This window comes from Takifugu flavidus, chromosome 4, assembly GCF_003711565.1.
Source record: "Takifugu flavidus isolate HTHZ2018 chromosome 4, ASM371156v2, whole genome shotgun sequence".
Taxonomy (NCBI): Eukaryota; Metazoa; Chordata; class Actinopteri; order Tetraodontiformes; family Tetraodontidae; genus Takifugu; species Takifugu flavidus.
In genome coordinates this window covers 7,789,561-8,349,206 of record NC_079523.1, presented here as the reverse complement: position 1 = coordinate 8,349,206, position 559,646 = coordinate 7,789,561, and the positions used below count along the sequence as shown (strand labels likewise).

At 43.7% G+C, this 559,646-nt stretch overlaps 25 protein-coding genes and 9 long non-coding RNA genes across 69 annotated transcripts; 14 read left to right on the top strand and 20 right to left on the bottom strand.

The window, feature by feature from the left end:
- The first annotated feature begins 11,124 nt into the window (after positions 1–11,124).
- Positions 11,125–17,932, top strand: errfi1a (ERBB receptor feedback inhibitor 1a). 2 transcript variants are annotated; one of them, XM_057030689.1, is made up of 4 exons: positions 11,125–11,420; positions 14,170–14,375; positions 14,537–14,619; positions 15,088–17,932. In XM_057030689.1, the coding sequence occupies exons 2-4, from the start codon at positions 14,224–14,226 to the stop codon at positions 16,020–16,022; spliced, it is 1,170 nt and encodes a 389-aa protein (XP_056886669.1). In that variant the 5' UTR covers positions 11,125–11,420; positions 14,170–14,223; the 3' UTR covers positions 16,023–17,932. The 2 variants fall into 2 exon arrangements, with proteins under 2 accessions (XP_056886669.1, XP_056886670.1); XM_057030690.1 differs by lacking the exon at positions 11,125–11,420 and having other exon boundaries at positions 14,243–14,387.
- A 1,647-nt stretch (positions 17,933–19,579) lies between these two features.
- mrps16 (mitochondrial ribosomal protein S16) lies at positions 19,580–21,246 on the bottom strand. Its single transcript, XM_057030977.1, has 4 exons — positions 21,118–21,246; positions 20,849–20,879; positions 19,993–20,259; positions 19,580–19,851 (listed from the first exon to the last, which is right to left on the bottom strand). Exons 2-4 carry the CDS (start codon positions 20,859–20,861, stop codon positions 19,742–19,744), a joined length of 390 nt encoding a protein of 129 aa, XP_056886957.1. The 5' UTR covers positions 20,862–20,879; positions 21,118–21,246; the 3' UTR covers positions 19,580–19,741.
- Positions 21,247–30,587: 9,341 nt separating this feature from the next.
- Positions 30,588–70,326, top strand: pax7a (paired box 7a). Of its 2 annotated transcripts, none has more exons than XM_057030747.1 (9): positions 30,588–31,047; positions 32,093–32,328; positions 32,641–32,770; positions 33,092–33,220; positions 47,952–48,151; positions 54,790–54,955; positions 55,317–55,510; positions 66,093–66,342; positions 67,685–70,326. In XM_057030747.1, the coding sequence occupies exons 1-9, from the start codon at positions 30,960–30,962 to the stop codon at positions 67,798–67,800; spliced, it is 1,509 nt and encodes a 502-aa protein (XP_056886727.1). In that variant the 5' UTR covers positions 30,588–30,959; the 3' UTR covers positions 67,801–70,326. The 2 variants fall into 2 exon arrangements, with proteins under 2 accessions (XP_056886727.1, XP_056886726.1); XM_057030746.1 differs by having other exon boundaries at positions 32,641–32,785.
- An 18,504-nt stretch (positions 70,327–88,830) lies between these two features.
- On the top strand, positions 88,831–92,281 carry park7 (parkinson protein 7). Its single transcript, XM_057031629.1, has 6 exons — positions 88,831–89,024; positions 89,513–89,614; positions 89,734–89,793; positions 90,160–90,229; positions 91,399–91,485; positions 91,814–92,281. The coding sequence occupies exons 1-6, from the start codon at positions 88,935–88,937 to the stop codon at positions 91,972–91,974; spliced, it is 570 nt and encodes a 189-aa protein (XP_056887609.1). The 5' UTR covers positions 88,831–88,934; the 3' UTR covers positions 91,975–92,281.
- Positions 92,282–92,472: 191 nt separating this feature from the next.
- kcnab2a (potassium voltage-gated channel subfamily A regulatory beta subunit 2a) lies at positions 92,473–139,554 on the top strand. 4 transcript variants are annotated; one of them, XM_057031625.1, is made up of 16 exons: positions 92,473–92,612; positions 106,945–107,110; positions 107,344–107,385; positions 129,021–129,064; positions 129,316–129,353; positions 129,620–129,699; positions 132,215–132,259; positions 132,698–132,742; positions 132,992–133,035; positions 133,315–133,401; positions 134,736–134,821; positions 134,909–135,029; positions 135,241–135,335; positions 136,180–136,300; positions 137,737–137,825; positions 138,959–139,554. In XM_057031625.1, the coding sequence occupies exons 2-16, from the start codon at positions 107,034–107,036 to the stop codon at positions 139,046–139,048; spliced, it is 1,104 nt and encodes a 367-aa protein (XP_056887605.1). In that variant the 5' UTR covers positions 92,473–92,612; positions 106,945–107,033; the 3' UTR covers positions 139,049–139,554. The 4 variants fall into 4 exon arrangements, with proteins under 4 accessions (XP_056887605.1, XP_056887604.1, XP_056887606.1 ...); XM_057031624.1 differs by lacking the exon at positions 92,473–92,612 and adding an exon at positions 96,689–96,988; XM_057031626.1 differs by lacking the exons at positions 92,473–92,612; positions 107,344–107,385 and adding an exon at positions 96,689–96,988.
- A 2,277-nt stretch (positions 139,555–141,831) lies between these two features.
- megf6b (multiple EGF-like-domains 6b) lies at positions 141,832–177,141 on the bottom strand. The gene is given in 40 exon segments (XM_057031622.1): positions 141,832–142,642; positions 142,925–143,053; positions 143,280–143,408; positions 143,488–143,616; positions 143,704–143,832; positions 143,930–144,058; positions 144,172–144,300; positions 144,380–144,508; positions 144,584–144,715; positions 144,814–144,942; positions 145,310–145,438; positions 145,522–145,650; positions 146,028–146,156; positions 146,250–146,378; positions 146,523–146,651; positions 146,748–146,876; positions 147,147–147,278; positions 147,376–147,504; positions 147,694–147,825; positions 147,927–148,052; positions 148,143–148,277; positions 148,350–148,484; positions 148,677–148,805; positions 148,895–149,008; positions 149,011–149,022; positions 149,098–149,229; positions 149,614–149,784; positions 149,998–150,120; positions 150,269–150,391; positions 150,657–150,794; positions 150,889–151,011; positions 151,126–151,248; positions 151,721–151,846; positions 152,860–152,982; positions 157,579–157,701; positions 168,991–169,095; positions 173,676–173,785; positions 174,454–174,588; positions 175,643–176,814; positions 177,022–177,141. Coding segments are annotated over 39 exon segments (4,785 nt in total). The 5' UTR covers positions 175,735–176,814; positions 177,022–177,141; the 3' UTR covers positions 141,832–142,586.
- LOC130524998 (uncharacterized) lies at positions 149,450–157,668 on the top strand. 2 transcript variants are annotated; one of them, XR_008950305.1, is made up of 3 exons: positions 149,450–149,803; positions 151,154–151,312; positions 157,531–157,668. It is a non-coding gene; the product is annotated as an uncharacterized LOC130524998 (long non-coding RNA). The 2 variants fall into 2 exon arrangements; XR_008950304.1 differs by lacking the exon at positions 149,450–149,803 and adding an exon at positions 150,851–151,046.
- LOC130524997 (uncharacterized) lies at positions 158,399–159,300 on the bottom strand. Its single transcript, XR_008950303.1, has 3 exons — positions 159,217–159,300; positions 158,809–158,931; positions 158,399–158,715 (listed from the first exon to the last, which is right to left on the bottom strand). It is a non-coding gene; the product is annotated as an uncharacterized LOC130524997 (long non-coding RNA).
- A 298-nt stretch (positions 177,142–177,439) lies between the features above and the next one.
- akr7a3 (aldo-keto reductase family 7, member A3 (aflatoxin aldehyde reductase)) lies at positions 177,440–179,377 on the top strand. Its single transcript, XM_057031627.1, has 7 exons — positions 177,440–177,750; positions 177,994–178,181; positions 178,322–178,426; positions 178,514–178,610; positions 178,777–178,876; positions 178,954–179,083; positions 179,179–179,377. Exons 1-7 carry the CDS (start codon positions 177,456–177,458, stop codon positions 179,338–179,340), a joined length of 1,077 nt encoding a protein of 358 aa, XP_056887607.1. The 5' UTR covers positions 177,440–177,455; the 3' UTR covers positions 179,341–179,377.
- Positions 179,378–179,997: 620 nt separating this feature from the next.
- On the bottom strand, positions 179,998–182,668 carry mrto4 (MRT4 homolog, ribosome maturation factor). The gene is made up of 8 exons (XM_057031628.1): positions 182,568–182,668; positions 182,304–182,362; positions 182,114–182,217; positions 181,937–182,018; positions 181,801–181,868; positions 181,566–181,717; positions 181,273–181,349; positions 179,998–180,613 (listed from the first exon to the last, which is right to left on the bottom strand). The coding sequence occupies exons 1-8, from the start codon at positions 182,593–182,595 to the stop codon at positions 180,467–180,469; spliced, it is 717 nt and encodes a 238-aa protein (XP_056887608.1). The 5' UTR covers positions 182,596–182,668; the 3' UTR covers positions 179,998–180,466.
- A 250-nt stretch (positions 182,669–182,918) lies between these two features.
- Positions 182,919–184,265, bottom strand: LOC130523694 (uncharacterized). Its single transcript, XR_008949970.1, has 2 exons — positions 184,125–184,265; positions 182,919–184,044 (listed from the first exon to the last, which is right to left on the bottom strand). It is a non-coding gene; the product is annotated as an uncharacterized LOC130523694 (long non-coding RNA).
- iffo2b (intermediate filament family orphan 2b) lies at positions 184,038–201,939 on the top strand. Of its 4 annotated transcripts, none has more exons than XM_057029100.1 (8): positions 184,038–184,618; positions 195,493–195,553; positions 196,806–196,901; positions 197,571–197,741; positions 198,363–198,511; positions 198,955–199,126; positions 199,275–199,373; positions 199,507–201,939. In XM_057029100.1, the coding sequence occupies exons 1-8, from the start codon at positions 184,134–184,136 to the stop codon at positions 199,738–199,740; spliced, it is 1,467 nt and encodes a 488-aa protein (XP_056885080.1). In that variant the 5' UTR covers positions 184,038–184,133; the 3' UTR covers positions 199,741–201,939. The 4 variants fall into 4 exon arrangements, with proteins under 4 accessions (XP_056885080.1, XP_056885078.1, XP_056885079.1 ...); XM_057029098.1 differs by having other exon boundaries at positions 198,925–199,126; XM_057029099.1 differs by having other exon boundaries at positions 196,806–196,907.
- LOC130523695 (uncharacterized) lies at positions 193,409–197,642 on the bottom strand. Of its 2 annotated transcripts, none has more exons than XR_008949971.1 (2): positions 195,473–197,642; positions 193,409–193,785 (listed from the first exon to the last, which is right to left on the bottom strand). It is a non-coding gene; the product is annotated as an uncharacterized LOC130523695 (long non-coding RNA). The 2 variants fall into 2 exon arrangements; XR_008949972.1 differs by having other exon boundaries at positions 193,409–193,782.
- A 74-nt stretch (positions 201,940–202,013) lies between the features above and the next one.
- On the bottom strand, positions 202,014–206,176 carry terf2ip (telomeric repeat binding factor 2, interacting protein). 4 transcript variants are annotated; one of them, XM_057029088.1, is made up of 9 exons: positions 206,061–206,090; positions 205,839–205,936; positions 205,513–205,757; positions 204,605–204,738; positions 204,277–204,497; positions 203,407–203,944; positions 203,240–203,328; positions 202,706–203,113; positions 202,014–202,605 (listed from the first exon to the last, which is right to left on the bottom strand). In XM_057029088.1, the coding sequence occupies exons 3-9, from the start codon at positions 205,740–205,742 to the stop codon at positions 202,387–202,389; spliced, it is 1,839 nt and encodes a 612-aa protein (XP_056885068.1). In that variant the 5' UTR covers positions 205,743–205,757; positions 205,839–205,936; positions 206,061–206,090; the 3' UTR covers positions 202,014–202,386. The 4 variants fall into 4 exon arrangements, with proteins under 4 accessions (XP_056885068.1, XP_056885067.1, XP_056885070.1 ...); XM_057029087.1 differs by lacking the exon at positions 205,839–205,936 and having other exon boundaries at positions 205,513–205,774; positions 206,061–206,176; XM_057029090.1 differs by lacking the exon at positions 205,839–205,936 and having other exon boundaries at positions 204,295–204,497; positions 205,513–205,774; positions 206,061–206,176.
- A 5,180-nt stretch (positions 206,177–211,356) lies between these two features.
- pparg (peroxisome proliferator-activated receptor gamma) lies at positions 211,357–230,748 on the bottom strand. Its single transcript, XM_057029093.1, has 9 exons — positions 230,682–230,748; positions 219,435–219,779; positions 219,155–219,324; positions 217,251–217,389; positions 215,168–215,367; positions 213,865–213,988; positions 213,370–213,530; positions 213,039–213,282; positions 211,357–212,259 (listed from the first exon to the last, which is right to left on the bottom strand). The coding sequence occupies exons 1-9, from the start codon at positions 230,731–230,733 to the stop codon at positions 212,012–212,014; spliced, it is 1,683 nt and encodes a 560-aa protein (XP_056885073.1). The 5' UTR covers positions 230,734–230,748; the 3' UTR covers positions 211,357–212,011.
- A 496-nt stretch (positions 230,749–231,244) lies between these two features.
- On the top strand, positions 231,245–248,991 carry LOC130523686 (metalloproteinase inhibitor 4-like). Of its 4 annotated transcripts, none has more exons than XM_057029107.1 (6): positions 231,245–231,262; positions 242,510–242,768; positions 247,688–247,785; positions 247,897–248,011; positions 248,255–248,379; positions 248,562–248,991. In XM_057029107.1, the coding sequence occupies exons 2-6, from the start codon at positions 242,630–242,632 to the stop codon at positions 248,757–248,759; spliced, it is 675 nt and encodes a 224-aa protein (XP_056885087.1). In that variant the 5' UTR covers positions 231,245–231,262; positions 242,510–242,629; the 3' UTR covers positions 248,760–248,991. The 4 variants fall into 4 exon arrangements, with proteins under 4 accessions (XP_056885087.1, XP_056885085.1, XP_056885088.1 ...); XM_057029105.1 differs by lacking the exon at positions 231,245–231,262 and adding an exon at positions 242,263–242,367; XM_057029108.1 differs by lacking the exon at positions 231,245–231,262 and adding an exon at positions 242,369–242,472 and having other exon boundaries at positions 242,570–242,768.
- On the bottom strand, positions 234,533–277,215 carry syn2b (synapsin IIb). 2 transcript variants are annotated; one of them, XM_057029083.1, is made up of 13 exons: positions 276,288–277,215; positions 257,349–257,406; positions 256,622–256,713; positions 250,626–250,782; positions 250,385–250,474; positions 241,706–241,768; positions 241,388–241,530; positions 241,034–241,108; positions 239,474–239,576; positions 238,190–238,366; positions 238,008–238,074; positions 236,499–237,309; positions 234,533–236,353 (listed from the first exon to the last, which is right to left on the bottom strand). In XM_057029083.1, the coding sequence occupies exons 1-13, from the start codon at positions 276,737–276,739 to the stop codon at positions 236,200–236,202; spliced, it is 2,442 nt and encodes an 813-aa protein (XP_056885063.1). In that variant the 5' UTR covers positions 276,740–277,215; the 3' UTR covers positions 234,533–236,199. The 2 variants fall into 2 exon arrangements, with proteins under 2 accessions (XP_056885063.1, XP_056885065.1); XM_057029085.1 differs by lacking the exon at positions 276,288–277,215 and adding an exon at positions 267,560–267,744.
- On the top strand, positions 251,513–256,279 carry LOC130523692 (uncharacterized). Its single transcript, XR_008949968.1, has 8 exons — positions 251,513–252,955; positions 253,078–253,215; positions 253,297–253,431; positions 253,632–253,849; positions 254,238–254,313; positions 255,658–255,713; positions 255,791–255,877; positions 255,969–256,279. It is a non-coding gene; the product is annotated as an uncharacterized LOC130523692 (long non-coding RNA).
- A 4,809-nt stretch (positions 277,216–282,024) lies between the features above and the next one.
- Positions 282,025–284,467, top strand: LOC130523690 (uncharacterized). Of its 2 annotated transcripts, XR_008949965.1 has the most exons (4): positions 282,025–282,180; positions 282,289–282,788; positions 283,253–283,341; positions 283,632–284,467. It is a non-coding gene; the product is annotated as an uncharacterized LOC130523690 (long non-coding RNA). The 2 variants fall into 2 exon arrangements; XR_008949966.1 differs by lacking the exon at positions 283,253–283,341.
- On the bottom strand, positions 284,345–284,871 carry LOC130523689 (synapsin-2-like). Its single transcript, XM_057029111.1, has 2 exons — positions 284,718–284,871; positions 284,345–284,570 (listed from the first exon to the last, which is right to left on the bottom strand). The coding sequence occupies exons 1-2, from the start codon at positions 284,826–284,828 to the stop codon at positions 284,406–284,408; spliced, it is 276 nt and encodes a 91-aa protein (XP_056885091.1). The 5' UTR covers positions 284,829–284,871; the 3' UTR covers positions 284,345–284,405.
- Positions 284,872–284,913: 42 nt separating this feature from the next.
- On the top strand, positions 284,914–306,685 carry LOC130523684 (bromodomain-containing protein 2-like). 3 transcript variants are annotated; one of them, XM_057029101.1, is made up of 16 exons: positions 284,914–285,194; positions 286,820–286,998; positions 287,120–287,257; positions 287,339–287,473; positions 287,676–287,730; positions 287,812–287,882; positions 288,363–288,438; positions 288,531–288,583; positions 288,888–289,017; positions 289,122–289,177; positions 289,255–289,306; positions 289,387–289,457; positions 289,542–289,617; positions 289,779–289,834; positions 289,912–289,998; positions 290,090–290,225. In XM_057029101.1, the coding sequence occupies exons 1-16, from the start codon at positions 285,065–285,067 to the stop codon at positions 290,189–290,191; spliced, it is 1,467 nt and encodes a 488-aa protein (XP_056885081.1). In that variant the 5' UTR covers positions 284,914–285,064; the 3' UTR covers positions 290,192–290,225. The 3 variants fall into 3 exon arrangements, 2 of the variants coding, with proteins under 2 accessions (XP_056885081.1, XP_056885082.1); XR_008949964.1 differs by lacking the exons at positions 289,122–289,177; positions 289,255–289,306; positions 289,387–289,457; ... (2 more) ...; positions 289,912–289,998; positions 290,090–290,225 and adding exons at positions 302,396–302,451; positions 305,694–305,748; positions 305,831–305,901; ... (1 more) ...; positions 306,358–306,444; positions 306,536–306,685; XM_057029102.1 differs by lacking the exons at positions 289,122–289,177; positions 289,255–289,306; positions 289,387–289,457; ... (2 more) ...; positions 289,912–289,998; positions 290,090–290,225 and adding exons at positions 302,396–302,451; positions 302,530–302,616; positions 302,708–302,842.
- Positions 296,264–297,638, bottom strand: LOC130523693 (uncharacterized). Its single transcript, XR_008949969.1, has 3 exons — positions 297,378–297,638; positions 296,793–296,881; positions 296,264–296,690 (listed from the first exon to the last, which is right to left on the bottom strand). It is a non-coding gene; the product is annotated as an uncharacterized LOC130523693 (long non-coding RNA).
- Positions 306,686–309,792: 3,107 nt separating the features above from the next.
- Positions 309,793–312,305, top strand: tamm41 (TAM41 mitochondrial translocator assembly and maintenance homolog). Its single transcript, XM_057029109.1, has 5 exons — positions 309,793–310,031; positions 310,188–310,333; positions 310,783–310,948; positions 311,167–311,229; positions 311,747–312,305. The coding sequence occupies exons 1-5, from the start codon at positions 309,887–309,889 to the stop codon at positions 311,836–311,838; spliced, it is 612 nt and encodes a 203-aa protein (XP_056885089.1). The 5' UTR covers positions 309,793–309,886; the 3' UTR covers positions 311,839–312,305.
- A 1,082-nt stretch (positions 312,306–313,387) lies between these two features.
- Positions 313,388–334,748, top strand: vgll4b (vestigial-like family member 4b). 2 transcript variants are annotated; one of them, XM_057029104.1, is made up of 6 exons: positions 313,388–313,610; positions 314,515–314,588; positions 325,184–325,412; positions 331,072–331,351; positions 331,430–331,544; positions 331,693–334,748. In XM_057029104.1, exons 2-6 carry the CDS (start codon positions 314,525–314,527, stop codon positions 331,947–331,949), a joined length of 945 nt encoding a protein of 314 aa, XP_056885084.1. In that variant the 5' UTR covers positions 313,388–313,610; positions 314,515–314,524; the 3' UTR covers positions 331,950–334,748. The 2 variants fall into 2 exon arrangements, with proteins under 2 accessions (XP_056885084.1, XP_056885083.1); XM_057029103.1 differs by lacking the exons at positions 313,388–313,610; positions 314,515–314,588 and adding an exon at positions 321,415–321,777.
- A 287-nt stretch (positions 334,749–335,035) lies between these two features.
- Positions 335,036–364,371, bottom strand: atg7 (ATG7 autophagy related 7 homolog (S. cerevisiae)). Its single transcript, XM_057029086.1, has 19 exons — positions 363,904–364,371; positions 363,002–363,206; positions 362,748–362,802; positions 362,075–362,192; positions 361,895–361,972; positions 361,674–361,790; positions 361,019–361,165; positions 360,794–360,882; positions 360,280–360,401; positions 359,786–359,876; positions 359,499–359,643; positions 359,038–359,196; positions 357,545–357,739; positions 356,011–356,256; positions 355,793–355,908; positions 354,880–354,955; positions 352,802–352,882; positions 348,392–348,514; positions 335,036–335,508 (listed from the first exon to the last, which is right to left on the bottom strand). Exons 2-19 carry the CDS (start codon positions 363,171–363,173, stop codon positions 335,476–335,478), a joined length of 2,163 nt encoding a protein of 720 aa, XP_056885066.1. The 5' UTR covers positions 363,174–363,206; positions 363,904–364,371; the 3' UTR covers positions 335,036–335,475.
- A 675-nt stretch (positions 364,372–365,046) lies between these two features.
- hrh1 (histamine receptor H1) lies at positions 365,047–368,952 on the bottom strand. Of its 2 annotated transcripts, none has more exons than XM_057029095.1 (2): positions 368,853–368,952; positions 365,047–367,393 (listed from the first exon to the last, which is right to left on the bottom strand). In XM_057029095.1, the coding sequence occupies exon 2, from the start codon at positions 367,286–367,288 to the stop codon at positions 365,675–365,677; it is 1,614 nt and encodes a 537-aa protein (XP_056885075.1). In that variant the 5' UTR covers positions 367,289–367,393; positions 368,853–368,952; the 3' UTR covers positions 365,047–365,674. The 2 variants fall into 2 exon arrangements, with proteins under 2 accessions (XP_056885075.1, XP_056885074.1); XM_057029094.1 differs by lacking the exon at positions 368,853–368,952 and adding an exon at positions 368,453–368,836.
- A 20,875-nt stretch (positions 368,953–389,827) lies between these two features.
- slc6a1b (solute carrier family 6 member 1b) lies at positions 389,828–401,404 on the bottom strand. Its single transcript, XM_057029092.1, has 15 exons — positions 401,071–401,404; positions 399,878–400,264; positions 399,472–399,603; positions 399,165–399,265; positions 398,600–398,709; positions 398,298–398,430; positions 397,272–397,406; positions 397,077–397,180; positions 396,569–396,693; positions 396,257–396,369; positions 396,012–396,143; positions 394,824–394,926; positions 394,595–394,695; positions 394,208–394,375; positions 389,828–392,701 (listed from the first exon to the last, which is right to left on the bottom strand). Exons 2-15 carry the CDS (start codon positions 400,122–400,124, stop codon positions 392,588–392,590), a joined length of 1,818 nt encoding a protein of 605 aa, XP_056885072.1. The 5' UTR covers positions 400,125–400,264; positions 401,071–401,404; the 3' UTR covers positions 389,828–392,587.
- Positions 401,405–409,314: 7,910 nt separating this feature from the next.
- Positions 409,315–409,893, bottom strand: LOC130523691 (uncharacterized). The gene is made up of 2 exons (XR_008949967.1): positions 409,468–409,893; positions 409,315–409,436 (listed from the first exon to the last, which is right to left on the bottom strand). It is a non-coding gene; the product is annotated as an uncharacterized LOC130523691 (long non-coding RNA).
- An 11,967-nt stretch (positions 409,894–421,860) lies between these two features.
- Positions 421,861–436,614, bottom strand: slc6a11b (solute carrier family 6 member 11b). The gene is made up of 15 exons (XM_057029091.1): positions 436,329–436,614; positions 435,677–435,904; positions 435,400–435,534; positions 435,128–435,268; positions 434,969–435,050; positions 432,081–432,213; positions 430,037–430,171; positions 426,674–426,777; positions 426,438–426,562; positions 425,958–426,070; positions 425,526–425,663; positions 424,769–424,871; positions 424,369–424,469; positions 424,061–424,231; positions 421,861–423,642 (listed from the first exon to the last, which is right to left on the bottom strand). Exons 2-15 carry the CDS (start codon positions 435,885–435,887, stop codon positions 423,499–423,501), a joined length of 1,836 nt encoding a protein of 611 aa, XP_056885071.1. The 5' UTR covers positions 435,888–435,904; positions 436,329–436,614; the 3' UTR covers positions 421,861–423,498.
- An 8,280-nt stretch (positions 436,615–444,894) lies between these two features.
- atp2b2 (ATPase plasma membrane Ca2+ transporting 2) lies at positions 444,895–514,838 on the bottom strand. 12 transcript variants are annotated; one of them, XM_057029082.1, is made up of 25 exons: positions 492,095–492,238; positions 491,177–491,932; positions 477,481–477,684; positions 475,067–475,324; positions 474,436–474,561; positions 473,207–473,332; positions 472,780–472,812; positions 471,623–471,715; positions 469,735–469,776; positions 466,947–467,111; positions 465,794–466,008; positions 465,398–465,640; positions 457,463–457,704; positions 457,149–457,383; positions 454,364–454,543; positions 454,195–454,282; positions 453,902–454,008; positions 452,764–452,955; positions 452,339–452,552; positions 452,050–452,261; positions 451,856–451,963; positions 451,524–451,706; positions 450,702–450,794; positions 450,275–450,324; positions 448,101–448,384 (listed from the first exon to the last, which is right to left on the bottom strand). In XM_057029082.1, the coding sequence occupies exons 2-24, from the start codon at positions 491,373–491,375 to the stop codon at positions 450,283–450,285; spliced, it is 3,600 nt and encodes a 1,199-aa protein (XP_056885062.1). In that variant the 5' UTR covers positions 491,376–491,932; positions 492,095–492,238; the 3' UTR covers positions 448,101–448,384; positions 450,275–450,282. The 12 variants fall into 12 exon arrangements, with proteins under 12 accessions (XP_056885056.1, XP_056885052.1, XP_056885055.1 ...); XM_057029080.1 differs by having other exon boundaries at positions 448,164–448,384; positions 450,605–450,794; XM_057029076.1 differs by lacking the exons at positions 450,275–450,324; positions 450,702–450,794 and having other exon boundaries at positions 444,895–448,384; positions 491,177–491,481; positions 491,616–491,932.
- A 2,966-nt stretch (positions 514,839–517,804) lies between these two features.
- iars1 (isoleucyl-tRNA synthetase 1) lies at positions 517,805–549,996 on the bottom strand. 3 transcript variants are annotated; one of them, XM_057030236.1, is made up of 34 exons: positions 549,933–549,996; positions 549,319–549,442; positions 548,624–548,780; positions 548,408–548,527; positions 548,162–548,244; positions 547,610–547,727; positions 547,372–547,519; positions 545,169–545,256; positions 544,674–544,734; positions 544,254–544,349; positions 542,827–542,949; positions 539,371–539,462; positions 538,795–538,893; positions 535,616–535,742; positions 534,025–534,098; positions 531,807–532,001; positions 531,503–531,589; positions 530,993–531,076; positions 529,726–529,870; positions 529,448–529,568; positions 528,819–528,910; positions 528,455–528,532; positions 527,839–527,960; positions 526,499–526,601; positions 526,314–526,397; positions 524,391–524,565; positions 523,148–523,260; positions 522,384–522,479; positions 520,005–520,181; positions 519,724–519,841; positions 519,483–519,608; positions 519,123–519,269; positions 518,713–518,865; positions 517,805–518,627 (listed from the first exon to the last, which is right to left on the bottom strand). In XM_057030236.1, exons 2-34 carry the CDS (start codon positions 549,435–549,437, stop codon positions 518,545–518,547), a joined length of 3,804 nt encoding a protein of 1,267 aa, XP_056886216.1. In that variant the 5' UTR covers positions 549,438–549,442; positions 549,933–549,996; the 3' UTR covers positions 517,805–518,544. The 3 variants fall into 3 exon arrangements, with proteins under 3 accessions (XP_056886216.1, XP_056886214.1, XP_056886215.1); XM_057030234.1 differs by having other exon boundaries at positions 548,408–548,780; XM_057030235.1 differs by lacking the exon at positions 549,933–549,996 and adding an exon at positions 549,893–549,911 and having other exon boundaries at positions 548,408–548,780.
- On the bottom strand, positions 540,495–542,819 carry LOC130524265 (vimentin-like). Its single transcript, XM_057030238.1, has one exon. The coding sequence runs from the start codon at positions 542,244–542,246 to the stop codon at positions 541,110–541,112; it is 1,137 nt and encodes a 378-aa protein (XP_056886218.1). The 5' UTR covers positions 542,247–542,819; the 3' UTR covers positions 540,495–541,109.
- Positions 549,997–551,154: 1,158 nt separating the features above from the next.
- On the bottom strand, positions 551,155–552,893 carry rpl29 (ribosomal protein L29). Its single transcript, XM_057030903.1, has 4 exons — positions 552,804–552,893; positions 552,342–552,394; positions 552,101–552,165; positions 551,155–551,315 (listed from the first exon to the last, which is right to left on the bottom strand). Exons 2-4 carry the CDS (start codon positions 552,376–552,378, stop codon positions 551,220–551,222), a joined length of 198 nt encoding a protein of 65 aa, XP_056886883.1. The 5' UTR covers positions 552,379–552,394; positions 552,804–552,893; the 3' UTR covers positions 551,155–551,219.
- A 2,328-nt stretch (positions 552,894–555,221) lies between these two features.
- Positions 555,222–556,115, top strand: LOC130524570 (uncharacterized). The gene is made up of 2 exons (XR_008950166.1): positions 555,222–555,288; positions 555,662–556,115. It is a non-coding gene; the product is annotated as an uncharacterized LOC130524570 (long non-coding RNA).
- The last annotated feature ends 3,531 nt before the right edge of the window (positions 556,116–559,646 follow it).

Genomic DNA, 559,646 nt, shown 5'->3' with positions numbered 1-559,646 from the left:
ACTCTTCCAGCCTTTGGTATGAAATACACACACACACACACACACACACACACACACACACACACACACACACACTATACTACCCTGGGGCAGAATGCCAAAGAGCTGGAGGAATGTAACCCGCTGACCTTGGCTTGCTGACTTCAACATGGAGACTGGACACTCTGCATCGGAAGAGGAAGCCAGAATAGCTGCGGTGTCCAGTAACGGGAGACAGACTGTTTGTAAACTGCAGCCAGATGACACAGGAGAGCCTGCCGCGCACATGCGTGTGGAAAAGGTGACGGAAATATCTGTGTAACATCTACCAACTGATGCCCAGAGCTTTCGAAGCGTGTGATGACGGGGGTGCTGTGTCGGGGAGGGGTTAGTGACTTTAAAGGCAGCACTCTCCTGTTCATCTCTGGGTTAACCCCTCAGCCAGGTTTCATAAATCCTGACTTGTTTGACATTTATATTATTTTTTTAAAAACACATGCTGAGTACAGAGGGAGGAAATCCTTGACTCAGTCAGCAGTACTCCAGGTTGCGTCTGAAATATGTTTTCAATTATTACCATAATTTGGGAAGAATCCAGGGTGAATAGGCACAGAGTGAGCAATGCACACGCGTAGACGTTGGCTGCAAAAAGCAATTTTTGCAGAAGTCTCTGGAGAAAAACACCCTTGCATGACCTGACCACCTCTGTGACGAATGGTTGCACAACATGCTGCCGTTTTTTTCCCCCTCTCCTTTCATGCAGTACATGCTGGATCCAAGTTAAGCATCAAAGATGGTGCAGATAAAATGTCCTACAGCGTGCGTTCTTATAAACTTCATTCTGGTTCGTATGTGTCGCTGCAGCCTTGGTTCCCTCGCAGATTAAAAAGAGGACAGCCCTAACCCGCTAAACTCGAGTGTCCATGTGATTCTCAGGAAAACAGCATAATGCTGCTCATTATAATCATGCAAGATGTGTATTTTTTTGCTCGTTTGCATAGACAGGCAGGGGTAAACTCCACCCTCTGTGCTTTGCGAAAGGACAGAGATACATGTGACAGATCAGGTTCAACCAGTCACAGATGACAAACCTCCGGAGTTGCCCCATGATAATCTAACAAACAGTTAAGAACGCTCGCCTCTGAAGAAGCTTCATTTATTCACAACAAAACCTTTCACTGGGTGCATCTAAGACTCTTTTCCTATTTTTTTTTGTTCCTTTGATGCAAATGCTTAGCACAGCTAATCCCACAAAGAATGTGATACTATAAGCAGGCTCTCTAATCTCATACTTCAGAATATTTGCATTCATGTAGCCAGGATGGTCATGTTTCCATTGTTTGGAGGTGCAAGTAACCCCCCTGCAAGCTGCGCTTATCACAAAACAACGCTGAACGTAGTTGCTCAAGAATCGCTGGGCCTCGCTGTCTCCAGTCCCAGCACTGGTTTATATTAGCGCCCTTTTGATTTGGCTGAGCTCACAGGTACAGATTTTACCTGAGGCAGACGGTCTGGTGCCAAACGGCTGTAAAACAATCAGGCCGCAGCAATATATCCTGCTGTCTCGCTGACGGAGCAGGAGACAAACAGCCTGTTGATCCAGGAACAAACAGAAAAATCAGGATGTGGGCCCCCTCCCCTCCCCCATCCGGGCCCAGGATAATCTGTTCTGGTCATGTTCCATCAGTGACACTCAAGAAACAGGCTGTCAGTGACACACAAAAACACTCCAGACTTCCACCACACTGGCCACAGTTGCCAATTATACACTTAGCACCTCAAGTGTTTGTTTCTGGAATGTAACCAGTTCATTTACTGCAGTGCTATACTGGAATACCAGTGGTTTTAATCAGGTATTTAACCAGGATAAGTGCTGTTTGGATTTGAAATTTGTTTCTGAACGGAACCAACCACACCTGCAGGCAGCATAGAGTCACCAGTTCACCTGTAGTGTAAACTGGAATGCCTGGAAAACCCATGGGGACATAAGGGGGCTGGGGGAAATGTGGTAAATCCTGAACCAACCCCAATTAATTTATGGACTACAGCATGCATCAGAAACCTGACAACTGCATTTTGAATAAGTGCAGCATACTGTATTGCATGTACCTAATTAAAATGTTTTTTTTTTTAAATATTAAACTAATTTAAAGACCTTATTTGCTTATTTGCTATTTATCCAACAGAAGAATCTCAGAATTCTTGTTTCACACCTTATAAATATTTATATTTATCTTATTTTGTTTTATTTAAATTAAGATCATAAGCGTAAAGTTACGTAGCACATTCTTCTGGCTACTGTATAAAACCTTTATTTGAAATTTTTAAGTGGAAACACAACTGCGTTGTCAGTCACATTGTTTTGACAAAGCTATTGTGTACATGACGTGAAGAGATGAAGAGATTAAAAAAAAAAAGGAAAAAATAACTCATTTTTAGTGGGAATTCATTTCAATGCAGCAGAAGAGGTCAGAGGCGTTTCCATTCCCATAAGCATGCGTAGTAGAAGCAAAATGAATTCCATTGTCATTGGCATCACTTCCATGCCATCTATTCAGGTCATGCTGGGAGATGTAACTATCGCTACGGCAACAAGTAAAACAAACAATGTGTGGGTTCTTTATGTGCGTGAAACACTAGACAGAAAATGCAGCTAGTGGGAAGAGAAGGTCTGCGCCCATTTCAGGCTGGACTCTCAACCACGTCCTGGCTCTGGGAGACGCGGGGTGGGTGGTGGGATTCTTAAAGCGGCCTCGCTCTAATCCGCACTCACCACCACCGTGAACTCTGTAAACACGGTCACGGCGTTATTCCAGCAAGCCAGGCTGGTTGGATCCAAGGAACACGGCTCTCTCCAATAAAGGGTCTGATCCGAGTCCGAGTTGAGCAGCTTGCCGATGAGCTGTTTACATTTTCCCAGGCTTTTGGTAAAGGCGGCGCAGTTTTCAGCATTTGAACTGGCTTTGAAGTGCACAGGTGTTTAAAAGGATCTCATGTTCTTTAATAACACTGAAAGCTCGATTCGACGGCCGGATACTCAGAGCTCCTACATGCTCACAGTGGGGGATTTAGCTGCGGGGCTATTGAGTAATCAGCTATAAACAGCCCGCTCTCCATGAAAGCTTCACATTGGGTGTCAAAATGTGGCGTCCATGAGCCCAGCGCATTTCAAATGTCCACCGAGGACACTTCAGCTTCATGCACCGTGCATATGTGCCGTGCCCGTCGAGCGTGCACGCTAACTATTCCACCTGTTGTTATCACAGGTTCTTATCTGTGCGTCCATAGGAGGGAGGGTTTTTATCAGCTCTGCAATAGCAGCCAGAGGGAAAGAGAGTGTACACAACATGACCGACAGCACACCTCGAAAACAGGAAGGAGAGGCCGAGCCAGCAAAACAGCAGGTGTAACTGGTGGCAACATCAGCGTTGATGGGCAACCACGGACTAAAGCAAGACGCACAAATACCGACAGGACAAACAGTCGGAACTCTGTAAGACTGCCGGGCAATATGGCTGACTGGTTTATCAGTGTGAAAAGGCCAACTGGTGATTCAAAAACGTGCTGCAGCGCTCAGTTTCTTCTCTGCTGAACAGCCTGCACAGCCTCACAGCTCTGCTTAAAACAACCGGCACGACTCCGACTGCCTGCTTTCTGACAGCCTGCTCTCGAACTGCCTGCTCTGACACGCTGCATTTGAACTGTTATCTCTTTACTAGGCTGTTCTGTGACAGCCTGCTGTCTGACAGTTCTGTCTCACTGTCTGCTCTCTCATTGCCTGTTTTCTCTTACGCTGGCTGTTCTTTCCGACCACCTGGTCCCTCTGACCACCAGGTCCCTCTGACCACCGGGTCCCTCTGACTGCCTGGTCCTTCTGACTGCCTGGTCCCTCTGACTGCCTGGTCCTTCTGACTGCCTGGTCCCTCTGACTGCCTGGTCCTTCTGACTGCCTGGTCCCTCTGACTGCCTGGTCCCTCTGACCACCGGGTCCCTCTGACTGCCTGGTCCTTCTGACTGCCTGGTCCCTCTGACTGCCTGGTCCTTCTGACTGCCTGGTCCCTCTGACTGCCAGGTCCCTCTGACCACCAGGTCCTTCTGACTGCCTGGTCCTTCTGACTGCCTGGTCCTTCTGACTGCCTGTGCTCTCTGCCTGAGGCAGCACGGCCTGCCTGTGTCCCAGCAGTGTGCCAGCGGCTCCTGACTCAGCCCTCTGTGGTTTGTGTGGGCGGCCTCGCTCCTCTGACTACTCCCTGATCTCTCATCTCTCTCTGACTCTCTCACACTCTTCCTCTTCTCCTTTATTTCACATGAGTCATTACACCAATTCAGCCCATTAATATTTGTAATTACAGCTTCATCCTCACTTCCTGGTCATGGTTTGATTTGAGCTGCCATCAAGTGTGCACAGGCTTTGATTCATAGTGACACATGCTTGTTTCCTTCTTCACATGAACTTGTGCTGATGAAAACAGAAGGTGAGGAGATGGAGGCAGCAACAGTTGTTTACCCTATCTTTGCCCCTCTCCTCCTCCCTTTAGCTCCCAGGGCAAAGAGAAGCCAGGGGAAGCAAAGCTGTTGTTTTGGCTCTCCACTGGGTGCTTCCTGTCGTGATAGCGCACCAAGCAGAGATATCTCTGAAAGGAGCTGTTGGAGTGGGCCAGGGAGGGAAGAGCTGGGTGTTTGGGACATCTTTCAGTGGCGCACCACCTTATCTGGCCTGATGTTGGTATGCATCCACAACTTGGGCCCTGGTGGAGTGGGAGCAATCCAGAAAGCAAATAGGAAAAACTCCCTAATGAAATTAAGGACGACTGCAATGTCACCTTCATCACAAAGAAATGAGTTGGTGTTTGCACGCAGCCACCCAGGATCAAAACACACTGTCAAGTGAAATCCATGATGGCTAACACGTTTCATTCATAACACTATATGGCTGATAGGTCGTTTACGTGACAGTCATCACGTTTGAGTCGGCCCCTGCTGCATGGACTTAGTTTAAGCTCTAATCTGAGTAAACACACAGAGCAGCCACCTCACCGTCTGTCTCGCCTGTCTCCTGCTCTGTCTTCTCTCTTGTTTATGACACAATGGCGGCCTTAAAGGCTGGATCCCTCTGTTTGACTAATGCAAACAACTGGCTCCACTTCTTTCCATATCCCGGGATGCACGTACAGTAATTGTTGCGGGGGGTGGAGCGGGGGTGGTGCGTGTGTGTGTGTTTGTGTGTGTATGGATGGGGTGGGAGGTGAGGGTTAGTTAGAGGTCAGCATTTTTGCTCAGGTTTATCTCATAATGGAGACACAAGCACAAACAGGATGGCTGTCTGTCATCAGGCAAAATGCTGATGCTTACGACTCACATATTACCGGAATACAAGTGTAAAATTATTACTGCCTTAATCTCAGATTCTCTTCCAGGGGTATTATGGCAACCTTTTAATTACACCACAGGCTAATTACAGCTTTGACAGAGAGAGATGCTTTAATTTTCTTCATCTTCCTAAAACGATTTTATCTGATTCTGTTGGGAGAATTTTGTTCAGGATGGCATATTTAGGAAATTCAGGTCACGAGCAATAACACAAAAGGTTGTTTAACACACAGTGGGTCCTAACCACTTTAAAACCAGCCCCCATTTAAAGCCAATCCTTAAACCAAGCCAAAGGTGAAAAGGTCAAGTATGCGAGTGTCCTATCTGTTGGAGTATGTGTAAAATGAATGTGTTTGCATGTGGGTATCATAGAAGGTGTTTCACAGAATGTTCCAAATGGTTTAGTAATTATATCAGGATGCTTAAATATGGTTTTAAAGCAAGATTAGTGGGTAGGGAGAGTTAAGTACAGGCTGCCGCTTTCAAAGTGTTGCTTGGAGTGTGGAAAAGAAAAATCTGCCTGTCTGTATTTGAATGTGTGCGTACGTGCCCGTGTGTGTGTGCCATTCCTGCCCACGCACAATTCAGGTTTTTTTTTTTTTATTATAACATGTAGCCTCTTCTTTGCTTCTTTTCAAAGTGTTGCTATTTTTGTTACTTTTCCACAGATGCCGCGGAGCTCTCCCTCTCGCCCTTCGGGCCCCGGAGACCCTTACAGGCTTTGATGTGGGACTGATTTATTTCCTGATAGGCTAAGGTCTGCAGGGTTTGTGCAAAAGAGTATCTTTTATCAATTATAATAACAATTTGACCTAATTGTCTCTAGATGTAACATAGTACAAGCTGCAAGTTCAAGTATATTCCATTCACAGAGCTGAGGTTCTGAACTTCCTGTTGAGCTCTGCCTGAGGCAAGGTAAATGACACAAAAATTAATGACACAACTAATTATCAGTGTGGCCAGAGTTTTTCCCACTGTTGAAGCAGAGAGCGGCCATCTTAGATCAAGTTACAAGCTTCAGACTTGGAAATTCCAGCTTTTAAGTACTGGTAGAATGCTACCACCTGTCTGAAGTGACTCAAACCTGATCTTGCTCCAAATGTGACAGTGAGGGAATAGATAAATCTGCCCCGAATGATGAGCATCATCAATCAGAACATGGAAGAGGAGGTGAGATGCACTCAGCAACAGCCAGATCCCAGCTGAACAATGAGATCTGCAAGGTGACGAGTGCCTTTGAACACACCTTCACTCCTCACATGGATGCAGATGTAACCCATTATTTTATTGTCTGTGCAGCTCAGAGATTATCTTTAGATAATTACAGTCTTTTATCCAGAGTCTGCTCCCAGTCTAGCCTGTATGAAGCTTGGGATGGAAGGGGGGTGGGGCTGGGGTCTTCTGTTGAAGACCAAGCTTTTTTCCCTATTTTCAACAGTGGGATTATAAAAGTGTATTAACAGCGTACACAGTGTGCATCCACCTGATGATTCCCAGCATCACACGAACTACTACCATGTTTGGCCTCAACATTAAAACCATTTCAAAAAAGAACACCCTATTGTGTGGCACTCTCCTGGGTGCCAACAAGGTGTGTTCAGACTGATTTTGCTGTTTTGATCATGATCAGGTGATGCGACTCTCTTTCTTAAATTAACCTGGGTGTGACACACACTGTTGTAATATGTCACATATGTTTGCGTGACAAGCAAAATGTCAGAATTTATGACAGCCACGGGCCGTGGCCAGCTTGGATTTTATCTGGTGCGCATTGCCCTATTTACATATGTAAACTGTAAGTCACTTCCTGTCCAGTTTCATGGAGCTGTTCTTTGGAAAAAGAGAGCCAACGTTTTGTTGGTATCTGACTGGAAATACAATAAATTTGCACTTAACTCAGTCTTTTAAAAAACTATGTTTTAGTTACTATACCACCCTGCTTTGTGTTATAGTAATGAATAAATACATAATAGAGACTTTCTTCCATTTAATTATTCAATGAGTTTTAACCATATTTAAATAGCTTTCACATTAAAACACATGCAAACTTTAGAGTTCTCACATGAGGATTAATTAACTCTCAAGAAAAGGTACAACAACTGTCACGGTCCAAGGTTATTCATCTGGCTGAGCTCTTAGTTTGAACCCCCTGGGCCATCACAGTCCTCCTACCCTTACTGAGTTTAGGACAGGGCTCCATTGACCACCCACGCACGGTTTTCCCCCCGGAGGGCTACATTTTGCCCCAAACATATGCATCTGCACAGCCAGCATGCCTGTGAAGGATGGAAAACAAGGACTGGACCACGTCTGTGTTCTCCTGAAGCCATAAGCGAGCTCATTAAGAGCCCGGTGTGATCAGTGATCCACAGCGTTGGCGCTGGGAGGAATTAATGCGACTCTGGATCAGGTAGTCTGGCTGACTTCATCCGAAGGCCTAAGTCCACGTGTGTATAGAACAAAAGGCGCACTTACAAAGCGCATACTCTGCCCTGAATGACTCAGTCCCTGTCATCGGGCCGCGCCACATGCACTCAGTTATACACACATGGAGAAGGACTGGTTCATCACATGTATGGCCTGCATCCTTCTCTGCAACACACATGTGTGTTTTCCCCCTTTTTACTGTACCTGGAAAAACATTCTTTCAAATCCATGTGCCTCCTGATTTATGCCTCGTGAAAAGTGCCCTGCTTTGAAGGTGAACTGACTGTTGCCTCTGGTGGAACACATCTGATATCTTTATCAGCAGGACCGGGCCGTGTCTCTAATATCCCCCACAAGGGAGGGGGAAATCAGGAAATCGCAAACTCTTCTGGGAGACACTCGCTGTTTAAGATTAACAGATCGCCACATTAATAAAGCCGAAACGCTCTCCTTTCCAGGCTGACACCCGGAAATCTGGGATACTCATCGGCCATATGCCAGAGATCAGTGTTTTGAAATGAATACAGGAACCACGCATCTGAAACATGGTGATGTAGCACTGCAAAAAAAGAAAAAAATGAACATTAAGGCAAGATATAGGTGGTTAAAACTGGAAATCTATACATGTAAGCAGTTTCCATCTGCGTAGGCCGGTCCTGTAGAGTTCCAGTGGTGCAGGAACTGGCTCAGGACCAGAGGCCGAACCAGCGTGACGCTCTCGTCATACCACAGCTGTCGTTTTCACAGCTTCTCCTCTGACACCAGACACAAATGAACGTGTTTGTGTGGGTGCCTGCGTATCATATTATGTGGGACGGAATGTGACTTCCAGTTCTGAGTGTTCCCTATTTATTAATACTTCCCAAAATAATTAATACAGGATGTTATCCCCACGGACATCCAGCCACCATAATTACCACTGTGACTCTTAGTCAGGCTCAGTCACAGGGATGAGTTTGCCAGTAACTCCTCCAGTCTGTGTCTGAAGTGATCCTTGGGTTATGGAGTCTAAACACACCCTGACATCATCAAGGAGGCGGACTGGGTGTCTCCACCCCCTCTCTGACGGCAGGCTGTGGCTACACTTCAAGCACTCAACATAACAATGTGGAGGAGTGATGCAACGATGACTCCTTATTGCTGCTCCTGATTATAATGCATTCCAAAGAAGAAAATACCTGCGTGTGAGGCAATTTACGATAAAATCCTGCAGATTCCCAGAATTCTTTTCCGCCCGATACAGGAAGTGATTAATAAGAGAAGCAGTCGGGGGACTTGGGCAAGTTTGGTGTGGGGAAGTAGAAGGTCTTAGGCTGTTGCCATGTGCTGTCATATATGGAGCCAAGTGTGTGTATGGGTGTGTGTGTTTTACACAGATGTGCCAGTAGTGTTGAAATGTTATCTTTATCTGCAGATGTGGATCGATGGGAACACAAAAACAGGGCCAATGATTAAACAGGAGATCTCTGCCACACCTGTCGCCACCATCTGGACTTTTACACATGCACCATGCCATGATCATCACACACTCCACCACAGATGCTGCAGACCCTTCATGTCTGTTTTTGCTGCAGGCAAAGTGACATTTTTATTTCTCTTTTGAACTGCAGCAACAGTCCGCATGTGTGAGTCCACAAGGTTGAAGACGTTGCTGCTGCAGCCGGAAACTCAAAAGTCATAAAAGCTTAAAGATTTAGTAATAGTAAAAAACAAAACAAAAGAGTGAAACACCAGTTTGCTTCTGACAGGACAGGGTTGACGTCACCTTGAACCCTTTGTTGATGTGCTTGTATCAGTGTGAACTTTGGACAGGAGTTAAATATGCACATAATTTAATGACCTCAGCAGGCTGAGGCAATGCACACCGTGACCTCTATAGTCAATAAATCATTTACAGTGACAGTGCAGTCGTTCCCATCTAAACTCCACCCTGAGAACCTTCATTTGTGTGCCCTGGTGTTGCAGCACGAAAGGAAACTGCTTCCTCCCTGCACCAGACACAGTTAAACCCCCTCAAAAAAAAAGAGAAGCTAAAAACAAATGGGCATTTTAATGTGTGTGGATCAAATTCTTCGTGCATCACGGTGCAGAAACAAAGCAGTTTCCTGACATGGATATCATCTTTGTCACCAGTGCTTTCATCTGCCATCTAGAAGCTTCATCACGGCTCGCTCTGCCTTATCTCCCTCCCCAACTAACTTTATAAGGAACTTCCTGCAAGTGATGACATCACAACAGCGCTGCCAAACAAGGAGGGTGGTGGTGGTGGTGGTGGTGGTGGGGGGGGGGTGGTGCAGAGGCTGGACAGACAGTTTGCACATGAAGCACATTTATCCCTCTGAATTTGTCTGTTTGGCTGGAAAAGTTTCTGTAGAAAGATTGAATTCACACCCAGACACGTCTGACTGAGCTGGATTCGACTGACTCCGAGTTTACACGAACACGACCAACCACGATGATGTCAACTTAAATCACTTTAGACCCAAACTCTGCTGCTCCTGTTATCCATTTTGCCATGTTTTTTCCTTCTTTCTTTTAGTTTTCCAGGAGAATCCCAAAAATGTGCCTGCAATTCTAAGAAGGGATTAGCTGGAATCTTTTCAGCGCAGGGGCCAAATGTGGACTGAGAGGCTTTTCGGGTTTGGGGATCTGGAGCCCAAGCTGTAAAGGATTTACTAAGTCGGACACAAGAGCACTCTGTTCTCTCCGCACACACCTCGGCTTTCTGCCACTATTGATTCAGCGCGAGTTGTTTGTAGCCATTGTGTTGCAGTGTTTGGTTAGTGTGCATGTCACTGCTGGGTTTGCACAGCCCAGGTGACACCGCTCGCACTCTCAGTACCTACGGAGCGTGTGAAGAACGGCATGGCCGAACAAAGACGAATTTATGCACAAGAATCCCTCCGCAAGGGTTCTTAATTGTGCCCTGTTTTATGTGAGCATGTCAGGTAAGCAGAGAACAAGTCTGGCTGAAATAAAGTGCCCAGGGTGATCTGATAAGCAGGCAGCAAAACAACCCGGGCCCTATTCAGTGAGCAGAATACAGTGCTGATAAGAGGGTTTCTGCGCCCGTTGTCTTTGTTATCTTTTCTGGAGCCATCCTCATTAGTGGCTGTCTCCCTGGCTGCATGAAAATAAGCAGGATGCACTTTTGAAGTGTTATAAAGTCCACAGAATGTAAAGTCGCCCACTACTGTGGATGCTTTAGGTGTTTAATACCAACATAAGGCTCAAATACATAGAGATGGGTTGCAAAACTTTTACTGCACACTGTGATCTCCACCAATGCGCGTCCTAAAGTCTGAGGGCGCTTTCCCGCACCGTCTCCGCCTGTCACGCCGCACCTACGCTGCGGCAGAAGCGCAGCGCCGACGCTGTGCCTTTAAGGGCAAGTGCGCAGGGTGGAGCGAGCGCCTCTGCGCCGCGGTGAACCTATAAGACATTGCTCTCTACAACAGAAGACTCAGCTCAAAGTGTCACATTATATCCGGAGCGTCACCCAAAAAGCACTGGCGTCCCGGTCCCGATGAAATCTCAAGTTTGAAGTCTTCCCGCTCCCCCCGCCTGCCAGGAAAACCGAGGAGCTATATTTGACTAAAAGAGGAGCGACTCCGCCAGCGGAGGATAACTGTGGAGTTATTTTGGTGAGTCCGGAGAGTGGCTTGAAATGTCTTGTGTGGGCTACCGTAATAGCCCGTGTCACGCCTGCCTATTGTTTTGTATGTTGGTGCCAGCAGGACGGACACCGCTGATTGATGCAAACTTGCGACTTCTTGCTCTTAAGTTTTTGTTTGGTTTTTGTTTTTTGAAGCCTTTTTACTCTCCCCTTTAAACTATTTTTATTGAGAGATTTATATAAAACAAAATGCAAGTGAACACTTACCCATATTTACACATGGATCTCATAAGCATTTTGTCGTCATCTAATGTGTATTTTGACCTCTTTATTGTCTGCTGGCTAAACCCGAGCCTTCTCTATTTTGGGATATTTGTAATTTTCCATCCTGGAAAAAAGGAAAATGACAGATCTGTCTATATCACCATTCATTGGCCTCGCCAAATAGCAGTCTTGTATGTTGTGGCGTGAGTCACCTGCCTGCTAGAGGGCTTCTAACCATTATTATCTCAATCCGGTAAAGTGAGGGGGTGTGCACGCTGTTTGCTTGCCGCACAGGTAGAGCGGGTATGGTTGCTCGGAAACCGCTGCAGGGGTGTCGCGAGCGGGGTGTGAACTCTTTTCAAGCGCTGTGTGTCAATCCAGTCACAGGCGATGTTTTGCATCACCGCCAGCCCCATTAGGCCTCCTCTCTTCTGACACCCATGGCCCCTGTTATCTCCCCACTCTCTCGGCCTTCCTATTGTATAACCAGCGCATGCCCATAAAAAGGTTCCTCAGATGGTCAAAGTATCTAAATTAAGTGACTTAAAGAATACCCCCTTGAGCAGGTTAATGCTCTGCATGGCTGCACATCATTTGTTTAATCCTGTTGCCTGTAAATGCTCCGGTGGTTAACTGCCAGGATGAACAGTCTTTGCACCTGTTGCAAGAGGAAGCACGGGCCCCCGAGGGTTCATTATCGAGGATCATGTTGCTTCCCATCCCCGCCGAACCGAATCGGTGGCCCCGTGTGTGGGGGATTGCATGCCTTGTTGGGCAGTTTGGCTCGACTCGATGCCTCCAGTCTTCCTGTTGTTTTAAGGCTTTGTTTCTGGCCAGCTGTCAGGCCCCGCGCATAAATATGGCTCACAGGAGACGCAGAATTGACGGGGGCCGTGTTCCTCTCAGTCATCACCCCTACATTATACAGAGGACAGCATGTCCATGGGCGCGCACGAACCTCTTTTGTATTTTCCAGGACCGATGGTAACTGGGGCCATGGGTGCACCTGTTTTCCTGCAGTCTGGGAGAAAAATGGATTAACAGCTACGGGCCAATGAGGGCAGTGTGTGTGTGTGTGTGTGTGTGTGTGTGGGGGGGGGGTTCTGTGAGCACTGACATGGTGGCTGCACTCAAAAACCCGCACATGCAAAACAGGATTTCACAACAAATTTGTCCTGATACGCCGGAATATTGCTGCTGCACTCCACCATACCTTCACCTACTGTAGGCATTGTGTACTCAGCCCTGACACATACTTGACATGGCAGGAACATTCAGGTCATTTCATTGGAGTTCTTGCAACATCAGGAGGAGCCGTCTTCCTTTGCAATTCAGGCCTGGCAAGATTGTAGCACCAGAGCACAGCTCTCTCTCTCTCTCTCTCTCTCTCGATCTATCTCTCTATCTCTCTCTCTCTCTATCTCTCTATCTCTCTATCTATCTATCTATCTATCTATCTATCTATCTGATATCAACATGCTCACAGGTCGTCGGTGTCGTGATGACTGGCATCGGCACCAAGTTGGGCTTTAACTATCAGCGTCAACACGTGCGCACTAGCTTCACCTCCAGAACTTATTGTAACTTGGTTACCAGCATTAGAGCAAAAGTCATTGGTTGCACATTCACATCTTTTCAGGTGGTTTGCGGGTTTTGAAAGTCAGGGATGTCCACTCTTCTGCTGTGTACATCCTTATCACCTGTTAATTGGATGACTTTGGCAAACTTTAGCTTTTGCAGCACAGCCTGTTCCATTTTATTGCTGTAGCACAGGCAACCACTGCTCCTGACTGGATATCGAGCGTCTGGTTAGGTGGCTTGTGGGCCGCAAATGAACCCAACAGATTTCAGAAGAAGCAATGTGACCGTGTCCTAAAACATCTGAATTCTTAAACAACAACCTCTGTCAAGCTTAGACATTGCTTACATCTTGTCTACCTGAGGGAGGCTGCTACACTGTCAGCTTCAAGGCAGGAGACGTCATATTTACATGATTAAAGCAAATTACAGAACAAAAGGAATGACACACATAGTTTGAAGCAACAAATAAACTCACTTGATGTTGCTTTTTGTACAATTTGAATTCAGTTCTTGCTTGGGTTTATGGCCCCATAACCATCGTTTTACACGAGTGACACCACAAATATTCTTACAGTTCAGGCTGTCCTAGAAAAAAGACTGATGTTTGACTGTGTATTACAGGGCTGAGGCAGTTTTATTAGACAGTAAATCCCGGCAAGCCTAAAATGGCTTAAAGCAAGCTTTTGTCACTCATCTCTCATTGGAGATTGTTATTTTTGTTGAGGTCTAAAGATCAAGTGCAAATGGGCAAAAGGCACAAGCTTTTGTACGTTAATATCAGGGTTTTCTTTCTTGGCTCAGAGGTTGGGTATTGGCTTGGCTCTTCCAGAGTATTTTCCAATATGCGGCCGCGTCCTCTCTCTCCACGCATCTGCTTTAGCCGTCGGCCTCCTTCCACCGTTGCTAAGGTCTCCATCTTGGCTCTGTTGCAGGTACACCAGGAGCAGGAGCAGCCGGCCGAGCCATCCGAGTGTTTCCTGGCTTTGATGCGACCCCAGTGTACCTGGAGCATGTCCACAGTAGGCCTGACTGCCCAGGAGATCTCTTTTCCCATAGAAAACCCCTTCCTAAGGGGCAGCCACTGTCACAGCATGGCTCAATCCAAACCCACCTGGAGCTATCCACGAGAGCTGGACAAGTGAGTGTTCAGGTGCCACGACAAGCCCTCATTATTTTTTATTGTACTTGTATTATTTTTTTATGGCACTTGGAGAAGCACTAAATGTTAAAGTTTAAGTCGGTCTGTAAAGTAATGAGTCCAATTTAAACAGGAATTGATGGCATTTCTGTAATTGACAGCTTTTACTTCACCATGGAAAGTGCGCACACAGATTACAGCTCCCGTCCCCAGCTGAAGATTCCACCTCCACTAAGTTATGAAAGTAGGTAAATGAAAGTAGACGTCTTCTGAAATCCACGCAAATCTGAACCAATGACTGGAGGACGAAAATATGAGGTCAATCCTACTGTCCTCATAGGGATTAACTCTGTCAGCTCCATAGAATCCTCCTATTCTGGTGTTCCAACTTGACCTAAGTGACCTTGTGCAAGAGTTTATACGTCTTCCGGGTTCAAACCTATGTTGCAGACTTAGTCCAATATCAGAATGTCCATCCGAATCTATTGAAAACCTAAATACGGATGTTGAAACGACAGAAAAGCTCTCGCTGTTGCTGCTGGGCAGCGCAGTGAGGAGAGATTAGGCTTATGTATGAAACTGCAGTCAAGTTATGAGAAGATTATACGGGGAAGTATTTTATATACTTCCCCGTATAAACTAAGGATTATGTTGTCATTCACGAACATGCCCTTAATGACGGGATTATTTACTGATGTTTCCTCTTTGACAGGACTTAAAAACAGTCCGGGCTCGCAGAGGTTGCTTCCAAAGAAATGCCGGCCTTCCCATGTTTCCTTGTCCTGCAGTGTTGAACCATCCACCCCGAGTCCTTCTGATGACACCCAGGTGGTCCCCTCGTTCGAGAAGCTTTCCATGTGCAGCAGTCCGCTGGGCAGAGGCTCCAAGCCGCTGCCTCCCACTCCCCTGGAGACGGACATCTCTCTCATGCAGTCCATGGACAGCGAGGTGGAGTTCTTCCCGTGCACGGACGACACCTGCTGCCTCGTGGCCGAACATTGTTCCAAGCCGTCCCCTTTCCGATATGGACTCTCTGGTCGAAGAAGCCTCAGGGACTGCGGGCAGATAAACTATGCTTATTATGACGGTCCGCTGGGACAGCAGACCCCACGGGAGCCCGAGGCGCAGAGTCAGGGACATCTCGCGCAAGACGTCCGGGAACAGCAGGCGCAGCAGCAGCAGGGGACGCTCGCCTGCGTGAGACAGCAAGCTCAGAGAAAGCTTCGGCGCTCGCACTCGGGCCCGGTGGGCTCGTTTAACAAGCCCTCGCTGCCGCGCATCACCTGCCAGAAGCGCATCGCTAACGGCACGGATATGCCCGAGGTCCCTCCCCCCGTCCCCCCACGAACACCTAAGGCGGGAGACCTCCGGCACTTGTCAGGGGAGTACATCGAGGAGGACAAGCCACCCGTGGTTCCCCCAAGGGAGCCTTTGTCTCGAGGCAGCTTCCGCAACCACAGCCCCAAAAGTCTTCCCACGTACCAGAACGGAAAGATGCCCCCAACCCAAAGTTTTGCACCGGACCCGAAGTACGTGAGTTGTCAGGGTTTACAGAGACAGAACAGCGAGGGCTCCCCCCGCATCAGACCCGTTATTAAGAACAATGAGAAGGTCAGCGACACACATTATTATCTCTCATACTGCTGATTCAGTCCGCACCCAGAAGTTCGCAGACGGCCCATCGGCACGCGGCCCAGACCCCTGGGACTCGGCGCCACGCGCATGCCGGGAGGGGGGCGCACGTGGATTTGTTTTAAACATTCAGGTGGAAGTAGCACAAGACTGAGCAGAAACACTTGAAATAACCAGAGAAAAGGAACTCTGACGTCCCTCAAACTGCTGCTTTTTTTCTTTGTTTTTTTACCCCTTCATGTATTCTGAACACACAGGGTACGTGCGCACTGTATTCAGTTACTGGTAATGTTGGAACAACCTGAGATGTGTGTAAAAACAGTCTCTAGTGGGCAGAAATCAACATTGTAGAGCTTATTTTTGATATGACTTTTATTTCATGACATTCAATGTTGTCCAGTTCTTTCTTTTTTTTTTTTTTTTTCTCGGAAGGGGGGGGTCAGGGGTCCAGGCAGGTCTGGAACCTCCTGCTCTGTGTATTCTGTGTCTGGAAGGTTGAAGATGTTTTTATTGAGATAAACATGGAAGCTGCTTTTTATCTCATATGGGACAAAAGGTCAGTAACCAAACCATGTGACACTTCATATATGAAGGCTAAATGTAAGGCCTCTAATCTGCCTAAGGAAAAATGAAGGATGCCAGCACACAAATCCTCATTCAGTTTTCTCCTCTGCGTCCACACTGTCTCCCCGCCTCGGTGAAGTTACAGTCTTACTCAGGCCGCTATATTTGTCTATAATAGTTTTCTACGCAGTGTGTCACTCCGGTATATTTTACAGACGTGGGCGCATGACCGGTGTGACCAGTGGAAAGTCTGGTGCAGCTCTTCTGGTGCGCTGGTTTGAATGGTCGCGTCCGCGCACCGGCACGGCGGCGGAGACAAGTGTTGTGGTGACAGCCATATTTGTTACTGTGCCCGTCGCGGAAAAGAAGTGCACACCTCCGGGCGTCCGGGTCTGTTTTGACGCACAGAAACGGGCCTGTTGAATGTTCTGTGAATGTATGTTATTCTTACTGAAATTCCATCAAACAGTTGAAGTTTTCTTTCCTTTTTTTTAATCAAGCTGTGAGTTATCGCTCGGAACTAATTTGCCTCAAGCACTACCTCCCTTCGACGTTCATCCTGTATTTCATGTGCTCCTCAGTTTAAAAAAAAAAAAGAAAAAAAAAAGGCAAAAACAGTATCAGTTGTGCTCTGCGAGGGGGAGAACCCCCCCCAAAAACCCAAAGAAAGACAGCTCAGAGCGACCTGACAGGGTTTTTAATCGAGTTGGAACTGAATTGTGGGTTCTGATCAGATATCCTCAGACACAGATTGGATTACGTGTGCATGTTAGGCCAACCTGTTAACAGGCGTATTACAAAGAGTGCAGGATTTACCTACCTGACACAGACTTTCCTGTTCTGCTCATGCATTCCTACCTTACATGATTGCAGTGGGTGTGGTCTGAAAGACTTTGGCTGCTGGCAGCCCAGAGACAGAAAATCGATTTTTTTTTTTTTTTACTGTTGTAGACTATTAAGAGTGTCAGGACAATATAGAAAATGTAGCACGTGTGTTGAAGTATCAAACATGGTGTTCACTTTGGGATAATTACTAAGGTCAAATGGTTGTTGACGCATAGATTCCTCTCCCTTCTGCTCAAAGAGGAACAAAAAAATATACCTTTGCTTGTGACTTCAATGTCTGACACAATGTTTACATCATACACTGATGCTATTTAATCTTAAGGTATTCGTATGTCTTATTAGAGATGATAAAAAGTGAAGGAAGACTCGTCTATGGAGACGTAACTGCGAAGACGTGCACTGGGGGGGTACAGTATGCTGTGTACAGTATTTAACAATTCCATTTGTTGTCATGGAGAGTTGATAAAGAAATGTAGTCTTTGAAAAGAAAGCAAAATAAAGTGACTTATTTATGAGTCTGTTCTGCTCTGCCTGTGCCATCCGTCAAGCCTAAACGCTTGACTCAGCTGTTTGTCCTGTTTTATCACCCACACACCCTCATGCTGCGTACCTTATTGTGACTGGCCTCTATCCAGAGACACAAGACCGACTCACAATGGTTGATTGACAGGTGTGCAGGCTTCTTCCTGGTTACACGGCGCTCTTTTTCTTTGTGACGGCTTACATCCTCCAACTCCGGCCCACAGGTTGCTGGGGTTTTTTTTTTTTCTTTTCAAGTAACAATGTCGCGAGTGTTTTGCATTTGACGTGCGTCCATGTCAAGCTCAGCAGAATCCAGGGGCCATTATTAGTCACAATCATGATGTCCATCATGAAGCCACGATGGCTTAAACTCGGAGTTCATTCGCCCGGCTGCCCGTCATAATTTTCTTCATATCGACACGTCTTGGACTCGACGGTTTCCACCTTTTCAGCTGTGATCAACTGGTTCCTTTAGATTTTTAAACCTTTTCCCACTGCTGATTTTATATTGCATCCTTCATAACAGAGGCATTGGAGATTTTAACCTCATGTATTCACATTTTGCAGCTTTGGGACATGTTTTAGGGGTTGAATTTTGCTACTTTTGGTCTGAACCTGAACCGAGCTGCAGGGAAACGAGGACATGAATGGGTCTCCAAACCACAGGGTTGAAATCCTAGGTCAGGTCACAACCTAGGATGCCCCTGAGCAAGGCACTTCCTCCTTGTATGCAGTGTGAGGATGGGTTAAATGCAGAGGTAAAAAAAAGAAAAAGATACAGGATTCACACCAGCCTTGTTTTTACACAGGCTCCACATCAGTTTAAATCCATAAAAAAATGAATCATCCTCATAAAACCTGACTCTTTTTATGTGAGTTTATTGTTGTAATCTTGAGTTCAGTTTGTTGACAACGTGGGTCAGTTTAATTTCATTAGTTTTAATAGTAAAAATGCATCTGGCCCTGGTTAATTCACTAAAAATCCCCAACTGCCGAGCCAACAACTAGAGCTTGCTCAAAGTATTATAAATTTTGTTCTTTGTTAATTGGTATATATTCTGTATCAAATCTTAATTTCTGAACAGCAAATTCGAGTTCTGCATACATGAACACATTCCTTATTTATGTGCCTTTAACTGCACATAAATGTGTCTCATTTCTTAAAATTGCATGAGAAAGTCAAATTAAACAGAAGCTAAAAGGCAGATTCATGCTAAATTAACCTTATGTTTGGTGTAACTTTTATTGTTTATTGTGAGGGGTGGACAGAGCTGTAAATATTTAACTTGTAGCAAAGAGCAGTTGGTTAAATTTCAACTGGTAAGGCAAATATGGCAGACACACTAGGATGAATGCAAACACACACAGATCATTCAGGTAAAAGCACCAATCAACTGCGTGATGGTGCAGTGGTGCTGGAACCACATGCATCATCCCATGTACACCCGAAAGAGACATGGTGTGAACTCTATATACTAAAATGTCACCCTCATAAGCATGATATCTGCAGTTATATTTACTTTACATGAACCGGAGAGTTTTCTTAGGATCAAACTCACGTCTATGACGCCATCTAGTGGTGAAACCTTAGACTGACCCCAATGTAATAAAGGAGAGCAAATGCATATCCTAACACAAAGGGAGTTTTATCAAATTTTATTATGAATTCTTCACTGCTGCAACCAAAGCAACTGAATCACAACATGATGTATTTGAGAAGTCCCAGCAACAGTCTGTCCATTCTCCAGATATCTGTAAAACATCCTTATTCTGGATAGTTGCTCAAGCTCCGTTTTTAAATGTCACACTTCTGCCTCCTTCTGTTCTTCTTGCACACCCTCCTCTGCCCTGGCCCGTCGACGCTCTGCCTCAGTGATCGTCATTGGGTGCAGAGGAAAAAATCCTGCCAGACCTTCAAGAAAGATGAAGACACATTACATCACAGTTGTGATTTAATATCGAGGTATTCAATCTCAGGGCATGGCTGTTTGCCAACTCCACCCTTTGGTGCAGTGGCTAAAAATCAAAACATGTTTAGATGCAGAAAACACACCTAGAAGTTTGGCCACTGGCTTGGTGGGGTGTGCACCACAGCCGATCCAGTATTTGACTCTGTCGAAGTTGAAGCTGACGAGTTTCTCATTGTGGATGTTTGGGAGCGGATCGTAAGTGCCCAGCTGCTCGATATATTTACTATCTCGCGCTCTTTTGTTGTAAGCAGCCACTATACGATAGAAGGGTCTGTTAGCTTGTTTGTGGCCGGCAAGAGCCATTCGGATGACCACATGTCCTCCGTGGTAGCCCTTTAGCAGAAGTGATGCTGCAGGGAGAAATAAGAACAGCAAGACCTATCATTGAGTAGTAATGAAATTTGAAACGGTAATCACTTTTCTAAATGTAAAGCAGTGTGAATCCAATCCAAAACACAATTTAAACCACTTCAAAACAATTACGGTAGTTAAATGTGTCTTCACTCAATACCAGTCCCAGTAATAATGATACAACTCTCAAATTTCACATTGAATTTTTTAAGTGGTGCATCTGGAGACGAAGAGATTTGGTGCTATAAGTATATTTAGACAACATGAATGGAATACATTTTTAAGACTAGTAAAGGTTTACACTCCTAAATGATGAATTATAGTTAGAATTTATAGTCTAGCCTGCTCATCCTTTCTTTGAGGAAAAACTGCATCAATGGTTAATACACCATGTACAACAGTATATCTATATTTTTAATATACAGTGGATCCTCAATGACAATTTATAAAATTGATTTATTTGACAAAAGATATCTTTAGCGTATCTGAACCTGCAATACAAGCAATTTTAACCCATGTGCCACAAATAGATAAACATGTTAATATAACGTGTTGTAGAAAATGTTTGTGGTCACAGTGTGTACTCACATAAATGAACCATTATGCTGGCAGGGCGATTCTGCAACAGAAAAATACCACCATTAAACACGAGTAATTTTGGTTTAACAATACGATGTATGAAAATCACAACATGATCAGATAAAATGCTTCTAAATTGCAATGGACAGCAGAGCTATGGCTAATGGCTAACTTGAACGGTGTGGATCTTCAGCAGTTTAGAAGATACAGTAAGATAAAAGTGAACAATGTAATAAATCGTATGTATTTACAAATTGGAAAAAAATGGAGATAGTTACCTGTCTGGTTTGTTTACGAGTTATAAAATATATATGTATCGTTATAAGGATGTATATCCCGCACCACCAGTAATGTCACATCTACCAGAGCGCCGCCATGTTTAAACAGGAAGTGGCGTCATTGCAGCGTGTTGTTGATGTCATTATATCAGACCGGCACGAGGTGGCGCTGTTGCTCCTGCTTTGCTGTCAGAGTGGAATTGCGGAGGCTCATTACAGTATCTTTCTTATATGAAGTTTTTGGGTTTTAAAGGTGCCTACTAAACTATCTATCACCACATCACATGACACTAGTGAAAATACAGTTCTAATCAATCAAGGAAGATTAGAAAAGAATAACAGCACAGTGAAAGGTGATTATATCCAGTGGGAGTTCACATGGGCCAGAAACCCAATGTCACTAACTATAATTTTGGCTAAAGAAAGCCTGCATCTTGTGGAAAAGTAATATAGCATTTATACAAAGGAAGATGGAGCCACTTGTATGGTAAAATGTCGTACTGCTTTCTTATTATGATAATGAACCCCAACGATCAGACTCATTTTGCCCAGCTGAGACCTGCATATCACAATTGCACGAAAGGGCTATTTAACCATTGATGCAGTTTTTCGTCTGTAATATTCCTCTGCTGTCACTCTGTCAGCTTAAAATTAACATTTTCCGTTAGTCATATCAAAAGATTTGTTGTAAAAATAACCAATTTCTTTCTTTAAAATGGCTCCTCTGTGGTAGAATAGTGCCAAACCTCCTGTCTGCAATAAGATCCAGTAAAATATGGAGGGAAAACTGCTTGTGTGTAAGTTGTGAGGCACTAATAGCTCAGGTCTTGTTAACTTACATAACATATAGCCTGAAATGAGTGTATTGTGATAGACATCTTTAACAAATATCAAGTTTTTTTCAGATTGGAGGCCTGGCTCTTCAGCCCTTGATATGGTATATAACGTTAAGGTTTTTGATATATGTAATGATATCATTGCACCCTTCACCCCCTTGTCTTTGTTATTTCCCTTTTGAGTGAAGTGGTATCAATCAGTTTCCACCCTGGATCTCAGAGGAGATAAAAACCGATGAATCTCGGGGTCACTTTGTTACCTGACATCTCCTCAGATTTCTCCTTCCTGGCTGGAGCTCAGCCACCACCCCCCCCCCCTCCCCCACAACCCCTCACCCGTCTCGGAACATGGTGATTTCACACTGCTGTTGTATAAAGCTTGTTTTTCTGTGTGGGTGTGACAGACACATGGTTTTCGGTGAGGAGAGGTCACTGAGAAAAATAGAGGAGTCCTTGTTTGAAAAAAAGGGAAAATATGTTCATAAAATCAACGCATTTACATTCACACATGTGGTTTAAGGAGAATTTATTTATTTGGTTGTTTGTTTGTGTGTTTTTCTACCTACATACCTTAAGGCTGTTATTTTTTTTAATGTTTTCCCTGAAACATTTGTCAGCACAGATGTGAAGTGCACCCACATTCATTTATGTCAGGACTCTGCAGTTGTGATGCTTTTGCAAATTATTTTCACCAATTTTAAAGGAAAACGTGTCCAATTATCAAGACAAAAATTCCATTTTGACCAAATTGAAAGTGATTTTAATAAACAGACCTAATAGAATGTCACATCCCGACACATGTTTGAAAGGAAACAAATGAGATTACAGGGATATTAGTTATTAATTTGTACATTTTGTCAGTTTGGTTTGTCACAGGAATTATCTCATCAACCAGGCAAACAACTTTAACATCTGAGCAGGAATTTCGAGAGGAAAGCGTCACCATTGAGTTGACCACGTCTTTTCCATGAAAAAAAAGAACCCAAAATGAATAGAAGCTTTACACGGTCAGGCGGCAAATAAAATGCATCTTACATGGTGAATCGGCAATGCGTGATTTATCTGAACGGTGACATTGATTCCAGTTGTGGCTCCCTCTCTCGTGAGGACCTCATGCTCTTTGGAATACCAAGATGAGTTGTTTCTCTGCTAATCATCTGTGACAGTTCAGTTAGAAACGTTCAGATGACTGTTTTTAAAAAAAGAGTAAAAGCAAGGAGAATCTGTCTTTAAACCGAAACGCTAGGAAACAAATATTCTACGATGGTTGATAGTACCACTCTCAAAGATCTTTACATAATCTGGTTTTAAAGTCTTAATTGTGGATTAATGGGGTGCAGAATGAAGGCAACTTTTTTCAGTCTCACTTTATATTTGTCTTTATTAAGAGTTTAAACACCTCAGGGAGCTTAAAAGTTATAAAACCATGGGTGTGATGCTCCTCTTTATTTGCAGCAGAGGTTTGATATCACACAAAGATCAAAGAGAAAAGTTATATAGTCATTTTCTAAACAGATCCTGAAGCTTAAGAAGCCATTTTGTGCTAAGCTAACAACCCAACGGACATAATGGGAGAGGCAGCAGCCGCCAGTTCCACCAGTCTGTGCCTGCAACTTGAGTTGATTTAATGCTTGAGAAGAATTCCAAAAAGTTGGGAACTGTGTGTTGCACTTTCTTAAACTCTGAAGTGTTTACTCTCATCGCTGTAATCGCTCCGAAGCCACTTGGAGCACATGGAATATAAGGAGAGGCCTTGTTTTCTCTTCCACACAAATACAGTGTACAAACATTTATTTATGCACCGATGGCGCCTTTCTCCGTTAAGCCTTCAGGAAACATGGCCGGCCGAGGACTCGTGCGAAGAGAAAATGTTCCAGGGGTGAATCTCCTCTCACAGCATCAAAGTTTTCTCCTGAGCTTTGACGCCCACCGACTCACATTGGTGTTTATTCACGGTGTCGCCCAACGTCTGCGTGGCGTAATCCATGTGTGGTACTTATATTATTGATTTTGCCTTTTTTAATATCTCAACAGTGCGGAAACCTCAATATTGCTGAGGTTTTACAGAGAGCCATGTCCAAAACATTCATGTTTGACAATAATCAGAACAAAATTGGGTTATTGACTTTTTATAATGTCATTACATCAAATATATATATATATATATATATATATAATATATATATATATATTTTTTTTTTTTTTTTTTTTTTTTTTTAAGTGGTTCTAGACGGATGATTTATATAAGCTTTACACATTGCTGTAAAATAGAACTTTTCCGGCAATATCAATAAGTATATTTCCATAATATAATATTTTTTAAGTAAACATAAGTAGGCATGTATTTATTGCTATATATAAGATATATGCTTATATATGGTGCAGGGTTGGGTTTTCGTTCCAGAAGAATGAAGCCTTTCAAACTTGGACCATGTGACTTCTGGTCTGTGCATGAGACCTTTGTGATGCAGGCTGCTTCTTTAAACGGGGATAGACGTTACGGTTGCCGAGAGTACCTAATGGGGAGACTGGTTTCTGTCACAGGCCAGGGTCAAGTGATCTTCCTTCTCTGCGAGATCATTCAGATGGCGGCGCTGAGACTAATTGTGAGTGCGTGCAGAATGGAGGCATCGCTTTTATCTCCATCAACAAAGAGACTTTTTCTTTTCGGATTCTTTATTTTTTCCGAGATGTTTCTTTTTTTGCACTTTGTGATTAAAGCAGGAAGAGAAAAGAAAGTTCCTGTGTGGTCACTTCAGTTTACCAAGCAGAGACTCCATCCATCCATCCATCCATCCATCCGTCCGTCCGTCCGTCCGTCCGTCCGTCCGTCCGTCCGTCCGTCCGTCCGTCCGTCCGTCCGTCCGTCCTCTCATCCATCCATCCATCCATCCATCCATCCATCCGTCCAAGAATCTGCAAACTAAATGGGGATATTCATTCATAATGTAAAGGTTCTCCAGGTGACCAAACATGCCAACCCATCAGGAACCACAGACATGATCTCATTACTACACCACACACACACACACACCACACACACACACACACACACACACACACACACACACCACACACACACACACACACACACACACACACACACTGTAGTGCACTGGAACCGTATTTACAAGCCATAAACGATTCAAAAACAAGGTCCAGTCCTTTATAGGGAACAATTCAAAGCCGTACAGTGCAGACGGGGTAACAAATAACCGGTCAAAGGTAACTTTCTGCTCATATTCATCACAGTGGGAGCGGTCCGCCGGGGGTCGCGCCCTCGCCGCTGCGCTGCTGCTCGCTGCAGACCTCTGCTGGTGAGGCTGCAACAGCCCAGACACACTGGTGGGTTGTGTGAGAGGACAAGTGGATTTGGCATGCACATCAGAGCGTGATACCCGAGTATTTTGGTGCTATCACATGCCACACACACACACACACACACACACCACACACACACTCACACACACACACAACACACACACACACACTCAGTCACACCAATCCAACACACGCAGAGCATCCTTGGTCGTGTAAAATGGATTGTTACACTGGCCGCTGTAATGAAATGATGCCAGCAAATCACTGCATTCCTACAACTGCTAAATGTTTCTGTAAACTGAGGGCACTCGCCGCAGAAATGGCGCTTCCAGCACATGCAAACAACAGCTGTCATACCTTTTGGCCCCCTGATTTCAAAAATAAGGAAAGAAATAACGAACCCGGCTGTTTTTAAGCTGGGTGGCTTAAGCTAATTTTAGCAGAGCAACAGACATCGTTCTAATGCATCCTTCAAGGAAAACTGCTCATCTGTGATCTTTCACATTTCATCGTGATCCTCGCCTGTTTTTGTTGGGGGGTGGGGGGTGGATAAGCTGCCAGCAGCGAAACAGGCTAACATCTTGTGTAATGATGCCCCCATTTCAGCAGAAACTGACACTCAACCAAACATTGCCTTATCTTCGGGACATCGTAGGCGACCATGACAAGTTACACACCATTTGCGTGTTGCTTTATTTCCCGCCGCTCTGAGGCGAATCATCAAAGACAGAAGATCAGCGGTTGGCTGCGATATGCTAGCTTGTTTATTCAGAACTCAGGGTAATGGGCTCGGCACTTGAACTCGCGTCCAACGCCGTCCCCTGCATGAACGAACGTGAAAATAAAAGTGTGGTGAAAGTCAACCTGTGATTTCATGTGACAGTGAAACAGAAGGAGCTACTTTGATGGCTTCTGTTGTGTTAAACTGAAGAGGACAGGTGAGCGCTGCAGTGGCCTGATAAGAGCCGGCGGTTCACACACAACAGGTTTCTCTTTGTTTTGTCTAAGAAAGATTAAAAAAAAATCCCTCCCCGGGACGCAGAAGAGACGGCAGTTTTGGTGTCTTTGTTATAAGACTAATTGGTTCCGTGTTGCTTTCTAGCTTCTAACTCTTGGACTGTCCTCATCTGAAAACACCAGAGCGTCTCTCTTTGTCTACATCATTGACCCTCATTTCTGCTGTCTTCCAGCCATTTCCTTCCTCCGTGTGTCTGCCTCTACGTGGTCGATGACGCTCAGCTTTCACACTGAAATGAGCAGTGACAGAACGTCACCCACTCTGCCACAGATCTACCGGATCTAAAATCATCTGGAACAGCCCGCCTGTTCGCAGGATTTCACCTGACGACACCTCGCTGTCGGCCTGGTGTTGCAACACCGGGCAACATTGTTCCCTGGATTGTTGCGATCTGACAGTCTCGTCTCCTCGGGCTACGGTTTGCGCTGAAAGCTGCTAGCATGCAAATGAGGACAACAAAATAGGAGGATGAAATAAACCCCCCTTCCCGAAAAAGAGATCTGGAGAAATGATTCAGATGGGTGACATGCTAACTCCAACCGGGCCAGAGCTGAAGCCTTTTAAGTGATGAGATGAGCCAACGTTTGAGGTTTAGAGGTTCTAAAAAAAAGAGGTAGGCTGGAGGGAAGACTTCACCACCCAGCTTCCTCCATCGGCCCCAAAAACACCTGCTGAGACCGTTACCAGGCGTGCACGTGGCCTTCGTCACCCTCAGAAAACACATGGAAATCACGCCGAGGCGTAAAAAAGTTGCAGCAGTGAAGATATTTATTAAATAACCAGTACTGACTAAATAGATATTAATCAACTGTTGGCTCCTGTGTCAGCTTAAAGCAGCTCAAATTAACAATGTTAATATTATTTTCTTTGCTCCATAAAGATGAGAGAGGACGACTTTACATCTTCTTCGCTTGACTTTGTGGCTTTTCTCCAGCTTTCCCCTCTCAGTCCACAGAGTGGAGACGCTGAACTGCCTCTTGGTGTGTGTGTGTGTGTGTGTGTGTGTGTGTGTGTGTGTGTGTCCTGTGATGCCTGGTGTGTGTTCTCCCTCTTTCCCGGTGAATGCTGACAGGACAGGTTCCCTGGTCCCACTAGTTGTACGGGTGCATGCAGGAACTCTCCGAAAATTCCATTTTATTAAAATGAAAAGTCATAATACTGTCATAGCCCATACATGCATTTTAAACACTACAAATCCATATTTTAAAACAAAGCAAATACAATACTAATATCACTACTTACAGCCTTTAATAATAATGATTAGGATTATAATCAGATTTGATCTAAACTCAGTATTTTGGGATGTCCCACCTCATGTTCACCATCTATCATCATGTAAAAGACTTATTTTTTTTCTTTTAAAGTGTTCTTCTGGATTTTCCCCCAGTTAATTGCGGTATTAAAGACCCAAATGGCTCATTGTGTGTCGTGTAAACAGTGCTGAAGAAAATCTGATTTATCAGTATTTTTAAAGACAATAAAGATTTTTCACATTTTCTCTGTGATTTTGTCCTCTCGGTTCTTTTGACTGGCAGCTTCAGCTTTAGAAGCCGGATGATTATTCCTGACCTTCTGCACGTGGACCTTCTTGCAGCCTCACCTACGTATGTGGAGCGCCGTTTAGTGCATCTTGTTCTCAGCCTGCATGCAGCCGCGGGAGCTCGAACTGTTCACACATGGCTAATTCAGACCAAATGAGTGTGAGGAATGCTGCATCTCACCCTGCGTATGCACCCAATGTCAGCTCCTCTGTTTGGACCCCCCTCCTGTCAGCAAACATCAGCTTTTTTCCCAAATAAAGTTTTAGTCCAGATTGAGCGTTGGCAGCTTCCGTCTCGCACACACACTCTTCAGAAGCAATGACACTTCCAAAATGGTCCGCAGATGTGAAAATGTCTCAATAAACTAACAAACCTTCACTGGAGTGGAGGGTTCCTGTCTGCAGACGGACTGGGGAGGCAGCGTTTCTCCTCCTGTGGATTTTAGATTTGTTTCGAGTCGTATTTGACTTAATTAACCAACAAAATGTGATGACTTATGTAGATTCATGTTTAGAAATCTAGTTATCCTTGATAATACATGAACACACGATTGATACATAAACTAATTCACCTTTTTCGGACTTTAATTTGTTTTGAAACCATTTTACTGTTATTTATTTATTTTATTTTTTTCCCAACAGCCCAGGCAGGTTTTTAACTCCTGGTGTTTGGGTTGAATTTGGGACTGTAGGAGATACAGAGCACAGAGAGGAGATCAGAGGTCAGACTGGGTGACATTTATAAAAGATAACGTGAGTCACTGAGATCTCACCAGAAAATATAAATGCTGCTCAATTTAAATTCTCTTTAAAACAAACTATTTGTCTCTGCCCCTTAAGTCTGTTCTCATTTTCTTTGTTCACCTCAGACAGAGAAAATTGGTGATGTATCAGATTATCTGAGGTGTGTGTGTGCGTGTGTGTGTGTGTGGGGGGGGTCTCTTCACCTACAAGCCAAAAAAAGTTGGGGGAGGGGGAAAAAGCAGTTAATAACCATAACACAAATAATGAGAGGCTATGTAGGAGAAGTGTTTGAAGAGAGGTTGTGATCAAGATAAGATTTGAGACAGTATCGGGAGAGGAAGTGTGTTTTTGTTCTGTCTGCTGAGGCTGGAAGGAAACTTCAGTGACAGAGTTGCTTATTTGAGCCAGATGCTGCGCAGGAGCCCGCAGAAACGGGCGGAGTGGCCCGGGTTTAGGGTGTGCTGAGGACACGGTGCGGTTCAGATCAAGCATGAGGCGTTCACGGGACCACAGACGCTTAAGTCGCCCACTAGCGGACACAACAATGTATGGACATGTTATTTTTGTTTATGCTATTTTGGCGATAAACTTTACAAACTCTTAAAACGACAGATGTCCTTGCAATGTTCCATCTTAAATTCAGGATCCAACGTGCGCTGATTTGGAGGTTTACGCTTTTCAGTATGAACTGCGACCCAACGTGAATAGAAAATAAAAAATAAAATCAAAATATATTTTTATTCCAAGTGATTGGATTGTGAAAGGGATCGGGAGTACCATTTAAAACAAAATCAAGAATTTACCAAATGTATTGCGCAGTTCAGCCAAACACGTCCCTCAGAAACAATAAAAACGTAACCTGAATGAATTTTAACGATTCAGATCATTTCTGTCGCCACAACAGTTTCAGATCATTTTCTCCCGCGTCGATCATCAGGTTAACAGAGAAAACCTGGTGGACGGAGGCCAATACTGGTGCAGAGATGGGCGTGCGTGCGCGTTGGATAATTACCTGTTGTAAATGCAGAGAAACAACAACGCATTTTAGTATTGTTGGGATTTCCCGTGATTGATGCTTGATTGAATCCAGTGTTTCTGCGTCTGCGGGAGGGTGAGTCGGTCTCTTTGTGCTCTCTGTCCCATGTGAAGCAAACCAAAGCGGGGGAGTGAGGGTCAGAGCTATTCGGCAGGGTACCAGATCGTTCCCACTGGCACATCTGCATGTGAAATCGCCATTTCACCCCTCCACACTTCCTAATTGTTGCTAAAATTATTTGTGAAATTGCCTTCCACCAGGAGTGTTTTCCACGGCAATTGTCACACAATTTACATGCGGTGGGCCCACAGAGTTGACACACGCACCTCTTCTTTTCCTGAAACATGTGCGCTTTTTTGTCAGGGTGGTGGTGGGGGTATTTCCTTAACAATCACCTCCCAGCAATTATTTTGGGGGGGACAGCAACCTGTTGTTTTCAACAGCAGGTCGACCCAAATGTTTTAATTACCGGAAAAGTTAGAGCAGCAAATTTAAATGCTTGTCCTGCGCGTGTTTAACCAGTGGAGAGGTGAACAATTCCAGTCTCCAAGCGGACCAGTGCGTCTTTACGCAGCGTTTGTCCCCATCGGCAGCTTGACATAAGTAGTTTGGATGAAAAATTTAATTTACACACGCTCCCGTGAAGAGGCGACTTCCCATTAATTGGTGATGGCCAACAAAATCTGGAAGGAGGGAGAGTCGACTCGGCATTTTAACGTTTATTGAAAGAAAGAAAAAAAGAAAGAAATCAAGAAAGAAAGAGTTCCACAGGTTTGGGCAGTTATCTCTGGGTTTAGACGAAGCTTTAGCTGTAATTCAGCTGTTTTATTCGGTGTGTGGAGTCTTTATGAGCGACGCGACAGTGAATTAAAAGTGGAATGTGTCGCTCTGATTGGTCGCTGCGCTTCTGGCTAAACCCACTCGCTTTCATCCATAAAAGAAAGGCCAGGGAGCCTATGGGAGCGTACGGCTGTCTCCTCCTACGACATGCAGGAAAGTTGACCACTTAAACTACTTCCAAGCAGCCGGCAGACATTAGACTGAACCCAAACTACACCGAGGGAAAACAGCACATCTTCCTTCTCAGTCACACCATCGTCCCGCATATTTATTCATATTCATTCCTAGTCGTGGTTATTTCCTTTTTTAAAATTTTGGCACGTTGGTTGCAGCAGAGGAGAGCATCCTTTCCCCGGTGGTAGGAGGGCTTTTCTCCCAGTTTTCCGCCAGGGACTGTAATTTGACAGCAGACCAATTTTGTAGCGCCGTCAACATCAGCCCGCGTTTGACTTGGACTTTGCAAGAACAGCAGGTTCGAGTCTTTTTGTTGTTGTTTCGAGTAGCTACATGATGGCTACTTTGCCAGGAACAGTGCCTCGGATGGTGCGCCCCGCGCCGGGCCAGAACTACCCCCGAACCGGCTTCCCTCTCGAAGGTAAGGGCGATGACAGCATGCGGGATTTCATGCGTGAACTTGCGGTCCCTGTGACAATACTCGTCAAGACTCCGGTCTGTCAGCGTGAGGGGGGCCGCACGGCTCACTCAGCGGACGCATGCTGGCAAATAAACGGGAGTGCGAACAAATAGCGACCTCCAGTCAGCGGTGATTAAGCTCACAACCCAAATGAGGCTGCTCATGGGAAAACGCAAGTGCGTGCGCGGAAACTCAACACGCAGCGTTAGATGAATTATTTATATTTATTTCAACAAAAACGAGGAATATGTTATAATTTGTAACTCTTGCGTTTCCATGGTTATTGTTTAAAACGAGGCGGGCTTATTCGTGGACAATACGGTTTGGATTAAAATGCCGTTTTCTTACACCCCGAATTCACGCGTTTATTTTATCAACCTCCTACTAAAATTACAATGAATCCAAATAGGTCATATTGGAGGATGTGCCCGACGGTAATATAATAATATTTGGACGCTTTAATTTGTACACCAAACCGATTTTTGTTTAATTCCTACATCACTCCTGCGGACATATGGGCAGTAAAAAGGATGCCTGCGGTATTTGCATGCATTTATGGAGACAGTTTTCCTGTTAGGCTCCGTTCGTGCTCAAGTGCCCGGGAATGAAATGCTGAAAACCCACGTAGCACCCGAGTTCCTCGAGCTCCGGGATTTGCTCAAGTGTTCTGCTGCTGCAAATGGCAATAATACACACGGCAAAGAGATAGCTCAAAGGATCACATCAATATTTGTACAACATGACTAGGAATAATGAAGGTGGGGAAGTGTCGCCCTTTTTAGTGTCTCTTGAATGTGTAATTGGATGCTGAAGTGGCCTGGGACCCGGTCAGACACACTGCTTTAAACATGTCCAAATTGATGGTGCGTCCGGTCTGCAGACACCAGTTCTTTATCACGGGCTCCATTTAGGCCTCCGCTGCTCCGCGGGGAACCTGTTAAACCTTTTCTGAAGCGCCTTGGTGTTTCTTGTGTTTCTGAGACTTCTGTTGTTCGTTGCGGCGCAGTGTCCACTCCTCTGGGCCAGGGTAGGGTCAACCAGCTCGGCGGTGTGTTCATCAACGGGAGGCCCCTGCCCAATCACATCCGCCACAAGATAGTGGAGATGGCCCACCACGGCATCCGACCTTGCGTAATCTCGCGACAACTGCGAGTCTCTCACGGCTGCGTGTCCAAGATCCTCTGCCGATACCAGGAGACCGGCTCGATTCGTCCCGGTGCCATCGGAGGCAGCAAGCCCAGGGTAAGTGGGACCTGCGGAAGTATAGAATAATTATTCTAGCAGTAATAATAAGATTAATTATTGTTATTATTATTGTAGGTCACTGTTATCGTTAGTTTTACTATATCGTGTCTTTGATTTGGACTCTCAAAAAATAAAATCAAAACAAGATACGTCTCCCTGTTCCCGTTCTTTTCAAATGTGATAATTAATAGAAATTACAAATGTAAAATTTAACTCTTTCTTGACATTTTAAAATCGATCATTTAAATCCTCAAAATTGTTTACATCGTTAAATATTTAGAATCTCTTTTTTTTCCCCCAAACCTGCAGCAGGTGGCAACTCCCGACGTGGAGAAGCGGATCGAGGAGTACAAGAGAGAGAACCCGGGTATGTTCAGCTGGGAGATCCGGGATAAGCTGCTGAAGGACGGAGTGTGCGACAGAAGCACAGTTCCTTCAGGTGAGGCTTCCTCTGGTAAGCTGCACTTTTTTTTACTTTTTTCCAGCGAACACTGCAGCATCACGTCTCAGCTTCCAACATGTTTTTTTAATCCCCTCAGTTACTGATAAAAATGTTTCAGTGTGGCAGGAAACAACCAAAACCCCGATATTGTGAAACATCATTTAAATTTAAAAAAAAAAAAGCAGCTTCATCATGCAAAACTTTTCTTGTGCCATTTTTGATACCCCCCCCCCTCCCTTCTTAAATGTATGATAGGATTATATGGATCTTTTATGGATTTTAGGGCTAATCATCCATTTACCTTCTTGTTGCCATTAGTGAGCTCCATCAGCCGCGTTTTGAGGGCCCGATTTGGCAAAAAAGATGACGAGGATGACTGTGATAAGAAGGATGAAGATGGAGAAAAGAAAACAAAGCATAGCATCGATGGCATCCTCGGTGATAAATGTAAGTTTACAGCAGAAAATATATGGCCCTTTTGTATGTCTGACACAGCCATTATTATTATTATTATTATTATTATTATTATTATTATTATTATTATATATTATTATTATTATTATTATCCAGGGGCGCAGTGGTGTAAGCAGGAAGTAACCTTTATTCTAAATAGATGTTTACGTCCTCCTGGGAAATTGCTCCACATCCGAGCTAAACGCAGATTTATTCCTTCTTTAAACTCTGAGCCAACAGTTGTTCCTTCACTCAATTATTTATGAGAGCCTTGGCAGAGGGCATTTAGCGGCAGAAAATTAATTTGTGTAGTGAATTCCACCTCATTCACTCACACGGTTAACGACCTCTAAATGACAGCTGACAGTTGACCCGAATCACAATCGATGTCAGCCCGCCGACGTTTCACCACTTGTCAGCTGCTTTGGAAACCAGTGTTTGTGTTATTATTTGTTATATTGGCATCGACAGGACGGATAAATAACGACGCAGGTATTCGCGTTCAGCGTTTGGCCCATTTTAACTGTTTTGATAAACTGCCTGCGGTAATTCCGGCGGGAGTTTGCGCGTCATCGGAGGAATTAAAACATAGTCCATCAACAATACTTCATATAATTTAATAATATTTTTATTTCATTTTTAATGGGATATTATTGGCCTAAATATGTAACAAAATGTATTATATTATTTAATTAGAACATCAACGTTGGTATTATTTGCAAATGCTGTAAAAATGCGCAATTTATGCTATTTAAGCTGTGTTGTTATTACAAAAAAAAAACCTACTCAATTTTGTAAACTAGAAGACTCCGCTGAGGCTTTTCTAAAAGTCCGAGCTACAAAAGCAAATCCTGGAAAGCTGGAAAAAATGAGTGCATGGGCCCGTCTATTCTTATTCAAAATTGGAGCAAAAGAAAGAGAAAAGTTTGGACAAAGGGCACGGAGAGACATAAAAGGAGATGAATTATTCAGCACACCCCGCTGCTAGATAGTTTTGTAATTTTATATAATGGCCGGTTGGAGAATAATCAGTTGATAGCGTGAAAACGGTCCCCATTTTGCGCCACACCACGCGTGAATGTTACGTGAAAATGTCACTATTTAGTCTCAAGTATCCCCGGTGTTTCCATAAAGGGCCAGCAGGGCCAGCAGGGCCGCCGAGTCGGGGGCTCCGCCCGTTGCGCATCGTTGCAGCGACGCAGTGTCGGCGCAGTCCTTACAAAAATTCCTAATTTTATGTTGTTAACTGCGTTGACTGTATTGTTATTTACTCGCGTTCCAGTTACCTTCTGCAAGTAAAGCAAAGACTAACGCCATCCGCGTGGCTTCTAATAACGTTAATACTTATTAGAATAAGCGGTGCACACGATGTTCGCTGAATAGGTGGCTGTGTTCGTGCCGAGTGTAATAGCTCGCAGGCATAGTAAGAACTGTATTTATCCCCAATCAGCCTCTCACTCTCCGAGTTTGAAGCGCAGCCCTTCTGTGGAGAGGGGTTTTAAAGCAGATTAAATAGAGCCTTTTATTTCTTTTCACTTTCATCTCGGAGCGGAGCTCGCAGAGGCTCGCCCAGGGCAGAAAAAAAATCATATTTTTTTCGTTGACTTATCCAGATTTTAATACTTTATTATTTATTTATTTATCCATTTGTTTATTAGGGCTGTGTGTGAGTGTGCGTGTGATTTGTCTCAGAGGTTACATCACGGATTTATTCCATCTGTAATCTATCTTTATTAGACGTGTATTTATGAGATATTTCTGGATGCGACATTCTGCTCTGAATTTAGCTCCACCTTTTACGCGGCTGTTTTGGCCTTTTTTTTTTTCCTGATACGTATTTTCATTTGGAACAGACTCTTCTGCAACCCAGTCCGGAGCACATGCACCCATTTTGCGAACATTTGTTCCCCAGTAATAACAGCGATGTGTCTGCAAACTTGGGCCCCAGAAACCAGTTAAATCTGTCTGTCACAGCTAAACACCCAACCTGACTGTCAGATGGGTGCGCAGACAGGCGATGGTCACTTCAGCAAATCGCGGGATTACCTGAGGTCTTCGAAGTAATTAAACAGATGCCAGATGGGATTATTTCCGCGCGTCGATGAGAGAAGTGACAGAGAAGCGGGGAGAGGATGTCAGAAAAGATCCAGCTGGTTAGCCACTGGGGGGGAAATCCCTAGGCGTGTGTCTAAATATTCAATAAAAATAAGAGTTTCTGAAAACAAACCAAATCATTTTCTGTCGGCGTTAACAATGTCGGGTCATTAATGTGTGTGCGTCAGGACGCGCGGAGGCTGCGCGCTCTCCGCGGCTCACACGCACCGTATGGTAATATAATGTAGCTATATTTCGGGTCTAAAGCCGCGCTGAATGAGGAGGACAGGGGAATGAAGCGAGAGAGCACTTCAAACAAATCCATCTAGAACAGTGTGTGAGAGATTCACTGAAAGTATGGCGAAGTTATTTAGCTATTAATAACGTTTTTTCCTCAGGCATTGAGAGTGACTCCATCTGCACTTTCTCGCAGCTATTTGGCTGGGTGGAAATTGAGGGAGACCCAAATGTTGGGCAGAGATAACATACCCATCATAGCCCAGACCCTGCGCTGTGCTTCACTGCATTAAACTCGGATTAACCTCCCCTGTCCCCGCAGCCACTCAAGCCACATTTCACTGGAATTTATAACGGTGGGCCTATACTCTTCCTAAAAAGAGCAAGAGGGGCCGAAAATAATAATAATAATAATATTAATAATAATAATAATAAAAATGATAATAAAAATAATAATGCGTTTTATTAAATCTAGTTCTCTTATCTAAATATAAAAAATGGCAGAAATAGTTTTGTGTCATGTCTGAATTTAAGATTTCTGCTGTTTCTCCTGTAATTTATTCTGTGATCCGTTTTTGACATTCAAAATAAAAGATTTGATTTAGGCGTGCATGCCTCCTCAGTAAGAGGTGTGTAATTTAATATTGCTATGCCTTCCCAAAAACATATATTTGACATTTAAATATTTGACTTAACTTAACTTAATTTTATTTATTGGGGAATCAATTAACGTGGACTAACTGATTATCTAATTATTGCATTTCTTTATTTAAACATTTGTTTGAATTGCATTTTAAAATCGTTTGCATAAATTTACCCTAAAATTTGCCCTCGTCCAATTTACTGATATTTCCATCCAAAAGTAATTCAATTTTTAAATTGCAATTTAAACTTGCACTCTAACTAATGATACATCCAAATGCAGTGAACAGCTACCACTGCTGTAGCAAATTAGCCTATTGGTTCCAGCAAGGTAATACGAGCAAACCGTGCAGCATAAAACACGAGAGCCGTTGCTTATGAGTAATGAGCAATGCATCAATTTTAAGTAGTGCAGTTTAAGGTTGTAGTCCTTCCGTGTGCTGCAGATACGTTTGAGTGTCAGCAGCTTTAAGTGTCGACAGCATCAGACTAAATAAAAAAAAAATGGAGTGGGCTTAAACTCATTGGGTGCTGGCATTTGACTTTGATCACATCAAAAATATTCATAGAAGCACAAACACTGGCTCTGCCGCCATTATTCAGGCTGACAGTGATACCTCTCAGGGCTGTCTATTAATTAAAGTGGCGCTTACCATGTGGGACGAGTCCCTATCTGGGCACAAAAATGGTTTTTCCATCTCTTGTGGGGCTCTTGAAAAGGGGGCAATCTTTCCTCTCCAGCTTCTTGTGGGAAATTTAAAAGTGTACAGAGGAAGACATGGGGATTTCTAGCTCATTTATAAAGACGAGTTTATAATCCTTTCCTGCTTAATAACTTAAAGGGATTCAATTTCTCCCCTCATTTATGGGGTTATGATCGTACATTGTTAGGCACAGATAGCAGCATTTCAAGGTTAACATTTCCTGCTCCAAAATATCAGAGTTTAAGCTGTAAATCCATAGGTGCCCTTTGTTTAGTATATTTCCCCCCACGACTGCTGATAGATCCATTTCAGATGTGGCGTCCATTGATGTGATAACAGCAGAGACGGAGACGACCGACTTGATAAGATGAGTCTCTGCCACCGAGCGCTTTTGCAATGATGTGATATTTAATTACAGCCTATAATTTCCACCATCGAGAATTAAATTCAGCAGGCTTTACGCCGTCTCCGAGGGGCGAAGGTCTGGTGGGGGGGGTCCCCAAACCATACGAGACAAATTAAAGAGGGAGTGTTGCCCTCCAGGTATCCTGTCACAACATCAGGGGGCTTGTGCGCGTCTCTCATTTCGGTCTGTGTTTTATTTCACCCATTTTTCACTGTGAGCGGCTTCAGGACGCTGCGCTGGGCCTGCAGCCCCTGAGCGAACAGCTCAGCTTTGCTCTGTGCAGCTAGGACTTTAAATTATCTTTCTGTCTTATGCTAACTTCATACAGGTCAACAGGTTGGCTTATTTGATGGCGGAGAGGACGAACCAAAGCTCATCATTTAGCAAATATTGATAACCCTGCAGGCTTCCTTTTTTTCCTCTAGTTCTGAGTGCCCTGAACCCCCCTCTAAATATTTACATTTCCCCTTAAAGCCTTTAATGTATTCTCCAAATTGCCGCCGCTTTGTTAGCGGTGATGTTTAATTGGCTGGAAGAAGATGAATGAGGCTGACAGGAATCAGCTGTCTGTCCTGATTCCCCTGTGAGTCTGACTCGGAAATCATAACCTGACCAGCTTTTCCTGCTCCGCAACCAGCTCGTTGAACTTGTCACATCTAATTAGAGTGTTAAAACACTCCGAGTGCATCGGTGGGAAACAGTAGGTGGTTCGTCCGGGGCAGCCAATAAGGCCTTTTTGGGTCAGATGGTGAAGTATTTGGGGGGGGTTGCCGAGGTAGGGTTGGAGGGGGGGTTAAGGAGCGTGGTTGGATGGCGATTGTGTTGAATTGGACCGCTGTGGGCTTTTATTTTCCAAGCAGGCCTTTTTTTTTTCTGCAATTACTTCAATTATGGCCATGCAGCGGGCTAAACAGGCCGGCCTGCATGGGCTGCACAGGCCTGTTTTAATTAGGTATGAAATTAATTAAAGCAGACACGTCTTAAAGACTTTTAAGTTTGGCTAATTTTTTCTCCGGCATATTTAAAGGTGTGGATTAATGGCTTACAGCCAAAATGACGTTTTTATGACATCGTGTCCGAGCTGCACATCTAACAGGTGTCAGAATATAACTAAAATTAGAGGAATAAAATCCCATTCATCAGTTTGAATTATTTTTATCTTTAAAGAAAAGTATTTAGCATCACAATCTGCAATTGACGCAACACTTGGTTGCTGATCTGAGGTCTCTGCAGCTTCATATCATCATTTATCACTCACAGTTTAAAAGGCAGCGTTTTCCCCTTTATTTATTGAATACTTTTTTTCCCCTTCCTTGTATCGCCACAAAAACAGACCTGTGATGTCTGACAGCCCACTCTCGCCATTGTTCAACGAACAGCGACTAGAAAAGGACGAGAGAAAGGAGAGGGAGGAGAAAAGGCCATTCTGTTATTTTCAGTCTTGAGTCTTGCTGCATAGGCTATTCAGGCAAGTTGATGAACTCCTCCAAAAAGTTTATTAAGGAGCCGAAAACAATAAGAACTAAAGCCTCTGGGTGCCCGGGCAGACAGTTTATAAACTAGCTTCTATTGTGCCTCAAAGGCAGATGCATGAATACTTTTGAATAGGGGCCTTCAAACTGACACGATCAGGCTGGACAGCAGCAGTTTTAAAGGAAGAGAGGGAGCTTCTGCTGCAGCTCAGATCTCTGTCTTTCTGTTTGCATTAATGTACATCTGCAAAGGAAGGGCTTTGGTGGGGGGGGTTAGGGGTGCCAGGCACTATCTTCCATGGCCACGCATGCTTTTCTCTGGGCTTTGTGCAATCCGGGTGCACTAAAAACTAAATTAAAAGCAGATATGTTGGTGAAAAGACACAAATTTGTATATTTCCCGTGCAGACTTAACGCATGCCAATAATTCTATCATAAGATCTGAGTGTAAACATCGACTTTGAGAAGTAAAAGTAATGGAAAATTTTACTGAGCCTGCGAAACGCCGCAGTCTTTTGTGAAATGGATTAAAAACTCACACTTTTCATAACATTTATGCACTGACGCAGCTGAGAACGCAGCTCTCCCTGATATATATTTGAATGAGGCACACTGGTTACGCGCACTCTAGAAGATACATTATTCTCCTCCTTTTCAGTAAACAATAGACTGTCACTCTTTATCCCTTTCCCCTCCTCTGTCCCTCCCTCTGCAGCGTTCTCTTTCAGCCCTCTCAGTCTCTGGCCCTGACAACATCAGAGGGAGTCCAGTGATTTGTGACCCCAGCAACCCACACTTAATCTCGCTAAAGAGGGGGAGCATCCAGTTTTGCAGCTTGGCGGGCCCCAAATAGGCCAAAGCCTGCTCTGGCAGGTGTCAACATTAGCAAACAATTGGTCCCCAGTCCCATGCCCCGTACCCCAGTGTGACACTGAACCTAAACTATTTGAGGCGCGCTTAAAGGAGCCACATAATGGGGAGAGTGGAGGGGGAGGAGAGGCGGGCGAGGACAAGGGAGAGATTACACTTTGAGACAGCTATTAGCAGGGATGAGGCTTTTCTAAACAAACAACAAAGAAGAAGATCAATACTGTGTTCGTCTACAAAGTGGAGTCATCACTGGAGTATTTATTTTCTGCCCATTGTTTTTCTCTCCGTCTCATCGTCTGAGGGCCATATTGGCAATCCAATTTAGTTCAGAGGAGGTTCCACAGGGCCTATTTCTTCTCCCGGCCAGTTGTGTGTTCGTGCAGTGGGCAGTTCATTCACAGATTTGGTCCCTGTGTAATGAATCCTGATTGGTGGATATTACCTTCAGAGTGGACCAAGCTGGTCAGGGGGAAATTGCACCCCGGGGTTGACAGAGCAGCGCTCGTCCCCCCGTGAGAACAGCGCCCATCGCACTTCATTAGAAAGAAGTGTTTTAGCAAAGACAGCAGAGGAAATGGGACAGGAGTGAGTTGACACCAGGGCTGCTGCTTGATCTCAGGTGGATACGTGAAGGCCGCTGCTCTTCCAAGGCCATTTATTTATCCCTTACTGCTTATTCCTGGAGGAACCACTGGGAGAGAGACAAGCGGGAGAGACACGTGTCCCCAGTACGGGAGATTAGCCTCTACCTGGTTTAACTGCATTTAAATGTGACCCTGGGGTGAAAAGAAACCTGGTGGCAAATGCAGGTGCATCGTGACCCTCTAATAAAAACAAGTAATAAACTGAACGTGCAACCTCTGCAGGCTGCGTTTGTAGCCTGCCGGCCAAACACAATAACCATATTAACAAGCAACTTAATGATTCTGAGCATTCGGAGCTTTGAGAATGTTCAAGATGGAGGACGTCTCCTCAGGTCAATCAGGCCGCTGGTTTCCATTTGTCTTGTCCAGACGAGGAGGCGAAAGAGGACAGTTTGCAGAGAAACTGAAGTTTACAACCTACTGAAGTCAACAAGCCATGGAATTCCATTTCCAAGACATTTTGCATAATAACGTATCTGCCAAAATCAGCCGTAATAAGAAGTAATCAATAAAAGCTCTCTCTGGCACTGAAGTGGCGTCTTTACCAGTTTGGGTTTTGGCTAATCGCTTGTACTTTGTAGCATTTTGAATATCAACGCTAGAGCTGAGAGCTGATTGAGAAACATAGAGAGAACCATACGGTGCAAATGAATTTCCTGCCTGTCGGAGGTAATCTTGGAAAATTTTCAGATGGATGCCGTAATAATAATTGGAACCTTTGTCGCGCTGATTAACCCATTGTTATCCTGCCAGACAATGAAGCTGAGGTATCACAAATGGGCGTACGGTACACCAACACAGTGTTATCACGCCCATGTTAAATCGTGTGGTAGATGATGGGGTCACAGGCGCACCATTTATAGAAAGGATTGCCATTTCCTCCCATTCGTTGTGCCACCCAAGGATGTCAAACTCTGACAGCTGGCACACATCCGGTTGGGTGTTGCGTTACGGCCATCCGCTGCATCGGCAAGAACAAAAAGCATTTCTGGCTAATTTTATTACAATACAGGAATTGCCCCCATAATGTGCAACAGTAATTATGTTTAGCGCAGCGTGCCCGTGCTCTCCCTCAGTGATGAATGAGAACCATTGACCATGGTCCGCTAGTTTAAAAATCACCATTAGCCTATGCTACTTAGGGCCAGAACATTTCACATTTTATGCTCTTGATCTGCTCCACCACAGAAATATTCAATTGTTTTAATTGCGTGCATGGTTTTCCACAACCACAATGACAATAAACATGTTCCCTGACTGTTGCAAATCAGGAAATGCGCCCCCCCCACCGAGTTAAAGTGTGTGTAAGTGCTTGTCCAAACAGTGGGGTGGGGTGCGTTCTTTCCGTCCAAATAACAACTTCAAATGTTGTCCCCTATTTTCAACTAATGGGCTTATTTCTGCATCGTCAGTCATTCTCTCCTTGGGGAATATGGAGTCTCTGTATAAAAAGCTTTGCTACTGTGCCACATTACAACCCCTCAATATGGAGGCATCTCACAAATGAATGCCAAGCGCTGTAACACTTTCAGTACGCTTGTAACAAAGCTGAACATTCCTTCATTATAACGGGGAAGGTAAAGGAACGCAGCAGCGATGCTTGGAGCGATATTATTTTTTGTGTGTTTTGTCCAAAGTAAGGGTGAATTGATTTCATGATGTACCGAAAAGGTGCTAAAAAAAACCCTGCTACATTCCTCCCTTTTTGGGTTTATGGTAAGGAGATTTCTATAGATTTTTTAAAATTGTTGATGATTTTTGGTTATGTTTCTTCGGTTCCACGTGTCCTCGACATCGCACCAACTTTTCCGCTGCCTAGTCCTGTCCAGAAAATTAGAAAACTTCCCTTGGGCACTAAAAACTGTCCGCTGTGCATTCCTATACTGTGCTCAGTAATCTCTCTTTGGCTTTGTTGGGAAAATGATTTGTTCCTCCAGGAGACCTTGGCTCATAGCCCTGAGACATTACTTTTTGATTTCCTGCAAAGGTTTTTTTTCCAGAGCTTTTCGCCGGGTGAACGGGTGTCATTGCCCCCACCCCGACGGGCCCCTCTTTTCCTCTTAACTTTTTTTATGTTCTCTGTTGATTTCATTACTTTCGTTGTGACCTCAATTAGCAAAGACCCGGGCTCAGGCGTCGACTATCTGCTCCACGGGAGCAAAAACCTGCAAAGCTCCGTCTCCACGGCGCAGTGAGCGTTCGCACATGCTGGCAAAGAATCCCTTTTTTTTTGCATCCTTAAAGTTTTCAAATTTCAAAATACGCACAAATGCTAAAAAGGTGTGAAAATCCAAAAGCCCGGACGAAGCTGTAGAAGTGGCATTTATTTCATGTCAGAGCACAAAAACATCCACTTTGCCGCTAATATTGTAGTTTTTGTCAGGAGCACATTAAAGGAGAAGAATCCCACCCCTCAACCTCTAAACGCTTTCTCAGCGAGGCAGCGCAGAGGCATAGGGAGTCAATATGTCAGCGTTTATGGATGCCCTGCAGAGCTGCACAGGGCTGTCAGGCCCCTATTCATGCTCTAATGGCCCCCCGAGGAGCTCGTCTCTCTGGGCTGAAAAGGCCGGGAGGCCCAGTGGACGCCCTGTTGTTGAAGGTGAGCGTGCGCAGTCATGGACGCGCCGCGCCTTCAACCATATGACAGGAGCCATAAAAGAGCATCGCTCTCGCTGCTCTGTCTCCTCTTCTCTTCTCCCGCAGCCCCCACCTCCCCATTCTCCCCACCTCAAACAGAGAAAAGGGGGCTAATTGTTTGTTGTGAGAGCCAAAGATTAGAGAGCCTCCCATCTTTATTCCTCCCTTGCCTTTTTCTCCTTTCCTGCAAGCCCCCAGCTCCTCTTCTAAAGAATGCGATCCTGTCCGAGAGACAAGCGAAGAAAAATTTCGGTATTTTTCCTGAAAATCATCAAAGTTAAAGACCCCAAAATCTGTGGAACGAGCGGGCCGATTTTAGTGAAGGGAGAAGCTCTAGTCCTTTTTAACATCCTGCTGTGAAGCATTAGATAGAAGATACATTTTTACTTTAACTTTTGTACAGCATAGAGCTCATTTTGACTTTTACTTGAAATTTTGGTGCCTTTGACCCCCCCCCCATACACAACCACCTGCTATAAACTGGTAATTGACCTGATAGGCATGAAACAGAGCTGAATTCAATGACATCTGTCCATAAAGGTGAGCTAAGAGTGATGTTATTCCCAATAGGCAGATGACTTTTATTAGTCTTATGTATACTTACACAACTCACCCAGATTCAATTTCGGCTAAATGTCAAATCATCACCCCGAGAAGGTCACTGACAACCAGAGGAAATCGATGATACATCTTGGCCTCCTCCCAAACTGGCAGAAATAATAAATAAAGGCGCTAACTCCATTGTTGAGTACACGCGCCGCGTTCTTTATAAGTACTTTTGCGGAGTTTGAGTTTTGGTTTTGCACAGGCGGCAGGATACCTACAGGAAAAGATTATTACGTCTCTAAACCACTCTGGTTATCGCTGTCATGTATCTTGTATTCACATAAGGTTCCTATCTTTGATACATCCTTCAGTAAATGCCTTGAATCACATGCCTCCTTTAACTCAGCAGCCCCTGTGGGATGAACAGGCAAGTGCATTAAGCAGAGATGCTGCACCATTCTCAGAAAAATGCAAATTGGGAAGTTGTTAGTTATTTGATGTTGCTGCACACACACATACACAGACACAGACACACACGCACGCGCGCGCACACACCCCACCGCCCTCCAAACATCTCTCCGCTCCAGTGTTGGTGGCTGAATCGTATGCAGTCCCGAGGACAAGACAAGGCTTTTTATATGCAGGCCTGGAGCCCCAAAGACAGCGCAGAGACAGATGCATGTCAGAGATAGCAGATCTGATCTCAGGCACATGCTTCTTATCACAGGCCTGTTTGCATAATTAGGCCTTTTGATATTCTCCCCCTCCGACTGACAAAAAGTATAATTGCAGCATCAACTACGACAAAAGGCAGGCACAAAATAAACAAGTCACCATAAATAGGGAGAAAAGATGCTATGTTATTTTTGTCCTGTGGGAAAACAAGAAGAGGGAGGGAAAAAAAACATTTTTAAAGCAAATCTGCTGTCAGTCACAGTCAACTGGTGTGACTCGGTGCTCAGAGGCTGGTCCTGTGAATGCCTGCAAAACACAGAGCGCGAGGCCTGATTGTAATTATGCTGGAACTAATATGCTTTTCAAAATGAGCCATTATGAGCTAATGCTGCACTGCCAAAGCCCCGTCTGTTTTTGTCCCAATGTCTTGGATAGTTTGCAAAAGGTATGGCTGATATTCGGGCGGCGAGGTATGACGGGAGGCCTGAGTGAGCGGGTTGATGCAGCTCACCAGTGAGATGAGATCTACACAGACGAGATCCCCCTCATTACAGATTCAGGTTTTATTTTCAGAATGAATCTCCGGTTTCTACCACAACCTTGTTTTGCTGTCTTTGCACGCAGCCTTTCCGATGCTCTGGGTTGTCGTGTGAAGCCAGCTGGTTTCTCGCTCTGCAGGTAGTTCTGTCAGCTCATGACTTAACCTCAGTGTCCAGAGGTTGTAAGTTCGAGCCCCGGGGTGATGTGGGATGAGCATATCAGGTGCGCTGAAGCGTCTAACACATGCGGGCCCGGATGCAATGAAACGGTAGATCCATGTCTTCAAAGCTCTGCAGGTTGAAAAAATATGTGCTCTTTTTTGTCCGTTCTTCTTTTCCTTGGTTTGTTTTGTTGCAGCCTCCCGTCATTGTCTTGATTCACTGTTTTTTCTGGGGGTTTTTTAAAACGCGGGACCTCCTGAGAGACGCATGTGCACATCAGAGAAGCATTTTTCATAGTGTTCTGCTCTTATTGTGATCCATCAATACATAAGCATACAGCTAGATCACTTGGTGAGTCGCCTTTGAGCAGACAGAATCTACTTCAACGTCTCGGGGGTGAAGGTGGAGGACGGGAGTGAGTTTGGGGATGGAGGAGCACGCAGGGAGGGGTTTTTGAGGGGAAACAGGGTGATGATGAGGATTCCATGTGCCTGCAGTCTGAGGGGTTTGTCTGTGGGGTCAGTGGTGGAGAATGAAGAGAGCGAACAGGCGTTAAACCTCACAGTGACCCTAAAAGTATTAAAGCAGCAGTCCTTTAAAAAATGCTGGGTTTCATCTGGCCTGGTCCTAATTACATGAAAGCAAAGAGACACCAGGGTGAAATTAGAGGAGGGTTCAAAACAAATAAGTCAATTTACTGTAAATATGTAAAAAAAGTGTAAACTTCTGGCTAAAGTTTAATGAAATTGATCGTTCACTATTTCAAGATAATAATGTTTCTTTAACCATGACTTTAGAAAACATATTATTTGCCTCCACCTTGTTTATGAGAGTTTATTTTCCGGTATCTTTTGTAGAATTTACTCATTATCTTTGCTAATCTCAAACAACTGCTCACCCACACATTCTAATGCCTGAACCTGATTAATTCCTGTTTATAATGGGCACAATTGTAAATCAATATCAAGAAAAAAAGCCCCAAGTGGTCCCCGGAGGAGAGACCAGGGTGCTAATCGTGCCCAGTGGATGCGACATAATTAGATTCTAATTGGACGATAAGTAATGAGAAAGGGTGTGAGAGGTTTATCAATATCCCACAAACCTGTGAAAGGCATTACCGGAGCAGCATTATACAAACGCCTAATCAGAATGTACCTTTTTGTGCCGAATGGGCTGATAAGGAATTGACCCCAACACGCCTGCAGGGATTTTGTTCCGTTGGGCTGTAATCGCAAACTCTGAAACATGTCGTCTTCTCGCCGGAGTCTCCCATCGGCACGAGGGGCGTCCATGTGCGCACTCCAACTGCAGTCCCATTTGGCCCCATGCGTTTCCATTTTCTCTCACTCGTGACAGACAGGAGGCCTCTTGACCTTACGCTCCTGGTTCATGTACAAAAGCAGATGCATTAGCTGTGTGGAGCTTGATGGGGAGCAGCGCTGCCAGCTATTGTCTGCTAAGGTTTATCAGTCATTAGCCTGATAGCATGCAAAATGTGACATGAGTGCTGCAGCAGTTTCGGTGCGAAGTGAAATCGGTAGAAGCGCTTGAAACAAAGGGGAGTCAAAGAAGATGTAAGGAGAGGATAACGTTGGTGTCTTCCTCAGAGCCCCCTTCGAGTATGTCTTCTGTCTGGCCCCAGTGTCTCCCCGTAAGATTCGGGGGTGACTTTGGAACGTGATCTGCAGACCGTCAGGCCGGTCTCAAGTGTCGTCATGGCAAGTTAACGGGCAAATAGAGACACGCATCCTCATGAAAACCAACACAGGGATATGTGGTGTATGTACATATTCAACTTTGTGTGTTCAAGGGTGTTCTGCTGCGGAGTGAGTCCGTACTTCAAGAATCAATCTTTATTAAAAAGGATAAAACTGAAGAATTGATTTAATGAATGCGGCCTCATGTCCTGCGGCCACATGTAATCCGGCAAGAATCGTTGCGCATGAGCTCAGGGGGACAGAAAATGTTCGGAGAAGACTCGCAGAGTGGCCTGTAATGATAGTCTCCATATAATCCCATAATTCCTTGTTTAATTAAACTCTGGAGCTGGCCTTGAGACTCTGCCAGCTCTGTTGCTCTTTTGTTCTCACAGTTGTTATTTGGAGGCTCGCTCTGAGTAATCTTTTGTCCACTTATGTCGAAATGTTCGACTGGAGTGAGCTTTAAACGCAGATCTCGGCCGTAAAACGACGAGTTAGGCGGCAGGGACTCGCTCTGGAGAGACGTTCAGGTACGTGATAGAGTTTGCATTCGAGCTGAATTGCGAAGGGCCTCTGTCACAAGCGGAAATCTCTTCATACACCCTCGTCTTCAATGTCTGCCTTTATTTTCCCTCTCCCACTCTTTCTGGACTGAGCCGTGATGCAATCCAACAAGGCCCCGAGCAAGCCTGGCACATCACGCTGCCTTGTCAATGTCTCAATGAGGAAATTATGAAAATATAAATTTTATGACATGGAATGAAAAGGGCCATGTAGTCTGAATAGACGTGCAGAGGTGGTGAAAATGATGCAATTTTCTAAATTCAGTTATAATGGTAATGTGCAATGGTAATGCGTATTTGCTGTCAAAAATTTCCCTGTCGGCCCGGATTGTGGAGCTTTGTGCTTGCATTTATGTTCCTCGAGCAAAAACTCAGCTTAGTTGAATGCCTAAAAAGTAATGTAAAATATGTTCTAATTCATTTAATGACAGCAGATGGAAACACATTGAGCTGAATGGTTTCGCTCTGACATTGTGTTCTATTTTATACTCTTTGGCTGTGTTGAGCAGTGCGCCCTGGGCCAAAAAGCTGGAGAAGCAGGGTGAGGAGCTCAGATTAACCCCTCTACCCACCAACTACCGTGTTTTCACACCCGTTCAGGCCCACACAGAGGCAGAACCAGTTGTCAGAGACTCAACTCGATCAAATAAACATCTGCAGTTACAGATAATATTGCTCCAATTGTATATTCACACAGCAGAAGCTCTCGCTTCATCAGTTCTAAATGTGGATCTGAAGAATGGATCTCAGTTGGTTTAGGGTTGCCTCAAATGGACCCAAAGACAGTTAGTCATCGCCATGACGTCCAACTGTGCTTTTTTTTCACCTCAGGTAACCGCATAGATGACGGGTCGGACGTGGACTCGGAGCCAGACCTGCCTCTCAAGAGGAAACAGAGACGCAGCCGCACCACCTTCACGGCCGAGCAGCTGGAGGAGCTGGAGAAAGCTTTTGAGAGGACACATTACCCAGACATCTACACCAGAGAGGAGCTGGCTCAGAGGACGAAGCTCACGGAGGCCAGAGTGCAGGTTAGACAGGAAGCCGGCGTGGCTGCACGCTGGTCCTGAATATCCTACTTTAGTCCAAATAAGACCACGATAATTGGAACGGAAAACAGATTTAGGTCAAACATGTCAGAATTTGCCTTATTTCTATTTATTTTTCCTGCAACCTTCATTAGAAATCCTGATATCGATCAAAGATCACAACAATATGAGCAACTACAGTCCTATCACTGCCACAAAACCACAGAGCCATGAGCAAAGCCTTATTTAATTATAAATAAAGCAGATTTGAGATAATGCAAGATTTGTACTAGTTTTACCACAATGAAACCTCTGAGAGTGCAAAAAAAAGCCAGAGTTGAAGGCTCTCCCTCTAAACGTGCAGTAATATAAATATGATGCGCCAGAGAGAACATCCAGCCGCAGCTTTACCATCAGACATGTTTTGACATTTCCGTGTTCACACCTCAGGCACACAAACCTGCCTGACTGGGCGGTCGCTCAGATGTTGCATGTGAGTGAAGGGAGCCGTGTACAGTAGAGTTATAGCAACAGCTGTTCCTCCAACAGGGAGAATGAAGGGGGGAGGAGAAGAGAGAGCGAAAAGGAATGCATTGCTGATGGATTTGTCATTTCGGCCTTTGGCCAGGATCTCTTCCCATCACTTTCAAGCTTGCCGCTGCTTGTAAAACCCTCCACATATCACACGGGGTTCCTCATCCTCTCCTGGGACCCTCTGCCCCGACAACAACATTAATCAATCAGCCGCTAGGAGGGGGGGGGGGGGGGGGGGCGACTGGGGCACCCCTCTCCTCTTACCATTACCATTACCATTTCACACTCCCTCTGAAGCCTGCAAACTCCTCGCTGCATGCTAACTGTTCCTCACACCATAAACATGCAGCGGGGGTAACGGGTTCCACACATGTCTTTGTCCATCTTGGAACTCCACGACCTGTAAGGAAGCGCTGCGAGACTAAGGTTTGAATGCCTCATTCCACGGAGAGGATGGAACAGCAATAAAAATAATGTCTGGCAGCAACCACAGCTAAAGGCCTGTGCGGTGTTCTCCGTTGAGAAGTAAACAACAAATTAAAATATATTCTCCTGTAGAATTCCAATTACTTATGTGGTACAAATATATATACGAGGCACAGGATTCATTTTTAAAGCTTGCGATAAAGTAAATGGCATGTATAAATTCATCAGCCTAGTTGGAATGAAAGTGAGCATGTGGGGTAGTAACACCTCAGGTTTGAGAACAAAATCCATTCTTTAATTAGTGGCTGGGTATTCATGGAGCCTGACAGAAATATCTAAACATTAAAGCGCGAGAAGGAATAAAAAAAGAATGGCTGCTGTGTGTTTGCCGTTAGATAATAGACTTAAATGATGTCATGTGCAAACCCGCAGAATGCGAGTCATGGCTATAATTCGCTAATGCTGTTTTCTTCGTAATCTAATTTTTTAAAAGGCTTTGAAAGTCTGAAAAGGTCAACTCAAACTTAATTTTCTTTGAGGGGTTTTGAAGAAAAGGCGCACTGGTGGCCAAAATAAATTCATGCAGAATTCGGAGTGCCGTTTGTCGGGCATGTAAACAACAAAGTTAATTATCGAGGAATATAAAAAGATGCTTATCTGTCTGATAGCGTCTCTCTAAATGGGCGTGGATGCTGTCTGGAAATGTCCAGCAGCTGGGTTTTCACCGAGGTGCCCAAACGCCCCATCGCAGGGCTGGAGAGAGGAGACCCTTTGGCCTGGGAGCAACGTATCTGCACAGCTGCGCTGACGTGTCTTCCAGATGTTGCTCACAGGCTAACCAGTGTTCGCACCTTAAAACTCATCCTATTCCCACAGAGTCATATTTTAGCTTGAATTTGCGCCTGCCGTTGCGTCTCGCTGTTATCCGTTTGTCAGTAAACCTGACGTTGAAGTGTACCCGTGAGATTTAAATATGGCTGCCCAAAGCTGCACTGTGTAAATTACATCGCTGGATTCTTGCACAGGTGACGGGTGTTTGGCTTAGCGCTGACTCACAGCCTAAACTCATAAACAGGTCTGAATATCCCCCCCGTGTGTCCTCGACTGCCATTTTAGGACCTTTTCACCATCCATCTTTATCAGCCCCGCAGCCCTTTTCAGCAGAGCTACCAGCGTCGCTTCACCGCCATGATGCCTGCAATGGTTTTAATACCCCAGCTGACAAATTGAGGGATATGATCCGTATCTCTCACCAATTAGTTCCAGGCTGTCTCTGTGGGAGGGGTCCTGCCAAGTCTACCTTCAGACTGCACTGCCACTTTCCATCTGATAACCCCGCAGTTTTAACAGGAGCAGGCAGCACAGCCATTCCTCTAGAGGAGCGTGAGATTTCTGACCGCCGCCTCTGCAACGCGGACCAGGTGGGTTTGTTGCAGATAGTCCCCATAAAGCAGAAGCATTCTGATCTATTTAGAGTGAGGTTTTGGTTTTTTTTTAAGAGGGGGGAATTCTGCGTCTGGGCTGAGGCTCGTCATCTCAGCGTGGCGCCTCTGGCTCGCTTCACCAAGTCTGTCGTATAGATCCTCTTTCATGACCAATAAACTTTCTGCATGTGGCTATTGTACTTAGTGGAATCTAATAAGGTATAAGTACTGCTTTTCATGAAGCGTGCAAATCAATTTGGTCAAAAGGTTTCTTCCCTAAACTGTGGCTTGCGCTGGATCGTTAAGGCGAGGGATGAGCCCTGGTAAAAAAGAAAAACCAGTATGGCTACTGGCATTGTGTCAGAGACCAGTGCAGGCAAACTGGTTACAAACTAGTTTTCCACACACGATAGGAGAGAATAATCCTAGCGGTAGCAGGAGGGAAAGCTCAGTTTCTGATTGTTACATTATCGTAGCAGCAAGAGCGAAATTTACAATGGAGCCGAGTGGTGACGACCAAACCCAACAGGCAACTGTATTCCCGCCAGTATGGGTTTATGTATCATAAAGGAATAAATAGGATTTGTGTAGATTGTCGGGGAGAAATTGTTGCAATGCATCAGTGAGAATGTTCTAACAGTTTCTTATTATTAGAATTTAAATGACTTTGGTACAGTGCTTCTGTACTCCTGATACTTATCAAGCTAATCCCACTCTCCTCTCACATTCACACTCCTAGCTACTTTAATTAGCATAGTGCCAGTCTGGAAGGCAAGCAGGGAGGGAATCAGAGAGAGGGGAGGGAAGGAGGGAGTGGGGGCATTGCGTGGTAGGAGACAGACGGGGATTTGTATGTTGAGTCTGGTTGCATCACCCCTCTGTGTTGCCGTGGATATGAAGTCAGCAGCACATTTTGTTTTGTCACTATCTCAGCTCTCGGTATTCATCTACCGAATGTTGCAAATTGGCTCCTGAAAGACGTCACGTATTCACTGCTGGTCTTTGTCAATATGATTCATGGAGGATGGTTTGAACGGGGGAATGTGAGTGATCCGATTTGAGGGACAAATATACTGCAGAGCGGTGTCACATTGATGATGGTTTAATGTATTATCCCTGATCTTCGATAAGGAAATGAGGAACATCGCTTGATCCCACCGAGCTGATACGGCAGATTAATGCATGGCAACAAACTGGGGCTGGGGACTGAACTGTGAGTGCTGCAGCTGTTGCCTTCTGCAGGTTCACCAAGGTTTGAGGTTTGCAACCGGGCTTCCCTCAGGTCCGCAGCAGCCTCCACCCTCCTGTCTGCAGGGCTCCGTTTGGCTCCTATCAGACGGGTCACAGCTCCTCCGTCCTCGCTGCTCCCCTAAACTTTCAGAAGACGCGGCCAATCCGAGAGCGTCCAGGGGAACCTTTTAGTCCGTGAAAACGGAACAGAAACGGGCACATGAATGGAGAGGTGCACTTGTAGGTAGAGACTGGGAGACATGAAGGAGCGCCGCAGCCCTCTGTACTGCAGAGAATTAAACCGGATTGTGGGGAGCAGAGGAGAATCTGTGGTCCAAGGTGACTTTGTGATCAGGTTCCAGAGCGCAGCTTCAAATCCTCAGCTTCAGGCTGTGGAACAGTGCGCTTATAATGTATGCAAGGGTGCGATAGCATACGGGTACTGGTGCAGGTTTATCCCAGCCGGCTGAGGCCTGATGATTGTTGGACAAAGTCCCTCAGCGTTGCTCGTGTCTTCTGTATTGTCCTGTGCTGACAAGCTGGACCCCAGCCTCTTGAGCAACTTCAGTCTTAATTATATTCATATTTCATTTGTTGGAAGATGTAAAATACAAATCCATTACTGTAAATTATAACAATGCAGTGTTTTCCTGTACATAAGTATTGATTATGATTATAGATCTTAGTAAGTTATGTAGGAAAATTCCATAAAACATTAAATGAAAAAAAAATAGTAACATATAAACAAAAAAGGTATAGCATAAAATGTCATTTATGTATTAAAACAAAAAACAATTTAAAAGAAAAAACACTCATCCATTGATAGCAAGCATCTTTTAAATGTTATGTTTCTATGTTGTCAGTATAAAACCTTTATATCAGTATTTGATAAATAGAACACAAAGTAACCAAAATATTTCCATTAAATCCAGGATTTTTTCATAGAGACAGCTTCATAATCTGAAAGCAGTATGTACCATAATAGTCACGACAGTACAAATTATTTTAGCTTGGTCACGTCACATTCAATAATCTATTTTTGTCAACATTATGAGGACTGACAACAAGCACTCACATTCAGAGTGAGAGAAGGAAGTGAATCTGCTGCTCTGAATAGAGGCTAAATGCTGAAAACAACAACTTGAATCCATTTTCGGGGAGTTTTGTCTCTGCTGTGATGCAAAACCTTCTTCCAAAGCTTGGATGACCACGGGGGAAGGAAGTTAAAGCCGACATAAAAGAGGGGTGGAGTGAGTGGATGAGGTCAGAGGTGAAGTGGCACCGCGGGGTGGGGGTGAAGAGGAGTGTGTGGAAGAAAAGGGGTGTGCCCTCCCCCTCTCTCACAAGGTGCCCCCTCCCCTGCATCAGGCAGCTGTTTGTCTGGCGCAGTAGGAGCTTAGTTCAGGCCCTGGACCACGCTCCACTACATCCCAATAGCATAAATTTCACCAGAGCTACATTTGTTTTGGAACAGACTATCGAGGGATTCAGACAGTTCCTTTAGGCGTGATCGGCCCCGAGATAAAGATTTCATGTTGGTTTTCCAGTTGCATCATTGTTGCAGGCATTGCCTGTTGCACCTTGATCTCCTCTGAGCACCAAGAACTTATATACCAAGAACACACACACACACACACACACACACACACACATGCCAGGAAGTAGGAGGAAAAGAACCACTTTCAAATTAAGATCTCTGATCGGCAGAGATCCCTTTTAGGCCTCTTCAAGTTTATATGTATGTTTGTGTGTGTAGAAAAAGAGGCAGACCCCAAAAAGGCAGCGAGTATGGCTCTGTGTAAGTCCCCTTGAAAGTGTCCGTCTTTAAGACCTGTTTAAAAGGGACGCCCCCTCTTTGTGTCCACTGTTCTCTGTGGCGTATGGAGGGGCTTTTGTCCCCCTCTTTCATGTGCACTCACAATAGCCCGGGCCGTTTGAAACACAACAGTAGATGAACTGCGCTGACAGTGTATTAAACTCTGATGAATTGCCTGTGCGAGGAATAGATCAATGTCCTTCAACCCTTAGCACACAGTGAAACCCGGGCCTTGTCTTGGTTAAATGGAACAGGTTGCTGCCTCTTTTCAAAAGGGCCTGATTAAATTCATGTTTTGTTGGAGTTGAAGCCTTTTTTAAAATGTGTAAATCTTCTGTGGTTCAAAAAAAGACCCTATTTTGTCCCCCTACTTTCTTTGGGGCATTCAGCGCTGCTCATTTTGCGAGTATTTGTCCATTTTTAGCTTTGGATTAAATATTAGACTTTTTTTTCTCCTAAAATGGATTTTCCCCCCATTTAAAAACCTCCCAAAAACCACATTAATAGCAGGACAGAGGTGTGGGTCTGCATGTCTGGCCCTTCACAAAGCCACCAACAGCACCACAATCATACTTGAGTTGCTCGGTATGGAGGTTAGTGGCCCATGTCTGACCTTTAAATGACTTCTTCCCACTAAAGAGGGCTTAGGGCAGCCTGTTTACACAGTTCACAGCTTCAGACCCTTAAGCACAACAGGGATGGACCGCAGGGCCTCAGTGGCAGCTCCCACGGGGACCGCTGACACTCCGCTCCCAGCGCTCCACCTAACTGGCCCATTATGTACAGGTGGCAGAAGCCTGAGTGTCTGCTGCAGCCCAAAACTAACCATGTAACACCGAGAGAGTTTAATAAATGAAAAACAAGACCAAATGCGTGCACAGGTACACCTGGAACACATTCTTATAATTTTTTCAGGCTTTTACTGCTGATATTTAAGCATTTATATGCTGTCCGTCCTGTTCCATTTTACATTTTGCAGCAGCCTGTTTGTATTTTCTCTGCGCCCTCTGTTTCCCATTACAGGCTTGGGGAAACAGAGACTTTCTTCTTCCTCTTCTTCTTCTTCTTTTTTTGTGCCAACAAACACATCATATAGAGATTTAAAAACCTTGCCTGAGCACGACACTCAAAAAAGAGAACTCTTACTTTTTTTTAAGAAAGGGAGAAGTGGGATTCAACACTTTTTACCTAAATTGTTGTTCCTTTTACAGGTGTGGTTCAGCAACAGGCGCGCTCGGTGGCGCAAACAGGCCGGAGCCAATCAGCTGGCAGCTTTTAACCACCTGTTACCTGGGGGATTCCCACCTACAGGGATGGCAACTTTACCCACATACCAGCTACCAGATACCGGCTATCCCAGCACCACACTATCACAGGGTAAGACCAAAATGAAAGGGGTGAGGGGGGTGAATGAGGTTCACTGTGAACTCTGATTTTAATGTAATTTAGGTCAAAATCATATTAAGTTCTATTTTTTGTTGCGTCAGCCTTTGTGCTAGTTTTAATAGCATTAAGAATCATATATAAACCATGTGCTTATCTAAGTGTCACGCTGCTGGCAATTATATTTACAATCATATGGTTGTTGGGGAAATAGACGTAAGCTGTCTTTGATTTCATTAAGAGAGACCCTTAATATAGGATGTGTGACCCATGGAGCTGAAACCAGGGCCAGCGTTTATTTTTCAGCTTCAGCTTTCTCTTACCTGTCCACCGTTTGTCTCCTTCTTGGCGTCAGAGGGCAGCACGTTACACCGGCCCCAGCCCCTGCCGCCATCCTCCATGCACCAGGGAGGTCTGAGCGCCGACAGCGGCGCCGCGTACGGCCTGTCGTCCAATCGCCATAGCTTCTCCAGCTACTCCGACACCTTCATGAGCCCCTCGGCGTCCGGCAACCACATGAACGCTGTTGGTAACGGGCTCTCCCCGCAGGTCAGTCCAAGCAACCTCCGCGTGCCTGTGCGAGCGCAGCTCAGTCCTGTACCCGTGCTCTCCAGCCGCCCCTCCTCCACCTCCCCGCACCGCTCCAAACACCGTAATTGTATTTGATTGGAAATTAAAATTCAGAAACAGCATGTTCAGCAAAATAACCGCCAGTGTGGGCTTTTTTGTTCGCCTTCCAAAGCCCTGGATTTATTTTAGCTACTCCAAATTGCTACATTTGTAAAACAATTGGATTAACATCAACAAATTAAAATTCATCTTGATAGCACCACAAGTACTCGAGCTGCTCCAAACAGCGTCTTTGACTTTCCTGGGACGCCTAAATCCTGCGCAGAGCAGCGAGAACACATTCTGATGAAATAATTAGCTAAAGCTTATAAATGTAGGCCCGTAATCTTCTCCACATAATTGTCTGCAGCTCAAAGACTGGAGTGCTAATTGTGATTTCTCTCACCTCGATACAGCTTGGTTCTGATTCCCAGCGTCGGAGCTTCTCCTAATGTGTGTTTTCATGTCCCTTTGTCCACGTTTGAGCCCTCATGTCACAGCAGAATGTTAGCTTTCCTAATTGTGGTTTTAGTCTCTGGAAAGCCAAATATGTCTTTGGTTCTGCACAATGTCAGTGAAACAATGTTATATACGCAGTCCTACGTGTGGATTTCACATGTTAACCTCTTTGGACACCTCCATTAATGAGCGTTCAAATGGGACTTTGTGGTTAGGGTTGAGCCGTAAGAAGCCGCGAAGGAAAAATGATTTGTATTGATGCAAATCGTGTGTGCGGAGTGAATTATATACAATTATCCATCAATACTGGCCACTCTTGCCCACCCTCACCAACAAGATGTGGTTAACAGGCAGAAAATAAGATTGAAATGGTGTGTAAAGAGTTGAAAATGAATTTCAATGCTGCATTTGTCCACAATTACCCCGTCGTTCACACGTGTTTTATTGGGAGTTTTTTTTCTTCTTCTTCTCCTTCTTCCTCAAATATTTCTCAAAGCAGATTGGAAACATTCTTGGTATTACCCTCTTTCTTTGGAGAAGAAAGAATTAAGGATTTTGTGACAAAAAAGAGATTTTCTCTCCTGCTGGAGCGACGGAGGATAACACGGAGGCTCACAGCGTGTTTGATTGTTAATCGTGGCACAGGGGCTTTAACTGCTAATGCTCTCGCTGCAAAACCTGCAGAAAAACACCAGGAACATGGAGGTGATTTTTTTTTTCATTAATGGCTCTCTCTAATGCAGGAGGGGGGGGGGGGGGGGTCGCTGTGGCTTTCACTGCCTCCTTTCACACACAGTCAAGAATGTGTTGGGATATTAAACACTTCCTGTCATAGGGAGGATTAACACAGGAGCCTTTGGGCAACAGTACAGAGGTGGATTTTCACCTTTCATCTACCTCATCAAGAGGGTTTTGTCAAAGATGCCTTTCATATATATATATATTTTTTTTATTGACATAAACTTTTAATATAAATAGTGGTATAGCTGTTTTCTTTTCATTGGGACGCCGGGGAAAAGCGGCGTGGCTGTTTTGATGTGTCACGCTGCATTGAATTGAAATGTACTGAGTGCATGCAGAATGCTGTGTGGCATTCCCATCACTTTCCCAGCACGGACACAAATGTTCCCACTGACAGCAGAATCAGAGTTCGCGCTGTGGCACTGCTGCCTGCTGGGTCGAGCTGGACTGACACAACACCCACCCCGCAAAAAACCCCACTACCACACACTCATGTCACTAAAACCCACAAACATGTCACATAAAATGCACCTCATCCAGGTCAGGCCCTGTTTGTTTTTGCCTCGGACTGCAAATCGAAAAATTATCAATCGGCATTCATAGCTTTGCAGCCTGTTTCTCCTTCCTGTGATGGAAACACAACAGCAACACAAACAGGTTCTCTACAGAGATGGAAATAAGAATCTCAAATTGCGTGTCGCAGACGGCATCTGTTTGCCCAAGATATGCTTTTGCGTTGGTATGTGCGAGCTATTTCTTCAAGGGCATGCGATTGATGGCCGTAGCTGTTGCTGCAAAGATTGACAAAAATTCTCTGATTCCCAATAAATGGGCTGCAGAGACGAGGTGCCGAGTCTGTAATGGAATCCTGCAGCGTTCCGCGGTCCCAACAGGAGCCCGCGTCCATCGCAATCTCATAACCTATCCCGACAGCCCACATTTTCCCATTACGGGCGGTGGAAAAGCCGTGCGCGCGCAAACTGTTCGCTGTCATTGTGGGATATACAACGTGTTTGGCTGGCGGAAGGAGGCAGCATAGACTGGGGTAGTGGGAGCGAGGCCAGGCACGGCCAGGGGAAGAGTGTGAGGTTTTGTTGTCGGTTTTGTTTCATTTTGAGGGCTCAGCAGGTTGCATGAAGATGGAACAGCAAGGACGGGTTTTTCCTCTTCCTTTAGCTGAATATTTAACCTGCTTGATGTTTGTTTTTTCCCACTTAATTCAACACAAACCTTTAAGAGGCCTTCGTGATGTTTAAAATGGAATCTGAAAATGGTATTTGCTTAGCTCTCCTCTCACTGAGGAGGTGGTGCTTTTACAGCTGACACAGTCGCAGCTCCAACTAACCTTGTAATCAGAAACGCTAAAGAGCCTCTTAGATACTTCTTTCGGGCTCTTTGAAGCGGCGTTTATGGGCATTGCCTTTGTGGGGCGACGTTTGGACGGAATTCCTCATTATTGCATGACAGGGACACCTGCTGGGAGAGGAAAGAAAACAACTGTACTGAGCGGAGCGCTGAGGCCAGGGCTGAGATTGGATTTCACCGCTCAGATAAATTTCCAGAAATAATGACACCAGGTGGAAATAAGTGTTTCTCTTGGACTGCATGCGCAGTAGAATAATGTTTTCCTGCATGATTGGAGGGCGGGATACACCAACTGTGAAGGGGGGGAACTCGTGGTGGTCAGAGATCTCGCTGTTACGGAAAAAGGAAGTTTGCAAAGTTTTGTGGGGAACTTTTTTTTTTCTGTTTTGCAGTTTTATATAAGTGTTGTGTGTTTTGGAATGACAAGGATGTGAGTGTGTGCATGTGTGTGTGTGTGTGTGTGTGTGTGTGTGGTGTGTGTGTGTGTGGTGTGTGTGTGTGTGTGTGTGCGCGCGTGTATGTGTGTATATGAGGGCCTTTGGGCTGTGTGAGTGGGCCGGGGCCTACACATCCGCAGAAGCACACGTGCACGCGCGTGCGCACACACACGTACACAGGATCAGAGGCAGAGCGGCTCTCACCCCTGCCTCCCTTTGATCTGTGTCCCCAGGCCTGCCTGCCCGCGCTGCGCTGCACCGTACCACGCACGCTGACACCATGCTCACCAGCGACTCCCCACAACTGTCTGACAGAGATAAGCCAGGGGAGACTCCAAACTGTGCTACTGCTCTTCCATTAGCTAGTGCAGACGCTTCTTTTAAAAACGGGATGAATTATTTTTAAGAACCGAGCTCAGCCGTTGCCAAAAAAAAAAAAAAAAAAGTGGAGGGGTGGGGGGGGATGTACGTAACAATCTGGAGCTCTGGCTTCATTCCGCCTCCCTCTCTGACTTCTAACAAGACATTCTGCACCTGAATACCAATGAGAGGGGGAGATTCGTGTAGTCCCCCACATTATTAAAAGTTGGGCATTAAGCCTCTCGCCGGGCACTGTGTCAGCTGGCAGGCTCCACTGACAACAAATCAAAGGGGATGAGCACATAGCCTGCATTCATCGCTCAGCCACTCGCAGAGCAAGAGGGGGAATACATACTGGTTAATTAGAACTCCCATTAAAACAAATACTGTTTCAATTTGGCAAGTATAAAAAAAGATGTAAGAGGCTTTCAAAAAAAAAAAAAAGCAGACCTGCTGTTGGCAGCTGCCAAGAAAATCCAGGGATTGTAAATCATATCCACTGGCTATACTGTTTTTCCTCAGATTATTAGACTTTGCTGTATTTTTAACACTGCTGAACTCTGAGGAAGAATTCAACGACACCAGAAATGCACCTTTGCACACTCTCTCTATCCGGGTTTGTCTTTGCACCCATGGGCTGAGGTCATCACGTGACTAATACAGAACCGGAGGATTTATCGGGGGCCCTCATGCGGTCCAGGCTTCAGCTTTTGGAGGCTCCATTTGCAAGTCGCTCAGAAACTCTGGCAGCTGATTGGCTGTTGGGGCACCTGAGCCATTTGTTGCTCCATCAATCTTTCCGTCTGCGGAGCGCTCAAATGAAGCCACCCTCCTTTTCATTCCAAAATATTTTTGGTCTCAGCTTTATGTATTCATAATCTATTTTTCACCTACCAACATTCCTTCCCTCTATTTGGCTTTTTGTCATCCCATGATGCCTTGCCAATAGCGCTTTGCTCTCCCTCTCTCTTTCCCCACCTTCCTCTCTTGCTCCAACTCTCTCCCCTGGAGAGGCAGCTCTTCTCCCTACGCCCAGATGAAAGGCTATGGCGGACAATAAAAATGCTATTTAAATGCAAGGGTGTTTGTGTGCGGGTGAGAGATATTTCCTGCTGAAAGTGAGCTGCTGCATCCTGATAAATAGTAAATATAAGGGAATGTGATTTACATTTATCTTGCAGAGGCAGCCAATATGAATTTCAGTAAATCCTGGAAGATGGGGATTTAAGGAGGAAAATGACTGGGACTGATTCACACGCTGTGTGTCCCACGCAGCTGAAATGCCTATAAGGTGGAGAATGATACTGCCTTTATTAAAGCACAGGCACAGACATCGATCCTATCTAAAATACCTATTACACACAGACATACACATGCTCCCCACAACCCCACTAGTTGGAGGCAGTGCAACAATAATAATAATAATAATAATAATAATAATAATATAATAATAATAATAATAATAATAAATAATAATAATAATAATAATAATAATAATAAATAATAATAATAATAGGAAGGACACTCCATCTCTTTGGGTCAGGGGCTGCAGAGGGGATGGGACAGCCAGGGGATGAAGGAAGGCCAGTCGGTTGTGAACCTGTCCTGCTAGCTGGAGGTCTTGGGATGTTGTTTGGCTGCATATGGTCCTTTTTAGTTCCAGATACCTCTCTGACAGGTGCATTGCTGTGATTAATACTCTCTCTGACTCTCTCTCACACCCGCATTTTCCCATCCAACCCCCCCCCCTCTCGTTTGCTGTCAGGTCATGCTTCTGGCCCCCTTTATGAATTTGATCTACAGTTTTCCAAGCTTCTGTACGTTTATATAAAGCTAAGCAAAGACTGGGTGATTTGAGCTTGTCTGTGGCTCTCCTTCCTGTCTTCCTCTGGATAATAAGATGTGAGTGTGGGAGGTGGTCGGGGTCCTCAGCTGGTTGTCTTATGCAGCAGCTCTCCCCTCTCAGTCTCCAGCTGAGAGCTATTTCACTATTTATTTACATGTAATTATGGCTATGAGGTGCAGATATTAACACTGTCAAGAACAATTTGACCTGACATTTTTCCTGAGACCTGGCCCCTGCTGTTTTCTGCAAACAGCTCCTGCTCTTCTCTCCTCCTCCTCGCCCTCCACTTTTTGCTCCTCCTCTTTTCCTCTTTCTCCTTCACTCTCGATCGTCCTCGCTTTCCTCCTGGAACTGCCCCCACAAACACACACATAGACACACACACTTTAACTCGCTGCACATTGCACCAACGCCTCTTCTAAATTAAACGGCAAATTTTCTGATTCCAGGAGAGTGGTTTTTGCTCTCTGTCTGTCTGTGTGTGTGCGTGTGTGTGTGTGCATGTGTGTGTGTGAAGGGGCCTCTCTTGTTCTCAGTGGCTGAATCCATCCCATAGTTACTCAAGCATATCACTAGCAGAGAATAGAGAAGCGCTCCCCACACGTTCTCCAATTGCAGTCCAATAGACGGCATATTAACCTGTGGTTAGGGCTGAGTTTATAGCTTATACTGTGTGTGTGTGTGTGTGTGTGTGTGTGTGTGTTTTGGGGGTTCCTTTAGCTCAGACAGCTCTGAATTCTGGAACATTAAGACTAGCATAAGCTAAAGTCTGCTGGACATGATTTGATTTGATAAAACTCCACAAACAGGGCGAGAATTCTATGGAGAATCCAAAGATAAATATGAACTCTGCTCCAGTTTTGCGTAGCTCAGCCATCTTTGATGCAGCCTGGTGGAGCGTGCAGGCGCAGGATGGATAACATGTTGTGAGGAGTGACAGCTTGTTCCAGTGCCCACTAATCGTCCTCATCTGTGCCCGCCTTGTCAATGCCCAGATCCTGTCATTGCCAATCAGCCAATTAATTGAACACAATTAGCACTGCACTCCAACCACCCCCCACACCATATCTTCAAAGGACGCCTCCTCTGCTTCTCCCACCCCCCCCCATCCTCCATTCTGCCTGTGTCTCTTCATCCTGTGGCGCTGGTGGAAGACACTTTTCAGTTTTTATTAATGTGCCGAGGCCAATTAACGCGGTGGCATGGAGGCCAGAGCCCGTCATCTGCTGCCTGCCACCATCCAGGCTGTCTGCTGTGGCCCCACGCCACCCCTCGCACCACCTCCACCGTGACCAAAACGCTTTAATTCAATTTATGCAATCACTGTTATTTTTAAATAGTCATTTTGTCTGCTCAGATGAGGGGCCTGACTGCCCGCTGGGCTGGCCCTCTCATGTGAGAGATGGGGGGGAGGAAGGGCGGAACATTGTGGGAGCAGGAGTTGACTGACTTGGCGTGGAAGGCGTCTGTGATATTTTTATTTATAATTTGCTGCCCTTTTCTTTGTCTCGTTGTTTTTGTGCAGGTTTGACGTTTATTGCACTACAGATTTTGAAGCAATACCAATGAAACCACCTAAATCTATTGGAATACACCCTTATTGTAGCCAAGATTTCTGCTGTTCTCAAAGTCAGACACTGGCTAGACTCCGGGGGCGGGGGGGTGTAGTCACCGATTTAAACACTCTTCTCCCCCTGAAATAACACCCGCAGGACTGGCCATCAAATATTGATCTGAAAGTCGGTGTCATCACTGTGGATCTTTAATCATCCTCCGCCGAGGCGAGTATCAGCCAGGCAGATCTGCTAAAGGTGTAAGACGCTATTCTGCAGCGCTCAGATAACTTACACACATTTGGAGTGCTTGTTTCCCCCCTGTCTGCCCCAGTGACCTCTGCCCAACTTAAAGGTACGTCTTGGGGGCATTTTGATTTGTGCAGAACAGGGAGCTATCGGTGACAGAGGAACTAATCCAGTCTTGCGCAGATTAAGAGTATTTGTGGAGTGGGGCGTGTTGGCGCTGGCGCCGGGGATGGAACAGAAGGGGCTCCTATCAGCTCTCCAGGCAGGCTAGCCCTCAGGCCAGCACAGTCCTACAGGAGTCTTTGTACTTCCCAAAGCCTCCACTTTCCCCTCACTCTCTACGTATCACTTTCTCTTTCCTCCGATGCCCCCCCAACCCTCTTTCTAGAGGCTATCCTTTTCCCACTGTTCCATTTCCTTCCCTTATATTTGCGTGTTTGTATTGCGTTAATTTAACAGCAGAGGAGTGGTCAGGGGCGGGGGTGGGGTGGGGTGGAGGGGCATCAGAGTGTCATAGCAAGAAGTTCACATTTCACACAAAATATGAGAACAGTGGTTCAGCAAGTTTGAGGAAACTGGCAGGGTTGAAAATGCTTTTTCTGTTGTTTGTTTTGCTTTTTCCCTCTGGTTTTGTCACATTCTTTCATTCCGTCTGGGAAGAAACCCAACAAAAAGCATCTAGTCAAACATTCATGTAAACAAAAAATAAGTAATTTGACTGTTCAAGAAATTAGAGATGTATGAAAGGGCATCGTTTTGTGTCTCAAGTGCTCTGTTTATCTGAAAGGATGCACATTGTATCAATTTACACTTCCCCATTCACTTCGCCACAGGCTACAGCGCTCAGAAGTTAAGAGAATTAATTACTTTTTTTATTATTATTTATAAAGTAATCTATCTGTAGAGAGAAAGAGAGTGGAGAAACAGAGGCAGTGGGGGGAAGAGTGGGGTGGGGGGTGGGGGGACGCCCTGGAGCATTGTCCTTTAAACTGGGTCCTGGCTCACATTATCTCTCCCAAACCAGCACTCACACAACGTCAAACAACAAACGAACTCTGGGCTGCTGAGGACGCTGCATGCAAGAGAGGAGAGGAAGGTGTAAGGGGGTGGGGGGTGGGGGGAGGGGGGTAAGGAAGAAATATTCTTCTGCTCTGCATAAGGAGAGCGCTGGGGAGGAATAAAGGTTTGTCTTTTTCAGATTTCAAACTCTAAAAGAGCCAGAAGCCGTCCTGCTCTGACCAAAAGTCTATTTTCCGCCTTTGCTAACGTGTCCATGTGCTACAGCACATATTGTGACCCACCTAATTGATCAAATAAGCAATTTTAGGGAGACACTTTCTGTCTTGTTTCCGCAGTCCCACTGTGTTAATCTCAAAATAATGAGGTCAGGGCTGTAATGGTGCAAATCCCGACTGGGGCTAGCAATGCTGACACTGATGCTCACCATTCTGATGCTTCAGCTCTTACAAATAACCTGTCTTCCTCCTGGGAGTCCAGGCCCGCTTCAAACGTGTCTGATGGATTGTTGGAACCTGATTTGTACCACATTTTGAACTAAAGTTGTACCACAAGAAAGGGAGAAACAGAAATCAAGGGGAGGTATAGCTCTAAAAAAAGATCTTTACATATTTTCCAAACAAGCAGGAGTTCTCTATATCTATATTCAACTTTGTTAAGTATTAGAGTGCTGAATGAGCTACATAAACTCCTTAAAAGCAAGTTAAGATCAAGTATATTGATCAAGTATAAGTTTTATAGAAGAGTAATTGACACATTAAATAGAACATAACTCGTCCCATTTAGAGAAAGTGATCATGAAATTAAATCATTAAAGCAGAATCTTCCTACTGGAGGGAAAAATGAGGAGTTTTGATGTCCTCACAGATGACAACACTCGTTAGACTCTAATAAAGCTGACCCAATAAAATGGCAAAAGCTGCTCCAAAGACAATGATAAGAAGTCATTTTCTTTTGAGGAACTTTTATCAGCATGAATAGTATTAAGGCCAATTGTTGGGATACTCCATTTCTCAAGGAAGCGATGTAATCCGGCTGCAATTAACCACTGACTAAAATGGACGTGCCCCCCAGCTGTCATTCTCAGGACACGTCGACAAGCCACCCCCCCCCCCCCCACACACACACACACCCCAATTCAGCATCACAAAGGCATTGGGATGAAGCATTCCTCTCCTTCAGCTCCATATGTGAAGAAGCGCCACATGTGTCCGGCATGAGCAGAACCATAATTCTCTCTCTTATAGATACATGTCACATGCTTTGTCTGCACATGTGGAGGAGATAGGGCGGGGGTTTCCATCCCCATAGAATTAACATGTGGAAACGACTAACCGGCCCTTATGTCTCTGATGTGCTCTGAGTGTTTTATATTTCCTGGGAGGGCTTTTCTAATGATATGATTAATTGGCAGAATATGGTTAATTTTCCCACAGTGGGGTGTTTCTGGCTGTACTGCATCATTTATGGACTGTTTGGCCTACCTCTGCAGTGCGCACGTGACTGTCCATGCGCGTGTACATGCAAACACATGTCCGCGTGTACTGGCCCTTTTTAACCAGCTCCATGATGGGCTAATTGGTTTAGCAGCCTAGGGGCCAAAGGCCAGTTCAGCATAGCAAAACTCAACATGAACCTGATGCTGAGGGGAAGGCTTCCCTGTTATAACAAGAGAGCATGTGTGGGACAATTCCTTTTTACCACACACATCTTCTCTCTCTCTCTCTCTCTCTCTCTCTGTTCCTTTTCACTTCAAAATATGCAGCATGAGAAAACAAAATTCTTCGCACTGTTGTGGGACGCTGCGCTTCAGTCTGGAGTAGCACTAGAAGTAATCTTTTCCATTTTAACATATTTTGAGACCTTCTTCTGAGGAATGTCACATGCTATTACATTAATCTAGAATATTGAATTGGAGGCTTTTATGTACTATGAATAATACAGGCACTGTGATATTCAGGTTATAGCCCCAACCTGCTCTATCAGTGGGCCCCTCGGTGAGGTTTGTGGAGCCTACTTTATGTGGGGATCTGAGGGGATCATTTACCAGTTCCAACTCCATTACTATTCATGAGATGGGTAGGCTAGGGGCGAGGGATTAGGGACTCCCTTGGTGCTTGTTGTGCTGTAGGCTCAGGCTCAGGCCTAAGGCTCTGGGACAGGGGTTGTCTGGCATGGATGGTGGGTCTATTATTACCCTGGGACCTTTCTGTCCCCCAATAGAACATTTTCTGGCACCCCCAGCTAATGGAAACAGTGTCTCTTGTTCCTTTGCCCCATGAAAAAAAAACATTAAAAAGAGATGGGGAAGTTTTCCATTTTCCCCCTATTTCCAAGTTAAAATGGTGTGTTCCTATTGGCATCTGTACCGTGACATGCCAGGATGGCTCCATATTTGCAGGGGGAAAAGTGCTTTTCCTCAGCTCTGTCAGCGCTTTGATCCTCAATTTTCCAAATTTCTAACATCCTCTGTCCCCTTGCTTCCCTCCCCCCAGGTGATGAGTATCCTGAGCAACCCTAGTGCCGTATCCTCCCAGCCCCAGCACGACTTTTCCATTTCCCCCCTACACAGCAGCCTGGAGAGCTCCAACCCCATCTCAGCTAGCTGCAGCCAACGCTCTGACACCATCAAGAGTGTGGACAGCCTGGCTTCCTCCCAGTCATACTGTCCTCCGACCTATAGCGCCACCAGCTACAGCGTGGACCCCGTCACCGCAGGCTACCAGTACAGCCAGTATGGCCAGAGTGAGTAAATCCAGCATTAACTTTTATGCACTATCATTTTGTTCATTGGGAGCTGTAGCATAAAGAAGCATTGAGATTTTCAAAAGCCTATGAAGCGATGCCCAGTTCTCAGGCAAAAAAGCCTCCTGACCTCTGCACCCTGCTGGCAGAGGCTGACACGTGCTCTTGATAAAGACACCCCCCCCCCCCTTCCCGCTACAAATACACATACAGCACCACTACCACAATCACCACTACCACCATCCTCCCACGGAGCTGCCTCAGTTGCACCCCACTCCAGTTGGATGGAAGAGAGGAGAGGGCCACTTCAAAGAACGGCACACCCTCAGGGGCCACAGTGTCCTCTTACCCACCTCTCTTCCTCATTCTCTGTTCTCCATCTCACACACACGCGCACACACACACACACACACACACACACACACACACACACACACACACACACACACACCCCTAGGGCAGGAAAGAGTTTACTTTATTAGATTAGCATAATTGACTGATGCTGTCATAGCCATTCATAAGAGGTAAAATGGAGCGCAGTTCCTGAAAAATTTAACCAACTCCAGCTACAGGTCCAATAATGAGCCATTGCATTGCCTTTAGAAAAAAAAAAAACTAATTTCACAAATTAGCAAACAAGTTAAAATGTGATTAAGTCAAATGGAGGATTTTTTTTCACCACTCAGCGTTTAGACATCTGTCCTGTCATGGGTGATGGACATGCAGCTGTTCAAAACAACACTGCCTTGTGTTGTGAGGAAATAACATTTCAAATTTCCTTGAAAGAGTGTAATGAACAATAGTCCAACTCTGTATCTACTGTTAATGTCTTTAATTTGTCTGTGAAACGGCGCACGGATGCACGTGACCTGGCCTCGCGCGCCGCGCACGTTTTTGTCAGCGGTGAGAGACTGACGGCAGTGCGGATACGAGCTGATGTGAGGTTAATTAAGATGGTGATTGAGCACAGTGGCTGGTTAATGAATGGAGGAGAGAGGAGAGAGCTGCTGTCTGAGGATGAAAATGATCGGCCATGTGGAGTGTGGAGGGCATGAAATCAGAGATGCCAAGAGTAATGAAGACTGGCACGTAGAACACACACAGGGAGCTGTGTGAGTGACAGCATGGAGACTTTAGCAGGATGCACATGCTGCGTGCCAGCGGCGTGCCAACCTTAGACAAGGGGCGGCGGAGGTGGTTTTATCTTTTATTTTCTGTCTCTGTCAGTCGCTTTGCTTCTGCCACAACCTATTTTCAGCCATTAGGCGACAAATGAATGGAGAGGGACACGTGTCTCTGGTCTCGTCCGCCGATCTGATGGCTGTGTTCTTTTTCCGTGCAGCTGCTGTGGACTACCTGGCTAAAAACGTGAGCTTGTCCACCCAGCGCAGGATGAAGCTGGGCGACCATTCGGCCGTGCTGGGACTGCTGCAGGTGGAGACGGGACAGGCCTACTGAGGCCTCCCAGGCACCTCACTCTCCAGCGCCCTCTCTCACACTCCTCCATGTTCCATAAAGTCTGGACTCTGCAGCCCGGCCATGACATCAGCACACCGCCTCACTGTATCACAGGAAGAAAGACACTTCGAGGGCGTGACAAGGCTCAGTGGGGAGCGGAACTAAACTTTTAATTCAGTTGTCAACCACCAGGCGGCTCTGCACCCTGTTTTATCTCTCAGAAAAGCCAGTCGAGACCTCAAAACATCCGGGGATAGATGGCCGCCTCGGTCCCGGGCTCCTCTTTGTCACACGCGCAGTCCGACGCACATTTAGAGCCATCAACAACACTCTGACCTTGCTGTTCATAGTAGTTAACGAGCCGATTTCATTTGAATGACTCTTATTCACATTCCTTTTTGATATTATTATTGTTGTTGTTACATGATTATGGGTAATGTGATTTATGTTGTTCTTTGATTCCATTTGTATCTCTCTCCTCTGTTAGATGTTGGTGTGTGAAACACAGTCAGGATGACTGAGACGATCCGGGGAATGAGTGTCTGTTGCGTGTGCATGTTTCGCGTGTCGGCACAGTCACAAAAGAGAGGATGATCGTTTTCCAAGCTGCTTTTCCTCTGCCTGTTCCCTGAGCTCCAATGTTCGCGAACGATTTGACCTTCCCACTTTCATATTCATCTTGACATTCCGTAAGAACTTGGCCACTCCGTGGGAAGTCTGGCTGGATGCATCCTGCAGGGAATTAAAGCAGAGTTTTGGCGGCCAACAACTCTCCCCTTCTAACCCCCATCCCATCCTTAGCCACAGTCCACTGGGAGGGGGGCATTGTTTACAAAAACAGGATTGGGAAAATTAGCGTATTTTGTGTAGAAATCTGGACCCATCCAAGGATGGCCAACTCAATTCCCCCCCACTCCCCTGTGCTCCTCCCAAATCCCATACGCTGAGGAGCCCTGTGTGAGAGCAGATTTAATCACGCAAAAATAATGTCAAAGTTAATTCTCAGTGACCCTTCCCAACCAAAGTCAGCATTCCTCTTTCTGGGACTCATTAACACTGTGTGTAAATGCACCTTCGGCTAATTTCAAGTCCCGGACTCCACAAACATTCCTCCAAACATTCCACTCACTCCGTCTGCAAATACACAATAAGCACTCCAACACATTCTGATATGAGATTAAAAAGCACTCCTGCTGTGCCATTCACATGCACCCTGGAAAAATCAGTTAATCCAGTCAGCTGTGAAAGGGCACAGGTAAGACCGCTGATTGCCCCCCCCCCCCCCCAACACACACAACGCTTCCCCTTCCTGGTTTGAACCTGAGCCACATCTAATCCTCCGCTATAACGTACTCACTGAAATGTAGAAAAATATTCCAGCGCCTATGAAGCATTTGTGAAGCACTCAAAAGTTCTGGCACGAGCCAGGACCAGACGTTCCCTCGAGATGTGTGTAATTTCTTTCTTTTTTCTTTCTTTGTTTTTGAATTGAACTGATGTGCACGAGATCGAGTCCTCAGCCGCCTTTTAAGGACTGTACAGAAGGAGGAGCAGTTTGGGTGTCGCTTGTTAATAAAGATTACGTTTTATACTAAAACAAAACTATGTCGGGTGGTAGATAGGCAGGGGATATGCGGACGTTTCCTTAACTGGCTTGTTTCCTGTTCCTTTATTTGTTTTTCATTTTTATTTAATTGGTTTATTCGTTGACCAAATGTTTTCTTTCATTTCTTCGGCCCAGGTGAAGATGAGCTTGTATAAATGAATGAAATTGAAAACAAACAAAAAAAAAGTGAAAATGTTCCAATTAAAATTGTATAGAAAAGGATCAAACTGAACGGAAAATTAAAGAGCCAGACAACCTGCCTGGACCTCAGGACGGCTGCGAAAGGTGGCTCTGTTCCGACCGCCTGAACTTACAGACTGATTACTAGTGCACACCAGATTTGACTGGACCTCAGACCTGAATGCCTCTGAATGACATTTTAGTGTGACTGACACAATAATGGTGGTAGTGATGATGATGATGATGATGGGGATGTGATGGTGAAGGAGCGGGCCAGGAGAGCCTTCGGGAAAAAGGAATCAGGTCACATTTGATCTGTGGACCAGGAGGACTTCAGGAGAAGGAGTCACAGTAACTTCGCACTGAATTGCTGCAGTTCCTGCTGCGCCGCTTAGACGCTTCTCTCATGTGTATATTTTAAAAAGAAAAGAATTTTAGAATCGTCTTTAGTGTATCAAAACCATTTCTAACACTTGCGTCAATAAACATTTGGATATTTAAAACTCCTTACCCCTCCCTGTCTGTTTGAACCTAACTTGTTTAGTTGCTTTCTGACATCTGTGCTTTGAGTTCCACTTTCTTCTGTTGCGCATGTGTGTATATTATCATGGTATAATTTATTCTGCTGTATGAAGTATTAGAGTAGTGGGAAACTTGTACTGGTATTTACTACCTTCAGCCTGTTGGTGTGTTTACTGTAACACTGGCGTAACTGTTATCAATTAAAGCTCCAAAACTGATTGGTCTCCTTTGTGTTTACCTGGATGTGTGTGTGTGTGTGTGTGTGTGTGTGTGTTGTGTGTGTGTGTGTGTGTGTGTGTGTGTGTGTGTGTGTGTGTGTGAGACATCAGCTGAGCTCTGCATTTAGCCAACAAAAATATGTCAGTTCATAACGTAGCATTTGGTTTTCATTAATATAAATAAATTTACATGTTCTGCCACTTAGTCAACCAGTAATACTTTAGCACTAGAACTGATGTCAGGAAACATCTTAGGGGGACACAACGTGTGCATGCATCCTCAAGCTCATCAGTGGAATCAGAACGGTCACTGTTTCACTGCTGGGCATTTGATGCCGGAGCGATGAGAGATCGGACATCCCACTCATGAGACACAGATTGAACCCGTGTCTGGTTGCAGCTTTAGGAATTCCGTGCAATGACTGCGGAAGAGCACGTCTAAATCTCCCTGGCACGGTGCAAACAAAGGGGGTAAACTGGCTGGTGGAGGATGGATGCATCCGCTCTGCTTTAAATTACACATCAGGACAGATGAGCTGATTCAGTTCTTACCAGCAGCGCTGTTGGAGGTATGTCAAACACGCCTATGGCATGTCCATTCAGTCCAGACAGATTTCAAATACGCCTAAAACACGTTACAGGAGTCTGGAGGAGCTATCAAATATCTGCATAATCTGCGCATAATCTGATGTAAATTAGTCAAGACAGAAAATGATGCCACTTTGTGAAAGATGCATCCCCATTTTATATTCCGCAGAATGAGAACACTTTACTGTTCATTTGCAATTAAATGAAGCTAATTAAAAGCATTGCTAATCACAGGCATTAGCATCATTAATATCAAATAGTATTTAGACAGAAATTGATGCCAAATAAAGTGAGTACTCACATGAATGAACTTTTATTTACATTTAGGTAACTGTCAATCACATTTCGAACACTTGACAGACCAGAGCGGCTCGCCGAATATAAATAGAATATTTGGTATACGCGTTTGATTTACAGATTTAAACCAGCTCCAAAGTGCAATTTTATCGCCAGATTATATCACAGAGGCTCAGTTACATTGGAAATTCTCATCAGCATCTCATTACAAAATATACATCTTAAGAAAATCCGTGCCATCTGGAATCCAAAATAGGACTATCGGGTTTCACAGTGTGGTCTTGGGTGGTTGTTTGGCGGCTGCGCATCATCCCTCAAATATTCTGCTGAAAGTTTGTGTTCTGGTTGTCCAGATTAGACCTTGGCATGTGCTATGGTTGTCCCCTCTGCTCCAGCTTGTCTCCTGAGGTGGCGGTCTTGGAGTTTTGTCCCCCCGTCGGTCTGCTGTCAGTCAGAGTGGACGAGGTGGCGGCTCAGGCGCTGGTGTGTGGGAGAGCTTTGTGACACTCTGCTCATCTTCTCCTTTGATCCCCTAATTGATTGACTACAGGAGCAGAGGATAAACAGAGCCAAAAAGAGCCGATTCCACTCGCCTCTCTGGAGCAGTTTAGATAAAGTGCAGGGGCCCGGGCTCTCCGTACCTCCTCTCCCTCCTCTATATGGACATGTGGCCATTGAAGGTGGCTCTGTGCCACGGTAGCTTAGCTTGTGGGCTGTGTCCTCAGGCCCGGGGTTTGTCTACTGCCCCTCTGCATAACTGGCGGGCAGTAATGGGTTTGTTTAGATCACAGGGATGGAAATGGAACTCCTGAGCCCCGCTGACGGGACCAGGAGGCCCTATCGCTCAGGAGGCAGCGATAGAGAAATCTCAGCCACCGCCCGGTCATACTGGCTTTCAGGGCCCAGCCCTGGAAGAGGCGCTGCGACTCACGTCTAATTTGGGGCCAGCCTCCCGAACCTGGCTACGCTGTCTGTCGTAAATAACCCACCGCTGAGGGGAAGGCACGCCGAGGAAAAATCTCCACAGAGAGGACTTTTAGAAAACAGGCCAAAAAAATGACTTTAGAATGATTTACACTAGATATGATAATTATATTCTAATTTTACAAATCTGTCTTCAGAAAGAGAGTTCAGAACCGTGTGCAGGTATGCTAAGAAATGATTAAGACATGCTCTGGGGGTCTTGGTTTTATTCTTTGAGATTATGTGTCACGGGGAGTAAAAAAGCTCCCAGCTGTCGCCATGAAAGCTCTTACAGTATAATAATCCCCCAAATCCTGTAATTATGCCAGCATACGCCGTGTACCTGAGCCTCAGCTTTGTGCTCGTCACCTCAAGGATCCCACTGACACAGACGCACAGCTTGGCGCGCATATATTCCCAAACCCGAGTGTGTTATTTTGCATAGGGAGAAAATCTTATTTTCGGAACATTTTAGGTGTTTTGAATTTCACGGTTACCCCTCTCAGGTATTAACCAAAGACAATCTCACAAGAAAAAAAAAAGCAGAATCCTAAATAAGGTGCTGTAAAATCTTAAATTCATTTGAGTGAATAAAATGTTTTCTTTATTTGGGACAACTTGATTTAGTTGTCTGTCGTATGCACAAATCCTGCGCACACACCTTAATTCCAGCCGACCTCAAAACAATAAATACCTGTAAAATAAAACAAAACAGATAAAGTTTGAGAAGAGATCAGGCTGTTAATCATTGTTAATCTAACCTTGAGTTCTATTCAAAATCTGAGCCATCTCTTTCTCTCTCTCTCAGAGTAATTAATATTAATAACAAAAATGGAAATGAGAGCAGTGGCGGCCATAAGTGAAGAACATGCTGGGTGCATTCAGTCAGGAGATTCATATATGAGCCCTTTCTCAGGAGAGGTGGGCTCCAAACAGGCGTGACGGCAGGGCATAGACCGCCATACACAGTGACAATTTTTCTAGATAATAGCCTATCACGCGGGATACAATTTAAATTAAAAAATGCAATTTTCACCTTGAAATGAACAAATGATTACAGTTTCTATACAAATTAAGGCATCCAGGCTGTGCCTCAGTACTGTGCCAAGGCCATGAAACCTGACATAATTACCATGAAATACATTTTCAAATATTTGTATTTTGTCCATCGCTTTAAAACATGCCACTCTGCCTTCTGCGGGTTTGTGATCTCACCTTCTGGGGGAAGTGTGGCAAAAAAAAAGAAGAAGAAGAGGAGAAAAAAAACGCCAGAGATGAAAAGCTCTTCAACAGGAGAGATAAAAATGGAGGGAAAAAAACAACCTCCCATACACACAGCAAATCGGCGCGGCCTCGGCTCAGCAGCCCCCGGAGCTATCTCTAAAAGCCAAATTACAGCTCCTTATCTAAGGAATCATATCTAGCCGTTATCTTCTCCTGAGATTGGCTCGTCTCTCTCTTATGCCTTGCGCTCATCGCTAGAAATGCTATTTATTCGTGATTACAGACAGCCTTTGAATAAAAGATGTTTGTGTTTGAGATCCAAAGTTTTCGGCAGATTCTGAACTCCTCAGATTCTTCAGAGGGTATTGAAGGCAGAACACCTTATTTGGCCAGCCTTGCTAGGGGTGGTCTACTGCGGAGAGATGGATGAAAGTGTAGCCGATGGGAAATATGAGACAAGACCTCAAAACTTCTCTGACGCTTCATATCGCATATGCTTTCAGAGGGGATTCATACTGAGATGAGGTGTCGAATTGACTCTAAATGCAGAACCTTATACTTGAAATACACAGCGGCACCGAGTTCTGGCAGGTATTTTGTAAAAAGCTGCCAAAAGCTGCAAAGTTGGGCTGTAGAGTTTCTCTCGCTATCTAAACTCTAAAATGAGGGTCAGGCGGTGATGTAAGGGCCACAGACATTAAAACGGGCCTCTGCTGCATCTTCCTTATCAGGTCACAGGACACATCCCTGCACACACATCTTTAAGCCAGAGTAATTGAGCATCTCCAATCAGCCATGCAGGCTTTGGAACTGTGGGAGGAAAACCAGACAGACACAGAGAGAACATGCAAACTTCACACACAACGTCCCCAAGCTGAGATTTACAACCCCGGAACTTTCGAAACATCAGCAGAGTCTCTGCAAAAGTCAGAGATGTTTAATTAACACGAATCTACTGAGCTTTTCCTGGTTTTGTAGCAGAAATCATGCAGTGAAGCTCCCATAATAGCCAGGCTCCCTGATTCTGATTGTTTTAACCTTGCTGTGGTTTATGTTTGTCCATCATTCCGAATCCATTGTTTTGTCTGATTTGACACTATTTCTTAGATTTTTCTGTCTTACCCTCGGGTGCTCAGGCTCAGAAATAATCGTTTGCATCGTATATATTTATTATTACATTATTTGTTTACTTATATTTATATATTTTATTTTCATCTCAGTGTTTCTGACTGCCCATATTAGTTTTTTTTAAATGAAAAGTTACAGCGTTTAAAGAGATGTCGAGCTAGTTAGTTAGCTCCTTGAGGTAGCAGATAATTGGTGTTTTTTGTGATGCGATTTAGGGAAATGCAACTTCAAACAGCATTTACATAAGCATCTCCATCACCAAACAATCATTCTATGGCATCATTACATAAATCTCTTTGATCAGAGCCGCAGAAGCATATTTTTCTACATTTTACCCCCAGTGTTGTTAGAACATCCGATGAAATGTCCTTTTAGAGCGGCAGAGCCAGAAATGACTCTTGACCCCTTTAACAAATTCAAAGGCTTATTTTGAAGTGCTTAAGACTCCGACTCCAGTCAAAGATGTCTTCTTGAGAGGATGTTTTTTATTTTTATTTTTTAAAAATCCTCCCTGTTTCTTCATTTCTTACCTTCGCTCTCTGTCCATCTGTTGAAGTCTCTCAGCCAGGGAAGCACACATCAGATTTCAATAGTTGACCTCTTAATGCCGAGGTCAGTGCTGCAGCGGCAGCGATTTCACACTCAAGATGAAAGGGAAATGAACACTGAGGATACTGGGGGTGACATGGGGCCCTGACCAGGCCAGCCATTGCCACTCTGACCGCTTCACTGCACCGGACTGGGATCTGAGAGGAGCTGAGGAGGAGGTGCTCAGATTGAGGTTAGCCACCTGTGTAACAATAGTTTTCCAAGTCGCCCGCCTAAGATGGCCGAGCACTGATTGGTTTTCAGCTGCGTGGTTACCTCAAAGTAAACTGTCGTGTTATTATTGATTTCTGATGCGGCACAGGAAAAGCAGACGCTCAGTCCTTCGCATGTCTCCCAGAATTGGCAGGTCAGGAGAATCGATGTGACCAAAACCGAACTTCTCACCGTCTCAGTGAAGGCCTTCTTTTTCTCCCCTCCCTTCCTCCGCCCGGGGCCATTTGAAACATCTCCTGATGCTTAGTGTCAGACCTCCAGCTGGCCTGCCCGGTTACAAGTGCTCATTACTGCTGCATTTCTCTGAGGCCATTATTGAATGAAGACTGAGACAAGGCCAGCAGTGAATGGACAGTCTGGTCCCGCCGCCCCGAGGCTGGAGCTCCTCGGAGTAATGTACCGCCTAAGTACCTGTCAGCTTCATAAAGGAGGGAGTAGACTGTGTAAATGTGTGTGTAAATAGAGTGTCAGATCAGGACCTCAGGGAGCAGAGGTGGGAAGTGTGTGCGCACGTGTGTGTGTGTGCGTGTGCGTGTGTGTGTGTGTGTGCGTGTGTGTGGATGATCTTTTGTTCACTGAGGCATAATGTAAGTGAGTGCATGTGCTTGCGAGAGTCACAATAATGATCATTTAACCCTCCTCAGCATTCCCTAGAGCTCCATGTTTCCCTCTTTAATGCCATGATGCTCTGGGCTCTCCCCCAGCCCAGCCCACCCCTCACCCCCTCTCTCTCCCTCTCTTCCCTCCCTCTCTCGCTCGCTCTCTCCCTCTCTGCTCCTCCTGGCTGGGCACAGTCGGGGTGCAGCTCCTTATTCATTCATGAGAGAAGCACCGGATAAATAAAAAGGTTCATTACTGTGCTAAAGTGTTACTAATGACATGTACCTGCCACTGAGCACCTCCGAAAATCTAATGTGACACACTAGAATGGAAAATCTATTCCGCCGCGCCGAGGCCTCCGATGGCGCCGGCGCACACTCTATGGAAATTTCTCTCCGCTTGCCCTCCATTTGTGTCTCCCTAAAACCAATATTTACAATCCCAGAGCTATTATGTCCTACTACGCCCTCTGTGCCTGCTGTTGTGACCTCCGCATTAGCTGAAAATTGGACTTTGCAAACTTAGCAGGGGAGGAGAGACTCTTCGCACAGATGAGAGGGGGCAGCACCAGGGGGGCTCAGCGTGAGGCGAGCACCGCTTCTCAACACCTTGCTGCCCCTGAAGTGGAGGTGATAACAGCCAAATGCCGAACAGAATATGGGTGTTTACCGGGCCGCTTTCTGTCATTTCCACTCCATCCTGGGAGATTTTAACTGTTTAATCATTAATCACCTTAGACAAAGCGCTAATAATAAAAGCTCAATTCTGAATCTTAATTTTTTTTTTTTTTTTAAACAACTAAATGATCCCTTGATTGCTTAGATAAGGGCTTAGATCAATGATAATGACTTTATATTTGTCATTTTAAAGCTAAACACAAAGACAAATGTGATTTTTAGATCAATACAATCTATTTATGAAGACAGCAGACCTCACAAATGCATTTATCTAGATATAAGTCAACGTATTCACAGGTATAATGATGTAAAGTGAATGCAAAGCGAAATAAGCTGAGCCCAAGTTCTATAAGTCATAGTTGCGGAACCATGGTTGCAGCTCTTCCTCCTGCAGCTAAAAGGACCTGTTGAATCTTTAAATGTTTCAGTATCTAATCAAATCTGCTGCTGAATTCAGCTGATTAATTCGTACGGCGGCAAACGAAATGTTCTGCCTTGTTTGTCATGTTTGTCAAGGACTGCTGTCAGACGGGAGGGGAAAGAAACGGAAGGGAAGTTCACTTACTTATATAGTAGAATATCGCCATTATAATCAGATAATTCTATCTAATCCAGACACTGTAAAAGTCTCACTTTGGCCATTTTTACATTACCTCTTGGGAAACCTTTGTGTTCAACATCGTATGATGGAAACTAGGAAGAAAAGAACCAAGTGTTCTTCCACTTATGCACCCATGTCAGCTGAGGCAGCCATGGCGGATAATAGCAGCTGGAATTAAAAGTCTCATAATGAAATGTTAAATGAGTTAAACGTTGAATGTTGTTATCTGCGACAGCCGTTTAATTATCCTCCTCCCTGATGCTGTGTACTGGCTCTATGAAGCACATTAGCCAAGTGGATGATTACATGTGCATGAGGAAGCTTCTCCATCAATCTGACTCAGCTGAGATGCATGATTATTTTCTCTCTGTATAGTCAAAATCAGATTTTTTTGAAAAAGAATATTTTTCATTTTTGGTCTATTTGCATCATGAGCCACAGTTTTTCAATTTATGGGTCAATATCCGAAACTAGCGACTGATTGAACCCACATTTGTCGCACCGTTTGTCCTTCAAAAGCCGGCTCAGCTGCTTATTCAGCAACCTGTTCAGTCTGTGATTGACTTTTCCCTCGGCGCCCCCGCAGCAGCTGAAGGTACCCGCCGCTTAAACCTGTTACTGTCAGCTTCTCACCTGGATCATAAGAGCTGCTGCTCGGAGCATGCAAACCAATATCCTGCTATTCTTCGCTCTGGATTCACAGCAATAGCTGCTCACAAAGAGCAGGCCAGACTGCGGCCCGTGTTATCTTATTGAGTTACCTGTAGCTAAGCTCTGAGCGGGCACACACAATGGCAGGCACTTAATGACAGCACAGGGCCTAACCCCTTGTCCTGGGCCTTTTCCTGAGCCTCATTTCCGTGCGGCGGCTGCCATTTCACAGCTGTTAGCCACAGACTCTCTTTGTCATGATTAAGGACAAATTAATAGATGCCTCCTGGTAATCAGCTTTCATTAGGGCTGTCAACCCGTCAGTGGCGCTCGCTCTGCCCCGGACACTGGGTGATCGCCTGCTAGTTGAGAGACACTGCCACTGCAGCCGCCGCCGCCGCCGCCTCCCAGCTGCTGTATTTGTGTATTTGCTGTGGCTAAAGTGTGGGTAACCAGTGCATTAGCACGCTCCTTCGTGGCACAAGTGCTTGTAGTTGGTGCATTAACAGTTCTCGGTGTGGAGCTGCAAGATGGAGGTCATCTCGGAAATGACATAAAGAGCAGTCTTTCTGCTGGGTGTAATTGGCCCCAGCATGCTGAAAATGGACTGTGAAATGTAAGGGGGGGGTCAAATAATTGATTTTCCCCTGAATGCAGAATCCAGGGCAGGGCTGTTTAGTGAGCAATTTACAAGAGCAGTTCAGCTCAGGCTGACTGGCATATCTGTTGAAAGTTCCCAGGGGCACAGGAAGAGATAACACACACCTGAGACCCTGGAGCAGATGGACAGCAGTCAGTGTGTGATGCAGAGGGCAGAGGCTCCACATCAAACTTACCTCCACACCAGTGCATATGCTGAGGACACACACACACACACACACACACACACACACACACACACACACGCACGAGAGAGAGACTCTCTCACTCTGAATGCTGGACTATTGTACAGTGAAATGGACTCTCACTTTGTCCACCTCTCTTTTGCTCTGTCCGTCTCTCTTCTCCTCCACTCTGTCTCTCTGCTGCATTTTTGGAATTGATGAAATAAACTCATCAGACTTCCAGCAAGTTTGGCATTGTGCAAGAGAGCTGAAGTCATTTCAGTATGTAGATTTTAGCCTTAAACCCATAACCGCGTTGCATGGTGCATGACCACCCCCACCTGCTGGAGAGAGAAGGCTGGGGTGTGCATGATGGGATAGCGACGTCTGTAAGACAGGATACGGCCTGGCCCTCTCAGCGTTTTTTTTCCCTTCTTCCTCTGCTGCAGCCCAAGGGAATTAAGACAAAAGTCTCATGTCAGATGGCATAATCTTGTGACAAAATAGCATGATATTTGCTGTGCCGAAACTGTGCCCAAACACATGCGCAAGCTAATTGAGACGAGCCATCTGCATGGGTAAATTGGTTTCACCTTCGATTCGCAGCGTTCCCTCAATAAAACGGTGAGTGAAGACTGTCACGACGCAGGACGTTTGTCATTTGAATTCACTGGGAACACAACGATCAGCTACTGTTGCTTTGTCCCTGAAAGACATTGATGTCAAAGATGTCGAGGAGCCATCTAGAGCTGGCATTTGTATGCCACACGTTCAGTTCTCCCGAGCGCTAAATTGCACAAAACAATCTTGAAGATCAATACCAGCATCACCACCCCACCACCACCACCAAATAAATAAATAACCCCAAAAAAAAACCCAACAACAATGCACACAAATCTCCATCCTCACCCCATATTGTGTTGGGGAGGGCCCCTGTGTTTGCATGAAGGTAATTACAGTGGGATTTGATGTTGTGTTGTATCCAGAATTCTCCAGCTTTAGATCAGGCTCAGGGTGCTCCACCCCATTAATACTCCATATGGGGAACCCAGCTGTGATCAGAATTGGAAGAGCGGGAGGAGAAATCGATTTCATTTGCAGGATTATTGATGTAACCGAGATGCAGTTTGTATGAAACATAAAGTCTCATTTCAGAGGTTATGGATAAAACTAGATTGAGCGGCTGGTTGTTTGTTTTATTCAATGAAACATTACAGAAACAGAGAAGTCAATATATACACTGCTGTAGCACCCTCAGCCGCACTGCAGCAAGTTACGGAGTTTGGAAAGATAGATAGATAGATAGATAGATAGATAGATAGATAGATAGATAGATAGATAGATAGATAGATAGATAGATAGATAGATAGATAGATAGATAGATAGATAGATAGATAGATAGATAGATAGATAGATAGATAGATAGATCGATAGATAGATAGATAGATAGATAGATAGATAGATAGATAGATTACATTGTGTTTTATAGAGAATACATTTATTTGAAAAAAACATCAAAACTTTAAACAAATCTGTTTATTACGCTGCAGGGGTTGCCGTCTGTTCTTTATGCCAGCATATAATTCCGGCATTTTACATCTTTCACTCGCTGCCAAACCTTCCCGTCCACCTGTTCCCCACATTTTTTACAAGGCTTTCATAAGTCAGGCCTGACGCGCAGGCGAGGTGATCGGCCATACATTAAAAACACCAGCAGACTTTCCCAGGGCTCGGATGGCCTGACAGCTGTATCTTTCAAGCGAACCCATCCCTCTTCCCTGTTATTCCTCCCTCTTTTCCTTCCCGCTCCGTGGCCAGTTTGAGCCCACAGTAGTTCCCACATGTATAACAGTAGCGTTCTGGGTGATGCCGAGCCAGACGGGATTTTTTTTTTTTTCCTTCTTGGTTCTCAAAATTCCATTGGTGACAAGATGAAGGTCAAGATGAGGTAAAGTTTTCACTGAATTATTTTTCCGGCTTGATTAGTCTATAAACACAATAAAACACCCTCTAGCAGGTGTGTGTCAAGTTATTCTTTTGTCATAAAATGTATTTTCCTATCATAAACCTGAAACGCGGAGGCCTTGTGGAGCAAATGTTCAGGGTCTTTCTTTTGATGGGCTGCGTAAATCAGCTTGCCTGTCACCTAGGGAAGTTTTATCACTGGACCAACTGGGCTGCAGCCTTTTTGTTAAAAATAAGAGAAGGAAATATTGCCTGCTCGCCATCCGCTTCTTTTCGCTGTTGACGCTCTTTGAAGGGTGCAGCAGGCTGTCACCGGCTCCCATAAGTATGTCATTCATTTTACACTTTACACAAGGACACACAAGCTGCGGCCCCCACCGTCAGTCCTCCCCTGAGCAACTCTGTTTACAGTGACAACAATTAGACGCTTAATAGTGGAGAATGTTGAGGATGATAAAGGAAATTGCAGAATTCCATCACAGAGCATTTGTATTTTGACAAGGGAGAAAGCTGAGCCAAGTAGGGGAAAAAAGAGAGAACATGCCATGTTTGAGCAGTGTCTGTGAGGGGCCGGTGTTTTGATTTGTGCCTGTGAGGAGGGAGTGGGGGGGGGGAGCGGGCCCCTGTCTGGAAGAAAGGGCCAAATCTCTGTTATGGAGCTTAGCTCTCCATCTATCCTAATAAAAAACACTTAAGCCAAACAGCCCTCTCCTGCTCTCCCAGCGTTGGATCCTGGGAGCTACCTGCAGGCCCTCCACAGAGCACTTTTAATAATGGCCCTCACCCCGAGCGGTGGGCTGTCCGTATCCCTGGCTCCCTGACAAAGGTCTACCATATGACAGGGAGGTGTGGTTTGGCTCCCTGCAGTGTCTGTTTTCAATAATGAGAAATTGTGCATTTTGGGGGTTTTTTGCGACCTTTACCGGTTTCGCCTAACCCGGTTCCTTTTTGTTTATCTCTTCCCTGTTCGCTCCCCACCCCCCCATCCCGTTTCTCATGACGCCATTCTTTGATGGTGTTTATGAAAGCAGTTTGAAGTGGTTTCCATCCGCCGCCATAATCCCTGTTTCTGCTCCACACAGACCCCGATGTGAATAAGCGGGAACGTAATGAAAGACTTGTGCTTTCAATGGCGTAAAACCGGAATAAAAAGTGGCATTTTTTATTTGTTTTGCCTCGTGTTTGATTCTTGGTAATGCAGACAATCAACAGGGTAGAGGAGTTAAGTGCATTATAAATTACTGAGAGGGAGCCACCTCGCTCTTGGAGCTCATCCTGATGCTGCTGCTGCCACTTTGGGTTATGTGAGGAGTAAAGTACTTTAGCGGAGACCGTGGAGCTGCTCCACAGCTCTCCTTTGCATATCAAATAAACAGCAGGGCACGATGGCGGTGCCAACCAAGACAGCCGCGCTACGCAGAATGTACACAGCGCTGCACACGTCTGTAGAGGTGCCATTGAAGTCCCCTGAATACCTCGTATGATACAGATCATAGTGACATATTGTCTGAGACTGAAGTGGCTTGTGTGTGAATATGTATAAAGTCCTGATGATTCAGGCGCTCAGCTTTACCTTCAGGATGCCACTTTTGATTAGAAGCACTGCAGGTGAATATGGTAATGAAAATAAAGTGACTTGTTGGGATGAAGGGTACACAAGAGGGATTTCAAATTAAAAGCGTAAGGCTTGCATGTTTACAAATTACACCGCGTTGATAAAAGTATGCATTCAAACGGTCCGTGCCTTTATTCACAGCAAAAGAAGAAAAAGAAAAGAAAAAGAGGATTTCCATGCTGAAAGGATGCTGTTTATAGCCCCCTATTCTGTGTGCTCAATCCGTAAGGTGAAGATCCATGACTTTTATTTTCAGGGGTCCAGCAAACAAACTGTTGTATGGATGTACTATTGATTTCACATTCACACGTCCGCTCTTTAAGAGACTATGGGATTGCCCATGAATCCCAAATCTGTGTGCTGCTCACAGTCTGTCAAGTTGACATCCACTCTCTTCTGTAAACTGGCGAGATTATTCACTCAACAGGATCGCTCCCCCTTTCATCCCGTGAACTACAGGCCAATCCGGCCGCTGACAGGCTGGTGATAGCATACAGATGGAAATGAAGGCGAGCGGGGAATGGTGCTGTTTGTCAAACACCGGGGAAAGCTTCTGGGTTAAAGGAGTAGCGGCTGATCTGCCAAACTGGGTCCTCCGCTTCACTTACTGGGAGATTTCAGCACTTGAAATCTGATACTTAACACAGTTATTCTGAGGGCCATATGGATGTCAGACGTATGATCTGAGTACCGTGGTTGTGTATGTTTTCAACGTGGCCACCCAGAAAAGGAGGAGAGCTATCAAAGCATTCAGGAATCCAGTGGCAAAAAGAAAACTTGAAAACAAAATATAACAACTAAAAACGCCCTGAAAACTTTCTCTGTCCTCATGAGAAAAGAGAAAATGGAGAAACACACTTTCATAGCTTTCATTGACTGTGTAATATATATTTTGAAAAAAATATAATTCCTGTCAAACGGCTGGAAGCAACAACCATTGTCTCCTCCGGATCACGATTCACAGCCGCTTGAATGAGACCAATTTAAGCTCCTTTTAAGATAATGAAAATAAATATCAGCGTCGATTTCTTCTTTTTACTGCCCTGTCTTTCACTGTCTTATCAGCACACAGAGCATTTCTCTCTTTCTTAAGGGTCGATTGAAAGGTCTCTCTCTTCTCCTGAGAATCAAGGCGGAGAAGATGCCTGGTCCTGGACTGATTCATGTCGCACACACTGGTGGGATGTTATGCATGGATAATTGATTGTCGAAGCAGCATGGCCACCGTTGGATCTTGATGGTGCTGCCGAAATGTCACCTCACTGATGTTACAGTGGCACGATATTAAAAAGGCTGGTCTCAAAGGCTTCCATCCACGCACGCTTCTCTCCCACTGTGTCTGGGAGAGGCAGCGCTGTTTGTCAGGCTTCTATTTCAGAGGGACAGATCTTGCATTTGCAACCTTATCTGTGCAGGACAGTGCTCCCATTTCCAGAAGTGCATTGAACATTTCCAATCATGGGGGTTTATCATTCTGCTTTTAAAATGGAAATCAAAACTTTAAGGATGGTGAAGGGGGATGGAAAACCTGACATAATTGCACAGGACTTATTTATAGGTAGTTTGTCTTGTCTGAAAGCCTGAAAAATTACACTCCTAAGCTGCAACTTCGCCGTCAATAAAGAACCCATCATTGCTGTGGGAACGTTTTCATACCAATTCATACGACTTTGTGAAAGAAAAATCATTTGAAAACATTTCAAACTTCCCCAGATGATGCGGCAGGCGTTTATATAAAAACGCCGGAGATTAAGTGGGTAGAATCCAGTTAATTTCAGAGTGAGGACGGTGCAGGGAAAGCCGAGCAGGGACTGGTAAACTGCCTTAATCTGCAAAGGCACACGCAGGTAAAAATAGACTACACCTGCACGCCTTTTTGCCACCATAATACTTTGCAGAGGGAGACCATTCAGCATCCATTTCCATTACTGCGGGGTGGAAAAAGAATGTTCTACCACTGGTTTAACGGGGCAAGATTGGGTACATTGTTCAAAGATTGCAGCGTAAACTGTTGCCGTCACCCTGTTGCACAGTGATACCTGTGCACGATGTTGCACCATGAATTTTTAAAGAATTCTTTTTCATTATGAGTTTTTAAAAAATGCAGTTTATCCTCAGAAAGGGGAGGTGACATTTTGATGGTGATAATATAATGTTTACGTTAAGCATTTGGTGTCATTGAGCGTTTGATTTTTTGAAAAGATGCTTTTTTTTCTGTGCACATCTCTGACACGCTGCCACAAAAGCAGGTTCCTCTTCTAGTAAAGTGTGGATGAACATGTTAGCGCTGCACTAACAGAACGTTGCGTCTCTCCTGCACAACAGCGCGTCGGTGCTGCTGTGTGAATCTTGGCTGGTGTGACAGAGGCGCATGCAAGCAGCTGAGAGAAGAACACCTAAAGCAGACAGAGGGGAACCGACTACAGGGAACCTGGAGAAAGGAGCATTAACAGCCACCGTATGTCGACATATTCTGGGGTCTCACGCGTAAATTTCATTACCCAACTCCCAAAATGGACCATCTAATAGATGTAAAGTGGCCTGAGACAGCTACCATGTGAAAAGCGAGCTGTCACGCTGGGGGTTTTTTCACGAAAAATGAGGGGTAGCAGCTGTTTGGTTCACCTGTCCGGTCCTGTACACGGCTCTCCATCAAACCAGAGGCTACTGTTCTCATGGGCCTGCACCCACAGACGGGTCCGCTCCCTGTAATCTCAGAGGTAACACTCCTACATAATCTGACAACATTTACAAGACCACAGTTCCATGTTTATCGCACTTGTACCATTACATGGTGTTCCGTTTGTATAAACCTCCTGGTTATAGTGGGAAAAATATATGAAATAAATCCATAAACTGCTATATTCTGGATGTAAAAGCACTTTCCTTTTCCCCCTGGTCTCTAAGTGGGCTGAATAAATTAAGAAAGCCACTTTCCTACTGGACTAGATTGTCATGTAGTCTAAACTAGGCACACAAGGTAATTTTCAAGCATTTTCTGGTTGGAGTTGTAACTTTCTGTTTACTGTGGGAAAGTCTTTAGCAGAAAAATATGCAGCGTGTATGTGATTGAATTAAATTAACTGTTTGCACATATGTTCCCTTGTTTAAAGGGGGAAAGTTACTACAGCTCTGCTTAAGCCTTGGATTATCTGTCTGCGTCCTCTGCCTCTTTAGCATCAATATGAATTCACCCACTCATAGTCTATCGCATATCCACAGAGCTCCCTGAGAGAGAGTGGACCTTAGGGAAGCCCAGGCACGGTGGTGGGGGGGTTCCGGCGAACAGGAGCACAGCTGAGCGGGGTTGCAGTTGAGCCCATGGGCATGGCCCTCTCGGTCTCTGGCAACCACTTTGCTAGGCACACAACACTAATCCTCCTTGTGTCTTTATTGCCCTCTGCACAGAGTAGCAGGCCAGGGCTGGGGGGTGGAGGGAGAGTGCATCGGGGGTGGGGGTAGCGGTGGCGTTGGTGATACCGGCATCGCCGCAGGGCCAATGTCAGCATCCCTATTCGAAGATAGGCAACATTGTATAACATTAAGGTATCTAGTAGAAACAAGCTGACAGCAAAATAGACTAAATAGCAATAAAGACAGTGAAATAGAAACAAAGTGTGTGTGTGTGTGTGTGTGTGTGTGTGTGTGTGTGTGTGTGTGTGTGTGTGGTGTGTGTGTGTGTGTGTGTGTGTGTCTGTCGGGGGGGTGGGGGGGCAGAGCAGCGCCTGCATTAACGGCAGGCCTGAAGAACTGCTGTCTGCCTGGGCAAAGCATGGATGTGCTCGGTCCGTGTGTAAACCGGGATCTCTTTGGATGAGTCTCGGGCTTTTAACAGACGCTGAGGCACAGGCCCGTTGCTTTATCTGGTTGGTAGCTTTGCAAGGAAAAGTTTCTGCTTCCTTCCTTGTGTTTTATTCTGTTTCTGAAACTATTTTTGCAAACACCCACAAAGGTCCAGCTCAAAGTTGGCTCACTCTACTGGCGCCACCGTGTGTCTGAGTGCGGCTGCGGCCTGCAGGCGCACAGGTGCATGAAATTCAATGTCACCTTCCACCCCCCCACCCCCCTCCCTGAATACCCCCCCCCCCCCCCCCCCCCCCCCCCCCCACTGTCCACCCCCAGCTGTCACCTGAGCTCTTGGCAGCATCAAGTAATAGCATCAAGATGCAATCAAGATTATATGCTTGTCCTTCATCCCACGTGCGCACTGTCATATGTGACACACACTGGATAAAATCTGTGCAAAAAAGGAGAGATAAAATGCTTCTAAATGTTAATTAGGGTTGTATTTTTAAACTGCGTTGATGCAAAGCATTAAAACTGCCACTGGATTATTGGTTAGAGGTAATTGGGTTAAATATAGTAGTGAATCTATAAAAAAACAAACATAATCTCGCACTGCAAAGTATTTTTAAAGCAGTTTGTATCATTCTTTCTCACTGGAGGATTTTTTCTAATGCAGCTGTGGGCCTGTATCTCAGCTGAACACAACCGCTGCTTGTAAGTGACATCCAAATTAGTAGTCTATTTCCATGTTTACACTGCTCCACATTCTTTGCGATTGTAACAGGATTACTTGGCGACAAATGTTAATTTGCAGAATTCCCTCATTTCAGTTTGAGGATTTTCTTTTCTTTCCGTTGCTGTCTTATATTAAAGAAGAAGAAGAAAAAAAACTTTCCGTATTCTTGTCTCCCCGGAGGTTTGATTACGGAAGCCCTTCAGGTTTGGGAGCAGACCTCTGCGAGGAGCCTGATAACACCAGGCGAGGCCTGCATGCATGCATGAGGGGAGACGGGAGAAATAATAAGAATAATACAGTGCAGAGGAATACACGGCGTTTCCACTATCCCCCAAAGACTTTATGTGATCATTATTTTATGGCGTCACACATATAAACCATGCCAATCTTCAAATAATATACGATTGATCGACTTTTCCAAAGCGCAATATTTAACCTCCCTGCAAAATAAAAGCAGCATTTTTAATGCGGCATTTCATCGAATCAATGCAAAATTTATAAACTTTTCACCTTTGTACCGTTATAAAATTAATATTTGGCTGTTGCTTTGACAGTCTACTGCAATGCCTGTTTTATATGTTTTCATGTATACCTTTTAATGGGAGCTATTTAAAAAGAATGGCTCTGTTTTGACCCTTTGTTTGCACGTCTTAACATAATTTGCCATTCTTGCAACTGTCACTAAAATATTTCCTCACCGAGATCCAGCATTTAATGATCGCGACGCAGGAAGATTTGGAAAACGCACATAAGTGAATTAATGTATGGAAATTTGCTCAACTGCCATCGCGGGTCTGGTTCCGTTGATCCCCCAGCTGCATATCTTGGTAATCACCGCTCTCTTGGATTCACTCTCAGGCACGCAATAAACAACCTTCTGCCAGCACCCCCTACGCTTTTGTCTAATCTGCCGTTTCACTGGGCTCTAGTTTGCTACACAAAAATCTAAGTGAATCTTTGAATGCACACAGGCACATTAACAAGGGCGGCTGCCTGCACACTGACGGCACAGACGTTAAATCTAGGATGCACCAAATAGATTCCCGAAATGCTGCTGCAGAAGGTAAACAGGCGGACGCTCCATGCTCGGATCCTCTGGTGCCTGCTGGTGTTTTTATTAATGAATAAATATTTAGACTTGATGTTAAAGACCGCATTAAAATGCAGAGTATAAATTCATTTTAACTAGTTCTGTGTGCCTTCTAGGTTGACTTTAACCAGTATTTCACAGGTTTATTTAACGTCAACTTCTAGACGCATAGGCAAGAATCTTTAGTCAATGGCGCCATCTGCTGGAAATAAATGAAAACGACCAGGGACGTATACCTGCATGTCACTCACAAGGAAAATAGTTATTTCTGTGCAATGTGTCTGGACTTTCTGTCTAATAACCTACTTTAATGATGTAGTGACCTACAATACTGGTAACTTGATATCCAACATCTTTTTTTTTCTATTAGTGACGTATTTTGGCAATTTAACATTATGGTCGAAATTCTCTAAACATAAAGCTACCTCTCTCTGACTTAGAGTTTACTAAATTGCCTTCATGTAAAGTAGTAATGAGGAACAAACTGTCTAAATTGTTTTGTTGTTTTATGTTGTTTACTAAAAGGTTTTTTAAAATACCTTAGTAGAAGAAAGGGCCAAAGCACCAGAAATACTGGAAATGCATGGTGATATCATGCTGCTTTGAATTAGCTGATTTCAACAAGATATTTAGCAAGATATTTTAAGATTATCTTCTTAATAAATGTGCATCGTATATTATGACATATTTAGAAACGGGTATAGTCCAAAGACGCACGGACGATAGAAACTGTCTGCACTTCCGGTTTCGTTGGCCTGCGTGTTCTACTCGAGACACAGTTTTCTCATTATCATCTCGTTTGAAGTGTTTATAAAAATCTCCAGCTCTTACTTTAGTGTCTGCGTGTTGTATGGGAATGATTGCAATCTGTGGACACATATAATTCCTCCAATAAAACGTATGATTCTGCTTCTAAACGTTGAGGGGCGGCGCTGTGACGACACCCACACGCAGAGATTAGAGGCGCAGAGGAAATGTTTTATTTGTCTCTGCAGATTTCTTTAGCACTATTTCCCACTCGTTGCACTGTGCAGTTTAACCATGGCCGCGAAAAGAGCATTAGTTATCCTGGCTAAAGGTGCAGAGGAGATGGAAACTGTCATCCCCGTGGACATCATGCGTAGAGCCGGGGTTTGTAACGCACCTGTCAGCTTGTTGATTTTATTAGCACTTAGCGTATCTAGCTAACAGTGCTACTTGTGATTGTTATTTAACAACTTAACATGAACTTTAAAACTTACCTTCAGTTAGTCTTCATAATTAATATGATTTAAGTTGTATTACCCATAAAACGTGCCGATCATGGGTTACATAATCCGTTAACATCGCCCAATGTGCTCGCTTATTTCACCCGTTAAGGTCTTGTCTGGTGACGTTCTTTTTTAGTTTATTTTTTCCCATCTACTGATATCTTATAGTCACCTTCGGTCGCATTCAGGGAATATATAAAGTTGCCAACGTGAGTTTGGATCCAGGTCATTTTAAATGTCAAAGTCTAACGTGGTTGCACTTCTCCGCCATTTGATCGCCTTCATAATAACGACCCATCAGCAGACAGGATGCCATGTCGGGATTTTGTGCTAATGCTGTCCTTCTGTTTTGCCCTGTCAAACGTGGAGATTGCGGTGACGGTTGCAGGTTTGACGGGAAAAGAGCCAGTTCAGTGCAGCAGAAACGTTGTCATTTGTCCTGATGCCAGCCTGGAGGATGCCAGCAAACAGGTTGGCAACATTAAAACAATAGTCTGGTTCATTTCTCACAGGTTTATTCTTCTTTATGTTCAATGTCTCAAATGGGGAATAAAGCACACATCTCACAATGCCTGATTATTGTGTTTTAGGGGCCTTATGATGTTGTTCTCCTGCCAGGAGGAATGCCAGGTGCTCAGAATCTGGCAGAGGTGAGAAATGGTCAGATAAATGACTTTAAAGTGTCAGTATCCTCTGTGAAAGATCCCCATGATAACACACTATTGCACCAGCCTGGGTGGGTTCAGAAAGATCTGTGCGTCCTGCTGTGGGTCACAGATTGTGCAGGGATGAAGGTGCCCTTTATAAATAAATGTCACTTTAATGTCTAAAAGGCTGCATAAAAATAGATTTCTTTCTATGAATTTAACATAGGAGGCTAACGGACGACATGCTTGCTGTTTTCAGACGTTTGTAGGGTTTATATGTTTCCATCTAGGTCTGGAGATTGAGGGCACAATAAGAAATGACGCAACCTGCAAAAGTAAATTCACCTGTTTTCCATGTCCTCTTTGTAGTCTGCTGCAGTAAAGGAGGTGCTGAAGGATCAGGATGGCAGGAGCGGTCTGATTGCAGCCATCTGTGCAGGTATACTTTGTGAATAACAACATTATGATTATACAAGGCTAAGGCCTAATATTGACATGCTTCTGTAGTAAAGTATGCCGGAGTGTGACCCCTTTATTATTGGTCTTATTTCTTTGGATTTATCCACCGTGAGGACTGTGGTGCTTGTTTTTGTGTCAAAATAAAATGGAGGTTTGTACTAACCTATAATATTGGATGGTATTTGATTAGGCGTGCTCTTGAAATAGTTTAATATGCACCTTTGCTGCTTCAACAGTTGAACCAGTTAAATAATTGTCATTATTCATTTGAGAATCCTTTTTTGGCATTTGGAATGAAAGGTTGAGGCTTTGATTAATATCTGTTCCCAGGTTTGCCCACAAGTGCTGACATTTTGCTAGACAACCTCCATATTGAGAGAAAGGACACTGAAGGACATTTTTAACAGGGACAGGAACCAATGCAGTGGTGTGGACTGAAGGATGTCCTAGAAAAGGAGTCAGATCCTCACAGGAATACACATTTTAATGAACCCGCAAGACCCACTGTTGTGACCCAACATGAAAAGAATTATCCTGATGTTTAGGACAATCAAACGGACCAAACCCACCACCAGAGAAATGGGTGGATGCACTAATGTACCTTTGTGTCCTCCTTTTAAGTTTTGAGCCATTTAATTTCTAAGGTCGTGTCCACGGAACTTTGGAAAACCAATTTTATTTTACGATTCATCGGATATCAGGAGGATGTCATAGCCTTTCTCTCCTCTCTGCCTCTCACAAGCTTTTCTGGTGTCCCCTGGGTGGGGAACCGGCTGTAACAGGAGAAGCTTGTTTTTGGCTGCCAGGCTCCTGTTCTGCCAGGCGAAAGTGTGATCTTTATACTGCACGGGAAGCCATCCAATGGGCATAATCGATAGCCTTCTATTAACAGTTTTCAAATGATCTCTCTGCAGTACTTGGGAATTGTTAATTCAGAGCTACCTCATAACTGCAGCCTTTCATCCATTGTTTTTTTAGACCTGCGGTGTAATTGGAAATGATTGTACGGCTCAAAATGAAGAGTTGTAGGATTAATAGAGCTGTTAAATCTACTTCTTCTTTTATACAGATGTTTATCTGACAAAGTCAGGTGACACTTTATAGGAGGAAATGGTGAAACGGGACCTAAATAGCTTTGCCCTTCTGCAGGTCCCACTGCTCTTCTGGCACATGGTATTGGATATGGCAGTACAGTGACGACACATCCTGCAATGAAGGACAAGATGATGACTGGAGGTAAATGAAAGGGGATAGAAGAGAAGGCAACTTAAATTGTTCATTTTATATAGTTTATTTTAAACACTAATACATGTAATTGTTTTAAAGGGCAGCAGGTGGTGCTATTTAGCTATAGTGGTCATTTAATAGTAAAACCGCTAAAGACAATCACAGGAGTCTGGCAAATGCAGTGATTTTTTTATAGGGAACTGACCACTTCGAATGATTATGCAAAATGTGTTGCACTTGCAACTCAACAGGATGTCTAATGATCATCCTTCAGTCCATAGCTGGAAGCACTTGCATTGTTGTGATTCTTACGGTATTGCTCTTTGCCTTTTTTTAGACCACTATAAATATTCAGAGGCTCGAGTACAGAAGGATGGACATTACATCACCAGCCGCGGGCCAGGCACCAGTTTTGAGTTCGCCTTGACAATAGTGGAAGAGCTCATGGGGGCAGAGGTTGCAGCACAAGTCAAAGCTCCTCTTATGATGAAAGACTGATTGTAGACGTCTTCGCTTAACTTGGCAGCATCAACACAAGATGGCTAAACGACTGTAGCTGGCACAAAGAATCAAAGTCAAATGAGACAAATGGTTTTCCCAGAGGAGATGCCGCTTCTGGTTCATTCATTCTGTGTTCATTTGTTCTCTTCATATGTCATTCTTGCATACTAATGAAAGATACCATTCTGCGACATAATGCGTATATCTTCTAAAGTGGCTCTAGAGATTAAAATTATTTTATTTAAATGCCCCACCCCCCCACTCAAATAGCTTCAGCTATTAAAACACTGCTGTGTCAAAGATGCGTCCGTCTCCACAGGTATATGTTGCCCGTAAGGTTCTTTTGCTAATTGAAGGTCATTATCTTGCAGCGGTTGTTGACAACTAAATATAGGCTATATCGTGTAATGCATTGTGAACAGTTTCGAACGCGGGAAGCAGAATCCAAACAGATTGGCAGACGTCACAGCCAATCAGAATTTAATGCCCGGCTGCAGTTGTATTCTAACCGACCAATAGCGTGCCGGCCGCTGTTAAGAGGGGCGGGGTCTAATGCAGCGCGTGGTAGTTGTGTCAGAGCAACAAAATCCTGAGGGTCTTCTGTCAGTGGAAAAGAGAAGAGAAAAACGCCAAAGGTAAGAGCAACTGGCCTCTGTTTTATCCATTTGCGTCTTCATTTTATGCAGCCTTGTCTACATTGAGGTTCTGTCAGAACGAGAGACATGGCGCTGGGGATTTTTCGTGCCGGCTATTAAACGCTGGTAACGCACTTTCCGCAACGATCATCACAGCAAGTAAGATTGGCTATTAAACGGTGCCGACATTAACGAAACACTGAAATAGAGCCTGTTAATGATAACACGAGAGCAGCGCAGGGTTACGGGATGAAAAGTGGCTGATTGTTTAATCCGTAGCCGTGATTACCCTGCCGAGTGTGAAGAGTCTCAAGTTCACATCCACGGTTTGACATCAGCGACTCGAGCCGACGCCGACGAAACGGTGCGTTCATTTGATGCTCCCGGATATAAGATGCGGTATGAAATCGCATCATATAAAGCCGCGGACGGAGCGTCGTACGTCAACGGCGGGAGTTGGTTTTGCAGATGTGGGCCGACACCGAGACGTCAGGTTCCAGAGGCTCACCATCCGCCGCCGCCGCAGTCAGACCGCGCCGCGCCGTGCCGCGCCGCCCCGCACCGCGCCGCGCACAGAGGCTAAATGCGCTACAGTGCGGCGGAGGCCAGGTTAATTCCCCCATCAGTGCGAGGCGTCTCCGTGACAGCTGGAAACAATAATCGCTGTCAAACATGTGCGCCTGTCGGCGTGTTCAGAATTAAAGGATTACGGGCGACGCCGCAGAGTGACATATTGGTGAAGTTGAGGTCAGGCTGGTGCAGCAGGCATGTCCTCGGTGACACTCGCGTTTGTCATCCATCTATGAAAGTAGAAGAGCACAGTTTCACCCTAAGTGACACCGAGGCTCTTTTTTCTTTTAAAGGGTTGAAACAGGAAGGATGGGAGGCGTTAATATCGCCTCTGTCACCCAGCATTTCACAGGAAATGTGAGTTGGTTTCTGGTGTAGACAGCGTTTGCAGTTGCTGGGAATCCACCTGCAAGTCATGCTTTTTAATTAAAATAAAAAAACAAACCGAAAGAGATGATGCAGAAACACACAAGTGACTAATCACAAAACGGGAAGACGTGTCTGAAATAGGAAGAAGGCATAATGCACCTTTCCTCCACCATTGTGGAACCAAACAAAAGTGAGTCAGAACGACTGCAGGGCTGTTGCTCCCATTACAACCCGCCACGGACGCATTAGTTACTTTTATAAATCACATTACATCAAAGTCAAAATGCGTTCAAGTCCACGTGTGACCCGTACCTGTAGGTACGTTATAAAAGGATTCTGCTCAGTTTGGGTTCTTGTCTGTCCTCAGCATTTTGGACGAGCTTGTGCCTGTCACGTCGAAACATCATCACCGAGTCATCGTGGGCAAATATGTTTTACCTCTTTCAACATCCAAGTCTCATCTGTGCTTCCTCATGACCGTTGTGCTGCATGCTCTCAATAATCCTACATTTTTCTGATGGATATTTCTGGAACATTAACATTTTGCACTGTTGCACATAACATGCTAGAATTATTCTGCTTGAGCAGCTATACAGTAAAGAGCTCCGGGCCTGACTCCCTATTTCTGGATGGGGCACTGAAGGCTTGAGTGGGGGAGGGTTAGGCAGAAGTCCTCGTAACTGAGTCATTGGTTTAGCTAATGATGCAATTAGTGTGTTGTACTTTCCGAATTTATTTGAGCAAGATGCTTTGGCAGTAAGAAAAAAATGTTTAAATTGCCCCCTGGGGGATAAATAAATTTGAACTTGTACTACTAGACATTTTTCAAATATCAGCTAATTCATTTTCAATCTCTTCTACAGGTTTATAGTTCATACAATGTGGAAAGAAGTATAGTTAGGTAGTTCCTTATAGATTCAAAGAAGCTATATATTGTGTGCTAATATTTATATTGCAACTGTTTCTATGCAGGTTATTCATTTGCATCCACCAAAACCACTTTTGCACACTTTTTTAACTAGAACAAATACTAAAATTTGAATAATTCCGCATTCCAAGTTCACAATGATGCATTATTTACCCAACAGCAAAGGAAAGGAACAAAGAAAATCCTAGTCCATCCTCTTCTTTCCAGGCATTGCCAAAACTTGATCTTTAATTGTTTTTATGAGGGACAGTCCCCAAAATGATGAAAGCTGATATTTATTAGGGCGGCATGGTGGTGTTGGGGCACAACGAAATGGAAAAAACACACACCCGTTCTAAATTGCCCTCAGGCGTGAGTGTGTGTGTGAACAGAGTGTGTGCCCCTGCGATGGACTGGCGACCCATCCAGGGTTAAACATTGATTTTAATTAATCCCACGTGTCCTTTTTCCTATCCTCTAGAGAAAGGAGGGGCTTTGTTACTCACTGTGTTATCGCTGCCTGGGTTTGAACTGTGTTTCCACTGAGCTGCATGGGCCGCTCCATGCGTTTCCATTTTTATAAGATATTTCAGTATTAGCAGCGCATCAGATGTTATTTGGCTGCCAAACTTCTATTATCTCTCACCATGTGACAACACACAGGAAAAAAACCCTCACAGAAGCCAGGTCAAGGTTTACTCTGACGCACTGCTGGATTTTCTGCTTGGTGCAAATGCAGCTTGAATGTCATTAACTAGGGTGGGACTTGCACTGCTGCTTCTGTCCAAGAAAGATGCGTCTCAGGGAAAAAAATGGCCAATGAAACCCAACCCAGCAGAGCTAATGATCTATAACGGTGGCTAATGACGTATATGGATGAGACATGGTGCTGATAAATATCTCAGTCCTATGTATTTGCAGTACTACACAATTTGTTGATTTTATATATAATACTGATTCACCTTAATGTACAAATGTAAATCAGTATTGAGTAGTCGGCTTTGCTACTATAGTACCTGCATTTGTGTGGAGTCAGTTTGGCCCCATCAGACACTTTGACTGTGTTCCTGTTGAAGTGAAAACATGGCTGTCCGCCATGCAGACCATAGAGTGAGAAGCGTGACAAACAAGCTGGTGATAAACGGTCTAAATATAGACTTCATTTTCCTTCTAGTACAATATTAGTCTCATTGCTTTCAGAGTATAGCGGGGCTATAACCTTGTATTTCTAGGTCATATTGAATATGTTCCATTGTGTATTTATGCAAAAATGCTTGAAATTTGTTTTTTACTGCTTCTTTATATTTTAATATTAATGTACGGAGAAATATAGTTTCAACACCAATACAGATATTTTTGCAATTGCATATTTTCATAGTTTATTTATAGGAACCGTTGCCCTGGTACTACGTACGACAGTTTCACAAGGAGAAGAGGAAACTTGTGCGGTGCTATTTTACTCTGCAAAGACAGAAGTTTGCCATTGTGAATGTGAAGTTCCAACAGCTATTCCATCCTCCTGCTAACAGATCTGTGACTGTGGCCCAATGAGAGCTGAGCGCACGCTCAGCCATGCTTGATGCCTTGATGGCTACAAGCAGAGGTCTGAGATGTTCTGACTGGGTTAGACCTCAGAGAAAAGCCGGAGACAGTGGTGCGCAACAATGGAGCTGGGGCTGCCCCTCTAGGCAACACGCATAAATACGTACACAGGATGGCACACCATCCTGACAACAAACCAGCACATTCAGCTTCCATTTAAGACTGTTCAGAGAGACATCATTGTTCCAGATATTAGACTGGGTTCAAGGCAATGGCGGATCAGACTTGTTGCTGCAGCCACTGTCAGTGGCTGCGTGTTTGTAAGTCTGACGCCTTCGCTTTTATCTTCCGGAACTAAAAAGCTTCTCTATTTCACGGGGTTGTGTGGACTGTGGGGCCGCCGCTTCTTAAGTTCTCAAGGAGCATGAACGCGGTGTAAGGCGCAGTGTAAGGCGCAGTAAGCACATGTTCCCTGTGTTGTTCCAACATGCTCCCCGCTTCATTTCTTCTGGCCCACCCGTCCCCTCTTTCTCCGTTTCCAGTTCCCTGTGATTCACTGGAAGCCTGCTTACTTGAATGCTGACAGTGCAGAGGAAGCATCTTTCTATGCGTGTGTATTTGGTTGTGCGTAGCGGGGAGGGAGGGAGGGAGGGAGGGGCATTTCCTTTAAAGCATGCTCTGCTCACTGTCTCTCAAATCTTACGCATTTCTTCCATCTCTCCTCTGCTCCTTTCTTCGGCTCACTCCCTTTACCCACCCCCCCTCATTTCTGTTCCATTCGCCACTTTCTTCCTGTACCCTTGTTTTCTGTCTCGCACGTTAATCCGAGCCGAGCAGGAGCTCCCATTTGCCAGACTTGTATTGTTTCTGCTCTTCCTCCTCCTCTTTACTGTTTCCATGATCAATCTGGCTGTTGCATCTCCATCGCAGCTGCGGCATTCTGCATTTTCTGCCTGATCGCTGTGTCAGGAATCTGGAGCACACCGAGGTGGGTGTATTAGGAGCATCTTGGCTAAGTCTTGCTCAATTCTCTCTCTTCCAGCCTCTTGTCACTTTACTCTGTAACCAATAGTTAGAATGAGGAGGCCATTCTTTCTTTGTGTAGCAACTTTCATACGTACTATGGCAGCAGTAGATTATCTGCCTCCCTCATTGTCTCCGAGCTGTCAGTACGTTCAATAATTCCTTCGCTGCACTGAAAATTATGGCCTTGCTGGCATGTATTTTGCTTTTACTTCTGTCTCCACTGGATTACTCTCACCTCTATGAGGCACTTTATAAAAAAAAAACACTCTGAGGGAAATAATATCCCCTGTATTGTAGGATTTGGAAAAAAACAGCCGATTTTGTATTTATTTCTTGTTGCAAAAGGGTGTATGAATAATGAAACTGAGAATTGGTTCAGTGTTAATGGTATTTGTATTCCTAGTTATATCTCACATGTTGGAGTAGAAACCTCCCAGTTAAAAGTCATCCCCAGTGACCACACTTCTAAAGCATTGTTCTTATATGTGTTAATATAATATTGCATTATCATATTTCCCAGACTTTGTGCGTGTCTGCATCCATGCATGCCTGGTGTGCATGTATTTGTAGACACGCTGCATAATCCAGTTGAAAATGTTAAAGGTATTGCTGACGTGTGCTTTCTGCTAGATATATCTAGTTATGTGTCTGGACTCCTAAAGTTTGTAGGTTATATTCTAGTTTTAAAGGATGAATTCTAGCATGTGTAACAGGTGTTGAGGTGTTGGACTTGTGTTTGCTGTTTCAGGGAGAGGAGAAAAAAGCTCTGAATATCCATTAAAGAACCCCACTTGCACTTAAAACTAAATGTCTTCAATTGCATCCCATCACACAACAGAGAGGAGAAGTCGATTCATCTGGAAAGTATTTTCATGTCACGTCATTCATAATAATTACTCTTGGATCCAGAAGAACAAACAATACCTTAGTTGATGCTACTGTTGAGAGCTCACTCCCCAAAATAGGATATATCTCTGATATAGAGTGTGTTGTGGAAAGGACGGTTTTAAAATTTTCAAATGTTCTTTCTTGTCCTTTGGCTACTGGGTATAAGTAACATTAGAGCAACATAAGTGGGTATATTATTTTGACCACTCCTGTAAGCTGGATGATGCTCAACCTATGGACACGTGTGCGTTACATGTATCTTTGCCAGGCAAATGTGTTATTTACTAAAGGACACTGCTACACAACAGGCCTGTAGTAGGAAAATAAATGACAGAACTTTTGAAATGCGGTAATGCACTATCACAATACACTATTACACGATACACTACTACATACAAGTATTGTTTTGGTCTCCGCTGACGTATTTGAAAATGAATTTTACGCTTAAGTCAAAAATTATGTCATAATTAGAGATACCAATTTCATTGGATATTAAGGTTCTTTTATAGATCTGTGTGAAGTTTCATGTTGGCATTAATGCAGTTATGTAAATCAAACATTTAATTTAGTAAACATAAATATTACGAGGTCAAGCTTTATGAACCACCAGAGCCTTATGGGCATGCAAAAATGCAGACAGTAAAATGGTGTAGTCACACTTCTCATTTACACTGATCTGCCTCATTTGGATTAAGTTGTCACCCAACTCATCATATAATTGGATTCAGTCCAGGCCTACTTGCAGGCTGCCGGTCCTCGTCCAGGATCATATAAGTTCAGTCTTTACTAGTTCACTAAAGGGATGCTGGATAAGAAACACTGGTTTGCACCTGATAGTCCATGAATAAGGCCATCCATTCTTGTCCTCGTCATGGTTACGGGGGCTGCTGAGGTCGTTCACAGAAGTCATGGGGTGAGAGCAGAAATATGCTCTGCATAGGCTAACAGTCTGTCACAGCACACACATCATTTAGTCACACACTCACATCTAGGAGCAACTTGAAATCCCCAAACAACCTGATGCGTATGTTTTTCAACTGAACAGATCTTTCTGTGGTAACTCTGCAAACTGCTTCATCACCTTTTCACCACTTACATATGTTAAACCGTATAAATCATAATGTGCTGCAACACCACGTGGGCAACTCCTGAAGTATTGCAGCATTTTGCCCGTTGGGAGTCACGAGTGTCTTGAGCATGTTGACTTTTCTGTCAGACTTTTAAAACAAGGCAAGTGATGTACAAGTCATTGGGGTCGCGCCTGCATATTTCTGGAAATGTTTTGAATGACGACACGCTCTCAGGCGGCAGCTTGGGTTACTGGCAACATATTTCTTCCTCATATCTGGACCGCTGTATCACTAAAGCTGGCTGTTAAAATGTGCTGGCCCACATGATGCTTCTGGTGCAGCTGGATCTTTGGTCTGCCGTCCTCGGTCAGTTCAGGTTGACGTGCGCAAATAATTTTTCTGTGTGAATGTGGTTTTATTTCTGAATGAATTTTCCCTGTAGAGATCCAGAAGGACACACGACTTGTGCATTTGAATAGCTATTGTGCAAAATATCGAGCGGCTGTGGTGATGTCGTAAATATTAGTCAATTATATAGAACATTTTGATTGGGTGGGCCTTTAATGGTCACAACTTTGAAAGTAGTGTAATAACGTCGGACATATTTGATTTATTGACGTTAACACGTGAAATTAAATGATCCCATTTCAGGTCTTTTGATTTGTTGGTGCTAATGTCTGTGATGGAGTGATAAAAGAGGGCCAGCTGACCCAGCAGATAGCTCTCAGGCACAGATATAGGAGAGGGGAAAATGAATAGATGGAGTGAAGAATTCAGAGAACCCGAGAGTGCAGGAAGAAGAGAAGGAAACCTCCTAAAAGCTTCAATTTACTCATTTTACATGGCTGCTTTTCAGGTTGAATTAGCTGTTTTACTTTGTTTACATTTTATAAGACTTGGCTACTAATTTTAATTTGTCTTTTATGATTATTGAAAAGTATTGACAACCTTACAGCACGTTATTATCACCTATACCTGGTCCAGAAAATAAAGCAGAGTGTTTATTCTGGGATAAGCTACCAGCATGGGAGGCAGATGGACTCCACCATAGGAGGCACAAATTGTACAGATCAGAGGTACAGTAAATGTTAGTGAACGTTAGGGTGTCTCACATTCTGCTAATACAATATGGCTGCATTTTTTTCCAAGAAAGAATTCCATGAAAGATAATCGAAGGTGAGTACAAATATATAAAAACACTTTTGTTTTTTTCAAACATTCGTGACGTCTCGGGCCTTGAAGTGATCATCTGATTCATAGTGAATGCACATACTGGTGTGTTTACAGTTGATGTCCCTGATTTCAGATTCCCTTTCTGAATAAAACACACACTGACACCCCCTCATGCCAAAGCTGTTTGCACTTGTGCAAAGGGTGCAATGATGGAGGATCGTCTGCTGTAATCTCCTCAGTGAGTTCCTGCGCAGGGTTTTAGGATGACAGGGACACAGTCACAGTTGGTCAGAGTTTACACCCGCTGACTTGATCGGGGATGGTGTGTACATTGTCTGAGGGCCAGTACTTTTTGCAGAAGAGCTGTTTCTTTGGGGATACAGTAATCAAATAGTAAGCAAGTACTGAACAGAACTGGCCTTGGCTCTGCCAACAGCAGATACATGGAGATGAATAAACAACGTAACGTCAAGTCTTGATGCTTCAGAAAACCTGCCATTAGTTGCATGCATGACTGCTTGAGCTCTATGGTGTGGTGTGATGAAAAAAGACGTAGATGGACACTGGCTGTCAATCTTTTTATGGAACCTTAAATAGCCGCTACATTAAAGCATGGTTAGATGGATCTATACAGTCATCGTTGGGGCACGTCCTTGTAGCCATTAAGTTCGTCCTACTTTGCAAAGAAGGTTCACTGACATTATTACTGAATGGCAGTCACAACACACAGACCAGGCATAACCTTGTAGTGATTAGTTTGTCTTTATCATAGCTTGATTAAAATCTATGTGAAGCACATAAGGATGTAACGCTAATTGACATTATCCTCATAGAACAACTGCATATGCACGGAGGTAGGGTATTTGTGCCAAAACTGACCCTGCCAAGTCAACCATCACTATGAGCTGTGTACATACATGTGGATAAAAAGACTAAGACCTATACCTTTGCTCATAAGTTGGATGATTTTTATCAGTAGTCCTGAAATGGATGACATTGTTGATATGTTCTAAGATGGAATTCCAATTAGATCATGACAATTGAGACGAATCTGCATCAATACAGGGCTAATATAATCCAAAAAATCTAAAAACTGGAGCTGTAAAATGTGATGATGCAAATTTTATGCGCTGGGGTGTAGATGGCACCGAACAAAAATAGAAGCAGGGGGGTGAGAAGAAGAGACAGGGCAGAAAATGTGAAAAACGCTCAGAGTGGAATTCCACTGTTTCACGTGTCTACTTGAATGTTGGGCCGCTCGATGACTGCAGCGTGCTGTCAGTGTTTCGGTGCCTCCACGGAAAACATTTCATCTATAGAGCCAGGTTATTTAGCAGAAACAGCACAAACTAAGGCCATTGTCAGCTTTAGTCACAGAAAAGGCTTCTTCGATTTTAAAATAAATAAATAAAAACCAAGCAAACTCCAGGCAGCGTTTAGCCCCACATGCAGAACACAGGGTAAAAACTACTGTATATAAGCACTCAAAATAGCTGAAAGTGGGTTGTTTTTTTAATATTTAATCATATTGTGGCCAACATTGGCAGGTTGACCATGCTTATAGGTTCCTTTTGCTTTCAAGGAGTATGTGGAATGTAATGACTGACGTCTGAGGAGCGTGCAGGCCAGGAGAGCAGTTCTGGGACTGATCACACTGAGCAGAAGCTCTTCTGCAGCACAGTGCACCTCCTCTTTAGCGGTGCCCTCTCAGCACGTGTGCGCGGGCACACATGCAGACACCTTCCTGCACGTCTCGATCTTCTTTTCCATATATTTCCTTCTTTTAAGGCATTCTTTTTACTCCCTTGGTCCTTACAAGGCGTGTCAAATGTCACCAGTCTCATAGGGCCGCTCGGTCTGCTCAAACCGACTTTGTGGCAAATTTCAAATGCAACTCTGTACTCTATCCCTGTCATCCATCTGTCCTGATCAGGTTATTCTAGGGATGCTGCATATGTTAAAACATTAAGTAGCTGATTCCCAGAGAAGGAGACTTTATTGAAGCATCGTTATTCACTCTCTTTTGTTGGTTGAAATATGTTTTTAGTTGGAGTGTGAAATGAAATGACTATTGTTATAGTTGTGCTGATCAATATCTTTTTAACTCTTTGGCCAACTGTATATTTCAGACGTTGAGATGATTCTTTTTCTCACTACACCAGGTATCCTATATTTTCTATCATAGTGATGCAAAAGACGCTGATATTGAAGAGTAAAAGAGTACAAAATAACTGCCACTAACATCGCGAGTATAAAACGTAGTAGGTGTAGCGAAAGGACCTGCGGGCGTACTTAAGTGACATATATTACTCATTTTCAAGCAATTTATTTAAGCATAGTCATCCCTTAAAGTTAACTTGTTCAATTTTGCTCAGTGTTACATTTAGAGCTTATTGACCATCACAATCCAACACAATGTTTCTCTACCTCCAGGTTGCCTGTGGACATTTTCAGTACAAATACCATGTGTCATTTGTCTTTTCCTTTGCTGTGATGGACCAGAGGAAGAAAAAGATGGTTTCATATTTCTACTGCAGTGTCTGTCTGTGCTCTTGGTTTACTGCAGCATTTTCCTTCCTCTGCAGTACCAGGACAGGCCTTATGTCAGTCTCACAGGCCCAGAGCTCTGCTAGAGTACCTCCCTATGTCTCTTTTGCCATTTTTCTCATGATTTCTATCTATCTAGCTGGTCCGTAAACAAGACTAGCGTTTAAATAATTTCACTATGGTTTAATGCAGGTTCACTTGCCAAAGTGCCCAATGTAAAGTGATGGGCAAGGGCACACAGACTGCTGATTCATGTTGGTGCTGTTGGTGATACAGGCAGCCTGGGCCCATACGTTTACACCACATAACAGTGTATTTGTTAGATCTCATGTTGACTGATGACTCTTTCTCTCGCTCTCTCTGCAGATAGAAATTCTGTGTGAGTGAAATGTAAATGGGGTTTGGACCAAAATAGTATCAAAATTGGGTTTTCCTGTCCTGCGTCTTAAGGATTTTTACTTCAGCGTATATTTCCCTACATTAGCCCAGTTGCAGCCGATGATTGACGTGGCTTAAAGTTTGACCATAGAATGAAAAGAGCTAAAAACAGCTGCAGCTGACCCAGAATGTACTGACCTCTGACAGCAAGTCGTGCTTTAAACTGGTCGGAGGAGGATTTGTTACTGCATTTTACTGTACAAAAATGCACTTCATGCAAATTGCTCTCCACTTTTTATTTCTCTCTCGCAAGCTGCGACCTGTAATCAAGGGCCTCCCATAGCCTATCAGAGGAAACCACTTATGAAGCTGCATGATGATAGAGGGGGAAGGATGGTTTTTCCTCTCCTTTGATTCATTAAATGTCATAAACGAAGGGGAGATTCTGTTGGACTCTTCTGTTGGCTGATGGAAAATGAGGTTAAGTTTGCTTCCCTCTTACACTCTGCCTGACTGAACTCCATGTAGGATATCCCCGGCAGTTCTCGTCTGTTAGCCTGTCTCCCTCTTCCACAGCCATCTGCTCGGGTCCATGTGTGTTTTCCACAGCTGCCAACATACTACACAACACCGTGCTGCGCTTTCCAGGCCAGCAATGCCTGCTCGCTTTTCTCGCTCACATAAGCTCCGTCTCAAGAGGGAATACACTCAGGCTGGGTGTAGGTGGATTTAAATATGAAGAACAACCTTTTGTGATTCACTTGTGCATTTTGTTTGGAAGACACTGGGATATTCACTAACTAGCCCAACAGAGAATATGAAAATGCTTGTTTTTTTAAATCATTTTAAAATGTTTGGTGATACATGGTACATCAAATTGCTTTCTTTTTTTTTAACTGACATTCTTACGCTACCTGTAATTTAAGGGTTTATTTAATTAATGGTTTAAAGTTTATTTTCAAATGGATTTCGGACTAACATTAGCATCAGTAATGCATGTTCTATTGGGGGGGGGGGTCTACTGGATGATACTGGGATTTTAAAACAGAACCCACATGGCATCAATCCATGCTCACTTCAACCATAATCCTACACTGAACACACAAGCGGCTGCAGAGGTGGGTGTCTTACTACTTGCTCCAGGGTACTGGAGAAGAGATCTTGTACAAACCAGGAAGTCCGTTCTGAAGGCTCTGAGATGCCTGGACATGAGGTCTGAAAATATGTAAATGTTGCCGGAAATATAGAACATTTTCCAACAGAAGCCTATAATGTCTGTTAGTTACATTTTATATATATAAAATATAATATCTGTTGGTCTATATGCATCTTTAGCTCTTTTCAGGACCAGTTGTGGTTAATAAAAGGTGATATTTCTAAATCCGTTCCTTTTTCATCCTTCAACACTTCCTGCCCCCCACCCTCCAGCCCCCTTCACTGTTCTAACTGCGTTTTAATCTGCAAAGTGCACCTTGGCCCATTAGTGCAGTAAATCTGAGCTCTCGAACTTGAGCCAGGATCAGTCCGTCGTGTACCGCAGTGCTGCAGTCGTCAGCAGCAGCAGCAGCAGCAGCTCCAACCGCAGCTCACTACAGGCATCTCTTTGAAATTGCTGCATTGCTCTACTGCGTGCCAGACTCAGCGATCAGGTGTACAAACAAAATGTTTGAAGCCATATCAAAAGGGGTGGAACAGCTGATGGCGCCGCGCTAACTTCAGAGGCTAAATGAATAGGCGATGGAGCCCGGAGGGCCCTGTGTGGTGGTTTTCCCTGCCACTTTGCTCTTTGAAATAATCAGACGCGAGTCCGGTGGGATGTTGTAGCCGTCAAATCAAGGACGATATAAACTTCTATCCCAAATTCTCTCAGAACCTTTGTAGATTAGATGGGTAGAAGTGGATACTATAAAATGTCTCTGAAGTGCCATGAAAAAAACACTTTCCTATACACCCTTTATTCAAAGATTGTCTTATAAAGTTTTCATAAGATAGTAATTGTAAATAATAAGAAATATGGTACAATCCATAGCATTGTCTCTACGATTTAAGGCATTACAAAAGCAACCGTACAAAAGCTCCTAGTGCACTTTAATATCTCTTCAGTCCAACACATGATGTTCTCTGAGCCGCATCGGGGAGGCTTTTCTGAGCTATGTAGTAAATCTGCTATGAAGGTGTTCATCCCACAGGGTCACGGCACCCTCATCATCACCTGAGTGCATGTATGACGGATATCCCATTGTGGCGTGATTGAAATGAATTGACCGCTGAGCTTTAAACGGGTCCTTGGAAACATGGGGTCATATATCCACTTCCGAAGAAAAAGTGATGAGAGGACAAAGTCACCTTCATGTTATCGTGTCAGTTATGAGCTATGACTCACATGAGCGCAGCCACTGGTGAAATAGGGTAGCGTGGCACGGTGCTGCTCAATTCACCGCTTTGTCAGGGTGACATAGATGCCAATCTCTCCGCGGCACTCCTCATTTAAATTTATCCACCAGGCTAAAGTGGGCTGAAACAGCAGTGGTCCATCTTCCCTCAGGATCTTATGTTGATTGGAAATCGTCTGATGAGATTTTTCAAATGTGTGTTAATAGCATCTGTGCCTTCCTAACCCATCACCCATCCATCTTTGATGCCCGTCTGTGTGCAGCGCTGGCCTGTTTCTTGGGCAGACTCTTTGAATTATTCATAGAGTGAAGTCTCTCTAAGCTGTGGACCAGCTACAGGTTTACTGTTGTGCAACCACATATGCACGGTCCACATTCGCCACAGAGGATGGCGCATGTAGGGTTAAGATCCTCGTATGTTGGTTAAGTAGATTTGCTGCAGTTTTATTTGAGGAGCAGTATTTTTTTTTATGTTGTAGTGCCAAATGGCGTCAAAAGGACTTTATTATGAGGAGGTTCTGATCATCTCAGTGCAGCAGTGAGAATCTACAGTGGCTCCTTTCAGCACATCATTTAATATTTAAGCTTGAGTCTGCAGAGTGAAAGCAGGACTCCATCTAGTGGAGGTGTGGTTGTCTACATATTCCTGCCAATGCAGAGGATGGCAAGGAGAGGACGTGGGGGTGTTTACAATGCATGCACATAGCAACTCTGTCCGCTCCGTACTCCGAAAAGTCCTTAAGAATTCCCTCAATGTCAACCTAAAACAACCAAAGTGGAAAATAGAAGTGCTTGTGCGGATTTAAGTCTAGATCTCCAGGATGTAGGCGGGGCATCATCACAAACTCTATATTATCAGTGTCAGTTACTTTACCTTTCAGGCTTCTGACCTTCTGTGGGACATGCTGGTCAAGATAAACTGGTCGTTGATGCTGATACTGGGATGCACGAGTAGTCAAATTTATTGTGTTAGCCAGTTACATAGACATTTTGGGTTGTTTTTATGACAATGATTACTATAGCAGACATGATATGTTCTGCAAATATCTGCAGAATGTGTGTAATGATATAACAGACAGAAACATGGTTTTAAAAGAAAGAATAACTGTGTCACCAATGCACACTCATTCTAGGCCTATACTAATAATACTATTAATAATAATGCTATTACTACTACTACTAATAGTAATAATTAGTGTTATTATTGGTATTATTATTATTTCAGGGTTGTCACAGAGTAATTAACTCTTAAATGAATCAGTCCCATTGGTATCTATTTTTACGTTGCAGATTACTTTCAGTTCTTTGCACATGAATCAAGCTCCGTGCACGTCAAGGAAATTCCTGGGAGTTTAAAGTTTCATTTGTTTTAATATCAACCTTTTATTTTTTTTAAAAAGATGTTTGACTGAGCTAAGATTAGTGTGCAATTCTAGACATGCATGATTTGACATGTGTGCTCCTTCCAGACGCCCGTACGTGACCCACTGCACCGTACGGTCCCCGTGAACGAGCTCCATCCTCGGCAGGTTGGCCACACCCTTTCCCTCCCGCCTCCATGTATCCTGAATCTACCACAGACTCCCCGGCTCGCCTCTCCCTCCGACAAACTGGCTCACCTGGCATGATCTACAGGTGAGTGAACACTAAACAGATAAAACCTCTTAGAGCTGCGGTTCGAGATCCGCAGCATCAACCTCAAAACACTCTGTAGTTTCTAATGCACTTTATTCCATTTCCTCCCTCACTTACGCGCTGAATCCTTTCTTCGTCACCCTGTGCCTTGTCACATTTGCCCTTTTAACTTTCTCTTTTCTATGTGGTTTAACCAAACTTCCCTTGTTCCTCTCTTCCTTTAATGCCTTCAGTGCACGTTATGGGAGCCCCAAACGGCAGCTGCAGTTCTACAGGTATCTGCCTGGCTCGCTCTGTCATGTACATGTCTTTGTATTTGCAGAAGCTGATTTACTTTTGTCTCTGCTTTTTTTTGAGAATTTTGGTTTGTTTGAATTAGCCATACTTATCTGTTCTTGAGCATAACATTTCCAAAGCACTCTTCCTTCGCTTCCTTCACATTGCAGCACGCTGGCCACTCTGACGCGTTGAAGAATATTGAGTATAACGGGCATGTGACTGAGCACACAGTGTGATTAGCAGCTTTTATGTGTCATCACGTCGGGACACCCTGCTGGGGATTGTTACTGTTGTTTGCTACAGTGGCAGGCATATGTATAGGTAAAGAGAACAGCAGGTAAGTCACATTGCTGGTAGCCTATGCTAATGCTAACTGTGTTTCTGTTGACTGAATGGTTTTGTATACATTGTTAAACAGTCATCCTATATCACTGACACTGTGAGGCTGCCTGCTTTTTTTTTTTTTTTTAAACCTCATTATATTATGGTATATTTTGTGGCGCCTCATAATTTTTAGTTTGTTTGTTCATTGGCTGCTCATGCATTCATTTTCCTATTTGCTCTCTTTACTTACAAATTAAAGGTGTTGTAAATGACTTGGACTGGCAGCTGGTCAGGTCAGGTCTGCTAGTCTGTTATGCCGGTAATAAACTGAGGCAAACCCTGCCCCCTGTTTTCCAATTTACAGCCATTAATCTATTAGTAAACCACTGCTCCGGATATTCCACTCATGATGACAAAGTCTTCAGCTGGTGATGTGCGATCCAGTTTAGAATGGAGGGTTGCTAACTAATGCAAATGTTCTCAATCAGTGTCGGTGTTGCCTGTCATTGCATCATTACTATTGAATGCAGAAACAAGCTACAGTATGTGGACCCCTGAGATTCTGGGTTTCTTGTCGTTTTGAAGCAGTACCAGTTTTATTTTTAAATAAATTAATTCTTTTAAGTCTTGTCTTAATTTCTGCAGGGTACATTAAAGATGCTTGGGATAATGTCACCGGTTGAGAAACCATCGTGTAGTTAGGAGGACATATTATTCCATCCAGGCTCGTGTTTATTCCTTCTTCTGCATTAGATTAGGATCATGTTCCTCAGTCTTATTGCATCATCGCCGGCAGATTAAGTTACTTTAAAATTGTAACAAGCTGCTTATTTGGTTAATATCTTGGTGCCTTTTACATTTGTCCATTTGAAGTGCAACCCAGCGTATTCCCTGACCTTTATAAGGCGGCTTGATTTAATCCCCCCATTGCTATCTGTTGCTTTAAAAAAAACTGTAATCCGTTTTTAAGGCAACCTTAATGATTCTTGACATAGAATATTTTTACCTATTCTAGTGCTTTCACCATTTTGAGGGACTGTTTGTTTCCGTAAGAATGAAAGAATGAAATTTGGTTCATGACAAATGTCTGTGTCACAATAAAGAACCAAAATGCCCGAGGCATAGGTTCATTACAATTACAACCCTGTGGACAGTTTTATACCTTTAGGAGTGATGCCAGTCATTAAGTGCAGTTGGGAAAGTTTAGTATTTTGTCATCAGTTCACATCAGTTATGCTGTAAGCAGATTATATTATTAGGTTCTGTATGTATGTAAAGACAATAGTAATTCTGCATCTGCATCTTTGGTCATTAAATCCTGAGCTGATCCTGATATCTCACTGGTCTTTGGCTCCTCCTGCCTGCAGGTTACTTGTCTGCACTTCATTTTTACCCAGGTCTTCGCTGACATAATTGAGCGTTTTCTGTCAACATCGCAGCCAACCACTAGAGGGCAATACTGCCTCCCTTTGTGCATTGTGTCATAGCCAGTCCGTGTTGTTTTTCACTGAAAATGTTGTTGCGATCTCATCGTATGTATGGAATCAGGAAGTTACTTTACTTTTTGTATTTATTGACATGCTTAATGTCTCCATTTTTAGAGCTCTTAATTTATATGACATCCTTAATTAGACCCTTGAAAGAAAGGTTACTCACAGGCCCCACGGCTTGATTAACTGCTGGCGTTCATGATGTTCATGATGGGGGTACACGAACGTGTGTGGTTCGTCTCTTCTGTGCACACGCGTGCGCATTCAGCCTGTGTGCGGCGTGTGCACGCACCACTCAGGCCCTCATTAGTGTCCAGCTTTTAGTATTCTTTCCTGTGGAACAACAATCAGAGGCTTTTAGCGCAAAAGCTTTGGTGAATAATTCAGGGCAGATATTATTTGCTGCGGGTAGCAGAAACAAAACGGGCCACTAAATGACATAAATGGATTTCTTCCACGAGATCTGACAGGGAGGGGAGGTGGAGAGGTGTTAGCTGTGGTGATAGAGTGTGGTCCGAGTGAGGAGGGGAGGGAAGGGATGCACTCTCTTATTCAATAACTGGTTTAGATGTTTCCTAGTAAGACACTCCCAGTTTGGGTGGACCCACTTTAGGGCTGTCTGCAGCGTGTCTTTATAAGAGCAGGCAAGAACCCCCACATCCTCGCTCATGAGCCGACCCCAAAGAAATCAGGTGAGTTGGAGGAGACGTTTGAAGTCATTGGCAGCGTTTGTCCGGCGTCGGTAGCGTTCAGGAATGCATGCAGATGCATGCTGCATGCGTGTTTTCTTATTTACACTGAAGGCAAGGAAACAGTTGACAGAAGTGCTCCTGTTAGAGGTTTGTTACTGACATGTTTACGTCTGCGTATTCAATGATTCCACCATTGCAGTTATTAATGATTACTGCTGGTCTCATTCTTATTTCTGAATCAGTTTTAATGTTGAGAATGATGAGAATGCTTCTTGTATGCTTTATGATTTAGTAAACTTTTATATGATCGATTAAATATAGAAGGGACACCACAGTGATGGCTTTCCTGATCTGGAAGTTAGTTTTTCATTCATATTTATTAATTTCCTCTAGTGAAATATTATTTCATGTTTTGCAGTTTCAAATTGTCAAATTTATGTTTTTAGTTAGACGGTTTAGACGGTAAATTTGATAAATTCTGTTTATAATAAATTTGTTGATGCTACAGCCACATTAGGTTCAGGATATTAATATGGATATAGATTTTGTAAAATAAAAAAAAGATGCTCTACCTAACAAATGTTCCTTTTTGTGAATTTACACATCTTTGATCTGTCATTTATTCTGACCCTTTTAGACGTAACTTTAGATATAACTATGCATTTACTGCATATGATTGACTAGCTACTGAACCTTTATATGCGGTAACATATACAACATATACAAATACTGTGCATATTAAAAATATTTGTTTTAAACTGGGCCAACTTTCTAAACCCAAATTAGGGTTTCACACTACATTTTTCTTGGGGATTTTGGTGTTATGTTCACGTTTCAGTGAGCACCGCTGATTGTGTCTTTTTGTGGGACACACACAGAATTCTTGTCAGCAGGAATTTCACAGAGGGAGACAGTGGCACGTCTGGCTTTGCGCATGTTTGAATGTGTCCAATTTGCAGATAGCATGCACCCTCTTTTGAACCTGCGCCTTAATCACCAAAGAGGTACCTGAAAGCTTCCTGTCAGTGTAACCCTGCCGTTGTGTTCTTACGGGGGGAGGGTGTTGTGGTACTCTGATTACAGGATGCATGGCTGTGTGCTGTCCTGAGCAGCAGAGCTGTTTTTTTTATGAGAACAGGTGCTATTTAAGGAGGTAGCTGTGACCTGCTGGCTCCTCTCTCCATCTGTGTCCCCACGTTATTCTTTACTGCACGAGGTTACTTCAGCAACTCAAAAGAAAGAGGGGGCATGTTTGCGGGAGGGTATGCCGGAGGTCCGCAAGGACCTCCCGGCAGACGCCGGTCCAGTTACTATCCTCCTGAAAACCTACAGATTTCCAAACCGGCAGCGCCAGGCGGTGTTCGGAAGAGCAGCAGCAGCGGCAGCAACAGCAAGATGCTGTCTATGACATACAGCGAGAGCATCCGCAGTGGAATCAACAGATACCACTCGGACCAGGGGCTTAATCAGCCTACGACCCGGCCCCATGACCAGGCTGAGCTGCAGAGACTCCGGGAACAGAGACTTGCCGTTCAGATTAAGAACATGGAAGACTTCCTGAAGATGAACGGCCTTGCCCTGGAGGAGTGTGTGTCCTATCAGACAGGCATGAAGTACAGGTAAGAGGGAGGCAGAGCTCGGCACTGACATGGATACTCTCAAGACCTGGACAGAGAGGCTGAGAACCAGCAGGTGATGGCAGGACTTCGGTGGAGAGAGATCAGATATTCAAGAGTTGCTGAACAGGTGTGTTCAGTTAAACCTCACTGGCTCTGAAGTTGCAATTGGCCTCAAAGACAAAACATCTGTCTGTTGATGGCCATCAACACGTCTGAGTAAATGGTCTCAGTAGAAGGAGATGAGCCAAAACATTCAGCTTTTTTTCCTTCATCAATATCACTCCAGCCTTTCCTCTGTCCTCTGATCAGATCATGCAAAGGTACTGGCTCAGGTTTTATTTTAATCATCTAGGTCAATGAAGGACAGGCTGCTCCTTAAGGAGTTACGTGTCCTCTTAAAAAGTTACATTTGTGTTGTAAAGGCAGCCTCACTATGAAGCTAAAAGCTTAATATATTATAGGTTCATACTGAAATGTTTCACTGATGAATAACCAGGCTGCAGTGAGTGAAAATAGTAATCGCATTTTAGGTTTTATGTTCATTGGTTTAAATCATTTTAAGAAAACCAAAAAGATTGCTTTTGTGGTTGGCTCACCAGGTATGGGTTGATCAGTCACCACTGCCTTATATATGGTTGCATCTCTCTTGTACAAAGCTCAGTCAGCGGCAAATAATTCATTTGAGTTCATGTGTAGAAAAGGACGTAAAGTCATCAGTCAGTGTAGTAAAAGGCAGCTCTATTTTAGTGCTTCTCTGGAGGAGTAGTTGCTGTTCTACACTGGGAAATCCTGTCAGCATCCTCCATGTCTTACTTGTTCTTGCCCACATTTCTGTAATTAGTGTAGCAATTGTATCAGTGAGTACATACAACCTCCCTCCCAAGCTCATCATTATTTAAAATGTATGGTAAAGAAGAAGGACTAGCATAGTTAAGCACTATTTAGTTATTCTAGACACTGCCATCACCTTTTCCAGCAGACAGAACATTAAGCAGGTCACAGGTTAATTTCTTTAATGTAATTTGATGTTTTTCCTCTAGCCATTGCTGAAATTGTGTTAGTGTTATTGTTATAAATAGGAGCTTTTGCTTGTAAGAGGTTTTGAAAAAGTGGTTTCAAAGTTGTAAATTGTATCACTTTACCATTTAGTTACGCTTGAAACATGGTGCTGCTACTTAAAAGGCCCATTTGAGCACAGAAAACGCTTCTAGTGTTAATGCCTGCTGACTCCAGAGCCCACTCTGCATAAAAGAAGCCAGTTAAAGTTGGATGAGGTGAGACAGGAAGCCCTGTGTCTCCTTTGTTGGGAGTATGTGGATTGCTAGTGACTCACAGACCTTAATGCACATTGTAATGATCTCCACTAAGCTCTTCATACATATACTCTAAATAACTTTCCTGTGAACTTTACGGTCTTTTGAATGTTGTATTTTGAATTATTCGTATTAATATTATTTTCCAGAGATGTGCCGTTCCAGCGAAGCCAGGTAACAGGAAGATACATTTCCCTATGTTGACCACTAGAGGTCAGAGAAACATTAAACATCCTCACAAGCAACAGAACTCGCAGCAGGTTTTACTGGGAGCATAATTATATTTATTTATCTGGTCACCATAAAGTTAAACACTCTAAAATTTTAAGTCAACAGTATGAGTCTCAAGGATCATTAAAATGCTTGGATTATTGTAGATGATGGATGGGATTTGCAGAATATTGAGCCACTTTGAGACCCCCTCACAATAACAGCTGATCTCCACAAGGTGGTGCTGTTGTCGCAGCGTTGCCTCCTACTGAAAACAGAGCTTCACTCATTGCATCTGTACCAGATTCAGTTTAAGATTAATCTTCTTACTTTAGAGTTTAAATTGTTTCAACATGCGCGTGAGCATCCATACATTTACAGCTGTCCTTCTAATTATTGCATATGGAATCCTTTCAAAGAATTGCTGCTGCTCCAAATAATATAAATGTGTTTTCGTAACATTTTCACCTCTCTCACGCATGCAATTAAATTAGTGTACGGACAAACCCTCTGGTTAGGAAGTCCTATAAATCTCTGCCTCTGTGAGCTGTTATTTTCTCAGCCTCACTGCAGCGTGTGTTGGTGTGTGTGTGTGTGTGTGTCTGTGTGCATCTCTGTCAGCATGGGCAATCGTGACGTTTTTCTCTAGGCAATCCCCTACTCCAGAACTAATTTTAGCCACAAATGCAGCTGGATAGAGCTTAACATACTTCATCTGAACCTGTGCTTCTGAACATTGTTTACTTCAAGCCCATGGCCTGGCAGTTTGATTCCATTGACGAGAATTGTAGAAGTGGTCGCGCTTTTTAGGTGGTTGGAGTTAGATTTGTTTTCGAATGGTCATCTCTCCGGTTCCACTCTCTGCCATCTCTGGCTGGCTTAGGCTGACAGCTTGTCAAAATGTTCAACTCAGAGATAATGTGTGGGAAGAGACGGGAATGCTGCAGTTCAAAATTCTTGTTTATAGCGGCTCGGCAAGAAAATATAAAGGCTGCTCTTTCCCTTGTAGATATTGATATTTCGAGATTTGTCCTTGACAAATTGATTTCTTGACATTTTTGTAGTGAGGGGCGATCATTTTGTATGGCAATGGCAGCTCCATTTATACTTTAATAATTATATAGGAAAGCCAGATCTTTATCTCATAGCCTCGGCATGGAAATTAGATGGTGATGATGTGACCAACCTGTAGAGATACTTAAGATTATCCCCCCTGCTGTGTCTATCACAGGAGAACACAACATCCATCAACTACTGCTCACTAAAGCTCACTATAGTAAATCTAACTAAATCTATCATGAATCGTCACTCTAAGTGATATTAAAAGGCCAAATGAACAAGTAACAGTATCGATTTGTCGATGAAGTCCTCGTAATCACCAGCTGCCTCTGGTGATTAGTGCAATAATATTATTCCTCCTGTCCTTTATGTTCAAGTTATTCCTGTGTTATTCTTTATAGGCTTCAAGGGGATTCTCTCTTTATATAGGGAGAATCTTTGCGATGGGATGAAGATGACAACTCTGCATGCGCCCCCAGTTTCTCTACACATTGTCACTTTTGCTACCATAAATGTGTTGCTTCAGGTTCACATTTATTTATATAGTACATTTTTAACCATCTTAAAAGAAACAAATAAATAGCTGGTTTGACAACCACTAAGACCATCTGACGGCCTTTACTGCTCAAACAAGAGTGTGAACGTATAGAATGTAAACATAAAGAATGTAAACATAATTGTGCCATTACATTCCTTGCATCTGAGTTAATTTTCAATGTAATTCCTTTATTCTGCTAATCTAACATTTATTTAGTGCCTTGGGATTCCCAGTTTGATCCTTTTATTTCTATTTTTACCTGCACTGCAGTAAGAGTAATTACGCAATCAAGCTGAATTGTGTGGACCGTAGTGTCGACTCCTCCGCCGCTGCGTTTGCTCACCTCGTCTGTTCCCTGAACCGCAACACGCAGACAGTTATTGTGGTACAACAGACAAAAGCATTAAATCACAGCAAAAGTTGTAACTTTTTATACCCACACAAAAGCCCGAGAGCCACACCAACCTACTCGACCTGCTATACTCAATTCAAGCCCCTACACTCGCCCACCAGCTCACAGAATTACTAGCTTCAAATGTATAGATGGGATGGAGGAGCGGAGCAGCACCGCAGAGCAGCAGCAGCAGCAGCCCTCAGCTTTAACCTTTCTGAGAGTTACGGATTTACTGTTAAACAGTTACGGATTTACTGACTGCATTTAAATGAAATTGCTGACCAGATTTGTATCTGTGTGTATTCTGGTAAGACCACACAGTAAAGTGGCAAAGATATAAATAGCCATCTCCCTTCATAAGCCCGGTTTAACCCCCTGTCGTTCATCACTTATCACAAGGCCATCAGAAGCCTGATGAACTGATGACACGGGTCAGTCTGCAGCTGTAATAGAATCCCAGCACAAAGCTATTTTTTAGCCAATATTTCATGACCATACCGCCACTCTCTTTACATCAACAATGTCATTCTTCCCTTCTTAAAATCCAACTTGAATCTTTCAAAACACCATTGACAAGCACATATAGAAAACACATCAATATTAAATCTTATTACAGGCTCCGTTTCAGCCTGTAAAAGTGTTATGTAAGAGCAGGGGTTTCCTTTCCTCCTTTTTTTTGGCTGTCTCAGCTCTCCTGCTCTGTTAGACATGTCAGTGGGGGACCGCTGAAAGGACGGCTCCTCCTGAGCTCCGCTGTGTGCTGGGAGTCTGTCACGTTCACGGGGACTTCACTCACTAATCACAGATGTGACCCGTGTCTCATTCCACTCCTCCCAGGATGAAAGAGATTCTTAAAACAGAACCGAACATAATTATTCTGTCACCTTCCATGATGTTGTGTGTAGACGGCCAGTAAAGCTGTTTTTATATCATAGATTTTTCCAGTGGTCGGTTAGCATGTTTCCTATAGTTAACGCTAGCACGCAGACGTCCATTCTTCCATTAATCCTCATTACAGTGATGAAACGTTCAGCTGTTGTAAAGATTAAGACCCAGGCCGCAGGGTGCATGGAGCTGCTTGAACAGCATTACCGCATCCGTCAATCAGGTCTGTCAATCTGTCTGACCTCACATCACTTTCCATTACTCACTTAAGCCTTTTCACCCACTCTTTTCCGTACACAGTCAGTCATGCACATGCTGCCTCTACGCCGCGTTGCCACCCCCATGTCAGGCCTGTCAACCTTATCAGCCCTGTACTCTAAGTCTCATTAATGCTGCTCAGTTCAGCCCACAGTGCAGCTTAGTTAAATTTTCAGTGGACAGCTGGACAACATCCCCACAAATAAGTGAGTGGTCATTCTCTGGAACACTGAACTGTAAAGTGACTATTTCCTTGAATGATATGGGGCACTTCCTGTGGATGAAATGCCCTGGGCGATAAATGAATACCTGACCATATACTTCCATAGTGACACCCTGCTGTGTCTCCTGCTGTTTTTTTTTCCTGTCTCAGCATGTTGGCTCACACAGATTTATGTTGGATCTTTTTAATTTTGCACACTAAATACCTCTGAGATCTGCAGCTCATTAGATTTTTACCAGTTGCTGACAAACTTGGCAGCCTCTCCACACCTTCACCACAGATGTAAAATTTACTGTTTCATCCAGTATTTGTTAGGACTTTAAATGCAACGTGATGGATTAACGTAATTATAAATGCAGTTTTTTTTAATAGTAAGTATATTTAAATGTCTATTCAGGGACCCTTGGGTTCTGGGATTGATGCCATATCCTTGAATATGTTTACCCTATTTTACATCAAGGGTTTTGGTCACTTTGTCATCAGTAACTAAATGGCTCCCCTGTTGTTTTCAAATAGGCTTACTGACTTGGACACTGAGTAGATTCATGGTAACGTGATTGTGTTGAGTCTCATTAACTGTATGATGACACAGTGGAAATCACCAGCACGTCATTTTTGCAGCATTTGACATAATGCGAGCGGAGTGTGTAGATTCATCGTGCTACTCCTGTCAGCTGAGGCGTCCTCAGTCAGCCGGTGGGCCACTTTCATTGGCAACATCCATGAAATAGCTTTGCCTTCAGACAGACACGCTGAGGTTTTGAAGTCTTTTTCTGCCCCAAAGAAAGAATTCCGCAATCACTTTTTGGAGGTATTTGAGCTGCCTTAATATTAGCTCAGTACTCTGACAGAGGGCGATACTATTATCAAAATAAATGTCAAATGCATGATTTTTTTTTTTTTTTAAATTGAATCTCCGTTTTGAGTAGCTGTGGGCATTTGCACACTTTGCAGTATCCACTGGTCCATTGTCTATTCTCCAGGGAAATGCTGCTGATTTGGTGAAGAATCACTGCTAATGATAGTACTCCCAACCCCACTACAGTCAGAGTACTTTGTTATGCTCTGATGACCATTTCTCTCTCTCTCTCTCTCTCTCTCTCTCTCTTTCTCTCACACTCACTCTCTGTGTCTCTCAAGGATGTCCTTATGATGCTTCCTTTTCCACTAACAGTATACAATGCTGGCTTTAACCTGAACATTGAATGAAAGATTCACTAATATTGATTCAATGGGTGCAGATTTTTGGACAACCACAATTCACGAGACCAATCAATGCAAGGGGCTGAGGGCTGAGGTATGGGATGTAGGAGTGGGTGAAGACGGATTTCTTCCGTCTGCGTCTGAGTCCAGTACTAACTGGTTTTATTTTTATTCATTTTATTCATTCAGTGTAGTTTTAACTGTACGGTTGCCAATTAGGCGTAGCACAACTATAATACAATAATTATTGCATTATTCTACCATGGATGTTGTATTGTAGGTGTGTGTTATCTGTGTTATATAGAACAAAGAATTTGAAATTAGCCACAAATGACCGAGATTACAGAGAAGCTCAAAGTTCTGCCCTATTTTGTTTAGAAGACATTGAATATCTTTATTATCGACTGAATTTAATCCATAAATCCTTTTTCAGGCTAACCTCAACTAGTGACATGTCACATCCACATGCTTTACAGCCCAGATGGAATGCTTTTAAAGGAATGAGAGCAATGATGGAGCAAGAGTTCTTAAATTAAAGACAAAAAAACCTTTAAAGAACCAAGCAGTGAGATGTCAATCATACATTAAATGCACGGTGGAAAAACCTCATCTGCCTGTTGTGTTCAATTCAGTCATATACAATCATTTGTGGCCTTACTGTTTGTAAATGTTGCTTATTAAAACTGTTCCGGTTCCTTTAGAACTCTTTAGAGTCAATGTAAATGATAAATACAACAGGCAGATGTATCATTGTGAAATGGCTGATCAATAGATTAATTTGTGTGATGGATGTCTAGTGAGTGGGGTGATGCATGCCCATATTGATCAGCTATTGTTGAAAGTCAGTCAATAAGATGTGTATTTTTCCAGACGAAGAGACAAAAAGACAGCCAGCCAATGAAAGAAGCTATAGCAAGGAGAAGTCCCGTGATGATTTTTCTCAACTAGTAAATCTTGGAAGCACAGAACAATACACAGAACAATACGCAGCAAACATGTTTAATTTTAGCACATTGTTTGAATGTTTTCATGTGTCATTTTGAGTATTGGTTGTTTTTTTTGTGCGATTGGCAAATGTCAGACCACTGGCACTGTATCTGTCCTGGCTGAACCCAGCCCCTCATAGCACTGTCCCCATGTCACGACTCCCGGGGGGGGGGGGGGATCTTGGCATCACATTTCTGCAGCTCTGGCGGTGAGTGCATGGACTCTACCCTACGGTAAAGGGAGGCATGGTCAGGCGTGCACGCTTAAATACCCTGTCACAATGGGCCGTGAGGAATGGGAGAGGGAATGAAAATCGGCCCCAAGTGTGCTGCCCATTACCCCGACTGCATGGTGAACCTCCTGAGAGTCCATTCTTAGTGCATATTCTGCTGCCACTGCTGTTAGGCGGCAGTCATGTGTTTAAAGTCGAGGTCATTCCATTCATACTCAAGCTGATATTTACTTCTTTTAAAAAGGAGCTTTTGAAAAGGTCATCGCGAGCTCAATGTAGAATCCAAATCAGATTTCCGTTGAATTAAACCGCATTTCACCTCGGGGGGGCTATTTAAATCCAGTAGAGCAAAAGGTCGTAGCTCCAAGTATAGGGTTGTCAGTTAGCTCCGGCTTGTTTGCTGGATTCCTTTAAAGGAGGAGGTCATTTCTTCCCCTCCTTTATTCACATGTCTGCTCCTGATGGCATCTCGTTTAATTATCTCCCTCCACACTCGCTGGCTCCCTCAGATAAGCTCCAGTATTATATTACTAGAAGCATGTGTCTCATCTGCTGTCTCTTCAGTGTGTGGCCACTGTTGCATTGAGCCACATTTCCATGGTGTTCACTTTCAGACGCCTTTATTATCATAATTTTATTGTTTCCAAGCTGACTTAAAATGCTGCTGTTGTTCTTTAAATCAGTAATTATTCACCCGGAGGAATACAAATAAACAGGTTTGGTGTCCCAAAACCTTCTTTAATTTGGCAGCTGAAGATTTAGCTAAATTAAATAGCTCCTAAACATATTTTTTTTAACTAGTGCTATGATATTGCCACAGGACTTGTTGTGTCTGTGACAGTGTTTCTTTGGGCGTACATTATCACAGATGAAGTTACATAATGAATATTTCATGGGCAGTTGGACAGACCCACGTGAGAGCCCCTTTTTCTGTGACTATGGGCTGTTGTCATGACCACTGAGTCTTCAGTGTCTTCTTTGTCATGAAAGAAAAAAACTACACTACAGGGCAACTTTCTGACACGGAACACAAAGCTGTGCACATTTTTAAGCAGAATTATAAACTTGCATTTAAATGAAATTCTATTTCATGCGGCTGTAGCTCTGAATATTTCTTCTCATAGCTCCTCTCCATATCCCTCCCACCTCTCTCTCTCTCTCCTCTCTCTCTCTCTCTCATTCTCCCTCTCTCACTCACACCTCCCCCTCTTTTCCCTTGCCTGTGTGCACCATGCCTCTTTACGCTGTGTATAACATACAGAGATGCAAGTTTAATCTGGGCAACGGTCAGAGCTGAGAAGTTACCCTCTCGGTAACGTGCAGTAATATTCAGCAGCCAGTGCTGCTGTGAAGGCGGATTCAGAGAAGAGGTGAAGAGGAGATGAAAAACCTACTGGAGCTGCATTCGTATGTCATTCTGTCCATCTCTTTGTGTGGATCCATGTGTTTCTATTCACAAAGCTTTGCAGCAAAAGGTGTTTTTTCCAGCACCGGGCTTTAAAAGGAAATTCTAATACCCTCGCTGCCAGTCTCTGAACATCTGTCTAGATGATAAAGTGTGCCTGAACTCCCAGGGCAGAAATTCTTACGAGCTTTCTCTTTTGAAGATTGGGATTTTTTTTTTAAAATTTTATTCTGTTTTTTCTTTGTTTTGGACTGTTTCTAATCCTTCTGGGCTGCAGCTGCTGTAATGTTGGACTTGGACTTTGTTCGAGAGGATTTTGTTTTTACCTGATGAATACTCCACTGCAGTTTGAGCACATTCTGATCTGCCTGCTGCTGCTCCGGTTTTTACTCAACATTGAAAGCTGCTCAGACACTTTAGCGGCTGAGCAGTGATTTCTCCAACAGAGGCAAGCGCGCGTGACGCACAGTGGTTGCTTCCGACGGACCGAACCGTGTCACACAGCTCAGAAGAGCCACGGGCTTCCCATCCTCTGCAAGTTTGTGCCGAGTTTTAATCAAGCGCATTTGCCCGCAGTTTGGGCAGCTGCCCCAAAGTCAAGATGCAGGTATCGCTCGTGTGTACGGACCACCGTGGGGGGGTAAGTCGCAACACAGAGGACCGGCTAAACCGACAGAATGCCAACAGCCCCAACCCGGGCACCCGCAGCAAGTTCAGAGCGGTGGCGATGGTTGCTCGCAGCCTGGGACAACTCTCTGTTCAGAGTGTGCCTTCCTCCAGTGAGCAAAGCATGAAGACAGGCATGAAGTATAGGTAGGACATGTCTGCCCTTTATGGTCGAAGATCAATGCCGTCAATTGCATGGAGCAAAAATGTAGGTCTGAAATTTAGAGTTAGGTTAAGAGCCTAAATGAAAAATGTTCACATAAACAGCAAAATATAACACTGTTTTCTTTTATTGTGCTTGCATCACCTGTTAAAGACTGCTGACACTTCGAGAAAGTACATGAACTACGTGAAAGCACATATTTACTATTTAATGCTGTCCATGCAGTTTTTTGGGTTTTTTTCAAGCATGACCACAAAACATCTTACATTTATATTTTTGATTGTTTTTAATAATTAAATATTAAGAGATAAATTACCGGTATGTCATGAAATGTAAACGTGCCAGTGGCCATTGATGTTTAATCTTCTCTGTGCAGAGGACAGCCAAGCACTACAAAGTACCGTACAGTAATCTACACTGAGTGAAGCTAATTAGAATTTACCCTGATTAGTCTCTCAAATGCAAAACACCACTTTGATTCTGAACAGTTTAAATGTTTGCCTGGATTAAAGTGATAAGTCCCTGATAATTATAATTCACTGATTAAGTTATTCATGTAGCTTTTAGCATTTGTAAATGTGATGCTATTATTACCTGAGTCCATGTTGTGGAATTTATAGGAGACCTTTTTAAAAACCTTCATTTATTCATTGAGTTAATTATATTGTTTACACTGTCATACTGTGAAATTGTAATTATTTTATTGATAAAGCAAAAAAAAGTGTCAAGAAATAAAAGTTGACCTGGCTGCTGATAAAGCAGGTTTTGCCAATGGACAGGTGTAATTAAGATCCGTCACAGATATGAGGAATTCCATAATTCCCTCTGAAGGTGCGGCAATAAGCATTCCGTCTGATTCAGCTGGTGGGAGGCTGGCCTTGCTGCCACTGTCATTACTGAGGTTGATGATATTGAATGAGTCAAATCCTTTTTAGTGCAACGAGGCCAGAGGCTGTCGGTGCACTTCTGCGGTGTCATCCAAAGTATAAAACAAGGTGTGTGTGTGTGTGTGCGTGTGCGTGTGTGTGTGTGTGTGTGTGTGTGTGTGTGTGTGTGTGTGTGTGTGTGTGTGTGTGTGTGTGTGTGTGTGTGATGTGGAGTTTTCAGAGATGCACTTTGTTTTTACACTGAGTTTTGTGGAATTAAAACAGAATTGAAACTGTTTAGAGATTATTTCCTTCATAAACATTCACAAGAAAAGGGTGAAGAGGAGCAGAGTACCTGCCTCTCAGGCTCAAAGCTTACTGGTAAAAGGAGACGTGAACTTTCTTATTTATCTTCAGTTTTTCATATTCCTGTTTAGACACCTGAAGAGTGTAAGAAGTCTCCTACGTGGGAACATTTTCAGGGCTCATCCACCTTAGATTATTTTACTATTCACAGAGCAGTACAGTGTGAAATTCAAATCGCTTTCATTTGCATACAAGCCCGGCTCTCTTCTTTGTTGGTAGCCTTGACTCAATGGCCCAAGACCATTAATGGATGCAGGTTGAATTAGACCTGATCTCCCACAAGGCCAAGCAAATCCATCAAGGTGAACATCTTTGGAAAGAACAGTGGGTTATTGTGGGTTATATAACAGTGGAATGAACCATTGGCACTGGGTCTGCATGCCGTGACTGGTTAAAATCCTCAGATTTGACAGGGGGAGCTCAACCGACTCCAAGAAGTTATTAAAATGCCCTGTCAGGAGTGAATTAATAGTGCATGTGAAAAGGTTCGTGATTATGTAAAACAGTATTCCTCAGGAAACGGAAGAATTACTGAGAGATTGGGAAGGCAGCACAGGTGGAAACTCAATCCCATAAAGGCCTTACTTTTTAGTGCTCAGGCAGCCAACCCTAGAGAGGCCACAGCCAGTTATTTGGCTTCGGTCTAGAAAATAAGCTGTTGATAAGGTGAATATAGGTGCTTCAGTGGGTAGTATAGCATGCAGCTATAGGAAGGAGTCTCCAGAGGATCTCTCCAAAGCACTAATTCTCCCCAAGGGTGATTTTATTCTAGTTACATTTGCAGTGCCAGCAGCAACTGTGAAATGACATAAGCTGGCCGATAGCAGTGGTATTTAAAGGATGCAGTCAGCAAATTCAGCATCCACAGGATGGAAGATGTGGCATTTATTTTCTTAATTTCTGTTTCTCTCTCAGCGCTGTGTGATTTATCCTCTCTACCACCAGCTGTGCAGAAACAAAGTTGGCCTGGTATTTTTAAATACGCTCACTGTTTCCTCAGTAGAATAGATGTTTAGAAGTCTATGGCCATGGTCTAGACCCTGATGTTGGAGCTGAATTGTTAATTGTCTAAACTGTTTTACCTTGTGGTCCCTGTGGTCCCAACACCAATGAAATTGTACTTCTAGCAATTAGATCTTGCAAACCTGGTTACTTCAATGCAGAAAAATTAGATTTTTTTTTTCAAATCATCACTTTTTTGTGATCAACCATTGTTTTGTGTGATATACCCTTACTATATATATTATAAACAACATTTTAAGACACTGTTTTACAGTTCTGATAATTTTCTGCATGCAAGTTTGCATCAAAATGTCCCAAATGCTTCTGGTTTCTTTATGAAGTCAGTTGTTTTATTTTTACTGCTCTGGTTAAACAAATCAGAGCTGCTTCACCTCCCACCCTGATGTAAATCTAGAAGTAAACAGGACTCGGCCCAGACTGTCAGTAGGATTCCTCACATCTCTGGAGGTCCACTTTTAGTTGCAAAGTTGACAGTGAGTCACAGACTGAGTAAATAGCTGCCGGCAGTGTTGTGTAGGTGGACGGTATTTAAACCCAACCCAATTGTGATGTATCTTCATCAAAGATGATGATACATCACAATTCATCAAAGATGAAGATACATCTTTCATCAAAGATGAAGATAAGTTGACTGTGGTGGAATAAACATGCGGTTCTGTCTCCATGCGTACGGTAGCTTGGAGTCATCATGAAATGGATCAGTGGAGTCCTTGAAAGCACATTGTGAAAACCCAGGGTTGATGCCACAACTACACAATAGCTACTGTTATGCTTCTATACTGTTTTGATGATCACGTTTTAGGTGCAGTTACAAACACTTGATGGGTGCTTCAGTATGGGAACATTCTTGTTTTAATCACAGATTTTTCCAGCATTGTTTTTTTCCAATATTGTGTTATAAACAAAAGCAGAAGCAAATATCACTCGAGCTTGGGCGACAAAAGCTGTGGGAGTGAAGTTTCAGGCTTTGTGAGTGTGGGTGATCACTGGGATGTTTTCCTGCTTTCTGAGGACTCCTCTTCAGAATGCCAATTTTCCTGCACTCGATTTTAGATTATGAAACATATTATAACTACATTATTGTATCAGTACCAGTGCGTGTCCTGGTGAGAATTCACAATGTGGGCAAGCTGTATTCACAACAGCTTGCCCACATTGTGAATTCTCACAATTGGCCCAGATCTGAGCCACTTAACGTATATTTTACGTGCATTCACCATCTGTTTGCTCCAGGCATCAGAAGAGAAAAGGCAATGCATAGGTCAGTTGATTTAGGTATAAGTTTCACTGTAGGCTCTGAGGTTTTGTTTATTTTGGTGTGCATGCATGTGTGTGTTTGCTGTGTGAGCGCCACACTTGTGTGATGCTGAAGGAGAAAAAGAAGACAGCTGTTCTTTATTTGCATCACTGATGGAGTTTAATTAGAGCCTGTTTGGGAGCTTGTGTACGCACACACTTTGCATGGGTCTTAGCGCCACCAATTTCTCACAGCATGTATTTTCTTGGCTCCAGAAACACTAGAAAGAACCTCAATGATGATTCGCTCGGTTGCACAATGCTGTCATTTGTGTTTTCCTATGAGGTATGATAAATCCAAAAGTATATCAATTTATTTATAACATAGCAATTTTATTGATTCTGCATATATTTTTCATCCAAATTGTGTTGATTTCCACACTATTGACTGCTATCAAAGAATTGATATTTTCTGTTATTATGGGCCTGCGTGATTGTGCTGCTACATTGTGCTTTCTTTAGTAGTGAAGTGTAATTACATCTGTATCAAGTATGCATATAATTTTCCATGCAAAATAAGATGGTGAAGATGTCTTGTAGCATTTAGAAGGAAGGCAGGGAGGTCAGAGCTTGGCCTTTTCCTCAGGCAGGATAACAGTGGTAGCCCAGCAGGGAAAATCCAATCTCACCCCATAGCACCATGCTTATTCATGTGTATTAAGAGCATCAACACGTTTTTAGTTGGGCAGATGGCACCATTTTCCTCTAAATAAATATATTTACACATGACTGCATTACCGCGCTTTAATCTTTTACAATAATTATCTTAGACATTGTGTATGCTTGCTCATTTTTACATAAACGTAATTGGTGGTGTACAGAGCAGAGAATAAAAATAAAGTGTCACAACTTTTAGTCCTGTATGTACACACAGTATATGATAAGAAGGTGCTTATCTCTTTTAAATACATACCAAGCTACTTTTTTATCAAAAATTCCATACAAAAACAGTATTTAAACCTGTAATCCCCTCCACAGACAATTTTATTTTTTCCCTCATTATCAGAGTTTGTTCCCTAATTGGTTTTGATGTATTGAAGCCTGGCAAGAAATTGTGATGAGAATCAAAACAAATCCAGCCCCCAATTGTTGTTTTGTTCAGTCCAGCTCGGTTTGGCATCATATGTCAGTTTTGACGGACCAAAGGGTAATTAAGGACAGTTATTTCTTTTTATTGCCAGTGTTTCGGCAATGTTTACATAATTTTTCTCAGATCAGATTGTCTCCTATCAGTCCATTAATTTATAGCCTTTTTTATTGTTAAACCTCTTTTAGTCTCTTGGCTTTATTTGAAGTGAGTTTAGTCTTTGCTTCCATCCCATTTGTAGAAAGTCGTAAGAGAATGCTGCAGGATTCCCACAGTTCATTCACATCATTTTGTCTGAGCACTGGGACAATATACGTATGAATGTGTAACTGATTTAGCAGACAAGATAAATGTCAAAACTATTTTGATTCATTCCTTTAATTAGTTAATGTGTGTAAATGGCTTTTCAGTGCAAAGTAATCCCACCCGTCATATTCAATTGCCTATTTGCGACATTTATTCCAATCTGCGTACTCAACAACACCCCCTTGCTACCTTTCAGTATAATGGATGTTATGTAAACCTGAATAAAATAAACCACCTTCATTCAGCAGGAGCAACTGGCCTTAGAAGTTTCCTTAAGTAGGAGCACGGGTTTGGGAGTATTAATAGTTCTGCTCCATAAACACATCTGTCAGCACGGTCCTCTTTACGACTCTGCGACCTTGTTTCCATATTCATTGCATTGCCCGTCCTGACCACTAAGTTCAGCTTTATATGTATATATTCATATCCACACGAGCACACTTGTGTGCATCGCAATAAATTCAAATGTCACAAAAAAGTAGATTTATTTCAGAAAATGTCTGAATGGTGATTTATTACTGATATATTTGAAGCATTCATTTCTTTGCAGATGCATTGGAATACAGAAAAATATGAACAGATACAGAACTCAATACTTGATTGAGACTCCTTTTGCTTGAATCACAGGAGCACTGTGGTGTTGCATGGGCGCGATGAGTCCCTGGCACTGCTGGTCATTTCATACTTCCATTGTACTGACCTCTTTGGGGGGGGGAAGCTTTTTTTTCCTATAGGTCACCTTCTATCAAAAACTGGTGATTGGGTTGATTTTATTATATCTGTATTATATCTTATACTTGCGAAGCACTTGTAAACTGTTGACTAGATCAAGTGGGGAGGGAGAGCAGAGGGCTGATTTGACCTTATGCTTCAACGAGACTTGTTGTGGTGTGTGTGTGTGTGTGTGTGTGTGTGTGTGTGTGTGTGTGTGTGTGTGTGTGTGTTGTGTGTGTGTGTGTGTGTGTGTGTGTGTGTGCTGTGACTTCCCTTTGGCTGCTGTGCTGCTGCTGTCATGTTCCCCTTGTCTGCTTCATTATTGAGGAGGGTGAGATAGAGCTGACTTTTCCTGATGTGGTTCCTGCTGGTCAAGGCCCAGTGGGAACCCGATCCCTGTCTGCTCCTGTGCTAGAGGGCAGTTGCAGTAAAATATTAAACCCAACAATGTGCTGACAAAGAGACATCCTTACAGTGAGAACAAAAGCAAGGGCAAGGCCATGCTTTCAGGGAAGCACTGCGTTACTACTGCACGTGCAGTGTTCAGGCTTGTGCAGAAGAAGCTTTAAACTGCGATAAGTATCGGCAGATTGTCTATTTAATAATGTCTAAGTTTGCTGAAATCAGTAAAACCTTCAGGTTAAGCACACGTTACTGAGTCTAAACAGCCTTTTACCTGTGTGAAAATCCAGCAACAACATTTTTTTATTCCATTATTCTTAAATAAAGTGCAGCTTGACTGATATTTGACGGTACATCAACATACCAAAAACTTTTTATTTACATTTTATTTTACAGTACAGAATGTTAAGAGATTGTCAAGTCTGCTCCGTAATTCATTACTTTTAAGAACAATATACAAATAGTGGTCGATCTTATCCAGCAGTTTGCCAGAGGGGACTTGTGCTGCATGTGTTAGGGAACGTGGTCCAAATAGATCCTCTTATCTCTCTTTACTTCTGCTCTGTGGTTTCCTTTGCATGCTTTATTTACAATTATAGACCTCCCTGACCAAAATATGTATTTAATTCTGGAAAATTGATTTGATTGCATGTAAAACGCCCTAGATTTGTTTTAATTATTGTTTGTCGTTTGCTGGCTGAGCTGTGACATTGAACTCCTAAAAAAGATCACGAATATTGTTAAGTCTTGTTAGTGCAATGAACATTTAACTGGCGTGAAAGCACATTTGGGAAAGTAGATTCCCAAATTTGTTTTCAAAGGTTTGTGTTTTTTGGTGCAGACCACATTGACATGAATGTGTTCTTAGTCACTGCAGAAACTCAGCAATCTTCACAAAACACCCCCACACACATGCGTGCGTGCACACATTTAACATCAAGCCTCTGTCTCCCTCTCTTCTCCCTTTCACTGTATTTCTATAGAGGCAGTCGTATAAAAATAAATTAGATATCCTCCCACCCACTCACTTTGACTCCTGCACATGTTACATCATCTCTAAGGCCACATTTCTTTTAAGTCTTTACACCGGCAGCTTATCTTTTAAAGGGTCTTGACCAGGCGTGCCGTAACAAACCTGCATTTGTAGATTCTGTATTTTGCACATTAGCAGTATAGAGACGCCTTCCAGAAAATAAAATCATAAAAAGCAAATTACAGCAAATAGAGTTATTCCTTCACTTATAATAAATATGTTTCAGTTTTTCCTTTTAAACACACACATCTCAGAGATGTTCAGAAGCTCCACAAAGACGCAGCCAAAGCTGTGATTGTCAGCGGAGAGGTCTGTCTGGGCTGTGATAGGCTCAGAAACGCCAGCTTTAGGAGCGGTTGTTGTGAGTAGCAAAGCTTCTGCTTTGCTATGGGGGATTTTAGTCAGATGGCGGCTGAGTGATCCTCGTGTGCTGGAAGAAATTTTACTGGATGTCACGGTGGGCTTGTCAAAGACCCACATCTTGTCTTTGACTTTGCTCTGGTTTTTCCCAGTCATATACAGAATATTTACATGTATGTTGAGTGTCATCATATATGCCACTGCCATAGCTTTAAATTTCTTTGTAGAGGTGCAGATTGAGATTAAATCGGTCAATACATGTGCCCTGTTCTTCCCTTCTGTGACTTTAAGCTCCCCCTACAGTAAGAACTTGGAGGAGAGCTTTCTCTAACATCAAGGACAAATGATAATACTGTTGTTGATTTGTGCATCAAGTAACAATTAAATTAGGCTTTAAGACCTTATTTTTATGCTCATATCTACTGCTGGAAGGTTGTAAAAAAACAAAACAAAAACAAAACAAAACACTGCAGCCTTGGTGCTGCTTTAAAGCTAATGCAATTATTTGTGTTGACAGAAACCTTGGGAAGTCAGGCCTCCGGGTGTCCTGCCTCGGATTAGGTAAGAGTCACATTTGCTGCATCCAAACAAATTTGTAGAACAGTTGTGAGGACAACTGAGTAGACATTGTTGTTGGATACATCTTTGAGTTCCCAGTGAATGCTGAAGCGCTAAGCCTAAAGGTTAAAAAAGAACTTCCTTAGCCATATTCCATTTCTTGCTCGTGCAGAATCCCATGTGCCAAACATGTAACCGACTGTCTGCACGTGTTTTTGTGTACGTTCTGACCCCCACATTCCTTGTCTCTGTAGGAACATGGGTGACATTTGGTGGACAGATAACAGATGAGGTGAGAGCAGATGGATTTTGTCATCTTCTGTCAGTCAAAGCATATAAATGGATCCCTCCATATGAGAGGAGCTATCCTGGTGTAACTAAGAAGCCTATTTTTAACAAAAAAAACATCTAGAGTGAGTCAGAGAAATGCAGCAACTGATAACGTCATAGCAAAACATTAACAGAGCCTTATTTTGTATTGTTTAATGACTGAAGGGTCGTTGGCTGCCTCTCACCCCATCCTCTCCCCTCTCTCGTCCACCCTGACTCTCTCAACAGATGGCAGAGCAGCTGATGACTCTGGCCTATGAAAATGGCATCAATCTGTTTGACACAGCGGAGGTCTATGCTGCCGGAAAGTGAGTATATCCAGTGCCACAGATCAGTAGGCAGTGAGGCCAAATAATCTATGTGATTAATCTTAAAGGCTCTGGGTGCAGAGTACCCTTACGCTGAGCTGCTTGTGGAACAAGGATTAGAGCTGATGCACAGCTTTGCCACACCTATACACACAACATAAAATCTCCAACATTCCACCAGAAAACTGGTTTATTTATTTAATCCATGTATTTGTCTTGTCAAGCGTATGAAAGGTCACGTGTTTACTGTCCATATTTTGCCCAGACTGACCCTGGATTGCCTTACAACTGTGCATTGTTTACAGATGGGTTAAACTGAGGTAGGGATTAATCTGGTTTTGTACTAACTTGGATGCTTTTAAGTAATCCCACGGATTATCCTGCGGCAGCCGTATTCCTGATTAACTGCACCAAGTCCTCTTTTTTTTTTTATACTGTCCAATGAACATTCTAAGTATTTTCTCTCGAGGATACATCAGAATTGGAGTGTCTCGAAATAAAGCAAAGGGAAAAGATGATGTCTGTTACAGTGGCTTTGAGCATTTCTCATTTTATACCTTAGAGCTGCTAAATAGCCTCAGCGCTCACTTTTCTGCTCTGGGGACAATTCAGCAATCTGATGTTTTGGGATATGACTGGAAAAAAATGTTAACAGCTGACACAAAGGTATTTGTTCACTCAGCATCAATCCATGAAAATAGAGACAGACAGAGCAGCAAATGTTTGTGCCCTCTTGACTCACATGGCATCATTGGCAGCTCAGGTGTTAATCTTCATAGTTCAGAGGATGACGTGAATAAATCACTAAAAAAAAAAGAAAGTTACTGAGTGGTGATTGTACATTCAGCTGCTGTGATGTTGCCAGTGTCAACGGATAAACAAACCTGTATGTGGCAGGAGGTTCTTGTTGTTGTTTCAGTCTATTTGTCCCAGTTTAGCCCAGCAGAACAGGATAGATACAAAACAAACCTTCAACACAGATAAAGACTCATTTTTAATTCTAGCAAATTTAGCATAACCGTCCTAATTTGCTGGCTGCTGTTTCCCAGAAATGTATAAATAAACATGTGTAATTGCAGGAACAAACAGGCCCAGCTCATCATATGGAGCCGCCGTTATCAGCACGCACATATGGTGCTGAAGCAAAAATGAAAGAGTGCGGGTAATTGGCAGAACAGCATTTCACTCGTTTTCTTTCAGGATTAAACATTTTGCTCCAGTTGCATTTTAATTGCTTTGTATTGTCTTATATCACTGACAAATTGGATGCACATTACAAGGGAATCTGAAAGTAATAAAATATTGTAAATCCATGAATAATTCAGTATTATGTCATTGGCTGTGCCGAAAGTCATGACATCAACTCAGAATACAGACCTAATTAATGGTGGATGAATGGAGTCCACCTGCTCGGGGCTCACTGTACCTTATGGTGAGGTTATGAGAGTACTCGCATTTTCACAGGGGCAGCACGCTGCGTGGGTCTTTTCCGAATGCACTAGCGGAGAACGGGAAAGCTGCACGTACAAACACAAATGTTATTGTTCCCAGGGGAGTGCTGGATCGCTTGTTGTTCAAATGGTTTGAGTCCAGCTGGCAGCATCTCAAGGTGCCAGTCATGGCCTGTTCACCTACTGTAGCCTTGTTGGATGTGGGTTGAGCAGACTGTGAGAGGCGTATACGCACCCGCAGGTCGACAACGAAATAGGGAGGGCTTGATTATTTGCTTGTTGTTGCTGTTAATTTACCTTAACACAGCTGGAAGGAAATTATAACACAGTCCAGCATTTATTTCTAAAGTATTACCCTTTTAAACATCTGAAATGTCTTATTACAGCTACTCATGCAGAATTAACATTAGAAATTAAATTACATAAAATCTGAAATAAATAATCGCCTATTAGAGCAAAGTAATACTGTTCCCACATAAATAAGAACAATAAAGTAACAAGTGAAGAGACACTAGTAAATGTTTCCGTGTGATATTTGTATGGAATAGCTTAGACCATTTCAAAGCTTTTCACATCTGGTTTTAACTGACATTTCTGCCAATGTGGTGGTCCACTAGTCTTAAACGGACTAGCATAGCTGAAAATAACATTTCTGGTTGTCATTTAATTCAGAACCACATCGGTTAAAGGGGCAAACCTTATATATCTGCAGCATTCAGATACATTTCATATCAGCCATCAGTCAGGAGGATGTGTGTGTGAGAGAGACAGCCTCCTGACAGGTTTCAACTCGGCTGTAATGAGCCCCCTCGTTGGGCTTAATGTCACTCATTGGGACCCCTGTGGCTCCTGCTGAGTGACATAGCGGTGGTTCCGTTGCACAGCTGGACAGAGGCCATGCTCACTCAGCTCCCCTCACTAATTCACACTCAGCAGCCTGGTACAGGTGTTCTTTCTAACATAGACTTCCACAGCAAGAGCATTGAGTTGGACTACTTTGTTTCATATGTTTTCCATTGACTTCATTCAATCTGGTCTTTTTCTCCCCCCCCCCCCCCCCGCAGGGCAGAGGTGGTCCTTGGAAACATCATAAAGAAGAAAGGATGGAGGTATGAAGGGAGACTTTAATTGAGTTTGCTGGGTTTTAATTTCCGTCCCAGCCAGCCCTTCACTAATCTTGCCATCTTGACATCACATGTTGGGAGGGTGGGTGAGCTGTGGACTGGAAGGATAAGAAATGGGAGAGCCAAGATTAATGCAGGAAAAGAAACTAAAAGAATCAGTGAATAAAGGATGAACTTTCGTGCCTTGTTGCCGTGGTTAGCTCGGCCAGGTTACACACCCACAGTGTTCCCTGATGCTGGTCCAGTCCTGCACGGTCACACTCACTGTGGGATGTGGGCATGTGTGATAATGAGGGGAGAAAAAAGGTAGAAGCACTTGGTTTCCCAAATGACATGTAGGCGCTCTGATACACGCTATGACTCTTTTGTTTTTGGAATAGATCATCTGTTACCGATGCACTGAGACGTGCTTTTATTTTTCAGGCGCTCGAGTCTGGTGATAACAACAAAGATCTTCTGGGGCGGAAAGTATGTTCCATCTGTTTCTTTGGCAGAGATCACACTCTCAGATGAGGGATAATTCCTCCTGTATGATTTCTATTGACAGGCTGCTCCGGTAATGGGGTCATGTCATCCAGATTGATTTGATGTAGTTTCAGTAAACATTCTTCATTAGATCCTATATTTTAACGATCTCCTTGATGATACGTTACCATGGACATCAGTTCTGGTCATTTGTTTACATCGGGGGTTTTTGGGGCTTTGTTTTTTTTTTAGAGCTGAGACTGAACGAGGATTATCCCGAAAACACATTATAGAAGGTAAGTAGCAAAGCTTCGGGTTATTATATCAAATGCTGAGACTTCAGCAAAAAATAAATAAACACTCTGAGTATAATTAGTTGCTTTGGCTTGAGGGAATCACAAGTGCATTTTAATAACTGACAGTTTTGGGGGTTCTGGAGTTGCCAGTAAAACTTTTGTGTTCAATATTACATAAGAATAAACAGCTCGTCTGTGTTACTGCTGCAGATTTTGATGCCATTACCAAGGAAATGAAGCAGAGCTCAGGCTCTCACTAAGTGTGGCACTTGTTTCTAGGTTTAAAGGCCTCTCTAGAGCGACTGCAGTTAGACTACGTGGATGTGGTCTTTGCCAACAGACCAGACCCTAATACGCCGATGGAAGGTAATTGCTGTATTGCTTCTATTCACTCTTTCATTATTTTGATGTATTCTCACACTAAATGGTGTTTTTTTTTTAGATTGCATGTTTGAAACCACACCTCTCTTCCGTCTCTATGACTACTGGAACATGAAGACTATACAATGTGAACTGAAATGTCTATTTTTAAAGTCCCACCTCCACATTCAGAATGAGCAAAGATAGTGATGCAGGAGACCTTTAAATGGCAGAGTGCTAACTGTGTGTGTGTGTGTGTGTGTGTGTTGGGGGGGGCTCAGTTGGTCTCACAGTACACATCTGCTCCCGTGTCAGAGAGCCCATTTGGTTTAAAGTTCGGTCAGAGGTCACTTTCCTGCCTTCAGCTCTACGTTCCTTCACAATACTTCTATGAGTAGTTAGTCAGAAGTAGCTGGTGTTGCGTGACATTAAAATCAGGATGATTATTTTGTCCATCTGCCCTTTAAAAGAAGGCACAGTTCACATAGACAGATTTGAGTCTCTGTCTTCAAACCAACTGCGGTCAGACCATCTGGCATGAATTTATTCTGGTATTAGCTGTGGGGAAATAACTCTGGGGAAGAGGAGCAGAGCTGCTGTTGTGTCAGTTAACAGGGAAACTCTGTTAATGCAAGCACCTAGAACATGATGGGGGGGCTCGTTTGTCCAGTTTGGTTGCAGCAACACCCCTGATTTATTAGACTTTGCTGCTCCTGATCTTGTCCTAGCTGAGCTCAAAGCATATTTTTTGATTTTGTTTTTTTTTTTTTTTTGCCTTGTGGGGCGAATTAAACCAAATCTCAGCAAGACGGAAATTAGAGTCGGTCGAAGTAAGATTATAATCACTGTCAGACGGGGATAAGATACGGCCGTGAGATGAAATCCCATATCTGATGGCTTTAAAGAAAATATCCTGTCACGTTAACAGATAAAACACATCCTTGCTCTAAACGCTACAGCAAAAATCTACCAAATGTGCTCAGGATATTTACATGCTTGTGGTTTTTTTATGCTCTTTTCCTGATGAGAGAAGAAGCTGTCCAACTCCTCAGGATGTTCACATGAATGTTCAAGTGCATCTCGAGCAGATGAATAGCTGTCCCGCTCATCAGAATGAATCACTCCACTTTGATTAACATAATCAGCTTTTCCACTCCTCCCATGTGGTCCAGTCTATTTGGATTGCAAATGATAACAAATACATCTTTTATCGTAAGCAGCTCATGTGCTCGCGCACCACACTACCCTCCAAGGACACGGTTGAGAGTGACGAGAGAAAGGGTTTATCTGTAAACGCATCGGTGATGAAGGCACTTAGACAAGTTTTGTGTTTCATACAGAAACCGTTCGAGCCATGACCCACGTTATAAACCAAGGCATGGCCATGTACTGGGGAACATCACGCTGGAGCCCCATGGAGATAATGGTGCGACTGTCGACGATGAGTTATTCAGACTGATAATAATCAGCCTTTGATTCATCCCCCATTTCTGTGTCTTCATTCTGTTTTTAGGAAGCTTACTCTGTGGCGAGACAGTTCAACCAGATTCCTCCCATCTGTGAGCAGGCTGAGTACCACATGTTCCAGAGAGAGAAGGTGGAGGTGCAACTACCTGAGCTGTTCCATAAGATCGGTGTGCAAAAGCTCATCCCTGATTTTGTTAAATCACATGAATTACACTCCAATGTTTGACCAATAAATGTCACCGTCAGCTCTCAAAACTAGCTGATTGCGATAATTGATCCTGCTAAAAACAAATCACTATTGATTTTCTATTTTGTTCCCATTTGTGGCCGCATCTGTCGCAACACCAGGATTTTAATGTTGGTCCCTTCTGTCCTCAGGTGTGGGGGCCATGACATGGTCGCCACTGGCTTGTGGGATCATCTCAGGGAAATATGATGGCAGGGTTCCCCCCTACTCACGGGCCTCTCTGAAGGTAGAAAAACCTCGTTCACTCGTGTTTCTTTCTCCCTCTACGATCGCCGGCATCACTGTAAACTGTTCCCTGCTGGTTGAAGGTTGTTTGTTTATCGTTTGTTTTTGTCTTTCAGGTGCACACCTCATGCTTGTGTATGTGTTGTGCGCCGTGTTGACGCCGTGTCCTGTGTACCTGTTCCCCAGCAACGCTGTTTGCCAGCTGGTTTCAGCTTGTCACACATTAAGCCCACTTCTTCCATATGCTCACACGTGCATCCACACTGCTGCCATACGCACATTTAATGACGTCTGCTGGCTTTATTTCAGTGATACGCAACCGATTTGAAACCACAACTGAAAACAATTTTGACATTAACAACAGTTTGAACCGCAAAATAATCCCAAGACCCCTGGAAGCCCCGGGAACATGTGACATGATGTGTTGTGATGTGATGCAACCATGTGTCCGTGTAGTGCAGTGGCATGTTGTCTGTCCGTGACTGTCGTTCTTCTGGGTCATCAAGTCGAGCTCCATTTTGGTGTCGTACATGGTGTTTGGAACGTGCTGCTCCGTGTTGTTGGTTCAGTGTCGCCTGTGGATGTTCGTGCTGCATTTGCTCTTTAAACTCCGTCCTAATGTTCACTGGATTCTGCCTGGTTGCTAAAGGTTTCTTTCTGAAAATGCTGATAAGCAATAAGTGAAGATGGAGTTATTCAGTAAGTGTGGGTTCCTCTGTGTTTCCCTGGCTGCAGTGTTGACTGCAGGAGACAGAGTCGCCTGTTTAAAAGCAGGCCCCGGTGACACAGCCCGACCTGTGTGAGCAGGGCTGTGTTTTTGAGCAGGTGTGCTGTGTTTTCGACAGGGTTACCAGTGGTTGAAGGACAAGATCTTGAGCGAGGAGGGCCGGCGTCAGCAGGCGAAGTTGAAAGAGCTGCAGGCAATCGCGGAGCGGCTGGGCTGCACTCTGCCCCAACTCGCCATTGGTACGCAGATGCACTTTGCTGCTCTCTCTCTTTCTGTCTGTCTGTCCGTCCCTCTGCCTCGGATGGTCCGGGGTCAGCGACGCTCTCGGATTTCTGGTTTGACTGTTCCTGTTTTGTCATCTGTGTGCGCGTGTGTGTGTGTGTGTGTGTGTGTTTTTAACAGAAATAATAAGAAAAGTGGGACATAAAGGATGGAAAAAGTGATTCAAGAGTAAATAATCCAGCACTGATGGTCCTGGCTTACATTGACTCCAGTCTTAGACATCATTTTAATTTGCCCGTGATGAGAAATGCAAACATTTCCAGTCTGCATTTGCTTCATCTTTGCATGTGTCTAAGTCTCCTGTGTCAGCATGAATAAACCAGCCCAGCCATAAGTCCTGTAGCCAGCCAGTATTGATTCACTGCCGGGCAGAAAAGTGAGACTGCATACCCCAAAGACACGCCGATCCCCCAGCCGGTAAATTCGAGCCTCTCTCTTCTATCTCAGTGCCGATCGCAGCAGATTTTTCACTCTCACAGTAATGCGGTGTCATAGATTAGGTTTCACGGGCCATTAGTGGAAACCCTCATCTTTCCCAATTACCATAAATCCTTCCAGCTCTGCTGAAGGCGCGCACAGGAGATTAATTTCCCCTGTGTAGTCCTCTGCATCACTGTGGAACTCCGATATTGAATAAAAACGATAAAACTGTCTACGGCTCAACGCTGAGGCCCATTGCTCCCTGAGCCAGTGCTAAATCAGATGTGAGCGACAGACAGTTCATACATGCTGTCGGTACCTCAGTACTTTTTTTGTCATTTTCGCTTTTTTGGGGGGTTTAATCCCAGTATTTGTACAGCTGGATTCTACATCCCTCTGTGCTCTAATCTCTTTAGGAGAGAATTTTCCTCAATTGTAAAAGCACATTGTATAACAGAGCCTGTCACCATAATAACACAACACAAAAAAGAGCGTTTCTGCCAGATTGTTCAGGCAGATCTTACAAACTCTTAATTATTTTTGTCTTTTCTCCCTTGTATTGTATTTCACATGAGAATGCGCTGACTTCAGTGCCTCAGTCACGGAGCCACGTTTCACTGTTGCAGATTTAGATTAAAATCTACAATAATCTCAGATTTATTTTAGGCAGCCTTATCGGTAGTGTGATAATAATCGACTTTGTGCTTCTCAACTGTATTATTAGGCACAGATGAGGTGGTTTCGGCATCTTCTTGATCTGTTTCAAGTCTGTTGTGGCTGGAATTTAGTTAGATGCCACTTGTCGAGTGGGATATGTTCATATGTTTATCAAGATGTTGCAGTCGTGTGTATGTGTGCGTGTGTGTGTATGTTAACATGCAAATGCATGTTTGAGTGTGAAGCAGAGGGATGCTGTGAATGTGACTATGTCTGGTGGTCGGGGGTGTCATCGCTCTTTACTGGTCTCCTGCAGCGTGGTGCCTACGGAACGAGGGGGTCAGCTCTGTCCTTTTAGGGGCTTCCAACACTGACCAGCTGATGGAGAACATAGGAGCAATACAGGTGAGTGTGTGTGTGTGTGTGTGTGTGTGTCTGTGTCTGTCATCATGCAGAGGACAGTCAGAGGTGTATTTGTAAGAATGTGTCCTGACCTGTTACATCAGGCGCCGTATTCGTGGCTTTTATTCCATAACAGCAGCCCCCGTCTCCCGAGTACACTTCAGCCTCTTGGGCACTGCTGCACGCTCTGGTACGCTTTACTGTACTGTGTTAATAAGGTCGGCCGAGTATCTTTAGCCGGCGGAGTTGGACAAGGCAGCAGCCATCTCTTTTTCTCTTGATAAGATGCGTCCTCCTAATGGACTCTTCTGATTGGTCAGGGTTTCTCTTCCCTCCGCACATTTTGCCTGGCTCAATAAAGAGCGTGTGTGTGTGTGTGTCTGTGAGTGTGTGCGTGTGTGTGTGTGTGTGTGTGTGTCTGTGTCTGTCATCATGCAGAGGACAGTCAGAGGTGTATTTGTAAGAATGTGTCCTGACCTGTTACATCAGGCGCCGTATTCGTGGCTTTTATTCCATAACAGCAGCCCCCGTCTCCCGAGTACACTTCAGCCTCTTGGGCACTGCTGCACGCTCTGGTATGCTTTACTGTACTGTGTTAATAAGGTCGGCCGAGTATCTTTAGCCGGCGGAGTTGGACAAGGCAGCAGCCATCTCTTTTTCTCTTGATAAGATGCGTCCTCCTAATGGACTCTTCTGATTGGTCAGGGTTTCTCTTCCCTCTGCACATTTTGCCTGGCTCAATAAAGAGCATGTGTGTGTGTGTGTCTGTGAGTGTGTGCGTGTGTGTGTGTGTGTGTCTCCTCTCTTATTGTGTTTGATATTTCAATTTCCAAATGCTATGCTTACATTTCCCAAGGGCTCTGTAGATTTCCTTTCAGTGAGTTTTACATCACACACACGAAACAGGCACACAATCCTGAATCTGAAGAAATGAGATCATATTTTTATCCTTTAAAACTAAAAAAATACAAATCTTCTTCATTATTACTGACATTCTATAAAGTCTTTCTTTAAATTCCTATTTTCAACCAAGCACGGCATCAGCTACTGTGCTGAAACTCGCCCTTCAGTGCCTCCTACAGGCTGCAACCTGTAACTGCAAATGTTTTCTAAAATTGTTCTCTCTCCCTCTACAGGTTCTTCCAAAGTTATCATCGTCCATCACACATGAGGTGGACAGCATCCTGGGGAACAAGCCGTACAGTAAAAAGGACTACCGCTCCTAACGCGGGCCCCCGGCAGGGCTGCACCGGGCCTGCAGCTGTAGCTGCGGCCCACCTTTGCCTGATCCTCTGTTTGCTTGAGCTTTTACTGAGTGAGACCCTGGCGCATGAGTCAGCCAGGGCACCTCATTTAGAGTCACGGGGATAAGAAAGGGGGGTAAAAAATGCAAACACATCTGTGGGAAACAGTAGGGCGTGACAAAGAACTACTTTAAAGAGAGATTAGAGATATACGCTCATAGTAAAATCACTTATACATCCATTTCAGCTGAACATTTTTTTAAAACCATAGACAAAAATATCTTTAAAAAGTTTAAGCACACGCTTGCTTGGCAGCCAGATTTTGTTTTTCTTTTATAGAATCAAGTACAAGGAAATCCATAGTGTATGAATATGAGAATTAGCCTGTTGCACATGTACCATAGCCATGCATTTGTTCCTTGGACATTCTGTTTACAAATGTGTACTGTACTGAGTCTGTCACGGTTTCTATGAAAAAAGCAAAAAGCCGTCTGTGTCGTTGATATTGTCGGTGTACCAGAACAATCAGCACTTTAGTATTGTCAGTATCAGTGTTGGAGGGGAGTCGGGGGGTATTGTAGTTGTCTTATCTCACAGCCATTGCACTGTAGAATCCTACGGCCCTCTCCTCCTGTCTCCGTCTCCACTGGCAGTATGATGCTCCCCATCTGCCACCGAAGAGATTAGTTGTGTGTGCACCCCCGACACAAGGAGCGGGGCGGGTGCGCGTCGCCGTGTCACCTGCTCTCCGCTTTCAGGCCGCGGATTTACTGTGGAGGATGCGTCCCTATCGGCTCGGGGCTCACGTCTGAAGGGACCCTGTCAAAAAGACGCCGTGTGCAGGTGTTTGGCCTTAATTCCACTTGCATCGGGCTGTGAGGGCTCAGCAGCTGCACAGCACAGACGGGAACGCTGACTGGTAGAAGCAGCGTATTTGGTTGCGAGGTAAACGGTGTGTGTTTAATCGTTGAGTGGCAACAGCTCAGGGAACAGAGCAGGAGGCTTTAGCGGTGTGTCGACGTCCACGCGGTCAGGAGGTTGTCTTTAATCGTCTCTTCCTCCGTCACGTGTGGACGCTCGGGAGGACCAGTGACATTATATCATGGCTTAAGCCAAAGATCTTCTCTGTCATCACTCTGTCTCTCTCACAACGGTTTCACTCTCGGCTCCTGCAAGATTCTAGAAGTCATCTTGAAGCATGTGCTCTTTCAGCTTGTTATCTATGATATGGACTTTATGCCATGTATATCTTTACTTGAGGATGCTGTTATACTATATAAAAAATATCTCCATATACCGAATGCAGAGTACTCGCTTAAGGATGTTTAGGTTACATACAACCTGAGTCATGCCAGAAGTATTATTCTAAATGTAATTGCACCCTATATCATTTTCTCTATCGGGTGCTCTTGCTGTGATTAAAGCACAAGTGGATAGCATGTGAAACACCATCAACGCATGGATCAGCAGCCCCACAGAACATATAGAGCGATTAAAACAATGCTACTTCCACTTATTAACACGCATAGATAAGGAATCTTTACTAACAGCGCATTGACTCATAGCGGACAGAGAACAGGCAGATGCTACTATAGCGCGCTAGCAGGAATAATGGTATGAATGAGCTGTAGGTGTTTCTCAGCAGAGATGGGACTGAGGTTTGTTACACCTCCAAAGGGATTTTTAACAGGTGCAAAATAAGTTCATGTCTTAATGTGGATCCCTTAATGTTGGTGTGAGTGTGTGTGTGTGTGAGTGTGAGGGGGGGGGGGGACAGATAAACTAATCCCTTGCTTTGATCCATGTATATGTTTGGTTTGCTGTGTCTGACTAGATTGAACCAGCACAGGCTGAGCTTTTCTGTCACAAGAAGGGGAAATTAAGCATATTTAGGTTGTTTAGTCAGCATAGTGCCTGTGTCTTCATGTTTTCATCTGTAGGGAGGAGGTTTGAGACTTGGAGAGAAAGATTTAGTAATTGCTTTTTAACTGGGGCCAGGGGTTAACCCTAGCCCTCTAACCCCTAACCCTGAATAAAAGAAAAAAACTAATGGTGGGACCAGAGGCAGGCTAATTTAGCTTAGCATAGGGGGGAAATGTGACTTAAATCCAGAGCAAATATGATGCTCAACACTTTGCAAAAATGTTGGGGCAACCCAAAACTCCAGAGGGCACAAAGGAATCAAACCTGATGCTAAGCTAAGTTAGCCAGTTTAAGCAGTTTTCATCTGTGCTCGGTACACACAGAAGCATTAACCAAAAAAAAAAAGCAGAATAGTCCTTTAATCGGTATCGCTGTGCATCTTTGTGTGACCGTCGGTGTTCTGCCGCACCGACAACGATCCTGTGGCGTCCTGAGGTTCCTGCACGTTCCTGAAGTAGGACTGAAGCGTTCGTTCCACGTGCCCTAAACTGTGTAGGAGGCTCTCGTGCTTTTCAGTGGTCCTAGTTTAATGATGTTCACTGTTCTTAGATAAGGAGAAAGCAGAGCCGCAGACATAAGATGGCTCTCAGTTATACAGAGAATATATTTTTATGTTTTAGCCTTTAATGAGAACAAAAAAAGAACTTTTTTATTTTTTTCATCATGCTGCATTTTTCCTATCAGTGTTGTATCAAATTTCAGACTGACAAAAAAAAAAGACGGTGTGTTGTGGATGCTTTACGAGGAATGCTCTGAAACGAAGGATGGACGGCGTTAGGAGAGCCTGGTATTTCTGTACATAGTGACATTTGTATATCTTTCTGGTCGTGATCACCTCTGCCTTTTATTTTTCTTTCTTTTTAAAGTTTTTTTCTGCAGGCGTTGGCTATCTGCACTGTGCTTGAATCTGAATTTAGACAGGATGTACAGCTTTGATCTTCAGTGAAAATGAAGTAACGATAAAATAAGAATGGTTAAAAAAAACTGTGGCACCGTCTTTATTTGCATTGTTATTTTTTTGTTTAAAAATCTACATGGATCAGATCTGCTGTGATGAAGACACTGTTCAAACGTAACCGAGTCAGATATAAATATAAGTGATTTTGTACAAACAATAAGCCAGAGAGGGAATTTCAGGTTCTCTAGAAGGTCTGATCAAGGAGCAGTGATGAGATCTGCTCTAGAATTGATGCTGAATTGAAGGAAAACAGTCAAAGACTTTTTATAGGATTAATCTGTGGATTTCCCAGCTGAAAACGGTGGAGATTCACTGAATTCACAAATGGTCTTTTTCTGATCAGTGAGCAGCAAACGCATCACAGCACCTTTGACCTAAAAGCTGAGTGACAGAATACAAAATGTTGTCCTCATACCACATTTCCAGCAATATAAACAGGTTCTTTTAAAAAATAGATATTTACAGCATCAACAAAATATATCAAAAGCACCAAAAGGCCCAGTCCGAGTGTGACAGTGCAGCTGTCGGAGTGTTTGCATGGAGCCCGTCCAGGTGCAGCTCGCTACCACGAGCTTCGGCTCACGTCGCGTCAGCTCAACGTCGCCGGGTTCTCTCCCGCAGACGCGGCGCGTTCAGCCGCTATAAGGAGTTGTCGTGCTGTGCGTCTCTCCCGCCGCCGCCGCGCGGAGGCACACCTGCGGACACGCAGAGCGACGCGGCCAGCTCAGCAACCGTCGGAACAAAGAGGAAGTGCAACCTCAGCGGCTGTGCATCAAAATCAGACAGGAAGCTGAGTGATGTCAGCACTTTTAACTGCTTATTTACTCTGATTTCGCCGCGTCAGCTGAAACGTCAGCTCTGCTCTGACTCAAGGGAGAGCTGAGCTCGTCACCTGCTGGAGCCAAATGAATGATGCAGCAGAAGGTGTGTGTGTGTGTGTGTGTGTGCGTGCGTGCGTGTGTCCTTTGTTACCGCACCTTCCTGACAGGCCGGCCCGATCCAGCTGTGTCGGCAGCTGCAGCGGCCGTTGCGGGGGTCGCACTGGGCTCCGTTTTCACACTCGCAGGTTTTGGCGCAATCTGGCCCGTAAAAGTTCTCCGTGCAGTCTGACGCCAACGCACAAAATGTGACGCAAACAACACAAATGCAGAAGAAGAGCGGCTGTTATTTGAGGTTTCAACACAACCCGAGTTACTGGTCAGCAAGAATAAACCACAGGTCTAACAGAATTACGGCCTCTTCCCGTTTTCCCCATAATTGCCTCTTTTAAAGACAGTAAAGGGAAAATTAAAAAAAAAAAAAAAAAGATTCTAAAGCTCTTATGAAGGTTACCGATGTCACATCTGGGTCCAGTCTTTCCTGAGGAGCAGAGGCACCTTCCCGTCACGTGATCGCACGCCGCCGCGCCCTCACAGTTGCACGCTTGTGCACAGCCGCCACCGAAGGTGCCCTGTTCACACACTGGGACAAGATGGAGGGGTGGGTGGGGTCAACAGGAGGGGTCAGCGGCGGGCGTCGTCATCAGCCTTGTTAGACTCACGTCTGTGGCAGCGAGCGCCGCGGTATCCCGGGGGACAGGCGCACTGGCCGGTCGCCGGGTGACAGGAAGCTCCGTTCGCGCAGTCACACTGCAGCTGGCAGGAAGGACCGTAGAGACCAGGAGGACAAGCTGAGGATGACGGATCAGCACGTCGGCGTGGTTCGACAACACCCAGGTTCATGTGCTGGGAAAAAGAAGCGCTTTATTTCTACTCACAGTGCTCACACTGACGTCCGTAGTGACCGGGGCGGCAGCGACACGCCCCCGCCACTCTGTCACAAGTGCTGTTGTTCCGACAGTCGCATTTGAGCCGGCAGTCGGCGCCAAACATGCCTGCAGGACATTCTGAGACGACAAAAACGGGTCAACACAACAAACCGCGGCAGATCCTTTACGCGACAATAAACCATGAATGAATCAAGAATGCGGGTCCTGGTGGCACCTTCATCACAGCGCGCTCCGGTCCAGCCGAGGCCGCAGCTACAGTCGCCAGTGGCGGCGTCGCACCTGCCGCCGTTGCTGCAGTTGCAGCGATGGAGACAGCCGAGCCCGAACCAGCCCGGGGGGCAGCCTGGAACCGGACAGGCGCTGGGATTAGAGCCTCTTTATTTATTTACTAAAAGCAAAAACTACCGAACGCCTGCTCGGGCCCCGATGTCATTAATGGCCTTTGGGGCGTCTCACCGTGTCCGCAGTCCTCGCCCCTGCGTCCGGCGCCGCACAAACACCGCCCGCTGACCGGGTCGTTCCGGGCTCCTTCTCCACACGCTGCCACCCGAGCGCAGTCTGGGCCGAAGCGCCCCGCCGGACAGGCTGAAACCCCCCGACATGGACACGTCACGCATTGGTTGTTTGTCGTTTGTGCTTCACCTGATGGTAGTTTCACACTCACTGGTGTTGCAGCGCGCTCCTATGAACCCTGCCGGACATTCGCACGCCCCGGTGGAAGGGTCGCACCTCCCGCCGTTATCGCACTGGCATTCTCTTTCACAGTCCGGTCCGTAACGTCCTTCTTCACAAACTAATGACAAACACCAAGTTTAGCCGAAGTTTTCATCCTGTGACGTTTCTAACGTGAATAAAATATCTGACGTACTTCTGTCACATCTGGGCCCGTGAAAGCCGGGGGCGCAGTAACACGTCCCGGCCACAGGGTGGCAGTGTTGGTTGGTCTCAGAGCACTGACAGACCTGGTTACAGTTGGGCCCAAAAGTACCTGGAAGACAAGCTGGCGGAGGAAGATGTTGTTTCTTAGCACAGCCCTTCATCTAAACTTTAGACTGTAAAGGCTGTGAAGCCAGAGGTGAATGTTCCTGTGGCGCTCACTCTGCTCGCAGCCGTTTCCCATGAATCCCGGAGGACAACCGCACTCCCCAGTGACGTGATGGCAGGAAGTTCCCCGAGGACAGCTGCAGCGCTGCTCGCAGTCTTTCCCGTAGCTGCCCGGCAAACATGCTGAACAGATGAAAGCAAGAATGTGTTTAGAACTGCTAATCCCTCTCTTCTGTCATTTCAAATTAAACATTTTGTGAGTCAAGTCTTTTTATCCAGTTGTAATTTTTTTGTGCCCTATACCTGTAACAGCCTGAACATATCAGCTCCAATGTCTTTAAAAGGATTTGATCTATCAAACAAATTTAAGTTAGGTTTTCAGGCTTTCCAAAGAGGAAAAAGGTGAATTCTCTCTACATTTCTGTTTGTCATTTTTTTTGTATTTCAATAAGTCATCCTGTTTTTTTATTTTTTATTTATAAGACTTAATTGTTCTCAAACAAGCTAAGAAAAAAAAGCACTGAAGGTGTGTGACCGGTCAAGTGGCTACCTTTGTCACAAAGTTTTCCTCTCCACCCTGGGGGGCACCGACACTCCCCTGTCACGTGGTCACAAGACGCCCCGCGTGCACACTGACACCTCGCTTCACAGGCGGAACCAAACAGGCCCGGGTCACAAGCTGAGCACAGGAGGATTATCTCAATGACAAAACTGCACGCTGCTGCACTTCCTGTGATGTCACAGTGTCTCTCGTCCGCTCACCCCTCTCGCAGCGCTCTCCGATCCAGCCGGCGCTGCACCTGCACCGTCCGGTCCGCCTGTCACACTGGCCGCTGTTTTCACAGTCGCACTGCTGCAGGCACTCCTCCCCAAACCGACCCACATCACACTCTGCAAAACAGGAGCGGCGCAGGAGGCATGAGAGGGTATGGGAGGCCGGAGAGACCTCTGCCAGCAGATAACACAGTAAAATCCAGAATGAAAAGACTGTAGGCTGAAGGAATGATGCTAATGATGAGCTAACCTCCGGCTGATCCCAGTAACACAACTCCAGCTACACTTTTAGAACTATTGTGATGAATAAATGCATATAACAGCAGTTTATCTCTGACTTGAAATAATGGTTTTACCAAGTCAGCAGTTGCCGTAGCAACACTAGGTTTATTTTGTTTGCTTGCTAATTTTGAACCGCCTGAATATGATCTGGTGTAAGTGTCAGGAATTCAAATGCACTAGAAATTTCTTTTGTGGGTCCTCCACCATCTTACCCAGCTCACAGGCTGCACCCCTCCACCCGCTGGCACACACACAGTCCCCGTTGGTCTTATTGCAGAATGCTCCGTTCTGACACAGGCAGCGATGCAGACAGTCTGCGCCATAAAACCCCGCAGGGCATTCTGGGAGAGAAAAACGCAGAGAAACACATCTTTTCACCCATCAGTCACCTGCTTAAATGGCTGTTGTGCGCTGCTTCTTGTGTTCTCACCCACCTTCTGTGCAGCTGGGTCCGGTCCAGCCTGATGCGCACGCGCACTGTCCACTGGCCGGGTGGCAGATGCCAGCGTTACGGCAGCTGCAGGTCTGGTTACATCCTTCCCCATAGGAGCCGGCGGGGCACGCTGCCAGGAGAGGGGCAACAATATCATTACCTCTGCATGAACTCTGCTGATCAAAAGTGTCTGATGAGTGATCTGGGTCGTGGCACTGCGGGGGCATCTGTGGCTCATCGTTTGGAAGCTTTGTGTGATGAAGCTGTAACTCACTCAGGTTGCAGAATGGTCCGATCCAGCCAGCTGGACAGGAACATTCTCCGTTGATATGATTGCAGCTGCCGCCATTGAGACATAAACACTTTTCCTGACAATCCAGGCCGTAGAAACCCCACGGGCATGCTGAAACAGGTCGAAACATATTGAATATATATTTATCTACCCGGTGACTAGAAAATAAACATGAATTTGGATTTCCAAAGAGTGTAATTGTCTTACGCTTCTCGCAGTAGGTCCCTGTCCACCCCTGCTGACAGGTACAAGCTCCACTCACATGGTCGCACAACGCGTTGTTTTCACACTGACATCGTTGGCGACAACCGAGACCAAACATACCTGTGGGACACTCTGAGGGAATAACACATGCACGCACACACACACACGCAAATGATTGATTAAAACATTAAATCTGCTGCATTGTGTTACTATGGCTCCCCCTGTTGGTGGCATTAGGTATGACACTTTACAATGTGCAGCCGTGCAAATTAGTCATAAATGAATCGTGTTTTTCAAATTCATATATTTCTTTGTAGGCATGATAAAACAAATTACAAGAAAACATTTCAGACTGATCTAATATCAAATGTCACAAGGACTGAGCAACAATTATCGACATACTTTGCTGACACTGGTGCCCAGTGTAACCAGCCTCACAGTTGCACTGGCCGGTCACAGGGTCACAGCTGCCATCTCCGTTTCTACAGTCGCATGTTTCAGCACAGTCTGGACCCCAGTGACCTGCATCACAAGCTGCAGCAGATACGTCACATTTGACATAAACCGAGAGAAAATGACGCATCTGCAACTGAATCCTGCCGCCGTGACGACGCCGGCGCTGCACTGTTACCTTTCCTGCAGTGGTGTCCGGTCCAGCCGGCAGCGCAGGTACACCGCCCGCTCACCCCGTCACAGCGAGCATTGTTCTCGCAGATACACTTCATTTGACATCCTTGACCGAATCGTCCGCTCGGACACGCTGCAGGAGGAAAGAAAACCAGATGCCGGTTTTAGGAAACTGGTATTCTGGGGGACGTGTTGCATTGGTTCGCATCCAAAAGCAGCACTGAATAATTTCAAGGAATCACTGCACCGCCATCTTCTGCAGCGGGATCACTGTTTAACACGTTACTACGGAAACCAAGCAGTGCACAGTGCTGATACTTACAGTTCTGACACAATCTTCCCATGAACCCCGGAGGACAGAGGCAAGACCCGTTATGTTTATCACAGACACCTCCGTTCTCACAGACTGGGCAGGTTTGTGAGCAGCCGGGACCCCAGAACCCTTCGGGACACACTGAGAAAAAAATGTTCACAGAGGATCTTTGTCACAGAGGACAAACTATAGCAAAGGAATACAAACATATGTAGTTAAATATATATAATACGAGCACTCACGGTCCTCACAGTGCTTTCCTGATGTCCCAGCGGGACATTTACATTGACCCGTCACTGGGTCACACACGGCGCCGCTGCAGTTACAAGAATGTGCACAGCCTGCTCCAAACTTTCCCTCTGGACACTCTGTTCACAGGGGAGATCAAAATGAACAAAATCTAAAAGCAGCTGAGCCAGACGGCGTTTAAGCAGTGTGACCTCTGTAGGCTCCCGTACCCTGGTCACAGTTCCCGCCGTGACGACCCGGAGGACATTTACGCTGGCACTCTCCGGTCACATGGTGACACGACACCCCAGGGGGACACGTACACCTGCTTACACAGTCGTGTCCGAAACTACCGGGGTCACATTCTACAGACAGAGCGGGAAGTTGTTTGACCTTTGCTTCCTGTGAGGAGCTGAGGAATCTGACAGGCTGCTCACCGTCTTTGCATGTGCTGCCCCTGTAGCCTGGTTTACAGACACAGGTTCCGTGGCGGCGGTGACATTCTAACGCGTTCTGCTGGACACACCGACACTCCTCAGAGCAGCCTGGACCAAAAGCCCACTTAGGACACGCTGTTGGTGAGAACAACATGCAGACCAATGGTGGTTAACAACAGAAAAGACAAGAGCTGTGAAGTTAGTGCGAAGTATTTACAGGCTAGATTTACTGCCTGTGGCTGCTAGGAACATTTAGAGTCCTTCTGTTCCAGATCTTATGATCTAGTCTTTCTATAAGAGCTGGTCAGGTACAGTAGAGAGACTCACGGAGGTGGCAGAAGCGTCCGTAGAGTCCAGGGTCACACAGACAGGCTCCATAGGTCCGGTGGCAGCGCCCATTATTGGCGCAGTTGCATTTTTTATTGCACATTTTCCCAAAAAAACCCTTTGGACAGCCTGCACGCAGGAGACAAATCAACAAGATATTATGATGACACCATTAAAAAGAACAACAATGTGCAGGGACAAATAAAGAAGCCGCTCACCATCCTGGCAAAACTCTCCGCTGACCCCTGGTGGACAGCGGCAGCTCCCAGAGACGGGGTCGCAGCTCGCACCATTTTTACATTTAGAAGGGAAGGAGCAGTTTTGACCAAAAATCCCTCAGGACATGCTGGGAGATTGAAAACCAAACAGTCCCATCACTGCTAATAACAATGACATACGTGTGTGTTCCTGTGTGTCTCACTCTGGTTGCAGATGAGGCCAATCCACCCATCGGGGCAGTCGCAGCCAGTTTTCCACTGATTACATTTTCCCCCGTTCGTACAGTCATCACAGGTTAGACTGCAGTCGTTGCCAAAAGTGTCATCCAAACACACTGGAGACGACACAGCGGTGAGTGAGACACTAAAAACCCCATTACGGCAAATTTATGGCTATTAGGGAATCAATGGGTACTGTGGCAACAAAGGTCAAGAAAGATGGAAAACTTGCTCTGGAGGAAAATAATCATCTAACTTCCTGTTTCAGGCTCCAGTTAGCTGCCAGGACACATGAGCCTCAGCATTCCTGGAGCAGCGGCGTTACAGTACATACAGCAGTAATTAATCCCTGACGTTTGTGGGTGTTTTCCGCCTGCAGTAAATGAGTCTCTGACAGTTTGGCCCCCTCAGAAGTCAGAGTCTGGTAATCAGATACAGCTTCCTGTTCATGATAACGAGCGGGCAACACTGCGGCGACAGCGGGAGGGAGGCGGGCTCACCAAATTTCTCTGCCAGGTTACTCTCAGCCCTCAGCTCGCCCTCGTCGTCTTCATAGTCGTCGTAGCGCTCCAGAGGCAGGCTGTAATCTTGAATCAGTGTGAGCTGGGGTTGACCGAGAGGAAACTCAGTGGCGCCTCCGCTGGACAGGGCTTCAAACACATCTTCTAATGCTGCGGAGGAACATTCACGGTGAGACACACATCAGAGAAGCCCGCGTCATGTATAAACTCTCTCTGCACATCATCTTTAATAAAGGTTTGCTTTACTCCAAAGTTCCAGCGCTCTGTTGCTAACAGGCTAAACCTCTTATTGCATTTTCGGCAGCGTGCGTCTGGTGCGATTGTCTCATGTCTGCTCTGCTTAACGTGACTGCCAGTACTCACGGATGCAGGACTGGCGGTCCTCGTCCAGGCGGAATCCCCGGCGGCAAAAACACTGAAAGGAGCCGGCGCTGTTCTGGCACGTGTGCTCGCAGCCGCCGTTCACAGCCAGACACTCGTCTACATCTGAACACAGACGCAAGAGTGCGCTCAGAACTGCAACTCTCCCACCGTCAAACCAAAAGCAGCCGCCCGCGTGTTCTGTGACGAGGCCTTCCGAATCGAACCAAGACAAAAGTCTTCAGTCACTGTGTCGTCTGAGGACTTAACGTACCGTTGCAGCTACACCCGTCTGAGCTGAGCCTGTATCCTGCCGAGCAGTAACACTCGTAGCCTCCGGGGTAGTTGGTGCAATCCTGCTCACAGCAGGAGCTCTGCTCTCCACACTCGTCCACGTCTGCCAAGTACAAGAACCACAACGCTGAAACTACCCCAACCAGCAGCGTAACGCTCACATAATGAGGTCACGTGAAGCTGCAAAGGTTCATTAGGGCTAAAATTAGAACCAGAAGACAGAACCTGAAGTGTTTCCTATGAAACATTTGGCTTGTTGACATCAGTGTTTGTTGAAGCTATTGGGTCATTTCTAATAAATCATCATCATTTACACATTTACAAAACCCTGACTAATGGAATAAAGGCTTCTTGTTGCAACACCTTACCAATACAGGTTTTGAGATCATCATCCAACCTGTAACCGTGGTTACAGGTGCAAACGGGTCCACCGGTTGAATGCTGGCAGTGGTGCGAACAGCCGCCGTTGTTGCTCTCACAGCTGTTCACGATCTCCATCTCGATTCCTGTCAGAACACGAGACAACGTTAAATTAAAATAAACATCTGCTGCCAGTGAACGTGAGGTGTGATAAAAGTCATTTTTGGACACGGAACACACTGTAGCACTGTTTCCCGTCAGATCCCAACTCGTAGGCTGCGTTGCACACGCAGACGTAAGATCCCAGCGTGTTGTGGCAACCGTGAGCGCAGTTGCTGGTTTCTGTCTGGCACTCGTCAACGTCTGCGACAAACACAAGAGAGAAGGATGTCATCACGGTAAAGAAGGGCTGCGTCACGCGTTAATGTCATGAGACGCACGTCGTTGTGAAATGATGCCACCAGTCTGTCAATCTACCTTGACAGGTTTTTCTGTCTTCTGCCAGAATGAAGCCGTCTCTACAGTCACAGCGAGGCCTGGTCCCGTCCAGCCGGCACTCGTGCATGCAGCCTCCGTTCTGAACCGCGCAGGGATCCGGCACTGCACCCGAAAAGAAACCCGTTACCGTGAGCTCGCAGGGGTCAGCGGCCCTGATGCGCAGCTGGTGAGGAGTTTCCACCCGTTTGCATCCTTCTGTCGTTCCCTGCATGGTTCTGCATGTGTTTGACTTGTTTAAGCCTGTCTGGCATCGCTGATGAGAACCTTCAGTTCTGCCAAAATTAAAGGAAGCTGTTCGCAGCCAACAATTACAAAATAAGAGGCAATCCGGTGCAACCGCTCGGTCACGGAGATGGGACCGATTAAGTGAAGGAAAGACGGTGAAACGCTCATTACCAAAAATGAATGAAAACACATTCCACCAGCGCAGACATCCTGTGATATAGCTTTAATGGTATGAGGCAAAATATTTTTTTTATTGTCTGGTGGTTTTATGAGCGCTCGTCATCCGTGTTTTCCTTCTGCCTCAGCTGAGCTATTTAGTTTTGCTTCAAATAAGAAGTCAGACACTCACGGGTGCAATGCTTCCCGTCCTCCGCCAGCACGTAATTGGGTTTGCAGCGACAGCGGAAATGAGCGGAAGATTGCTGCACGCAGTAGTGCTCGCACCCTCCGTTGCTGATGGCGCAGGAATGGACAGCTGCAGGAGGGGAAGAGAGGAGGCAAATTATGGCACGGCTGAAGGTCAGACGGAAAGCTGAAGACAGAGACAGAAGAGGAAATCATGTGTCAGGGACCATAAAGCGTGACGGGTACAGAAGAACACCGCAGACGGCCACGTGACCCCTCCATCAAAAGGTCAAAAATCAGAGATCTAACTGTCAGGAGCTCTGAGCCGCTGTTTTCCTCAATCATCTCCTGCCGTCTGTCTTCGTCCTCTTGAGCAGACGTCCTGGACGCCGAGCCTCAGATGAAACAACCGGCTCGGACCCAAACGGCCCTTCTTAGAGATTCTTTTCAACACCCATCCATCATAAGGGCGCGTCAAACCGCAGGCTGCTTTTCCAGCTCCAAATTGTTAAGAAACACGCCAAGTTTGTGAGATACACCTGACCTCAAGCTGGATCGATCTGAGGACCTTCGCTCGGCTCCTTCTGGGATGATTCCAGATTCTTCTAGTCGGCCTCGGGCAGCGTGATTATCGGCAGTCGGGTATGCAGCCCTAACGGGGAACTCGCTCCAGATGTGGACTCCAAATTAGCTCCGCAATTGTACATTTCTTTAGCGAGATATGTCACAGGCTCCCGGGGACAGCAGGGACGAGACTGCTCCATCCGATGAAGCAATGCTCCGAGGAGAGCCAGGAGAGACATTGATTGTCTCTAAATGACGGAACAGGCTGTCTGCATTCCTGACTGCAGGGACCAGGGCCAGGTTTATAATCTCTGTTCTGTTTTTGAGCAATCCTGCTCACATTTCCCTGATGTGACAATGAAATCACACTCTTGTTGGGGTCCATGGAAACGCCACGAGGTCAATGCTGCTGGGAGAACATTCAAGATCAAGCTGTGAGGTTTCCGTTGGTTTTACTGAATGGGCCAACTATTGTCAGAACCACATAGAATCCAGAAGATATCAATCAAATTTCTCAGGAATTACACTGACACCCTGTCAGAGAGCCACATGCACACACCCCAACAATAACCTCCTCACCGAGGCAGGTGCGCCCGTCCACGTGCAAACGAGATCCTGGGTGGCATTCGCAGTAGTAGGATCCCCTGGTGTTAATACATCTGTGCTGGCAGCCTCCATTGTGGACCTGGCACTCATCAATATCTGCAGGCAGAGACAGGAACAGAGACAGACAGAAGGAGACAGATGGGAGATAAATGAGCGCAATTTGCCCAAATTCCTCCATTACGGGAACAAAAAAGCCTATTAGAGCTGCTGATTCTGAACTGAGAGAGGTTTTAAATGCAGGTTCTAGGATAAAGGACGTGATGGATGAGAAGGAAAAGTGTTCCATAAGGGGACCGCAAATCAAACAAATTCCCCATGTGGTAACAACTACTGAACATTTAAAACCCAATTTAAATTCCTTCACTTCTCGGGTCCTTTGGGAGGAGCTGATCCATGGAAATCCAGATTAGAGGATGCAGAACATACACATTCTTTTCAGCGGCGCGTTCAGATCACAAATAAACAGGAGGAGGTTCTACGTCTGGGAAAGTGACAGCGAGGGAAAGAAGAGCGGCCTCGCATGTGACCGGATTCCAAATTTAAAAAAGCACATTCTGATGGGACTGGCAGCTGTGATTGGAGTTCTACACCATCAGATTTAAGCAGCTCAGCTTTGTTTGGGTCCGAAGGAAAACTGAGACACCAAGTGGAAAAGTCCAGGAAGTTTTGTTAACATTAACCGAGAGTGGTTAATGACGGTGTGGCTGAAGCAACCATGGCAACAAGGTGACGACGGTGAGAGCGAGGGTGCTGCAACAGGCCTGAGAGAGCGGCCAACGCATCATAAAAGACTATCAGTCTTCTCCTCTGACAGTGAGAGGAGCCGCTCGGCACAGTTTTGACTTCAGGCAGCGGTTTTCTGCAGATACTGTTTCAAAGATTCACACAAAGATTGCAAAGATTCTATGACTTTGTCAACAACTTCAGGGATTTTACCGATGAAGGATTGATTTCACATTTTTAGGGTGGCAGATCATCTTTGGGACTGAAGCGGCAAAGAAGCACGCAGTGGAGTGTAAATAAACTCCAGTCTGGGAGAAATAACCGTCACATAAACACGGTTTACTGTCGCCTTTGTCTGCTGCTTCACATGAGGCGTTTGGGGTCTTTTCTCCTGCACAGTGAAAACTAAATGTCTTGATTAAAAAACAGAAACTCTGCAGGATCCACCGGGTTTCACAATCGGTACTTAACCATTTTTAGAGAAAACGCTAACTAAATAATGAGCTTAACGGGAAATAAACACGAAAACTATTATGGTCAAATAATGAGTAATGTGGCAACTATTTGGTAAAGGTAAAATATGTGACAACTTAAGCCCCAAGCTACAACTTTTGTTCTCCAGATGAGAGAAAACAGTTTTTCCAACAAACCTGAAAGCTGATGTAAAAGAAAGAAAGTAAGTCTTTTCTGATGGAAGCAGAAGTCCTAGAGCAGCATAATATAATATAATATAATATAATATAATATAATATAATATAATATAATATAATATATATAATATAATAATATAATATAATATAATATAATATAATATATATATAGTATGGGTGGTTTTGGGAACAATTATCTCTTCAGCTTATAAGCACTCACACATGTTCACCATCATGCTGCTGCTTTGGTGCCTCAAACTAACGTTCTGTAGAAGGAGAATCGTACCAGCACACAAGTCTCAGCTGAATGAGAATTAAATAAAAATAATAGCATTTTTTTTTAACAGTATTCGAAGCAGGAAACAGCTCCTGGAGGCCAAACTTCAACCGTCCGGGAAATCTGGCAGCAGCCGTCTTTCCATATTTTCCACCCTTTCCGTAGGTTCTGGTTTGGTTCCTCGTAAAAGGAAAAGGGGGAAAAGGATGTTGGTGTGTGTTGGCGTTGAGCTGCTGTCGTATCAGCTGCAGACTCCAGAACACGATCCCCTCTGAGCTCCAAGCCAAAGCCTGAACAGTGGCTGGCTCTTACAGGAGATGCATTAATCCTCCGACCGCCGCGCAGCACCGTCCTGCTGGAATACTGGTCTGGGCCAATTCCAGAGAGATGATTTATTTATGAACTGAATAGAATGATTCTGAGTCTCCAAGGCCAACAGATCAGAGGTTTAATGGATTAATAGATATGAAATACATCCCAGCACAAGATCCACTGCAAATAAAAGACTTGAAATTAGCACAATCTGTCAGTTTATCTGTTTAGACTGTTTATGTCTGATGACTCATGTTTTTAGAGTGTAATCCTTATTGATAAAGGCCAAGCGCCCTCTCTGATGGGAGCCAAACAATCTGTGCAGTGTCAGATCAGGACAGCAGACGCCTCGTCAGCCTGTTTAGCTGCTCTGTCAGCAATGAGGCAGGATAAACATGGCTGAGTATGATTTCATGACTTACCTGGTGCCAGGTAGCCAATGTGGTGGCCTCGGTATCCATGGTAACAGTGAGGTCTGTAGCAAATCCTTCTATAGTAACTGTACTGATAGTTTGCCGCGGAGGTAACAGATGCCATCACCAACAAGAAAACCCAGTAAACTGGAGAGAAAATCATGGCTGGATGGGGAACGCAACGCTGGAAAATGTCAGCAGCAGACTAATTAACTCAGACTTTGTATTTGCTGAGTATTTGTCCTTAAAAAAGAGTGAGCAGTTTCCAGGTGCTGAATCCTGCTCTGACATCGGTGCAGCTTTAACTTATTCACTCCTGATCCATCTCTCCTCCCTCCATCCCTCCGTGTCCTTCACCCTCCCATTCACCAAAAGTAGAAATATTTACTAAAAGGTCCTCTTTCCCCTCTCTCTCTCTCTCTCTCTCTCTCTCTCTCTCTCTCTCTCTTTCTCACTCACACAGATACCCACATCCTTGTACTACTGTCTTTGTGAGGACTTTCATATACATAAAACATTACCCAGCTCCCAACCCTAAGCCCAACCAGCCTGCCCCCAACATGAACCCAATTCTAACCTCAACCTTCTGACCGTGTTTTAACCCCAAGATGGTCTGTTGAAATTCTAATATGGAGCAAGAACACACACTACAGGAGCAGGATCAGTCATTAACACAGCCATAAAGCACAATAATATTCACCATCATTTCCAACGACAACCAATCCCACCTGCAGAAACCGACCAGTGTCATGTGAGTAACAAGGGAACCAGTCGCCACACAGGTCTCAGGGCTGGTGATGGCAGTCAGGAGCCAGATTATACATTTATAATCTCACATAATAGATCGCTCAAAAAGTGGAGTTGCTTCAAAAGATGGGGCTCCCACAATCCTCAGACAGGTGCTGACAGACCAGTCCTGCCACTGTCGAACCCACACAAGCTGCTGGACTCCACAGCTTTGAGTCAACAGCACTGATCATGTAAAAACCACAAGGAGCTACTCAATCGAACAGGCGGCATCTCAGCCAACATTTTATTTTTACTCCATTCAACAGAGCCGTATCAGATTTCCGTGTCAGCGGTTTTTGGCGTATTAACTACTGGCAGCAACTGTTTTTCATTAAATTGGAATCTTGAGTTTTGCCAAACGACAGGATTCCCAACAAAAGCCGGGTGGTTGTAAGAGATCCAGTCCCCCAGAAACCTATTCAGCAGCTGAATGAATGGACCTCTTCTGTGATCTGCGCCCATAAATCTTCACGCCGGGGCAGAAGCGACTGCCACACATGTGGTAACCGCAACCACGCACATCATTCTCCCTCAGTACTGCAGCCAATTAAAGGCTATTACAGCTTTAAAGCTGGGAGCTGCTGTTTTCGTCCAACCTACAGCCGTATGGCAGAGGGAGAGATGAATGCCAGCTGTGACAACTTTCCCATCAGCTCTCCTCACAACCGTGACAGGAGCTGGTCTCCGACTGCTCCCTGCTCCCCCGGCCGAACTGCAGAGGAGCTGAAGCATCTTCTCTCCGGGCTTGGCTGCAGCACACAGGAATGGTTATTGATCAAACGGAGCCGTGGCGGACGCCTTCCAACCAGCGACATCAAACTCTGACAAAGTAAATGGAGGAAAAAGCTCAGTTTTGTGCTGTTTCATCATGGAGCTTTTTTTTTTTTTTTTTTTTATACAGATAATCTGAGCCAGGAGCGGTTCTGCCAGTGGATTTAAATGAGATCTGTTTGATGTTTGCTGTCGGCAGAATCCAGTCACTGAATCAACCTTCAGCGAAACACAAGTCACTTTATTTAAAACCGGTTGATGCTGACCCGCCAGACATGAACACAAACACACAACGCCACGGTACCAGTTGCACACTTTCACGTGTCGGTCAAGCGGCTTCACATTTGTAAATGCATGATAAATATATAATAAATAATAAATGTATGAACGCTTCAGTTCACATCAGCAAAGATCTTCGCCATCTGTGGACCAGATCAGTGTCCTTCAGTTCTGGGCTCCCAGTGTTAGTTGTTAAATACATAAAACTTTATTGCACAGTGATCCTTGTGGCGGTTACATGTCAATACTTAGATGTATCCTGTTGAGAGCCATGTGGGACGTGTACCGTGAGCAAGGCAGGATTTCTGGAGCCATGACTGAAAACTGAGTTTAATAGGGCAGAATGACCTTGACCTTTGACCCGCTAGCAGCGAAAGTCAAGGCAGCTTGTCTGAAAAAGTTGAAGACATTCTTTTGCTGTGTCTCACAGGAATGAAAGAGACTGCCGGGAAAATCTAAGCAACAACGGAAGACTCACCCTGGCAGGTTTTCCCATCTTCGCTCAGCTTGAGTCCAGGAGGACACCTGCAGTAGAAGCTTCCAATGGTGTTACAGCAGAGAGCCTCACACCCCCCGTTCGTCTCCTCGCATTCATTCACATCTGAGGGCAAAGAAGGTGCAATCCGTTAAAATAAAAATAAAAAAACAGCCCAGCGTTCTGTTTTGGACACCGTCATCTTCATGTCACTGAATCTGTTTCTACGGTAATTAAAGGTGATCTAAAGCATAATTGCAGGAGACTTTGCTTATTTTTACCCTCCTTATTTCAGACTTTAAGAAAGCTTAAAAATAAACTAAGTGTATTCCAAATCATCAACATCACACCACCTCCCCCTAGGAAGCAGGATTCTGCTTCATTTTTCACAAAACCACCTTTTATTTCAGTTCCTTCAGCCTCACATCCTGCTGAAGCCATCATCGGCCAGACCAGATTAAATCTTTCTCTCCTGTTTCCAAACTCCGTATAATGGCTGTGGGCTGATGCAGGTGCTGACAGCTCATCACATTTGTGTGGCGGAGCTCCTGCATAATGTTTAAGCATGATGGTAGAAATGGACTCTTCTGCTCCGTGCTGCAGTTTCAGGATATGGATTTGTTGCTGGCAGTTTTTTTGTATGTGTTTCTCTGGGAGCTCACGTTTACACTGTGTTGTCTAACTCTGTGTGGTCTTTAGTTTGTTGGTAGAAGGGCTGCTGAAGAAAATAGGGAGGAAGAACTCATTTAACACCCGCCTGCCTGTAAAACAACTCCGTGTCCACAAAAGCAGAGTGTCGGTGCACAAAGGAAGGTTGAAATTGAAAGAAAACGGCTTTATGGAACATTTTTTTCATCCTCAAGCAAAACTCTGCCCATTGCATCATTAAAACAGCAATAAATGGCTTCGATTCAGGTTGTAACACATGGAAATGGCCACAATGATAAAAAAAAAATCACACATTCAAGTAAAACATTACTGGTACTTCTTACTAGCTGAGATTTTTTTTTAAAAAAATCCATATAATATCTTTGTGCTGAGATGTGTTTTTTATTTTGTTCAGGCCTCACAACAGATTGGTTCCATGAGTCTGGGTCCTCGGGTCAGAACGGCTGACTGCCTTTGGCACAGTTGCTGAAACTTATAAAAGCAAAAAGAATGTGTTTAAAGAAAAATATGCAACAAACAAGCCAACAATAGTCTGATTCATGACAACTGGTCAGAAATAGCAACCAGAAGTGAGGAACACGCTGGGTGTTTGTGCTCTCTCGGCCTGCATCCACCCCCGAGGGCCCACACCTGCGTGGAAGCCGGAGCTGCTCAGGGTCAGTGTCATGCTTGTCACTCTCCCACTTTCTGCCCAGTAAGAAAACAGGAATGTTGATCTGGTGCAGGTCAGGAAGACAAGAATGTAGAGGAGCGGCAATAACAGTTGTTTGTGAGGAATTAAAGGGTTTCGACACAGCAAAATTTGTCTTTTTGTTTGGCTTTGCTAGCCGCTTCAAATAAATCCCCTCAAACTACAATAGTCAGTTACATCACAAACTCAACTCAAACAGAAACCAAACCATAAAAGTAGATAGTTCGCTCTACGTGGAAAACTCAGACAGGTACAGGTCTGAGGTTTAACTGCGGCTCTACCTTCACCTGCCTCCAGGGTACGTTGCAGCCGTACATCAATCCGACACTAACGGCACACGTCCAGCTGAGTGTGCAACTGAAAAGAGCAAAACAACTGCAAACAACAAAATGTTTGAAGATCCCCTCTTCATCAGCAAGGAGCCTGTGGTCTGATGAAGAGGGGACCCAGACCCGAGCCTATCAGACAGCTGCCTGTCTTGATCAGATCCTTGTTTCTGAAAACAGAGGCGTCTGCAGACTCGTCTCCACCTCGGGTCAGAGTTAAAAGGTCAGGGTGGAACACATGCAGGGAGAACCTCAGGGACCCCTCAGCATGTAGCGGATGTTCAGACAGTTGATACAGGCCTTTGTGTCACAAGATACTGACTGAAAATAGGTGAAGAACCAGCAGCTGCGATGTGATGAAACTTCAAACACAGGTTCAGCCCTTTAGGTCAATGGAGAGGTGCGTTAGCGCGCTAATTTAGCCCAACAGCTGGACTCATTCAAGCAAAAATTGAACATTTTCAGCTGAAACAAGAAAAACATTCAAACTCAAATGAAGCAAGTTTTCATGAGAAGGAAAGAACTCCTCAATGCTGGACAGTACTGGACCTGTAGTTCTGATCAAGAGCTTGTTGTAACTACAGTAAAGTGTATCATGGGTTGTAATTAATGGTCTTTAAAATCCCACATACAGCTGTTGCCAAGCCAATCAAGTAAAGAATAAAAGTAAATAAACTGGGTTTCTCTAAGTTGTGCTGAAGAACACCACCTCATGTGTTTTGTGTGATTTCCTCTGATAAAGACCGCTGGCTTCCCCACCCTGGACCCCAGATATCATCTCCGGAGGTCATGGGCCAGAAAACTGTAGCACACATTAGCGATCGGAGACGCCACTTTCTATCTCCACCATCCTCGCAGATGCTTTCTTTTACAGGTGCTATGAAGAAGACACCTGGCAGAGTCTGAGCGATCGGGCAGAGGGTTTGTCTCTCCGTGACACACATCAAAACGTGGCGGCGCGATGGTTAATGACATCTGCCCATTCCTGAACTGGAACTGATGATTTACATCAAATTCCTTCACAGAAAAGTAATCTTTGACCTCCAGTGCAGGGGACTGGAAAAGCACTTTACTACATGTAGCTGATGGAAATATAGTCATTTACATTTTAGAGTCACAACTCTGTCCTCTGGGGTACAAAGTTGTAAGATATATTGTGATTATTATGTATTTTAATCTCAACGAGCACTTCTGCACCACATGCACATCACGCTTTATACTGATCAGCAACAGTTAGCAGGTTACATTTGTTTTATACCAATTTTTTATTTCTATCTCCAAAGGCAGAACATCAAATTCAACAATGCCCCCTGCTGTTTATCGGATGCTATATCATCCTACATCTTGAGAGAACACAGCTGCCACAATACAATAACTGAGAGTCAGGGAACACCACATTTTACTTGTCAAAGTGCCCGCTCTGGGAAAACATCGTCTGCCCCGGTTCACCGCGCTGACGGCTCCAGGAAACTATGCGTGCTGCACGAAACATGCAGCCACTTCCAACGCTTTCATCCCGTTTGATCCATCCTGATTGCATATTTAGGGAACAACTCTCTTCCCGCTTCCCTGCAATTGTGGCCAGCTGAGTGGCGAAGCGGCGCTGTCGCTCAGACCCAGCGTGGCCTTCCTGAAACCAAACCCACAAACCGTTTCTCATACTGACAACAAGCTAACCGAGACCACTGAGGTACTGACACACGAGGAGCCGTGCCTGAGGGGTAGAAGCAATTCAAACAGTCCCGCTATCATTAATTAAACTGCATTAAAGTCCTTACATGTGAAACGCGTCTATCTTAATGGTCAACAGGTGATCGTGTGCTGATCCGTGATCGGCCCCCCTCATGACAGCTGGTCACCGTTGGCGCTTTCTTCCACCAAAGGTTTCTCGTGTGTGAAGTCTCTGGCTGTCTGCCTCTTTTTTTGAAGGTCGTTTTGTTTTCCTACGCCTCTCCTCCCTGTGGCGTTGACGAGAGGCGACAATGGAGACGAGAAGCTCTGACGGGAGAAGCTGCGAGAAGCCGTCTGACAGTAGAATGAAAACTATCAGTGGCGCAAAATGGAGTATTTCTGTATGTGTGACCACGGAGGATTTGAACGCTACATTAAAGAAAAATCCAAAGCTGGAGTTTATTCGGCGAACATTCTGCTCTGCTGAATGCTGAGTTCTAATCCCTGTTCTGATCCAATTCACTGCGCTTTAACTGAAGTGTGTGTGGGTCCTCGTGCCTGCGTGTGTGTGTTGTGGGACACCCTAACTGCTTCCCAGCCGTGTTGATCTTGCTGTTTTTCTCCCTCCCTCGCTACATCTGAATACCTCAACTCCCTCGTTCCCACTCGCAGACGACTCAGATCCCCTCATTTCGAGTCTCGTGATGATGCAGCCTGTAAACAAACATCCGCCTGCTGATAGGACGACCTCAAATGGTTGCGTGTTTCGGTCTGAAGAATGTGTTTCCCTGCGTCTCACACACACCTGACGATAAGGTTGCAGGCAAACACTCCGACGGTGGTCTACCCCTCAAGTCCCCACAGTGGCCATGTGGTTTCCACAGATATCCACACTTGTTCCACTGGAAAAACTGACAGATTCCGATCTCACATCCAAAGGAAGCTGGCGTTATTGTAGACTTCTGTCATTAGCTAAACTCTCTTTATGTTGGACCTTCAGTGATGCAGAGCTAGAGTTTATAATTATTATTTGCTTCTACTGAATAATAATAATAAAAACAGTTTCGAGAGGTTACGTCCAAACCTGAAAAGTAGGACTGAAAGTAGGGCAGATGCATAAATTGTGTCTCCGGAAGACCATTTTGACCTGGGGGAATTGCCCTCTGACCATTCGTGTGTGCTGCGACCTGTTGAGGCCTGCGGCCTCCAGCGCTGGCTCAGAATCTCTGGGATGGCACATGAAGGCCGGCATAAATCCAAAAATTACGGCTCAGCTCTCCTTGTCTGATGTGTGCTGCAGATATGCTGCTCTGGTATGTGGAGCAGGAGAGGGTCGGTGCATGACAGGCCATCGTGTATGTGTGTGTGTGGGGGGGGGGGGGCAGCAGTCAGCAGGAGCCGGCTGACTTCTGACTCCAGGATTACAGCCTGTTGTTGTGTGAGATGTTCGACAGGATGGTTGATATTTTCATTCCAACTGTTGCTCGCAGTAGAAGGTCAGACACAACAAGGAGGGAGCTGCTGCAACTCTCACAGTGGCTCCACCCTGAAACTTCTACATCAACTGATTAAAGATTCCAAATATGAATGTAATATTTTCAACTCGTTTGTGTGGGATTGTTGGATCATGGATTTATGTTTCTGTCCTCTATATGGTCTTTGTGGCACAGATTTGATCCCTAAATGGGAGTCAGTGGGATTTTTCCAGCATCGGATCATTCAAGAAAATAAAGATAAATTGCTAGAGTAAGTGTTTGATGTCACAAACAAACATCATATTCGTTTCAGCCGAGCTGTGAGGTGGAGGTTTGGGTTGAGCAAGATTCTTGTGGCTGTCTGACATTTTTGTGGGTTATTTTCCAATAAATGCTGGACTGCTGGCAGCAACAGAGTGAGAAAAGCATCTTTAAATGCTCGAATGAAGGCCAATAATCACTTGTTTTCACGCCTCACAAGCAGCCGACACACACTTGAAGAGGATGACCGCTCCTCCAGAGATAAGGCTGCAGGCAAAAGTGATTCACTACCATCAGAGGAAACACAGGAAGGACGGACATAAATCCACACTGATGACCCCTCTAATTGTGTTTTGCCAACTCTTGTCGCTGCCGATTTAGCGTCAGCCGTCATCGTCTCACTCAGGGGTGACCGGGAGCGACCTTTCATCAGAAATGCTGTAGAGAGCCTAATGAGACAGGGTGGGAACTCAGACTCAGCATAATTACAGGAGATTAGGGAGTCCCGGCAGGTAGCTGGGCGAGGATGTGCCCCGCCAGAGAGCAGCGCACACCCTGTCATTTCAAACGCCTTTTCTGACTTCACAGGCTGCTCTGATGTCACCATAGGCTGTCTCCGTTTAAAAATAAGAGAGGGCGACAAAGCATCTGCATTTAATATGTTGTTTACGTGCCTTTTTAATATCAGTGATCTCCACGCCTGCCTGTGCCTCTTTATCGACTCCCTCCTGAACAGTTTTTATAGCAGAAGCGGAATTCTCGCGTTTGTGCCGAGAGCGTTCTTTTTATCCAGAGTTCTGTCGCTAAAAGTCTCGTTAAAGAGAAAGTCAGCAGGAGAAAAAGCAGTGGAGAATGTGTGAGAAAAGACTTCCAGGAGAATTTCTCCCTGCAGTGTCCACATTTCCATGGCTTCTCTCTGTAGGTCACACTACGCCGGCTGCGGACAAAGCCGAAAGAACCGGATTAAACTCTGTGACACAAAAACAGCAGCGGCTCCATTTAGTTTCCACTTTACGGCTGACGAGAGCGATCGTCTGAACCGAAAAAGGAAAAAAAAAAGATAAGACGCGAGATTAAGTCACCACCTGACTTCAGTTGAAGCAGCTTTCAAGATGCTTTTTACATCTGAAGCAAAGGTATCGCCATTTAGGCTTGTTTTGGTTTGGGGTTTGTTAAAGTCATCAGAGCCCTGAGAACGAGTTACGCTGCCTCTGAGGAGTCGAGATGTTTCCTCTCCTGGAGACTCAAACGTTCTGCTAAAACACAGGTTGAACTGATAAGACAAACGTGTCCATCACGTTACAGGTTAAGAAACCTAAATTTTGTTTTTGACCTCTTAATGGAGCGGGGTCACAGAGTCTTGAGCTCCTCCCATTAATTACGTTCTCTCTGCTTTTCATCTTTACATTCAGTTAAATAAATAAATAATTAAAGTACAGTCGGGTGGTGACCGAGCATGTGTGAAAGCTTTGACCAATTTCTACTTATTATTTGAAAAGCGGGTGGGGGTGGGGGGCGTTCCCAGGACCCTACTTCCTAACACATCCCAGGGGAGAAAAAGAAATGCTGTTATTATTCATATAAATGTTTTATAATGTGACATTTAAACCACATCGTGCACTCACAGGTGCAGCTTTTACTTTCTGTCTACACTGAAGGTGGAACTAAAGAAGAGGAGCATTGACAGAGCGAAGCAGAACTTCTGCCATTCTCAGGGACGGAGGGACTGAAGGCGATAATCTGTGCAACTCAACTGAACCCGCGCCAGGGTAACCGACCCCACGCGTGGTTCTTTTTTTCCTTATCTTCAGCTGTTTCTCAAGTGTTTTTCTCCTTAGAAAATTCTGACAGGATGGAGAGTTGAGGGATTTATTTTTACTGCGGGAGGAGGGCCAAGGCCGCCGTGCTAAAAACGCCTTTCTCGTTACCGTCCTCTGGTGCTGACCCTGGAGAGCAGGTGGACCCAGAGCCAAAGACGGATCCAAGAGTGCTTCTTCACAGCTCTGACCATCAGTCAGGCCCTCGCTGATGTCAGCATCATGTGTAAAATGACTTCCCCATCCGCTGAGGATGCTGTCTTTAACAACGCGGCCCCATGCGGGAACCTCCAGCCCAACTAGGACAGACACCATCTGTGAGTGTGGCTCCCCTCTGTCACTGACAGTCTGGGGGGGGGGGACAGCACTGTCAGCACCGTGGCCCCCTGCTGTTCAGGAGTGCTGAGGAGCCCTCAGCCATTTCATTCACACGCTGGTTTGATCTTTGCCTCTTTGTTCTGTGAACATAAGGTCAACACAAACGTCACCCCCGTCCTTGGGTAAATCATTCCAGCGAGCGGTCAGACTAATAATGATCACTGCTGATTTTACGCTTCATAAGGGGGGGAAGTGATGCGCTGCTTTGTTGCCATGTTGGAACTAGAACCAAACGCCCAGTAGGATTAACGACTGATGTGTGAACAGCAAAGTCTGGCACCGGTAGTTTATGTGTACCGTGTGTACCAACTGAGTCAGAATAAACCCTGTGTGAATACACCCAAATGTTTGTGCAAGTTCCTTTTCGGTAGAGAAGAGTGGCGTCAAGGGTTTCAAAGACATTGGACTCAAGAATAAATGACACCTACAGAGACCTTCCTCTTGCAATGAATTCTTGAACAGACCAACCCTGCAAGCCTGTGAACTTCAAACGGGGCTGAGACGCTCAACAAGTGGCCTTTTACAAGACAATGAATTCCCACAATGGCCCCGGGGTTGCTGTCCTGACCTTGCTACCAAGCTAACAAGAATTCAAACTCACAGTGCAGCTTCAAGACGAAACCAGAATAAATGTGTCAAGTCACATTTATCTCCAACGCACAACTTGTTTTAAGGCACATTTCAAATTGATGGCACATTCAAAATATACAAAATGTGTTAGGGGTTGAAGAAAAATCTGATTTTGAGTCACTAATGGTTGCTAATCTACACAGAGCCTCAGATAAAAGGAGTCAAAGATGATAAACGTGGCCGAGACAGCTGGATTTAGATCCTGCTCATCAGTGAAAGGGTCTGTCATTAATAAAGGGCTGGTCCCGCCCTGACCCTCAAAACTGAGACCTCATTTGGGGAGAGCAAATAAACACATTTACTGTACCAGGGAATGAGCTCTTTCAGTGAAACATTTCACAGATTGGCCACAACAAACACGAGTCCAACAAACACTCGCGGTGCGAAAACGAAGGAAGGACAAAAGCAGCAGGTCCACATGTGGCTTGGAGTTTAAACAGGACCTTTTTCTGTCCACATGCCACGATTTACCCGTGTCCACACAGATGCTTGTAAATATCTTCAGAGGTTAAGGGCTCTTACCCAATCCATCAGGTTTAGGTTTAATGACAATATTTTACTTTTTATTCAGACAAGGGTGGAATTTTTAAAAGCTAATCTGACGATGTTTCGTGTTTCTGCCTCACGAGCATCTGTTTGTCTGCATCTGAGCCCAGATGTCAGCTGGTATGAAGATATCCGCCTTGTTAAACCTTTAAAAGCCTTGAAGCTGTTGATCCCAGCACATACCGCCTGTTTACTGATGACAGGCCGGATACCGAGTCCCTTTAGGTGAAGACCGCCGTCATGAACTCTCTACTTGTAAGGTTACACAAATAACATCCCATAACCTGAAGTATCCATATAGATGTGATGTCATCGAATCTAATCTAGTACCTGCGCAACATGTCTGAGAAAGAAGGAAGTGGTGGTAGATGTTGTTTCTGAGAGGAAGGCAGCTTGAAGGCAGCCGTCTTCACTCACCACCGACTGGAGCAACCACCAAAATCCTCTGTCATTACGGCCCAACGCATCACTCAGATGTCTGCCTCTATCTATTGTGGGCTGAGGACTAATGGTCCCCTACGTACAAGGCAAAAATGTCGACACAGACATCAAAATGCTTCAGGTGGGCATCATCACGCTGAGGAATAGTCAAAGCCCACCGGATGACGTGGTGCCATGAGGAAGTCTTTGCAGCCGTGTCCTCCACTGCAAGCTTTGTGTAAACAGGACCAGTGTGGATGGACGGCTGGGAGGAGGCGTGGTCTGCAGGGACGACTGAAGTCTGAGCTGTCTGCGCTTCTCTATGATTTCACATGGTTTGACAAATTCTCTCCAATGATTCCACATATTAGTTGTTTATTATTAGTTTCCAAGTTGCCTTCGACCAAACAGTGGCTAACTCTCTAGTACAACGTGTATTTGCCCCCAGAAGGGGCAGATGTGAATCATCCCACCCACACCCACATCCAGCTCTTTCTGTGCCAGTCACCGGGCAATATAACTTCCTGAAAGGTTTACGGACTAATAGCCCCCAATAGAAGGATCAGGGTGTGTGTGTGTGGGGGGGGTCTGCTGCATTACTCCCCACCACTGAGGGGCCCTCACGTACCCACTGATGACAGTTATCATTCACACGGCAGAACAATGGCTGTGGAGCTCAGTGTGTGGGGGGTAAAGGAGTTTAGGCGAGCTGCTACACAGAGCGGAGAAAAGTAATTGTTTTCTTTTTTTCAGCTAGCTACCGTTTGTCCACTCTGGCTAGTTGGAATTTACAGCTGACTCAAAATGTTCTAATGACTTTACAGTATGGCAAAGAGAACCAATTATTCAATGACTATTTTAGAATACGAAGTAAATTGAAAGGCCAGGTACAAAATATTCCAGGATTTCTTTTTTTCTTTTTTTTTAAAGGCATTTTAACACAGAAATGTTCAGGTGCTGTGGTGGAAGACAGTCATATGTCCTTTCTCGGTGTGTGTGATGAAGATATGTTTTTCTTTTCTGCTTTCTTTTAACGGAACACCTGAGTATATGTCAAAACAGCTGGTAGGATTCCAAAGCTTATCAGGAAACTGTCTTGTGTCACTTAACAGAGTGAAATTACTGCTGTCTATCTCACAAACACACCTTCCCCTGCTGCTTATTGGCAGAAGCTTGGAATCCTCATTAACTTCAGGAGCATCTCATCATCTTCCCATGACATACGAACACAGAGCGCCTCATGTGCACAGGAGTTAGGCACCACCGGGCGCTATAAAACATCAGCGCTTCCCTGTGAAATATGACACTGGGCTGGTTGTGTCAGAGCCTGGACCTTGTGTCCAAACATACAGAACATCGCTGTTAATCTTCACTAACTTGCTGTACAATCAATCGCTGATTTAATCTGAGTTTATCATCTTTATCCTCTCTGCCGCCCCACTGCAACACAACGGCCATCATTTTTAATCTCTGCTCTTTCCAGCAGCAGGGAACCAGTTTCAAATGTCTTTGACAGTCTTTGGCAGCTCTACTTTGGGTTTATTTTTAATTTTTGAGCCCAGGAGGTCGCCTCTTCAGCAGCGATCATCATATTCAGCAGATGGTTTCAATCCTCTCAGAAGGCCTCTGGGCCCACCAGGACGTGTTAAAGGCAAATAATGGGTTTAAGCAGTGCCACCACGGGTCTGTATGGTCATGGATCTCCTACTCTTATGATTAAGACTGTCATTCGAGCGTGAAGTAATCAGAAGTAACGGCGGTCAGCTTAGCCACCACGGCGAGCACTGATCACAACGATGTGCTGTAAGCACTGCGCTCCAAATGGTTTGATCTCAAGCAAATAGAGCCGCCAACAAGGATGTGAGTGTGGTCAGATGTGTCATGAGGAGAGTGGTCCTGAATGTCACATGAGTGAAAAAGCTGCTGCCAGACAGCCTGAAATCCGCTCGGAAAACAGGCCGCTGGTTTTCATTCAGCCTTGTGCGAGATCCGATTTCAGGGACAGACGCGGATGAATTGACACGGAGAGGAACTTCCTGTCGTGTGGTATTATCAGAAAAACAACAGAATCCTTCACTGTTTTACTTCAACAGCCTAAATTCAACAATGGAGCTGCTGATAAAATAGTTGAGCTGCTGGTAGCGCAGCCAAATGCTGATGTGAGAAGATTCTCAGCCGCTCGTGGAGAAAATGATCGCTGAGGCAGAGTTCAGCGGGGATGCTCGGCGGGCCAGACAGCCAAAAAGGTGTTTTTAATCGAATGGCAGCGTGGTGTCGCTTTAATAAGTCTGCAATGTCTGTTCGTAGCTTAAACCCTTGAGGTTTCTTAAATATACACCACCGAGGCAGGATGTGGAAAAGTTGAGAACAGGTTTAAGGTGAGAAAGTCTTAAAAGTCAGGTCTGAACACATCATCTCCATCAAGTGAAATCACAGAATGTGTTCTTCCACCGCACTGAACCAACAGAAAGGAAGAGGAGCTAAAATGGAGTGGTAGGTAGTGGTATTTGAGCGGAGGGCTTTGAGCTCACCATACTGGCAGCTGGGTCCGCTGAAGCCTGCAGGGCAGTCACAAAGCTGGGTAGACCCCTCCTGACAGCGGCCCCCGTTGAAGCAAACGCCGTAGCTACACACCGCTGAAACATAGAAAAAAGGAAAATATTAGTAATAGTAGTAATATTATAAGCAGCCTCAGTCCACCTTCCCACAGAAGGAGAATCCAGATCGTGGATTCTGTGAGGACACAAACTTTGGCCCAATTGAAAGAACAGTCTATTTTTAAACAGTCAGGATTTAATGTGACCACTTAAAAAAACAACCCTCTTTCCAGCAGCGGTTCAGTACGTTACCTGAGAACGACCCTAACTGTTGCGCTGAAGCTCAATCGTTTTCACAAACCGCAGCGGCACAGATGTTAAAGAGGGATAAAATCACAGAGTCCGCAGGGCCACTGTCTCAGACCCAGCGGCCCTGCGTCCATAAATCCTTCAAATTCAAGACGTGAAATTCAAAGAATCCAGGACACATCAGCAGTGAGCGCAAACAGACAGCTAGCATGCGCGTCCACCTCATGGGTGTGCTGCTGCACACATAAATCATGATGATCCTTCACCTGAACAGAGCGTGCACGTAGAGTACATGTCTGCCAAAGTCTCTGTGATAGCACCAGCAGAGGTATGCTTGGGTTTACAACCACATCGGGACGTTTAGTTCCATTGTCTTACATTGTTTTTATTCAACAACTTCTCACAAATTGTTAGCGTAACTTGCGCGTTATATAAAGCCTGAATTGTTTAAGGGCCTCCAGAGTCTCTGCTCTCTTCTCACCAATGTGAGAACATTTTGTGAGGTGACAGATGATGGATGAACAGGGGAAAACTGCATCACACTGGCCTGTGTTAATTACACCAATTTAAATATCTCCCATTTATTTGGGACAATTAAGTCGCTGCCAGCTGCTTGAAATCAAATAGATGTGACAGCTCTGCGTCAGCATGAAAATGTTTTAAATTGCTGGCAACAAAAAGAAAGGTCAGATGTGTTGGTGAGTTGCTTCAGGGTAACGTGACTAAGTGACAACCAGTGGAATGTGCCTTCCCGTCTGAGAGCTGGGCACTACACCAGCACATTTGTGGTCCCTTCTCCTTAATCTCCCTCTAAACAGCTGTCTGATGTGACAGTGAACGCATCAACAGCATTAATGAGAGAAAATCAGCAGCTGCTTCACAAAGAACATAGTGAGCATCCTGATCCGGGAACCTGAAAATGAACAAGGAGCTCGGCTCCTGGACGCGACCGCCGACCGTGAGCTCGTCTACAGTTGATTGATCTGCCCGAACCACAGAGAGTAACTGTGTTTAGAGTCACTCACACACACGAAGGTCGGCTCTCAGGCCTCCATTAGGTGCTATAATTGGCACACGCAGGACTCAGAGCTTTATTTTACAGCCATCGGGAATATAATATTTCAAAGGATTCCTGTGAAAACTGGCAACAGAAACGCTCAGATGGTCTCTAAAAGGTTTCTTCGCCACAGTTTGAGCTAGAAGGTAGGTTAGTTTAGCAGACAGCTAGCTACTGTTTATTCTGTGAGTTTGTGATCCGAGGAAGTGGTTTATTGGTGCAGATTTTATAGTCTTTGAAATGGTGCGAAAATATCTGACATCATCAAATCTGGGAACTTGTGGGTGGAGCCAAAGGAAGGAACGAGGAAAGAGGACGTGATGTTCTGCATCGCTGCTGTCACGGGTATTGAAACATCAGGTTAATAGATAACCCATGTCCACATCTCGAGGATGCAAAACTGCTATTATGAAGCTAATAAAACTTTGTATTATACTAAATTATACTTATTCAGCTCTCTACAATTAATTCAAACTAAAGAATTTCATCTCCAAAATTGGATTAACTGCTTTAATTTAAATTACTGATAAATATGTCTATTTTCGTAATCATGCAAATCATTTGGACCTCTCAAGAGGATGGCAGAACTAAAGCCTTCACAGCATCCAGATTATTCAAAAACTTAGTCAAAAACTTTCAAGGGACTGCCTCAAATGGCTGTAATGTCAAGGCTGATGCCACAGTTCTGTGGAAGATCTTGAATAAGGATGGATTTTGGATGTATGTTTGTGTTTAGCTACACATAATGTAGACCCAGTGAGTGTTGACTTAGCAGCCGAGTTGTTGACATGTGTGATCTCTCTTACACTCACACACACTCTCATACACACACAGACCACCCATGGCTAGACAGACAGACGACCATTTCCTCACTTTTGGCCACTAAGCCTGTTTCACAATGAGGGATCTTCCCTGGCCTGCTGCCCGCCACAAAAGGTCAGTACATATGGAGCAGTTAACGAGGACGACAAACGGGCAGCTCCATTGTCCCGGACCCTCAACCTCCCTCACAAAGAGCGCTGTTGGCGTCAGGCATCAGAACTGACCAGCCCTGTCTGTCTTCACCCAGCCCGTGCCTGCCGCCTGGGCTAAGAGGTTGGACTCTTGAGTGAATGGGCCTCCAAAATGGTGAAGGGGAGGAAGTCACCGGCAAAGTGGAGAGCTCTTTACGTTGAGGAGAACCATTTAGTCATGGAGCCAATCGAAGCCTTCCAAAAACAAACAAGTCTGTTTTCAGAAGACAGAACGCCATTAGATCAATTGTGAGTTTAACAGATGTGGAGCCAAACTAGATCGGACAAAACTATCTTTGAGGGGATTTGACAGAAAAAGAAAGTGGGAGTGGAAGTAATCAGCATCTTCTGTGATAAAAGCTGGGAAATTTAGGAAATGTATTTGGGAGCAGAATTTAAACATTTGGTCAAGAACTGATAGAAAACTCCTTCGGGTCAGATAGAATAGAAATGGCTGGAAACATTTGAAATAAATGTGATAATAACCAGATGTTTGCTGTGTTTTCTCTGAATGTGGCTCTAATTATGCTTGCAGGAGTACAGCACCACAGCCGTGGCCGGCTCTCACTGTGACCCTACTCTAAAGCTGCAGCCTCGACATTACAACATAGGCACTTTACCCTCTCTTCGGAATAACTATTGACAGCCGCATTGGCACTGGGACTGGGACTCAGACCCTCTCCACCTCCCTGGTCACAGCCACATCCGTGCCGGTTACAAACCAGATTGATAAATGAGGCCTAACAACTGCAAATCATCCCACTAATTACCTGACACTGACATTTCATTAGGGAGCTGAAGGGGACAACGCAAGAGACCTCGGTGCTGCCAGGCTTTAAATCACTGTTCTCAACACAAAGCATTCCCATCATCCCAATCTTCCCTTCTTTTAGGGGATTTCAGAGGATTTGCTAAAGCTGTACATTTTGCCGAGCAGATTTTCCCCCTTTGAATATTGGTGATCCCGATGAAAGCAGCCTTACAGATTGCATTGTGCTGACGGAGGAACAGCGCAGATAGCGCGCTGCAAAGTGCACAGGAGTGGCACAGGGGAGGATTGGGGTGTGAGTTTCTTTTTATCCCGCTTCAATGGCTCAGAGAGAAGGGGTGATTAGTTTGTCCCACCTCAAAGCGCTGCCTCCTCTTTGGTTACAGAGATAAAAAAGCTCGGCCTCACGTTGAAGAGAGCAGCCATTGTCACGGGGAAAAGGAGAAACAAAGCCTCCTCGTGTATTTAAGTGGAGGCAGACACCGGACGGTCCTGAGGAATGCTTCTTAAAGATGTTTTTCTTTAAGGCAGTGCTTTGGGTATTTAAAGACAAACCAGACTCATTGAACAGCAGACATGATAATACTTCCTTGTATAATACAATACTGCAAACCTTTTTCCCTGGAAACAAAGAGGTCTTTGAAAAGAGCGCAGATGCCATAATAAGGCACTGATGACAGGCACTTACAGGGGATCTGCTCCTGCTGGCCATCCCATTCCCATCAGAGCAGACCTGGAGTATCGAGGTTGTTGTGGTGCTTTGATGGGCAGTGAACAGACAGGTTATTTCCTGGTAAACCGCTGAGGGCGAAGCACCAGAGACCTTCCTGTCACGCCAGCAGACGGGGTGACAAGCTATTTACAGGAAGCCTTTGCCAAGAGTCCACCTATGGTATGCAGGTTATGCGTTCTGGATCACTGGCTGTAAAATCCCATCAAAGACGACTTCGTGGTCTCAGCAGTGTGAAACTAAGCTTATCCACCAGGAGATGAGCTGCTGGCACCCCCAGTGTGACTAACGGAACTATTTTTCCACACATCTACCCATCAGGGAGCATTCACGCCATATTTGTTGGTCTTTGTGCAGCTCAGCAGGTGGTCTCTCCAGTTCTGTATGAGAACGAGGAACGCTAATATTGCAGAGGGGCAGAGGTCACAGATATGACATCATGGCAGGAGGACTCTGGACCTGTGGAATATTCATGCATTTTTTAAATCACTTATTAATCTCCCCAGCATAAATTTCACCAGGGCCGTGAGGGCAGAAGAAAAACACAAGTGGAAACTTCCTTTTAAAAGAACGAGAGCCGCCCACATGGCGCTGGCGGTCAGGATGGGCAGAGAACTGCTTAACCTTTCTGACCTTTGCCTGAATACATTTCTGTCAAGAGGTCAGCGCCAACAATGAGATGATGTCTGAAGCACTTCTTCCCCTTAAAGATTTAGGGAAAGGCTTTTTTCTCCTCCCCGTGCCCAGCCTCTTTCTAATTGACCAGAAAACCAGAAAACAGGAACATCACTGGATACTTACGATAGAGACAGCCAGCTTCCCCGTTAAGCTGGGACCAACCAGGACAGCATTTGTTCACAGTCTGATAATCCTGCCTGTACACCTGCCTGTAGGCGGTGTAGTACGCTGTCCTGTGAACATGACAGAACATTCAGAACATTCAATTTAAAAGCGATTCTTCCATTAACACAATCACGGACCTTTGTGAATGACTAGCCGCAGAAAAAGAGAACAACAATCACGTGAGCGCCTCAAATGACTCCTGTTGAGCAAAGTTTCCCAGACTTTTTAAGTAAGGTGCCGCGTGTGAGACTGGCAGACTCGATTTCAAAGAGCAGTGCCCTTCCCTTTACTTTGGGACCCCTCTCAGTGCTCCTCAGTCATTACACATGGTTTTGTTTACAGCGCCTAATTGTGGCCTTGGGCGACCTTCAAAGCAGCCTTTGACTTTGCAAGAGTAAATAATGCAGAGAAAGCATGTGAGTGACCTGGCGAGAAACCCCCTGACGCCGAGAGATAGCCTAAAATGTTAGCGTTGCTCTCTCAAAGGAATGTGTGACTGCAGAGACGCCCGGGTGAAGCAGCTCGTAACGCCCAGTGACACGGGGGCGACACCTTCCATTTACCTGCGTGAGAGGTTCAAAAGGTGTGATTTACAGATGAAGAGGGGGCAGGAAAGAGGAGATCAGGGCGTGTCATCTCATCCCATTTGAAGATGGCCCTAATGATGGGGCCCTTTGGGATAAATTCTTCTTTGTGACTCATCAAAAGGGCAACAGTGACGCGGCGCATTACTCACCTCCTCTCGTACCCCATGCACCACGACTGTCCCACGCAGCCTTGCTTCCACACTTTTACCATGCGTGTGAAGGCCTGCACACATGGCTGCCTCTGAGCGACCAGCGTCATCTCCCTCTCTATACACACATTGGGCCTGGGACCAAAAGAGGATGAAAACAAACATGGCGTCAACGTGTTATCCAGGGTTTTTAATTTAAGAGCCCACAGACAGACACGAGTTGCGAAACAAATGTAAAACTGACAGATGAATTGAGCTTTTTGTACCTGTCAACACTGTCATGTTATTAAGACTTTACCCGTGTTGTGGTGAGCAGCTGTTTATGCTGTCTGAGTTTTGGTATTTTGAAGACCTCGGGGGAACTCCAGCGGCGCTCCATGAGCTACAGGGAACGACCTGACAAATCTGTCAGACCTCAAAGTGAAATTGTTTCTTATGTCCCCCGAGCACATGTACATTTCTCTGTCAGAACAGATCATTTGACCCTAGAAAACATCCTTATTTAAACTAAAGTGTGGCTGTTTGGATGCATAAAGCAGCCACATTCATGGTTTTCAATACATCTACAAAAAACACAGAGATTTTTCTGAAAGCAATTGACAGTAAATGTTTACTGTTTTTTCACCGTGCAATTAAGCATGTTTCAGCCTGCAAAGATGAGACTCTGCTTCGGGAGATGTTTAACATTTTTAGCCTGGGGTCAAATACAATCAATCTTTATCTGGGTTGTTCTCCAGGTCCAACACTGATGCCATTCACCGCATCCATGCCCAAACGTCCATAAAACCAGAGGAGGCAGTTCAGCATGTGGAAATCTGCAGGAATCTTGAGACAGCATCCAGCTGCTCTGTTTCATAAACAGCAGTAATTACTCTTACCTCCCCCAGCTCCGCGTGGTTAAAAACGCTGCACACAGACCACGCACATATAAATCAAGTTCATTCTCCGTTAATCACTAAGAGGATGGAAGTGTCTGTAATAATATTTGTTTGTGACGGGGGTGCTGACGAAAGCCGATAAGAACATCAGAGCGCACAGGAGCGCAGTCGGCTTCATTCTGGCAGCACTAATCCAACTGTGGTTCTGTTCAGGTGAAGCTTTTCCAAAACAAAAAGTGCAAAGAAATTTGAATCCATATTAACAAAAGTGTACACCAAGAAATAAGAACAACGGCAGCAGGGATACTCACATGTATGATTGGAGATTGTTGGCACCGTCGTAACCAAGTCCGTGCGTAACTCCAATAAATATTAGAAAAAGGTAAAAAATAACTCCATCCATATTGCTTCTTGGCTCAGTTTCAAAGATTACTCGCAGATTCACTCTTGGGAAGCCAACATTTCATTCATTAAAACTTAACAAACACGGCAATTAAGATAAATCCGAACGGCGGGGTGAATTTATAAGGCGCGTAAATGATCCCCGGCGAGAAAATGGTCCAGAAAAGCGGCAGCCATAAGGGACGGTGCGATTCCTTCCCTTTTGGCCGGTGCGCGTGTGTGTGTCGTGACAGCGCAACCACCTTCGCCACCGCAGATGTTGGAGTGAGGGGTAAAGAAACTCCTGGAGGCAGACCACTTCACTCCCTCCATTGATCGTGGCAGGAGCTTGGGAGGCGTGGTGGAGAGAGGTGGGGGTGACATTTGTTATTATAAGCTCCTGAAACGGTCACGGGACACCCTGGAAATGCGCCTGTGATCTCGTCTTGGTTCTGGAACTCGCAATGTTCGTGTTTGTATGAAAGTCGCAACGCGCGTGAATGAGTGAATCTATTTGGCACTAATGATTTTAGATGTTTTGATAATAGTTGAAATGCGACTTGTTCGTGTCATCTGTCCGATGTCTCACTTAACAGAACAAAAGCAGGTGGGAAGACGCGCAGGAAGACGCGCGCAAAGAGCCACGCAGGCGGAGGACGCCTGTGATCTGTGACCTATGTGATGACCCGTCAGTGGAGTCAAAGGATGTTTGGGAGCGAGTGCGGACGAGGGTGGGGGTCCACGCCACCTCTGCTGGTCACTCTTCGGGGCAAACAGCCGATGATGCGGTCAAAGGGCCAACGGCCCGGAATGACGACCGCAGCTCTCAAAACAATGCTTTCATTGCGCGCATGGTGCGTTCATGACCCCAAGGGGTGCAGGGTCACCGCAGTCGCTGTATCCTCCCAGCACTCCCCCTCATACACCAGGCACCTCGAATTAGATCAGGGGCTCTTAGACTTGTCAGAACTATTAGACGATTGGACGTGGTACCGAGGCGCAGCCAAACCTCAAACCAAGTCATTTCAAGTCAGGTCTCCATACGATTGATGTGTCCATTATGGCAAGAGAGGTTTTTCGAGAGTTTAATGACGTTTTTTTTCTGGAACACAAAACAAATAAATACTATAATTGATTAAATCAGGAATATTTGGGGGATTAACAACATAAGTCTCTTAAAGAATAAAGTAGATCAACCATATTGCCAAACTCAGGGATAAGTGACTGTTGTGCCAACACTATTAAGCTATAGTGTCAGTTAGTTTCAGAGGTAAATTTCATTTTTAGTCCAAGATCCAGGCTGACATACCTGGACACTGTGGACCACGCTGGAGTTCCAGGATCAGCTTCTAAAACAAATGGGTTAATGCTGCCACCGTGTGGTAGATGTAGGACACTGCGATGCATCCTTGTGGCAAGTGAAGGCATCTTGGTTTAAAGAATAAACAAAAAACAACAACCCATTAATTCTAAGAAATAAATGTCTGGGAAAAGACCTGTTGGCTGTTCTAGATTTGGTTGTTTTACAAATTACTAATTGAAAGGGTGATTTTAAATGCGTTGACTTACCACCTCCAGTTGATGCATCAAGAGAGATTTTTTTCCCTTCATATAATATTGCTTAGTTTTGGTTAGTTAGTTAGTTAGTTTTGTTTAGTTAGTAGAGTTCCAAAGTCCAGCGTCTACTGTGAGGTTCTGTGCGTTGTCACTTTAAATAGAAGCTGCCAGCTGGATCACTTGAACATGCACTGTGTCATACACAGAGGACGTGTCTCTCTCATAAAAAGTTCTTATCTTAAGGACGCAGCAGTGCAGCTGACGGCGTCTGCAAGTGGCAGAACTATGTCTACGTCTTCAGAGAAAAGGCCTGTTTCCCTGCTGGGAACTATGTCGTTCGGTGGCCGCGCAGACGCCGAACAGAGTCGGGACATGGTGAAAGCTTTCTTGGACAGGGGACACAACTTGGTGGACACGGCTCACATGTACGCGGACGGGAAATCCGAGACCATCATTGGGGGCATGCATTTGCCTAAAACAGGTATTTAAGAAGACACGCCGGGTGCAGCTGTGCTAACACATGTAGCCTTTAGCTTGAACGGTCGCTGATGGCAGCAGCTGGGAACTCTGGGTAACCACGCAGATTCAGCACTTATTTCATTATTTTTTAATCTTTTCAAACAAATGTGCTTTAAAGCACAGTTTTATCCAAAGGTCTGTCGATAAAAAGGAACTTTTGGTGTTTGACGGTCAAATGGCTGACATTTATGGGTTTATGTAACAGTAAGCTTGGCTACCAAGGCCAATCCCTGGGATGGGAAGACTCTGAAGCCAGAGAGCGTGCGTGCACAGCTGGAGACCTCCCTGCAGAGGCTCCAGACAGATTGTGTCGACCTTTTCTACCTCCATGCACCCGACCACCAGAACCCCATTGAGGATACTCTGAGGACCTGCAACCAACTCCACAAAGAGGTAACCCCCCCACCACCAAATAGTTTAGCAGAACTCTAACCTTCCATGTCAAAAACTAGTCCCCAGTTCTTCCAACTGCTGACACCATGCTTTTAATATTAAAGCACAGCTTTGTTTACTCACATTTATATGATTACCAGGGAAAATTCAAAGAGTTTGGACTGTCAAATTATGCGTCCTGGGAAGTGGCTGAAATTGTGTGCATCTGTAGGCACAACGACTGGATTGTTCCTAGCGTTTTCCAGGTATTCTGGCACAAAACCAGCTTGTGAAGATTAACCCTTGTTTTTCCCCTTGGTGACTCATTTTACTTTTGTCCTATCCTTTTAAAGGGGATGTACAATGCAACTACACGGCAGGTTGAGACGGAGTTGTTGCCGTGTCTGAGGTACTATGGAATGAAATTCTACGCATACAACCCTCTTGCAGGTGAAATTAACACAACATTGCCACCATAGTTCAGTCTTATATGTTGGAATGCCCTGAGTTTGTTGTAGTTGATCGAGGGATGCATTTGTTAAAATCTTGGATCAGAATTTGATCAGCTTCTGCAGTCTAACCATACAAGATACTAATGTGTTATTTAACTCTTCAGGTGGCCTCCTAACTGGAAAATACCATTATGAAGACAAAGATTTGTCCCAGCCAACGGGGCGATTTTTTGGCAACAGTTGGGCCAAAGCCTACCAAGACCGGTAAAACAGCAGACATTTTTTAAATGTCATTTGTGAGTTGTCACCACAGAGAGAAAGTACACTGTTTTTCTGGTCAGATACTGGAAGCAGAGCCATTTCCAGGCAGTAGATGTTGTTCAAAAGGCTCTGGACATGGTGTACGGATCAGAAAAACCCACTTTAACCTCTGCTGCCATGCGCTGGATGTACCACCACTCTAAACTGAAGGTACCTGCTGTGCAGGACAACTATTCAAGCCTTGGTAGTCATGGCTGCATCTGCACTGACAGTTACTTGAAAAAAAAAATCTTCTGCTGTTCCAGAGCGAGCATGGTGATGGGGTCATCATTGGCATGTCAACTATGGAGCAACTGCAGCAAAACCTGGCTGCTGCAGAGGAGGGTCCCCTCAACGAGCGAGTGGTCGCTGCCTTCGATGAAGCCTGGAACCTGGTAGCTCACGAATGCCCCAACTACTTCCGATGAAGATTTAAACTTAATGAGATGCACCTAATAATTGGATGATAAAATATCTAAAGCCTTTTTTCTATTTTTCTAATCTTTCTACAATTTCTTAATTTATCAGTTGGTGTCTAAATGAACATGTCATTGTTCTTCAGCAAAGCCGACAAACTCAGTGCTTCAAAAAGCAAAACAATGATCACCCTATCTGAGCTCCTGAAGCAGATGGGAGAAAGTCCCAGGTCAACTATCGATCCAGAGTTTAATGGTAGCAGCCAGACAGAAGCCTCGGCTCAAAAAGTCATCAATGGTGTAATCAATCAGTGCCCAGGATTAATAAGCACGTTGCGAACAAAAAGGTACATATTACATTACATATTCAGGCTGTTTTAAAGGCAGGAACCATGTGAGCTGACTGGCAGGAGGCTGTTGTTCAGTTCAGCCCCTTTTATGCACATTTCACTAAGACGATAATGATGATCTGAGTTCAATTAAGTCTGTGCTGGATAAAAGCTATAATACAAGACCTTAATACATGGAATACAGACCTTTAATTAAAGATCACCCAATTGCAGAAAATATATAGCTCATTCTAGTATTGGGCCATTTTTGTGCAACAGTGGTTCCAGCAAAATAACAGAAGATTCAAATGTGAATTTTAAAAAAATAATTCAGGTTGGCTTAAATGGTCAAGTATAAATTTAATCTTCTGTAGTCTTAACATTCCCCATCAGTATTCAGCTCTGGTCAAACAGGGCTGCTTTAGAAGAGGGGTGACCATGCTAGATGAGGCTCTGAAAGATTTCAGTGCCAGCCACAATCACACTGGAAACATCCAGCAACAACAACCAAATGGAGATCTATGCATGTTCTCTTTGTTGAATGTGTTATTAAATGTTAAAACTTAAGACAAATTGCTTAAGAAAAAAAACATTTTTTGCAATCTGTATCGAATAAATTTACATTAAAATACTTTTCAAATGTGACTGGATTACTGAAAACTCAACTTTGAAACAAAACTGAAAGTAGACACTAGAAGTTCAGGTTATGGGGACTTCAGGGAGTCAGGATGAACACAAGTTTCTTTGCTGACAAAGGTTGGCCAAACAGTCTCTGTATAACATGTAAAAGCTGCTCCCATGCGGGAGTTTTATTCTCCATCATCACTGTCGTCGTCATCCTCATGGTCCTGTATGGACTCTTCCTCTCCCATAAAGTTCTCAAACTCCCCCGTTTCTGAGTTCCACATGCATTTGATCTGCACCTTGAACTCTGCCATCTCAATGCCAAAAAGTTTCTGGAAGAGAAAAGCAACATATGATTCACTTTGTCGCATCTTTTTTTAATTACATGTGGACTTCTTGCATATACAAATAGCAATATCATATATGACCATAAAGAAATTGGCACAGGTGAAACCAAAACCCGAAGAAGAGTGACCACACAGATAGATCCCATCAACAAATTTAAAGGATATTATCCTTTTTTGGCACAATGGTCTTAACTGAAAGATGGATATTGCGGGGTTTTTTTATTGAAAGGGGCTAATGGACATTTGCTAAAAAGTGTTTGCGTATTGGGAGGCTTGCAGTATTTATGAAAAAGATCAAATTTTGCCCTTATTAAAAATGACACCTTAAATCTGATTGAGGCCAAGCAGCATATATATAAATAACCACCCCAAATAAAAAAGCAAAGCATCAGCAAACTCCAAACAAAGGATCATCTTTTGTTTAGTACACATAATCTTTATGTGTTGATATATGAGTTGTTTCTTTTTTCTTGCCATAAAATTAAATTAAGCAATATTATGCCAATAATTCCGATTCAATTGTGGTGCTGCTGCTCTGGGCCGTGGCTCTAAGTGACATGAAGCAGTGCATCACTCCCACAGAGGGTGAAAGATGAAACGTGACCCCTGTTCTCTGTCAGAGAATTAAATAGTCCAGAACTCACCAGGATGCGAGTCTGTTCAGGAGTCAGCACATCTCCTTGTTTACAGACTTCATAGTCTTTCAGCAGCGTCACCACACCTGTCCGAACATCACACAAACGTGCAACATTTACATTACAACTTACCAATAGGGTTAAAAGAACGTGGCAATTTTGAAAAAGAAAAGACACCCCACTCAAATGTGGTGTGTTAAGAGATGTTAAAGTTCATGTTAAACAAGCCTAAACTGATCTACAAAAGAACTTAATAGTTTAAAAAAATCATTGAGAATTCAAGTCTTACTCCATATCTCTACCTTTTTTGAGAGCAGTCGGGAGTCCCAGCTGCCTTAACTGTGGCTCCATGGAGTGAGGAAACTGTTCCAGCGGTCCCTCATCCAGAGTTACATCCATCTGTGCTTGGTTGCCTGACCGTGCATAATCCATCTCCTTAAAATTACTGAAATACCTGATGTAGATGATATTTGTCAACAGACTTGCAAGCTGGACCTGATCACTGCAATGCTAGTGAAGTACGTCATGCATACTTACTCTTGTACTTCATCTTTTGTTTTATTTGTGAAAAGAAGCCCCACTTCTCCTCGTAATTGCTTGCTGACCTGTAAACAATCATATTCACTTAGAAAATAAAACGTATCTTTATTCATAAATAGAAGATCTTACCTACCTTGTGCAAATTATCTCTGTATTCATCTGTGTCTCCTTTACCCAGGGCTATGATCATGACTTTATTTTTGCCAAAGAAAAACCTGTGGAACAGAGTGCAAACACATCAGGGATGGATTAAACCTGACGTCCATAACCTTTCACTGACCAGTAAACAGCCACCTGGTGTCATTCTTACCTGCTGTGTTTCCAAGCTGTTCGGATGTCCTTTATTTTGCTATTCCTCATATTGGCCACGGAAAAAATGAACAGATTTCTGTAGGTGTCCACACATTGCCGCAGCTGCAAAGCCAAACGTTGAAAACTGAGGATCGAAGCAAGTAGCTTGGAACAGCAAACATTTTTCTTTAAATCCACACAGCTCTTACCTCCGTGATCAATTTCTGTTTAACCTCTAGTCCTTTCTTGACCGTTTTCGTTAACGAAACTGGTGAAAACACACAATGATGCTACTATCAGCACGATATACGCCAAATGCTGCAAACAGGAGCTCAGCTAGCTTTTTGCTCAACGTGTGTGCAACTCCTCAGATGTCACAAACAGCGAATGGGTCGAAAATGGTAAAATGTTTTAAAGGCTACACGCTCAATATCTGACGGTTTAGTTTGAAATGAAGATGAAAATGTACTTACTTTTCTTGTCTCTCTTTGACTTCGGCATGGTTTCCTCTCACGAGCAACAGACTCACACGTGAAGTAAAAGGACCCCAACGTGTTTCTGGTCTAGATTGGCTGACCACGTCACGCCTGACTACAAATAAAGTGACATGAGGAAAATGTCTTAAAATAATCATCACGGAACTCTGTGGTGATTGGAAAGTCATCCAAAGTGAAAAGTAACATTTAAATCAAAGACCACTGGATAATTTATTACAGGCGTTAAACCTTTCTGTTTTACTTAGGTCCCTAACTTACTGCTATATTTTAGTATCTATTATCAAGGAATATCCATTTTGGTAGTTTAAATGTTCAATGTATTACTGCTTTTGTCACGTGTAAATGAAACTTTATTATTTCCAAGCAAACTTTACTGACATACAAAAAACCCTTAAAACATATACAATACATTATACGGGTTCTACCACGAGGGGGGGTGTTTTTAGTATATTGATGAAAGACTCAGGATAAGGATAAAGGATAAAAGACTTTATTGATCCCACATCGGGGAAATTGCACGTTACAGTGGTAGCCCATGGTGTACAATACAGAAAGTACTAAAAAGAAAAAAAGAAAAGACTCTTCTATTATGTACATTGCTATGTACATTGTACAGTATATACAGAAATTAAAAATTATGTACAGGAGTGTCGGACAGTGTGAAGAAAATTTAAGGTTTGTATATTTTAAAAATTGCTTCTTTGCCCTAACTAAGCTCAACTCTAAAACACAGCCGCACGTCTAGTAAATCCATCACGAAGCCATCAACTAAAGTAGAACATTAAACACTACTTATAATTTGACCATAAACAGGCAGTTGTGTCCTTTGTTAACTGGTTTGGAAAACTGTATGTAAAAATAGACCCTTACCGATAAAAAAAATACATTAGCTACACTGATCAAGAAGGAAAACCTAAATTAACCAGGGCCTGATGTGTCCTGCATGGCTTAATTAGTTGGATGGTTCGGCGCGCTGTGCGTCGGATGTATTTATAGGGGGAGGTGACGTGGGCGGGGCCAGCGTGGGTAACGGTGCGGAGTTTGGCACTTCGCAACATGAACCGCGCACCTCACGAGGAGGCCGGCCTCCGACGTCCTCTGCCCTGACACCTTCCGACCGCACCACATGGATACCGGATAGAGGCAGAGAGGGTGGACGCTTTTGTCCGGATTGTGCGAACCGGGTCCAGCACCAGCAGGTCCTGACACACAGACGCAGCGATGAGGCTGACGGGAGGTGCTGCTGCTGCGGCTGCTGCTTGTTGTGGTCTGCGACAGTCCTCTGGCTCCCCAGGAAGGTAACGATGCCTCATCAGAAAGGACTTTCTGGGATTAATATCTGCTTGTGCTGCAGTTTTCTTGCGTTGTGACTGACCATCCAGCAGGGACGGTGATGCTAACCAGCCTCCATCCTCATAATCTCTCTCCGCATCTGCATTGTGAGGTAAAAGCCCTGCGGGAGGACACCGAAGGGATATGATGAGATAAAACTGAAACTGTTTGCCGCGCCCGAACCAGACACAGGTGGATTACCGGCTGTTGATGTTTTCCAACATGAACTCGCTCTTTGTGGCCGACCCTGCGCCCGCTCCGGTCTGCGGCCCCGGCGGCTCCGGTGCGGTGACCAGCGCCCTGCGGAACGACCTGGGCTCCAACATCCATGTGCTGAAAACGCTCAACCTGCGATTCCGCTGCTTTCTGGCCAAGGTTCACGAGCTGGAAAGGAGGAATAAGCTACTGGAGGGTCAACTTCAGCAGGCTTTGGAGAGACAGCAGTACCGCCACATTTACGCCCGTGAGGTTGCCGTGCAGACGGACGGAGCGGAACCTCGACTGCCGGGCACCATCTGGAGCTTTACCCACGTCCGGAGGCAAGGGGAGCGCTTTGAGACCCTGCAAGGGCCTGGAGTGACGTGGATGCACCCGGACGGAGTCGGGGTCCAAATAGACACCATTACCCCGGAACTGAGGGCTCTTTATAACGTGCTGGCCAAAGTCAAGCGGGAAAGGGACCAGTACAGGACAAAGTGAGTAAAAAGCCCAGTAAAAAAATCATTCAAGATGTGTTCCTGCTCCACATCCACTATTTAACACACTTTATTACAATTACCTGGTAGTTTGTTTTCCTAAATAAACACAACGGATAAATTAATACTGATTGAGAGTCACACCATCGCATTTTCACAATAGTATATAAAATAGGACTTGTTAAAATTGGAGTATTGCTTTTTTAAATGTTGGTTTGTATTAGTTCATAAACGGGAAACACGTTTAGCATTGTTTTTTGTAAACTAAAACACTTATTCTCTAAGCTCTACAATGATTCACTTCCCTGAATTCTGAACTGAAGTTTCTGGTTTGGGTGAGTTTGCCTGAGAAAATGAGACATAAAGAAGGAAACTACTGAAGAGTCGAGCAGAAACGGAACATCGCATGGTGTAGATGCGCTCTGCTGACACGTTCTCGTCAGCTGCAGACGGAAACAATTAGTAACAATTATTCATTCCAAAACTTCAATTAAACTCAAACATAGAACTAACCAGTCCCATTAAACGGACTCATATATCACCTGTCAGCACAATCACACCCAGGGGTTTATTGTCTGTCATGGCCACCCTGAATTGATCCATCAGGCAGATATAAACATCAATCATGAAGGAAACGATCTCTGAGAGCCTCCATTGTTCACATGTGCCCGTCACTTCCAGCAGGACTTCTTTCTGCCCCCGTGTGGGCGTGGCTTGCCCAATGACGCCTCGCCGCGTGGTTCACCGAGATTTCACGCCGGTATTATGCTTGAGGCAGTTTTAACCTACAGTGGATGAGCTGGACTAATGTTTCTCACACACATTTGAGGAAATTCCTTTGGCTATTCTCACATTCTCTGGGTTTCCTGGAGGGGTTGCTGCAGCGTCCCCGGCTGACCCACGCCACTGCTGGCCTGTCTGTTTTTTTTGGTGATGGGATACATGCCAGGCAGTGTCACCCCCTCCCCCCGTACACACACACACACACACACACAAACTCTGGCAGTGTGAGGTCAGCTGTTACGAATGCCGACTTTCCCGTGAGTGTCCAGACACAGAATGTGGGTCCCACTCTTCTGGGAAGCTCCGCATCCTGTCCAGTCATTCTGCGTAAGACCAGCATTTCCTTTTTTGTGCTCATCCACTCCCGAAGATGAATGGGCAAATTGAAAACGGCTGTTGCGGTTTAAATATTTGGGTCTCCTCCAGCACAGAGGGAGCTCTGGAGCGTCTGTGGTTTAATTCACTAAAATTTATTGGTGAGCTGCATGTTGAACATGACTTATGAGCATAGTACTAGGTACTATTTTGGGTGTCTGGTCATACTTCTGAAAGCTGACTGAAGACCAAAGGTTGCACTTTTGAGTCAGTATTGGCCCATTATAAAGAAAACCTCTCTTTTCCTGCCCCTTACATTCCTTCTCTGAGCTCGGTAATTGCGTCACTGCCGCTAAATCCTCTTAACTACAGTCACGTTCAGCGTTCAATCCCACGAGCCCCGTCCTGCAGAGCCTTTTCTGAGCCTTTCCTTCGTCCTTCACTCGGCTCTCTGTCAGCGTCGACCCCGCCTCCTCCCTCTGTGTCACGCAGGCGGCTTTGTAAGGCACATCTCCCAGGCTGATTTATGAAGGCCTCACCAGTGTGGACACACACAAGGGTGCAGACGACCAGCTGATACATTTCTAATTTGGCCCTTACTCTGGCACCAGGAGGTGCTTGACTATCATTTTACAGTCCTTTAAAAGTTTTACGCCTCTGAAGTTTGATTAGGCTGCTTGGAACGAGGTTATTTTGCTTGTAAATTTCCCCTTTAGTTACTTAAAGGAACATTTAAGGATAAAAAATGGTGTTGTGATCAGCCTCTGGACTCAGATGAAGCAGTCCCTCGTTTTTACCTACATGTCCTTCATCGTAGCCGAGGTTGAGGCAATAAATAAATAAATAGTTTTGCTGTTCTCATCCTAATTTGGGAATTCCTGGAAGCAAACTGCGCAATGGGTGTGTCTCAGACATTTATTGGCCATGGGTGGGGTTCACATGTGAAACTGCGTTAGAGGAGCAACTCCACACACAGAGACACGTGGATACAACTTCTTCATTGTGTGCAGACAAAGTGATAAATACAGATCAAAATTGTTCTACTAAATCTGTGCACATTTCACAGTGGTAATTTGAAATTATGTAAGTAAATATACTTGTTTTCTTTTTCTTATCAGCCCAGTAAAGCATGTGAAATAAATAATCTTTGATGCCTCCCTTAAGCAGAACATTTAACGAACCTCCTGCCTGCACTGACCTGCATTATATTTCCCAGTCAGCTTTACTCCGTTTTCTATTAGCAGGGAATAATGTGGTTCTATTGCAGTTACAGGATGTATTTGTGGATCTGGAAAAAAGCTCTTTACTGGCTTGTGCCACATCACGGACTAATTTGATCTTTATCACACAGTTAGGACCTGTTCATGCCTTCTAATGTACAAAGGCTCCCTCCGTGTGGCCCAGCCACTAACATACAGGACAGGTTTCAGGCTATGAACACCGACTCCTGTCACATTGCCTGCCTTCCATCAAAGCAGGACGATGGAGGTCAACAGCAGCGCCCTCATCCTCTCTGGTATCGTCTCACTGCATTACACCTTTATAAAAGTCATCACTTCCATGTCATTGAGTCTGAGGAACTGTCGCCAGCATGTGATGGCGCATAGAAGGTTGCGAAAACAGTGGCTGACGCTGAAGACGCCAACTGACGGAGGTATTTGTTTGTAATTTACATGTGGATGAAGGGGTATTTTAGAAAGGATTGTTTTGCTTGCAAATTTGCTGATACATTCCAGATAAGTTCACCCTTCCCCAGGGCTCTCTGGGAAGGCGCACGGTCACCTCATTCCCTCCCGCAGTCTAAAAACATGCGCATTTGCGTGATTCTAAATCTCCTCTGTTAGTATGTGGTGACCTTTGACCCTGATTAGGAAGGGTTGATAAAAAATGGAGGGGATGGACAGTGTTCGGGCAGCAGTGATACTGGATCTCAGGATGTCAGAGATGGGCTGTATTGTGATTCCACCCCCCGCCCCCCAAGGCGTAGTCCCCCTGCATGAATAATTCACACACTGCTGAATTCAGATCAATGCAGCAAGAATTCGGCTAAGATGCTTTCCTCAGACTGATCTGTTTTACTTTGTGCTTCCTGCTTTGAGTGTCGCTTTGGAGACAATTCAGGGGGGTGACGTGATGAAACAGCAGGGTGATTTATTCTGCCACCCCAAAGCAGACGGTTGCCCTCTACTAAGTCGTGTTTCTCTATTAAGTTCAACCCAGATGAGCTCTTCGGCCTCAGTCTTTGCTGCTGACCCGCCTTGCGTAATCCAGGCCCTCTATTCATTGAAGGGATTTTCTCTAAGCCGTCACCTAGCACCGAGCCTTCACCCTTCAGCCAGCCCTGCACTGCATCCTGGCACGCAGCCGCTGCAGCTCTGCACTGGGGGCCTCTGGAAGTGGAAGACTCCCTGCTGCTGAGATACACAGGGAAGAAAGGGAGCGAGGTTCACCGAGTCTACACCCCTCGCCCTCCCTCTCACTCCCTTTTCCTGTCTGCCTGGTCTTTTATCGTTTCTGCACTGGCCGTGTATTGCACTAAAACGGAATACTTTAAATCTAATTTTCAGCTTTAACAGCAACAGCATCTATAGAACAGTTATAGTTGTTTTTTTTAATATCACATCGCATTTGGCATCTGTCCTCTGAGTTCAATCTCATCTCTGCTTCTTTTGTTTTGGGGACTTTAACTGTGTTGCAGTTAAGTGCTAATGGGGAGACACTTCTGAAGGCTTGCTGTTCGGGGACGGTAGTCAATGTTCTAAACTGGAGTTTCAACCACAAATGCTTCACCATTTAACAAGACTGAATGGTTAAAGAGTAAGTGAGCACTGAGTAATTGATTTGGGATAATGGTTTTAGAAGGACTGGGGTAACTGAGGAGCTGAAACACAGAGCCACCGACTGGAGTTGAAGAGAAAACCGAGAGATACCCAGAAAATGTACAGAGTCAGACTCAGATAGAGCAGAAAGAATGTATTAATGATCTGTGTTGGAGTAGCAGAAGAGTATTTCTGTTCTCTCCGTGCTTGAATATTCATGGTTATCGATGCAGCTGGGAGCAGTGGTGGCATGTTAAAGCATTTGGGAAGTTCACTTGTGTTTCAGCCAGATCCATAAGTGCTACCTGAAAGTTTTTAATTCACAGGAAAATAAAAAAAAATCAAACAAGCACATTTTTGTTCAGGCCCGTTCAGTAAATGTGGAAACGGAACTCTTTTATCAAAGATATGAATGTGCTGACAAAACACAATGGATTCATTACAAAAAATGGACAAAAAGACCACATTTTGAATGATTGTTAAAGTCACTTCTTTGGGTGAGGATGATTCCTGAGAGATGGAGCACCTGTGGCTCATATGATCCCGGTCCTTTTGTCCTGAATGCTTCAAGTCTGTATGGATGAGTTCTGCATTATTGTGGTGGACAAAAGGACAGGAAGGGGTGTATCAGGCTTTTAAAATACAGACAGGAGCTGTTATGGATCTGTTATGGATCTGGTCAACGGGACGAGATCTGGAGTTCTTTGTTCGCCGTTTGCGGTGAAGAAATCCCCTTTAAATGGAGCAGTCGCAGAGGTGTTTGCTCCTGGGCTTCGTCCTGCAGGTGTGTGTACGCAGATGTTTCACCTAAGCTGACAGTAAACACCCTGACCAAGGAGAATTCACAACAGAGATGACGATCGTTAGCGTTCCTGCGGCCCCACCAGGGCCCGGCCCAGGCTTGCGGGCTGTTGCCTCACAAAAAAACGCGACTTTTATCAGCTGAACCATCAAGCGTCTGCACTGGCAGCTCAGAGATGTGTATTAGCATTTTATAATGGAGGGGCAAACCACAGTGACGGGAATTGGCTGGGGAAAAAATGTAGAGTGGCACTGCAGGGGAAATAGACTTTGCATCAGCCGCTTTGCTGCAGAATACAGTAATAAGCAGCTTCAGTATTGTTCCCCTGCAGCGCTGAACACGGAGCTCAGAGTCAATAAATGCTGCAGTGAAATCACTCTAACAGTGTCATAGGAGTCACGCATTCTCTGGACTTCAAAAGTTGGCGTTTGTTAATCTATAATTGTTAATAGGTTGAGGCTAGATCAGGGGCGAAACAACCCGCTCAGGTTTCTACAAAGGCGCACGCTTAACAGATCAAGGAACGGATCCAGGCATGAACAATTATCCGTTTGTCTTCAAGGTGTTTGAAGATCTTAAATTGTTAGATAATGATATTTTTCCAGGTAAATTATTGCAGTGTGTTTTTCCCCCTGAAGCTTGAACGGAGCTGTGGCACAACTCAAGTCAGGGAGAGGATGGTAATGACAGGCTTTGGTAGATTACTTCATAATGCTTGTGCAAAGAGGAAAAAGCTCCAGCCCATACGGCCACGGAAAAGCAAATGTAGAAGCGTTGTCGGTCCAGGTCAGGATGGATGGTTTTGCTTGTTGCAACACTGTCTCAAAATAAAGGGGCGGATCCAAACCTTTTCCTACTTCATGCTGTAATTATATTGTTCGGTGTTGGAGTTGCATCTCGTAATAGATATACTGTGATCAGGCAGAACTACAGCTCTGTGATCGCATGTTGACAGCACCAAGCTCTTGACTGCACCAAGAACTCCGCAACAATAAGTCTTAAATGGGATATTTATGCTCAGGAGAGATGATCATTTCAACTCAAATACATTTAAGATTTAATATTTTTCGGGTACTGGGATTAAAACCTCAGACTCCTGGACTGGAATCAGGATCTGAGACCCACTCCTGAACTACGACCTGATGATTGAACACGATAACTCCAGTTGAGCACGCCATATTAGAACGACCTGCCTCACATCTCACATTATTCCATTTGGTTTTGCACTGATCCATACGTGCACCTTGGGCAGGGTGTGGAGGTGCGTGCATCAGCTGATACCGAGCTAACAGCCCGTCTAAATATGAAAATGCTGCAGTCAGATATGCAAACATCTTCACTGACCTCTGTCCTGCAACTAATGAGACTAATACCAGCATAATCAAGTTATTCATGAGGATAAACTGCTGCTTCAAACACTCTCTATGGCTACATTGTATATTAAAACAAAAACTAAACTGTTCAGATTTGTATTGAGTAAAATATCTATCATTGTAATTTGGTCTAACTGAAAGTTCAGTGAAAAGCTGCACACCATCAGGATTATTTTTATCGCTCCTCTTCTGGGATGCCTGTTGTTAATAAGCTGTCTGTATTTTCTCATGGAGGGAGCCTCCCTACAAGTCAAAATGTTACTGGCCACAACTCTGAAATGCTTCAGATAAAGACGAGCCCTGCAGGCCGACTACAGAAGCAGAGAGGAACGTTTCAGCGTTCCAGCCTCTGCTGACCTTTTATGGTCAGCGTGATCGGTCATGGTGTAAAGTTCAATTTAACCCGGCTCGGCTTGTTTGAAGATACTTTATCAGCATCAGGAACAGCAGGAAGCTTTAAAATTAAACTGTTCCAAATATGTGTTGTAACCTCAAATGGTTCAAATGGTTATTTCTGACTTCTGTGACTTCTGAAGTTTTTAAATGAAGGTAAAAGTATTCAGATATGCAGATACGTAAAATAGGACAGAGGTCGAATGTCTTTACATCTTTTTTGTGTTTTACATTGCATTAAGAGTAAAGGTGCTTTTGTAGCTCTTCAACTCTCTCACAGGGATCAACCATGAACATCCAGGATGCTGTAGAAAAGACGGGTTCTTTTAAATGGAACAGTTTAACAGCAGTTCAGGATCAGTCCTCAACAGACTTAATACGTGATTAAGATTACACAGCGTAGACGCACCACATATGTCCACTCATGTTAATGTCCATGCAGGTCCACACCCATTATTCACAGCCTGTGTCAAGATTTTTAAGAGTGTTCAGATGGTCCAAGAAAAATCAATTCATCATCAAGTTATGGCAGAAATAACAAAATGAAAGGGTAACACGGGGGCTCTGGCAGGGAACAGCCGGTACAGTTTGTCTCTATAGATTCTCCAGTGTTTAAGGTCACAGGTCATTGATTTTGGATCTGAGAAAAATCAAATTCCCATCATTTAAAACATGCCAATTCACCCTCCTGCTGATGGGCCATTAAATACCACCCAAACCATCACGTACTTTGAGATAAGAATTAAAATTACATTTCAAAAGGAAGTCAACATCCTTTATGATGAGTCCAGTCTTGAGGAAGCTCTGACATCACGCTGCCTTGGGAAAATGTCTGCCGTCACTGGGGTACGTTTCTGTCCCGCCTGCCTCGGAGCGTCTATATTTAAGTCTGCTTGGCTGATGAGCGATGATCCTTTCAGGAGTTTTTACCCAGCTCACACCAGCAAGCCCAGGATCTTTATACGCGTTTCCTTATGCGCAGGGCGGTGGCGCCGTTTCCATGGACACGAAGGAAATGAAACGAGCTTTGACCTTGGTGTGTCGGCCTGACAGCAGAGACCCCCTCACGCCTGCCTCACGTGTGCTCGCCTGATCCGTTTCCCTCGGCCTCATCATTAGCATGCTACACATGTGTCCCTCTGGAGTCTGGGAACACTATAGATTACAGAGCGCCATGGCATCTGATCGATGACCTACTATAGGGCCCCCCACCCACCTATCCCCAGAGCCTGACATTACTCCCCGTTTCCATCTCCATTCCCATCATGCTCCTCCCATCCTGCCGTGATTATTGAGAGAAGGGGGTTCTGAAAATAACTGAGTAGCCCAGCCTGTATGTAGCTGCGAGGAGACATCTCAGACCCCCATAGGCGTCACGGCTCGCGCCCAGGAGTCACGTGCGTGCTCAGATGTGATTAATGAAAGCTGTCAGTGTCTGCACATGATGTGAGCAGCTGAGGTGTTTGCCCTGCATGTAGCCTGCTGTATCGATCCTCCGGGCTCTGGTCATATAGCACTTCCTGTCTCCGCTTTGTCAGTGAAGACAAGAGCTAAAATCCTTGCATTTGGATTCATAGCTGCAATTTAGAAAACATTTTTGGAGGCACAATAATATACTCGAAAAGACCAGTTTTTACTCCAATTTCCAGGATTTGACATGGAGCCTGGGTGTCTGTGGAGCTGCCCCAGGTTAAAACTGTCATTTAATCCTCCCTAGTGTCTGCAGACTAACAGCTGTTTACACTGGAAAACATCTGGTAGAAGGAGCTCTGAATTTACTTAAAGTAAAGTTAGTAATTTTTTTTTTACAATTATTTTTCAGATTAAAAGATGGAGAGTGACTAATCCGGGGGGATTATCCTTTAATGTTTGCAGAGCGATAAGTTCCGCCCTTTTATGTTTTCCACTTCACTGCTTTACACTGGGTGTTGTCTGACTTTAATTGTATTTGTTATGAGTAGCTAAGGTTTTGTGCGTTGAGACGCCGCCACACCTCAGACGTTTCCCTGTTCTCCTTAGGTATTTACCGCCTGTTTCATAACTGGTGGTAGGACTGTTAAGGTTGGAGCATCAGAGAAATAAGTATAATTACTCCTAACAGAGGCAGAGCTGAATTAAGTCTAAGGATTCTGGAAGCTGCCGACCTTCCTCTGTGTTTTTGTTGTTACAGATGAGGACTCGTCCACACAACTTTCAGACGGCTGACAAATCCCAGACATAACCGCACAGGATGGGGAGTGTTGCAGGAATGTTATTGTGCAGCAATCCTTTTTTTAACCATTTTCACAACATGTAATTCTGTAGCTCTCAATATACATCTGTTTATTTGTCTTCAACAATAGTCAGAATTAAAGGCAAATTGTTCAACAAATTAAAATCCCCAGGAATCGTGGCCTTTTCAAAACTTCCACTTTTATATGAGAATGGAGGTGAGAAAATTCTTGATTCTGACTCATTTTTGAGTCACACGTCCTGAACGAACAGCAGCTTTGGCAGCTGACAATGTCCTGAGGTCTTTTGTCCTTGTAAGGAGACTCTGGGTGTGTTCCAGTAGATGCTCGGACGCCCTCTCTGTTTGGATCAGACGCTCTCATCTGGACGCCTGGAGACGGCCGCCGGTACAAACGGTTGTTAAGTCGACACTCGGATGCCCGATTTTGTCAATCAGTCGGTTTGATCCTGCTGAAGGGAATAAGGAGGTGTTTTATTCAGGGAGCGATCACACACTTTATGATGCACAGCCAAGTCTGTGTCTGCGGGCAGGCGATGCGGTCCCGGACTCCGGTGACCTTATTGGGAAACCTGCTGCAGACGGGCGGGTGTGTGGGTGACGGCGGAGCAGCGCTGGCTGCATTTTTAGAGCACGGATGTAATCAGAGCGCCGGCTGGCACACCCTGCACAGAACACTTCCCTCTAATTAGACCGTGTTCATTCTGAGTGTCCTGAATAAAAGCATGGCTCCAGGTTCTAAAAGCAACTTCTGACCACGTTTGCATTTGTACGTAATAACAGCCACACATAAAAATGACCCACAATTCTGCAACAATGTCATTTCAGCTGTCTCCCCTTCGGAGCACATGTGGGCAGATGTGTGCTGTTTAAACTAGCCTATCACTCCATGATGTTAACAATCGTCATCCTCTGTGTTAAAATGGACTCTGCAATATGGAAACGACTATGACTACTAAAAGTATAATTAACCACAATTGAGCCATTCTTATTATACTGTATGCATTATATATAAGTGCTGGGTGAGGGCTGAGGACAGAAATAGAATGGAAAGACAGCATAAGCAATGAGAATTTAAAAAGAAAAAGTTGAAGAGAAAGAAAGTGCTGATGCTGTGAAACACTCTGGAGTCTGTCTCATATTACTGTCCACTGGAACCGTCCATGTGGGCCACAGTGGCTCGTCATCATCATCACAGGGATGCAGGATGGTTACTGCAGAAACCTGAATGGGCTCCTGTTCCACTCTGAACGCAGCACGCTGTGACTCAGCACCTACGTTGGGGGCCCAGAGGAGCCTAACGGACCGACACTGAACTGTTAAAGATGTTTCATATGCCTCTGTTTTACTGTTAACGTGAGTAATGTGATCACGAGGGGAGGGGGAGAGATTTATGCTACTGTGGTGGTGCTGGGGGTATTTTTAGACTTCCTATTTCTGCAGCTCCTCCGTGTGATTGGTCACCTGTCGCCTGTGGCCTGCTAAATGTACAGTAATAGGTTATTAGCCATAATTAGAATGGCAGCTGCATTATCACCCTAAAGAATGGGTTTATCTAAGAATCACAGTTCCAGTGTGAGGGTGCTTAAAGCCGTGGTTGGAATGTCGTTGGGGGAATTTGTGGAATTTCTCAGCCCAAAACTGCGTTGCAGCATAAGCGGCTGCAGATGGAGAGCGTGTGGGAAATGTATGTGCACAGAGGGAAGCGTGAAATCAACTCTGCAATTCAGTCCAATTTTGTTTTCCCCAAAAAATATTTAAAAAGTTAGGGAGGTAAATGGAATTCTAACGCTGTCTTCCTCCAACGGGCTTTAAAGGAATTCCATCACTGGAAGGAATTTGGGATTGAGCAGAAACAGTCCTGCAGGACTGTTTTCATACTCATGGACGTTTATGTGCAATGAGTCAAACTATTCATGAGAAGTGTTTGGAGGAGGGTGGAGCTCCATTCTTTGCTTTTTATTTGAGGCCCAGGGGTTGTAAAGATCGTACAAAGGAACAGGAAGACAAAGGGCTGAAAGCAGAGGGGTGGCGCCTGATCCCCCACTGACAAGGACATTTTGAAATCAAAGATGGGAGAATTATTCCCACAAAGGGCTCATTAACCTGTGCCGTGGCTCTCTGGAGTTATTGACCCACCTCTGTGCTGTGTGTTGCAGATGGGAGGAGGAAAGGTCCAAACGAGAGCAGCTGGAGTCGACGGTGGAATCCATGCAGCAGGTGACGTCTACAGCAACATTTATGTTCAGCTCAGATGTGTGTGTCAGATACCATCGAACGCGGCACGGGCCCATCGGGGACGTCAGAAAATCAATTTTAAGGACCTTACCCGAGACTGTGTTATAACACGTTCTTCTCTGCTGTTCCCGGGATCGATCAGGAACAAAAACGTCCATTTTTCTCTGATTCTGGGTCAGCAAAATCCCAGTTAGAGAGGTGGAACGCCGTCCTCAGGGGACTGGTCCCTTTTAGAGCACAGAGGCAGATGTGTGGACCTGGAAACCTGAACAGAAACAGACAGGAAAGAAGAAGCCATTAGGAGCTCACATCCAAAATGGCTGCTACACATCAGAGCCGGTGTTTGTCAGGTTTCTGTGACAGAGGTGCTTCAAAACTAATGGGATCCTTCCAGACTCGTAATGTTAAGAGACGGAGGCTGGGAACATGGATCTTAGTAACATTTGATGTGAAGACATCGATGTTTGTGGTGAGACATGGAATTCTGGGAGGTCAAAAGCCATGATTTAATAGAGGAAGTGCACATTCTAAAGAACACACTAAAAAGCCTGCGTCATGCAGGCAATACAGTAGCTCTATTCAGCATCGGTTTCGCAACAGGCCCACGTGCAGTGATCTCTCATCACAATTCAAACCCAGATGCGTCACACAACAGCTTCTAAGCTCCGGAATACCAAAGAATAACAAACATTTTATCTTCCCCAGAACATGAAGATTACATAATAAAACAAGCACATTTGTGTGAGTTAAAGGGATGCAAAGATGCGCCAGGAGTGGTAAATATGAGGAGAAGATTTGAATACATTTGATTTTTATGGCAGCTGTTTTCTCCTGCTGCTGTGTTTCTTGCTAAACAGGCTACTAGTTAGTGCTCTTCTAACCAGACAGCTTGCAACTCTTCCATATTAGGACCCCAAATTCTGCATTTGAATAATGCCTCCTCCTGTATTTACACATGCAGTGGCAGCAGAAATGGGTCCCTGGATCAGTTCAGTTATCATCTATGTAAATAAAAAATTCAACTCTGAACTGGCCATAAAAAGCTAAACACTAGTCAATATGAAACGGGGACAACAGTATAAAAGGTTTGAATATGTAAAGTGGTGTCGGTTACACAGATAGTAAAATGGCCTTGTTTGACACATCTTAGGATTTATTGTGTCATTAGAAGCATGCTAACAGTATCTTTACTGATCTGCCGTGTGGCGTGTTTGAATTCCCCTGCTGTGATCAGAGTGCCCAGGAGTCTTCAGAGATCCAGGATGAGCTGCGGGAGAAGGTGGACAGGCTGAAGGCCGAACTCGTGGTCTTTAAGAGTCTGATGAGTGACGTAAGTGTGGCTTCAGAACAGCGGCGTCGGCACTTCCCTGAGCCCGATTAAGCATTCACGCCAATAAGTGCTGCGTTAACTCACAATCATAATGTATTTCGACAATGCCTGATTTTCTGTCTGACAAAGAGAAACATTCAGGGGTGGAAAGCCTCCAAAACACAAAACAGGCACTAAGCAGCACTTCCTGTTGCTTCCTGTGGGGCTAAATACTGCATTATTCGTGCTAATAGATAAATACAGAGACGGAATTATTGTTTTGTTTTTTTAAATCCTGTTCATCTTCATGTTTGGCATCTGAACATTGTAGGTTTTTTTTTTCTTCTTTGTTTCTCACTCTCCTTCCCTGGTGGTTTATGACTCCAGAGGCAGGTAAGTCACGTGGAAGCGCAGGTTCATCGTAGGGGACGTAGTCCTTAATTCCTGTCTGCTCTAGATTCAGTGACCTCTTGTTGCTGCTCCCAGAGGAAAAAATAAAAAAACCTTGTCAGTGTTCCACCTTTTACAGCAACAGGAAAAACCAGTTTGTGATTTAGTGGTAATGAAGCAGTTTACACTTTCAGCAATGATTTAAATCCAGATTCAAAGGAGTAACAATCACTAAATGCTACTATGTTAGCTCCACATTTAAAATCGTTGACCTTAATGGGGGTTCCCTCGATCCTGCAGCAAATGTCCGAGCTGGACTCAAAGATCCAGGAGAAAGCCAGGAGGGTGGACATGGACATCTGCAGACGCATCGACATCACGGCCAAACTGTGCGACGTGGCCCAGCAGCGCAACTCCGAGGACATGACGAAGATGTTCAACGTCAGTCCGGCGAGATCGCTCCCAGAGAGGGTGAGTGAGCCATCTGACAGCAAAACGATGAATTCAGGAGTGGCGTGAAGTCAGCGCTCTTCAGATGGAGCCAGAGCCGACTGTGTGTGTGTGTGTGTGTGTGTGTGTGTGTGTGTGTGTGTGTTTGGTTTCATCATGGACTGAGTGACCCCTCTGTTGCAGCGGTGCAGTCGCTGAAGAAAGCGTTTCGCGGCTCCGCATTTGTGACTATTTGAGACTATTTGTGACTATTCTGTCCTCATATATACGATCAAAGAAATCCAAATGTCCACGGGTCAACTTTTTGGTGCGCACAGGTCCGACAGTGCTGATTAAAGCCGGAGACTAAATCCTGTGCCAGTCAAGCTTCTTAGGTTGCGTGTTAATTGGATTAATTAAAGTTGGACTATTTATAAAGTTCCAGCATCAAGGTAGGCCGAAATCAGCCGGTAATATGGGAATAAGCTGCAGCTGAGATGCAGATCAAATGGGTGCAGCAGGAGCTAAAAGTAGACACGTGTTTATACACAGTAATATTATGCACGGGCAGGGAGGTTGGAGGTATGGCACCCAAACAAATGTTTAGTCTACTTGGTGTGTGTGTGTGTGTGTGTGTGTGTGTGTGTGTGTGTGTGTGTGCAGGGGGCTGTGGCATGCTGCAGGAGGAAAGAGCGAAAAGCAGTGTCCGATGAGGAGAGCTCAGAGATGGACGCCGAGCCCAGCCCTTCAGAGGAGGAGGCCCCAGCGTCACTCAACATCACTGATGAAATGAAGCGAATGCTCAACCAGCTGTAAGAGATGACTCGGGAAAACACGCACGCGCGTGCACAAGCACACACAGGCGCAGGGTTGAGAGAGAATTAAATACTGCGGATACTCTTAGTGCTCAGTGCTTTCCTGCAGCGCTGTTAATGCCTTCAGCGCCATCTAGTGGTTACAGGGGGTATTACACCCTCAATGCATCGCGCTGATTAAGCATAAATCACCAATTGGTTAAATTTGCTTTGTTTCTGTCATGCAGTTCTTTTTGTGTGTTTTTACTGTCGCAAAAAAATCCTTTCCACTAACTTTCCATGTAACCTCTTGTCATTAATTGTTTTGTCATCTTACTCGCCACATCCTGTGGTTGTGTGACCTCTGCTGGCTCCTGTTACACTCGTCTTTCCTCTTGTCTTCTGTTCTTTCCGCTCCCTCTCCCACGCAGACATTGCTCAGATAACTCCTCTGTTGCCAGGCGCGAGACCTTTGAAATAGACGACGACTGCGACAGTCTGACATGGGAGGAGAACGAGGAGACCCTGCTGCTGTGGGAGGACTTCACCAACTACAACATCCCGTGCACCATCGCACTGGCGACCTGCTCCAACGTCGGTCCAGCCGACGGCCCCGGCGAGGCGGCTGAACCGGTGAGCCCTCTCCCAGGGTCGTGACCCTCTGTGTGGTCATTAAACCGCTGTGTAGTCACGAAACTGGTGCAGAGCAGAGCCGAGATGACAGAGGGATAAAAGAGTTCCTCATACATGATGAATGAGGCCTGTCTGTGCTCTCTCCAAGGACTCCCAGGATGGAAGTCTTGGCAGCCTTATTGATGAAACCGAGTCACTGTTTAAGACCAGAGAGCAGGAGTACCAAGAGACCATTGGCCAGATCGAGGTTGGTATCTAAACTTCCGTGCATGCTTGTATCAAGGTTACGCCCAGGCTTTCAGTTTTGGAAGTTTAAGAGGTCTTCGGCAGACCAAACGAGACCACGTGAAGTCTAACGAGCAAACGGTCCCTTGTGTCAGATGGAGTTGGCCACAGCCAAGAGCGACATGAACCGGCACCTGCACGAGTACATGGAGATGTGCAGCATGAAGAGGGGCCTGGACGTGCAGATGGAGACGTGCCGCCGCATGATCAAGGGCGGCAGGAGCTCTCCCTCTTTCAGCTCTGTGGCCAGCAGCGACTCAGGGAACACGGATGAGATCCAGGATGAGACGTCGGAGAAGGACACCGAAGCAGAAGTCCCCGTCAGCTGATGCCGCGTCCCGCCTCCTGGCAGAGATCGCCGGCTCCCACGCGTGCAGAGACGCACGCCCGTGCGGGCCGGTTTGGACTGCTGAGGTTCCGACAGTTGCTGACCCGGAATGGTGCTTTTATGGTGTTTCTGAGAGTGTGAAGATCTCAGCTGTCCTCCTCGCTGTGGCCTTGCTGGATCCTCGTCCAGAACTTCACAAATTCCAGGCGACTCAACTAATGCTCTCTCTCATGCTTTAATCCTGGTTTAAAGGTTTTTGGTTGAGATTCTTCAAATTTTGTTGGTTTTTTTCCCAAAAGAATCGCAACACAGCGCCGACTCAGCTCCTCCACACACATTTCCTGTGATTTCGTTTTACGTTGTTTGGGACGATTGATGCTGCACATGAAGCATTTGAGGCTGAGTATGTTCTCACATGGACAAGGAGTCAAGGAGACGCTTCCGAGGAACCAAAAATTGCCAAAGTCGACAGAGGAAAAGACCCTGGATGCATCTAGACACTACTGAAGTTCTATGCAATCTAGCTAGCCTTATTTTTGGACTGGCTTTTTGCCCTTCCTTGTTTGTCTTAAAAACAATATTATTAGCCTTTTAAGCAAAGCAGGTGTTTTATATATATCTTATTTGTATTTTGGATGATTGTTTGAGTGTGATAATATATCAATATAATTATTTTTTCAGCTGTAAAAACTCCAACAGTGTCGTCTGGAGCTGAATATGATGCTAATATTTGCTAGATGCTATCGGACATCGTCCCGATCCGTACGCGAATCCGTACGCGAGTGGAACTGCTCCTTCGTTTGTGGTTCGGTCTGTGGACGTTTAACTGAAGAGTCGATTCAAAGAGAAGCAGAACCAGAGAATGAAATTAAAATGCTTGAATTTCCTTTGCGCCCTCTGTCATTTACTGGTTTTTTTTTTGACTGTGTTGTTTCCGATGATTCCGTATCCTGTTCTGCCAGAGGAACTTCCTGCTTTGATCTTTTCAGTCTTTGGACTAAACTCACCTAACTGAACCCAGAATGCTGCAGGCATGTGATCGGAAACCCCAGAGGCCTTTTTTTCAGTTCATATCAAACTGTTTTAATAAGAGATGTTGGATCTTTTTAATCACCTTTCTACTGTAATGTTACTGGATGAAAGATTTCATCTCAGCGTCTGACAGAAGCAGAAGGTCGAAAGTCAGGCCTTTATTATCCCTGAATGTTTGAGTGGCAAACTTAGCGGTTACAATGTTCTTTGCTTTAATTTTAAACATGGGATCCGGGCTGTTATATTCTTTATCCTGTGTTTGAAGCCCTCTTTTTTTCATGTTTTGTAATCGTTCTGTCAACAAAAAGTGCGTCGCTAAGACCATATTTATCATTTATTGACTCTTTCCTGTATTCCAGATCTTCGTTCCGACCCCCTGAGGTCGCTACTCGAAAAACTTGTATGCTTTTAGTTTTAATTTGATGTAAAACCAGCCTAAAGACTAACAAAGAGCCATTTTTAACTTGTACTGTACTTTGTATCAGCATCATCAAGTGCTTCGTGTATGGATTTACTTTTTTCGAGGCTGTATTTTTCAGCATAGATTACTGTTTGTGTCTTTCCCGTTGAGACCAGCGAAGCAAAACACAGCTCCGAAACGAGCTACCGACCTCACCAACGGCCTGCGTTCGCACACATTTACACCATTTGTCGCCCATTCCATCCCCTAAACACAGGTTAAATCTCAAAAGCGACCCGGTGCAGCGATCGTAGCCCGCTTGGAGGCCAGCTGAGGCCGAGGCAGGTTTTATATGCAGCCACGTAAATGCAGGGATACGCGTCGTGTGGGTTCCTCGTGCTGTGTAAATGACGTAGCAGCCCGTGTTTGAGTGTCGCCAGGTTGGGTTGGTAAAACTGGTTTTAACAATGAAACATTCATCTGCTTTCAGAGCACTTTTCTCTCCGCATGTTCATGTGTCGCTGGTTGTTGTTTATGTTTCATTGCAGCAACACGCGTGCTCGTTTAGAATCTCTACTGTCGGGGACACTTCAAGCATCACAGGCAACAACTATTCAAGGTTATCATTCTGCTTTAATTTTGCAGCTTTTGTCATCTTGGGTTGTTTTCTATTTTGTGTGACACCGACTGTGTATTCATGTGGTTCAGGTGATGGCTGTTTTTAATTTTGGGGATAAAATTAAATATAAATGATGGTTTGGATAAAAATCAGGGATATTTCTGGTTTCTTTGCTTTTTGATGGAATGAGTACCGTAGAGATCATTTCAAAGACTGAAAGAAATCGCTGCAAAAACGCATATTTAATCATTTCTAATAAAAACGAGTAATAGAATTACACAGGAAAACAAAAACAATTAATTACAGAGGCAGTGTTACAAAATTATTTTTAGTAAAACGTCAAGAATCAGCATAAATCCCACCTGACTAAAAACCCATAGTTTCAAAAATGTGATCAAAACCTTGTTCTGGCCATATTTAAAGAAACTAATACGCCAAATTTGACTAAGAAACACCTTAAAAGTTCATCTGAGCCGCCCAGGCCTCATTTTGCTGTTTGGTTTAATCCTCAGCCACCTCACAGGAATTCAAAGTCATGAGTACCTGCGGGTTCTGACCACGTGGCGTCTCCACCTCTCGCTCTCCGTTGTCCATTTTCATACCTTCAACTCCAGGAACACGATTCTTTTGGCCACAACTTCCTCGCCGTATTTGTCCCGCAGCTGCTCCCGAATGGCCGCATCGCCTGACACCAGCAGGTCGTCGTCGCAGCAGTGCCAGCGCGGCCTTGAGCTGAGAGGGTTCAGAAGCAGAAGCCGAGCCTCCGAGAAGTCTCCGCTGGTCTTCAGCAGAGCTTTAGTCACGCTGACCAAGTCCTGCAGCACAAACGGGGAGATCTCACCTCATTTTGATGAAGCCATCTAAGTCATTTAGCACCAAGTTGAAGTGGTAAAATCACAAGAAGGTGTCGCTCACCTGTTTTGTCTCGCACATTAGCTCCGTAAGTCGCTGTTTGTCATCTTCCAGCTGAGCCTGCGTTGGTGAAACGTTGGAGATGGTCTTCACCGGTGGCTGCAGGTTAGATCCGGCTGGAGCCAGGCGGTCACCTGAAGAGGCCTGAGAGCCGCCTTCCTCCTGAGTTTCAGTGTCAAAAATGAACAGGTGGGCCCTGGACATCGCATCGACGGCCTCTACAGTGCCCCCTGGTGGTTGACAGGCGTTACTCGGGGCCTGAGTCTCCTGTAAGCTCTCCTGAGGACCCGCTTCAGGTTCGGAGGTTGACTGTGGGGAGGCAGCTGTGTCTTCTGTAATTAAAGGAGGTTCTGTTTCTGTGGGGTCCTTCATCTCTGTTTCAGCTGGATTATCAGCAGCTTCCTCATCAGACTGCAGGAACAGAAGATAAGGACAGAAGAAAATGACTCTGTCCACATAATAGGCCCACTCACAATATTGCTCATCTTTATCATATTGTACAAATTTGACCATAACAGTCTCAACCAGTAATCTTACATCGCTGCTATCTTCAAACTCCTTAGTGGCCATCTCAAGAATCCCCAAGTTCCTCTTCTGCTTGCTCTTCGCTTTCTGTGGTGCAGGTTCTACAAACAATGAAATGACTCTTCTATTGATGGTGTCATCACGTTGGACTGCTTCACATTGATGAATGTAAAACTAACCTGTTTCAGGAGCAGAGGCTGCCCTGAAGGCCTTATTAGGACTCTCTGAAATTCTCTTTCCTCTGGCTTTCTTAGAAGGTGGCTGTTCCACTCTGTCCTTTTGAAGATCAATCTGGGCAGCTGATTTGGTCCTCTTCGATCGCTCCTCGCCATTTACGGATGATCTGAGGTTCCTGCTGTACTGTTTTGGTGACGGGGACTTGTCAAGCTGAAGGGGCCTGCGGGGTGACCGTCGCTGCGGAGTTACCGACCCCGGGGAGGACGTGAGCTTCTTTTTTTTCTGTGTAAAGGAATCAGGCTGAGCTGGAGAGGACTCCTCTGGCACGGGTTCTTTTTGTGGAGAGACAGCTGTTTCTGGTTCTGCTGTCTCAGAGGGAGCTGGTTCATGTTGTTGGCAGTCAGATGTTTCCGCTTCAAGGGTGTCCTCTGGATTACTGACAGGTTGTTCCGCCTTTGAGTCAACGGCTGCTATTTTTTCTTCTGTGCAGATGGGCATTTCTACCTGCATGTCTTCAGCTGATGGAGCTGGCGCTTGAGTCTGTCGGAGAAAAATCTGTTTAGTTCCTTTCCCCTATTCCACCCATGTCTCAAGCTATACTCTGGTTTTCATTTAAAATGTGAGTTTGAGTCGGAGCCTCTAACACTGATTTTAGTCAACATTGAAAATGTTGCCGTTCATTAAAGATTTAACTGTACGATAGCCCCATCTAGTGGCCAATATGGGGAAGGACTATGGCGCATTTAACTGATATTTTACATCTTACTGTTTTTAAATTCTATCCTTGAGCTCTAAAATTATTTTTTATTTGTTAAAATATGCTGAGAAATGCATAAATTAAGACAAAAAACATGGGTCAACAGTTTGATCACCTCTGCTTCAGTTTCCACCTCTGTTGTTGCCTTCTCCAAACCCTCAGATTGTTTCTTTGCCAGACAGACTTTGTAGCGGCATTTCATTGACTGCCAGCTGTGGCTGGTCAAGCGCTCCTTCTCCATTTCTTGCCAAATACGGTTTCCCCCAGCGTCCATCTTGTGTTTGCTGACATAACTGAGAATAGCAGCATCTTCTTCCGCTGTATAAGAAAGCCTGCCTGTTTACAATCAAACAATAAATATGAATTGTCTCAGAGAATTCAGATATATGAGCTGTTTTCTTTTGAGTGCTGCCCAAATGTCCTATAAATGTTTTAATTCCTACCTCCATGAGCTCTATGTTTGGTGTTTAGCGCAGAAGACGACCCAGGAGCTGTGACGGGATTTAGCCTGTAGCTCTCTACATCCAGCTGCTCGTTGTTCTCGATGCAGTCAAGAATGTATTGCGTGGACACATACCTTAAGAGAAAGAACATTTGTGGTTTTCTAGGAGATCATGTACAAATGAACCAGAAATTTACTATCCACAAAAACTATTGAACACATGGAGTTTTATATTCACAATTGGATGCATCGCAACAAGTAAAAATTAAAGTATATTTTCAAATCGACAACTGCACTTTTTATTGCCTGTGTGCGATAGGACGGATTTAGATCTACCTGATGTCAGTTTGTCATGACTGACAGCCATGCACTTTTGAACTAGCCCAGGGGTCGACAATCCAAAATGTTGGAAGAGCCATATTGGACCAAAAAAACAAGAAACAAATCTATCTGGAGCCGCAAAAAATTTAAAGCCTTATATAGGGCTTATAATGAAGGCAACACATGCTGTAAGTGTCTATATTAGCTGTATTCGCTTACGCTCCAAATGATAAGTAGGCTACAAACACATAATGATGAAATGTTTATTTTCCTCGCAGCGCATCCTGGAGAGGATGATGCACCACGTGGCCACTCTGCTGTACGATGGCGCTTTAAGTTTAACTTCCAATATAATGAGATGTTAAAATTAAATATTTATTATACACATTTATACAGCATTGGAAAACTTTAAGAAAGTTTGTCACGTTTTTCCTCCTACCAAAATTATATTAAAACAATTTCCATTTTCATATTTTTGAAAAAGCTCCAGGCGCTAAAGAGCCGCGGGTTGCCGACCCCTGAACTAGCCAAACTGGGTTAATAGGACTTCTCTTGTCCTAAGAACCTTTAGCTTCAGGTAGCACCCACCGGTGAGTGGCATTTTCAGGAATGGAGCTTCCTGCCGCGGGATCGATCAGCAGGATCGAACCCGGCTGCTGGACACTGCACAACACCCCTCCTCCTGCCACGATCAGCGGCTGGAGTTTCCGTTTGACGGGGCCCGGACACAAGAAGAAGTTCATAGGTTGGCCATCCACATCCATGAACAGAACCGGGGAAATTTCGGAATTTGTGACATCTTTCTGCTTAAACACCATGGTCCAATATTCCACCTGGATACAACACAGAACTAGAGAAATTGGAGAGGGCAGAAATTAATGTACAGAAATCAAGCGATATCGTGTGGGACTTGCATTTGTTGTGTACACGTCGGTTTACACCATTCACAGGGTAATCGATTTTCTTACTCCAAAAACGCAAAAAAAAAACCAAACCAAAACAAACACGCCGTCTGCAATGACAGCAATACCAAATTACTTTTTATGCACAAGATGGATGATGGACGGATAAAGTAATAGCATAGATGTTTATGATAGTGTAGATACTTTCTAGATGAAACTCAGAATTCGTATTACCGATGTCTTATATCGAAGGATTTGCCGCCGGATCCACCGGAAACAAAAACAATCTTCTTCCGGGTTTGCAACTTCTTCATGGAACGCAACTAAGTAGTATTGTATTTGCGCCCCCTAGTGATCACAAATAAATATAATACTCGAACTCCAAAACAATGCTTCATGTTTAGTATTTCGTTTTCATATTACTATTATATGATAATTATTCACCGTAAACTATACATATTATACTATATATATGTATATATTAAAAAATGTCTTTCTCCTGCCTCCTTCCTTCAACGGCTGGGGAGTCTGAGGGTTCTGTGCAGGATCTTAGCTGTTCCTAGGACTGCACTCTTCTGGACAGAGATCTCTGATGTGGTTCCTGGTATCTGTTGGAGCCATCTACTGAGCTTGGGTGTCTGCCCCTAGTGTCCCAATCACTACTGGGACTACTGTTGCCTTCTCTCTATCTCCTCTTTTTTTCCTTGGTATTTTTCCAGCTTCTCGTGTTCCTTCTTCCTGATGTTGCTATCACTTGGGATTACTACATCTATCACCACCACTGTCTTCTGGTGTTTATCCACCACCACTATGTCAGGCTGATTGGCCACCACCATCTTGTCAGTCTGGATCTGGAAGTCCCACAGGATCTTGGCCTGCTTGTTCTCCAGCAATTTGGGGGGTGTCTCCCACCTGGACCCTGGGACCTCCAGTCCATACTCAGTCCAGATGTTCCTGTACACTATGCTAGCCACCTGGTTATGCTGCTCAATGTATGCCTTGCCTGCCAACACCTTGCACACAGCTTTCCTTGTCTTGATGTCCGTGGCTCGTATCTCTTCCAGTGGCCAGGGCATTATGCCAGCATGATTACTGGCAGGGCGTAGGTGTTTATGGCCTGGGTCTTATTCTTAGCATTCAGCTGACTTTTCAGAATCTGCCTTAACCTCTGGAGATATTTGGCTGTGGCTGACCTCCCAGCTGCCTCCTCATGGTTACCATTTTCCTGTGGGATCCCCAGGTATTTGTAACTGTCCTGCACATTGGTGATGTTCCCTTCAGGTAGTTCAACCCCGTCAGTTGCAATCACCTTTCCTCTTCTAGATATCATCCGCCCACATTTATCTAGTCCTAATGACATCCTGATGTCTTTGCTGTAGCTCCTAGTGAGGTGAATCAGAGAGTCAAATTCACGCTCGTTCTTGGCATACAGCTTGCAGGAGGGACAGGGCATCTCCTTGATATATGCCACATCTGATGCTCACCTGCGCAATTGGCTTTGAGTTGGCCTCCAGAGTCGTGTTCCACAGCTTCATGGAGTTCTGGATAAACTCTTAGTGTCCTGTTGATGTTATACAGCTTTAGGCACTCGAGTATCCATGTGTGCGGCATTGAGTTATAGGCTTTCTTGTAATCAATCCAGGCAATCCTTCTGGGGGTCCTTCATTATGAGGACGGTCCGGCCTTGGGTTAGCCACTCTGGGTGGTTCCCTGATGTTAGCGGCTGGTTTACCTGTGCTACCAGGCATTCATGGAGTGCAGTCAGCTTCTTAAGCCAGTTGACGTGGATCTCATTGGGCCCTGGTGCTGTCCAGCTCTTCATTTTGGACACTCTTGTTTGGATGTCTGCTAAGGTGATGACTACTGGGTCTTGTTCTGGAAGTTGGTTGTGCTCTGTCTGCAGGTCTTGCAGCCATTGGGCATGAACAGCCAGATGGAGCAAATGGAGAAGGCTAGAGGCAAAAATCATGGCCACGTGGAGGGAAGAAAAAAAAAAAAAAGTTTCTTACACAATTTCTCTACTAATATTCCTTTAAATTTGTGTAGGAATAAATGAGGTCTCTATTTACTGCATCTACACATTTATGCATTAAGGGTAACTTCACATCCTCCTTCAAACTTATAAATAACACACACACAGTTTAAAATAGTGTTGATAAAAGAAAAGCAGACTCAACAGACCTCTGGAATTTAAAACATAAGTGTAGGCTCCAGTGGGAGAAATTATGTTTGATAAGCTTGAATCTCCCCATGAGATCTCATATTCAGTCTCACACAGGTTTAATATTTTTGTGCTCTTGTATAAAAAGGAGAAACATGCTCATTTATTTGGACATAGAAAAGCCCAGTGTTAATTTTAATTCTTAATTTAGAAAGAAAAGGGAAGGGATTGGGCTGGCCTGTTTACTGGAGGTCTTACTGACCTCGCCTCCTTCACAGTCCTGACAGCAACATTATTGTTATTGGCTCCTATTGTTCCTTTCTGTCTTCAGCTCAGCTGTCAACCAGCTGAAACAATATAACAGGTCCAGAGGTCCAGAAACTCCTAAGAAACATTCGGTGGGTATGTTTGCGAACAATCTGTAGTGATCTGACAGTCACTCCTGTTATCCATCTTTGACCTCTGCCTTCAAATATTCCCCCCTTTCCTAATCTGTCATCATAAAAAGGGCTGATGTCAAATAGGTTTTACGCTGCAGTGTGATTGTAGCCTGCAGAGGGAGATATTACACAACTGCACAAACTGTCAGTTACCCATCAAACGTAAACATCTTACTGATCACTCACACCAACTTGAAATGAGTAGAATTATAAAAATAACCCCAACAAAGTCAATTATTAATGAGTTCTACTCACAGTCTTCATTCAAATATCCTATTAAGGCAACTTTAAAACCCTCCTTGGTGAGGTGAGGCTGTTTGAGGTGAGTCTACCTGAAAAGAAATGTGGAGATAAAGTTCCTGCACAGGTCAAGGCACTTTGCTTTACACAAAATTGACTTCAAATCAGTTTGTTATCTGATCATACATTATTTTCTCTCTATGTTTGAGAACATTCTTACAGGATAGTGCCTGAATGGTTAACTTACCAGTGAAAAAAGACTGGAAAAATGTGAATTACGTTCAATATGTGAATGCCAAAAAATTCCAAAAGATAATAACTTGCTTGCTTTCTGAGAGCCGTGCTAGTCTATGTTGATGTATTTATGCTAAGCTAACATTAGCTGACTACTCCATATAGAAAGAAAGTGATTTTACGCTGATTAGCGGATTTATACTTCTTTTTTTATTGTTTTGGTGTATCACGCGTGATACACCAAAATGTCAAGACGGAAATTTCACAATGGAAAATTAAACCAAATCACTTGTGCTTTTGTGTTCACATGACAAATTACTTCATCGGAGTCATATGACTTGCCTAATTTAACCAGGTCACACTCTAGTGCACTACACCAACGTCACACTCGGGTCTCATTCAAAGTTAATGAATGAGTGAATGACTCTGGAAAAGCAGACAGTTAAACCTGACATCACGCAGAGTCTGAGGTCAGGTTGCTTGAGTGCGCTTCATTTATGTAATTGTCCCTGTTTGAACAACACTATAGGACTGCCAATGTGGTCACAAAAGTACACAATTTCACCTTATAACTGTTCATTGTGGTTTATTTAACAAAAGTTTTAGTTGATGTAGATGAAAAAAAGGAGTAAAAATTTAGACTTTTGCACTTTTAAATCTTTCAATCTTGAATCAAAATGATCCAAACAACATTTTAACATTTGTCCCACTTCAAGTTATAGTTGAGTTATGCACACAAAAGGTGACATTCAAATTTTTAGTATTAATAAAGAAAATAATGAAAATTACAGTTTTATATCAGTAATTGACGACAAATCAAAGACGGCTGGAAAATAACACATTTTATATTAGACATATTTGATGCTGAACACTGATTAGTTACGATTCTTAATCAAGTTTTTATAGATTTAATGTGTAGACTTTAGTGGAAACAGTCAGGGATTTGTGTTGTTTGTCTCACAGTAGCAGGTGGATCCCTTCAGAAATGGGGATCCACTCGCAGATACCACACCCTGGTGGGAGTTGAATTCCTCTCCGGTCCGGAAAAACAAAAGAGGTTAAAGGAAAGCTGCCGTTTCTTAAGGAAATTAGACAAAAACAAAACCTCCTCGACTCAATCGCAGCCGGTGTCACTGGAGAGCAGAAATAAACTTTGTGGGAAAAAAATGAAACTGGCAGATCCCCAGCTCAAGAATCTTGGCAGTGTCCGGGCAGCGGAGAGCTCAGCCGTAACAAAACGAGGATCTGCTGAGTCAACATAAAAAGCCCCGCATTTCATAACCATCATCGGCCATTCAGGAGGGCTGTCATCATCTTCAGAGCCAGAAGTCCTCCCACCATCATCTCCCAATCCAGACTGTTATTTTTAGAGTTTTTAACATTCTCACGCTCCGACTCTAATCTCATCTTCTTTTTTCTTTCCTACAGCTCATCCACGTTCCTCATGTTCCTTCACAGATCATCTCCCAGTGTCTTCCTAAAGTTATTTCTGTCTTCCTCACACATACATCGAAAATTTTAACTTCAAGGACAGATTGGCTTTGACATATGACAATAATCCTCTTCCCTTAATCTTCCTCGGTACTTTTTGGTCGGATCGCCTATGCTCTGTAGAAGGCTACAGACAAACATGGACTTTTACTTTTACTAGTTTTCATTTACATTTACTAGTATTGATGAGGTTGACTTTGACTTTTACCTAACAATTTTCAATTTATGATTCTTACTTTCATGGAAGAACAAGTGTTAGTAGTTTTTTTTTCATTTTTAGTCTTTCTACACAAGAGCTATACATAATCAAGATAAATGACTGTTTCTCATATCAATAAACTTTTTATCTGCTAATACTGATGGACTTTAACACCACAATAGGCTGATGGTATGACAAGTATAAATTAAAGATACTGGAATTGGTCATGAATTTAAACTGTTTTTTCCTCATATACATACACAGATTTTGAGAGAAAGGAAGAATCCTAAGAGGACAGTGTGTACGGTGTATCCAGACATACATTACCAGGTGTTTTTAATAAGGCTGACTAATATTTAGGTTCCACTGATCCATAAATTTGTAAAACTTGATCTAAGTGTCGCAGGCGACCGAACACAGATCCGTCATCTCAAGTGTGCTCTGACTGTGCGCTTGCTTACATGCAGAAAAATCCAGACAATGTAAATGAATGTGCGGTGCTGATCTGACTCTCACTCCTCCCGAATAGTTACACCAGTCAAAGCATTTCCACGTCCGATGAGATCTGAACTCACAGACTTTAGTCACTGGCTCAGTTCAGTGGAGTTCAGATGTCGCAATCATGTGCGTGTGTGTGTTTGATAACACACACTGAGGGCAGCTGGTGTAACAACCACCCAGAATGCTTCCAAGAGTTACTGGCACGCTTCAGGGTTGTATGTCGGATGTGCATTTTGGAAATCTGAAGAGTGAGGCCACACAAGATTTTTTAAAAAAAAAGGATTTTTTTTTATTTGCAGCTGAGGCATCCATCCGATCTGGCGGTCTGCATCTCAATTTCCCAGGAAAAAAGAAAAAAGAAATCTGATCTGAAGGGTCAACAACTCAGGCCGACAATCATTTATACAAAAATAATGTCCATAACAAATATATACTATTGCGTTACATATCCCACGTTTTAAAATGGCGTTAGAAAAGGCACAATATGGCATACAAATAAGATTGGACGCGTGCCTGTCGCTGGCTTCACACTTTCTCATGAAAATAATAATCTGATAATCTGCATGTGTGTGTGTGTGTGTGTGTTTTCACATTAGTTCTGAAATGGGCTCCTGCCTACAGTGTGTGTAAAATATTCAGATATTTCTTCCTCATGACACAGCCCAGATAAGCCTCAGCTCATCCCATTCTGTCATGTTGTCCCCATAGTTGCGGCCGGGTGCAGTTTTGAGTTGGAGGCAACTAAAAACTGTCCAGGTTCAGCAGTCCCTCCATGACCGCGCCGCTCGGTTCTCTCATGCCGCTGCCTCGACGTATTTCATGATTCTCTCATTCGTCCTCGTCTCTTTTCAGTCAACCTTTCCGGCAACCTCACATTTCTCTTAAAGACGCCGACACCTTTTTCTCTCCTGGTCCATGTTCAGTACAAGTCCTTCATGATCTCCTGCAGAAGCGGGTGCAGACACATGTCCACCTCCCTCTTCTTCAGCAGCTGGATGAAGTGGACGTGGTCGGTGACGATCTGGCGCAGGTCGGTCATCTTCTGGAGCAGCTTCGCAAACAGCTGCAGAGAGTCTGGGTGGCTGATCTTCAGCTGCAGCTCCAACGAATGAAGCACCGTCTCCTGGAGACGCTCGATGGGCTTCACGTTCAGCAGGCCGGGACGGTCTGGGTGAGACAAGTGACACATCTTTTGAGGATGGGGCAAGGAGTCAATAGAAAGCAGTGACCCTGCATCGAGAGCTGCTGGAAACTACAAATTATAACGGATTCTCCGTGTCTGTAACAGGAATGCTCTTTTATGAAAGCTCTGTTATCTACACTCGGAGCGCCAGGCTCCGTCCTTTCAGTTAATTATTGACCTGATTTGTATCCGCATCAGGTCAAGGCTTAACTTTTATCAGGCACCCATAGCCAATTGAGGATTATTAGAAGATGACAAAGAGGTTTTAAAGTGGGATTGCGTGACCAAAGAAAAAAAAGATCAGCAATAATATCCTGCGCCTGTCAGAAGAGCCTGATAAATAGTTCAAGGTGGGCCATACAGTCGGACCTTTTTTATAGTTTTTATTGCTCACTGACCTTTATGTGGACTGTCCTAATGTACCCAGTCCGCCAGTAAATTACTATTAAGAAACAATAAGCACTCTTTACAAACTACAGAGTTTTATAGCAAAAGTGTAAACTATTTCAGAAGTTGCGTCAGTGTGCAGTGGGGAATAGAAACCGGGCCAAATGGTGACAGTGTCTGACATGTCTTTTTCTGGCGTCCCTCAAGGGTGCTCCCTAGGACCCTTTTTGCTTTAGTGTACAATCATATTGAATAAGTCCATCGTCTTTTATATATGTGGTACGATCCTTCTATGAAACTAGGAAACACATCCGTTGTGGGTTTAAAATGAAAGCTACGCCGAAAATCCGGGCTCAGAACAACGTAACTAACTAACCTCCGCTGAGGATGATGACGGCCAGAAATAGGGCCATGTCGTTGTCATCCAGCTCCAGAGTGTTGAACTTGACAGAAAACTCAAATTTCGGTTCCATCATTTGACCAAAGGGTTTCCTGAGACTCTTGAGGAATTCCCGCGTCATAAAGATTTGTCCATAAGAGATGAGGGTCCCGTCTTTGTTCATCAGCGGTGCCATCATGATGATCAGGATCTCAATCACGCCGTACTTCAGCAGCGTTACCTGCGGCGAGAATAAAGACACACTGAAGAGTCGAAGTTGAGTCTGACCGTGCTTTGTCTGTTCCTTTATATCAGCGGTTCTTCTCACCTGGTCATTGAGATCCAGGTCTATGAAGCCTGGGATGCTCTTGGCGAACTCAGTCACTTCTCTCACTGCCTCAACGGAGCGAGACTGACAGCTGTTAAAGAAACGCAGCTCCAGCTCATCGGAAATGTTGCCGTCTGACCCGCAGTGAGCTTCAGTGAGACCTGTGTTTGGATGAGACGTGTGATCTGACTTTCAGGGATGGAAACACTGGATGTATTTTCGCCAAGCTCTAAAGGCCGTGGTGCAGCGACGGACACAATATGTCGATGCTTCAGTGAATGAAAAAGATATTTTGAAATCTTTGACCTAAAGTGAGCTATAAAACTGCCGGACGTCTCATGTGGGAGCATGAATTGATAACTAATTGATTGTACGCTCCCTCCAGACCAATGAATCACCACAGATATGTGGAATGTTTTTATTTATATAACAGATAAGAAGATAATCTCATGATAGCTGGATTTGAAAAGTCACTTCAGACCATGTGCGTCTAACCTGCGAATCCTGGGGCGAGGGCGGGCGCCAGCTGCTGCTGATGATGCTCTTGACAGGGAATCTGTCTGCAATTAATGAACTGCTCGCCTTCCATTAGAGACTTCATGTCGTGGATGACAAAAGGCTGGTAGAGAGTGGATAATAAGGGGACATTAAAGTGAAAACGTGTCCCCCAGCTCCTCATATCTTTATACAGAACAGTCAAAATGACACAGGCCGACGGCGCAGGCTTCAATCAGCTTCGGGACCAATGAAATATTAGTTTAGCAACTTTAGCAATTCCGTTGTGCATTCATGTTAAAAATCTAACAGCTGTGTTTAGGGCCAGCTGAAGCTATGAAGAACATTTAGTAGAAATTTAGGCCCATTTCTTGAGGAATAAGCCAATCCTGGCCAAAATATTTCAGGTCTTTTCAGGTCTCTTAAAATAAAGAAATCAAGACAAGCAGGCTCTGGCATCACTTTCAAGAGGATGAATGAAGCTGCTGTTGAAGCTCCAGTGCAGACACGCACCAGCCCAACACATGAATGACACCATTTATGCACTCAAACCCTCCTTTTTCATCCGTGAACACGGATGAAACAAGACAGCCTGCAGCAAAGTAAAGTCAGCGATGCTTTTGTGAATCAAAAGGTGAATTAATCAGGCTGAGCGAGTATCTGTTGCCAGGCAGCAGACTTGGGCTCCCAGCTGAAGAAGCCCTGTTTTAACTACGCAGTCACGACAAAGAGCAGAAACACGGGAGGCACGAGAGACCTTTCTCTCGCATTGGAATCAAGCCGAGATTGATAAACCCGCTTATGATAAGGAAACTCGTATAGTTGGATTGGCTGTGGCGTCTTAATGGCCTGTGATGATTGATGAAGCCTCACATGTTGTTGTTTCACATTTCTGATGGGGCCTTTAAATATTATACATATAAAATCACAGGAAAAAAAGGATGTGAAGGCATCCTTGCTTGTTTCAGATTGTTTGCGGTGCTTCGAAGGAGACAGATGAATTCTTAGAGGTCTTTTTAAATTATTATGACGGCTGCTGAGCCCACAGCTGTGTGTTATGCTCCTATATCATCTGCTGCTTTCTTACGCTTTGACCACTGCAACATGAGCTGTTTTCTGAAGGCCGAGACCTGCAGAAACCTGCCCATCCACTTCCTCTTTCAGAGCACAAATAAAAGAGCCGAACTAAATAAGGGTAAAACACACAGCTACTGCTAGCTGACTGAGGAAAAAGCTGAAAACAAGGAAGAAACAAGTCCAGCGGCTCAGAGAAGGAGGTAACATTACAGTCGGCAATGCCTACCGCTTTGTCTCCGGTCTTTCCAGAGAGGATGGCTCTGGCCTTGGCCTTGGTGAGGGGGAAGTTCTTTAGATAGGCTTCATACAGATGTCGGGACAGCGCCCTCAGATCCGCAGCCTCTGGGTGCATGTGCTCCAAGTCGGACGAGAACTCCGCCAGCAGTTTCTCCTTCTCGGCCTGAGGCATTCGTCCGAATCGGATGGCTGGGAAACGAGACGCACGCACACAAACGACATTAAACGTGCAGACTGAAAGTAAGACGACAAATAAAAACTATAGTCTCCGCAGAGACACTGCAAATCTCTTTCCTATCTGATCACGTTGAACTAATTTAGAGCTGAAAGTTAATTTGTATTTTTAATATGTGATCATAAATGCCACAGTGTGGACCTGCAGTCTGTGTAATAACCTTTATGGATGAGCACCTATGGTGCATGAATGCATGATGGGACAATTATTAATCATGTCTGCTCTGATTACGGCTGTTTTTCACGCAGTTTGACCCCTCCCCCGGCCAAAGTTTTATTTATTTTAAAGCCCAAGTCTTTAATGTGGTATCAGTCGATAACAATAGTGACATTATGCATTACAAAGGCGTATCTGTAATGAAGATATTGCATTGAACGTGTGTTTTTCTTTTTTACTCTACTCTCACTGAAATCCGATGTGTTGTGAAATAGCTAATCCCTCTTTTTCTGTTAGTGGATGTGATCAATTATCCGTCTATCCAAACATGCACTGCATTGACTGCAGCCGGTGATTGCGTAACGCAGACGGGCCGATGAACGCACGCCTTAGGCAAATGAATACAAACTAAAGCGGCCCTCCTTCTTGCTGGCAACAAGCCTGCCGCAGTGACACAGCAGGTTGGCAGGATCAGTTGAGGTCCATGTACGCCGATGTGTCAATCATTGATTGAATAAAAACACGCAAAGACAATCTGCAGAGCTGAGCCTCATAAAAAAATAACTCGTCTGATACGCGAGGCACTCGGTGTTCTGCAAAAGAGAGTCTTCAGGTGAACGGAAAGAGAACGCTGTCAGCTTTTTGTATCCAAAAACAACACAATTCAATCACAAATCTGTCATTCTCAAGGTTTTTAACCGATCTCAGTTGAATCTGTTGCAGAATATTGCAAAGTTGTGGCTTTTCAGCGCATTAGTGTGTTGGACAACATTTTAGAATCTGTTAACGAGTTTACCTAATACATGTATGTAAGTATTACGTTAGATCCACGCAGCAAAGTGACGACTGTTGTTGCTCAGAACGTGCAAACGTGACAAAAGGGAGCTGCCAGTGTCGCTGTGTGCACGCCTAAACATGAGCACACTCACCAGTCACGGTCAGTGACTGATGTAACAGGTAGAAAAATAAAGTTTGGGGGGGATCACAGGCACAGGACAATGACTGTTTTTTTTAAATCATTGTAGAATCTGTTTGGACACAGTGAGCTGTCATCCATAATACTAAAGCCAATAACAGCATATACCTCTAATCATTAAACTGCAGGGTTATACTGCACAAACTGGTTTTTATCAAGATCCCTCATCTAAAAAAATCAGTTTTCTTGACAGTGTTAAACTAATGTTATGTTCGGTAACTGTACGATTTTGAATAAAAGTTAAACAGCTAGCTATTCAAATGGAAATCACACTGTTTCTTATTCAGAAAATCAACTTAATAAGCTACTTAGATTTCAGTACTGAGAGTACTGACAGTGCCCACGTTGTTCCAGCTAAAACCACAGCAGGGGTCTCAGATGTGCCACCAAACCTCCAAGTGGAACTAGCAGCAGTGAAGCGTGAGCAGAGTGCTGGGCAGCCTCCTCACGTGCAGCAGTTCACTGCCTTTTTAGTGCAGCTACCACATGATTTAAGTGCAGGAAAGTATAGTGCGGCACGAGGGTCAACTAAAGAGCACGGAGGAAGCAACGACACCCGCATCTGTGCACAGCTTTGAGAATAAAGTGACAGCTATGTGGTGTAGATCCTGGCGCTGTACACTGAGGCAGAAGGTGTCGCTTCCTGCGCCACAGTTACAAAGAAGCATCAACGAGGGGAGCAACGCGGTGTCACCACCATCTTACCGTTGTGTGACATGCCAACGTTGAGGCATTTCTGGAAGCGGCAGTACTGGCATTTGTTGCGGGATTTCTTGTGAATGCGACAGTGAAGATCACAGTGATCGTAGACCAGCTTTAACCTGATGGTGCGTCTGAAAAAACCCTAAAAGAAAAGAGGAGATATTTGCTTCAGCTATTGCTAACGTTTAGCGCAAATGTTTTGTTTTAGATCATGAAAGAAAAGTCTTATTTAGTAATAAAACATGCACCAACAAAACAATGGGAACTTCTTATGCATCATCGTTTTTGAAAAAATAAAATAAAATAAATTCAATTTTTACTTTTAATGGAAATTTCTGTTTGCATTGCTAATTTAAATTAGTGGGGAAATCATTAAGTCCCAGTTAGCTTCAAACAACTTATGCTTCACTGTGGCTTCACGCTTTGATGTGTTTAACCTTGAGCCCAAAGAGTCGCTTATCTCTGCTATTTACAATGCAGCTACGGTCAAACTCGCCTTTAAACAGTCACCGTTTTTAATAGCTGTACTGTTTGCCTACAGAGAGAAACTGAATGGCGAGCTGCACTGAATATAGCAGCACATTACCCAGAATTCCATAAGCCCCCTCTTATTTTTTTTTTCCGGAAGCACACGGATCCCAAACTGGATGCTGATGTGTTTGACATCTGCATTCCTGTCAACCACAGGAGCTATTTTTTTGAATCACGCGTTATTTAAAGAAGAAGGAAACTGAAGGGGGTCAACGCTCCACCTCAATAAAGAATGTTTTCTGTTTTGAAACAATTAAGTCCTTGCCTGCTTGGCTGACCCCCACTTCTGCAGCATCTCCCCCGGGACTCACGTAGAACAATAACTACTGTACCTCACAGAAGCTTCATTCAGCCTCGGGAGCTACAGTACGAACACAATCCCCCTAATAAATACAACACAACAAGCCCAACTGTGTCAGGGAGTTATTTTCTGATCACTGGTAAGAATGAGAGGGCAGAAGATATTGGTTATTTATAGATTTGTCTCTATAACACAGATGTTTCACTATTATTTGTTACATGTAGGGCAAATATTTGAATCTGTGAATCTTTTAGAAATACCAACAATGCGTTGGTATGTTTTGCATTTCTGTCTTGTTTTTTGTGTTACAGCAGGGGTACATGTAGTACATATTTCTTTACAGAATGTACACTATCCTGCAAGAATGATTTGTTTGGAGAGATTTGTATCTTTAAAAGAGAGAAGTAAAAGGCTGCTGCTTCTGTCTGCAGACACCAGTGTCAGAATTGACACCACCTCTTCATGTCTCAATATTTCAAAGAAAATGGAAGCACATGTGAAACTTCACCCACTGCATTAGTTGTGTTTAAAGACAGTGGGGATTTCAAAGATGCTGCAGAGGTGCCTGCAGAATGACAACGTTCCGAGCTTGTGGCTGAAGTGAAAGACATCAGAGAGATAAACCTCACACCTCCCATCACCACTGAATTATTTATTCCACCAACATGACAGAGTGACAGCCAAAGAGAGTCTGGCCCAATATTCAAATCTCACTATTGCTGCATGCAACAAGCAGAAATATAATCAAAATTTAACCCACAATGCATTTCCCAAATGAACGGAGGTCGTTTCTCCGGAAAAACAAAGAAAGCCATCTGTCAAACAGGACAACTTATTTTTATTTCCAATTACTGGATGTTTTAGCTTCCTGCTTCGTGTTTTGACTGCAAGGCCAAAGATATGGAATATAGAACTGAATGTTATTCAGAAGAGAATGAACTAGCTTAGCGGTAGAAGACACCATTCTTTTACCCTTTTTAGAAAATGTCAGGTAACAGTTGTTACCTTGAATGAACCCGTAAATGTAAGGATATTTGTTCACTGGAGCTCGATCAGAGACCTTTCCCATTCTTACCTTGCAGCCCTCGCAGGCATGGACGCCATAGTGAAACCCTGAAGCTTTGTCTCCACACACTCGACACTCGATGTTTAATGCTGCCGACGTCGATGTGTCGTCTGGGATTTTGAGCATGACGGGACTTTCAGAGACCTGCGGTGGCGACTCTGGCTCCAGCTTGATTGAGTCTGGGAGAAGAATCAGGCAGGCAGGACACCAAGAGATAAAGCTTTTTGTCTTTGAACTCAGTTAGCGCGCTGTGGGGCAACGCAGTGTACAGAAAACTGAGTGGACTTACTGCAGCTGTGCATGTTCAAGTAGTCCATGTTGGTCAGGTGTTCCTCGCTCAGCGGAGGGCTGGGGTCATAGGCCATATCGGCGGGGGAGATGCAGGCTACAAGAGAGGGCGACATGGAGGACTGGGTGGAGGAAGATGAGATGGAAGCGTAGTCAAACGTGGTCAGATGCTTCAGGTCGAGGCTGTGGGAGTGGTCGTACAGCTCTGGCACGTCCATGCTGTTCAGGCTGAAGCCGACAGGCCAGGCGAGGAGCTGCTGGGTGTCCACCATGTCCGCTGCAAAAAGACACAGATGAAGCGGTGACGCCGCAGCTGATGCAATATCCTCTGCTGACCGTGTGTGGCCTTGTTGAAAGAAAACAGCGCGTTAGGCAGCGGAGAGAAGAGGGGAGGAAGAAGTACGGAAGGGGGGATAAGATAAAAACAGGGAACCATGGAAATATGCACCGGCCAGCAGACATGCTGATGTGTAAACAGGCCTGCACGCAGAAGATCCAACATATGCACTGCAAACATGCACGCAACTGTCCACAAGTTCGTGTCTGCAATCTGTTATCTGGGGGGGGGGGGGTATTGTGACATGAAGGGCGCCTCCAGATGCCGTCTTCCTCCGCCGCTGTCAACCGAATCGTGGAGAAAGTCGGGACTGTTTGAGGTTCTGTCTCAGAGAAAACCTTCCGGGGGACGGTGAGATTTTCCTGCTGTCAGGAGACTTGTCTATTTTCAGTCATTAGGAGACACACTGATCATTTACAAAGGAAACCAACTGAGCCTCCGTCCTCCCAAATTCACTCTTGCCAACATTTCTGCACTCGTCATCTGGCAGTCCTTTATACCTCCACCAGGGAGGGTGTTTTTTTTTTGGTACAGATTTGCTTTTTCTAACCACTTGGCTGCTACAAAACACGATGGGAGGATAATGAATGTGAGAAATAAATAGAAGAACCCCTAAAATGTGGGTGTGGATCTGTCTTAAGGGATTATGGAGTTTTTGTTAGATTTTATGATGAGACAGCATTGGAATGAAAAGACAGGACTGGTTGAATACGATCATTTCTTTCAGTATCGGTCACATGAACACACATTTTGAATATTGAGCAATAAATTTTGAACATTCGCGAGATCTTGGGAACCAATTTGAAGGCCGCTTTTTAAATATTGACACTTCTGTCATTGTAATGGCTAACTCTGATCAGACATTGGAGGAACCAAACCTGCAGACGTGGTTAAAGTCCAGTCAGTCGAACGCAGTGTGCACCAAAACACACAAGGCTGCACATTAACCTAACCAGGACTCAGCAGCATTAAAGCCAGCATTCCTAACTGACATAATGAAGGAATTTATGACTGTCATGTTCATGTATGTATTTTACAATATGTGGGTAGAAACAATGCAGTATTTCATTTAGATTTCACTAGAAAGAAGGGGAAACTAAATGCTGGACCTATTTTTTCTTCCATGCTTTCTTACTTGGGGAAAGTCATGCACGCTCTGACCTTGATTTAAAATAAGCGAAGGAAACAACAAACTGCTAACAACTTATAAATAATCAATTGAGTGAAAGTGCAGAGTTCTCAAAATAAACCACCTCTAATCAGCTTCGAGTGCCTGATTTGGAAAAAACAAAATGTAACAAAGAATGCGTTGCATTATACAACAGGTCAGAACTAAAATAGCCACGCTGGGATGGCACAGTGGCACAGCGTATGGGAATGTCTTGAAATGGTTCCAAATTAGTTGGAAAACATCCCTGCGGAGCAAACATCCTCCTTTCTCAAATACTTATTGTTTCCGTTTTACTTGTTTGGACCGTGACAAAGAAAATCAGCAGGGGACCCACTTAAGATTCACACTGACTCTGATATTGTTCCAGGATCAGAGAGGAGAGGGTGTTGGTGTGTCCGCAGGTTGTGGCCTCAGCAGTCTTGGACGCTCCTGAAGGGGAAAATGCTGACTATTAATAACCAGGGAACCTCCGGTTTTCCCCAGTCTTTGGCTGGGTGCCAGCTGATCTACACTTAAAATAAATGGAACAGTAAAGGAAGGGTGTGTGTGTATGTGTATATATGTTAGTGTGATATCCATGCGATTTAGGTCAGCACGTATTTATTCAGCCTTTTTTAAAAACAAAAAAACAACTGTATAAAAGAGTACAGATAAAATAACTCAAACTGCAACGCAGACAGTCGGGTAACTGTGTGATGACTTCTGTTGGTTGCTTTGACACATTTTTGACCAGTTTAAGTGATTGATTATCACAATTGTGGAAAAGCCAATGTTATATTTGCTAAAGGAGGAGCTGCGTTCACAAACCAATAGTTGAAACTCCATAAACTATTCCACTTATGAAAGTTTGGCATTGAGATTGCAAAATATGAACCGTAGTCCTCAACCCATTAATTATCAGGAGTATTATGGGAGCATCTGGACAACAACTGGACTTTTGCCACACCCCAATCTACAAATATTTCTATTACAGATGTTTATTGTTAGGGTTAGGGTTAGGGTTAGGGCTTTTTTCATATTTAGAAAAAAGCAATGGCATTTGAACCTGTAAATTCTAGGCGATAGGAATAAATTCTTAAATGAACTGAAATGAGGGAGAAACATTCAACCTACTTGTGTTAAAGTAATCTGTTATCTAAGAAAGCAACATATAATTTGCCCCTTACATCATTTAACCACATATAATGCTTTTATAGCGGCAATAAAGGGTTCTTTGATTCTTGCCTGAGTCGAACTCATCTAAAGAGCAAAACATACAGCTGATTCCTACAAAGGCCGACAGCCTCCACACAGCAAAATGCAAAAGTATCCTTGATAGCTGTGGCCTGCTGGAGCCACCTGATGCACCTCGGGAAAGAGCTTCGCGTGACATTGTTCCACAGAAACAAGTTGGCACAAATCTCCTGGAGGAGAAGAGTTTGCTAATAATGCCGAATTCTGCGAGTCGGTTCTGCGTGGTCAAACAGCCTGTCAGACGCCATAAAAGGTGACCGATGATCAGTGTAGTTTCTGCAGTGTGTCTTGTGTTTACAAAGGCATGTGTGTGTGAGCACATGCGTGACAGGCGTACCGGTTCCCTCTCGCCAATTCTCAGATTTCCACATGTCAGAACTTGTCTTCACGTTGAGAAAGCAGCATGTAGGAGTGCTTTCTATCAGCTATTGTCTCGGACGTGATATAATAAAGGCTAACGTCAAACTGGTAGGCTGGTCTAGCAGGCTGCTGTAGTGACGGGCCCTCACGGAAACAAGGTGTGTGAGGCAGCCTTTACACGATTATCTCCCTCATCTATATCCATATCTGCCATCTACATAACAGTCAACATGAGGTGGAGTGGAGTGTCTAACCCCGAGCACAATAAAAGAACGTGTGGGATTTTATGAATGAGTTCACCTCAGAAAGCTTTCTTTTAAAAAAAGTGTAATTTGTAGTATCATCGTCAGTTTTCCTCTTCTAGGGTGTAGAAACCACCCACACAGCAGCAGAGTGAGCTGGTTAACAGTCGAACAAAGACAATGTGAGGACTTCAGATGAGGAAAGTCACCGCTGAAGCCGTTTCGCGTATTTATGTGGGAGACAAAAGGCGAAACTCGCCCTGCTGCATTCAGGGGCATTAACGCTCTTATCTGTGCTGTTAGACAAAAAAAGTTCCCACCCTGACCTGTATGCAACCACACTGAGGTTGAGGCAGCCAGTAACATTTACTGTCTTGGAAAAATCTAAAAGCAGATAACTATCCTGGGAGATAATCCTCTTTTTTCATTTTTTAACGTTCATTCACTTTTTATCACAAATTAAGCCACAGAAATTCTGAAGAGACATGTGTGACGTGATCACATGATAAAATGACAGCGTGGATTGTTTCCCTTTTAGACCAAAGTGCGTTTTTCCTTTTTGCTGAGTGAACCATTTAAATCATCAAAAAATTGCCCTGACAATGTAAATGTGCGTACGGGTGACGCGATGACAAATGAGAGTTATTGCACAAAGCTCTGTGACTTCCTGACCTCTTGATGTAGGAAAAAAAAAACCTAATCATGTGGTTCAGTGTCACTGACTCGAACAAAGACACGTCTGTGTGAAGCCTGCGTCTCAGCCATTTCTCCAAAATGATTAAGTGTGCTTGCATTTGTTCCTGTTGCCGACCCCCACGTCCTCTTAATATGGCTGAACATTCAGTTTCTAAAATATCAAGTTGTAAGGAGCTGATTTTTTTTTATTTTTTTTTAAAAAGGGCATATATGTATATTTCACACTATAGCGCAGGGGGCTTAAAATCACATGTTAAATAAATTAGCTGATAGTGTCAGCGCTTCAACAGTTTCTATTATGCTCTCACTCTTCAGGAAATGGGCAGGAAATCTGCACTTTTTTTAAATTTGTTGGTGTGAAGACGCAACAGGCAGATGAGTGTGAGAGGGTTAGGGTCCCCTTTTTCTGCGCCTGAAAGCCTTATTTCAGTTTACTAAAACCACGAGCACGGTGGGAGGATCTATACCACAATGTGAGTCTGCTTGGCAGCACACTGACTAAAAAAGAACCTAGACATGGTTTCATAGTGATGAGTTTAATTTTTCTGTCTGTCTGTCTGTCTTTCTGTGTGTGTGTGTGTGTGTGTGTGGTGTGTGTGTGTGTGTGTGTGTGCGTGCGCGCGCTTTTATACACAGTACACAGTGAGGCCAAGATGCACTCTTCACCTGTATCCTCCTCACCCTTTTTGGGTGATGAGAAAGTGTTGGCTGGTCCTCATAGCTTCAAAGGTCTGTGCGAAGGTCTACACTTGATTTTGAATAAGAGCTGACGCAGATTCAGTTTTACTCGTGATTTTTGGGGTAACGACAAAGGGCTGGGGAATCCTTCGTATAAAAGAGAGCCCTCACAAAGATAGCAGCACAGTGTGTGTGTGTGTGTGTGGGTGTGTGTGTGTGTGTGTGTGTGCCAGAGAGAGAGAGAGATTGTTTCACCATACAGACCATTATGAAACTTGTACAAACATCAGGTAAATGTGAACGTTGAGTTAGAGGAAAAGAGTTCTCTGTAAAGGTTACAGATGACATAAAAGAGTACCTCACTGATTCGAATAAAGACGTTTGTTCCATTTCCATTAATTATGCAGCGATTCAACTTTGCGTGTTTGACCATTTGTGGGTCTAATCTACTACTGTAGTGGGGGAGGACGGTGAAATTTCCACAAATAAAATAATTGTGTCTCAGTGTAAAGAGCCAATGATGGTATTTATGCATGTTTGCATTAAACTTGGGGGCTGAAATGTGACTGAAATGCGAAAAAATGAATTCCCTCATCTGCACCCCAATAATCCTATTAAACGCACAGGTATAAAGAAGTTGGGAAGGTTGGTATTGTTTTTTTATACAAACTCTGTGTCACTAATGCCTTTGCTTTCTCTTGGTTGTTTGGGAAACCAGATAAAATGATCATTATTTAGATAATTTCTCAGAAAATCAGTAATAGTACAAGGACGCCTCACTGCAGAGGGTGACGAGCCCTTTTATGACCAAACTGATCATTTATCACTGACCACCAGGCGATGGTCGTCACGACACACCCACGTTAAAATACAGAACATTCACTGGATCTAACAGCCCAGCAGAACAGAAGATTTGCAAAACTCACACACACACACACACGCACACAGGGTATTCACACTCACCCCGATTCTTCACTTTGAATTAATTTTCAGGTCAGTGACCAGCGAACGGGTGACGGCAGCAGTGACAGTAAAGGCATTTGTGTGTGTATATATGAGACTTTGCTTTTCCCCAGGAAGTGATGACCAATAGAAAAGGAACCCCCCCCCCACACACACACACACACGCGCACTCACACACACACACACACACTATCTCTCTTTCTCTCCCTGGCAGAATCTGGGCTCAGCAGAAGTTCAGACAGCTAACTATCATGTGGTCAGTGTGTGTGTGTGTGTGTGTGAGAGAGAGAGAGAGAGAGAGAGAGAGAGAGAGAGAGAGAGAGAGAGAGCGAAAGACAGAGAGAAAGTCCTAGTCCTCTTGTACATTTATAGTATTAGTATATATATATTAGTATTTAGTCCTTGACTACCCATGGATGTGGATGTGTGCATTTTTGTGTGTGTGTGTGTGTGATTGTGTGTGTGTGCGCGCGTGTGTGGGTTTGTGTGTACAATGCAGACATTAGATGCAGATGATTTCCTGTTGCTTCAGTCTGACAGGCGACCTCATCATGCCTCTCTAGTTGCACTTCTCCCCCACAGTTCCATCAGTCGCTGTCATGAAAAACGGCGACACACTCATTTCTAAACGCAGAAGAAAAAGGGCTGATTAAAAAAATCCCAAACCAAAAATCTCAGACAGAGCTGTTTTCTGTTGTGGTCACAAACAGATCAATAATGAGGTGACCGCGTCTCATCTTAATGTCTCGGTTTGTTCTGTTCGAGCGAACTTGCCTCCGTTTAGAAGACCGAACGGAGAGACTTCAGCATCGGACGGTTTCACACTTACGAACAAAAAAGCTTCAGGGTCTTCCAACCAAGACGTCTTTTCAAACTCGACGCAGATGTGGCTGACGTCCACACTAGTTTAGCCAAACTCGGCAGCAGAAATTTGCACGGAAACAGAGCCTTTCGTGTTTGACTGCCTTAATCTGCATCATATCGTCAAACAGGTTGGCAACACAGGCCACAAAAGTAGCAGCACAAACGTGCGTGTGTGTGTGTGTGAGTGTGTGTTTGTAAGCGAGCGTGTGCATGTTGTTGCACTTGCTTCATATCAAGTACCATAGTACAGTAAATATTTTACTAGAATAGTAAGGACATTGTGAGGTCTTGGCTGGTGCAACTTCAATGGACTGTTTGAGGCTTAAGATGTGGTTGAGGTTAGGATCAGGTTTAAGTCAGGGTGGGGGGGTGCAGATGATTAGGGTAAGGAGCTGGGGGAGGCATTTTTAAATGAAAGTCCTCACAAAGATCGAAGGATGTGTGTGGAGAAGTGCCATAAAGTGTGTCGTAAAATGTGAGCAGTGAGTGAAATTTCAGGGTTCAAATTTCAGGGTTCGTGTATGATTTTCGCACCAGTGTGAGCAACAATCGCCTAAACTCAATGTCAGAACCCCCCCCAAGTTTAAGTATTAGGTCAACCCTGAAACAATTAAATCAAAAAGCAAATTTTCTAATAAATCCACAGCTAAATTATCACGTGTAAGGTCACAGCGAACCTAACCTTGGCTCACTAATTCTGAACAGTTTTGTCACTTTTAAATTCCACAGATATCATATTCACAAACACACGAGTGATGTGGAGGTCACGCCAACTGGCCTCTGTGTTATCTAGCCCAGAGAGACAAACGGTAGCCAAAAGTGGCATCTTTTTAAATGAGCTTGACAGCAATTGATGCTGCTCCGCTGGTAGACGGGCGCACTGAACATTTGTTCCAGCCAAGAATGTTGATCTACATGTTTTCCGAGAGCTCTCAGATCTTTTAAAGATTAGCAGCTCTGTTTTCAGCACAAGCCCAGGTCTATATTTTGGTGGATGAAGGTATGGCAGCCATTTTCGGTATTTTCCACACAAGCCAGGTGCCTCACTGGTACGACTCTTTTTTTTTTTTGCTTCATTAACCTGTAAATGTAACAAGTTAGGTCAGGTGTGTGGGACGTAAATCAATGTTAGCTACAAGACACATGAACGCGTGTGAGGCGGTCCTGAAAAGTTCATACCGAAGCGCAGTTTCATCACGCCTGCCATTGTTATGGTCAGCTTTACGATCGGCACGTGAGCCTCTGCACGGCAGAGACCCCCCGAATGGTTTCGCCATCACAATCTCACACAATTACAACGCACAAACAAAAGGCTCCAATCTGACTCTTCAATCTGACAGACCATGCTTTGATATTCTCCACATCACCTAATTATCCATTGTGATTGGAGGGCTGTTCCTTTCCTGAACACACACACACACACACACACACACACGCACACAGATAACACTGCCGCAGTGTAAATAAACACATCGAACCCCTCAACTGCAAGAAAGGACAAACATTAATGGACAAACATAATTTTTGCCCGTGCAAGGTCATGTGAGCGCAACAGTACTTCAGATATGCTCAACATACTGAAGCAGGTCAGGGCGACAGGGAGAACACCAACAGTCGTTCTAAGGTAACAACTGATGTGTCTCTGAAGCCTCAAGCGTTTCCTTACGAGATAAGGAGGAAGAAACGCTGAAAGCTGTCAAGGCCACGCTATCGCTAACACACTGGGATGGCTGTCGCGCCGATGTATGAAAACTTGTGCGCACAGCGAGACGAATGCACGGATCGGGTCACACCTTTTATGCCAGGCGAACAACACACGGACAAACACGCACCTTTAAGCCCATGTGTTGCATCACAGACGAGGCACGAGGGATAAACACAGGATGACCATGACAGAAGCACAGAGATTAGCTATTAGCATGCTAATGACAAAAAAGCCAGTCATGGCCTCCACCCAGGGGAATTCTTTGGTAAAACTGTATTTTGGTAGAGGAGCATAGCACCGGGCTTAGGAAGAGGGAGAGGTGCCACGTTGGAGGGGTCGTGCCCTGTTCCTCGAAGCGGAGAGGAAAGGATGGGAGTACACTGCGTGCAGCTGTTTTTCAGCTGCACAATAACAAAACAACGGGTGACGTGACTCTTGCCCGCAGAACATACGGTAAACACGTGCTTTTGGAACGCTGACAGAAGCCAATTTGGAAATGCGCGTAAAGGGGAGATGGCTGGAGGTTCGACGGGAACAAACGACACGTGGAGGGCTCGTCCAGGGTGATGTCAGGTTTACCTGCCTTCTGTGGAAACATCAACACAATTCGGTTTATATCTATCGCTTTCAAGTATTGCTTCTACATCAACAGCAATTCTCTGGTCTCCATTTCCCGGTAATTGCTGGAACATTCTGATCAAACTGTGTATCGACCTTGCTCACTGTCATTTTTTCCCCAAAATGGCAACAGCATCATCATTTGAGGGCTCTATTCTATAAGCCTGGTCAAAATCCAGTTAAGGCAAATAAATGTTATCTCATTGGGAGCTACAATGTCACTGATATTAAAAAAAATGGTGTTTTCTCCCAATGATAACTACTCTCTAAATAATTCTAATTATTAAATAATTTATGGGACAAAAATGTCCTCCAGGAAGAGGGAAAGATACTGTTAGGCTTTGTTCCTCTTTAATTTCTGTGACTCTTCTGTATTGAACCACTGAGGTTTTAAAAAAGATGACACAGGACATCATTCAAGCATGTCAGCATCCAGCGGCCACACCACCACGTCTGACTCCCTGGTTCTGACCCAGAACTAAAGCTCCCGGTTCCGGATCACGTGAAGTATTGAGGATATGCTTCATCTAGGTTTTTGTTTTTTTTAATTAGCGTTACCTGACTTGTGTGTCCTGGTGGTGACTCCCCCATGAAAAGTTCCACTTAACTTTCTATGAGTTACAACCCAAATAACTGAGTTTGTTCAGCTGACTTTTTAAAAACTTATTTTAAACAATGAACCAAATAATTGAGAGCATTTATTCCAGGAAGAATGAAAAGTCCCCGCGCACGGTGCAAAAACACCTTAGTTCTGAGAAAGTTGAGATTTGGAATCAGGCTAAACGTGCCAAGAAGCTGTGTAAAAAATAAAAAATGTAATTTTAAAGACAACCACGACAACAACGGCGTGAAGGCGAAAGTGGATAATCAGATGCAGGCGGGACTCTCGTTAACTGCACAGTTAAACATCTATCCTTTGATGAAGCCCTCCTACAGCTCTGCAGTTTCATATTTAACTCTTTTACCAGGGATTTCAACCTCACCGGCGCTACTTTCACCACTCTTGCAGACTGTGGGCGCATTCAAAGAAGAAGAATTTGTGCTCAAATCTTTTCACTTTTGTTGACCCGGACCACATCCACGTGTTCTCTGCACATTGTGAACAACCTGTTTCAGGCCATGTGAGGGACAACATAAACATTACATAGTATGTGGAGACACTCCTTTCATTTATGACAACAGAGCAAAGTCCACGTCTGTGTTCACTGGCTGCACACACACACACACACACACACACACACACACAAACAGATCTCGAGATAATTAATTATATAACTCAATAAGACATTACACATGCACTCTGGAGTTAAAGCAACTGACTTGGCTGAGATTTGTTTCTGCTACGTTGGACTCCATTCACCTTCTAATGTGGTCCATACTATTGCAGTGGGCACCGTTGACCTGCAATATGTATTCCTAGAGAAATGACCTTTTATAACTTCTCTTTTCAAAGGGACGATGTCTCAACCAACCACAAATATGTCATGAGTTCTCCTACTTTAAAATAGCTGCGTTATAGCCGCGGTCATATTTTAGCCCTTACGCACATGATGTCAGTCCGATGGATTTGAAATTGCATACAAGGTTAACATGTTATTGCATTTAATCATCTAATTGTGCCGTTTATCTGATAATAAGATTGCATAAACCTTTGTGTGAACCGTTGATGTGTGCTCCAAGAAATAACATGGCAAGTTTTGGTATTTATTTGTATCTCTGTGGATGACTTTTAAAATAATAATAATAAGACTCTTTCAATATTTATATCATAACTATGATCAGATATGTGACCGTCATTATGAACAAGGGCTAATTAAGTTAGACTAACATCTCCATAACCTTATTCAGAATAACATGTACGTTTGTAATAATGATGTGTCCCTGAATCGACTTAAATAGAAAAACGTAGAATAAAATCCTACGGAAAATGACGGATCCAGCTGACATTGCAAATTGCGCCACACCTGTCTCACAGACTATGAATATCAGACGCTTTGATTGAATTTCTTCATGCATAAATGTATGAACAATAACAGAAGGTTCAGTCCCTGGCGAAGGTTTCCCTGCTGACTGTGATATATGATTAGCAATATTAACCAGTAATTAAGACATCATCGGACAGAAACGTCAGACGCTGCACATGTGCTGAGTCACGGCTGAGATTTTTCCATTCGATGCAAAACAAAAAGAGAGAGGGAACTGAATAAAGGTTGTGCAACATCGAAACGGTCCTGTTTGGATAACGCATGACACCAGAGCCAGGCGGGGGAGAAACAACACGGTGAATATGAGAGGAAAAAACCCAAAACAGAATCTGGCAGGTTCGCACAGGTGAGTGGACATCACCCACCTGTGGGACACAGACAGAATCCGGGACTCACCTGAGAAGTTCTGCTCACCTTGCTGGCTCAAACCTCTCCCTGGTGTTTGCATCTCAAACCTGCTCTCACACTTGGACCACACTGGGACAAACTGACACCTGACTGGGTCCCAGTTGTCAGTCCTTTGACCGGCCCCCTCAAAGACACACACACACACACACACACACACCACACACACACACACAATACACACACACACACCCATCCGACCCCCGCCCCTTTGCCACACCACCTACACGCTACTGGACTACTTAAGTACAAAACTTATTAAAAACAAAAAATAAAAAAAACCAGAAAAAACTTCAACGAGCAATGTGACCTATCAGTATCGACCGTACGTTAAAACCCTTAACGGGCGCTTTAAATCACTTCAAGTTGCTTCTGTCTAACGCCTTTCCGCCATCGGTACGGGCGAACCGCAGTGACTGACCTGCCCGCCGCTCGCTGCCGCTGCCCCGGGTCCGCTGCTGTCGCCTCGGCTGTGGCGCGGTGTCCTCTCGCCTCGGAGGTGGCGGTTCCTGCTGCTGCTGCTGCTTCTCTCCTCCCTCCTATCAGCTCCACGCGGTGGTTTCAAATTACCCGTGAGTTCTGCTTGTGACATTTATTTTCTGTCATTGTTAATTTAAACTAGAGGACTGGATTCTTGGACCGGGTTTGACGTTTTCCTTTTTTTGTTTGTGTTTTGTGTTTTTTCTGGCCGGACATCAAAGTGTTGGAAGACTAACATTAACATAGCAGTTAGAGGGGGTTTCCAATCAGACCAGAACCCTGAAGTGGCCTTGGATTTCGATTATTTCCAATTAATTTACAATTTTTTTTAATATTATAGTTGCCTATTCTACTAGTCTAACCCCCCCCCCCTTTTTTTTTGAGTTCTTGTTTTAAGTTTTACCATTGCAGTCTTTCACTATCAGGGGTGGAGTAGAGGCTTGTATTGTTTATTAAGGTATTACATATGTTAACATGACAGTTGAAGTCGATTACTGTCACGTCCCAGTGACATTTAGTGCACGGACACGTTGAGGTCAGGAACCCTGGAGCTAAAGATCAGCTGAAGCAATCTTTATGGCTTTTTGCCTCACTTTTGTTAGAACAATGTAAAAGAAAAAGAAAAAAAAAGAATTACCTAGAATTTACTAACCCCCACAACAGGAATGAATAAACTAGCATTTAAAGCACCTTATAGACTTCCATTTTACATTTACCTGGTTTAGTTACACGTGTACAAGGCGACAGCTTGTTTTGTTGGCTGATTTATTGCTGGCACTCCCCCCACCCCACCTTAGTCAATTAGTGGACTAATGATGACTGATGGGGACCATTACTGTATCATTTCAGTTCAGATCCAGTGTTCTCACTACTCCTGGTCACGTGACAGACATTCTTTGGTTGAACTCGCCTGAGCATTGTGGTGAAGTTGTCACGTTCCAAGTGGAGCTTATCTGTTCCTCTGGGGACCATTGCTAACAAAACTGAGCAGAAACTGTCACATTTATGGCAAAATGATGGTTTTGCTGCCGCGCTGCCCTTCACTTGGTACATTTAAAGATGTAAATCATGAACCAGTGACCTAAAACAATTTCTGTAGCAGCAGGCCACGTCGTAATTCAATCAGCCTAATCAGGAAATCACGTTTTTGAATTACTGGAGCTGTTGCTACCTTGTGTCGCCTGGACATCCGCGTTAAATGACAAGCTGAAAGATTGTGGTTGTGTCCAGAACACAAGATTCTTGAACTAGTCTAACCAGGAGTTCAGGGATGACAAAATAAAATATTACAAAGCAGTGACTAAAGGTAATGTGCTGTACAATCAACACATACGCTTAACTTTTCTGCCTGAAAAAAGGACACACGTAATGATCCACTGTAAAAAGATAATCTATAAAATACAATGGGGTTTATTTTTAACTGTTATTTAAGCCTTAGACTCTAATGTTCGTGAAAGAAATCCAAAAAAACGGAAAGAAAAAGTTATTTTTTGTGAATTCATGTGAAGTGTGTAGACCAAAGAAAGGGAAGAACTGAGGTCACTGAAGCCAAAAGATTCTGTGGACTATATTTCTCAGCTGATGAAATATCGATGCATTATGATTTAAAGGATTTCCTTCAAACCGATAGCAGTAATAGTAGTAGGACTTTTGTAGTAGTAGGACCATCTTTTTATGGTTTACAACCAACTTGAATATTTTAGTTAGTTAATATCAATAGGTAACATGTAAACACCATGAAAACAACCATTCCATAGATTCTTATATGTTTTTTTTGGTTATTTCTCCACCAAAGTGGGGAAAAACCTCATGACTGACAGGTGATTTCTGTTGAAGATTTCGTGGGAGACAGGAGCCGGTAACGCTTCCATTTAATCCCAGTTCTGAAAAAAAGCGTAATGACGTTCGTCACCATCTCAACAAGTCTTGTCAAGAACCAACCAGCAAGTGTGGCGAGAGATAAGGAGCCCAGCAGATCATATAAGGAAATGCTGCGGCGGCTCTTGCTGACTCATGTTGGCAAATAAAATCACGTGATTAGATGCTGAACTTGCACATACTTGGTAATTAGCACCTAATTCGGAATCATTTACCATAGGAACGGATAAAAGGGTTCAATTCTGGCCCTGAGCTGCCCTGTTTTTGTGGGTTACGGATAAAAAATGTTGTGTTACACCTTTCATCACAAGTATCTAAAGGCAATTGCCAGATAAATAAATAAAAATGAGTGAAAACAAAAATAGTTTGAGAGTATACTTCACTGTCCCCGCTGTGTTTTCTCACATGTAGAACCGTCCTCCCCACGCAGAATTTCTTCAAGCCCCTGAGAGTTTTGTTGCCACAAACAAATTAGGGCAATATTTTCTGAGTGTTTATTCGGCTAAATCTTTTGGGACGGACAATCAGGCATCCGAACAGATTCTTCTTCAGATGTGTCTTCACTGGACCCTCCTACACTGTTCTGACAACATAACTGTCCTGCGCGGACATTTTTCTGGGTTTGGTAAAATGGCCCCAACAATGGACCGACTTCTGTGCTCCTCTCCAGTGTGGTGGGATGAGCACCAACACCAACAGTGCGTGTCACCATTGTGTTTGACGCCCACGTCTGTGTCCCGGCGATGGCGATGGAGACGTTCCCACGGACAGCGCCAAGCTGGCCTTCTCATGTTTCAGAAACCTGTAGAAGACTGTTTCCTGTGTCTTCCATCACACATTGGTGTGTTGTAGCAAACAGAGCCTGTTAAAATAATTAAATAATCCCACTGAAATGAAGAGTCCACCCTATAACAGCGACCTCTTCGTATGGACCCGGAATCTGAACCTATCCAATAATTTGTCCTGATCTTGTTCATTTGGGGAAGAGGCCTCTGCGTTGATGCCATTTTTGGGGTTTATGGCACCATTCCCAAGGGACACATTAGCTGGAGGGGGTCATGTGACCTATTGTAACGACATAGTCATTACTTCTTACACATGTCAGTGCTTTCAATGTCTATGAACAAAAACAAACGTTTCGAAGGAACATTAAGAACAGGATGCTAAAGTAAAATCTTTGCTTTGTGATATAGCGCCATCTGTTGGTCTAGTGCAGGTAGGAGAAACGCTCATCTAAAAACCCCTTATATGCCCCCCTCTTTCTCTTATATTTAAAGCCGCTTCCTTCATTGTCCCATATAAATGTTTATCAGTTGTTTGATGTCGAATATATGGACAAAGACTTTAGCTGTATGTGAAATATAAGGGCTGATCCATGAAAGCATAATATTACATTCTTGCGCTATTTTGAAATTTGAGGATCTATTTTTATTACAACACACAGAATGTGGGGAAAATAGATGTAGTACCTCATTACAGAAATCTTACTGGAACAACATCTTTATTCTTTTTTTTGTCTGTACAGAAAAATACCAGTAACCAGGTCATGCAAAGCAGCATCAAAAAATAAAAACACAATACAAAAACAAACATTTACTATACCATAAATATGGAGCAAAAATAATACTCAATATTACCAAAAATAAACTCCTGAGATGACACATACATACGTACAAATACAACAAGTTACATCTTACTTGCAACAAAGTAGACAGTTTGATGTGTGGTAACACGTATTATACTCTTTTTTTTCATTTTATTTGACATTTTGTAAATTCGTAATTCTTATGAACCCAACAGAACGTGACCAGTCAAGTTTCATTCCAGGCTGCCTTCAATGAAGCGCAATAAAATGAATGAGTTTCATAAGAATTGATCGGAAATCGAGTGTCCGGCTGCAGTAAAGAGCAACCTGGAAGAATGCTGCTGAAGAGAACCATAAAGGGAATGTTAGAATAAGGTCATTAGCAGGTACACAGTTCCAGTATGGAGATGTCTAATTATGATAAAGTGACAGCGCTCAACAGTGATGTCGAGGTGTTATTGCACTACTGTCTCAATGTCTTCTTATGAGAATAATCAACAAATTACAATACTGTCGATAGATCTACACAGAAGTGAAAGAAGAGATCACCAATCACAGCTACAGACATGAGTCTTTTCACCCCATGAAATGCACTGACCGACTGGCTTTGATTTATTTAGTCTGGGTGTTGCGCACTTCCAGAAGTCCGAGCTGTATGTCAATGAATTTCTAGTTGTAAAGGACTCAGGTCTGCACAGCTAGTAAACATAGCTGTGAATTGCAAACATGTTCACAATAAGGCTACAACATCGAGAGAGAGAGAGAGGAGAGAGAGAGAGAGAGAGAGAAAGAGAGAGAGAGGGGACGAACCTCGTCACTGATAGAGCCACCTTCTGCTCCAAAAGTCATACTAAGCCACTTGGAGGAGCCATGCATAAAACAAGTGAACACAGATGAACGTACACGTATACCTCAGACTCCCTCACACGACAATCACCATCGAGGCTCGTTAGCCCAGCAGTCAGCAGTCAAGGACTGGAGTCACCACACACAACCTCTATAGGGCTAGTGTGTGTGTGTGTGTGTGTGTCTGCACATGTTATTCAAACTTTGATTGACGGTGGGTTTGAAAACATCTAAATCAAACCACAAATGAAAGAGTTATGTCACTGACACAAGCCTGCATCAACAAGTTTCTTATTTTTGGCTTTTCTCCCTTTAAATTTATAAATGTTTAGGTCTGTAGTGCTGTAGATATGAATATATACTGTATATACACTCCATCTTTAAATTTAAATAGTTCTGTTGTGATATACTTTGATTTTTAAAGTGTGCTCTGGGGAAAAATAAATTCTATTCCATTCTATCAATGACGTAACTCCTTCACTCCGTTTGTCTTTTATTTTCCTGACACGTCTGATCCAGCAGGTCCACTCTGACTCAAGCTGAAAGGGGAGGAGGGAGGGAACAAACAGTACACTAACACACACAGTTTTAATCTCAGACCGGTTCACATTTAATGTCAATCAAGTCATTACTGCAGTAGAGTTAAATGGGGTGGAGGGGGTGAAGGGTGGGGGGGGGGGGGGGGGGGGCGGGATGACTGACCGACAGGCTTGGTCACATCTAGTCAGAAAAAAGGCTGGCGAAGGATTTTCGGAGATTGCGGATGGTCTCGGCCTTCGCCTCTTCTTGGCCGTCGCCCCCAGAGCTCGAGACCCCACGGAAGAAGGAGGAGTCGCTGAAGGCGTTGAAGGCATTGGTCAGGGACTGGGACTTACTGGAGGAGAACAGAGGGATGAGAACAAGGAGGGAGGAAGGGGGGGAGATGCTGGGTAACATGTATGTAAGAAGGCCAACGTTTGTGCAGAGGTATTCACATTGGACTTAAATGTTGACGTCTGAATGAAAGATTAGTCTCTTACTTCAGGAGAGGGTGGGTTTTCTGCTGGGATGCTGGTTGATCTTCCACAGCACCCGAGGCCTCTGCTGGGGCCGCGGGTGCTTCAGCTGAGGCGGGCTCGGTGTTCTGGGGAGCAGCCTGGGGTTGAGCCTTGGCCGGAGACTGGACATTAGGCGGGGACTGGCTGGTTTTGGCAGGCGACTGAACCTGTGCTGGGGCAGGAGCAGAGGCTGAGGCGGCCTCCTCAGCCTTACTGGCTGCTGGGTCTTGGCCTGCAGGCTGGGGTTTAGGCAAAGCTTTGGCAGGAGGTGGGGTTTGTGGCTTTGGCTGGATGTGAGGCTTTGAATTCCTGCGTACAGGAGGGATGGGCTTTGCAGGTGGGGTGGGCTTGGGGGGCAACTCTTTTGGTTTACCAGGAGCAGCAGAGGGAGAGCCCTGAGACTGGGGCTTAGGCTGCTCCGTGGTCGGCGCTGAGGCTCCAGAAGAGGCGGAAGTTGAAGGAGAGCCTGGAGTGGCTTTGGTAGTGGGAGAGCCTGGAGTGGCTTTGGTAGTGGGAGAGCCTGGGGCTGCTGCAGCTTTAGCAGGAGATGATGGGGAAGCTTTGACTGCAGCTGGGGTGGAAGAAGAACTTGGATCTGGCTTTGCGATGGACGGGGCTCTCGTCATTGGTGGAGGTCTTGGCACTGGAGGCTTGTTGACAGATCCAGCCCTCTGGATTGGGCCTTGCTTCTGAGCTGGACCTGCAGCTTTCTGTGTCTGGCTAGGCTTTGGTTCAGATGGTCTTCTAGTTGAGTCGGATGATGGCTCTGCAGTCTGTGTTTTCACTGGTGCCCCTGACGAGAAGAAAAAAAAAAACATCGTCAATTAATAAATGTCAAGTAAGGAATTCAACATCCAGCAGGGGGCAATATTGGTCCAGTTAGGGGAGGGAGGGCACCCTGAAGGGGACCAAGAATTTCAACTACAATATCGAAAATAACTGTTGAAAGCATTGAATTGTGGAAAATTTGGGGCAAGGCGAACAGTTTCTTCCATAAAATGCAAAGCTGCTTCTGTGAAGGCCCACATAATGAAACCACAAATGGTGGGTGAGTGCTGGTAAGAGTGATACATTTACTTTCACTCCCTCCCAATGTTTGGCAAAGTTCATTTTTTCTTCTGGTCCAGTAACTCTGGCTGACAATAAATATGCCTACACACTGTTAACTAGGCAAAAACAGAGTGACACAGCCCTCCTACAGCCCCCGCAACACTTGGCAAGAAGGCATGTTCACTTAAGCAGGATATGAAGCTGTTCAGACAGACTTAGTGGAGGATTTTAAACACATCACGAGGGCAACTGAATATTTACCCTCCTATTTTTGCTTCAATGTTTTCATACAATAGTTTGATGTTGACCTTCTGGTTGTCGTCTGTAGCAGGTGTGTCTTTTAATCTAACGGTGTGTTTGGATGAGATTATTGGACTGTACTAAAGAATGTATCAAATGTGACATCACAACAGTAGGGATAGAAAATACAGTATATTCAACCTTGGGGCTGTGGGCGCTGGCTCGAGGTCCTGTTGGGATCCGCTAGACCTTCTTTAAGAGCAGCACTCTGGTTCAGAACAGGAGAGAGAACACAGGTTTAAAAAAGAGAGACACTGTGAATCTAAATTACAATAAAAAGTCAAATTGGCATTTAAATAATGTTCAATCTGTAGCATCTGCACCTGTTGTGGCTGCACAGTGGTTGGTTTTTGGCCTTGAGGGGAGCGGGTAGGTGAGCGGGAAACACTGGACGACCTCTCAACCAGCGCTTGGTTCATGTTCGCCAGCACCACCTCTGAGATGAGCTGGCGGTCCTCAGCCTGGTGGTCCCCGATCAACTGCATAGATGAACCCACCACCTACAGCAGAAGGGGGGTGGGGGTTTCCAGAAATGGTTACTGAAAGGAACTATAGAGGTCCTGGAAGGACAACAAATAATTATTATATAATTAAAATGAATTATTTATATTATTAGCATGGTAAAATTGTAAGCCACTTTGGTTATTTCTCTCTCTCTCTCTCTCTCTCTCTCACACACACACACACACACACACACACACACACTCACAGGGTTAACAATGTGTGATTTCTTTTTAGATTTTCAGAAACTCAACCCATCTTTATTGTTTTAGGATTTAGTTAACATCTGTGTATACAAACATGTATCCACCCAGCAATTTATAGATCCCAACACACTTTTCCACATGCAGTGACTCATTACGAAACAAGTTTTTCCACATCACCAGAGTATAAAAACTTAAAAAACGGAAACTACTGACAGGCCTGTGGCCTGAGGATTTAAAGGCTTTGCTTGTAGCCACGGTGACTCTGTGTTGTGGGTTCCGCTGAGGTTCCTGTGTCATCTTCTTGCATAACCTCTGATGATCAGTTGAGCAGAAACTTTCTAAAAAAAAAGTTGTGGCTATGACAGGATCGGAATTTTTACCCAGAAGAGACAAAAGCTGACTTTTGGATCAACTTAGCAAAGCATTAAGACAGTTTTGGTTATTTTTGGTCAGGACCTAGAGTAAATATATAGAACTTGCAACATTTTGATGAATACTGCATATGAAATAGTAGGTAAAGGGTAGCAGCATTTGTACTGAAAGAGCATTTTGTCAAGACAACCTAATTAAAAACCCATTACTGAGAATCATGCTTACTCTTGAGGTACGACAAAGCTCAAAAGCATCAAAGCTAATAATGTGTAATCAGGTTAAGTTGAAGCAGTTTATCCTCTGTCACACAATTCAAGGCCCCAGTGGTGTAAACTGGGACACACATGCTAAATTTAAGACTCAAAAACCTCATTAGTGCTCTTATGAAACACAACACCCACATGCAGATGTCAACAATTACACTGATGCCGTAACAGCCACACAGTCGCTGTTAACTCAGTTTAGTGCCGCGTCAGCGCTTAATGAAGTTTCTGCCATTCCCAATTCTCTCTCCACCTTTCTCCTCACCTCAGTGATGTAGTCTTTACCATCCTTCCCACAGATAGCCTTAACAGCGCAGATATCCAGCCCCCCTAAGATCTCTGAGCAGGTATCCACCCACAGCTTATACCTGTCACAGAGGGAAGCTCAGTTAGCTCTTCAGCTACTGTGCAACGCCACATTTTAGCTACCACTGCTGCAGGTTCCCTGTACTCCTGAGATGCTGGCACCTTTTGGTGCTAGGTCAGGTAGAGCCGACCTACTGACTTCATTGGATAAATTGAGTGATAAGTGTTTCATGTGATGATTGAAACATTGTTATGGTGAAAAGTGTTGAAGCAGGAAATGGAAACAGTTGTTGGGCAAATCAAAGACTACGAGTTTTACTTAGAAGAATTTTTCAAACTGGGGCTGGAGTGAGTCAGAGCAAGTATAATGCATCATGGATACGGGTCTGTGAGGTATGCGTCATCCTTTTGGTGGCATTTGTATCAAAGTGACCTATTTGAGATGGAGCGAGCGCTCGATTAGGATGCTTTCGAGGTGCATTTCTATCACAGTGCATTTTCTAAAATCCCTCCAGTAAGCTCATTGGAGGGATTATATATCTAAACTGTCCTGGGAACACCTATGAAGCTCCCAAGGGATTTCATAAGTGCTGGAAAGTCCTGTTCATCCTGGTTTTACCTGACCTAAAAGAAAGAGAGAAGGGGTACATGGCCAGATGGATGGATGGACATTTAGAGCAATGTAGAGTAGCATCTATGGTAGTATCTGTGAATTTAGTGCAACTGGAAAATCCTTTATTTTCATTGAAAACTAGTAAAAAACATAGTTTTGTATCAAATGTGTGCATCTCATTCTGCAGCAGCCTTTACACAACAAATACATATCCTCGCCTGTGCTTTAGCGTGTTAACACTCGTCTCACATGTCGAGTGTCATGCAGAGGAAACCTGCAGCAATCGTGCATTTTTAATGTCATTTTCCTGTCTCGATGGGACACAGAGGCTTTGGAAGGGTGTTTAATGTAGGGAAATAAAGCTTTACACACTCACTGCCTGGCAAACATCTGCATATTCAACCAGTGAATGTGAATTGAATGTTACAACTGTGATGAGTGTGAAAGAAAAATCACTTCCTCTCTACATTTAGTTTCTCTCACCAGTGGAGAGAGTGTCACCCTAAACTGTCCTATGGATTGACCTTTACTCTCATTTAGTGTCCTGAAGTAGCTTAGGAGCTCTCAACCATATCTTGTTTTTCATTCTTTCCATGACAAAACACCCCTGAAGGGATCAACAAGTTAGATGATTCTGTTGTATCCAAGGTTAACGGTCTCTGTTTGGGATAGCTAAAGAAACACTGGCCAGCCAGTGGTCTTCCACCCATCGTACACCTCATATACTGTTGGTATGAATGTCTCCTTGGAGTTGGTGCTGGTTCTGCATGCATGAACTGTTGCTGTGTTGGTGCCACTTCTCCTGACCCCAGTAAACTTTGCTTCAGTGAGTCTCCAGTGTGTCTCTTCCACAACCTCCTGAATTTCCACCACCGTGAGTGTCACTAATGTGGAAGTGGTGCTCACTTATCGGTCATGGCTACTTGTTCCAACATGGCAGATCCAGTGTTACTTTTCCAATTCCCGGAGATGGAGGTCCGCCTGGAAAAGCAGAGAAGTCATGTGTTGGATTAACATAACCAAAACTGTACCGCTGACGTAGAGCGCTCTGTAGCTAGTAGAATTTTTGAAAATGACTTAATCGACGTGATCATGAGGCGGTTTAGCACAGGACCCTTTCTTTCCTTTCATGTTTAGGGAGACATGAGCACGGCTCGGATTGCCCTGACCCCTAAATATAACGTGTCAAAACAACTACTGTGCAGTTTAGACGGCACCACACACTTTATAAAGACTAATGAAGGAGAGACAAACACACACATGTACGCTTTGTAGTCAGCGCCGATTTTCTGGACCCTGATGTCATACTTGGCGTCTATAAATGGCTCCGTGGTGCAGTAGGTTTGAGTGATGGCCACCACACTGGCAATGTCCTGGAAGTCACTGGCGTTGTCAACTTTGACCTGCAAAGACAAAAGACAAGGGACAGAAACATGTTTGAAATAGACCTTCACATTTTCATGTTTTATTTGGAATAATAACTCTAATTTTCTTTCATTCAGAACGTAGAGACGCTGGCATCACTGTCCACAGTGTCTTTAATGGACGTGCACTTGTGGAAGGGGTCAGGAATATTACCTTTCCCATTCCAGAATGGGCGTGTCCAATCTTCACCACCACAGGGAAACTCGGTGTTGTAATCTGGAGGGCGAAAGAGTTCCAGATTAAAGAGAAGCTGATAACCAAGATGCAGTGAACCAAATGGATGGTGTGCCCTTTAAACTGGAATAATTGTAATAAATGGTTCCGTGAATATACTGTAATAGAGTGACGGGTAGGATGCCCTCCCACTTTACTAAACCCCTTTGCTTCCTATTGTTTCCTCTCCTGCTTTGTCAAAAGAAAAAACCTTCTTCTGAGGATCCTTCTCTGTCTACATAATAAAATTAAGTGTCTGGAATTATTTTCAACCCATATAAAGGCAATTCATTAGTCCTTGTAAAGCATGCAAACAAGGCAGAACAGGATCTCATTATAAAACTCACTTATTGCAGTTGAATGTTTTTCCCCCTCTCCTGTAACTAAAACTGCAATATAGTCATCACACAGAAGTAACGTAGTAGCCAGTTGGAGACAGGGAGGAAGAGGAGATCAAAAGAGACTACAAGAGCAGGCAGAGGATGATGTTTTTTTCCACTTTCGTTTGAGGAGGCTGTCCCTAAATTGTTGAGGACATAAGAGGCTCCCTGTGTCCGACCCTCTCAGCATTCAAGACCAGGGTGTGAGTGGATCCAACTATTGTAAGTTTCTCTGCATGTTGTCTACGGGGAGGGAGGGAGGGAAAGCCAGAGAAGAGAGCAGTGGCACCAGCCGTCCCCCCAGCTCCAGTTAGCCTGCATTCAGAGGTCTCCTTTAAACTTATGAAAGCATTTTCATCCACAGCTGCCGCTCAGCTCAGCAGAGCTCATCTCACTACCTTCTCATCCATCCCTGGGCCGCTAGCTGCTGACCCGACTCGCTCTCCCGTCGGACTCTACGGGACCAGAAGCGTTCAGCGTCGTCATGGCCGGGTCTGAGGAGCGGAGCTTGAGTTTGGGGCTCTGGGTGCTCCTTTTGCTCAGTGCGGGCATGGAGGAAGTTGTGGAGGGATGTAGCTGCCTCCCAGCACACCCACAGCAGCTATTCTGCAGCTCCGAGATTGGTAAGTCAAAGGGAGGACAGGGGGAGGAATAGAGATCTCTGTGTGATCATCTGGAGTCTTTTTGTTGCACATTTCCACCTTTATCTCTAATTGTAAATTCCAGTCAGCTTCACGTAGCCCTTGTCTATTTTCTATCAGTTTGTCTGTTTAGGCCTGTTACGGCCTGAGTTCCCCCACTCATCCATTTTTTCCTTCACTAACTGCACATGCCAAGACCAACACTCTGCTCTGACTTTAAGCACTTGGCTCCAGACTGCAGAGAGCTGGAGTATGTGCTCCTGTCAAAGGTTACACTCCAGCAGAGAGGGGAGACAGAAGAGACAGTAGATTTAGCCAGGTTCTTTGTGCTGTTTCAGCTTTGCTTTTTAGCTTTTTGAGGTAAAATGGAGACTGTGACCCATTTTCAGAAATTTTTAACCAGGACAATCTTTAAAATATGAAGCGTGTTCAGTGTCCAAAAAAATAATCAGATTGTATTCAAGTGAAACAACACGTGCAATAAATAGAGTGTTTTTCAATCAACCTCAAATGCTGTTTGCCTGACAACTTCGCAGCTCTAGCTATTGAAAATATGTTGAAATTTATGGGCGTAATTTTAAGGGCTGAACCCACTAAATCCCTTAATGTTGAACAAACTACATTCGAGGTGCTAACATTAACAGTTTACAGGTTCTATGAAAAAGACCAACTAAAATCCACACTATTAACGTAGCTGGCTAAGTTTTTATGGTCAATCCCAAAACATCCTCTTCAGTGCTCATCTTTAAGATCGCAGCTTCCCCTCGGGGTTTTTGCATTAACTTTTGTGATGGGTTGTGGTGTAACGTTGTAATGTCCCAGTCTATCTTAGACACACAGCAACATAAGAAACATATTATGTGTTAAATGTATTGAAGTTGCATTTTTATCTTTGTTTATATATGCTGTAGATGGTACATTTTTTAACATCATTGCCTTGGAGCTTACTATGTGACAGACAGTGATTGTTAGCAACGTAACTCAAAAAGTTATAAACGGATTCTAATGAAATGTTCAGGAAATGTTGATAGTGGTCCAAGAAACACATGAGTCTATTTTGGTGATGTTCTAGAATCCAGAGGGACTTTGACCTCTAATCTTCTAAAGATCATACCCCAAGATCAAAGCAAATCGAATTTGAAGAAAAACAACCTACTGTTATGTCATCTTGTGTTACTACTGCCTGAACGCTGCATACTACATGAGTGCTCCACATTATGTTGACAAATGACCTGCTAGTCGGAGGTCTGCATGCTCCAATCCCATTTCCCAGTTAGACTCGAGATAGATGGATCAGTGATGAGCTACAGGTGATCTGGCACAGCAGGCCCGAAAAAACAGTGTCTGTTAAGATAGCAGCACATAATACACATAATGTATAATCTTCCTGGGGCTTAAGGCCAGTGAGCCAAAAGGATCCTTTACCAAAAGAATTTCTAGATTCTAAATACATATGTAGCGAATGCAAAATCTCCAGCTGAAGCACAAAACAGAAACACAAACAGGTTTTACTGATTTGTCATTAACCAAGCGGTACAATTAGGGTCAGCTCAAGCTCAAGTGGGAAAAGTACCAAAATAACTGCTCCAAACATCCCACCATTTGGCATGCTTGGATTGGAGTGCTGGGAACCGGGGGAGTAAACAGATGAGAGTATTTAAGGGGAGGACTTAGAAACAGCGTGGTTCATTGAGTGCTTAACGAGGAGTTGTTGCTTCCTGTCCCATTAACAAGCAAGCAAGATGTTAGCTCGCAAAGTTACTTCACAACCTTGTAGTTGACTTTCATTTGTTTGCTGTGTCACGTGCTTTACTACGGTAGGTTGGGCAGCTGGTATAGCAGTGGGATCGAAATGATCTGGTTTCCTCTGCTATACTCGGTGCTCCAGGTCCGTGTTTATTCCTAAAACATGCATTCATATAAATGTCAACTTCATTATCTAACAAATGGGATAAAACATTTTGCCCATATGAATGACCCAAATAAGGAAAATCCCTCTTGTTCTCTGAGCTTTTAAGAAAACGTTGACGTCAGTCATGTGTGGTGATACTGTCTCGGGTGTTTTTTACGCACGGGCTGGTGCTGGCCTTTGGTTGACCCGACAACCCTGTCAGAGTAGAAGAGCCGGATGAATAAAGCCGTACATCTGAGTAATATCCCTTCTGGACAAACCATGAACTATTCTCTTGCTTGTGTTTGGTAGTGTTTTTGGTGTGTGTGTGTGTGTGTGTGTGTGTGGGAGTGTGTGTCTCCGTGTTGGATTTGAACCATGCCATGCCAACCCAGCCTACTCCATCTCTCTTTCATTCCCTCACTCTCCGCACTTCATTTCCATGTCTATAGGCTCAGTCTATTGGTCTGCATACTAACAATATCCGTGTGAAAGCCCGCTGACAGTCCAGCTTTGTGAGCTCCACAAGGGCGCCGATTCATCGTGGAGGGGGAAAGTTACTCACTACATCAGTTCTCATGGTCCAACATTGCAATATTTCTCTTTGAATATGGAGCTGTGAGGCAGATGTATGACCATTCTCACTCTGCAGGTGTCTTTATCCCCGCTTCGTGCAGCTGGTTACCTAGCCTGCAAGCTCTGGAGATGTGTGGGTAGGGGGTAGGGGGGACATTTCTGAGTATCTGGGCCACAGTTTGACTCAGTTTAGGAGGAAGATATGAGTTTTGATGACCGGTATTATATACAATATCTGTAGTCAACCAACACTCCCCCAAGGATGGAAGAAATTGATAAACTGCAGTTTAAAAGGTCGAGACCTTGAGCAGGACCTGCAACACTTGCTTTGTCAAATCTAAAATACACATATCTGCTGAGAGAAGACACCCTGATCACCACTGACCTCAAATTCCCACAGCACACACTAGCAGCACAACAACAGCTCAGTTGCGGCCATTTTACCCAACAATTACGTTTCCTCTGACAGCTTCACAGCGTGAGGTGGGATCATCCCAGAAATGGGTCAGCGCTCCCTGGAGAACACACAGCAAGTCTGCTTGTGATGGCAGCTGCATCAATCTGCCCTGAGCCGATTGAACAGGAAAATGTATTGTTACACCAGTCGGTTTTCAGTACAGGCACCTCATGGTGGCGCTGGTGTACCAGTGAGAACCAAGTGGGAAAATAGGGTTCCAAGTGACTATTTTGAAGGCCCAACTGTTTTTTGGAGTGCATAATTGTGGGGAAAAGGAAGAAAAACTGGCAATAAACACCTGATTTTAAACAAAACTGAACACATGCTGGATGTTTGACTGTTGTATTTCTTCATGCAACCCTTACCTGGCAGCCGTGCACCTGTGTGGCCGTTGCTGAGTCTTGACTCTGATGTGTAAAATGAGAACCTTTCTTCTTTCCTGCTCCATTTCATATTGTTGAAGCACTCAATTGATGCTTACGATGCAGTACAGGAATTTACAGGAATAGTTCCAGGCAGTATTACACTTCACCCTAAATGCTGATTAAAGTCTTAAATTGGTGTGTGTGTGTGTGTGTGTGTGTGTGTGTGTGTGTGTGTGTGTGTGTGTGTGTGTCTGTCTGTCTGTCTGTCTGTCTGTCGGTATTATCCAGTGTGTATTCCTGCTTCTCCAAAGCTGTTGTCAGAGAATGCTGAGCTAGATCATAAAATCCTTAAAAATCCTTTAAATCAGGGGTCCCCAAACTTTTGCCTGTGAGGGCCACATAACTTTTCCCATCTCTGATGGGGGTTTGGGGTCAGCGGGGGTGCCTAAATCTATAAATGTATTGTCTTCCAGAAAACTGTGCTCTCCTCCAGTGCTAATGAAAAAAAGTCAAAATTCTTTCATCTTCTGCGGCAGCTGGGCATATACATTACCCCTGATTTCTTCAATGTATCTGGTGATTGTACTTTCTGACAGACTCACGGCATTAAATACGCCTTTCTTCTCAGGACACACCTCTTCCGCGACAGCATTCATACATTTCTTGACAAACTTTCCATCAGCGAAAGGTTTAAAAAGGTCAAATACAAATGCACATATATTAAGGGAAAAAAAATCAAAATGCATCTCTGGTATTGTTCAGGGGCCGGGCCAAATGTAGAAGTGGGCCGTATCTGACCCGCATGCCGTAGTTTGGGGACTGCTGCTTTAAATCCTTACCAAAATTCAAAGAATTCTTGTAGTCGTCTCTATTCAAGTCTCAGTGTTCTGCAGTTTGACTACAGCATCATGAATCTAGCAAGCTGCCGTGTCCACGTTGACATTTAGATTGGATTCATCAGAGTTAACCCCAGAGGAGGCATAATAGCAAAACTGATAACATTTAATAACTTTAACTGAGTTTCATGGTAATGTTTGACAGTGACAAATCATTTCTGTTAAGGTGATGATTCCAATCATCGATGAAAAAGAAGATAAATGTAGCAATAACATCTGTGATACCTCAAACTGATAAAGGTGATCATGTCTGAGTGACCTTATCAACGGTGGTTTAAGGACAGTGACTATTTTGCCTGCTGGATTAAAGTTCCAAGTTTTTACACTTTTCTACTGAGTCACGAAGCAACATTTCAGCTTCACCTTTTTGTGCTTTTACACTCCATGTCAGGCTTGAGTCTCTGTGTTCTCTAGTTTTGATGCAGTATATACTGTACACAAATGTATTCTGGTATCTCCCTGTGGGTCAGTGTGTGTTCATTTAATGGGAGTGTGCAGGCAGAGAGCTACTTGTTATTCCACAAGGGTTTTGATTTCCCTCCCAGGAGGGAAGAGACACATCCGGTGTCATTATAGAGAACTAAAACTGTCTGTGAGTCGAGAGAGACGGAGAAAATGATCTGTCCGTCCATCTGCATGATTGTCTGTCTGTCCGCCTGTCTGTCCATCCATCTCACTTGTTATATTGACTTTACCTTTAACCTTTATCCCGACAGTGATAAGGGCAAAGATCTCCGGGGAGAAGATCGTGTCTCCTAGCAACAACTCTTCACCTTACATGAAGATGATTCAGTATGAAATCAAAATGATCAAGGTGAGATACCTTAAGAAGCTAAAATGTCCGAAACACGTCTGTGGATCATCTTTGATTATCAATTTTTAATTATTATTTTTTTTAATTTTGTTTCTGTTGGCCTCTATGTAGATGTTCAAAGGTTTTGACAAAGCCAAGGATATCCAGTATGTTTACACTCCAGTCTTCTCTTCACTGTGCGGCGTTAAATTGGACTACAACAACAAAGCTGGGTATCTGCTCTCAGGTATCTGTGTGTGCCACATTTTTTGACTTTAGGACAGACAAAATGTGCAGGGAATTGAAAACAGATCACATTTTCTTTTGTACATCTGTATTTCTGGCCAGAACATACTTCAGTTTTAAGAGATTTGTTTCCCTTGAGGTTTTTACTTTCCAGGTAGCAATTTTGCTAGTCATTGCTAAGGGGGTTAAATGCCGACTGATTTGCTGACGTCTTTGCTGGTTCTGATGTAATGTGACTCAACAGGAAGTATGTGGCGAGATGGAAGAATTTCTGTTGGCCAGTGTGATCTGGTGGAGTCCTGGGACAACTTGTCACTCTCACAAAAAAAGAATCTCAACTACAGATACCAGATCGGCTGTGAATGTCGGGTGAGTAAAGATGCTATCTCCTCTCTGAGGCGCTTCATAAAACTCGTGGCTCTTTTATCTGATGGTCTAATGTGTCCACAGAGACACTTCTATCGCCAAAGCCAATAATCACAATGACTGAAACTCACTTCAGGAACAAACAGTGAGCAGTATCGCTAAACCCAACGCTCTCCTCTCCTCAGATCAACACCTGTTACACAGTTCCTTGTGTGTCCACCGGAGAGAATGAGTGCTTGTGGACGGACTGGCTGCTGGATAACAGCTTAAACGGCGAGCAGGCTCGACAGTACGCTTGTATCCGCCGCTCTGACACGACCTGCAGCTGGTACCGTGGGGGACCCCCACCTGAGAAAGACTTCCTGGACATGACCGACCCTTGATTTGCGATATGAGTGTTCGTCTCCATTTTCACTTGTGAAAATCACACATGTCTTGCTTTTGTAGCTCAACTGTGCATTCTAGTAAGTCCCGAAACTGAAGATAGTATTGGCCAAAGGCGAGTGTCAAATTTGAATGTCAATCTTTTACTGCAGCAACAACAACTAAAATGTAACATTTAACATCAATAACGAAACTTTGTAACACAACTGAATTAAAAAAAAAAATCAGCAAGACCCTGTTTTGAGCCTTAGACAGCAACCCCAGTTTTTGAATCGCTTAACCACAAGTACCACCCCTCAAACAATACACAGCTGAGACACACAGAAACAGACAGTAAAAGTAACAAATGGAACAATGCTAATGATAATACCCAGCTGGCACACTGCTGGTCAGCTCCAGTCAATTGCGTCATCACAAAGGTCCCAGTAGCCAAACTAATATTGCCTATTGAGTCCTCCAAATTCAATAGATTTAGTTTTTTATTTTTTTTTTTAAATCCCCTCAGTAAAACCTCCCAATAGTACTTTCCCCAGTAGCAATGCTTCCAATAACAGTCAGACATCTCCACACGATGCTCTTCGCTTGTTCTTTGGCCCAGAACAACAAGGGCATAGAACTGTTTCCTGCAACCCTGAGAACAGCAAAAGAGAAAAACCCCACTTCTGTCATAATTTTGATTCCTCGGTCGTAATCATGCCTTTGTTGAGTGTTTTAAATGTTTAAACCCAGAAACAAAAGGGTGCGGTTTCAAGAGTCGGATATTCAACCAGTCTATTAACAACACTCTTGACAAAATCTAACAAATTTGAGCGTAAATCTTGTAAATGTGAAATCGTCAAACATGTAAATATTGTGTTTCGCAGAGAAGTAACAGTGAAACACTTCCAAACCTAACCATTTTAGGGCCTAGAGGTTTTTGTGTGTTTCCTTTCCTCAGTACCATTTCCTGTGCCAAAAATCTAATCCGGTGCTTTAACAAAAGCACTCCCGCCAAGACGCCAATCCACCTGTTTTTAAAGGAAATGATGCAACAGGACAAGGTTCAATTCCAGTTCTTTCAGTTTGAGGGCAAGACAAAATCAACTTGAGCTCACACTGTTAACGGAGGATGGACCACCGGTGATTTAATAGCTCTTTCCAGGCATGAAGCACTACAGAGACTTAACATTAGCCTGAATTGATCCCTGTCTTGCTACTGCATTACTTCACTAACGTCACACAGGTCAAGAGGATTATTTAAAAGTCATGAACTGCTCAGCACACTTCATTTGAAATATGCCGCTTCATTAAATTTGAACTTTTCTGGTGAATGCATATTAACTGCATGGCTTTAGTGAAGTGTTATCAAACGTTTTCATGCCTGTTTTATACTGGAAGTATTGTTGGGGGTTTATATTTATGTCTGAGTATCTGTCTAAATAGAGTTTTCTATTTCCATGTACCAAAAAAGATTGTATATAAAATGTCTTGATGGAAAAAAAAAGACTGTTTTCTTTTCTTTCCCGACAGCATAGCTTCACACACCAGACGTTACCTTGACGTCGACGACTCAAGGAGGCAACACTTGAAGTGCAACTAGAAATAAACCTAAATTTAAGGTGTGAAACAAAACCAGAGTGCTTACCATGTCTCTGTAGTTGGGGTAGAAGGTCTGATCGATGAGCGGAAACTTGTCAGATCCCAGCTTCTTCTGACTGTTGATCAGCTGGGAAAACTGGGAAAAATTGTATTTTCCAATAAAGCATGTGTTACCAGTGTAATGTTACAGCACGAGCCAAATGAGCGACGCTGGCAGCGCACTGTACTCATCACAGTGTTTACACTTTTTCGGGTTAGCTGTTACATATGCAAAAGAGAGTGCTTACAGCCCACGGCTTGTCGCAGAGGTTGTAGATGGAGTCCAGGGAGTTGACCGAGGGGATGCCGGCATACTGCAGACCGATGATCAGGTTCCTAAAATCCTCGTTCTGGGCCATGCTGAAGGCGTGTTGACGCACCAACACAAAGTCTGGCCTGAAAGATCTGGTTTGAAAGGTAAAAACAGCTAAATAGATCAAGAGTAAATAAAAAAAACACTCACACGTGAACATTAAATGAAGAGCAAAAGCGTCAGACTTTTAACCCCTCAGAACATTAACACTGCGCCTTAATTAAACTGTCTGCTACAGCATATCAAAGACTTCTCTGGGCCAACTTAAACAATATTTGCTGTTTTTCTCTGTAGGACGACCGGCTGTAGCTGCCGGTTTTCTCAGTCCACATTGGGAGTTACTGTCTCAATCAGCATTCTTCCTCACTCGTCTGAAGCATCGCCCACAGATTTGTCTCCTAAAAGTGGTCATGCATTCGGCCTGGGTGGGTTTTCTTCTCCTTCCAGTGATCCAATTCGTGTTCTACAGCCCTGTAGATCGAGGTCTACAAAGGACTTTGATCTTCAAAGACAATGTACTTAATAGGTCAGGCAGAGACCTGATGCATAGTGCATTTGTAGCTTGACTGCCTGCAGTGAACCTGTTTGAATTGTTATACCTGGCATGTCATTACTTTATTATATTATAATATATAATCTAATGAATATTTTTATTTCAATTATACTGTCATTTATAGCAATTGTGCTCACATTAGTTTAGTTCCATAATGGACGTAAAGGACAATGTTTCAAGTAAGCACCTTTGCACAAAGTATCATTGATAAGTCATTGATTTCAATCACACGTGTGTGTGGGTGGTGTGTATGTGTGTGTGGTGTGTGTGTGTGTGTGTTTTCATTTACCATGTATACATGGTTATTTTTATGATTCATTTATTTTTTTGTCATCACACATGGTTAACACACTTCCTCATCCATACACTGAAGCGTCACCCAGAGATTTATCTTATCAAAGTGGTCATGCCTTCGACCTGTGATCCAATTTGTTTTTATGGAGAACTGGACACACCAGAACTCATATCCCATTATCAAAGGACTTCCGTCTTCAAGGACAATATTGAGTCAGCCAATCAGAACAGCCCTGTAGATCAAGGCCTACAAAGGGCTTTGATCTTCAAAGACAATGTACTTAATAGTTCAGGCAGAGACCTTATGCATAGTGCATTTGTAGCTTGACTGCCTGCAGTGAACCTGTTTGAATTATTATACCTGGCAATTCATTACTTTATTATTTATATTATATAATCTAATTAATATTTTTAGTTCAATTATACTCTCATTAATAGCACTTGTGCTCACATTAGTTTAATTCCATAATGGACATCAAGGACAATGTTTCAAGTAAGCACCTTTGCACAAAGTATCATTGATAACTCATTGATTTCAATGACACACATTTGTGTGTGTGTGTGTGGGGTGTGTGTTTGTGTGTGTGTGTGTCCATATACTGTAAAAAAAATCTTTTAAAACAGGTTTATGATGAAACTTTGTTTTAGCTCCATATTCAAATTGTTGCATAAAATCGAACCACACTTTGACTTGCAGGCATTTTTCATTGTTCAGATCCTCTGTTTGATAAAATTTAGGTTTCCCTGAGATTATAACCTCCCTCCCTTTCTCTAAACTTTTCCAGGTAGTTTTTGGCAGTAGATATTTTCTTTGTACATTATTAGTGCTGTTTTGAATTTGACAGTATAGATATTTCATAAACAGCAGGTTTGTGTGCTCTCTGCATTCGGCCTTGTTAATTATTCCGATTGCTCTTTGTTGTAGAGCGCTTTTACAGCTGGTTCCCCAGACCTCCTCACAGTCTGACTGATATGGTCAACACTGAATCATATAAGACGTGTCATGATTTAAATGCAATCAATGTGAAAACAATCCAGTTTTTCTTTGTTGCAAAGCTGCTGCAGAAACAGCCTTAATTTTTGGAAAATTCATTGGCGTCAGTGTGAAAGTTTAGTCTTGTGGAACTGAAGCAAAGAAGTAAATGAATTCAGTTGAATTGACAGTTGCATTGTGGGTAATGCTGTCACCTGGTTTAAATATGTAGAATGGGACGGATAATTGTTTGCTTAATTGTTTAGGAGAGAAAACTTCCTGTCCTGCTGACTCCAGACAGCCCAATTGTCCACCGGTGGTGAATACCACCAGAGCGGGACGTCGCACCAATCAGCTCTGTTATCTGGAGGGGCTGGCGACGGAGTTGTGGAACCATCAGCTGTCCAGGCAGTTCCACTTCCTACTGAAACCAGCGATACTCCCCGTAAGTGACACAAATATTTAGAATAATAAAGCACTTTTAAAAAATATTTTACTGAAGTCAGTATTTGCAGATATTGTAGCTGTAGTCAGATGCTTGCTAACTAAGTCCTTCTTGTCTTGCAGAGCTACTACAAAGTTATTACGACTCCCATGGACCTCAACACAATCAGGGAGAGGCTAAAGAACCACTACTACCAACATGGTGTGGAGTGTGTTCAGGACTTTTTATGGGTCTTCAGTAACTGTTATAGATTCCATCAGGTAACGGGACACTTGACATCCATCAGCACCTTTCCCATCAAAAGAGGGTTTTTTATTTTGCGTGACTTCTTCTCTCCACAGCCGCAAGCAGAAATTGTATCTAAGGCCAAGTCCCTGGAGGCCATCTTCTTCAGAATGCTGTCCAAGATGCCGTTTCCAGAATGTGAAATCAAGGCAAAAGAATCCACAGGACCTTCAAGAACCCCTCTGAATGAGGTGACGTCTCTTCCTTTTATCCATTAAATGTCTGGTAACATTTTAATTTAAATGCGTTGCTGACGGAAACACTGACTCTAAATCATGAAATTGACGTCATTAAGCACCTTTATTCTCAATATATAATATATTTGTGGATTTCTTTGACTCCATTTTGAGTGTTTTTACTAACAGCTTAACCTGGTTCATTCTTCTGCCAGGCTCAATTATTAGCACCAGGAAAGAAAATTCCACAGGGGGAACAAATACCGATTAGTAAGTGAAACCAAAGCCCACGCTGGCCTTTCCTGGTCTTTGTTGCTCCCATAACTTTGATTAAAATTTTATTTGTGTCAGGGATCAGAGGCCGCCAGGCCGATACAGTTTATAGAAAACATTTAAAAAACCTGCCGTGAAAAAGGCTCCATCTGCTGAAACGGTAATTATCTTTGGCTTTTTCTGCAAGAAACACCTGAAAATATTCAATATTCAATGGGACAATATATATATATATATATATATATATATATAGTTTTCCAGCCAATTGTCGTGAAGCATCCATATATATATATATAATGCATAATCAGCCTCTTGAATACAGAGGGTGTATACAATATACATATCTGAATATATAATATTCAGTGTGTGCTATAGCAGGCATTATGATTGTTGTGCAGTCTGACAGCAGCCGGCAGGAAAGATCTGCGATACCGCCGCTCTTCACACAGCGAAGGTGGAGCAGCCGCTCACTGAAGGAGCTGCCCAGTGCTGTCAGGGTGTCCTGTATCAATTTCTGAAGTAGTATTTTCTTTTGTTTTGTTTTCCAGGCAATTTTCGGGAAGAATCCGAAGGCCTGGGAGACACTCAAGGTTCTCCCATCTGTGAAAAAGCCAATTCCCAAACGTAAATATTCCTAAATATCACCAATATCAACATTGTATTAACCGGCTTATGAGAAATATGAGTTATTGACTCGATTTTAATCTAATGGGCAGTAGAAACATCCACCCTGCTGCAAAAAGCTGAAGAACAGGGCAGACAGGCAGATGTGAGTACCACCTCTATGCAACCGTGATCTCTTTGTCTTCGGGGAGGAAAGGTCATTTAACATTTAACAGTGTCCAGAATATGAAATAAAAACTCCAAAACAATCCACAAAAGGACTGTCAAGAAACCCTCTGAATGAGGTGACGTCTCTTCCTTGACGTCATTAAGCGTCTTTATCCTCAATATCGTATTTGTGGATTTCTTTGACTCCATTTTTAGTGTTCTTACTAACAGATTAAACTGGTTCATTCTTGGCAACTTTTTTTCCCGATTTACACCCAAACTGAAAGTCTGACCCCCTCCATAGGACAAAAGGCCTGGAAAGAGGAAAGCCCACAGCTCCTCTGGTCCCACGCTGCAAAACCCCAGAACAAACACCAGCTCTTCCTGCAGTGAACCTCCTGCTAAAGTTATGAAGAGCATCCCCCACCAGAACGGTGAGGCCCAACACAGAGCATTGAACACGTTCTGACACTTGGAGAGCCAAGATCCCGATGATGAGAGACCAAATGTAGATATTTAGCTGTGTTCTCTTTGACAGCTCTCCCCACTGCTGTACAACGGACAGCCCAGAAACCTGCTGCTGCTGGATGTCCAGTAAGGATAAACCCACCTGTGAGATGTTGACAATCTTCTTTGTTTTAATATTAACATCAATCCTGATCTTCTACCAGCCTCAATTAAACCCAGCAAAGAAACTTCCGCTGGGGGACCAAGCACCGCTTTGTAAGTTAAACTTAACCCACTCTGGCCTTTCCTGGTCTTTTCGGCTCCCTAAACTTTAAATTTAAAATTTGATTTGTGTCAGGGATCAGAGGCCACCAGGCCAACCCACTGAGCAGAAATCCTGCAGTGAAAAAGCCTCCACCTGCTGCAACGGTAATTATCTTTGGCTTTTTTCTGCATGAAACACCTGAAAATATCATTTACTGAAGTAGTATTTTGTTTTGTTTTGTTTTCCAGCCAATTGTCGTGAAGCATCCTGAGGCCTGGGAGAGACTCAAGACTCTCCCAACTGAGAAAAAGCAAATTCCCAAACGTAAATATTCCTAAATATCACCAATATCATCATTGTACTAACCAGTTTATGAGAAATATGAGTTATTCACTTGATTTTAATCTAAAGAGCAATAGAAAGAGAGCCAAGATCCCGATGATGAGAGACCAAATGTAGATATTTAGCTGTTTTCTCTTTGACAGCTCTCCCCACTGCTGTGCAACGGACAGCCCAGAAACCTCCTGCTGCTGGATGTCCAGTAAGGATAAACCCACCTGTGAGATGTTGAGGATGTTCTTTGTTTCAATGTTAACATCAATCCTGATCTTCTACCAGCCTCAAAAATCCACCCCGCTTCAGGAGGAGTCAGAGAGAAACAGACTTCGAAGAGAAGCTCAAGAAGAGCGGAGGAGACAGGCAGATGTGAGTAGCACCTCTATGCAACAGTGATCTCTTTGTCTTTGTGGAGGAAAGGCCATTTAACAGCTCTTCTCCTTTATCCTTTTTCTCACAGTTAAATGGGTTTGACCTCAACCTGCAAGCCAGAGTCATGGAGGAATTTGAGAGGACTCATTTTTCATGCGAAACACCTTTTTACTGTGATCTACTGTATTGATGTATTGTATTTATTATGGTTACCAAAGAATAAAATGTTGAATAATAATAGTGTTGGCTGATTTTTATTCGAGTAGATGCTCACCCTGAATTTTTCTGCTTTAGCGTTCCGATTGTAAAAGTGTCTTGGAATGTCTTTGCAGATTAGACAGTGTTAAAGCCCATCACCGCCAAAACCAGTGTTCCATTTAACTCTTAATAATTATTTGTTAGGCTTGCATTATCTCAAGCTAGGAGGGTTTTTTATTTCCTCAGATTAATGATAACTGTTAATAGGTCCAACTGACGCTACCAACCAATCAGATAACTTGAATTTGAGGAGTCTCCCTGCTGCTTTTCTATGGCTGCATTAAAACTAATGTTATCTGCAGCAAATCATAAATAAAATGTAACGTCCTGCACAGTGTTTTAGACTAGTAAAGTTCATGTGGGAACGGTGGACGGTTTGGGCAGGGTTGATGGCAAATGAGGAGTGGGGGGGCACCTTTGATAGGTTTTGCAGGGTAGGCACCAAGTGGTGGTTATGAATCCGTCGTGTGTGTGGGGCCTCACCTGACCACTTTGGTTCCGCCCCTGATGGCCTGCATGTCCACGCTACAGGAGCCATTTGATTGTGAGATCAGGTTAATTTCAGAAAACTCAGCCTATTAAAAAAGAAAACACAAGTTGCTTTCAAAACCAGTGGTATGGCAAGGACAGTAAATAATTGAAAAAAAGATAATTTGGAACAATTATAATCACATTTCCCAACCACCAATAATTGTTCATAATATCAGATTCTCAATCATACAGGTCATAGTTATCCAAGGTAGTTTTCTGTGTCAACTGGACTGTTTTTCTTCTCTTTTGAAGACATTTCACCTTCTATCTATATTTTCAAGCTCTGTCCCCAGTTAGTTCAGAACAGAAGAAGCCTTCTGGATAGAAAAGAGAAGAACAGTCTTCAAAAGAGAAGAAAAACAGTCCAGTTGACACAGAAAATTACCTTGGATAACTAATCATAAGTTGAACTGCAAGCGTGTAACGCTACATACTGGACAGCTGTTATGAGATATTTCCATGCATATAATTAATATAGCCTTTTGGTATTCCCGGTTGACCATAAGGTCATATTTTTGTGCATATATTTAAGTTTTACACCATCTCAACAAAATAATCTCTGTCTGAATCTCTGCATGGTGTCTGCTCATACTTCCCATTCATGCCTCCCAGAGGTTCTAAACCTTTTAGAAAAGATTCTGCAGCATCGCAGCTATATAAAACATGTGTAGTAATTTACCTGCTCCACTTTGATGTCATACTCCCCGAGGACCTTCTTGCCCCGAAACACTTTGGCCCTGCAAAGGAGAAAAAAAGGTTTAGGTTGTATCCACGCTGTGAGTGTGCTGCCCTCTACTGGGAAAATGAGGAAGGACAGAAAAGTGTTTACGCTTCCAGTTAACGGAACAAAATGATCTGGGACGTCTTCTTTGGCACGCTGTCAACAGATCAATAGACGAATTGCACAGCAATCAGCCAAACATTGAAACAAGAACAGATCAACACCAGAGGAGTTTGGCCATTTAAAGTGGACCCCGACAGAAGTGCAGTCATCTATCTCCATCCCTTTATTTTTTGAAACAATTCCATTCAAATAATTCATCACCAACAAGAAAATGGCAGCTGTTGGCTCCGCACCATGTGGATGGGTCCTTCCATGCCATCTCCCAGGACATTGTGAAGCAGCTTGTTTGCCTGGTCCATTAACTTCAGACCATCTGTCAGAGGAATCTCACTGACGCCTCAAACGACAATCAATGCCCCGATAAAATATGTGACGTCAACGGTCTTGAGCGAGTTTCTGCAGGACCAGAATTATTAAGGCTGGGAAACGTAAACACGATCTAGATGTTTGCAGTGCCCAGGAGGGATGTATTGATCAAGCAGGAATATTTCAGCCTAATTATTTTCGACTAAAGCGTTTGTCGCTGCCATTAGAAGTGATATTTATTAGAATGACTGATGTGGGTCCACCTTTGTGGGTGCCGGGACTGGTTCATTCAGCGGTTCGTTCATTTTCTTTCCTCAACGAAAAACATAAGAGAAAATTAATCTTTTGTTTATATCTATGTTGGCGAGCCTCATACAGAACCTGAATGTTGATGCAGTAGTAGGAATAATAACTTAATTATCTTGCAGTCGCCATACCTTCACTATAAAAATGCTTTTTTAATCATTGCAATATATATTACGGCCGCTAGATGTCACTAAATATTGGAAATATTACACACTACTCATGCACTACCAAACACTAATTATAGATCAATTATGAGCTTTCACGATATTTGTGATTTTAAAAACGTACAACAAAAAAACTATGTACATATAGAGTATGTATGTTATAAAACAGTTCCGACCAAGTGCTTCCATGATTGCTGACACAGAGCACAACTGTACTGGGACTTTTCACCGACAATATTACTCCGCTGTACAGAATATTGTTACGTCAGCTGCGGAGCTATTTGTTTGGCGTAGCCGCATAAATTATTTAATGAGCTTACAAATCACAATGTTTCGTGACTTCTTACTGTTAACTAAATGCGCTTTTGTATAAACGAAAAACAATGATGATCTACGCCGCTGCTGATATTCAGCTGATATTGCTTAAACAATACACTACATACAAAGATAATGACAATCCACAATAAGTTTAAAAAAACTAGTGTCTTGACAAAAAAATTGGAATCCAACTTTTCCTTATTAAAAGTGCTTAAAAATAGCCTGTGGCTAGTGGTTAAAATGAATTGTTTGGCTAATTTATTCATCAAATTATTCTATTAATAATTTAAATAACCAACTGGAGAATCCTGTGATCCACAAAAGGTGGTGCGTCTTCACTCTCAAGGCTGACTCCCGCTGATCTAATGATTTATTTTGTCAGCATGTGGGGGATATTAAATGAAAACTACAGCTCACACCAGATTAACCCGTCTGTTGAAATCACAGCTGCCATGTTCTCTTCCATCCACAGCAGGAAGAGGAGAACCCAGATTGTTGATAGCACAAAAGTCATCATCTGTGGTGGTTTGATGGCGCGTTAATGCCTGTAGCATGGATAAACGTCTACAACATCTGCGCCAGAAGCGCCGGAAGATACTGTACATAAATGCTTTGGAATAACAAGGCCAGTCGCATGGAAGTGTGTTTGTTCCTGCTTAGTGCTGCATAACAAAGAACTTGGAGTGAAGCAATCTGGACATTTCCATTAAAGCCGCAGTGCATTAGCAGAAGATTCTTTTGCTGTTTGTCGAGCGTACATGGGAGAAAGTTCTGTTCCTAAGGGTTATTCCATATCAGACATTTGAGAACTCTGTTTGTGCTCGGCTCTCTGAAGCTTTATTGAACCTTAAAGCTACCGGAGAGCATTCTGCTGAAACTAAGATGAGATAAATCCCTCCTCTTCAGCGCCGATAGTCTGTTGTGTCGATTGTCTTTTAGGGTCATTTGATGCAAACCCAATTTTCTCATTGATCTGTGGAGTCCGGGAGTCTGTGGCAGCCACCAGCCTTTTGAAATCAATGCACAGGAAAAACCAGACGGCAAGGAGAGCGCTCACAAATCTCACCCTCCTTATAGCATCATTTCTGTCCCCTGATTGATGGAATCTATACATAAAACTGAACAAGGCATCATGGGCATTCTAATATGATATAAAGTTGTACTGGAGGGCTGATAATTATGTTGGGTCGAGGGCTTCTTTAATATTTTAGACACTTGTTCTCTTTGCTGCAGTTGCTCAGGCAACAAATCAGACATCTTACCACCTGCTCCCAAGTACAAGTAAGAGAGATAATAACCAAGTTTGAAAGGGCTGCCAGCTACAGGTCTGCAGGAAGGCTAATTATTTAACCGGCAGAGATATTCTTCCTGTAGGTGCAGTCAGACAATGTCAGAGCAAGATAATGAGTAGAAGCCATTAACTCCAGGGCCCAGGAGTCGCCCATATTTGCACGTCACAGGATGTCATTGTTTAAAAGGGTTCTAGCAATTCTGTATAAAGAAAGATACACCCAGTTCTCATATAAGCATGTTTTTATTGATGTAAAGACTTCATGCAATTAACCAAAACAGCAGCAGCCCAAACATCTAGACAGAATTTGATCAAAATGTAACCCAAGCGACACAACTAGATCAATAGGCAGGAAGTGAAATGACCGCTGCATACTGAACAGCTGGCTGCTGTATACCCAGCAACAAAAGTCTGTGACGCGCGGCGCTGAGCAAAGGTAGCTGCGAAGAGGCTCAGATCTTCTGCTGTCGTGTCAGGAAAAGGGAGGGAAGAGCAGGTTTACAGAAGTGGGGAGGTGGCTGGTGTGACCCCCAGCCCCCTGACTCAATACAGGAAGCAAAGATTGGATCAGTCTTTGACCGCAGAGGGTTAATGTTCCCTCTCATATTTGACTTTTAGCATCTGAGGACGGCGTACGGACGGAGCAAGCTGTGATTGGCTGGGTCGGCTGCACGTGCTCAGCACATAAAGTTCTCAGTCAGCGGCTCATCTCTTCTGCCCCGAGGTGAAGATGTCGCTTGAATTATTTAACTGTGGCACAGAAGGCTGCAACACCTTCTGTCATTCACTTCCCTCACTGTGTGTGTGTGTGTGTGTGTGTGTGTGTGTGTGTGTGTTTGTACTCTGTAATTTGACAGTTTTCTTCTTCTTGCCTCTTTATTCTTTGGTACCTCAGTGCTTCGCCATCAAAACTTGTGTATTTTTAATGAGCATGTTCCTCCATCTTGACACGCTGTCTCCAGAAACAGATTTTGTACTGAAGATAAAGGAATTTAATAATGTCATTTTTTTGCAACATGGCTTTGTTTTTTTAAATTAAAATGATCAGTTGTTTCCGTGTCTTCATTTGGAAAACACTTGACTCCCAAAATAACCTGGTTCATCTGCATCCTGAGATAGAGTTAAAGATAAAAAGTCACCCGTCATGTGTAAAAGTCACTTGTTGCCTGTCAGCTATATAATTGATGCATCCTTGGAGAGGGAGATTGTAGGAGATGCACAATCTCCAGGAGAAAATCTGTCTAAATTGCAGTCTGAAAAACCCAAAACAACTGAGTCATCCCTCAGCAAGGTGACTGCTTTAATCATGCTGAGGCAGAGTTTCACTGCAGCAGCACGGGAGGAAGATAAATCAAAAGCTGTCTTGGTTTGGCACAAATAAGACTTTTCATGCACCTCAACCAGACGGGCGTCTACTGATTGTCCTGTGCCTGCTGGGACGAGACGATTCCAGCAGTTTTGTTTCTACAAGCAGATTATAGTGAACTACAGTTTAGCTTTAAAGGTGCACAGCCGCCTACGGAACAAAGATCCGGGCTCACAATAGCTGCTAGCTTATTTGCATGTAAAAATAGGAGTTGGCATGGATCATCTGGGAGACAGAAGAGCATCTGTGCACCTAAAACAAGCTTATGTGTGGGAAATGCCACTGTTAGCCATGTTCCTATGCCCATCTGCTAGATTTTCAAAGTTCTCGACTAATGAGTAAACCAATTAGCTCTTGTGGCCAAAAAATATGATTATACGTGAAACGCTGCAGCAAAAGCTCTGTGAGATCTCTAAATTAGTGCAGAAACAACACTGGTGTTGATGGGGAGCTGCAGGCTGCTCACCTCCGACCTTCCTCTTTAGCCCGCTGGTTTGTTGGAAAGCAAGTCAGGCCGGGCGTCATGAACACGCACGCCGTGGTTGCTCGTGGCTTGAATTTTAGAAATTTTAAAACACCCTTCCCACTATGGATAAACTGCAGTTACTGCATCCCCAACAGGCACTTGATGGCCATTAAAACCAGAATGGAGATCTACACTTCATCCTACTAGCCTCTAATTTCTGCATCACCCAGCCCTCCGTTTCACCCCTCCTCCCCCGTTTGTTAGCATATACACCGTGACATCGCTCATCGCCGCGTAATGTGTTTGCGCAATCGACATCACAGCGGTTGCTGAATGCCGTGATGATGCTCGGCGGCGTTTTATGCGGCGTGTCACCGGCACCCCTGTTTTAGAGAGAGTAAGGGAGACATTTCCACAAGAGATGTCAGAGAAGGTGATTCGGCACGTGTCCACTGAGAGCTACGTAATTATCTGCTGCAGCCGCCGACACCATGCAGTCATGATAAGGTGGAGCAGCAGTGTTTGGATTTAAGTGAACTGCGGCTGGATTAAGGTATAGAAAGGCTGGCATCCATTTGGAGGGTTGTTTTAAATGGCTGGGCCATAAAAAGGAAATATCAGGGCCTGTTTTAGGGTGAAGCTACGCTGTGTACTGTTGGCACACGCCGCTGCGCTCCAAAGACTCGGCCGGAGGGAGACGAACTCTCCAACTGCACCGATGGTGGGAGGGGAACGCGGTGTATTATTCCCAGCAGGTGGAGCTACGACAGACTAACACCTGAGGACACCAGCGCCATCTTAAGAAGCTGGAGACGGCTCATCCTGGGCCCCGTGGGGACTCTCTTAGACGGCCAGAAGTCCTTCACACGAACACGGACTGGAGCGAGAATATTTGAGTCTTGTTTGGCTACAGGAGGTACAGCACATAAAACAGCCTTGAATGACCTTTTTAACTGCATTAAAAATAACAAAGCAACAAGAGCAAATATAGTCTTTCCATCCAAAATGTCACAGCAAAGCTTTGGTAGTTGCTCCATTACTCAGAAAACCCATTCACCTTTTCTTCCCAGCTATTGGCAGCTCACCAGACCTCTAACAAGCCAGGTCACTTTCTCAGTCAATACCTCAATGACTGTTTTTCCAGTTGCGGCACAAGCGTCTGACAGACTCCAGCCATGTTGAAAACACCTAAAATGGGGTTACAGGGAGACATTAGCGCTGGACATTTGCATCCTAATGAACGCTTTATTCGGGAAATTAATGCTCCCGTTAGCACAATTACAAAATTGAAATAATCCGTATGGCTGCCAAAATCCCACTTTAGAGTCACACCTGTGACTCTCAGCTCTCTGATGATGTAACGACACAAATGTCACCTAAATTCTGATTAAAATCCACAGATTATATCCTTCAAATGACAGACTTTCCATTAAACCGGATGATAAGATTACCATGCCTCAAATGTCCAAAAAAATGAATTGTTTAACAAAGCACTCAGTAATATAGACAGGAAGGAATTTTAAAATGGAGGATGAATGAAGGGAGGCCGTGTTCTTTCATTTGCAGTTATTACCACAGAATGTCCATGAATTGCTTCTTGCTTTCAATCATTTGGCACTCTTCTAAACCAGACCCGAACACCCAAAACCATCATTATCATTATCATCATTATGGCAGCCGGCGTTTGGGCCTCTGTGCTGCCAATCCCAACGTTAGCTTTTAATTCACAGGCCTCAAACCTGATTTAAAAAACCTGATGTGGTGGCGCCAGTTACTGTACCCTCTTAATTAGAGGGTAGTTTAGTACTATAGTTTCATTTATTAAAAAATAACAACAAAAATGTGCGACAGGAGCTACGCATTCTCTCCTTCTTCAGACTAAAGTTGTGTTCAACAACAGACAAAAGTAGTGGCTAATGTCATGACTCTCCCTCAAATCGCTGGTTTTTGCTTCTGAATGCTGCTTGCATTGTTTCTATTGCTTTGAATTTCACCTGTGTGTAAAATGTGTAAAATCACACATCAGTCATCTGCGTAGAAGTGAACCGTGTAGCGGTGCGCTAACGAGTGCAGGATCTCATGACAGCATGAAAGAGCTGCTTTTCTCTGAGCAGTTGATCTGCACAGCCTGTAGAATCACAGAAGCCATTTTTGTTGGGGTTAGAAGGGATGAAAACTGTCTTGTTAGTTCCCATTTATCACTCAGCCAGGACTAAAACAACCCTCCCACACACAGACAGAGGCACATGCATCATAGGCTTACACTTTCATGCTTTTATTTTCCGTCCAGAGAATGGAGGGAGGGGGGCGTGTGTCAAAAATGTAGAGGTAAATGTGTGACTTGACGCACAGCTGGAAGCAAACAAGCGCATTTGCATCTCTCCACACAGCAGTGTACAAAGTGATGAATGTATCAATTTGTGTGTTTACATCTTTCTCCACAGCACACATGGATAATTGAACGATTCGCTCATTAATACCGTTTGGCTCGATGGAACGAGGCTGTCAGGGGTCTTGTCGGTGGGGTATTAACTCCTGCTCGTGGAACGCGCTTGAGCAGCGAGGCCCAGTGGGGCAGAAAGACCAGTATGCAGTGTGGCGTGATGATTACCACCCTGGAAATGATCGTGTCACAATGTGATCAAATCCAGAGTTGTTTTGATTAACGAATCGCGTGGAGAAACGTTGCCAAACACATATGATCCAGGTTATAATAATGTAAACGGGCTAAGCCTAAGCTAACACTCCTTCCATGAAGCACAGCATAGCATAAGACACTGATGAATAATGCCAAACTCCACTATGAGAATCGCTGCAGCACTTAAAGTGCAAATGCCACTAAACAAACTTTAGACAGTGAGTATTAGTCAATGTTATAAGTCAATTTTACACCATAAAACAAACTCATCAGGAAGGGAAAAGGTGAAATGACATTTGCCGGAACCCAAAAGTGGTTCCTGACATAAAAACACAGCCGCCATGACCTCTGTCGCTTTGTCCAGAGCAATTTCATCTCTCTTTTTGTAAAAGAGTCAGTTTGTTTCAGGGCTGTTTGGGATGTCAACCAACTCTATGCCAAACACTCCATTTAGGCTCGCAATGGGCAGCAACGTACTGCAATACAGTATTCCAACCATATAGGTTCTTTATTCCAGTAAAAATAGCACTACAGAATGCTCTCAACTGGGACCCAAAATGTGCTCATGTGCTCGTGCTCTTTCATTATGTGCTTAAATCCTCTTTGACAGCCTGACCGACTTGTGTTTGTGGGTCTAGTGTTGCCCCCATGAAAAGTCATAAGTTGCCCGTATTGTCACAGCCATGTGGGACAAGAACAATTTGGACGATGACTGCCGTTTCACTGGCAGAAGTCCATTCACAGCCCTGTAATTAAGATGTTTACCAGCTCTAAAAGAGACTGACAGTTGGGGTAATAAGGGCAAGATTAGGGAGGGAGATGTCTCATCACATCACAGACTAAACAGACGGCTAGTCCAGCGCACTGAGCTGGACGTGAAGCTTCGCCATTCAACAGTTCCACACGAGTTGAACAGGCAACACGAGTCATTCATGGTGGCGTTATAACTGAAAAGCTTAATAACAGGTTATCTGCATGCTCTGGGTCACCTGACCAGGCACACACAGCTGCTGTGAACATGTACGCACGTGCAAAAGGAAGAATTCCTGTCTGCCCTGAAACCTCTCGCTAGGTCCTCTCCACTGTCCTCCTACCGTTAGTGTGTGTGTGTGTGTGTTTGTGTGTGTGTGTGCGTGTGTGTGTGTGTGTGTGTGTGTGTGTGTGTGTGTGTGTGAGGGAGGGAGCTCATCGGGCCGTGACATGGCTGAGTGCCGCAGCCGTGGGGCAGTCATGTGACATGGTGCTCGGGCAGACGATGGCGACACGTGTCCGCGGGTCCCCGGTCACCATTCGGAGATTTTTAGGAAAATTCAACCTGTCCCCAACTGTCACGTCCTTGTCAGTCACACTCTGCTTCAGTGTCATGGCAACACACCTCATCTCTCATTCTCTCTGTTATGTTGACATTCGTTCAATTACATTATATTTCCTTGTTATGATGTGATTTTCAAAGACAATTTGTCCTTTGGCTCTAATTCATTATAGAACGCGATGTTTTATTAAACCGAATGTACCCTGTTATTAAAAATAACACCTTTGGGTGATATTGTTTTATGCTTCTTGTTGTCATCACCATTTTGAACACGCTTTTTTCACAGGTTTTTGTTCACAGGAAGTTCAAAATCTTTTATTCCCATTTGCAGAACTGTTTTGATTAAGAATCAATTGAAAACTATTCAACTAACAATGAAAATGCAGCATTTGCAGGATTTCTGATATCAAAGATTAACATAATACTGTTTGTTCCATTGATCTCTGTCAGAAGAACACTATTCAAACATGTACTTTATCTCCCGGAGGATCAGACAAGATTAATCGCTCCTGATTTCTGACATTCGTGGGACTTGTAGCTATGCTAATTGCCTTGTTAATTGCCTGTTATTAAATTCAGACACTCTGCAGTGATTCTGAAGCATTCCTTATGAATATTCAGTCCCCTGAAGGATACCTGCATTCAGCCTCCTCCAGTGGATCCTCACAGTGACCTGATCTCAAAATGTCTGATTTTCCTAAGGTCACGTCACACAAACGGCAGCGAGTGAATCTATAATCCATTCACTTTCCCCTTTGATGACTGGAATGTTGACTTGAGCTGATATCTGTAGATACATCTGATGGAGATCCTTTTTACTCCGTTACAACCCACAAAGACTGAGTAAATATTTTAAAAAGCCCCATGCTGCCATAGTCAGCAGACATATTTTGTTGAAACAACAGCCTGAGGGGCAGGTGAATATGGAGGCAGTTTCCCTTCTGCTCATCTGAAATCAGTCCATTAGCCCAGAAAAGCAATAAACCGTCACAAAGGACTGCTGCTGATTCTGCCTAGAGGGTCATCTGTCTCCAGTCAGGTAGCTTATCGCGAGTGCGACCTCCAGCTAAGAGCTATTCATGTTGAATCACAGTTTATCTTGGTTGGGGAACGTTCCTGATGGTGAGAGAGAAGCTAAACTGCTCTGTTTAAAGAACGATGAATTCTCAGTATTGATCCACGCTTTTGCAGAAGGGTTCATGTGGATTCAGCCAATATTAATTTGGACCCCAGGGGGTGAGAGTGCCGGCTCTCTGAGGTCATCTCCATGTCTCCCTGTTGTTTATGACACCGCAACACCTGAAGTCCACTTGGCCTCCAGCAGATCTGCAGAGAGTGGAATCAGGAGAGCTTCCTGTTGTCCCTGTTGTCTGGGACCACAGTCAGTGGCTTTTAGAATCCAAATTTGAGGATTAAATCCAACCTCTGTGGAAGCTGCACCACCTGTGAGGGGAAATTTGCAAGCAGATGATCTAATGATGTGGCCAGAGGAGCCTCATTACCGCGAGTCTCGTGTTCTGCCGGTCGGATGTCGGTGTTTCGAGGATTCCTGAGGGGTCGGATGGGCTGAGCTGTTCTTGTTGGACAGTTTTTCACTCACATCACACAGGAAAGACAGAAGCAGCACGAAGCATCAGTGTGGGTGTTTGAGACGTGCTCAAGAGGGAGGATAGTTTCTGGTCACGACACACACACGCACACACACACACACATACATATATATACACACAAATACACACTTACATATGTGTTTGCATAATGCTCATCCAGTTCTGTAAGCCGAATCATAAAAGGGTTTTGAGACATCATGTGACTGTTCAGCAGAGCAGCGTGTTAAACACATGAATTTGCATGACTGAATACGCTCACACGTGCCTACCGTACATCTGCACCCAGATCCACATCTACAGCCAGAACTACCTGCGAAGGCATCTGCTGGAACCCTGAGAGCGATGGATTGAGCCGCTTCAAAATCCCGACCTCAGCTCCGTCCAAAACAAACTGGACGGTTCTGTTGTCTGTTCAAACAAAAGCCTGTGGTTCGAGTTGCCGAGGACACGAGGAAGCGTTGGTGTTGATGTTCCCGGAACAGCTGCGAGAGATGGACCAACCAAACGTTCCGCTTTAAAATGGACCAAAGCAGTTAGACTCACTCTGATATTTGTTTTGCTTTGGTGCAAAACGCTGCATATTTCATGAGCATTCTGAAATGAAATCATCTTTGGAGGCAACAAAATTTCTAGAGTTTCAGATCTGCCGTGTAGTCTAATAAGCAAGGCCATTTGAAATATATGGAACATTGTAGTCTCATTTTCACACGCTGCCAAGATGACACCAGGGTGTTCTACCATCACTCTGTGTGTGTTTGCTGTGTATACCAACGGGTGCCGTTGGAGCATATTGCATTTCCAAATCAGCAGATTCACGCCGAACCCATCACAGCACGCTTTGCAGCCCAAGCGAGGAGAGAAACTGAGTATAGGCTTGTTGTTTTTCATTTAGATATTAAAGGAAAGCAAGATTATCACTATTACTAAAAAACATATAAAGGAAATAAAACAAATCAGCCAATTACTGATGCGACGGTCCTTTTACTGTCCTCCTTTTCTTTGTCCTAAACTCTGGTGTTCATTTCCCATCTGTTTCCATGGTTATGATGTCATCGCAGCAGAAATAAAATAAATCACCTGTGTGACTGGAGGGTATCGGAAATTTTAGCCGGTTTAGTCATTTCTTAAGCACAGCTTTGCTGGACAACTACAGGGCCGGAGGAGGAAATGTATTAATGACACATTTATCTGCAGCAGTGTAATATAACAGCAGCCCAGAAACACAAATATATATCTGTGGGCCACCGAAGTAGTCAAAGAAATTCCATTTCATGCAGCGGTGCAGCTGCTAAAGACCTCATAAGCAGGCGGAGCCGCTGCTCCCTGGCTCCATTTGTTCCCTTTAGTGCTGCTGAACGACAGATTGATCACGGCAAAGCTCACTTTCATCAGGGTTCACTTCAGAGGCAGAACCGAACCGTACGCCGTCATCCACACTGTCACTGTTTTGGCGCGAAACCATTTTCGACGCTAAATTTAGAAAACGCTGAAGAACAGATGGAGATGGGTGCAGGAATGCGTGGAGCTCTGCATATACAGTGTAAGGCCATTATCAAAACCACTTCATCTTCAGTGAGACGCTCTGTCTGGATCATTCTGAAGTCAATGAGGGTTTTCAGATACAGATGAGGTCCGCGAGGCCTCTGATGTGATTAATGATGATGGCTTTCCTCTGTGTGACAACTTCATATTAGTCACAAAAAACAGCCAGGAGCCGCACAAAAAGATTCTATATTAAAATCTAAAATGCACATAAATTGACAATTTCACAGAAAATGAAATACAAACAGACGAAACAGCCATGAAAATGGATGTCTGAGAGCCATTCCAAAGAAAATACCACCATCTTATCTGACCTTTTGTGTAAAATTAAGTCCCGAAAAAGTGCAAGCGTACAAACAACTGTGAGCTGAGTGAGTCGGCCGGTAGCTCAGAGTGGCTTTACATCTATCTGCAGTAATCCGTCGAAGGATGAGGAGCCTCTCATTACATGGACTGGGCTGACAGTGAGAGCGAGCTGCTCCGGATCGTCGTCAGGGGAGCAAAAGTTGGGAGCTGAACTTGTTATTGAGCAGAAGCGGCTCATGATTATGGATGGAGTGTGTTCCCTTTGACTGAACTCACCTTTTGCCTGTTGTCTCCTGCCCTCCCTCCACAGCTCATCAGTACATCTTTTCTCTTCCCTCTTCCCTCTTCCTCTGTTATTTCATGTACCGGTACTCCTCTTCAAAATTTCCGATACCCTCCAGATTCCCAGCCAGATTACAAAGGTACCAGCCACTACTGTAGCTTAATGAGGAGGACAGACCTCGCAAAACCCAAAACCTTCTCTCCTCACAGCTCAGGGTCTGTCTCAATTCTGTTGTCAGCCTTGTGTTCAATGACTAATCGCTGCATGCTGGACAGGAAAAAGAAACCTGAATGGATCACTACTGGGCTGATCACATTACAGCATGTTTATGCTCAGCACAAATGCTTATTGTCATTTAGACCTCCGACCTGTACAGAACTCTTGATGCAGCGTGGTTTTGAAGTGGCACATCATCCCCTCAACCTAGTAACCATATGTAAATAATATGAAGTTCAAGTGTGTGTCTGCATCAGCTGCACGAACAGCACGACACCAGGTTTGCACGGAAGGGACAGATCTGGCCGGGCCGGCTCGGCCGACAGCATCCGAAGACATAAAAACCATAAAAACAGACCCTGAACCAATCAGGATCTCTACAGGATATTTGAAATGAACAGTCGATGGCAGCTTCTTTGGTGTGTCATCTGTTTTCTTCTTCAAGAACATAATTTGGCGTATCATCAAGTGTTGGATCATTATTTCCCAGACAGCTTTTCAACCAGAAGCTTCATGGATTGAGAAACTTTAAAAGCCAGACTCGCAGGCAGTCTGAGAGTATTTTGGTGGAGCTGGGAAAGGGGAAAGGACAACAATGGTGCAGGATTTCTACAAAATGCTGGTCAACCCTGAAATACAATGTGTTTCCATGGTAACCCGATAAGATTTTTCAGAAGAGGTTTCCTTGGACGGGTTTCAGATGACAGAAAAGAGTTTGAAAGAGAGTAAATATGTGAATAGAGAGATGTGACCCGATCTAATCCCCGTGCCCGCATGAGGCAATGGCAAAGAACACCATCCTTCAGATCCTATTTGGACGGAAACTAACAATTAGCCAGGAGAATGATGATGAACGTGCTGCCTCCCAGTGATTCCAGGCCTGATAACATCTCACAATAAATGATCTCCTACCCTGAATCAACCAAAATAATAAAATTATACCTAAAATTCAGCCAACTTTGTCTTTATTTATTTGATTATTATATTTCCGACTCTGCTCTAACATAGAAGCAGCCATGAGAAATCCACTCGATAATAAAAGGATCTTTATTGGTGTAATAATTTAAAAAACAACAATACTGCACGTTCCGGTAGGCTAAGGGGGAACATACTATCAATAATATAGATGCAACACAGCTCTGCAGTGTTTCAGTAGTGTTAGCAGATCGATGCTCCTTCTCGGTTGTCTGTGCTGACAATCGAACCAATTTTGTGCGTAAAAAACATCTTTGCACTTTGGTTTACTGAGACTTTTGCCTCCCTCTCTGGCTTGAGCCCATGTCTGTCTTCTTCCTTTGACAAAATAAGGGGTAAACATCTACCAGGGCCAAAGTAGATCATGTGGCCAGAGTAATCCAATTGTACCTGCAGCAACTAAATCACATCATCCCAGCAAGGCTTGAGAGAGGAAGTGTGCTTCCATAGGCTCGCTTGATGGATGGTCAGTCTACTGAAACACTTTCCCTCCTTTGCTCCTTTTCTGTTCTGCTGTTTTAAGAGCCTTGGAGCTATTTTCTGATCTGTCTGATGGTCTGATTATCATCTGTCTGGGGTTTGACATAGTCATGTCAGCCAATAAGGATCCTGATACAAAGATGGTCCAGCTGGATGAACATAAAATCTGTAATCACAGAGATGTGATAGAGAGGGGAGATATAAAACAGGGTCCACGTCTGACCTTTGATCTCTTTGTCCAGTTTGTATTAGACATACAAATGGAGGAGACCTGTCTGCAGCAACGCACTGTGCGATCACATAAGTGTCTCTTTTCGAACAGAAAATGTTCCGATTTATTGAAGAGGAATCGTTGTTGTCATGGCAACAGCGGACTGTTCCCTTTACAGGTGATGTGATGCTGATTGGTCTGCAGATTGATGGCATTTAGATTCCTCTGAGGTACGTCTCGTGCATAGTAATAGGCTTATCTCTCTCTCTCAGTTCTGCAAGTCAATATATGCGATTCACAAATTTTCCAGTCCCTTGACGCGAATGTTCAAGTGGTTGTTCCTGCAATTATGCTTGCAAACATCATTAAAAATGAGCTCAGTGTCACACACACGACTAATCGTTGTTTTTCTCTCTGGAGTTGAACGATAACCTGTTTTTTATTAGAATGTTTAATGAGACCTTTTAAAGCTTGTGTGTGAGAGAATTCATTTGATTTAAGAATTTAAGTGTGACCCTGTCACTGCATAAGATGACGTTTCGAGCTAAGCTTTACTCTGAACGAGGATCCAGAATCATATTCAGAATAGAAAGCTATTTGTCTGGTGGACTTGCATGAAGGAAAGAACGAACCCCACAATGCCAACCCAGATCTAAATCCCATCTGTGGATTACAAACAGACCACCTTTCCTTGAGAGAAGAGGCTGGTTCCATCCTGTCCAGACTTCCTTGCCATTCTTTGGTACTGGACGGCACAGATGAACTGGAAACTTTCACTGTACCATAGGGAAACTCTTTACAAATATAACAAGGAACATATTTTCGCTGCCATGTTGGTGCTTTACTCTTGCCTCCTCTTCTACCATGACGCCTCATGAGTCAAAAGAAACACCTGACAGCTCCTTTCCTCATCCTCTGCTCGCCCTGGATGACATCAGGCCAAAAGCTCAGGAGTGAATCTGATCAGGTGCCAATCACTGGTGCATCATGGGACAGACTAATGTCACCTGTATTTTTAGCATAACATAGCATAGCAGAGAGTACATCATAAAAGAAGCCAAATTACTTCAAGACCATTTTCTTCAGGTTTAATCCCATTACGTGGATCACAATTTCCCTCTCAGAATGTGCAAACTTTAGCAGTTTTGTCATGTCCTTTATCGAGATAATCCACAGTTTAGCTTTCAGAACATTCTGCAGCCTGTGACTTATTGGATGGAGGTGTTTTTATTTTTTGGACGAGAGCCCAACAGGCTGTCTTTGCTTAAAGGCTTGTTGCCTTGCAAATTTATGATGATGACACAGGCAGAAATTCCTTGTCACTCTTTACACAATGGCAGCAGCACATGATAAAAAAGAGCAGAATCACAACATAAAGGAAGCTTTGCCGTCTACAACTACAAGGTTCAGTCCAAATTAGTTAAATAGCTATGCTTAGCTTGACATTATTATCCCTCAGGATCCTGGGATAAAAGCTCTTCTTAATGCTGGTTATTACTCAGTCTGTATCGGCATACCCTGCATCACACGTCTACATTTACTAATAGTCTGGTCTCTTGGGAGTGAGCACAGGCCTTGTGTTTACTCAGATATTCCTCAGTGAGTCAATAGACCCATTACCTTTTGGAAATCTCCATTGCATTTTAGAAAATGCTAATCAAAATGTGCAATGAATGTGAGTGTGTGTGTGTGTGTGTGTGTGTGTGTGCGCACGCTGCAATCCATTTTCCCTTGTTGACCTAGTAGGGCTCGCTGACACGGTCTCCCTCCCAGAGAAACGGGCTCTGGAGTCATTTCAAACAATCTGAACGATCTTTTCGTTCCATTTATTCCAGTTGCGGTTGCCCAGCACACACAGGCCGAGTGCGTTAGCAAGAGGAAATGAAGCAGTGGCAGAACCACCCTGCACAGAAATGTTGAGCTGGGTGCTTAGGAGCTGACTTTGCTTTGTTTTTTAATCCCTCGTAACAAACTCGGATGTTCAAAACTAACTGCAGAACATGACGGACAGCTGAGCTTCAACGATGCCTAATGTACAACAACTCCATTTCCTGCTTCTCCTCAAAACTGACTGCAACGCAGTGCTTGCACACTGATAGTGTGTGTGTGTGTGTGTGTCCGTGCTTTTTCCAAACAAAGAGCGACCAGAAACGTGTGAACGCAGGCACATTTGATTGCATTTATCACCCAGAGGAGTGAGGAGAGATGTGACAGCTCCTGCATCATCATCAAACCTTAACTGCAACACTTGTTTTATGTCACACATTTGGATAAAGGATCCAGGTCTAATTACTAGCAGTAATTACAGTTAAAATGATGTTTATAGCCTCAAACGTCTGCTTCTATTATCCTTACTTGGTAACCAAAAAAAGCCCCAAACTAACCTGGTCAAAGCTGGTGTTTTATAACTGCAGAGCAGCTCAGGATTGGACTGGTAGAGTGGAAAATAATCTCTTCTCAATGGTATTTAGGAGCCAATCAGCGCTGGGGCCAGGCGAAAATAATCAGATAAAGAGAGACGGGTGAAGGGGGGATAGGAGTGACGTAGGCAGACGCAGAGAGAGCGTCAGAGGAAAAGAGCAGATGCGGCCTTTGGGCTGAAGCTGCTGAATCACCATGTCTCCTCTCATTACTGCATCACATCATGAAGCCCGAGCTCTTCCACCCCCCCAGTGCCGCACGCAGAGACGGTCGTGATGAAAGGCACAGAGCAAAGGCAGCAAAAGGAGTACGAGATGGAGGAAAACACATTGCGATTCCCAAATCCGCTCCCTTCTTTTCTCGCCCCCCCCCGAGGTCTCATCACCCTGAAAGGCCGCAGGCTCTGTCTCCTCTTCACTCACCTCAGCCCGTCTGTGCTTCTGTTACGTAAAACACACACATACACACACACACACACACACACACACACACACACACACACACACATGCTCTCTAAATGAAACCACACAGGAATAGAGACACACTCCTCATAACTTGCACTTCACTGGCTGTAAAAATCAATATTGTTTAGCAGAATGCTTCTCTCTCCCAGAGGTTCTAGTCAACTCTTGAGCATTTTGGGTGAAATACACCCTGCAAACAAAATGGAAAGACATTTGGAAACAGTGCCAGCTGAGATGTGAATCGTCATTGGTAAATGTAAGTTTAGATATTAAGATGCCAGCAATGGTTTTCTGGATAAGCCTCAAGCTCAGACTCGAATCAGGAGGTTGATCTGCAACACAAATCCTGCAACACACTGTATGTGCACGTACACAGCTCGAGTCCATTTTGTCACAGTGTGAGTCCACAAGAATCAGAAATCAAGCCACAAAATGGTGCTTTGAGGGGGGTAACAAAGTTATTTCATGTTTTTATTATCCTCACTTCAAGCATATCTAAAAAATCAGCATTAAAAATAACACTGATAAATGTGCAATAATTAACAATAGATCAGAAATGTAAAATTGCATTGAACATGTAAGAGAATAATCTGAAGATTAAAGGTAGCTCACAGGTATGTCTGATGCAGCACATCATCTAACCAATGCTGGTTCTGAAGCACTTGCAGCTTTTATTAGACACGAGTCCTTCAGCATTACAGGCGGTGTTAATACGTGTTTGCCATGAGTAGAGCCAGTGTTTTCCTCTACAGGCATCAGACGTCCAAACTGGCTCAGTAATGCCGCCACATCGCATCTTTTGTTGATGACGGGGCCTCAGACGTTGCTGTGTCATGGTGGTGACGGCCATTCACTTCAGCACAAGGGGCTGCTGACTCCCGTACAGAGCGGCCATTCTGGTTCAGCACCGGAGCAGTGAAACCTCAGTGTTCACGCATGCTCCGCATCTCTACACACGGGTATTTTCAGAGCTAATCCCCGCGCTGTCGCTTCGAGATCATAGCATCGGAACGGAGTGAAAAGCATTCAGGCTGCTTCATGCAGTGCTGTAATCCAGACCGGTTTAAAATGACCTGGCACCAGTTTGCTTCCTGCTGATAATGTAATTGTGCATTAAAATCCTCGCAGCACAAATGGGTCATTGAAGCATTTACAATGACATGCTCTATCTTATTTCAGACTTTTTTAAAATATCATTTATATCCTCAACATCTAAACTAAAAATTCCACGTCAACAAAATGCATTTAAATATCGGCATTAGAGAAAATTAAACTTGTGTCTCCGTTTCTGCACATTTGTCTGGTCATAGGTCTAAAAGTGTCAACATCAGCATTAAAGGAGTATCTAGTTTGAAAGCGTAGCCTTGTCAGAGCAAAATGTTTGTTTTTTTAAACGCTGACGCTGTAGCTAGGAACATCCAGGAAAGGGTGAAAGACAAGTATGAACTTTTCCGGGGGAAATTTGGCCCTGTTGTTGCTATGGCCAAGATAATCCCGTCAATGAAATTCATCAGAACCTGCACAGAAGATCAGTCAATGCAGGAACTTCCAAGAACGGACAGTAGCAAGTGGAATATGTAAACTAGCAGAAAGCAATGATTTATTCAGAGCTACATCGTCTTCTGTGACAGTATGAAGTAGAGCCTGATACGCTGTTAGCCAAACTATGCCATCGAGGGTTGAAGGCTTACTCACAGATCTTCAGCACACACACACACACACACACACACACACACGCTCACACGCTCGTGTTTATGTAAATATGAGCACGCTGTGTCACAAATGCAGTCAAAAACAAGGGCAGTTGACAGAGCTGACAGGTAAGACACGTGAATCTGAAGCCCACAGTAGAGCTCTCCTGCCTCTCTAGATTAGCAGAACTGTTTCTATTTTGGGAGCAGTTTCAGTGAGAGGAGAGGAATGCAGTTTAATAGAGAGAACAGAGGAGTTAGAATTCATAATTCGCTCCCAGATCTTGTTCTCTGGCTGACAAGAGACCAAACAAACTCCACGCCAAAAGTGGAGAGCGTCCCAGATACTCACAAACGGTCAGCCAATGGACCACTGGACAGAACTCAGCTGATCATTGGATCACTTACCACTCGTGCTGGGGCTCGTCAATCACCAGCAGGATCTTGAACTTCTTGGAGAGAGAAGGAGACGGAGCCGACTGCTCCACAAACGCCGTTGCAGATGCAGCTGTCTGCTTGACGGCATTGGTGATGGAGCTGATAGAGCTGAAGAAGCCTGAGGAGCCGCCAAAGGAGGAGGATGAGGTGGATGAGGACTGGGCCTGCTGGGGCTGCTGAGATATCTGGCTGAGGCGCCGTTCCTGACTTGCGGGGGAGCTGGCGGGTGCCTGGGTCGGTGCTGCAGCTTTGGTCGGGGACTGAGCTGGGCCTGGTGCTGGGGATGTGACCTGCTGGGTTGGGGAAGATGCGGTCGGCGGTGCTGGAGCAGGCGGGTCAGGCCTCTGGAGGTCTGTCATGTAGCCATTGGGAAGGTTGGACATGAAGGTGCTGTCGGAGAGCCGGCGTCGGAGGAAGTTCATGGTCGCAAAAGGTCAATCGATTTGATCTCGAGTGGGTCTGGATGGAGGGGCCGCAGCGTCGTGGACGGGGGGGATCAGAGGTTAGATGAATGACAGAGAGCGACTCAGTCCTGTGGTGGAGCAGGGCGCGTGACGGAGAGCTGCTGCCGTGCTGGAGGAACGGAGAGCAGTGAGGAACGGGAAGGAGGGATCGAGCTCTGGTCCAGTCTTCGAGAGACAGCTCTCCAAAGCACAGCCAAGCCAGCGGAACCGCGCGTGTGTTATGTGTTGATCCTCCTCCTTAGCCGCACGCCTCCTCACAAATGTGTGACGTGTGTGTCAGAGCGAGGGAGAAAGAGAGAGAGAGAGATACAGAGGGAGCGTGAGGGAGAGGGGTGGTGACTGCCTTCCTGCCCCCCCGAGCTGCTGCTAAGCAAACGTGCTCTGGAGATGCTGCTCTCTGCGCTTATCTCACCCTTTCACTCATTCATGTTCCCTCGGTCCTTTCCCTCTCTCCCTCATTGTCAACCCCACACACACACACACACACACACACCTCCCCCGCCCCCCTCCCCTCCTGTCATCACCATCCTACATCATGGGCTACGCGTGCGTGTCGTGCCGCAGCTTTAAAGCGTTGCGTGCCGTGTGCAACCACTGGAAGGGGGTTTCCTGCAAGGATGCATAAGGTGGAGTTCACAGATGGCAGCACCATCCACCCTGCAGTGCACGCCCCTCCTCCCTCTCTCTCGCCATCCTTCCACCACTCATTTCTGTTCATCTCTCCTTCTCTTCACCCTTTGTATTCACGCTGGGAGAGGAAAGCATCATCATCTGAAATCTCCCTCAGTTATGGTGGCGTAATGGAGGACGGGATTGGTTGGTGAGCTCAACCAGCCCGCACACAGAGGAGAATGCCGAGCAAGGAGGCGGAGAATCGATGCTCTTATTGCTCCCATCGAGTGGTTTAATAGGGGAAATGATTCCCTCCAATAAAACGTTTTGCAGTCATTACCCTGCAACAACAGGGTATGAGGGCAACGATGGTGCCGGGCATCATCGAGGGTAGCATCTCCAAAATTCATTATCAAGATTTAAAGGACAGTAAATAGAAATGTAGATGTTACTCCTGTATGCAGTACAGAAGAAAATCGAGACTCATTTAAAACGTGAACCCGAGCACAAAGGAAAACAACAAGAACAAACATGTCCTTCACAATGCCCGTTATACAACCCGCGAGGGGTTGTTCAGCGTTACAACATTACCCTTAAATACCGGGAGCAACAGCAGGCTGCTCTAACTGTGTGGTACTTTTAAACAGAGGAGGAAGGAGCACAGAGAAAAAGAGCTCCAAGATGAGCAAGACTATTCAAGCGGGAAGAAAATCCCAGGAACAGAAGCGTGACTGCAGCAGAGAAAATAGTCTTCTACAGGCCTCACTGAGAACGATGAGTTTTTCACAAAATATATGCAGATGTTATTCAACCTAAAAGTCAGACCAATCCATTTGTTACACGAAAAATGTGATTCCATCTCAACTGACAGGAAAAGTATTGCTTGACCTTAAGGCTGCTGAAGGGCTTCTACAGACTGTCTGAATTTAATTAAAACGATCCTGCAACTTTTACATCTCCTTTAAAGCTCTTTTAAACAACTCTGCAAGAACACTGAAATACTACTGATCTAGATATTGCTGTATAGATATAACAAGGCTCTGAACATATATGGTATATTCTCACATCAGGACAAATAATATGACGTAATGTGTGTTTTTTTTACCTTGTATCTATTGAAACATAGAATGAATTAATGGGAATAACTGTTCAACTTCCATCTCTTTAAAAAACAACAGCTTTTTTGTCTATATTGGCTCAAGTACGAACTCATATAACGGTTATTCTGCAGTCAGCCAGTAGGTGGTGCTCAACATCCCTCTGCTCTCACATCTGTCAGATGTTTCCCTGGTGTAGCAGACATGCGCAGAGATGCTGGTACAAAGAATCAATCGTACACACTCAAGTGGAGGAGATGTTTTTGTGCTGAAGATTTTCTCCTGCCGTTGCATCTTTCTAGTGAGCCGTAATGATCCGGTCCAGTGGAGACGAGGGCTACTACCCAGAATGAGTCAGATCCTAACTACGTCTTTCATGAAACACATTAAGATCATGTTCCCAAACAGCCTTTTCAGATACTAATCGTGCTGTGTCAAGTACTCAGAGTTCGTTTTTCTGAGATTTACTATAATTCTCTGAATTTGAAGGTCACGTCCTTCCCAACATGGTTCTGAGGCGTTAACTCAGAGGAGGCTTGTGTGAAGTGCACAGATATTGATGGTACCTTTTTTCATTTTTGATAGTTAAACCTGAACGTCTGAATGAAGAAAAAGATTAAATCGTCACGAGTGACCCTTGAATTAGCTTCCGATAATTGTAGATCAGGGGAAGTTGCTACGAGTCTGAGTCTCTCAATGAACATTAAATGTTTTGTGCAAGGATGAAGCTTTGAAACTGAATCACCCACTCAGATATACCAGAGGAAAATCCTGCCAAACACACATGAACCCCGCCCCCCCCCACCACACACACACACACACACACACACACACGAGTAAAAGTTAACTCACGTGAGCTGATTGTGAGTCGATTGTTCTGTGTATTTAAAGGGACAATAGAACAGTGGAGATTGAAAACTACCATGGCAACAAGAGGAACAGAAGTTGTTGGAAGCAGGAAGGCTAATTTGATATTTTAAAAAATTCACACATTGTTGAGAAGAGCAAAAAGGAGACTCGAGTAAATAGTGAGGGAAGCAAGACCTGGATGTCACACTCTGAAAGGTGACCAAACATGTATGTGCACATTCATGTGCATGCGCTCAACCAATTAACTAATGCAGGTGGTACAGTTGGCCCCTAAATCCCTTATTGACCTGATGGATTGATCTTCATAACGTTTGCAAGCAGAGACTTTTGTGCAACAACCCGTCCAAAGAAGCTGGATTCAATTTGCCGGACAGTCCCCTGTCCTGTCGGTGTTGTTGAACAGCGTCTAATTTTAGCTCAAACACACATTTTAATTGGACGTTGGCTTGCCTTTGACTCACAGATGATGAACATTACTGCCATGTTGGCTGCTCGGTAACGCTGTAACCCAGCAGAGGAGGAAGATAAAAGTGACTGCTTCGGTCCGCATCTTAGTGTGTATCTATTTGTGTGTGTGTGTGTGTGTGTGTTGTGTGTGTGTGTGTGGTGTGTGTGTGTGTGTGTGTGTGTGTGTGTGTGTGTGTGTGTGTGTGTGTGTGTAATGGTGCATCTTCTTTTGATGTTCCTCCACTGAGCACGGGCAGCAACAGTGATCTCCATGGCAACCATTGTGCAAAAGCTGAAAAGATTATCCTAGCAGGTGCATATGTGCGAGCCTGTTTGTGCAGGATCTGCTAGCATGCGTGTTGTGAAAACAATCTGACATGGTCTCTCGAGCCAATCCTGTATTTTCTTCTATTGCATCTGCTGTGCGTCTGTGTGACCCATCGACACATTTGTCTGCATGCTGAACTGAAGTGTGTTGCTAAAACGCACTGGGTCCAGCAGGGGAAAGAAATTTGATCCAATCAATTCAGTTTTCCTTGTACTGCTTGTTTATAACTGAAGTTTTCATGGTACTCTATTAACTTCATTCCTCTGCACCCTGACTCATATGAAAATGAGGTCAGTAGAATGCTAACTTGTGCTAACCTCTTTACTTTCCCTTTTAAACTGTTTCCCCCTGCTTCCCAAGCCTTACTTAATGAATTATAAAAAAAACATTGCATTGTCATCATTGTCCTAATTTGCCTAAACATTATATGAGCATGATTACAACAATATAGATAGAAATAAAAATGTGTGTGTGGAGAGTGTAATCCTATTTATAAATCAAAGGTGTAGATAATGCTGTCAATGAAGGCATCATAAAAGAACCTTCCAGTTCATAAATCCTTTATTCGACAGTACAATCCAGTGAATTTATCAATATTCATTAGCCTAAAATGATCTCACTGCAGAGGATAATATTTTCCCCCACCTGACAGACAGTCCCACACTGAGCTTCAGACATATTGCTAACTGTCATGAATCCTCATTGCTAATTCATTCAGATAAATGTGAATACTGTGCACAGTGTTCGAGCAGCTGAAGATGGATGATGTTTTCACACAAGAGTTTGCTGCCTGCAGCACAATGGCACGGTCAACATGAAGATTTTGAAATGAATTTAACCAGATTTTCATTATTAGATGTTTTCATTAGAGCTACAGAGGCAGGATTTCACTACAAAACTATAATACATTATACTGTTGGTGTTTCATTATAAATCTCTTCTATTCAGTCAACCAACAGTCACAACCTTGTCCGACCTGTGAGCATCACATTATTAATTAATGGGAATATCTGTGATTACCCTGTAATTTTTAACCAAACGGCTGTTGTAAAAGGGTCACTAATGCCACCCTCATTAGTTCAAGAGGTCTGGAAAAATCATGGCAATTGTAATAGGGTGGTTTAATTGGACTACATTTGAAGACATTTTAAATTTAAAGATGAGTCTGTTACAAGGTGAAGGTCAACTTTTTCTTTGCAATCCATGCAGATAAAAATGGAAACAACCCAATAAAGTGTAATGGCTGTGTTTAGTGTATAGGCTTAATTACAAACAATTATTATTATTTTATATATTATGTAATTACTTATATACAGTACATTCTTTTTTTAAATAACCTCCTTTGCAGCATTGGCTCCTGATAAGTTCGTCCTAAAAAAAACATTCTCCCGGACTGGATCCTTCTGTCCGCTCTCTGACTCTGGACTAAACCTTGGTGAAAAGCTCCCTCTCCTGGTTGAATCCAAACCAGTTGCAGCGCTTGAAAAATATCTGTTATTTTCCTCTATTTTAAAAAAGGAAAGTCGCAAATAAACCATTTGGTCAAATGTTTAGACCGTTGACATATTTCGCTTTTTTCAGAGCTTGGCTGGTTTTACTTGACGATCACCGAAGACTTCATTTCCCATGAGCCTTCAATATTCGCATGCTGTGACGTAGGTTTTATGCGACAGTTAAACGCACAGCCGAGCTAAACAAACCGACACGAATGGCACATGTAAACTTAGAACGTATTCATTTAGTGTCAGTTTGGCAACTGTTGCGTTGTTTGGTTGCAATAAATCACTCAATGTTAGTTAGTCAATGTTTGTTTTGGATTTGTGTTGAGTAAAACTGCATGCTGTCTTAACTTTTCAAATGACATTTGCTTCTGTGACATGAGGTATAGTTCCTAATTAGTCATCTTATTTCTGCCAAAGTCTAACTTTAAAATTATCTTTTTTTCACCCTTAAAAATCTTAAAATATGTAATTAGTACAGAGTCTCTGTTAGATGACCTGACGCATTGGAAGACGCTGTATGTTGCTGGACGCCTCCACAAACCAGTCACATTGAACTTGTCACCACCATTAAAGATTTCCTCTGTTTTATTCTTTTATGCATCTATTGTACAGAATATCTACACATTTCACTATTTGTTTTCACTATTTCAGGTGAAAATGCTGGTTCAGAATGAAAATGCAAAGCTCCGCGATGCTTTAGTGTCCAACCTAAAAAGTGCTGTGACGGCATCCTTCCTCATGTTGCCAGAGAGCTTCAGTGAGGAAGACCTCTTCCTCCAAATAGCTGGTCTCTCTTATGCTGGTAACTACTATTGCGTCACTAAATGGATCATTTTAAACTTTATCCAAATACTTAAATTATATCCACCATAAAAAAACTGTAAAAATAAACTAATGTATATAATATAAAATGTTAAGAGGATGAAACAGTAGTAGATAGATGGATAGTGTTTCAACTACATTTATCCTTGATGTGCTCGTGCAGGTTGATAAAAGCCCCGAAGGCCAGTTTATCCAGTTGATGGCGCTGCCTCGGACCCTGCAGCAGAAGATCACAAAGCTGGTGGATCCTCCAGGGAAGAACCGAGACGTGGAGGAGATCCTGCTGCAGGTTGCTCAGGATCCAGACTGTGGCGCTGTAGTGCAGCAAGGTCTGCTCCTAAGAACACATACAGACCAGAGAAGACCAATGATAGATGGAGGAACACACGGAACCTGCTGTTCAGTTCATGGTCTAATATTTGTGCATTTTAAAAAAAAACAAAATTTTAATGTAATCAAACTCCAAACCATGTCTACACTGGCCACAAAGCTGTATTCAAGCAAATGTGCAGTCCACCTTCTTTCTGTTATGATTAATATATCAAGAATTAAAAAAAATATATATTGGCTTTGCAGGATTATCAAAAAATGGGTGATCTAATCTATATTCGCAACTGAAATTTAAAAGTGTGGCCTTAATTGAGCAAAACTTACGTGCTGGACTGTAACAGTTACAAATGCATTTTATTGAATAGATTGCATTTAAGTAAACAGCATTTTATTGATTGATTAATTATTATTTTTGATTAATTTCACGCTTGTCTTAAATTGTCATTTTATCTTCTGTGTACAGTATGAACTCCCGATTATGTTATAAGAGAGAACTTCGACTTTCATCCCATATGAGTCACGCTGTGACACCTTCACCGGAAGTGATGCAAGGTGCTCATTATCATAATATATATACTGATGTCATCGCCTCGCTCCTTCGCCAATCAGCGCGTTTCACTTTCACCACCTGCTAGGAACTGAATTCCATCATTCCAGGCATTCCTGCCCTCCCTACCTTCCTCCCTCCCTCCTCCTCCTCTTCATTCCCTCTTCCTCATTAATGGTCTAATGTGTCCACAGAGACACTTCTATCGCCAAAGCCAATAATCACATTGACTGAAACTCACTTCAGGAACAAACAGTGAGCAGTATCGCTAAACCCAACGCTCTCCTCTCCTCAGATCAACACCTGTTACACAGTTCCTTGTGTGTCCACTGGAGAGAATGAGTGCTTGTGGACGGACTGGCTGCTGGATAACAGCTTAAACGGCGAGCAGGCTCGACAGTACGCTTGTATCCGCCGCTCTGACACGACCTGCAGCTGGTACCGTGGGGGACCCCCACCTGAGAAAGACTTCCTGGAGTGTCAATCTGTTACTGCAGCAACAAGAACTAAAATGTAACATTTAACATCAATAACTTTGTAACACAACTGAATTTACAAAAAAAAAGCAAGACCCTGTTTTGAGCCTTAGAAAGCAACCCCAGTTTTTAGAATTGCTTAACCACAAATATCAAGTCTCAAACAATACACAGCTGAGACACACAGAAACAGCACTACAGAGACTTAACATTAGCCTGAATTGATCCCTGTCTTGTTACTGCATTACTTCACTAACGTCACACAGGTCAAGAGGATTATTTAAAAGTCATGAACTGCTCAGCACACTTCATTTGAAATATGCCGCTTCATTAAATTTGAACTTTTCTGGTGAATGCATATTAACTGCATGGCTTTAGTGAAGTGTTATCAAACAGTTTCATGCCTGTTTTATACTGGAAGTACTGTTGGGGGTTTATATTTATGTCTGAGTATCTGTCTAAATAAAGTTTTCTATTTCCATGTACCAAAAAAGATTGTATATAAAATGTCTTGATGGGAAAAAAAAGACTGTTTTCTTTTCTTTCCCGACAGCATAGCTTCACACACCAGAGGTTACCTTGACGTCGACGACTCAAGGAGGCAACACTTGAAATGCAACTAGAAATAAACCTAAATTTAAGGTGTGAAACAAAACCAGAGTGCTTACCATGTCTCTGTAGTTGGGGTAGAAGGTCTGATCGATGAGCGGAAACTTGTCAGATCCCAGCTTCTTCTGACTGTTGATCAGCTGGGAAAACTGGGAAAAATTGTATTTTCCAATAAAGCATGTGTTACCAGTGTAATGTTACAGCACGAGCCAAATGAGCGACGCTGGCAGCGCACTGTACTCATCACAGTGTTTACACTTTTTCGGGTTAGCTGTTACATATGCAAAAGTGCTTACAGCCCACGGCTTGTCGCAGAGGTTGTAGATGGAGTCCAGGGAGTTGACCGAGGGGATGCCGGCATACTGCAGACCGATGATCAGGTTCCTAAAATCCTCGTTCTGGGCCATGCTGAAGGCGTGTTGACGCACCAACACAAAGTCTGGCCTGAAAGATCTGGTTTGAAAGGTAAAAACAGCTAAATAGATCAAGAGTAAATAAAAAAACACTCACACGTGAACATTAAATGAAGAGAAAAAGCGTCAGACTGAACATTAACACTGCGCCTTAATTAAACTGTCTGCTGCAGCATATCAAAGACTTCTCTGGGCCAACTTAAACAATATTTGCTGTTTTTCTCTGTAGGATGACCGGCTGTAGCTGCCGGTTTTCTCAGTCCACATTGGGAGTTACTGTCTCAATCAGCATTCTTCCTCACTCGTCTGAAGCATCGCCCACAGATTTGTCTCATAAAAGTGGTCATGCATTCGGCCTGGGTGGGTTTTCTTCTCCTTCCAGTGATCCAATTTGTGATCTACAGCCCTGTAGATCGAGGTCTACAAAGGGCTTTGATCTTCAAAGACAATGTACTTAATAGGTCAGGCAGAGACCTTATGCATAGTGCATTTGTAGCTTGACTGCCTGCAGTGAACCTGTTTGAATTGTTATACCTGGCACGTCATTACTTTATTATATTATAATATATAATCTAATTAATATTTTTAGTTCAATTATACTCTCATTAATAGCATTAGTTTAATTCCACAATGGACGTAAAGGACAATGTTTCAAGTAAGCACCTTTGCACAAAGTATCATTGATAAGTCATTGATTTCAATCAGAGACATTTGTGTGTGTGTGGGTGGGTGTGTTTTCATGTACCATGTACACATGGTTACTTTCATGATTCGTTTATTTTTTTGTCATCACACATGGTTAACACACTTCCTCATCCATGCACTGAAGCGTCACCCAGAGATTTATCTTATCAAAGTGGTCATGCCTTCGGCCTGTGATCCAATTTGCTTTTATGGAGAACTGGACACACCAGAACTCATATCCCATCATCAAAGGACTTCCGTCTTCAAGGACAATATTGAGTCAGCCAATCAGAACAGCCCTGTAGATCAAGGCCTACAAAGGGCTTTGATCTTCAAACACAATGTACTTAATAGTTCAGGCAGAGACTTTATGCATAGTGCATTTGTAGCTTGACTGCCTGCAGTGAACCTGTTTGAATTATTATACCTGGCAATTCATTACTTTATTATATTATATTATATAATCTAATTAATATTTTTAGTTCAATTATACTCTCATTAATAGCACTTGTGCTCACATTAGTTTAATTCCATAATGGACATCAAGGACAATGTTTCAAGTAAGCACCTTTGCACAAAGTATCATTGATAACTCATTGATTTCAATGACACACATTTGTGTGTGTGTGTGTGGGGTGTGTGTTTGTGTGTGTGTGTGTCCATATACTGTAAAAAAAAATCTTTTAAAACAGATTTATGATGAAACTTTGTTTTAGCTCCATATTCAAATTGTTGCATAAAATCGAACCACACTTTGACTTGCAGGCATTTTTCATTGTTCAGATCCTCTGTTTGATAAAATTTAGGTTTTCCCTGAGATTATAACCTCCCTCCCTTTCTCTAAACTTTTCCAGGTAGTTTTTGGCAGTAGATATTTTCTTTGTACATTATTAGTGCTGTTTTGAATTTGACAGTATAGATATTTCATAAACAGCAGGTTTGTGTGCTCTCTGCATTCGGCCTTGTTAATTATTCCGATTGCTCTTTGTTGTAGAGCGCTTTTACAGCTGGTTCCCCAGACCTCCTCACAGTCTGACTGATATGGTCAACACTGAATCATATAAGACGTGTCATGATTTAAATGCAATCAACGTGAAAACAATCCAGTTTTTCTTTGTTGCAAAGCTGCTGCAGAAACAACCTTACTTTTTGGAAAATTCATTGGCATCAGTGTGAAAGTTTAGTCTTGTGGAACTGAAGCAAAGAAGTAAATGAATTCAGTTGAATTGACAGTTGCATTGTGGGTAATGCTGTCACCTGGTTTAAATATGTAGAATGGGACGGATAATTGTTTGCTTTAGGAGAGAAAACTTCCTGTCCTGCTGACTCCAGACAGCCCAATTGTCCACCGGTGGTGAATACCACCAGAGCGGGACGTCGCACCAATCAGCTCTGTTATCTGGAGGGGCTGGCGACGGAGTTGTGGAACCATCAGCTGTCCAGGCAGTTCCACTTCCTACTAAAACCAGCGATACTCCCCGTAAGTGACACAAATATTTAGAATAATAAAGCACTTTTAAAAATATTTTACTGAAGTCAGTATTTGCAGATATTGTAGCTGTAGTCAGATGCTTGCTAACTAAGTCCTTCTTGTCTTGCAGAGCTACTACAAAGTTATTATGACTCCCATGGACCTCAGCACAATCAGGGAGAGGCTAAAGAACCACTACTACCAACATGGTGTGGAGTGTGTTCAGGACTTTTTATGGGTCTTCAGTAACTGCTATAGATTCCATCAGGTAACGGGACACTTGACATTCATCAGCACCTTTCCCATCAAAAGAGGGTTTTTTATTTTGCATTACGTCTTCTCTCCACAGCCGCAAGCAGATATTGTGTCGAAGGCCAAGTCCCTGGAGGCCATCTTCTTCAGAATGCTGTCAAAGATGCCGTTTCCAGAACGTGAAATCAAGACAAAAGAATCCACAGGACCTTCAAGAACCCCTCTGAATGAGGTGACGTCTCTTCCTTTTATCCATTAAATGTCTGGTAACATTTTAAGTTAAATGCGTTGCTGATGGAAACACTGACTCTAAATCATGAAATTGGCGTCATTAAGCACATTTATTCTCAATATCATTTGTGGATTTGTGGATTTCTTTGACTCCATTTTGAGTGTTTTTACTAACAGTTTAACCTGGTTCATTCTTCTACCAGGCTCAATTATTAGCACCAGCAAAGAAAATTCCACAGGGGGACCAAATACCGATTAGTAAGTGAAACCAAAGCCCACGCTGGCCTTTCCTGGTCTTTGTTGCTCCCATAACATTGATTAAAATTTTATTTGTGTCAGGGATCAGAGGCCGCCAGGCCGATACAGTTTATAGAAAACCTGCCGTGAAAAAGGCTCCATCTGCTGAAACGGTAATTATCTTTGGCTTATCTTTGGCTTTGGCTATATATATAGATATATATCTATATATATATATATGCATAATCAGCCTCTTGAATACCTTTACATAGTACAGAGGGTGTATACAATATACAATCAATCAATCAATTTTTATTTATATAGCATCTTTTACAATCAAAATTGTTTCTAGGCGCTTTAAAGAATCCCAGGGCCTAACCCCAAACAATCAAAGGTGGCAAGGAAAAACTCCCCTTTAACAAGAAGAAACCTTGAGCAGGACCATACATATCAGAATATATAATATTCAGTGTGTGCTATAGCAGGCATTATGATTGTTGTACAGTCTGACAGCAGCCGGCAGGAAAGATCTGCGATACCGCTCCTTCACACAGCGAGGGTGGAGCAGCCGCTCACTGAAGGCGCTGCCCAGTGCTGTCAGGGTGTCCTGTATCAATTTCTGAAGTAGTATTTTCTTTTGTTTTGTTTTCCAGGCAATTTTCGGGAAGAATCCGAAGGCCTGGGAGACACTCAAGGTTCTCCCATCTGTGAAAAAGCCAATTCCCAAACGTAAATATTCCTAAATATCACCAATATCAACATTGTATTAACCAGCTTATGAGAAATACGGGTTATTGACTCGATTTTAATTTAATGGGCAGTAGAAACATCCTTCCCGCTGCAAAAAGCTGAAGAACAGGGCAGACAGGCAGATGTGAGTACCACCTCTATGCAACCGTGATCTCTTTGTCTTTGCGGAGGAAAGGTCATTTAACATTTAACAGTGTCCAGAATATGAAATAAAAACTCCAAAACAATCCACAAAAGGACTGTCAAGAAACCCTCTGAATGAGGTGACGTCTCTTCCTTGACGTCCTTAAGCGTCTTTATCCTCAATATCGTATTTGTGGATTTCTTTGACTCCATTTTTAGTGTTCTTACTAACAGATTAAACTTTTTCATTCTTGGCAACTTTTTTCCGATTTACACCCAAACTGAAAGTCTGACCCCCTCCATAGGACAAAAGGCCTGGAAAGAGGAAAGCCCACAGCTCCTCTGGTCCCACGCTGCAAAACCCCAGAACAAACACCAGCTCTTCCTGCAGTGAACCTCCTGCTAAAGTTAAAAAGAGCATCCCCCACCAGAACGGTGAGGCCCAACACAGAGCATTGAACTCGTTTTGACACTAAGAGGGCCAAGATCCCGATGATGAGAGACCAAATGTAGATATTTAGCTGTTTTCTCTTTGACAGCTTTCCCCACTGCTGTGCAACGGACAGCCCAGAAACCTGCTGCAGCTGGATGTCCAGTAAGGATAAACCCACATGTGAGATGTTGAGCACGTTCTTTGTTTTAATATTAACATCAAACCTGATCTTCTACCAGCCTCAATTAAACCCAGCAAAGAAACTTCCACAGGGAGACCAAGCACCACTTTGTAAGTGAAACTAAACCCACTCTGGCCTTTCCTGGTCTTTTTGGCTCCCTAAACTTTAAAATTAAAATTTTATTTGTCAGGGATCAGAGGCCACCAGGCCAACCCACTGAGCAGAAATCCTGCAGTGAAAAAGCCTCCACCTGTTGCAACGGTAATTATCTTTGGCTTTTTTCTGCATGAAACACCTGAAAATATCATTTACTGAAGTAGTATTTTGTTTTGTTTTGTTTTGCAGCCAATTGTCGTGAAGCATCCTGAGGCCTGGGAGAGACTCAAGACTCTCCCAACTGAGAAAAAGCCAATTCCCAAACGTAAATATTCCTAAATATCACCAATATCATCATTGTACTAACCAGCTTATGAGAAATATGGGTTATTCACTCAATTTTAATCTAAAGAGCAATAGAAAGAGAGCCAAGATCCCGATGATGAGAGACCAAATGTAGATATTTAGCTGTTTTCTCTTTGACAGCTTTCCCCACTGCTGTGCAACGGACAGCCCAGAAACCTCCTGCTGCTGGATGTCCAGTAAGGATAAACCCACATGTGAGATGTTGACAATGTTCTTTGTTTTAATATTAACATCAATCCTGATCTTCTACCAGCCTCAAAAATCCACCCCACTTCAAGACAAGTCAGAGAGAAACAGACTTAGAAGAGAAGCTCAAGAAGAGCGGAGGAGACAGGCAGATGTGAGTACCACCTCTATGCAACAGTGATCTCTTTGTCTTTGTGGAGGAAAGGTCATTTAACAGCTCTTCTCCTTCATCCTTTTTCTCACAGTTAAATGGGTTTGACCTCAACCTGCAAGCCAGAGTCATGGAGGAATTTGAGAGGACTTATTTTTCATGCGAAACACCCTTTTACTGTGATCTACTGTATTGATGTATTGTATTTAATTTGGTTACCAAAGATTAAAATGTTCAATAGTAATAATGTTGGCTGATTTTTATTTGAGCAGGTGCTCACCCTGCATTTTTTTTTTCTTTAGCGTTCCGGACAGATTGTAAAAGTGTCTTGGAATGTCTTTGCAGATTAGACAGTGTTAAAGCCCATCACCGCCAAAACCAGTGTTCCATTTAACTCTTAATAATTCTCTGTTAGGCTTGCATTATCTCAAGCTAGGAGGGTTTGTTGGTTTTTTGTTGTTTAATTCATGTTTCAGTCAAACTTAAACTGAGATGCTTATGTTCCAAGCACAATATATCGTTTCAAACAGTTATTTGTTTTTGCAACCAAGTAGCACTGTAGAGCACGTTTCCAAAAAAAGGAACGAACAAGAGTGTTTTTTTCTGTTGGTTTTTGAGTTGTGGGAGAGGCTTTTTGATTTCTGGCCGGACGGTGTGAAAAGATCGGCAGCAGAGTTTTGTGAAGGTGGCACGAAAGAGTTGTTTGTTATTAGAGAGCCAAAACGTCAAATCTGTGAGTGAACGAGATGGAATTGGAGATTCTTTTCGACTGCGCCACTACTCCTCTGTGCCAATTAAGCTGGGAGCGGATCGTGAACGTCTGCAAATATCTACGTTGCATTGGAGGTAAAGAAGACGAAACAGTTGCTTTTAAAAGCAGACGGGTATTGATTAAAATGGCAGAAAACAAGTTGGATGAGATCGAACGAGACACAGATACTCAAGAAGCAAATCGAATCATTCAAGAACTGCTGGCTTCCATAGAGGACGAGGCGGAATCCGGCAAAGGGGAAAGTGGAGAAGAGCAGGAGCGTCAGGTCAATATGAAAATAAAAAAAAGTATCTGGAGCTGCAGCGGTCCTGAAAGACGCTGGAGGACGAATTGAAAATGCTGGGTGAGAAACTGAACATATCTGAGGATGCTAAGATTAGCACCAGCCACAACTCATTCCTAGCTAAGGTGCCGGAAGTGACTATTCGCTGAGAATTTCGGATCTGTGGTCAAACTGGGGAAGGTGGGCAGCGCAACAAGCTGTCCTTCACAAATCTCATACACCAGATAGAGAGTGGGCTCTGCAAGGGTTGGGGTGAGTCTGAAATAACTGAGGCCGTGATAAGAGCCATCAGCCCAGGCTTGAAGCTGTGAAACATGCTCGAAATAAAGAGTGAATTGACTTTGCCTCAGCTAAACACAATATTGTAGGGACATTACAAAAAGGAGCTCAACAAGCTCAAATGGACCAGAACCAAGGCATCAAGATTGAATGAGTAACAGACAAGCAGCAATAAGTGGGACAACTCACACACTTCCTCTGCACAGAACTCACCACAAAGGAAGACCCCAGAACTCCCGAAGGGGAAAGCCCAGACAGTCCCACCAGAGCCAGAAATGCACACATTGGTAAGAGAGCTTAAAACAGAGGTTGCTGAAAGGAAACGCATGGCGCGAGCCTCCATGAGTGCTGGCAAGTCAGCGAACACCAGTAAATTGGCAGGGAACTAGGGAACATGCAAGAGCTGCCAGGACAAAGGAGAGGGAATGGCCTGCACCCACTGTTTCAAATGTGGTCAGTTAGGCCACATCTCCAGAGGATGCAGGGCTCCGCATCAGGCGCAGGGAAATGGCAGAGGGTTGCTGCAAAGGGACCAACAGTGACCCGACCAAAAAGGCCAGAGTCCCACCACTGCGGCTACTGCCTATGAGAGAGGAAGGCAAGTATGAAACTCCACACCTGTGCAGGTTGTTCATCCACAGCATATTGCTCCAAGACATGCCAGAGGAATCACTGGCAGGTACACAGACCCCTTTGTAGAGCCATAAGACTTGTAGATGAACACATAGCAGAAGTAGAGACGCACAAGAACAGATTCCCAGATATATGCCAAGTGGACAATCTCTCAGCAAAACAGGGTAAGGTATTACCACAATTTCCAGACTATAAGCCGCTACTTTTTTCCTACGCTATTTCCATTATTTGTCCCACACGGGGAAATTTACAGCGCAATAGCAGCAAAAGCACGCAGAAAAAATAAAATTTGAGATAAGAACAGAAAATATACATAAAAGGATGTATATACCGTAAATTCCGGACTATACTTTTTTCCTACACTTTAAACACTGCGGTTTATTCTATGGCGCGGCTTGTTTATGTTTTTTTTCGTGGCGCACTATCACAACTATTGTGAATCAGTCATTTTTACTAACCCTCATCAACAAGGAAAATACTAGAAGAAAAGCATATGATGCGACTTTTAAGTTAAAAGCGATCACTCTGGCGGTTGAAGAAGGAAATCGAGCTGCCACGCGTAATGTTGGCATACATTACGGTAATCACTGCTGAGAAGGTGGAGACGCCCGCCTGAAGACCTGATTCAAAGCAAAAACACAACACCACAGCGATGAAAATAGAAGATTTTAGAGGTGGGCCATCGGGGAGTTTTAGATTGTTCATCGTAAAAAAGCATAAACAACGTAATTTGTGTGTAGCTGATACAAACGTATATTTCAAGGTAGCTGCTTTACAGACACCGTTAGAAAAAAAATCATTTACCAGTAAAATATATTTGTTTATGTTGCTAAGCAGATTAAATTAAAAGAAAAGTTAAAAAATCCTGACATGATAAAAATTGGATTTAAGGTCTTTGTATAAACATACACGTGAAAAGAGTGGCTGTTGTTTCTTACCTGTCTGTCACTCGTCAGTGACTCGTCTCTTACGGTAATAAAAACATATAACGGTACTGAATGTTTTCGATCTAATTTTTCATATTACTACGTGGGATACCTGCGGCTTGTATAAATACAAAAATGATTGTCTTTCTAAAATTAGATGGTGCGGCTTATAATCAGGTGCGCTCTATAGTCCGGAAATTATGGTAATTAAACTAATAGGTAAACTGAAAATGGTGAAGTGTACTTTTGATAATGTACCGGTGACAGCATTGTGGGACAGGGGTGCTCAGGCAACATTCATAAATGACAAGTGGCGAGTTGAGCATCTACCAAATGTCACTATCAGAGGCATAGATGAACCTCTAGGGACAGAACCTCTGAATGGACTTGCCACACATCAAACAGAAATCCCATTCATGCGATGGATACCAGTGGAGTTCCATCTAAGTGGAGTAGAGACCCCGAGTGCCAGCCTGCTAGTACCAGTACTGGTTTCAAGTGATCCAAATGTAGCTGAAGACCCAATTATTGGTTAATGTGATAGAGGAAATTATAAATGAAAACTGAAGCAACAGCAGGGCTCAACAGCAAGTCATGCTAGAGAAGTTGTGAGTGGTGGTTTTGACATTGACTCTGGTACTGCAGAAACCTTTATACAGTTAATGCATACTCATCAAGGTAACAGTGAGGGAACCATAGTAAAAACCGGCAAAGAAAAAGTTGTGTTGCTCCCAGGTGAAGTCACCACAGTGTGATGACGCACACACACACAGACGGAGAAAGACACTGTCATGCTATTCAGTCCCAAAATGAACACAAGTTAAGAAGAGCTACACATCCAGGAAGCACTGTTTGTCATGAAAAGGGGTAATTTTGCCAATGTCCCTGTCACTATGATTAACACTTCAGCCCACAGTATCACTGTCCAACCAGTGTCACGTGAGCCGATTTCTGCAGGACCTGAGGAAGCCACTGAGGAGAACACAGACAACTCAGGCACAAACTGCTCCAGCGTTAACTGTGATGAAGCCTGGGATATACTAGTGATGTTGGACCATCTGTCCAGTGAGCAGCAGACCCCGGTAAAAGAAATGCTAATGGAGGAATGTAAAGCATTCGCTCAGGGTGAAAATGATCTAGGCTGTATACCCTCACTCCGCATACATAACACCCTGAAAGATCAGACACCAGTCCAAAAGGCTTACATCAGTGTGCCCAAGCCATTACATCAGGAGGTTACGCAATACTTGCTAGATTTGATTAATAAGGGCTGGATCACAAAATCCAAATTTCCCTACTTATCGCCCATAGTATGTGAGAAATAAATCAGGTGATCTGAGACTGTTGTTGTTTCCGAAACCACACACTCGTTCCCTATTCACTACTCACTACATGGGGGACATGGATTGAGTGAACTACGTAGCGCACTCAATTCAAAATTAGCTTTCGGACACTACGGACACTACGGCGCACGTAAAATGACGTAATGTTGTCGCATAATAATAACGAACCGTTCCCCGGGAAAAGTGGCCAGGTCCATTTAATTATTTTAACCCATCCGAAACATACCCAAACACATTCAGCGCTCGTTTCTTTGAAAGTGCAATATTTTACCCTATTATTATCTTATATAATAATAATAGATTAAAATATTAATGTCGATAACAATAACATAACACTTCCTTATTATCTCAAATAATTCGTGTCCGGTGACATTTTCGCGCCATGACATGATGGTACATTCTCAAATATCTATATAAGTAATACAGGAATTTTACATACAGGAATTTTACATCACAAAATGGCTCCAGAACTGCTTGTCATTATCTTTAATATTCTTTTGCTGCGATCCCGCCGTCTGGTGAGGAACAGACGCGTCCGAAGGACAATTTTGGCTCTAAGATCCAGATATCAAACTGTAAGTGAGGGAGGGGGGGGGGGGGGGGAACATTTGATGGTAGATTGATTTCCACATTTATGTGTTATTTTAAGATGATCATATTGTATCAAACAGCACAGTGGAAATTTGCCTTTAACAAAAACAACAACTTTGTTTTACCAACAGAACGAGCAACCATCACAGTATTGTGTGCAGAAGAGGCATGTTCCATTGCTGGCGATGTACATTGATGGCCAAACTGACCTCCGCCCAGACTTCCGTCTCTCTCGGTCAACGGTGGCCAAACTCATCCATGTCCTGCGCTCACCGTTTGACCATGGCTGGGGTCTGGAAGTGGAGATTTTAGTCTACCTTTTCTGGCTGGCAAGTGCAACCTCTTACCGTGTGGTGTCAAGGGGATTTTCAATTCCACGGTCCACAGTCTTTGACATTGTTCACAGGATGTCAGACAAAGTTCTGTCCCTGAAGAATCGGACCATCAAATTTCCAAGTCTGGTAGACATTCCTAATATTGCTGCTGGATTTCAGCGCCTGTCGGGATCACCGGCTCTTCAAAATGTGGTGGGCAGCATTGACGGGTGCCACATTAGGATTAAGTCCCCAGGTGCACATGCTCACTGTTATTTCAACAGGAAGCTTTTCTATTCCATCCAGCTGCAAGCAGTGTGTGACCACCAGGGCCTTTTTATAGACATTTTTACTGGCTACCCAGGCTCAGTCCATGACGCGCGAGTCCTGAGAAACAGCCCTCTGTATGTTCAGGGACTGTACCCACCTGAGGGATATTGTATAGTTGGGGATGGTGGCTATCCGTGTATGTCCAGGCCTATAGCCCTGGTTACACCGTACAGGGAGCCAGTGGCAAATATGATGGTGGCCAGGTTCAACAGACATCATGCAAAAGCCCGTTCTGTGATAGAACGGGCTTTTGGCATTATGAAGACCAGATGGCGGGCAATATTTTTTAAAGCTCTGGAGGTGAAGCCTGCATTTGCCACCACGGTCATTGCATGCTGCACCATTCTGCACAATGTGTGCTTGCAGAATGGTGACAGCATGGAACCCTCAGAAGATGCACTTGGGTCAGATGACACTGGTCAAATGCAGCCAGACCTACAATGTGGAGAGCAAATTCGGAACAGACTCGCTGCTGCCCTGTCAGCACCAACCCACCTCCCACCAGCTCTCCAAGAGCATGATTACATTTAGGACTGGTCTTTATAATCCAGCGTTTTGGAGCATGATGTCTGTTGAACCTAGCTGGTTCCTCTTAATTTGAAAGACTTTTGTGTTCCATTTTTGTAAATAGTTATTAAATAATCCAAATTGGATAAATGCAATTTCTTTATGTGTGTGTTTATGTAAATAGTTTTCATTTCAAAATCAAAAACTGTATCAATTAAATTTACACTTTGAATAAAGCATTTGTTATCAACCATATGATGCGAAGAAAGCAATCTTTGATGGAAGTTAACTTGATTTAAACAATTTAATATTACAAACACAACAGTACAATTATACAATTTAATATATACTTTTTTACATTTTATCTAGGAGTTTCTCTAAGAGATCTAAAAGTCTCTCATCCCTGGCTTCCTCTCGTGTTGCCCTTTCCTCGGCCCTCTCCAGCAGCTCCAGGACCCTATCGCGCCGCTGGCGCTTGTGTGTTGCTGGCCCTGGTTGCTCCTCCTCTGTCCCTGACTCACCATCAGGTCTCTCCGGGACTGAATGTGAGGAGCCTGACGTAGAATGGCCCTCCCCCCAGGCTGAGGCAATGAGGCATGGGGGCCGAATGGAGGGCCTGCCACCTATTGCCTCATCCATGAGCAGGAACTATTTCCACTTGTCAGCAGTGACCTCCCCAGACTCAGACCCAGACCCTGATGGTGGTCTCCGAAGCTCCTACAAATAGGGAATAAGCGAATAATTCAAACAGTAATGCAACATTTCCTATAATTATTAGTCTGTTACATTTAGACCAAATTTAAAGCAATTATTACAAACCTTGTAGGTTTTTTTTAAGGTTCTCCCACTTTTTGGCTGCTTGTGCTGGAGTCAGCTTTCCAGTGAGGCCAATTTCCCTCAGCACAGCTCTACAAATTGGAACAAGGACATAAACAAATTGCAGAAGTCCATCAGTTTAGTTTCTGGATTGTGATCACACCAGATTCCAAGTTACAGCAATACAATACAGTATTTAATAACATTTTGCCACCACCCACACCCATCCTGCTGCAGCAGAAAACCTCTTCCCGGAGAAGAGGTGGTCCTTCTCCATCCGGCATCGGATCATCTTATTTATATCATCGTCACTCCCTTAAGAAATCAATTCAAGCCATCAGTCTGCGTTATATTAATACCACTCCTACAGTACCTTAAATTTGCATTTGAAATGCACCGACTCTAGTACGGCAGAATTAAAGTAACGTACGTAATCTAATAAGATGCTTATAGTCGCGTATAAATAAATAAAGGCAAAAAACATTTAAAATGGAGGCAGCAATGTTCAACTAAAGTGAAAGAATTTTACGCTCTAGTAAGATATGTGAAACAAATACCATATAATAATAATAACATAATATTACATACATTTGTACGTCATGTCTGCTCGTTTACCCGCCATCGACAGATTACCACGTGATACCGTAAAGGCTGATGGGATATATTAGCGAGTTCGGGTGCATCGGTTGTACACTACTTTTTGCAGTGCATTGTGGGATACATTGAGTGCACTCGCGATGCTCACTAAGAATTCGGACACTATTTCAAAATGGCGTCCACGCGATTGAGTGCACTATGTAGGGTATAGGGGGTGGTTTCGGACACAGCCTGTGTGTAGACTATCGTGAGCACAAACAAAAGACAGTGCCAGATAGACACCCCATTCCTCGGATAAGACACGTTGGACAGTCTTACTGGGAGTTCATGGTTTTCTGTACTAGATCAAGGCAAGGCCTACCACCAAGGCTTCATAGATGAGGACAGCCAGCCTCTCACTGCCGTCATCACACCATGGGGTCTTTATCAGTGGGTGAGAATCCCATTTGGCCTGAATTCAGCACCTGCCTAATTTCAAAACAGCATGGAGGAATGTTTGTGGGGCTTGCGTGATGACATTTGTCTGCCTTACCTTGATGATAACTTGGTCTACAGTAAGTCCTTTAAAGAGGATGGTTTTGCAACAATACCAGCAGCATGGGGTGAAGTTCACACCAAAACAATGTGAATTGTTTAAACCAATGTCAGATTTGTGGGCAGGATAGTTTTAAAAGATTGGCACCGCATGGACCATGTAGAGGTGGCACCAGAGAGAGAACAGTCTTTACTAAAGAGGTAGCTGTCAGTGGGTATAGGTAACACAGAGGCAGTAAAATGTGAATGCTGAAACATGCCTCTTGCCCCTGCTGGAAGATACCTCAGTTCCTAATGTAATATTGAACAACACAGCGAATGTTGGCTGAACTGTGTTTTGTGTGTACTGGGTTATACAATAGTTCAGGACTATTTATGGTCTTCATTAACTGCTATAGATTCCATCAGGTAACGGGACAAAATTTCCTAAGTAGTATTTTGTTTTGTTTTAATTTTTTCAGGCAAGTGTCATGAAGTATCTTGAGGCCTGGGAGATACTCAAGGTTCCCAAATGTAAATATTCCTAAATATCACCAATATCAACATTGTATTAACCAGTTTATGAGAAATACGGGTTATTGACTCGATTTTAATCTAATGGGCAGTAGAAACATCCAACCTGCTGCAGGAAGCTCAAAAACAGGAGAGACAGGCAGATGTGAGTACCACCTCTATGCAACTGTGATCTCTTTGTCTTCGCGGAGGAAAGGTCATTTAACAGTGTCCAGAATATGAAATAAAAACTCCAAAACAATCCACAGAAGGATTGTCAAGAAAGCCTCTGAATTAAACTTTGTTTTTGCTCCACATTCAAATTGTTGCATAAAATCAAACCACACCTTGACTTGCAGGCATTTTTCATTGTTCAGATCTTCTGTTTCATACAAATTCATTTTTCCCTGAGATTATAACCTCCCTCCCTTTCTCTAAACATTTCCCAGATAGTTTTTGGTCAATGTTGAATCATTTAGGACCTGTAATGATTTAAATGCAATCAATGTTAAAACAATCCAGTTTTTCTTTGTTGCAAAGCTGCTGTATAAACAACCTTACTTTTTGGAAAATTCATTGGTGTCAGTGTGAAAGTTTAGTCTTGTGGAAGTGAAGCAAAGAAGTACCGTATTTTCCGGACTATAAGCCGCACCTGTATATAAGTCGCAGCCGGTCAATTTAAAAAATAAATAAATAAAAAAAGATATACAAGCGCACCGGGTTATAAGCCACAGATATTTATGTTGAAAAATTAGATATTTACTGCATGTACAGAATGCAGCAGCGCGGTTTCCTTCCTGGCTAGCTAGATCAATGGCCTTCAACTTAAAACCTGCATCATACGAACTTCTTCGTGTGGGTTCCATGATGAAGGGGCGAGGATTTGAAAACAATTAACAGTTGGTAATTTGTCGTCCGTGTTCTATCTGCTAAAGAAAAAGTAGCGTTTTCTTCTTTGCATTGATTTTTCTTAGTTTTGATTCTAGTTCCGATTAGAGCGCCCCTAGCGGTGGAAGAAAAATCCATAAATAAGCCGCACCATAGAATAAGCCGCAGTGTTTAAAGTTTAGGGAAAAAGTAGCGGCTTATAGTCCGGAAAATACGGTAAATGTGTTGCACTGGCAGAATTCAGTTGAATTGACAGTTGCATTGTGGGTAATGCTGTCACCTGGTTTAAATATGTAGACTGGGACGGATAATTGTTTGCATAATTATTTAGGAGAGAAAACTTCCTGTCCTGCTGACTCCAGACAGCCCAATTGTCCACCAGTGGTGAATACCACCAGACCGGGACGTCGCACCAATCAGCTCTGTTATCTGGAGGGGCTGGCGACGGAGTTGTGGAACCATCAGCTTCACCATCACTTCCTACTGAAACCAGCGATACTCCCCGTAAGTGACACAAATATTTAGAATAATAAAGCACTTTTAAAAATATTTTACTGAAGTCAGTATTTGCAGATATTGTACCTGTAGTCAGATGCTTGCTAACTAAGTCCTTCTTGTCTTTCAGAGCTACTACAAAGTTATTACGACTCCCATGGACCTCAGCACAATCAGGGAGAGGCTAAAGAACCACTACTACCAACATGCTGTGGAGTGTGTTCAGGACTTTCTATGGGTCTTCAGTAACTGCTATAGATTCCATAAGGTAATGGGACACTTGACATCCACCTTTCCCATCAAAAGAGGGTTTTTTATTTTGCGTTACGTCTTCTCTCCATAGCCGCAAGCAGATATTGTGTCTAAGGCCAAGTCCCTAGAGGCCATCTTCTTCAAAATGCTGTCCAAGATGCCGTTTCCAGAACGTGAAATAAAAACAAAAGAATCCACAGGACTTTCAAGACCCCCTCTGAATGAGGTGATGTCTCTTCCTTTTATCCATTAAATGTCTGGTAACATTTTAATTGTTTTAATTGCTTCCCTTTGAGATAAACTCAAAGACAATTACAATTTGATGAAGCAACTGACAGCAACAAAGACTGTTTGTTCATTGCTTATGTACGTTTTGACATGACAAACTCCGCCTAATGCTGAGTGGACACACTGTGTTATACACAGAGAAGCACTGGCATCAAGACACCTTTCCTCTGAATTAAGTGAGGTTATGACTGACATTGTAGGTGTAGTCAATTTTATAAAGACCAGACCACTAAAAACAAGAGTCTTCTCTGCTATCTGTGAGGAGATGGGAGCTGAACATCAAGCTGTGCTGTTTCACAGTGAAGCAAGGAGTCTTGTCCCGAGTTTTTGAGCAGATAAGAATGTTTTTGGAGCAGGAGCACAAGTCCGAAGTCGCAGAAAAATTTAGTGATGAGAACTTTCTGGCGAAACTGGCCAACCTGAGTGACATATTTGGAAAGCTAAACTAACTAAATCTACAGCTTCAAGGGAAAGATAAACACCTCCCTCAGGTCACAGACAAGATCAGCTCTTTCACCCGAAAGCTTGCAATGTGGGGCAGTTCGACTTGATGAAGGACATACTGATTCATTCGAGAACCTGCATGAATTTGTTGACACTACTGGCTATGATGCCACTTCAGTGATTCCACATATTAAGCAGCACATTTCATCACTGATGGGATTCTTTAAAAAGTACTTCCCTGAAGACAGTTCCCAGTATGACTGGGTGAGAGATCCTTTCAATGCACAAGTTCCAACTGGTTTCAGCTCTGCAGAGGACCAGTTCATTGACATGACGTCTGACTCCACGTTGAGACTGAAGTTCACATCACAGACACTGAGTGAATTCTTGCTGGGTGTAGAGAGGCAGTACCCACTCTTAGGGCAGAGGGCTATGGGCATCCTTCTTCCTTTTGCAACATCTTATCTTTGTGAGACTGGCTTTTCTGCTGTTGCTGCACTGAAGACCAAGTACAGGTCCCAGCTAAACATTAAGCAGGAGCTGAGAGTTGCAGTATCATGCTTCAAACCCCGCTTCGAAAAGCTGTGCACTGCAAAACGTGCTCATTGTAGCCATTAATCCTGACTTCCTCATTTTCATAAAAAAAGTCAGCACAAATTGTTTCATTGAGTTAATGTTGCTGATCAATTTAAATTTATTATCATTTGTTGATTTTATTTTTCAGTATCAAATGGTTCAATTAGTCATTCAAAAAAGTTTATAGTTTAAATAAGAATTTAATTTTATTTTGAATTTCAGGTTAATTGATGCACTTTATATCGTTTCTGTTACAGACTAAAAAACAATGTTAATAAAGCTATTCTTTGTTGTACGTTGGCCTATATTTCTTTCTTTTTCTTTTTTTTGTTTTCTTTAATGTTAATAAGGATACAATGTTATGCAGGGGTGTACTTATAACAATTTCCTAGACAAATGATAGTAATTATAGTCACAGCGAGAGTGAGGGGGGCGCAAAATGTTTTCTTCTTCCTAGGGGGGGGGGGGGTAAAAAATTAATTGAGAAGCACTGCTCTAAATCATGAAATTGACATCATTAAGCGTCTTTATCCTCAATATTGTTCGTGGATTTGTGGATTTCTTTGACTCCATTTTGAGTGGTTTTACGAACAGCTTAACCTGGTTCATTCTTCTACCAGGCTCAATTATTAGCTCCAGCAAAGAAAATTCCACAGGGGGACCAAATACCGATTAGTAAGTGAAACCAAAGCCCACTCTGGCCTTTCCTGGTCTTTGTTGCTCCCTAAACTTTGAGTAAAATTTTACTTGTATCGGGATCAGAGGCCGCCAGGCCGATACAGTTTACAGAAAACTTGCAGTGAAAAAGGCTCCACCTGCTGAAACGGTAATTATCTTTGGCTTTTTCTGCAAGAAACACCTGAAAATATCAATATCAAAGCAATTCCTCCAGTGAACCTCCTGCTAAAGTTAAAAAGAGCATCCCCTACCAGAACGGTGAGGCCCAACACAGAGCATCGAATACATTCTGACACTAAGAGAGCCAAGATACCGATGATGAGAGACCAAATGTAGATATTTAGCTGTTTTCTCTTTGACAGCTTTCCCCACTGCTGTACAACGGACAGCCCAGAAACCTCCTGCTGCTGGATGTCCAGTAAGGATAAACCCACATGTGAGATGTTGACAGTGTTCTTTGTTTTAATATTAATATCCAAACCTGATCTTCTACCAGCCTCAAAAATCCACCCCACTTCAAGAAAAGTCAGAAAGAAACAGACTTCGAAGAGAAGCTCAAGAAGAGCGGAGGAGACAGGCAGATGTGAGTACCACCTCTATGCAACAGTGATCTCTTTGTCTTTGTGGAGGAAAGGTCATTTAACAGCTCTTCTCCTTTATCCTTTTTCTCACAGTTAAATGGGTTTGACCTCAACTTGCAAGCCATGGAGGAATTTGAGAGGACTTATTTTTCACCCTTTTACTGTGATCTACTGTTTTGATGTATTGTATTTATTTTGGTTACCAATGAATAAAATGTTGAATAGTAATAGTGTTGGCTGATTTTTATTCAAGCAGATGCTCACTCTGCATTTTTCTGCTTTAGCGTTCCGGACAGATTGTAAAAGTGTCTTGGAATGTCTTTGCAGATTAGACAGTGTTAAAGCCCATCACCGCAAAAACTAGTCTTCATTTTCATTTAACTCTTAATAATTGTTAAGTCTCTTTTAGGCTTGCATTATTTCAAGCTAGGAATTTTTTATTTCCTCAGACGCAGGATAATGATAAATGTTAATAGGTCCAACCGACTCCAGCGACCATAGTTAGGTGTATTCCGGGGGCCAGATCGGGCGATATAGAAGCCAATCTAAAGCTACTGGCGAGAAGTAAACGTAAATTCAGTAAAGTTATTATTCACGTCGTAGCAAACGACACCCGGCTTCGTCAGTCGGAGGTCACCAAAATTAATATAGAGTCGGTGTGCAATTACGCAAAAACTATGTCGGACTCCGTAGCATTCTCTGGTCCCCTCCCCAATCTGGCCAGCGATGAAATGTTAAGTCGTATGATGTCGATTCGTCGCTGGCTGTCACGGTGGTGCCCCGAAAACCAGTTGGCCTTTGTTGACAATTGGAGCAGTTTTGGGGGAAAACCTGGTCTGATTAGGAGCGACAGTGTACATCCCACCAGGGATGGTGCCTCTCTCATTTTTAGGAACTTGGCCAATTTTATTTTGACCCAAAGCGACCTGACATACCAGGGTCCAGACCAGGATTCAGAGTTGTAGTCTTACACACCTCTCTGCTGCTCCCATAGAACCCTCATCCACCAACAATAACATTACCAAAAATGGAAGTAGGAGGAAGGCCTCATGGTACACATCCTCATGTGAAGAAAAATCAGGACTCAATGGGCCCCAGCATCACCTCTAAGCAGCTCTTCTTACAGGAAAAACAAGTCATCCATCACGAGCTTATGAAAAGGTAAAGCTCCCAGGACACATGTGGAACATATCCTGAGATGGTGCCAGGCTGGCTGAAAAACAAGTTGTGGCCTTATATAGGTAGTTATAGTTCTGCTGGACCTGTGCTGCTTTTGATACAGTTGATCACAGTTGATTGATAGATACCAGTTTGCTCATGTCCATGGCATTCCCTTATACAGTAGGGTTAGCCATGGAGTTCCACAAGGTTCTGTACTTGGACCAATCCTTTTCACCTTGTACACACTTCCTTTAGGAAACATTCAGCAGCATGGAATAAATGTTCATTGTTATGCTGATGACACTCAACTATATCTATCCATGAAACCAGAGGAGACAGAGCAGTTAGTGAAGCTTCAGACCTGTCTTAAAGACAAAGTCTTGGATGTCTTTAAATTTCCTTCTCCTTAATTCAGGAAAAACTGAGGTCTTGGTGTTTGGTCCTGAACCTCTCAGGAAGAGATTAGATCACATGATCACTCTAGATAGTATCTCCTTTCCATCTAGTCTCTCTGTGAGGAATCTTGGAGTAACTTTTGACCAAAATCTGTCCTTTAACTCATACATTAAAACAGTCTCTAGAAGAGCCTTTTTTTCACCTGAGAAACATCGCAAAGATCAGGAAGCTACTAATGCAGCATGATGCTGAAAAGTTAGTCAATGCATTTGTTATTTCCACGCTGGACTATTGTAATTCTTTATTGTCAGGGTGTCCAAATAACTCTTTAAGAAGCCTCTTGTTGATCCAAAATGCTGCAGCTAGAGTTTTAGCAGGTATTGACAAAAGAGATCACATGACTCCTGTACTGGTGTCTCTTCATTGGCTGCCCATTAAGTTTAGAATAATTTCTAAAATTCTTCTTCTGAACTACAAGGTCCTCAGAGGCCGAGCTCCATCCTAAATGGAGGAGCTAGTGACACCTTATCATCCCAATGGACCGCTCCGTTCTCAGAATGCTGGTTTACTTGTGGTCTCTAGGGGTAGATTGGGGGGCCGAGCATTTAGCTACCAGATCCCCCTGCTGTGGAACCTGCTCCCAATCCAGGTACGGGACGCTGACTCCTTGTCTACTTTTAAGATTAGACCTAAAACCTACCTCTTTGAAAAAGCTTATCATCACTAATTCTGTAGTTCCAGTGACTATCGTAGACAAACTATCATACTTAGGGTCGTCTAATTATTAGGTTAACATTTTAGTTATGCTTCTATAGGCCAAGACTTCTGGGGCCCAGAAACATGTGGGAATGGTGGGCAGGGTTGATGGCAAATGAGAGGATTTGTAGGGCAGGCACCAAGTGGTGGTTATTAATCAATCGTGTGTGTGTGTGTTTTTCTATGTACCATGTATACATGGTTATTTTTATGATTCTTTTTTTTTGAATGAGGTGACGTCTCTTCCTTGACGTCATTAAGCGTCTTTATCCTCAATATCGTATTTGTGGATTTCTTTGACTCCATTTTTAGTGTTCTTACTAACAGATTAAACTGGTTCATTCTTGGCAACTTTTTTTCCGATTTACACCCAAACTGAAAGTCTGACCCCCTCCATAGGACAAAAGGCCTGGAAAGAGGAAAGCCCACAGCTCCTCTGGTCCCACGCTGCAAAACGCCAGAAGAAACACCAGCTCTTCCTGCAGTGAACCTCCTGCTAAAGTTATAAAGAGCATCCCCCACCAGAACGGTGAGGCCCAACACAGAGCATTGAACACGTTCTGACACTAAGAGAGCCAAGATCCCGATGATGAGAGACCAAATGTAGATATTTAGCTGTTTTCTCTTTGACAGCTTTCCCCACTGCTGTGCAACGGACAGCCCAGAAACCTCCTGCTGCTGGATGTCCAGTAAGGATAAACCCACCTGTGAGATGTTGAGCATGTTCTTTGTTTTAATATTAACATCAATCCTGATCTTCTACCAGCCTCAATTAATAAACCCAGCAAAGAAACTTCCACCGGGGGACCAAGCACCGCTTTGTAAGTTAAACTTAACCCACTCTGGCCTTTCCTGGTCTTTTTGGCTCCCTAAACTTTAAATTTAAAATTTGATTTGTGTCAGGGATCAGAGGCCACCAGGCCAACCCACTGAGCAGAAATCCTGCAGTGAAAAAGCCTCCACCTGCTGCAACGGTAATTATCTTTGGCTTTTATCTGCATGAAACACCTGAAACTATCATTTACTGAAGTAGTATTTTGTTTTGTTTTGTTTTCCAGCCAATTGTCGTGAAGCATCCTGAGGCCTGGGAGAGACTCAAGACTCTCCCAACTGAGAAAAAGCAAATTCCCAAACGTAAATATTTCTAAATATCACCAATATCATCATTGTACTCACCAGCTTATGAGAAATATGAGTTATTCACTTGATTTAAATCTAAAGAGCAATAGAAAGAGAGCCAAGATAGCGATGATGAGAGACCAAATGTAGATATTTAGCTGTTTTCTCTTTGACAGCTCTCTCCCCACTGCTGTGCAACGGACAGCCCAGAAACCTCCTGCTGCTGGATGTCCAGTAAGGATAAACCCACATGTGAGATGTTGACAATGTTCTTTATTTCAATGTTAACATCAATCCTGATCTTCTACCAGCCTCAAAAATCCACCCCGCTTCAGGAGGAGTCAGAGAGAAACAGACTTCGAAGAGAAGCTCAAGAAGAGCGGAGGAGACAGGCAGATGTGAGTAGCACCTCTATGCAACAGTGATCTCTTTGTCTTTGTGGAGGAAAGGTCATTTAACAGCTCTTCTCCTTTATCCTTTTTCTCACAGTTAAATGGGTTTGACCTCAACCTGCAAGCCAGAGTCATGGAGGAATTTGAGAGGACTCATTTTTCATGCGAAACACCTTTTTACTGTGATCTACTGTATTGATGTATTGTATTTATTATGGTTACCAATGAATAAAATGTTGAATAGTAATAGTGTTGGCTGATTTTTATTTGAGCAGGTGCTCACTCTGCATTTTTTTTTCTTTAGCGTTGCGATTGTAAAAGTGTCTTGGAATGTCTTTGCAGATTAGACAGTGTTAAAGCCCATCACCGCCAAAACCAGTCTTCATTTAACTCTTAATAATTCTCTGTTAGGCTTGCATTATTTCAAGCTAGGAGGGTTTGTTGGTTTTTTGTTGTTTAATTCATGTTTCAGTCAAACTTAAACTGAGATGCTTATGTTCCAAGCACAATATATCGTTTCAAACAGTTATTTGTTTTTGCCACCAAGTAGCACTGTAGAGCACGTTTCCAAAAAAAGGAACGAACGAGTGTTTTTTTCTGTTGGTTTTTGAGTTGTGGGAGAGGCTTTTTGATTTCTGGCCGGACGGTGTGAAAAGATCGGCAGCAGAGTTTTGTGAAGGTGGCACGAAAGAGTTGTTTGTTATTAGAGAGCCAAAACGTCAAATCTGTGAGTGAACGAGATGGAATTGGAGATTCTTTTCGACTGCGCCACTACTCCTCTGTGCCAATTAAGCTGGGAGCGGATCGTGAACGTCGGCAAATATCTACGTTGCATTGGAGGTAAAGAAGACGAAACAGTTGCTTTTAAAAGCAGACGGGTATTGATTAAAATGGCAGAAAACAAGTTGGATGAGATCGAACGAGACACAGATACTCAAGAAGCAAATCGAATCATTCAAGAACTGTTGGCTTCCATAGAGGACGAGGCGGAATCCGGCAAAGGGGAAAGTGGAGAAGAGCAGGAGCGTCAGGTCAATATGAAAATAAAAGAAAAGTATCTGGAGCTGCAGCGGTCCTGAAAGACGCTGGAGGACGAATTGAAAATGTGGGGTGAGAAACTGAACATATCTGAGGATGCTAAGATTAGCACCAGCCACAACTCATTCCTAGCTAAGGTGCCGGAAGTGACTATCCGCTGAGAATTTCGGATCTGTGGTCAAACTGGGGAAGGTGGGCAGCGCAACAAGCTGTCCTTCACAAATCTCATACACCAGATAGAGAGTGGGCTCTGCAAGGGTTGGGGTGAGTCCGAAATAACTGAGGCCGTGATAAGAGCCATCAGCCCAGGCTTGAAGCTGTGAAACATGCTCGAAATAAAGAGTGAATTGACTCTGCCTCAGCTAAACACAATATTGTAGGGACATTACAAAAAGGAGCTCAACAAGCTCAAATGGACCAGAACCAAGGCATCAAGACTGAATGAGTAACAGACAAGCAGCAATAAGTGGGACAACTCACACACTTCCTCTGCACCGAACTCACCACGAAGGAAGACCCCAGAACTCCCGAAGGGGAAAGCCCAGACAGTCCCACCAGAGCCAGAAATGCACACATTGGTAAGAGAGCTTAAAACAGAGGTTGCTGAAAGGAAACGCATGGCGCGAGCCTCCATGAGTGCTGGCAAGTCAGCGAACACCAGTAAATTGGCAGGGAACTAGGGAACATGCAAGAGCTGCCAGGACAAAGGAGAGGGAATGGCCTGCACCCACTGTTTCAAATGTGGTCAGTTAGGCCACATCTCCAGAGGATGCAGGGCTCCGCATCAGGCGCAGGGAAATGGCAGAGGGTTGCTGCAAAGGGACCAACAGTGACCCGACCAAAAAGGCCAGAGTCCCACCGCTGCGGCTACTGCCTACGAGAGAGGAAGGCAAATATGAAACTCCACACCTGTGCAGGTTGTTCATCCACAGCATATTGCTCCAAGACATGCCAGAGGAATCACTGGCAGGTACACAGACCCCTTTGTAGAGCCATAAGACTTGTAGATGAACACATAGCAGAAGTAGAGACGCACAAGAACAGACTCCCAGATATATGCCAAGTGGACAATCTCTCAGCAAAACAGGGTAAGGGATTAATTAAACTAATAGGTAAACAGAAAATGGTGAAGATGGGGGTGCTCAGGCAACAGTCATAAATGACAAGTGGCGAGCTGAGCATCTACCAAACTCCACTATCAGAGGCATAGATGAACCCCTAGGACTCTATGACCTCTTTCTGACTCCCATGGACCTCAGCACAATCAGGGAGAGGCTAAAGAACCACTACTACCAACATGGTGTGGAGTGTGTTCAGGACTTTTTATGGGTCTTCAGTAACTGCTATAGATTCCATCAGGTAACGGGACACTCGACATCCATCAGCACCTTTCCCATCAAAAGAGGGTTTTTTATTTTGCGTGACGTCTTCTCTCCACAGCCGCAAGCAGATATTGTGTCGAAGGCCAAGTCCCTGGAGGCCATCTTCTTCAGAATGCTGTCCAAGATGCCGTTTCCAGAACGTGAAATCAAGACAAAAGAATCTACAGGACCTTCAAGAACCCCTCTGAATGAGGTGACGTCTCTTCCTTTTATCCATTAAATGTCTGTTCACATTTTAAGTTAAATGCGTTGCTGACGGAAACACTGACTCTAAATCATGAAATTGACATCATTAAGCACCTTTATCCTCAATATCATTTGTGGATTTGTGGATTTCTTTGACTCCATTTTGAGTGTTTTTACTAACAGCTTAACCTGGTTCATTCTTCTACCAGGCTCAATTATTAGCACCAGGAAAGAAAATTCCACAGGGGGACCAAATACCGATTAGTAAGTGAAACCAAAGCCCACTCTGGCCTTTCCTGGTCTTTGTTGCTCCCATAACTTTGATTAAAATTTTATTTGTGTCAGGGATCAGAGGCCGCCAGGCCGATACAGTTTATAGAAAACCTGCCGTGAAAAAGGCTCCATCTGCTGAAACGGTAATTATCTTTGGCTTTTTCTGCAAGAAACACCTGAATGGGACAATATATATATATATATATATATATATATATATATATATATATAATATATATATATATATATATATATATATATATATATATATATATATATAAATATGCATAATCAGCCTCTTGAATACCTGTACGTAGTACAGAGGGTGTATACAATATACATATCTGAATATATAATATTCAGTGTGTGCTATAGCAGGCATTATGTTTGTTGTGCAGTCTGACAGCAGCCGGCAGGAAAGATCTGCGATACCGCTCCTTCACAAACCAGTCAGTATATTGAACTTCATCGTCACCACCATTAAAGATTTCCTCTGTTTTATTCTTTTATGCATCTATTGTACAGATTATCCACCCATTTCTCGATTTGTTTTCCAATTTCAGGTGAAAATGCTGGTTCAGAATGAAAATGCAAAGCTCCGCGATGCTTTAGTGTCCAACCTAAAAAGTGCTGTGACGGCATCCTTCCTCATGTTGCCAGAGAGCTTCAGTGAGGAAGACCTCTTCCTCCAAATAGCTGGTCTCTCTTATGCTGGTAACTACTATTGCGTCACTAAATGGATCATTTTAAACTTTATCCAAATACTTAAATTATATCCACCATGTACATGTTGGTTTATTGTTCAGTATTTTAAAAGTATGTCATAGCAGATAAGGGACCCTTGTGCTACTTTTTTCTGTTTTGCTTAAGGGGATTTCCGGATGGTTATTGGAGAAGATAAATCTAAGGTCCACAATATTGTCAAAGACAACATTCAGCACTTCCGGATTCTGTACAGCAACATCTTGCGTGACTGCCCTCAAGTGGTCTACAAACCCCAACAGGGAAAACTGGAGGTAAAATACAAAATATAGTTGACATTACAAAAGCGTGTAATTATTGTCTTAGAAGTGCCACACCACATCTACATATATCTGCCAGGACCTTGTCCCAATAGCTCCAGTTAAACTTCCAGCAAAACAGGAGATCCATCTTTCATTTGCTTCATTTATTTGTAAAATGATGGGGGGAGACCTAACCTGACTATGAATCAGTTTATTGCTTTCCAACAGTTCTAAAATGTCAGAATATGGATATAATTTATTTTCTTGATGTAATAACCATGTTTTTGGCAACCTTTTAAATTAAATATGGAAATCTGCACTTTCACTTTAAATTTGTGTATCCATTTAAAAAAACTGTAAAAATAAATTAATGTATATAATATAAAATGTTAAGAGGATGAAACAGTAGTAGATAGATGGATAGTGTTTCAACTACATTTATCCTTGATGTGCTCGTGCAGGTTGATAAAAGCCCCGAAGGCCAGTTTATCCAGTTGATGGCGCTGCCTCGGACCCTGCAGCAGAAGATCACAAAGCTGGTGGATCCTCCAGGGAAGAACCGAGACGTGGAGGAGATCCTGCTGCAGGTTGCTCAGGATCCAGACTGTGGCGCTGTAGTGCAGCAAGGTCTGCTCCTAAGAACACATACAGACCAGAGAAGACCAATGATAGATGGAAGAACACACAGTTGATCAAAGAAACTATTCCATGTATATTCAGCACATTTGCCAATTTATATGAATGCGGAGTGTTTTTGTTCCTTATTGAAAGTGAAATCATTTTATTAAAAAAGTAGCATTCATACTAGAAAGGGGTAAAATCTTTAATGTTATTTTGTTTCTTAGGTATTTCGTCGATTGTGAAATCTTCCAGTATTACACAGAGCATCAAAGGCATTGCAACAGCTGGTGAGTACAAAGATTCCATACAGTTATTCCAGTGGTTCAACAACTGCATTATAATGGACGCAGAAATATTTAGATGAGAGATTTCTTACTAAATAATATATCCATAATGGATTAAATGAATCATATCAGCAACCTGGAGATAAAAGAGGAAATTTAAAATTGCCACATAATGAGACACTATAAATAAAGTTGCAAGCTAGAATGATATTTTAGCATGAGTGTATAACAGAAGAGCTCTCTATCAGAAGTAAGCTAGGTACTGTATGTATCAATTTTTTTTTTTTACAGAAAGCAGCCCTGACCAATTTGAAAACGAATTTCCCGTGTGCCTTGGTTCTGTAGATAGTAACAGAGTTTTATCACCATTATTTACATCAGTAAGTGGTCTGAGGCTGGAAGGATGGGGCCTAATAATTAATGATAGTGGCAGTTTAGACATCTGTGATGAGTATTTTGAAAGAAACCGCTCTTTAGTAGCTACTATTAACATGTGTTTTCATTGTGTGACCTGGTTCAGGCTTGTGGAAGACGGTGTCGTACAGCTCCAAAAAACTGTTGAAGATGTGGAAGGGATGGAGGAGGAAACCATCCGTCTCACAGATGTCCTGATCTAAGTCCCTGACAATCCAAGTTCATCTTCTTTTCCCTGAAACAAACAGGTGCAGGAAGGCCCCTCCTCTACACCCTCCAGCCTTCCTCTGGATGTGTTACTGCATTGCCTCTGTGAAAGAAGAGCACTTACCAGAACTCAGGTCCGACAGAGACTTGTGCAGCTGTCTTGAATAGCATCCTGCTGTCATCCTACTCGTCAAAGATCCCAGATCTCTTTGCAATTCACTTTTGAACCAAGTTTTTTTATATTGACGCTCCCCGTTTATCTCAGTATTCAGGTTATTGATACCATCAGTTATCTCTTACAAATGTTATGTTTACTATAAGTTAAAGTTCTAAATGACCTATAACTTATTGGATAACTATAATTTATCAGATTGCTGGTTAAATGCATTGACTGGTTCTTTACATACACCTGATGTAATTTACAAGAAATAGGATCAATAAACATCATTTTAACATCATTTGATTTGATAACTTTATTTGGGCATGTTAGTAAGAATAAAGACAAGTAAAATTAACAGAAACAATAAATTGAATCTGTCTTGAGACCCTCTAACCAGCTCAGGAATATCTTTAAAAAAACCTTTATGAAAGAAGAAGAATCCCTGAAGAAAGCCACAGATGAGGGGTCCCTCTCGTTGGGATGAGCAGAGGTGCAATAGATGCCACATACACAGAGAACATTATTGATATTATTGATGACGGTGAACATCAACATCAATAATGGAATTCCAGAAAACAGATGATTGGTCAATGGTGAATATTAAGATTCTTCCTCCCTGTATTTATTGTTTCTATTTCAGGTTGGTTTTTTTAAGGTTTACTAAAAACAAACCACTATGTGGGCTACACAGCCTTATTCAAGCAAATGTGCAGTCCACCTGCTTTCTATCATGATTAATAGATCAGGAATTAAAACAAATATTGGTTTTGAAGTTATCAAAAAATGGGAGATCTAATCTATATTTGCAACTGAAATTTACAACTGTGGCTTTAATTGAGCAAAACTTACATGCTGGATTCTAACAGTTACAAATGCATTTTATTGAATAGATTGTATTTAAGTAAACAGAATTTTATTGATTGATTGATTAATTATTATTGATTAATTTCACTCTTGTCTTAATTTGTCATTTTATCTTCTGTGTATTACCTCCCGATTATGTTATAAGTAACAACTCTAAATTGTGCTACAAACAAATCTGCTTCTCCTTAACTAATAAATAAAAGTTTTCATTTAACAAATAAGATAAAACTGAGACAACAAAAACGTGACTGTTTTATTTTAAAGTAACACAATTGAGCAATTCCCGCAGACAGGAAGTTAAACATCGACTTTCATCCCATATGAGTCACGCTGTGACACCTTCACCGGAAGTGATGCAAGGTGCTCATTATCATAATATATATACTGATGTCATCGCCTCGCTCCTCCGCCAATCAGAGCGTTTCACTTTCACCACCTGCTAGGAACTGAATTCCATCATTCCAGGCATTCCTGCCCTCCCTCCCTTCCTCCCTCCCCCCTCCTCCTCTCCTTTCCCTCTTCCTCGTTTAGCTCCAGCCAAGACTGTCTCGACTGTTCTGCCACCATTGTCTTTCCTCGTTCCCGTGGCGTTATTTTTGTAGGATATTTATCTGCCCTCGTGCCTCAACTTTCCTGCGTGGACGTTGCCACGCGCGGAGCTTCTGAAAGTGGCGCTTGAAGCTGGTCGGTTCTCAAGACCCACGATCGGTTCGGGTATTTCTGAAGAAAGTTTTTAAAAGTATGTTGCTAATTTGGTCAGTTTGTGTGAAATATTGTCAGTTTAATTGAAGATTGCGCCAAGGACCGATTTAAGACGGCAACAGAATTTAAAAAACCCTGCTCGGCCGCGCACTTAACATCCACTAATCGGCGTCCTGTAGCACGGCTACGCTATAAAACTTCTCCAAATTAAAGCCTGCGTTTTGTTTATGACACGATAATCACGTAATTAGCCAGGCTTATGTCTGTTACCGGGCCTACATTCAGACGCACTTGTTATGGTTTCTTTTAAGCGTCACATTAATGGTTTTGCGCGCATGGTGTCAAACGCGTTGTTGTGTTGTGACAGGTTTCAGGAGATCTGCGACGAAATGTTGGCAGTTTTATCTGCAGCCATAACACCAACTCAAGGAAAGGTATTCCAAGAATGTAGGATTAAAAGGAATTTCATACGTAATACACGTGAGACATGCCCTCATTCACAGGATATTGTTATGATTTTACAGGGAACATTTTTGGCAAGTGTTAGATTTTCCTTTTCCAGGACGTGTCACTCAGAAACGTTCAGAAACAGCAGCAGTGGCAGGTACAGAGGCAGCTGCCATGCAATAGTGCCACGTTAAAAATATGAAATAGAAAGGAGTATAAAAGGTGGCCATAGAAATCTTCACAAAACAGTCTTATTCCTGTGTCTAATCAGTTCACAGAAGCATTTTTGTTTGTTTTAAACCATTTTGTTCAGGAATGTTTTCAATATTTTTGATCTTCCAAAAAAGATGTGATTTACTTGTGATGTCTTTTTATTGGATGTGCATCACCATACACTAAAACATAAAGTATACATGTCTTAAGGTTTTAGGTATCAAAATGTAGGATAGTTTTGCTTGTACCTTCTTCTGATACCCAAACTCTCTGATCCACAGGCGCTCCAGCATGGAGACACCGCTGGATGTTCTCTCGAGAGCGGCGTCATTTGTTCATGCAAATGAGGAAGATGGTACGTTTGATCAAACTGCTCCCTTTGGTCTTTTGTATGTCAGCGTTAGCAAAGGCTTCTGGTTTTTCCTGTCTGCTCAGTTCGTGCAGGAGCTACAACAAAGACAAAACAATTAGTGCGAGCATGGCCGCATTGCATTAGTTGTTAACCCCGGCCCTGTTTTCTCCCGTAAAGACAATATACGTCTTTGTGCTGCGAGAGATTTAAGTAGTAAATCCAGGCCAAACACCCCCAGCTCCCACCAGCGCTGATTTTCAACCCGCTTGATGACTTGAGTCAACTTGTACTCACACAAGGTGGAGCTGGATCTACATCTCAGCCAGTTCTCCTCCTGTTTATATATTTTTCAGAACTTTTCCCCTGCACTCGTCCGTATACACCACACGTAAGGCTTCTAGCATTGCTTCTAAAGCAAATCCTCCTGACCTGTGGGCACACAGAGTAGATGTGCAGAAGTATTTCATGGAGAAGCCGAGTGTGCTGTTTTCAGCATTGCTCCTAGCAAGGCCTGTGGTCTCTTGTGACACCTAATCTAAAGTATTGTTGCAGACAAACAGGAAAAAGTATTTTTCAAACCAGGTTATGGGTGCTGTGATTGGATATGAAGTGATCTGAAATGAACAGGGAACGCTGAGTTGTTCAGAGGAAAACGGCCGGTATAAAAATTCCAATTAAGACGTGTGAATATTATAATTCACGCATACAAATTCGGTTTTCTCGTCTATTTCAGAAATATAAGAAAATGACTTGAGTTGGGGTATCCACATACTGCTTAAAATATAAATTGAGCCCTGTTAAAGGCCTTTGTTTCCAGGATTATTTGGTTCAAAGGAACTGGCTATTATCTTCGTGCACTTGTGAGTAAAGGCCAGTGGAGATCTCCTCCCTAATCCTCCTCTCACTCATTTCCCTGCAGTGTTTTTGTTTTTTTTCCTCTGCGTTGTCACTTTTTGTTGTGTGTCGTTCACCGCCTCTTTGTCCAAAGACAATGCACTTAACCTGTTTGGACAATAGCACAAGAGCTAAGCTAACCAGCCAGCTACTCCACAGAGAGGTTATGAGTCAACCAACCAGACCAGCAGCCCGTTGAGTTTTCTGTCCTGCAGTCAGTTCTTTTGCTTAAACTGATGATTGCTCCTTATGAAGTTGTCATTTACAAAATACCATGCACTGTCACACAACTGTGGATAACATTACTTTCCACTCATCTCACTTCAAAAAAACTGCCTGTTTTCGCGGAGAAATCCCAAGACTAATTCTAAGAAGTGCCTTAAGTCTGACAATTCATACTTGGTGTTACCTCGGCAGTAATTTTGGCGGTGTGGAACAGTGAACTCCACCCTTTATTTTCCTTTATTGACAACAGGTACTAGTGTGTCTCATTGTTGCAGCGTGGAGGTTCGTCGTCATAAAAGTGCTCCTCTTGAGTGGTGCGGCATTTTATTTTGTGTGTCCCTCTGTAATAGCTTTTAAATTTTGTCCTTTTTGTTTCAGTTTGTTGTCCTAATTTGAGCGTGACCTACTAGAAACAGGTTGTGCTGTGGGTGAGAGGTAATTTGACCAAGAATTCATGCCTGTGGGTGGAATCAGCTAGATTCTGGGTGTGTGTGTTTCTTTGGTCCTGGTCTGGGTTTCTCTTCCCCCCTGAACAACAAAAACTGACTGTAAAGAAGTGGATGCGGAGCACCAAGACTCTGTAACTTATATTCCCCTAATGGCTGGATCAGGTGATACTTGGAGAGAATAAATCGTGGAGGTTTTAGTAACCGCTGACACAGGTTTAGCTTCATTTGGTGTCGAGATGAACCGATGTGAGCCTGACGCACTTAAAGGAGCTAGATTGGTATCAACAGGCTAATATGTCCATGAAAATGTTTCCTTCTACATGTAATAAGGCGTCCTCTGTTGACACCACAAACACCTGTAACTGGAGTGGACTCAAACTGGTGAGTGCAGTAATCCCTCCAGCATCTTTGGAAAAAAGAAGACATGCTTGTACTATTTATACAGATTAAAAGTGATACAGTAGTGATGCAGTAGTTGGTATCGATGGCCTGAAGGCAAGTGACTCACACAGGCGTAATACTGGTTGCCAGCCTCTGTGAGAGGAGGCTGTGGAACTCTTTCCAGCGAGATTACACATGGCAAAGCCACTCCGAGCTGCACTATTCAAACATTCCCAGTCTTTCTGGTGGAAGATTAAACCCTCCCAGATGTTGTCACCGATACCCAAGGAGCAATTACTCCCGGATGTCGACTGGAGGTCGGGTCAGTCCCTGACCTCTGCAGGCTGTGTGTTCTGAGCTTCCTCAGGCGAGACGCTGAAGCCCGAGGTATTCCCACAGGCGTAGCCCTCGGTGTGTGAGCGTGAGCCCTCAGGCTGCGACTGAACAGGTGGTACGTTTGTGTAACACGGGCTGGTGAAGTGATTTCAGGAGTGATGATGTCTGTAGAAAGTGCTGCTTCGCATAAACACGTCTATTTGTGGAAAAATGCATTCTTGTTGTGCTCCGGAAAGTTTGCATGAATGGTCTTCTTCCTACTTTGCTCTGAACTGCTCAGGTTTCCATCTGTTGCTGGTTGGCTTGTGCTGTGTTGTGATCACCCTCATGAGCCGTTGGCTCCTATCAGTGTTTGTGGGTCAAGGAGTCTTCAGTTATCAATAAAGATTTTATGAGGGCCGCAACCATCTCTTGAATAACCTCCCCTGCATGAATCCTGCCATTGTTCCTGACCTGAGCCTCAGAAGAGTCATTTATTGATCCATTCATGGATTATTGGTTGGACAAGTGGATTCAGTGAGGCTCAATATCTTCCGGTTGCTTTGGAGACCAGGTCCAGAAGAGCAGCTAAATCTGGCCAGCTGATTACCAGCTCTACTTAAGATATCGTTTATTTTCTCACACTATGAAATACCGGTATTGGTTTTAGCACATTAAAAGTAACGCCATGTAATAAGCTTATGGGAGGAGACGTAGAGGCTGCATGGGAGTTGGCATGAACTGGACCTGCTGTGGGAAGCAGTAGTTGGGAGGTGTAGCGTGCAGCACTGAGCCAATTACTGTTCTCTAGCCACTCTCGCAGCCACTTGACATATTGGGATATTAGGGTTGGCTTCAGTTCTTATGTTAAGTTTCTGACCAACCAGAAAGTCAATCCTGACGGCTTAATGTCTGAACCATCATTATGGAACGCCACATTTATCCCGTCTTCTCTCCGTGTTGCTGTCATCTAAACTCCTCCCTGCCGTTTTCTTTTCCTCTTCATCCACTCCCTTCAGCAGTCGGACTTACTCTGCTGTCCACTGGTCGGAGCGCACGCATCCACGCACGCCACTGTCAGTGCTTTGTCGAGCCTCCAGTGGGAGCGAACAAAGGGGACGCTATGGTCGCCATGTCAAATGTCAAGTGTCACTTGCAAATCACAAGGTTAAATACAATTAACCCTTTGTTTTGTTCCGTACATGCAGCGTTTCTCTTTTCAGCTTTCGCCACAAAGATCTCATGCCCATAATTTCAAGCCATGCTGTGTATTCAGGCCAGCCCCCCCCCCCCCCCCCCCCCTCCTTTGTGGAAAGACCGTTGTACATTTCTAAAAAGGGTTATTGTTTAGTTAATTCTTGGAGCTGTATTTGAGTTCCATGTTATTGTTTTCGCTCCCAGTGACCTGGGAAGGGGGGGGTCACCTCTGAATTTGGGGGCTTTTACTACTGGTTCAGAACTCATGTCCTGCATTCATTCTGCGTAAATGCCACAGTTGCTGCTTCCATGGCCGCTGTGCTGTCCTGGCCAGGAAGCTGTGCTGACCACACATACTTGACATTCTTTGCTTTTTGATAGAACCCTCCATAGTTACTCAACAGGACTGCAGAGTTCTCTCAGATAAGGTTAAACAAGAACAAGTGCTGTGAGCCTTTTTGGTGGCAGATACAAATGGAACCTGTGAATATGGTCATCTGAGCGATAACTCCATGGAAGTCCGACAATATTTTAGATGCCAAATCTATCATTCAGGCACAGACAGAGGACATTGATCCGTAACTATTCTAGCACATCTCAGCTGTTACTCAGTACCAATAATATCATAGCTGGACATACGTTATCTCAGAGTTTGAGGGGATTAGCAGACGTCTTGTTATCATATGAGACAGAGAGGTGTGAATAAACATGTGTCCAGGCCAGGTCAGAGGGAGAGATGAGACCAGAAGAATAACTTAGTCTTTACAGGAAAGCAGCAGAACTGCTTTTATTTTAACAGTTTGTAAAGGAACCAAAAAAAACAAACCCAAAAGAACAACAGCATGCTGTAGCTTTTAGACGTCCCGTCCTCTGGGTTCATTTGCAGATGAAGACACTGTTGGATTGAAGGCCTGGTTGATCTTGAGCTATTATTTGGGGATATTAACAGACTTGCTATGATGACCTTTTCTGTGATGTAGATGCATTTTTATTTGGAAAATTACAGGGACATTTCCTGGTGAAAGCTTGATATCAACAAGGTAAAATATGCAACTTGTGCACAGGTCTGTCCTCTGGTTTTTGTAGTTGTGGTTTGGTTTCTGTGCGTGTAATCCTGAATCTTGCCGTGCCGGGTTTATGGAAAAAAAATCAGAATTAAATAATCAGGTTTACCAAAACTCTTTTGTCTTAATTCATTATGTCATTGTGTAAACAAAGCAACATAATCATGTTGTTTTGGTATATCGGACCCAATATAATTTATTAAGCTACTGATTAAAAAAGAAAAAAAAAGTCGACTAACTTTTTCCAATAGTCACCCCCACGGGGCTTTATCCTGCCTGTTGGTGCAGAATTTTAATGAAAAAACCATTTTAGATGACTCACCATGTGCGGTGTCCACACACACCCTCTGCCAGGAGAAGCCCAGACCTGCTGAGACACACAGGCCTGCAGGGAGCCCGTGGGCGGCGCCACCTCGTCCCCATTGATCAAAGGTGATTGACGCAGACGCATAAATAAAGGCATCGGTCGATTCGTGCTACCACGCCACACACCCTGAGTGTGTTAATGCGTCAGTCAATACTGTAACTATCTTATTTTGATTTTCAAAACACATTTTCAGTGATCACTTTGTTTAGCCAATATCCACCGTGAAACCGTAGAGCTGGTAGGATGGTTTGGCTCTAACAGCTCGCTTGTGAGGGGGGAATGTGGAATAGCTTCAGCTTGTTGTGTAATTGCTAATCTCCTTGTTTTTAACCACTCTTGCAGTGTGTTGAGCCACAATAAAGATGCTGCGTTTGAGAAAAGAGCAATTCTAACCAACCGTTTCATGCTAAGAAAGTGAGACCAGTGTTAGGATGCTAAATTATACATCTGACATCAAGCTAGTGTATGAAATAGCAAATATGTTTTAAATGTATTTAGTTTATGAGCTCATGTATGGGTTATATATCATTTTAAGCCCCAAACACAAAAATCTGGTTATTTAGAGGCCCATAATTTTAACAAGTCTTGTTTCATTAAATCATCAAACACTAACACTGCGCCACTTTTGCTGTATTAAAATGCTTTCCAAAGAATCCTTGAGCTATGACCTACAGGTAAAGTGGTCCAGGGTATCAGACACAAACCTTTTTAACACTGATTGCCACGATCAGGCGTTTCCAGCAGGGGGAGACTTTGAGCTGTGCAGTTTGGGTGCTTGGTGTTGGAGAGATTTGAACTTTCTCTGCTTTTTTTTTGCTTTTTCCTCTGAATTCCTCCAGACGTGTTTGGGCTGATGCTCCCTCTGCCTGTTTGCATCATTCTGAGCAGCACCGGATACTCTTCCAGTTGTACTGAAAGAAAACCGAGGATACATGCGGGTGTTTCCTTCTTTTGAATAAGGAGCAACTGTGAATTATGCGACCTTTTGGGCCTGACTTTTAGAATTGTTTTGTTCTGCTCAGAACTGGTGTTACAGCCACAGGCTTTAAATGTACTTTACAATGAAAAAAGAGTAAAAAGATCTGCCAGCTTCATCCTGCCTCCTAAACTTTGGCTTGGCTTCGAAATTTGCAGGGATATTGTCCAATGTTGACGTGTTCCTTCTCATTTTATGGTTTTGTGGATAAAAACCGTTAGCTGGAAAATGCACAATGTTGCTGTAAACGCCATTTAAAGGCGGAAGCACCACCACGCCCTGCTCATTATGTCCTCATTAAACAACCAGAGGAAAGCCTTTTCTGATGACAATCATATTCCCAATCTGTTTATTCTCACAGCCGCCCCATTCCTCCGGAAAACGGTACCCCGAACTAGACACCAGGGGGCAGTAGAGAACCACTGCAAAACTTTACTGACTGTTCATCTTTACAAACTCTTTTAGTTCGTTTTATGTCCTTCTGGTAACTTCATAGTCTCTTACAGTTATTGCCTATAACCTTTAAAGATTTCTTCATAAAGAAATCATGAATACATCATGTTAAATAATCCCAAAATTCCTGATTTATGTTCCCCTTGCTGCAACAACAAACCTTTCTACACTTTAGTGCCATGTGAACTATAAAATTCCCATACTATATTAACAGGGATTCACTCGGCGAATATCAGTATATAAAGCTGGCGATTTAAATAGCACCACTTCTATGTAAATTCCAGGCACGACGCGTGCGTTTGGAGCGTCTTTCTGTGGTTTATTACACCTCGCGGATCTGCATCAGTGATCTTTGTCACACTTGACACCGTCTGTTGGGGTGTCTCTCCCCCCTCTTTCCACTCTGGATGTGTTTGGAGAGGCTGATCTTGTGCGTAAAGCATCCGTGATATTCGAGGCGCTCCAGAGATTTGTGAGCATGCGCAGTGCGCCGCGGAGCCAAGCCGCGGTGGGGTGGGGGGTCACAGCGAGCCCAGCCTGCGTGTCAGTGCAGTCGACTTACAGCTGGCTGTGAGGACAACTGACGCTTCCCTGCTCTCTTGAACTCGTTTCTAAGTAATCGAAGTGGCTAAAAGTCGCCGGGACACCCGGGAATCCGCCCCGAGGGTTTTCTGTGTGCGCGGGTTGGTAGTGAGGGAAGTTGGAGGTCGGGCCTGTCGCTGTTTACCCGTCGAGAGGAGGGGAAGAAGAAGAAAAGCTGCTCGTTTTGACTACCAGACAACGAGATCAATGCTACTCACGAAAATGGACCTGTTGAACTACCAGTACCTGGACAAGATGAACAACAACATCGGCATCCTCTGCTACGAAGGTAAGCGGGCGCCTGTGGGGTGTTGGACCGGGTGGTCGTGGGCGAGTTAGCCCCAAGTTTCCAGGAGCCGAGCAGAGAAAACTCTTTGGGTGTTGGGACTCTGGCCAGGGCTGAGATTTGGTGTTCGGAGCCCAGTTTGACGTTCTTTACGTTACATTTGGTTGTCACCTACAAAAAAATGGTTACATTGACATTTAACCTAAACGAGTTTTGCCAGATTATCTATTGGATTGACGATCCTGTAGTTGTGATCAGCCTTAACCATTAACTATAACTACAGCTACAGTGGCCCCCTGACTCACTGCATTACCATTTACTCTCTAACTCTCCCAGGTTAATTATCCTTAATTTTGTTATGGCTGCAACGTGTAGATAAACCTTGTGTATTTCGTCTTCTCCCCCTTCTTCGTGATGGTGCATTGCTCCACAGTTTCTAATGAGGTGTTCTGTCATTAATGGATGTGCAGCCGCTTCAGGTCATTATGTTAAATACTCTATTAAAAGTTAGGGTTGGGATCTGTTCTGCATAATTGTAAGAGTGTATTTCTTGTGCTTTCATCCACTATCTCTGTTTAATTCTCTTGAAAATCCATTTTTGCTGAATGATCACACTTAATGTTTGGTCTTCTGTATGAGCAGAATTGTGTATTTGTGATTGTGTTGTTGAGATCCCTCTTGACCTGAGGAAGATGGCCCCAGTTGTCATGTTTCCAGTTTTAAGAATGCATTCCACTGTTCTCATTTCACTAACTGTGAAGCTCGATTAAGCGTGTCGGCAACAGCCACGGGGTCAACGTCAGTGCATCCAGCTTTCATGTGTTGTTTCATCCATCTGAACAAAATGGCACGAGTGCTGCAGGAGCAGAATTAGAAACGGTGGAAATGAATTCCTGCAGAATGACTCCAACCGGTGGTGGGCTTTTCCCTCCCTCCGTGCTGCTATGAAAGAGCCGATACGACAGGAAATGAGCAGAGACAAGAATACGAGTCCTAGTAAAGTCCTCCGTGTTCAAACATGTCCAGCAAAGACGTAGATGAAGAGCCCTGTGATAAATGTGAGCGTTCTGACTTGTGTGCACGAGTGCACATGCTGGATTACATCTGCTGACAGTATACACACACACACACACACACACACACACACACACACACACACACACACACACACACACACACACACACACGAGTGCTCACATACTGGCACTCTGTTCTGAAGCCCTGATGGGACAAACGCAGACAGAGTGACTCATATTTCTTTTGTGTACCCTGAAAATGGAAAATGCTGGATGTGTTAGTGCAAGTAGCCTATTTAAGTGTCCATTGTTTCATTAAATCATCAAACACTAACAGCGCGCCACTTTTGCTGTTTTAAAATGCTTTCCATAAAATCCTTAAGCTGTGACCTTTTGAGAAAGAAAAAAAAAAAGAAGTGCATTTGGGGGATTATTTTAGGAGGATTCTGATGTGACGTTTTAATTTAACATGTCTGATTGTTACCTGTACTGATTGATTTTGACACATTTTCACATTTATTATTTCATGACATCTAAGCAGCTCCAGCTCTTCTGTTGCTAAGCGGTCCACGGTGGACGGGGAAGGCTCACTGTCTCTCCGTAGTTGTTCACCTTTGTCAACATTTCTCCTCCTTCTTCCTCTTTGTGCCGGAGATCAAAGTGACACTTCCACTTTAAAAATTCGGCTCTCTTAGGCGTTTGACACCCAGTAATACTATGGAATTAAAGGTCATGTTATGGAGAAACACAGGCAAAAATAATACATTTTCTACTTGGTAGAGATGCGTGAGGGCAAGCTTGGGCTGATCTTTATGAAATCTCTCGAGGGGGATAAAACAGGGAAGTGGAAAAAAGGTTCGCCTCCATTTGTAATCCAATCTCATCCTGATTCTAAGCTGTTTGAAGTTCTGTCAAGAGAAATAGACTTTGATCATTGCGTAGACCTAATGAGCTGAGAGCAGAGAGGGCTCAGGGATACTCCTGTCCTGCTGCCCTCCTCAAAAAGAATCTGTTGCTTGGCCAAAAAACAGAAAGTTCTCAGTTTCTGTGTTTAGATGCAGCATTCCCATTTAAACCAGAGAGAGCTTTTACACCATATTCGCATCCACAATAGAAAGGCGTGACAGGACAGCCCACAAGGCTTCGTATTCTGTCCCGATTCAGCACCTCTGATTTAATTATTGTCCTGAAAGTAAACTGCTGAGTGGTGTTAGTACGTGTAGTTTCATCTGTCTTCTAAATGAAGTCACAGAGCTGTGGAGCAGCTGTTTGGTTTCTCTTGTGCTTTGCTGTGTTGCCAGTAAGGTTAAAACTGCTCAAATATTATGTTCTTTGTCCTCAAAGCTGATATACAATGCAGATTTCTTTTCTAGTGACTGAAAAATAACGTTGTACTCAACTTTAGTTGACCTTCCCTGCTTTCAGCTAAAGATCTTGTCTCTTTGATGGTCAAGAAGGTCAAAGATCGTCCAACACCGAGCTCTTCATTCATCTCCTGGTAGCTCTTAAAGTATCCTGCGCCCTGATTGGTCGGTGTCACAGTCTCCCTTCTTTTCCTGCCATCTTCCTGTCCTGCCAAAAAGAATGATGTCACTCTTGTTACCATGGTGCACAGTGGAGCGAGTAGGAACATGCCAGAAAGTGGGAGGAGGTGGAGGCTTTGCTGAAACCACTCGCACACAGGAAGAGTGTGTGCGTGTGTGTTGGGGGGGGGGGGGGTGTTGAGTCAGGGGGGCATTTCTGGACGGCTGGGAGACGAGGTTTATTCCTAATGTAACTTTTGTCAACAAAACAGATAGGGTGTCATGTGGCGAGCAGCAGAACGTACTTGGAAGTGCTCCAAATCGGAGCAGTTGTTTGGTTTTTGAATATGGAAAAAAAATATGGGAAGCCGCTGGTAGGAAATGGAAGCTTGAGTTTGGAGGCTCAGTGTTTTGTTTGGGAAAAGTCAGACAGATACAGGAGGCCGTAGCAGTGGAAAGTCCCTGCGCTGAGGCAGAGCCAGTGGTAGTTTTCCGGACTTCCTTACTCTTCACTCCCACTCACTGGCTCCTCTGTAGGCCCTCTGTACTGGGGTCCGACTGGAGGAAGACAGAGAGATCCACACAGGCAGCAACACACTGCCCAGCCCATCCACAACTATTTCTTCCAAAACACTGTCAACCACACTTTTCTGCTTCATGCTGCAGGTTTGTGCTTCATTCAGTGTGCTGGAGCTGACAGGAAACACGCAGCACGTCAGATAACATCGAGCAGAAAACAGTGGTTTCACGCACATTTTGGCTAATGTCGGTTAAAAAGAAAAACAGGCGTTTAGGTACCTTAATGGACACGTCTCTGCACCCGTCAGGATTGAGCATCTCCTTTCTTTTCTCCTTTGTCTTCCTCTACAGGTGAAGCAGCTTTGCGGGCTGACCCCAGACTCCACTCGCTGTCCCTGTCCTCGTCTTCCTCCTCTTCTTCCTCATCACTGTCCTCGTCCTCGTCTTCTGTCTCCAGCCACAGGACGGGTCCTCCCCCCATCAGTCCCACCAAGAGGAAGCTGAGCGGAGACCTCGGGGACAGCGACATGGACGACAACGAGCATGTGGCCAAGATGAGCAGGTTATTTGCCACACAGCTGTAAGTACACATCATGTTCTTTCCTAGGGGCTAATTTCTTGAGGCGCTGAAGTCAATTTCACCAAATAATAGGTTTAAATGGAAGGTACATACAGTATTCACACAAAGAACTCACTGTTTTTAATCTAAAAAACGTATTTTTGTCCCGTGCGCACCAGTATTTCTCTTGGCCATTTGTTTGCGGGTTCCCACTTCTTCAGGCTGCACAAGCGAACTTTTCTGAGAAGTCTCTCTTCGGACTACTGAGTGCTACGCCAGTTTCAGCTGGCTCCACAGCACTCCTCAATATAGCCACAGGTTTCTGGAAGCCTGGAAATGAGGACCGCACCAGAGCAAGATTAGTCACATCTCTGGAGTTCCCACATTCCCACTTCCAGAGATTCCAGAGATTCTAGAACATTGATTGGTAGCAAACAAGTGCTGGAGCTGAGGGCAGTGGTGTCAATTAGCTTGATCCGTCTCTCGTTGGCCTGAGTCAGTCACGGGACTGCTGCCATTGCTATTTAGAGACAGACGAGGTGTTGGGCAGAGTGGGGACATTTGCCTTCGTGCCAGGGTTTCACTGGATGCTCTTTTATAATAAAAGTACAATCCGGTTTTATCTAATATCACGTTTATACCATCATTAATAATGATGTTGCTTTTGTATCATTTTCAGGCTGTACGAATGATTAAACATAAATGTTAGTCACTATAGGAGCAACCACAGGGTGCGTCTTGTGATTATCGGGGCAAAATAAGGATTAATATGAGTTGACATTTGTGCACAGTCATCTTTTTTGTGTTAAGGATGCATCTGTCATCAAGGCACCGCTGCTGGGAAAACCCAGGCAGCAAATCTGTGGCATTTTCCTGCTTTGGGGTTTATTCTCAAGCCTTTCAACTCTAGGAATATACTTCAGATTTCATGCACAATGCACTCTCTCACTCTCTCTCTCACTCTCTCACTCTCAGTGTCTCTCTGTGCCGTTGACTTGCAAGTTTATTTCACATTTCTAAAGCTTTGAGATGGGATTTTCCTAACTGGGAGCCTGTTTGCCTGAGGACCATATAAACCTTTCTTTTAATTTAATCAGCAGTTTGCTGCGAGGCTTCCACTGACAACACGACTCGCTGAATGATTTGTTGAAACCTGTGTTCAGCTCAAGGAAAGTTTTCTTCCACTTTCAAATTGCTGTGGCTGCCCAGAGTGACTACAGGGAAGTGGAGAATGATGGGTTAGTGCTGTTACGCTAAGATAAAAATAGCACGGAAAAACAACTTCCATTGTACAGAAAACACCAGGACACTTACAGTAAAATGACTTGGAAAAATGCTGGAAGAAGGCCCAAAAATGAACCCCTGAATCTCTCTGATACAGACACACACTCAAGCTCGCTCTCTCTCTCGCTCTCTCTCTCTCTCGCTCTCTCTCTCTCTCTCTGTCTGTCTGTCTCTGTCTGTCTGTCTGTCTCTGTCTCAGCTTGAATGGTTGGATAGTTGTTCTTTGTCTGGAAATTGAGGGGGATTGTTGGTGAATGTTGACACAGACACCTGACACCAGCTCACCCTGAGCTGGACTTGTAAGACAGGACCAGTGATGGCTCTGCCTAGTTGTTTTGACTTGATTACCAATTTAAGGGGGTTTCTTTAAATTTATGACTACTGTCTGCTTAAGCTGACATCCATAACATTAGCCGTGGTTTCTAAGACCTTATTTCGATGAATAGACTCAAGACCTCAAGATTTTATTCACGTAATGCGTAAAATGAATCTTACCTTCAGAACATCCTGATATGAATATTTGGAGTTATGAAGGTCATCGTCAGCTTTGACTTGGAGCTTTTAGATTTGCGTTGCACCATGTGGCTAAAGTATGTAAATTACAACTTCACAAGTGTTGCAGAATATTTTCTATTCTAATTTTTCTCCAAACTTTACAGAAAAGGTTCTTGGTTGATCCTGCAGGTAACTGATCAACAGACACTCTGGCTTCCTCTCTATAGAGTCTGTACCAAACAATGGAGGCGATTGTGTTCTTGTTTCCCAGTGTGTGGCTCTTTGTCACAGGAAGAAGAGAGTTTTCATTAAAGCGGTGAAACAGCAGACCGTTTAGGGGCGAGATGGACACATCTTCACACTCAGCGTCACAATTTTGATACTAAATTCTGTTCACATGTTGAGAGAAGGCCCCCACATGTTAGCGTAGGCTAAAGGCTACCACAGATATTCATTACATGATAAACAGAAGTGAATTATGAGGAAGTAAACACTCAGTTTTGGGACAATAATGAAATTCTATCTAACTCAAATCCAGTTTAACGACGATGCTCCGCTGCAGCCTACGAAAGCTGCAGCTGCTCTCTGCTGGGAAATTCATCACCAAGTTGTTCTCATGGAGGTTCTCCACAGGCCATATGGAAAGAGAATAAGCTTGTGAGTGTGTTGAAGTCATTGTTACCTTGTTTTACATGGAAATGTGTGTAGAGTGTGAGGGAAGTGAGGAGTTCTGTAGTCCTCTGGGAGCGGGTTCATGTTTGGACTCATTGCGATTGTTCCCAGACCTTCTCTCCAAGCGCTGATAACACATGCAGCCATCAAAAAGAGCATTTGTCTTTACCCTCAACTAACAAGAACATTTATACAAATAGATTTAGATTTCTATCAGGAATTACCGTTATTTTAATGGGATCTTTTCGATTGATATAAGTGATCTGTATCCTTGTGGTAAAACAAAGACAACTAACAACAAAAAACTGATTTATGAAGGCAGAAAGTAGATAAACATAGTGTGTGCTGGGTGTATTTATGTTGTGGGTTCTGCAGGCCTCGCAGGGCTTTGGGCCTTGTTGTAACCTGTGGTTGAGCCTTAATCCCGCGCTGCCCTTTTTTGTCTTCTCTCTAAAGCCTGATTTCTCCCAGATGTTTCCTGTGTATATCTGTCTCACTGCTCTCCCTCCTGACTTAAAAGGAGCAGGACATGAACTTTTGCCAAACCAAAGATTTGTAGCGAGGTTTTCTGTGAAGAGATTGGAGTACAGTGAGGTGAAGTAGTGGAGTCCAGCAGCTCCTGCATCTGCAACAGAAAACGGTTCACTCATCAAACTGGCAGCACATTTTAGACAACATACGTTCACGTCTTTTGCTCAGACATTTTCATTTTGTTTCGGTGCGGAGCAGCTTTTGTTTCCAGAATGTAGAATAAATATATTTAGCTCTCTCTATACGTGGTTGTTATTTTAACCTCAGGGACGGCCCAAGGGAGGGTGTTTCCTGGATTACTGCACAGCTCTGAATGATCCAAGGGGTGTCATTTTGTTGATATACTGCTCCTGTCCTTTGGACGTCACTGTTGGACCCCTGCTGTTTGAAATTAGAGGATCTTTCATGGAAAAGAGAAACTACGGGCATCAGACTCCAAACGACTGGGAACACCGTTCAAATGAATCAGTCAGTTTCTAACGAGAGTCACTGTTTGAAGACGCACTGAATCTTGTAGAGGAGCCGTTGAGTCCCAGGCTGCCCCCGAGGTGTGTTTCTGCATTGATGATCTTAATACTGATATTACTGATTGATCAGTTCTGCCTTACCTCCTTACGCCTCCTCATTTGCCTCCTCTGCCCCCTCTCTTCTGCCCCCCCCCATCCCTGTGGCCTAGCCTTCATCCCCTCTCCCCCCCCCCCCAGCTGTGACCCGAGCCATAATTGAGAGGTGAGTTAGACTGACAAAGACCCACAGGGTGGCTTTGAAGCGCCTGATCTCTGGCATGAAATTCAGTCCAGGTTTTGGTGGGCAGTCTGGCGAGGGGAAGGTGGGGGCGGCAGTAAATTCGACCTCTTCACTGTTGATTGGTTGGATTTGTTGATCCCGCTCACTGGCCCCCCCGGGTTGGGCCCCTCTTGTGCGAGGATGTGGGCATGCCTGCCATTTTGGCAGCGATCTGCAGTTGGAACAACTTCTACAACTAACTAAAGACCCAGCAGCTGGAAGAGAGGAGCCGTTTGTCTGAAAGCTAATCAGGGGATTGTTTTATTTCACAATAACAGTATTGTGTGTGTGTGTGTGTGTGTGGGGGGGGGGGGGTAGATATTGTTAGAATTAAACTTCATGGTCCCAGAAGAGAATCATTTAAACAATTGTTTCTTTACACATTTATCGAAGTTTTAGCCTCATATGTCGAGGTGAAAGCCAATGTGGAAGCATTTGTGTGTGTTTTCAGAAACTGCCAAGTCTCTGTTGGACCCCCAGGAAGTTCTCTGGGAAGGCAGGAAGACAAAAGAGGGGAGGGGGGGCGCAGGGGTATCCCCGCTAATGTAAGCTCCCGGGACAAACAGAGGAAACTAGCAACCTTGTTTTTTTTTTCTCGTAGTGAAGGTCCAGAGCATTCACGTCCCCCCCACCCCCCACCCCCCACCCCTGTGTTCCGTAAAGAACGTTACTGTGGGCTCCAGATGCTTGACCCAGCAGTCGCGTTGCTCAGCCACACGGACCTACAACTGTTTCAGCATCCAAGCCAATCTTTAAATGGCCTCGGCAGCGTTTTCATCCTGCAGTTGGTTGTCGCCTTCTTGGGGGGAGAATGAGTGTGTGCTTGGAGAAGATGGTGTTAGAGAAGAGACAAGCGAGACTTCCAGGGAGGAGGTCCAGTAAATCCTGCTCCCTGGAGCTGGGCCTCAGATTGGAGCAGTGGAGTGGACCGACAGGCAGGCTGCAACACAGTTACAGACACACACACACACACACACACACACACACACACACACACACACACACACACACACACACACTGAGCTCAAACAGAGCTACCTGTTTGTGGACGCCAGCGTGCTCAGTATCAGGCTCTTGCTTCATATCAAACATTTCCAAGCCTTTATCATCTTGGCTGGAGGGAGAAAAAAAGCCCAGAATCTGTTTAATGCTGATGTCTCTTATCCTTATCTCTTCTCTGAGTGATTAAAATGTGAGTTTTGGCAGAACAAACCCTTTTTTTTCCCCCACTTTGATATAGAAATTGCATCTCGTCTTTGACCTAAAGCACTAAGTTTATGGTTGTGTTCCAAATAGCAGAAGTCTGAACCAGAGAAGAATAAAGGATGTTCAGTTGAAGCAAATGAAATCAGTGTGTCCCCGCTGCGTATGACTGCAGGACGCATCATGTGAGCCTCGAGTCTCCCTGCGCATCAGGTTGATTTATTGATTGTGGATCTTTGAACTTTTTGCCCATTTGCTTCTGTTGAGGAAGTTTGAAGGAGCTTTTACAAAACTCTCCCCAATAATCCGAGATAAAGAGGGTGCACATGTGATCTCTGTAATAACCCATTTACAAAACGTCCTTTGTTGAACTCCTCTTTAGTTTCTCCTTCCATGTTTAAGAGCCTTTTTCACTTTTTCTGCAGCCAGTCCTTTTATTTTGAGCTCGCTCTCCCTCGCTCGTTCTCTCTTTTTCTCTCTGATTTTTCCTTGAGCTGTGTTTTATTGGCTCTAATGGAAAAGTACAGACCTGAGCTCCAAATGCCTTGCAGATATTAGCAGGGTGATACAAAGTAGAGTGCTTTACAAAGCTCAATTTATTTAAAAAAAAAAAAAACCCTCAAGGTTAAAAGCAATTTTCATGTTTTGCTGCAGGTTTTCTTCAACTTTAAGTTGAACACCCACAGACTTTTGTTTCTCTGTGTTTTAGGAAACCTAACGGAGACTACCGCAGCTCTCCCATTTCTAAGGAGCGCAGCCGGAGCCCCATCGGGGGGGTGGTGGTGCCCGGTGCTCTGGGAGTCCACAGCAACCACCTGTACGGCCACGCCCACCACCACCACCACCACCACCACCACCACCTGGTGGGTTTAGCCGGTATGGACCAGCCGCTGGCGCTCACCAAGAACAGCCTGGTGGAGTCTGCACGGAGCAGCGCGCCAATCATGGCCACGGCGCCGCACACGGTCGGCGCCGCCGAGCGCCAGCAAGTAAGCAGCGCCGGGTTCTGAGCACATTTAACATTCGCCGGCGGGACTTTGAACCCTTTGACCTTTTTGGTTCCGTAGAATCGTCCTTCCGTGATCACGTGCGCCCCGGCCAACAACCGCAACTGCAACCTGTCCCACTGTCCGGTGTCTCACAACAGCTGCTCCAGTCTGCGCAGCTACAGGAGGACGAACAGTGAGCGCACGCACACACACGCACACACACACACACACACACACACACACAGCAGACACCATTGGTGCAGCTTCATTGGCACTTTGAAAGTCTTTTCTTTCATTCTGGAGAGAAACCCCCCCTTTTGTCCCCCCTCTCATTCTTCCAGCCAACACAGCCTGTGACCCCGTGATCGAGGAACATTTCCGCCGCAGCCTTGGGAAGAACTACAAGGAGCCCGAGCCAGTGGCCACCAACTCGCTGTCCATCACCGGATCGGTGGACGACCACTTTGCCAAGGCGCTGGGCGAGACCTGGCTGCAGATCAAGAACAAGGGCAGCCCCTCGTCGACCAGCAGCAGCCCAAACTCCTCCCCCGACACTCACATGGTCACTCACAGCCACTCTCCCTCTGTGCTGTCCTGAAAGGGAGGGATTTGCCCCCGTCCCCCCGGCCCTGACCAACACCCGCTCCCCGGTCACTGCGTGTCCTCCACCAGTGTCCTCCTGCTAAAACAACCCCTCACTTTCTTCAATAACAGAACAGCCTTTTTTAGCGCTCTGCCCCGGTGACAGCAGACGGGAACCCCGAACGAGAGACGAGGGTCCCGTGTGGAGACTGGACGGGAGCGTGGAGCGGCCCCTCCCCTCTGTCATCACCTGAGCTTGTCCGGCTCAAGCCAGCGTCTCTAGGTTACATGTACATAAAGAGCGAAAGCAAATGTCTTCAATTATTCATCTTTACAGCTGTTTTGTTACAACATGCCCGACACATGGAAGCAAAACCCCCCAGAATCACCTGACTGTGCTACCAAAGAGACCCTCCACAGCTTCAAGTCATCTGCTTGTCCCCTTTTTGTCTCGTCTGTTGTCACTTTCTTCTCTCTTCTCTCCCCTCTGGGGCGGGGGCAGCTAATCCAACATCTGATCTGGACATCCCAGAATCATTTCACTTGTTTAGCAAAGGGTAAAAATAGGCAAATATGCATGTTGGGGGCGACTTTAAAGGCTGTGGGGGAAGAAATGAGCAGATGCACTCCCCAAACAACACATTTCGTTGTGTTAGGAATACTTTCCTGTAGTTTCTGGAGCACAGTCGGGTCATCGCAGCTTCAGACCTCTGCTGGGCTCCTGGAGGGGGGGGGGGGGGGGAGGGGCAGCAGCTGGACGCTAATGTGAGGAGAAGGTGTTATTGAGTTTGAACGCTCCGACTCATTGTGGATGTATGAGTGCTCCGAAAGGCTAAACTAATGCTTCTACACATGCATGTATTTTGTTTTTAATAGCTGGTATCTATTAATGTTTTAAGCATTTCAATCTTAACCACCATTAGCCTTCTCATCTGGACGTTAGTTGTTACTTGTTTATCAGTAACAGACATAGACACCATACACTCACTGCTGGGTCAGTTGTACTCGTTGTTGTTGTGGCAGTTGTGTATTTCATTTGCTTTCCATTAATATCGGTAAGGTGACGTCTGTAGCACAACAGCCTCCGGAAAGGCTGTTTTTAACCAGGAGCGCTGCGTCGCCCCTCGGGGCATTGGGCTCGTGAGGTCACGGTGGTTTTGGGATGGGAAGCCCTTGAATGTTTGAAGATGTTGATCCATCGATGGTACAGGACGCTCCAACCCATCAGCTGGACTTAACAGAGGCAGATGACCTGGAGGTGAAGCCATGGCGGCGCTAGCGTCAAACATTAAGCGTTTGTGTTCAGTTGTGTCATTGTTGCTGCAGGTTAGCGAGGCCGCTGCAGTCTGGGGAAGCCAGTCGAAACGAGCCCGGCTCCCGTGGCCATACATTCCACTGGGGAGAGCTTTGTACAGATCTCAGACTCTCTCTGGGTCTCCAGAACAACTGAAGCAGAGCTGTTTCCCAGTTCTCTGCTTCAGACAAGAGATGCAGAGAGAACACGTTTCACTTGGTTTAGAGGACAGAGTTCAGAGAAGTGGACAGGAAGTAGGTGTCCACACATTCCATCCTCAATCATCGGGTCAGGTGACGACGCACCGGCGAGTTACTGGCGTCACACAGGTGACGGCTTCAGGTCGGGGTCGATGAGGATTCTGATGCCAATGTTGGCAGAGTTCAGGAGCTGAGCTCCTGGAAGAGCAAGAGTGGTGTCGGAAGGCGCTCCAACGCCACTGGAAAGGCTTTTTAAGGTTTGGCTGCGGCCCCCCTCCTAAGATTAAGTCTATGCTGATGGAGTTTGGATGTGGCACATGCTAGAAAACACGAGGGAAAAGGGCTCCGTGTCTATTATTATTATTATTATTATTGTTATTGTTGTTGTTGTAATTCATTATCATTTCACTACCAACATGTAGGTAGGAGGGCGTCTTCGCCTGTTTTGTCTTTTCACAGCCCCTACACAGAGTAGGAAATCACTTAAATTACTTTTTTATAATAACTTTAAGACCATCATTACGCTGTGCGTAACGAATGTACAGAGAAAAAAAAATCGTAGGTATTTTTTGAGGAATTATTAATTTGTTAATGATATGTAGCTATTTAATTGTTGTTTTTTTCCTGTCCTTATATTGTAATCATTGCATTTTCTTTTTTTTTTTCTGAGGAAAAAGTTGATCTTTTTTTTTTTTTTTTTAAATCTTTTGTCTCAGTAAAGGTTCAAGTGCAGGAACACAGCAAACGTATGAAACCACAATAAGCCACTGGTGTTGGAGACAATCGCTACTTCCATTCGCTCCTGATGTTCTGTGAGCAGCAATTAACAGGACCCATCTGTGTCCCTATGATAGAACAGAGACTTTACCGCTGGTCCAGGGAGTCCTGCTGGACATTTAGCAACCTTTTATCACTGCAGTTGAGCAACTTTAAATGTTTTCTCTTCTACATTTGAGTTTCAAGGTAAAAGCTTCAAACCCTCTTAGGAAACCGGGCTCATTTCCACACATCAAGTACTTGGTTACTATTGGTTTTTTGTCCTGTTCATGTCTGCTGGGGCCATTCTTCACCTGTAATTAAGTTAATAACAAATGTAGTGGTAAAAGAAAGCAGAGTTGGACTTTACTCTGTACCACTGTTTCCAGGTCCTCTTTGAAGTGGAAGTAGCATGTACTTAGTGGTAGTAATACTCAGAACTGTTATGAATTTAAGTGTACTGAGAAAACAATGTGTGGCTCTGTCCCTCTTACTTAAAAGGTTTTGGCAGGCCACCTTTTTTGTATGTAGCCTTGATGAACAATAAAGTGCTTTTAAACCACAATCTTGTCTGCTGTGTCCCTTTTGGGGTTGTGGATCCTGTCCCAGCTGCATGTGTGTGTTTGCTACCTTGCTTCAGGGTACTTCAGCATTGTCTTCCCTGTTTCTTTCCCTGATGGGTCTTGATGGGTCTTGAACTGACAACCCTCTGCTTCTCAGCCCAGTCCTCAACAGGCTGAGCTACTGCTGCCCCCACCTCTAGGGTGGCAGTAGCTTCTTTAGCATGACAAATCTCATTTCTGGTCCTGAATGGGCGCCAACATTTAAAGCTCCACATAAGAGAGAAACGAATCCCAAATTTCACTTTATTCCATGAAACAATCCGCTCACGCTGGTAAACTACAACATGATGACTGAGGAAACGGGAATGTGCACAGAAAGAGGCTGTTGCCGTCTCGGGAGCAACAGTTGCTGGATGCACAGTAAACAGATGGAATTAGCCGACCGCAGCCTCCAGGCAGAGATGTGTTTAAGGGCTGCCATATTTCATCCCACACTTTCCCACCAGATCCCTGCGAAAGGCCGACAAATGTGTTAATGGTCGAACTGGGAGTGATGAAGTGGCGATCGAATCTGAATATGCTCCACGAGGAAGTGAGAGAGGTTGGTTCTGGCTTCAGAGGCCTCAGCGTGGGACCCCTTCAATAATGCGCTCCGTCTGGAGTGTGCGTTTCTGCTCCGAGATTCCAGGAACGTGGACGGCGTTTCCGCTGCTTCCGAGGGTTCAGTCCTCAGATGCTTTCGTCGTCGCTCATGTCCCAAATCTGAGGAAACATAAATAAGTAAAAGGGAAACTTTAGTGGTCTCCATCCCTGCTTCAAAGTGCAATCAAACATTAAACATTTCTGCACTGTGGGATTCATTTTATCCCACATTAGTACAAACCATAAGACCCATTTACTTTCCAACCAGAATTCCTACAGTCCTGGAATAAAACCAGAACGTTATTAAAACATTGGTCATGACACAGGAGTTTGACAAGAGCGACACGGTTTACAGCCCCACACGCTTGTACTTCTATCTTTGTGAGGACGTTCACGTCCCAGCTCCTGCCAACCGACCAGTCTTGGGTTTAAGGTTGAGGTTAGAATTAGGTTGAAGTCGTAAACCTCAAAGCTTCGAGATTCAAAGACATTTGTTTTCAGTTCTAAAACGTCCAGATGAAAACAGACAGACAGCCCTTTGAAGTCCAGCAGCCAAAATGTCCTCACTTTGTTAGCAGAATGAAGATTCTGGTACTCAAGAACACACACACACACACACACACACACACACACACACACACACACACACACACACACACCTTTTCACTACTGTGTCAGTAAACAACAGAGCTCTCCTCATGGCAACAGATTCTTCACATTCTCTCTCTGTAAGACGTAATTCACATACCTTTAATGCTGCCCAGAATGTCACACACACACACACACACACACACACACACACACACGATACAGCGTTGACACACACATGCTGCATTCCTCTCCATGCGCTCTCCTAGGATTTAAACGACGTGGGTTTCAGCCTGCGGGTCGATAAAATGTAACGGGCCTCTGTCGTTTCCTGCGCGCAGCCAAAAATACCTTCAGAGCGCGAGCAAACGAAAAAGTCCAACAGCTTCTAAAAAAGGAAAATAATCAGATGGATGGGTTCATGGTTACGGGCCAGATGATCCAAACGCAGAAATCAAGAGCTAATGATATAAAAAGTCGTTATTTGCTGTATTCAGTAGGAAAAACGAGCTTAATCCATCCGTTCCAAGAACGAAAATGACCTTCGGCCTGACCTTTGAACAACAATGTTTCCAAACGCGCTTGTGTGACGTTTAGATCGTCAGATGCAGCAGGAAGCCTTACGGAACCCTGCGGGGAGGGCGGCTGTCGGGTCAGTGGGACGAGCAGCCGCGATCACCTCAGTTTAAACCTTCACGTTGGATTCTGGGTCGTAATATTCGGTTGTTTTTTTTAATAATCATGAAGCCAAGCGTTGCTCCCCGTTGATTTGATCATCGGCACTTCTGGAGGCCTGTGATTGGACAGGTACGAGGCGCTTCTGCTCCGCTGCTGCGAGCATCAAAAAGACAGAGAGCAAAGAGCTCTTTGAAAACACTGGAGCCCCTCTCTGGACGGCTGCCAGCCTGCGCTGACTGTGTGTGTGTGTGTGTGTGTGTGTGTGTGTGTGTGTGGTGTGTGTGTGTGTGTGTGTGTGTGTGTGTGTGTGTGTGTGTGTGTTTTGACAAATCTTTTGTGGGAAATGAAAAGGGGGAGAGGAAAAAAGGGGGACGCTGGGGGGAGGGGGCTTATGTAACCTGAACAGCCCGCTCAAAGCGAACAGTGGAACAACTTTTGCTTGTCATTTAAACGTCCGACACTGGACACATAAACGCACCATGGCAGCACCTTAAAGGGATTGGCTGTCACACAACCAAGGAGGCTCTTTCACTTTGAAGCCGTCTTATCGCGTCAGGACCTCGAGTGGCTGTGAAATCATAAAAAACCCGAACGGTGGGTTGGCCGCTAAGCTGCATGTAATCACGCGTAGATGTGTTTGTTGGTAATCGGCTGCGCTCTGGCTCCGAACCCTGATCCGGACTAGGTGTTGATACGAGGCCTATCTGATCAGATAGAGGAGCTCTCAGCCGCGAGGTGATCCTTCCAACAGGAAACAGCCACCAGCACCAGCGCCGCCACAAACAACATGTCCGAAAGCACCCCGCTGAGTTTCCATCAGCGCACAAGTATCAACCGTACAGACGATTTACACACACGAGCACCCAGGCCCCGGGGGTGGGGGGGGTGGGGGCACAGGCCTACAGGAACACATCCTTCGTGCGGGTGGCCCCGGTGGGGATCCGGCTTCTGAAGCTATTTAACTAGGCAGCCCTGCGCAAACCGCTGATGGGCTTTGATACTAAACACACATCTGCTTTACATATTAGCACTGACACCAAAGCACCAAGTCAGGCTTTCATCTGCCTCCCTCTGATATGCAATTAGCCAACCGCGGCGAGCGGCGTGCTTCACAGAAGCTGGAGAAGGCCGTTAGGAAGAGAAGTAGGAACTCTTTTCAGGCTAAGCCTCTTTTATCCTGCTGATTCTGGGGAGTTAATGTGAGGTTTTACAAAGATAAAGGGGCTCCGCGCGCTGGTATCGCCAAGATGCGGAACACTGACCACATCTAGATCTTCTCTTTGTGCACGCGTGCCCATTAATCTGATTCATGTGATTCTCTGACAGCTGCAGCGGTGAACTACAGAACTATAGAAAACAGAAGTGACGTCGGCGCGGAGCGGAAGACGGCGAGCGCTAAAGAAGCTTTACACAACCACAACCAAGAGAAATGAACTGATCAGAATGTCAGCGCAGAGATGTGCTTCAGATCTGACTCCCCGTTTGCATCATTCAGCACGGACGGCTGGGAGGGCGCTTCCCCTCTGCTGCCCTCCTTCCGTTTCCTCCCGTCTTTTTTTCCTCTTTTGTTCTGTGTGGAAACAGCCTCATAACTGCACAATGGCCAGAATGTGTGTGTGTGTGTGTGGTACTGCCAGAGAAGGTTTTAAAGGTCGATATTTCCACACTCGCATACAAAACATAAAACTCCACACACGCACGGTGGCGACAGGCGTGAATCACGGGCATCTCCAGACGGGTGCAGACATCCTGAGGATCGGGTTTCTGGCGCGGAGGAGAAGTCAGCTGTGAAATGGCACTTTGAAGAACAAAAGGCGTTACGAAGTGGACAATCACCCGAGGGAGCAGCCTTTAACAGGAAACCTGACCCAGTAGCTGAGGGAGAGAGGAAAAGCTAGTTTATTAGTAACTTTCCTCGCCTGACTGACTTCACTTAAATGGTAGATTGACGGATCTAGTGAGAATAATGGCGAGATTTTAGTTTTCCTTGTTTCACCGTACCGTTCTGCGGGGGGGGGGGGTTAAACCGTGTGTGCAATTATGTCTATTATTGTTTGCTGAGAGCTTCCTCTGGCTTTTAATGTGGGAAGATCTTCAGAGGATGCTTATTAATAACCAGCTGCATGTTAAAAACTAGGTGGTTTTCTTGAAGTCTAAAGACTGTAGAGACGCTGCAACGTTGCCACAACAAAGAGGCTCCTTTTTAATGTTTGGGTTCGCTCGCAGCGACGGAAAAAAGGTGTCCCGACGTCACCCAGGGAGTGACTGGACTCCGAGCTGGAGCAACCATGAGGAGAAAAAGCAGCAGTTTGCAGACACGTGGACGACATGTTGACACTTCCTGGAGCTGTCGGCTAAGCATCGACTTCCAGGTTCATACATGTGCGCACCACATGGCAAACATGTGCTATTAATCTTCCATCCGGTTTCTAATGGTATCAATAAGTGACAGACCAAAACCATTTAAAATTGCTTTTGTTGTCACAGCCAGCCGCAGCGTGGAGTCCTGTTTGTGTGTTGTTAAATGACGTTTCTGGTTTTTAAACCATCCCTGAGCTGCTCTGGGGATTCGAACCCTTCACCCTGTGTTCTCAAGTTTCTTCCAGCCTTTTGGCCTCAAAACTATGCGTCCTACTAAATGATCAATAACTCCTGTTGGCATGGAGACGATCCCTTCTTGTCCTCTCGAGTTTGTGAGCATTTCAAGGTGTTACTGATCTTCCGGCTAATTCCTCCCTGCTAATAGCTGCTCATTGTTCAACAAAGCATCACAGCCTGGGTCGGAGTTTCTGTCCCCGCTCACACACATGGCAGCAGCCACCGTCAACAACACCGTCTCGAAGGTGGATTCATGACACGTTCATGTCACAGCGGGAGCCGTCCTAGCCCGGTGCTGTAGCATGTAGATGGCTAAGGTTGAGCCAAAACAAAAGCTTCCAGCAGTCAAAACAGGTGAAATAAATAGTCGCTGCTACCTGCACACACAGGTGCACGTGTCCGCCATCGCAGACGCTGAGAGGCACATGTGCATACCAGCGTGCAGCAGGGGGGGAAATGACCTCACGCGACCCGGTGGAAGTCCAAATGCTGCCACAGCACGCCGCATTCTTGGCTTCCCCTCAGACATTCCTGCACAATGTGGCGGCCATGTGCTCCGTGGCCGTCTCACCGGCGGGGAGGCAGCTTCGACCCGGGGTGAGAAGGCAAAAGGTCAAAATCCAGAGGGAGGATGAATACGTAGAGAAGGAAACAAAAAAATCAACCCTGGCTATAATCTTTTGTTGGGCAATTGTAATCAAATCTCTCCTACAGCTTAATTCACATCACAGCAAACTCTCATTCACGGAGCTTTTCCTTCTAATTTGTCTCTAACTTGCCTGTGTTCCTAAACTAAAACTCTAAAATAGTAAAAGCAGGATGGCCCCAGCAGGCTGACAGTGGGATAATAGATGTCTGCTCTAAAGTACAATGTTCAGGTCCGGTGGGAGCCAGATTTAGAGCGTCCTGCACGCTCGCGTCACTCTGTGGTGCGTTTGAGGGAATCACGGCAGCTGCAGCTTCCGGGAGCCACAATCTGTCCCCACTGAGGGCTTCGCTGCTTCGATTCAGTTGAGATGCAACTGGTTTCAGCTCCACGCTGATGGTATCTGGGCGACGTGGAGGCCTGGAGCATCGGCCTCATTTTCCACACCTCGGTCTTCAGGCGCCTGATCTGCAGCGTCCCGATTCACAAGCCTCCGTTCTCGAATCAGCTGGGAAACAAACGTCGGGCGACGGAGTCCGTGTGCGGACGCACATTACGACATTACGCGTTTCTATTTCCAGGCCATAAACCCGGCCCAGATTAGAAAATCAGAGAGCTTTACTGATCCACTGCGGTGCTCCGAATGCCTGCTGGTTCCTAAAGTTCTGTCTCTGGTTACTACGCACGATCTCATACAAGCAGAGCTTTGAGGAATATTGTTTGGCAGTAAAAACGCTCATTTAATTAAGTATTTCCAGATGAAGACGAGCGCACGGCTTGAATCCGTCGGTTAGTCTGGTCTGCAACCCACAACGTCTAAAAAGGACAACGCAGACGCTCGCCAGACAATCGAAATCTAATTAAAACCTTCCACCGGCGGAATAGTGAAGCTAAAAGTGCTCCGTGATATTGGCCTCGGTGTAGCATTAGTGGGTCATTTCTGGGGAAGGTTCCAAAGGTCTAAATGACCATTGTGTTCTCTCTCAGTTCCTCTGAGTCCCTCTCTTTGTTCCAGACCTCAAGGGGAACCAGCCAGTAGAGGGTGGAGACACGTATGTGTGTAAACACAATCTCACCACTGAGACCTGCAACAGGAAGAGGAAGAGGAAGAGGAAGAGGAGATGAGTGGAGAAGGAAGAGAAGAGGGCACCTGCCCTGTTGGCAGCAGATGACCTCTGACCTTGAAACAAAGCTGATGCTGATGAGATGAGATGAGATGAGATGAGATGAGATGAGATGAGATGAGATGAACGACACAAACGAGTTCTTTAAAAGTAGCTGGTGAGACGAGAGCAAGCGCGGGGAGATGCAGTTCGAGGGGGCGGGGCAGCAGAAAAGTGATGGACGATGGGGTCTGGGAGAGAAAGTGCTGTGACCCTGGTTCAGAGGCAGCTTTGGTGGGAAGAGCATTAGTGTGCAGGTCCCAGCTGAGGTCACGTCCTCTGGCTATGTTTTCATAAACTCTCCAGCGTGGGGCGATCCAGCGAAGCGCCGCACCCATCAGCACGTGACGACGGGGGAACCAAAACCAGGAAGAGTCCACCTCTTCCCAGGTCATCCCGTGCCCTGAAGCGAGGGTGGATCTTGCTCCTCTTCCCTAGTTCTCTTCGCTTTTGATCTAAGTCGGTCGAACTCGACTGCCGCCGCCGCCGCCGCCCCGCCCTCCTCTCTGTTCTCCCAGAGTCCTATCAGCCAGCTACAACAACAGACGGGGCCTCTCACGGCTGGGTGTGGTGGCTTGTGGAGCAACAGCTGGGTCCTGTTTGTCTCCCGAGACGCTGAGACTCGCTCGTCCTCTGTCAGGACAGCTCTCCGTGCGCGACCTCACCTTTAAAACAATCTCCACATTCAGTGTTTCTGCTCCTCTGGCGCTCGTTCAACCCCTCAAACCTTAAATTCTCCCTCATTCTGCGTATCAAACACCTTAAATGATCTGCTTTCTCTTAAAAGTTAGATTTTCCTCATCATTTTCTGCTTCTTTTCTGTTCTCTCTCTAAATCCGCCCCCCCGGTCCCCGGCCCCGGCCCCCATTTCCTTCTGACACACTTCCTGTAGGCTGTAGAAGGTTATCAAAACAGTCTGAGTCACACGATTGTTTCATAACTGGAGGTTCTCGTACGTGTGACCCAAATATCACCGGTAACGTATCACCAGAGATTTACGACCTCCACCTTTAAACGGTTGCAACATCTTTACGATCCAGGAGAACTTTCCCCCGGTCGATGACGCTTTAAAACGTCTACGCTCCATCTAAGGCAGCGTTGGGAACGTGCGCCCCCCCCGAACAGCAACAACACTTCCACTGCAGAGGACGTGCTGCCAGTTCAGACCTGCCCCGGTTTAATTAGGGCTGGGAGTCACAGCCAAGAGGCCTGTGGTCAGAGGCACAATCGGACGCCATAAAAAGCTCTCGTGCACGCAATTTACACATGTGCACCTGAGCACGGAGCGAGATGCCTCTGAGTGAACCGCAGCAGAGGCGAGCCCTGAATCTGGTGCTTGGAGAGGCGGCCTTTCATCACTGAGGAGCTTCAGTGTCACTGATCAACACATCTGTGAGAGAGAATTCTGGGAAATAAACCGTGGCCATAAATGCATCATGTCAACGAGGAGAGAGGAACGACTGAATGAACATGCAGAGGTTGAAACGGGGGCACCGACATCTGCACGTGTGTGTGTGTGTGTGTGGTGTGTGTGTGTGTGTGTGTGTGTGTGTGTGTGTGTGTGTCCGTGAGAACCAGAGGCATGATGCTATCACTGCTGTCCATGTGCTGGATGGGGCGTCAGGGGGGAGAGATAAGGATGTGTGTATGTGTGTGTGTGTGTGTGTGTGTGTGTGTGTGTTTCAGGCCAGACCTCCAGGGCAGATTACCTGTGACCAGCCAAGCAGAAAAGAATGAGGCTATGAGACACACAAACATGTACGCGAACAAAAAAAGGGGCCTTTGTTTACTTTAGTTCCTTCTTCAAATCATTTGTTCGGCCTCATCTGAACCCTCACCGTCAATTCACAGCCTAACTCAAGCGCATATTACAAAGCACAAACACACACACACACATTGTGAAAGTCCTCCTAAATTTATGTAGCTAAAAGGTGGTTCTAAGACAAACAGGAAAAGCAGACTTTCAAAATAAAGGTCCGTCTTCTGTCTTTCAGCAGAAGCCCAGTCAAGCTCAGTGGAACAGCTGTTAATCTGTTCTTTTTTTAAAAAAAATATTATTTTCTTACAATGGTGGTCTGTGAATTACTGGCAAGTTTATGCATATTTACAGTAGACAGTAAATATCTTCTGCAGTGTTGGAGCAGAATTAGTCCATCTAAAAAGCATTCACTCCCGTCTCTCTCCCAGTTTCACCTATTAAGAGTCAAATCCAGCCAGTTTGCCAGCGTTGCTGCCTCTCTCCCTCTCCTGAGGTGCTCCCTGGACCTTCTTACAACTCTAATTCATATTCCACCAGCAGTGGATGGAAAGTCAACATCAACTATCAAAGAACGGGTTAATGTTCATCTTACATACATATACATGCAATTGGAGTTGTACATGCTAAATATAGGGCTTTTTTTAAAATGACATGCATGCGTGTGAAGCATCGGTGAGTACACGTCTGATCTAAAAGTGCACTGCTGACACAGATACAAAAATAGTGGTTCAGAGCCAGCAGAGGGGAAGAAGAGATGACTAGATGACACAAGTGAAGCTGCTGCAGTTGTCTGTCTGTCTGCCTGCTCGTCTGTCTGTCCGTCCACACAGTCAGCTGGTCGAGGGGCCGCACACGGGATTGAGGCTGCCGCAGGCTTCCCTGTGCGGTGATGAAACCTGGGCTTTATTATGACCGATGACAATGACTCCGCTGATTGATGATTGGTAATTCCTAATGAAAGCTCTCTATGTTTAAGATTAGAGACAGCTGTCCTGGGAGCCCAACATCCCCTCTGCCTTCAAACGTCCCCGTCTTCAACTGCGACCAAGTGTATTATTAAAGCAGAGCTGGCACAGAGGAATCACGCCACTCTCTGTCACCTCTGTATCTGACACTGACAGAATAGACGTTTATATTAGCGTGCACTATATTTATTGTTGGTACTGTATCAATTTTGAGGCTTTGACTTTCCTATACGATGCAGTAAATGTTTTCATTTATGGTTAAGACGATGCTGTAGGCAGTAAAAACTTCAAACATTCAGCAGAGCGTGTGCAGAGTTTATAAAATGAGGCAATATGTTAAACCCCTGGGTGGCACAAAGCTTCTGAATTCAGTTGAGGGGGTTCAGCGGGGCGTAGACTATGTATAGCATGGAGCATGTGTGTGCAAATGTGTGACGGGCCGATGCGGAGGGAGAAACTGGGCCCAGACAGGAAGGTGTCTGTCCATCGCAGACATACGTCGCTGTAAGCGGAGCGCAAGCTTAAAATTAGCCGTGCATTAATGTCAAGCAGACATAGCTAGCATACATGAAGGACATAAATACACACCTTTAGCAGCAGTGTTACACGATGACGCCAACGTACACGTCTTGCATGTTTACTGACGAGTCGGATAATGGATCTGATGTGGTCAAGTAGATCCACATGTTGTTGGGCTAAACACTTCAATTTTCACCGTCCGTTTCAACTAAAGGGTCCCATCATGCACTGCTGGGATCAGTTGTCAGTGTTGTGCTTCTCATCTTGACATTTTAAGCAAAGAGTTTGCGACACCAAACACATTAAACATGAGAAGCGATCCTAGGATGTGACAAGGGCTGGACGCAGAACATCTGCTTTCAAAGAGCAAGCCTGCATGAAATCCGAAGGGCCAGTTGTGTCACACCCCAGACACTCGCGTGGTTCATTCGCTGATCCATCACATGCGAGTTGTCTGCTGTACAATCTTGTTTGACATCAAATATACGGGATTCCTGACCGGTGAAATTCAATTCTCACCCGTCATTCTGCTCTATAATAGAATGAAAAAAGCTTATTTTGAGGATTAAAGGACAAAAACGTTGCTTCAGAATGATTCCTTTAACGGTGAAAAAGACACAAACTACTGCTGATGCTACATGTGCAACATTTAGGACTTTTTAGTCAGTAGCTGGAGAAAACTGGTAGAGTTTACATTTTAAATCAATTCCAGGGTCTCTCGTTGTCTCTCTCTTGGTTTTACAAGAGAGCGTGCAGGGTGCCAATGAAAAAAGCAGCCTTAATGTTTTTTCCCTGGCTCCATCTGGTAATAATTGTAGCATTTAGCAACCGTAGCTGTGTTTGGATAAAGCCCTGACATACATGGGGCCCTCTGACGTTCAAGAGAGTGTGTGTGCGCTTGTGTGGGGGTGAGTAGGAAGAGAGCCAGAAAGAGCAAAAAAAAAAGAAGCTTACGACTGGTGAGAGAGCTTTCCCGCGAGTGTGTACATTCATACGTCCGTGCACTTGTGTATCCCCGATGAGCCAACGAACGTAAATCACCTATCTGCAGCCCACTGTTTTACGTAGGTCAGAGGAGAGCTGAGACGTGGGTGGCTGCGTAGCCTCCGCTCCCTCGGGGCACTAACACAACTCGAGGTGATGATTTGTGGTAGATGATGGCGCGCACACTGTTATCAAACACAAGCGCCTCCTGTTTCACACAACATTGCCTCTGTGCGCTATAAGAGTGGTGGCCTCGAATGGTCTGAGCCTGCAGCAGGTTGGACCTGAAGCCAGCGTGGAGCAAACAGAACAGTTCCAATAAGCCCCGCATAATATTAGGGGCAAATTGAGGTAATTTCAGAATGATTTCATTTCAAAATAAAAACACCGAGGGGATGATGATGATGCACAGGCGCAGGTTACACCCTCGACGTCTTATCAAAAACACAAACCCTCTCTTTGTTATTCAGCTCCGCGCTAAGTCCAGTGGGACTCAGTGCCGAATCGGTTGCTCAGCACAGTAAAAAACAAAATCTGGCACCAAAGAGCTCTGGAAAAATGAATGCAAGGTATGAGCAGCATATTACAATTGCAGTGGCTTCACTTGCCTCAACTGGGGGGGGGGGTCTGTCATAAGACCCAACCTGAAATAAGCTGTGACAAGTCACACATTCTTCTCCAAGTCCAGTGTGTTAATGCTTCATCTTGTGACTTACTGGCAGAGCTGACTGGAGTAGGTGGAACACCAGCTCTTTGTGCTGAGAGGAGGGTCCTCTGTGGGGCTTTCACAATGAGACAGGATGTGCAGGCACACACACACACACACACACTCACCCACACAGGGCAACATAAACTGAAAATGATGAATAATTAAAACGAGGCATGGGCACCCGTCACAGCATTTCTGACAAACACTGATGTAGATCCAGAGATCTTGATATTTCCAAACTCTACTCAAAGCTAAAATCGGAAAACAACAGTTAACCTGCTAAAACTATTCTGTATGAAACATAATGAGACTCAATTAGTGTATGATAGCAATCACCTTAATAGACTTTATCAGGCCCTGACTGGAACCGGCGTGTGGGAGGGGCTGGATCCGGTCTCAAAAGCCGGCGGAGGATAAGGACAAATCACTTGAGGTTACACTAGTTGGAACGCAGTTCACAACCAGAGGCAGAAAAATGTGCTTGTGCACTTAAAATTATAAATAAAATAAAAAGTTTCCCAAGTTTATTCAGTGCCTGTCAACATCCCTGGGAGCTACTGATGTAAGTCTGCTCACGCCGACATCAGGTCACAGCGCCTCATTGAGCTGAAGGATCTAACTCAATCTACAAATCACAGTCTAAGAGCTGGTTGCATTTCGTGCCACTAAAGTATTAAAAAGCAGCGTGTTCCTACTTTAAAAACAGTTACCGGTAAATGTGTTTGACTGCCTGATTGTGCAACTGGACCTCCAGGACTTCTCTCATTTTTTGAGGTTTCCTTCAGTAAAACTGATGTGGAAAATGGAAAAAAAAGGTATTCTGCGATATCTTTCCACAAGCACCAATCGTAGAACTATATATTTCATAAACTTCCAAAAAAAAGACAAATCCTGGATAAACTACAAAAACAGCCATCAAATTTACTGGATTCATAGTAACACAGAGTGTGAAATGAGAGCTCAAAAAGGCACTTTTCAGATTGAAAAGTGCTCTCTCTCTCTCCCACGCACACACACACACACAAACAGAGCTTTCTGTCAGTATAAACGTTAACCAAGCCTGAACTCCCCCAAAACCTTGTGGTGAGGGCATAAAAAGTAGTTCTCGGGTTACAAAGTCTAGAATAGTCCTTAAGTACATACTACAACTATCTGGTGATGAAAAAAGTGGTCACACACTCTCCAGCGCACACACAGTAATGATATCACCACCATGGTTTTAGGAGCGCAGACGACGCTGCAGGAATAATATTCGTTATGCAAATAAAGTATTTTAGGCTAAATGTAAGCAGCAGTTCAATATTTATACACCATATCATTTTCATTATTTTAACTTCATAAAAATAAATCACAGCCTTTGCAAAAGTCTGGCTTTGGGTAATTTCATTAGTTAAGTCGTTATTTAAGCCACTGAAAGTGACAAACGTCATCTGTCCTGAGCTAACTTCTTACAGACTCTTCCAACCCCTAATTTCTCAACTGAGAATCGTCATTATTCCGGGTCAGTACATCTTGAAACATGAAGTATAGACCCAAAATGAACTGCAGGCCTGTTTGGAGCGGCTAACCACATGAAAAAGGTAATAATATGGTTTCACAAGCAGGGGAAAAGTTCTGTCTTTTCCTAGAAACGGGGAAATGGTGAAGAGTTGCCCTCCAGATTGCAGAATAGCTAATCTGTGTACAGAAAACAGGCGCTGCGACTCCTGGCGCTGGTGGAGGGGGCAATAAAAACAACCCCGCAATCAAAACAGACTCTCCGACGCAGAGGAGCAGGGAGGAGTAACTGCGGGAGACAGAGAAAATGACTGGGAGTAGAGGGAGGGAAAAGAAGAGGGGCCTCGGGAGACAGCGGGAAAGAAGAGAGCTTCATTTGTTTTCAGAAATCACTTTCTCATCTCGCTCTGCTTTTCTCCAAACCAACGCTCGGGTTTTCCCCCCCCATCTTGCTTTGCTCGCTTTCCTCTCCTCCCCTCCTCCACCAGTGTGTTCCGATTAGGTTTGGTGAAGAGAACACATGGGATTTTCCCACAGTTCTACGGGAGCAGACCTAACCCCACGCCCACACAGTTTCTGTCTCTCCCTCCACTCCCTCTGTCCCATGTCAGGAGGGAGGACTGAGGAAAAGCATCCACGCTCCACCGCGTCTTCTCCACATTTGTGGTCGCTCCTGTTGTGCTAAACAGTACGTTGCTATGCCGACAATTAACAGGGAAAACGTATCGCTTTTAATTAATGGTGTATTACACATTTGTGGAAAAATAAATCAATTGAAGCAAGTTTTCAAAAGTCTACAAAAGTGGCACGGTTAAATATGTCCGTGTCTCTGCTCATTATCGAGGCCTCGTCTCTTGTTCCGTTCTTCTCCACCATACATCTCCTGTGTTGACTTACCTCCGCCGCCTGTGTCTCCTGATGCAACAGCGTCAGGCCTGTCAGGTCTTCCAGGAAGGAGTGGGAAGAATTAAAGACCTTGGACAGGAAGCTGAAGCCTTCTCTCTCATAGTGGTCCAAAACCTGAAGGAGAGAATGTTTCATGTAAATAACAGCACATGCGTCTTATTCGTCACAATTCTGAGTGTGTTTGGTTACAAAGTTGCTCACTGCTTCTGACAAGAGGACACCGACTGGGTGATGCTTGCTCAAAAAAGAACAAAAACAACTGATATTAAAGCACGCAATGCTCCGTCCTCGCTGTGCTTCAGCACCACAGAAGCAGAGGTGCACAACTCAGGTCTACACAGAGCCCACACGGATGTTCAACAGGTGTAGGGTTTCCTCTGCCTCAGACACAACACTCCGTGTGTGTGTGTGTGTGTGTGTGTGTGGCAGGTCTGCAGACTAACCTGGCGTCGAGCCTTGGTGCCAGACACACTGCACACAATACAAACCGAGCCGCCCTTCCTGTGGTTAAAACCTCTTTTCGCCATCTTTTATGCTATTCATTCCCTGCTCCCATCGATGGGATCCATTACACACGACAACAAGCCCAAACTAAAAAAAAAGAATCTGTGCAAACAGAGCTGCCCATGACAACAGGCAGCAACATGATAGCTTTGATACTGTTGTGTTTTAATAAATGAATGAATACAGAGACAGGTTAGAGGACTGAACTCTGCTATAGGTACAGTTCTTGTTTCAGTTTGAGGTTTGAGGTATGAAGTAAATGACTACTATTAAGTTAGCTCTCAACATGCAGTCATCCACATCTGGAGTAGCTGAAGTCCTACACATCCAGTATTTAGACACTCGTGACAGAGAGTACACACGTGTTAAAACGCTTCCTTCCGCTCAGAACCGCATGAATCTCATCTGGGGTTTTGAAGTTGTTTGTGGATTCTATTTAAAATAATAACTTAATGACTTAAACCATCAAAGAAGGAGAGCTTGCTGTGTGTGTGTGTGTGTGTGTGTGTGTGTGTTAGAGATTGGGGGGTCAACAGATCATATGGAGCTATGTGGACTACTGTGAAGTAAATTACTTTCAAAACATATATTAGATGAGATCAAGCAAATCTAGATCAGGAGACCTAGAAATGACAATTTAAAAAGTGAAAGACCTGTGATGGAGCCCTGAGGGACCTCACAGATGAGGGGCGAGAAGGCGTGAATTAAAGTCCGAGAAGCTTTACTCGTGTCACCGGCAACAGCACTAAAGACCAAAATGCAGGATCCTGGAATGTGTTGCAGCATCACTCGGTGTTTTACTTCTGGGCCAACTTATTGTTGCAGGTGTGTTGGCAGTAAACAAGTCTGGTATTTAATTGAAAAAAAAAGTCTTTTCTCATTTAAAATGTTTTGAAAAGTACACATATGTCAACTAAATAAATCAATCTGGCCTGAAGTGACACAAAAACCTAGAATCAGGCCAAATACTGAAGGAGAGTGTTTGTAGTGCTGCGTGCAGTGCATGTTTCAGACTGACAGTCCTGTAGAACACAGATCAACACCACTGATTTTCAGATTTAAAATCCTTAAATATGTGAGTAAAATGCTCCTGGTGATTCAGCGGTCTGGACTTCCTGTGTTAACATGAACACTGTTACACATTTGCCTTTGAAAATGCAAAGACTTCCAACTGACTCATTCCATATGGGCTTCTGGGAAAAATCAGCTGGAGTTCCAGGAAAACTCATCACAAATGTGTGGTTAAAAGTGCACAAAGCGCCAGACTAGAGTATGTTATGATAGCATGCGCAATGTTGGTGTGTTATTTCAATAACTAGCCAATTTTTGTTTTCTTTTTCATGTTTCTGGTCCCAAAAGTCTTTTTACATTTAAGTGATATCACGAGGATGTCAGCCATAATAAACAACTCTGCCATCTGTTTGCTGTTAATAAATCAACATCAAGTTAAATTAAATGAATGTGAATGAAGGCAGTGTCCAGGCCCATTCATACCAATATAATTAAAAAAGAACATGTTAGCAAATCCCAGCTATAAGTAAGAAATTTATTTTAAGTCGTAATAAAATGGCCTTGATCTGTCAGCAGACTTTAAAGAAGTTAATGTTCATTTCGAATGCTTAGATCACTGACACCACTAGTCTAGCCAGAATATTCTCATCAGACGCGAAGTGTCAGCCCATCAATAATGTTTACGTTTTGTATTTTGGTCTGTAGCTCCGCCCTCCACCGATCCCCACATCGCTAATTCATTAGCGTTTCTGCATCAGGTCACCACTGAGCTGCAGATACAATTGTTTCGGATCACAAATATCTGACGCTACTAGACCGAAAAGGCCTTGTTATAATTCCCAACAAGGTCACGACAAAGTCTGAAACAAAACAATGACCTGTGTAGGAGAGGCCTTTGAAAGATGGAGACGACTGAAAGAGAAGAATTTTGAAGACCGACTCCAAAGTTGCTCGTTTTCTTTTGGACAGGAAAGTTTCAGCTAAGTTTGTCTAACTTAATTCTGATTAATCGAGGCACGGACCATCCGGCGTGAAGCATAAATTTACAGCGTGTGACTCGTGGCTTGCCATTGTAGCTCCCTGTAGTAGATGTTCGTGCTGGATCTGACACCCTAACTGGCAACCTCTACTCTGGGAGGGGGGATACAACACGTGACAGTGTGAATGTAATTGCAGTTCCAGGTTTGGCCACAATAGGTCCATAAAACTCCCTTAAATCTGAGAGAGAGGGCAGCTTATTTACATGTGACAAGTTTATTGAACGCAGGTTTTAAAGCCACATAGTACAAATGCAAAACAAAAAAAGCTGTTTTCTTATTGACAATAGTGGCAGAACGTTTGGTAGCAGTAGTACAGTTGCAGTAGAAAGTGTCTGGCACAGTGTAAAATGAAGCCATGTCGGCTGTGATTTACGATCTTGATTTACGCACACACATGCACACACACAGACATGCACACACACACACACACACACACACACACACAAACCCGCGCTGAAAAAAGCCCCAACTCTACAGGAACTACTCCAGCCCAGACAGGGGCCAAATTGTTTTGTTTCCATAGTGACCTGGCAGCACACAGCTGACTCCAGCAGGAATACACACAGACTGTCACACACACACACACACACACACACACTCTACAGTGAGTGGAGTGAGAAATGGACGGAGGGATACACATGTGGGACGGCGTCCAAAAAGGGAAAGAGGGTGAGAGATTAGAGAACAAGGCAGAAGTGAAAGAAGAGAAGACTCATACGCAGAAGAAAGAGGAAAAAGGCACATAAAATGTAAAGCAGAGAGAGGGGGGGGGGGGGGTCAAGGTGTGGGTGGGATGCACAGATTCACTAATTTCAGTCAGGGATCATCTTTCGTCTCCACTGTTGTTCATTATTCCTCACTACACAAGCTCTTCTCCGAACCCCGTCCCGGCCCACGAACCCTCCACTCAGACCAAGTAATCTCATCGGTCACACGGGCAGAAACGTGACACCTTATGATGGGCTGGAACTTTTCTCTTTTCCTCCATGAGCAGGGGAGGTGGAGAAAACTTTTAGAGAGCGAGCAGAGCAACGACTGCCCCAACCCCCCAATGTTTTTTTCTTGCTTTCTTCCCCCGTGTGTGTCTCGCTCGACCTTCACATGAAAGTGATAGATCTGGTGTTTTATGACCTCTTTATAGATACAAAGACGGCATTGAGATCCGCGGAGAAAGAGGGAGAGAGAGAACGAGCCTTCCACTCATCACAACACCCTTTCTTCAGCCCTGCACTTCCTCCCTTACAACCCTCCCCCCCTCTTTTAAGGAAAAAAAACTTTCTCCTTCTCAGTTGTGGTTGACCCTCCCCCTTCCTGGTCTTACATTAATGGAACCAATCACAACTCTGGACGCTGGGAAACACAAGACCACCTGGGACCACGATTGGCCAAGTTGGCTGTGGACCAGTAATAATGTGCTGAAAAGCCACAGGGGTAATTTCTCCCACCCCGGCGATGATGATGATGGCAGATCTTAGATACGGGGGCCTTTCAACAACACGTACACACGCATACGCTCAGCAGCGGTGGAAGCCCCACTCCTACAACAATCACGGACATCAATAAGCAACCGCCTCTAGATGATTACCATATGGGTTAAACTGCTTTTCTTAGGATTTGCTTACGCTCCCTGTTCCTCAGAAACATTTCAGCCCAGTTCCACTGAATGAATATGGAGAACCATCAATGTCAGGAATCAGCTCTCCCTGCTAGAACTGGAAATTCCATTTCAAAACAGTAACATGTTCCTATCAGCAAATCACGTCTCATCAGGTGAGCGTCTGAGGTGAGATTTAGGAGTTGTGAATCAGTGACTCTGAAATGCCCGCAGGTAACATGATCTACTTACAGTGGCTGAGCAGGCGGTGCATTTGTCAAAGGCCAGGCTGGCTGGCAGGACGTTGTCAAACCTTGAAAGAAAGCCTCGAATCTGTGAAAGAAGAATCAACACATCAGAAAGTGACATAACACACTCTATTCACTAATCTGTAAATTCCAATTATAGAACAAAATGTTTACCTCATCATGTAACAGACTATACAATATTTAAACAAGTAGCAAGGGGGATGAGGTATATGTACAAAGGCTTTACTTGTTTTTTTATACTGCAGGAAATAATTAAGTTCAATGATACAGTACTTTATTTTAAAAGCAATATGAGAGCGCCCCCTGGCGCCAAAGACGCAGCATTGTATGTATCGTTCAGCTATATTTATTCCTATAATTGAACTACAACTGTAACAGGGCCCACGTTAATTAACTATGAGGACTTAAATATATTATTTATTGAATATCTTAATGGTTTAGTTTACCTTGTCAGTGTAATGGGGTTTTGCGTGGTTGAGCTACATAAAACTATTTCTCCCAATCCCTCATTGCCTTCTCATGGTCACATCTTCCTGTTTCTTTCTCTTAATAAACACTCCTGAATAACGTTCGAGTGACGCACTTGGACCAGAGTATGAAAGAACATCCTGGCTCCAAAGTTCTCGTGGCGGCACATACATCAAACATTTCTTGTGGAAAAGGAGTTTTTCAATCAGCAGTTTAAATAAAATCCATCCCAGCTGAGAATGTCGGGGTGAACAGGCTGCAACATCTCCACGCACATTCAATAAAGTACCATTGATTGAAACAAAGTTAGTCAGATAAAACAGTTCCATTCCACAAAAAGAAGCTTAAGGCTTCTGCTCTTGAACATCGCTGGACAGATAACACTCAGACGTCACCCGGGATGAAGGAAAGAGAGATGAGGAGCAGACAATCACGAGCAGGAGAAGTAAAGTGGCCACGGGAAGCACGTGAGCAGTTAAATGTCAGGGGAAGTGAGTCTGTGACTCAGCCCAAAGGATGCGCGTGGGCAAGTGAGACAGACACGAGCAGATCAGTGCAAAACCTACAGAGAGCCAAGATAAACTCTGCGGATTAAATATAATACCGGTCATTTGATGGCTGTAATTATTAGTGGCTAATGTCTATAGAGGACAAGGCCACTGGTGCACAAGATCTATGGGATTATTGTTTCGATGTTTTTCCAATGTGGTGGGTGTTTCCCATCCATTAGACCAGGAAAACCTGGACAGTAGGTCAGCTCAAGATGCATTTGAAAATAACGTGGATTTGCTGTAAACCTCTTAAGTGACGCCACAAGAAACGTCAGGGATAAACCTGAAGGAGCTAAAAGTCAAAAAGTAAATTGCTCAAACATGTCAACACAGAAACAGCCTGTCGCCGCCACCCCCCTCCCTCCTCCACGCACACACTCACACATTGCATGCCATTTTTATGTGGATCGTTCGGCTGAAATGTCACAGCCAGCAGACAAGTCAGGCAATCTCAGGGTGATAATGAGTCTATTTGCATCTTTATCATCACTGCACATGTGAAAAAACAGCAGAAGGACGCAGCCTGTGCAGCTGCAGAGCAGCTCCTCTTTTACTGCCGGGTGATCTCCCAGTCCAGACTGCATCATTATCATTCCCATTATACTAATTACACTTTCCCCAGCAAACAGCAAACCTTTTAAATGATGAGGATTTCCTCAGCTTCATATACCACACCTTCATTTTATATCTAGATATGAACACACGTGATGATAATTAGTTCTGATTACACACTCTAGTGCCTGTTAGTGGAGAGGTGGAGTCTGGAAAATGGATGCTTTACACAAGACTGACACATTTGCCAGCACTGAATTCATATTTGTCTCTTCTCCAGGTGAAAGTAAACAGGGTGAGGCTATATTCTTCTACATAAGACTCAGACCTGTCAATGCATTCGTGTGGACGTTGCATGAAGAAAGTGTGGTCCTGAAAAATCTCCTTCGAGCCGAACAATTACATCAGTTTGTGACAACAGAAGCGATTGATTTGGACAAAACAAAAGAGCAGAAAGTGCGTGAAAGTAGCAGTTGAGCGAGTGTCTGACCTGATGCGGCACCAGACCGAGAGAGGTGGGTGGTTCGTTCATTCTGTCATCACTGCTGCTGGCCACGGCGTAGCCTCTGATGGTGGAGAAAGACAGAAGGAGGATTACAGAACATGCCGGTCGAGACACAATGTGAGAGGGATTTTCCCTGTTGGATAGAAATTAAGTTAAGAAAATGAGTAAATTTCTGAATTTTTCCAATCTACAGTAATATACATATATGAGTGTGTACGTATGTACTGTACATTTTACATTAAATCTAAAACATTACGGTATAAAACACTGACCATGCACACATTTTCTGCTTATTTAACCAGGTTGATAAACTAATAAACTTTTATCCAATTCTCGTGACCGATTGTTTAAAAAGAGAAAGAAGGTGGAACAAAAGAAACGAGGAAAGTCTGCGTGTATTTTTAAAAAAGGGGGAAGGAAATATGCAGCTAGGGAAAAGCCCATTTGCTCTATTCCGACTGTTCCTTTAGCCACTTTGCGAAAAATTCTCTGTAGCTGCTTGAAGCACAGCGGGGAAAGAAGATATGATCTTATCCAAGGTTGCAAGAAACTGCGTTAGCAAGAACACAGGCTTGTTAAAATCTAAAACGTTGAACATGAGAGAATGCCAGGTCTCACAGCTGGAGCTCCATCATCAGAAGGAGTCTTAACAGCCTAAAAGGTTTTGCAGGAAACATAATTCTTCAGGCACATCTTAACTCGGGGAGCTGGACTGCAGTCTGAAAGTGCCTCTCGGTCAGAAGCATGTCAGCGGGTAAAGCATGAACAATGAAGCCACAAGAGTCACTACTCAGCTTCCAACCTAGCCTCTTTCATCATCTAAGGAAACGCAACATGTGCAAAAGGTGGAGACAGCTGGCTATAGCACATGAGAGGTGACAGAGCTATGTCTGCTCACCCTTCGCTATGCTGCAGGATGGACACCATCATCTCCACAGCCAGCGCTCCCGCTATCATGGCCAGACCTGGTCTGCTGACCGTGCACTGCTGATCTAGCGTCCGATCCCTGGTCGACTGGTAACAACGTCAGCAACAAAAACAAAATATCAGGTATAGATTGAAAAAAATAGTGAATACAGTTTTACTCAGAAATAAGCTATGGTGCGTTTCCCTCACATCTCCTGGGGCCACAACATCATTACAGAAGTAACATCCCAGCTTGTGTCCGGGAATGTTGGAGAAGAGAGACGATCCTGAAAAAGAAGCTGCCCCCCCAGCTGGTGTGGACGATGAAGACGAAGCGGAAGAACAGGAAGGAGATGAGTCCGGGCCTGCAGAAACGCTCAGAGTCGCGGGGGGCTTCTTCAGGCCGTGACGCATCACAACAAACGTGTCAAAGCCAAGAGCTGCATTTACCACAAGCTGTGAAGGGAAATACTCCAGTTACAAAATAAATACACGGTAATGAGTACGAAATGCAATATTTTTTCATTGCTCACATAGAAGCAGACTCAATTACCCAAATAGTTTGTTTAATCAGTTTGGGAGGCAGGCAATCATGTTTCATTGGAAAGAAAATCATTGGAAAACCAAATGAACTGTTCAGGAAAAACAAGAAACACCGAGAGGCTGCTATCTGCACTCACCAGCCACCTGATCAGCTGCTTCTTAACACGGATAAATAATCAGCCAATCACATGGCTGCAACTCAATACCCTCGTGATTTTGAACCACCTTTCGAGTTTACAGAGACTGTTTAAAAAAAAAAAAGAAGAAAATATCTCTGAAGGCACAAAATATGGAACCTTGACAAAGAAGGGCTACAGCAGCAGAAGGCTGCTTATGTCAGCTAAGAACAGGAAAGAAAGTCTATAATTGCACAGAATAACCAAAATTGGACTATAGAAAATTGGAAAAACGTTGCCTAGTTCGCCTCTCCATTTCAGCTGCAACACTTAGATAGTCAGGGCAGAATTTGGCATAAATGACCTGACCCACCCTGCCTTGTATCGATAGTTTAGGCTGCTGATGGGGGTGTGTGGTGTGGGGAACATTTCCTTGGCACACATTGGGCCCCTCAGGACCAAGTGAGCATCATTTAAACGCCACAGCCTACCTGAGTGTTGCTGCTGACCAGGTCCCTCCCTCCATGACCACAGTTGTACCCATCTTCTGGTGGCTACCTCCAGCAGGATATTACACCATGTCACAAAGCTCAGATCATCTCAAACTGGTTTCTGCAACATGGTGATGAGTTCACTGTACTCCAGATCACCAGTTCTCAATCCAATTGAATCCCTTTAGAATGTGGTGGAACGGGAACAACTTTCATGTCAATATGTACCAAAATCTCTAGGGAACATTTCCCACACCTTGTCCTAAGTATGTCACAAAGATTTAAGTTCTACAGTTCTGAAGGCATAATTGAGTCTAAGGTTCTACTAGCAGGGTGTACCTAATAAAGTGGCCGGATTCACCGCTCTTGACTGCCCAGTTCCAGAACTCTAACGATGAAACTGAAGGTTGTACAGCAACTGAAAGCAAACTAAATCAAAGCGCTCTGTTATACTAATATTGACCTGAGACTGAGAACGCAAGAATGGACTAAGATGACTCGGTGAACCTAACCTGACCAACTGTCCAACACCACCTCATCGTCCGACTCCTTCTAGATCAGCTTGGATCGTCATATGCAGCCGTTTCATCCTACCTTCCTCTTGCTGGCAGCAATTACTGTGGGCAGCCAGCGGCTCTCTCGCGTGTCCATCAGTAAGAAGATGACATCGTGCTCTGAGATGAGCTTCTCCAGCTGCTCTACGTCCTCCTGTGCCTGCGACAGCGTAGCCTGAGAGAAACTGACCGGGTGACCAGGCATGGGGATGCTCATGTTGTGTCCTACAGCATTCTGCATGGGACAAGAGAAAAAATATTTTACAATCAACATCATATAATTTTTACTATAATTCATACTCATGCCAGGACAAGGCCTCATGGGAGTTCCAGTGGAGGGCTAAAGGCTTATTTAACTTGTGTGGCTAACATTCCAACACAGGATGAGCAGGTTAATGATCTGGGGTTTCCGCTTTCTTCTTGGTGTCCTTCTAAACCTCATTTTAACCTGTAGTAGTTTCAAATTTAAAAAGAATTGCTTTCATTTATAAATAATGACGCTTCATCTGCATGTGAGACGATCTCAACAATGTTATACAAGGACAGCTGTAACCTGCTCCTTTAAAAGGAGATGCTCCCCAGGCTGCAGGGAATAGACTAATCAGCAGAGATGTGCACCCAACGCCTGTTAGCTGCTAGACATTATAGACATTATAGTATCATTACTGAGAACCAGTCTGCAGACCTGTGAGACAAATGGAAACATATAAACTAATATTATACCGAAAAACAGGAGAGTCAAATGTTGAAACAAGCTTTTAGTGACGCACATTGCTGTTTGTTTTTTGTTTTTTTTACCCATTTAACACATGTACTTCCTTTTTTTGAAGTATTTTGAGAGCAAAACTCATAGTCCAAAGTCTTGAAACTTCACTTATCTAAGTATTGTGGATTTGTGAGGCTGTAGAAATGATTTTCAAATTTCCATTTGCACCTTAACAGTCTCAGGAAAGACCTAAAATCAATCTTAGTTGTTATACTGGAAAAAGTAAAAGACTATAGTGGCTGATTGAGCCAAAATCCTCTCTGACCTGATTTTGTGATAAAATTCTAACACCATTAAATTTGGAACAAAAGAATGATCCATCGTGGTGAAAGTGTTGATTTATTCTCAGGCACACCACGAAATCTGCTCAGGAATGAATCATTCTCTGGTTCAGCTGACACATTTATGCGCTCGCAGGTCACTGTGCCTATAGCTTTCCATCTCCTCTCAGACTGCCACCTGATGCCCCAGCTTGATGGGAAACGAACATCGAAGCGACAGAGAGCACCCAACATGCCTTCATGGATAAAAATAGAGCAGATGGAGGAGTTGTGACTATTTTGTGTCAGGTTTTTTCACTCAGGCCCCAACAACTGCAGTGAGAAAGTTCGTTTTTATGTTGAAATAATTCATCTAAGGTGCCTTAATTTAAAATTGATGGTGATCCTATTCACCGAAGGTGCTACACTCATGTTTGGAAGAACCAAGGTGACAGGAATCTCTTTCAAGACAAGAAGGACATGAGCATTATAATTTCATACACTCACCACGCCAGGAAAGATTTTGCTAAGTCGTTCAACAGCTGCCATTGCTTTGGATTTCCCTCCTCCGAGACAGTCCTCAAACTCGTAGAGCGGCTGGCGAACTGGGTTGGAATATGAAATCTTTGCATTGTCTACGAACGTGATGTGTCTGACTCCCCAGCCCTATAAATACAAAACAAAAATATATTTACTTTCTCCAAAAATGGCAAGAATTTTGGACATTTGGAATAGAAATATATTTAACTTAAGAAGTGGGATATTCTGAAGTTACCAAAATGTACCATTTTAGCTGAAAAAAGAACAGATATGCACACTGCCTGGATGCTATGTGTAAGTGTGAAAGTAATACAACTGAGCTGGTTACAGACGGTAAAATATTAATCCTTTACGAGAAGAGCTTGCAAACAACACTCATATTACATAAAAGAGCTTTTACAAACATCCATTCTTCCATCCAGTCGTACCATGAGCGTCCTGGCTACATTGCAGCCCAGCGTTCCAGCCCCAAGGAGAAGACACTTTGTGTTGACCACCTTCTCCAGGTCCAGAGTGGGAACCAGCCTCCAGCGCATTAACTTCAGATTCAGGTCCACAGATGACTCTGCAAGCCTGCACGAAAATCAAGACAACAAATTACCGACTGACCAAATTTATCTGGATGAAATTTAGATCAAATTACATTCCTTCTTCTGAGCTACAGGCTAATGCAGCCATGATCAGCCCATGAGCATGCATTTATTCTACTCTGTACCTCTTAGGATCCATGCATTCACTCAGGTTGACCATCCTGGGTCCCATGGCCCCCTTAGAGTTCTTCTCCCAGCCAACACTTTTAGGACATGCTGATAAGTAAAATAAATAAAAATGATTAGTATGGCTACTATTAGGTAAAGCTTCTTTCAGTGTTTGGTAGCAGATGAAAATTAAATGTATTATCACAGAATAATACATTACTGTTCATTTGTTTAGATCAGTGTCCTCTGCCCACATTCTAAATAGGATTGACCACTGAAAAAATAGACCGATGTAAACACAACATTTTATCCTCTTAAGAAAGAGACTAAAGAAGGTCACACAGAACTAAAGATAAATATTTTTCTGGCCCATGGGGATCTCCTCAAACACAATAAGCTGCAGAAGTGTGGACATACGCACACACACGCAGAGCGTTAATATTTTTGGTGTGTATATATGCCATGCATTCCTTCATACATCAAAAGGACTGAAGAAAATATCATAATTTACCAGAGTTGAGTGGAAGTTCTGGAAGTTTGATGTGAAAGATCAGACTGTGCTGAATGGAGCGGTTCCCCTGCAGAGTTCGGTCCCTGAAACATAGCACCTCCACTATGTCTAACTTTGAACCCCTGACACACACACACACACACACACACACACACACACACACACACACACACACACACACAAAAGGCAAAACAGTACATGGTCACATTTACAATTCCATATGTGTGATGAGTCCATCACAAACTATTTACAGTTTATCAGAAAGCAAAGAGCTTTGTACAGTAAATAAGCAGTTCTTTGTGCTACAGCTGAGAAACATGCATCAAGCTCATCACAATCTCAAGTCAACTCTACAATGCCACTGTTGCTAAGCAACAAGGGGTTTTATTCATCTTCAACATGAGAGCTGCAGAGATCTTTTAACACGGTTAAATATGGACCGTTACCCGATGTTCAGAAACAGGAGGCCGTTCCAAAAGAGATTTTCTGAGTAAGTTGCGAAAGTTGCGCTTACCATCGGTTTGCTAAGAGGACCAGGAGATTTCTCAGGGGCCAGCCTGGGTGTTGAGATAAAGTACACGGATCATAGACTCCTATGGTGACCTGAAGAAAGCAGGTATTTGTCACAACTAAATCCCACCCGATGGCTGAGCTCATGAAACTCACAAAAGCGCGAATGAATGAACAAAGAATATTTTTTCAACAACAATCATGAAATCACAAACAACAGCTTTGGTACCTTCTTGGTATCTGTGACGAATGCATCCCAGTCTGCGAGCGGAGCCACCTGCACTGTGTCAGCTGTGTACTTCATGAGGAAATATGGAACAGCAGTGGTCCCTCTTTTCACGCACAGTTCATCGTATGCCTGCTGCAGAGCTGCAATCTGACAAAATGGAACAATAAACAACAACCATTATGTGTCTGAGAGGTGTCTGGGAGCTAGGCCACAGTGGCTGTAGGCAAATATTCCAGTTCAGAGTGGAAAAAAACAGTAGGACTCAGGTCATCTGATATTTGCAGTGCTGAGCACAACCATCTGCATATTTCCTGAAAATTATGATATGAACATATAACGAAGTTCTATGTTTTTTAGATCTGACAGGTGTTTTAATCATTCAACCTGTATCTTTATCAGTGCTGAAGTCTGAAAGGCCAAAAATTATGAGCCAGTAAGGTAAATGAATTGATTGACAGCAAGAGAAAACATCAAATTACAAATAAATCAATAGATAAGGTCAAATGCAGTGACTCGGAGATCTTTTTAAATGTAAAACATGTACAGAATTCTGAGTTTGACAAGAAAATGCAAACATTGCAACAGATGAGGAAGTAACACCTACGTATATCCTCTTTTTGTTACCCAAACAGCCATTTAAGTAGCAGGACACTACCTGTTTTGCTGAGAAGACTTGCTCAAGAACAGCTGCAGGTTGGACAATCTTAATTCCTTCAGGGAAACAAAGTGCAGGGAAGCAGAACCAGTAGTAGAAATGGTATTTTTTCAAATCCTGAAACACATATCGGTTTAAGAAAATGGCAAAAGAAACATCAGGGATGAAAGGGCAGTCTGATATAAGGATATTATTATGTAAATCTTTAAAAGGTTACACACAGCAAAGGTCAGTAGGATAAATCTGCAGAGGATGGAGGGGTCGTTAATTGCACTCCCAGACTGTATGGCATCCCATATCTACAACGCAAGAGGTGAAAATCTCAGGTCAAAAGCTGCTCAACTGATTAAAAACAGAAGTGAAATTACAGGAGAGAGAAAATTCCCACTGATCTCCATCACCTCTTTGGCTTCTTTCTCCAGCAGAGCCTTCTTATCGGTAGTCTTAAAGGCATCGAGTGTATTGGTGTTGAAAAGTGTTCCAGTAACTGGACAGCAGTGAGCTGGAGTCGGACCGTCCCTAATGGTAAAAGGAATGCAGATCTGAACAGACTTCTTTTGTGTGATGAATAAGTACAAGTTATACACATTGAGAGTCACGACATATTTCTTATTCAATCACTAAACTGCAATTGTTAATGGTTGGACAATGCAACAGCTGTCTTGTCTGCTTTGGCTCCACATTCACATGCACTCACTGTGGTATTGTCACCTTGCTTTGTGGAGTCTGAGGATTTGCAGAATGTATCTTCTCTTCTATGCAAGATGTCCTTGCTTTTGATTTAAATAAAACAGCTCATGTTTTAGAGCTTTTGCTACATCTCATTTAATGAATTCACATTCTGCATGTGTAAATCTGTCACTGACAGAGTCACAGGAGGACATTATTACTCATTTTTAGAATATTTGAAAATAATATTTCTTCTTCTTGTATTAAGTCTAGTTCCAATGGCTTCTTGGTATGAAAAAACTCTCCAACATCTTAGTGAAACATTAAATACAGCTTTCAGATTGGTTCCCTTCTGAACAATAGTGTCTACAATAGGAGCCTTTACATGAACAATTTCATACTTACACTTCAAAAGCACTAAACTCTAATGTCAGGCGAGTGGGCAAACCAAGTGGATCACCTACAGGACAGGAAGAACAACAGAACAAATTAATTTTTGCGATAAAAATCCTAAATAACAACATATATTCATATCAATGTGAGGTTTATACACATCTTCAAATATCTCTTATTTGCTATAAAACTGTATAAAACTCTATTTAAAAAACACCCCAAAAGGTGAGACAACAATACAGCACCTGAAGGGTCAAAACACTCACCATTATAATAATAACCTTTAATACACTTGGGGCTCTCATCCAGTCTGTAGTCATTAAGTTTCTTCTGCGTAAGCTGATGCCAGAATCCTGCCTCCAGAGCACTGCTGAAGGGTGCAAACTGCAGCTTCAGGTCTGCAGCGGAGGACGATGCCTCATTGGTGTCAGATGCCATCGAAACTTTACTAACAGGTTGCACAAATCCAGACTAAAAAAAAAAAATCGAATTAATTCCTCAAGGGACAGAAAATATAGTATACTAATATATAGAGTATAGTAATAATCAACCTGTAATCTCTACAAAAATAACAGTTGCAAGTATTATTATTAGAATAGAAAGTTACTATTATTATTGCATATTTGTACAACAATTAATAAGGATCCACAACATAATTTGATGTTTAATATTTCAAGGACCTCTCTTCCAATGTTCTATTAATATGCCTTCAAGTCAAAGGAACAACTTCATTTTATTTTGATTATCTTATCATCATGGGACCAATACATACAGTTATATTTTTTGACATTTCTGTGGGCTTTATGGTTTATCACTTAACAGAATGCTTGAATTGAATAAATATGCAGACCCAACTATTTGGCATTACAACTATTTTAGATTTCTTTTAAAAGCAGAAACATCTGTTACCCTTAGCTTTTAAGCGTCGTTTATAAAGTTTTGGGAAAATTAATGTAGCTGCAATCTCTGCTTGTGACGCTACTCTTTAGTATTTAAACACCCGATTTGCTCTGTATTAGCATACATTCCAGTCAAAGCTCGGTGAACTTCAACTGTTCAAATTTTTTGGAAATCCTGTCAAGCAAAATAACATTTCTCAATGATAAACAGCGGCAACGTTAAATAGATACATTCTTAAAAATATGACAAGCTGAGCTTCGTTACTTACCAGAAATGCTTACTTCCTGGCAAAGTTGGTCATGTGATCGAAAGATTTGTCAATACAGCAATGCATTGTGGGTAGTTAGCCTGTTAGCTTAGCTGTTTTAGTAAGAATCCGAGCTTTTCTGCCTTATGGAGCATGAACCATCGAGTAAAAGATGAAGAACCAAAATATAAACAAGAACGCACAAACGATAAAGCAAGAGAAGACGGATAAAAACTTATACGCGCCGTTTCTTTTCATATCGGAGTAAGAAGAATTGACGAGAATCAGCTGCAGGTGCAAGCCAACAAAATGTTATACCAAGTTAATCATGTCAATACATTTAATCAGATTAACGGTATGTTATTTTTTAATTACTCCAAAAGTACGAAAATGTAAGCATAAAATGAATTGCTAATTTTCACCGAAGTCGTGTTAAGACAGGAATGAGAAACATTTGCCCACCGGAATATGTGACAACCAGTTAGGGATCGTCTCAAAATCAAGTGCTCGCGGGGAAGCGACTAGTGAAAGAGATTTAGGGCGCAACAATTCCGATGTGTGTGCAATAATGAATGAAGTATCGACACACCTATTTGAAACGACAAAAACGGAAAGAACGGAAATGTTCATGGTCTGTAAGGCAAACATGAATACTATTAGAATAATTATGAGACAGATAAAAAGACATTACTCCAATAATTTTTTTTATCTCTCAAGGCACATGCATCAAATACTTAAACAGCATACAAACATTTGTAAATACCTTATTAACAGTTGTTGGCAAACATGACAGCAGATTTGTGCTTGCTTGCTTCCTCCTAATGCTACTTTTTCCTGCTTGAGTCCAGATGCCTCTCCCTTTGCTGCAAAGTGGATTTTAAATATGCTTATTATATTGTAAATATGCTTATTTTTTATATATCCGTATCTTTATTCTTATTTTACTGTATTATTGGGGTTTTTTTGTCTGCCATGCATGCAACAAACACCAAGTCAAATTCCTTGTATGTGTAAAAACGTACTTGGCAATAAAGGTCTTCTTTTCTTCAAGTGACTCTTGACCCCATCTTCGTTCAGGGTACATGGTTATGAAATAATAATACTATTATTTTACCAATAAATTACACAGCACTACCTACAAAAAGACAGCAATGAGCCAATCAATTGGGAAAAATATGGTTTATTCAACATAAACGCATTCGAACACTGAATATATGCCACGTGTGATTCGTATAAAAATATTTACTGAGTTATTGGTCCATTTTACCTTCTTGCTTTGTCTTTTTTTTGTAAATATCCACATTATGTAGTCTTTTTAATGAATTAAAATTATTTTCATGCACTTAAAATTCACAGGTGCCCATGAGGTTGATATCTGGTGATTCATAGTTGCAACAGCTGCTCCAGGAAAAAATTTAAAAGGTGGTTGCCAGGCAACCCTCTTTTTTAGAAGCTTTAGAATTTAGCCATATCTCACATTTTCCAAGTGTGACTATAGATACAGGTGTTGATAGGTGTCGAGTTGTTCTGCTAATGCTGCATGTTTTTTGTGGAGTTTTTTTCTTCATTTTACATGGTAGCAACAAAAGATTTACAAAATACAAACCTTGTATATTTCTATTGTGTCTTTAAAGCTGGTGGAATAACTTGAGCTTGCACATCAAACTGGCCTTTTACATATTTTATCATGATTAGCATAAAATTGAAATCATACCTTATTGCTGTCTGCTGCTGAATGTCAAACAAGGCAGAAAACTAAATTTACAATTTAAAGCACAGATTTGCAAAGGTGTCAGACGGTCATTCGAGACGGTTCCCTCCTTTTCTCCACCTTGCAACAAGGAATCCTCAAAAACTTTTTAAACACTCGTTTGAAGTTCCCGTTGCACAGTGGGTATATAAATGGGTTGAGAGTGGAATTGATGTATCCAAGCCATATGGTAAACATGTGAAGCTCATGGTGCACACACTCTCTGCAGAACGCCATGACCATGAAAGTGATGAAGTAGGGTATCCAACACAAAAAGAAGGCCGAGATGATGAAGCCCAGCTGCTTGGCCGCCTTGTGCTCTTTGTGGATCTTGAGGCTTTGGACGCGGTGGCGCGATTGGCCAATAAACTTTTGCCAAGTCTGCCTCAGAGACTTTGCATAAGCTGGCTTAAAAGGGTCAGCTTCCTCCTCCTCAGTCCAGGGCACAGTGTGAATTTTGGAAAGCGCACAAGTCTTCTTCTGCATGTCTGACACACGAGTGAGGTCACAGATGCCACTGGCCAACTTTGGCCCGCTGACGTGATAATCATCTAAAGGGGCCTGAGGTCTGTCTGTGATTGATTGATGATTCCCAGCTGAGCGCATTACAGTTTGCGGCTTCTCCTCAGGAGTCAAGGAGCAGCCTTTGACTTTCCGCACCAGTCTGTGTCTCTCTTTGATAGCAAGAAGTGACGTTTGCTGACCTTTTACGCCAATTTTTCTGTGAGACCTGGATGACACTTTCTTGGTTTTATCTCCATCGCTGCTCGGATTTGTTTGTGGGTCAGTTGGATGTTGCTCCTTAGAGAGTTCCCTCGTAACATTGCAATCTTTTTTGGATGATTTATGCTCGCTAACAGGCGTGTGAGCGTTGTGTTCATTCTCGTTTTCCTCAAATGAATTGGTGGGGTGAATGATTCTCCCTCTGTCTTTGAGATGTTGCCTCACCGTCAAGTAGATGTGCCTGTAAAACCACAGCATCAGAACCGAGGGCATGTAGAAGTTGAAGACGGCCGTGACGACCTTAAACCAGGTAACAAAGCGGAAATCTGTGTCGCACTTGTTCTCTTCTTCAGGTTTCAGGTCGACGTGTGTGAACAACCTCCAGCCTAATATAGGTATGATCCACAACATGGACAGCAGCCAGGCTCCCGCGATCATCGCGCTGGCTCTCCCCCACGTTCGATATTTCAGGTACTTGAGTGGCTGTCTGACAGAGCGGTAACGGTCCAAACACAGGATAAACAAGCTGAAAATCGAGGCCGTACTAGCCACGTAGTCCATAATCAGCCAGAACTGGCAAATGGTGCGGCCCAGCTTCCATTCTTCCTCCAACAAATACAACAGGTTGAGAGGCATGACTGTGGTCCCAACAATCAGGTCTGCCACAGACAGACTGACGATGTAGAGGTTCCCGACCGTGTGGAGGCTCTTCTCTTTCTTCACGGCGTAAAGAACGAGCATGTTCATTATCACTGTGACGAGCGACAGGAGCCCCAGAGAGACGGCAAGAAGGCCGGTGTGAAGGTGGGAAGGGAAGGTCGGGGTGTGGTTGGATTTCAGCGAGGCAGTGTGTACCACGATGCTCCAGTTAGCCTCACTGCCCCTGGTGCTGAGGCGAAGAGGCCCGGCGGAGGGAGACGGACCCGACTCCATCACGCTGCGAGTCCCCTTTTTTATGCAGTCACATCACGACAACGGCTGTGCAACGCGCCTTGTTAGTACAGACGATTTGGATCTGGCTGTAGGTTACACATCTTCCTGGAAAACATAAATAAGCTTCATGATCAATTTACCCAGACCTTCCCTAATCAGCTACAGCTAATTAAATCATGCCAGCAAATGTGTGTGTAACTGTCTGCGTTTCCTGTTATCTCTTCATCTGAACAATAAAGTAAGGTTTCCCACCATCTCCTGTGGACTTTACTGGTCCTGTTGTAAAGAAAACTCCCTGTTGTGGTAAACAGCCACAGACATCATGTCAAACCACACTGTGTCTGGTCATCATCTATTATTTAATATACAGTCGGCATGCTTCCTCCTAATCATGTTATGATGTCAAATCTTGCACATCAGTGTTTCAGATGTAGACTTAGAGTCTTCAGGGTGAAACCCTATAATTCTTTATCCCTGTTTTTCGCTGCCCAGCTGGCTTTTTTGACACCAGGAGAGGTGGCAAACCCTGAGAAGCGCTTAGCAAAGGCTTTTGACTGGTGTCAGGAGGAAATGAAATGCTGCTGCCGCACAGAAACAGATTATGAATATGGTTTTATGACACAGCATTTGAATTATATTTTGGAACATTCTCTTGCACAAATTTTCAATGTTGACAACTATGCAGGCAGCGTTAAAGAAAATTATACCAGTTATTCCCTTAAAAGAAGGTCAGAAGTTCTATTCATTATTTTATTTCTTGACTCATCAAACACAATGTTGATTTAAATTTCTCTTTGGACTAAATCGGTCTGGGCACTAATTGATGACACAGTCTGGAGGAGGATCAAAACACAAGCAAGTAAAGAGGTCATTGTTTTGGAATAAAGCACAGGAATGATAGATCAGACTGTGACTCATTCTCCTTCACTGACGTGCGGACATTCATATAAGTGGAAATATCAGAAAATGTTTGCTCATCTCAGCTCTCATGTCTTCAATGATTATATACAATATTGTCAACACCAAAATTCATGTATATTTCTATATTTCACCTTATGTCAGTACTGCATATGATTCAAAAATGATTAAAATGCACAATATCTCAGTCAAGTGAAGGACAAATTCAAATGACGTTACATTCATGCGGCGTTCAATGACCCTTACTTCATCGAAGGTCCTTCAGTTGCTTTGAATCATCTTTAACTTCCATAAATATTTTTTGTTGAGAACATTTTTCCTCCTTCTGTTTAGATCTTCTTGGACGCCACCTGCCCCCGCGACACAAATATTTACAGACCTCCTTTCTCATGTCTGAACCGGTGACAAGATTACGCGAGACGCGCCGCAAAAGCAACGGAACCAATCAATCAGTGCGATTATCGCCAATGACGAACGTGGCTCTCACTTGATTCCACAGCAGCGAACGTGCGTGGATGGAGGGAAGCGTGGTGAACGCTAAAACACCACCTGTTACACTGCCGCAGAGAACTGGCACGCAAAAAGCCAAAAAGTTCCGTCATTTGTCTGATGTTATGCGCGGTTTAGAAATCTGCAGATACAGTACCTTCATTTGAAGGAAGGTTCCGGGGGTCCGTTTAATTCCAGCCTTTAATGCAGGTTTTTGAAACGAGTGAAAGAAGACCGATGAGTGGCGAGGATCCCCTCTCTCCCTCCCTCTCTCCCTCTCTCCCTCCCTCTCTCCCTCTCTGTTTATCTCCATACCTGGTGTGCATTAATTGATTCATTCATTCATTTGATTTGCCCGCACCCTCACGACAGGTGACGTCACAACACAAAAAGGCATTAGAGATTAAGATTAGGTGACAATAAATACAGCAAATCCGTATTTAGAGTAAAGACTTTTACACACACACACACACACACACACACACACACACACACACATGGGACCATATATGGACCAGATTTAGGTTAACTTTAAAGTTTTTACTTTCATTTTTTCTGACTTATGATCACCCCAGTGACTACTTGTCGAGTCTCCTCTTCATCAGGGGCCGTTTCATTAATGCAACTTGAAGATGCTTTGCTCTCAAGTGTCTTCTGCATCTCATTTGAAGTGGCTCTGGTCTGTTTGTCTCGCCAGTGTTGCCGCTCCATCTCCACCCACCATCAGTGTTAAATGTCACTGACATCAAGGAGGTGTTTGCTGAACTTTTACATGATCTCTCAGTTCCTGCTGGCTTTCCTGCACTGCGTTCTTCCTATATTTACACGCACAAGCCGGTTTCTTCAACAGTGCAAACCCTGCTAATGTCTCCAGAATGAATAATGTGGGATGCAAGCGTGAACCCCACCTGACATTTAACCGTGTATTCAGATATTCTACTGACTGGAGGCCGGAGTCGTCCCGAGAGCTCCGTCACATCCTCAAACGTGAGCACATCTCACAGCCGCAGGGGGGTGATGGTTGCGATGATCTGCTCACCCTCTCGAGTCTCTTCTGATGTTTGACCCATCATGAAAAGAACGTTTGACTGAACTGAGCTCTGGCCAGTTGGGTGATTTGATTCGACTGCACCGACACATGAGAAAGTCAAGAAGTATTTTGAGTTTTAATGCATAAACCATCCTCAGGTTGTCCTCTCCAGTTAATCAGATGAGATCCATCCCCATCATGGTGAATGTTTTGTAATACGCACAGCTGATGAGCTTTCAGACAGATAATGAATCATTTCAGATCAGTATGCTGATGTTGGAACAGATGTGCTATTGCTATACATCACCACTAGGGGGGTCTAAACACCACATCAGTGCAGAACCAAAATAAAGATGGGATCCCATTAAATTATGTGATGACTGATGAACGACGCCTCTTTGACAGCTGCTCTGTCAAAACTGACTTTAGGCACTATGTTGATTCCTTCAACTTTGTTTTTGTTCTTTATTGTCTGACAAAAATAAATTGGAAGAACAAGGTTGGTGTTAGGGTCAGTTATAATTCCAGCTGCGTCACTGAGTAATATTGCAGAACCTGTGTGGTTTTTTTTTTTAGTTGACTTTCACTGATTTGTGGGAGTCTGAGTGCTTGTTGATCCTTTGTGGCTCTGCCCACCTTTATTAACGGAAGAGGTCGGGATTCATTTCAAACGGCACCCCTGCACCTTATAAAAGGATGGATGTGAAAGCAAAGCCTCCTCTGCACTACAGTGGCGTCCAGGCAGCATTTGCTGTGTTTTTGTTTGTGAAGCTCTCAGGGGTGGAGAGCTGCTGTGGTCGGTTTTGTTGATTCACTGTAAAACACTAAGGACGGGGGTTTGAACAGCTGCTTTTTTTCAATTATTTTGAGTGTGATTATGGATAAGCATAAAGGTCAAGTAAGAAACTTCTGGAGTAATGCCCTTATAATGCTTTGTTGACATTGAACTCTGAAAAAGAAAAAAAAGGTGCAGTTGAAAAGGCATCTTAGTTTTAGAAAGAGCCAAGCTGTGACTACTGAGGTCGGAAGACAGCAAATTCAAATTATGTGTTGTTTTTTTAAGTAATAGAGTTAGAATTCCGGCTGATACATACAGCTGTACGTCTTTAAATTATTTTAAGTATTGCGACAGTCATCGAAAATCACATACGTGAATAAACAGCGACACCTGCTGGCGATTGTGTTTATTGCAGTATGTCGTTCGATAAATCAGAGCTCCCTCATTAATCTTAATGAACACCCACCGGAACTAAATCTGTAATCTGGCTGAGCTTCATTCATCAGGTGAAAACGAGACTTTTATGTTTCTTATAATATAACTTGATTCAAATGTTGGTTCAAATGGTCATTTTGCGTCAATAATTTATGTAAACATGTCAGCATCAGCATTCCAGAAAACTATCAGCAGATTGGGAAATCGTATCTCTGAGACATAAAGTATCATGTGTGAGTTTCAGGTGACCTTGTGTCCTTTATTTATGTCAATTAGAACTCTGCCTCGAATGAACAGACGGATGCTGGACAGCAGGAGACGCTGTGAATCACATTCTGAATGTATGGATCTGTATGAATGACGTCTGTTACCCTGTGAAGAATCACACCGGCCTCCAGTGTGTGATATTGCGAGTCCGGCCGGACTGCTGACTGTTTTGGGATGCTGTTTGATCTTAAGTAAGCAAAAGTGTGGGCATAAGAAAATACAATCCACTTTTATCTTTGACATTTCCATTCACTCCTTTGTGTAAATATAAAATGTCTGTACAGTTTCACCTTAAAGATCTTACAGTTAAAGTTCTTCTGAATAAAAACAGCGTTTTTCTTAATTCACTGTGCGATGATGTTTGAGGAAGATTGTGGCGTCGAAGCCTGAATAAACAAACCATGAACCTATTCCTAATCCTAACAATGATATCGTTACTTTAAAACGGCACTTTTATATGAAAATTCACATTAACTATTTATATGTTGCATATGTGAAATTTTTATTTAAGTTTTGTAACAAAAATCTGTTTGAGTTTTTATCACTTTTCCAAGAGAACAATAAAAAGACGTTTTAAATCTTTTTTTGGTGGATGAATGAATAAATGCGTTTAAAACTGATTAACTTTCCCACTTTTGCCCTTTATTTCACCTGATCAAACTTCAGCGTTTTCAGTTGCTCTTAAACGAAATGAGAAAAAAAGTAATTAATTCTTTGAGGGATTAATTGAAATTTTCTCTCCCCGACTTCATATAAAAGTCAAACAGACCTTCGGCTTCTGGTTCTAAATCCGTCCCTCTTTCTTCCTGATATATTTATTGTCAGGTTTCCATCAAAGAACCAGAGATTTTCATTTCCTTTTGTCCCAAACTGTGATTAAGATGAAAGTCTTGTTTTTTGCCTCGACCGGTCGCTCGTACAACGATCCCAACCGCATTTCAGGGGATCCGTTGGAGCCTGAAGACTGTGTCCTTCTGGAGTGTCCTGAAGCAACACCCATTATCCTCGCAGCTCTGCCGAGACAGACTTGCACCAGCATCTCTGTGGCAGAGGCAAGAGGCGAGCCTCTTTAATAAAGAGACTCGTAATTTCCGCAACGAGCCGCGTCGCTTTGATGACAGTTTATATTTAACATGAAACCACTTGAGGAGATAAAAAGGGCTGCGCTGGCTGGAGCGGACGCTCTGTTCCTGCCTCCATTCAAACGGGCCTTTTCATTAAAAACGTGCAGGCTGAAAGCAGCAATTTCCAAAATGAGCAAGAAAGATAATTGCTGAACATATTTGCCTCAAACAGGCGCATTCTGTGAGGTCATCAATCTGGATCAGCTGACTTGGCTGCAGCCCTTCTGTCAGCTGGTCCTGCTGCATCTGATAGATGCTTTTGTCCGTCCTTTTGCCATCGCGGGCGGCCGACATTAACTCGGATGACAGAAGCCCACTTCACACGCCCTCTACATCATCCTCACGTTCCTTTTTATAACACTGTCATCACCCCCCTCTCTTCCTCTCTCCCCTCAAATCCCTCTCCTCACCCCTCTCCCACTTAATTTTCTCCAATTTACTCCGCTCCCCAACGCCTCCTCCTCCTCCTCCTCCTCCCTCTGCCTTCCTCCAACCCTCAGTCTCTTGGGCATTTTGTAGTCACACAGTCAGGCATGTGAGGTGAAGGACTTACATAATCTGCCCTCTCTCTGTGTTCTCTATCTGTATGCTAATAAGAATAAAATGGAAGTAAATTCTGCTTTTTTTTGATGAAATCTGAATTCTTAAATCTTCAGAGGCAAACTAATGCACCGGATACGTGTTTGTTAGCTTCAAAGTTAAGCTTCAGACAGACTTTAATCTTTTTACTAGAAGAATTAGAATTGCTAATGATATTTTTTGGATGAAAAATGGTGTATTTACATGTCATTGCCTATGCCATCACGGTGCCGGGGACCATTCTGAAAACGAATGAGCTGCAAATACATTTTTATCACTGCTCGGTGCTGGAAAAATGCATAATCTGTCCTGAGTAAGCAAGAAAGCCACCGGGCTGTTCAACGCCAGCGACGTGGGTAAGCAATATTCAGTCAGCTCCCAGTGATAGAGGCTCATCATGCAGGTCTGAGCAGCCTGGAATTCCATTTAAATGCTTCCATTTTGCAAAATTTCACCTGGATAAACCAGCAGGCTGAGGGGGATTCAGATGATGGTCAGGGGATATTCTGGGCTTTAAATATAGAAGTAAGCTACTTTAAAATATTCAGGTTCCTCCTCACAAACACGGAGATGTGCCTAATTGAATGCATGAAATAATTAAACTCTGTGTGTGTGTGTGTGTGTGTGTGTTTGTTGTGTGTAAAGGTGGGTGGGTGACTGGGTGGTAGATTGACTTGAACCCAGGGGCAGTCCTGGAATAGACAGATTCACTCGTCTGTTTCTAATGAAGAATAATGTACTGCCCTGGACACAGACAAAAGCCGTGCTTCGGTCACACACACACACACACACACACACACACAAGCAGTGAAATCCCGCGGGCAGTTTCACCGTGGCTTGTCTTCATGTCCCGTGCACATTTGTGAAAGGATTAAACCTGCTGCAGATGGCTCCGTCTCCTCATCCCACAATTAACTGAAAAATAAAACCCTCTTTAAGGACATTTTTTGAATCTCTAATTTAGGGCCCATCTGATTACCAACTCTGGTCTCTGGATTGGAACATAATCATATATAATCTCAGGCAACAACAAAGCCACAAATCAGCCTAAATCATCCGCGTCTACTTTTTGAAGGATCATTTGGGTAAAGAACATTCATCCGTTCATCATCATGCAGGAGCGACGCTTCTCGCAGCATCCGCTGCACATCCGTCTCGGCCACTGTGGACTGATTAATGTGTGTCCCCTGATTTGATGGCGCCGCCGGCGCTCGCCTGCCAGTGACCCTCATCCGCTGTCACGCACCCGTCGCCGGCCAGGACGCGCTCTCCAGCGCCTCGTCTGCAGTGGTGAGCTCGGTGGTCTGCTGCACGTCACACACTGCTGATAAGGACGAGTCCCCCGAGAGGAGGTGCAGTGACACGGTGACACGGGGGGAAATGATGTCAGGAGGAATAGAGACATGAAGGACCAGAAAGCCAATAAGAATGGAGGTAGACAATGGCCGACTTCAAGTGTTTCTTGGAGCAGGGTGCTTTTCCTGAAACTGGAATGGACATTGCTTCTTTTGGGCGTTTAAAGGTCACATGACAAAAGAGTCATATGATACGAGAGTAGATGCATGGATGCAGAAATTACTGCAGATAAGAAAGTTGTCCTGGGCTGGACCCACAGTTCTTCTGTCAAAGTGTATCGTTTGTTCACCGATGTGGTTGAGTTGGTGACCCTGTTAAAATGGAAGAAAGCAGCAATCATCTGATCACGCGTTTGTTCTTTAACTGATAGTAACCTGTTAAACCTCCCGCTATAACAACCACGCCAGAGTTTCTGAAGGACGGCGATGAGAAAAGAGGACACATTCTGCACCGCCGAGATAACAAAGCTTGGCAAATATAGTTTCAAATTTGGCAAAATGGAGAAACAAGCTTATGTTTGTATGGGAAAAGGAATGCGGGTGTGAGGGATCATTCTTTGGTGGGACTCTTTCTTTTCTTTCTTTGTTCCACAGTCGCAGGTTATTGGAGTTAAAGATGAACACAGCCTGTAAAAAAACAAAACAAAACCCCACAAAATTGCATTAAAAGGTAGTGGATCACATGAAAGCACACATACATGTACAGTATGGGAGTTGTTTCAGCACCCAATGACACTGAATGTGGGGGGGGGGGGGGGGGGGGGGGAGAGAAGGGGAGAGAGAGAGAGAGGGAGAGAGAGAGAGGGAGAGCGCATTATCTATGCAATTTCAAGCCCTGTCCATCATGTGGCAGTGTGCAGCTTCTTAGGAGCTGCTGCCACAATGGAGAGCCAGTCAAAGTCAGCATAATCCCTCTCTCTCTCTCTCTCTCTCTCTCACACACACACACACACACACACACACACACACACACACGCACTTCTTGCTCTCAGATATGTCTGGTCTTTATCTCTGCCTGCAGCTTGGAGCTTCCAGCCCGCCTCCCCCCCTGCTGAGTTCTCCCGCTCCCCTCTCTTTGATGCCTTTTTGGAAACACAGGACCTGCTAATGGAGACAAGGAAAAGGCTCCTCACTGCAGCGCCTCCCCGTCATTCATGCCAATTCATTACAGTAATGTTGTGCTGAGGAGAGGTGGTGTTTGGGGGGGGGTTAAATGAAGACAAAACAAAGCAAATTTGCTGTGTCTGTTTCCCGTTGCTTTCTCCAAAAGGCAATAACGGCATTTAGATTAGGTCATCAGAGGGGGAGAAAAAATGGGCTGATTAATTCCATTGAATTCCATTGTGTGGTGCTACAGTGCGTTGCTCTAACGTGATGGAGACAAAGGGGACACTTCAGTAAACAACACACATGCGTCTTATTCACAAACAACTTACAACTCAGCATTTGTTGTGTGTGAGTAATGATCAATTAGCAGCAGATTAATTCGTTCGTGATCATCTAACGTGAATTGACATTAATGTCGCCCTTTCTGTTCGAAATGATTAAACTGAACAGTTAACAGTCATAAAGCTGAATCAAACACTGAACTCACAGGACCCTGCCCTTGTATAGATCAGTCTCCAGAAGGTATAGCCAACAGCAGGCCCTCCATTCTGAGACAAGCATGCACGTATCCATCATTCTCCCAGCAGCCCACACAAACACTTACACGCCTCCTGCTGCACGCTCAGAGTCAGTGATCCTTACTGTGCAATCAAATTCATCTTTCCTCTACAGACTGACAATTTGATTTATGGCGCTCATGTTGCACTCAGGTCCTGGCTGCGAGGAGAGAAGGAACCACTCAATTATTACCTTTAATGGCTTTATTCCACTTCCACAACGGGGCTGTTGTCCTGGAATGGCACCGAAATGCTGTTTGGTATCAGGCTCAGCGTGTTTCAGGAGGATGATGGAAAGGTCAGGACAGCTCGATTCCAAAGGAACCCGACTTGCCGGCGGTGAGAGCACCAGTTGTTTCATCTTTTCCTCTCTTATTAGATATTCGGAAGATGGATGCATGATCAGTGGCCGTGAAAAAAGGGTCACGCGTAGGCGCAGCCATTTAAAATAAAACATGTGACATGCTGACATGAGAAGGAGCAGTGTGATTTTAAGATGAAGGACGACTGGGGACAGGACGTTAATGCTAATGCTCGTTTTAACAGCGCGCCTTTATTCAAGCGGAGGATCAGCATCCAGGCAGTATTCTGTTCAGACCTTTTCATTTGAAGGTAAAGGACTACGATCAACATTGTCCGTTCAATATTTAGGGTGGATTTTGTCATCTAAGGTCAATATGATGAGTCAGTTTTAGACAGCATCAGCTGTCATGGTGATTAATGGGTCTCCAGATGTCATCAGTGTCCTGCAGTCATGAGAGTGGCAGATCTGCATGTCACCTCATAGACGTCCTCAAAAACTCTAGACAGACCTCAAAGAACAAAATCTGTGTCATATTAACAAATATTTTAACTTTTAAACCATAAATGCCAAAATATCCCCAAAACATCAAATCATTTTTTCTCTCTAATGAACAACTGAGACAGCCTGGCAATTCACGAGTGTTCATCCGCTCAAGTAATCAATGCTCCAACAGGATTTTATGAGATAATAACGGCGATAAATTCACATGAAGTTGAAATAATTCTGTCAATGGTGACCCACATTCATGGTGGCTAAACCATTAATCAAGCAGTCTCAGTGGAGACCAGCAAACTGCTACAAACTGGAGGAGGCCATCCAGGCGGCGTACCAGGAGCCCCCGTCTCTCCCAGGAACAATAACACACATTATTAAGTGCTGGGTTTGTAGAGGCTAACCCCGCTGCCAGTGCAAAAGGAGCCTTCTGTGTGGGTTGTTGTAGCCCGCCGGCTACACGAAGGACTTATTTTGAAAGTGATAGATTAATAGATGAATTCTCCAGAGTATCACGGCACAGTGGTGTCAGAAGGCACATTTCAATGTTGGACTGAACATGAGCTGGAGAGGAAAAATGCAAAGCAAAGAGAAGAGAGGCCAGAATTCAGGAACACACTGGAGTTCAAATTACAGCGATGCACAGCACACAAATAAAGAGTTTGTACTTACAGTAGCGACATTTCAGGTCACAAACGTTTCATAATCATCATTTAGGATTTAGCAACTATTTTGATCATCAAATGCCAGTTTGAAATATTCGTAAAACATTAATTCTATAGCAGAATTAACAAATCTTTCCAACAAATGTGTAATTTAATCCCATTTACTGATAGTTTGATTTGTCTGGGTCCGAATCACATGAGCCTTTGATTGAAAACAAACAAACAAAACATATTTAAAACATAGTGCACAGACAGGAAAGATGTTGAGATGGTTCCGTTTTCTGGCAGCTGCACCTGGTCACCGTGCGCTGCAAACATGGCTGCGAGGGGTCTGGGTCCCGGGTCAACAAGCCGCTCTCTGCAAACCTCAACGCTGAGCATTTGAGGACAGTCAGCTTCATTTCCACAGCCTGCTGATCATCACTGCACATCTATCCAGTATATTTAAGAAACAGAACATCAGTCCCCTCACCTTTAAATCCAGTTGTGAACCTAAACATCTGTGTGTGTGTATATTTATAACAGTGCAATAAAGGAAGGAACATCATTTGAGATCATTGTGTGCAGACAAAAAGCATCCGTGCGTGTGAGAACCTGTGGCAGCGGCTGAGCTGCTGAGGTGCAGAGCGGCGCCCCTGATGTCAGCGTGCCGCGGACCACGAGGCAGCGGGCCAGTAGAAGGAAGGCGCCCCTTAGGTTGCTGAAACACACTTAAGTCTTTAATGCATTGGGCGTGTTGGTGATGGATCCTCTGTCCTGTCCCGGTTGGATTCGGAATGATCTAATGACTCATTCTACATCTTTTCCAGCTCCAGCACGACTCCATACATACTGGACCCTGTATGTTCATGTCCTCCAACACCATTAATGCACCAACGCTTCCAACAGCAACCTTCCAGCTGAGGGGAGCTCTGATGTTAATGTGTGTTAAACAGCCAGGTTAGAATGGAAGAATGGATGGTTTAGAGATGGATGGAGGGGAAACTTGAGGTCATTTCCTCCTCTCTGTCTGCCTCGCTCATCGTGAGTCAGTTATAATCAGGTTAGGTTTACAAGTCCAGTTCACAGAAAAATGGATACACAAAGATTTTAGATTCACCCAACAAAATTCAAGTCTATTAATAAAAGGGTATCTGCCCTGTTCATCTCAGGAACAGTTATCATGCTCTTTTTTAAGTTAGGGGTATTGACTTGCATAATTTGCATGCCTGTAAACACACACACACACACACACACACACACACACACACACACACACACACACACACACACACACACACACACACACACACATTTTTATGCAGGTTATGCATGGTCATATTAGTTGAGGCTCTAGGAGCAACTTATGGGACTCAATATGAAAGCAATAATAATGTTCTGTGTTGGTTTATCGGGACTTGATTACAAGGAAGGTCCTTTAATGTGGTTGAGAAAGTGACATTAAAGATGGCAAAGATATATGATGTCACTAATTACAATACATGTAGGATGACTCAGTGTGTAAATGTCCCTTTAACCTCTCCCCCCATCATCCCCGGTGAAAAAGATTGTTTCTGGGGTCACAGCTGATTAGTCACTTGTTGACCCATAACTGGGACCATGAGATGAACTCCTGATTCATAGAACCTGATTGATTTCAGAGATGCTTTTCTCTTTGTTAATCCCCCAAAATAATTATGTAGTCTGGGAGAATATTCCTTATTAATTATTATGCTTTACGTTATGTGGCAGATCCAATCAATATCACAGCCTGGTGTACACAAGCGTGCAGCTCCTCCAGCTCCTGCGGTTCCTGAGCCTAAAGCAAATGTCCACGGCAGCCTGCAAACAAATGAGTGAACTGCAGCATGAGATCATTAAAATGAACCGTGCTGCTATCATGCTGTGCCTCGGGCCCCGGGAGGTTTGATGCTTTAATGATTGCCCTATGCATCGTGTATGAGTGAAAAAAATAATTGTCAATTTTGATACTGCTTTGTGATAATGGAAAAATGTAATAATTATCCAATGCTTTTTACCCCATGGGGCACACACTATTAAATCAGAGTAGCTTTAACCATTTGTGCCTTTTAACAGCCCGTTAATGGAATTTTCCAACAGGAAGTATGAATTATTTTGGTTATGGACGATTATGTATTTATAATATTCATCAGGACGAGTCAGACACACACATTAAAACTGGTTAGACATCTACGAAAGAGGTGGCTGGAGGAGTTCCAGGGCTCCATCACCGCAAAAAATACAATGAACAAACCCCAAATCCAAATCCAATACAGATGACCATTCTAGGACATCAAACACCGTTCCTCTTGCTAACCCCCCCCCCCCCCCCACGGCAGATATGTTGCCTTAGACACCAGAAATATCATTCTGGAGCTGCTTGGAGATCATGAAAAAGCCCCTGAGGCATCAGCGTGGCCTCAAAATTAACAAACCAATCGAGCATCAGTGGGATGAGACCACCAACCTGTCCCCAGAGCACCCAAACATTCCATTAATTAATGTGAAATGTAGCAACATAAAGCGGGTTTATTATAGCTGGACAGATGCTTTCTAGACACAACTTGAACATCCTCTTTGTATTCAGAAATCAAAGACGTATTTATTCTCAACGGATACAGCAGATGCAACCCAGCATGCCATAAAGGCATCATGGATCATCAGTCCCAGTACGCTGTTGGGTCGTTTCCCTCCGAGGGCCACTCAGCGCATTCACCAACTTCATAAAAGCAGCCGGAGCTTAATTCCTCTAGCCCCCGCTGCACTAAATGCTGAAGACTGAACACAAAGAGAGCTTTCCTTATGAATGTCCAACGCCCTCAGCCCCTCTCGTGTTACGCATGAGCTCGCAGAGAGCCGTAAACGCTGACACAGTGACACAGAGATTTCTGTCCTGAAGATGATCTTTGTACAAAAGTCATTGTCCAAATGTGTGCTGCTGTTTTTGTGTTTGTCTCTTGGCTACTCCGACATACTGTAGGTGCCATCCAAAACAATTAAAATAGTTCTTCATTAGCACGGAGTACTTGGTAACTGATATTTGTGGGGAGAGGACTGTAATTGTGCAGTCTTTTTCATTATATCATAGACAAAGAAAACGATTAAGAGAGGGAAGGCACAACCAGGCACAAACAGCACACGTTAGAGCTATAATTACTAACAAACACAGCGGCTCTTCTGACAGAGGGGGGCTGGGTGAAGCGGAGGAGCTTCTGAAAAACCTCCATTCAACCCTCAAATATCCACCTGACCTTGACCCTGCACTCACCCCGGGTCATTCCTCCAGGCCACTCTTATACAACCGCCAGAGCTCGAGAGTGTCGAGCAAACATTGAAAAACAAAGACCTGGCCAGTCAAGACTTACCGTCTTCTAACCTTCATGAGCGAAACGCTGAAGGCGAAGAGCCCAGGCTGTGAAAATGGTTGCTTCCAGACATATATTCAATTTCTTTCTTACCTGGTGGAGACACAAACACCGTGCGTTCATGTTGGAATCATGTAAACTAGCGCGTTTCAATGGGTTTCCTCATGTTCCATCTTCCTCAGGTGGGTTTTCTCTGACTTTAAACAAGCACCTCCATCGACCGACAGAAGCGGTTCATGTCAGAGGACAGTTTTCTCTGTTTGCAATAACTACTAGTGAAATTTTCACTATAGACTGTTTATAAAGTGTACACAATTAAATAAAGGTTAACGGCAAGTTGTAAAAAACTGCTCATCAAATACAAAATTGAATGAACATTTCGCCCCTCTTTCAAAGCCAGCAAAAAAGCTGTTTAGGAAAAATAACAAACCTGACCCTAAACCGACCCCTTTTCACTGTCACAACCAACACAAAGAGCTTGATTCACGAGTCAAGCGAAGGTACCGAGTGGCTGTAGATCAACCTGAACAAACAGGGCGTCACCATGAACACAACAGTTGAAGTGACCCCCTGCTGATGGGTTTCCTAGAAATTCAGCCTGGACCAACACTGAACCCTGTAATTACACCAGACAAACTGTTCTCAGATTTCACCCCAAACATACAGTGTAAAACATTTGAGAGAACATAATGGAGATTTTTAGACATCAGGTTCAGGGTGAACGTGCGTGTAAGGACAAGTTACAACCCACAGTGCACCATCATCTCAGAATCCATTTCTTACATTGTGTGTTATATATATTATATATTATATTTGCAATTATTTGTCTCTTGGTTTTGTGTTTTAATTTGATGTTATTTTTCACTGAAATATTGAATAATATGAAACAAAAATGCTCCAATGAGGGCTCCTTTGGCTAAACATAAATATATAATTGCACAGTGCAGAGAGCATAGTCTCCTCTGACTTGTTTCACATTTATTCTTTCATGAACAATCTTATTAGAAACATTTGAAGAAAGTAAAATAAAGTCATTTTATTGATGGCATTCGAACTCTGTGTTAACTGAACAATTCTTCATGTCGATTTCCAGCCTCAAAAGAGACGCAAAGCAGCCTTGAAAGTGATCCGTGCAAAATAATGCACGCTCCCTTTCTGACTGAGAGAGAGACGTATAGATCAGGCTGCTGCTGCACCTCCTCACTCGGATATTTGATTTGCACTTTTCTGCATCTGAATATTGAAGTAAGACGCTACCAAATCCCCCTGTTCGGTTGTCATGGAACATTTCGCAATGTGTTCACACCCTACAGCTCACTCCCCCCGTCGCGATCACTTCGACTTTCTCCATTGTCGCATTCCTTATCCCCCCCTCGCCTTGGCTGAGATAAATAGGAGGTATTTAACTCTGATGTGAGAACATTATGTCTCCTGCTCAGTAGAAACTACATTTGTCAGTGCCACAGGGCTTTTTGCTCTGGGTAATTGTGCACTATTGTCTTGCAAGGCTGCTTGGAGATATTCCTGCTGCAGAGAAGGAAGCGAGGTCAGTGGGAGAGGGGCAACTCGTGCGACGTGGAAATATAAAGAATGCGTTGTTCCGGTGTGTGACACATTCAGCGGCCCGTATGATTAATTGCATCATTAGCAAAAAAAAAAAGCCACGCTGTTTGAAATGCACCATTCTCTAAATGACTTAATTGTTGCTGTTATAAAGTTGTCAGATCAACTAGTTTAGTTTTACTTCATTGTGCGGACTACTTTTTTTTTTTGATATGACCTTTGTGTTGTAACTGAAATTGTCCTGAGACCACAGATATTAAAATGACTCGACGTAGAGGAGTGAAAACTCGGCAGTGTTAAATCAGCGCGTTTCACTGGCAAATCCGATTACACCCTTTGCAGTCTCCAAACCTCAATTTTCCTGTTAAAGCAAAGAGGGACCTTGACTTTCATTAGTTTGCACTCGTTTATAAGAGGCTTTTCTCCACACTCGTGCTTTTTTGTTGAAAATAATATAATATGAGTTGACTGCAGCAACAAAGACATTTTTAGTGAGCATATTAGAATTTCTGTGACATCACTGTGGTTAACACGCAGAGTCCAAAACAGATTTAGGTGCATTATATTCAGTAAAAATACTTACCCATAGAGGAGAAGAACCCAAATGTTCAGGACATTTAAGATGCTTTACCACAAAGCAGGATGGTTGGGTTGGATGCGACGGCACAATCTCTCCGTTAGCTGAAATCTCCAAATTCCCTGTGCATTAAGAGGGGCAACTCAGAACTGTTTGCGTGTCTGTTTAACTCAAAAATATCACTTCACACCAGTTCTTTCTTGGTTTCTAGGTTTTCCTTCTGACTGAAACCATCGGTGGGCTTCAACAGTCGCGGTGCTATAATGCAAGAGTAGCATCACAACAGTGTTGCGTGTGTCACAAATTTTCATGAGACTGGGATGTAGATATCGCTTGTGCTTCATACTCACGCAGTGGAAATGCTAACCAGCTTTAGCTGCACCGCTCTAAACCATATGTCAAATAAATTATATAGCTAGCACTGCAAAGGCAGCTGGGTAATTGGGCCTATTCTTCCAAACCCCCTGCACCAATAATCAAAAAACAACGCCCCCCTTCCAAAAAAAACCAAACCCCACCACACTTGCTTGAACTCCATATACCAGGAACTTACTGCTATACCTGGGTGCAAAAAAAAAAAAAAAAGAATAGAGCTCTAGAATTTGAAATAGTTACTGTAGTTCTGTGTGGAGAACCTCCATAAAAAGCCCTCTCAGTGGGTTGGCTGTAGAGCTGCACTCTGTAATCAGGACTTGCTTGATGGCTCGCCTCACTGATGACGAGTCTCGTGAAAAGTCCCAGTGGGAAACAAAATGCTCACCTACTCTGAGTTATTCACTCCCAGTACACATGCAACCTCCTGCCAACAACCCACAATCACACTTGTCATTAAAAAGAAGGAGCTGTGGAGTAGCATCGGGGTCCTGGAACACAGATGAATCTCCAAGACAGTGATACTACATTTCTTTGAGAAACCACGCCTATATTGCACCATATCAAATCTAGGCCTATTCTATTAGTTCAGGAATCTAGGATTGCGTGCTGTAATGTGAATTGACAACATTAAAAAATCATTAGAACGTTGCTTTCTGCTGTAAAGTTTAATGTGTACACACTTAAGCACAACAGGCTGTGTTCTGGGAAGCAAATATTTAGACATGTAGATGTGCATCAGTGTGCTTTGGGGCTGTGAAGCATCTCTTTGTGCTCTGAGCTTACAACCTTCCCAAGCTTCCCGCTCATTCAAATGGTAAACCACCAGAACTGGCGCTTAATTCAGCGGGTGACATTAGCAGTCTGCTCCAGCTCCCAACACTCCAGCCTGACTTGCTGTTTCCCACTACTTTCTCCAAAAGGAGAAAAGGAAAGCATTTAGTGAGAAAAGAGACAAAAAGAGAGACGGGGAGCTGGATGTGGTACACTTAATCTGTAATCTGTCTCAACTAGTCTGAAAGCCCAAAGTGTCAGTGTTTGACAACATGGTAACAAGGCTCATCAATCAACTCCAGGTAGCTGTAGATGGAGGCTGATATTCTAACTATCTTGTGATAAAAACATGAAAAAAATCCTACCAATTTCTACTAATCTCACCTAGTCACAGTCCTTGATGTTAATTATTTAAACAGAAATGGATGTAATGCATATAGAGGGCAACGCTAAACTGCTGTACTGCAATGCTGCAACATGCGAAGACCTTTGATGATCGTTTCCCATGAATCTACTTTGCATAAATGCTGATTAGCGAATGCTACTGACGGATATACATGCCATTTTGACACGATCCAAACTGCAGAGTTGCTCCTCACCAGAGGTGCCTTGTACGGGAGAGTTTTCTCTAGTCATTCAGCTTTAAATTAATTCAATTTTAAGCTTCTTGACAAGCAAGAAAAGATAAGAACGCAGTGGGATTTCTTTTCAGGACTCCATTATCTTCGTCATCCACTCACGAAATGGGTGCGCGATGCGTTCCACAATTTGGTGATGGAGCAGGGGGCCCGGCTCAACATCTGTCGGCAAACATAAAGCGACTGCAGGAGACGCACGCCTGCAGAATTCAACACAATTTTGCGGGGGTGAAACCCGTGTTAATACCCAACTGCCTCTCGCACATCCAGCTAATTGCCTCTGATTTCTCTCAGCACACCCCTCGGCATGAAACAAAGACAAGAGCCTGTTCTGCTCTGCTGGCTCAGGTTATGGCGAACGAGAAATAGATGAGCTTTGTCCTCTGCACCAGATTTGCATAGTAGCTGTAGACTTTAGAAGGAAATACAAACATCCATCTAGCACCGTTTCCTCCCTGGTGCTCCGATTTTGACGTTACGAAAACGAAAACAGCTCTTATTGGATGTTTTAGTGCTCTGTAAGGCCGCAGCACATCTCAATAGTGTGATAATAATGAGCAATCCGAACCGTCATGTAAGTCATTAGACTGCAAGTAATGTTTATGTGTGTGTTTGTGTGTTTGGGAGGGTTTGACGTCTGAAAGCAGACGGGCGTGACATCAGATTTCCTCCCCTCCGCAGAAGCAGAATTAGAAAAGAGAGGTTTGAGTGCTCTCGATGCTTCATGTAGGACGCAGCCCTGTTCGGATGTTGGGCTGGCGAATGACACAGATATCTGCTCACCCCCACCGTCCTCGCTCGGTGTTTGCCTCCCGACGCAGTGAGGATGGTAAACATGAAGAAACCGTTTCCCTGCTCCCGATGTTGATGCTGATGTGTTTACCTCCGAGCAACTCCGTGGCATAAGTCCAGAGTCAAGGAGACATCAGAAGAGCGTGACTAAAGAATCAAACCCTCGGTTACGCTGGAGAAGAAATTCATGTGCATCACATTTCGTCCAGTAATATTGACTATATCCCCTGCAACAGACATGCGATGAGTAGTGAAGTAGTTATGTAACAAAGGCATGCCTGTGCATTATAGGTCAATATTCAGAGCCTGTAGAGTCACTATAATGGCAACTGTAGCCATTATGTGTACCATAAAATTAGAGTAACTTTGTTAAACAAGTCACATTTGTCACAATAATAAACTGAGTGGAGATGCCTTGTGGCAAGAGGTTGGTAGCACGAAACAGCCCCATTTTTGAATATAATTTAACATAAGCTACAGTGGATAATGAAAATCATCACAATGTGTTGATATCAAACACAATGGCACCGCTTTAAGCGTCAACAGCTCCACAAATACTGTTTATTTGTTTACAATAATAACTCACAAAACACTACGATGATTACTTAATCACTGCCGAACATGAATACATCTGAAGCCAGAGAAGACGCAGCTGGACTAGAGTGAGTGCTTCTTTATTTACCAATGTATTATTGTTCTGTTACCTACAACATATTCACAATATAAGAAATTAAGGTGTCCAACTTTTGTATAGTGTGATGAATAAACATGATTTCTAATTAATTGTTCCACATTTACATTATGAACAGACAGGATTCAGCTGCAGTTTCGTTGTTGTTGTTACATATTTGGGAGGAACGCTGCAGAAATCGGGCTCAACGCCCAATATGTCTCAATCAGCCAAGACATTGAAATGATGAGGTAATGCTTTCTGATAAAATTAGCACGACGAGAACTCACTCCCAGATGCACAATTCAATATCTTTTGCTTACTCCATTTCCCACAAGGCAAAGCGTGCTGCCTGTGAGACACGCTATTGTGCCACCACTCCTGCTACATTTAGCTGCTAATGTGGCAAAAAGAAAGACCTTCACTTCCAAGTCGACATCCCATTACCTGTGTGCTGATGATTTGGTGGCAATCAATTGGCCAGAAGTGACTTGAATTATGTTTCAGGGACTTGAGGTCCAAGGGTCAGTTTAATTCTTTGCTTCATTGTGCTTGTGAACGTGATACCGCTCAGTCACCTCAGAACTTTGACTAATATTTCTTTCTCTTTCCTGCTCTGATCTTCAGGTGGAATCAGTGGTGAAGTCCTGTGGCTGTAGTATAAAAGAGCCCCACAAGTTCATTAAACCTTATTGATTTCAATTAAGTGCATTGTGTGAGGGTGTGGATGGAGGTGAAAGACTTGTTCAAACCCAATTTCTCCGTCACATTGCTGACTAATGTCCTGGAATGTTCAGCCATAATAGTCTGTTTGTACTCCGCTGATGAATACAAACTCTGTATCACTTGGACGCCGTTTCAGATGGGACAAATATGCTTCGAAGCGGTGTGTATGGGTGTGTGCACGTGTGTGTTTGTGTCGTTTATTTGGCAGGGAAGCCATGCAGGCAATTAAAAGTGCTCATTAATGCTTTGTTAGACAACACTCCAGCTAATCCTATCATATGGCAAGCACTGATAAGGGCATTTGCCTCTCTTACTGCCTGCCTGTCTGGCAGTCTGCAGGGAGCAGATACGCTATCAGCCCACTGTTGTAAAGGTGAGCAGAGAGAAGGACGCAAAGGCTCACTAATATTCTGCTGGAGGTCTGGTCCGTCCAGTTAAAAGGATCCTGCGGGTGAAGAAAAGGTCTCGCCGACTGGGTTCGGTCCTTATGTGGAATCGTTGCAGACGATAAAGACAAAAGAACCTTTTGATGTGGGTTTCGATTAGAACCAATAAGTGTTTTGAGTCGCTGTAAAAACAATTACTAAACCCCACATATATGGATTAAAGGAAGCCTTTTGTTCGGTCACTAAAGCCATCAGTCAGTTCAGCCCAGATTTTAAGTGTTGGCTTTATATCATGGGAAAATTGGTCCCTTCCAATGTCCAATAATCTCACTTGCTGCAAAGTCAGTTGCATAAACTCGCTGTTTTTCACCAGAAACAAGTGAAGTCCAATCGCTGCCTCGCAGCAGAAAGAAGAGTCCCCCCCCCCCCCCCCTTTTTTTACGTTCTTCCCCCATTTTGCCGCGTATGTCAGCGCCCAGTGATGGTGATGTGTTCTGAGAGTGTGCATGCTACTGCCAGCCTGGGCTGAGCTGGCAGGGGAGGGAAGAACGGATTACCATTTTCCACAGTGTGTGTATTGTTGGGGCCCCGGAGGTGACTCCAGCGTTGCCGCTACCTCTGCTAGACTGGAGCTGTCAGAGCCGCTCCGCTCATGTCTGCGTCATCCTCAACAGCCAACACTCCTGCCGCTGCGGCACGCTCAAATGAGCAGACTTTTACAATATGTATGACTACACATGAGAATGCGGTAGATGTGCGTGCGTGCACAGATTCATGCACTCTGGCAAATACGCACAGTTAGCGGCAGGACGAGAGGACGTCTCTTACCTGCTACTGTTTCGCAGTAAACGCACGCAATCGAATTATTCCCAAAAACTGATTGATGGCGAAAGAGCAGAAACGCGGTATCATGCAGTATCATCTAGTCCACCCCAGCTAAACCTCTCATCTGCTCCCCTGCCCCTGTTGTTGACCTCGTCCAGACGCCCATGTGGTGTTTTTAATGCACTGTGACACATTGTGGCCAAAATAAGCAGTCAGTGCTATGGCTGAGGAGGAGGAGGAGGAGGAGGAGGAGGTAGATGGAATCCAGCAATGATGGGGCTAAAAGACAAGGACGTAAAAAGATCCCCTGGAAACCCATCCAGGAAGGTTCTGAGGGTGAGGCTGAAGACTGTAGAAGTGACACGAGTGAGAGCAAAAGTTCTGACCAACTTTGTTCTGCCCAGCATCAACGTGCAGTCATTCTCAGCAGAGGCCATGTTTACTCCCATGCTGCTATCGTGCCTGATCAGGTGGCTCTTCTACCAATAAACATTTCATGTTTACCCACAATGCTCTGTTCTTCTTGACAAAGTCAAAGGGCTATTTGCAGCCATATATTTGATTTAAATGTTTCCATCTAAATCTTCTGCACATTTTACTCAATGTCATGACTTGTTTTGTCCAATCTATATATAGCTCACAGAGTAAAACCCTTGAAATGTTTTTTGCCAGCAACAAGAACTTAACTACGTGATTATGGTTTGGTCCTTCTGTTATAATATTCTTTCTTATTTTCGTGTATTCCAGGGTGTAATAGCAGCTGCTGTAACTATAATGGAAGATAAAGTCATTATTTTCTGTTTAGTGCCTTGCACAATTTAATTCATACCTTTTTAAACACAAAATTACACAATAAGCAGATTTAATATGAAAAGTTTTGGAATGAAAATTCCAAACTTTTAGTTATTTATTAATCTCTTTATTGAACATTTGGGTCGTTATTCTCGGTCGTGTTCTTTATGAGAGGCCTATTTAATCTCTCCTTCCAGAACTGCAATAAAGATTTCTTAACCAGATCATCTTCATCATTATTTGCAAAAGTCATAATTCTATTTTTCTGAGGACCCTACTCCCCAGCCCCCAACCCTAACCATCACACCTAAAGCGCTAACCCCTGACCTTGGCCTGACCTTGACTGTAAAACATGCCCTCACCCTCAAAGACACACTTTGACACAGTGAGCCTCACGTATAGTTGTGAGGACCAGTCAACATGTCCTCACCTCCTAAAAATGTCCTCACTTTGACAAGTACTGCAGCATCTCATGTTGGTGCTTCCAGGAATGGAAACTGACACCCTGATTAATTCATGTTCCACTAAACACACCTATGAATAATAAAGGGGCTCCATCAGTGTCTTTGTGGTGTGCGTGTGTGTGTGTGTGTGGGGGGGGGATTATGCACCATTCAGGTAATAAAATGATCGACACATTCTAAATACATCTGTGCTGTGGACCACGCACCATAAATTGTTTAAATTGACTTTACATGATGGGCTGTCCTATTTAGCATAAAGAGAGTTAACAATGTGACTCGCTGCCAAAACATTGCATTTCCAAGAGTTAAGGGGAATTAATCAGGTAAATGTCTTGGTATTCAGGAAATAAGTACTAAAAACAATATTTAAGAATATTTCCATGAATCAGAACTTTCCCATCAGAACTTGTCCTTTTTAAGGTCTATGTTGACTTACTTTAAATCGGCCTCAGTTTTTGTGTGTAATTAATAATCAAAACTACATGACACAGGCACTATAATCTATAGGTCTTTATTTATTTCTGCAGATAACATATATTCAATGCAATCATGCACTTTCATAGAACACCATCTAAAGACATTTATTATAATTTTTTTTTACATAGAGTATTTTACATTAGGCCCATGAAACAGCTAAAAATATACAAAACAATATGCTCTGACTAGACATATCTATTACATATTTATTATCATCTTTATTATTATTACTCTATGCGGTTATTGTCATTATAATTGTACATCTGAGACATAAGTGCTCCTTGTTTCTGAGATAATATTATTGCAGAAAACAGCAAATAGTATCACATTTTTGTTCAACATTTAGACAAATGAAAAGAAAAACTCAAGTTGTACGGACATTCACAGATACATGTATTACACAGTCCAGTTTACAACATCATTCAAGAGAGAAAACTGCAGTATGATAACTTTATACAAAATTCACGTTGAACCCTTTTTTTAATCGTCATTGCACATTTTGATTCACATAGCTCTGAGAAAAACGTACGTAAACAGAAATCAAACGGGACCGATTCGACCTGATTCCTGTCGCACGTAGCTGCCACAGAAGCAAATTGTCATAATCCTCCTCCAGACTAATACAGCGATATCTGCGTCCTCTCCTCCACTGCTGAGCAAAGATGATATGTAGGTTTTTCCTAATCTTATTCAAAGACTTAGTTTCAGTTGTGTTGGCTGATGTAACCTCAGAATATTAGCGGCGCTAACAGTGCTCACGCCTGGTTCTCGCTCTCGGATTGAGAACACTCGACACACGGGCTCTGCTTAAAGGACTGGGCGAAAGGCTTTCGCACTTCACTTATCTATACTTTTCCATGTGAGTGTGTAACACTGCAGGTATCCACATCCCTATCCGTTGAGCGTTTGTTGTCTTTGTTGTTGTAAGCTCTGCAAAAAACACCCTTTACTAGCTACATTTTTGACTTGATCAAGACTTAAATTTGAGATTTTTTTTCGCGATGCCTTTCCCTGGTTTGCACGATCACCTGACAGCTCTGTGGGATCTTCTTTTACACTGAGCCGTAAACGTGGCTGGACTAAATGAAACAAACATTACTGCGTACAGATAATCCGAAGTTGCCGTATTAGCTGGGGTAGGATGGGGCCGCTGTGCCTGAGGGGGGACAACGGTTTTCGATTTATTACAGTTGGCAGGCTAATGAAGCAAACCCACCAAGGCTGCCTTGGCAGATATCTGAAACTGTATTTGATTTTTACCACAATAAACATGAAAATGATATAACGGTGTGTAGTTTCGCGACGAATATCGGACTCAATCCAACATAGTGAGCGTTGCAGCCAGTCTCCGTCACAACGTGTACTACCTGCAGCGTATTCTTGGTTCAGTGATGCTGCATTCGCAAAATCTTTTATCTGCCTGGTTGTATTGTGAGAAATATGATGACGGGACTGTTTAATGCTTGCTGCTTGAGAAAGGAGGGGTTTTTTTTCTAACAGGGGGAAACGTTGGAAAGGCAAAAATATCTGCTGTCTTCACAAAAATAAAATACAGTATTAATTGCTTCACTATATAATAGCAGTATCTGAGAGAATTTGGTCACATCCACCTTTGTTCCTGAGAAATGGGTTACTAAGTTGACAAAAACAAAATGGTGCCAGTCACTTTACGAAGAAAAGCCATTGTCTTGAATGCAGCAGCCTCTGCAACTCACTCACTCACACTAATGGAGATCAGTTTAAGCACGGTCTTATTACAGCACGGCTTTGCCTTTAACTGGGTGTCGGGTGAAGAGAGAATATCATCATGCAGAAACGATACATCTAATCCTGTGGGTGGAGGCTGTCGAGAGAACCATCCCACCACATAGACCGACCGGGCCGGACACGTAAAACCAGTCCTCTCTCATACTGTATGCGTATGATTTGGATCCTTGTCACTCTCACACACGGAACACGACTTACAAATAATTCTACAAAGCAACTCTTCTAAAAATAAACGGATTACTTTTTGTTTTGTTTAACAGTTATAACAGTCTGTTGCTATTTATGCTGTGGAAATCGTTTTTGCTGCTGTCACAGGTTTCAGTCGAGTCAAAAGGTAGTTGTACGATTCAAAGTTCTCTTCTTGTGCTTTTGGAAGGTATTCCCAAAGGTGGGCGGTAAACGTTTCAACTGCAGGATCCTGCAAGGGTGTGATAGTCAGACTAACGTATAATTTACACATACAAGCGGATTTGGCCTTACCTTTTGCACATTCCCATATTGCCTTTGCCTAAAACTGATCGATATTCAATTTCAGTGTTTGAAAGAGGATTTTTTTTTACCTACTACACTGCTTTTATGTATTTACTTCATTTACATTTTTTGCCTTTTTACAATAATTATAGTTTAGTATATTAATTATGTTCAAAGTAGCACATTACTATTTCATGTGAACCTCCAAATTTAACTTATATGTTGAATTTACAGTAATTCTCTAACTCACAGTTCCATTTCTAAGTGGACTAACTTTTGCATGATGAAAATCATAGTATCAACAACAGTTTCTCTGGGCAACTTTTTCCTCATCAGTTTTATAACTCTGCATTATACAAGTAAGGAAACTGAAAACCCCCTAAAAAATAAATGTGTAATCAGGTTGGTCTCATGTGTCCCCAGGAGGTAGGTGAATAAGAGCAGACAAAAGGCGTCTGGCCATCGTTCCCAACCTTGATTACGTTTATCACAAGCAGATCGCGAGTCTGACCACCAAGACGGAGACACAGGCGGCACTTTCTAGATGTAGGCCTCCTCGTTGGCGGGGTTCTGACTCTGGTTTTCTGTCTGTTGGTCCGGACCGTTTTCCTGAGACTTTACCAACGTCACAGGTTTGATCATCATTCGCAGACGCTGGGGGGGCGCAAGAGAGGAGTCGTGATATTAGTGATTTCACATGGATATAAAATGCACAGATGGTGTGAAAATTACAACCAGACACTGTCATATAGCATTAGCAGCAACCACAGCTGTAAAATGTGCCATCAACCCCCCTCCATGCACTCTGACAAAAGTCACCTGCTACACAGCTGCTAGTGGGATGGATGCAACGCCCAAGGCTCCAAGCCTAAAACCCTGGATTTCTGAGATAATCTCAGAAGAGACAGACGCTGCTCCTCAGCAAGATAGTGCTATTTTTCCTTTTTACCATCTGTTATTATTTTTAAGGAACAGTAACCTCTAACACAAATTATAGAAATTAACGGCTGAATCCCTTGTTTAAAAAAATGGGTAAATCGAAGCCTCTTGACCCTGTAAAACCCTCTGAAACATTCTGGACAGTAGCATGATGGGAGCGGGATGAAGAAGCCAGTTACTGTATATGAGGTGTTTGTGAAACTAATTGTCCACCTGGGCGCAACGTGCTAATCAGCTGGCTGATTGCTACAATTAGACAATCACATCATCAGCTGGAATGGTACGATGTGACACCTGCACATTGGCCTTTGTGGCAATATGCTGCAACTGCAATTCATGAAATCATTAAACACTCCATGTAAACGATGCGGGTGTGAAAGGATTAGTGATTAGCATCGTGAGCTAAGTAAAATGCTGTCCTCCATCTTGCACACCCTGCACCATAATAACAATAAACAGTGGCTGCCGCACAAAACCATCCAGGATGGTTTAATTGAACGAAGCAGTTGCCCCGGTTGTTCATTACACTATAGTTTGTTTATATCTTTACCCATCATGCAACGCTCCCTCTTTGCAGAATAGGCTAAATCACTTCTGTGGAACGACTTTAAGCAGCTTTCAATGCGGGCGCATATGCAAATATTTTAAGATGTGAGTCAAGATTATACAAAACTAGATCATGCCTATCTTCATAAGCATGCATTATGGGAGATTGACCAGTACAAGCAACAAGGTGACCCCAAGTGTGTATTGAATCTCAAAAATCCTCAGAGCTTATGTTTCTGCATCAGTTTCTCAAAATATCACCACCCTCTTAAAACCAGTGCATTACCCAGGGTGGATTTGTCTCACAGACCAAGTAATCCACTCCAAACTCTTAACGGGGAGCCCACCTCGCTGTCAAGTGCACATTAAAATTCGAACCAGCCGATAGAGGAGAGATGCCCTGAGGTTGTTAATATGACCTGGAATAAAGAATGAGCTGTGGCCTCTTAGCTCAAACAAATACTGAGGCATCAGTAGGTGACAGATCAGGTGATTTTAGTGTTTTATTTTGGATTTTGGAATAATCTGTACATTCAAGCTGTTGCATCTAAAAGTCCAGCTTGTTATCTACGCGGTGAAGCTTGAAGAAGTAAAAATTCTCTGCAGTGATGTGCATATTTGACTGCTTCAGAGCAAGCTTATGAACAGCTGCATCACATATTACAGTGATCTTACCTCTTTGTATGTGCCTTTGAGTGTCAGGAACATGTAGCCCATATAGCCAGGGATGAGGGTCATGGAGGAGAGGGCCATGCACCAGCCAACCCCCTGGCCCCAGGCTGGGAACACGTAATCACCCATGGTAAGAGGAACCATCTGCACTGCGCTAAACAAAAAGACTCCCTGCACAAAAGGACGGGAAAATGGTGTCAACAGCTCGGCACCGTGTAATTCTGCAGAAGGAAACACTTTTGACCATATTTGGTTAAAGATCACATGGAACTGGCCAACGGTAACACCATTATAATTCTGAATATAAAACATTTACAGTCAGACGAGCTGCACCGAGTGACACCGCTCTGCACAAATAAAAGGATAAATATTCGTAATTAGTGCACTTACAGCCACAATGAGCGGAGTGAAAACAACCCAGCAGGCCTTCCACCACAGGCAGGGCCTGTACCCAACCATCTCTTCAATGTTGTCATAAAATTTGTCAGCACCTGGGAGCAGAGAAAATGAGCTCTAATCTATCAAATCAACTATTCAGACTGATATCTGATCTTCTGATTCTCTAAAAGTCAGAATTATAAAGAATCCTTCGATGGGGTGGAACAGTTGTGTGTCTCACCGTAAAACCAGGAAATTGAGACGCATTCGAAGAAAACAAGGAAGAGAAGGCACATCCCACTGGCTGAGTAGTAGTCGAATAGCTTGAACACGTACAGTCCTCCCTGTAAGAAGAGCCACAGAAGACGAAAATGAGAGAGCGAGAACCCGCACAGGCGACGGGTGGGTGGAGGCAGGACGGAGCTGGTCAAGCAGAAACATCGGGGCAGAGAATTACAGCGGCTGTGGCTGGTGTCACCTCCCTGATGTGAGGATTTACTTGTGCAATCATTTTCAGAAATGGATCGGACATGGCCAGTGCAGACTGAACGTCTCCTCTTTCGCATGTTCACAATCTCCTGCATCTATTGGGTGTTCAAGGGAACCGACGCGAAGGGACCTTCTACAGTTCATCAAGGCTCGTGAAGCTTGATATAGTCCGCACTGCCGGTAGCAGCAATTAGGGATTGTGCATGAGTGACGAAATCCAGTTTGGCAGCAGAGGGACGAGGCGGGGTCATCGCGTGTCTCTACCAAACATGACCCTGTCCTGGAGTCATCCAGTCAACTTTAGATCATTTCCTCGCCTGATGCTCATGTGGAGGCCAGAACGAAGTTGTACTGACTTCAAGTAGCTTCGACGGGATTCTATAATATTTATTATCACGGTTCTAAACCTGCTTGTTGCATGTTTCAAGAAACATCAATAAAGACTGTGTTAAATTATACTTGTCCATTTGATTGTCAAGACTAGATTGCTTAAGTGCTAATGTGACTTCACTCTCCCCGGCAGGGACTAACCAACCTTCCCTTCATCGGCCGTCTATTGCCCGCGACTCAGGTGAATAAGCGAAACTGACAGTCTGTGACTTTGATGTTGCCTCACGTTTACAGACTGGAACATGGTCTGAGAGCTGCTGCCTAACAGAAAGCACGACCTTGCTGCTTGACACGCAGTTTGATCTCCTGTGTGTCCTACTGTAGCATTGCAGGTTAGTGGAACGGCCCCTGGGTTGTCCCGTGTCCCGTGGGATGCTCTTACATCTGTAGAGGGCGTTTTATTATCCTGAGCAAATGTTACGCAATCGAGGCGAACCCCACGGAAATGGTGGCAGGACGTTATTTGATATGGGGCAAATATAAAGAAATTCAGCCTCAAAGGGTGTAAACACAGGTTAGCAGAGGATCCAGTAACAAAAAGGACCTTCACCTGTGTGATGTTGGAGAGTCCAATAATATAAGACACGATGCACACAATGGCGATGAAGATCTCCCTGCGTTTTCGGAGGATGTGAGGAAATTCATCGACCAGCGCGGTGATGAACCCTTCCACGGTGCAGAACTGGAGAGATTGCAGAGTCACGTTGACGCTTGTTATGTAATACACTTTAGCCACAACAACAAAAAAAAACTCTTAATCTCTCCTTCTGAGACGGGCGACCGCCGTCATAATACCTGGCTGTCGATTCCCAACATCAGCAACATGGAGAAGAAGAGTATGGCCCAGAGAGGAGAGATGGGCAGCTGTGTGACGGCCTCGGGATAAGCCAAAAATGCCAGGCCAGGTCCTGATCAAAGGCAAATGTAACCACGTACCACACACCATAAGACTAACACAGTATACTGAAAAGGCTTAAATCATAAACAGAATCCAGCCACAGCCTAAAAGGATAACCTCTAGTGGGTTGGAGGGTTATTTACCCTCGATCGCTAGTGCTTCCTGTCAGGCGATTGTCAGTATCGATTTCCAACCTTGACTCCAATTACCTGAGGCTGCCACATCGGCGATGGATCTTTTTGTGACGTTGGCCATGAATCCCACAATGGAGAAGATGACAAAGCCGGCAAACATGCTGGTGAAGGAGTTTATGCAGCAGACAATGACAGAATCTCTGTATGAGAGAGACAAAACAAAAAGGCAGCCATTGTCACGCTGATATCAGTTCCTTATCAGCCAGTCGCACATTGTAGCGTGGGGAGGGGGGAGCGGCCATTTTGTCTACTGCAGCAGCGCAGAAGCTGTGCAAAATTATGTTGACTGGTACTCGGGAGCTGGAGGGACCGTCATCAAAATAACAGAGATAAGCACGACGGAGCTGTGCACAGACTCACACAAACATCTGATTCAGCCGACATAAGGTAAAAGCTGACACAGCTGGAACCACAAATGCACCATCAAAACCCAGAAACGGAATCCACTGACAGCTTTGATTAGTTTTAAAAGATATGCTCTTTCTGATGACATAGTTTCCTGAAGGTCGTCACGGTCACCCACCTGTACACATTATTATTGAAGGTATTGTAGCTGCCGAGAGCGATCAGTGAACCTAATCCCAGCCCATAGGAGAAGAAAATCTGTGTAGCAGCATCCAGCCACACCTGAAACACAGAGAACAGAATGAGTAAAGTGCTTCTTATCTTCCACTGGTTCCACTTGTGTATTCTTGGCCCATGACCAGAGAGAGCGTACCTCAGACTCTTTGAGTTTGTTAAAGTCTGGTGTGATATAGAAGAGGATCCCGTCGATTGCACCAGGAAGGCTGATTCCGCGGCAGAACAGTATGAAGAGCATAAAGTAAGGGTACGTGGCCGAGAAGTACACCACCTGTGGAGACACAAAGAGCTGTTTGAAAATATGTGCAACAAAGTGTGCTGTTGAGCGGTTCCTCAGGACCAGATAGTGCAAAACATGAACTCGCCTGTTCCAGACAGGCTGGACGACCTCAGAACTGAGGTTCCCTTGTGTTGTGAAGGTTGAAAAAGGACAGTAAGATACATTTCAAACAATAACCCAAACCCTAAAAACATGAAACTATGAACTCACTAACAAGCGAGAAGAAAGGTGAGACAACACAGACATTAAAAACTTTCTGTTTTCTATCTCAGAATTGAAGATGTGATTAAAACTACCCTAATGGTAAATTCCCCTATTGAGAAACTCTTCCTTCTAAAAGTTGAAAGAATCTTTTATTTTCTGAACTGGGAATCTGTTCAGTAGTGATTAGCGACGCCTTTGGGGCAGGAGGTGACTCGGGGGTAAGTCAATGGCCATTCTACTGCAGCACTGCTCCAGGCAAGGGCGCTGAGATGCTGGCAAATCTGGATGCACTGATTTCTGCTTTCTGTTAAAATGGACAATGTGGGGGAGTGATGGGCCAAGTCTACGCAGTTCATTTTAGCGGCTGAAAAGGTCTATGCTGCATGTAGAGTGAGTTAAAATGAAATATTTGTAGACAAATCTGATATTGCAAATCTGATATTGCAAGTTTTTTTAACTCAAAATGTCTTTTTTGCCTCAAATATCTCAGTCAGAATGACGCAGAGGAATGTGTCCCACATGAATACCCCTGGTGGTCGTGGTGGGCATTGTCAGAGAGACTTGCTCATGTTTCCAGTGTTAACAAGAAGCACAGAAGAAAGTGTCCAGTCCTCAGCTAGAAACTGGAGTTATTTTGAACTCATTTTTTAAGATATTGTGTGAGCACCTTTAACTTACTTTGCCAGTCCAGCTGACTCCCTTCCAGATGCAGAAATAGACCAGTACCCACGCAATGGCGAGTGTGATAGCTAATGGGATCCTGACCTCCCCGGGCTTCTCCAGGCCTTCTGTCAGTTGGTGCACATTGCGTCTGCAAGGAAGATGGCAAGTGAAATCACTGTGAAACATACCCACAGTGTTTGCTGGTGTGTTCCCCATATGACTTTTGCTTGTTTTATTTTGCGATGAAGATCAATTCATGGAGCGCAAATACATTTAATGATCCTCGTGGTTTGAACAGACACAAGGGTCCAACTTACTCCCAGAACTCCACCACCGCACTGGTGAAGTTGCTCGTGTCTGGGATGCTGTAGTTGTTGAAACAGCGTTCCGTATTCCAGGAATTACCACAACTCTGCCACGGCAAATCCTGAGAAAGAAAGAAAAAGAAAGAAAGAAAGAAAGAAAGAAAGAAAGAAAGAAAGAAAGAAAGAAAGAAAGAAAGAAAGAAAGAAAGAAGAAAGAAAGAAAGAAAGAAACGATCACACAGGCACCCTTTTTTTCTTGGACCACTCTCCCACCATTGAGTCCTATTCTCTCTGTAACTGTCGAGCAGCCAAGTCCATGATGCTCATTGTAATTTCATGCTTTTCTCAGAGCCTTGAATGCCTCATCACAGTTGCATTTATCAATACCTTGTGTAAAGCACTAATTATGTGGGAAAGGAAGTAATAAATGTCACACCATGTTAAGGTTTGTGCATATAAACCAGGACTTGCAAATGGAACAGTCCATAGCTGAGCTTGGTTGTGACATAAAGAGGTTTAGTGGGGGGTGGGGGATATATCAGATTCATGGATTCATTTTGGAACAGCAAATACTCACAGCAGTGAAGGAGTTGTACAGATAGTAAATAGCCCAGGAAATTATTACAATGTAATAGATATTTAACCAGAAGGACAGAACAGCAGCAGCCAGACCTACACCTAGAACAACAGAACACAGTGTTATTTATGTCTTCATTAAGATAAATACACAAGGGTACGAAATAAAATATAAAAAAAGAAAGAAGTTGCTATTTAAAAATAAGAAAAATCATAGCTCATGGTGTAGTTGAACTTAACCCTCAGGAAACTGTCACATGCCCTTTGGCCTGAGAGATCATGGATGGATTTTTTGGTTTTTATTTTACCTTTGAACATAGGTGCCAACTTCCACACTCCCAGCCCTCCAATGGAAGTATATTGCCCAAGAGCCGTCTCCAGAAAGAACAGAGGCATGCCAGCAAATACGAGGGTCAAAAAGTAGGGAATCAAGAAGGCTCCTAAATAAGGGGTGAGAGGTAAAATGGTATAAGTGAAGGTCAATCTTTGAAAAAAAACATTCATTATAATCCACATTGGATATTTGCGTTAGATTTCTCAAGTCACCACCAGGCGTTCGTCTGTGCGCAATTACGCACGTTTCTCGTATAAGGCGGCAAACATTTTAGATCATTTATAACAAAAATTCCGGGAAAGAGGAGGATATTGTTGGTGGCTGGTTTACACTCCTTTTGTTGTGTTTAATAAAGATATAGGCCACAAAATCCTGTTTACCTCCTCCATTTTTTCCACACAAATAAGGAAATCTCCACACATTTCCCAATCCAATGGCGTATCCAACACAAGAGAGGAGAAAGTCAAATTTTCCACCCCACGTTTCTCTCTCGGGAATCTCCTTTTTCGTCTTCTGCACTTTCACCACCAAGGTTTTAGGTTTGTCGTTTTGGGTAGTAGCGGGCGCGTCGGTCACCGTCTCTGTTAAGACATGTCCGTCAGAGGCTTTGGTCCCATTCGTGGCCATGGTCGCTGTGCGCGTCGGTCCAGACAGGCGTCAGCTTCTCCGTCCTGCACAAAAAGCTCCCAAACGTCGGGCACAGAATGAGCACAAAACTGGTGGTCGATGGTAGAACGAGGGAGCAGCGCTGCAGAGGTCCGGTAATTCTGAAAATAATCCAAAAAATAAAAATAAAAAATACATTTAGAAAGGATTTGATTGCTTGTTTAAAATCTTTATTACTAGATGTCAAACAATGAGATGATACGATTTGCTTGATTTTTAACATTGTAACAACTGTGTTTTTTTGGAGTAATTATTGATACCGATTTCTAGTAAAAGAAAAAGTGGCAAATAGTTTTTTATTTATTCATTTTTTTATAATCGGTGTTTGTGGATTAATAAAAAATGCGTTTTTCTTAAGGTGCTGAGAGGCAAAAGTGTGTCCCACGACCCCAGAAATCTTCGGGATCAAATAAACCCGTCATGCAGTAAGAACGCCTTTAAATTGCCAGAAGAAAATGTATAGCCTGCTTTTGTTCTTGATTTACTACGTTCTAGATTCAGTGGCCCATTTCCTTCTGCTCCGATGCAAGAAATGAGCAATTAAACACATTTAAGAGGCACTAATGTCACGTAAATCACCTGGAGAGGCTATCACTCACTCGACAAGGACAATTTCACCCAATAGGATAGGATCGAGTGAATCTATGCGTTTTTCTAAATATTTGAGTATTATAAAATAGTCATCTAAAAAGAGAAATAAAAAGTAAGCCATTGCGTATCTATTTTCCCCCTATTCTTTAAATCTTTGGATGGAGCGCGCTCCGCGTTGCTGTGCGTAATTGTGAAAAGCAAGCTGAGCAAACGCAGGGACGAGTCTTTTGGTATTTTAGAGCACATGAAAATTCAAAACCCCAAAAATTAAAAAAAAAAAATCAATCAAAATATTTCTGTCTACTATTATACTTACGTTAAAATCCTTCTCCGAATTGGCTCTTCGTAAAGGAAATCCGAACTGAGCAAAAGTTACTTCCTTCCACTGAGGTGCAAACTTTGTATCCTAACACACAATCCAGAGAGGAGAGGACGGTGGACAAATGCGTCTTTGAGAGCGAGCTGTTGTCCTGAAAGCGCTGGTGCTGAGAGAGAGAGGAGGGGAGTGAGGACGGGGAAAGGAGCTGCCACCGTCTGAGTTGAAGCGAGCAAGGACGTAACATGGAGCGCAGGATGCTCGCTCTCATCTACACAGCGTCAATGTCACCTCAAAGTCGACCCTCCCCAACTCCAACATTTCCTCCACTCTGATGGTTCGGGAGAGGAGCATCCTCTTGTCTCAAGGTTTTATATGCTTACTCCTGATTTTTTTTTTTACCTCAACAATCTCTCTCTCTCTCCCCTCTCTCTCACCCTTTCTCAACACAATCACCACGTATGTATAATTTTTTTTACACCTTTTTTAACTTTCCACGAAGTCAGCGTTCATGCTTCAATTACTTCAGACTTGAACATGTCTCTACTGTGTTGTTGCAAATTCAGTTGATCCAAAGAAAGGGATCCAAACGGAGATGCCAACCACTGCTGGCGAAACATGATAAGGGGGACCCAGCTCATAAAGTGAGATAAATGAAAAACTGTGGTTATAATCTTCTTAGATTATACACACACACAAACACATACACACACACACTCACTCTCTCTCTCACAAAATACTTAAGGGGCCACTGCTGTGTAAAACACCACAATAGCTTAATACTGACAAAAATATATAATATATAATATTATAGAAATGAAATGAAAGAAAGTACAATGAGATGGGATAAATCTGGAACATCACAGTTGCGCAGTAGGAATAAATACTCAAAATTAAAATGATCCTCGTTATGAATACATATCTTACATTAAAATGTGTAAGAAGTTCAGGATGTTTTCAAGGGATAGACAGGGGGTCTTCAGGCTGTGGAGACAGGATAATGCCCAACTGCAATACATCAGGAAGGTAACCTACACGCTTCACAGAGCAGTGTGTGTGTGTGTGTGTGTGGATGGGGGGGGGGGGGGGGGGGTCAGAGGGTGGAGGCCTTCTCCAGCAGCTGTTCTCCAGAGGCCTTCTCCAGGTACCTGTGAAAAGGGCGCAGATGGTGCCCTGGGCGTCTGCCTATGTCGCCTATGAGCAGGGCCGGCCCCGTCTCTCACTGTCTATCCAAAATGAAATACGCTTGTGGAACATCCCAAAATGAGCCGTCTTAATGGAGACTATAACATAGAGCTAAATGATTGGGTTCTCATGGGAGATTAGACCGTCGCTGCTCTTCACAGTTAACCTGCTGAGTTTTGAGAATGAGCGAGGATTAAAACAGTGTCGGTGTATTAAACCTACCTTTGAGAATGGCGAGCATGAGACTGATGAAAGTCGGTGATATTTCGTTACTGCTGTGAACTCAGTTTGAGTAACGGCTGTCAGGTCACACCTCAGCCCGAGGCAGCATGTACATTTTCTATATCACCACCCAGCAAATTTCTTCTTCCTAAAGACTGCAAGGAAAGAGAAAGGAGTGCCCAGATGGCACACCAGTAGGACCAGCAAACCTCCCAATGCTTTAAAACAAAATTCAACCTTTTAATCCCCGGCCAGCTGATTGGCCTGCAGGCTCTGACACCTCAGATGTGCATTTAAAAAAATGAAAAAAGGCCGTAGCTTTCACACAGAAAGAGATTCAAAGTGGCGGGGCGATGAGAACGTTTGGCGTGTGCTTTTAGTCCTGGCCCCACCTGATGGCGAGTGTGTGTGCAGCCGAGCTTGTAATTACAGAAGGAGGTGGTGGTAATAGAGAGTGGAGCCCGGGCAAACACCCATGAAGACAACTGGTCTGGTTTACTGCTCACGCATGAGACAAACGTGACGCTGCAAAACTGCAGAAGCTGATTATCACTGAGGTGGCAAACCCATTAGCTCATAGCTGGAGATTTCCTTTACATGCAATTATAATCACTCAATATAATGCAAATATATGTTATTGACTGTGAATATGCTGTTATTGTTGCATTTTGACCTTTTGTCCACCAGGTTTGTGCACATCCAGGGGAAAAGATGATGTCAACATGTCCTTTAAGCAGTGATGTCACTTTCTGAACACACACTTAAAATGGCAACAACCAAATGAGGTCGCTGGGGGGTTCGCGTGTTGTCAGGATCACTTCTGTGTCACGCCGTGAGTCGAAGGAATGTGTCTGACTCTTCATTGGTAAGTCAGTCAGGTAGGACGCGGCTCGTCCTCTCCAGAAGTCTCGCTGAGACAGAGACAGAGACAAAGTGCAGCGTCTGTTGCCAGGTGATGCTCAGAAAAAAGGAACCCGGGGTGCATTTCTAAAACAGTGGAAACACAGGAGCAAAGATAAACAAACATTGGCCTCCTTCCCTGCTTCCTTCCCTTTTCTCACAGCCAGGTGGAGATGTGGAAGCAAGAAGCCTGTAAACCAGCCTTGGTTAGAAGTTTTCTCCTCAGACCTGCTGCTGAGGGCTGTCCATTAAATATCAAACACTGATCAGCTCTTATTAGATCCACAACAGCATTTGAGAGATGCTGAATGTATGTCTCTCAAGGACACTCATGAACAAATACACACACACACCCTTGCACTTCTGTCTTTGTAAGGACTTTCATAGACATAAGAGACATGCTCCAGCCTCTTACCCCCCCCCCCCCCCCCATCACTAACCTCAACCTTAAAACCACATCTTCACTCTTAAACAGTCTGCTACCTGCTATAAATGTGCATTTTACTACTCACATAATACAAGAACACAAACACGCATTAAAGTCTCTGAACAGTTGTGCCCTTTGCCCCGCAATTAAAATCCATGTCATGATTTTAGGGTGACTGTTTAATGATTATGAGCTAAATCAATCAATCAATCAATCAATTATCCCCAGTTTATGTATTTGCTGTTGTGCTGCAGAGCTTTTTTTTTTTTTACACACGTTTTTTAAATACATTTTTTGTTTTTTCTGTCTGTAGCTTTTATCTCACATTTTTAAAAAAGCAATTCAATGTCCAATTATTGGTCAACATGTGTTGCCCACCAGAAAAACTATTGGCTCACTATTAAAATCACAGCTCCTTTTTGGAGCAGGGCGCCAGCCTCCTGATATGGGAATATCAATAGAATTTGGCCTCTGGTTGTGTTATAATTTATAGCAGAGGAGGTTCATTTTGCTTGTTCACCTGTATTAATGTTCCACATCAATCTTCTCCTTCATACGGCATCAGAGAAAAGCAGAGCCGAGGGAATTCCACACTGGGTAACTGGTTTTATTGGGTTGTAGATACAGAAATATTAATCATAACTTAGGGCAGCTGAGTTGACACCTGGAGGACCCTGTGGAACCTCCACAGTTTTATAATAAATCAGAGCTATTGGTAGTTGAAAGCGGCGCATTAATTACATATTTCAACAGTAACTGTGATGTGATGGTATTCTCTCTCTGTATAATATGGAGCTACAGCCCATATTTGGCCTTCAGTTCTGCTTCCAGAAGCATTTTATGGTTTGTTAACCATCATGAATGTAAGTGAAGCAGACAGACGGTGAAATTTACACTTAATGGGTTTCAGAGAATCTACATCTGCCACCACCTGCACCCACAACACAAGAGCAGGGGACGGACGGACGGACAGGCGGACAGGAAGTCTCCCGTCTCCTTTCCTGCTCACTGCTGCAAACACGTCCGTAGAGAGAGAGAGAGGCAGCGAAACACAGAAATCAATATCATTGTTCCAATGTAAACTACGGAGAGAGCTAAATGAGCCCGGCTCACCTGACCCTTTAAATGCTAATTTATGCTGCAATAAATAAACCCACCGGCATTCGGTTATGTGTTGCTAGGCAACAGAGCAAGGGGCCGTTCAGTTTAGTTTGACCACATCTGTGTGGGCCGGTTCCAAGGTCTCCTGGGCTACTTAAGCAGCGGACCGAGATTGGAACTCTGGAATTAAAGGACTTCTTAAATCTCGGAAGGAGATAAATTTGGGATAAAAGTTTTCCAGGCTGCAGTCGCAGGGAGCCCGAGGTTGCTCAAAGAGGTGAAGATGGCCGACAATTCGGCGTGTCAGTTAAAGTAGGAGCACGTGGACACCGAAAAGGGTGGAATCAAAGGTTCAGTTAAGCCGTCTAAATGTCTGAATTCTGCAGGGAAGGAAGCGGGATGGATGAGGGAATGACGCACGAGGCTGCGTGATATGAACCAAAAGACTAAAAGGCTGCTGAGATGTTAATACTGTGATCTGGATTATGGGTCTCGTTTTCTGTAGGAAGGCTTTAATTGGTTTTACAGCAGAGATGATGGGTCACATTACACAGATAAAAAAGATATATAAAAGAAATGATTTTAATTGGAATTTTAATTCCATAGCTGATAAGCAATCACACGGCTCATTGTATTTTTATTGCTTATATTGTGCAAACATTGCCTGACATTCATCCAGATCTAACATTCAAATTGTATATAATAAGGTTTTTTCCCTCTATAGCTGCGTTTTCATAACATCTTTCATAACTGGAACATTTGTGGTCCTTGTTTCCTGTTTATGCAGTATTTCTCATGGCAAGCTTTCCTTGCTACCATTTTTACCATGGTTGACATTTCAAGGGCGAGCTTTTCAAATGTCCCCCAGAGAATGAAGGAGCGGCTTTTGAAGGAGATACAGAAATGTGTTTTTTTTTCAAGTGGACTCAAACACGCCGCATATTCCATCCTTCCAACGTAATCCTGCAACACTCCTCTATGTTAGCGTTGCAAGGCTTTCTAGGGTTTGGCATCTGACTCCCGCTGGCGCCTGCTGAAAATATACACGCAGAGAGTTAGAGGGCACTTTAATGCAGCATTAACTATATGGCAGGAAAAGACAAATATTTAAAGTGGTGGCTTTCAAGAAGGACTGCATTAGCTGCATGGCAAATAATTATGACTACATTTGAGAATGTGTGTAATTGTCACCGCATCGCCATTGAAACATGACACCGAATCATCTACGCTCTTAAATACATGTTTTAATCCTGTACCAAAGTGAATTTACAGCCACAGAGACGTTTAATTCTGTCCGGTTACTTTAGTTTTGAATGTTTCCCATCCATCACTGAAGCTTTTTTTCATTATTTTTTCCCCCAAACCGGCCCTGCCAGGAAACTAATTTAACCCACTATGTAAATGCAATTGCAAGGAACCGACGTAACCTTGCAGACTGGAAGCACGTGGAGCAGCCGTTAATGTCTTTCTGTGCAATGACACACTCGGTATCTCGGAAAGCTGTGAGCCGGCCTGTACCAGCAGATGTCCTCGTGGGTGTAGGTTAGTTCAACATAATTGACTGTGTAATGATCCCGTCACACACCTTCCACACTGTACCAACCCCTCCGGGAGGAGACTGCGAGCCTCCACTGAAGCGGAGTTGCTCCATTAGACAATATATCAGGTGCTGGTCACAAACCTTTTTGTTCTGTATTATAACAGCGTCCTGTAGTGTGCTTGTACTAAAAGCCCTGTGCAGAAATGACACAGCAGGACGTTGTGCACCTCCACTGTGGGCATTTTACTCAGACAAAAGGCATGTGTTTCTTTTTATGGAAGTCATTATGTGCTATTGGTGCTACTTTGATGCATCAAAGCATGGGAAACAACATCTGTGCAAATCTGTGTTTTTAATTCCTGTCATGACCGATTGTTGACTCAGAGAGAGAAGGGACCGACCTGATCTGTTATCTGGAGTTTTACAGTCCTCTCAGTCCAACGCTATGATGTTCCCAGTGGTTCCATTTCTGTCATCATTTTTATTGAAGAAAGACAAATAAGAATAATTTCAGAGGGTAGATTTTCTGCACGTGTGTGATAGAAAAGAGTGCAGGTGTCAGCAGTCTCTTCCAGCCCTCCTACTTATCCTCTATTCACTCGGACCGTTTCTATGGTAATGAATAAAATGATTGCGACATGGGTGATTGGTGCCAATCCTTCAGTCAATGGGCTCATAATGGACACACACTCAAAGAAATAATAGTTAATTAATCATTTTAAAAAATAGAGTATGTATAAAATGTGTCACTGAGGGAGTCAAGATGCTGCAGTTTGTCACATTATAAATTAAATTCATTATTAAAAGGAGTGAATTAAATCAATTTTCAACCTTATCTGTGTCACAGAATGGAAATGCTTGTTTTCGATTAACATGAATTTCCCCACAAAAACTCCAGTCACTTTGTCAAACATTGTGTTTACGTGACTAAAGATATACTTCTGAGGCTCCAACGCAGGGATTTAACTGGATTTATGAGGACATAATCCAGTTTTTGAAACACAGAGAGGCATTTGCAGATGAAAGGACATATTAGCAGCTTAGAAAGTAAAAAATCTATTTTACTAACAGGCTGAATTTGCGTTCCTACTCATGTTTGTGCTTCAGCACCATGGTGGAGTGAACAGCTCCTCCATTGGATGGCGAGGGTTCGTCACTTCATTATTACTGAAAAAAATAATAATTTCATTTACTGATAGCTAATAGAGACACTTTACATGTCTTTTCAGGTCAGAGCAGCGCATTTATCACTCGTTCTTGAGGGACTGCTGGGAAAGATATCACCGGCCATGTGGAGAATTTCGACTTTACTTCCTGGTGGAGGAGCTGCTGGGCTCTATTTTTTAATGTATTTTAAGGCAAAGCTGCGTATGACTGTGGGGTGTCATAATAATTTAAAAACAAAACTAAAACCAGCCAAATGAAAAGATATTTCTGGATATGTGCTGTAGAGCTGTTACTCTAAGGTGTGATTGTAGTAATCGATTGTGTATTTCTGTTTCCTTCCCTGCACTTTTCCTTTGCCTCTTCCCCTCTGTGATGAAAACTCTGCTGCTGTTTGTAAATAACTTTTATTTTACCATAAAATCCAACTTCTTCCTTGGTTCCTTGTCTCTGTATCCATCTGTAGGTATCACCGACTTCATGACCATGTGCTGACCTGTTGACCTCTGACCCTACTGACCCACTCAGCTATTATACTGACAGCTCGTTGTAATTAATTCTCTCCTCTACCTGTCCTCCCCCCTCTCCTCTCTCTCTGCCCAGCCGGCCATCAGCAGGAGGGTCCCCCTACATGAACCTGGTCCTGCTCAAGGTTTCTTCCTGTTAAAGGGGATTTTTTTCCTTGCCACTGTTGGTTATTGTGGGTCAGGCCCTGAGATTCTGGAAAGCACCTAGAGACAATTTTGATTGTAACAGTGGCTATATAAATAAAGACTTGATTTGATTTAGTTATTTTCAAACAACATAATTGTTTGTTTTTATCATTATAATTAAAACATTTTTTATAGTGAAAAGGTCTGTGCCAGATGTAAAGTGTAAAATAGGTAAACATGGGAAATTCACTCTAATTAATGTCTGGGGAAAAAACTCAATCACTTAGTTCTTGACTGATTAGGTTCAAGCTCGTAATATTTTGTATCATATACTGTGGTATTTATTAATGTTTTATGTATTTCTTTTTCAGCTATCATAAGAAATGTAGCTTAGCATGCTTGTTCTGTGAAAAGGAGAGATGTCAGTTAATTTAAGTAAAAATTACAGTTCATTAGTTTTTAAAAATGACATTAAATGAGTCCTAAAGGACAATCACCTTCCTGGAGGCACATTAAAGAACAAATGTTACAGATGTGTACATTTATACAGAGGACTGTGGATTGTAGTGATCTCTGCAGTTTTGCAGCAGAAAATCACTGTCCTTAGTGTGACAGGCTGACTCCATGTATCTAGCAATTAGTCTGTGCAGAGTGAAGACAGATGCATGACTGATGACCACGTTAGGGTGTCTACTGAGACAGAAACATACAATCTGATCCAGCCTTCAACACATCAGCACACCCCAAACTCAGGGAAACAAATGTGTTGGACCTTCTGTTGATGTGACGCTCTTACCGTTAGCGCCATTTCTATAGTATTTAGTGAATGAAAGGAGCGATCAACAGCCTTATATCAATTATTTCTCAAATGCAAATAATGGTAAATAAACAAATAAAAAAAAATTGCAGATTAAATCTGTTGGTTTTACACAAGATCAAATATAAGAAAAGATAGATAGATAGATAGATAGATAGATAGATAGATAGATAGATAGATAGATAGATAGATAGATAGATAGATAGATAGATTATGCAATATGAATCAAATCAAATCAAATCAAATCAATCTTTATTTATATGGCACTTTTCATACGCTAGGTAGCACAAAGTGCCTCACAAAGGATAAAAACAGCAAAGAGAACAACAGAATTAAGAAAAGGACAGACACACACACCTGCATACAACACACTTACACACACACCCACACACATAAACAAGCTGAGGCAAGCTGAGACATGGCTGGGCACCGAGACCTGAGGCGAAGGAGACGCCACCTTTGGAGGCCCACCAGGCCGAGGGAGGTCACGGTCCGTGACCACAGGTGGTACCGCCACAAAGACCACCCCGACCCGGACAGTCCGGAGGCTCCACACCAAAGCACAGAGCCCCCTAACCACCCAGTCCATGGTCGACAATGGGAAAGCACCTCCAGCGGTAGACCGGAAACATCTCCCAGCCTGGCAGGCCCCCATGAGGAAACACCATGAGGAGACACTGGAGCTAAAAACCGAAGGACTGAAACAGTAAATGGGATAAAAGGTATAAAAGCTAAAAGCTGAGGAACTAAGAATTGGAGTAGTAAAACAGTACTAAGACTACAACAGACTAAAACAGTAAATGGGATAAAAGGTGTAAAGACTAAAAACTGGGAATAAGAACTGAGGGAGTAAAACAGTACTAAGACTAAAACAGACTAAAACAGTAAATGAGATGAAAGGTGTAAAGACTAAAAACTGAGAGACTAAGAACTGAGGGAGTAAAACAGTAAAAGTGTCAAGTAAAATAAGGATAAGACATAAAATAAATTTAAAATAATCAGAAAATCAATTAAAGGCTTGATTAAAAAGGTGTGTCTTGAGCCTCTTTTTAAAAATCTCAACAGTCTCTGCGGCCCTGAGGTTCTCCGGCAGGCTGTTCCACAGTCGGGGACCATAATAACTGAAGGCCGCTTCCCCGTGCGTTTTAGTGCTTACATGTGGAATGGTTAAAAGGCCGGTGTCGGAAGACCTCAGAGTCCGCGAGGGATGATAGAATAAAAGCAGGTCAGATAAATAAGTCGGGCCAAGACCATTAAGACTTTTAAAAACTAGTAAAAGAACCTTAAAATCGATCCTGAAACGCACGGGTAGCCAATGCAGCGATTCTAAAACCGGTGTGATGTGCTCCCGCCCTCTGGTCCTCGTCAGCACTCGTGCAGCTGAGTTTTGTAATAATTGTAGGTTTGTGATGCTCTTTTTTGGAAGACCAGAGAGCAGGGCATTACAATAATCTAAACGACAAGAGATAAAAGCGTGCATCAGCACCTCCGTGCTGGCCTGAGAGAGAAACGGGCGGACTCTGGCTATATTTTTCAGGTGGTATAAACCTACCTTTGTTATGTTTTTGATGTGTGGAATAAAACTAAGCTCAGAGTCAAGGATCACACCCAGATTTTTTACAGATTGAGATGGTTTAAAATCCTTCAATTTTGGGAAAAGTTTCTCTCTCTGACCTTCAGGACCAATAACTAAGGCTTCTGTTTTGTCCTGGTTGAGCTGTAGGAAGTTTTCTGCCATCCATGACTGGATATCTAGAATACAGTTAAAAAGGGCATCAACTGGCCCTGTGTCATCAGGAGCCACGGCGATGTACAGCTGCGTATCGTCAGCATAGCTGTGGAAGCTGATGCCGTGGCTCCTGATGACATCCCCAATCAAAATCAAAATGAATATATAATATAAGGTCATTGACCACATTATCAGGACATTATATATTTGTGTTAAATGAAGGTAAGTCTTGTTTTATTCTTGTAAGAGAATGTCTGGAAGCCAAAGGCAACATGGGAATTTTTACTTTTACGTAAACCTATGCCCTGGATCTACATTTCTGGTATGAAAAAGGGCTGTTATCATTTTCAGCATTTTATTTTTCACACAATTTTTCACATTATCTCTGTTATCAGTGCTGTCCATGCATGACAGCCTCTCGGGGATTCACACAGGATAACAGGCATAACAAAAATTCATTAAAAAAAGCATTTATGCTCTATTTCAGTTTTAGTAAACAGATATTTACATTTTCCCTCATGCCCTCAGAGCAAGGGCCAGCTGAAAGTATGATTACACTACACACTGATGGTTTTATTGATATAACCGGGGAGATTGAAACTGAATAATGAATGAAAACTAGAATTAGCCCGTCACAGTTCTGTAGCTTCGGGAAGTCACGGCGCATTTTAGGTTTTTAGACTATGCATATCATGCATGCAGTGAAGGCTAGGGTTTAAAAGAACAGATGAAAGGTTTTAAGGCAAAATCAACCGAGTTTTCAACCAATTTTAACATAATAACGGTGGTTTCTGGACTATCGAAGATGTGCACGGATCAAAACACGTTTTAGAAAAGACATTTCACACATGATTCCTGCTGAGAGAAGCCTCACGCTCATATTTAGGGCAGAATTGATGATCGAATCCAGGTGGAGGGCCATCATTTCTAAGAGGACACCTCTTTATAATCTCACCTTTGGTGGAGGTCAACGCCAATCAGGAGCTGCTGTTGTTGTTTTGAGAAGATCGTTTCTGAAGACATGATGGGAAATGGACCTATGATGACTTCCTGTTCTTCTCCTATGTAGAAACGGACTAAAATATTAAGCAAACACTAATATTTGGCACTTCCTGGTCCACCAGCTGGAGGAAAAATGACTGAGGTCAACACAAAAGGTCAGTTAGGGAACGTGGATCATCCAGAAGAAAGACTTCAACAACGAGCAAGATCAAGCGGTTGGACGGAAGGAACAAAAGTATTTCCACTCACACCAATCAGTCATCATGAATTTGACCTCTGCTTTTAACCCATCCTTTACACTCCAGCCGTGAGCACACATGAGCCAGGCGCAGGAGCAGTGGGCCAATCCCATGATCTGTCCTGGGATTTGAACCATCTTCTGGTTACAAGACTAATCATCTTGCCCCCCAACGTACGAAGGTCGGAGAGGCAAACATTATAACAATGAGGCAGATCTTCAAATGGGATCTCTACAGTAGCATAAAGAAAATGATGAACTGCAGGATATTTGTGCACCACTGAAGGAGAAAACACAGTAAGAGCCTCCGTCGTAACGCCACCCTGATTACAGCAGATTACAGCGTCCATTAGACTGCAGCTGAGCAGCCAGACGTGATATAAGGACAAGACTTTAAACCATTATTGGGCATGAAATCCCCATCTTTACCAGTGTCTCGTCTAATAAATGTGAAGGTCTAAATGCATTGAGAGGTTTGTGTCTATAGATATTTTAATCTACAGCTTTTCTGAGCTGGAAGTTAAGGAAAGAGAGCTGTTGTGGATAAAAACCTCCAGGAATTATTACTGCAGTTAAAAGATTTCTCTCACTGATTCTTGGAAACACATTTTACTACAGCTCCTCAGTTCTTAACTGAACCGTGACGTCAAACAGACGCCAATCACTGGCTGGAGAGGATCAGCGTCTGGGATTCGGAGCGTCAGACTTGAAGAGGATCTGTTACATTTACACATTTCCATATACAGTCAAATTTATCCACATTCACACCCTAAAATAACGAGGCAGCTGATCGAAAACTTCCACTTGTGCATACTTAAAGGTGATATATTTTTCTTTTTATTTGAGTGTTTAACTCCTTTTTGGTTGTGTCTTTGGCTCACTTTTATATTAATATTCAATTGTTTTGTGGAAAAATCAAAGAACAATCTTTCTCTCTAATGCAACCATTAGCTAGCTGGCACTGATGTAATTCTGCCGTTGGCCTTTAGCCCCCGCTGTTAAAAACCCCAATCAATTTATATTTTCTATAGTTTGGCAGCTGATCAGTTTCCCAGTGCTAATTCCTGCTAAGTGATTGGCAGTGAAGTACTGCAGCTGCATCCAGGGATTGGGAATCATTGCTGCGCTCCTTTAGCTGAAAATTTGGTTTAAAGTAATTACAGAGAGATCAAAGATCAATATTCATGCCTAATGCACTACAGACTTTAATATGGCAGAAAATACATGTTGAAACAGAAATCGATTTTTATCGTGAAACCAAGGTTACCATCTGCACGACTCTGATTTAAAGAGTCCATTTAAAGGGAGACTTTATGATAGGAAATTAGAATTGACTCTCCTTTAATGTAAAAAGCTGATGAAAGTATCTGTTAAATATGTCATAAATCAGAATCTACTCCTGTTAGCAGACAGGTGATGGGGGACATTTTGTAGTCTTCATATAGTCTTATTGATGTTTAATGACAATATAATAAAGGAACATTGACCCAGATTTTGAACTGCGTGACCTCCTGATTCTGACGTACGTTTAAGCTCTATTAACAGTCCCCCGGCTGTTATGTTTATCCAGCTCCTATAAATGTACACACAAATATGACTTTTGGTTCTGTATGTTCAAGAGTAAATTCTGAATATGCTATAACTCAGCACAATAAGTCGTCTTGGATCAGGTACCAGGATCAAAACCAGCGCTGCAACAATCAGTCCAACACAAATGATCAGCATCAGTCTGCACGGTCACACCATGAAGAAAATGAAACATTAATGGATGTAAAGTATCCTTTTTTTGTTTATAAAGGAGCTATTTTAGTCAAGGTTATTATTTTTCCATCAGGGCTAGGAACATCTGTAGCAGAATGGTGGAGCGTAAGATTAGATATGCATCGTGTGAAATGCAGTTTTAGATTTGCCAGAGCTGCTCCACCGAGTTAGAAGCTCTCCTTGATGTTATATCACAGGAAAAGCTGGAATAAAACTCAAAAGTTTATTAACGGTGCTTGGGTTCACCTGTGATTTCACCCACACCATGGTGCAAAGTGTGATCTCAATAAGGAGGAGCAGGAAATGTTCTTTTTATCATTAATAGAGGCAACTAACACAGATCAAAGCAACACAAATGCAGGCGTCCTGCGTACATGACGATGGACCATCAAATAGCAGCAGTTCTGCGTTCGGAGGAAAATCTAAAAGGATGCGGAGCTTCATCCACTTTGTCTAAAATAGCTTGTTCACTCCAACAGAAGTGAAGAGGCACTTCATACACACGGAACACAGCCTTGGGCGCTGAATTAGGACAAAATTATCCTCCTCTTCTCTCCCCGACTTATTTCCGGGCAGCCGCCCATGGCACAGTGCACCAAATAATCTACTCGTTATCAGACGGCACATCGTTGCACGGCGATAGTCTCCCCGTGCTGACGCACCATTAGGCAGAGGGATTCTGGGTAATGTGCTGGACAGCCGTGTGTCCATCCCTCTTTGTCTCAGGAGATGCTTGATAAAACCACAGAGAATCAGATAAATGTCGGCTTGTGTGAGCGCGTGCCGCCGCTTTATTAACGGAAGCGGATTGTTGAGGCATTGTTGTCGATTAGGGACCTTCATTATTCTGATTTAATGACAGCAGATGAGCTGTGACACATGTGATTCGCATCGGAGTGAAAGAACACAGGATGACTCCAAAGAGGACAAAGCGAGTGATGAACTCGTATACGCTCAGAGCTTTGACTCCTGCCCTTTTCTTTCTCTAAATATACCCAAAATCTCATCTCACCTCCTCTGTTGTCATGTTTTATTCACACTCTCAGTCTATGTTTATTTATATAACACCTTCAAATCACCCACCGCTGATGTCCAGGAATAAAAAGACAATTATAGTAAAATACAATAGGGGACATCCAATTTACAAACCAAGCACCAAAAACAGGAGCAGCACTGTGACTAAATTATCTTTAAATGAGGAAAAGGGGCAGAATTTGATGGCTTGTTGATGCGTAATCGACAAAATCCATTTTCAGCATCTAAAATAACATACGAGCTGGCTCAGGACGTCAAAGATGTCACGGCTTCAGAGCTGAAGTTAATCTAGAGGTGTAACTCTGACTAAACGCTCCTTCTTCACCTACAGTTCAACGATGCAGACACTTGTGCGGTGAGGGAGATGGTGTGGGAGGCGTCCGCCTAGCTAGTATCTATAATTCTCCCTTTTGCTCTCAGAAAACAACTGATCCAACAGCCAGCTATCTTTGGACACACTCCATTTTATTCTTGCAGAAGCAGCTTCCTATCAGATCACAAAAATGTCCGAATTCTTCAAATCTATTAGATTAGATTGAAGTGGCCAATCTGACCCTCCTTACATGTAAAATAAATACAGCTTTGATTAAGGAGGTGACTGTATTGTGCAGAAAATTAACTTTTTTCCCCACTCCATCCAACTGTTTACAGATTTCTGAGCCACATTCTCACAGAGGAAAATAATTACCCATACTGAGCTGAATCAGCTAAATTGCAGTAATAAGTCAGTCTATATTCCCCCAACAGCACAGACGTTAGCATCTATTCTGAGCTGCAATTAGCTGCATCACACTTCAGGACTAAATACATAATTGTTGGAGTTCAGGAGGTGCATTTACATTGTGATTGTTGTGGTCACACACGCGTCATCAACGTTTATGTGACAAAACGGAATCTACGTCACCAAATCTTTGGAATGACCTTCAGCTTTGGGAACAATTATGGACAGACTGTTATGTCGGACATAACATAATTAAAATTCTGACTCTTTTTCCAGATAATCAGAACTATGATTGGAATAATCCAGTTCAAAGCAGATGCTAGCATTAGCACATAAATCTGTGTCCCATTCCATTCAGATAGTTAATTCAGAGTAAATGGGGTCAAACACACACGCAAATTATTATTTTTTTATACATTTTCACCTGACATTTTCTCAAGTGGATCCTGCAGCATTTAAGAATCTTGGAAAGGTCGCCATCAGAGCCAGGTAAGACGCAGATACGATCAGCTGTGAAGAAAGGCCATCAACTCAATCATTGACAACATTTGCCGTAGAAACACATAAACTGCGGTTAAAGATGTTGGACGAGCGCACAGTCAGAAGGTCAAGCGGCAGAGTTTCACACCTGTTTTAAATGCCAGTGCTCCCCAGCCACCGTGTTTGTGCACAACACACGTTCCTCCGATGCTCCGCGTGCTCCTTCAGGGGGGAAAGCCGAGGGCTGCGAGGGACGTGTCCCCTCAGACAGATGTCAACCCTGGCTTCAGGTGGTAACCTTTCTCAGCGACAGGTAGGAGCAGAGCGGGGAGGGGCTTCAACCAGCGGCCAAGTTCATCAACACGTGGGGGGGGGGGGGGGGGGGGTGCTCTGGATCGTGCCTGGAGAGTCTGGCACTGAGGAGGCAACAGAGGTCGACCTGAATGCCGGCGTGCTCCAAAAGCACAATGAGCACAGACGAGAAGAGATGAGAAACATTCAGTATCACACCATCGGAGTCTCATCATGTTCAAGACAAGAAGGATCCAAAATCACAGCCGCAGATGGAAGAATACTGGGAAGTTTAGAATGGAACAATCCTGGCGAAGAGGTGGGCGTGGCTGGAGTGGGGCAGAGGCAGGGTCAGCAGAAAAATTCTGTCCAGAGTGGCGTGAAGTCAAACACTCCAAACTCAGACTCCTTGTTTGTTTTTACATCCACATAGACATCCTCATGAGGTTCTGCTTCTGGTGGATCCAGCGTGGATTTGAGATACCGCCACCTGGCACCAGTCTCCCGCAGATAAGAGTGTTTCCTAAAGGTCGCTGTGTCCCATATTCCACAGTTTAAGCAGGAAATGTTCCAACAGAAGCCCCTCAAAAGCATCAAGGGTCAAATTACACTGTTAACCTCAATTATGTCGTGCTTTACAACTGGGGCGAGAGGTCGCCGCTATGATGAGGCGGTTCAATTTAGACTAGCCAGAGGTGTTTGGGATGGATAGCATCTCTCTCTCTCTCTCTCTCTGTCTTTCTCTGTTGATTTGCCATTTGCGCATAAGAAGGAGCCCTCAGCTCTGCAAATAGCAGAAACCAACCATCAAATAGACTAAGTGGTTCCTCTAAGACATGTGAGGGAAAGAATAAAAGCAAATTGAAAAAGTGGAAAGCCTCAGATAACGCTGAGTGTGAGGCCCAGCGGTCAGAAGATGCTCAAAGTCTGGCCACATTCATTTATTTCTGTTGTGAACGGAAAATTCACAGCAGGACAAACTTCCTGACAATCTCAAACCCCATAAAAACTGATGAGGTTTGTTCAGAATTCTGCAGTTTGTGGAGACGAGCAGCAGATAGGAGAAACAATATAATGGTGAAAAAACTACCCATTTTTTAAATAAATCATATTAGATGGTGCTTTACATAAGACCAGTCAGACCCTGACTCAATGTTCTCAGAGAAGTCCATCCTCATGTCTTTGTTTTCATTGTGACGCGCTGGGCTACCTGAGTTTGGTTGCCCTGCCAACCTGTATTTTTCCTTGGATATCATGGCTACCACATCTCCCCCAATGTCCTTCCATCATGTAAAATGCCTTCAAGGTCTAAAATGCCTTCAAGGTCATTTGTTCATTCAACATTTCCTGGTGTTGAGTGTAATAACGTTGTAATAAAACAATGCTGGAACGACATTATCGTCCAACTCCAGTGCTGCTGTGGTCCAGTTTTCCTCCTCAGCATCATGAATTCCACATCAGTCGCTCGAGTCTGCTGCTCCAAATCTCATGAGGTTCACTCTCAGAGTGGGAGGGTAATAAACTACGTTCCCCTCAGCCAAATCTGCGGCGTTCCGGTGTCCCAGCTGACCACTGACCCATTACACCAGTTAACACTACATGAATTATACTGGGAAACACAGTCAGTGGCTGGTCACGGACTGGAGCCTCATTAACACCAAGCGTGTGACAGGGATGGAAGTGGAAGCTGACCTGGAGTGGACGAAATGCTGTATCTGTTTTGGTTGGTGTCCGTGCACGCTGCTGCTGAGGCTTATACGTGTGTTTGTGCGGACTGACGCCTACGCTGCGCAATCCTCCAAGGTCAGGGTTAAATAACAGGAATTACACAGCTGCCAAAGCCCATTAATACAGAGACGCCTCACCCATCGGGCGCCCAGCAAACACACCACGTGTGCTGGATGTACAAAGCAACACAAAACACACTTGACAAACCCAACACACCTGTTTACCACACAGTGACCGAGACCCTTTGTGTTTTGATAGTATTTGCAATGCAGTTACTTTATGCTGCAGCGTTTTTTATTTAGCCTCTCCTCAAAACCAGGAGGACTTCTGACGGGTATGACGAGGGATGGTTGATGCCCCTTTTTCAAACTGGGTGTGAGTACTCACCGAGTATCGATACCACTAGTGCTTTTAATGTGTATATATACACCTACATATTTAAATGCGGCTTGTTTTAATGCCTTTTATGTCACTATGTTACTATCAGTTTTTTTATACTTGAGTCGTTAGCTAGCAACATCAGCATGGGCAAAGTTTCATAGTTTCAAAATGACACTGACGTCAATGACCACATGGGTTACAGCCAGTCATACAAATTGTTAGGCTTTAGTTTGATCAGGACCCGAATGCAGACAGGAACCAGCCAACTAGGTCTCACAAAACGGTTTATTGAAACTTAAAAAGGCCTCGAACACAGTGGGGAAAACACGCTCAGCACAGGGAAAAGATCCTGCCCATTCCTTTTCCAAAGGAGGGAGGCGTGGTGACCTTGAGCAGAGAACAAAAACAATTATAACTCCTGAACCTAGAACAAGAGGGCAAATAACTGAGTCCACGTTGATCACAACACTGACAAACGATCAGGCACTGGTGAACAGGAGCCCAGGGCCTAAATAGCCAGTCAATTAGCCAGCAGCAGCTGTAGGAAAGTGGCTCCATCATGTCCCCTGGAGAAAGACCAGAGCAGCAACAAGGAAACCAACCACTAAAGAACACCAAACACCACCCAGAACCCTGACACAAATGACCTACAAAACCTGAACATCTCATCCAAAGCAGCTGATCAGATCTTCCGACACACGACATAATCAGGTGTAACTCTTTGGCAGTGGAAATCCACAGTTCACAAAAATAGAATAAGTCAACAGGGAGTTTGAATCAAGCCGGGCGAGATGGGCAGCATCAGGCGACGAGGTTGGAGAGCTGCAAACGAGGACATGACTAGTTCAAGGCACGGAAAAAAGAATAACCAGTTGAAAAGGGTTGTGAGCTTAACTGTTACCACGGAGGGTTGACCAACAAATTGTTGATGGCGGAAGTGTGAACTTTTCTTTTAAAGCGGAAGGCAGGTGATGATAAGCTGTCCAACCTAGAAATAGACACAGAGCGGAAAGACGGGCGAGAAAAAGAAGGGAGGGAGAGGGAAAGCACCAGGGACAACTCCCAACAGTTTTGGTGATGGGAGCAGCCATGATTGTGTGGACATTTGTCTAAACAGGACGTGAGGTGACCATTTACCGTGGTGTCGCAGCGAAGAGCACTGCTCATGTTTCGCCTTGAGTATCGGCAACTGGTATCGGCAGTTATGGGCCCCGATACTTCTGATAAGATAAGGTATCGGTATGTGCCTATCACTAGTTATCACACACAGTAATGGTCTATTACTATGGTTTGGTTACAAAACAGTTGTGTTACAGGAAAAAAGAAGATTTCTACAAATGAAAATATCGTTATATCCATGAGTGATCAACTGTTAAATGTTTCAGCTAGAGTAGAGAACAGCTAGTGGGACTATAGTGGAACTAGTGGAACTTTAATATGTGGAAGTGGTGGCCATGACTGAAGAATAAAACAGTGAAGAATAAAAATAAAATCTAGTTCATACATGCTGCAAAAGATGCTGATAATGCTGATGGTAGATGATAACACCACTGAGCGGCTCAGCAGTCACTTTGTTTACTGCCAAGAGAAGAGGAGAAAGGGGGCAATCAAGAGGGGGAGAGAGAGAGAACTGTCCTCAGGCATCTTCTCCTGTGACCCATGAACTGAGGATGCAAAGAAGGTGACAAGTTGTGTCCTATTTGACATCCCTGCCCCTCTAACACTCTCTCTCTCTCTCTCTCTCTCTCTCTCTCTCTCTCTCTCACCCACTGCTCAAAGAGACACAGATCACACACTGACCCTGAACAGCGAGGAAGTGTTTATGTGTGGGTCAAAGGTCAGAGAGAGTTAAACCCCCACAGAATGTTGTTGGATGGATGGATGGATGGATGGATGGATGGATGGTGGATGGATGGATGGATGGATGGATGGATGGATGGATGGACGGACGGACGGACGGACGGACGGACGGACGGATGGATGGAGGGAGGGAGGGAGGAGGGATGGATGGATGGATGGAGGGAGGGAGGGAGGGAGGGGTGCAGTAAGAGTTTGTAATAAAGCTCATTTATGACATAAACTGTGGGGTCTAATTTGAAGGGTGAAATAATGTGTTTATGTCCTGACAGCTATAACAGTAAGATGACAAACACAACTAACGTGTAACATATAACACAGTTGATTTGTGAATAATTTTATAAACACATTCATTTAGATTCGCCGCAGCAATCTCCCTCTTTTCCCGGCGCTGAATAAATACAGTAAACGCATCTTTTCCTTGAGAGAACATCACACATATTCCAGGTAATTCAGCTACTCTCACCTGCTGATATTTGATGTCTGGAGTTGTTGGCGCTTTCATTCAAAAGGAAAGTGAACATTATTACCCTCCTCGACCTCCCAGTTTCCTGTCCAACCTCTCTATTCAGCCTCACACCAGGTGCAGAAGCCATTTTCTCGCTGCCTCCATTCATTACACACCAGATTACTCTCAATCTTGTCCTCCTCCTCATCATTTCCTTTCTTCGTCCTTCTATTTCCTTCATCCTTTGTGGTTTACTGTAAAATTCCCATGTTTTTGATGGTCATTCCTTTGTATCTCTCCATGATTCCTCCAGGCACAGGCATGTGCACAGATGTGTGAAAACATTGCATAAACACTCACATGTTTACATACACACCCCCACACACGTACACACGCACACACGCATGCTGCAACATTTGCACAAGAGCCTGGAGCAGAAATGCAAACCTGAAATATGGATTGTTGCATGGAGTTAAAGTCAGTTTGAAATATGCTGCCCCCTGCTGACACAAAAACACATTATAGCCAAAGACACTGTCGCAAGCCTACACACACACACACGCACGCACGCACGCACACACACACACACACACACACACACCACACACACACACACACACACACACACACACAGATACAATCTAGAAATTCCTCCAAGGTCAGTTGCGGAAGAGTTTAATCCTTGGCTATTTGGTTTTAATTGATTAAACATGACCAGTAACTTTGGGAACATTTCAGCATTTTAAAAACAAGTTGATTGAAGTAGACTGGTGACAGGGAAATTTGTATGAAATCTAAAAAGCTGAGAATGCTTTTTATTATTTGCTTTTATTTAACTTAAAATGTTTCTTCCTTTGTATTTTAATTTCATCCACATTCACTAATTTTTCATCTTAAAGTCCAATTCTTTAAACATCAGCTCAAATACAAATAAAATATCACTCTAGGCTTTTGTTTATGGTATTTATTATTAAAAATGAGTAAGCAAGACAGTTTAAGTGTCCCCTGAATACCAACATGTGTGTAGAGAACAGAACAAAACAGTCCAGAACACATGCTCATTGTACTAAAGACCTTTTGAGTGAAATATCAAAAGTCAAACCCACCAGATTTAAAGTTTTTTTTTAATAAATTTCTGTTCAGACAGCTTTCACCTCAGGATCACAGATTTTTAGACAGATATGTAAAAATATACATCAACAGGTTCGGTGTTAATCAGCAGGCTAGAACTTCTAGTAACTTTGCACAGAACATCAGTGAGGAGGTGCCAACGTCATAAATGCAACAGCAGACTGACCAATCACAGCTCAGACGTGAGGGGCTGCGCTCACTAACCACTTCCACCGTCTCCATCATTGCTTCCTCGGTCATGCACTTGCTCAGCTCTTTATTCCCATTCTTTCTGACTTTTGCGATGATTTTTCTCTCACCATTCTGTAGAGAAAGGAGAGACTTGCGTCCCCTCAGGCACGTTCCTGTGATTGCATTTTCATAAGGAAACAAGGACAAAAGGAAGGAAGGGTACCAGGACAGAGAAGTGACATTCATCCAAACGTGGAGACCAGCTCATTGACTCCCACCGCAGTTAAACGGGTGATGGCGGCAGATGCGCTTTCACCCCTGCAGAGCAACGTTAGCAGATCAGTTCATGCTTTACAGTATGAGGAGGGGGCAAAGGTCACAGGAACACTGATCGATAGCGAGCCCCGATGTTGACATCTGCTCCGAAAAGCATTCGGCAGCTTCAAACATAGGCCGCATCATTGCTCAAACCCTCAGACAGAAGTGGGGGAAGCAGATGAGTTTAAAGAGGAGAAGGAAGGACAGAGTGAGGGAGACAGGGGGGGTGAAACGCTCCTGTGACAGGCGTGTGTCTTCTTCTCCAGACTGGGGAGGAAATGGAAATGCAGGGGTGGAAGCTGCTCTGTCACTCTGAGTTAGGCTCAGCATAATTACTGTGAAATGACACATACCCACAGCTCGCAGGCAGGCAGCCAGAGGTGTGGGTTAAGACTCAGCCAGCAAGTCTCTGCCTTGTTTGCTAACTGTATTCAAAAAGAGGGGCGGCAGTAAAAACCAGCAAAGCCTTCAAATTCCAACATGGTCGCCAATAAAGTGTCACACTGTTGCTGGAAGGAAAGTATGGAATTCAAGTAAATCACAGAAGGCCTGTAACGTTCCTTAGACCTCGCAGTCACAGCTGGTTCTGGCAAAGCTCTAGTTTCTGTACAGCTCCACGGGTTATGCAGGCTATTCTTTCTAAAACCAGTAAAAATACATACAGTCGGATCCTTTCTCAACATGCAGACCATGTAGAATAGTCCCCGAGCTGCTACACCTTAGATTTGGGTGTGGAAACACCAAACGAGGAGCCACACAGTGAAAGCCTTTGACCTCAACACCTCAGCGTTGTGCTGAAGGCCCAGACAAGCCTGACCGGTACCGAGAGGCCACCAGGACAGGTTTTAACGCTGTGCCACGAAGCAGATCTTTAATAATAATAGTTAGAAAAGATGAAAACGGCAGCTTTAGTCACATTGTTAACTGAAAACAACACTGTGTTATCAAGGGTTGTGCAAAAAAAGAAACAGACTACATCATCACGACGACTTTCCCATTTTTTTTTTTTTTTTACAAAGCAACAAAAACCATCCAGTCATTTGTTTCGTTTCCTGTTGCCGTGTAACGAAGGATGACCTCCGCTGATCGGACAGCGAGCAGCACGACGACTGGGGTCAGGCGGGACCACTAGAAATGCGTCTCCTTCTCTGAGATGGTGGATATTTTCCCGTCGGCCTTGAGTTTGGCGTCGTTGGCAGCGTAGGGGCTGAGGGCGGCGTGTTTCCCCCTCATTTTCAGGTCTTTGCTGGGAGTCGTCAGCTTCTTTATTCTCTGTTGGGAGGACAAAAAGGTTTGTTCTAATAATGTTGCGGAGGCACATAAAATGATGTCACTCGTGCAAAAATGGAGAACGCAGACACACGTCATTTATCTATGAGGACAACAACAAAAAAAATGGCCTAATGCTGAGCCTTGAGGAACACCATTTCTTGTACATGTGTCTTTAGCACTGACTTTATACCAATTCAGAGTCTGGTTTTAGCATTGCTGCTCTTAATGATGCTGTAATGGTTAATTTCCAGTGCTGTTCTTGTTCTGACTTTACTCCAGTAACTATTTCTGGCTCTACAGGCAACTGTTGTTTTGAACAAGACAAATGGGAAACAGAATGGCTTTTTAGGAAGTGCGAAATTGATATCTGGTATCAAAGAACATTTACTAATCAGGAGTTTGCTGCCCTGGTTTTTACCTCGCTGAAGGTCCCGGGAGTCTTCCAGATCATCCATATAATTCCAAAAGGGATGCAGACCATTGAAGACATGGCCATGAACCAGCCGATCCCATAGCCCCAGTCGGGGTAAGTGTACACGTTGTTGTACTTGAGTGGTTTGTATTTAATCAAGAAGAAGAGGAAAATACCCTGCAGCACATGGAGAACCGCATTAGAGTCGTAGATGTCGTTTATGCTGTTAGTCATCTGAAGTACAGATGTTGCCCAACTGTTGTCAGATGTTTTGTGACATGAAATATGGATTTGGTTTGTTCAGTCAGACTCACAGCGCAGATCCCAGGAGTCAGGATCATCCAGCACCACTTGATGAAAAAGACAGGTTTGTAGCCAATCATGTCCTCAATATTCATGTAGAACCTGTCACTACCTGCAGTGTAAATAAGCATCACTTATGGCCTTATTAAAATTCATTGAACAATTCAGAGATGAAACAGTGCAACGTTAACATCATAATGTGTGAGTTGAAGTCTTGCATTGTCGTTTGTTCAAATGCGATGCGTGCGTTTGCATGTTCCCACCAGTAGAGGGCGGAAAAGAAATAGGTTTGTACGAGAGACGAAGATGGTTTTTTGGGTGTGCGTTTTGAGGGCGAATCCGCTGAAAAAATGACAAAATCCAGACACGATTGGGTTTAAATCTGAGGACAATCTGAGGCTGCTCTCTTACCGTACACCCAGCCAATACATATAGACTCAAATATGGCGACGAAGAGCAGGCACATGCCGCTGGCAGCGTAGGCGTCAAACAGCTGGAAGACGTACATCCCTCCCTGACAAGAGGAGACAGGCGTCATTTCGCTCTCAAAGCTTTTAAATGGGCATCAGAGAGAAAATACTAATCCATCTCTTGATCTGATAGGCAGCATCCGACAAAGAAACCCCTGCGGCGACAGCGCTCAGATGTGGCGAAGATTGATGCGTTTGTTCACACTTTCTGGGATTTGACATCAGACTACAGCTCACCTATGATAAGGATGCCTGAGTGAAAATCTGTTTGGGTAATAACAAAATTTAAAGTTCATGATTTGAAGTGCCAAAATAACAGCCCATCAAAAGATTTCCACCTCTATCTTACCTGCCCTGCACAACAAAACTGATCCTCCTACTCCTTCCACTAAAAGGTTCATCATAAATAAACCCTCACATAAATTTCAAAGTACAGGTTTCATCACAGCTCTATATTTGTGAGCAGCTAAGAACACCATCAATAGATAAAAGCTCAGCAGAGAGACCAGCTGGAGCCAGATGTTGACGCAGACTCCCAGGCAACGTTTAGCTTCTTGTGACATTTCCATCACGACTTAATGGAGGACTACAGACAAGATCCAAATCCTGAGCCACAGTTTTGATGGCACCAACTGCTCAAAAGGATGTACGTGGGGCGATGGTGAAGGAGGGGACGATGTCTTCAAAGGGATCCTCACCTCTGTACACATGATGAGTCCTATGAAGAAGGAGACCACAGACATTCCCAGGATCAGCAGCTCTCGGCGGTATCCTCTCCTGAACGTCTCAGGGTACATGTCCACCACAGCTGTCACCAAACTCTCCACGCACACAAACTGCAGAAGAGGCGACTTGATAAAAGCTCTCCTCGCGTTCGCTCCCCTTTCATCGTGTCTATTTTTTTATGTGCGTCCATTCAATACAGATCTACTTTTTAAAAAATGTTCCTGTCGAAATTGGCTGGTAAGGGGAATTAACCACCCACATTCCTGAGTACATGTTCCTACTGAAGAAGAATCAGAAACTTTAGGTCTGAGATCAGATTTTGATTGGACACCACGGCAAAAGAATACTTTTATCACGATATTTCCCCAAGCAGGGTGACGTGTAACGTGTCCGCGCTTCCTCACCTGACTGTCCAGACCAAGAAAGATGAGCATCATGAAGAAGAGACAGGCCCAGAGTGGGGCCAGAGGCATCATGGTAACAGCTTTGGGGTATGCAATGAACGCAAGGCCGGGACCTGCATCGTGGAGGCACCAAACACAAGAGGGGCACAGATTTATTGAGGTCTCACCGGACGGCTGGACCTAAATTTCAGATGACAGAAGCTTCCACCTGCAATGTGACAGCGATCAACTCTGCAGCATTGTGCATTAACACTATATCTGTATCATCACTGAAATAAACATGTTGAATACTTCTGGCACATGTACTAAATCATTCATCCTGGGGTGAAGAAAGCAGGAGAGTCTAGTGGGAGAGTTGTGTAAGCTCATAGTTTTCCATTCTAGCTCAGACCAGAGATGGGGAGGTTCAGGGAGACCCAGAGACGTACTGAAATAATCCACAGAAGTGTTTTATTCGCATCTGCTGTGATGTTTGCTCACCAGATTCTGCCACGGCCTCGATGGGGACGTTCTGCTCGTAGGCCATGAAGCCCAGCACAGAGAAGATAGCGAAGCCTGCTAAAAAGCTGGTCCCACTGTTCAGACAGCACAGCATGATGCAGTCTCTGACAGGAGGAGAGAGAGGGAGAGAGGCTGTGGGTGAAGCTGGGACACATGCTTTCACACACAGGTATAAGTATAAGTACATACGCAGCAGGTGAAGGAGTCCATCATACCTGTAGCAGTTATTGTCGTAGGCATTGTAACTTCCCAGAGCAGTGAGACAGCCCAAGCAGATGGCATAAGAGAAGAAGATTTGGGTCCCAGCGTCCACCCATACCTTCAAAGAAAGTAGGCATAAACATATTTAGTGATTATCACATGAACGGAGCAACATGGAAGACAGAAGTCAATGGTGGTTTCAAGGAAGCCCAAACTCTAAAGCAGGTCAAAGCCTCTGTAATTTTAGAGGCATCTCCAGGAGCACTCAGCCTTCTGTCACATGATGGACAGTAAAATGATCTAAACGCCGAGGTGTTTCTGCGCCGAGAGTGTGTGTTGCCTTTACTGACACCTTGTTGATGACAGTTGGAGCAACAATCACTGAATGAACCAAGCAGGGTTGAAAAGCTCTGCGACTGTCCACAGTACTGAAAGACATCTCCCTCAGTATGGAGGGCGCCGTTTCCTTTAAAGGCAGCGACAAGTCAACGTAGATGAGTCTTTTCACTTAAGACCTTGTATAGATGTAATAACTCAGTTGTTTTTAGGTCGTATACAATGACTACTCGTGGATTAACATTGAGAAGAATCATAATGAATAGATTGGTTGTATCGTCACCACATTAGGTCAGACTCGCTCAGACATCCAGGGCTTCATGTGGATTTACACATGTACAATTCTTCCCTGAAACAGCAGTAAAATTTGCACTGGACCCTAGAAACCACCCCAGGATAGCAAAGGCAGCGCTCCTAAATTCAAAGCTAATGCAGCATGGCTCTTTGAAAACTCTCTCACATCACCATTCAGCCACTAATCTCATTTCCCCACCAACAAACAATTAACAAACGCACGGTCTTTGCTCCCTCTCAGGAGTAACCACGGTAACTTCTGTGACCTCACAAACACAGGACTGTTCCTGTGGAAGAAACAGGCCTTTCTCTCCTAATGTTCATTAATGTTCCCTTTAGTTCACCCATGCCTGATGGCCTGCGCAGCGCAGGGAACCCTTAAAGGCCCAGGCTCGGAGAGAATCGCCTGTTGATGTTGTGCCTACGTTAGCCAGGCTGTGTTTGGTGATGCTGAGACTGGAAAGGTTCTGCCGCGCGAACGCCGCCAGAGTGCATTTTGTTATGATCCCGTGCTTGAATTATATGTCACTAGTCCACAGAAGATACACGTCTGTCGCCTTTTAACGCTGCAAAACATTTATCTGTTTTCAATATTTTAGTTCATTTTCAGGCACTGTTGACATCTGCTTCTGCTGAAGAGCTTATAGTGTTGTATTGGATGGATGGATGGATGGATGGATGGATGGAGATGGATGGATGGATGGATGGATGGTGGGTGGATGGTGGGTGGATGGATGGATGGATGGATGGATGGATGGATGGATGGATGGTGGGTGGATGGATGGATGGATGGATGGTGGGTGGATGGATGGTGGGTGGATGGATGGATGGATGGATGGATGGTGGATGGATGGATGGATGGATGGATGGATGGGTGGATGGATGGTGGATGGATGGATGGATGGTGGGTGGATGGATGGTGGATGGATGGATGGATGGTGGATGGATGGATGGATGGATGGATGGATGGATGGATGGATGGATGGATGGATGGATGGATATCGACGGGACGACTTTATGATATGGACAAAGGTCTTTTGGAGTTGTTAGATGATGTAAATGTTTAGCTTGTGCAACGGACTGGTGCTGTTCTTTGGACAACATCTAACCAGCTGATCTAGAGTTGACACAACGTGGCCTGAGAAGGTCCTGCTTTTGCAAGAATGTGATGATTTCACGCGTTTTCTGACACAACGCTGGAGTGATGGTTTCAAGATGAAGCTGATGAAGCTTCATCCTGGCTGAGGCCATAAAAGCAAAAAGCTGTTTTAGAACTTTGTGCAAAAAAGCAAGCATCCATCAGGTTCTGAGAGTGCTGGTGCTGCTAGTGGTGTGTGTGCGTGGTGTGTGTGTGTGTGTGTGTGTGTGTGTGTGTGTGTGTGTGTGTGTGTCCAGTGTAGTGCAGAGCAGGAGGATGGGAGAGAGTGAAACCGCTATAGGAAAGGAAGCGAAGAGCAGAGGCTCGATGAAAGTTCAGGGGTGCGAAGAAGAGGGTGAGGGCCACCGTCTCTGCACCGTCTGGTGAACAGAGACCCGATTGTTCCTGAGGAAGTTAATTTAACATTGGTGTCAGAAGTAATGGCTCCCTCTGCCAAACAGCACCACTTCTTTATCCCGCTCCTTCGCTCATTTCTGCCTCATTCACCGCCTGTTCTAAAGCGTCTTTGCTTGGGTCAAAGATACGGCGGTCGTCGAGAGCCTGAGATAAAAGGACACAGTGCACACACTCTCCTGCAGCATGTCTATTTCTGCATGGAGAAAAGTGTCTGCTGTGTTCCGAGCACTTTTGCAGCTGAAGGTTGTTGAACACACTTCCTGCGCTGCCATTGTGTCCTGCAGCAGCTAAAACAGAACCAGAGGGGCAATTTGTTTTTCACAAAGGCTGTCGGTTGTCTTTCAGCTCATCCTCTTCAGAGCTCTCCTCCTAAAGACGACATTTGCATTGATTACTGTCGCCATGACACCCGATCAGCTGATATTTCCTATTGCACTGTTGCTTAGCGACCTGACTACTCTTCCATCCCGGACGAGATCTCTCTGCGAGTGAGACGTTACAGCTTGACCTCTATGAGCCTCAAATCCCCATCGATCATCGCTGCTAACCTCGTCCTTCATCACCACGACAACGACGGCATCACAGAGGAGGGACTGTTGGCAGTCGCAGCCTCTTGTCAGGCGTTCAGAGGAAAGTTTCCTCCACAACTCCGCAAACAGATGCGTGTGCTCGTATCTAACGTGTTCCTGTCAGAGACGGTCCGAGGGAGAGCTGGTGTGTGGGCGCTCGTTGGTGCACGCCACGCGATGGATCTCCATCTCCTGGATCTGGACCATCAACCCACACCCGAACCAGCTCTTCAACTCTCCAGTTGGAAACTGGTCTGTTACAGTGAAGTTTTATATCGCTTGTTTTCTTTTTCTTCTACTTCTACAGTTTCGATCACTGATATTCCTCCGTCTTTTGCACAGAAAACACACATTTAAACTTCTATCGTCGACATAATCCAGGACTTTTAGCTAAACCCAACCATCATAACTAAAGTCCTAATCCTGACCCCTGCCCTGACCTTAACCTAAACCCTGCAATGTTCTATTAGGTCTTCCCTACAGGTCCTTGATCCATGTGTTGCACCCACATTGCTTCATATATGAAGCTCCCACGAACACCACAGAGACATCAAACATCGACAGTGTCACAACAGCAACACCGCAGCTGCTGCCGCTGTCTCCAGCTGTAGATGGGTTCCTACCTGAGGGTCAGACAGACGTGAAATGTCCGGGTAGAGGTAGAACTTGATGCCGTCGAAGGCCCCCGGCAGCGTCACTCCTCTGATCAGGAGGACCAGTAACATGACGTAGGGAAACGTGGCTGTGACGTACACAACCTGCGGAGACAGGATACAGAGGTTTGGATTAGAGATGATGCCCCCTACAGGACAGGTGCAGTTACAACAGAGTGAACCGACATGAACCCAGTACAGCAACATGGCGTCCTCAGCTGGACATAAATACATTTCCCTGCACTCTGTTCTTATGTTTTGGTCCACTGTGTCCTTGTCATATCAGCTAATATTGAATAAGTAAAAATAATTTTACACTATTGAACCTCCCCGTCACCCCAAAAGGGATTAAAGCTGTCAAGAAAGTAACAATTATATTTATGGTATTGCATATTTTTAAGCACTAAGAGGACATGACTGACCATAGCATCATCATCCTAGAGGCATCAGCTATTGAGTACATTATACACTTACACACATTACTACAGAGCTGGCAGGGTATCACCAGCAGGGCCACAGTCAGTTCCGCAGTAGTAAACATCAGACATACCTTTAGTAGAGTAGCTAGCACATGCTAACCAACAAACCAACACTCTGTTTCCTTTTGAGCCATTCAGGCTTTGCGGAATCGTGTTCAACATCTCAAGACTCTTGGAAACCCCTTGAACAAAGACCCTGGCCTCTTGGAAGGCAGAGGCGGGCAACATACATCCCCCCAGCTCTCTGGCACCCAGTCAAAGTCCAATTGAGGACAGAACAGGACAGAACAGAGCCGGGCCAGGAGAGCGAAAGAAAAGAAGGCTCCTCTGGCCCCGTCTCTTAAAGCGGAGAAGTCCAGAGGAGTGAAGCTGGCAGTGTGGGAAAATGTGCGTTTCTTTGAAGCATGGCTACACACACATACACACAAACACACACACTTCATTCACAATGTTCAAATGGGTGTGCACATACTAGTTGCAGATAAAGTGGACCATTCACACACAGTCCTGTGGACAATTACCCAGACTCCCCTGCTCACTTTACTACACACCTGCTTCATTGATTTGATTCATTTGTCACTAAATATCCAGAAGAATAAAGATTTGGTAAATATAGAGCCTGTGTCCTGTCTAAGCTATGCTAATGCTAGATGCACCCGCCTTTAGATGAAGCAATCAAACCTCCTAAAACCTCTTTTTCCTCCCTTTTCATCTCTCTGAAGATGAAAGGACACTACCCTGTCCCTGTTCTGATGCTCTACAGGCTCCCTCCAGCTCCACAAGAGTCTAAGCTGCCGCAAATTTACTGGTCAAGCGCGGCCCCCAACTCGCCGTAAATCTAACAGGAGGGCTAAAACGTGAGAATGGGTGTTGGAAACAAAAGCAAACAGTTTAGCCCAGTCTGAGCTGAATGGACCATGGGGTTTGCGGAGAAGAAAAGCCCCCCCCCCCTTCTTTTGCAGCAAGCGAGCTGTGGTTAATTTCTCATAGTGGGAGAGAGAGCGAGGCAGCAGAGAGGATGAGGATGTACTCTGCATGCTTCTCATGAATGCTCCATTTTCCTTCACTGAATACAGGAATCAATCTCAGACTAGCTGCTACCACGAAGCCCCCCCACTATCACTGCCTTCAAAAGACTTTCTGGGAGTTATAGATTTCCTATTTTCAGCCTCCATCATGTAACTCTATTGTAAACAGCACCACCTGCACATCTTCACTTTTGTGCTCATTTCTCTTCTCTCCATCCGTCGTCACCTCTTTGTTCTGCAGAACAAGGGACGGTTGTCTCAGATCTTGTCAAGGACCCGGGAGCAGCATTCAAGAGCGTGGAAACGGGAAGGCCAGTGCCATAAATTTGGAGTTGGTTAGCAGTAGGTCATTGTTCTTACAAGGGGGGCTTTTTAAGGACAGAAAGTAATGTAAGCCCCTTTATGACAGCATTTAAAGAAGAAGAAGTCCAAAAGTTTTGGAAAATGACATCTTCCCTGTGCATGTCTGCTGCCTGAAAACAAAGCCACACAGTAAATTTGAAGCACCTTGCCGGTTGACTTGGGTCCTTTCCAGATGCAGAAGTAGCAGATGAACCAGGCCAGAGCCAGACACATGGCCAGCTCCCAGCGCACTCCTCCCATGTGCTCGATGCCATCTGATATCTTCAGGACTCTGCGCCTGAGTGTGCAAAGCACAGCACAGCAGAATTGTCATTCAAGAGGCAGAGATCAGTCTTTGGTTGAAATGTAGGCTTAAAATTAGGCTGTCAGCTTTTTCTTTCATCAGATGTTGACGGAATTATTGCAGAAATAAAAGCAAATTGTTTTCGAGTTAAAATCTTTTCCCTTTGGATTACGAAAAGGCTTTTTCTTGTAGTTTGTTGTTGTAGTTTGAATGTTAAACTGCAGGCTAACGTTTCCAAACGTGATTTTAAAATCCAAGCAGTTGTTTGACAGGCGTGATTGAAGTTTGAATGCAATCTCAGCAATTATTCAACGCCCCCACATATATATCTTGTATGAACCTCAGTTTATGTCCCCTCCCATCATACGCCTACAGGTGCACCAGTGTAGGTGTGTGTCATATGTGGTTATTGCATCATGGCATGTCGGCGGTAGTGAGTCAACAGTGCGCTTCCTGTTTGTTGAAGCCCGGCCAGGCAACGACGCTGGTGGAGGCTGAGAGGCCGTTTCAGAGTTAGCGTGCTGCACAGTCCTGCCAAATCTTTGCCACTGGGTTCACCCCAGAGCCCCTGACCAACCATTGATCATGGTGACATGTTCTTGGTGGCCGGCCACAGACTAGGTCCAACACAACCCTCCCTGGTCAGCGAAAAGGGCAAGACGTGAAGGCTAATGTGTGCAAATACGCCTGTGTGTCCTTGAATGTGCGTACAATGTGGGGGAGGAGGCCTGCCCAGGCAAAGGGAACGGGAGCCAAGAACCTTCAGATACACTTTAACCAGCCAGGAATATTAGCACCGGGTTTAGCAAAGAAACGAGCTAATTGACTTTGAAGAGCGTTTCAGCTCCTCTACATCATGACTCTGCGCTTTTGTGGCGATGATTTTAGTAATATTTAAAAAACAAGTCACCCCCCCACCCCCCACCCAAAACATCAATGACTGCAGGTTGGCGAGCACCTGGAGCATCAGACCAGTGAAGTGATACTAAATCAGGACGTAGGCGCTACTACTAAAGGAAGTGCACATCACACATGGACTACAAACACTACGGTATGGTCAAAACAATTGGATGTGTAATAACTGTGAAGGAAAAATTACTACTTCTCTCTAAATTCTAATTTGTACTGTAGAATTGACCTTTACTCTCATTTAGTGTTCTGAAAGGTATTGTAACCAGGTATTGTTTTCCATTCTTCCCAGAGACAAACTAATGCCGAAGAGACCAACAGGCAAAATAACTCTGCTGTATCCAAGGTTAGCATCTGTTTGGGATAGTAAAGGACATATTGGCTGGGACCATACACGGTTGACACAAGCCGGTAAACTTCCATTTCCCTTAGTATATACCTCTCGGAACAAATGTCTCATCAGAATTGATGCTGGCACTGCATGAATAAACCGTTGCCGTGCTGGTGTCACTGCTCCTGATATCAGTAAAATTCATTTCAACACAAGTCATCGGAGTCTCCCGTGTGTCAGAATTAGCACAACAATAATGCTGTTGATGGTTGTCGCCCTATGTCAGACCCCCTCTGAGCCCCTTTTCACCAACATTTCCATGGTTTAATTTCCAGGAGTGTATTTATCTAGGTAAATAAATCTCCGAACAATTTGTGATTTACTTTTCCGCTGCACCTACAGAGTTCTGTTAAATTTATCCAAATCGGGCTGGTGACATATGAGTGGTATAGAGGTCCGACCCTCTGCTGCCATTGTGGTCTATCAGCATAAGATACTTTTTCCAGGACTTGTTGTGGCATGTTCCCTACATTTAGCTCCAGCAGCTCCACAGGAATATGTTCAATAGAGACTGGGTCTCGTTCCTTTCACTTACGTTTTCCTTCAAAGTCAAAATCCCTGCGGTGGAAAAGCAGCTAGCAGTTGTCAAATCTCTTCTTTAGTAGAAGTAGCGCTAAGCTAACGCTTGTTCTTTCAGAAACTTTATGATTATGTAAAGCTAATAATAATAATAGCTACAACATTTATGATTAAAAGTCTTTCGCTGGTTGTCTGGTGAACCAGGCTATGATGGAGCCTGGTTCACCAGACAACCAGCTGAACTGACCCTGAACAATAAGGTATAAATGATATAGGGATCTATCGCCAATGCAAACGGAGTTTTGCCTGTGTGATATGATCTGTTGAGATCCACAGATGGACACATCCGGCTTGTTTCGGACGTTCTGTCAGGATGTTGAGCTCATGTTGTGCATACAGTACAAAACAAGGCGGTGTGTCTTGGCTCAGGATGCGCTGAGCCTGCTTTTGGCTGTTTCAGCCAGCAGCATGCTGGTTGGGCTCTTTGTCCAACTTCCTTCTCCCTGTCTCTTAAAGGGTTAAAGTTTCAGAACTGTCACGTGTGTCAACATAGCTGTAGATGCGCCCACATGGATCACAACTGTGCTCGGAACCCTGGCTGTGACATTTGGTACAGAAACTTTCCGTCTGACCCCGTGGAGTAAACGGGGCCTCTGGCAGCCAGTCAGAAAGTGTGGTCGGACAAGTTCTGATTGGCTGCCACACGCTTGGCTCTGGCTGTGAGACAGCTGGCCTACCAGGACCTTCTGACACACAAATATGAAAAAGGGCTGACTAATTATTGGGGGAAAGGCTGTGCGGAGGGTCAGCGGAGCCGTCTGCACGTGCCAGAACCTCCTCCCAAACGATTAATACGTCACATCATGCCGGTTCTCCTTCAACTGGAGAAACAGAGCAAGATTAAAGAGCCGCGATTAAAACTGTACTCACTCCCAAAACTCAATCACAGGCGACGTGGCGTTGGGGTTGGTGATGTTGGTGGCGTTTTCTCCGTAGTAGTCAACGCAGTTCTCTGCGGAGACGCAAAGGCGTGACACACACAGCGGTGTTGCAGTGCGAGCGAAGGTGCCCTCTGCTCCCGCCTCCTACCTGTGTTCCAGTAGTGGCCACAGCCGGCCCACGGCAGCTCCGTGGTGAAGCAGTTGAAGAGGTAGAAGATGGCCCAGGCCAGAATCACGATGTAGTACACGTTTAGGTGGGCTTCGATCACCTGTGTGGCGTAACCGATACCTGATGGCCAGTCAAGAACATCAGAGCTGCAACGATCACGTCACTACTCATTTGATTTGTAATATATTTGTAACTACGGCTTTGGGATCATGAGGACTCTTATGAAAGATGGAGAGGGAGAGTTGTGTCACCCTCAAACAGTGGGCAGACTTTCCTCCAGCAGGTGATGCCCCCTTCGCTGGTGAACTGGCCCAGGGCCGTCTCCAGGAAAAAGACGGGGATCCCGCAGCACACGAAGAAGATGACGTAGGGGACGAAGAACGCTCCTTGATGCGCACCAAACAAGAACGCAAGAGCAGCATCATATTTCTGAATCGGATCTGTTCTCAACTTACTTTCAGTGCCACCCAGTCCAGATTTTTAGTCATCACTTTTTATTCAAAGGTCTCCATCAGCGAGGAGGCTTACCTCCTCCGTTTTTGTAGCACAGGTAGGGAAACCTCCACACGTTGCCCAGCCCGATGATCTCTCCGGCCACAGACAGGAAGAATTCGACCTTGCTGTTCCACTGACCCCTCTCATTGTACTCCCCGTTGTCTAGGCTGGAGCTGGACCCCTCCGGGTCCCTGCCTTCCTCTGGTTTACCGTTTATAACGGGCCCGCTCTTCTCAGCCGTCATGACGCAGCAGCAGCCCGCTGAGAGACAAGAAAACCAACCAAAACTTTAAAAGGAGGCGCTTTTTTTCCCTGTCAGGAATTTGTATCTTTGATGAGACATCTGGAATCTGAATGGGAATAGTGTAAAACCACGCCCATCTGGAGAGAAATCTCCGCATGTGAATGTTCAGATAAAGTGGAAACGCTTTAATTATGTTAATTACGCAAGCAGAAAAGGTCAAGAACAAATTAGATGTTGCGACTTTCTCATAATGGAAATTCATTCGTAGAAAAAGAACAATTTACGAAGAAGGTGTAACTGTGACTTCAGTCTCCTTGAACTATGTCAACAGCTCGTGAAGTTCGAATCAATCTGCCAAAGTTACAAACTCAAAGAAATCGTGTTTGGGACATTATTTCGCAAAAACGGCGCAAAGATAAGGGTGCTGTCAGACTTACTCACCAGTGTCCTTCGGAAAAGTGAATCTTCTTTGAGGCTCCCGCAATGATGCGCGTTAACAATTGTCCCCACACAACACGGGAGGGTTTCTTCTGATCCGAGGGTGAAGGGGGTTAGAAACCGGAGAGAGGGAGGGAGTGGTGCGGATATCTGCGTGGAGTGGAGCGCCTCGGCACTCTGACGTCTATATAAAGGAAGATCCTGCGCGGAGTGGACTGGATCTTGCACCGGGAGGCTGATGAGCTGCGACTGCGCTCCCACACACCGAGCCGTCAACTCTCAAAGCGCCTCGACTTGGAAAGGAGCCATGAGAGGAGCAGCCGGGTTCTCCTCTCAGCGCGCACGGCGTCGCCGCGGCGCGCAGTAGCGCAGCAGCGCATCGCCGGGCGACGCGGCGGAAACGCACGTCCAAACACCGCGTTTCTGCAGCTCAGACACTTTTTGGAGACGAATATAAACGTGATTCCAGAGCAAATCAACAGACAGAACTTAACTTCAATTAAAGTTTCTACAAGTAAATGAATTACGTAGACTACAGCGTCGTTGTTAAAAATGACAGCAAGCATGTGCAATAAAAGCAAGACGTTCATTTATTCAAAACCTTTGTGTTAGCTTTAATTTGCAGTGCGTAAATGTCAGAATTTCGTCAGTGTGAAGGAAAAATTACTACTTCTCTCTAAATTCTAAATTGTATTGTAGAATTGACCTTTACTCTCATTTAGTGTCCTCAGCTTTCAATGACGATATCTTGTTTTCCATTCGTCCCAGAGAGACAAATAAGCAACCATTTCTGCTGTATCCAAGGTTAGCATCTTCTTTTTGGGATAGTTCATGACAGACTGACTGGCAACATACATGATTGACACAAGCCTGTTCCCTTACCTTCCATATACCTCTTGGTACAGGTGTCTTATCAGAAATGGTGCTGGCGCTGCATGAATGACCCATTGCTGTGTTGGAATCTGAATTTCCACAATTTGTCACACGTTTCAGCACTTTGGTGGTTCCTTTTGTTGTGAAGATAAGGTAAAAGCACCGAAATCGTCAAACATGTTGACATTTATTGGTAATTTGATCAAGGAGAAGTTTTTTCAGCACAGAAAGCCTCTTCAATTCTCAACATACAAGCTTCAGACTAACCTGAACCACTGTTAGAGGTTGCTCACCTCTGCTGTAAAGGGCTTTCTATCTGGACCATCTGCCCGACCTCCTGACCTTTATTGCACTCCTGTTCGTGAGTAAACTTAATGGTAAACTATTCACCACAGGCCCAATGAATAAAAGGAACAACTTACATCACTTGGAAAAAAAAACCACATCCCTACACGCAACAAGTTAAATAGATGTGTTTAAAGCGGAGTTGTTGGTTGGTTGGGGGACTTGTGGGAAGTCAAGTCTGGCTCTTCAACCAGGCACTGACCCTGTTTGATTTATGAATTGATGTCAACAGTGTGGCCCTCTTTGTCAAAGCGGTGGTTCATGCGGCTTTGCTTGCAGAATACCAACACACAGACACACACACACACACACACACACGCACGCACACACACACAGACACACACACACATACACACACCCCTTTGTCCCCTCTGGAAGTCAGTGTGCGGCTGAGAATACAAGACGACATGTTTCCTCACTTCGAAACACTGCAGCGCCGCTGCCACCAGTCATCACCCGTCAGCGGTCTTAAGGTCTTAATAACCTGCTCAGAGAACCGTCGAGGCCTTCAAAGGAGGTCGGTATGGATTTTTTAAAAGTTGGTTGGTGCACAAATCCAATGCTCGGTTTCCAGGCATGACGGACCCATTCCACCAGGAACTCCCCCGACTCTACAAGCATGACCTAGCCTCTAAGAATCTCCTCACAAGGGTCACTCGCCATTCGAAGCCTAAAGGAGGCGTCCTGCATAGAAAGTATGGCCACCCAGATTGGCTGGCAAACATCCTCTGTGCCTTTCAGTCGGAGTCAAGTCCTTTATTTACCTTCCCCTGTATGACACTATCAGTGGAGGGACTGAACGGTTCCTACAGGTATGCGGTTGCCTCGGGTTTCAGATCTGTTCCCAGCGACGCCGCCACAGGCTACAGAGTGGGCCCAGTCGGGGTGATAAAGTGAGCTGTGGTGTGTTTGGGAGGCATGGTAGAAAACAGAAAACCTTTCTGGAGAGGCCGGACGGGTCTGTTGCTTGTCTGTTGACAAGATGGCTGCGGCTTATTCTCCTCAACCTTTTATCCGCTTGGCCTACTGACTCCAGAACAAGCAAGACGCTCTGAAGCAGGGGTGGGCAAATCCAGTCCTCGAGGGCCGTATCCAAGCCAGACTTTCTGTCCTACAGGTAAATCCTTTCACCTGGGGTTCCATTTAGCTTGGTGAAAGCGGTTTCTCCCTGGTAGGATGCAAAACCTGGCTGTATTCCAGCCTTCGTGGATTAGACTTGCCCATCAGAGGAGGTCAAATTCATTCCTCGAGGGTTGAATTTAAGCCGGGATTTGCATCCTACCAGGCAGGAAATGCTTTCACCAAGGTAAATGAAACCCCAGGTGAAAGTGTTTACCTGTAGGACAGAAAGTCTGGCTTGGATACGGCCCTCGATGCCCACCCCTGCTCTGAAGCGATTGGCCAGTTCGGGCAAAGAGCCCCCCCCCCCCCCCGAAATAACTCTTCCATTGGTCGTCTGGCTCAGAGGGAACTTTGCAGGACATTTACCAATAAGTTGCAAAAAAACCAAAAAAAAACATGTGTTGCTAAGGAAATCCATCACCGATCGCTAACAAGGTGCTGTGAGAGAGAAAGCCAGAGATTAGCTAGAGACTGAGGTGCAGGGAGGCTGGAGGGATGATGGAGAGCAGCAGCATTAAAAGTGAGGGTGAATGAGTCTGTTTGTCTCCCTCGGCCTCTCCTCGCATGATGTTGCGTAACAGCCACGCTTTTATTCCTCCTTTCATGAAAGCGCCTCAATTTGTCCCTAAATCTCTTCAGCAAACATCTTTTATCGGGGACTGAGCGCTCCCTCACATCCGCATGCGCTGGTGTGTTCATCTGGTCTTCTAGCCTGGGGGAGCAGCAGCCTCCACAGTGGTCCCCAGGTGAGGGGGGCAGAACCTGCTGACCTCTGCATGGGGTCCAAATCCACAGTTGTGGAGAATGCATAAAGTCCAGATAGGAAGAGATCCTGAAGCGTTTTGGTCTGAGACGATTGATGGCTGAGTTAACTTCGGTTCAGTTAACCAAGTTAACTCAGCCTGTGGAGGATGAGGGGGGTTGTTTCCGACTGCAGCCTGTCAGCAGGGAGCGATCAACTCAACTCAGGAGCAAACCTTCCTCTGCTGAAGTGAACTGTAGCTGAGGGTCTCCCAAAGAAGGATGGTCTGTATTCCAGATTTAAACCATGCTGATCGACAAATAACCGGAGCAGAGGAATGGTTGTACCGGGGGTTTTGGATCTAAGCAGCTGTGATTCGACCTGTGGATCAAACAGGAAAAGAGCAGCGATCCAGCTGTGCTCAGCTGCTGCGGTCATGACCGACATCATTGACATTTTCCAGGAAACGTCTTCCTCAAAGGGAGGCGAGAAGAGACAGGAAATCAGGGAAACCCTGGAAAAACCTGGGAAAACAGGTCAGATATGTCATTAAGGTGAAGCCTGAGGTTTCAGAAAATCAAAGAGGAAATGAAACTTCATCAGCATATAGCTCATTGAGTTGTTAAAATCTGAACCTCAGCACGTAGACTGTCATCGGTGTTGATTATCTGAGCAGTCCAGCCCAGGTCAAAGGTCAAACTGTAACTTTTGAGCTCTTAGTCAGACGTCTTCACTTTGACGCAAGTGTGGTTGTCGTCTGGACTCTGCAGTACACTGAAGAAACGCGCTCCACAAGGGCCAAAGAGGCCAAACACAGAACCAACAAAGTTCCTGCAGCTTCTGTTCCGTTCAGTCAAACAGGGAGAATCTTCTTTCGTCAACCTGACGTCCAAAACCGGAAGTATTTACACCCAACAGTGGTCAGACAGTAGGAGGGTGTGGTAATGGTGCTCAAAATGCACACACACACACAAACGCGCACACACACGGGCGCGCGCTGACCCAGCCTACTGTTATCCTTCGGAATCCAATAGCGTCTGTGCTTGGCAGGGAGGTTGCATTGAGAAGCTACCAACCAGGCCACCCAGTAGTGAAGCGGCGCTGCCAGCAGCAGCCCTGGGACATGCCAGCAGAGCTGAGAGGGCTACAGCCACTCGCTGAATATCAATAATAATGCTGCTGATGCGACTCCTCCGTGCACACATGGCGCTCATTCATCCAGATGGGTCAAAGTGTCATGTGGTCGTGCTGTGTTTGACGACAACGCGTCCCCCTGACAATCGCTGAATGGTCACTTGGCAACAGTTTCCGTTTAGACGTGACAGGGGAGGTTGAACATCACGATGGTGTTGCTGAGCCTTTTGTTGAAAGCACGCTAACGGATCGTACCAGGCGTATAAAAGCGGCAGATACGCCTGCAGCACCTTCGCTTGATAAGAACTGTGTTGATCATGTGGTTTAATGCTGAAGTTTTGATTGATCTGACAACAAAACCAGCCAATGAGAGACTCCGCTGTGGCGACAAATGTTGTGTGTGATGTTCTCCCTTGAAGCCTCTTCCCTGAAGCCTCTTTAACCGTTTCTGACAGTATGAAGGTGGTTTACTGCAGCTCTGACAGTGACGCTAATGAATCCGTAAAGTTTACAGACGGGAGCGATATGGCTGAAGTGGCACCTGGCGCACGAGGCTTCATTCAGGCAGGAAAACCTGACATTTCTGAAACAGTAGCAGCCCAGCAGACAGAGCTGTTTCTAGACACCCCGGAGGCCTCAGGCAAGAGGAACCACTGAGGTCCAACAACACCAGCACCATGATTCAGTCCAGAAACCTTTTGTTTTAGAGGTGATATTGCAATCAAAAGCAAACGGATTATTCTGTAAATATGAGTAATCAGCGTGCAAGTTGGCAGCGCAGGAGTAACTTACACAGCCACTGACAACAAAAACAACACAACAAATTCAAATTGATAAAGATAGTTTTGAATCCAAAGTCTCTACTGTAGTTTAACTAAGCCGTTGATGTGCTGTAAGCTGGTCTTGTGCTTGGTGGTACGGGGCCAAAATGGCATCACTACATTTGTAACGTCAGATACGATAAAAAGCCGATAGCAGGGGCCCCATTAGGGAGATCCCCAACACGTCGTGTCAATGCCTCTGAGGGTTTCAGGTTGGGTCATTGATATGGATCAATATTCGGCGTGTCTCAGGGCTCCTCCAGCTCGGAGCTCCAGGCGATTGCCTGGGTTGCCTGCCCCACTGCGGGTTCTCTGCCAACAGGCTCCAAATTACCCCGAATTTCTCACAGAATTCCCCAGAATGGGGCGAAGTGTCAGTACTGATAACTGCCTTAATCACTCACTGGCTCGATGAGCTCAGGCGTAATAAACGCCTTCATTTACCCCGCTGATTTGTCAGGGGAGTCGGATCATTTTCAACGTGATGTGCAATTAAACTTTCAGCTATTCTTAGTTCTATCTGTCTCCACGTTCACCTGTCAGACAGCCTCTGGATTCATGGGCTATCAGGACATCCAGGATTGCAAAGGATGATGGGTAATGAAGATAAAGGGGAAATTTCTAATGAATAAAGTGTTTCCAGCCCACTTCAGCTCACCTTTACCCCCTGAGATGAATCATTCTGAGGAAAACAAAACGTCCTTCCCTGTGGACGTCCCACCTGTAAGGCCACAGACAAACCTCAGGCTTCTCCATTAACAGGTCATTTTGTTTACCATTGTTTTCCTGCTTCTGTCTCTCCCTCCAGTCCCAACTCCTTCCCTCGCCTCCGGCTCAATCCAATTGTCCTCACTCCCAGAGAGAATCACGTGAAAGTCTTTGATGAGTGTGAGAGGATCCAAGCGGATTTCACTTTGCCCTATTGTGCACAAAGCAGCGCACGTGCTGGCCTCCATAAAGACTGTGGCACAGATGACCCCTGTTGATCGCAGGAAGTAATTGCAGCATCCCCACGGACCCCCCCATGGTTACCAATGTTAGACAAAAAAAGCAAGATTCAATTAATTAAGCGCAATAACTTAAGAATTGAGCTCAGAATCAGACATTTTTTTAAATAGTCCCGTTTGTTAGTGTCAGTTTTGCCGAAGACTGTGTGTGCGTGCATATGTGCGTGCGTGTGTGCATGCATGTGTGTCATTCCCACAGCTCCATCCACAAACAGGAACCATATTCTTCTTTATACCATTAAGAAAGGTTCCAGGACTGGCATTCAAACACATGTACAGTAGCCTGCGTGCATGCAGACAAACGTCACATATACAGACAAACGCGCACAAGTATACTGGATACACATGCCCCCACAGAGAAAGATAAAGAGTAATTTCAGAATCAACCCATTTGGTGGTGGTGGTGGTGGTGTGTGTGTGTGTGTGTGTGTGTGTGTGTGTGGGGGGGGGTTAAAAAAAAAGACTGAGGGCCACAAAACCTCCACCAGGGTTGGCTGATTGTAAAGGACTGTCAGTTACTGCAGTCTTCTATTCGGCCAAAGGGAAGCAGCAGGATTCAACTTGGGGCCCCATAAAGGACTATTCTTCCTGGAAATCGGCCCTCACACATGGACCTGAATACACTGGAACGATAATCTTCTGAGCTGTGGGAGCCCACTCTATATTCACAGGCTGTGCCACCCCTGCAGGCACAGCAGTGCATGCTAATGCTGCTACACACACTCTCAGGCTAATGCCAAAGCTAATGCTGGGTTAGGGAGCTCTTTTCTTTTGACAGCGTGATGACGGTATATAGATACATGATGGCACTTAGTCTGTAAGTAGGAACTGGAAGGACAATGGGAGTTCTGGGCAAAAGCTTAAACTCTGAAAAATGTGCAGTCCCTTGATTGGCCACTAGACTGGGTGTGCAAATATTCTCTGACCTGCATTTCAAAAATGGCCGACTTGACAGCTATAGTCTCCATCAGGTCCATGAAAGCTTTTGGTATTTAAACATTTTGCCAAAGATGCTATATGCAGCAAAGGAGTCTGGGTAAAAACAAGATATCCACGGGAGATGCTGTTATATTGGTTGAGGCAAGAGAAAGCAGCTCAGCTACCCCTGGTGGCAGGCTGCAGTATACCAACGAGCGCCATCCACCCCAACAAGCAACCCTAAATAATGTCATGCCACTTGCAGAATCATGCAATTTGTTGTTTTCAGGTTAAGACATTTGGATAATTTTGGTTTCAGACTACAAGTGTAATAAAGTGATGAGCAGGTCGCCTCAGGTTCTCCAGTCTGTCCTGCCCTGCTACATGACAGGTGCATTGAGAGGGTTTGAGACTCTATAGTTTTTCTGCACATGTGTGAGGATCATGCGCACCAAGAAAGGCTCCAAAATTCTGATCCTAATGCTTCAACAGTTTTACAAAAACATCATCCTTTAGGAATCTAAATTTTCAAAAAGATATTTCCAAAACTCTCCAAACAAAACGGCTCAAGCATTCTCGAAGAACCTGTGTGTAGGCGGATGGAAGGAAATTAAGCGAAATGCTGCCCTCTGGAGGACATGTGCTGTCAGGTCAGAAGTCTTCCATGACCTTTCTTATCCCCCAGTGAGCCAGACCCGGCAGATCTCCACGTCCCTCTGATTTCTTGCATCCACTGGCCAAGATGTTGACAGTCAGAGATATTTTGGGCTGCACGTTGAAGCCTTTGCTTTGATCTTCTTCACCCGCCACTGTCCATGCCATCAAGACTCCCGCCCAGAATCACTTCAAACGTGCTGAGGGCATCTGTGGTTCCACATCACAAGAAGAAAATCTGCCATGTCGAAATCTTCTTAACTGTGTCTGCAGCTCGGGAAAATCCTCGGTGAAGTGTTCTGACACAGCCTGACGAGCACACGTGATCAAAACATGTGAAATATGACACACACTTCTTACAGCGTGCTGGCTGTGGCTCCTTTACAGATTCTTAGCAATGTTCAAGAAACAGTTTCGAATGAAGCTTTGGCTCCTCCACTGCTGAAGTGCCCCTCAGCAAGGTCAAAGTAAGGTCAGAAATGTAAACAGAAGAGTTACGTAAGTCACGTGCTAATGCTCGTTCACGTGTTGGGTCTGATAACGGAGTTGGAAGAATTCCACCTCAACAACACAGTGAGGAAAGACTTCTACTCTCTTTGGAGTACTCAACTACTTGCTCATTTACTATCACAAAGTTACTTTTTTAATATTAGTCATTGTAAGATATTTGGTAGCATTTTTGATTGAATTTTACCTCTGTCAAAATCCTTTTTCAATGTTAACTTTTTTAAGTTTCTCACTTTATCTAGTGACAGGTGTAGTGAAAGTAATAGATTACAGTTATGCAATATGTGAAGTAATGCAATGTTAAATGACATAAGATCATAGTAACACCACCTGAAGCAGTTTCAAAGGTGAACGTTTGGAAATAAAACCACAAATATTCAGCATGAAGACTAGGAAGGACACCAGAACAGGACATGTGACACTGGGCCAGAACACACACAGCTGGGTCATGCTGCTCTGAGAGGTTTATTTAGTGATTTTTCCTTTTTTTTTGGTGTTGATTTATTAAATTTTTCACTTGCGCTCCTGTCAGGAGGATGGTCAATGGGACAGTCAAGCAGCAAGAGTCACAGTTCATCATCATCATCATCATCATCATCATCATCATCATCATCATTGTCGCCACCATAATAATCAACCTCGTCGTGGTATCATAAATATAATAATGCTCATAATAATAATAAATTTCATCATCATTTAACTTTGTCCTCAAGCTAGAAAATAATTTACATCACATGTTTTTTGTTGGGTTTTTTTTCCACTGACTTTTGAGCACAAACATTCCAGCAACACACTCTAGGATTAAGGGTGGGTAACAATCAGAAAAGCATGACTTTTTGCATAGTATTAAATGAACAAAGACATTGAGTTCTTTATTTACAATTATTGTATAGATAAAAAAAAATCATAAAAACAAGATGAACACTTAAATCACTTACCCAAACATGGCTAAGTATGCCAAAAAGTTATCTGTTGGCATTTCTTTTTCTTAGTTCCACAAACTGCATGCTGCTAAATACAGTACATCGAGGCAGGTGAGAGTATATTGCGAGAAGTGTCATTGATATCATCATCATCATCATCATCATCATCATCATCGTCGTCGTCGTCGTCGTCGTCGTCGTCGTCGTCATCGTCAGTGTCACTCAGCAACAGAATTTTTTGAATGTCAGATGGTGTGTTGTCATTGGGATGGAATCGCAATGTTTCTGACAGGAGCGGCTGCGTTGGCTGCATGGACACGTGGCGGTGCATGATGGGAGATGTAGTCAGAAGGGGGTTTCTGTTTTCACACCAGTCAGTTTCTGGATTTGTATTTACAGATACCATTTTAAAACGTGTCCTCCTGTGCGTCCTATTGGAGCCCAACGTTCCCCTGGATGTAAAACTTCTTTGATAACGGACTGAGTTTGTTCTTGTTTTTTTTATTTCCTGTTGTCAATATTTTTCCAGACAAAGCAACTGTTGATGACAACAACATAAACTCTAAGCAGAATATGTGAATCCAGACTGATTTAAACTTAAATAAGACAGATTGTTATTCAAAATGCTCCGAGTTGGGATTTTCAACAGGCCTGAGCTGACTGGTAAAGCTTGTTCACCCTCTCCAGATGGACCGGCTGACTGGGAGATGACAGAGGAGGATTCAAAAAGAAAAGACGCTCATGTTATGAATCTAAAAGCTGCAGTCGTGTTAAGTAGAAAAACTTTTTTTCTTCTTAAAGTTGCATAATGATCCTATCAGGCTGGCCAATGACTTCAGTTAGACAGGGGACGTGTTTGTCCTGCAGGTTCTCTGTGGTGACGTCTGATTGGTTAAAGCACAATAAATAGTCCTAACTAGTGGATACAGTTGAGATGCTAAAGTACCGTATATTCTGTGACAGCAGGAAGACAAGCTCGGTTAAAAGACACGAAAGCACATCTAGAATTACACCACAGAAGTTTTCATTCATAACCAGATAGTGCAGAAAGGATCATCTTTTTTATATATATAGAAAAAGAGTCAAAGCAACATTCCGTTTTCGTGGTAACTTGTCTTTTTTTTGTCCGTTTTTTTTTGCTTTGCTTCGATGTTAGAAAATATTGAGAGCTTCATGGAGCATCGTGCATTTCCCTCTGTAAGAGGGAAAAGCTGATTCTGTCAACCAAAGTCAAATCAAGTCAAATCAAGTGTAAAATCTCAATCAAAAACATGGATTTCTGCTTTTTTTTTGGTCACATGTGAATTTTTCTTGTAGGTCCTGATTTTTCCTTGAGGCTCTGGCTCCAATATGCACATGGTTGGGTTTTTCTATTTTAAAAAGGAGAAAAAAGGAGTGAAAAAACAAAAATTCCCCCTCTGTCACAAAAACAGGAGGCCTCTGTTTAGAAAAGGCAAGCCGCTCCAACTTGATCCCAACAATCATGTAGTGTAATACTAAGATTCCACATTTATTAAATATCCCGTAATATTTTGGTTTCTTTTTTTTCCATCAATCCTCTAAAAATATCTACAATATTTTAAAAGACAGCAGGCAAATTCCAGCACGTTTTTTCCTTTTTTTTGTATGTTTGTTTTTTGAGTAATGACACACCAACGCAGCTCTGCTTTCAGTGAGCTCCGGCTTCTTCGCCTTTCTACAAACCAGGAAGTTTATCTCTACGAGGTTGTAAACAAATTACATTCTCTTTAAGACATAAATAAGTCAAAGTATTTTCAGCCATTGAAGCAGGAACAAGGCAACATGCCGACAAACAAAGATAAACTCTCTCTAAATATATTTATATGTATTTATATTTATAGAATAGATCCTGTAATTGCTATCGTCTTCAGTATTATTTTGTGGTCCTCTTTTCTGACGGGTGCAAAACTACTGTGCAAGTTGAGCCCTCCCACACGTCTCTTTAAGGATGAAGTCTTTTTTTATACAGTTGCATGTTACATGTTCATGCCACACAGAAGAGGAAAATTTGCAGGCAGGAACTCAGAGAAGCTGTCTTTCAAGTCCGCCGTGAGACCCGGCCCGGCCCAACAAAAGACCTCCGATAAAACTAAAACCCCTTTAAATAAAACTCGGGTAATGTACATTCATGCAGGAGCAACGATAGTAAGAACAATAATAATAATCAGAATGAGAACCAGAAGAAGAAGGTTTTCAATTTAAGCTATTATCTGTATCGACAGTGTTGTTACTGAGGAGGGGGAGCGTTGAGGGGAGTTTGTTTTTGAGATTTTCACTCCTCAGCGGTTGTTTCGTTTACCTCCCGGTGCCACTCGAGCCCCCTCCGTGAAAGTGTAGTCAGCGGCACGTCGCACCGCCACCGCAACCGCATACAGCCATGAAAGCGGCATGGCTGTGGAGGGTTTAGTGGCTTGGCTGCGCTACCTTTGATTGCATGTTACGTTTGTTCTTCTTTTCACCTCATCACCACCGCGTTGTCTCCTCGGTGAGAGAAGCCTTACGAGCTAAAAATGTGGAGATGCTGCCAAAGGAATGGACCTGTACAGCTGCTGAACGCAGGGTGAGGAGAACTGAGCCGGACTGAGAAGGGCGAAAAGGTGAGAGGAGGTCTGGAAGGGGTTAGGTGCCCCCTCCCGTCGCAGACTGTGAGGAAATTACAGAGGCCAGGTTGGCGTCTGGGTTAGAGGCTGGTCTCCAAGCTGTGAAGAGGGCTTGCTGGACTGGAGGAGGCAGCTGATTTACTGGTATCGATGGTGAGGTTGATGCCACTGTCAATGGCGTTGTTATTCTTGTTGGGGGAGGAGGGCTGGCTGGAGTATTTTCCCCTCCTCCGGGCGGAATCGTCGTCCGTGTCATCGATGAGCGGGATGCTGGGGGTGGAGTCGTCTATCCTAAACTCAGGGTGCGTCATGAAGTTGTGGATGGATGATCTAGAGTCTGGTTTTTCCAGGCCTTCGTAGAGGGAGCTACGGAACGCATTCACGACGCGGATCTGCCGTGGGGAAAAGCAGAGAGAGCGCGGTGAGAGACGACGTCCCGGGACAGAACCGAAGGGTTGGCGGGGAGGGAGAGAACCTTGCAGTTGTAGTGAGGAGGAGGAGGAAGAGGAGGAGGAGGAGGAGGAGGAGGTGGTAAGGGAGCAACAAGAGAAAAGGCAACTGCAGTCTGTGTTACATTTTCAAATAAGATGTCTACAACTCGCTCAGGTTTGGCGTGCAGAAAAGCCGTGAAGAACACAATCATAAAAAAAGAAAAGAAAACTGTACATTTCAGGGAAAAATAACCAAAGCAACATAAACGCTCGTTGTAAGTATACGCTTTCGTCCAATGTGCTGTATACCTAGAAACAAGCCATGTTAATAAATGGAATGCTCACAGAAAACAACCAAACCAAAAAAAAAAAAAACTTCACATGCAAGTTTGAGGAAATCTGGTGGACGAGGTCAGTAAAAAGGAGGTTAGATCTGAGAGATCCAATCAGGTGATTTAAGAACTTCTGTAGGTTACCAGAACTCGGTCTGGGAACAGATCCACACAGACTCGGAATGACACACACGCACAGCACAGGATGGCTGCAGAGTGGCTCCACCTCGCAGAGTGGGTGATGGAAGACATCAAACTCTTAATGAGTTTGATGGAAATGACATCAGAACAACACCCGAAATAAGGGACAAAGAGCAAACGCTGCAGATCCAGACGGGAGTGAGACATAAAAAAGACAGAACCACATGCAACAAGACTTGAGGACACCTGGCACGAAACACGTGGAGGGGGAAGAGGCAATAAATTTACTGTCTGACACTCAACTCCATGCACGGCTAAGTAAACACTCAAGTACAGGTTGACCTTTAGTCAGGGAATCTGTAGGATTTTCATTTTTTTTAAAGAAAACCCCAAAGTGTTCTATGATCAAACTGTCAAATCAAATCTGCTGAAATGTGGGAATATTGTTAAAGGCATTCGATTCCTGTTGAACATCTGCAAAGACCTATGTAAATGTCTACTGTCTGTTTTTCTGAGCTCATTTATGAAAGGAATCCTAAATCCAAACTGAAGCAACATGAACGATGGTGTTCCTGCACCCTTTGACACGACACGCTCCTACAAGCGCGTGTGCTCTCATTTTTCCAGAACAAGCTGATTATAATCAGTTAGCTCTCCAAATTCCCCAAATATTGTAAGCACTGCAGTGCTGTCGTAACTTTGTTGGAGGATGCTATAAAGAGACAAGACAGACAAAGAAAAGTAATGAGAGCAGCCTGTCTGGATGAGTGCATATGACAGGATGTCTGACAAGTAACACTGATGAGGTGTCAAAAATGGGTGGGGGGGGTTGAGAATTTGTGGCTGGCGCTGCGGAGGATCTATGTCCGTTACTATGGCAACACGACACTCAACTACGAGGATAGTATGGAGCGACAAGACGGGATGAATTATTGGTGCGGTGCCATTTGGTTGGTTTTTTTTATATCCCGAACGAGCCCAAAACCTAAATCCTACATCTGATAGAGATTAGAGGACGAGATAACGTGAAAGAAAGACAAAGCACAGTCCCTGATACTGACAGCTCCCACGTGGAGGTAGCGTTTAGTTGCACCATTTGAGAGAACATCCTGATTCAGCAGCGGAAGAACAGCAGCATCCTTCATGCGCTCTTGTATCTACGTGATGATTCAGCTGGAGAACACATGGAATAGCAGCTTCGTTTTGTCTCAGCTCATGCTCTCCTGATTTGTTCTAATCAGACCGGGCCGCAACCTATACTTGAATGTTTACACAGTCACTGTGGTGAGTTGAATTGGAATTAGTTCACGTTGTCTGTAATGGTGTAAAAATGGGACAACTGGTGGATGGGATGAGCAGAGGGAGACAAACTCACAACCTGAAATGTCACGCCGTGGGTATCACCCTTAGTCCTGCGCTCCTAGCACTCTGAGGAAACACACACACACACATTCAACAATGAGAAGACAGTACACCTAAAGCATGAGAGGAGACTAAAAATGAGTCCAGCATGAACAGCAAAATAGGAGAGAAGAGAGACAGGAAATGATCAAAGCAGGGCAGCAGAAAAGTGGGAGGGGGGGGGGACTTCAGAGATGCCAACCACAAAATGGAGGTGGTTATAAGCCTGCGGGTTTTGGTTCACGACACGATGGCATCCCTGAAGCAAAAAAAGGCAGAGAAGCAGACTGACAGAGATCTGACTCACGGCCAGTAGTGGAAGGAGCAGTAGCAGCAGTAGTGCTTGTAGGAGAGGAAAGGGCATTGGACAAGGACACGTGACTAGGACTAGAAACATTGGTTACATCCTGCGTCTGGCTGGTGGTGGATGACTGGCGTCTCAGAGCCCCGGCCCCCTGAAAGGAGGTGCCGCTCTTGAAGGTGTTGACTACTTCAATCTGTGGGAGGAGAGTGGAACAGAAGACAAATGGCTGCTCAGAGACACAGAGAACAAATGGCAACATAGGCTGGCTGAATGGGTGAAACTGGTGGTGAAAGTACAGCGTCTCAACCATGACACAATGAGAGGGATGAGTATCTGGTAAGAAAACGGGTCTTTTACCTCATCATGTAAGTTTTGATGCAGTTCTATTGTTCTAATCATTGATTTGAAATGTTTGCAGCTATTTGAGTTTCCATAAAGACTTGTGCCAATGTCATCCAGAAATCCAGAAAACTACCATTTATCCTTTTTTGATGTTGAGACCAACACCTGTGTGACCTGTGAAAGATTCTGGAATACATTTTGAGCTCTGCTTCTATGCTTAGTGTCTTCCAAACAAATTTGTGGGGTCATTTGGGACAGGTTCACTCTGTACCAGTCCCATCAGAGAGATGACATAAACCACAGTGTCACAGTGACAACGGCGTGCAGGGCAGGTCACAGTGGTCCAAACAGCCGATCACATCAGTCCAGGGGACGCTCCGTGTACCTAAATAAATCTCCTTCACACAAAATAACTTAGATACATGATTAGCAGACCAGACAACAGAAAACAGGTCTAATCTTACTGATGTAAAAGTGAAGCACGAGGAGATTTTAAAAAAAAATAGCATGATCCATCCAACATGATAAATAAGACAAGACACGGAAAAGAGGAGAAGAAGCGTCGTCCGTCCATTCCTACCTGAGTCTGAATGCGGTTGAGTCCTCTGAACCAGAGGATCTGTCCTCTCCTCAGTTCCCTCTCTGCATGGTCGATCTCCTCGTTCTCTTCATTCACATCCTCCTCTGGTAACTCATCTTTCTGAGTTAACTGGCCTGCCCTTCGCAGGAAGCGTAATTTGCTATTGGGTATGGTGGCTATCACCTATCCCATAAAGGAGACAGAGCATGGGGTCAAAGGGGTCACCAGTCATAAACAGACATGCTCGTAAAGCACATGACATAAATGGAAGAGCAGCAAAACCTCACGACAGGAAATTATAAAGAGAAGACACAGATGAATCCAGAGGTTACCTGGCCCCAGACCAGCTCCCCCAGCCCAAGAAAAACACACCACATCCACTTCTCCAGGTCCAGAGGCTGGCAGCTGAATGGCTTCCCTCCAAACTGCACGATCACAATCTGCACAGGAGAACGCACAAACCAATAAACTCCATCCCTCCGTCTTTATTAAGAATGAATTCTATTTTTTAAAAACCTGCTTTTACCTGCATCGCAAAGGTACCGAAAACAATAGAACAGAAGATGGGGTTCCTAAAGATGCCATCAAAGACGTTCCTCTCCCCGTGGATTTTTCTGGCATTTATTTCATTGAAGAGCTGCATCATGACAAAGGTGTTGAATATGATGGTGTAGTGTTCAGATGGAGGCGAGTGGAGGGGAGCGTTACGTCCACTGTCAATGTCAAAGATCTGCTCACCTACACAAAAGGAGGGGGGGGATCATTTTCTACATAACACTTATGGAAGTGTTAAGGAGTAGCCTTTGTGACCATACCAACAAAGAGCAGTGTGAAGATGATGATGAGCTGATAGACTCCATGTCCTAGGATGTTCTTGGTCATGGTGCTGGAGATGAGCGGCTTGTTGCGACCATATGGTTTCCTCTTCAGCAGAGACTCTGTGGGAGGTTCTGTTGCCAGGGCCAGAGAAGCAAAGGTGTCCATGATAAGATTCACCCACAACATCTGCACTGCCTTCAGAGGGGAGTCCTGGAGAAGGGTGAAAAAGACACCTGTTATCTACCATCAGAAAATCAGAAATTAATTATAAAATAGTGTAAAGTGTGCGTGCACATATTATATTTCATACGGCTCAATACGCAGCACATGGTTTAGTAACAGACACAATGCAGAGTTTTTCTCTCTCTCCAAACTTCGATGGCGTTACATCTGTGGATAAAACATGTGATTTAAGTCTGACCTGTGTGATGCAGGCACCAGTAAAGGCCACAATAACAGCCACGACGTTGACAGTAAGCTGGAACTGAAGAAACTTGGAGATGCTGTCATAGACATTCCGGCCCCACATCACTGCCTTGACGATACTGCTGAAGTTATCATCGGTCAGAATGATATCCGACGCCTCCTTGGCCACATCGGTGCCGGCGATACCCTGGAGGAGTGAAAGAAAGTGGAAATAGGAAGTCAGGGACGATGACACATGCATCGGTTTTTGCTTTGCTTGACACCCTTATTCCTCAAAGGTAATGAAGGACAATATTAAAGATGATGAAAGAGGCATTTTGAGGCCAAAATTGTGATGGTCTAGCTGTTTTCACCTCTTCCTAATAGCGTCTCGAGTGAATACAAGAGGTCAGCTTAAAGTTTACAGGTTGTGAAAAGGAACAAATCCATCATTTACAACCAAATTTAGAGATTTGGAACTATGGGTTTGCTTTATGGTAGAATTTCAACACATACAGCCTGTTAACACATACACATCTTGCTGTCTTGACACCCACATGCTGACAATTTGTAAAGTCAAAAACGAACACTAATAGAGGGGCTTAAACTTTTAATTGTGGGTATTTGGCTGTGACACAGCAAGGACAAACATTATCTTGGAAGAGACAACAGACACCAGAGGGTGGACAACTGTTCAAGGAATATGACTTAATGTTGCATATTAAATTAGCTTAACTTGCACAACATTGCCACTATAACTATTTCATGAGCATTAGCCAACGCTCTGAATGTTAACTATAAGTTCAGTTAGGACAAGCTGAAACGCCCGCCATGTGGCTTTGTTTAGTTACATGACACGATGTCTGTGTGTATGATGGATATTGTGCCTATCATAACAATCTGAATAATAAATAACCCTAACTAGATTAAAAGAGAACAACTTTGAAAACAAAATTCTGACTCGTATAACCAAGTACTGCAGGTAAATTGCGTGAGCTCAGAAATCCACTAGGGGGAACTCCATGTCCACGCTGCCTGAGGGTGAACCTTACAGGAAAGCCAACATACTGCAGAGGCGACGACGATACCTGCAGATGTTGAGGCTGATCTAAAAATACAACCAGGGGGGTGGAAAAAAACGACGGTTCGCTCACCATTGCGAATCCAACGTCAGCTTTCTTTAATGCAGGTCCATCGTTGGTGCCGTCTCCTGTCACAGCTACCACCTGCCTCTGGTCCACCATGGTGCTGTCAATGATACCTGAGAAAGAGACATACACACGTCATAAAACACCTGCAGTGGTTCACAGCAACCGTCGCCTAGACCGTTGAAAATGCAGTAAAACATCTGCAGACACACCAGTATCAGAATAAGTTCACAGTGAGAAGTAATGTTACATTAATGGAGGACTGATTAGGAAAAAATGCAACAGTGCAAGAAGTTCACCTTTAACAAGAGTGTGTTTGTCAGTCGGGGAGGATCTTGCCAGGACGCGAAGTTTAGGCCAAACCTTGTCAATACGCTCCTGCTCCACCTGAAGATAAATAAAAATGAAGCTTATTTGCATAGTCATCATTCCACTGGTGGACGTCTCTGTCTCTGTCTCTGTCTCTACCTCTCCTTTCTCGTTGCGGATCCTCCGGTTGAACTCTTTGCCGTCGATGCAGAGGAAGTCTTCTCCGGGGTGGATGATGCCACACTTGATGGCGATGGCCCTGGCCGTGTTGATGTTGTCTCCTGTCACCATGCGCACTGTGATGCCAGCACGCTGACACTTCTGGATGGCGTCAGGAACCTAAAGAGTGTTTCATCATCCCGATTTTGTTCAAAGCAGATATGCCCAGAGTACAAGTAAACAGTTCGTTTAAATCTGTAAATTTAAAAGCTGAACCAACAACTCGGCAAGCAAACACCTCCGGACTCTCTGCAGCAATATTCTGTCAGGTCACGCGAAAACTTGGCGCTCTACTTTGTAAACTTGCTGGAAGTTACCTAAAGGCTTCATCACTGAAACCAGTGACCTGCTGCGGAACGAGAGAAGAACTGGACAGAAGAACTTTATTTTTGTTAAATGCTTCTGTGTTTTAATGTGTATAAAAGAGCTCTTTCCCCTCCAGAAGGAAGCCAAGTAAAACAAGTGGGAGATATTACATATGGAGATTGATCTGTGTTAAAACCAGCAAGCAAAAGCAGGGTATTAATTCAGAAACACACCATCTTCCTGACAAAGGTCAGCGTGTGGGGGAGCACTGCTCTCCAAACCCACACATAAACAAATGTGTGCTCGCTTCCATTTGCTCAGACTCTCTGACACATGCACACATGTCAAAAATATGCACGCTTTCTACTTCACACTCAACGGCACTTGGCCATGTTGGGCATACGCATGGGAACCCATTTTCCCTCGCAAGCACACCACCGAAATGCAGTATCAGCTCTATCAGTCGGAATGTGAGGAAAGGATGGTTTTGAAGGTGTCGGTTCAAGTTACTGTGTGTAAATCAGGAAGGTTTTAAGTCAAACAAAATTAATTTCGACATTGCAGGCGAGATGGTCTGTGGAGATTAAAGTTAAATGAACAAACAAACAAAATGGAGCCTGCTCTTGCTAAAAGGCACACATACATTTTGGCTATAATTCTGATAATTCTAATTTCTAAATTAAATGTGTTAAATTATGTTTTCCATAAACATGAGGTCTTAATGATCTGATGTATGTTTTACTCTCTGTTCCTCTAGATCACCCTTGCTGGTTATCCAGGGGAGGAGCTTCAGAGCAGAAGAGGAGAGTCTAGGCTTATTAAAAATACAAAAGAAAAGGGAAGAGGCCAGCAGATAAAACTGGAAAATAAGAGTCCAGCGTCAGAACAACCGATGTTGTTGCACTTCTGATTTTCTCTTGTTTTTCTCATCCTAATTCTTGCTGAATCTATCTTTGTACATCTTCGACTCTGCACTTTTTGAATCCTCTCCTTGTCTCTCTAGGGAAACTATGTGGGGCTGTCAGTTAATAAAGAGCTGCAGATTCAGTGGGAAGAAATGAAAGACTATCAAAGCCACCAAACTTGTTTTACACTCTGTGTGACCTTTTTCTGCAATGCAGTCAAGATTTTTCTCTCCCAATATTAGCGAGTCTTGCTCAGAGACGGGGAAGGATAACAGAAAACAACACAATGCTACTCTTCTTCATTAAGTGGGTTATTTTAATTAAGCTCCCATAAATAGAGGAGAGGGACAGAGAGGGGGGGGGCAGGGGGAAAGGTAAGAGAAAGAGAGAAACCAGAGAAAGGTGAAAGACAAACCCTCCAGAGGAGAAAGGAGGAAACACGAAAACATGATGAGAAGAGGTTGAATGAGAGAGCATGTTAGTGAGAGTAGGGAGGGGGATGAAAAAAAGATGAAAGGAGGAAGTTGAATTATGCAGTAGTCAGTAATCTTCCTGCTCCCGTGAACCTGCACAGGCTCCGTCAAATAAGGTCACTTTTCCTCGGTGCAACGACCCAACCTGACTTTGCTCCTATTGATATAATCCTTCATATTCGAGCCAAATTTAGCACCGCTGGAATAGTTAATCATTTATATTGTCATAAATAGGAATAAAATGCTCCTGCATTTCCATGAAACATTTATTATGCCACGATAAAGTAGCTAATAGAAGCTAAGAAAGAAAGAAAGAAAAGGGTGAATTATTTATAGATAAATAATAATCATTAATTTATAAAAAATGTACAAACAAATTCAATCAATAATTCAGTAAAAAGGAGGTTGGGAGCTACACTGCTAAATTTCTTTTAATGGCGCCTCTGCAGGGTCTTTACCATCCCTACAGGACTCCGCAGAGCAGTTTCCATTCACTTCAGCTGTTTTTTAGTTTTCTAGAACAAGAAAACATTTCTGTCTGTGTCACAGCTGATGCTGGGTGTAGCTACAAGTGCAGAATGACCTGTGCCTGCTACAGAAGCAAAGAGCCTTTCAGGGCACTAATGTTGAATGACATCATCCTTATTCATGTTGGAAAAGAGAGATGACTTTTTGACTTTTACCAGAGAAAAATGTAGAAAGGGTCCTAAACCCCTGCATGAACTCCCTGCTACAGGCTGCCTCTGTCGGAGCATCACGCATGAGAACGGTAAATGACTGTTTCTGACCTCTGGGCTTTAAGCCGAACAGAGAGAGAGGGAGAGAATAAATATATAAATATAGAATATAAAAATCCTGTTGGGAGCTGCTTATGAAGTCAAACATTCCTGAGGCAGAATAGACAAGTGCTCAGTTTTACAGGTGACAAAGCTGCATTCTAAAGGACTAAAAAAGGGAGATGTCACTCATGTGCAATGGTTTTTTTTTCCTTGGTAGACGTGATTGATACTTCTGTTGGCCCTGATTTCCTGTTTCACCTACCTCGGATCTGACAGGGTCCTCGATCCCAACAACACAAATCGCTGTGAGGTCACTGAGGATGTTGTTCTCATCGTCCCAGTGGGGCTCAGGGTCACCAGAAAAATCCCGGTAGGCCACGCAAATGGTCCTCAGCCCGTCACAGGCCATGGGCTCAATCACCTTCTTCACCATCTCGTCCTTGTCACGTGGACGGAAAACCCTGGGCTCGCCGCCTTCATTCAGGATATGGCTGCATCTGGAACAGAGTCGAGGGGTCATCAGGAACATGGTTCATAAACTGCTGACCGTCGTTTTAAACACTATCCCACACTCACTTTTTTAGAACAATCTCCGAGGCGCCCTTGCTGTACATTCGGAAGCTGCCGTCGGGCAGTTTGATGACAGTGCTCATGGACTTGCGAACCGAGTTGAAAGTGTAGACTTTGTAAAGCTTCTCCTCTGGGATCTGGTTCCTTATTGGCTGGTAATCCCGCTTCAGGTCCAGGACCAATCCCAGCAGGCCGCATTCTGTCTTGTTTCCCACCTGTTTCGGCAGCCCGCCTTCCTTATCTGGAGGCTGGGGGAGGAAGCAGAGGAAATGTCTATTTTAAGGCCAAAATTTGATGCAACAGAGCGGCACCACTCACTTCCTGATTCCTGTTCTCTTAGGACCTTTGTTATACTGTAACGTTTTGATGATTAAAAAAATATTCTTTTCATCCTTCATGTTGTGTAAGCTCCTTTTGTCTAAATCATCAGACATTAAGCATGACACGACTATTGACAGAGCTTTGCAACAGTAATGCCGCTTCCTCCTTCTGTGCGAGGTAGAGCTTCAAGTAGCTGCTGATAATAACTGACTAGCTGGCAGGTGAAAAGGTCATTCTGGTGGGTGGGTGGGAAATGAGATAGATGGAATCCAAATGGAATGCTCTGATTTCACGCATATGGCTCGTCACGCTGCAATCTGGACATCAGCTGCTTTTAGACATGTTTTTCTACGGTTTAATAACTATTTCAATATTTCCAAATGGCGACACGGCTCGTGTGTGAGTGGCACACGCATGGCACGGTGTTCCAAAAAGTCGTGCGGGCTGCGAACACAGAAATACCTTCAAACGTTACCTAACAACAGTTGCAAAAACAAACTTGTGGGCTTTTCCTGGATGAATATCAATTGACATAAATACGAAATAAAGTAAACATATATTAATTTCAAAAAGCGTCTAGAGTGCTAATTAATATGTATGCAACTATTTCACCACAGCAAATATGCATGTTTAAGGTTTGGTTCGGGGCTCTGTGCATACTTGAGTATGCATGTGGAACTGAGCACAGTTGCGCTTGCAAGTGTGTGCATGTGGTCAGCTTGTGGAAGACTGGGCGTTACCATGGTAATGCTGAACAAAGCATACAGAAAGAGAGAGAGAGACTGGGGAGGCGCTGTGTCTCTCGCCCTGCACCACTTGGAGATTCTTACGCTGTGACTCTCTTCAAGGACTTTTACTCATCGTCATTTCACGTCCTCAAGTCTTTGTTTCTCTTTTTCAGAGCTGCAATCACTCATTTTCTGCCAACTTCCAAATCACATTTCCTATGAGACACACATTTTGCTAACACAAGCAACAACGCACACGCTGTAAATGTTGTTCTTAATATTTATTTGAAAATGCTTCTATTCTATATTATATTAGATATTATACAGTATTCTATATACAGTATAACTAATTATCATTTTCAACCTAATCGCTGATGTGATGCCGATGCTGACTAATTTGGACACAGCTAAGAGTGTATTGTCATTACTGCCGTTACTCCTAACACGCCTTCTGCCAGTTTGACATGAGCCTGACAAAAAGAGGACTTTCTTTTAGCTCAACTCCTTTTAAATGTTAAAATCTTTGTTTGACAAAGGCTATTTGGGTTTCAAAAAAGCAGCCAGGGAAGAAGCAGTCTGAAGAGGTCACAATGAGCTCCTGGAAACCCTGATGAGTAGAAGATAATCCCCTTTAGTGACATTTGCTTCATCCTGATACCTGTTAGATGGTTTTAAGCTGAAGGCCAAGCTGACGAGGGGCTTCCAATATAGTATCAACAGTACACTTAACACCTACACTCAGATGGAGAAGAGCCTGTCAGGTGCACTGCACCCTCTCTCTAACACACATGATGAGCTGCGACTAACCTGCAAACAAGGTTTTGATAAATGATTCTAATAAGCTGCAATAATGTGCCAGTGTTCATTCTCTAATATAGATTATAGGAGAAGAAGCTCTCCAAATGCCTCTTCTGGGTCGTCCTATCACTGTTATGCTGACGACACCCGAGTGTGCTTTTCTGCTCAACCTGCTAAACATGAGCCAACTATCATGGGTCCAGTACTGGTCTCTAAATTCCCTCTACACGCGGACAAAAATTTAAATCTTTCTTTAAATTGTCGGTCTTAATTAACCATTACTTCGTTGGCTCACAGTAAAACCCTGAATTCAATATAAGAGCCTGTTAATCATTTACAAGGCATTGCATGGTCTTTCCCATGGTCACTACATTTCCAGTCTCCTTGTTCTCTACTTCACAACTTCCCCTCTTTTCCCCTATTCCCTGATGCAAGCTCAAATCTTAAAGGGAAATCTGCCTTTCTGTAGCTCCTCCAAATCTTTGGTGCAGCTGCAGCTCAGATCAGCTCAACCTGCAAGTTGTTTTAAGAGACTTCTATCACCTCTAATAACCTCTATTATTTAGCTTTCTTGGCTAAGATTTTTGGAAACCATTAAGATTGAAGCTACTTAAGTATCGTGCAGCATCCATCAGCAATATTTATGGACAAAGCAAGAAACAACCTACTACCATAGAACACGCTGAAAATGTTTCAGGAAAGAGAGGGATAGTACAACTTAAGTGGAAAATCAAACTTTAAAATTTGCACAACTAAGAAAATGTTCTCTTCCTATCAACTGCTGAGGTAAAACTCTGGGACTCTGGAACCTTTAACAATGTTAAAACACAAATCACTTAACATACAAGTATAACTTTTATAACTTTTTCAGTAAGTACAGGAAGAAAGAGTCCTCTGGTTTTTAAAAAAAATCCATGGAACCATCTGTTTTCCTTTCTTTCTTTATTGGTGTCTCTTTATTTTCCCAAATATGTTCAAAATAAAAAGTGACCAAATCAAAATAAAACCTTCTCGCCTTTGTGACTTATGAACATAACTGCTGTTGGGGGGCTCAGTTGCAAACCAAATAACCACTCTAAGCCTGTGCAACTATCACTGTATGGGTTATGTTAGCTCAGTGCGTTAGCAAACACACAGATTTGAGTACACACACACACACACAGAAAAAGTAGAAATCCTGTCATATGAAAAGCTCTAAAATTCTATCCACAACTTTGCAAAAAGAGTCATGATCTTAACACTACTTCAATCAGTATCATAATCACCTTAAATTAAGTACTGTTCCATCCAGTTTTAGCTTCCAATGAGTCCTATACTGTAAATGCATTCCATTGATTTCGTAAACAGAGCAATTGATCTGTTGTGCTGCAGCTGCTGTGGGCCACAGTTTACAGGTTTACAGATGCAAAGACAGATAAAATCCCATAAATCATTAACATCCAATCAGACTGCTGGACCACACTCACTTAGTAATTTGACAGATCTGGCTTATGTTCGACTGCGTGTCTCACAAACACAGACACAAAGATAAATAATTTATGCAGAGTTTGGGGTAAATAATAGAATTAACGCTTTTGCCTAATGACCAGTGATTACATCAGGAAGACACTGCCTGTCATTGGCTAATGACGGGATGCAACAAATGATCACGTCTGCTGTGTTTGCTCCAAGACATGGCACGCTAAACTAAATCTGAATGACCAGCTGAAAACCATGATGATGTGATGTAGTTTAACAGGATAATTTACTCATAGCTAATCGAGTAGATGTGATCTCGCAGATATAATGTTGCATTTATTTCTGCTTTTGCCTGATTGGTATTACAGCAGTCCTCCAATTAACTGGAAAGAAACATTCCTTCCAGAGAAGTAAACATACTTACAGTCAACATGCACTGTGTTGGTAGCAGTAAGATGCACAAGCTGGATAATTCTACATCAGGAAAGCAAGGCTGGAGCAGTAATCGACCATCGTGGGTTCAGGGGTGAAAGAGAGTGTGGCTCAGGTGGTAGAGAGGCAGTCTAGTGATCAGAAGATTTGCTGGTGGACCCCTGGCTCCTGCAGTCTAAACATCAAAATCTCCTACCTAAGATAATTACCAAAATTTATTTTGGAACAATCATCTGCCTTCAAATGACTCAAGGCAGCAGAAAAAGCAATTAAATAAAGTGAAAGCAAACAAAAGCCCTCTGAGGTTTAGCTTTGACGCACAAAGACAGTTGCTGAAGTGGAACGCCCGTTGTTGGCAAGGCAGGACTATTGTTGGCACGTCCTGGTCTGGATGTGGCTGTGGACCAGCTGCCCTCTCCCTGGCCCCTGGGTGCTCCTGCAGGCAAGGACATATGCCAGAGGGAGAGCTGGCAACGTTGCTTCCTGTTCCACCTGGGGCTTGTCTTAAGCCACTCCCTTTCGTCTTGATTCTTGTTCATCATATTCTCCTTATAATTCAAAATAATAATTCCTTTTTTGAACTTTTTACCCTGTCTTTCTTACTGTTTTCTCTGATTAATTAATTTGTTTGATGAGATTGACCACTTCTTCAGTTTGTCCTGCTCTCTCACTAGACGGTCCACAGCTTCTCTGCTCCTATCCTCCCTTGTATTCCCTCGGTACATTTCAGAGTAGATAATATTCTAGCTCTTCACCGAGTATACCGGCCAACTGAACTGAAGCCTGAAGGCATTCTGGAGGACAGTAATACTGTGCAGCCTTCGAGTCCAGGATTAGGAGTAAAATTCTGCTCTGTTGTTTTGTTGTTTTCTCTAATCTTCCTGCATTTTGTCTGATACATTTTCTTGTTTTTAGCATTTTACATTTTCAAATAGTTTGCTTTTAACTTAATTTATGATGATTTGAAACCAGAAAAGTGCAAACTGTCAATTCCATTTAGGTCATTTGAAATGGGTAGTCGTCACCTTCATCGTTTTCATGTAGGTCTCTTTTTTTCCTGTGTCCCTGTGAGTCAATGTGTTGTGATCCAATCACTGGTAAAGTTGGGGCAAGCTGACAATACTGGTGATAGAATTCACAACTTGCTGAGTGGTGAAGAAAGGCGGCAATATGAGGAAGCACCATCTGGGCTGTCAGAACCGACCTCAACAACTCTGGTTCCAGTAAGACACTGAAACCATGCTGTTCCAACTAAGAACAAGACAAGAAATGGGCATGATTATAATACGGTAGTTTCCTAGCTTGCTTTCTTCAGTTCTCTTCTTTTTGGACAAGAGACTTCCCAATCCTATTATCTCTCCCGTGTTTTGTGTAAATAATGAGTCAAATGAATGATCAAAACGCTGCAGTACATGATTATCTGTAGAGGTGTGTGCATGTGTGTGAGTGTGTGTTACAGTCTCTTGAGCAGGTGGTTGAAGCAACATGAGACTGAATCCCACGACACTCTTACAGCCATGTTAAACTCTCCAACGTGCTACACAAAAATACATCTGTGATCTACACAAGTGCTACAGTAGGTGTTATTCTGATAGGACAAATGTCAAATTCGGAGAGCAAGAAGTGACTAAAGTCCATTTCAGAGGCAGCGTGGGGTCCAGCAGTACAAAGGCTACAAAATAGGACCTCACTGCAGCATCTCAGTCCTAATGTGACTATTAACTGGATTAAATCTGTGATAATCGTACTGTGAATGAATGCTTAAAGGTTTTGAAATTCCAAGCCCCATCCATTAATCTGCACGTACAGGATGTGTTGTTGAGCTCAAACATTAACAACGAAGGAAAGAGTTATTCAGTTGGGTGACTGTTTTCTGAGAGGTTTTGTTGAAAATAGTGTACGTTGCTCTGAAAGGCAGAAGTGGTTTCATAATCATGCCCTTGAAGACCATCTGAGCAGCTGTCCATAAGAGACACTAACGATGGTGTGATGAGAATCTATTTATGTCCTTGTTTGTACTATTTTCAGACTAAAACCAAAAGAAGAGGTGTGCGTACTGGAATCCGCAATACAAAAGAGTTTGTGCACATTTATTTTGAGTGATTATAGACCCCACAGTCATGGATTCATTGTGTAAATGTGTGTGACTTCCTTCCCTGAGGATCAGGATTCTACACTTTAAACTGTGAATGTGCTGACAGAAGACATACAGCTACGCCAGTGGCTGTATTCTGAAGTCAGAGAGGCAGTTGGGAAACTGATCCGGGAATCAAAGCCTGCCTCTTTGCATTTGTGCCTTTGTGTGGTGGTCATCAAAGACTTCTATAGCCATCCTGGCATCCCACTGGATTGGCCTCTTATATAAGAACACACCAGCCCGCATACTGCAGAGCTGTAAGTGGTACTGAGGGAGTGGGGGCGGCTGGAGGAGAGAAGAAGAATACATTAAATATTCTTCAGAAATTTGCTCTTACGTCTGCTTTCTGAATTCATGTCATACCGATATGGCTGTCCTTGTAGAACATGTCTCGAATTTGGATCACGTCCCTCTTTAATTACCCACCCTGGATGACGCTCTACTATCTACTAACTATTCTATCAAATGCTCTAAGAATTTATGTATGCGCGGATGAACTGATGTATTAACATAAAGACCGTCTGGCCAAGCTAATGGGCCATTTCCACTGGCACTTAAACTGATCCACACCACAGTATTCAGCAGTGTCATAGTCTGCAGTGTCATTTTTAAAAGGACTAGTAACACCTCCTCCACCACAGGCCCAGTGGGGGACATCCCATTCACCCTCCCAGAAGAAAACATTGTAGGTGTCAATTCATTTCTGGGGCTCAGAACAAACATAACATTTTCCTTTCAAAGCTGGCCATGTAAACTACGGCATTAGTACCTTGAGAGAAAATGAAAAAAAAAAATAGAAAACTTGCCATTTAAACCTCAGCAAGCCAAAAACTCAAAATAATTTCAATACTTCAGTGTAAGAGGCAACCTCATTTGTGAATAGAGGATTATAAAACAAGCTAACTGTGCCATTTAATCCACCAGGACTAAACTATACGCAGCCAATGCCTTAATTTCATTGATCTTAACAGTTATGGGGGAACAACAGGGTGATGTAATCCTGTAATGCTTGTCTCCACACAGGGGACATCTTGCTATTGCAGGAAATCGGCAGAAAATGTTGCAGGTAAAGAGAAACTAAAGCGACCTCAGTCAGTTGACAAGCAACTTTGAAGGCAGAAATGAGAAGGACACGAGTTGTGGTAGGAGTCCATCGTTGTTGGGTTGTTAAGCATGATGGACCCATATGCCAAAATATAAAGTAATGAAACACTCTGAAATAAAAAAAAAAAAAAAAACTGTTTCAGTTTCTGCATGTACTTGAACTGTTTATCTAGTTTTATAAGCTTCTCATTTTTGGACTAAATTCAATTCTCAACCTTGAGGTTGTGACAGTCTAATGAGATTTTGGCCTCTTACTGACTCTGAGCAAAATTCCTTTGTGGCCCCGAAAACATGTGTCAGATTCAAAGGCCACATGTTATCTTCAGAATTTAAAGGGGTTAATGCAATTACAATAACTGGATGAATGATTGAATACAGACAAGAAATATGGCAAATGTGTTGTGATGACCATTTACGCTGCCTGTTATGATGACCTTTATTTTAACGGAGATGTCATTCTCACTTATGAACCTGCTTTTCATCAAAAAGAGGTGACTGCATCTTTTGGGCGTATGGAAGCTCAATCCCTGAGATCTTTATACAATATATAGCTCCATAAGAGCATATTTGAGAAATAATAACCTCTAAATTAGTTTACATGGATACCGAGAGACACATGATGAGTAGTCTGGCAATATCCCGATCTGCTTTGAGAATATAAAAAATCAAAAGCCCGTCTAAATGCCTGACCAAGCCTCAGACTGTGATTGTCTTCATTGTTTAAAAGAACGCTGCACAGTTGGATTCAATTGGTGGGCAATGTTCTGTGTATGAGATTAGACTTAAGGTGAAAAGTGATGCATGAGGGAGTGTGGAATGATTGTTAAATATATTTTACCCTTGTGCCTGCTTTACTATGCAAATGTGATCAGTGAATTTCAGAACGTTGGCTAATCTAGCACTGGTTGGTCGAAGCATTACTTGTGTGAAATGTTCATCTTCCAGGAATTTGAATTCTCTTACCAGTATCTTAGTGGTATAGGCACTGTTGATGGAGATGGCATTGACCAGTAGGTCCAGTGATTTAGGTGGAAGAGCTCCAGGATCTGGGATGGTTTTGTAGTGCACATCTCCCACATAACACTGCACAGCTGTCATACGGTTGGTGGTTAGCGTGCCTGTCTTGTCGGAGCAGATAGCTGTCGCGTTGCCCATCGTTTCACACGCATCCAGGTGTCGTACCAAGTTGTTGTCTTTCATCATTTTCTGATGTTTGACGAAGAAAAAAACATGGCAGTGATTAGGGTTTGTTGCGTGGTACACGAGGAAAAAGGGAATGGTTATTTACGGCGCCTTATAACTAAATCCGATGCTCCAAATCAAACTACCTCTGTGTACTCAATAAACATGCGGCTTTACCTTCACAGAATAAGCCAGGGAGATAGTCACAGCCAGCGGCAGCCCCTCTGGCACGGCCACCACCAACACGGTCACGCCAATGATGAAGAACTTGACAAAATACTGGATGTAGATCGGGGTGCATTCAGGTAACCAAGGGCGCTTCTGCATCACAAAGTTGTCAACGGCAAAGTACAGGACCAGGATGATGACTGTGATGGCAGACATCACCAAACCTGAAGGACACATGACAAGCAGAGTCAAGCAGAAAAGTTAGTTTCTGTGAGAGCACAATTCAGGAGTGTTTGGTAGCTGAAAGGGTAGGGGGGGGCTTCAAAAATCCACTTACATTCATGTGTGCCAGTGTAAACAATGATCTGCTGTGACAGTAGATCTCTTGGTTATAGAGGGGATTTCCATCACTCTCAAATATGATTCAGTCATCTTAAATTATATCAGATGATGGCAGGAAGAGTTTGCTGCTTTCAAAGTAAGACTGTGGTATTTGCTGAAATGAACTAATGCATAATAGAAATGCTATAACTCAGGTCATTCATGCAGGACTACATGCAGTCACTAATGTTTCTCAGAAGGATGTGTGCTTCAAGACCACCGACAACAAATACGCCACAGCAGCATCAGCATCACCAACACGTAAGAGTATTATGCTTATAGACTTTTTGCCAAACTTTCCGAGTCCCAGGAGACCTTTTGTTCTCTTCTGACAAAGTGTCCTCATTCCATCAGTCGTAACCCAGAACTAACGTGGCTAACTTTGGCTCAACAACAATCCCACAGTCTTACTGCTCTGATGCCACCCTCAGTGGGCATTTATGACTAAAAATGCTAACAGCTAAGTGTTTTAGACATAAGCCCAGTTGGTGCTCTAAAAGATTCTGTAAGTACAGTGGAGCAAGAATAGATGTCTACTATTTGGTAGACATTCAGAGATATAATGTGTTATTACACACATGTAATCAACATAAGGAGGTGATATCACTGTGCATATGTAACACTGTTATAATAGTGCTGTGAAAAGATGCGGAGCAAATTTGTAGTTTGCTCGACCAGACAAGATGAGGTTTTATTATCTTGTAGTTGTGTAGTTGTACCTGTTGTGGCTGCGAGTGTGACTGTGTGTGTGTGATGGCGGTGTGTGCGTCATCTGCCGAACCTGCTTTGCCGATCTGTACAGCCAGTTTGGTCAGCTTCCCTTGCAGCACAGACTTCTCTTTCTTTGGAACGGACACTTTCTTCCTCTCTTTCTCATCTGACTCGCCGCCCTCAGCGCTCTTTAGAGGCTGCATCTCCATGGCAGCTGCTCCATCCTGCTTCTTTACTGTAAATACCAAAAAAACAGCGGTCACGGTGTTAAAAATGCAGGTGAGGGGGTTGAGGAGAGGAGGGAGAGGCCAGACTTCAACAAAATGCCTTCAGCTGTGTCCCTTAGTGCAAAAAGATACTGCTGAAGTGTTTTTCATTGCAGTGAAAGTGTTTGATGGATGAATGCAAATTGCCAATGAGTCCAACATCTGGGGTTTTTTATTATTAAACTAAGAGTTTAGAAATAGATTTTGATTTTGAACACAAGTAAACCCTCTGTAAGTAAACCCACACGCACACATGCAGGTAAACCCCCCCCCCACACACACACACGCGCGCACACACACCGAACACAGGTCAATTCAATGATCCATTTCTGCTGACTCTGTGGATCTGTTACAGCCAGAACTCCTTAAAAGAAAAACGGACAACGAAATTGGTAACTGGTAGTAACATAACAGAAACTCTTAATTTGAACACAGCTTGATGAACTTTATTTTACTCCCAAAATTAGGGAAATCTCCAAAAATGCAGCGTGCATAATATATACGATGACAAAAAAACACTTCACCTCACATAAATATCTATACATTAATGGTTATTTTTACAATAAATAATTATCATGGTGTTTTACATACACATTTCCCCAATTTAAGATGATCATTTTTTTCTTCGGAACTGATGAGAGAAAATGTTGAATCTATTTGGAAATGCAAAAACTCTTCTGGCTGTTAAATCCTCATTTAGCTGAAGCTCATTGTCTCATTCCTCTTCCTCACACACACCCTCACTCACACCACACACAACACAACCCTCCTCTGTTAATGTAATCCATTTCCGAGTTCCCAATAACAATGAGGCGTCTGGTTGATGCCCGCAAAAATGCCTTTTAATGCTGAACATTTGTCATGCTGTCTGCTTGTTCTCCTTGTTCTGCTGTTCTATCAGTCAAGACAGATATTGTCTGTTTCCAACTGTTTGCTGCAGATGAGCAACATCAAACACTTGATGCTGCCACACAGGCAGGACAAAGGTTCTCCCTCTGAGAGCTGTGATCTACAGTCCATCTGCTGGTCTGGACTCTGATCGTCAATCTCAGGTCAGAGTCCTCTTGGACTCTTTTCTCCCTTGACTTTGAAAGGACAGTTTTTGCACCTGTGTTCTTTGGCCCGTCTCATCTTGGGCTTGTTTTAACCCAGGAAACGTTTAATATTGCAGTGAAACATAAATCTACTTAAAATCGATTTGTTTGCTTAATGAACCAAACTTTCCTTTGCTTTTGTAATACAAGGTCATTATTTAACGTCAGCAGTAACAGGAGCAGGACAGTTTGGGGCGTTTCTGGTAGGAAAAGGTAGCTCAGGTGAGGAAGAGGCAGTCACTGAGGTCAACAATACGACAACAACAACAGAACAGAACAACAGACCAGGGACAACACACCAGTGACAGACAGAGTGAGTGTTCTTAGCTGGATTGTCCTGTTGGTTTCACCCAAACGCACCTGCAGGTACGAGCCTGGGTCAAAAACACTACATTTCATTTACTCATCCAGTTTGTGTTTTTTAGTGATTGGTGGGATCAATTAATTATTGGAAGGATAATGAGTTGTTATGAATATGAATTAGGATTTACAGGGTTCACCAAGCGTGGAGGAAATTACATTTAGCATCTTTCCAGATTTTTTTCCAGCTTCAGTTGGAATTTAATCTAACAATTTAACCATCGTCAAGCCAAAATCTTATCAAACACTTTATGCTACAATTTTGTCTTCACCTTGAACGCACCCACACATGCTAGCAATTGTGTATTTGACACTTTTATGCATCTTTGCACTGCATCAAAAGTATTAGTTATGGTTGCATGTGCAGTCCTTAAAGTTAATGTTCTCATTTGACAGAGCTGTCATATTTCATGCCCCAATTTGAATTTGTGAATAATCCATCTGAAGTCAAAGCAAATATTCACTTGGTAATCTTGTGTTTTTACAGCATTCACTTGTGTCTGACTGTGCTGGCATTTAAACCCATTCATTTAGGCCACTGTGTGGAAGCCCAGTCCTCGATAGACACAGTCCAGCTGGGTTTTCCGTCCTCCCAGGCAGAAATCCGCTTTCTCCAGAGCAAGTGGGAACCCAGCTGAAAGAACTGTCTACCTGGTGGGATTTTGGACCACTTTTGTTTTGAGACCTTGACTGAGATTAGTGATTTAATTCTTGACCTGGACTGAAAATAAAGCTTGTTTTGCACTGTTTTCTAATTTGGATGTGCTTTTTCTGGTTCCAGCCTCATCAAGATGTTATCAGAACGGATATGGTTACTTTCCTTATATTAAATCAAATAGCCTCATTGTAAGTAGCTTTGAAATTTCCCCAAATATATTTCATTTAAATCATAAACTAAATATTCTACTTTGTAAATTTGTTATTTTATACACTTAAATAGTGAGACAGCTCTCATTTTCACAGTTTTATAGAATCTATTTGATCTCAAATGATGTCTGAAGTAAAAGACTATAAATGTTTTCATTTTGCCCCTGACCCAGTGCTTCCACCATGCATTATAGAAGGGAAAATAAGAGGTTGAACAAGAGGGGGAGAAAGGAGGGAGAGGAGCAGAGAGTGAAATATGTGGTTCGGTTACCTTTAATCTGGTTGCTCTCCATATTGCCATCTTGCATTTTACCTATGATGGAGACATACAAGACAATAACAACAGGAATAACCAAGGCAGACAGGTCAACAAGTTATTGGCACATAGACAATGCACACAGTGAGAACCAAAATCACAAACAGGGTGACAGGAAAATGACTTTTGATAGAAATTCTCTGACTGTCACATCACGATACTTAAGCAGGGTAATATAATTAGAAGCTGCATCTAATGTAGCAGATGGAAGTGAGAGACAAATACACTGGTGTGCATTTTCCTTTAATATGAAGGCAGAGTTAAATTTTCTGGGCTTCAGCAAATCAGCATGTAATTAAGATGCTTAATGAGCCTTCTGAGTAAATCAATGACACGTTTTTTTGAAGCATAAATATTGCTTAGCGGCTGAAGTGGAAAACCTGCTAAATGATCTGTTTCACATCAGTGAAGGAGGCTTAAGTCACATAGCAACAGTACAAGTCCGGGTATATGTGAGATATATGAAGACAAATACTGCATTACATTCAACACTAACAGAGGAGAGCACTCACACACACACATATACACACACACACTTGCCGAGAACACACAAAAAACATACTATAACAAGAGACAGCATGCACAAGAAGAAAAGTCAGAAAGCACATGCAAGAGAGACAAAGAGAGAGAAAAATATAGAGTGAGAGAGATAAAAAGCCGGAAGGAAAAGCCTCCCACATGGTGAAGTTATATAAGACAACTGGAGGAAAAATTGAAGTTTAAATTGATTGCGAGTGGATATATTATGCAGTTGGGTTCCAATCTTCTGCCGAACATAAACGTAATTAAAATCGTCATGTTTAAAATCAACAACTCAAGTCAATAAAAAGGGTATTTATAATGTGAGTCAATGTCACAGAAGCATCACAAAACAAACTGAACTGATTCGCTGCTGTCTTGACGAGATCAGGTCAGATAAGTTAGTGAGTCTGAGGATGTGACACTCAAATGTCACCAAGAAAACAACTCTGGGACGTCTCAGTCTCCCTCTACTTCCAGATCAGGCAGCTCGGGACAGGACGAGCTCATCAGTAGAGTCACAAAAATAACGGGGCTATTTTCTAAAAAGACAAAGATTACAAAGAATCAATTACAAAGAATCCAGGACAACAAATCCAGATGATTTGGAGCCACATAATACAGGAATGAAGGTTTTTCCTCTAATGATCTCACATCAAAAGCAAGTAAGGCCCTAATACACATCAGTCACTGTCTCCAGCATGTGTGGTAAACACTCAAAGGTTTACTCTAACAACTATTTGCAATTAATGGGAGTTCTTTGTTTTTCAGAGGGTTTAATGAATTTACTAAAAACAACAACACAATGTTCAAATGAAGATTGTGTAAAAGGCCCGGAAGGAACTCCAAAGCTCATCCGACTGTGGCTGCCACTCAAAATATCTTCCTACCAGGGCGTGCCATACCTGATGGCAGCTCTTTATCACCCCAGTTTAAATAGTAAGGCATGTTTACACAAAGACAATTTGCACGCTTCCATATCTGCCGTGTTCTCAGCTGTGCCTCGGAACGATTAAGGATGATCATCATAAACATGACGTAGACCTTCGGGAAACTGTCTTTGAATGGAAACACATCTTAAAGGTGTTAAAGAATATAAGGAAAGATAGTATAAGAGACAACAAAATAAATCTCTATATCTACTACAACAACAGAAGTCATGCACTGACAGTGTGGCTACAAAATGGTCAAGTAGGTGGTGACCGAAAGAAAACGCGGATGTGAAGCAAGCACCCATGATAGACAGCAACTGGAGGATGAAGGTAGGAGGACTCAAACGTCACAACAGATAGAGGTTGGAGATCAGAGGTGTTCGTCAACCTACCATTAATTAGGCTGGCACTGCCTGGGGCATTAATGCTCGCAGCCCCATCCGTGGCTATAGTTGCAATGGGGTGGATAGGGGGGTGGGAGCAGTCTAGCCCGTAACAATGAAGGCCGAACATGAATGAACACAAACGCGCACCCACGTGCGCGCCCACGCAAACACACATACACACACACGTGTGCACACAACAATGAACAGAAATAACATGGTTATAGCACATTTAAGAAGTTCAGCATAAGTATCACGAGAATGCTAACTCCTGCTGTCTGTTCGTTTATTATCCGATTTCAATTCATTAAAAGTGATTTGTTAACTGTTGTGGCAATAAAATAAGCAAATGTAACACAGATAGGATACAGTGAATCTTTAGGCAACGTGAAAATATTAATATTCGAGTGTGTAACAATACCAACTTGGACAATGTCTGTGATTAATATTAAAGTCTAAAGTGATGATGTGTTTATATCAGTGCAAAGCACAAACTGACATGATGATGCAATGAAAGCTGAAGGATATTTTTTCTTACTTTGTGCCTGAATGTGTGTTGAAACAATTCCTCCTATCAATGTCACCTTTATTATTCTGGATTGAGTGAAAATCTCTTTATATAACCACATTAGAGATTTTATAGACGATTGTGAGCATTATTTTAGTGAAAAAACACAAATGTCATATCCTAAATATGGTTTTGCTGCAAAATATAACATTTCAAAACCCTAATTAATTCATTGATTCCCTTTGTTTAAAAAAAAAACTATTTTGAAGTGCAGCCACACCAAAAGTAGGTTGTCAATGTCTGCTAAGAGGTGCCGCTCCTGCGAGGCTGCTGCTCCCATCTCATTTATTCTGTATCATGCAAATGTCCTGAAATAGTTGGATTCATTGGGAGCTTTCACAAACATCAGCTGGTCATTCTAATGAGCACAGTGCTGATTTGTATGAGGAGATGATTATTCACTGTAAAATGTGTCATGCGCCAACAATTAAATAGATGCAGTGTCGCATTTATGAATCTTCTCTTTTAACAAGAGGAGTTTGTGCTGGCAAGCACCCCTGGCTACACAAAAAAGCTTAGACTACTTGTCATGATTACAGGTCAAGGTCAAAGGCATCGAGTAGCCATTGGACAGGGTCAGAGAAAGGTGATACTCTACCTTTGTTCTGGTGTCCGTCTTCTACTGCCCCTCCTTGGAGTTGAATTTGTAAGGATAAGAAAGTATGGACAATAATGCACCTGAGGCCAAACAACCTGATTCGCGCTAGCTCATGCTGTACGTGTACCATCAGCACTCATTTCAGACACCATTTCTACGCAATCATTGACTACTGCATGCTTACACGGTTCACATAGCTCTGTGTAGAGGGAGATATCCATTAGAATTAGGTACTTGTACTGTTTTGTTTATTTTTTTAACATTATTCAGGAAGGCAAAAACATTCTTTCACGCACACGAGGCTTATCAACATTAAAATTAAATAGGTCAATCGATAATAATGATAACAATAGCCGAGTGCTCCTATAGAGAGCGCAGAAACAGGAGATCTTTATCAAGCTAAACTGAATGATAAAATGAGCTGAACCTTTCTTTTCTTTCTTCTCTTCTTCCTCTGTGCCCGCTCCCAGCAGGGTGAAGATGATTCCAGTCTGAGAGTTGACACCAACAGCAGTGACCAACATGCGTCCAGACCCCTCCATCACATGGGTCCCTGTTAAATGGACCCAAACCCATTAACGCATGCATAATAATTAAAGTCCTGCACCGCTTTAGTTGGACAAAATTTGCTTCGTCATTATTTTTATCAAGTGCAACATTGGCAGACTTTTTTTATGTCTGAAAGTAGAGTAAGTACAGAAAGTAAGTAAGTCATAGTGTTCCTTTAATTACTCAAGCGTTCGATGAAGAATATTGGTACATGCCAGGTCTCGCTGCATCGGTATTAAACAGGAGAACTATTTGTGATTAATCCCATTAACTACAACAATAATAAAGCAGAGTTAGCATGTTTAGACAAATTTATCTTTAATCTAATGTGCTTGCATAGTCGCCGGAAAGCATTGAAATCGTGTCACACATACATAGCACACGCACGCTGCCCCACTTCTGGTGCGTGCGTCTACACACAGTGTACACATACGGAACATTATTAACCTCTGTGAGACTGTCAATGTAGGTGAATATAAAGCTAATTAAAGAAGGCAACAGAAAAGCACACAGCTAATTATCTAGAGTAAAAAAAGATGTAGGATCAGATTAACCCACATTTCTGGTGTCTATAGTGCTCCTTATTTCTAAGAATCCTTCAGCTGCAAAATGCAGTCTTTGCCGCAGCACCAAGGCAATTAAAAAAGGAAAGCAGATCTGAATACAGTCTCTTCCAGGCTCTTGTTGGAGTCGACTGTGTCACAATTCAGATTAGAATTAACAAGATTCGTGTCTTTAGTCATTTGTTTGGGATTATTCCAGACAAAAATCCGTTCCATGCTCGACAAATCCTATCAAAGAAACCAGACAGACATTGCTGAAGGATGTTTCTGAAATCACTAAATGCTAAGAGAACGAGAGTTCTGAAGTTGCGTCAGCACAAGGCTTTTGCAGATCGACACGAGGTGGTACATATGCAATGGTTGGTAATCTTACACAGCAAAAACATATATTTTCCACAGGAATCCTTAAAGAAACCCTTGAATATTTTGTCCGTAACCATCCCCCGAGTGAAAAAACAATCCTCATTTTTCTATTTTGATGCAGATGAAGGCTTACGCAACATCACTCTGAATGGATTTGCCCTTTAACCGACTGACAACCTACCAGACAGTAGCATGGGGTCCTTATCTGCAGCTTTCTTGACTTGGTCAGACTCTCCGGTCAGTGATGACTCATCGATCTTCAAGTCATTTCCTTGGATCAACACTCCGTCAGCAGGAAGGAGATCACCTGTGGCAGAAACAGCAGAGTTGTCATCTGTAGGTGCAGTTATTAAATTTGTTAAAAGAAAGGAATATTCATGGAGAACTAAACACCGTCAACTGAGAAGAGTTGTCAGAAGTTTGGGTGCTCTATTTTAATTATGGCCCATTAGACTCATTTTCACGGTTGCTGATTCAGTTCTCAAGCTGAAAATAATGTGATTGAAGTATAATATAGAAATATAAATATAAATTGCAAGTCTATTTATGACTAAAAGTCTTTAGACTGAATAATGGCCAACTCAGTCAAAACCATAAAAGTTAGTACCAACTTCGTGCACGTGACAATTGTACATGGAGAGAAATTTGAAACCTTTATTTGTGACGTTGGTGTCACAAAGTCATAATTCAAAAGTCAAAATAATGATTCCCCAACAGGAAAGGAAAAAATAAGGTGAATGCCAATTTAGAAATGAAAAGATGGGGCCACAACATTCCCGTCCCCGTGACCATGAGCTGACCCTCACACCTACCATATTTGATCTGAGCGATGTCCCCCACCGCTATGTCAGACACCGGCAGCTGAATGACCTGGCTGCCACGGACCACCTGGAATTTCTGCTCCTGCTCGATGCGGCTCTGCAGCCCACGGAACTGTTTCTCCTTCGACCAGTCGTTGAAGGCTGTCACCAACACCACGCACACCACAGACAGCAGGATGGCTGCGCCCTCGATCCAGCCGGCGTCCGCCTCACCTTCGTCTTCTGCTCCACCTGCCGCCATGCCGCACGCTAGGTTCACAAGAACAAAAACAACAAATGTTTGAACCGCATGCAGAAGGGAACTGTCTTCTGATGGGCAGTTTGCCTTTAGTTCCGTCCCTTTGATGTTCAACAAGCCAATTCCATGTCATGTAACTTTTTACATCACTCGCTGGTGTTTGTCATTAGCGTGGGGGAAGGTTGATCCCTTAGTTATCACTCTGTAACGCTCCCTCCATCTCTCAACTTTCTTTTTCCCCTTTCAGCCCCATCAGTCCTAGTCTCCAGCTTCCTCCACCATCAGTATCTGGGCATCACCAGGGATTTAATCTTGCTGCTCAGGGCTGCTGCCTGTTGATGACATAATCTCTCTGCAGAGTCCAGTTGCCATGGCATCTATTACATTAAATTTTATCTTCATTTCCTTCTTCTTGTCTCTCCTGGCTGAAATGTCTCACAGCCGCGCTACACGAAACCTGGTTTGCCAAATGCAAAAGACCCACTTTGAGTTAATTTGCTTCAGACTATAGACTAACAAGCAATAAGGAATCTACAAAAAGACTGCTTTAACCCAGAACTAGAGCTCAACGAGCAAACTGTAGAGGTTCATTTAGGAATCCACTGGATAGTACATAGTGTCTTAAAGGCAACAGTCACTACGGAGAGGCAGAGACGTAAAAGCGGCATTTATTTCTCCCGTATGGATTTCGGTGGTTTAGTTTATGAGAATTTGTTGGGTGCTGAAGAAAAGCCATTTTTCAGAGCCATTATTGAAATTACGATGAATTTACATGCAGTCTGCCCTGCTGGGCACCGCAGCTCACTGACAGTAACACAGTGTGCTCAGAGGCTGTCCTTGGTTCTGATTTGACAGTTGTGAGCGTGCAGGGATGAAAATGTAAATGTGCGCAACTTCTGCCTCAGCGAGATTGTGTTGCTGGCCATGGTGCTGAAGTGCCCACGTTAGGCAGTGAAACCAGGAAAAGCAAGACTTAGCGTGTGATATAATCCATAGTCTATAAACCCTGAAAGGAGGCTGAGGATAAATGTAGAGGCTTCGATCTGTTTCACCGCCATGTTTTTATTAAGCAGTCGGATTTTTTTTTTTAGTCGGAAGTTCTTTTAATGTGCCTGTTACAGCCAATAAAAGAAGAATCCTGCCTATGCTTTTTATAAAATCAAGTCATTACGCAAAATGAAATACATGAATTTGAAGATAGATTTTTTTAATTATTTGATTAGATGTGGTTCACCTACTGCATAGTTCTCCTTGTTTCCACTGCAAGTCAAATAAGTGAGAAAGAGACAGGGGTCATTTTTGCCCCATGTTGAATCGAGGCAGAGAGGCACAGGATTCTGTCATTGCCATGATTCTTTTGGCAATCCTTTGCTTCAGTTAGACTTTAGACTCGGAATGTAACATTTATTATGTGACCCAACATGAGTATTACCTCACAAACCAATTTGACTCATTACGCACGCAAGCACGATGATGCTTATAACTTTCTTCATTTCTGGCCATTTCACCTTTGAAAGCCCAATGAAATGACAAACGGGCTCTTTGGCCACGTAACTGAATTCCATTATGGACATAATGCTGGAAGCATGACTAATGCTATTGAGTCAGCAACTAGTTATGGTCTCTGTCCATGTTTCCTGTACCAGTTCCACAGCTCCCAGGGCTGATGTATGGGCCCTGGGAGCTCAAGGTTATTTCACTCCCCAATGTTTTATTAACCTCCATATGCATACAGTGGTTATGATGAGTATTCAGATCCTCTTAATTTTTTTTAAACTATTTCTTATGTTAAAGCCTCATGTCTGAATAAAAAAATATTTTTACTCATCATTTTATAGTCAGTACCTCACGAGGACAGTGGCTACTTACCATACCCGCTGTGCTTAATGTGCTCAGGCGCACACTCTTATCCTCTGTGAGTTATTTGAGCTTCTGCAGCAGGTCACAAACCAAGTGTGTCTCACCAATTAAAACTGTGTATAAATGCATGGCGGCGCGAACGTGTCAGCAAGTGCCAGAATGTCAGAGGAAGTAATGTAGGAAGCCTGTGCAATTACAGCCATTTGCTGTTCTAAACGATAGTGGAGGCACCGATGAGGGTACGCTTGTGCTGGTGGAGCTGTTGCGACTTTAAAGTAAATGATGTCATGAGAGGCGTTCCACTCACACTCTCCGCTGCCCTGATCTCCGGGAGGGTGGTAGAAAGAGAGGCCCAATGATATCAGGGCAGCAAGCTCCAGGATGATGAGAGTAACATCCTGCAGGGCCTCCCATACCAGCTGCAGGAAGGTTTTTGGCTTCTTTGGAGGTATCAGGTTTTTCCCATATATTTCTTTTCTTTTGTCCAGGTCTGATTGGGTGCCTGCAAGACCTGAAGGAGGTAGACAGAGTAAAGAGTTTAGCCCTGATGGGATATCAAATGCATTGTATAGTATTTAACCCCACATCATCATCACATCATCCACCACCTCAAAATGACCACTCATTACAGATAAATTTGCTTCTTTTATACAAAAAACAAATTATCTTTGGAATGGTACTAGAAGGAAAAAGGTCAGCTATAGGGATTTCTTTCTTAAAAAAAGAAAAAATGGCTCACCCAATTGATTGTAATTATAAAACAAATTTTTGCTCAAAGTGGCACTTCATTTTCCATTTTTAACGTCATTAAAACTGACCGTAATACCTCTGATTTCTCAACGTCTAAGTTTAGCGGCTCACTGTTAGCCACTTGTAAGTTACTAATATTTAACAATTATTGCAGAATGTTATGCGAAGATTTGAAAATTATTGCAAGGATGCACACTAAACCTCCAGAAAGCTGAGGAATTAGCATTAAGTTCAATACAATTGTTTTCCAATGCAATATCTACAATATATACATGGTGCTTTTTTATCTTTTTCTTTTTTTAAAAAAAAAGTCTTATCAGGCTTCTGTATATTCAGTCTAGCTGCTATTTGGCGCTATTTTCAAGGTGCTCAATGTGCACAGCAGCACAGTTTGGATGCGCCTTCTCTTTCTCTCCTTCGGTATGCACAAGCTGAGACACTACAGCAGCATTATGTCATGCGTGGTGCATCACTGGGTCTCCCAGGAGCGGCCCTGGATTGCACCTGACAATATCACAGCTGGATGACACTGTTTCCTGTGTGTATGACTCTACGATGACTTAGTACACTTCCAGAAAATAACTGATGATCCATCCCCAGCCAAAACTGGAGACAAAGGGGCAAAGAAGGGGATTTCAGGAAAAAACAATAGGTGCTGCGTAAATGGGAGGCAGAGAGTCATTTGCTTTTTAAAGAGCAATATAGCAACAGGGAGGTAAGGAATGAGGACAGAGGGAGGGCAGTCTGAAAAGAGAACAATTCTCAGCTCCTACGTAGGAGAATGCCCTGGTTACAAACAGACTGGGCTATAAATAGACTCATTATCTATTCTCTTTTAATTGCCTCTGTGAGAGGTCCTAGTGTGCGCTCACTGATCTCCACAGCACCTTGTATCGTAACACATCACACACAAGCATGTCTCTGGGTCTTTTCTTGTGTGTTTGCACATGCACGGCTATGCATGGGCCTGAGTCGTGACCGCCTGCACGTGATGTGTGTGTGTGACTTGAGCATGCCGATAGTGGCTTGCACAGCGGCATAGTAGAGAGATAGAGTAATCAGGCTACAGGAGAATCCAGTTGGTTATATACACAAACACATACACAGATACTGTTATATGCCCAGATGCAAATGCATATACTGCTTCATATGTAAATTTAACTTGTTTATTTTTCAAGTAAAGTGTGTATGTGGCACTGACACATTTTTCTAGCATATAGTGGTTGTTCAGATGACAGAAAAACAACTTTCTCTAATCCTCTTCCACATTAGCCTGTTCCCTTATGCAGTAAAAATTGGATCTGCTCCCCGGACATTATCAGAGCTATAGCGGCCACACTGTAGGTTCTCCTGATGCTCTCAAGCTTTTCAATACTGTTTCGATTCATGCTTTCTAGATTTGATTCCAATCCTTCCATCACAAATTGGTGTATTTCAATGATTGTAATGCACATTAACTGGCCTACCAGCTCATGCAGGGGATTTTGTTGATGGAGCAAGAGGTCAGAAAAAGAGTCACAGTGTAAAGATGACCCAACATTCTATACAGGATTAAAGGTCAGTGGAAAGCTGACCTGGTGCTCATTACATCACTACTGAATGGAAAATAACATACAGGCAAACTACACAGCTTGATAAATGTGCACAAGCAATAGAGGGGAATCAATTATTTCATTAGTTCTGGTACCGCTGAGTGGGTGATTCATTTTTATCAAGGCACAATCAGATTGTTGGACTGAAGGTTCACATCATAAAAGCCTTTTGGTTATCTGAATCTCCTTAAGAAAATGAAATAAATGAGATAAGAGATGATGCACTAATGTTAGCATTAACATTGAGTTACTCTTTAGATTAGAAAGCAAAAGACGAATCATTGAACATTCTGGTGCATTTAAAAGCCATCTATACTCCCAGAAATACAACATGACTATCAGGATTGTGAACAAATGAACAACTGTGTTCAAAATACATTTATAAGCCATCAGTAATTATGATGTCACTTGTTACGGTGATGTCATCTTGATATTTCAGTTCACATAGTAAACATATACACACGTAACCATATGTGGACAGCATGATACCTAGTACTATAACGATTAGTAAAAATATTAACATTGATAAACAAAGAAATAACAGTGACAATTATAGTGATGTTCATTCTTAGATACAATGAATGGCATAGCTTAACAGCTGATCCTTTTTTGTTACTAACCCTAAATACATATCCATGGAAACACTATAAGTGTCATTGAATGGAAATATCATTTTAACAACATTTGTGTGTAGTATGACAAAGTCTATGTGCCTGCGTGTCTGTGTGTGTATGTGTGGGCACGCACACGTGCACAGTCATACATGCATGTGGGGTGCTAAGATCAAGCAACCATCTGTACATGTGCACACATCTAGAAACAAAGAGAAAGCGAGCAATGGCGTAACGACCTCCAAAATGTCCTTGGAAAATAGACATAGGATTACAGGAAGAGCCAAGAAATCATGTTTCCAAAAATCTTTGCATAATGCAACGAGCAGGACTTTAATATATAATTTTTTTCGGCTCAGCAGCACTGGCCCCATTACGAGGGTGCTAAATATTCCGCAGCAAATCAGTTGCTTCGACATGTTTTCTCAGCCTTCACCATTTTAAAGCGCGAGAGAATGAGAGGGGAGACGGAGCCGGTTGAAGTGTGACGCAGACACCACAAGGGAGCGAGAAAAACAGAGAGAAAGAGGTGCGGACTGAAACTGAGAAAGATAGATGGATGTAGAGTAACTCCGTTAGTAAGAGTCATCAACAGATAAAATGTGGATGATTATCATGCTCTTATTAAGATGGAGTGATGGAAAATGTGCCACATGTCCTTGAGAATGACCTTTATCATAATAGCACCAGAGGATGAAATATCTATCTATCTATCTATCTATCTATCTATCTATCTATCTATCTATATCTATCTATCTATCTATCTATCTATCTATCTATCTATCTATCTATCTATCTATCTATCTATCTATCTATCTATCTATCTATCTATCTATCTATCTATATACAGTATATATAGAGAGAGAGAAAGAGAGAATGACAGTGGTTATTAATGGGACCTGGGAGAATAGGAAAATCCAATTTCAGACGTTCATGTGTAAAACATGTATTCTGGTGGGTGGAGGGTTAGATTGGAATCCCTCCAATGATTGATAAATGTAAAGATGTCAAAGGAGGACAGTAATCGTAGCTCGAGCTGCATGCTGGAAGACTGAATGTTTAAGAGATTGACATAAAAATTAGCATTGAATGTAGCGTTTAAAACAGCAAGAAATGGCCCAGGGAGGGTGTCTTTAACTTGAACGGGCTTTGATTTAGTAAAGTCAGCGTTCAAATTCAGCATCCTGCGAGCGCGGGTGCAATCAGGCATAGCAGGAGACGCACTCTCGCTGTGATAATGTGTTGATGTGACATCAGTGGAGCAAGCCAGCAAGCACACATGATTTACTGTGTGTAAACAAACAAGTGAAAAAGATCATTTTTATGCAGGGGTCACGTTAATACACCCTCTTATGCAGGGACATAGAGAGCCTCCTCCCAAGGGTAATGGACTGGAAATGGACACTGGGCAATTTTTCTGATTTCACGTGTTTTTCCGTCATGCGTGTGTACGTGTGTATGGGTCTGGATGTCTGTGACACCACTCCGCAAACAATCAAGCCAGCAGTCTCAACCTTGGCATCCTGATCTGTACAAATCAATAAAAGAACGTCATGAGAACAGATTTAATGGTCAAATTAATAACTTAATGTATGGCTGAGAACAATCGAGTGGTAAATGTGGACATTTGTGCAGCTCGTCTTAACAGTAATGAGAGTCGTTTGTCAGTTGTTTGGTCAAAAAGACATGAATTATTGAAAGGATTTGTGGATAAGTGATTGGTGCTTTGGGGCTGATTCCAGCAGGGCAGGGGCAGGTCAGAGCAACACAGCGTTGGAACTGATGCCGCTGTTTTAAAGTTGAATGAAGAAACCCAAAGAGTGGAGGGAAACCCAAGCCAGACTGAGCTTTCAGCCAGCCTAGGTTTGTGTAGTATTATACATAAAGTACATAATAAAAATAAATAAAAACACATTAAGGATATTACTTTGATTTACCAAAAAAAAAGATTACTCTGATAGATGTGATTCTACTTTGTAGTTCCCTCAAGTTTGAGCAGTGTATGTTTGTATGTACGTGAGTGTGTGTCCTAGATGTGATGCATACATTACACACCCTGAATTTCCAAACATTGAATAAGGTTTTACAAGAAATCTAATTCAGAGGGCTGCTAAGTAGAAAATTAAGTGCAATACATAAAAGGAAGTAAAATGACAGTGAGTCAATAGAGGAGGAAAAATCTATTTATGCAACAGTTATTATTATGGTAAATTTATGTGCACTGCTGAGGACCAGTTAGAATTATGCATTCATGAATATTGGCTGGCCGGATGGTGTTTGTGACAGGTGTCTGAATAGCTTGCGTGTATGCACATTGTGACATCGAGATAATTATATGGAGATTTGTACCAAAAGTGTGTGTGTGTGTGTGGTGGGGGGGGGGGGGGGGCAGAAATTGTATTACTTTCCTGCCTCACTAAGTTTTTCCTTCAACTACTTGAGAAAGAATCATCATATGGGTTCAATCACCCTCACTATGACAGCACAGCACTTCTGGGTTCGGTGCTGCTCACGAGGGGGAAAAGACGAGTGCGGGCACACTGACGCGGGTCTAAAAGTCAAGACCTGTGCATCTCAACCAGCAGCAGAAGTATACCTGTCAATTCTGATGTGATCTATGGAAAATGGAGGGGATTATGGCAAATATTCACTTCTTGTGACCTTTAATCTCACACACGAGCGTCACCATCTGATACTGCACCTCCTCTCTTCAGTGCTTCCTGTTTTTCCTCGTTTTCAAATACATGAAGCGATTAATGAAAAATACATAGTTCACACCCTCACTGTGTACTGCATGAGACAAAATGTGCAATGTTATTTTGGCTGCCAGACTAATGCCAGCCACACCAATTTAAAACACACACGCGCACACACACACACACTCACACACACACACTCACACACACACGCACACACACACACACACACACACTCACACACACACACACACACACACACACTCACACACACACACACACTCACACACACGCACACACACACACACCACACACACACACACCACACACACACACACACACACACACACACACACACACACACACACGCACACAGCCTGAAAGTGAGAGTGTCACTGCTGCCTCCCAGCTGACTGTCTGTCTCTGGTTTCACACATGGGCTCAGATAAGCTGTGAACACAATAGGTAGAGCTATTAAAATTCAAACTTCAAGAGATAGATATGAAATATTCATGGCAGGTAAGGAAAGTTGCTAATGTGCCCACCATTGTCCATCTGCTTGGAATCTATAGTTTAAGGCCGAAGAAAGGAATTAAAGGATCTTAAAGATCTGTGCTTGTTCCCTCGTGGTGACAGATTTGTCCCTTTTGTTCAGCATTTTCCACCAAGATGCTATCAAGATAAAATGTGCTGAAGGACCACGATCACAATAACAATGTTGTAAATGTATTTGTTGTGTCTTTTGTTATGTTTTTGATTCTATTCACTAACATAAAATAGATGTAGCAGCACTTCAGTGCAAGGGCATCCATTCATTGACACCAGTTCTAAAGTTAGCTGTTAAGGTATTTTGACTGATGGGCAAAGAAAATTCATAAATTCAAGCTAAAAAGATGAAGTCAGCTGTTCTTCCAGATTATGGGTCAAACTGGGAACCGCAAGACCTCAAGTGAACTGAGAAAAGCAGAAATCACTTCTTTGAGTTATTCGCTACACTTCACTCAAAAGATGTATGCCAAAAAAGGAATACTCATGTGTATTTTTATGCAATATTGCTGCACAAATACAAAAACAATGTATATGGATATTGCAGGTGATCAGGAAAATAAATTAAAAAAGTGGAATAGATGTAAAACCTCAATTCTCCTCTTCTAAATGTTACATTAAAACCAAAGTGAGGTAAAATTAACTCAGTTGTTATTTTTGTGTTTTAAATCCTACGCCGCTGGAACCACAGACTGTCAGTGACCTTATTTCTGTGGGCCAGAGTAAACAGGATTAGTTGCTGATTCTTTATACCCTTAAGAAAAGTTTCAGACAAAAATTCTGTGGATTATTCCCATTTACATGAAGTGTAAGAGTAAAAGATAAAAGGGGGTTGCTTCGTGCCCTTGGGCGAGCCAGGGCTGGGGCAAGATCAAAGTGGTTTGAGATTCTCTGCCCTTGTGAGAGAACTGTCTGCCTGTCCCTGCTGGCAGCGGTGGCTCCACACTTGTTCTGCCCCACAGCAGGAGCAGAGTGTCGGGTCAACTCTGGAAAATAGCTGACATAAAGAGAAGCCACGGCGTTATTGCCCAGGACTCTGCATATTCAGCTAAATGCACCATGTCTATCAAATTGTGTCCTTACGTCCGGCAGTTAACGCCGAGGACATTTCAGAAGAGCTGCATCTTCACGTATGACTTTGAACAGTTGTTTTACTATGATTTCTTATGGTAAATGTGGGTTAGACGCTGGTCAAAATATTAAAGGACCGAAGGGCGCCTGGAAGTTTTTCTTTTGGCTGTAATTATTGCTCTCACAGCTGGTTTATGTCTTTATAAGAAAAAAATTAATTTTTAATTAATTTGATTTATGGGAATATTCATCTCTAAACTGTTGTACATTACAGGATGACATACTGCATGTTGTTGTGAGTCAGCAACAGGCTCCATGTCAACATGGCAGCAGAGTCTGGTTTCTGGCATCTTAATTCAGTCAGGCATCTCTCGAGACGGCAAACTTCACTACTAGAAATCTCCACCACTTGTGCGCATGCTTGTGTAGCTTCGTGTGTATGTTTGTAAGTGTGTGTACATTTGGCCGACAGCCTCTATGACAACATTTGATTAATAGCAGAGTTTTCATGCTGCCTCAATAAACTGCTACTGAACAGTATTGGACAATACATAAAATGCATCAAAAGCAATGTTTTTGCAGGCTTTTATGGTGAAGTCGTTTGTTTTCCAAACCACAAATGTTTCAGATCATCTCCATCGACTGCAGGATGATGGGTTTGAGCTATTAATAACGGCATAATTTTATTCATTCAAAGATTGTTCTGCAGAAATCCGTTTCAAAAGACATCTAGTGGACATAGGGGGTACAATCCCAGCATGGAAAACAAGTACACATGTACAGTCATGGCCAAAAGTTTTGAGAATGACACAACTATTAATTTATACAAAGTCTGCAGTTTCAATTTTTATAATGGAAATTTGTATATACTCCAGAATGTTATGAGGAGTGATCCACTCAACTGCAATCATTTGCATAGTCCCTATTTGCCTTGAAAATGAACTTTATCACTAAAACCACATTTCCACTGCATTTCAGCCCTGCCACAAAAGGACCAGCTAACATAATTTCAATGAAACACAGGTGTCACACACATTAACACAGGTGTGGGTGTTCATGAGGACAAGGCTGGAGATCAATCTCAGGATTGAGTGACTTGACACTTGTTCCTCATCTGTTAGTCATGGTTACCAGCAAAAAACACGTGCAGCCATCATTGCATTGCACAAAAAGGGCCTAACAGGGAAGTTTATTGCAGCGACTAAGATTGCACCTCAGTCAACCGTGTATAGGATTATCAAGAACTTCAAGGAGAGAGGTTCAATTGATGCCAAACAGGCTCCAGGGCGCCCAAGAAAGTCCAGCAAGCGGCAGGACCGTCTCCTGAAGTTGTTTCAGCTACGGGATCGGGCTACCACCAGTACAGAGCTTGCTCAGAAATGGCAGCAGGCAGGTGTGAGTGCATCTGCACGCACAGTAAGGCGAAGACTTTTGGAGGAAGGCCTGGTGTCAAGGAGGGCAGCAAAGAAGCCACTTCTCTCCAGCAAAAACATCAGGGACAGACTGATATTCTGCAGAAGTTACAAGGACTGGACTGCTGAGGACTGGGGTAAAGTCATTTTCTCTGATGAATCCCCTTTCCGATTGTTTGGGGCATCTGGAAGAAGGCTTGTTCGGAGAAGACGAGGTGAGCGCTACCATCGGTCTTGTCTCATGCCAACAGTGAAGCATCCTGAGACCATTCATGTGTGGGGTTGCTTTTCGGTCAAGGGAGTGGGCTCTCTCACAATCTTGCCTAAAAACACAGCGATGAACAAAGAATGGTACCAGAACATCCTCCGAGAGCAACTTCTCCCAACCATCCAGGGGCAATTTGGTGATGAAGAATGCCTTTTCCAGCATGATGGAGCACCTTGCCATAAAGCAAAGGTCATAACAAAATGGCTTAGGGAACAAAACATTAAGATTTTGGGCCCTTGGCCAGGAAACTCTCCAGATCTTAATCCCATTGAGAACTTGTGGTCAATCCTCAAGAGGCGGGTGGACAATCAAAAACCCACAAATTCTGACAAACTCCAAGCATTGATTATGCAAGAATGGACGGCCATCAGTCAGGATTTGGTTCAGAAGTTGATCGACAGCATGCCAGGGAGAATTGCAGAGGTCTTGAAAAAGAAGGGTCAACACTGCAAATATTGACCTATTGCATGTAATTCTCAATAAAAGCTTTTGATACTTCTAATTGCTTCTAATTGTATGTCATTATACCATAGAAACATCTGGCAAACACCTAAAAACCCTGAAGGAACAGACTTTGTGAAAATGTAATATTTGTGTCATTCTCAAAACTTTTGGCCATGACTGTACTTCTCCAAGGACACTTCAACTTGGAACTGTGCTTTCTACTACGTCAGAACATTTCCCAGTAGAACTATTCACAAGCCATTATTGGGCTCCCTATTTTCTACCTTATTAAAGGCAAAATATGCCAGAGTTTGGCAAGGAGACGCGCTTAGTTGTAGAGCACACAAAGAGTATCACTATTGACTTCACTAAATGCTGCATTTAATGATTAAGAGATGAAAAGGAAGCAGATGGAACAAAATAATTTGTGGATCGCCAATTCTGACATGGTTTGACTGATTTATAAGCCAGTGGGCTCTTTTTATTTTATAGGTGAGACTTGCAGCTGTGTAATTCATTAAGACGACACAGCCTTGTGTTACTGGTCCACGCAGTCGTCCATAGATTTTTATGAACTGATACATCAAAGCTGTAAGTTATACCTCTTCCCCAAAGAACTTACTTTTTAAATCTTCTAATTGTTGCATAGGAAGTGCTTTTGTTGAGTGGCTGACTGCTGTGCCATAAAACTGCTTAAGCCTGCCTCAAGGTCGCTGCTACTACACTGCAGAGGCGGCACCTGTGTGAATGTCACCACGTTCCCTCTGTCCTCGCTCTCTCTCTCTCTCTCTCTCTCTCGCTCTCTCTCCCGGCCCTCTCTCTATTTGCTTCTTAACATGGCAAAATGGCTGTGTATCATTTATAATCTGTCTTCTGAGAGCCATCTCTCTTTTTCTTCCCCTTACTGCCCATTCCACTCGCTCCTTTCTATCCCTTTTACGGAGTCGCTGGGGGAGTGGCGTCAGAGGGAGGGCAGGAAGGAGTGAAGGAGGAAAGGAGAGGAGTTGCAGTGCAGGGAGAAATTGTCCTTATTAAAGAGATAGCTGCTCCATTGGAGAGAGATCCCTTGTGGTGCAGAGATTAAATAGACTGCATCAGAAGGGAACGTTCTAGTGGTGCTGTGACTGGAGGACGTGACAAGTGCGATCATCAGGGAGGAGAGAATGGATGGGGCAAGAAAAAAGGAAGGGCAGTTGAGGGATGAGGTGGGATGAGGGACAGCAGATTAGATGAAGAAGGGGTGATTAGTAGGAGAAGCAAGGGTTAACGTTTTAAAAGCAGAGTGTGGAGAAATGCAACACGCCGAAATATGGGAGTTATTTTAGGAAGGGACTAAAAAGAGGCTTGGAAGGAAAGGAGAGGATTTGTGCCAAACCAATGTGCTGATGATACAAGCAGCACATATACGTCAGCTGTGTATCCTGGGCAGGGTCTCCCACACACTGCTCACTCCTGTACAGGGGCACGTGCACGTGTTTCACACGGCCAGACGCGCTTTTCGTTTATTCGAGGTCTTGCTGTGAGGCCGGGCCAATAATCTCACATGCTGACTGATGTTCTGAGAACATAAATGTAAATCCACAAACTGTTGTGTTGCGATTGTCTTCAAACTAAATCACCCAAATGAATACAGTAATAAAACATCTCAGCAGGAGGCGGCGGGAGAATTTTTAATGGAATATCTGCGCGTTTTAATCCAATCATTGCTTTGCACTTTTTTTCTAGGAGCTGCTGCTGACGTTTGCACGGTTTCGCGTAGATTATGCTAAAATCACCATCGCCGTCCTCCAAGAACCAATTTTTAAAGGACATCAACATTTTAAAACTGAAATGACTCCGTTCGTTTAAATTAACTCATTGGCTTTATCTTCTTTGTTGGAGAGAAACACTTTGACAGGCAGACTGTGCCTGTATAATGCCGAGACTACAACAGGGTGGGTGTTGAATGTACAAGTGTAAGGTCTGGTAACTGTATCTGCCCTGAAAGGATGAGGCTACCCTGTGAGGTACTTACAATCAGCAGTCACACCAATGTCATTTCATTATGGGATTCCATTATAATGGAGGTAAAATACACTTTAAAAAGTTGTACCACTTTTGCAGGTCTTTTTGATTATTTTTAACTTAGAGTAGAAAAAAGAGGAAAAGAAGGTTAAAGATGTGGAGCACAACTATTTGGGTTATGCTGTACACCGGCCCACTGGGATACCAGTGACCGACCAGCACACTGAAATAGAAATGGGAGCAGAGGAGAGTTAGGGATGAGAGGTGTGGTGGAACAGACAAAGGGCTGGGCTGGAGGCAGGTGGAGGGGTTGATGGGGAAGTGGTCAAACGGGTAAGAGGAATAAGATGGAGGAAGAGTTTGAAGGTCCACTATAGTCTTGTAGTAGTTTAGTAGAGTGGTTGAATGTCACAATCAAGCAATCATCCCTCAACACAACAGCGTGAAAACATAAGTCTTTCTGTTTCAAAATGAGGAAATTGTCTATTTCAAAAGATTAGGAATTATTTCAAGCATTGAGAAAAGACTTGAAATAATAATACCTATCTATCTGGTCTTAGTAACCTGGTAATGCTTCAGAAGCTAAGGGATAGATACATTAAAAATGTCTTTTATGTGGGTGGAGTAACCAAGAGCAGGAGTTACGCTTCAAAGTGGTTTATAATGTGTTGGGTTTTCAATGCGGTATGTGTTTAACTTTCCTGTTTTTTCTTTCTAGGCAGTCTCTTTCTGCCTCATACAAGCATAAGGCTACGTCTGCTCTCCTGCTATAGCTCCTGCTGGAATCACAAAAACTATCAAGGCTCTAAGCGCCTCTCTATCCCTACAGCATCAGCGAATGACTCGTCCTTTAGTGCACTCTGTAACTGAGAGGGCCTAAAATGTGCTGCAGCTGTCTACAGCTGCTCTTGAGAAAATAGTCACACCTTCAGCACCATCAACCAACCCAAATCAGGCAAATCCAGCGCTGCTAACTACAGCCTTCTGTGGAACTCCTAGCTTGACATCTCATCTGCCCACTGAATGACTCATGCTAATCAACAGCTGAAGCACTAACCTCAGTAAGCTAACTATATCTAGGGGCAGTTGTTCCACGATACTGGCAAGCAGGTTACCAAGAAACTCCAAGGGAAGAAAAACAGACATCCAAGAGACTAACTAGATATTAATTGATTTAATATCTAAACTGGTAAGAATTATGTGCTAATGTTTTCGGTAACAATAACTGATGGTATTATTATAAAGTATTATTATTATTGTTGTTGCTGTCAGTGGTGTTAATATTGCATTTAAGATGGGTAATAGCCTATAGCTTCATGACTGCGTGGTATCATGTGAATGGTCTGGTATGGGTGAGGGAGCACAGAGCTAATAGGTCAACCATGCTCAGAGCCTATTACCATCAAATGCAGGCCCTTGGGATAGACACATGTTACACACACCGCACAAGATGACAGCAAGCAATACGAAATACCATCGAGGATAATTACCACGATCATATTTCACGATCGTAACATATGCTCTATGGATGAACCACACAAGCGAGAGCACACAGCATAAACACAGAGACACCTGGGATTAGAAATGCAAATACCATTACACACAGTCCACTTCTTAAATGTACTAGTAAGAAACACTATTATTCACTCGAGCTATAGTAATTATAACCAGAAAACCTGAGGAAAGTAATGCCTTTCCTTAGGTGCTGGATTTTTATTTCTTTTTCTAAGAGGAAAAGCATCTGTTTACGTAAATATTGGAAAAACATTGACAAGATAGCATCTGATTTAATGAACAAAATACACAATAGAATCTAAGTCAATACAACAAATGACAAATGAATTCTGCTCATTGGCAGCACTGAAATAAGCATATTGGAGTTGGGTCAGTCCCAACCAGGGCGTTCTGTGGTTGTTCGTGCTCTGAAGGTTATATCAAAAAGGGCTAAAAATAGGGAAATCATAAAGTGACTAAATCGGGGCATCGAATTAAAAGGGAAAAATTTAGGTTTTTTGTCACAAATATGGCATTTAGCATATAGAAATTACACAATTACACCAATTGTTGATCAATTAATAACTAACTTACAAATGGAAAAGATAAGGGCATTTCATTTAATTTGGTAAAAGAATTTTTTCTTAAAAAGAATCCTCTATTTTAATGACCGCCCAAAGTCGAACTCAGATACTTTCAGGTTTTTCCTCATTATTTACGTGTCCACGTTTGCAGGTCCCACAGCACATCCCACGTGGCTAAATCTTCTACTGGGCTGCATAGAAATCAACTATTTAACATAGTTAAAGCTGATTGGATGAACAGAAGAGTGACAAGGGGACCTGAGGCTTGTGCAGGGAGGTGGGGAGGTGGGGGGGCTGTCTGTCTAGAGCAGAATCTACATGTTCTAAAAAGGTCTAATATCAGCTGGCCGAGCAGTTTTTATATTAATTTCTTTCAAACAGGTCTGTTCTGATACTCCAAACATGGATTTGTTTTTCATGCATTTGAAGGTCACGCAATCTGCTCAGTTGTACACGCCACGTTACATGTAAAACATACTAAGAACACACTGGGCATAACTATGCACAAACACACAAGTCCACAAGTCTTACCTTCTGTGGGTGAGGTTTTCAGTCGTTTGCACAGTCCCTCAACGCCCCCATAGTCCTCCTGGAGCTTGACCACTGCTTCAGTGCCACGCAGCTCCATAAGCGAGCGCAGCTCCATGAGCGAGCAGCCAAAGCCTGCCGCATGGTTGTCCTCATTTCTTTGGTTCTTGGCATAAAAATCACTGTTGGACATGTCCCCCATTGTGCTGGGTTGCTAGGTCAGTTCGAATACTGTTATTGCTTAAAGATCAATCAAAAAGACTGCAAAGAAAGATGAGCTCAGTCTCATCCCAAAAGAAAATCCAACCCTGGTGTGAAGCAGGCAGTAGCAAGTAAGAAAAGGAAAAAGACAAACGCCACTTGTAGGTAAACTAGGCAGACTGTGGGATTAGTGAGATTAGGAGGGGGGAAATATCTAAAAGGAGAAGCAAAGGAGCCTTACTGTTTCGGGAAAGATGGTTGGATATCAACTGATGAAAAACCGTCAAAGAGAAGAAACATAGATGGGGAGTAAGAACAGTGGAGGACAAGAAGAGGAGGGAATGGCAAAACACGAGTGGGAAGCAATCCAGGTGAGCATTGGACAGCCCCAGTGGTCAGGTCCTGAGAAGGGCAAAGATGGAGTTTGGAAGTCCTGTCGATCTCAGGCTCACCACGGCTGCAGTCCAGTCCTGCTCCATGTGTGGCTTCCCATTGCTTCTATTCTGCTGTTGCCTACGCTGCCTCTCTGTCTCTACATGGTGGTCTTCCCCGTCACTGCTATTGAGAGAGAGAGAGAGAGAAAGAGAGGGAATGGGGGAGGGAGGGAGGGACGGAGAGAGGGAAAGAGCAAAAGAGAGAGAGAGAAAAAGAGGTAAATCCGTGGGGTGAACTGAGAGAAGACAGAAGGTGAGTGAGGACGAGAGCGAGAGAAAAACGCACAAACGAGCGGCGGAGGTGAATGCAGCAGTGGATGGTAAAGAGCTGAAGGACAGCCTCTCCTGGCTGCTGCAGCAACTGTGGCAGCGCTGTCTTCATCTACCGCTTTTACTGCTGCTAACCTCATTCAGGACACACCACCACTGACTGGCAGAGGCAGAGGAGAGGAGAGGAAAGAGAGAGAGCGAGAGAGGGGAGAGAGGGAGAAACAGGGAGGGTGGGTGGAGAGAAGAGGATGCTCCTTTCTGGTGCAGAGCAGACAAGAATTGTGCAGGGGCGGGAGGCTGGGGCTGCTCTGACGACAAAACAGCGAGGCAGCATATAACGTTGCACTGTCATGGGAAGGATGGCTTGCTCTCTGTTCGTGATCTAATGCATGTCTCCAGCTGTGGTCTTGTAGAGCTTTAATGATTTCCCTTCATGTCTCCCACTCTGTCACCTGAGAGCTGTGTGACTGTATTAAGATGAAAGCCTGACCACTGCAGTTTCCCTGGAAAAACCAGGCCACTCTGAGAATCTACCTCCCTCCTTTGGTGCGTTTGGGATGACAAAAACAGCGCTGCAATAAAATTTGGATGGCTAACAATACAAAAAAATCCCTAAAGATACAGTAACTGTAGGACAACACACAGCAGAAATACAGTATACACCTGAGATAAACACTCCTTTAAAAGAGGTCACGTTAGGTGTGTGGAAATCATCATGTGAGGGATTCAGCTGGTCTGAAAATATGTCACACGTAGGTCCCAAAGGGAAAGAAGTACCATTGCTGGTCCCACACCACACACAAAGAGGTAGTTTGTGGTCAGTGGTGTTAGCGTTTGCTGTGGGGCAACCCACATCTGTCCATCCGTCTGTTTGCAAAATAACCTAGAGAGGACTACATTTGGGTTATGTTCTGGACCAGAAGTCCTTCTGGACCAGAAGGACTTTGACCCTTGATCTTCCAAAGATCATGAACCAACCTTGTATTACTACTGCCTATGCATACTATACGACCAGTGTAAGTCACAAAATGTGGGGAAGCGATCAGCTTGGCAGAGGTCTGCACTCTCCTGCACGGCTGCCATTACCGCTGAGATTTGTTTAGTTTAAAATAAGTCTTCTAAAATTATAAAATAGTTTAAGTGTCATGAGTCTTAGCAAATAAAAGAAACTGTCCGATATATACTTATTATATTTGTACTTAACTTATTTTTGTCATAGCTTCTTGTCAAATTGTATAAATTTTGTTCAATAACTGAAGTTTTATCATGCAGACAGGACCGTCAGAGTTCAGCATAAACCATTGTTATGTCCTCGTAACACCTTTTTTTTTTGTATAATTTTCTAACCGAGAAATATCAGGACAGAATATTTTCTGCAAAAATGCATTTCCCTGCCTAATGAATTATTTAATGTCAGACTATGTTGAATAAATTGTAAACTATTTAAGCTCCTTTCTCCATTTAACAAAACAAAGGGGCGAAAAAACCCGAAGCCCAAACAGCTTGGGGCAGAACTCATATCCTCTGTTTCTTCTCCAGCCTTTATACCATCCCTCGTTCCTGCCTATCAGGTCCAATCAATGGTAGTAATATTCTGCATGCCAAGGCAGACATCTGTGTTGGCCAGATCCTCTTAAACGGTCAAATGAAATCAAACAAATATTTTCCAAAGACATTCTGTGCATGTGTGTATTACATTCTATGAATGGAACATCAAATGGCCAAGGAGGATACTAATTCAGAGGCCCACCAGCTTTACCCCACATCTAAAACTGCTCTTTACTGTCATAAAATAGAGTGTAGTGTACTCTGGTTTTCTGATGTGGTAGCTTATCTTCTACAGCTACTATGATTATTTAATCAGACATATAACCACTCGAAAATCCCATCAAATTTAGGGTTGGCCCGGTCCCCAATTTACTCACTGTGTCAGTTTTTGGTACAGTATATGGTCCAGTTTAGAGCTGGAACGAAACCAAGAACCTGAACAAGCTGGCTGCATGTGTGGAAATCTGAGACACTCTGAAGATAGGACAATAAAAATCCTTAAATTACCAGGGATAACCAACGCAATTTGACTCACATAGTCTTCATCTGATTACTGATTAGAGTACATGTGTGTTCAATTAAACAAGTCAGCAGTCACGTGACAAGCAACCAGGAACCTTTTTACTAGAGGGTGATCATGAGCACAAATTAACATTCCAAAAAACCAAAACACAAAGAAAGAATATAGTGTAATGCCAAAACCCACTATTTAAGGTGCGGAAATATATTATTTCCATGGTTAATTTTACAAAAATGTTGATCTGCATCCACCCAAAGCATCTGCTTATTGCTGGGTTTCTAGTAGCATTCTGATGATGTAAGAGATGGCATGTCCTTCTATCTTTAAAATATGATGACATGCACAGGAGTGGGAGAGAATTACATGTGGGAGGGAAGTGTGGAGAAAACAAAAGGAAAGAGAAAGGGAAAATGTAGATGGCAAATGATAAATGTTAAAAGCTGGAGGGAGGTGGAGACAAAAAAAAACGAGAAAGGCGAAGAAGAAAGCCTGGGAAGGGGTAAAATGGAGGTAAAGGGTGCTGCCGAAGCCTGAGCCAAGTAACATCAAAGCATGTAAAGCTCTCCCTTTTATAGAATGTAAACACGAGCACACTAACATCCATACATCCACACAGAATGGATCTCATTCCTTTAGGAAAGGAGGGCAGCTGGAAGGCTAGTTATTGTTGCTGTTTGTATGCTGTCACAGACAGAACTATGAGGAAAAATATGTGTCAAAATGATTCTTCGTCAGTGGGAACTAACGAAGCAACATCAGAGGGGAATGTCTTTTCCTTGAATGCTGGTATAGGACTGTTTGTGGGATTTTTTTTAAATAGAAGTGCTTCCAGTTGTCCAAACACCCCCATTCTAACTGAATCATCCATCCATCCATCCATCCATCCATCCATCCATCCATCCATCCATCCATCCATCCATCCATCATCCACTATCCATCCATCCATCCATCCACCCATCCATCCATCCATCCACCCATCCATCCATCCATCCATCCATCCATCCATCCATCCATCCCATCCATCCATCCATCCATCCATCCATCCATCCATCCATCCACCATCCATCCACCCATCCACCCATCCACCCATCCATCCATCCATCCACCCATCCATCCATCCATGGATGCATGGAACTATGCAGAAAATCCAAATCCAGTCAAAAACTACTACTAATGATTTAAAATGGCTACTGGTGATATTTGAGCCAAACATTATTTCTACTAACTATGCTTATCAATGCCACGCATCAAGTGTGTATATGTGTATTGTGAGTCATATTATTAATTGTATAATTATGTTGTCTTTGTAGGGGATTTTGCTGTTGACCTTATGTGTTTTCATATTCAATTTATGAATATTAAATTTCCCTAGAGTACACTGAACCCATCCTCATTAAATTGGTCATTGTCTCAATCTTTGTGGCTTCTCTTCTGAGGAAGACCAGACTCAACAATGGTTAGAGGGAGGGCTACAGGCTGGTACATGACAGTCTGCAGCCAAGACACTGAACAACCAACTGATTTTAATTGTTTTAATCTAGTTAACACTGCTGCAGTGTGTTATCTCAATACAGCATCCTCAGGATACATGGTACTTCAGTGGTACCATCACCACCACCATCACCATCACCACCACCATCACCACCACCAGCAGCAGCACCACCAGCACCATCACCATCACCATCACCACCACCAGCAGCAGCACCACCAGCACCACCACCACCAGCACCACCACCACCAGCAGCACCACCAGCACCAGCACCAGCAGTAGCACCAGCACCAGCAGTAGCACCAGCACCACCACCACCACCACCAGCAGCACCACCACCACCACCACCACCACAGCAGCACCAGCAGCAGCAGCAGCAACAGCAACAGCACCAGCACCACCACCACCAGCAGCACCACCACCAGCAGCACCAGCACCACCACCACCAGCACCACCAGCAGCACCAGCACCACCAGCAGCACCAGCAGCAGCAGCCCTGACATAGAGCTCCTCCTGCCTGTGACAAAAAATAGCACAGGACATAACTACTGCTGCACCCCTCCGTACACCCCCCCAACAACGCATCATCATTTCATAGGAGAATTATTAAATAAATGAATTAATCTTTGTTGTTAATTAACTCTAACATGCCTCATCGCCCTCACTAATGGATATTGCACGTACTGGAAAAGTACAAAATAAATGAGGAATGAAACAAATAATGATGAAAAAACCCAGCACGAGCAGGTGATCGATGCTTCAGAGGGAATCCCCCCAAACAAGCACAGACACACACCACAGTAGATAACAGCTGCAAGACTGCAGCACATCATCCAAAGGCATGTTAGCTAATATTGTCTTTGAGGTGATTTGTTATATAACAGCCACATGGAGCGTCGCCTTTAAGCAACCACCAGTGTTCAGTAATTGGGCTGAAATCAGATGAAACTGCTGACAGTAGAGGACACGGTGTATACTACTACTGATGATAATACTAATCATGCTAATAACAAATATATTTCTGAATTCCAGTGAACAAGATGCTGACTCATGCCTTAGGGAATGGGACCTATAACATCGAAGCAATAATGCGGTGTTGACTTCACTTCTACAGGGAACGTCTCAGTTTACATTTGCTAGCTCCTTGAGAAGGCAAAGAGATAATAAGTTATTGTTGAGGCTATATTGCTAAAATATATTGCTGGTCAAAAAGACGGTGCTGTACAGAGAATATGACTTATATATGTGGTAACCATGACACCCTTGTAACTTTTTTTTTTCTTCTCAATGCAATTTTAAACCAAGGCACAAACAAACAAAAAAAAAAAAGCCCAAGGCAATAAACAATGCATAAATTACCCTTTCAGAAGACACTTTATCACAAAATAAAACACTAATACTGGGCCACTGAAGACTGTCTTAAAAGACATGCAGACTAAAAAAAAAGCAGTGACCTTTCCATAAGTGCTCTTGAAAATGACAGTTTCCACCTCCTCTCTGCTGCCATCCGTCTCGAAGAAGCCATTAGACCACCTGACACTTGAGAATCATGCAAAAAACAAGGGGATGGCAAACGTACTCATGGGGATTTTTCTAATCTGCACAGTGTCACATGTACGCAAACAGCCATGTCCCAGAACTGCTGACTCATCGCTATTTTCAGCACGGAATGCTCAAAACTGTGTTTACTGATGAAATCATTTCACATTTAAACATGTCGACAGAATGAAGAATGTAATGGTTACATTTTTACCCAACTAATGTGTTAATGTACCTTAACTTAGCAGAGGATGTAGAGCACAGAGAGGTCTGCATTAAAATTAGCAAGTCATTTGTAATATATGAGAATAAAAAGATGCTTTTACGTGGCTACTTTCTTATTTGTGGCCCCAAATTTGCACATCTGATTTGCAGGCTTCTTCAAAAGAGTTTCATCATGACAAACAGCAAAATAGGCAGAAAACTGGATCACACCCAATTTTTAGAGTTCAACTACACAGACGCAGCAGGAACCCAGATCCAGAATATTAGTCAAAAAAAGTGAGTGTTTGACATAATAAATTAGATTACAGCTGCACTATCTCCTGACAAAAATGCATTTTTAATATGCATGCTTCATGGAAAAGGGGAAACAACCAATTAATCCTCTCTGCTTTTATACATTTTTAATACTATCTAACAAAGGTTTTGACATTAACTTTGCATAAACACAGCTGATAAAATGGGACATTAAAAAAGTGTACAGTACGTCAGAAGAGACCCTATAAGGAGGCCTACTTATAAAAGAATCTCTATAAACCCTATGCTTTGTGGTGTTTAATGCATATATGGTATTGTTTATACTTTGTAGCCACTGTTTTATGCAGGGGAAATAAGAAGAACCAAACTAGATCAATGAGAGCTAGAAATGTTCTCTTAGCAATGCTGCTCAATCATTTTTCATCTCTATTAAATATGAATAGGATATTTTCCCTTGTTTGGCAACGTCTCGGGTACCGTAAAGGCAATCATGTCCTCTTCCCTTGGAAGGCACATGCATGTGCACGCTAGTCTTTTCGTCTACACTTTTACTACGCATGTTTGTTTCCAAGACAACCAGCCCATGCATTATACTCTCTCTGTGTCCAGGATGCAGTGGCAGGGAGTAATTCTTCTTTAAAACACACACACCCGCACTGAACAGCACTTAGGGATGTTGATGTGTCCGGCTGCACTGTGCACCAGTCCTGTAAGGGAGACAGACAGTGCACGTGCAGGACTCAGCTGTGAACTGGACCAACAGAACCGGTGATCTAACTGCTGCTGCTGTAACCAGCCTGCTGCAAATGACTCGACCTCCCTTACAGTCACGGCCTTTTCCTTTTAAACCGAGCTTCAGCTGGATAATATCCAATTTAGTTTTGGCTTCGGTTTTATATATAATGTGTGTTTAAGGCGCTAATCGGTATCTCTCTACCACTCACAACATTCCTCCAACACAGCACTCTTAGAATATGTTATAGTCTGTATGTTAGCGATATAAGTGGTTTTATGTGTTTTTATTTTTGGCAATCAAAAAAAGGGAAGCAAATCAAACAAAAAAGCCTACTCCATCAGGATCTACAGATGCTGCATACGTTTTCTACTTTGCTTCAAGCAATTTGCCTTCAGATTAGTTCCATTTATCACCTTGAAGTCTATTGTATGCTAGTTATATAAACATTCCAAATAATGGGCACATAAATTACATTTGTTAACTATGCATTACCACTATTCATTACATTTACTAATAATACATTTTACTGTACAATCCATGCTCCTTCTATCAATAAAAGCTGACAGGACAAGGAGAGGTGACAGTAAGTTACTGCTGCAAGGGGAGTTGTTTATTTGTCCTCTGTTTGCTCCAAGTGAGATAGTGGAACTCATTGCGGAGCTATCCATCTAATAGGATAATTATTTTAATTTTATACAGACTAAACGGCAAAGCAGGCTTAAAATTAGTCTGGTACTCTGCTGGATTCGTCAATACTGCTTTATTTCCTGTTCATGTCGATGCCACTTCTGACAAAAAGGTGCCAGAACACGTAGAATAGTGCATCAAAGACTACATTTGGTGCTGACTATAGTTATAGGCTATAGTTATCATAGGCCAAGGTGGCCACACAGGCATGAGAACGGAACAGTTTTGCATGATTATTCAGGTTTTCTTTGACTCATGTGCACAACCAAGTGGGGGTGTCTTGCATGCTAGAAAAAGAAGAGATGACAGCGTGGATTCCTATAAATGATGAGGAAAAGGCAACTTTACCCTTGCTGCTTATTTTACTTGTATTTTGACATCTATGGACTGCTACAAATAAACAGTTTGGTGGATCAATTGAACCTGTGAAAACAGCATTCCTCAATGGGTTGGTCTGTTATAAAAAAAGAAAAGAAAAAGCCTGACACACTGGAAAATGGTCCAACGTGCCTTGATTGACTCCATCGGCTGACACAATGAAAGCACTGGTAACCCAAAATTAGACCATCGCTTCCTGGTGGTGGACTGTAAAATGGGTCTTAACGAGAAAATCTCAAAGGAGGAAAGAAAAGAGACAACTGTGCACTGTGCACCGATGGGACAAGGCAAGATGTAATATTGCCATGTGTGGTCTGCCTCCTATCAAAATAAATCAAAGTTTCATGACCGTGAGGGAAACTGGAGGAGTAGGATCAGGTGCTTGGCACAGGGCGAACATGCAAACTCCATGCCTAGCCGGAATCCAACCCCAGACTTTCTTATTATGAAGCCACTGTGTTATAATAATTAAATCTGTAACTGCATTTCATCTGATAGTAGAGTATTCTTGGCAGCTCTTTTGATTCCAGAGGAATGTCCTGTATTTTCCCAATGCCAAGGGTGGGTTTTCTGGAAATCCCATCTTCCCCTGACCCAAAAATATGCATGTTCAGTTAATTGGTTACTCTAAACTGTAGACGTGAATATAGGTCAGATATGAATGTGTAAGGTCCACAGAGGGTAACCCCCTGAACCCAAAAGCTGAGATCGGCTTCAGATCTTCATTACTGGGTGAAATCTAAAGACTGGTGGAAATCAAAAAGAAGCCGGGCTGATTTATTGTTTCTGAACCATCCGTCTACCCCGAACCCATCTTGCTGCATTGAAGGTTCCGGCTGAGATGACCCTGCCATGCGAACCTCACACAGTGGTGGAGCTACCAGTGTGTCTAATGACTGAATAATTTAGGATTAACGAGACTTAAAGTGAAGCGAAATGACTGACAGCACTGATTTCTTGTTAAAGACTGACTGACTAGTTTGACTGGGATGTCTCCGTATATACAGTCTGTCCCAGTCACCTCGCTGACTAACTGGTTGGCTGTCAAGTGAGGTGACAGTAAACCAGATAAACTACTAACCAATCACTTGGTTTCATTAAAAATCAAACTGACACAAAACTCACTAGCCACCACCAGCCATCCATAAAATCAGACATTAAAGAAAGGTAATTAAATTCCACAAGATAAGAGCAAATGCAGTGAGGACAGATTCCCAGCCAGTATATACATACATATATATATATGGTCCCTAATGGAAGCTAAGCCCACTGATGTGGCAGAACCTGTCACCAGATTTCCTTGTTTACATAAAATGTGCCGTCACCAGAAAAGAGGCGTTCGTTCTAGAAACTCTTAATTTCTCCAAAAAAGGAGATCAGGAAAGAAGAATCTGAATACATATCCAGCCCATCCACCTCTTACTGTACATATATCTCAGACCCCCTTTACAACTCTCCGACAGTTCACTTACATATTCACAAAACTGCAATTGAATTGAAGGTGTGAAAACATGAAAGCGCACAAAGATTCATGGACGAATATCGCGGACCCTTCATGCGCGCAGGTGAATGAGTGAATGTACTGAAAAAACAGACCAAAACAAAAGAGCGCATTAAAGACAGACGAACAGATGAGTCATCCATGCATTGTCACAGCGTACATACTTACGTGACAGGAAGCTTACAGCGTGGAAATCCTCCAACCTCAAGATTCTGTGATGCTGGCGCATGCAGCAGCAGACTAAGCACCACGGTCGTGTGCCCTATGTGTGTGTATGTGGATGTAGGTGTGTGTGTGTGTGTGTGTGTGTGTGTGAGTGTGTGAATGTGGAGACTTGCTAAGCTGCACACTCACTGCTACTGCCTCAGCTGGGGCTGTCTCAATGCATAGCCTGTACCATTTTGACAGACTGCAGGGGTGGTAGTATATAGGTGTGTGAACAATGCTGCATAATATTAAAAAAAAATTAAAAAAAGATATTTTTAATTCAACAGAGCTGATTAGGCAGGAGAATAAAACAGTTGGATAGATAAAACTGATGGCTGGCTTCATGAAAACAGAGAAAGGGTTTAATCTCAATGAAAAGCGTCATATCATTTACCTCTTTCTCAGGATAAAGGTGACAGCATTACAGGTCCAACAAGAGGGAGGGAAAAACAGCCAAACTGAAAATAGGGAAATGAGGAAAATGCAGAAACAAGACTGAAGGGTGTGAAATTAGGCAGTACACAAGGACGTGAGAGGGGACGCAGCGATGGAAGACAGGCAAGAAGAAGAGGGGGTAACATTCAAGGACACAGATCACTGTCTGCTTCATTCACATCTTTGGGATGCCCGAGTGGGAGACATGAGCTTGCATTCAGCGTGCCCCAGCAGCTGCAGGACATACTGCTGTAGTGTGAAGTGTGTGTGTATGTGTGTCAAGCAGGACACACACACAAGTGCAAGGCCCCAGCCAGTCATCCATCCAGCATGCTGCTGTCACGTTACTATCAACCATGGCACCCTGTAACGTTAACAGGCAGAGAAGGTGACATGAAGGATGCGCCACGGCTTTTCGGGTTAAAAGTGCTCCTCCTCTCTCACTCTTTCTTGCTGCTGCTTGCTTTTTCAACTTGCTGTGTCACACACTCTTCCTCTCCCCTGCTATGCCTGGTGGGTGTAATCCATAGGCATCATATACAGGACGGCACATTCAACACCCACTTGAGAACATTTGGAGCTGAGATCTACACGTGCGGCTGTCAGCACAGCTAATATGATGCATGAAAGGTGCTGACGTACCTGAACTGTTGTAGACGCCTCATTAATGCTGCAATCTTCTGTACAGTAAAGACAAAATGAGCCACCGTGTAACGCGTTAAAACCTGGCTCTATGTTTTTGGTTATTTACAAAACTTCAAGCACTGCAAACATCCAGGTGTGCCTGGACCTGATTTATTACTGCAGGGGAGACCAGTTCAACCAGGTAATTAAGCTGAGGTGGCCTTTTAAAACATTTACTACGCAGGAGTTAATGTTTGCTGGGTTATATATTGCGTGTAAAGAAACTTGTCATAGAACCAATGTCTTTTTTTGGAACGGAACCACAGCCACACAGAAATGGGGTTCAGAGGCAAACCCTGAATATCAATGCAGCATGTCGGAGGGAAGTCAGAGCTGCAGTGCACCAAAACCTGGGAGAAAGAGAGACGACACGGGCAGACAGCCCTGCAGAGACAAGACAGCCTAAACTTTTCAGTCCCCTTTAACTTATTTGAAACATGACACCATCACGATATATCCATTATCTATCTATTATGAACCTAATTTAATAGTTACGTCATCTTGTACCTACTTAAAGCCCATAAGCAGACCCATTGTTCACATTTAACTGCTTTGGCAATGTCAAATTTAGGAATGTAAATGCAACATCTTGGCTAGTTATGTTACCCATTAAATGTAACCATTTAAGAATCCTGTTTAAGCAGCCAGCAATATCTCACCATATAGGCTCATCATTCACTAAATGACCTTTTCCCTCCTTCCCATCAGGTGAAAAGCTTGCCTCATGATAAGTTCTCATATCCTCAAAAGCCCCCAAACACAATCAGCATTAGCTTTATATTGTGAGGCCTGAGCCCATCTTCTGAGTGCTGCAGTAGGGGAAACACTGCGTCTGGGTGTAAGGTGGAGAATCAAGTCAATGAGGCAAGACCCAAAGGCCTGAAGACAGGTCAACAGCACACACACACACACACACACACACACACTCTCTCTCTCTCTCTCTTATCTAATGTTGGTCATCCATGTGACTGAAGTGGGGACATTGCCCACCTCAAAAAATAATCCCAAATCTGTTGCACTTTTAGAAATTTTACTGACTTTCCCCTATTCTCAGTTGCTGGAGTTTGCGCTCTTCAAATGCATTAGAGGGCCCAGGTGGGCGGAGTTTCTCTTTAATCACGGGACACATGTAGTGTTGAGGGTCCCATCAAACCGCCCAGTTCTCCCTCTCTTGTATCTCTCTCTACTGCTGAGTTAATTTCTCAGTTCTCGCTTTAAGAGCAACTTATCTTCCTTCCCAAGGTTAACCATGAAGAATGGAAACGCACGAGCCTTAAAGCTGCGCAAGAACGCATGTGTGAACATGCACCCACCATCTACAGGTTGACAGGATCCCTGCATACCAAACCAAAGACACGGGTAAGAGAGGAGAGGGCGACGTTACAGTGATGAAGAAAACACATAACCCAAAATAACCTGTGTTTAATACAAAATCTGCTATCGTATCTTTCTACTGACAAACCTAGTTTGGTTCAACCACGTGTCTGTCCATATATCCAAATAATCCAATTATCTAGACTTAGTCCGTGCCCAACATCACTGCCTTCATTCTGTTCCCATCTCAAGGTGTCAATAAATCAAATGAGCAGCATGTCAGCCGGTACCTGACAGACTGATGGACTGCTGACCTAAAGCTCCTCCCTCATTCTAATACAGAAGGCCAACTCAGAGGTCCCTGTGGCAAATTTTAATTTTATCAATAGACAATCAACGCAATTTACTGCTCTGAATACATAAAAGACAATATCTCATCTTTGATATGCGTGACAGCTTTGAAACGTTGAGCCGAGCAGTGATAGCGACCTCTCTCGTCTCCACTGAGGGTGAATTGAGTTTAGGAAATTGTTATTAAACTCCTATTCAATATGGTAATAATACATGCTAATTTTTCATTTATACTAATGTACAGGCACAGTCAACAGTTCAATTGATTATCTCATTTACAGGTGAGGGCTGCAAATGCTTCAGCTGAAGCTGAGGGCCGGAGGTGTGCATTAGTTATCCATTGGCTACAGACCAGGGAACATGATGTGATTACTTTCTTCATAAAATCAATTGGCAGTCATATAAAACCCTCTGAACGCGCCGTGTGTGTCGTGCATCTCTTTAAAAGCCCAATATTTCTGGTGAAGCATGGGATCATTTGCGACAAGCTTTGCAGTCCTTTACAGCGGGTCAATCTCAGGAATACATTACAAGGCAGAGAACACAGTTCAGTGTACAGCAATTAAAAGGTAAATACGCTCATCGAAAGTGAAACTCAACTTTTTCAGCAGTGGTCCCTCTTGATCACACTGAGGGCTGACACCTCTCCCAGTTTGTACTCTGGTAATTGAGAAGGTAAAAGAATAAAAGAGACTGGTCAATCTTTGACATTGCCAATCCACGTATCACAGATGGCAGGGGGAGGCCTTGAAGTGGAAGTAAATGGGATAATCAGCCACTGTCATGTTTCCCTGGCATATGGTCATATGTCCCAAGAACTTTCCTGATGTAGGTTTTAGTTGGCTTTAAGATGAAGGCAAACGATGAGCTGGGCTCCAGTTTTATTACAATTAAAGAGGAATTCAGCAGTCCCACGCAAACCAGTCGCACCAGTTCTGTATAAGTTTGTAAGTGGTGGATAAACAACCATTTAGATTGTACTAGCATGTTATGATTCTACTGTAAAGCTGAACCAGAAGTACAGCAGATAAAAGGCACAAGTTGGGGTGAATTTGTGGTGAAGAAAAAGAGCAAGAGGTGTTTTTCCCAGGGGAAATATCAAATCAGGTTAGTCAGAGGCTGGTGGGACAGAGCTTTGTATTGCAGTGCACAGAACAATCTGGCTGAGAGCGAGTGGGCAGTAGCAGCTTAAATACTGGGGAGTGAGGTTAAGCTGATGAAGTGATAGCGGCTGGCAAGCTGAATGGAAAATTACTGGCAGCTTTTGATTGCAGCAATGTTGCAGCAACGAAATGAACAAATCAATTTAAAAATCTAAACATGAGCAATGTTCACTCCTGTTTTGAAGCACGGCAAGTGACATCTTCATAGACGGAGCCCAACCAGGCTGTCGCTCGTGCCGACTGCTGCTGAATCCAGCCTGTTGGAGCGTCTGAAAAATTCTACAGCCTGGAATAAACCTGTGGCCACCAGGTCTGAAAAAAATACATTACGATGTCAGACACATTTGCAATGGATTGTAGCAACTGCTGACACAGTGGAGAATGACCTTAGAGGGAAGTCATTAGTTATCAGCTCACATCAGCATATATTCTTCACAATCAATTAATCTTTAAAGTCTTTTGGTTGTGACTTTTTTTCCCACCCAACAACATTGTGGAGATTGTGGTGCAGCTGCAGATCACTTAGCTCGGAGTGCAGCAAACTCCTCATCTGAGGCGAGCTCTGCAACATGATGACAGGAACGTGAATTCTTCACTTTCAATCAACATTTTCACATCGTAATGTGAAAATGGGCTTTTAGTGGTTAACCAAGAAAGAGCAGTAATGAGCATGACGGTCTGTAATTAAAGGATCCAGGGTTACTTTAAAAGGGAATCAAACACAGCGATGTCACATTTCACAAAACATACAGTAAACCCCCACTTATCAGTGGTGGTGTTATTAACAACAACAACAACAATAATAATAATAATAATAATAATAATAATCCTCTCAACTAACACAAAGTTATCATGTTTACACTGTGAATACTCTTAAATCACCTCCAATCTAATTATTTCTAATCGTTCCAACTTAAAATTGTAGTTTGGGTTGTGTGCAGTGTTCACAGTATGTGTTGAAATATTTTATGCTCTAAAAAGTAATTGTTGCTATGCAACTGATCTGGCACTGAGAGAAACGGTAGCTCGCATAGGCTCCCACATGAAAGTACAGCCCCCAAACATGCACGCGCACACAAGGGTGCACGCACGCACGCACACATACACACACAGGGGATCTGTTTTTTTGACCTGTTCTACAATTACAAAATCATACACAAAATAGTCAGCTTGCTCACTTACTGCTGGTTGCTGTTGCAGCGCTTCAGTGCAAACCTATCACGCTCACACCAAGGGCATGTTCTTCTATGATACAGTTTGGCACAGTTCATCACATAAAAGGAAGGAGCAGGGGTATATTTTTAAAACTGATGAGGATCCTTTTATTTGCAATGTAACTGAAGAAAGAAAGAGAAGAGAACATTTAAAGCAGAGGGTAGAACTCTGCTGTGTAATGATGATGAGAGGTTAATTAGCCTGCTGCAGATTCACTGCCGCAAACTGACTGAAGAATTTAAAAAAGCCGGGAAGGATTGCTGGATGGCCACAGGAATAAAGAAGAAGAGATACAGGCAAATAAATGAATCTGATTTTCCACATATTGCCGGATTATTGATTAACCTGCTGCTGCTTCCACTTCAGGCGTAGTTGGTCATATACAGGTCAGATGAATCATTATCCATACAGAGTCTATAATTATGAACCACATGAATGATCCTTCCTATGTGCTTATGAAGGGCAAAGACACCTTCAACAATGTGTCGATGGATGAGGAGAGACAGGAAGAGGGAAGAGATCCCTTCCCACTGCAACACTCCCCAGCAACGCTCAGTGACTGTTAGATGTAAGGTTGCTGACCATAGCAAACTCCCCGGCGGGCTTATGAAGTGATAAAATATGCAAAAAAAAGAAAAAAAGAAAGTAAAAGTAAAGCTGCTGACATCGTACAAGGCGTATGGGTTGATTGGAAACCAGAAATGCCTCTAGGTTTTAGCGCCCTGCAGTGGGGTGGTGACCTGCCAGGTACATTCCAGCGTCTTACACAACGTCTGCATTTTCCCAATTCAGTGGAAAACAAAGAGCAACAGAATGAGTTGTTATTTCTCAGTTTTAACTGAGCTGTTAACCATTTCTATTGACCGACACATCTCCAAGAAATGTCCATCTGTATAATTACACACAATCTTTAAGAAATAAGAATGATGCTGTAAACGATGTAAGTAACTCGGAAAATATATCATCAACTGTACTTGCTGTTTCTTTTAGTTATTTATAGCAACTGGTTGCTCAGCTAGCCAAAGAGCAGCGTCATAGAGCCTGTATTGCCATACATTAAACCACTGCAATGCTAATGCAGTTTAAAGTAAAGACTTCAATATGTACTCTTTTAGACCAATTAACTGTACACAGTAAAACACATCATCATTAATCATCACTCTAATGACAAGGAAGATCTCTGTGAACTCCTGTGAACTGTATCACCATGACTCTTAGCTGTGCACTCAAACAGATATCTAAGCTGTTACATCCATTCAAGAACTTTTACCACGACAACCATTATGTTGTGAAACCTCGTGACTGATGGCTGAGCTGATTGATCTCTGTGCTGATTGGGTGGACTCACAATCCCACAGATCTCTTCTCCAGAGACATTACAATGGACAGTCTGACTGCAAATGACTTCAACCGCAAAAAGACTGCCGCGCCGCAACGCCTACTGGTTCAAGTGGCTCCACTCTGGTAAAAGTGGCGGCACGTTATCCATCTTTAGCTTGGGTCAATAGAATTATCAGCGCAGAAATATCACCACTGCTGCAATGGCCCACACAGCATACATGGAAGGATGGATGGATGGATGGATGGATGGATGGATGGATGGATGGATGGATGGTGGAAGGAAGGAAGGAAGGATGGATGGATGGATGGCGGAAGGAAGGAAGGAAGGAAGGAAGGAAGGAAGGAAGGAAGGAAGGATGGATGGATGGATGGATGGATGGATGGATGGTGGAAGGATGGATGGATGGATGGTGGAAGGAAGGAAGGAAGGAAGGATGGATGGATGGATGGATGGCGGAAGGAAGGAAGGATGGATGGATGGATGGATGGTGGAGGAAGGATGGATGGATGGATGGATGGATGGATGGATGGAAGGAATGATGGATGGATGGATGGATGGATGGATGGAAGGATGGATGGATGGATGGATGGATGGTGGAAGGAAGGATGGATGATGGATGGATGGATGATGGATGGATGGATGTGTCCAGACAGCAATTATGAGCGATGAACTCGAAATATGTTGATCTGTCAGTCAACTTTCCTGATGATAAGAATGGAACTAGTTTGGCCCACAGACCCAAATTCACACATAAGACAAATAACTCTCCTTGAATAGGAATTACCATGGTAACACATGACAAAGTTCCACTATCTAACGAAATCCCATTATAAGATAGCACCCGTGCTGTCTATTGGATGAAATATAGAAAACACCCAGGAAAAAATAAACAAAGCAAACACAAAGAAAGAAAAGCGAGAAATGGAAGAGAACCTTTCTGTGTGTGTGTGTGTGAGAGAGTGGGGGGGTGTAAGAGGACTCATGGAGTGTATGGAGGGTATCGCTAATTTTGGAAGATAACTTACGTACGTATAAATAGTGATAAACTGTAGCTGATTAGCCTAAAGGCCAAAGCAGCCTTTTCTAGTTTTGCTGTTTGATAGAGAATAACCATAGTAATTATTAATGACATGTACTGGAGGTAGAACCTCTCTGTGCTGCATCCTGTGTTCTTTTTTTTGTTGGAATGAGTGCTTGGGTTCATTGATGGTATCTCTCTCCCGGCACTTTAATGGATGTGGTACACTCGTCTGCGGCCTCAGAATTAACATGGTCAGGTTATTTTTTCTCAGGGGCTATTTCCACTGGCCAAACAGAATTTTTCCATTCACTCCTTATATTTGTGTAAGAGGACGACAAGCTGTGTTTTTCCAGGGACTGGCGGTAGTAAGGTTCTGCTCTCTGGAAGATTTATTGGGGAGGACGACAGGCTGCTGCACTTTAGTTATCAAAACCGGGTAATCTCCACATTTCTTTATCAATGAAACATTAACAGTTGTCTTTAGTGAGCTCAAGGGACTGATACAAACTCTTAATGAGATTCAACATTTTTAAGAGTGAAATAAAAATACATTTACAGTGAGTATTGCCCTGTAATGAAATGGCATTTTGCAAGGCTTGGAGGGTGTTTGCAACCAATAAAAAACATAAACAGCAGTTTGGCAAAAGCTCCAGAACTTCACTTAAGTGTGAAAATGTCTCATAATTACTCCGTTGCTTCATTTCCAATTGACAGAGCAATGAAAAATGAACTGCTGTAAGTAATATAAGGTAGAGTTAAGGCTTTTACATGCTCTGTTCTCACTCCCAGGGCTGTAAGAGGAAAATTAGCTTTTCCATTTTTTGGCTAGTTTGGGAGTTCCCACAGCTTGTTCTCCAGGCAGAGGTTTTTTCTGGACTGGTTTCCGCCAACTGTTGCACGATTGGTCAGAAATGTGGCGTGGGCGTGGCCATTGCAGAAATGTTGAGTTTTCCACTAGCATAAAAGTGAACGCTGCTGGATGGTTCCGTAGAACAGCTGGCCGAGGTGGTGAAACAGGACATAGACTTGTAGAAAACATCGTGTACGGCGGGATGGGTAATAATTCATGAAAGGATGTCGCCTAAATGTTTTGCATAGAGGAGAACAGCTGTCACAAATGTACAGAAAAAAGCACGTGTGAAGCGTGCTGCAGTGGGAGGGCCTATGAGACGTCCCAGGAGCTCTTGTAAAGTTTGAAATGTCCCCTCTTTTTGAGTTTGTAACATTTTTTTTATCACTGAATATTTGTTTAACATTTTTACATTTAGCTACATTTTATCCATTTGATGGGAGACGCTGATAGTTCTGGTTGCAGCGGACAGCAAGGAGCGAAACACCTAAACAAGATTCTGTAACATAAATGTGGTTGAACCAAATGCAACGTAGAATGATTGGAAATGTTAGGTTAGGTCTGGGAAAGCCAGATAAGCTTTCCTGGGGGAGTTGACATAAGATGTAAAACACTGATGTCAAAAATGTATTTGTAGTCTTTGCTTTTTGCTCCCGGAAGCACTTCAATTCATGTTTAACGTATTTATATAGTGCAGTCAATCATGTTTAACACAATTACTTTATAGAAAAGTGATTAGATGGCTGATGCTATAATGTTTGCCGATGTCGTAAAGTTCACTGTGTTTACCTTTAAAGTGGTCAGTTACGCTGAAAATGGCAGGACAGCTGGACCAGCACGTAATGTTCTCTGAGCTCTCTTCATGTGCCGAAATCAACAATGATGAGGACTCTGGGTCTGCTTCAAATATCCACCATTTTGGGAGCATTTTAGCTTCCAGGCAAATTGAATAAGTCAGCAGGTTTAGATGAACCGATGTGCACTATCCCTTGTAAAGGAAGAGCTCCATGATGATGATGTTGGATTTCTTGCCTAACGAGTTCATCCAGCTATAAAAGTGAAGCTGCAGCGGCCGCAGAGCTGTGCAGCGTTCAACGCTGAGGCTTTCCTGCAGATGTGGACATATTACACATATAACAGAGCTTAACTGTGCGCACGTTTTCACTCTTGCCAATATTACTGTTTGAAACCGATTTGCATCATCCAATAACTGTGAAACAGGGGTTCTAAAAGAGAGACGTCCCTTTGATGTGACTCATAGTTCTTAAATGAACTAATGTCCATCCAGATCTCTGGATGTTGACGCCTGTATGAAAATACTGATCATATTGTGGTGAACCGGACGTCTTTAATGTCTTTCCATGTCCTGCTCGGGAGCTTTGCCGACTCTTGAGCCCGTTTCAAAAGCAGCCTGACACATTAATACTTGCAGTAGAGGTTGAATGTCGCTACGGTATTTAAAGCTCAAGTCAAAGCATGGGAAAGGAGCGTAAATCTGGAGTATTTCAGAAAATGTCAAGTGCTTCCAGCTAATCCTTGCATGCTCTACAGTAGCCATGCAGGTGAAATCAAAGACCAGTAAGACAGAGACTTACTCACAGGAAAAAAGGCGACAGAGGAGGAATGTGGTAATGATGCCGAGGAAAGTTTCCCCACGGATAATCCTTTTGGCAGTGGCGATCTGGTAGACATAGGGGACCCTAAATATAACCTAAACAGCCAGGAACGGCGGCGGACGGCAGATGAAGTCGAGCTTTCCCGCCTGGCGTGATGAGCACATCTGTTACCTTCAAACTCATCTTGAAAGGTTGAGAAACTGCACTGAGAGGAACGAACAGGAGGCATCAACGCGGGGCTCCGTCTATTTAACAAATTAAAGGAGGGAGGAAGTGAGTGGAGGAAGGAGGGCGAGGGAGAGCGGGAGGGAGGGGCGTGTGTCATGTGTACCTGCGAGCGTGACCTCCTGTAATGAGAGCCCGTATTGTTCACATTTCTGTTTAATACCTATTGAGGGTGGATGAACAGCAGGGGGCCAGTGGACAGAGGGAGAACCTGCCTTTATTTTCGTGGTCATTTTATTTCTATTGGTTATTTAATAGCATAAAAGCAGTGAGATCTATCTGTTTATGGGGACCAAATGAGGTGGACACCAAGACACTTAAATACAAATCTCTCTCCAGGTAGAAAGTGCTGAGGAAACGCCGCGCTGGGAATATATCTAATTACAATGTGGCAAAGGAAAGGTGACAGAACTGGCATCAGATTTCACAACATAGCACCTTTATTCCTTTTGAAGAGGCACCATTTTGCTGCTGCAAGTCTATTTACCTTTCGGTAAACAGCGAAAGGATTTTGTTCCGCCTTCAGCCTTTTTCTCACTAGATAATGAGTCCATTTTCATTTTTGGATGAATTATCAGTTCTTTTGTTCATCTCCTTTTCTCTGTAGTGTTAAATTCTCACCGTGGAACACCCGCGGTTCTAGCAGATACTGAAATTCCCTCGGTAATTACACCGTGGTGTGTTCACAACCTCACCATGTATGTTTGGACGCATAAATTGCTGGTCTGACAGAAGCAGCAAGTAGACGCAATCCAGGTCTAATAATGAAACAACACAACACAGTTAGAAGACAGATGAGGTTTTAAAATGGGCCTCCAACAAGGTCCTTGTTACTGGAAATGGATCACCTTAGAATCCACTGAGACTTTAATGGTTTTTGACATGTCCAACACATTTGCTGACCCGTTGGACCATTTTCCTATCACATTTGTGATGATGTCATGATGTCAGGAGAAATTGACATTCCTTTGCGCCTCCATGTTTGTTGCACCTGATGCACCATTGGCTTCGTCCTCCCTGGCCACAGCAGCCAGTGGGCGTGTCCTGCACGCCACCCCAAAACGCTGCACTGCGCCTTTAATATTCAGTTTCAAATGAGGTTGTAATCAGGTTAATATGCACCAAACTTGTTTCAATTCAATTCAATTCAGTCTTTATTTATATGGCACTTTTCATACGCTAGGTAGCACAAAGTGCCTCACAAAGGATGTTGTTGTTAAGTTTCTCGCAAGAACCGACTTTGGCACAATTGTCAACTTCCATGAAGTGTCTGGAAACGATAAATCACAGTCAGTAAAAGTTTGTGATGAATGAGTTGGCCCTTGCAAGCAGCATCCTTGTGCTCAAGGAGGACTTGTCCTCCACTTGGAAATGTACAGGAGCAGGGATTGTTCCTTACAGTCGCAACCGAATCTATTTTCAGCAGCGTCGACACGACACACAGTGTGTATGTAACCACACACAGAGGAGGACTCAAAAAGGATGACACGTGAGGCGGAGCGGAGGTCTTCCCATGCCCCCCTGCCCTCTCTGCTGGCCATCTCCCACAGGCTGAGCTGTAAATAAATAGCACCCCAAAACCCTTTGCACGCTCTCTCACACAAACGTGCACAGATACGCATGGGTGCACGCTGAACTATATTTAGAAATGGACTCTAGCCTAAAAGTGCCTCTCTTCCATATGGGCCGCATCAGCGAGACTTTAGACAATAGGCAAATCCTTGTCGTCGCAGACAAATCTGGGAAATGTCTTTAGTGTAAAAGCAGAATCTGATCAGCTTCTGCTCGTGTCGGCTGCCGTTGATTTGATTAAACAGAGCAGCACTGCAGTTTTCATCAGCGCGCACAGCGAGGAAACGGAGGTTACGCAACCAGCGGTGCCGAGACACATCCCAATAAATGGAGGCTTTCCCATAAGGCTTATTCACCACAGAAGGATGGCAAAAAAAAATGATGTTAAGTTCCTGCTTTGGATTCAGATGTAAAAAAAAAGAAAACTGTAAAAAAGACAATGAGATGAATATAAACTCTGCAACACAATATTCAGGAAGGTTCTGGTGAATTATCGGAGTAATATTGTTGTGTACATATGGGCTGGAGTTGGGGGGGGGGGGGGGGACCACCTCAGCAAAGCTTAAACACAACATCTTAAGCATAATTTGGAGCTCGGCATTGGCGCTTGCGTCCTGTAAACAATAAAAAACTGAAACGTTCCTCAAACTCACTACTTCCAATTACGTGTTGACTCAGACAGCTTGATACTGCGCTCTGCCTGCCCAGTAGAAAATAGCGAGGTGGTCTCTCGATGTTCAGCCATCGACCTGCTTTCACGATAGTGAAGCATTTTGTCAAGCGAACGGCTCCGACTTTTCCTGGGAAAAGGCCAATGATGAACGATGTCCTATAGGGGCAATGTGAACCGTCTGGGAATCACTGTACGAGTTTAAAATGGATGTAATCACAACGTTGCAGTAGGAAACCGTAGTATTAGTGACACATGACTGACATTCTGCTGTCAAAGGGGACCTTCAAATGACTCTTAAAATGTGTTTGTCTAACTTGCAGCTTCCCAAAATATGAGATCATAGTAAAACTCAGCTAAAATAATAGCTAATCTGTCACTGTTTGCGTGGAGTCTGGGTGTTTCCGTGTTCCCTTTTCAATCCTCTTCTATTCCATTTTTTTGTGACCTTCCAGGACAGGCTGAGAAGCACAATAAGTATTTTGTTTCTCCAAAACTCCTGCTGATATCCGGCAACATTCTAATACTCGTTAAAACAAACAAGAACACACAAAACTGTTGAGTAACTAGAATTTACTGCACAGTAGAGGATACTCGGATGAATATATTTCCTCCGGTGCTGTTCAGTCAATCTGGATTTGCACTTAAAAGCTGAAACCCTAAAACTGCTAATTAATTTGATTAATGTTAACGTCAACTTTTCCTTTTCCACGAAAAATTGCTGTCAAATGGGAAGAAAAGACAAACGAGGCTGTGAAATGAGTGCAGGATGACGGCTTAAATCTAATGCATACTGCGGGTGATGCAGGAGATATTAGTATTAAGTAGAATGGAACCAAGTATCCATCTGCTGTATCTGCCTGCGGCGCAATGCGCGTCCCTGTTGCAGTCTCATGGAGACCAGCGTGACATTCCTGACGACGATCCGGGATTCCTGGAATCTCCCGGCGTCACCGTCTCCTCATCTGCCCGCGTCAGCGACCATCCGCGAAATCTACCCCGACCTAACGGACATCTGCCACCCCCATCGCCCGCTTTCGGTGGGTGCGAGGGTGTCCTACCTGTCGGTGCCGGTCCGGGGAGGAGAGAAGGGGAAGCGGGCGCACAAGCAGATGCTGCATTTGGAAAAGCGGCAGGTTCCGGGAAGCCAAGCTGCGCCGGAGAACTGCTGGTGTTCTGCCTTCGTCACGATGCACCTCCGGAACCACAGAGCCGCGGTCGTTATGTTGGACCCACCCGGACTGTTTCTCTGGCCAGAACGGCCATTTACTGGAGCCTTTATGTTTCACAAGCCACTTAGCAGTGATTTATTATTATTATTATATTATTATTATTATTATTATATTATTATTATTATTATTATATTATTATTATTATCCATCTTCCGCCGCTTATCCGGGGTCGGATCGCTTATTATTATTGTTGTTGTTGTTGTTGTTGGAGTATAGTTAGCCTAATCACATCAAGGAGTCAACCATATTTTTTTAAACTCAGACTTTTACAACTGTGGTTTTCATCCACCAATTTCAGATTCAAATACATTCAAATGAGCTTTAATTGTAGTTTATTAGCGGTTATTGTTGATTACTGTGTTGAGCACAAAAACTCAAGTTTTATTTTTGTTGTAATTTAAATGCGTAACCAGGCTAGTCAGCAAACTGACCAGGCTAGCTAACAAGATAAGCTGCATCCTCGCCAAAAGAAAGGTTTACATCCACTACAGTATTTCTCTTCCTCACCAATGAATAAACTATTGTATCACTTTCATGAAAACATCGTGGCCACTAATGTTTACAAATGTCACTGCCAGAAGAAGTCTGTGGTTTCAAATTACAAACAAAAACTACAGTTTAGCATTTAGCTGCACAGTTTTACACGAATGCAAAACAAACAACACAAGGTCTTATCATTTATTTATTTAAAGACAAAATATTGTAGCCAATTACAGGAGAAATATATAAAAAAGAATAAAATACTAAAAAACAAATGGCATAATGGAGAACACATGATGTTGTAAATCAGAATTGATTTTGAAGTCAGTGATGGTTCGGCGCTGGAGAATTCCCCCAGGAGCCTGGACGGATGCAGCGGTGTTGGCGTGGAGAGGATGAGGAATGGCGTTTGACAACTTGATGGGATTTCCGATCTAAGGACGTGATTGAGGATGGTCCGGCATCCGGGTGAAGGTGAAGGGTTGGCGGTGGGTTGTAAAAACAGTGCAGTGCTGAAAATGACAGATGAATAACAGCAGCCAGAGACTGCTCCATAAATCAGACAGCTTACAGGAGAGTGGTTAGAAAAGAGGTGGCAGCGCTTGATGAAATAAGAAGGAAACTGGGCTTGTGGCATCCAACTTCATCTCTGCAACATGTAAAATGCCTGAGCGATCAGATAGACACTCAGCCTGTCAGAGGTAGATCAGGCTTTTTAATATTTGAGGTCTTGAACGCAGCATCCATTGTGTGGCTGCCTAAGTGCAGAAAATAGAGTGGGAAGAATATCTTCCTATATTCAGTGACAGCCTATCAAAGCATTCCGCTTAATACTGCGGTACACTTGCACGGTGTTGGATTTTAGGTTAATTTCATCCCTGAGCTAACACGATCACACACAGTTACAGGTATTCGCCCCCCACCTTCCTCTTCTTCCTCTTACAAGCTGTACCGGCTTGTTTTCTGGTCGTGTTTTCAGCAGCCGTTCTCCATTGGGCGACACGCAGTGTGCTGAAAATTGATTTTCTGGCAGAGATTTAGATTTTTCCATTACACAGCGCACATGTCGCCATGGTGGGTGTGCTGGAAATAACCTTTAGTGGCTTCTATCCCCGGAAACAACGCTCTGCAGCGGGGCAAAACTTGTGTTGTCCATTATTAGATTATATGACAGAGGTCATGTTCACATCACCCTCGCTGCTGGGACGTCTGTCGGCAGAGGGGGCCTCTGACCCGTTACCTCACCTGCGTTGGGGGTGTGCAGGGACCCAAAGGAGCTCCAGGAGCAGATGGGATGGATTCAGTAGGATGAGAGAGAGAGCAGTATTTAAGGTTTAATGCGTAAAGCAGTGCTCCTCTCGGAGCAGGGGGAGGACAGAACAATCACGCCGAAGTGACACTGATTACAGAGATGCTTGAAGTACCTTACAGTCCCAGAACTCACATCTCAGGCGTTGGAATGACTAAACACAACTTTTACTTCACAATCAACCAATGGGAAATGATGGTATTTGTGTCAAGCCTCTTAATTTTGAGAAATCTAAGCCCCCTAATTTTAGCTGAGAGCGTGTTCAGACTTTAATGGGTCTTGGCGAAATGACTCAAAGTCTGAACATTTCCCTTCTCGCTCCCTCCATCTCGCCTTTTGCCGAGGAGGCACGAGGGTCCCCGAGATGCCATGAAGTCTAAAGCTGGGACACACAGGATGACGCAGAAAGGAATTCTGAAGCATGCTCGGTGCAGAGTGCTTAATATTCTGAATGTAATCATGCTGGAAATCAATCGGAGGAGGTGTTACCCAGCAAAACTGTAGTATCCTTCAACCAAGAGCTACTTAGACTGCCAATACGAATTTCCTCCCTCCTGACTTCATTATTCTATGCGCACGCCCGCACACACGTACACACACAAACATGGGAAGTGTCACTGTATTGGCTGCAGACCAGGCTTCACGGAAACACATTAACACCACGCCTGTGCACATCAGGAGCCAATAAATACCTGCTGAATAGTCCAGTCAGCAAAACTTCCAGCCGCATCAGCAGTAAAGTCAAACCTCAAGGTCATGCAAGTTACTGTTCAATTAAGTCAGGATAAACAAACTCTGGGGACAGTTTCTGTTCTTTCTGATCGGTAGCTGCAGGTGCCATGCTTAACAATGCTGTAACACCCCGGGATGATTAAAACGATAAAGTTGAGAGGCAGTGTGAAGACGTTGGTAGGGGAGTGCTGTCATCACATGGTAAATATTTACAGGGAAAATGTCCCTTTGCCGTTTAATCACACATCCTTTCCGACTTCTATTGGAAGCACAGTTTGAACCTATGAGCAAAAAAAGCTGTTTGAGCCCAGTTTTTTGAAACAAAAATGTCTGCCTAATGCATCCCCACCCCCAAACACATGCAACCATAACCCTCCTCTTCGCACTGGTTGAGTAAGCACTAAGTAGCACACATGCTGATTCGTAAAGCTGTTTTTTTTCCTTCTTCCTGTTTTTATTAGAGAACTATTGTGTCCAGAAGGCACAAGCAGCCCGAGAATCCATTTTCCGTCTTACATACAAAGTCCAAAGATTCCCATTGCAATAAAGAAAATCATGTGTTAAATTGAACACTGAGTTAGCACAATAGGCTAAATTGGTTTCCCAATCATTTACTGCAGCAATAATTACCCTGGACAAAGCTCACCTTAGATGAGTGACTGACACAATTATTACCATAATGACACACACTGTTATTACTGACAGGACAGATGAGACAGTTCCCAGACAGCCCCCTAACCCCCAAAAAAGTAACAGCAATGAGGCTGAAAAGGGAAACAGTCACATAAAGAACTATTTATTTCTTGAAGTTGAGTTGATCTTCCAGTCAAATCATTCAGAAGAGGGGCGTTTCAGCTGTCACACGTGGCTAACTTAAGGGATTCTTAAGTAAAGGAATTAGGTAAATCAACTTTGTCCAGAATAAAAAAAAAAGCTGTGCAACAAAAGGAGAAAGAGGTTTAGTTGATTCGATCATGCAACAGAAAAACTGGACCTTTATAAAGGTGCCACCATTGTTCCTGAAATGAGATTATAAATGCAACTGGTGTGTGTGGGGGGGGGGGGGGTGGTAACAGCAAGGTTTACAGATGCTTTATCTAAACTGTTGGGGGTTTTTATTAAAAAAGCTGTGATCCCATAAGACGGATGTTATCTTGCACAATCCTCCACTTAGGCATCAGCGGTGGTTGGAAGAACTCTAACAAACAGCGTTTTGCTGTCTAGAGTTCTTGCTGAGGAGTCGGCAGGCAGCTCTGGAACACAAAGAGATGTTAAATAGTAGGTAGAGTCCACAAATATCTGCAAAGATATGCTGATATTCCTCCCCATTCATCTTACCCTGGCTGAGATCCTGGTCCAGGTAGAGTTTGAGTCGTCTGCCACGTAGTCCAAACACCTTGGAGGCCTCGGAGAGCAGGCCCGAGAAGTCGAGTCCATTCTGGCCCACTGGGTTGGCCAGCAGCAGAGTTGCCGCCACTCCAGTTAGACATTCTGCAGAACGAGGACAAATGCGGACAGTTTTTACAGATTTACACAGAACAACCTGCTTGTTTGCACTGCTCATTCACCAGCTGAGGGAACTTTAGGAGAACCTGATAAAAGACTTGGCTCTTGAGAATAAAACAGCTCTCCTGTTGAACATGAAGGAGTTGTGCACATGGCAGAACTCAGGGCAGATTATGTTCAATCTCAAGGAAAGTGGTGTGAAAAATATCTCCAGAACTGTTGGGAGATGACATGTTTCTCACCAGATGGTTGTGCGTTGCAGAGCAGCAAGTTCACATATGGACACAAGAGGCTGCTGGTTGTGGGTGCAGGGCCAGGAGATGAAGAGCCTTGAGTCACTGTCAAAGTCTTCCCGTTCAGAGCCAGGAGGTCCATTTTGTTGGTCAACTCTTTAGTCAAAATGCAAACATGAACAAAAAATGGAAGCGGAAAACATGGTGACATCTCACGACTGAGATTTGCTTCTATTACAATGACACATAAACTCTTTAACTTTATCACATTTGGACACATCACACAGAGATTCAGGACCGCTCTGGACCAATGAGAAGACACCTTTAACAGTTGTAATGGTTTGACAGTTATCCAAAATCAGGTCTCACCGGTTCCTCCACTGAAGAACTTGAGCTGAGTGTTGTTCGTAGCAAAGATGCTGCTGCTAATTTTCCTTAGCTTGTGCAGGTCCAGCCTGTTGTCCCCTCTGGGGTTCTCCAACAGCACCACTCCCTCTGAAGAACAAACCATCAGACACGAATCCACTTATTTAAAAAACAGAGAAATTTGTGACTGCAAAGATCCCATCTGAGAGGTTTGTTGACTGAGTAGATCCATCCCGTGATCTACCTGTCTCTTTGTTGTTGACGTGGAGCCTCAGGTTCACGTAGGCGCACGCCGGTCCGTTGAGAGGAGCTTGAGCAGAGGATCCCTTTACTATGGTCAACTCCAAGTCGGAGTTTTTCAGCTGCCGAGTAGAAAAACAAAACTTGTAGACACGCATCACTGAAATCTCAGATAGGACTCAAATCATCACAAAAAGAGATTTTCGCCAGAACTTGATTTTTAAAGAGTCCTTATCACTCCGAATGGGATGATTATGTCTGGAAAACCCGGTCGGTCCATCATACCTGAGTCTTCTCTGCTATGATGACACTGGCTCTCTTGGGAACAGGGAAGGGCAGCAGAGGAGCCTTGGTGGTGCCCATGATGAAGTCAGTGTGAGCCTGGACCACAGAGTTCAAGTAGTCCCCCTCAGGCTGGCAGCGGTAGTACACACTGATCTCATCTGTGGGCACCAAATGGGCCTGTGGGACAGAATTAGGAAACCTGTAGCAGATGTGATTTAACCTACATAAAACAGTGTTTCCCTTTTGAAGAAGCAGCACATAATAGGACATAATTTTTAATCTGCTAACTAAAAGGTAAAAATGTCCACTAGACAATTTCCTTCAAAGGTTAACAAAGACAAAGGAGAAAGGATTAAGAAAAATAAAGGAACAAATACTGACAAGAGAAGAGAAGTTGATTTTCTTCAGTCGATGAAATCCATCTATTTTGGCAACGTCTACTCTAACCTTGACACATTTAAATACATCGATCTTAATGTAATCTGCAGTGTACACACGCACACCTTGGAAGGCATACACACACACACACACACACACGCGTGTGTAGAAACGTACACGCACAGAGCTCCGATTGCAGTGCGTGGCTCAAGGGCAGAGAAATAACGTTAGACAGACACAGAGAAGCAGCCAATCAATGAAGGAAGGTTTATAGGCTTTTCCTGCCAAGTCCAGGTACTGACCCTTCCCTGACGGGCCTGGTACAGCATGGGTGTGCAGCTCCATCGCTGACCCCACACATACACACACACACATACACCCCAGAACTCCCCAGTGAGAGACATTCTCATCCTCATCCATAGCAGCAGCACATGCTAACACCAAAAACACGCACTCGAAATCTGGACTGAAAAACACATATGGGCGCCAACAAATTCCTCCGGAGCATGTGAAAGGAATTGTGAAAAATTAATTTCCAACCACCGGGTGGAAAATTCTTAAGAGATCTTAGTTTGAAACAACAGGAAGAATTTAGCTTGGCTCTGAGCCAGCGTGCACTACTGCTATAGGAGGGTGGAAAAAACTGTTTGTTGCTTATGAAAACAAGGGGCTGCTGGTTAATCCGTCTTTACTCCCCAGACTACTTCAAAGGTCCAACATTAGAATCTGAAAGGGGCCAGACCGTAATTAAGCTTCCATTAAGCCTGCCTTACTATGGAGAAACCTCTGTGACGCTGCAGTGGAAAGATTTCAAAATGGCCATGAAACAAAATTAGCATGGAACATGATGAGGAAAGAGCGGGTGATCAAAGAGAGTGGGGGGGACAAGTACATTTCTACGCTAGATGTACATCACAGGGGTGTGCATTGCTTTTTTATTAATTAATGCCCATCACATACGTTTGAGGGAGGGTGAGGACTTCACCGGGGGGCATATGTGGTCTTAGCACCAATATAGGGGTAGTTTCTGCACATTTCCCCATGTAGGGTAAAGACGGGGGAAGTTTCACTTGAATATTTCCTTCTACTTAATACCAGTATTCTGTTTACTTCCCTCTTGGATCTACCAGCAACCCTCAGAAACAAAGGACCAAATTGCAGAGCAGCCTGACGTCTCCAGTCCCGTTCCCTAATCAAAAGTGCACCGGATGCGGAGCGGTTTTGCTGCGTGTCTGCTCTGTGCTCTGCCAAAACACACCGGCTGCATCCAGTGTGCAGCACGGAGGAGATAAAACGATGCGCAATTGCGCAGTATTTCCACACTCAGGGTTCTGCTCCGCATGCGTCACTGTGCTAGATTGTGTTGTTGCGCTCTGCCATCCGGCACAAGGAGAAATAGTAAGTATTGTTTTGGGCGAGCTTGGGATGCCACAGAGACGGAGCGGACCAGAGCTGCAGCTGTGTACACGTGCGCTGTGATTGGAATGGAAACGAGCAGAGGCGGGGTGGATCGAGTAGGTGATCAATGCCGTGTATAAAAAAATAAATAACAAAAAGCTTTGGATCTAAAACAAGTTTGAACTTTGACAAACAAAAGATATTCATCTACATACAGAGCTCCAAAAGTACAATCTACAGGATATTTAGAGGAAATGTGTGAGGATGGATGGAAGATTTGATTTGAGTTTCTGAATGCTTTCGTGGTCACCGTGACACCATGATTTATGCAGCAGTGGTCCGTCTGTGCAAAGCTTCGATTTTCTGGAGCTGGGTGATGTGTCTGCTGTGATCACTGAAGACCCGTTTTGATGCAATCCCTATGCAACCCCCCCTAAGCTATGCAGATGGGGGGGGGGCATGAACTAGGCTACCGCCCTCAGTACGTCGCTGGTGTAATGCATATTTGTAATGACCTCATATCTTCCTCATTAGACAATGGCTTGTAAAATTCATCCGTGCTGTGCTATGTGGCAGCAGTGCTCCAGAAACATTTGCCCCCACCTTCTTCCTCAGTTTCTGAATGCGATTGATGACCTCCCGGGCAACACCTTCATCCACCATGGACTGGTCAGGGGAGACATCCAGCAGCACCAGCACCTAAAGGACACCAGCAGAGTTCTTGAATTTCTAGAGAGCTAAAATTGAGGTATTTTTGTCTTCTACAGCTGAGGAAAGTGTGGGAGTCTCGATTTGACAACATTAGCTTCACATCTGTTTACACACAAGAGCAAAGATGAATCAAAATCTTGTGCTCATAAATGTGAACCTTAAACGAGAAATAAGGTTAGTTGTGAGCGTAGCAGCGAGGAAGTGAGAGAGGGAGAGCCAGCGGGCAAACAGGCATCAGGGCGATGAAGAGTTGGTGCAAGTAAGCCAGAGCAACAGCGAGAATTCAAAAGCCGACTCAGTAAACCGGTATTAAGGTGCAGCCGTGTGGCGTGTGTGCGCTTGGAGGAGCACTGATTACAGAGGGCCTGTGGGGAACACAACGCTGGCTTCCACTTAGCCGTGAAATGATTTCATATATTACACACGCGGTTAAGACACATAAATGCATTTAAATATACAGCAGCTCAGCGCAGGAGCTGTTAGCTTCTAGGCTTTGTAAAGATTTGGATATTATATAACGTGCATCCCAAAGGGACCAAAAGTTGAGAAATAATGGATTAAAGAGAATGGGGAAAAAATGTTTGTGTAACAATTGTGACACACCGTTTATGTTGAAAATGGAAAAAAAATAACCACCGTTCAGGTTTGAAGCATACCTGAGAGTCAGAGTGAGCCTCATACTGAGCAGCAGAGCCAGACGCTTGGTTGAAGGCGTACATCAGCCTCAGGTCTTCTTCGTGAAGCTCGTGACCGTCCACTACGATGCATCCTGAAATTAACCACAGCAACACACGCCCGGCCAGTTAAAAATAAACACCGCCATGTTGGAAACTGGAACATTCATTATCTCAAAGAAAATTAACCCGCACTCAACATATGGATCCCTGCTGGGTCTGAGCAGTGTGAGAGCACATTTTATGAAATTAATTACTGAATTTCAATTAATTATATAATAAAGCTTATATTTAGACCTGGTGCACTTGCAGGCTGACACTTTTAGTCGTTGTATCATGTAAGGAAGCCTGAAACAAATGTCATTCTTGTCCAGACTTCTGCTAAATTAACTCAAAAAGTCCAGCAAACACAATCTTGTCTGGTCCAAATCTCCATAATGCTCATGGCAACAATTATCAACGACTTTGTTCGGAGTAAAAACCATGACTGTGTTTCTTCTCTCTTTACTGCTACACACCCAGAGGCGGGGTGAAATGGTCATTCTGTTTCTCTTTAATCCAAGATTTCCATGCTTTGATTTCCCGTGTCCCTCCCTACTCTTTCCTGCTTTAATCTTTTTTATCGACTTCATCCGAAAGCACCGGATCAGGTAAGTGCAGGTGAGAGTTCCAATTAAAAACCCAGTGGCCAAAAACCCACAACACTCGTCAAAATGTCAACCCTTAAATGGCAGGTGGAGGAACTGCGGAGTTACTTATAAGAAGTTAAACTATCACATCTCATTTTGGGGGCAAACAGATGTTTTATGGTTCCACATTTTAATCCATCTCTTCGCATATTCATCCTTCAACTCAATGTCTCCTTCCTTCCAACTGGCCAGATTTCAAACATGATTGGAAACTGTTCATTTCCCACAGTCTAGCTGACCTCCACTGCCTCCCTCCCCCGAGAGTCTGGGGGCTCTTCTCCCTTTTCTATAATTGGAGAGGGACAAGATACCTAGCAACACTTTGATCCACAGTCAAGCACTAGATATAGAGTCAGAAAGGTTTAGGTTTGATTTAAGGGGGGAAATCAGGCATCTGTGTGTCCCAGTTAAACAAATTCAGAATAGACGAGCTCCTAATATGTGATCGTATGAAATGATGACGCGATAAATCGTGGTTTTAAGCAGTGAGCTCAGAGACTTTGTTGTGTGGGGCGCAATCAGTCATGAAGAAATACCTGTCTTCTGGAAGACCTCGAGCTGTTCGCTGGTGAGCTCCTTGATGGAGGCAGTGACGGCTTTAAAGGCACCCTTCAGTCTCTTTCCCAACACCATGTGATCTGGCTCGGCTCGGAGACGAATGCCATATTTGTCCTTGTCTGTCGACAGCGTCAACTGCCGCACATTTAGTTCCTGGAAAGACGCAGCGACTTAAAATGCATACCTTTATGTCAGTTCACTTCCAGTTCATCAGGAGCTGCTTTTATAGCTGTGGTTCCCTTCCCCTCTGAAAAGTCAGCAACTTGTCTGAGGTTGCCGGGTGTGAAAGTAAGACAATAATAGTAGCGTGTTGTTGCGTGTGCATGTGACAGGGTGAATGAATGAGTAGATACAAGAAAATGCCATCTGTAAAACTTCTAAACACTATATTTCAGTGAAAATGCAAACCTCTCTCAATTGTTAATTTCACTGTGTACGCGGCAGCAAAGATGTGGTGGGATTCTGACACCTGCGCTGTTTCATTCACTCTTCTTTTAACCAAACCAAGAATTTGGGTCCTAATTAGACCAACTATTGTAATTCACTTTTTATTTACATCTCCTACCCAGCATTAAAAGTTTTCAGAGGCAGACTATAAACAATACAACATAATTAAAACCTTAAATACTCCCGGGAACAACTACAGGTTAATCAATAAATGATTACAAAGACGCGCAAAGATTGAGTCTCTGAAGAACTCGGCAATAGCTCCTTTCCCATCAATATTCCGTTCAGTTCCTTTCATTCTTTAACCTGAAGAGAGAACTCCTCAAACCAGTCATATCTGCTGAAGCAATAGTTACTAAATTTAGCCCCAGTGACACTAACGCTGACCTGCCCGCACGGCTTCTTTCAGTCACTCGCAGTCAAAAGCTGACTTGGACTGACGTTTAGTAGAGTGAATTTGCTGACAGGGTGCAGATGAGCTTGTGGGAGTGATGGTGAACACAAAGACATTGTGGGATTGGAAACAGCTGAATGGAAACAGAATTTTACCATCAAGGTACTTATGGATTTGTGCCTGACGACTTGTAGAAATAATTCACGGCAATCAGAAAGAAATCTGAACAAACTGATTTGAAATTACAGCGATGTCCTCAACAAACCTGCTTATCGTGCACAACTAATCTAAAACGTACGACTGATCTTTGTGTTGCCTCTTTTTCCATTAAACGTTAAGAAATGTTGTTAAAATAATGTTCTGCCCAAGGTAAATGCTGATAAAAGCATGAACACTGGTGAAACGAGGTCGAGCCCAATAAAATGTAAAAGTAACAGCAAGCAAATACAGGAACCATCAAAAGCTCTAGTAAAATTAGAACAAATACTCGTTTAACTGCACTTTGCTTCCATCAAATTAACTTGCTTACTGGAGGGAATCTCCAAGAAGATGGCATAACAGGGGAGAACCCAGCAGAAGTTGAAATGGACACCAAGCATCTGTAAATGTTTGGTTTTTGTTTCTGCAGAGTGTCATACCAGAACAATGTGATCCACACAAACCAACAGTGTCCTTTATTAGAGGCACTGTCAGATCTATCTGTGGCTAATGATCCCTTTATTATATATTTTAGTATTGAATGATCGGAACAAAGGGGGACAAAGTACAACAACTTCCTATTGAAAACTGGACAAAATAATCTGGCCTGACGAAGCAGTTTTAGCAATTTTGGTGAATCAGAAAGCATAAGATAAATTATAGAAACAATTTTAGTAGAATAGTGAGTCCTCCTTGTCAGGAATCAGTGACTATTGCTAACGCAGCTTAGCTAGCACTAGTGTTACAAACATATTGAAGCATCAGAGATTCAAACTAATGCGGTGAAGTGAATTAGGTAAATCAGTAGAAGATATACACATATATATATATACCTGTGCAAACAGGTGAGGAGTTAACTTACTTCCAGGATGTATTTCTGCAGCGACTGGATGTCTTTCAGAGCCTCTGGGTCCTGGTGAATAACCACCACCTCCTTCAGTGGGTACTGAAAACACAGTGACATTACACTTCAAAAACAACTCGCGGACCAGAAGTACTCAGCTGAGATGTGTGTATCCCAAAGCAAAGGTGAAGATGTTAACTTACCTTAATAGGCATGGTTTTCCTGTCTCGAATCACTCTGCCCAGCTCGATCACAGACTGCATCTGAGACACAGCATTCTCGATGCGCTTGTCAATCAGACTCTCCCTGAAAAGAAGCAAGAGAACAAGAAGATCTACATGAGCCCATTTGAAGCATAGAGATCACGATGAGGTGTCACATTTGGAGATCCTCTTAACTGGGCTGTTTCAGTCACTCATGCCTCTCAACCCTACTTTTATTTGAAACTCTTCTATACTGAAGGGCTGTATTACTCCCAGAACCCACTTTCATCATTTCCAACAGCGTGACCATTTCTCTACATTTTATATGCACAGCACAAAGCAAAACCTTTAGAGAATAAGAACGATCCCACCTTTGTATTTAAAACAAGCTGTACAGCCTTGAAAAGACCTGTTCATTTCCTGGTGGTGTGTTTTTTCCCAGTGGACACAATAGTGTCATACAATGAGGACTGAACACAAACCCAAGGACAGTCAATCATCTAATGACCTGATCCAGAAGCAGCTGCCGCCACTGCCTGATTGGTGACTGACCTTTGAAGGGGGAGGGCAAGACTTCCCATTTGACAGCAGGAAGTCCAAGTGACTAATAAAGCAGCAGTGCTCAGCACTGACACGGTGACAGGAGAGATTTTATAAACCACTGCACAGGTTGTTTGCCTAAATCAAATGGATATTTAATTGTATCAAAAGTTTTTACAATCAAAGATGAAGAAATTAACTTGGGCCAATTTAATATTCCTCTCAGGGAATACTGAAGTAATCGGCCAAAAAGGCACACATTTTAATTTTAGGGAGAACAAAAGAAAATCAATTGATCCTGTTTTAAAAGAAATATCAATGTGCAAGAATGACAGAAACCTAGCTCCATCCCTCCACTGGCTGTGCCTCAGGAGGCCGTTCTGCGGTTAAATCCCGGACATCTGCACAGGTGGAGGTGTGCACCGGCCCCTAGTACATAAATGTGTGCTTGTGATTTGTAGCTGGTTACAGTTACTACACAGATACAGCATTAATAGAGATTTTACAATTAAATACCTTCACTCAAATGCTAGTTGTGTGAAAACGTGAGGTTCAAAAATGCACTAGAGACAATTTCTGCAGGATGGGAAGGACACAGCAATGGATGCTGCCCCATTAGCTGTGGATCAATCATTTACATACAGTTTGCACCAGATAATGTAATTCAAACAAACTACAGGACAACAAGATTTCACCAGGCCAGGTAGTGGTATTTCACAATCCTTTCATGCTTTGAGAGGGCGGCCAGGTCTGCATCCCTACACACAACGTGGCCCGACAACAAAATGAACTTTTCCCACCTTACTTGAGGCAGCATTAGATAGTGAATGCTGGTAGCGTCCTTCTCTTCCACAGAGACGGGGTCAATGAGGTGCCGCAGATTTTGGTACATTATCTCTGTAATGAAGGGTGTGAAAGGAGCCTGAGGAGGAGAAGGGAAGAAGCTAATAAAGGTGAGGAAATGCGTAGTAAATGAGAACCTTTCCATGCTCCAGTTCTGTTTACATTTTCTGACTAACAGCTTTAAATGTCACAAGTAGCCAAAAAACAGAAACTGTAGCTTTTTCTGCTCAAAAGGTGCAGCTGAGGGTACTTATGCTGCCGTGCTCCACAAAAGCCTTGGTTAATTAAACTGTGTAGCTCACAACTGATCAGTATTGATCTAGGTTAGGCTAACTGGCTCTTAGCATGCCTTTTGGCTCACATGCAAACATCTTCGATGCATTATAAATAAAAAAAACTCCTACTGCTCATGTATTATTCATAGCCATGCAGGCACGCATATGCACACCTCTTCCACACAGGGTTTATTTCCGTGTGTCTCACATCCACAAAAGTAAAACCTCGCCAAAAGAAATCTCCTCTCTCTCCAACTTGAACACACACACACACACACACACACACACTATGACTCACCATCAGCCTGCACATGGAGAACAGAACGCTGAAGAGGGTTTCCAGTGCCCACAGGCAGTCCTCTGTCCCACTCTCTCCCTACAAAGTTCACACAAGCATCAATACAGTCAGTCCCCTTTGAACACTGAAAAGGTAAATGTGCTCCAACAGTCATCAGCGTACGCTTCATTGGTCCACAACAAGCTAATTCTGCAAGCTACTGAAGCAAGATTCTTAGCCATGGCTTAAATGACCATTTCCTTTAATTAGGTGGAAAAAATGTCAAATAAAGGGAACATTTGTTTGCAGTTTAACAACTTTCCAAGATGTCATTGTAGCAAACATTCAAAACAAAAGCAGATCCGACGACGAGTTGTTGCCCCACCTTCAGCCGGCGTCTGTTGGTCCTGACGTACCAATTGGTGAGCATGTCCACAAACTTGACCAGGCGAGGCACCACAGTGTACAGGCGATAAGCTGCAAGATAGGACCATCAGTCTTCAGTGGGGAGAATTTGGGTATTTGGATGTCTCGCTTCAGTATAACAGGCAGTGACTCATCACATCTATCACATATGAAGAGCTAACGGTACACCCACATTACACCTTTTTATATGCCTCCGTGTACCAGTCAAGCTACAGTTGATGCCCTTATCTGTCCTCGCTGATTATATATACTCGAGAATTAAATGAAGGGGGGAAAGCTTTTGTTAGATACACTACAACCTTGAGATTTAATCAGCTTATTATTTCAGCCTCTCAGTGTTTGTGTGTATGTCACATGGTTTTGACATTGGTCCCAGTAAAAGGTTCTATAATAAAATGAAACAGACAGAAGACTGTCCCCTCAGTCTTCTCTCCCCTGACAAACAAATGCATCACACAAAGTACTGACAAAGGAGAGTTTAACTTTATAAAGTGATAGATCCTCTTCATCATCAATTTAACAAAAGAATTGAATGACAGACCCTGTCATTAATGATGCTATGAAGACCTGGGGATCAGTTAGTCTCACCGTCCATCTCTTCTTTGAAGAACTGGATCAGCGACTGGGTGAAAGACTGGATCCATTTGTCCATGATGTTGTCGCTCTGCTTTGCCGTGTTCTCATTGTACAGGAACTGAATATCTTCGTCCTACATCAAATAAACAAGCAGTTACCCCGGTAACCTTTCAACACTGGCTTTCCAGGGTCTGAATGGACAATTTGTTTAAAATTAAGGTTGCTGTGTAATGCATGGATAATCATTTTTGAGCATAATTTCATAACTTACTACTGTCACAAAAATGTACCTTCTGTAATCTTTGTACGTTCTGCACCAGGAAGCGATAAGCATTATACCAGGGCAGGAAGACATCCTTCAACACGTCCCTCACTCCTTCCTCTTTGAACCGCAGGTTCTCAGCTCTCACCACAGGAGAGTTGATGAGGTACAGCCTACAGAGAAGATGAATGCTTGATTGTTCTGTTTGACCTAATCTCCTAGTGAGAGCATAGCTCAGAGTATATGAAAAGCAATTAATGCAGTCATGTGGCAGTTTTGCATTCCTCAAAAATACTCGAAACACAATCTTTTGTAAAGCGCATTTAAAGTACATCCAAGTGGCGTTTTTGTTTTATTTTGAGTACATAATGAGCATTTTTAAGATGCTAATAAAGCAAACCTGTGATCGAACATTATGATGGAAAGTGAACAAATCTATCTAAATTACCTTTGGGAATCGGACCACAAGAATTTATTTGGCTTAAGGTTTTCCAGGCAAAACTGATTTTGACAGACAACCATTGAAATCAAATTAATCTCTTACTTCGGGTGAAATGACAAACCTCACAATAATCCACATTAGCATAAAAGTGTTTGGCAGGCATGATTAGATGGAACATTTTAGTTGGTGATTGTGGATGATCTTTGTGACTAGATGCAGCAGCAGTTATGCAGTAAACAATTTGACTAACTGCAGTCAGCAAAGGGATACAGACATCCACCATCAACTAAGATCAATTTTGCCATCATATGCTCACATTTCACTAATTTAACCTTTCAATATCCTGTTGTTTAATACTCAAACTTCTAGATTTTCTTCTCATACCAGTTTCTTAATTTGCAAAGTTATATTCTATGATCTAATATCAAGTATAATCTTGAACAGCTTCTAAAGTGATTGTTACGTAATAGCTAGAACGTGATTAAAGTTTTAACGCGCTAAAAAGACATTCCGTTGTAAATGAAGGCCTCAGAGAGAAACACGCCATGGCTTCCCCTCTTTATCTGTGCAGCACGCTCTATATGTGAGCATATGGTGCCGCTGCATAGTGCTTTATTCATTAGGCCATATGGCCACGGCACTTACTGCTCAGGGCAAAGGAGCAAAAGTATGAAGGGAAACGTGTGCATGCGTGTGTGTACATTGTCTGTCGGCCTCAGATGCCTATTTAAGAGTGCAGAAATATTCCAGGCTTTTTAAACCAGAGCTGCTAATAACATGTTAGGTAAACACATCGCATCACAAGCACACAGCATTCACGTTTTAGAAACACACATTCAAGTGCAGCTCTGACCTGAGGGCATCGGCCCCATAGTTCTGCACTATCAGTCCTGGATCTGGGTAGTTCTTTTTGCGCTTGCTCATCTTCTGTCCATCGCTGCAGGAGTCAAACAGGGAAAGGCATGAATACATATATAGATGCACGTATGCACAAAAGTGCATGTCAGAAAACCAGCACGTGGTATTTAAATGAGTTCTTCCAGGTCAGCAGGCCTGTGAGCTCGGTGCTGCATTGAGACCCTGGGGCTGAGGACAGTAACTCTATTGTAGCGCAGCTCTGAAGGCTAAATGTCGGAGCACACGTAACCAAGAAATCGTGAGGAAAACACAGTAAGATGTAGATGGTCTGCCGATATTTAAGGAGAAAACATACACTGGCACAGCATAAACTCTTAATGTGTAGGATTATTTCAAGCTTTGTGCAGAAAAGAAATTTTTAAAAAAAGATCCACCTTAAATATGAATCAGTTGCAGCTGTAAACTAAAAAGAGGCGCATTTTGCTTTTGACATTAGTAGATTCACCTTGCAAGTACTAATCCATTAACGATGACATTTTTGAAGGGCGGCTTCCCAAACAGAGCAGTGGAGAGCACCAGCAGGGTGTAGAACCTACGTCAGACGATACGCCACAGTCAGAGAGGGTGGGTCAGAAACAAGAACAGGACTGAAGTGGTTTTTTTCGTTTTCTCTTAGAAAACTAGAATAAACCTACTAAATCAATTCTTTTTACTGCAAACATTTTTTTTTAAATCACATAATTATTTAGGTGCTGTTATCAACTGCTTTGATAATTTTATTCAGCAAAGGGTTTATTTCCTCATTTTACCATCCTCTGGTCTGGTCGATGCCTTCAGCAATGAAGTCGGCCGGAAAAGTGTCCTCAAACTCCTTCCTGTTTTCAAAGGGGTAATGGACCTGGGCATAAGGCATGCTGCCACTCTCAAACCAGCAGTCGAAGACCTCGCTGACCCTCCGCAGCACGCCCTTTCCACACCTCGATGGGATGGTCAGACTGTCGATGCTGGGCAACAGAAAAGTGTGAGAATAAGTGAGAATAAGCTTTAAAATTGCCACAAGGTAATGTTATGATATTGGCAGACTGTGTGAAAGGTCCCTCCCTGTTGCAACGATGTTTATCACTGGAAAGTTTAAAAACATAGAGTGGTGCTAATGTTGTGCTGACGCTCGGAAAAATTGCAGCTATTGCCTTACGCTCCAGGGATATGGACTAACTTCTTACAAACTGACGCAGAACCAGTACAGGGAGGAATGGGCTTTTTTTCTGTGACTCAAGAAAATCAGCCTCATTGCGGTGTGTAAAACACAGAAAAACAGTTGCCTGACTGAGGAAGCTGTTAGCATCTGTCAGGCTGAGTCAGGTTCGCAGACTAAATCTATGTGCTAAAAAAGCTCCTTTTGGAACATCTAAGGAGAGAGAATAGACAGATTTCATGACTTTCCCCAGCAACAGTAGCAGCTGAATAGGGTGCACATTTCTACAAATATCAGTACTCTGGCCCATAAAGAGCAGATTGCACCTTTGGTAATTTGTTGTTGGTCACTAAAGCTGATCAACTGCAGTAATTTGCAGCTCCTAAAAGCTCTGTTCAAGGACACTGACATGATAAACACGCACTTCAGTGCTGCTCACTGCTGAGTACGTCAGGTGGTATAATACACTTTTCTTGGTACAAAAGTATCAGTCAGTTTGTGCACATCCATTTCTATCCATTTAAAACAGATTCAACTATGAAATAAACACAAATGTGTAAGATTTGCTCTCAGGTGCTGGGTGAGGGAAAAAAATAGTTTTGTGTCATGATTAAAGGTCTGATTTTGAACATAGCAAGCTGTCAACACTTCTGGTCTGCAAGCAGCTGAAGAAGTTGACCCGTGTGGGTGGATGATGATTCTAATGCTCCAGTTCTGCACCGATGCCACCCACGTCACATCAGGTGCACGGCAGAAACAGAACAGAACTGTGTCGTAACAAATGTGTACAGGTGCCGACTTTTGGCTGCAGGGGAGAGCAGGGCAGCACGGGAAGTGGCTCAGAGCACCGCCAGGTGTGCTAATTAGCACAGCTGTATTCGCTAATTACCAACTTGCTTTTTATGGCGCGTAGCAGCTGAACTGAAACGGCTCTATTTCTCTGCTATCGCAGGGCTCTGCATCGTCGCAATCTGGATGCACCAGAAGATAATGTGATTTCGGTGAAGCGCTCTGCAGCAATAAAACACTGTTGTGTAAGACGGTCGTCTCTGCCAGTTGTTCTTTTTTCCAGATCAAGTTGGAAGCATTTTCAGTGCACTGATGTGCCGGCATGACCGGAGTGGCCTGGAGTGGTTTTGGCTAAATATTAATGGCATGATTTTATATATTTGCAGAAGAAATCTAATTATTTAATTAGAGAGCTTTTGAGCAAATCCAAGTACATTTTCTCGCTTCCTTTCTGGATGAAACATTTTTTTAACTGATTGATTGTTCAACTAATTAAATCTATGATGTTTAGGATTAGAAGAGCTTTTTATCTCATTAATTTGGTCTGTTTCGGAGGGCTGTCAGTCTTTTTTTTATGACAAGCGCACCATCTGTAACCTAAAAGAACAGCAGCAAAACTTCATAGTTTATGATTCTTTTTAAACTTTATAAGTGATTACATAACTTTCATTACATTTTCAGGTCTTCCAGATGTGAACCGGAACACTAAAGCAACCCAAGCACAGAAGCAGGATAAAGGCCACCTCTTCCTGCCCCATTAATTAAAGATGGCCTACCCCATGGAAGTGATTAAAGGTAATTAGCAGATGAAGAGCGGAAGAATAAAGAGATCTGTGTTCCACAACAGTGGTCTGGTTCAGACAGACAGGTCACATTTAAATGGCAGCATCAGCCTTAACAAGGGCTAAGAGGAAGCTCAAACACCAACACACACTCGCACAGCCTGGAAATCTGAAGGTATCAATGTGTCACAGCAGACACACACCACCGAGGGCTCATTCGGAGCGTTGTGTGATAATCTCCCAGCCTGATCAGTGACTCACCTCTCCCGATGCAGATCGGTTACTTTTACTCCGGTCAGTTCCTCCAGATCTGCAACGGAGCCGATGCACACCACCTAATGTGCACACACACACACACACACACACACACACACACACACACACACACACACACACACACACAGACATTAACACGTGACTCTGGTGTGCACTTTGCTGCCTCTTGTAAAATAAATGAATTTTCTGGCAATTTTTCTCATAAAATTATATAATACCTGTTTATAATCTAAAAACAATTACTATTTTTCCCGTTACAATATATACACGTAGTTCAACTGTAGGCAAGACCTCTACTGTTTACGGAGCGGCATTGTTGCAGATTTAAAAAAAGTATGATTAAGTATGTTATGCAGTCCCCTTGGAGAGGAGTTCTGCTCTAGTTTCACCACAGAATCAGGTACCGCGGCCCAGATGCAGCCTCATTCACGACAATCAGATATTAGTCAGAGTCAATTAAAAAAAAGATGCAAGTTCAGGTCTGAGTGTACAATACACCACTGAGGGGAGTGTGAGGGAGGCACCAGAGACCGTGCACGGTCTGTAAAACACTCACAATGCTATTTCCAGCAAGCAGGTCACTGGCTGTCCTTCTTTCAGCCAGAGGTCCGACTCTACATTTTCCAAAAGATCGAGCCAGCCAGTTCAGTTTTGTTAACCGTTGGTTTCTTCTCTAACATTTACAGTTTCTCAACCCAATAGGAAAAATGAGAAATTAGATAAATACTTCAAAGCACTGCTGAAGTACCCTTGAGCAAAGGTACCAAACCCTCGAATGGTGAGCATTAATTCAGGGGTGTAACCTGATTTCCCCACCTGCAGCTGGGATAGACTCCAGCACCCTCCCCGGGATATAACGAGCACGAAAAATAAGAAATATTTCATTAAATATCATGCTTAAACGTGTTTTAGGGAAAAGAAACTACATTGTCATATTTGGCACATGAACTTTTTAGGCTAAAAATGTAATTATTGCACCACGTGTTAATTTATTCTCTCCCGTCTCCACTCCATCCTCATGTCTTTTGCCCTTTCCTCCAATCAACATTTGTCTTGTGACCTTTGCAGTTGCCTTAATAAGGGGGAGAAAATTTGCGAAGCACATTGTGGTTTGTGTTTGGTGTTTATATTAATGAATCATTCATGTGTTGAGCTTACAGAGGCACTCAGTAATAGATCCTGAGGGGACCCGATGTGGACTAGACTTAAGTGTCACGCCACACTTGAGTCTGACATCACAGTCGTGTCGCTCCGCCACTCCTCACAGTCTCTCTCATACACTTGTTTCTCTCACACAAAAGCAAAACGAAAAATATGATGAATTATGCGACTGTCAAAAGAAGTCAGAGAAGAATGTTTGCCCTGTTGGATCACAAGACTTTTCCCTTTTAAACTCATTTATACAGTATGGTAAATATTAGAGTTATGGACACTTCCACTCTCCAATTATGGGCTCTTGTGCTTAAAGCAGATTCATCCATGGGTGGTCTGAGTAACTGACATTGATCACTGGCATGTTTTAAATACTCGATCTGCAATCAAGGTGTGAGTGTACCAGTACTTATTTTAGTCTGACCTCCTCAAAGTCGTCGCTGACCCAGAGAGGGATGGGGGTTCCCCAGTAGCGGTTCCTTGAAATGGCCCAGTCGCGTGCATCCCTCAGCCAGTTCCCAAAACGCTTCTCACGTACAAACTCTGGAACCCTGCAGAAACAGAGATTGTGTCGTGGTTTCTGGTCACTATGAAATACAGATCAATCACCATCATCTACAGTATATTTGTTTTGTGTTTTCACTTTTGTATGTGAATTCTCACAAAGAATTCCCCATTTTCCCATCTTTCATTCCATACATTAATTAAACAAAAGTGATCTCAGTATATTGGCAGCTAAAGGTACAAATTCTACATCTTTTATTAATTTGACCTCTTATTTTCTTATTTAAGAACGTTCTGTTTTTTATTACTCAAGTATCCATGTAAATGTGCTCTGCCTGTTTAGCTGCCGTGAGATTAGGGGTTTGCCTCCCTCCTGAAAGCCAAAGGTAGTTAGCACTAACTGATGAATGAGCCTGTCTAGATTCATATGAGGTGTGATAGTGCAAACTGCGCCAATCCATCTGAGCTGGACTACTATTATCTGGTTTGAAGAAAGCTCCCCTCTCATCTGAAACGCTTCTTCAGTTGTAAAAGCCTGTGAGGTGAAACGTCTTCAAACCCGAGATCAGTCCAGTTGCCCTGGATTGAAGCACTCGTCTCCCGTGACCTGGATGAGTGAGATCTTACACCATGTGCACATGCAGAACAATTCCAAATGACACTCCTCCTGTGCTTCCTATACCTTGTTAATTCAATAAGTAATAGAGTAGTTATAATGGGAGACATTTACAATGTTCTTGCGCTAAGAATCTGCCTGCTTTCCCTCCACATACTTATAAAAATAACCTGCTCTGCTGTCTTTATAAACTTCAACTACAAAGGTTAATGTTCCCTTTAGGGCATCTTCCTCCCTCTACCCTCTTTCTGCTCTCCCTTTCCCTATTTTGCCTCAACCAATTTCTAGCTTTAATGCACTCACAATCTCTTTTGGCCATTTTTCCTGCCCCATCTTAGGTGCCGAGCTGTGTTGCTCATAACGGTATGGGGGTGGGTGGGGTCTGGATCCGTGCGCTATGCAACCAGTTCATCAATTCCCATTTGTAGGAGGCATTTCTATTTAGGCCCCTAATATATCAATTTAATGATTTTCTTCTTTTTTTTTCTCGGCTCACCAACCTCCATTCTCCTGCTTCCACCACCATACAGCCTCCACTTCTTGATTCATGCTAAATGCTGAATTTAAAAATGGGCCAGCTTGTATGCACAGAGGGGATATTTATTATGTGAAGGTTTCTATTATGAGCCAAAGCTGCTGACAGATTAGCAGACACAGGGGTAGAGGCTGTGGCTGACTGGGAGCAGCCGAGTGTGTTTATGATATTGAACGAGTGACTGTTCACTTAACCCCTGCAGCTGAATCTGCTGATGCTCATCAACCAATCATTACTTAGTAAGTGGAGTTAGTGTGTATGTGGCAGGTTCAGTGACTATAAGATCGACTGTTAAAGTAAACACCATGATCTAATCCCTGAAAAGTTTTCTCCTGTGAGATGACAGTCTTGAACGCATTCATGATAAAGATTCATTCATATATATGAAGAGACCAGGAAGATATTTGAGGTTTCTGATCAAATTGGGTTTAGCTTTGAGATTGTTGACGGTATCACCCTGGATCCACTCACAGCGCTTCACTCTCCTATCTGCGAGCATAAAGGGCGAGTAGTCCTTAGTGACAATGGCAGAGGCACGAGTGCTGATTTGAGTGGTGTGCTGGCATTTAAGGCCGTTTCTCAGACCGGTTACAGTGAAAGGCAGCATCATTTAGACCAACGTGACAGCCCCAGAAATCAGTCGCAGCCTAATCTCTTTTGTGTTGTCTACAGATGCACCACATTCTGACAGCTCAAAGAGCCTCAAAAGAGTTCATGTGGTAGAACATAAATAATGTGTGCATGAAATGATACAGAGCTGCAAATGTGGAGTAATTCACTGCAGAGCCAGTTCATCAACACTTCCTCTTCTTGTCACTTATGACTAAGAAACATCATTCTGAGATTAAGACCCAGTGACTCAGCATAAAGCAGCCTTGAGCCTCAAACGAGCCCACTTCCCCTGTGAGCACTCATTAATTCTGTCCCTAATTTACTCAGATAGACAAACATCTGGAGACATCAATGGAAACTTTGTCAATAGACACAGTCTCTGCCCAGATGCACCAATTGAGCAAAACAGAGTTAAGATGTGACTTTCTGAGAGATTCTTTTAATTCTTTCATGAGATAACATGAATTTCCAATAGAGGTAGTGAACTCTGATTTAGCCTTTTTTACTTGCTGATGAGCTGACAACAGTCACAACAGTCATTAAGAGAGAGAAATTTCTAGAAAGTAGAAATCAAGTATGAAAGAGAAATTTAATCAGAAAGAAAAAACATTCTTTCAACAGAATTAAGTAATTAGAGCTGAAGAATAAGCCTAATTAAAAAAGCTGGAAGAGCCCCTCGTTCCCAATGTGCAGCCACACACGCGGGGAGGAAATTTGTATATCAAAATGCATAATTTAACCCACAGATTCACAATTCCAATTGTGCCTATCGATGTCTACTTGCGCTCAAGCCTCCAGCTGATGACTTTGATTACTGCATGAATGGAAGAGTCATACATCCTTGATAACAATTTTTACAGTTTTTAAATCTTTTTTTAATTAATCACAGAACTCTATTAGATCAATTTAAGACACATGGGTGCCCTGTATAACAATTAAAATAAAATGTTCCAGTAAGTAAGGTCGGCATGCCTGCATGAACATGTTGCATCTTCAGCTTCCCGGCAACTTGCTGGTTTTTATTTTTAAGCTTTACTGCACTATCACCAGTAGGAGGTACTTAGGGTTAGGGCAGAACACTGAGAGCACCAGAAATAATACCACTTAGCAGAGCAATCATGCTGACTCTTAGCTTTCCTCTACATTTAGTCATTAGAATTCACACTAATGTTCTACCTTGGGCATTTTTTAATAAAGCACTTAATGATGTAATAGTTTAAGTGACTTTCTGGGAGTATTACTGTCAGAGAATAATGAGATTATTCAAAAGAATAACTGCTCTACCTGTACTGTGACTGAGGCCCTACCAAGCTAGCTCTCATTAACGAAAACTTACCAGTAGCATTTGCCGTTGTTGTCCAGCAGCTTATCCACCATGTGCTCCACTCGGACAAACCAGCTTGGCACAGCTTTGTAGATCAGAGGTGTGTCAGACCTGAACGTGGATGATGAAAACAGCATGTTTGAAAGCCACTGAAAGAGTGATTTTCCTCACGTGCTTAAATGCAACAAAATGTAAAGGATTTCTACTGGGTTTTTTTTTTTTTTAAATCACAAGACAGACAACCAAGATGATGCCTCCTGTTCTGCCAGGATACATAACTGTCATCTTTGACAGTCCAAACTCACAGCGTGTGTGTGGTGGGGCCTTATGGTGCACATTTCTGCCCATTTACTGGGTTAATTAAACCTGCTCAGGTCCTGCCTCCAGCTAATCCACATCAAGAAAATGATTTAGTTTGCTGTGTGGGGAGGAGTGAGCATGTGCCTCAACGCAGAACCTCGAGATTTCATGTACAACCACCACAGTACTGTGAATCAGTTTTAAAGGCCTGTCGGTATTAATAAACAGTAAAACCAACATGACAAAAACTTAACAACCATTTTAATTGGCGTGATTCTTGCATCTCACCTCCAGCAGAAGGGATAACTATGCTTGAAGGAGCTGGCATTGACGAGCCGACCGTTCTCCTTCAGCCACTTGATGATATTCTTGTCAGCATCCTATAGACAGAGAATCGAAACAATGCATATGGTGTGCACTGTGCTTCAATATGCAGGTACTTGATAAGCCTGCAGTTATTTTCAAATTATTTATTAGCGAAATATTAAATTCAGCTGAAGGAATCGTGCAGCAGACTGTTTTACATGCATATTAATGGCAGCTGTGTTGGCTGAGCAGTAATATTAAATAGCTCAGTAATTTAGTCTGTCACTGATTAATAGATGAACGCTTTCTTGTGCATGACAGCTAGTAAAAAAATAAATCTATAAGCATATTTAAGGAAGGAGAAGCTAACAACATCCAAGGTCTACGGATTATCCTGTGAAGAGACAATATAAGTGAACAACATTTCCCTGATAACTGCTACAGGTAGCTAAATAGCATTTCCATTTATTATCATTATATTAGTTTGAATATTTTACTGTGCCAACATCCACGTTTTAAAACATATTTGCTCTCCAGCACATACTTTATACCAACAACAGTTAACGGGCGGAATGAAAAACCCAATTAATGTAGAGGAAGCCAAGCTGTGTGCTTCAACAGTAGATACAGCAAGCACAGTCGTAAGAAGAGAAACTGTCATCCACCTCGGTTTATTGAATGTCAATATAATTCAATATGCAATCAGCCCTGTGCCTTACCATGCTGTATCGCACTTTCAACTAATCAAGCTTACGGTGCAATCCACGGGATGCTTATAAATCTGTCATCTTGGAGAGGGGCTGGCAGAGGGTTACTCCTGACCTCTCTGTAGGCAGAAGGCTTTTAAACCTTCTTGGGCAGCAGTATATTTGGTTATGACCTGACCCGAGCTCATTAAAACATGAAAGTGTACCTGTGATGTGGGGAGTCTCTGGAAAACTGCCTGCAACCCAGTGACTTTATGAAGAAATCCATTTTACTACCAGGATAAAAGCTTACTGCTAGATATGCTAATATTGAGCAAACATCTCAGGATCTCTTCATCAGACAACATAATAAGCTTCCCCAAAGTCATTTTAATTGTACAACCAAGCAACACAGCCTGGTAAGATTCTTCAATTTTTATTTAGCATGAGTGAGAGTTGGCCTACATCACTGGAAAAGGTCAACAGGACATGTGGAAAAACCATTAGGGCGTTTATGAAGACCAGTAACCACTGAAATGTGACATCACAACAGGACGGACGTTTTGGTAAAGTGGTTGATGACCAGCAGTTGTACAAAATGGGTATGGAGATGGCAACCCTGTTATTATTCTAACTTTTTAATCATATTATAATATTAAAGTTAAAAATAGGATTTTTTTTTAAATGTAATGACAGGGATCAAGAATGATCTCCAGAGTCACAATCAGTCCGCTGTCCTCACTCTGCTCTCAAGTTCAGGAACAGAGGTTAGTGGTTCAGACAGGAACAGGCGAGTATACAGCAGGAGGATGCTGGCAGTGGTGCTTAACACTGCAGAAAATTAGCATTCTACTGAAAATGCTTCCTTCATCAGTTAATCAAAACAGACCCTCACTTCAACAAACATTCACTGGAGGTGGGTCAGATATGGGTCGATGGGTCGGGTCTATGACTACGAAAATCCATGTTCCACAATGTTCTGCTCATCTTCTCACAGTAATGTTTAAGATGTGCAGCTCTTCTCACTCTTGGTATTTACACATCTTTGGAAATTCCAAGCCTGTGCTCTTCCCCCTCCAGGAGCTTCCTGTATGTGGCGATCTCCACATCCAACCTGAGCTTTATGTGCAGGAGTTCCTGGTAGTCTTGCAGGTACTTTGTCATCTCTAGCTTGGTTTCACAGAGCTCGGCCTCCAACTGAGCGATGACATCTTGGAGGCGCCCAGCCTTATCCATGTGTGACAGCTCCATGTCCTCTAGCTGCTGCTCAAGGGCTGCGTTGTGGGCCCTCAGCCCCTCAATCTGGTTCTGCAGGTCTGCTATTTGGTTGCGGAAGGATGTGATTTCATCTTTCATGGTCTTCATTTTTTCCTCGTGTTTCCCAGCATGCTCCTTGAGGGTGTCAAACTTGCTCTTGTACCACCTCTCAGCTTCCTGGACGTTGCGTTCGGCGGCTGCTTCTACCTCTGCACGCATGTTGCGCAGATAAGCTGCCAGATCGGGTCGATCACTATCAAGCTCTGCAGTAACCTTTGACTCCTCGATCTGCCTCGAGAGGTCGGCAACCTCTTCATCGTGCAGCTTTTTGAGAAACTCGATCTCTGCAACCAGTTGTTCTATGCGCTTCTCAAGCTCTGCCTTCTGCAGCGTGGCATTGTCAACATCCCGGAGAAACTCTCTGAGGATCATTTCAGCCTCTTCTTTCAGGGCCAGCTCTTCGTCCAGTTTTAGTCTCCACACCTCCACCTCTTCTTCCATGTAACCTCTTTCGATATCAGCTGCTCCCTTCTCATCAGTCAGTTTCTCAATCAGCTCTCGTAGCTCCTTAAACTTGAGCTCGTATTCCACTCCGATGCCAGTTGGGCCTCCCTTGTAGCGGTTTTGCAGTGCCGTCAGCTCTGCTTGCAGAGCAGCATTTTTCTGTTCCAGTGCCTGGACCTTTTCGATGTATCCTGCAAACTTTGCATTGAGCTCCTGCATCTCCTCCTTCTCGTCGCCATGTTGCTGGTGCACCTCGGTGTCTAGCTCCACGGCAACGCTGCGGTATCCAGGACGCCCTCGGCTGTCACTGGAGGATCCGCGGCACCGGCAAGGTGAAGGGCTCTGGACCCTTACCCTGCCAGCAGAGCTGCCGACATGCGTGCTCTTCTGAGCGTAAGATGCTGCCCTCATTACGTTGAAAAACAGCAGAACAATTGTGAGGCAAAAAAGAAGTCAGTCCTGTTTCTGAGAGTGAGTCCCCTCCAGATCTCCTCGGAGTTTATGTAGAGCGGTAAAGAATCTCTCGGACAGTCTTAAAACCCGTGCTTGTTTTTGACATCATTCAGAAGTGCATTACGACAGCCTTGTTTAAGGGTTTATTAGCTAACACTGTGCTGTTATAGCTAGGTCAAGCCAACACCCTGGTCCTTGCACAATGATGTGAAATACAGTGTTGATGACTTGTTTTTTTGTGCACGGAGCTGTAAACAATGACAGCAGGCTGACCTTGTGAGTCTTTAAGTGCCTTTCAATTAATTTTACACACTTAAAATCATCTTTCAAAAATATGAAACAGATTGCAGAGATTATCAAACCCAGATTGTGAAGAAAAACTCATTTCAGATGAAACACTCCTTAAATAACTTGGCACTCACAATCCAGGAAATGAATAAATTCCTGAATTATTACAGCCATTTCATCCTGCCTGGCATGCAAAAGCCTAAATGTCTCCTAACCTAATCTACATGTTAATGTCTGATGTGTCACTCACTTTGACATACTGTCCTGCAAAGTCAGTGACCTCTGAAGTGAAGCAGCCCGAGGCATCCACAGGGCAGATAGGAGCCTGGTCCCTCTGGATAATGTTGAACTCAGTGCACACCCTGTAATCATCCTGCACAGAGAATAATACACAGAATAAAAGGTTTACAGTGTGAAACGGCTGTCCATCTTAAACCAAAAGCTACACGGTAGCTAAAGCTGACAACTTTTTCAATCCATTATTTAGATGTTAAAAATTAAAAAGTCAACATTTAGGGTCAAATTAACACTGTTTAGTGAGCATGATAAATCATCTTTATCATTTTTATGACTCCAGATTAAATTCCATGTTGAGCTGGACAATTGCTGCAGCTGTATTACTGGAATGTGACAGCTGTGCATGAAATATCCGAGAACTGTTCGATGCAAGATGAGTTGAACACAAGATCATCTCAGATCTGGTCATAACAACATTAAAATTCAAAGATTTCACACTTCAATCAAATTCTCCCAACAGAAAACGCGTGGGATTTAAATATTTAACTAATCTGACTGAATATGGTCAAGACACCACATAACTGATAATAAAGAAAATGTTTAGAAATTTAAGTTTATAAGACGACGAGGTGGAGACTTTACATCACATCCAACTGTGGCGGAGAGATTGAACGGGTGTCTGCTGTAACTGGCTGGCTACATGGGAATCCATCTACCCTTGACAAGGGCATCTACCCTATTAGCAATGACCCAGTATCTTTGATAGCCCTGTCTAGCCAACAGAGAGCAGAGGCACATTCAGTATTTTAATAATCCAATATTTAATTAAACTGCCTCCCAAAATGGAGCAATATATGCAGTATCTGATAGAAAAAGTATTTGATATTATAATATGCACATTAGTGCTATAAAAACACCATGAAGTAAATATCCTTCGCATTAAAGCCGTAACTAAAATTGTGGATCACATTCACGTCTGTCGAGACGAGTCGGTCAATTTATGTCATGAGTGATCAAGTGGAGCGACAATAACCCAAAGCTTGATAGGAGTCTCAAAGTGCTCCAATCTTTTATTAGCTTTAAAATCTTAAATGGGCGTTTCAAAAACCTCGCCACCCTGACTGATCCTGGTCCAAATAACCTTGCCCACACACCGAGTTGATCCCCGCCCATAACATTCAAAGAATACAAATCAATATGGTTCTGTTAATTTGTTCATAATAGTGGGACGAGTGTATAATGCCTCCAGCCATAGCCGTCGTCAGCATGGAACCCTAATAAAAATGATAAGATATCAACATGGAAGGTGCTGAAGGGTTTTAAATTAAATACTTTTATCTAATGGGGCTGTGGATGTTTTCAATAAACAGTGATGTCCTCATAAACATCTGATTAATAAGATGGCCCAACGTAAGAAAATGTTCTTGACAGCTCACTCACAGCTCCAAAGTAGGGGGCCTGGTGAACAACTCCGGTGCCTTCTTCTTCCTTCACATAGTTATCCGTCACAACCTGGAACGCTCCTTTATCCCCGCACTGAATGAGGACAGAGACGGTCAGATAAAAGTACTTTAAAAGTCACAGTAAAACAAATAAGACACACATTAACGAGAGACGATTGTAATGATCAAGATAATGTGAAATGTATGTGGTTTTCTGTGGTTGTGTTGTAGGCTGTTATGGAGTCGTTTCCTTAATGGAAATGTCTGACATGGGCTCTTTGTTAAATAACTCTTTTGGGACAAATGTTAAATACTGCACGTATGTATGTATGAAGGCATTTGATATGCCCTTTAAGTTCTAATATTGTAATTTAGTGTGAGGACCGAACGGAAATGGACAAGAACATAAGCCACAAACCTTGGAAAAGTACTGGAAAAGAGGTTTGTATTTTTTTCCTTTCAGCATCTTGCCGGGAAATCTAATTATTAAAAAAAGCCTTTGTTAGAAATAATATCTGGAATGAAAGTCAGGTACACAGTAGTTAGGACTTATTTGTCCAAATCCAGTCCTTGAGAGCCAAATCCAGCCAGATGTTCTGTCCTACCAGGTAGACAGCACTTTAATATGGGAGGCCACTCTCCTGGGTGGAAGCAATATGCCTGGTAGGACAGAAAACCGTCCGGATCGTGGACCTCCAGGACCCGGTTTGGACACCCTTGCTTATGTCAATGTCTTTATCAAAGAATGGAGACAAGTGGGATTAAATCCTGTGTCAAAAACCTCATTTCACCTCAGCTTTCACGATGTCGCTTTGCTTCCCAAAGAGGTACAAAACTGGGAATCCTGATTTGTTGTGAAGTTTTGACATATTACCTGAGCCACAGAAAAGGAGGCTTTTACTGGTACACTTACCTGTCTACAACAGTGTACTCGCTCTCTGATTTAAAGAGAGCTCCCAGCCTGGCCTCCATCATGATGTAGGTCTTCTCTGTGGAGTTATCTGGACAGGCGTCACAAACACATCGATATAAATGCCATCAATATTTGGCTATTTTTGGTCTGTGCAGAACATAAACAATGGCTCCATATCCATCTACATATATCTGCCTCTTATTTCATAACACATGAACAAGAACAATAACTGAAACAATAAACAAACTCAAAGTCCTGATAAGATCAACACAGCTCACGAAAACATCTAAGTATTAAAAAAAAAAACACACCTGGTTGTTTGAATGACTACTGCAAAATTACATCAATTTTGAGGAGCTACTTTTTTGCTTTTGATTTTCATTTTTGTTATTTTTAGGACCATTTCCTGTTTCTCCAACCATATTTAATGTGAGATGAACATAGAAGGCTTTTAAAGATCTTTGGCAAAAAACATTACCTTAAAAAATCCCTTTGCTATTTCTTTAATTACTTCTCACACGCTCCTAATAGTAACTAATGTGAAGTTGGTATTGCTATTGGAGCACATAGCAATAATGGATGACACACGTAATGTGAAAAATAATTGCGTTTTTCCCTGCGCTCTGGTCACTGTATGTCATGTAAAATATTCCATGAAGAATGATTTATGTGTATTGACATGAATTTCTAGCAACACATCAAGCATGGCTAAAATCCGAGTATCTAATAGCCGCGGCAAAGGCAGGCTGAGAGACCTCAAGCTATTCTTCATTTTAATACAGTCAGCCATCAAGTCAAGGTCAGGCAGGGACTCCATCGAGCAGCTATACAGATTCAAACCACCCACTGGGTTTGCTCAGAAGCAGCTAGCACAGGATGGCTGGCTGAGTTTTAGGTGGAAAAAAATTAGAGCAAAGATGTTGAGAACTGAAGATAGCAAATAAATAAATAAATAGAGGTCTGAGACTGTGAGATACAGAGAAGGAGGAAGCATCAATAAAAGATGTTTCTTTTCTATCTCGGCGGCGTGACAAATGACTGCACAGCTCTGAAATGCTGCTGCTAACAGCTCTCAGCAGTAACGGTGACAAAAGCAGTGAGGGGAAAAAAGAAAAGAGGAAAATAACAGCCAAGGACCAAAACAGGTAGAAGAGAGGGAGCGGTGTGGATAGAGAGGGAGCGAGGGTAAGAGATGATTAAATAAATAAATAAGCCTATCATTGGTATTCTGAGGCGGTCTTCCATGCAGCACAGGCAGCGCTGTTACCGCGACAGTGCGCCAACAGTGCCCCCTGCTGGAGCGAAGCCGCGCTGCTTAAATGGTGCAAATCTAGGTCAGCCCACCTGATTCTCTCACAGGGAACCAAAGGCTCCAGCAGGGTAAAACAGGGAGAAAATACACACAGCCACCTCGCTGGCACCTCGCTAGCGCAACAAGGACAACACTTTTTTTAGTGACCCAATTTGAGGTTCATCTATTTCTGTGGTCTGAATTTGACAAGTTTCAGGGGGACAAAGCACATAGAGATGCACTTCAATCAGAAATACTTCAATCAGAAAACCGAACCTATTCGTGGACAGTGAGTTTCAAATTACACGTGTTCTTACATCCTGAAGAACCAAACATAAGAAAATAATTATTTCCAAGTTTGGAAAGAAAAAAAAAACACCTACAGCTACAATAAATACAGAAGGCAGATTAAACTTGCTTTTGAGACAAAATCCCGTCTCCTAATGCTGATTCTAGATAGGACAGTGTTCAGAAAATAAAAACAGACCGCATACTAGAAATAACCTGACTAGAAAATATAAAGTTGATCTTTACAACCACAATTAGTATGAAGAAGAATCACAACTGCCTAAAACTGTTTCAGTAAATACTGATTATAAATGTTAATACTAGTGAAGTAACTTTAAGCACTGGTTACCAGTGGAACTATTAAAGGAGAATTGACATTATAGACAACATAAAATCTTGAATTTGTTGTATTAATGTGCTTCAGAATGAGTTTACTTGGGAGAGCCTGGGAATGTTGTCATAGACATGAAAATATCACTTCTGGAAAATGAACAACTCATTTTTATGTGTCCTGTTTTTTTGGAGCCGTGCAGATGTTATATAACGCAAGAGAGTCCAAAACATTATTAGCCGTTATTGTAAATCATTGTAAATTAAAACTATACAATTTGTTATTTTTGTCACCTTTGACCTTGACATACAACATCTCCGGGTTGACACAGAGGGCCAGGTTGCTTGGCAGTGTCCACGGTGTGGTTGTCCAGGCGATCAGAGCCACTTCCTCATTCCCAACCAATGGGAAGTTGACGATGACAGACGGATCCTGAACATCCTGAAGGCCAAAGTGAAATAACACATGCATTGCTACGCAGGTTTGTCCTCATCCATTAGAGATGTGACATGCTTGTGTCTCTTTTCCAACCTTGTAGTTCTGGTGGGACTCAAAATTAGACAATGGGGTGTTGCAGGCTGTGGAGAATGGCATGACCTTGACCCCTCTGTACACCAGCCCTTTGTCGTACAGCTGTTTGAACACCCACCTTTAAATTAAAAAAAAAATTGCTTAAAATTCCAGAAGAGCAGCAGAGAAGCGGTTAAAAAAAAGGTCACAAGTTCTGAATCTGAGAGACTTTAATCCTCACCAAGTTGTGGTGAAAAGAAAAGTTGGGGCAGAAAACTCTCAATTTATCCATCAATCTCTGCTCTGTCCCTCAACTATGTCCACGAGCTGTTGGTACTGCCCGAAACAATAAGACCACCAAAACCAGTGACTAAATAGAGTTTCCTCTAAACGGTGTCAGTGTCAGTTTGAGAGATCATTTGGAGGAATTCAGAACCCTGAGAGTAGCTGCACTACTGACGCCACCTTGGGGGTAGATATCCATCCAACCCTGCGGCGGCATGCTACACTCCTCTGCTGTACAGTAACTTTAAGGATATGAATTGTACTCATAAGAAAGTTTGATTTTCCTACCAGACAGTCTCCATAAACCATGGATAGAGAGTCTTGTAGTCATTCTTAAAGTCGATCCACCTTCCCATCCGCTTCACTGAGGACTAGGAACCAAGACATGCAGCAGTTAAAATTCCTTTTAAAGTGATTGGTCCTTCAAGCAAAAGCAACCTCCATTTACTCACCATTAAAAAATGGTTATAGATATAAATCTATTGCTAAGATCCTTGCAAAGTTGTTATGATAATATTGTTTCTGGATCTTTACCTCCCACTCGTTGGAATATCTCATGACGATGCCTCTGCACTGATTGTTGTACTCAGCAATGCCCATCTTTGCCACATCTTCAGGCCCTTTGATCCCCAATGTCTTATCGATCTCGTACTCCTGCCGATCATTCAGAACATGACAAGAGTCAATTAAAGGAGATTTATGAGCCAGACTTTGAAGATCACCAGTCAGAGAAGGATAACAGATTGTTACCACAGGCAGGCCGTGGCAGTCCCAGCCAAATCGCCGCTCCACATGGAAACCGCTCTGATGGGCGAAGCGAGTGACCACGTCCTTGATGGTGCCGGCTAGGATGTGCCCATAGTGAGGTAAACCCGTCGCAAAAGGCGGACCATCGTAAAAGGTGTACCTTCATTAAAAAGGCCAACAGATATTTTTAAAGGAATTTAATCACATTAATCACTTAAGGCAATAAGCTATACACAGGAATTAATTCATAAGACAATCAATTATTTCTCCCAATAGGAAATAAGTTAAATAACATTGCAATATATAGGCATTCCTAACTATCCTTCTGTACCACCATTTACTCAATACTATACTTTCAAAGGACAGTAATACTGAAACCAGAACTATACTTATAAAAGAAAGTTAAACTGAAACAGGACATGACAGGGAGAGGGATTTGCTAGATCCTGACTGACAGTAAATAACAAGAGCTGGTAAAAGTTACGTTCCTCGAGATGTTTTTCATCATTGACTCGGTCTCAAGCTTTTGAATTGCATAGTTACATATTACCTAAAAGTTTATCTTTAAAGTTAAGTCAAGTATCGTTGCTGATAATAATTAATCATCAGAAGAGAAATGACTACGAAAAAGTTAGACGAAAAGAACCAAAAGGGTGAGTTCCTGAAATTAGTGAGGACTAAGAAGAATCTTTACTCACTTTGGCCTGTTCTTGGACTGCTTGAGACATTCCTGGAAACAGTCCTTTTCCTTCCAGAACTGCATGATCTTCTCCTCCTCAGAGGGGAAGTGAATGGACTCAGACACTGGCTCCACCATGGTGTCTGCAAAAATGTTGACGATAAAAAGAAGAAACTGGTGTGACTGGAAGAATAATCAAACCTGAGCATATAATGAAGAGTAAACTATATTATCATCCGCTTTTTATGACAGGCTTGGATAAAGTACAGAAACTATACCTTTATAACAAGTTAAAATAAAAATTAACAACCAAATGCAAAGGTTCGTATCTCTGTTTTTGACTGCTGCTTACGTTTTACGTCTAAAAGAACCGGCAAAGGGGGAAATTTGCACATGAAGCAGAGCAATGTAGTCACAGCTGCCCATTTAGCAGAATACCTCCTTGTTGTTAGCTAGCATGCTAATATTAAGCTAGCCGGTAAATGATACACTTTACTCAGCTCTAAACAGAAGGAACAACAAAAGTCAGCAAGGGGAAGATTTAAATTGGCTAAATTTACAGCTAAAAAGCACTGAAGGGTGGCAAATCAAACCTTTATGAGGTGAATATTGAGCTTGAATGAGTACACTCACATGTCAACCACCGCCTGCCAAAAGAGCGACAATATGATGCAAGCTGGAGTCAGCGTGAGCGGAAGTGACGTCACTTTCGACGCTCGTCTGTTTAAAATAAAATATCTAGATTACGCTCAACATAGTGTTTTTAGAAGTTGTTTGCTAATCTATTAATACATAGAGGCAAACTTTTAAACACCCTAGGACGACATAAAAGATTACCGGAAGTGTCTTTCCAGTGTTATACTATATTGTTTTAACGATGAAATTTTACATAAGCAGCTAGTAAATAACTGTTATTAAAGATGTATTCATTGATACTCTTCCTGCAGATCACTTTCAGTGTATCTTAAGTACAATGGATTTCCAAATATTGTTGATCTTAGAAGAAAATTCATAATGGTAATTTCCCCTTCCAAAGGCTAACTACAAGTTTCGAGAGACAAGCTTGTGATTAGCTGGGCAGTTGGATGTGACGAGCAAAAGCTGATGTGGAGATCAAACTGTGTAAAATATATCATTTCAGATTTGCAAAATTGCAGTTTATTAATGCACAGTATATATTAACTGTCAATCCATGCTCTCAAATAGTAATTAAGATTAAGATTAAGATTAAGATGGACTTTATTCATCCCCGTGGGGAAATTGAGTTATAGTAGCAGCGTACGCAGAGTAAAGAGACAGAAAAAAAATAAATACAGATAAGATTAGAGTGTTATAAGCATATATACATACAGCATATATTATAAGCATATATATTATACATAATATAATATATACATATTATAAGCATTATAAGCATATATACATAAATATAGAATAAATTAGAAATAAAATTACAGCATAAACATTACACAATTATTGTTGAGTTGGTTTGAGTGAATTATAGAGTTTAATGGCGGACGGCAGGAATGACTTCCTGTACCGTTCCTTAGAGCAGCGAGGCTGCAGGAGTCTGCTGCTGAAGCTGCTTCTCAGTTTGTCCACTGTGTTATGGAGGGGGTGGGAGGGACTGTCCATGATTGTCCGCAGTTTCAACACCATCCTGTCCCTCACCACCTCGTCCAAGTTATCAAGTCTACAGCCAACAACAGACCCTGCCTTTTTGATGAGTTTGTTGAGTCTGTTGGCATCCTTTGCTTTAATGCCTTTAATGCCTAATGACATCTTGTCTAATCAAATGTCCACATAACACACATCAAATGATCAGAAAGGTACAGAAAGAAAACACAAAAATCAGTTTGAGTCAACAAAGCATAGCTTTATTTCTGCAGTGGAAACAAAACAATGTGACAGAAAGGCTTCTTATTTCGCCTGAGCTGCTGCCTTCCGTAGCGCCTTCTGGCCTTTCTTGTTGTGTTTCTTAGCAAAGCGCATGTTCCTCAGGAATTTGGAGTCAACCTGCAATAACAGGAGGAAATAAAGCTGAGTGAGCAAGTGATGTGGCAGTTTTAAGATTAAGGCATGGATTATTGGCAGTAGATATGCAAAACTGTAAAATGGTTATCAACAATATTGGAGTAAAACAATATATGGCACAACCAAGTCCTTCAAAATAAGAAAAACTAAACCATTTTTTTTAAAAACCCTCTACAACCAAAGTCAAACACTCCAGACAATGTTTTATTTATGACCAAAACTCTCAAATCTACTTGATATTAGATTTAAATAAATTAAATTTAAAAAATAAACTAGACAGCAGTGAAGAATATTGAAATATTGTATGTAACTCTTCTGTTCAAGTATCTGCTCCAGTTGAAATCTTTATTTTTATAAAATTTATATATATACTGCCACACTGCCAATATATATATATTTATAGTCAAACTGCAGTGTGTCCTATTGGTGTCTGTAAGTGGAACCTTTGTCAGTGAAACAATCTGATTGAACTGGTGAAAATAAGAAATTCCATTGAATCTACCAATTAAAGTAATTATTTCACAACTGTCTGTGTGAGAATAAGTAATCCTAGTGTTATTGTTAAGACTTACAAAGGGTTCAACTATACTGTCCTAGTGCATTTTCTTCCTTTATCAGATTAAATATTTGTCCTTGTTGCATATATTTTGGGTTATTTAGAGTAAAGCTGATTTAGCATACTAGATTTACAGTGCAAAACACATTATTCTGCAAACTCCGTTTTTAGGTGCAAAAAATGAGCAGTAGAAAAATGCCATTTTACATACCCCCTTCAGTGACTCGTAGCGATTAGACTTGGGCCTCTTGATGCCATTTCTGTGGGCTTTACGAGCTGTTGTAGAAAAGGCAAAAAGATTAAATTCAACCTGCAGACTCCATGTATGGAATGCATGCATTTGTTTTCCTCTCCATTCGTGCAGAACACAAGCTCTAAAACACAAAACTGGTAATAACGAGCTTAACCCAGGAAATCATATTTATCTGCGAGGCTTCACTGTTTATACTTACACTGGTTGTGACTCGTGTGGTTCTTGGACTTGGCCATTTCTGCACTGGATAATCTGCAGGCGAGAAAACAATATTGAGCAGGTTCTATTGACTTGTTTTCAACACCGCTGATGGCTAACACCAACGCGCTTATAGCAGGTGATAAATGACACTATAATTAAAGCTACGCTGAATACAACATACTTTATTCAAACCGTGACAAAGTTTTTAAAGAAGCCATGATCTTAAGTCTTTCTTGTAGCTTTACCAGGGGCAAAGCTAAGGTTTAACATCGGGCAGCGTTAGCATACTCCAAAGCTAATTTTATTGCTTTAAAGTGGGTCAAATAAAAAACATAACGCCGCACAATTGTGCACGATAAATAGGTTGATCTATATAACTTGACAATTGGATGATTACATGTGAAACACCCGCAGATTGTTTAAGATTTGAAAAGAGCATAAAAGCAGGAAATCTAACTACCTGCCACACGAACAGACGACAACCGGAAGAGAAAGAAAGTCGGCCCCGACCGACGAGAAGAGAGAAAAGGTCAACGGGAAAAGACTCGCCTGTGTTCTAACATCGCCCCCTGTCGGTGCGGATGGCAGATGCAGGTATTTGATTGACCGCACGATGTCACCCTCTGTTAATATTTCTGCGTTAATGTTTTGTTTTTCGCTTCACAATGCCTATTGGTGAACAGATAATAGAGGTTTTTGAGGCTGTATCATAGGAAAATAGGGTTAGGCCTGATATATCAGCTGTAAGGTAGCTCAGTGTCAGGGTTTCAGTTCAAGCCCCGGTGTTGGGAAAAAAAGAAGGGTCTTCTGGTTGCAGGGGAAGGTGTCAGGACACCTTCAGAGCACTGCCGAGGCACTCTTGAGCAAAGTAAGGAATCCCCAAATGCTTGAGCCCTGTAATGAGCTGGACTCATACAGGTGTGTGCTTTACCCATACGCAGTTGAGATAGGCCCTAGCACCCTCCCCGTGGCCCCAAAAGGAATACAGCAGAGTATTTTTCTTTTTTTTACTCATTTATAACATGGTGATTCATAAATATTCTCTTCATTCTTCATAATATGGCATTAAAGTCAACTGTTTATGTCAACATTTCCTAGCTTATGTCCTTTTATGGCCGTACTGTTTGATGGAATATGTGATTCACGTGAAAACGTAAATGTCAGTGTGGATCAGTAAAATGTGAATGAAGCCCAGCGGAGATTAACAGAGATTTCCTTCTAATATACTCCAGGATGTTGTTTTTCATTGAACAGAACACCTATTTCAGTCACATTCCTCTGAGGCTACAGCATTACATCCTGCACGGAGATGATGAGGGACAGATTGTAAAGCAGCCAGACTTCACAGAGGGACCCACAGAGACTCCAGCGCTGCTGCTGCTGGCCCTCGCCGATGTTGTGATGAATGCAAACCAACGCCACGCCATCTGACTAAGCTCTCCCTTTCTTCTGCTTCTCTTCTTTCCTCTCATTGTTAGCTGAGGTTGGGTGATTTCCCGCTCAAGCAGAAGAAATCATGCAGCCTATATTTAGCACCCTGTTTGATCACAGGAGCATCTTTGCCCCCTGAACGACTAATTCTGACAGGCTGAATGCTAATTTTTTTAGGCTTTCAAGTAAAGTAAGAATAATTCCGTGGTGCATTTAAATAAAATCTGCACTTGAGACTTTCACTCCATTTGAAATTGAGTCTACTTCATGTATACATGTACAGTAACATGAACAACACCAACATGCAACTATGTTTTCAGAGCACGACACCAGGTGACTTTACCTTTGACCTGAGTGGAGCACTGGACTTTTCTTTTCTTACAGCAACGACTCAGGTCCCCCCAAAAGTACAGTTTGTAATAGTTTTGTGTTTTTATCCGGCGGTTGATGACAGTTAACATCCAATCAGATATTTGAAGACCAATCTAGCTCCAAAAATTGATATTTGCTTCAGATTTGATTTAAAAAAGCTTCTGATTTTCAGCCATCTCTTCATTCTTTCATCCATCTCTGGCGATGATTCATCCTGAAACTGCTCATTTGGAGACCATTTAGAAAGGCGAATTTAGAATTCACTAATTCACCTTTGACCCCAAGACATTTAATCTGTAAATGCTGGCAATCAAGGTTTGACTTTGGAATAAAGAGTTTGAGGTCGGAGGTGAAACTTGGCATAAACATGGGATTGGACCGGAGGATGAGTCCGTCTCAGGGGTCAAAGATTAAAGGTCACAGCCACATAAAGAAAGGTTAAGGGACATTCTTCAGTCAGTTATCTGAGTAATGACGGTCCGCTGAATGAATCCCTGCTGCAGAAACAGTACAGAAGCGCACTGCCATCATTTCACTCTCTTCTCAGGATCCAAATTTAATCCCCCCCAACCCCACCACCCTTTTCACGTCTCCTCTATCACTTAAATTTCCTTTTCATCTGTTGGAGGAAATGTTGTCTTGAGGGCAGAGCCAATCCCACCGGGACCGCCTTCACCGCAGCACATGAAAGAGGCTGCTTATGAGGTCTCTGGATTATGTGGGCTCAGACACATCAAAACAGAAGGGAAGAGCCTTTAAGTGTCACAAACTCTGCACAAATTAATAAAGAAAACTGGGGAAAGGAGGGGAAGAGTGGTGGCGGTAATGAATACATGTGCTTATTGTGTAGCTTTCAATTAATGGGCCTATTTTATTTATTTGTTTATGTTTTAAAGGGATTATATTGATAATTCCAGCCAGCAATGTAATAGAAGGTTGATGGAAACAGCATTCACCGAAACACAACAGGAAATAAAAACAGTGGCGCTAATAGTAACCGAGGCTGGTTTAGAAAAAAAAAAAGGTGTCGTACGTCTCAAAAAATAGCAGAAGCGACAACAGCACACTCCTGAGCAGACTGTGCAACATGGTGAATAATCGTCACTTGCTCAATCCCTGTTGCACAAGAAGGGACGCATAAGGTGAGTGTCAAAATGAGACATTATAAGGCTTTTCCGGTCGTTATTATAAGCGTTAAAGTGACATCGCCCCGGGATTCATGTTTATTTATGATTGCCTGATATTGTCTTTATGGCTACCCAGGGGGGACTTACGTCAGAATGTAGTCAGAAATCAAAGGGGGCAACATTAAAAAGTCAGATTTTTAAAGGAGCAGTATATAAGAAATTTATTTAGTAATCATAAAATGGCCTTGATCTGTCAGCAGACTTTAAAGAAGTTAATGTTCATTTTGAATGCTTAGATCACTGACACCACTAGTCTAGCCAGAATATTCTCATCAGACACGAAGTGTCAGCCCATCAATAATGTTTAGTTTTGTATTTTGGTCTGTAGCTCCGCCCTCCACCGATCCCCACATCGCTAATTCATTAGCGTTTCTGCATCAGGTCACCACTGAGCTGCAGCTACAATTGTTTCGGATCACAAATATCTGACGCTACTAGACCAAAAAGGCCTTGTTATAATTCCCAACAAGGTCACGACAAAGTCTGAAACAAAACAATGACCTGTGTAGGAGAGGCCTTTGAAAGATGGAGACGACTGAAAAAGAAGAATTTTGAAGACCGACTCCAAAGTTGCTCGTTTTCTTTTGGACAGGAAAGATTCAGCTAAGTTTGGCTAACTTAATTCTGATTAATTGAGGCACTGAAATTTAATATATCCTCTACATTCAAATGAAGTTCTTCTTGTTTTTGTTTGGTACACTAAAATGTATGCAGGTGGGTCATCATATTGCCTGGGTAATAAATTGAAAAACCAAAAAGGCAAATTGTCATTGATAACAGTATCGACGCATTATCAGAGTCTTTTTTCCTCCATAATCCTGAGACACTGTGGACATTTCTAACATTAGCACGGCCATTATGACAGTGTGCAATGTAATTGAGTGAGTACATCAGTCACATCTAGATGAAGTAATGAAATCAATGAATGTGTGAAAATCCCATGAAGAGAACAAACATTAATCCCCAGTGGTGCTGGTGCCGCTCTCGAATGCATTTGTTGAACATTTGTTGCCTCTGCACTGTTTTCTCAGCACACCTACCGATACAGTGCAGCTCAAGGTTTGGGTATTTTTATATGCCGTGTTGTTGGGTAGCCTGTTATACAATATGTATCTCAGGGAGGGCCACACTCGCTCTGACCTGTTTTTGTCTCGGCTGGAATAAACTGTCCTTGCCGACTGGCACAAGTAGTTGCTGTCATTATAGAACAAGGAGATGGAGGAGGTTTGAGTGGGCAACGTGGGCTGCCTGGATTTAGTGGTGGGTTGATGCAAAACTGTTTTATCCAGTGAATTTGGCTACAGAGGGAAAACTAGCTTTGAACAGAAGATGCTTCAGCCTTCTGCTTTTAATTCATCCGCTGCCTCTACAGTGTATACATGACAAGTGCCTGCGAGTGTGTGTATGTTAGTACTTTTCAAATGAGCCTCAGTTTCATCTACACTAATAAAGAGGCTTTGGTCGCCCCCCTCCCCCACCACCCTACACACATATTCCGAGCAGTACAGTCATCTACTTCAGATCGGGATCAATAAACCAATTGCCTCTGGAAATTCCAAGGTCCAGCTTCAAAAACAGTTGGAGCATTTTTAGTGGGTGGCCCCAAATCCGCTCACCAGATTGACTTACCTTTGACATCACGCAGGCCATATCTCTTTATTTCATGCGCAATCATTTCTCTTTTGCTTTTTGAGATGGTCATTACTCATTTTCGTCTTGTTTGTTTGAGTGTCAGTTAGCTTTGTGCGTCTCTATTTCTGCCTTGTTGAGGACTTTGATCTTCCCCAGTGACCTTCACGCCAACATCACAGCTCAATGTCTTACCCTCACCCTGACCTAAACCTTATTCTACCCTCAACCTCAAAACCAAGACTTAACCCTCAAACAGCCCTTTAAAAACAGACAAAATGTTCCCACTTTCCAAAAAATGTCCTCACTTTGCAGGTAAAATGTCGGTTCTGGTCCTCACTGTGTAGCCTGTACAAGAACACACACACACACACACACACACAATGATGTGGGAGAGCGGCGCTCGCAGCAGAAGATCCGTTTCCTGTTTCTGTGATGGGGAAGAAAGTAGGTCTCTCATTTTGTTAATCACACATGTGCAGCTCACTGCAAGATGAAGGTGTTGATTAAAAATGCCGCAGAAATGGGAACGCCGCAGCTCCGCCGGAGGATTCTGAGGGTGATTCTCAGGTCAGGTCTTTGTGAAGATGCTCGGCTGTGTTTTCAGCAGAATTTATGCACCACATCCTTGAGGCAGTAAATAAGGAAAGCCTTGGTATGAAGACGGTGTGCGCTTTCATTCATCTCGATTTATTTAGCAATAAATCTGTCAATGAGCAACAAACTCTAAGGACAAACCCACCTGTGTGGCTGAAAGATACGGCGTGATTATGTATTATTATTGCATACTAAATTAGGTTCCATTTCTCCATGAGCTTAAACTGCTAAAGAAGCAGTTGGGAGAGCTGAAAATCGCTTCTGTTTGCTCACAACTCCACAAAATGACTCACAGAGTCAGGAGTTCATCCAAAATGTTGGTAATAATCTCTCATCACACTGTAAATTAAGTTTGATGCTGAGTTGTGCTGCTCCAAACTGTCCAGGTCAGCTCAGTGTGCATCTGTCCTCATTTCCCCTGTCCACAACTAAGCAAACTGCTCCAAAAATGTATTTAAACAAAAGAAACGCTTTGTTTTTTGGGGAGAGACGAGAGTGAAAATCTACCTTATGGAGGGTAGAAACAACGTGGTCTGCTGATTGGTCCGCACAAATCACTCTTCTGAATACCCCATAATTATGGCCATGGGGGAGAAATACACAGAAATGATTCATTATTGTGTAACGGGTTTTTCGTTTGACAAATACCATCTACAACTGATAGATGACCTTTGACACCGCGCTAAGCAGCTCTTTTCTCACGTGCAGGTGGGAAAGCGCGAGACGCGGCGGTTCCCCTCCCGCTGCCGCTGCCTCGCGTGTTCCTCAGCAGAGTCCATGTGACAGCGGATCCTGCAGAGCAGGCGGCCACTGGGAACAGCCATGCATGCAAACAGCGCAGGGGCACGCACGCACAATTACGCATGCATTTGTGCACGGGCTAATGCATCGGTACGAGCACACCTCGCACGCCGCTGGATGTGTCTACTTACGCGCACGCTGCAGGAGCTGCATATTGTATGGACGCGCTCGCGCTCCCCGCCCCCCCACCCCCGGAAAGCCGGAGATGTGCACAAATGAGCTGTGTAGCATGTGACTCCATTAATGAATGAACAGCTCTCAGCGCAGCCTGTGTGCGCGTGGATATCCCTGAGTCTTGAGCGGAGGATTTAATACCCTTTGATCCCCTCCCGTGGATCACTCAGCGGTTGGTTATGCGCGCGCGTGCGTGCGTGTGTGTGAGGTGGAGCGCAGTACAGAGGAGGTGAGAGCGAACCCCTTTCATTCAGCTGCCTTTTAGTGCGCATGGAAACACACGGTTTGATACATCATTCAGCCGCAAACCAGCCAGAATGGGGGACTAGATGGCGCCAGGATGGATGGATGGATCACCAGAGGATCAGCAGAGGAAGGGATCCACACAAGGGGGGGGTGGACATTTCAATTAAGTGACGATTAACCTGTTTAAAATCATGCAGTCACAAGGGTCTGTTCCAGACTGATGCTGGGATGCCGGAGCCTGCCTCCGCTCAAAGTTCATGATCAAAGTTCATGAACAGCGTTACCTGCGACGCCCCGGCTAAACGTCGGCAGGTTACTGGCCTCGGTGAATCGTGTGTGTGTGTGTGTGTGTGTGTGTGTGTGTTGGTGGCAGCCGGGTGCCAATTTATCTTAAGGTCAAGATCCAGTATGAAGAGGGATTAAACAGAGCTGATTTAAGACATGTGGGGGAGTTATATGTTCCCATGTTTCTCTTAATTCATGGTCAACCTTGTCACTGAATGGTTGCATTGCTTTTTTCCCTGCTCATTCATGATTGGATATTGTAAATATAGAATGAAGACTGCTGTTCCCTGCTGTGCCTGCTGTGACATGACCCTGTTAGCGTGCACGCTGTGAGCTCTTTATTAAATCACTGAAGGTGCTGTACACGCTGCTGTATTCACATGTATAATCCTGATAAAACAAGGATTATCGCATATGTGCAAAAGGGTCTGAAGTAGCAGAGGAAAATGTCATAATGCCATCCGGTTTCGCACATGTTCTGGGATCTGCAGGGTTTCTTGCTTGTTCGCTCTTGCAGACTTCTCTCAGAGATTCTTCGGGCTAGTTCGAGTGAGAAAATGAAGGTGTGGATCACAAAGCAC

Coding starts and splice junctions, on each gene's coding strand:
- errfi1a (XM_057030689.1), top strand. CDS start 14,224: ATGCGACCCCAGTGTACCTGGAGCATGTCCACAGTAGGCCTGACTGCC. Junction 14,376..14,536: donor TATCCACGAGAGCTGGACAA/GTGAGTGTTCAG, acceptor TGTAATTGACAG/CTTTTACTTCACCATGGAAA. Junction 14,620..15,087: donor ACCTCCACTAAGTTATGAAA/GTAGGTAAATGA, acceptor CCTCTTTGACAG/GACTTAAAAACAGTCCGGGC.
- mrps16 (XM_057030977.1), bottom strand. Junction 19,852..19,992: donor GCCAGTGGCCAAACTTCTAG/GTGTGTTTTCTG, acceptor TCTTTCTTGAAG/GTCTGGCAGGATTTTTTCCT.
- pax7a (XM_057030746.1), top strand. CDS start 30,960: ATGATGGCTACTTTGCCAGGAACAGTGCCTCGGATGGTGCGCCCCGCG. Junction 55,511..66,092: donor GTAACGGGCTCTCCCCGCAG/GTCAGTCCAAGC, acceptor CCCTCCCCCCAG/GTGATGAGTATCCTGAGCAA. Junction 66,343..67,684: donor GTACAGCCAGTATGGCCAGA/GTGAGTAAATCC, acceptor TTTTCCGTGCAG/CTGCTGTGGACTACCTGGCT.
- park7 (XM_057031629.1), top strand. CDS start 88,935: ATGGCCGCGAAAAGAGCATTAGTTATCCTGGCTAAAGGTGCAGAGGAG. Junction 90,230..91,398: donor GATTGCAGCCATCTGTGCAG/GTATACTTTGTG, acceptor GCCCTTCTGCAG/GTCCCACTGCTCTTCTGGCA. Junction 91,486..91,813: donor GGACAAGATGATGACTGGAG/GTAAATGAAAGG, acceptor GCCTTTTTTTAG/ACCACTATAAATATTCAGAG.
- kcnab2a (XM_057031623.1), top strand. CDS start 120,823: ATGCAGGTATCGCTCGTGTGTACGGACCACCGTGGGGGGGTAAGTCGC. Junction 133,402..134,735: donor CCCTAATACGCCGATGGAAG/GTAATTGCTGTA, acceptor TGTTTCATACAG/AAACCGTTCGAGCCATGACC. Junction 135,030..135,240: donor TGAGCTGTTCCATAAGATCG/GTGTGCAAAAGC, acceptor TTCTGTCCTCAG/GTGTGGGGGCCATGACATGG.
- akr7a3 (XM_057031627.1), top strand. CDS start 177,456: ATGCACTGTGTCATACACAGAGGACGTGTCTCTCTCATAAAAAGTTCT. Junction 177,751..177,993: donor CATGCATTTGCCTAAAACAG/GTATTTAAGAAG, acceptor TTTATGTAACAG/TAAGCTTGGCTACCAAGGCC. Junction 178,877..178,953: donor GCCAAAGCCTACCAAGACCG/GTAAAACAGCAG, acceptor TTTTCTGGTCAG/ATACTGGAAGCAGAGCCATT.
- mrto4 (XM_057031628.1), bottom strand. CDS start 182,595: ATGCCGAAGTCAAAGAGAGACAAGAAAA. Junction 181,869..181,936: donor ACAGAGATAATTTGCACAAG/GTAGGTAAGATC, acceptor GATTGTTTACAG/GTCAGCAAGCAATTACGAGG. Junction 181,350..181,565: donor CCCGACTGCTCTCAAAAAAG/GTAGAGATATGG, acceptor ATGTTCGGACAG/GTGTGGTGACGCTGCTGAAA.
- iffo2b (XM_057029096.1), top strand. CDS start 184,134: ATGTTTTCCAACATGAACTCGCTCTTTGTGGCCGACCCTGCGCCCGCT. Junction 184,619..195,492: donor AGGGACCAGTACAGGACAAA/GTGAGTAAAAAG, acceptor TGTGTGTTGCAG/ATGGGAGGAGGAAAGGTCCA. Junction 195,554..196,805: donor CGGTGGAATCCATGCAGCAG/GTGACGTCTACA, acceptor TGCTGTGATCAG/AGTGCCCAGGAGTCTTCAGA.
- terf2ip (XM_057029087.1), bottom strand. CDS start 205,742: ATGGTGTTTAAGCAGAAAGATGTCACAAATTCCGAAATTTCCCCGGTT. Junction 204,739..205,512: donor CCTGAAAATGCCACTCACCG/GTGGGTGCTACC, acceptor CTTTCTCTTAAG/GTATGTGTCCACGCAATACA. Junction 203,329..203,406: donor AGCCTCTGCTCCTGAAACAG/GTTAGTTTTACA, acceptor CATTGTTTGTAG/AACCTGCACCACAGAAAGCG.
- pparg (XM_057029093.1), bottom strand. CDS start 230,733: ATGCAAACACCAGGGAGAGGTTTGAGCCAGCAAGGTGAGCAGAACTTC. Junction 213,283..213,369: donor ACCTGGATCTCAATGACCAG/GTGAGAAGAACC, acceptor TTCTCGCCGCAG/GTAACGCTGCTGAAGTACGG. Junction 212,260..213,038: donor CGTCATCATCCTCAGCGGAG/GTTAGTTAGTTA, acceptor TGTCTCACCCAG/ACCGTCCCGGCCTGCTGAAC.
- LOC130523686 (XM_057029107.1), top strand. CDS start 242,630: ATGGCCGGGTCTGAGGAGCGGAGCTTGAGTTTGGGGCTCTGGGTGCTC. Junction 247,786..247,896: donor ATGAAATCAAAATGATCAAG/GTGAGATACCTT, acceptor GCCTCTATGTAG/ATGTTCAAAGGTTTTGACAA. Junction 248,012..248,254: donor AGCTGGGTATCTGCTCTCAG/GTATCTGTGTGT, acceptor GTGACTCAACAG/GAAGTATGTGGCGAGATGGA.
- syn2b (XM_057029083.1), bottom strand. CDS start 276,739: ATGAACTTCCTCCGACGCCGGCTCTCCGACAGCACCTTCATGTCCAAC. Junction 257,407..276,287: donor GACGAGCCCCAGCACGAGTG/GTAAGTGATCCA, acceptor TCTCCTTTGCAG/GGCCAAAGTGTTTCGGGGCA. Junction 256,714..257,348: donor ATGACATCAAAGTGGAGCAG/GTAAATTACTAC, acceptor CTTTTTTAATAG/GCTGAGTTTTCTGAAATTAA.
- LOC130523689 (XM_057029111.1), bottom strand. CDS start 284,828: ATGGCCCAGAACGAGGATTTTAGGAACCTGATCATCGGTCTGCAGTAT. Junction 284,571..284,717: donor TCTGCGACAAGCCGTGGGCT/GTAAGCACTTTT, acceptor AATTTTTCCCAG/TTTTCCCAGCTGATCAACAG.
- LOC130523684 (XM_057029101.1), top strand. CDS start 285,065: ATGACCGGCTGTAGCTGCCGGTTTTCTCAGTCCACATTGGGAGTTACT. Junction 289,018..289,121: donor GAGCATCCCCCACCAGAACG/GTGAGGCCCAAC, acceptor TCTCTTTGACAG/CTTTCCCCACTGCTGTGCAA. Junction 289,307..289,386: donor GGGAGACCAAGCACCACTTT/GTAAGTGAAACT, acceptor TTTATTTGTCAG/GGATCAGAGGCCACCAGGCC.
- tamm41 (XM_057029109.1), top strand. CDS start 309,887: ATGCTGGTTCAGAATGAAAATGCAAAGCTCCGCGATGCTTTAGTGTCC. Junction 310,032..310,187: donor AGCTGGTCTCTCTTATGCTG/GTAACTACTATT, acceptor GTTTTGCTTAAG/GGGATTTCCGGATGGTTATT. Junction 310,334..310,782: donor CCCAACAGGGAAAACTGGAG/GTAAAATACAAA, acceptor GTGCTCGTGCAG/GTTGATAAAAGCCCCGAAGG.
- vgll4b (XM_057029103.1), top strand. CDS start 321,696: ATGCTACTCACGAAAATGGACCTGTTGAACTACCAGTACCTGGACAAG. Junction 325,413..331,071: donor AGGTTATTTGCCACACAGCT/GTAAGTACACAT, acceptor TCTGTGTTTTAG/GAAACCTAACGGAGACTACC. Junction 331,352..331,429: donor GCGCCGCCGAGCGCCAGCAA/GTAAGCAGCGCC, acceptor TTGGTTCCGTAG/AATCGTCCTTCCGTGATCAC.
- atg7 (XM_057029086.1), bottom strand. CDS start 363,173: ATGGCATCTGACACCAATGAGGCATCGTCCTCCGCTGCAGACCTGAAG. Junction 354,956..355,792: donor ATCCTGCAGCATAGCGAAGG/GTGAGCAGACAT, acceptor CTCCACCATCAG/AGGCTACGCCGTGGCCAGCA. Junction 352,883..354,879: donor TCGGTCTGGTGCCGCATCAG/GTCAGACACTCG, acceptor CTTCTTTCACAG/ATTCGAGGCTTTCTTTCAAG.
- hrh1 (XM_057029095.1), bottom strand. CDS start 367,288: ATGGAGTCGGGTCCGTCTCCCTCCGCCGGGCCTCTTCGCCTCAGCACC.
- slc6a1b (XM_057029092.1), bottom strand. CDS start 400,124: ATGGCCACGAATGGGACCAAAGCCTCTGACGGACATGTCTTAACAGAG. Junction 396,694..397,076: donor TTCAATAATAATGTGTACAG/GTGGGTGACCGT, acceptor TCTCTCATACAG/AGATTCTGTCATTGTCTGCT. Junction 394,927..396,011: donor GACTCTCCAACATCACACAG/GTGAAGGTCCTT, acceptor CTCTTCTTACAG/GGAGGACTGTACGTGTTCAA.
- slc6a11b (XM_057029091.1), bottom strand. CDS start 435,887: ATGACGGCTGAGAAGAGCGGGCCCGTTATAAACGGTAAACCAGAGGAA. Junction 426,778..430,036: donor CACGTCTGTCTGACCCTCAG/GTAGGAACCCAT, acceptor CTTTCTTTGAAG/GTATGGGTGGACGCTGGGAC. Junction 424,872..425,525: donor GACTCATCATGTGTACAGAG/GTGAGGATCCCT, acceptor TCCTCTTGTCAG/GGAGGGATGTACGTCTTCCA.
- atp2b2 (XM_057029072.1), bottom strand. CDS start 491,375: ATGGGGGACATGTCCAACAGTGATTTTTATGCCAAGAACCAAAGAAAT. Junction 471,716..472,779: donor AGACGGACACCAGAACAAAG/GTAGAGTATCAC, acceptor GTTACGGGCTAG/ACTGCTCCCACCCCCCTATC. Junction 452,956..453,901: donor CTGACGTTGGATTCGCAATG/GTGAGCGAACCG, acceptor TCACTCCTCCAG/GGTATCGCCGGCACCGATGT.
- LOC130524265 (XM_057030238.1), bottom strand. CDS start 542,246: ATGAGGGCAGCATCTTACGCTCAGAAGAGCACGCATGTCGGCAGCTCT.
- iars1 (XM_057030234.1), bottom strand. CDS start 549,437: ATGGTGGAGCCAGTGTCTGAGTCCATTCACTTCCCCTCTGAGGAGGAG. Junction 548,781..549,318: donor CAGTCCAAGAACAGGCCAAA/GTGAGTAAAGAT, acceptor TTTTTAATGAAG/GTACACCTTTTACGATGGTC. Junction 528,911..529,447: donor CTTCAAAGAAGAGATGGACG/GTGAGACTAACT, acceptor CCTATCTTGCAG/CTTATCGCCTGTACACTGTG.
- rpl29 (XM_057030903.1), bottom strand. CDS start 552,378: ATGGCCAAGTCCAAGAACCACACGAGTCACAACCAGT. Junction 552,166..552,341: donor CCACACGAGTCACAACCAGT/GTAAGTATAAAC, acceptor TTTCTACAACAG/CTCGTAAAGCCCACAGAAAT. Junction 551,316..552,100: donor GCTACGAGTCACTGAAGGGG/GTATGTAAAATG, acceptor CTGTTATTGCAG/GTTGACTCCAAATTCCTGAG.